The sequence below is a fragment of the Osmerus eperlanus genome, chromosome 26 (assembly GCF_963692335.1).
Source record: "Osmerus eperlanus chromosome 26, fOsmEpe2.1, whole genome shotgun sequence".
Taxonomy (NCBI): Eukaryota; Metazoa; Chordata; class Actinopteri; order Osmeriformes; family Osmeridae; genus Osmerus; species Osmerus eperlanus.
This window is the reverse complement of record NC_085043.1, coordinates 1,140,752-1,642,740: the sequence shown is the minus strand read 5'-3', so window position 1 is coordinate 1,642,740 and position 501,989 is coordinate 1,140,752. Positions and strand designations below refer to the sequence as shown.

Here is a 501,989-nt window from a genome sequence, read left to right as displayed (position 1 = left end):
ATGATATGATGGGACATCCCGTGTGTGATACATCATAACTTGTGATAATAGCCGAATTGATGCGGCCGCCATTTTGAATTCATTGAAAAACGTTTTTTCTTTACTCCTCCTACACATGTTGTCCAATCTTCACCAAATTTGGCAGAGAGTATCTTCAGACCAAGCCTCACGAAGGCCTTCACACGATTTTTTGATTTTCATAACCGTTTGCCCGGTACAGGCAATCAAAATGTGCCGTTAAGCCAGCAAACAGGAAGTTGGGTCGTATCTCAGCAAATCTTTGATGGATTCGCACCAAACTTGCTGCGTGTACTCGTTACCCTCTTCTGAGGATGTCTAAAATGTTTTATGGGTCATTTGACTGCTTGGCCACCTCATTGCTGCTTGCAGCTATATTTATATGTGTACTTGTCCTTCAGTGACTACACAGCCAAAAAAAAGTGTATTGAAATATTTTAAGGTATGAAAGACATACTGTAAATATGATTTATATATTATCAAATTGTTTCCCTGTGAGGCAAACTGACACTGAAATTATCAGAGGATTGTGGAAGCAACAGGCTTCATTCTTTATGTCCAGCCTAAAGACCTAGACTGTCCCTGGGGCGCTGTGCTTTCTACCCAGAGAAGAAAAGATGTCACAATTGCCTATTGTGCTCATTATGTCTGAGGCATCTTCACATAGCCTGAGGGGTCCATTCAAAGCTAAATTAGATCCAAGCTGAATTGGCAAAGTCACAGATGTCAGTGAATGTCCCTATATACTGATCAACCCCCTTTTTTACTCACACAAACATACACACACACAACCAAACACTATTCTAGAGGTATCTACAAAGGAAGCACCCTATGGGAGGGAGTCTGTGTGCGTGTGTCCCTCTTTTTAAGAGATTGCGTTAAATCACAGTGTCGGCAGGGCAAGTACCGGCATTTCCCACCATTCAGACTTGGGTAGGCCCCAAAAAATTCTAAAATTCTCACAGCAGGGAGGGCCATAAATGAATAAACATTTGTGTCTGAAATTGAGCCGTTTAATGGATTCCTGATTGCAAGCCTATATGTTTGCTCTAACCCTCTCAGAACACTGTTGTTTGCTCTCGCATTGGGTTGCTCCATGCATAAAACAGGAGCCTGTCTCATTATTTCATTCTTCCTTGAAAAGAACCCTGACACTAACTGTTCATATGCAATAACTGGATACCCCTGTCCAATCAAACACTCCCAGAAACGGACCAGCGAAATACATTGAAACAGGAAGGGATACAAACAAAACAGAGACAAAGAAAGATGAGAAGGAGGGAGAGCGCTATAGTCTACTATCACAGGCACAGATGAGGACTTTTATGTGCAGATGAGGTTGTCATGGAAAACAGATCACCACATAAAATCTTTCTGAAGCGAGGATAAGTTAGAAAGAGAGGGAAAAGAGATTGGTTAGGAGCCTCGATTACAAGCAGGACCAGTGGTTTTGCATGCACTTAAAGGGATTATTTGGCTATTCATGGCAACTAAGGCGCAAGCAGGTGAGGTCTGGGCTCATCCTTTAGGTAAACAGCTCTGGGAATGGCGGGGTTGCCAGGTTTCAAAGCTTGGTTGCCGGGGCGAAAGTGTATCTGTCCACAAAGGCTACATCGGGGTGGCTTATCCCTTTCCCTGTGGAGCTATAGTGACTGGAGGCTAGCACTTGTCCCGGGAGGGTGGATACTGAGTACCCAACTTTCACTGCTTTGAATGTCAGTGTGGCCACACCAAAAAGGGTCTGGTGCCATTACTTGACTGTCCAGAATGGTATCTTAGCAGGCCCTAAAACTAAATGCAAACAGAGGGGGGACTTGGGTATGAATGAGCCAGCATGCTAGCCTGGTCAGGCTGACATAGAATAGCTGCATTGACAAGTGTTAAAGTGACTTTGAGATGACAGCTTAAAAGTTGAAGCAATCAGTGTCAAACAGTCTTTGTGTGTCTTAGGAGCGACTGAGTTGATTTAGATTCATGTATTATTTGGTTGATTGTGAGTAAATACACTACTTTGTATTTTATGTGAGATGTATGTGAGAATGTAATACAAATTTAAAGTATTGTATATTCATACAACACATTGTGATTTACGATGCATCTGGGTCAGCTCTGGGCCACTGCCCCCCCCCCCCCCCCCACCACCACCTTCTTATCAGTGCTGTGTCTTTGCCCCTCTCTTTCTCTACTGTTCCTCTCACTCCTTGCTAGGTCAATGGTCAGTTTATTCACCTGCCTTTAACCATGACCAGACATGTGCTGCTTCTGAAAGACCCTAGGTTGTCTTTCCAACCCCCCCCCTCTTCCTCCTATGCCCTCTGTTCCTGGCCCTCACCCCAGCCTCGATACCCCCCCTCTCTGGTAAGGGCATCCGATATTGAGGCAGTGTCCTGGGGCAGACTCTTGATGTGTTTGACAGTTGCTAGTGAACTGCTTTGTTCCTGTCCTCCAGGTCTGGAGGACGGCCCACCAGTCTAAAGCCTGCCTTCTATGTGTGAGTGTGTGTGTGTGTGTGTACAGTGTGTGCACACGAGTATTCTCCAAGTGTGTGTTTGTCTATTGTCCTTGTGTGGGCGTGTGTGTGAGGTTTTGTGTGTATCCCTCATTGCTGTGTTCCAGTGCTCAGGAATGTTTGCTCTGACAATACTGAACAACTGTAGCCAGTCTTCCTTCCTCTCCAGCCTTAAGAAGACACTTGGAGGGCAGGAGTCAACCCTTTCTCTGCCAGACGTGTTCTTTCCTTTACGAGGTGAAAGGTAAATAAGTGTGGCTTTCATAGGTGGATTGTTCCTAGGGTGCAGCCCTGACTGTCAGAACAGGACCATCCTCACAACATATTCCCTATGACTCTTACCAGGGGAAAATTTAGATTTAGAAGATTCTGTTTAGATTTTTACATATAAATAGACATGAATTAATCAGTTTGATAAAATGATTTTGTATTTGCCCTGTGTGAGAGACCTCAGAGTAGCCCTCCAGTTACTATAGATAAGATGCTGTAGAATTACCATTACATATCTAGGCATCTTGTTTATGGTTAATCCACTGAATCAGTAATTTACCATATACAGATCTCTCACTCTCTCTTTCCTTCTCTGTCTCCGTCACACAAACACATTTACACACCTTATCCTCTTTAGAATGATATCCTAACCTACTGTACTGTGAGGAGTTGTAGACAGAAACAGAAGACAGAAGTTTGTCTGCAGGCTATATGTTGTGGACCTCTTGATTGTGCTACACACTCCACTCCTCAAACACACACAATCACCAGAGATTCTACCTTATTTTTCATACCCTGTGTGTGTTTGAGGGGAGACTATTTTGTGATGGACATAGACATCACAAAATAGTCTCCCCTCAAACACACGCACACACCAACAGACACAAAATGATGCTGAGGTCTCCAGGGACCAATTAAGAGCTTGCCTACATGCCCAGGGCAGTACGACACCCCTCATCTTCACTTCCAACAACTCCCTTCCAAATCCCTCACTGCCCCTATTCCCCTGTCTGCTCCTGACCCCTGACACACGACCCCAGTGCTGAATCAGAACACACAGTAGCGTTAGAACAAGACACCCAAAGCCATTCCTGCTCCCCTACCTCACAAACACACACACACAGCGCAGTGCATAGCTGTTCGTACTGGTTAATATGAAGGGCAGTGAGGTTCAGATAGAGGTTTGGAAACCTTAACCATCCCAATCGAACATATCCTCAACCAACCCCCACAACAGACACAACACAAACAGAACAGGTTAGGGATTTGTCATTGATGAAGTTCAATAAAGTATAAAAACCAGACTGCTGCAAATGGTTAGTGAGAAACAGTTAAATATGGCATGAGGAAGACTTAAGGATGGCAAACATTTACAATTGGCATTGACATTGATTAAACTTTTGTCTACTCTATTACGTTATTTAGCCTACAAACTATCTGCAAAAAACTGAACTGAGACGTTTTAATTTGTAAAAGTAATTCTGCTCCCTGAGACAATTACAGCAAAGCACTCTTTAATTCTAAGATACAAATTTAAGTTGTTGCATTATGTTGGTCAGAGTATCAGGACATTAAAGAGACCAGCCCAGTGGTGTAGATGGGGAGAGTTGAATAAGGCCAGGCTTACAAAACTAAGCCCAGCCTGAAAGAGTATAGGTAAAGCAGGGAGGCAGGGTAGTGAGGGATCATCCCTGCTGTAACACTGCCCATCCAACAAAGACGCAGGGAACAAGGGAGGGTCTGGTGGTCCGGCGCCATTCTCTGTCCAGGTCTCCATGCCAACACACACACAAACACACACAATCATACACTCCCACAACCTCCTACACACATATGAAGGCTACTGAGGGTCCGGAGCCCTCTGCCCCCTGTCATCCCACCCATATTCTAATCTGCTGGATTAGATCCTGCAATGCTTTGTATACTGATGTGTCCCAAACAAGGCAGCAAGTCAAAGGTCACCCTGGACTCTGACCATGGCCCCCGGTGGCCCTGGTGACAGGGCTTTCCCTATGGCACTCTTGGGGGCCTACATGGGCCCCCAACCCAGCAGTGCTCAGTTACTCTCCTCCTATCTGTGTGGCAGGTCCAGTATCTCATCAGATGGTCTGGAGATATGGGTGGCTTTGGGTGGCTTTGTCCTGTCAAGCGATAGACGCTGAATAGAGGGGCCACGATGAGGTCAGACTGATCGTAGTGCTCTGCTGCCTTTGAAATGCTATTGATACACCCAGACCCCTCACTGCTCCCTTCTCTGCCCTAACCTGACCACTGGGCAAAACCCCTCCATGTTGTTCACCAGAACATTGTTCTCTAATCTACCAGATGTATCTATCTATATAAAGATAGAGAAATTAAAGGATATTTATACAAATATAGATAGATATGTAGATGGACATGTACATACCATTCCCAGAAGGCAATCGGAGCCTTGTGTGAATACACTGGTTACATTGGCATGTTCTGATTGAACATGTACAAGTATTGCAAGGTGAAGTGTTCCCGTAGTCCTTACAAAGAGAGAGAAATTTCCTCACCGGTTCACACAGAATTCAACTACGTGTGATAGACACACATTAATCGTTAATTAAAAGTAATGGCAATGTCTTTAGCCTCTACTCAGAAATCAGCCACACCTGACAATACATTTTAAGTTTGTTTCACTGCCAAGCTATTTTCATAAAGTGATCAAATGTCCTTAGTGAAATAAAACACATACTAATCACATTATAGCAAAACAAATCATTTGAGTTTCCTGAAGAGATTAAGTTCTCTGGGTGCAAGCAGGCAGCATCTGGGACAGTTTGTCAAACACATTCCTGAGGGAGAGAGCCGGACATTATAAACAAAGCAGTGGTGAACCAGAATTTTCTGCGTTGATATGCTTACCGTATTTATATTTTTTGTTGACATCAAATATGTAGAGTGTGGTTATGTGGGTCATGGGGGTCAGATGGCTGAGTGGTAAGGGAGTCGGGCTATTTATCAGAAGAATGCCGGTTCGATTCCCGGCCGGGCCATTAACCCTACTTGCCTCTGGGAGAATGTCCCTGTACTTACTGTAAGTCACTCTGGATAAGAGCATCTGCTAAATGACTAAATGTAATGTATGTGCTGGGTCTGAAGACTGACATTAAAACTTTGTCAAAATTGTAAACAACAAAAAGACAACCTCTTGCTATCCTCCCTCACCTTCTTCCTCCATCAATTTCCCTTCCTAGCTACCTCCCTCCCATACATCATCCCTCACTCCCCTACTTCTTTCTTCATACATAATAGCTACAGACACTCTCCCAGTGCTTCACATCGTTGACAGGAAATGGCCAGTGTGTCAGCATCCAGTCTGACCAGAGCCCTTCTGTTACCTCAGAGTGTTCCCCCTAATGAAGCCTGCACTGCCAGTCGTGTTGTCTCCCGGAAGCACAGAGGACGAGACCCAGATGTCTCGGTGCTGGCACCTCACAAGCTAATAGGCCTGGCTTCTCTCCTGTCCTTTCCGCTTTCATACTGCCCACAGAACCAAGAGAAGCAATTAAATTCAATTGGAGGTTTGTTAGGGACTCAGCCCCTTGGGGCCAACTGGACTGGACATTTATTTGTGGTCTGACCTAGTTGCTGGTTCTGATAAATAGGTTTGGGGGGAGAAAGCCACCGGAGGTCATTAATCTACAATGCGATCAGGACAACCTTGCACGGTCAATTCTAATTAATTGGCCATTTACTCTAACGTAAGCTGGAGGTGCCAAGGAGAAAAAAAAATTATGGTCCTTTGTTGATCCATAATTTGATCCTCACCGGCACTAATATGAGAAACCCAAAAAAGCGCTAGAAATATTCAAACACCTTATAGTGGTAAAAAACACCTCTTCAGTGCTTAAGAAACAAATCCCAGTTTGTGACTTTTGGTATAACAGGATAACTGAATAACAAGTTCCGGGACCAAACTAGTTATTTCTCCAGACCTCTTACTGTATTTAGAATATGCAGATAAATAAAATGATTGGAACTATAAAGATACTGTTGAGGAAAAGTATGAGGTTAAACTACTTCTCACGACACCGTCTCAAATCAAGAAGCAATGAGTATCTCTCTTTTTGTCGTCATTTGGGCTGTTCAGTCTTGGCTGAGCTTGTGTAAACAATCTTCCAGATGGAAATAGACTCATTGACTTGGGCTGATAACAACCTTATCTTGACTGGGCCTTCCTCTCCATGGACAAGGCTTAGTCAGACACTGCTATCAGGTATGGATAGATGGAAGGGTGGAAAGAAGAAATGTTGGGAGGACTTAAAGGCAGGGCACAAACTATCCTCATCTTACTCTTATCAGTGAACCCACTCTTTTTTCAGTGCTCCCAGTGCTCATGCTGAATCTCTGCTAGGACACAAAAGAAACCATAGTCACAGTAGGGCCTCACAACGATGGGCTCATTGAACCAGCGTCATCATCACACATACAGACACACTGTGTCTCATTATTGTCTCACTGTTTCATTCCTCACTACTCACACACACTAACCAACACACCACACACAAACACATACCCGCATGCACACACACTGAGGCCTTATTTGAAACTAAATAACCATCCAGGGAGAATACCCAGCCCTCCAAAGCTCATCCATTGCCCTGTGGATAAGCACAATAGATGACATAGAAGAGACTGCACATTCATGTTCTAAAGTTTTTTTTAAAGTTGGCTATACTTGGTCTGTAGAGTTGTAGTACATAGATTACATGTAATCAGAGAGTGAGGGAGTCAGATGGCTGAGCGGTTAGTGAATCGGGCTATTAATCAAAAGGTTGCCGGTTCAATTCCTGGCCGTTTTTTGCTGCTATTGAATGATCCATTTTAAAAAGCAAGCCGTGGTTGAGCAGATGGACTCTGGCCCAGGTGACCTGTTCTGGTCCCTCTCAGTCAGTGGTCAGACGTCCAGGCCCTAGTTAGCCTCTCTGAATGCATGCTCATCCCCCTACACACCCCACAGGACACCCCAGACCAGCCAGCTCCAGGACCAACCCAAACAAAAGGTACAGGCAAAGGGGTCACAGCCCTGTGACAACCATCCTTGCAGCAGGCTCCAACCGTGCCCCCCAACACTCCACCCCCCACTGCAGGCTCCCCGCTGTGAGCAGGCCATCGGGTCTCCTGGAGGGTCATTGTGATGGTCACTGACCACTGACAAAAGGCCCCCCCTTGGTCGAGACGTGACTGGAGGAGCCGTGAAAGCAAGGGGCAGCGCTCGGCTAATTTAGCGGGATGCTGTCAGTGTGTGTGTGTGTGTGGGGGGGGGGGGGGGGGGAGACAGACCCCAATAATTTGACACACACTGTTGTGGACAATTCTGTTTGTGCAAGCAGTCTTCCTGAGTCCTGACCAGCACTCACAGGCACCCATTTATCTTCAAAGAACTGACCTGAGATGCCATTGAACACATCAGTCCTAATCAGACGGCCTTTCTTCTAAAGTCCTCTCTTCTCAATCCATAGATATTGGTGTTGAAAGCTGCTTAAATGACAGATGCGTCTGACCTTTTGTGAGATATAGTGCAAATATATTCTTTTGATGTTGCAGTCACACCTAGGCACTCAGAGTAGCCTGCTAGGAGGCTACACTCTGCTTCCCCTGAGTTTTGAGTTGATTGGTTTCACCTGTTGCTTGTTTGCCCCTTTTTTGTTTGCTATTTAAACCCCTGTGGTCCCTAGCTTCGTTGCAAAGTCTTACTCTTTTCTTAAAAGTTTGTGTGAGCCTTGATCCACTTAGCCTTATCCATTCTGTGTTTCTGACCATTTACCTGCCCTCTGAGTAAGATTCTTGGATATTCTACTTTGCCCTGTTAGTCGTATTACGACCTACTGCCTGTATTTGAATTACAATTTTGGATTACCTCTATTGCCCTGTCTGCCTGTAAACCAATCTCTGCCTGTTCCTGGACAAAAAATATTTAAATTTCAATAATAAAGCCCTCTGCACTTGGATCCCGCCTGAGTTAGGTCTGGTACAGTCGCTGAATTGAGTATTTCAAGACTAAAGTAACTGTCATCTTTGGAAGTATAGACCAGGGTAGCGGGTTTAACAAACTGTGAGCCTAACCCTGAACTCTGAGTTGCGTTACTCTAAAATGGGGAAACTCCGACTTTTCGGTTACAGAAAAGCAGATTTGAATTTAAGTCAACTCGGAGTACGTCCACTCTGAGTTAAGCGCGGGCATGAGAACTAAAGCCAACATCAATGGACCTCTGATACTAGGATCCACCATGGCTTCCGGCGACCAAAAACGTTTTCCTACTTCACCACACTTCAGATATAACTTTTATTACGTGTTTATGGTCAACCTGAGTACATAACCTATTCCGGAAAAAAGCAACACGGCTGTAGCAGTGTATACAATTGGCATGAGAGACAATTGCTGCCGAATCAATGCATACATTTGAATACAATAGCCAGTCCATACATTGAACATTTAACCCCACTGTCTGTTAATAGCCACCTCTGACTGCCAAGCGCAACCACTACCAGCTACGCCAAAGAAAAGCTAGATATTCGTTGACGCGGGTGGTCTTTTACATACCTGAGGAGTGAGTTTCACCGATTCACACCGGTTACATATATACGCTTTTGATTGTAGCCACTACGTCACCTTGGTTTTAATCATATTCGACATGATACAAAGTAAATATCAGTTGGTGCCTATTTCAAGTTGTAGTAGCAGTTACCCCCAACAGAATGCTTTTCATCACAGAATGATGATGATTACGATGACGAAGAGACATTGACTGCTGCCGCAGAAATGGATGCAGAGAATTATGAATGGTAGCTACTGGTAGTTCTCTCCCCAAGTACTTTTATTTACAGGCTTGTGTGGAATTGTCATTTACATTATGAGAATAATGAATATAAAAACGATTTGCATATTCTGATCCTGTTTAACAGAGCATGGATGCTGTATACAGTGAGATGTTCATTTAATGGCAGGTGAATTCTGCATGTGAACTGTGAAATTTAATGTACCGTATTTCTTCAAAGAAACGCTGCAGCGTTTATTAAATAACGTTCATTTTTGGTGCGCCGTTTATTCGAGGGCGGCGTTTATTCGAGGGCGGGGTTTAATTAGTAAGGGTGATCTTGTGAATTGTAGCTGCAGTGCAGCCATAGACAACTTCGTTGCTGGCATTGTGACAAATGAATCATGCTGCTAAAAACCCAGGTTTCATTTACTACCGCTGACCTCCTTGTCTAGTCTTTGTTTGTCTATGAGTGCGGCAACTCCCTTTCTCATTGGCTATCAATTAGGTGTGCGTTGGTAGTACAACTGTCTCAAATAGGCCTACAGGTGTTCTACATTGTGTAGAAATCTGAAGCAGCATGCCTAAATGTTCATACACGTTAGCTTTCAAACAGAAAGTTATGTACATGTGTAATAAATACTGCGGTTGAATTTAACCAATTAAATAACCGTTTTCTGATTTTTTTGGTGCAGCGTTTATTCGAGGGCGGCGTTTATTACACAACTTTCATTTTTGGTGTGGCGTTTATTCGAGGGCGGCGTTTGTTCGAAGAAATACTGTAATCTCATGTATTCCCAGTTACAAGTAGATGAGTTGTACAAACTGCATCTCATGAAGAAAGTGCCAAAAATTGACCAAGAGATGGTGTAGGCCTACTTAAGGTAGAAGAATAAAGGCTAATATTTAAAAGGATTTACTGGAACACCAGTTACAGGAGGGTGCATGGTCACAGGTGATGTTAATTGTAGGAACAATGGCCTATATGAATACTAATTGTTGAATTTGCTGAATTTCTATTTTGACCAAGAGATGGTGTCCTTAGGGCAGAAGAATAAAGGCTGATATTGTAAGGCAACCTGCCCCCACCTCTCATATGGTCAAATCTGGAGTTACTGGATGGAGTCTCAACTTGATGGCTCTCACACATCATTGTGTAACTTACTGTAGCATTGCTAGTCATATGTTGATAAGTAAGGGTCAAGATTGTGGTGTGATTGGTTGTTCTTGGGGATAAAAGGAATTGTGAAGGATTCTTGATCTCCTGAGACCTTCTCCTCAGCTCTGACTTGTCCTACTCCTCCTTCCTCACCTCTTGCTTTCTATCTCTGGTTTAAAATAATCATGGTAGAGTAGGTAAGAGTTAACCTTCATTGATTTCATTCATTTGCAATATGATTGAATTATTATTTTATTTAACCTTACTTTGACCATTCTTGCTCTGATTTAACCCATAGAGTCAAATAACTGTAATTCCATTGGTATTGGCAATACATTGTTCAGTTTCCCATCTTCCTTCAAACCATACTGTAGGGGAATTAGTTTCGGTTGTTTGGTCAATATTGATCCCCTACAAGCTTGAAATAGATTTGCTGAAACACCAGTTACAGGACGGTACATGGTCACAGGTGAATCATGTAAATTGTAGGAACAATAGCCGATAAACATACTCATTGTTAGATTTCTATTTGTAGGCAATGAAGAAGACTAAATACAATTTCAATTATTTGTGTTTATTTCACTGCCAAAAAGCATTTGGTCAGTTCAAAGTGCACGTCCACGGCGAGTAATAAACACTGTAGTGGACACGTACCGTGGGAATGTTGCTAAAATAAATTACAGATTGTGACGGGAAACGGTAACATTAACCTAGGTATTCATCAGGGAATTAAAGCACATCGAATTGCAGTCTTAAAATCCTATTCCCGCCTATAACTAAGCAAATTAAATTTTGTTCGAGATCGGTTGGCTGAACCAGGAAATGATCTCCCATGTCTTCCAACGCTATCAGGCTCAGAAAGTGGGAGGGGATAGGTAGAAACGCAGAGTTTGGCATGGAAAACCTGCTAGCGAGCAGGTAAGTTTCACGGAGTAAGTTACCATAGAAACTTACCAAAAGGTTTCGTTACCTCTCTTTCTGGAACGGGAAACCCGAAGTATGCCACTTTTCAGGGTGAACCAACTCAGCATTTTCACTAAACCCGCTACCTGGAATACCCCCATGGAGTGTAATGTTGTTGTATTTCTAGATACACTGACTGCATTGATGGGATAGAGGAAGGTCATATAATTCATTAATCCATTAGAAATGCAGGTAATAAATAGTATCTAATCATTTTTATGCCAATCAATTGAGCAATAAACATTTTTTACACTTGATAAAAATATTATGAAGATATTAACTTATTGTATGCACTGAAATGATAATGTACCTTTATATTACATTCTGTATGTTATAGGAATCATATTGATTGGATTGTATAACTGATAGATGTAAGAGGCAACATGTGTGTGGAGATAGGTAAGCACCAGTCTGGATCCAGAGTGACAAACTTGGATGGAGGATTGTTCTGTAAGCCATCCCAGCATGCTCTCCTGTAGGAAGTTGGGCAGGAAGTGGCTGCACAGGAGCAGAAAGTTGCCAGGAGTGGCAAGGCTGTGACCCCTCTGGTGAGAACGGTCCTGGGGGGATTCCTGCCCACTGCCCACTAGCAATATCAATACCCCATCTAATATTACCCTACTCAGGTCATGCTAATGTATGTTTCCCCATGCCCAGGTATGCTGTGGGAACCTGACAGAAGGGAAATGGTGGTTCACATCATATTACCAGAGGAAACTGTTCTGATCCATGAAGAATACCCCTGCCTCACATAGCTACTTACAGTACAAATAAAGAACCCACACTAACCCAAATCCTAAAATGCATACTTGGAATGAGGAGTTATCTTCAGTTGGACCCAGAGATACCTGTGGTCATCGGGGGGCTAAATATAGAAGCTGAAAGTGCAGTACTGGTGCATTCTGACATGCCTTTTTGGCCAAGATAGTGGTTGGGAGACACTGTTATATCTGTCTACCATTTGCTGGCTTACAGGTGTGTTGTGTGTGGGTGTTTTAGTAAGTATGCAGTCATTCAAGCGTTTGAATTCTTACTGTACATGTGTGTGTAGCTCACTTATATGTGTGTGTGTGTGTGTGTGTGTGTGTGTAGGGGTGTGTGTGTGTGTGTGTGTAGGGGTGTGTGTGTGTGTGTGTGTGTGTGTAGGGGTGTGTGTGTGTGTGTGTGTGTGTGTGTGTAGGGGTGTGTGTGTGTGTGTGTGTGTGTGTGTGTGTGTGTGTGTGTGTGTGTGTGTGTGTGTAGGGGTGTGTGTGTGTGTGTGTGTGTGTGTGTGTGTGTGTAGGGGTGTGTGTGTGTGTGTGTGTGTGTGTGTAGGGGTGTGTGTGTGTGTGTGTGTGTGTGTGTAGGGGTGTGTGTGTGTGTGTGTGTGTGTGTGTGTGTGTGTAGGGGTGTGTGTGTGTGTGTGTGTGTGTGTGTGTGTGTGTGTGTGTGTGTGTGTAGGGGTGTGTGTGTGTGTGTGTGTGTGTGTGTGTGTGTGTAGGGGTGTGTGTGTGTGTGTGTGTGTAGGGGTGTGTGTGTGTGTGTGTGTGTGTGTGTGTGTGTGTGTAGGGGTGTGTGTGTGTGTGTGTGTGTGTGTGTGTGTGTGTGTGTGTGTGTGTGTAGGGGTGTGTGTGTGTGTGTGTGTGTGTGTAGGGGTGTGTGTGTGTGTGTGTGTGTGTGTGTGTGTGTGTGTAGGGGTGTGTGTGTGTGTGTGTGTGTCTGTGTGTGTGTGTGTGTGTGTGTGTGTGTAGGGGTGTGTGTGTGTGTGTGTGTGTGTGTAGGGGTGTGTGTGTGTGTGTGTGTGTGTGTGTGTAGGGGTGTGTGTGTGTGTGTGTGTGTGTGTGTGTGTGTGTGTAGGGGTGTGTGTGTGTGTGTGTCTGTGTGTGTGTGTGTGTGTGTGTGTGTGTAGGGGTGTGTGTGTGTGTGTGTGTGTGTGTGTGTAGGGGTGTGTGTGTGTGTGGGTGTGTGTGTGTGTGTGTAGGGGTGTGTGTGTGTGTGTGTGTGTGTGTGTAGGGGTGTGTGTGTGTGTGTGTGTGTGTAGGGGTGTGTGTGTGTGTGTGTGTGTGTGTGTGTGTGTGTAGGGGTGTGTGTGTGTGTGTGTGTGTCTGTGTGTGTGTGTGTGTGTGTGTGTAGGGGTGTGTGTGTGTGTGTGTGTGTGTGTGTGTGTGTGTAGGGGTGTGTGTGTGTGTGTGTGTGTGTGTGTGTGTGTAGGGGTGTGTGTGTGTGTGTGTGTGTGTGTGTAGGGGTGTGTGTGTGTGTGTCTGTGTGTGTGTGTGTGTGTGTAGGGGTGTGTGTGTGTGTGTGTGTGTGTGTGTGTGTGTAGGGGTGTGTGTGTGTGGGTGTGTGTGTGTGTGTGTGTGTGTGTGTGTAGGGGTGTGTGTGTGTGTGTGTGTGTGTGTGTGTGTGTAGGGGTGTGTGTGTGTGTGTGTGTGTGTGTGTGTGTGTGTGTGTGTGTGTAGGGGTGTGTGTGTGTGTGTGTGTGTGTGTGTGTGTGGGTGTGTGTGTGTGTGTGTGTGTGTGTGTAGGGGTGTGTGTGTGTGTGTGTGTGTGTGTGTGTGTGTGTGTGTGTGTGTGTGTGTAGGGGTGTGTTGATCTAGAAGGAAGATTGATGAAGGAGGACAAGGCTGTCTCATGCTGCATGAAGATGTTGTATGTCTGAAAGTGAATAAATTGGAGGAAACAAATTTAATTAGGCGACTTTGAGATCTGAAGGAGGTGTTACATGAAACAATGGCTATTTTTTGTCAAGAGACTAGACTGAATAACTGATAAGCTGTTTGTGTGTGAGTGTGTGCATGACTGTGTGTGCCATTGTCCATACTTACAGATATGAATGTATCTGTTTTATGAACCGGGCTGTGTATTGCAATCCTCAACTCCATCGACCATCTGTGTCCTGTGTCTCCTCTTAAAAGTGAACAGTGCTTTTGTTTATGATAGGCCAGATAAGTTATAGTTTGACCTTCATTTCCCCAGGCCACCACAGAACAGGCAGCATATTTCAGTGACTCACAACTGTCCTGGTAAGGAAAAATATTCTTCTTTCCTGGTTCATATTTCAAAGTGTAGGTGATGATACAAGCAGCCTGGCAAGAACATTTATGTCACCCACAATCTGTACAGGGAAAGGGGGTGATGAAGGGGGTATAGAGACATGAAGGGGGGTTGGGATGGAGATATAACTATGACAACAATGAGGAAAACATGCAGCTTCCTTGAAGCTGAAAACCCCTTTTGGTGTGGCTGAAGAATTGATGACAATTCCATTAATGTCATAGCTCAGTGCGCTTGCACTTGTGACCAGGTCTGGACTGGGACTGAAAAACGTCCCGGCCCACGACCGTGTATTATTATTATATATATATTTTATTTTGCATTATGCCGCGGCCATTTGACCGACCATTCAGAATCAGAATGGGATTTATTCGCCATGAAAGTTTGCACAGACAAGGAATTTGCTTTGGCAGGAAGGTGCATACAATAAACATATAGTGACCTAAAATTTAAATATGTGGACTATCTATACTAAGGGTACATTCGGGAAATCTCCCGACTCTCCCGACGGCCAGTCCGACCCAGCTTGTGACCAACATAAAGAACTTGAAAACGTAAAATGCCTTGTCATTAGAATGTGTTTGAATATTGAAAGAATCTAGTGGATTGGGAAGACCTGTGAGGGAGAAATGGGCGAGTGAAAAAAAAAGACAGTATTATCGTCAACTGTTTTGTCAGGAGACTTACTTTTACACATATTTTGTCAACAGTGCTTCTGCACATAATTTTAGATAGGAAAAAGGCTTGTAGTTTAAACAAATTATTTAGTTAATGAATGCCAGTGTTATTCCAATCCATAATGCGTGTGAATATTATTTTTTCCCCCCCAAGAATATGACAGAATTATGACTGAGCCATATAATAATAATAAAAATAAGACTTTATTTATATAGCACATTTTATACAATAATTGCAATTCAAGGTGCTTTACATAAAATCAATAAAAACAATAATAAAAGTAATAATATATATACAGTACAATTTTAACAGTTAAAACAACATGCACTCTCACTCATGTCATTTTACAAAATGTTTCTTATGGCTAACTACTGTGATTTGCATCAGAGTCTTGTGAGAGACGTAGAGACAGATAGACCTTTTATTCTAGTGGACTATAATGTGTTTCTGTGTATATTTATTTATGATCCATGTCTGTTGATTTGATCTACTGTCTGTTGACACTTAGCTCTGTTAGGTGAAGAGTCAAAACTGTTGACAAATACTTTCGGGATAACCCATCCACTCCGCCAACTGGCTTTCAGATTATTTGTCCAAACTGTGATTGAGAAGCTCAGAAAAGTTCTCTTTAGAGTTTCGCCTTCTTTCAAAACTGCCTAATTCGTGTACAAAGGAAAGAAGGAAAGAGAGGAGAAACAAAGGGATAGGGAAGGGCTAACAATAAACAAAACCCATTCTTGTTAAGAAGTGACACACACTTACACACACACAACATAACCACAATATCATCACTATGGCAACCTGGATCTTCTCCCCAGCCCCTCATATCAGGACTCCGGGAACTCTGCCCCTTCCCAACCTTCATTCATGCCTTCTCTTCTTCTCTGGAAGAAAACCAAGCTGGGACGTTGAAAGGGCTTTGAGGTAGGTAAATGTATTCAGTGACACTGGCCGGATGATTCTTTTCTGCGCCAGCCCTGTAACATTTGTTTCCAGGCTTGTCTGAGGGCCGGGACAGCATGTTGGGCTCTTTGTCCCAAATGCCTGCCACACATCCCTGCAGTTAATGACCGTCTTGTCCCAGACCGCTGGAGCAGAAATCTGCCTGTACCACCACAGTGCAGGAGATGGGGTCAGTCTCAAGGTTTTTTCCCTTTTTTGTGGGGGTGGGTTGCAAGAGGGGAGGAAGGGGAGGAAGGAGAGGAAGGAACTTTAGGGGTTGCTGTGGAGAAAGAAACAAGAGAAACAGAAGAGCGGGATCTGGTGTTGAGACAGGAGAACGAAGGGGGGGGATTTTGACAAAGTTTTGGAGGACGACGACTAACTTAACACCCAAGCCCTCCTTACCTTCACTCTTATGTCTCCATTCTTCCTATTCCCTTTCATTGAATGTTGGTCAATCTGTCTCTCCTCTTTCACATGAGAGGCCCCAGAAGTTCTATCCTCATCGCTGTTTCATTCTAAGTTGCCTCTGCGTCTTAGAAGAGGCCACACAATACAGATTCTCGCTTTTCATGCAAGGTTTGATATATGAGGGGCCAGGTGGTGTAGAGAAGGTGAGCCTGTATGTCTGTCTATCTGGAGTGCCCTTCTCAGCTCTCTGAGATGGTGAAGATGAAAAAAGTTTGGGGCCTTTCATAGTCCAAGGTGGTCAGTATTCTTTACAATATTCTCTCTCTCCTCCTACTCTTTCTTTTCTCTCAGTTTTTCTTACTCTCTCTTTTTTACTCTTTATTTTTCTCACTCTAACCCTCTCTCTTTCTCCTTCATGCTGTCTTTCTTTTACAGAGAGCAGAGTTAGCTTGTGCTTAGGAAGGCTAAGCAGCATCCACACTTGACTTTGCTAATCTGCAGGACACCAGAACTCTTCAGCACAATGCTGACTTGGGCAAATGGACAGATTCTCTGAGAACAAAGGGATTTAACAGAATTTGATTTTTTATAAATTATTTGCTTAAAGACTGTGCATATGTCTGTTTTGACCAGATACCAGAAATGTTTTAAACATCATAGTTGTTTCATAATGTCAAATGTATGTTACTTTGTAAGATTCCTTACACACTTGCCTTTCTTTCAAAGTATGTACGTATGCACATATATACATTCTAAGCGTAGGATCATTTTACCTTGTCAAAGGATATATTTTAGCAAATCCTAATCTTTTCATTAATCTCTGTGTCATGTTTCTATACAGTTCAGTGCTTGCTAGTTATTGCAAAATGTAATTAGCTGCTCATTTTTCTCCCCCAGTTACTTGAGTGTACATATTTGGAACCCATAATTTGTATCTATTTTATCTGCATTAAAAATGTTAACAAAGTTTGACAAAGATTACATGTTTTATATAAAATAATGTTGATTACAGGAACAAAAGTATTATCTTTATCAATACATTAATCAGAATTTAAATGATCAGACATTGCTTTGCATCTTTATAGAGTTTTAAAAGTTTTCAACTAAAATAATTTTGATTATTTTCCCTAGATACAACTTTTGCATCTTTCAGACATGCACTGTATGAATTTAACGAAAAATCCCATTAGTAATCAAATCAAATAAAAATGTATTTGTATAGCCCTTTTTACACGCAAGCATGTCACAGAGGGCTTCACATACGCCCATAGAACTGCCCCTCAACCAACCTAAACCCTCAAGGAAGACAAGGAAAAACCCAGAAAAACTCACTGGAGGAGAAATAATCGAAGACACCTTGGGAGGAGCAATTCAGTGAGGGATCCCCTCCTCCAGAGACAGTTGGTGAAAGAGAGGAGCAGAACACAGGCTTAACATAGTCATACAGTGTGTGTGTTAATGGGTTTTGAAACACCAAAAGAGAATGCCCCGTCCCCCGTCGTCACCAACTAGTAACAGAAATAATAACAGTAACAATATACAGTAACAGGTTTACTTTATTTGTAAAATCTAGATGGGGCAACATGAACATATAGAAGCTTTAATTGTAATTTAAAAGGTACATGTGATACATATACAGACAAACACACACTTCAGGTTTACATAGAAAGTACATACACACATACTTTAGCAGTCATAGGACACTTAGCAGTCATAGAATTGACTAAACAAGAACGTTTTTAACCTAATTTTTAATGTCGAAACAGTATCAGCCTCCTTAATTGAGACATGTCATTTGTTCCAGAGAAGAGGTGCTCTATATGAGAACGCCCTGCCTCCAGCAGTTTTTTATTAATTTTGATAGCCAGCATCTTGAGATGTTAGTGTCCTTACGGGGTGATAAGGTGCAAGGAGACCAGAGAGGTTAAGTGGTGGAATCCATAAAGAGATTTGTAGGTTAGTAGTAGAACTTTGAAATAATCTCTGGCTTGGATAGGGAGCCAGTGTAAAGAGACAAGAGTAGATGTTATGTGATCAAACTTTCTGGTTCTAGTCAATAGTCTAGTAGCAGCATTTTGCACCCGCTGTAAATTCTTTAAGTAGGTAATTGGGAGGCCAGAGAACACCACATTGCAGTAGTCCAGTCAGGATGTAATAAAAGCATGTATTAGTTTTTCCGCATCATCCTTTGAGAGGAATTTTCGTATTTTGGCTATGTTACGCAGATGGAAAAATGAAGTTCTGGTAATTTGCTTAACCCTTGTGTTATCTTCGGGTCATTCTGGGCCATCAGTCATTGTGACCCACCATCGTATTGCGACAATGTTACCACATACAAAAACAAAGTGAAGCATTTTCTTTTAACCGTTGGGCTGTCTCAGACCCCCCACATTGCGAAGTTTAAAAGAAAATTATTTGTATTTGTTTTTGTATTGGGCAAAATTGGGTAAACACAACGATGGTTCGTTATGAACCTTTGGGTCATGTGACCCGAAGGCAGCACAAGGGTTAATATGGTACTCAAACAAAAGGTCTGGGTGTTATGTTGGACCAACTGGCTACTGGGGTGTGGACCCAAATGCACGACTCCACTGAAGGTATGGTTGACTGGTTTATTGAAACTGAGGTGAAGGAGAACGAAGGAGATCCGGTGGGGCAGGCAGGTATGGCTGGCAGGCAGGTGTGGCAGACAGGCTGATGAACCGGAGGATGTTGTCTGTAGCAGGCAGAGAGAAAACAGGATATTAGGATGGGCTAGATATATTACCATAGACTTAGGAGCCGATACTAACTTCTGGATGAAGCGGTGAACTGGCGATGAGTGACTGGTAAACCGGGGTTGAAATACTGTGGTGCTGATGAGGGGATGGGTTGCAGGTGTGTCAATTACTCAGGAGGAATGGAGTATGGCATGAAACCTGTAGCCGGCACATGGGGAAAACAGAAACCCTGGCCCGAATCAGGCCGGGGACATAACAGTACCCCCAACGGGCGTCCCCCGGCGCCCGTCCAGCGGCACGGGCACGGCGAAAGTCCCGGATCAGGGCAGGGTCCATGATCCGGGCGTTCTTCTGGACCGTAGCCCATCCAGTCCACCAGGTATTGGAAACCCCGGCTGCGCTCATCCATCAGCCGACGCACGGTGTAGACGGGATGACCGTCCACCATCCGGGGGGGGGGCGGAGGGGCAGGGTCGGGAGGGCAGAGAGGACTGGAGGACACAGGCTTGAGATGGTAGATGTGGAACACCGGGTGGACCCGGAGAGAGGAGGGGAGCTTCAGCCGGACGGCGCAGGGGTTGATGACCGACTCCACCTCAAAAGGACCCACGTATCGGGGTGCAAGCTTACAGGAGTCCACTTTGAGGGGCAGGTTCTTGGCCTGAAGCCAAACCCTTTGTCCAGGGGTGTATGTCAGAGCAGGGGAACGGCGACGATCGGCCAGGCGCTTGGATGAGGCAGAGGCGCGCAAGAGCGCAGACCGGGCTGAACTCCAGACTCAATGGCATCGGCGCATATGGTCCTGCACCGAGGGCACAGCGGCCTCGTTCTCCTGTGCAGGGAACAGGGGAGGTTGGTAGCCCAGAGAGCACATGAAGGGGGACATCCCTGAAGAGGCGTTGACCAGGGTGTTATGGGCATATTCCACCCATGGCAGGTAGGTGCTCAAGGTGGACGGCCTAGCAGAGGCGACGCTGCGGAGTGCAGCTTCCATCTCCTGGTTGACGCGTTCTGTTTGGCCATTGGTCTGGGGATGGAACCCTGAGGATAGGCTGACCGTTGCCACAACGGCCTTGCAAAAGGCCCTCCACACCTGGGACGTAAACTGGGGGCCTCGGTCAGACACGATGTCCAGAGGGATTCCATGGAGACGGAAAACGTGGCTGACCAGGAGATCAGAGGTCTCTCTGGACGACGTGAGCTTGGGTAAGGCAGCAAAGTGAGCAGCCTTGGAAAACCTGTCAACTATGGTGAGAACAGTGGTCATGCCATTGTATGGAGGAAGGCCGGTGACAAAATCTAGGGCAATGTGGGACCAAGGGCGGCTCGGTACCGGCAGAGGGCGCAGGAGTCCAGCTTGTGGACGAGAGGAGGTCTTGTTCCGTGCACAAGTGGTGCACGCTGAGACAAACGAACGGGTGTCAGACGTAATTGTGGGCCACCAGAAGTGCTGTCGGAGGAAGGCCAGGGTGCGGGTAATGCCTGGATGGCAGGTGAGGCGGGTGTAGTGGGCCCACTGGAGAACTTGAGTGCGAACGGAGTCGGAAACAAACAGGCGGTTTTGGGGTCCCGTACCTGGGTCTGTCTGTTGTTGCTGTGCCTGGGTGACCAACGACTCAATCTCCCATGACACAGTGGCAAGAAGGCAGGTGGGAGGTAAGATGGGCTCAGGAGGGGAGTCCCTTTCGTCTGGAGCATGCAAGCGGGAGAGGGCATCCGGTTTAGTGTTGTGGGACCCCGGACGGTAGGTGAGGTGGAAATTGAATCTGCCAAAAAACAGGGCCCACCGCGCTTGGCGAGGGTTGAGGCGTTTTGCTGACTGAAGGTAGGAGAGGTTCTTGTGGTCTTTCCAAACTACAAAGGGCTGGTCAGAACCCTCCAGCCAGTGGCGCCACTCCTCCAACGCCAGCTTCATCGCCAGCAGCTCCTTGTTCCCGACATCGTAGTTTTTCTCGGCGGACGTGAGCTTGCGGGAGAAGTAAGCACAGGGGTGCAGCTTCTGGTCTGGGGGGAATCGTTGTGACAGGATGGCTCCCACTCCAGTGTCTGAGGCATCAACCTCAACCACGAATTGTAGCGTGGGATCAGGCTGGGTGAAGATTGGGGTGGAAACGAATCGTCGCTTTAGCTCCTGGAAGGCAGCCTCTGCCTCCGGGGTCCACCTGAAGGGTGTGGATGTGGACGTGAGCGCTGTGAGTGGAGCAGCGACCTGGCTGTAGTTCCTGATGAAGCGGCGATAGAAATTGGTAAACCCCAGGAAGCATTGGAGCTGCTTCAAGTTGCTCGGCGAAGGCCATTCTGTTACGGTCATCACCTTGGCTGTATCCATCTCCATCCGCCCTTTGGAAATTACATGGCCCAGGAAGGATATGGAGGATGCATGGAACTCATATTTCTCTTGTTTAATGAATAACCGGTTCTGGAGGAGGCGTTCAAGGACTTGACGGACATGTTGAGTATGTTCATGGAGGGAACGGGAGAAAATGAGGATGTCGTTGAGGTAGACAAAGACAAACCGGTTGAGCATATCACGGAGGACGTCATTTACCAGGGCCTGGAACACTGCAGGTGCATTGGAGAGTCCGAAGGGGACCACAAGGTATTCGAAGTGGCCCAGCGGAGTGTTGAAAGCCGTCTTCCACTCGTCCCCCTCCCGGACGCGCACAAAAAGGTAGGCGTTACGCAGGTCCAACTAGGTGAAGATGGAGGCATCACGGAGGGGAACGAATGCCGAGCTGAGGAGCGGCAGGGGGTACGTATTCCTGGTGGTGATGGCGTTCAAGCCCCGGTAGTCTATGCAGGGTTGCAGCCCTCCATCTTTCATCCCTACAAAGAAAAATCCCGCCCCCAGTGGAGAAGAGGACGGACGGATGAGGCCTGCTGCCAGCGAATCCCGGATGTAAGCTTCCCTGGCCTTAGTTTCAGGACGGGAGAGGTTATAAAGACGGCCGCTAGGGAGGGGCGCACCTGGGAGCAGATCGATGGCAAGGTCATATGGGCGATGGGCAGGGGCGGAGCAAGGGTTGTGTCTCAGGGGGGGCGGAAATTGATTGGGGGCCCCCTGTTATTAATATTTTGCAGTGCAATAAAATATAACAATAAAAAGTAGCTAACCAATGGCAACTTCTATTGTGAACAGCACGTATTAGCCTATAATAAATGTGTCCAGTCATCATAGCCCCTAATGTGCGAAGAAAATGTAGGCCAGTAGCCTCTCATTCAACATATATCTCTCACACACAGGAGGCCTATACACAAATCCATGCATAAAATGGGTTTAATGATCTGTCTATTTACCAAATACATTACATTCAAATTCAATGAAGAGGTCATAAGCCCCCCAAAATGAAGTTAAAGACACTATAGTCATCCTAACAGTGACAACTTATAATAAATAAACAACAATTCTTTCAGCAACAATTTGGGTCGAGCTGCACGCGAACCAAACTCCCATGAAAAAAAAACGAGGCTATGCAGACATGAAACATAGGCCACAACAAATGCCATATTTAAATAATCATCTGTCTGTTCTTATCTTGTGAATGTCAATCTCGATGTCCCTCTCGACAGCGCTAAGTTGGACAGCCGCTCCTCTCCCATGCTTGATCGCAAGAAACTCTTGATCAATTTCAGACGGCTGAAAGTCCTCTCTGCCTTAGCACTGCTTATCGGAATAGTCAAGTAAATGCGATAAAGAATCGAAAGGTTGGGGAAAGCACGGTCCATGTCGTTGTCAATTAGAAATGGTAGGATGCTGTGTGTTTAGTTCATGATTTTCCATGCTCAGCTCACAGTACATAGTACAAATTTAACAAATTCGTCAACCACATCATCGGCTTTGACAGATCCTCCGAATAGAACTCGGCAAGCGCTCTGACTTTCTGAGCAGCATCAGGGTGACAAAAATGTTTTGGGTTCATCACAGCAAATTTCTCAGCCATTCTCCTGAAATCAGCAAAGCGATGATCAAACTGCGAAACAAATAATGGAGTTAGGCCTGAAAGGGTTAACTAAAGTTCGGGAGGAAGGTGGCACACCAAGACTCCTCCTTCTCCAATCAAACTAATACGCATCAGCCCAGTAAAGCACGGAAGAATGCGACCAAACTCCCTTTGGTCAATTAAGAGTAAGAGAGTAAGAGTTCTGTATAAAGTATCTTCCATTCCTCTGGTCCCTGCGCTAGCATGTTGTTGTCACTTCAACCTTCCGTGCACCCTGTTGTTGCTATCACCCTGCCTGCCCGCTCTGCTGCTGTTCTGCTCGCCCCGGCTCCCGCTGTTCACGTCCCGGCCTCGTCTTCTGCGGTGGGGGCTGGACGTCCTGGACCTCCACCCGGCCGACCACGGGTTTCCCTCCCGGCTGGTGAGACGGTCCTGCCCACGGCGTTCTGGCCGCGTACCCGAGTGGTGCTGCTCCGGGCTCCTCTGCTTCCTTGGGTCCCACGGTTCCACCTCCTGGTCCCGGGCCTCGGCCTGGCCGTCCCCCATGGTCTCCGCCTACCAGGCCTTCTACCTGGAATCGCTCCGGGTGTCGCTCCTGGGCCGGTCGGCTGCCCGTGCTGGCCCCGGATTCTCCTCCTCTCCTCTGCGTTCCCGTCCTCGCCTCCTCCGCCGGCTCTTCACGCTGCTCCCTGTCTTCTGCTTCGCGGCGACTGGCTCCGCCCGCCCGCTTCGGTTTGGACCGTCGCCGGCCTGTGGCGCCTCCTCCGGGCTCGGGGGATCCATTGCGCCGGTCTGTCTGACGGCCAGGCTGTTCGCCCTCTGCTCCGGGGAGTCCGGGGGGCCGGCACGCCTACCCACTCGCCGCTCCGCCCTCTCCTGCTACCGGGCGCTGAGCCGCGCCCCGTGGGTTCCCGCCCCCTGCCTCGCCTGCCTCTCCTGCCCCAGCTTTGGCTCTCGCCCTCACTGTCCTCTCGGCCCTGTTCGCGGCATTCCTCGGCTTCTTGGTGCCCCCATGCCCCGCACCTGCGTGCTCTGTCCCGGCCCTGCCTGCTCCGGGCCACGCCACCCCTGACCGTGTCCTGTGCTTTTCTCCCTGCAGGTGGCTCAACTCCGGCTGAGCCCCCCCCCCCCCCCGCCCAGGCTGCTGCTCCGGATGGCCCCCCATCTCCTGCTCCGTGGCACCTGTACACCTCGGGCCTCCCGGCGCTGTCTTCAAATTGGACCGTCGCTGGCCTGCAGCACCTCCTCTGGGCTCGGGATCCGTTTCAGGCCAGGCTGTTCTCCCTCCGTTTTGGGGAGTCTGGGGGCAGGCGTACCTCCCCGCTCCCCCCCGCACTGCCCCTCTACTGCTGCCGGGCGCTGGGCCGCGCCCCACGGGTTCCTGCACCCTGCCTCGCCCGCCTCTCCCTGCCCTGGCCTCGGGCTCCCGCCCTCGCTGATTTCCTGCCCTGTTCCCGGCGTTCCTCGCCTCCGGGCCACGCCTCCCTGTCCGTGTCCTGTGCTTTTTCCCCTGCAGGTGGCTCCCCCCCTGATGCCCCCCCTGCCCTGGCTGCTGCCCTTTTCCCATTGGGTCCCTGCCCGCTCCTGCCTCCGCCTTCACGCTGGCCACGTGCCTCCCCCCACTCGCTCCTGCCTCCTGGCCTTTCCCTGTGTCTCCATCCCTCTGGGCCGCTATCCTCATGGGCGGCTCCGCTCTGGACCGCCCGCCCCTTCCGGCTGCTGCCCATCCCGTCGGTGCCCTGCCCGCTCCTGGCCTGCCTCTCCCGCTGCTGGGCGCCGGGCCGCGCCTGGCAGGTTCCTGCCTCTTGCCTAGCCCATGCCCCCTGTTCTCCTGCCCCGGCTACTGCCCTTGCCGGCCTTCCTGCCGTTGCGGCGTTCGTCGCCTCCCGGGGCGCTCCGGCCCTGTTCCTGCCCCTGCTCGCTCCGGTCTGACCCTGCCCCCTCAGGGCTGCGCCCCTCTAACCTTGCCCTGTGCCTCCTTCCTGCAGGTGGCTCCGGGCCACCCGCATGCTCCGGCCGCTGCCGTTCCCGTCGGCTCCCTGCCTGCTCCCGCCTCCTGCTCCCGCCCCGCCTCTCCCGCTGCTGGGCTGTGCCTGGCGGATTGCTGCCTCGCCCCTGTTCCCCTGGTCCGGCTCTTGCCCTCGTTGACCTTCCTGCCCTGTTTGCAATGTTCGTCCCCTCCATGGGCTCCCCACCGCCCCTCTGCCCTGCGCCTGGACCAGCCCCTGCTTGCTCTGGACTGGCCCTGCCTCCTCCGGGCTGCGCCCCTCTGCCCTGTGCCTTCCCTCCTGCAGGTGGCTCCGCTCCGGCTATCCTGCCCGCGCCGGCTGCTGCCTTTCCTGACGGGGCCCTGTCACCCCTGCCTTTGCGCCGCCAGCGGCGCTGCCCGCTCCGTGGACCCCTCTGCCTCCGGGCCTCCCCCCCCCCCCCGTGTCTGCCTCCCTCCGGGTGGCCATCCCCCAGCGTGATTACGTGGTCCTGGCATCCTTCTCCTCCCGTCCCGGGTTGCTGCCCCCCGCACCAATGCCGTGCGCCGTGGCCCTGTCCTCCTCTGTTGTCGGGTTTCGCTGTCCGCCCTTCACCCGCTCTCCTTCCCGTCCGGCCCTGGGGTGTTCGGTCCCGGCCCCCGCCCCTGGCTCCTGCCTGGCCCCCTTTCGCCTCCTCCGGCCCTCCTTCCCCTGCCCCTCCCTGCAGCCCCTCCTGTCCGGACCCACGGGCACTGACCCTGGTGGTCCGTCGCGATTTCGATGGCTGCTCTTTGTCTGCCTGCCGGAGCCTCCGTGCATGCTCTTCTGCGGCGGGACCCACCCTCGCTCCTCCTGCTCCCTCGACCCAGCCGGCCTGCGGGCCTTGGGGCCGCGTTCGAGGCCCTCCCATCCACCCGCCTTTCTGGGTTTTCTTGGGGTTCACTGGCAGGACTCAAACTGCTTGCTGTCCGCCTGGCATTGGATGCAAAAGCAGGCCGTGCATCTTCGTGTTTCTTGAAGCACTCCGCTGGATCCTCCTCAATGAGTCCCCTCCTCCTCCATCTCCTGGACGACTTCCTCACTATCGGCCCCCCTTCATCTCCACTGGCGCAAGGCCCCCACACTGCATCAGGCTTGGCTCTGCTACCAGCCTCCACGAACCACATCAGGCATGGCTCTGCTACCAGCCTACACCACACTGCATTAGGCTCGGCTCTGCTACCGGCCTCCACCACACTGAATTAGGCTTGGCTCTGCTACCGGCCTCCACCACACTGAATTAGGCTTGGCTCTGCTACCAGCCTCAGGCTTGGCTCTGCTACCAGCCTCCACGAACCACAACAGGCTTGGCTCTGCTACCAGCCTCCATGAACCACAACAGGCTTGGTTCCGCTACCAGCCTCCTTCACACCGCATTAGGTTTGGCTCTGCTACCAGCCTCTACCACACCGCATCAGGCTTGGCTCTGCTACCAGCCTTTATGAACCACAACAGGCTTGGCTCTGCTACCAGCCTCCACACTGCATTAGGCTTGGCTCTGCTACCAGCCTCTACCTCACTGCATTGGGCTCGGCTCTGCTACCAGCCTCTACCACACCGCATCAGGCTTGGCTCTGCTACCAGCCTCTACCACACCGCATCAGGCTTGGCTCTGCTACCAGCCTCTACACTGCATCAGGCTTGGCTCTGCTTCCAGCCTCTACCACACTGCATCAGGCTTGGCTCTGCTACCAGCCTTTATGAACCGCAACAGGCTTGGCTCTGCTACCAGCCTTTATGAACCGCAACAGGCTTGGCTCTGCTACCAGCCTTGATGAACCGCAACAGGCTTGGCTCTGCTACCAGCCTCTACCTCACTGCATCGGGCTCGGCTCTGCTACCAGCCTCTACCACATTGCATCGGGCTTGTCTCTGCTACCAGCCTCTACCACACTGCATCATGTTCGGCTCTGCTACCAGCTTCCTCCACCATCAGGCTTGGCCTGCTACCAGCCTCCACCAACCGCCTACACCAACCACATCAGGCTCTGTTCTCTACCAGCCCCTCCTCGCTATTACACTAACTCCCCGTCCCGTCTCTCCATCCAGAAATTGCCTCTTGGCACAAGAGACGGACCACTTCCTATTTCCGGATCCTCCGTTTTCATGTACCATCTTCCCATGATGGCACCCCTCCACAACCTTCACTCCACACCCAAGAGGCCATCCTCCAAGCTTCATTCCACGCACACATACACCTCTCCATCCGCACTTCCACTATCCTGTACCTTGGCAGCATCGGCTTCATCAACTTCTTCTGCAAGTTGCTCTCCCTCTGCACGGCTCCCCCTCACTGCCGACCTGCTAGCCGCTTGCATAAACACCGCGCACTGGCTACTCCTCCCCTTCCACCGATTCCACCCAGGAGGCCATGCTCCTCCTGGCCTTCTTTGGCTCCCTGAGGTGCTTGAGTTCACGTCCACCTTCAACCCCTATGCTCACCCATGCGTCTCTGGCATCACGCTACATTCCCCAGACAAATTCATCTTCACCCTAAAACGCAGCAAATCGGAACAGGCCAGCTGTTCCGATCTTCCTCTTCTGCCTTAACTCTCCCCTCAGCCCCTATGAGTCCCTGGATAATCTGGCTCTCTCCAAACCAAGAAGCCATGCCCTCCCCTCCAGCCCACCATTCCTCACGGAATCAGGACATGTCGCCTCCCGCTTCTGGTTCCACCATCATCCTCGCCAAATCAGGTATTGACCCTTCACACTATTCCGCACATTCATTTAGGATCGGTACGGTCTCCTCTGCTTCCAGCCAGGGCGTTGCTGACCACACCATCCAGCTCCTGGGTCGCTGGTCCTCCCCAGGCATACCGCTCATACGTCAGGACCAACATCCCCGACCTTCACCACAGTCAGGCTTGCATCAGCCTCGCTGCAGCCCGTAGGTGAGTCTGTTCCTTTTGGGGATCTGCTTGAGCTGCTGCTCGGCCGTGACCCATTAGGACTCTCCGCCACACCCCGAGTCCATGCCCGGACACCAGGCCTGGCTCTGCTACCGGCCTCCTCCACCATCGGGCTTGGCTCTGCTACCAGCTCTGCTTCAATAAAAGCTATCTATTCAATCTATGGTGTGATTACTGAACTCGTGAAATGGAGTTAGGCCTGAAAGGGTTAACTAAAGTTCGCGAGGAAGGTGGCACACCAAGACTCCTCCTTCTCCAATCAAACTAATACGCATCAGCCCAGTAAAGCACGGAAGAATGCGACCAAACTCCCTTTGGTCAATTAAGAGTTCTGTATAAAGTATCTTCCATTCCTCTGGTCCCTGTGGTAGCATGTTGTTGTCACCCTCCCACCCTTCCCTTTCTTCTCTGCTTCTCCCTGTCATCTATCCAGGCTTCCCAGGGGATCTGCTTGAGCTGCTGCTCGGCCGTGACCCATTAGGACTCTCCGCCACACCCCGAGTCCATGCCCAGACACCAGGCCCGGCTCTGCTACCGGCCTCCTCCACCATCGGGCTTGGCTCTGCTACCAGCTCTGCTTCAATAAAAGCTATCTATTCAATCTATGGTGTGATTACTGAACTCGTGAACATCAAGTATGTAGTAAAAGACATCCACTCAGAAACGGTCTCTACTATCCTCTATAATTTCATCCTTGTTCTAGTCCGGATAGAAACGTTTTTTCTTGCTAACCCTGTCCTGCAGATAGTCAGTCGTTCCCTTACACAGTGTCGCCAAATCTCTGGCCGTGTTCTCCATGGATACAAATGCCTCCTGTGACCGCAACTCTGTGATCTGTAGCATGCATGCATCAATAAGCTGGACGGCTGTGTTTACATCTAATGCTTCCTGTTGTAGGTAATTAGACAGTGCAAATGTTTTCTTTAGAAGTGTGTTCCAAAACGTGAGCATTAGCTTTAACTCAAACGTGCACACTTTTTTCAGAAGACCGTCTGCTTCGGAAGCAGCTTTTGGAGAACTACCTCGATGCACCCTTATACGATCTAAGGCCTCTTCAATGGCAGGCAAGCTTTGTATGATTGCATCGGTCGCATGCTTTCTAGAGGCCCACCGTGTGTCAGACAGTCTCTTTAAAGTCAGAACAGTTCCGTCCAGCATTTTCTGCTGTTCCTCCTCTAGTATCTTGTATCTGGGCAAACTAGTGGTCAAAAAGGTGTACAGTGTTTCAAGGCCTCCAAAAAAAATCTTCACACTGTTCAACGAGCTCACAGCATCCATAAGGATTAAATTCAAATTGTGCGCACAACAGTGCACATAAAGCGCATTTTGTGCTGTGCACAGTGCTGTTTCACCCTGGCCTGTAGCCCTGACAAGTGACCTGACATAGTCCGTGCACCATCATATGCCTGCCCTCTGATTAGTTTCACATCAAGACCCAGTTCATTTGAGAGTGTGTTGGTCAGGATGTCAAAAAATGACCGTCAGGAAGCTCCACGAATTTGATGAAGCGCTCCATAGGCGCACCCGCTTCATCCACATATCTCAAAGACAGAGACATTTGGTCAATGTTTGAAATGTCAATAGTTGAATCAACTATCACCGAAAAATGTCTGGCAGCTTTGACATACTTGGTAATAGTGGACAATGTTTCGCTTGCCAGTCCAGAGATAAACTCATTCTGTGAGTGGTGACTTAAATAAGTGACGCGGCTACCAGGATTTGTCAGGTGCTGCTCCGTAATTGCATCATAGCGCGCTAGATATTTAAAGATCCTGTAAAGTGGAATTAAAAACGAGTTTCAAGTTCACCACACCACAGAATAATGTGTTATTAACTACCCATCCAAATTCGAATTAAAAAAAAACACCGACAAGTATGTTAAATTAGGCTTTGAAATCGTAAGAAAATCAACAGTCTTCTCTGTTCGAGACTGGGGGGGCGTGTCGCCTGAAGGAGCTGAAGCTCGGCCCCCTCGCTGGAAGGCACCGCCTCTCTCAAGTAAGCTACCTACGAACCTAATGGACGCTACGTCAAGCCGAACAAAACAATATAGAATTAGAATGTATTTGTTCAATGAGTGAAACATACAGATGCATATAAATGAAATATTCCCCTGAGCTGTAACACAAGAGTAAACATTTACAGCAGAGACAGCAGACAGTGAGCTCTCCAACTACTTCTAGCACATTAGCTACCATTTCACCAAAATACCATCATTCTACACCGAGTAGCCTAATATCAAGTTAGCGGTTTGCACTAATTATAGCAGAGATACCTCTGGAAAAGTTATCTAGTATAATTATAACAAGCACACAGAACTGAGTGATGAACTGCAGGCGGCGGTGGATGGTCCAGGTGCGACCGGAGGATGAACGGCCGGGGGGGCGATGCTCGCTACGGCTCCGCGCTGCAAGAGAAGCCGTGTGTTGGTGAACCCTGTCTGTCTCTGGTCCATGTTAAAACTGTCCGCCGTGAAATGGTTAGTGGCGCAGAGGCGGCTGTTGGAGTTTATCCGAAGCTTTCCATGAGCGTGGCTCTTCACAAAATCTATCCACCTATTTTTCCTTTCATTATCAATAGGGAACTTAAAGATCCTGTAAAGTAAATTCCATGTTTTGCTTCTAAGTACATTATATACGTGTGAAATGAGTTCCTGAAAGCATGTGCAAAGCGCTAAAACTTTGTCACACTGAAATGTGGAGTTAGACCGAAGAACAGTTTCTCTTCCGTTTTCAGATCAGGTGTTAATGGGCAGAGCCAAAAAAATGCCCTATCTACGTCATTTCGCCCTATCTACGTCAGATCACTGAATGGCTGCTCCTGCTGTACTGTTATTGTAGCTTACATCGGCTAGCTAGCTAGCTTCAGGATGTCTCCCACCACCCGCAACTGCATCTTCCCTGGATGCAAGAACTCCAGCTGCGCTGCAACGCTATAAGTTCCCTGTTGATAATGAAAGGAAAAATAGGTGGATAGATTTTGTGAAGAGCCACGCTCATGGAAAGCTTCGGTTAAACTCCAACAGCCGCCTCTGCGCCACTGCTGATTTTTTCACGATTTCAAAGCCTAATTTAACATACTTGTCGGTGTTATTTTTTCATTGAATTTGGATGGGTAGTTAATAACACATTATTCTGTGGTGTGGCGAACTTAAAACCTGTTTCCAGGTCCACTTTACAGGATCTTTAACCCTTGTGCTGCCTTCGGGTCACATGACCCAAAGGTTCATAACGAACCATCGTTGTGTTTACCCAATTTTACCCAATACAAAAACAAATTAAAATAATTTTCTTTTAACCTTTGCAATGTGGGGGGTCTGAGACAGCCCAACGGTTAAAAGAAAATGCTTCACTTTGTCTTTGTATGCGGTAAATCTGTCGCAATACGACGGTGGGTCACAATGACTGATGGGTCAGAATGACCCGAAGATAACACAAGGGTTAAATGGCGTTGCAGCACAGCTGGAGTTCTTGCATCCAGGGAAGATGCAGTTTCGGGTGGTGGTAGACATCCTGAAGCTAGCTAGCTAGCTGATGTAAGCTACAATAACAGTACTGCAGGAGGAGACATTCAGTGATCTGACGTAGATGGGGCGAAATGACGTAGATAGGGCATTTTTTGGGCATATGAAATGCATGGGAGGGCACACTTATTATTAACCTACAGTACGTATACTTATAATAATCGTATACTCTATTCGCGCAGCACATAATCATCACGTTAAACATAACCAACAGAAATATGACCAGATAGCCTATACTGTAGGCTATAGGCTATCTGGTCATATTGCTGTTTTCCACCGAGTACTCAAGCCAGTCCCTGTTCAAATACCAGCTATAGGAAAATTATCGCTTTTTTGAACCAAACATTTTAACTGGATATTTCCTCAACACAACCTGTTTGGGTTTGTCTGTGCCGAGGTTACTCACACCCACTGATTCAACAGGCAGTTGTTGTGGCCCAAATGCAGCCCCAGTCGCGGTTGCACTTGACCTGCTAGGCCCAGGGTCGGGCTCCACGGAGCTAGCATCAGGCTCAGACTGTCGTCCAGGGTCTCCTTCTCCAACATCAGGCGTTGGTATCGTTTCAATTGTGGCAGAGGAGACTGTTGTTGGGCTTTTCAACCACTTACGGATATCCATCTTCTTATATACTGTCTTTGATCTGAAGCGAGTAAGCGAAAACTCATCCAGTTTTTAAAAATGTGCGGTAACTGTTGAGCGACGTAGGCAACGTCACGTACGTAGCCTAACGTTCTTTTTAGTAAGGCCGTGATAGGCTGTTGCAGTGTAGATTCCCATTAATCAAACTTAATCACACCATTGTTTCTTTATATTTTAATGTTTTAATGATAAAGAATGCAACATTAATGCAACACAAAATTAGCAACTATGATAATATAAAATTACTGTATTTTTTAACAGATCTGTGCCTCAAGTGGGGGGGCACAAGCATTTTTGGGGGCGGGCCTGGCCCCCTATGGCCCGCCCATAGCGACGGGTGTGCCCACTTACCACCCGCTTTGGAGAACAGCCAGCAGCAAAAGCAATGCGCAGTTTGCCCTTTCAGGGAATACACCAGCCACTGTCTGTTGATAGACGAACAACCCACGGTGCGTTTGCACCACGCTGTTTTAAATCGTCTGTTGTCAGAATTAAATGGGAAGTCATTGTATTCGTCATTCAGTCCTGGCTGACATGGCCCGTGTTTTAGCAAAGCTCTTATTGTGCTGGTGGCAAGAGTCTTATTTCTAAAAAGGTTGGATCTGTGGGGTACGACTCTGTTAAGTCTAAAGGGGATGAGCAGACACCTGTAGACTGTGCTGGCTGCACAGGTGTGGGATTATCAAAATTAGCAGCAGCCTCATGTAGGCCTACATTACCAGGCGAACCACAGTTAACATCCTCTGACTCTGACTGACAGTGTTGATCTGTGTCCCTTGTCTCTGCCCCATTCTCAACAACATCTCCTTGGACAGAGGGGGGCTCGTCTCTCTCAGCGCAGTCCGTAGATTTGAGCAGCACCTCGCTAGCTTGCGCTTCATCCTCCGATGCATTTACGTTAGCAACATTTGGTTTACAAAAATAGCTTGTCAGGGCATACTTTACAGATTTCCTCCTCTGCTGCTCTTCTAACCTTTCTTTTCGTTTACATGCACCAGATTTATATGTCTGCTTCATATTTCAGAATCAGAATCCGGTTTATTCGCCATGTATGTTATACAAACACAGAATTTACTGTGGCAGGGAGGTGCAAAACACTAAACATATACAGATCTTAAATTAAGTAAAAGTACAAAAGTTTAACTATTTCTAAGAACTAAACAATCTAAGAATACAACAATTTAAATATAAAATATATATAAAAATAATAGAATAAGCAGCGTGAGTGGTCAACATAGTGCAATCGGATACTGAGATAAAGTGGCTTATGCATACTGAATTTCCATTAGATGGACTTATAATAGTTCAATAAGTGAATGAATGTCAATGGGAGTCCTTGGCCTTGTTGAAGAGGCCAGTAGCAGATGGAAAGAAACTGTTCTTATGGCGTGAGGTTTTGGTCCTGATGGACCGCAGCCTTCTGCCAGAGGGGAGTAGTTGGAACAGGGAGTGACCAGGGTGGGAGGGGTCGGCCACAATCTTCCTTGCACGCCTCAGGGTCCTCGAGGTGTGCAGGTCCTCGAGGGTAGGCAGATTGCAGCCGATCACCTTCTCAGCAGTGCGGATGATACGCTGCAGTCTGCTCTTGTCCTTGGCAGTGGCAGCAGCGTACCAGATGGTGATGGAAGAGGTGAGGATGGACTCAATGATGGCTGTGTAGAAGTGCACCATCATTTGCACATTTAGCTAATATTTTTGTCGTTTAACATGGGAGCGGCGCTAACCGTTACTGTACATTACGTCATCCTACTGTACGTCTACTACGTCTCTACGTCATGTAAACAAACGCAAGGTCGTGGTACTCCTGTGGTACTGTGGACATGTCTGGAGGAGCCACATAGGTGGGGGAATCGGCAGAGTCCGGGGTGGCAGCCGACCTGAGACAGCGCTGGAAGCAGTGACTGCCCCAGGAAGTAATCTCCCCGGTAACCCAGTTGATGTGGGGATTGTGGAGCTGCAACCAGGGGTATCCCAGCACAAGAGGTGACAGTGGGCAGTCGATGACATGGAGTTGGATTGTTTCGTGGTGGTTGCCAGCAAGGAGCTTGAGAGGAGGAGGAGGTTTGTAGCTCAATGTGGGCGATCCTTTGGCCGCTTAGCCCTCTGACTACCATAGGTGGACTGACGGGTTCACAGTCCAATCCCAGTTGCCTGGCCATCTCCCGGTCAATGAAGTTGCCGTCAGCTCCCGAGTCGATGAGGGCTTAGACCAACGTAGAGACTGTGCGCCATGCGAGTGTGACGCCAAGGGTTGAACGCGGAGGGGATGAGCAGGCTCGACCCGTCAGTAACTCCCCTACTACTGGTGGGCCCGTTTGTTTCCCGGGCGAGTAGGGCAGGTGGCCACCAGGTGTCCAGGTTAACCGCAGTAGAGACAGGCACCCTCGGCTCTTCTGCGTGCCCGCTCCTTAGGAGTCAACCTTGCACGCCCGAGCTGCATGGGCTCAGGCTCACTGTTCAGATGGGTACCAGGGGATGCCGGTGCTCGAGGCGGGGGTGACTGTGGGTGTCTAAGGGGGAACAAGGGACGTGGCTGGGAGCGAGGAACCCTTTCACGGCGGCGCTCACAGAGCCGGTTGTCCAACCGAATAGACAAGGAAATTAGCTGTTCCAGGTCGGTTGGTTCGGAGGCCAACTCATCCTTCATGGTCTCAGTCAGTCCCTGGTGGAAAACGGCCCGCAGCGCGGCATCGTTCCAGCCGCTCTCAGCCGAGAGTGTCCGGAACTCTATGGTGTAATAGGCCACACTACGGAGACCCTGACGGAGTGACGTGAGGCGCTTCCCAGGACCCGGCCCCCCTTCAGGGTGATGAAACACCTTCAGCAGCTATCCAGTGAAGAACTCATATGAGGAGCTCAGCGAGCCCCCAGCGGTCCAGACCGCGGTGGCCCAGGAAAGCGCCCTTCCAGACAGAGCATCGATCACATAGGCTATCCTTGCCTTGTCTGTGGGATAGGATGACGGTTGCTGTTCGAATACCAGGGAGCACTGAAGCAGGAATGGATGACAGCGTCCTGGCTCACCGGTGAAGCGCTCTGGGGCTGTGACATGGGGTTCTCGGTGGTAAGGAGCAGCGACAGGCGGGGACGCGGCCGGAGGAGCAGGAGGGGCCTGGGGAGGCTGTAAGGACCCCAGGGAAGCCAGGACTTCAGCGAGGGTGCGGGAGAGGTTCTGCATGGTTTCCTCATGACGTTCCAGTACTGCACCTTGGTGGCCGAGTGCCCTGCGAACAGGATCGGTGTCCGAGTCGGCTGGGTCGCTCATGGCCAGTTCAAACTTATGTTGGACCAACTGGCTTCTGGGGTGTGGGACCCAAATGCACAACTCCACTGAAGGTATGGTTGACTGGTTTATTGAAACTGAGGTGAAGGAGAACGAAGGAGATCCGGTGGGGCAGGCAGGTGTGGCTGGCAGGCAGGTGTGGCAGACAGGCTGATGAACCGGAGGATGTTGTCTGTAGCAGGCAGAGAGAAAACAGGATATTAGGATGGGCTAGATATATTACCATAGACTTAGGAGCCGATACTAACTTCTGGATGAAGCGTTGAACTGGCGATGAGTGACTGATAAACCGGGGTTGAAATACTGTGGTGCTGATGAGGGGATGGGTTGCATGTGTGTCAATTACTCAGGAGGAATGGAGTATGGCATGAAACCTGGAGCCGGCACATGGGGAAAACAGAAACCCTGGCCCGGATCAGGCCGGGGCCATAATACTGGGTCCATTGTGAATCCTAGATTTTTTTGCAGCTGGCTTTGAGAGACTTAGATGCCGTGTAAGTCTAAGGTCAGATTGGATAAATTATTTCTGTATTTTTTAGGACCAAAAATGTGCACCTCTGTTTTATCCAAATTGAGAATTTCGCAGACGCTTGCGAAATTGGCTGCAGGATGATGAAATACACCATAATAGTTGATATATTTGAATAACAAAACCTGTTATTAAGATTTTACTCCATTAATTGTAGACTACGGTGAACATTTGTAAAGTTGTAGACTTTATAATTACACAATGTTGGTAACGAACGGCCTTTACATGTGGATACCCTGATGAAAACGAATGAAAATAAACGGATTGATTTGTAGAGCTAGCATTCCCGTAGTTGTTTTGTTTGAGAGAAACGAGTTGTCACGCGTTGCACACAACACACACGCGTGCAGACATAGCCTACGGAGAGAGAACCCCCAAGTCGATTTCTAAAATCAGCATCAAATGAATTCTCGTTGAAAAGTTGAAAAGTCCAGGGAGTTGTATGACCCCCAGCAACAATTAAGGACAACGTAGATAAGGCTCAATGCTGGGATATAGCCAATGCCATGTTTATGTACCATGTCAGCTTAAAGGAAAGCTCAGAGTAGCTGAAAGGCTTGGTGACCGGCGCGGAGAAATGCGCGTCTGGTGTGAACAGCTTTTGCTCAGTCGTAGCCGATCGTGGCGCTGCTCGGCCCTACCAGGCGCCTCGCAGCCAGTGTGTCCCAGGCGTAAAACTCCCTGTCGGTGATGTTGCGCCAGTCGCATCTAAAGTTACTAGCTTACTCTCTTCTTCGAGCGACTGGACACGACTCTCTAACAGAGTCAACCTATCGAGTAAAATGACACATGTAGGACAATGTGAGTGGGTGAGAGACATTATAATTACGTTAATAGTTTAAGCCAGCCAAGAGAATTTGTCAAGAGCGTTGAAGTTGGCTAGTCGAACTGGTACAGTAGCGTCAAGTTCCAAGGAAGAAAGCCGAGCCGAGTAAACGTATAAATAAGACTATACATGTGTAGATTAAATCGGGAAAGACAAAATAAATGAATTAATATGTAATAGATAGCGATTAACAGGAAAAAGCAACAGTAGTGGCTCTTCTGAATAATGAAAAAAAAAAAAAAAAAATACAATGGTTGAGCCACACATTAGTACATTGGTTAATTAAAACATTTGACAATTAACCATGTTCATGACATTTCAAATACAAACTCACTTTCTCTCCGGTGTACAGCCTGTGCGCTAAATCACACACGGAAATTAGACATACAACCAGCAATATCTCCCCTTTGGATTAGGCAAGAACATGAAAATAAACACAATTTATTAGTATACACGGCTTATGCAATATTGAACAATTATATGTTCTAGTGTACTGTGTTTAATTGCTTACGCTATCCCGCTGTTCAATACGTTCCACCTTGTGGTAAGTATATTCCTTCAGCTCACACGCAGTCACCATCCAGACTAAATCTACATGAATTTATAATCATCGACAACAAATATTGGCCCGTTACATTTGCAGTCTTCTCATCCACCAACATCGATAGCCCATTAAGGTAAAATAAAAGTTTTTAATCCTTATTTCTAACTTTGTCGGCAAGAATACACACCTGTATCGGAAGCTAGCTCTGAAGTCTTCTACCCGCACTAACTTGTGACATAAAACGCGATTTCACCACCCTCGTGAGCTAACCGTGAACTGCTCTTAAGGTGACAGTGTAACCCCAACCAAGAAGCCGCTATTCAAGCAAATAAAACAAACAATGGTATTTAACAACTCAAAAACAATCCCTACCCCTTGCTCACCTGGCTACATTATACAGGATATAACTGGAACCCCAAACCTTATCTAAACAGTCATGACTAATTAAGCTTAGCGCAAGTTCAGTCAGGCTCTTCACGAACTCTTCACGCTTGGGCCATACACATTTTGTCTTACTACTCACTCCCCTCGCTACGCACGCTCTCTCCTTTCCCTCTACCTTATTGCCGGCGCTGTCATCGTACAGTAGTTCTATGTTCGATTAGCCGCTCTCTCTATCAATTAGCGCAGTGCCATGCCTCCTCCGCTAGCCGATTATTACTGATACCGTGCCTTTAACCCTTGTGCTGCCTTCGGGTCACATGACCCAAAGGTTCATAACCATCGTTGTGTTTGCCCAATTTTACCCAATACAAAAACAAATAAAAATATTTGGGGGGCCAACGGTCAGTGGCGGAACTAGAGTTTTATACATGGGGTGGCCAAGGCTACTTCAGGGGGTCCATAGTCCAGAGTCTTGGGTCACTGTTTTCATTAATATATACAGTATAATCTGGGTCTATAAGTGCTGGAACATCCAAAATATTTTTCGGAAAAAAAGCTCAAGCACCAGGGACTTACAATAGCATTTCTGTGTTACAGAAATAACACAGTGCATAGTTTATTTACAAAACAAAGTGAATTTACACACCCAAAAAAACAGCAATTTGACTTGACAGGTAGCAGAAATCAAGCAGAAATGGACTTGAAACATATAAATAACTTGGTGCCCAAAAACATTACAAATTTACAGTATAATATTTATGTTCATATATATTATGTTAACTAATAGCAAAGAAAAGTTTGGGAATTGGCCTAAACAAGACCACATTAACCCTTGTGTTATCTTCGGGTCATTCTGACCCATCAGTCATTGTGACCCACCGTCGTATTGCGACAGATTTACCGCATACAAAGACAAAGTGAAGCATTTTCTTTTAACAGCTAGGCTGTCTCAGACCCCCCACATTGCAAAGGTTAAAAGAAAATTATTTTAATTTGTTTTTGTATTGGGTAAAATTGGGTAAACACAACGATGGTTCGTTATGAACCTTTGGGTCATGTGACCCGAAGGCAGCACGAGGGTTAAATCTGTGTGATAAGAAACCCTTTGGATGTATAATTTTAGAATGTCAGTGTACAAGCTAGTACACAATGCAGGTATTATTTATTATACCTACTAACACAGATGTAAACACAATGTTAGGCTAAATTGGGAACCGACCTCTCGTCTATCTGATTACCGTATTTTTCGGAAAATAAGCTGCATAAGGCGCACCCCCCCCCCCCCCCCCAGAATGAGCACCTTGTGTTTGTAAATCGGAGTATAAACCGCACTGGAATATAAAATGCACTTTGAAAGCAAACAACGTTACCATTGCGCCGGTTAACATTGAGCGGACCACTGTTCACGATTGATTACTTGACATCTAACTAGACAACATTCCCAATCAGGGTGAACACTCAAATGATATTAAGACCATAGCATTACACATTTCAAAACAGAACGAATACAACTATATAACTCCAAACAATGGTTATTTAACTAAGCTAATGCCCTTAACTTAGAAGGTTTTCAGCTTGCCGCAGGGCATTCTGCGTACCAAGAGCAATGCACGAGTATAGGCGATCTACAGCATTGTGTAACACACTTCGGTTGTGGATAGTATGTCCAGAAACAAAGCCAAGTCACTCATTTAGTGGCAGAATCCACTGTTATGTCTACAAAATTATTTTAGATATAGTATAAGTTTAGCTAACTTGCAAATCTTGAGGATAGCCTACTGTAGCAGACCTTTCTATGTGACAACGGACAAGGGTGTTTTGTCCCTCGGGAGTTGCCGTAGGCTTGATGCTGAACGCATTTGTGAAATCAGTGAGGGCTGTTCGAATAGCGATGTCAAGAAGAGCAGTGGTAAAATACAAGTTATGAAAAGACATCGCCTCCGTGTCTTATTGTCCACACGATCATATACAATTAGATCTAAAACGAACTTACAAAGAGCTCGGTTACACTACCAAAGTTGAATTAGTGCTGTTAGCGATGCTAGCGTTATTTTGCTAGAGCTAGCTAGTCTATAACATTTCACTGGGTCTTGCAGCTGTTTGATTAACTGAAATTATTATGAAATGTTATGTTCTACTAGCCATTTGCCTACTTTAGGAAGTCACTGTATTTCCAAGCCCTGGTAGTGTAACTGAGACAACACAGTAGCCTAAATAATTCATCCCACCAACCGTCTCTGGAGGAGGGGATCCCTCTCTGAATTGCTCTCCTTTTTTCTCCTGTTGAGAGTTTTTTGGGAGTTTTTCCTTGTGTTCCTTGAGGGTTTAGGTTGGTTGGCGGGGCAGTTCTATGGGCATATGTGAAGCCCTCTGTGACATGCTTGCGTGTAAAAAGGGCTATACAAATAAATTTGATTTGATCTTTCAAGTAATAAGCCCCCGTTCAAGTGTTGAGCATTAAATTAGCTGCACGGTCTGTAGAGATCTTGAGACGAAGCCACTTTTTTGTTCTAAAACCGGATTATAAACTGCTTCGAAATATAAACCGCACACGCACAAGATAACTGTAAAATCGGAGTACAAGCCTACTGACTGTCTCAGTTTGTCTGTTAATGGACAACTTACACAGCTACTGCTATTCGTAAAAAATGTTCAGGAAACCTAAACCCAATGCAAACCTTAAAACGTACTTAAAATATTATGCCTTTTTCAATCGCGAAAAGAGCTTGTGGAGCTGTGGAAATATTCTATATTCTGGTGTCTGTTCTTATTCTTCTGTATCTCACAACAAACGTATCTCTTCGATTTAAATAATGCACCGCAATGCAGCAAACTAAATGCTTTCAACAAGAGGTCAAATAAGATGTCAATCAGCATCAAATTTCCAGTAGCGAATTACATTTTGGGGTGGCACCCGGGGTGGCCAATCAGATGTCAGGGGTGTCCAGTGCCACCCCGGACACCCCTCTGGCTCCGCTACTGCCAACAGTTAAAAGAAAATGCTTCACTTTGTTTTTGTATGCGGTAAATTTGTCGCAATACGACGGTGGGTCACAATGACTGATGGGTCAGAATGACCCGAAGATAACACAAGGGTTAAATACTTTTCTCTCCCTCTTCAGTTTGTCTATGCTACCACTGCAAGGGACCCTACTTCCCCGTCACCGCCCGGTGGCTTTGTCTCTTCCGATCCCTCGGCTCGTCCTCGCTCCTGGCTGGGTCGTCGGCTGCCGCCACCAGTGTCTGGACTCCATGTGGGGATTTCTGTCCGACTGCAGGGCTGTCGCCCATTGATCATTGATTTCCCAGAGGGGTCTAAGCGCCAAACATTTCCGAATGTATATTCGAGTAGTATGGTAGGGTCTCCTTAGGTTGATCTCTCCCAACATGGCTGAATTATTACACTCATATAGGCTAGTTAATCTATGACAATTTTATTTTTGATTTGAATGTAAAAACTCCTCAGAGCCCCACAGAGACATGAGATGTGAATCAAGCTGAATTGGCTCTATTTTCAAATCAAGACATTACATTGTAGCGATTTTTATTTTGAGGGCATACACACAAACTCAACAAGTCACAGAAAGTACCATTTCAGTCATCTTGAATGTTGCACTCATATACTCTGCGGTCCGAAGGCACACATGGACAAATTGTCCATTGTCTCTAATGAACCCCATCTTTCTTGTATATCTTCTGTACTCTGTAACTGGTAAAATGTTACCCTCCTTCCTAGCTCGTCATGGCAGCTCTGGGGCTTTTAGGTACAATAGCAGGAAAGGTTTGATGATGTCACCCAAAGAGATGAAATTGGCCCAAAAGTCAGAAAATGTTCAAGAAATATACACATCTTTCAATCAGATTAAATTCAGTTTTACACTACATTTAGTTATTTGAGGTTGTAGTTAACCAATTCTTCACACATCCTTCATGGTCAAGCATTCAGCTTCTCTCCTCCCACTCAACCCCCAGTGACCCTAATACTTCCCAGCCCCACCATCCAAGCCAGCATGCCACATCAGAATTCCTAGCCTGGACTGTCATAGTAGACATATAGAGATTGGGTGAAAGGAAATTCCCGTAGGGACCCTAGGCATCTACATAGGTTTGGTGTGTGCAGAAAACTAGTTTGAGTTTGCATGTAGAGAGTGTTTATTTATTTATTTAACCTTGAGATCAGTAAAGATACTACCTGTTTGGGTGAGCGACAATGGTCTCTAAGGCTGCAATAGCACTCACCAGAGATCATCAGAGATGAAGACACTGTTGGACAATTCCCTAAATACCTTTGCCACAAGGGGGAGATGTAGCCTCTTAAGTATTGCCTCTGTGTGGAGGACACTTGCCACACTATTCAGACCATCAACAGCAGGCTTTTTTTACATTTTCAACCTAAAAGTAGCATGCATCATAATTATTTATTTATTAGCACTGAGTTGATGCAGGTTGAACAATCTTGTTTTTCCCAAACAACAAACCCAGTAAACTATGACATGAGTGTTCACTGCGATTTCAAAAAGTTTATACAAACAGTAAAGTCTTGAGAGGTGTCAAAATTAACTGGTAGCTGTAATAATTATGACTATGAACTAGTTGAAGTTGAACAAAGTCAAACTCTCTCTGTATGATTGTTACATTTCCTGCAGCTTATACTCTCACATCTAAGTCTACCAGAAATGCAAGGATAGCATGTGAATGAAAACCTTTCTTTACTTCTGATCATATTTGAAATATGGCCTTTGAAACTTAAATTGCCTCTATATTATGAACAGGAAAATGTTACCTACTTCAAATTATCTTTTGTAAATAAAATGTGAGTAATTTAGCATGTCATTCATGCAATATGACTTAATTGAAAACAAGTAACATTAGCAGACAGTGCAAGATAATACACATCCACTTTTTTCTATCCATATCACTGCACAGACAGATGTACGTGAAAACCCCTTCATAAGACTCACTCCATGATTTTGGAATAAGAAAGGCGTAGGTTTCATTATACATAGGTGGGACACTTTTTTTAAACGGCAGAACTGTCCTTCCCACTTTTTGGGAAGGACATTTTATTTAATGGCCTCATCCTCAGTTATTAAGAAAGCTGTCCTGCCCACATTTTAAAACAAAAATCTATGTCCCTGGAATAAGATGTTCGATAAGCATAGACTATGACATCTTGACAGTAATGGGTAGGTCATTGCACTACGGTGCTGCCAAAACAGATGAGAGCCAGCACTGAGAAGAGCGAACCCTGGGTCCTCGTGTGGAGTGCTGGGTGGATTCAGAGTGATGAGAGATTGTAACGAGTGATAAGTCATGAGAGAAAGTCGAAAAAGGGCCTTGTTGTCAATTCACAAGATGATTCACAGGATGACAATATTCCTATTATCATCCACTAGCAGGGAGATACAGTTTAGTAGACCATGCTCAGAAATCAGAATGTCTGTCCATGTTTGCTCCATGGATTGCATAGAAACACACAAGAGAGAAACCAGAGACCAACAGAAAAGGGTGGAGGTCTGATGATGACACGCAGCTCCATATATTAAGAAGAATACCAGGGAACTGGGGTGAGTCTGGGCAATGGCTGGAGTCTCTGTGTTTGTCTTGTCTTAGATGTTTGTCCTTCTGGGGTGCTTGTTGACTCAGATGCGTAAGTAAACAGATTGGGAGTGAGGCTGTGTGGGCCCTTCATTCTGCTGTACCGCTAGGCTCAGTGGATTAGAGTAATTCTGGACCATGAGGGGAGCATGTGGTGCTGGGTTCACTGACAAGTACCAATGACTTAGTGGCTTTGTCAGGGGGATGCCCATGTAAGATCCAAATAATTTGATTTATCTCCAAGAGAGATAGCTTAAACATGTGAAAGAGTTTAGAATTGTAAGCGAAATAAGGCCTTGCATTTTGGTCTTGGGTAGATGAGTAGTGTCAAGGCTAAATGTAAAGCCATTTTGACTGATGAAGTAGCAAACTAAGACAATCAGTAATCTGGCACCATCCGATGACAGTGATGTCCACTTACTACCATTTGCTACCTTAAATGTAAAATAAAATAAATGATAAAACAACAATTATACAAAAAATATGTTTTGGAGTGAAATGGACAAAAAACAAAAGAATTGGAAGCACACCAAATAGGATTGCAAAAACATAAAAGAATTATGGTTGGCTGTCTCTGACTGAGTTAACTATGGAGTCTACCATTACTAAAGCATGCACTCCTTAAAGAAGTTTGACATATAATGTAGATTTTGTAAATATAATGTCAGAGATTGTTCAGGTTCAAATTATGTAACTCTTTGGTAAGACATATCTCTACAATGTAACCAGTTGCTAACCATAGTGGTCTAGGCCTAAATTCCACCTGCAGATTGACTCGCTATGGCTCAGTAATCATGTCAGAAAAAGTTATAAAAATAGTTTCTTAATGAAAGCTATGAACCTGTCTGATTCTGCAGTGGAAAAGGAAAGTGGTGCTGTAGAGTGGGAGGAAGGGTTAAAGTGAGTTTCCTTTACAGCAGAACACAACAGAACTGTTATGTTGCAACTAGCAATACATTTAGCAGTTTTTTTTTTCCGACCCGATAAAGTACAACCACTAAACAACTCTCTAAGTAACACGTCTGCTGTTTGTATTAAACAATGCAGTGTTGGCTGATTCAGATGACAAACTGTCTGCTTGAAGATTTCACCAGGTTAATTTGTCTACATGCCACAGGGGAAAAACAGTAGAAGTGAAAGGGTGAGATACCACCGTGAGACACCACCATGTAAGTCCTTGTGCGTATGCATATCCGTGTGTGTGCTTGCCTCTCCGTGTGTTTGTCTGCATCCTCTCTCCCCGGTGACATGTGGCACAGAGGCACCGATCTTGGCTCTGCGAGCGTCACCTCACCACGCTTCGTGTGTCACAGCCTGCCACTTGCTGTGTGTCATGCGTGGGTGTCTCCTGACACGTGTGTTATGTCCGTCTGGGCTGACGGCGTTCCTGAAACACACCCACATAATGACACTGTCCGTCTACCCTGCAGTAGAACTCCCTCAGGTCCACAAGGAACCAAGGAAATCACTAACCTCTGTAATTGGATCTCAGATTTCTATTTCATGTACATTTCACAAAGTCTCACGAAATTATCTTTCAGTACTGCTACTGAAATATTGACTTATTGACTAAATTCATCGTTGTAGAGAGAGAAAAGTCAAGTCCAGTAGAGGAGTGTAGTGTGGTGTAGTGCAACGTATTGTAGAGTAAAGTAGAATAGAGCAGTGCAGAGCATCAGTGTTTCCTGCCCAAATTGTCCAAGTGCTCCCCTGTCAGCAGGGTCTTTGTCCTGAAATCCACCACCTTCTCCTTGGTCATCTCTGCGTTGAGCTGTAGTTAGTTCTGTATTCGCCACTCCTCAAAGTCTTCCACCACATCAGTGTATTCTCCTCTTGTTCTCCCTTTGAACATCCAGCAAAAGCAGAGTTGGTTCTGTATCATTCCCTGGTTAATTTCAGTTTAGTAAACAGGATGTAGGTAGTGCGATCCCTGGAATGCACCAGGCTTAGAAAAAAAGGGGGAGAAGGAGGATGAGAAGATGGAAGGCTGGGGTCTTCCTTGACAATAGCCCTCCCTCTGATCTCTCTCCCTGGGTGTGGGCGGAGGAGAAGTTAGGGGCCATTCAACACCCTCAGACCCCCCAAGCCGCCCCCACATTCTGTGGATGACTACCTGCCCAGGAGTCCTCCTCACCCATCTGTCCCCTCACTGGGCGGAGCGGCCCTTGTCCCCCCTTCTTGTCGCACACACACCCCACCCTGGAGAAGAGGTGCTGACTCAGCCCCTTGTTAATATATGGCTGTGTGAGGCTGGCAGGAGGAGGGAGAGGGCGGGAGGAGAAGGGGGAAAAGGGGATATGGTCAATCTTGGCTGGGTGGATGTGTGTGTGTGTGAGAGAGAGGTGCGGGGGGGTGAGTGCTGTAATTGTTGGTTGGTTGGGAAGATTGATGGTGGCTAGTTGGATGTTTCTGTGGCAGGGTTTGTGTAGGGATGTAGGTTTTGAGGTGTGTAGACTGCAAAAATGTGTTTATACATCTCCATAAACCAGAAGGGTTTCACCTGATATTTGTTGCATGTTGGCATGTGTTATTGGTCTCAAATATAGTTTTAGAATAAATGGCCCTAGCTGTGTGACTTTTATAAAAAATGTTGTTGGTTCTTTTCATTCTATTACATATGTATAACATTGTTTAAATTTAGTTCCCAATCCATACTTCCATGCGAGCCCCTGTTCTTACTGTAATGCCCTATGTATAAACCACACCCCATGTTTTTAAAGATTCCTGCAAACATTCTCTTCAACCAAGTGTCACTCAGTCATGCTTATGTCCCACCTGTCCTGCTAGTCCCATATACTGCCTCACCAAACCTCCAACGTCCACTTGTCCTGCCCTTTACCAACTTTTCGAATCCCCAGATTTATCTTTGTACAACCATCAACACTCACATCTGACCCCTCTTATGGCCCTTGTCAGTCTTACCACTTCTCTAGCTGTGGTCTGTCCTACCCCTGATATACAGTAACTCCTGTATGTCCCTAGTCCTTATCTAGCCCCTGTCAGATATCAGGCTGTGGGGGGTGCCTCTGGGAGTGTGTTCCTGGTGAGGGCCTTCATGCCTCCTCACTGTGGGGCAAATGTGGGACACCAAGGAGCAGCATGTGTCAACAGGCCAGGCCGACCAAGCAGATGTTGTTTCCTCGCCTAGCATAGAAGAAGGGAAGGAAAGCTGTCAGTCAAGAAACTGCAGGAACCCCACATACTCCCACACACCCCTCTACCCACACAAACACAAATACACCCACAACCCCCCCCCCCTCCCACACACACACACCTAACACACACACTAGCACAATGAGTGACACACTGAGAGGCCTGCAGGATTTGATAGAACTGTTAACAGTGCAGGGGCTAACAGTATTAAACTCTGTGTATATTCTTCCTTGAAAAAGTGTGTGCAGAAACAGGTGTAAATCTTTACACATCCGGTTTTCCTGAGATTTATGAACACTGTGAACTGGAATGGTATACTTCCATCTATTCCATCCATGTACATAACATTTGATTGTCCCCACCCCATCAACTCCCATATTTTAACATACACGGTTGTTACTAAAGGATGATTCAATGACCATGGGGGGAATGTCCAAATTAAAAAACGACACAAAATGTTAGGTTTTGTGTCGTTTGACAGGCTTAGTTGAGGCCAAGTCAGGTCACAAAAAAGCCAAGAATCTTTAATAGAGCAACGTTATGGCAGCAGGAGATGAGGAGCATTAGAAAAGTGCTGACGTGCTGTGAAAAAAGGCAACTTGAAAAAAGAGGCAAGGAAGTGTGTGGGCTCACATTGGACCAGTGTAATGGCCACTTGCCTCCTTCCTCTCTCTTTGACAGATGAGCATATACCTGCCATCCTGAACGATATCACCATTAGGAGAACAGTGTGAGAGGAGGGCGTGACGCATTGTTATGCATGACCATGTCAGCACGTTTTCCAATTGGCGTAATTTCAATGAATTTGTATGCTTTAAGACATAATTGCCGCTCAAATTAAGATTGTTTCTTTCACAATGTCTGATACTACTTTACATTAAGGTTACATTAAGTACCATGTAACCACATAGCAACACCTATTGTAAAACAAGTGTAGGAACATGGGTATTGTTATTACAGGGTATTCAGTGTTAGTGGTATAGGTTAGCACAAAAGTGTAGGAAGGCACAGTATGGGGGAGGGGGTGTACGGGGTAAGTGGGTGTTGTAAAGGGGCAGTTGAAGGTTGTGTTACCAAAACAAGATCAATGTTAAATCTAATCTAATCTAAATGTATTTGCATAGCCCTTTTTACAAGCAATGTCACAGAGGGCTTCACATACGCCCATAGAACTGCCCCTCAACCAACCTAAACCCTCAAGGAAGACAAGGAAAAAATCCCAGAAAAACTCACTAGAGGAGAAAAAATGGAAGAAACCTTGGGAGCTATTCAGTGAGGGATCCCCTCCTCCAGAGAAGGTTAGTGAAAGAGAGGTGCAGAACACAGGCTAAACATAGTCATACAACAGGGAAGTGTCAATGGGTGTTGAAACAACAAAATGTTAACATTCTCTGACCATTGTAAAGCCAAGTTTCACCTGTAATAACTTTTACTGATAAACATTAATGAAGTCTAACTTCATAGCAGTTCTTATGTAACCACAATATTGTTATGTAGGCCTAGTACCGTATTTTCCAGACTATAAGTCACTCCAGAGTATAAGTCGCATCAGTCAAAAAATGCGTAATGAAGAGGAAAAAAACATATATAAATCGCACTGGACTATGTCGCATTTATTTCAAAATATATTTCACAAAATCCAAGACCAAGAACAGACATTTAATCTGGAAAGGCAAGTTATTCAACTACACAGTAGCACACAGAACAACAGACTGAATAGGTGTCCGGTATGTTAACGTAACATATTAACAGTTATTCAGCTACACAATAGCATAAAGAACATACCTGGGAGGTATGAATAGGCTAAATTAACATAACAAGCTAGCGCGTCCAACAAGCAAGTTACCGGTAAGTTCACCAAGCTCCCGATCTCATTCCACATCACTGAATTCGTTGAACTCGTTGGTTCATGTCAGTCAATATGAATTAACATTTAAAAACATGTTAAATTATATTTATTTTGATATATAAGTCGCACCTGACTATTAGTCGCAGGACCAGCCAAACTATGAAAAAAAAGTGTGACTTATATTCCGGAAAATACGGTAACATGGATATTAATGTAACCCTAATGTAGTGTTAAAGTGTTGTTCAATATCTTTCTCACTCAACATGCAATAGATGCCCTTCAGACTGTGACACCACCCTCCCTCTATATATTCTCTGATTCAATTTCACCCCTTCCTCCTAGTGAGGCTACCTGCAGGACACTTCCACCGCCAAAAACCAATATAAAATCAAACCTCAAAAGTCCTCTATCCTTTATCGAGCCTAACATTCCAATCCTTTATTCCTCCTCCTCCCACCACGCCTCACTACATACGGGCACACCACAAACAGACACACACATGCACGCACAAAGACACACACAAACACACGCACACATTCATGCGCACACATACACACTCATGCCCACACACACTCACAGAAACACACAAACACACACAGACAGCTTGCTGGCCCATCACTCTGAGCTCTGACAGTGAGTGGGTGCCCTGTGACAGGTCATATAGATCTCCACTGCTGGGAAAGAAGTCTAACAATAGAGAACATGTGTCAGTTTTAGGACAAGCTCTAACTTGTCTGACCCCTCATTTAAGATGTACCCCTAAAAACCATTGCTCAAAAAGAGCAAATATTTGCCAGAGCTAAACTACTTCCAGTAACTTAATCAATAAAAACTATTAAAATACAAAATTTGATATTTCTAGTAATAAGCATCCTAGTACTTGAGCAATATTAAGTGTTTAAAAACTGAAATGTTTTTGTCTTGCCTAGCTCATTTAACTTTAGTCCTAGATCTTTGCGATCGTTTAGCCCAAATCCTTTTACATTTACACATATCATTATCCTCAGCATTTCAGAGAAACCATACATGCATGGTTTTGCCAAATAGTCCCTGTCAACCACTGTTCATGTTGTCCTTTCAGCCAATGTCCAACAGCTAAACTGTTTCCTGCCTTGTGTCTTCTCAACAACTCAATGTACCTCATCATCACTGGAATACCCCATTCATAAATTCTGTAATCTGTAAGTAAGATTCTCAACAGCTTTGGGTGCAATGACGCTTGATCCCCCCCTCTACTTCCAAAGCTCTGCTCGCATGTCTCTAAATTGTTGCCTCTAAATACATGCAAAGTATGGGTAGGTTATGATTAATCTTGTACTTTTCAGCCACAGCTACTTGATGTTTTTTTCCTTGCGTCACGGCAGCACAAGCTCATGTGTGGTTGATGAGAGAAGAGTGTGTGAGAATGAGAGTGAGGGTGCTGTTTTAGAGTGGGCAGGTGGCGGCTTTCTGAATTTGTGGTAAATGCACTGATGAAAATCTCCACAATACAGAATGAACAGCGTTCGTAGAGACGGCAAAATTGCATGTGTTAATTCAACATTTTCAATCATTTTCTGGGACTTGGCAATGTGGTGCTCCTTCTCAAATCCCATATGATTACGCTTTTCTGTTCAGTGGCTGTCGACAATAATCTTTCACTGTGTTAACCACACACTTAAACAGATACCATAAGTAAAGCCTACATCCCTGACCTAAGGGGTGACTAGCTGGAACTTAACATTGCTCACTTACTCCCTTTAACACCACCGTCTTGTCCCTGTGGAATGTTCACCTGAGCCTGCACTGCTTCCATAGACTGTCTGCTGGAAGATTTTTAATGCAGCTGTGATGGGTCACCTTTTCTACATCCCTGGCCTGAGCCCAAGGAGGTCTCCCTGGCCTGTGGGCCCCACTGAATGACGTCCCCTATCCTCCAGCCTTCCCACAACAGAGTTTCTTGTAGCTGGGCTGTTTGACGACATTCCCACCTGTTATTGGGACAGAGGGATGTGCGAAATATCAGTGTTGGAGGTCGCAGCAGGCCCCTAGAACAGACCAGCCTACCAGTCTAATTGCCATCCATGGGTCTGGGAAGGCTTGCCTAACATGATACACATGTGCTACTTCCTGTCTAGGCAAAGGCCTGGCTTTCTGTCTCAGCAGTGTGGAGGGCGAGATGTGCGTGTGCGTGCGTGTGCGTGCCTTTGTGAAATATGTGGATAAGGATATGTCTCTGCTTGTGTGTGCCTATGGACATGTACACTCAGTTGAGATTTGCGGGATTAATCAGAGAAAACTGAAAAACTGTACATGTAAATATACTTTAGTAAAATCTCTTGAAAATACACTGCCACAACAGTAAAAAGTATTTTGTTGAATTAAAATGTTTTTACTTTTCCCTTTTGTTTATTCTGAAATACTAAAAAACGCAGGCTACATTCTATGGCAAAGGTTCATACAGTACACATACCAGAATATCAGAGCAAAATAAAATGTTAAAATAAAAAACAAACAGCTATATATAATCAAGGTTTTTGTGTTTTGAATATTACATTTGTAGCTTGAAGAGTTCTTCCCCTATAACTATGTAATAACTTGAGACATCATGCCTTTACATAATGCATTGACAATAGCTTTCCCTACAAATGTATATAGCAAAAGTTCTGTTGAAACACTGAAATTAAAGTAAAACAATATCTGCAGTTCCAAAACTATGATTTTTGGTGAGGTCTTAACTTAAGCATTGAATATAACTCTCATCTCCCTTGTCCACAAATGGACCTAAAAATTGTAGTTCAACCATGTAGGATATTAAAGATCCTGTAAAGTAAATTCCATGTTTTGCTTCTAAGTACATTATATACGTGTGAAATGAGTTCTTGAAAGCATGTGCAAAGCGCTAAAACTTTGTCGCACTGAAATGTGGAGTTAGACCGAAGAACAGTTTCTCTTCCGTTTTCAGATCAGGTTTTAATGGGCGGAGCCAAAAAATGCCCTATCTACGTCATTTCGCCCCATCTACGTCAGATCACTGAATGGCTCCTCCTGCTGTACTGTTATTGTAGCTTACATCAACTAGCTAGCTAGCTTCGGGATGTCTCCCACCACCCGCAACTGCATCTTCCCTGGATGCAAGAACTCCAGCTGCGCTGCAACGCCATTTAAGTTCCCTGTTGATAATGAAAGGAAAAATAGGTGGATAGATTTTGTGAAGAGCCACGCTCATGGAAAGCTTCGGATAAACTCCAACAGCCGCCTCTGCGCCACTGACCATTTCACGGTGGACAGTTTTAACATGGACCAGAGACAGACGGGGTTCACCAACACACGGCTTCTCTTGCAGCGCGGAGCCGTACCGAGCATTGCCCCCCCGGCCGTTCATCCTCCGGTCGCACCTGGACCATCCACCGCCGCCAGCAGTTCATCACTCAGTTCTGTGTGCTTGTTATAATTATACTAGATAACTTTTCCAGAGGTATCTCTGCTATAATTAGTGCAAACCGCTAATTTGATATTAGGCTACTCGGTGTAGAATGATGGTATTTTGGTGAAATGGTAGCTAATGTGCTAGAAGTAGTTGGAGAGATCACTGTCTGCTGTCTCTGCTGTAAATGTTTACTCCTGTGTTACAGGGGAATATTTCATTTATATGCATCTGTATGTTTCACTGATTGAACAAATACATTCTAATTCTATACTGTTTTGTTCGGCTTGACGTAGCGTCCATTATCTGGGTCGTAGGTAGCTTACTTGAGAGAGGGGGCCGAGCTTCAGCTCCTTAAGGCGACACGCTCCCCCAGTCTCGAACAGAGAAGACTTCTGATTTTATTACGATTTCAAAGCCTAATTTAACATACTTGTCTGTGTTTTTTTTCATTCGAATTTGGATGGGTAGTTAATAACACATTATTCTGTGGTGTGGTGAACTTGAAACTCGTTTTTAATTCCACTTTACAGGATATTTAATGCTAGGAGTTCACACAGCAAGAATAATCTAAATATATATTTTGTAATCATTATTTTACCATAATTTGTGTAATTGAATGTCATTATTTTTTGTATGTTTAAGAAAGCTGACCTCAAAAATCATCAAGGGCTTCCGCAATGGAATAGAGTTGATCTGAAAATCAGAATCAGCATCAGCTTTATTCGCCAAGTAGATTTACACAAACAAGGACTTTACTATGGCAGGAAGGTGCATACGATAAACATACAAGAGCCAACCTGTAAGACCCCTGGTTGTAAAATTACAACGTCACTTTTAGCTCTCTAATTGCTAATTTCTTTTTTTTGAAAGACCACATTTATCCAATGGCATTGCAAGGCAAGACAATAGGACCCATTGGCTATGTAAATGTTGTCTTTCAAAATAAATAAATAGCAAATGTGTTTTTTGGAGAGCTAAAAGTGAATTTTAAACCGGGTCACAAAAAACACAAAAACATTTAAAAAAACCCAACAAGAAAAGCCAAAAAATGAACTAAAACTAAGATACATGGAATTAGAATGTGGGAGTGAAACAAAAATGATTATTTTTTAAACTACATTTAAAACACAAAACTACTATAAGCCTACTTCTAACATTCTTTATATTGTGTATTATGTGGGGATTTCCTGGAAAGGTTGTGTTTAGGTGTGCCTAAGCTTGTGTAAAAGACACAAGCCTCATTGCTAACACATTTTAGCTCTAATTAACTCTCTGGTGAGTTGCTCATTGACCCTTCAACACCTGTATATACGCACAGGAGTTATAGACAGACTCCTCAAGGGAAAACATGTCTTTTGATTTAAATCCACCTTGAGTCTTCAACTTAAGAAAAGGGTAAAGGATATAGAGTGCAACCCTTTCTGACACTGTAAAGATCTTTTATTGGAAGCAAAGCAGGGTGGATACACCAGTGTATCCTCATAGTCTTACTCAGTAATGCTTCTTTCTCTACCTGGGATCCACCCCTATCCATCCTCCCACAGACAAAATAAACCACGCTTTGATGGCTTAAAATGAATTACCTAATTTTCACATTCTGCAACTCTATCTTCAAGTCCTTCTAAGCTGCACATTTACTTTTTGAAGCAAATGAAGAGCACATTGAAGCAATTTAATTCATTGTTAATGAAAGTCATAGTCCTAAAATGTTATCATCGGTCTTAGTTCAGTGTTTTGAAAATTGGGTTGCTGTTAATTAGGACTATACATTTGTTTCAACTCTATGGAAGCTACCTCGGTTTATAGCAGGTTTCATTATAAGGTTTGTTTCCATGGGTTGGTAAGCAGTTCATGGTGATTGGTGATCAGAGTGAGTCAGAGAGCACTGTCTCTGAGGAGAGAGGTTAAGAGACGGGATTGGAACCCAGTGTGCTGTCAGTAATCCTGGCCTCTAATCAAGTTATCAACCAATCTGTTATCAGGGGCCAACAACTGGCACTCTTAAAGATACTCCGAGAAGGAGATGACAAATTTAAAGCAGCGGGGTGTGTTGCTAAGATGGGAGGACAGCAGGTCTGGACTGGGACTGAAAAACAGCCCGGGACTTTGAAATGCAGACCGGTGTATTATTATAATAATTTTTTAGCATTATGCCGCGGCCATTTGACCGGCCGTTCGGGAAATCTCCCGACTCTCCCGACGGCCAGTCCGACCCTAGAGGACAGACACCTGTAGAGGCCTCCTAGCCTAGCCTGCTCTCATTTTAGGCACCAAGCTGCTCTCTGGCCCCAAGTCAGACACAATGCTCTGGACAACAGAAGCAGCACAATGGGCAGTTGGTACAATGGTAGCACTATATCACATAGACTGTCAATACATTTAAAGGCAACCCACAGACAATTAGCTGAAAGGGCACAGGGGTTTCTTGGTCATAAGCTTCAGCTCCACAGGCTATTGGAGGCAAATTGTCCTCCCACGTGCAAAAGGCAGCTGGGAATCTGAGCATAGAATGTTGTCAGAGAGTGTCCAGGACAACGCAGTGAGCTCTGATGTATGTCTCAAAAAATGAAATCAACGAATAAGCTGCTAAAAGCAGATGTATGAGGTCAGATGTCATTTAGAATTGAGGCCCCCAAATGGTTACTTTCTGGCATAAAACTGTAACCGTTTTTGCTCTGTTGTCTTGTAATGTTTACTTTTTGGTACAGGGTAAACTATTCAGCTCTTTTCATTGATGAAATGTGATATCAGTATTTACATTTGGTTTCTAGTGTGGTAAAGTGAGTCATAAACATTCACAGATAGATACTTGATCCACAATATAATACTGTCTCTTTTGATTAGATTCTTTTGTGGGATAACATCATCCAACATGAAAAACAAATGTCATCTTTGATATGGGCAACTGAGAAAGAAGTACACCTGTTTTAAAAATCCTAACAAGAACAAAAAACCCTTTGGGAAAACAGAGCTTGTCTACTGAGACTCAACTTAAACTTAAATACATTGGAAGAGGATAGACAGTTGCCAAAAGGATGAGAGAAAAAGCGTTTTTTCACCCGCAAATAAACACTTGAAACCATATTTGTATTAAGTTAAACGCTGATCCATCAAAGATAGTTAGTCTGTTTAATTAGTGAAATGTTTCAGGGGATACATGTGCAAGGAATATCAGAAGTAGAAAGTAAACTATATCCTTATATTTGTGAAATTGGCTGAAAGCAAAATAGTTAGTTTGCAGAAAGGTTTAAGTGGATTGCGCTGGTGGAGGAAAAGCTACAAATGAATAAAATGTATTTTGAAGAAGTTGAAGAAATGCCCAGGCACGTAAATAAGCGCAACCTCTCACCATTACCACTTCTGGAGTACCTATAAATCATCCGACTAGCTGTAAGACTGACCACCGCTGACCGGCTCGCCCCATGGCCGGCTGTCAGGCCTGTGTCCGGGCAGGGGCCTGACCCATGAACCTGGGCCAGAGCCAGTGGGGTAAGCCAGTCAGAACAGAGACCTTAGCAGCCTGGGCTACCTGCTGATCTGGGATAATACAATTAGACACAGCCTTCAGAATGATGGAGCATGGGGAATTGTTCACGCTGACCACTCCAATGACCACTCACCATTGGAGCCAGAACTGACCACAACTTCTGATTCCACCGAGAAATGGGCCTTTTGATATTGTGTCACAGATTCTTTTTTTTTTTTCTTTTTTTCCCATCACCATATTGGGCTTTTACGGTTTTCTTTAAGTGCTGAACAGCTTGAGACCTTATCAAAACGGCACGGAGGCACTGTTTTAAAGGTTCCATGAGAATTGTTTCAAAGAAAGGCCTACATCATGGCCTACAACAATTGCTGTCAGTTATACCTTTAGGTTTAGCAAATATTTGCATACTTTTTAAAAATGTAATATCAACCAGGTAATTGTCTCATTTTATATGGTGTTATGTGCATCAGTTTCTAGCGGTTTACTATAGAAATTACACAACCAACAAGACTTCACTTATACTAACAATCATGACTGACTGTATACCAAACAATATGGCTGTTGTATGTAAATTAATTACTATAGGTTCAGATCTTCAGTTAACCAGCCCGACAGCCTCGGTTCCTTGGATAAACATGAACGTGTACAGTACTGAGTGTCATGATAACATACCAGATAACATACCAGCGGCCATGATTAAGTCAAGTCCAGTCAAGCACTTTAGGAAACATAATGGAAATGGTTGGAAATGTGTCATTGTTTACCTTGTTCATACAGTAGAACATAATAAGGGTGAGTATTTTGGTGATGTCAGAGGGAAGGTGAGGGACTTTAAAAGTTAGGAAACAATGTGGCAAAGAACCCTCGATAGCAATGGTCTTAAACCCTGGTACTCAGGGCCCACTGTCCCATATGGTTAGACGTTTACCTACTCCAACACACCTGATTCAAATAAAAGGTCATTATGAAGCTCTGCAGAAGCCTGATAGCGACCCACTCATTTGAATCAGGTGTGTTTCGAGCAGGGGAACATCTAAAACATACAGGACAGTGGGCCTTGATGACCAGGGTTGATGACCACTGCTCTATAAGACTTCAACAATCAAATCCCAAATGATGTGAACAATGGGACAGTTTTGAAAATCACAATACTTTATAAAACAAAATTCCAGCAATAACAATGTAGACTTTTCGTGTACACTATACTTTTATGCAATTACATTCAGATGAAAGAGATAAGAATACTTTTTTTTTTTTAAGAGGCTGCACTTCACACTACATTGTTTCCACTGACAGTGAGAATCCTCTGGGCCACTTTACTTCTTTACTTTCTACTTGAGTAGAGATTTCTAGCTCACTATCCACTCAAATGGAAACAGAATTGTCAAGACTTACCAGCATCAGCCTTGCACCACTTTTGCTTTTTTTGAGATTGACAGTTACATCATCCGTATTGTGTCAGCTCCCAGGCTCATGCTGGCAGCATAATTACCAACCCTAACCCAGACTAACCCAGACTAACCCAGACTAACCCAGACTAACCCAGACTAAGAATGCCTCTGCAGGATGCTGACCCCATGTGTCTCAACCCCTACCTGCCTGGCAGGTGAAAGGGTATGACAGTTCTCCTGACTCTGGGTCCTCCATTATGAGAAAGGTGCCAGATTGAGGAACTCCTCAATGCAATTAGTATCCTCGTAAGCCTGCAGAGTTCGATTCTCAAAGCAAACAAAAGCATCTGACGAACAGAAGGCTTAGACACCTCTTGTTTAACATGGGCTGAGACTTCTGGGCTTGAATGGAGTTAAAATGTATTTAAGATTCGGGAGGAGACACCACACCTCAATTCTCTCTGTCAATTTCCGTATCACACACGTATTGCCCATGTGATATACAAATGAGCGAAGCAGGTTCAGGCAAGGCACTCGGGCAGCGCGCGTCATACCACCCATCGCCGTGCCCTCAGGGCATAGGCGTAGCTCGATAGGCGGCGCTATAAAGCCGCTCCATGCACGCACACGCATTGTCGAACCTGCCGTCTGCGTTGCTGCCACCCACCACCGTCCCCTTCACCCCCGTGTTGTCTGTCTGTGCTCCCCGTGGGGGATTTAACTCGTTGCTCCCTGCCTCATGTCATGCATGCTGCAGTGAAGGCGGGCAGCGCTTCCCCATGTACATCCATTCCGCCAATGTAAAACCATTTGTCATGTGTAAGAATAAATGGTGAAATCAATCACGTGAGTGTCTTGACTGAACTGAGAACAGTTAATAGACAGTAGTCCATGTAAACACAACCGTGTTCCACTGCCACTTGCAGCCACAATTGTCAACCTCTCTCCTCTGTAATCCACTTCTCTCCTAGCAATCTGGCTACCTTGGGGAGGGGGGGGGGGGGTCAGATGAGTTTTAGGAAATTAGGCTGAGACCCACCCAGACTCATCTAAACCACCCAGACTCTCCTGCCTGGACGGCCTCGGTATTTAAACATTCAATTGTTTTTATTCATTCACACATTCATGTTGTTTAAGTAAAACTACTAAACTGTTCCGATTGTTGCTGTGGTCTTTCAATTTTTGCAAGCAGCCTTAGTTAATTTCTGCTTCCGAAAGTAAGGCTGTCTAAGAAAGGAAACTGGATTCTCCTCAGTTAATAAATCACATCATGGTTGAGGGGAACATTTGATGAGCATTTGATGGCATTTTTGTGGACATCAATAGGAATCCAAGCAATATTCCTATTCACAACAGTTTTACATAATACATTCACATACATTCCATACTCAACTATACATATTAATTTGTTTAAATAAAATAATTCCCTCTCAAACAAAGTAAAACAAATCTGGCAACCCAGGGAATGAATTGTGTTCGCCCACTGATATCCAAAATTGTCTTCAAAGCATGTTCACATTCCACCAATAACTCCCAAAAGTCATCTTTGAATTTGGTTAGATCTGAGGTCTTGCATGGTGCTTGTGGCAGTGCGTGGGGTGTAAAGTCTTCTATATTCAATGTCGTCATTTGATAATACCAGGATGGGGAGAGAGAAAAAAAACGATATAGAGGGAGGGGGTGACACAGCAGCCCAAGCTGAAGCAATAGCAAGCTGAAGCACGACCAATAGCAGCATCTGTCTGCTTTGTCAAAAAAGCAAAGCTTAATGGAGGGATAAGGCAACAAAATACTGAAGGAAGACATGAGGACAGTGATGGATGGGAAAGAAGAAGAAAGTCACTGGCATCCTCTGACCAGAAGCCCCAACATCTTATCTTTGACCCCCGGCGGCAAATTGATTGGGTGCGGAACATTAGTCACTGGTCAGGCCCTGGTCAATGCTTTCAACCCCTCCTTGGGCCCATGAATGCAACTTTGCCAGGCTTCACACACATGGACCTATGGAGACATCAGAAAAGACTGGTGTACAGTACAGCAAATGTATCTTGAAAATCTATGTTGAATAGTTGAAAATGTAATGGAAAATGTATCCAATGTCTTCAGACATGGGTGTTATTCTAAACAGGTGGTTCTCTGCCTTTAAAAGGCTAAACACATCAACCCGTCAGTCTGTTAAAAACAGCATGTGACAGAGAAGATTTGGTCCCTTTGTTTTAAATGTTGATTTCTGTCAGACAACTCACCAACCGACTTGATGAGCTGACTACCACCGCTGGTGCAGTTTGTTTAGCCACAGTCTGTTAGAACTGATTTACTTTTAAACAGACCTGCCTTCTTCGTTGCATGTGTGTTCGGTGTGTCCAGAGCTTAACTGTTACTGGAGGGGTTATCAGACGAGGGCTTATCAGATGAGTCCCGGTTCCCCCCAGGGGAGCTATTAGAAAACAGGATGAGGGGAGTCAAGGAGATGTCTACCCTCCAGGCTTCTAATCTGGAACCATGGGCTCCTCTTTAGGAGAGACCCCTTTCTAATTCCTGAGCTCCTGGGTTTTCAGCAGGTGCTGTAGTGGCCATTAGCTATCCCTGCGGTTTGAATACTTTTGTTGTCGCCCTAAGCCGCTACAAGCGTTAACTGGGGCCACATTATCTTAAATGGAAAAGTCAGCAGGAGCGTGGTATGCTTGGATAACTTTATTGTTTATTTTTTGTTTTACAAAGTTGTCAGTAACATTTAAAGTCCGGATTTTCTTACGTTTCTTTTCAGGCATGTCAACAAAAACACTTTCGCACATATTTACTATTTGTTTATGCCTTTAAGAGATCACAAATGACTTAACTAACACTTAGTGAGTCATTGTATTGCATAAATCCAGTTGTTTATTTGTACTGTAGGTTCTGGAATGACCATCCTCCTTGGCTTTGACTATCTATCCTAGTTGACTTGTTCTCATCATTGGCCTCTTAGACAACCAAGCCTTGGGTCTGTGGACATCTTTTTCAAGCTCCTCAAAACGTACACCTTTTAATCTGGGCCTCTGTGTCAGAGATTTCTTATTACTGCTCAGCTTTGAGTTGCTGCATGTGAGTGAAATTAATTGTGCGCTAAGGAGAGTGGAATTACCAGCTTGCACTGAAATCTGTGGCTAGACTGGATTAGCCCCCCACCAATCTTCCTGATCCTGCTTGTTACAGGAGCTGGCCCATTGTAGATTATGAGTTGTTGTGAGGTTTCGGCTTCTCTTTTGTCTTTGGTGGGGGTAAAGGACTTCTCGTTTTGTTTTGCTTCATGTTCGCCTTGTCAGGTGGTGTCACAGCTGTTCCCTTAATTCACTGAGGAAACATGGTGACCCTTTTTAACAGACCCACTGTAAAAACACTCACAGCCACCCAGAGAACAATATAAAAAGACTAATGTTAGAGGTTTTCTGTTTTAGCAAACAATGTGACGGTCCCCATTTTGTCAACTAAACCAAATTTTCCAATCCTAGACATGCTTTAATTAGATTTTCTTCTTTAACCTCAAATATTGTTCAGTGTTGTCCTAGTCAGGCTTTCCACTGTACTGACTCCTCTCTGGGAATCCCCCAACATTTGTTGTCCAGCCATCTGTCAGCTCAAAAGACGCTGACTCATTGAGATCTACGAATAGAAATAATATATGGCTAAACAATTGCCCTTAAACAGCTTGATAATGATTTTATGGGGTCTGGACTGACAACCTACAAAATAAAACTACAGGATCCCCACACAAACCTTACATGGCTGTAAATATGTATTAACCAGAAAATGGGCCTGGCTGGGCATCATTTAGAGGACACAAAGACTACCTCTTAGACAAAGAGGCGAGGTGCAGTGAAAAAGAGGGGTTTCTACTTAGCTAATGAGTTGCTCCATAGACATGTAAAGAGGTGGGTCTTGAGGAGGGTGATTGCCCCACTGGTTCGGCCTGATAGACTATAAAGTGTGTGAGTTCGGAGGAACTGTGCCCACTGTCCATTGTGGGCATGCTAATTCACCCAGGGCCAGTTATGTTTCAGTTGGTCTCTTATTGTAAAGTGGGGTGGAGGGGAGAAAGTCATTGTGGAGGGAAACTAGTCGATCAGCCCACCGAGGAGAAAGAGTCTTTGTTAAGTGTTCCCTCTTTCAGAATCTCAAAGAGAAGGACCTCTACATTCCCAAATAAAAATAAAACACAGAACAGCATCGATTGAGGTCTATTTACCTTAAAGTCCTTTATACACAAGGGCACTTCTCAACCACTTTGGCCATTTATTCCTCCTGAGGAGAAGTGGCAAACTACTTTGAAAAGTGGACAAGGAACACTTGTGCGAGAGCAACAACATGTGGACAGAAGCATCAAAATGTGTGATCTACCAATGGGTTTCTGGGCCAATATTGATACCCAATGTATCTAATACTGATGGCTGATATCGATGCAATATCCAATTTACTATAATAAATTGTCCTACCACATTGGCACTGAGACATGCAAGAAACTTGTGATTTGAACGGGTTATTTTAAAAGCTTGGACAACTTTTACAAAAAACAAGTCACTATTTTGATGCATCATTGTTTATTTTTTGGGACAACTATAGCCTCGGCTACAGTATTGATAACTATTAAATATTTAAATGTTTATTAACCAAAACACTGAACCAAAACATTACAATCAGTCAAACTCTAAGCTGTGTTTTATTAACAACTGATAAATGGTTCAACGTTGGGATCTAAGTATATTTATGCTGAAAATATAAATATCTGTGAATTATTCTTCTGGTTAAAATTTAAAACGGAGCAATTATTCCTAACCTAGGTGCAAACCTCACATGAAATAGAAACTAGTTTCAAAGGCTTGAAGAAGATTCTTAATAGGGAGGGAAGATAACAAGAATCCATTAAAGATGCAGAAAAGAGAATGGATATCTTTAATCTTGCTAGAATTGTTTAACCAATTTAGCTGTAGAAATGATCTCTGTCTGGGAAATATACTGTACATGTGCATACCTATACACAGTGATGTAATTAAATGTTGATCAAACAAAACTATTTTGTAATTTAAAGTAGGCCTAAGGCTTTTTGGTTTGTGTTATGGATGTTGTCGATTGTGTTACTTTTCGCTCAGATTGTCAGGGGACCAGTATATTAATTCTGAGTCTATAAATTGTTGATTGTGAGTTATGGACTGGCTGGGCTATCTGTCTTTCCAGACTTTTGTAAAGGCGGCATTACTGTAATTGAGGTATCATAGTTGTGAATTGGCCTGTATTGTTGGTGGATTATTTTCTCAAACCTTGTGTTGTAGTTTCACAGAGTTGTGAATGGTCTGTTCAGCTCAGGGCTGAGCTGGGCTTAGCAGACCACTGCTCATATTAGTATGCAAATGTACTCTTTTGCAGTCTATACAGAGAACAACCAATATGGAATCAGGGGCAAGGCTACCTTAGAAAAAGACGCTGGCACCCCTTTTTAATGGCATTGCAGATTAGTGAGGTGTACTGTTTCTGTCCAATTGTGTGTGGGATGGAAAGAGGTTTAAGGTTGTTGGTGAGGGGGAGTTCGAACACACTCACACACTTCAAACACACCTAATCGCTCTACGCAGTTTCAACCCAAATATCACACCAGTTTTGATGTTTGATGCTCCTCTGATTTTGCCTTTTTATCACTTTGTGTCCGTGAGGGGGTAAAGCCTGGCTTCAGACACTTGAGAACACTCAGTCTCTCCACCACCCCTCTCCACTGACACACTAATCTGGCAGGCCAACAGTAGCAGCATGAAGCACAGATGTGAGATTTCAACCAGCTTTCCATCTCTATCCACTCTGTCAACATGTTTCTTTCAATACTGCTCTATCATGTTCACAATACCACCAGTGAATCTTTGTCTATGATGAGTCTAAATGGAGAACCGAAACTGTCTTCTACACACACATGGTAAAACGGCATCTATTTGATTTTGGTCATCTATTTTGAGGTACAAGCAGAGAAGCTGCACAGTCCTTTTGTTTTCATCTGTATTGTTATTCGAAGTCTAAGCAGCAGTTATTCTGTTCCTTCTGACCAACAAGCAGTTAAATATTTTACCCTTTTGTAGACATTTCCAGATCCTCACCAACTGACATCGTAAGAAACATTGACCCAAAATGCCTCATGGTGGTGCCATAGCAACCTGTCAACCTTTTAACACAGGTTCTAAAATAAGTGCCAAGCGTAAGTTTTTATAGTGCATGATATCATAGAATGCATTATTATTCTCTTACTCAGTCATGAGTACCTAGTGCAGTGCCCGTTTGAATAAAATACTTTTGTGGTTTGGCAAACATGATGGGTTTTGGAGCATAACCTGCCACGCGGAAGGATACCATAAACTTGGGGAAGTCTTCACAAACCAAATTGAGGTAGAATATCGAATTCTCTGTGATTTTGCAAGGCAATTTCTTAGCTATCAGGATACCGGCCGCCTTCAGACCCTTAATTGCAGAAATGCAGTTTGGTTATAATGTGCCTGATATTATTCTCAGATAAGTGTAACCTTGGACAAGCAGAAACCACCTGAGATACACAAAGCTTTCTTGCATGCGAGTGTCCAACCCTCCAGGCCTCCTCTGCTAGGACCCTGGCTCAATGCTGGAGCAGCTGTAGTTGTGCTTGAGCTTTCAGCTTTAGGCCGCTTCAGCCTTGGATTGAGATGGCTTTGCGTTACATTCGGTTTATTTGCATCAACTCTGAATGATAACTCACAAACAGGTAATTTATATTTTGCAGGTCGAGTTGATGAAGACCAGCAGTGTGCACCGATCGGCCCATGTGTTTTCCCCATGTCAATAGCAAAATGAATGCTCAAAATCATGTTTGGGTATGTTTGTACAATTATGATTAAAGTAAAAAAAAAAAAAAAAACTGTGAATCTCACTTCTGTTTTCACTTTGATTAATATTTTTTTAAAACATATTTTAGTATCTATTTCTTTATTTTCCGTTCAATTCACTATAAATGTGGTCTGTATGTCAGGTTGGAAATGAAATAACTCTACGTAAATCAAGGGAGAACCGGAGGCAGGGCCAGATTGAGACAATTGGAATGTAACAAGGGCAACTTTCTCTCTGTATTTATTCTCTATATATCTCGTTCCATCTCTTTATCTCAATCTCCCTCACAGCAGCAAATCTTACTATTCTCTGCATTTTGTAACTGTTGGCTGCAAAATGAATTGCCCCAGAGGGAATATAAAGATTTCTCTTCTCTACTCTATCTCTTTCTACATCACTCTCGATCGCCCTCTATCTCTCTTTATCTCCATTTTGTATTAATTTAATTGACTGGGATAGTCAGATGGTTTTGTTTGCTGGGCTGTAAAGTCAGCAATAATAAAATACTTCAGAACTTGTATTACCTTCATTTTGGCTGCCATGTGTTATATGTTAAATAAACATGTGATTGCATACATTGTCACTTCAATAGGCACGGGTATTTTGTCAGGAAAATCTTGTCACAGCAACTTTCGCTCAAGCCCAGCCACACAGAAAATGCATTTCTGCGTCACAGGAACAAGTTAAGAGTTGTCCATCTACCCTCCATGGTTGGCACAAAAGGTCTTACCAAACAGAACTTTGGTTAAGGTCTCTATGATTGACATTATGGGAAATGGATGGTGCTTTTTGTAGGGACAGTCTCTTCTCACTGGGCCTTCTCCTGTTTGGAGCCCAACTAGAACGTGACCTGCCTACCTCAACAGCTTCCACAGCCCCCCACTTCCTAACCCTTGCCCCCTCTCCCTCTCTCTGTCTTTTCTCTGTCATCACCAGATGAGGTACTGCTGTGGCAGGTACTCCAAGCGAAAGGTTACAGGTTAAAGGTTCAATCAAGATGGGAGCACAGCGTCCAGTCCACCAGGCGACGTTGCTCTCACTGTCTCCTTTTGGTGACATCACTGGAGCCAACATCTATTCCTTGGCACTCACCCGAGGGCACACACACATGTACACTCACATACACACACACACATACACAAACTTCCATACACACACTAGCTCACTCTGGTATTGTTCAGGGGTGTCACACTTGAGCACATCTATGTGTGTGTGCTATCAGACTCTCCGTATCAATGTGTGTGCATGGCTAAGGCACCAGGAGCTGGTCTGTGTGTGTAAATGTGGGTGTGCATGGCCTGACTGTGTGTCTGTCTGGTGGAAGTGAAGGGTGTTATACCATGCCCCCATGTAAGCAGTCCTCTCCCATGAACTCATCTGTGCCTTAGCTAATAGCTGAGACTTAAATCCATTTAGCCATGACCTCATCCTCCCCTAGAAAGGTTTTTATTAAGGGACACATAACCCTGTAGGTCCCAAGGTCCCATCATTTTTCCTCTCTCTTTTTCTTATTCTCCTCCCATATCTCCCATACCTCATTTCATGGGTCACACTCTATGACATCATAGAAGTCATTCCTCTTGAACTCCCGTTACTGGCGGTTGAAGTCAGCGTGATGCCAGGAGGGATGAGAAATGGTCAGTAGCTCAGAGAGCAGAGACAAGACATTACTAACGAGGTGTGTGTGTCTGCACGTTCGCTTAGTGGCATTATATGAATGTCTTTTCATAAAAAGACATTCATATACTTCAGGAGACTTCTTAGAGTATCGTGTATGAGAAATGGTGCAAGGCGATGGTGTTTCATTAGAACATTTGATGGTCGAAGTACAGTAGTATCATTAGAGTAGAAATATTTTGGCTGGACTATCTTACCTTGACTCTTTTATGGAACATTGGTTATTTACTTCATAATGTACATTCCATAAGACAGTCATATGTATTTTTATGTGGCAGTGCATGTGTACGTGTACTGTGTGTGTTTTTTTGTTGAATGGTCGGTTTAGCTTATGAGGGGTCAAAGTTCTGTCTTATCGTGTGTGAGTAAACCTGCCTGCCTGCTGTTGGCTCTGCTTGTTTATAGTCCTTATCAGGTACTGCAAGCCCTCTGAGTCCTCCAGTAGCAATGACACACACACTCTCACACACACACTCTCACACACACAAACACACATCCAAATACACACACATGCATACACGCTCACACACGCTCACACATCCAAACACACCCACAAACACACATAAACGCACACACACAGTGCTCACCCCTCTGTCCCTGAAGTCTTTCCCACACTGATAATGATCTGGAGCGTGCCATAAAGCAAAGCCGCAGATCACAGGGTACAACAAAGACTCTCCTCTACACTTCAGACCCACTTATATGATAAGCTGCCTGGCCCCCTGGGCCGATAAGACGGCCATGGACCCTCTCTTATCTCTTTCTCATTTTTACCTTTTTTTCCACTGAACACATTGTGTTTCCCCCGAAGCACAGACTTTGCCATTTCAACTAACGATGAACAGCCCAAAAGTCCCCTGACTAAAGGCCGGGACCTGGAAGTGGGTTTTGGATAGGGTTTGGCAGTGGGACTGTTCATCTGAAGGCCATTATTCCTGGACAAATTAACAATGAATGAATGATGAATGAATGTGATTTAGCCGGAAAACTGGGTTTGACAAAGGAGACCTCGGTCTGAGCTAGGCTCCCTAGAGGTGGGACGATCCCCTCTTCAGACCTGTCAGAGAGAGGAGTGTGACAGCAGACATACATGAATGACAGTGTGTCTGGCTGTATCTGTGGACCTGCTGACTTGTCTCAATAGACTGGTGGTCAAAGTTGTGTGGTCATGATGGCAGATGGTGCTGATTTGAGTGGTGCAATCTCCTCCTCCAGAACCTTCTTTAGAAGCTAACTTTCCATGTTGGGATTCGTTAGGCTTAATTTGTGTCAGTTCAAAATTCCATGTCTCAGATCTGATTGTTTCTGTGTCTCGGATCTGATTTATTGGATCATTAATCATCATTTTTGATTAAAGTTTGTTCAAAGATGTCAGTACTTTGATGCTCCCTATAAGTCCTGGACCAAAACATGTGCTCGGTGCTATGGCCCAAATTAGTCTGGTGCAAGACCTGGTGTTCAGTTGGATAGAGCAGTATATCTACCATTTCCCTAGAATCCATCACTGTTCTGCATTGAGGGTGGTTACTCGGAACCTCTTACCCATACACAAGGTGTCCCATATCAAGCCTCTAAGGTTAAAGTCATTAAAACAGCAGCTTTAGGAATTCGTTTTGTCCATTTCACAGTTTATTCCACTACTTTTAGAATATCAAATAATTGGCCTTCCTTGTCTCTCTCTCTCTCTCTCTCTCTCTCTCTCTCTCTCTCTCTCTCTCTCTCTCTCTCTCTCTCTCTCTCTCTCTCTCTCTCTCTCACACACACACACACACACACACACACACACACACACACACACACACACACACACACACACACACACACACACACACACACACAGACAGACATACATACATACACACACACAATTGGGTGCATTTTTAAAGGAGAAATGTCATAACTGTTTATACAAAGTCATGATTTAACGATCAATTAATGGTGACTGTGTGGAGGTAGAGGTTTTTACCAGCGTTGTTTTCATATAATATACTGCTGTTCAGCCATGCTGAGGCACTCCCTTGTTATAAATAGGTTGCCCTCCTCTGCCCTCTCACACAGTTACAGAGGATCGTCGCTCGCTGGCACAGTCCTCAGGGTCCCCTCAGGAGGATTCATGAACAGAGAGAGACGAGTCGTCCAGATGCTTTTAACTCCACATCTCTCACTGAGCCGCCGACATGCCACAGAGCTTGAAAACGTCTGCAGTGCGTCATTTCTGGGGATTTGAAATGACGACTGTGTGTCACACTGAATCCTGAGAGGTGTTGTTTTTTTGTTTTTTTTAGGTGGTTGAATTCCTTGGAAAACCCTCCAACACTTTCACATATTCACATATATACATAATAAGGCAATCATTGGAATAATAATATGCACTGTAAAAGATGATATTGTCTTTTGTTCAGTACATATCCAAATATTTCCTCAAAACCTATACAGGTGTGTTCATGTATAGTCATGTAGTGTATTTTTTTGGTGTGAATCAGTATATCAAAAAGCATGGGGCACAGAGAAGGAAAGGAGGAAGGAAATGACTCACTCACTATCTCATTAGAGTAGTTAACCTATAACCTCTATAGCCACTGCTGTAAATAAGCAGTAAGACCTGGCAGGTTTAATGTCAACATATTAAACGAGTCATAGAGATGTTGAGATTACATCAAGAGAGATAACTGTGTTTTATTGGAAATATGAGGATGAATGGATGGGAACTTACAGGGTTTTTTTAATAATCACTTACATCCTTTTGTCCAGTCTGTAGTCACAAGTAAAAACTTTAAATACAAAAGCATATTTTGTGTTGTGGACTATACTGTGAATATAGTGCTTTAAGCAGAATATGAAGTATCGCATTTCTTCGAATAAACGCCGCAGCGTTTTGTAAATAACGTTCATTTTGGGTGCAGCGTTTAGTTGAGGGCGGCGTTTATTCAAGGGCGGCGTTTAATTAGTAAGAGAGATTTCGTGAATTGTAGCTGCAGTGCAGCCATAGACAACTTCGTTGCTGGCATTGTGACAAATCATGCAGCTAAAAACGCAGGTTTCATTTACTACCGCTGACCTCCTTGTCTATTCTTTGTTTGTCTGTGAGTGCGGCAACTCCCTTTCTCATTGGCTATCAATTAGGTGTGCGTTGGGTAGTAGGCTACAACTGTCTCAAATACAAGTGTTCTACATTGTGTAGAAATCTGAAGCAGCATGCCAAAATGTTCATACATGTTAGCTTTCAAACAGAAAGCTGTGCAGAAAGTTATGTACATGTGTAATAAATCCTGGGGTTGAATTTAACCAATTAAATAACAGTTTTCAGATTTTTTGGTGCAGCGTTTATTCGAGGGCGGCGTTTATTACACAACGTTCATTTTTGGTGCAGCGTTTATTCGAGGGCGGCGTTTATTCTAGGGCGGCGTTTATTCAAAGAAATACGGTACATTTACTATTATAAAACATGTACATTGTCATTATATACAAGCTTATCCAAACATTAAATTATGGTTCTCTCTTGTCTTATTTACAATTACAAATGCACACAACCTTTGCCAGATGAAAACCTAATCTTCAAAACCTTACATGAACAGAAAATCACCATCCTCCACATGAAATGGTAGTTGAGCAGGTGAAGTATGTTTGCCTGCTTGTATCTCAGTGATTGTAAGGGAATCCTACTGGCCTCTCTCTAGCAGTGACAGGAGTGTGGGAATGAGATTAGAATGCCAACAAGGGCCAGGGCTGGAGGGGGGCAGTGCCAAGGACAGAGGGTGCTTATTCAACTGGTGGGTGAAGCGCCAACCCACTGGTGTATCCATGAATATATTCATTCATAGATACGTGTTGGCGTGCATGTGTGTGTGCATGGGCAAGCATGTGCATGTCAACCAGCCATCCGTCCCAGGTTGGGTTAAACTGCACCCAAGTCAGTGCAGGTGAATTGTGTGTGTGACAAGCTCTGGCTGTCATACCATAGAAGGACCACATGAACTGTAATTTCTCTGAACCTTGCCACCCTCCAGAACACCCATCAAAGACCTGGGTTACTCTATAATAATAATTTTCCCTCTTAACTTAACTGTAGTATTGTTTTGGGAGCTTTGGCCCTAAGCTTATGGAAAAGTGACATCTGGCAGAATCGGAGAGCTGCTCTTGACTCACAGCCAGGGTGAATGTGTATGTGTGCTTATAAAAGGGTTCATGTCAGCATGTGTCACACTGGTGGTTCCGAGTCGAAAAGGAATTCCAGTGAGAGAAATATTAGCAGGCTGAAAGCATTGCCTGTTTAGATTATGAGCTTTGTATGTGCGTCTGTGTGTTCTGTGTGGGAGTGTCTACGTGCATAAGGGTGTGTATGTGTGTGTTGGAAATGCTTCATGAGGAAGTTGGGTGACCCCAAGCAGGTGTAGGAGAGTGTATTTTTAGGCCCCAGAGGAGAATAACTTGATTGATGAAGAACTTTCTCTCTCTCTCTCTCTCTCTCTCTCTCTCTCTCTCTCTCTCTCTCTCTCTCTCTCTCTCTCTCTCTCTCTCTCTCTCTCTCTCTCTCTCTCTCTCTCTCTCTCTCTCTCTCTGTCAATATACAGTATGTATTTATATACTGTATGTACTGTATGCGTATATTGTTTAAACTATATACTGTCACATCACTCTATTGTATCTCTTAAAATACATGATTATCCTACAAGATACAACATACAGCAACCCTGGATGTTTACTCATCCATGTTAGAAACAGTCTCATCTGCTCTGTGTCCATGGCAAGGGGAGTGTGTGGAGTGTGCATTCATACTTCTGTCATTGGTCTGCACATTCCTTTGTGTATTCTGAGTAGTTTTCGGTGATGAGGATAGTCTTATCTCTGGCTTTTTCTACTTTTTTGTTATGATGTCTTGAATAGGATCAAACCAAAAATGAACAGACAACACCAGAGTGGAACAGAGAAGAAAAGAGAAGATAAAGTGAGAAAAATTGAGCAAAGAAAGAATACTATGTGTGTTCTGTGTGTGTGTGTGGACCTCCCTCCTCAGGCAAAGAGGTCCTTCCTGTCAAGAAGTCAAGGAGGAAGAGGCTGGGGTAGAGAGAGGGTTGTGTGTGTATGTGTGTGTTAGTGCGTGTTTGTGTCTGTGTGTGAGAAAGAGGAGGGGTTGTTGGCATAGAGACCGTCTGCAGGAAGTGGTAGTTCCAGGCAGCATGCCTCTGGCAGCCGCTCTCCTTAGACTTCCTGTGTGCTGCGAGGCACACTCACAGGGACGGAGCAGGGCACACACACACACAGAGACATGGGGACAGAGCAAGGCACACACATACAGACACACTCACGGGGACGGAGCGGGGCAGACCGCTTGCCCGAAGAGTGAAAAAACTGACAAACGAGAGGAGGAGGGAGGAGTGGAGGAGCGGAGGGTGGGAGGCAGCCGAGTTCAGCAGAGAGCAGCACTTTCCCACAGTCTGGGGATTTGACACATGGCTCTCACACATTCCTCAGCCCCGCAGCCAGCCGACTGGACCATCAGCACATGGGGGCGGCGGGCAGGGGGGTCTGGGGGGAGGGAGGGGGGGGTTTGGGAGGGGGGCCACCATTGGCACTCACAACCACTGTAGAGTCACGGGAGGGAGAGTGTCCGTGCATGTGTGTGTGTGTTTCCCACACTGCTTCTCTTAACCCCTTCCTGCCCGTGAGAGACAGCTTATTCGGGGAATGCTCTGTTTCCTCAGCTTAGCCTACTGTAATGTAAGTCTTCATGTCTTAATGTAATGTTATTTAAGTCTTAATGTAAGACTAATGGGTTTTTGGGAATGTTTTGGTTAGTTTTTTTGTGGTTGTACTTGAACGAATGCGTTACACTGACTCCGAACCACATTCTCCTTTTAAAAAACTCATCCTGTTCTCCCACCTGGATTAAGACGTTGGAAACAAGTTCAGTACTTGGCTGACTTGTTTTGGAAAAGATGGACCCGTGAGTACTTACCGTTATTGAGAGACAGAAGTGGCTCACTGTGAAGAGAGGGGAGTCAGGTGGCTGAGCGGTGAGGGAATCGGGCTAGTAATCCAAAGGTTGCCAGTTCGATTCCCGGTCATGCAAACTGACGTTGTGTCCTTGGGCAAGGCACTTCACCCTACTTGCCTCGGGGGAATGTCCCTGTACTTACTGTAAGTCGCTCTGGATAAGAGTCTCTGCTAAATGACTAAATGTAAATGTAAATGTAGGAGAGGATTCCAGAAAGGAGATGTTGTAATGGTGGTCGACAGCACAGCTCCGCGAGGATCCTGGCCTCTGGGAAGGGTACTCGAAGTCCATCCTGGTTCACAGGGTCTAACAAGAACTGTTACTCAAATGGCTTAGTTGGATATAGAGATACGTGAACTTTCTGTGTTCTCACCTTGTAACATTTGGTTATGTTACGAAATTATGGTGTTTAGAGTATGGTTCCTTATGCAGTATTTCTGTTAATAATTGATGCCTAGTCACACAATTAGGGGCCGGTGTGTAGGAGCCATTCATTTACTTTGGATAAAAACTATAAGAGCTCTAAATATATATGATATATATGTGATATAGACTTAAGTTATATCAATTAACTATTATACTATTATTTACGTTATGTTAGTGTGCATTTACCGCTGCATGGGTGTCCCTCTATCAGAAACCCCTCATACTCCTCCCTTTCCAAGGAGAAACCTGGTGCAGTGACCCAGGCCGGGGGTGTGGCAGGTGTGTGCGGAAACAGTCATTGACCGTGTCATCGGGTCAACGTGCGGACGGGGCGCTCCATGCCAAGACAAAGACACTTGGAACAAAGAAAGATCATTTGAAAGGACTATTCTTAAGTTTATATAGCAGTTTTATGTTTGTTTCATTTTGGTAAATAAATCCATTCATCAAGAGGAAAGAATAACCAGTTTCATCGTCTTCAATTAAACACACGTCAGACTACAGCACCTGCTACTCCAAGGAAGTGAACAGAGATAGGGAAACTGTTGCCGGTCCCGAGACGCCCGCGGGCCGGAACCGACCCCCCCTCCTGCCCAAGTTACTGCACACTCAATACTAAAAAACTGACTGCTACACATGCCTTACATCATTGGAAAGCTACGATTCTCGTGCTTGCATTGCTGTAATCCATTTCAAGATCAAGTCGCAACAGCAAGTTTAACCAACGTCTTTTTCTGGTCACAAATATGTAAACAAAGCAAAAGCAAACGATTCTACTCACCCAGCGACGTTCAGCGTGGTCTAGGTATGCAAAACATGACATTCCCAAAGGTCCAAACTATCCAATGTTGCCACAGTTACTTTGAAAAAGTAATCTGATTACTGATTACTGATTACTCCTGTAGTTACTTTACAGATTATTTGATTTTAAAAGTAACTAAATTAGATTACAAGTTACTTTCTTAGGATTTGTTAATTTATAGACAAGAGTTTCTTTTGAAATGTTGACCTAAGAACGCACTTGGAAAAACGACACAAGTCGTAGGCCTACTTGTTGAAAAAAACAAACCATATAAAATGCTCTGGCACAGTAAATCTGAGATCATTTGCGAACCATTACTTTTAGAAAAAAGATGGATTTGCATTTGATTTTGATTCGTTGCATTTGTTCATGTAATAGTTTATTAATCTTATTTGTCTTTCTTATTTGTCAAATATAATCAAATCGAGATGGCACCGGAGCAAAGGGGCTTGAGTAAAGTGGCGACTCAGAGTCACTGGGAGGTAGTGGTAGGTCTATGTATATATGCGTGACGTGACCCTCATGCTGAAAACATGACTTAATTGTCGCATAGGATACATGACTTCACTCCCAGAGACGCAAGAATAAATCAAATATATTTTTTACTATTAATGACAAAATAGTAACGCACAGTGACTTGGACAAGTAACTTTAATCTGATTACTGGTTTGGAAATAGTAACGTGTTAGATTACTCGTTACGGAAAAAAGTGGTCAGATTAGAAGCATCACTGAAACGATCTAACCATGTCGATTAGTTATCCAAAACAATGAATTATATCCACACATAGCCACAATCTTGTTGCTTCATTCTGCCTTCGCCAATTAATTTTTTTCAGTCTCTCACGCACAATCGCTCATAGGAGGAGATATGCTTCGAATATTTACGATTGGAGAGTGTCAAGATGCCCGCTACACTTTGCCCTTTCGATTGACATCTTGTTTGACCCAATAGGAGCTTCCGTGCCCTGGTGACAGCCTTCTAAACCCAACTAGGTCTGTGTGTCCTGCCACCCCCTGCAACACTCATGAAAAAAGAGCGCTCAAAGAGACATCCAAAGAGAAAAAAAATAGGATGGGATGAATAAAAGAGAATTATTCCAGACTCAAGAGGACCTGCCTTCACGGAGCTTCGTGAATTGCCAATTAAGGTATACCTCATCCCGTATCCTTCTCATCTCCCCTCCCTCCTTCTCCATCCTCCCCCTCCCCATCCTCCCTTCCCTCCAAATCTTCCCTCCCTCCCATTCTCCCTCCCATTCTCCCTCCCCATCCTCCCTCCTACCCTAGCTCCTTATTCTCCCTCCCTCCACTGTTTCTTTTAGGAGTAGCGTCACAGATAAGTGATTTTAACATTCCAATTTAATATTTTCCGTTCGACAAAAACTATGCAACAAATGCTTTAGTATGGCTTCAGAGTTTACTAATTAGAAGGCTAACAAGTAACACTAACATGGTAGTAGCAGAGTATAATGCTAGGTAACTTGGCCCGGCAGCTAACTAAAGCTAGCAAGCTACCATTTCGGAGAAATAACTCACTCTGCTAAGGGTTAATGCTTCAGTTGTTGTCAGGGTGCGTTTAAAGAAATAAAGGAAGGAAGAAATGGAGAGAAAAAGAAGGAAAAATAATTCACAGAAGCAGAAAACATTGTACTTCTGAAGGTATTTGTTTGATGAGGGAAACTCCAAATAAGCTTTTAAACCAGTTAATGGACAGACCAACTCACTCAAACCTGAGATCTGGCCCTGATCCATTCATGCGTGTTTGTGTTTGCATGTGTATATGTGTGTGGATATCTGTACAGTATAAAGTTATTCCATGGGTATAAATACCTAAAACACAGGCTAGTAAGTTTCAGACACTTTACACAAGTTCTCTCTACAATATTCCAATATTGACTCCCAGTACAATATTGTACTGGGAGTCAGGTGGCTGAGCGGTTTGGGAATCGGGCTAGTAATCTGAAGGTTGCCAGTTCGAATCCCGGCCGTGCCAAATGACGTTGTGTCCTTGGGCAAGGCACTTCACCCTACTTGCCTCGGGGGTATGTCCCTGTACTTACTGTAAGTCGCTCTGGATAAGAGCGTCTGCTAAATGAAGCTTGCGCAAGTTCAGTCAGGCAAGACCGATCTCTGCACTCGGGCTTAATCGTAGTGTACACTACTCACTCCCGGTAGGGCGCTAAGAATGCCCGACCTCCCTGGTCGGGCGGTCACTAGGGTTCAGTGTAATTTTTGTGTGTGAGTGTGTGCAGGAATGTGTATGTATGTGTGTGCACATATGTGTGTGTGTGGTATGTTATTGTGTATGTGAGTGTGTGGTGTATGTATGTGTGTTTGTTTGTTTTTATTTGTGTGGTGTATGCATGTGTGTGGCGTATGTGTGGTGTGTGTATGTGTGGTGTGTATGTGTGTGTGTGTGTGAGAGAGAGAGAGAGAGAGAGAGAGAGAGAGAGAGAGAGAGAGAGAGAGAGAGAGAGAGAGAGAGAGAGAGAGAGAGAGAGAGGAAAGAGAGAGAGAGAGAGGGAAAGAGAGAGAGAGTGAAGCCCATGTAGAGGGGTCAGTGGGAGAGAGAGGTGGGCCCCTCTGGGACCTTGTCTTGACCAGTCCCTTCCTGTCCTACGTTTTTTTAGGAGACAAAATGCTCTTTTGTTTCCAGATGACTCGCCTGTGAAAGCCTCCTGTCTGCCTGTCACCCAAACCAGATAAGGTGCACTGAACATGGCAGTCACACAGGGGGCCTAACACACACATGCACACGCACACACACATTCTTCCTTGCGTCTCTGCAGCCGGCTTTGATGTGCTCTTGAGCTGTTGTGTTGGTCGAGGCTTCACACAGACACACACCCACACAGCCCGCCCCTGCTGTGTGAACGGCGGGGATTAGGAGTTCCTTGAGTCCTTCTAATGAAGCCTGTTTGATGTGGAGGGCCCAATTATCGCTCGGGGCCAAGGCCTTGAGCAGGACAACGTGGCTGGCCTTCCTTTTCCACAATTCACTCCCCCTGTCTTTCCCCATCTATCCAGCCAGGCGAGGGGTGCCAGGGGGTCTTCCCTGTCCCACACTGCCAGCCCGATCTAAGCAGATTCACATGCACAACCTTTGATGTTGTTAGTGGACAGACTGTATGTATATTGGAGGGACGTGTGTGTGTGTGTCTCTGAGAGAGATGTGTGTGTGTGTTTTGGAGGGACATGTGATGTTCTGTGGGTTGGAACGACGTGTGTGTATTGGAGGGACATGTGAGGTTCAAGGGAGTTCTGAAGATAGAGAGCGAGGAGGAAGATAGAGACTGTGGAAATTGTTCAGGGTTTAAACATCTAAACATGGGTAAATATTTAGTTTGTGGGAAGGGGAGGAGATGTGTTAGCTTAAGGAGTTTGGAGGATCTACTGTGTGTGTGCATGCTCATTGGGTGTGTAGTATCTGTGTGTGTGTACAGTGTAAGTATAGTGCACGTACTGTCAGTATGTATATATGGATCTCAAACAATTGTTCTTGCATTAGTTTGCTGGCAAGTATGACTGTGTATGTTTGAGGGCGTGTGTGTGGGTGTGCACTGTTTGCCACAGAGAATGAGCGCTGTACATGAGAGTATAGCCCTCCAGACCTCCTTTTGGAGGAGACAAGTGCATTTCTGTGAGTGTGTGTTTGTGTTTGTGTGTGTGTGAAAATACGCAGTTAGCAAGAAAGACAGAGAATATGTGTGTATGTGTGTGTTGGCCAGTATTCAAAGAAATAACAATACAGGATATTAGAAAAAAGCAAATACCTGCATCTCAGTCCTGAGCACGTAGAATGCATTTTCCAGATATACTGTGATATTCAAAATGTTTGTGTGCGTGTTTACTTTTCTTAACCACTTCTTCCCCGTCATGAATGTTATTGTCTTTGTCCACACGTTAGCGTTCTGTTTTGCCGCAATTCGATTATTATAAAGTGTTGGGACCATGTAGCAGTTTGGAAGACAACAAGATTACATCTCTCACACAGGCAGATGGACGGCTGTCTTATAGTCCAGGGTGCTGGGTAGATCCTGAGAAGCTGCTATCACACCAGAGTTAAGTATGCCAATATATGTGTGTGTTGCGCTATGGGTGTATATTTCTGTGTGTTTATGTGTGTGTATATGAGGTCAGCCTGTTTGGGAATGTCTTCAATGCTAGAGAAGAAGTGAGCTTTATGACAGTTGTTTTTATTTGAGCAGTGGAAATGCTACTTGAATTATTAATAACAACAATGAATAATTGTTGAATGGTGCAACTATTCAAATGTGTGGCACATGATGATGGCATAAAAGATGATGTGATGATGCTTTGGATAAAAACGGTTCTGCTGAATGTAAATGTTTTTCGTTTTTTTAATGACTACAGTAGTCACTGGCTGCTACACTAACACACACACAAACACAGCCGTGCAAGAAAGCTTTCACAGAAAAAAACAGCCATGAATACAAAACAACAGAGTGGGCCAGTGGATAAAAACATGTATGAACAGCCAACAGTTGTGTGTTCAGCGGAAACAGGGATGGAGAAGGACTGAGGATGCCTGGCACACACACACAGACATTGTTCCACACAGAAAGGTGAGGGTAAATGAATAGCAGTGTCCTGTTAGCACATGAAAAGTAGCTTGGTCATTACTGGATGGCTTGATGGTGCGTTGATAAATCTCAATTTTGAAACAACTCTCCAATGGGGTTTCATTATGAAAGACATTCCAAAAGCAACTGAAACAAAATTTTACTCCACAAACTGTTGCCATGTAAGGACCCATGAGCGTGTGTGTGTTGGGGTGTGTGTGTGTGTGTGTGTGTGTGTGTGGGGGGGGGGGGGGTTGGAGGAGTTCCAGGGGTACAAGAGGGAACAGAGGGATGCCAGACAGGCCTTTGAGGAGTTTGAGCAGGTTCAACCCTGAACCCCCTCCATGCCTGGTCCCACCCCCCAGGGTTAGGAGGGCCGAGATGGGCTAAAAGAGGGCTGGGGGAGGGGGAGCACATCCACCCCCACAGCTCGAGAGGATCGATAACCTCAACACCAGCACACACACCCCCTCCGGCTACTGACTGCTGTCTAAGCATGAGAGAGGTATGTGAGGGAAATGGTGGGGGGTGGAACGGAAGGAGGGAGGGAACATTTTGAAAAGAGGGTGATGGGAGGGAGGGAGGGAGGATACGAAATGTGCCCAGGTTGGCTGACTCACTCCATCCCGCACAGACACACACTCGTAAACATAACCCTGTACTTGCTGCTAGGCCCTGCCCCTCTTGCCTGTGTGGGATGGGGGAGGGGGGCGCTGCAGGCTGTCTGTGCCCTCTCCCTCACACAAATGCAACATGCAGGCTGAGGGGGAGGGGACGTGTGAGCCCTGCTCTGATCTGTGATGCTGGTGATGAAAGACAGGCAGCTGAGCTCCCGCGTGGGAGCCAGGTGGCATGAACTGACACAACCCCTCCACCACACGTTCCTCTTCCTCCTTCTCAACCTCATCTTCTTCACTGAGATTTATCTCGTTAATACAATCATGTAGGAAACTTAATGGGCCCTATTTTAACGATCTTAAACGCAAGTATCAAATGCGAAACGCAAGTAACTTTGTGGGTGGGACTCCGGCGCTGTTGCTATTATACCAGCGGGATAAATGACTCTTGCGCCCGACGCAAATCTAAAATGGGTTGGTCTGAAGTAGCTACATTACTCATAGGTGTGGTTTGGGCGTAACGTGCAATAAACCAATCAGTGTCATCTCACATTCCCTTTAAGAGCAGGCGCGCTTGTTCCATGGTGGATTGCTATTGTAATGGTGGATTTGCCAGGCGCACGCCAGGAGCAGTTCACAGCCGAGGAGACCGACGTTCTCGTCAGGGCCGTAAAAGATAGAGAAGTGACATTGTATGGGGATGGGAGAAAAAACACACCCAAATTAGCTTCGGTTAACCTTTTCATGTTCCTGTTAAATTTGCCTGAAAACGCCTAAACAGCATACCCAAAGTAAATTGGAAGCTGTTCTTGAACCATTTGGAGTACATGCATGTAAATGATCTCTTTTGAAAGCTGACACTCTGAAGTTATGTCCCCTGTTGTCAGGACCCCTGTCAGTCCTTCTAGTGTTGAGTAATAGAAGCTTGAACACAAGGAAAGTGAAAATTTCTATTTCCGCCTAGATTTTGTTTTGAAAACAGAGGCCTGAAGAGGCCTAGAGGTGGTAGGTATTATCTGGAAGACTAAATTGGACCACAGGTTGAAGCCTTACCCAATTCAAATCAAAAGTCAAACATAATACCACAATATATTCATATTTGACACATGTTTTTATAAGAGTACATCCAGGAATTTTCTAAAAGGGTCTTTTGGAGACTCCAAAATGACCCTTTGTAACCAAGGTCAAGGTCAAATAAAAAGGTATTATTTTTCATAATTGTTATCTCTGGCCCATCTCTGGTACTTAGAAATATCATATATAATAGCTAAATCCCTAATTAGTAATACTGAAACACAAAAACTGAAGCATGAACACATTGGAGTGCTTTATCTGATTCCAAGGATTGGCGCACAAAGAACACTGATTCTGTCAACCATATTGCGCAATCGACTGTTATTTTGAAGGCTCCACAGACGCATACAAATGAGGTATTGGCATTTTCAGCTAGCTGTCAGCTACAAGGCTAACGAGCTAATTTCAGAGCCAGTCGAAGCCAGTTCGAGAAATTTGTTTAGAACGAGTGTGGGGGGGGGGGGGCGGGGGGGGGGCAGGACGCACAGACCTAGTTGGCTTTAGAGGGCTGTCAACGGGGCATGGAAGCTCCTATTGGGTCGAACAAGGTGTCAATCAAAAGGGGAGGGTTCAACGGACATTTTGAGACCTTCATTTTGTAAATACTCCGTTGATAAATCGGAGAAAATAACACTTTTATGTGAACAAGTTGTTTCTTCCGTCGGCTAACTTGCATAATGAAACAAAGGATAATGGCTATTCATGAACGTAAAACATTGTATTTGGACGAATTACTTTACATGGTTAGATACTTTGAACCCTTGGGACTTACGCAGATCAAGTTTTGATGGCATGATTTGCACACCTGGACCTATTTGAACAACTTAGGGTGAGTACAACTTTTTTCTTTGGCATTGTTGAAGGAATGTTCACCGGAAAAAGACGTTGACTTTGCTTGCTATTGCGACTTGATCTTGAATTGGTTTATTTCAATGGAAGCACAAGAATCGTAGCTTTCCAACGATGTATAACATGTGTAGCGTCTAAAAAATATATTTTTTAGAATTTAGTGCGTCGTAACTGAGGAAGGGGGAGGCAGCATTTTTGTCTCGCGGGCGAAACAGGAGCGTAAACAGGTTAAACAGGCGTGGGAGGAAATTGCCACAATTGTTACAAATCAGGTTCACATACATAGAGATTTCTCATGAAAATCTTTTTAATCATTGACATGAAAGAAATGTAACACAGCCATACAATAAATCAAAACAATTTAACCCAGCTTCGCAGGAAAAAGACCCTGGCCTCCTTGGCCCAGCAGTGCGCACGGGCCAAGCAAACTGCAAATCTGAAACTGCAAAATAGCACCAGGGAACATTTGCGCCGGAACACGCCTCCTCTTTTCGCTGAATCGCCCCCGGGAGCGCAAGTTCATTCCCTAATTTATCGACGTGCGTCTGTGAAGGGAAAAGTCCGCTGTGCGTCGAGTGCAAAATAGGAATGATACATACGTCGGTGTACAAAGTCAATTGCGCTGGGTGCAAGATAGGGCCCTATATGTGTACCTTGAACCTGCATGTGTGCGTGTATGTGTGGTGGAGGGCAGGGCTGCGTGTTTTGATGTGTATTGCCCCCATCCTCACACCTGGTTTGTCTGGAGCTAGTGGTCCCTACCCCCCAGAGAGGGTGTGAGGTGGGCATGAACTCCACGAATGGAGAACACTCAGCCCAAGTTTTATAAACACACAAGAATTTCAAATGAATGTCAGTTCTTATGCATTTTGAAAATGTGTCTGTGTGATTTTTCTCCATGTGTGTCTATGCTTATGTTTGGGTTTGTGCAGAGCATATGATGACAAGCAAAATCGTCCTATACAGGGAGTTTCTCCACTCACTATCTCTCTTAAACACACACACACTCATTCTGGATCAGGCAAGAAGATCACACACTCTCTATGTCAGAACCTCTCACATCAGACTACCCACTGCTTCCCATAATCCCTCTCGGTAACTTTCATTAGGACCTGGAGCTTTGCGCTCCGTGGGCCAACTGTGATTTTCCCAGGACAATTAAACTTACTTAGTTGAAAAAAATGGTGGTGTGGAGAGAAGAGGGTTAGGTTTAGGGAGGAAGAGAGTCAGGCTGGAAGCTGGTACTGGAAGAGTACTAAGTAGAATGCTAAGGTAAGGACTGGGAGGAACAGTTATATGTGTGGGTCCAGGGTCAGGGTTAGTAAGTACAGAATAATTACATGGAATAAGTATTGATCGCTGTGAAGTCATTGTTAGGGAATTTCATACAGGCTTACAGATGAAAGAGTTTTCTACAATAAGAGATGAGAGCAAGTTTTTTTTTTAATTACATGTGAAAAAGAAATACTGAGTAGATTACATTTTCAAAACATTTTCTATCTTTTTAATTATGTATGTGTTGTTGATATAATGGATACAATCTTTTGTGTTCTAACCATGTGCCATTTTGAAAAATGCATAGGGGGTTGGATTAAGGAAGTATGTTTATATATATTTATGTAAAGAAAACATCCACACCACATGTTGTACACTTTGTGCAGTACGTTTCAATTCATGTAATACTTTCAATATATAAAAAAAGGACTAGAATTTAGAGTGTTGCTGCTGTAAAATGTTATATTTGGGTCATAGGTATTGCTATGTGTAGCACTATTTCAAGAAGCCCTTATATTTTTGTTACATTTGGGAGTTAGTTACAGTCCTATCAGAAGAGGTAAAGTGGCTCATTAGACATTAGACATGTCTAACCCCAAAGTGTGGCTAACTGCACCTCTCAAGCAAGGTTCCAAATGGCTAACCGACCTCCATAGAAAAACATTGTTCCTGGTCATGCAACAGTCACATAAGTGGGAGTATAATAAAGGAAGTAGGAAACAAAATAAATTGTTCATGCATCCAAAAAAAATCCATTAAGTAGTTAAAGTAAGATCTTATTACTAGCAAAGAAAGAACAAGGACAGATAACGCCTCTGTCCATGAAATCATTTAGAATAGTAAACAATGCCTTAGCATAATATCACAACTTGCTTTGCTTTCTGTTTGGTGTAACCAGACCAGACTCAAGAGGGATCCAAGGGTTTTATTAATAAACAGGGTGGTCAAGGAACAGGCAGAGATCGGTATTCAGGCAGACAGGGCAATAGAGGTAATCCAAAATCGTAATTCCAAAACAGGCAGAAGGTTGTTATATCGGCTAACAGGGCAAAATTGAGAATCCAATAGGAGTAGTCAAAAGGAAGGCAAAAAGGTCAAGTAACACCGAACAAGACTCATTAATAAACTTTTAGTTCAGCACTCCGCGCTTGGATCCTCTTTACAGCCTGTCATGACACTCTGCTGTTTCCAAGACCATAGAGAAGTGTGGAAGAGGAAGCCGACGACAAGCTTTAGAAAAGCGGTCTACAATAACCAGGATGGTAGCATTACCCTGAGACCTGGGAAGGTCAGTGATAAAGTCAATGGCTAAATGTGACCAGGCTCATTGAGGAATTCGTAGAGGCTCCAAGAACCCTTATGGGCGCTGATGAGGGCTCTAGGACTGTGCACAGACTGTACAGGCCTTGACAAACTGGGTCACATCATGTGTAAGATGAGGCCACCAGTACTTGCTTCCCATTACGGAAAGGGTTCTCTGAATACCCGGGTGTCCAGAACTTGGTGTGGTGTGAACCAAGTGAAGGAGCTGGGACCAGATTGATTCTGGGACATAAGTCCCAGTCCCCAAGGTTGTTCTGTAGCAGTTGGGACAACACAGTACGGACCTGAGAGATGTGCTCTTGTATGGATGGAGAGTAGATCAGGATGATAACAAACTTGTTCAAGAACTCCCTGAGGACCTAATTGACAAATGCCTGGAAGACAGAAGGGGCCTTTACCAGGGCGTCTGGCATTACTAGGTACTAGTAGTGCCCACCCCTAGTTTGGAATGCGGTTTTCCACTCATCCTCCAACCTCCGAATGAGATTGTATGTGCTCCGAAGGTCTAGTTTGGTGAACCACTTGGCATCGCGAAGCACCTCTTTACACTGTAGGGTGGTGTTAAGCCCGCAACGGTAGGTGGTTTGTAAAGGGCTATCATTCCACCTGCTACCCCCGGCTAAGATACGGAAGGCCATAGCATACTGGGCCACTGATTGAACCCCCTGTTGTGGGGTAAGGAGTTGTTCCCCGTCATCCTTACTCTGAGCAGGTTGATCGAAGACCTACCTTGTTGTTTCCAAACTTCCGTAGCCCACCTTAATGCAGAGCCTGTGAGGTGCAAAATGATGAAGGCTATCTTGGCTGAGTCTGACGGGTAGGTAGACAACTGGTGTTCAAACGGCAGGGAGCACTAAAGCAAAAGAAAAACTTGCATTGGTCGGGAGATCCGTCGTACTTCTCTGCTGATGCTACCCGGGCATGCACAGCTGCAGCTGCCACGGGTGGTGGAGAAGGGTCTACAGGAGCAGGCTGGAGCATCTCCGAAGTGACTGGTGGTGGGATGTGTGTAAGGAGCTCTTCCAGGAGGTGAGTCACATGGCACAATTGGGATGCATGCTTCCCTAACACTCCCTGTGCTGCTATCGCCGAGTGCAAGGAAGCCACCTCCGCTGGATTGGCAAAGTCTTCTGTAACCAGACCAGACTCAGGAGGGATCCAAGGGATCCAAGTGCAGATGGTTTTATTACAAAATAGGGTAGTCAAGGAACAGGCAGAGATTGGTGTTCAGGCAGAGGCCCTATTGCCCTAGAGGTAGGTGAATAGAGGTAATCCAAAATCATAATAGGCAGAAGGTAGTACTATCAGATCCAATCAATCCAATCCAATAGTAGTAGTCAAAAGGCAGTCAGTAACACCGAAAAGTCAGTAACACCGATCGGACAAGACTCAGGGGACAAATGTTCAGACAAACTTTAATAAAAGAGTAACAAGTAACAACAAACAACTTAACAACAAAATTAGGGAACCAATTAGGTGAAACCAATTAACTCAAAACTCAGGGGAAGCAGAGCGCAGGCTACTGCGAGTGTGCCTTGGTGTCTTTACATACACTGGCAGTCTTTTGTTGTGCTTGTTTCTTAATTTCAACATAATAGCCCTGGAGTTTTTTAAAGCCGAGCTTACATTAAGGTTACATGAACTACCATGTAACTACATAGCAACAGCTATGACAACAAAATGTAGTTACGTAGGAATTGCTATGTAGTTACACTTTATTACAGTTTAGAGGTTCAAGGTGTTATACAAGTGAAACTTGATTTGGGGGAGGTGAGCTTTTTAAGGGTAGCTGGATGTAAGCATTGATCTTGTTTTGCAAACAAAACCTTCAACTGCCTCATACTCATACAGCTAAGACTTGACAAAATGTAATGACCTAGCGATACTTTTGTCACTAAAATGTTGGTTGCATAGGTAATGCTATGTAGATATTGTGTATAGTTAACATAACCTTCATTTAAACTGCTGCTCAGTTATCTTGAAGGCTTGGAATTCTGCTTTACACACTTTTCAAACTTCTAAACATGAACATTTATGTTGATAATTCTGTTGGTAAAAATAAGCATGTAGCCTAATATACTGTATAATTTGATAACAGCCAATGTGATAGGATTCCTTTATCTGTAGTAAAACTGTGTTAGAAAACAAAGTGGGTGGAGCAGTGAATCTGATGACTGGGACCAGTGGTGTAAAGGTGGAGAGCCTTCAGCCAGATAGATTTGACACCAGGGGTTAAGCTTGTCTGATGACTGAAAGCTGATGCTGCTGCATGAGAGAACAGCCATGTTGACTAGGAAACAATGGGGCTGTGCTGGGTGGGGTGGGAAAGGTGGCAGATAAGGTGACCAAGAGGGAGAGAAGGGGAGTCAGGTGTGAATGCAGTAGTGATGTGTGTGTGGGTGTGTGTGCACGTGTGTGTGTTGTTTAAACCTCAAAAGGTATCCGCTGCCACCCCTCAAGGCTAGCTGGGGATGATGTCATGGGAACATCCAAACCATTCCAGCAACACATTTACTGGAAGTAAATGTGTTGCTGTCAGTAAAAGTCAGTAAACAGTCAGTTTTATCATTTGTAAAATACATTTTGAAGCTTTTTATACTATTTGAGTTCTGATTACAAATGCAACAACTAGCTCTGGGACTGCTAGCCTTCCTATCTTACAGTCAACTATGGTGGAATAGCATCACTAGCTATTTTGCAATGAAATTCACTCATGTCAGTAATGGACAATAATTGGTCTCTGTTTAATTCTCTCTATATTTTAAGATTTGTCTTAGCCCCTAAGCTAGGATGGGGGGTATCTCCTGCATGTTGAAAACTAGTCAACATGGAGGCTAAACGATAGGGATAAACACATTCCTGTGCAAAACAGTATGTAATGGTGGGAGGTGGGGGCTGGGAGGTGGGGTGGGGGGCAGCATTGTTGCTTCTATACAGAGAGGGGATGAATCTCCCAGCAGGCTCTCAGATCATCGTGGCAGCAAGCAGCACTTGACCTTTCCAGCTCTAAAGGACTATGACAGCCGTGGAGCTGGGAGAGAGAGAGATGAGAGGGGAAAAGAGAAGGCAGCGACAAAAGACACACAAAGTGTTCGACTCTGCCACCAAACAGTTAGTTTGCAATCAACGTCAGTCATGCCTCCTGTGGGGACAGTTTGATTCCCACTTTTCAAATTAGCCGTTTATTTCGGGGTTGATAATAGGGCGGCTAAATTGAAATTGGCAGCCCGACAATCTACAGATAATAGCGGTGGCGTAGGGAGATCATGTGAACAGTGCTGCTTTTCCCCCCCTTCTCCTTCCTCTCTTCCCCCTTCCCTGCCTCCTGTCGAAGACATGATGGCAGGGATGGCAGGAAAACAAAGAGAGGTTGAGAAAGGAAAAAGTCTAATCTCAGTCACAATCACAGGAGGGAGAGAAGAAAAAACTGGAAAGTTTGACACAAAAATCTGGGAAAGGGAAAAAAGGGGAAAACAGTACTGGAATAATGTGCCAGTGATCAGAAGAGAGAGCCTGTGTGGATGAGAGAGAATAAGAGAGGGATTAAGGGAGTGATGGGTGTCATCTCCCTTGTCCCTGGCAGGGGACCAGTTCAGGTCTCCAGGATATTCATGCTTTTTAAAATGCCATGGGAAGAGGTAGAGCAGAGAGAGGAGGTGGAGGAGCTAATGCTCCGGGCTGTAATCCTGACCCCAACACAACCTTCAACTGACATTGTTGCTTTGGGTGATGCCCGTGTTGGTGTTGGTTAACAGTGGCTGGCAGACACTTTTTTGTTGGTGAACTTGTTTATTCAGTGTTGGTCACAGTTGCAGGTTTTCAGCTCAGTGATTTCCAACAAACTTCCACAAGAACAAACTAACAAGAACTCCGAAACATTGCATAGGTTTCTGTCCTATTTCCTAAGCCTTCATGCAAATCTGCATCAGTTGAACATTTGACGTGTTTCATTTAGATATAATGGTCGGGATATGAGTGGGATCAGTGAGTTGAATGGGCCAGGTCCTCATCAAACACACATTGCTGCCCAGTTTTTGTTTACTCTGAGTAAGGCCTATTAGAGATAATGATTTGAAGCACCGTGCCATCAGTTAAAAGAAGCAGCCTTGTCTTCAAAGGCCCTTCTCTTATCTACTGTCAACAAAGAGATTGGGAGTGGGTGTGTGTGCTTACGACAAGGAAAAGGAGAGGCTTCTTGCACCTGCGTTTGAAATGGGCCACGACTCTCCCCACAACACCTTGAAGACACTCTGGCTCACGTTTCCTCGTGGCTAGGTGGTTGAATTGATACAAGGATGAGGAGTGAAATACACTGTAAATCATTTCTGCAGAAATGCCTGTCATTATTGTACGTTGGGTGGACAAACCACAGTCAAGCTCAACTGCAGTTTTTATTTTTTCCTGTGACAGTTATCCATTCATGATTTACCAAATACCTCGTACATGCATTATATCACACTACAAACACTCAGGTTGAATCCATTGTTTCATGGTTTTTATGGTGTACACGGTTTAAAACAACATATTTAGAAGGTCCTCACCAGTATTCCCAGTCCAGGCCTCAGGCTGAAGCTGCAGACCGGGCCAACTGAGCGGTCTGCTCCCCCACCGCCCCACTCTGCTCTCACGGCTATTTCACTCACTTCTGATGACCGATGACCCAGTCACTGGCAGCCTCCCCCACACATGCAAATACTGTACAGGCCCTTCTTCAAGAGCCGAGGGAGAAGAGAGAGAACAAGGGGGAAATGGAAGTACGTAAAAAAGAGAGAATGATAGAGGGAGGAAGAAAAAACAAGGTTGGTAGACAAAGGTAGAAATAGAGAGAGAGAGAGAGAGAGAGAGAGAGGGAGAGAGAGAGGGAGGGAAAGAGAGACAGAGAAATAGAGAGAGGGAAAGAGAGACAGATAAAGAAACAAAGACAGAGAGAGGAGAGAGAGAGAGATAGTGACCCTGAGGGCCCCTCCTCAGAGGAGGAGAGAGCAGCAGCCTGGGGAGGCTCCACACATCTTCCATCCATACGCATGGGGCCCGGGCTTCTCTCTGAGCCAGCCAAACACACCCCAGCTCTCATGACTGCAAGGCTGAGGGTGACCCATGCTGATCTGAATGTGTGTGTGCTGTGTATGTATATCTGTGTGTGCTTGGCGCATGAACCACTGCTTTGCATTTTTTTCCTGCTCCCAGGCCCCCCCAGGCCTCCTCTTCTCTCCTGGTGTGTGTGTGTATGTGTGTGTTTAAATGTGTGTGCATGTGTGTGTCAATGTGTGTGCATGTGTGTGTAGTAAGTTTGTGATGCTTAAGTGTTCTTGAGCGGTTAAGTGAGAGGGGAGGTGGGCGATATGTTAGTCTGTATCTGGAGAGCCTCCAGACCCCTCTTCTCTCCTCTCCTCTTTCTCTCCTCTCCCTCTGTTGTCTCTGCTCGGAGGATCTTTCAGTTCTCTGTCTCCGTTCTGAGTCCCTGCTTTGATCCCTTTTCTTCCCGCCTTGGTTAACTTGCTTACAGCAGCCAAGCACAGGTCTCCCTCTCCTCCCACAAGTGGTACACATACTTACTTAAACCACACATACCCGTATGCATACACATACCAACTGTTTGTCTTTTTCATTTAGCTGGATCTTTTATAAGCTTCCTTAAAAAAGGCTTTACTGGAAATTGAAGTTGAAAATCAGTTACTAGGTAGCCTGCATTGGTGAACTGTTTGGGTGAACTGGACTGTGTGAACTTAAACACACACCCACATACACAGATACACACTATCCTCTATTGCAGAGCCCACCTCGTGGGTAGCATACCAGTCCAAATCTTAAGCTTGGATACAGTCTGACTGTCTGTCAACCCCCACGCCTCCCTTACCACCCTACACCAGCCAGCCCTGACACTGGCACCTTCTCAACCTTCCTCAGCACGAGTCTACGCCATCTTTCGTTCCTGTTTGCTGGCAGAGACGGCTGCCAGTGGTTTACACATTAAACACAAGCTTGATAACTGTCTAGTTTAGTTTGTGAGCGCAATATCGTCCACTTTCACACGCACTTTAACCCCGCAATCATCGCGGCGTGAGTGCATTATTGCAGTACGGAGGTCCACAGCAGAGAGGCGTCAACAAAGATATCGGCTTGGGAAAGAGCCTGGAGTGGAGGATTGAGAAAAGTGGAAGAGAGGTACAGAAGGGATGGAATGTATGGATGTAGGTCAGGGATATAGGGGTGCTAGGTCAGGGCAGTCTGGAGGAAATGGGATGGTTTATGAATGAAGGAATGATTTAGGGGTGGAAGGGGTGTTACGCAACACTGCAGCTCATGCGAAATAAATTTGTTGGGTTATTTTTCTTTGTTAAACTTTCTATTATAGAATTTTCTTTTTAAACAATAACAATTTACCATATGTTTATCATTCTTAGGATAAGATATTAATTTCTGTTAATAGCCTATCTGTTTCAGTGGTGAAGCTGTTTCCCAGTGCTAGCTGTGTGATAGTGGAGCTGACACACAGCAGCAGGCAGTACTCCTGAGACAGACTGCGACCAGGTGCAGCCGATAAGAAGCTAAACTCACTGGAAAAGGGAGTGACTGTGAGACCCAGGGCACTGAGGCTCGATTCAGTGCAGGAACCTCTTGCAACATGAGCGTGAGAAAGTCATTCAGGCAGAGAGGTTTCCAAAACCTGCACTTTATTGTCTTCTCAACATCAATACATTTGTTTTGGAACTCTGTCAGTGCCTTTGTGCAAGACGGAATTAGTCAGGTGTTAGCGGCAAACAATAAGACATGCTATTGGTGTGCATTATACCTTGCTCAGGTGACGCAACGTATTTTCTTAGTTTTTCACAGGTTTGTTTTGCATCCCTTATTGGCAGTGGGCATTTGTATTGTATGCTTAACAAGGAATACCTTTTGTGTGCTTGTGATTAATAGAAAGAAGATAGAAAGAAGAAAGAGAACTGTAAATTAATAATCATGAGTAGAGAGGGGATAAGATATGTGGAAAGAGCAGTTCTTATGTCCCTATAGAGAAATATTGCAATCATGTTTATGGACAAAAGTTGGAACAGGTATGGAATATTAGGTAAAGCAGAGATCCAACAGATGGAGAAGACAGCATGCTTGTATTTGAAGACCAAAAGCCAGGGTTGAAGTAACATAGTTGACAGCGTAAATGGAATGAAGAATTAGATGTAAATTGATGGAGATGTGTGCATGCCTGGAAAAGCATGATGAAAAGAGAAAGTGATTGTATGAGTATAAAGTCAACCTGCATGCTATTCGGCTGAACCTTCTTATTTATTTAGTTGGGATGTTCAGAAGAGTTAGACTCTGAACCATAAACAGTTTATTATTATAATATTGTACTGCAGTATTTAGGGCATTTAAACCACATCGCATCACACGTTAAATACATGTGACTATTCATTACCGAATTTTAATAGGTTATCTTATGCCGCTTAAGAGCAGTGTTTATAAGGCCGAAGGAAAATATCTAGAGGTCTTGCTATAGGTAAAATGTAGCCTACAAGAGAACTAGCCTCCAGCCAGCAGAAAGCCCCCAAAATGCAGTCTAGCCGTCCTCTAGCAAGCACGCTGAATGGTCTGACAGAAATGCGAGTAGGCTAAGAAGTGATCTCACTTTCTGTAAGTTAACTAAAATCTATATTTTGCGGTATATATTACCTTTTTTGTGTATTGTATGAAGTGAGTACATGTATTCTGGTGGTGCTCAATGGAGACTGCAGTTGTTGTGTCCCAAACAGCACTCACAATTGAGCTTATCATATCCACGATCTTGTGGGCAGCTGCGAGCAACTTCCCGCAGTTGCAGGCGGCAAGCCGAGAGGAGCAGTGCTTTCCGTCGCTTGCGCGCCACGTGTCGCGGGCTCCGGAACAGCTGGAGATCCCGCCCGTGAAGGTTCACCTACTAAGTCCGTCAAGGAGCGGACACAGTGCTGTCTTCAACTGCTGTTTCCTAACAGAAGGAGGCCAAGACATTTTCCCAGTAACGCTGGAAAGTAGATCGTAGCCTACTTAATGATACTTGGGATCGACCATTTTTGTAACATTATCAACCTTTTGAGATATCCTAGGCTATTTAGGCTAATTACCAACACTGTCTTTATATGTCTATAACTGTTGACGTATAGGCTAATAGTGTAATAAACTGTAGAACTTATTTAACTTAACGTTGAACAATAAATTGGCTATAAACCTACTTCATAGACATTGTGTTTACTTTCTTGAATACCGGAACTATAGGCTACACAGAATATTATACGATTGTATGAAACTATTATAACCATTAACTTTACTGGTCATGCCTGAGTCCGTTTCTCTCTCTTTCTGTCTCTGATAAAGATAAGGAAACGAAATTATGACTTGAAATTCAACGCCCAACTGCTGCCCGACCACAGGCTCTAATCGTGTGCTCACACTGAAATATCTCTGCTTTGGCTCACATTCCGATAAGCCCGATCGAGCTCTCGGTAGGCGTGGTTTTCCCAGGCTTTTAAAACAGCAGCTGCTATTTACCTTCCCTCTAATGTAAACCACCACCGCCCCCCCCCCAGCCCCCCAGCCCCGCAGCCAAACCTCAACCACCACCCCCACACCCGCCCAGCCCGACAGCCAAACCTCAACCACCGCGCTCATAAAACATCCTGGCACGTGCTTCACATTCACAATACTGCTCGCATGTCGACAGATGTCAAAAAGGCAAATTTGTACAGAAGTCGCACGCATTGAATAAATATTGCTTAAAACTGGATTGATTAGGACGAGAATTTGTTTTGACACTTTAAGAGAAGACTCACATTTCAATAGACCACTTTTACTCTACTAGGCTATGGGGGACTACGATTTAATCTGCATAAACAATCCATAGAAGACACCATAATTACTATATCAAGTAGCCTATCCTAAAACGTTGAATTATACTATATGTTTATTATTCTAAATAAGTAGATACAATTTATGCTGTACGTTTACAGCTATACTGTATGAAAGTACATTGTGAAATAAACTATTGGGATTGCTGTCATGCAGTGTGCGCTATCTCAGATGTCTCTTCTCTGTTCGTGTTTCACTCCAGATTGGGATCAACATGCCCGGTCAAGTCAGCTCAGTGCTCGCTTTCTGCCGGGGTGGTAGTCGGAGGCTCAAGTGTTAATATGTAAACGGCATGATTGAAGGCAGCCCCGGCTGTGTCCTAAACCAGACCGTGTGCCATTGGCCGCCCGCTCAAACACCAAACAACCAATGGAGGGGCGCCGACCACGAGCCATCCTCCCATCGGGCCGCGTGTCCCTCACGCTGATTGGTACAAAGTTACTGTGGGAAAGAAAGTTTGGGAAGTTTCACACGAGCCGTTCGCGTGCAGTTCCAGATATAAATAAGACCCACACGAAGCCCAAACCAGTCAGACGCATCGTCCGCTGGCAGCCGGTGATCTCAGATTCAGTGACATCCTTTAGGCTGTCGCTCATTCACGGGACACCCGTCTTCCGCATTTCAACCCAGAGCGGATTTTTGTATCAACAGGATTTGGACTTAAAACAAGACTACACTCAGGAAGCACGTTGTTCCCCGTCATTAATCACCAGCAGTGGACAATTTTATCAATTTGCAGTGGTGCGCTTCTGGGATATTTGTGACTCAAGATGCCTGCCGATATGATGGAAAAAAACTCATCCTCTCCGGTGGCTGCAACACCAGCGAGCATGAACACTACACCTGATAAACCCAAGACTGCTTCAGAGCACAGAAAGGTTGGTAGGCAATGGGAGTCTAACCCGGCTGAAATTCTACTTATCTACCCTTAAACCTTAATTTAAAAACTGAAACCTTATGAATCAAACAAGAAGCACATTCTAACAATTTCCTATATATTTTTTCTTTAGTCCTCTAAACCTATTATGGAGAAAAGAAGAAGAGCCAGAATCAACGAAAGTTTGGGACAGCTGAAAACACTCATCTTGGATGCACTGAAAAAAGATGTAAGTAGCATATATTATCTTTACGAATGGCATACTAGCCTACTCATGCTATTGATCTTAGGACTTTTGGATACAATCTAAATCAGAAAACAATTCTCAGTCTTAACGATCCTTAATTATTATTATGTATTTTATTGGGCGCAGAGCTCCAGACACTCGAAACTTGAAAAGGCGGACATCCTAGAGATGACGGTGAAACATCTCCGGAATCTTCAGAGAGCTCAGATGACGGGTAAGTCATTGGAGCTGTTTTGATTAAGCCTCAGGAAGATTTCTATTGTTACGCTTTGGTAGTGTATTTCTACATTTGGCGCACATTTGGTATCTAAATTGTTAGAATGAAGCTAGCCTAGTTAGAGCATCATTAATAAAAAGAGATACATTTTAGTTTACAGAATGTTTGAGAAGACCATCACCGTGTTCCTTGATTTATAATTCCAGTAATACATATTTTGCATTTCCTCTTCAGCTGCCTTGAACACCGACCCCACAGTGCTTGGGAAATACAGAGCTGGTTTCAGTGAATGCATGAATGAAGTCACACGTTTCCTTTCGACCTGTGAAGGGGTTAACACTGAGGTCAGGACACGGCTTCTCGGTCACTTGGCCAGCTGCATGACGCAGATCAATGCTATGAACTACCCTACCCAACATCAGATCCCTGCTGGCCCTCCTCACCCCTCTTTTGGCCAGTCCATGGTACAGATCCCCAGCTCTCCTCAAGCGAACGTCATGCCCATGCCTTGCAAAGGCAGCTCTCCATCAAATTTACCTTCAGACGCTACAAAAGTGTACGGAGGCTTCCAGATTGTACCTGCCACAGATGGACAGTTTGCCTTTTTGATCCCGAATGCAGCTTTTGCGCCAAATGGTCCGGTTATCCCCGTGTACGCCAACAATGTCAGCACACCGGTTCCTGTTGCGGTCTCCCCAGGCGCACCATCAGGCAATACAGACTCTGTGTGGCGACCCTGGTAAAATCACTGGACTAAACTGAAAAACTTGTTGACACTTCTCTTTTTTTGTTCAATGTTACATGAGTTTGTTTGGATCGTTTTTGTATTGCAATGCGTAAATGAAAGATGTATGCACTATATTTGTATAGACTATACGGAAGTGAAGTTCATATTGAAATGAAATTTGTATTGTTTAAGTCATGTTCACTGCATTTTTATGTGAGGTGTCTATTTTTACTGTCTGATGCCAAAGATATGTCAAATGCTCTTATTTCTTCGTTTTGGAAGACAAAATAAATTTGTAAAGATTTGGAAAACAAACGTTGTTTTGTTGTGTTTGTCTTCCAGTGACATTATTTTGCTCTGGAAATTTGCCCAGCAATTCTTTAAAGGCCTACTGCTTTTCAAATTGTTATCAAATACCTATACAGCCATTTAGTCAGTTTGGTCATAATATTATAAATAATCCAAGACAAGTATGCTATGTGGTCCTCTTTGTTGGTCCGTGTGTGTGAAAATGTTAAATTATTAGAAAAATCTGCACAATTGGCAGATGATATTATTGGGATGGAACAATGTCTGTTTCACGCAAACCCTGGAAAATTTGAAATTAGTGATATCTTGAGGGAGTATTAAAATTGAATTATTCAACTTCTAGTGTTCACTGAGATAATGTAGGCCTATTGTCAAATTAATAGGTGTATAAAAATGATAAAAGATAAAAGCACTTTGCACAAGTCTCAGACTACATTATGTTCTGAAGAAAAGTCAGGTCACTGAACGACTCTACCACAAGAATTGTGACGGACCTGTAAGGCTGTCCTGTTTCTGTCCATTGAGGGGCAGAAGTTCATATGGTATAGCCTACAATTTTCCAGGTCTTAGCGTCCACTAATTTCTATGATCATTTCAAGACTTACAATCATGACGTGCATATCAAATGGACTGTGGACAATGTACTGAGGAAACTGACACATAAGAGAGGCAATTCAGTTAACTAGCCTATCTATTACACTCATCTTCCTGGAGGTCAGATGCGCCATCTAGTACACCAGGAAAGAACTGCAATCAGATCAATGAACAAACCATTGTGTTCACACACACACAGCTGCAAACTGGTCCTTTTAATTTGTTTGGCACACACAAAATGGGATCATTAAAGTAGACAACAAAATGCTAACACAACAAAAAGTTTTTACATGGTATATAAGAATTTGAGTAAAGGCTAGATTATGTTTTTAAGTTCTACAGTCTACATAGATAACAGGCCTTATGCATAGATAGCAGCAAGGATAAACCTTTTCAAAACAAAGATACAAATTTTCCAGTAGAAAGGAATTTTTGTCTCTTGATTTTTGATTTCAAGAGCTTGTTGGAAAATTGAAAAGTAGCCTAGGCCTAGAATTGTTCCATTGGAATCGGTTGTCCTGGTGTCTGCACTGATGTACTGTAGAATTGCCCTAAATTTACTTTAGCAAACTGCAACTTACATTTTACATTAACATTTATATGTAAATGTAAACTTCAGGCTATATTACTATTTCATGTGCATCTTAAGAAAAAAATGTGTAATAAGATCCTCTGCCTTGGTCTGGGGGCACGTCTATCCTGATGACACAAGATGTTCTTTTAACCAGCTCTGTGAAGTCCCTTTTATGGAGATGAGTGTTAGACGTAGGATGGTTTCCATTGCTTCGTGGGAGCACTCTGCCCAGGTGTGCCCCCTCCAGCATTTCCAGTGTGGTCACTCTTCTGGGGGTGGGGGCATGTGTTTGTAATTACCAATCTGCTAAGAGGCACAAAGTGTGGATAAGTGCCATCATTTTGAATTTCCATCACACCTTTTTACAGGGGGCCAGGGATTCCAGATTGGGGCCATGTGTGTAGAGGGAGCCTCAGTGTAGAGGCCAGGGCAGCCTTGGTGTGGAGGCTAGGGGTCTGCTCGGGATAAAGGTGGTGGCAGAGGTGGGCGTGGTGGGTCAGAAGTTTTGTGCGTGTGTCCATACTTTTGGACTGGTAGGTTTGTGTGCGTGTGTGTGTGTATGGGGGGGATATGTTTGTGATTTTTTCCTGCCCTCTCTTAACCACTCCAGGCTCACAGCTGGATGACATCCAGCTCCCCCTCCCTCCCTCCCTCCCTCCATTCCCTCCCTCCCTCTTTTCCCCATTATCATGATCATTAGCGAGCCACCACCTCCCTCCCTCCTGAGCAGGGAAGCTTTACTGGGCTCTCCTCTTACCCTGCTGCAGTGGCTGCTCAGCCGGACTGACCGCACACATGTCACAACACCATCAGGGGGTTAGCTGCCATGCGTGTCCATTCACTTTTCCCACACTCCGTGCGCATGCAAGAACGAAAGGAGGGAGGGACGAATGGAGGGGGGAAAAAAGTCCCTCCATGCTTCCTCCTTGCTCACTAAGTGCTACCATATGGTGCAATCTTTCTTTCCCTGGGTCTCTCTTCTCTCCCTTCCTCTGTCTTTTTCTCCCTCTCTCCCTTTCTCTGAATCTCTCATTCTTGTTCTCCCTTTCCCTTTCCCTCTCCCCATCCCTCTAACAGCCCGTCACTGGGGCTGCCTTTGATTGCAGCCCAGACAAGCGAGAGCTTTATGATTTAAGCCTGGGGCTTGCTGTACCAAGCCCTGGATTCATTTTGAAGCCAAACACTGCCCCCCCCCCCCTCGCCTGCTTCGCCCCCTTCCACTCACCCTCCCCCCACACCCCTCCTGTAGTTGCAGGGGAAGGCTGTTTTCTGGCAGGAAATGAATAGCTCCCAGATGAGCACAGGAACCTGAGAGGTCGTGAGAAAGAGGCGAACCCCCCTCAGCAGGCCCGGCCTGCTGCCAGCCGCCGGGGGAATGTGTGTGAGCTCCTCTCTGACACACGCGTCAACTCCCCCCCCCCTCCCCCCTCCTGCGCCTCCTCGCCTCTTCCCCCGCACCCCTCCTCTTTCCCCTCCCCCCCGGCCCCTGGCCCGTCCTCCTCCCCTGTGCAGGGTTGGCCAGACCCGGGCCGGCTGGAGACAGCCTGACAGACAAGGCGGCAGCCACAAACGAGCAGGACTGGTGGAGGGGAGTGAAGGGAGAGAGGAGAGAGAGGACTTAGAGGAATAGGAGGAGTACGATGATGGGCAGCGGAGGTAGGGGGAGGGGGGGGGGGCAGAGGGTGACAGGAAGTTTGTAGTGACTGTAGGCTGGATCGAGTTCACACCTACTCTGCCCTAAATCGTACATGCTGTTGGGCAACATGTTATGTACAGATGTAACACTGACCTCCCTGAGTGTGTTTAATATGGGGATCTACCAGAGAAAGTGAGTGAAAATAAAAAGACATGCAACAAAAACAATGTTTACATATAGGTACAGTAAATGTAAATATAAAAAAATGACAAAATGTACATGCAGAGTCTGTGGTAAAGAGATCACATTTATTATTTACGGCCGTAATGGCAGCAGGTAAGAAGTAGATGTTTATCTGTGGCTTAAGTTGGGTTCCACTGTCCACTGATGGAAACTCTCTGCCCCACGAGAACACAGTGGAGTGAGGGCCATTCTACATTTTATGACTTGCTTTCTTGTTGCAGTGTTTTTTGTGCCGTCTCCTTGGTGATGGAGCTGGCCCTTTTTTTATCACTCTGTTTAGCTTCACAGTGACTCTCTGTCCCCTTACACACCAGACTGTGCAACACAGCAAAACATTTTCATAAATTACAAAACTACCTGCCTACAAGGCCGGCAATAACGAAGCATTTCGCTGCACATGTCAAAATACCTTTCAACTTGGATCCAGCTGCGATCCCAGAAATGTATAGAACTGGATCATATGTCCGGGCCTTGGATAGAGGGTTACATCAGTTGTGACTTTTTCCCCTAAAGGTGTGAAGAGGAGTGGTGACAGGAGAGACCTCGATGGCCGCCATGCTGCAGACTCAAAGTTGAAAAGCCTCACATGCTGCTGTTTCTCTCAGGGGGGCATTTTGTAAGAGAGAGGTGCAGAGATGTCCTCAACTTTCTATCCCTTCAGATGTGGCTAATGCTAACCTAACTATTACTGAAATTATGCAAAACATTGTAAAACATTTCTTGTTTCAGATTGTTCACTGAATGTGAACTCCTTGCCCATTCTTTATACTGGACCTGATTGCGTTAAATTCACTGTTGGAAGAGTTAAAAATGTATGGATTGCTAGGATTTTATTCTAAGAGGGAAAAACACTCTTAAATAGAATGATCAATTCATGGATATTGTACAGGAATTGTGCTGACAAGTAAACTATAAAATACCATAAATTACAAATACAAATTGCTTGCCAACACACACACACGCATGGACACATGCACAAGCACATGCAAGCAAACACACATGCACACACACAATAACAACTCTACCAGCAGTCCTATCTAGGTTATGCTATGCCCATTTCTCGCCAGCCAACCACCCACCTCACCGCCCCATCCCGGGGTTCCACAATGGCCCACCAAATACCCCCCCTCTACCTCCTTGCCGCCCCATTCAGATGTCAGCCCCTGCGTTTGAAGTCTGAGATGGCTATGGAAATCAGCATTGGTGGACCAGCGCTTTCTCACCAGCCAAACCACAAAGAAGAGTATCCAGCTAAGGTGGTCCGTTGACGTTAGTTACTTATTCCTTTTTGATCTGGAGCCTTTAGAAGTTGTTTCTTTTCGAAACCCTCTTTAGTGTTAACCCCGTGTCTCTTGCTAGTTGGTAAACATCTTGCGAAGGAGTTTAGGGCGAGGAGAGGGACCTGGCGACTGTGTGGGCCGTCAGTCAGAATGTTGGCACGTCAGATTGCTTTTTACTGTGACTGTGATGACCTTGTCACAGTCCCTTTGTGAGTCTTTAAGTACACTCAGCCCTCTAATAGTGTTTAAGGAGGAACATTCTGTGCTTTTGCCAGGAAAACACGCCTAAAACAAAAGTTTTTTATTTTTTATTAAACTGAAGCAACATTTAATAAAACACAAAAATTATTTTCTTTCTGAACATATAGTTTGTAACAGACCATTTAGAATGTTTGTATTTGTATGTGTGGCATGTGTGGCTATTTTTATGTATTCAAAATGTATTCTCTAATGACTGGGTATTGTTTTGTACATACTGAAATGTGGTTCAGTCTGTTTTGTTTGTTTCCATGTTTCATGGCTTTTGGTGAAATTACGAAAAAGTTAAAGTGAAACATGAAAGTGAGATCAATTAGCTAGGTCCTTGAAAACTCATAGAGCCTTAAGGTGGAGCAGAATACACACACTCAGAGACATGATCTGGCTTGGTCCACAAGTCGCTTTCTTTTGGCAGTTTATATTTTCCTGTCTTTAACGAGTTCTCTGTCATAGAGTCCGCTCGTTTGACCCCTGAAAACATCAAAACCAGTCCGGATGTCCATTGAGCGCACACAGAGACAGTTGTGATAACTTAGTGTGTTTGATCTCTACCAAAAACAATGTCATAGTCCTCTCGTAAAAAAGTGTTAGGAGTGTTAAGAACAGAGCAATCACACATTTTTGTGCAGTATGTGTGCAGTATGTGTGTGTTTGAGTAAGAGAGAGTGTGTGTTTGTGTGTGTGTGTGTGCGCGTTAGTGTGTCGTATGAACACATTGATTTGGGAGAATCTATCTAGGTGAGGACCTGCTGCTCAGAAGAAGGCTTTCATCAGATAAATAAAAAAAACAGTTGTTGTTGTTGTTGTAGAATATGGTTTGTTCTTGTCCAATCAACCTATGGACAGCATATATCAGTAAGCACCATGCCTTGATGTAAACTCCCACATTTAAGTACATTTGAGGGATATATCACACTTCAGTCCGCCCCAAAAAAGATCCTGAGGCAATTTCCTGTAAGTAAGGGGATGCATTTTTGTGGTATATTGGGTTTTTGGTTGCCCTATGCTTTCGTTTGTCTCCGTAGAGATAAATTGCATCATGCCAAGGTCTGAAACAGAGAGACATGAAATGGAATTATCCCACCACCCTCTCACACCGGCCACGCAAACCAGCCTAAGCCTGCCATGGCTCCTGTGGACCAATCAGTAATCCTCTTTTTCCATAAAGCCAGTGGCAGGAGCTGGGCTCTGAGATAGGGTTGGGGTGTGACGAGCCACTAAAGTCCCGATGCATGCCATCCCAAAGGATGTGGTTGTGTCTGTGTTTTCACATCTCTGAATGTGTGTTACAAAATAATAAAGGGCCTCCCCACCTCTCCAAGCTGTTTAACTTTACCTTTTGTCATGTGTGTTCTCTCACACACTCACTGGACACCGTTGTTTGGCCTTTTGCATTATTACTGTAGTGAATTTATGGTTTGTTGGGGGCCAATCCAGCAAGCTTATCATGTGTGTCTGTGCTTGTAAACCTAAAATTGTCTGTGACTGTAGGAGATCATTGAAGGAGCTCAAAAGTAACATGAGCAAGAGTTGGATCAATTTAGAATTTACAAAAATGTGTCTGTTTGAAATTGATTCAGCTCGAGTGTGGTTGTGTTGTGATCGTGATCACAGCTGGAGTGTGGGATTATATTTTGGGTATCTGTAAGTAGTTCACGTGTGTCAGACATAATTAAGCGTCAAAAGATCTGATTGCTGTAGAATACCTCGTTGACCAATCGTTTAAGGTTGTTTGTCACTTGTGTCATGGAAAGTGCCCCCTGGTGGCCTGACTGCAGGAGAGCTGAAAATCACCAGATTTTTGGGAAAGAAATACTACATGACTATTAAAAGACAGGGCGCTTTGCATGGGCGACTTGATCTCCCTCTGCCTGTCCATCATGTTATGTTCCACCACCCAAACAGAGAATGCATATAGAACTGCTTCAAGCATCAATATTGTAAAAAGGCATGGTCTGTGTGTGTGCTTGCAGTGAGTAGGGTCCAGCTGGAGACGCAGCACAAACGCATCATACATCTTTGCGGACGCAGAAGCATGACAGTTGAATTGTCAGTTGAAATACTATAGGCTGCTGCGAATACTCAACCAATTTTAAATGTGCAGTGCTGCAAGCCCCACCCCAAAAGTTCCTGTGTTTTGGTCCCCAGAACTCAATTTGGTTCCTGGTTCCTGTGGGAGAAACGTAGTGAATTCTGGGGTAAAGTTTCTGCGGAGAAAACGTGGCGTAAGATTTTAGCAAATTTTCTTTGCAATAGAACCAAGAGAATACACTTTTCTGAGATACACCTGAGTGGACAGTCTGTGGATTAGGCCTATGACACACTCAATGCAAATGCATCAAACTGTGTTTAATTAGTTTGACTGTGACTCTCTGACTGTGACTTCAGTGCTTCGAACCGCAGTCAGTGTCAGGGAGGGATGTGCTGGCTTCACGCACCTTTATTGTACTCTTGACTGGCCACTGGGTGAAAAAACATATTTCATGATTAACAATGAAATATGTTCAAGAAATAAATGTTACTTCCTATCTACTTCCTACAGACACAGAGATATTCACAGTTTAAGTACCAAAACACATACATTTTACAGAACAAATTGATAAATAAGGAAACAAATTTCAGGTGTAGACTCGTGAGAAGCTGTGTCCTAATTCCTTGTCTGTGCAAAGTTTCATGGAGAATAAAACCCATTCTGATTCTGATTCATTTTCCCTCCTCAGGGATCAGAATTAGCATGCCGACAGTCGCAATGACAAATAGACAACCAAGTTAATACTGCATTTCTCGCAATCAAAAGAACTTGAATTAACGAATGAGCGAGTGAATGCATGGGAAACCTCCACCACACACCCCATGTGCAGCTCAGGCCTGGTGAACGAAGGCCTTCTCCCTCTCTCTCCCCCAGCCACAGACGGTGTCAGAGTAATCGACAGTGACTGGAAATATGCAGCATCATTGAGCTGCAGGCCGTGTGACTAACAGGGTTAGGGGCTCCTCTTTTGAGACGCGTACCTCCTCAGAAGCCATCAGTAATATTCAATTTGTGTTCTAGGGCCCCTTTGAGGTCCTCTAGGGATCCCATTTGATTAACATATTTTATGCTGAGTCGTTGAGTTTATATTTTTTTGCCATGGTCAGTATAATTAATAATAGTCAGAATATATTTGCCCCGGGTTGTGGAATGTTGGTGACAGTTCGCGCAGACAGTGGGCTGTGAAAGGCGGTGGGATTGTTGCACAGAGATTTCATTCTCACCCCCTTCTTTTTTGTAATTTCATTTACAAATCTGCTATGCATGAATGAAACTAATAAGAACTGATTTGTATATGTTCTACACTTCATTCTCAGTCGCAAGTTGGATGTCAGAGAACGGAAGCACTTTTGGAATGCACGTAAAGCATTCACAAAAGGCAGAACTTTTTCCCACATTGGATTTTCTAAGGAATAAACACACACTCAAGGGCATACAAAGGGATAAACAGAGAGAAAGAGAGACAGACAGACAAACCCATACACACACACACACACACACACACACAAACACACAGTGTCTACAGTAAGGACATTCCTTTAGTCTACACGCATGAAGCATTGTCTGCAACAAGCGATGTGCAAACAAAAGAGGCGTCATGGCTTCCTCCTTGGCCTCAGTGCCGGAGAGAAGTAAAAATGGAACCATGCCGATCAATAAAGAAACCTTTTCTCTCTTCCACACTTTTAGATATTTCAAGTGAATTGGCAAGTTATGAGTACCCCCTTTCACAATGTTCTGTTAAATTGGCCTAAAACCGTTTAAATAAATGTTTCCATGACACAGTCAATTTTGATGGCTTGCACTAAAGACTGCCCTGTAAATCAGACCTTTTGTCCAATTCCACAGCAGCTTCCCTGTGCAGTTCCTTGTCCCACTATGGTCTGTGATGGTTGTGTGTCTTGAGATAGGTGGCTGGAAAATGAAGGACCTACAAAAACAGGACATTGTCTCCTTCTGTGTGTGTGTCGGATGTGTTTTTTTATGTGGACAGGCAGGGAAGACACACAGACCAAGAGTGAAAGGACTGGATACGATTGGTTCCCACATGCCAGACAGTGGGAGAAATGTGTGTGTGTGTGTGTGTGTGTGTGTGTGTGGAGTTGTGTGTGGAGATGGCGTGTGTGAGTGTGTATGTGGAGACGGCATGTGTGTATGTGTCGAGGTGTGTGTGTGGCAGTGGTGGTGGTGTGGGTATGGGAGAAGGCAGATACAGTATCTGCATGGAAAGACACAGATTTTCAGGTGTGTAATAAAGGCAGGACTAGGGTAGGGGCAGTTTGATTGTGTTGTGATGCAAGGGGTGGGCGTGGAGTATGGTTCTGCTCAAGTGAGCCTGAAGAATCCCTGTGGATCTTTGCTGGTAGGCAATGAGTTCCTTTCATTGTGCGTAGTGAAGTGTACCATCCCCGGTCTACCACCATCTCTCTGTTTTCTCCTCGGCTTGTTCTTCTGTCACAGTACAAACTAGGTAGGCTGTTTCACTCTTGATCATATGTCTCCATCTCTCTCTCTCACATTGTCATTGTCTCCTTCTCTTTTTACCTCCCAGAAGTGTGAGACCTGATCAGTGACACATCGTTCAGCTCTCAGAGTGACCAGCAGCGAGGACCTCTTCTAAGAGGACCTGGTCCTATGATGTCTTCCATTTTGCCCCTGCCCTGCTTAGATGCTCTGATTGAGCACTGAGGGGGAATGTCAGACTATTTCTTATTTTGGTTTGTTTGAAAGGTTAACTTTTGTGCGGGTGCATTAGTGTGTGCAGCTGTGTGAGGGGTGTGTGTGTATGTGTGTGCCGAGGGGGGTTGTTGTCATTGCAGTAAACTTTGTTTTGCTGGAGGGTGCAAAACGAATGTGTCCTCTACTGCCATTGGCTCTTTGCTTTTGGGTTTGGCCTGTAAATTTTGGCCTCTGTCTACTTTCACTCTTGAAGTCTTTTGGGTTCAGGTTTGCACACAAACACACGCACACACTTTACTCTTTGGTGTTGTTACAGCTTAAAGCTTGCACCCTAAGGTAGTAGGTGCCATCTTGATCATACAAACACAGCCCACAGTTAGCAAAATGTTTAGTAGAAAGGCACTGTGTTATTTCAGAAGAATACAGTTCTATTATTTTGACTCTTCATAAATGTAATACAATCTAGCAACATAGTTAAAGTTTGTACAAGGCCATAACACACATATCACAGAAAGAAAATGCAGCCAACAGACCTACAAGAGATGGATGACACTTCCATGCTTGTCAATGTCAGTGACTTTCAACGTTACTTCCGAGTTACTTCCTGGCAGTATATTACAATAACCTTCTAAAAGGTCATTTTTGTTTACATTGACACAGTGAACTTGAGTTCTAGTTAAATTGCTAAGTAAAATGTAAAAGTTAAACTGATCTTTTACTTGCTCCCAAAATAAGCATTGCTTGCACCATGAAAGAAATAGGTAACGCTTTTTGGCATTTACAAAGTGTTAACTAATAGTTTGTTAATCCTTTATAAAACATTTTGAAGCATTAACAATAAATTATTAAATAGTTAATAAGCTTATTATTAAACACTATGTTAATAATTAATAAACACTGTTAAAAATGATGTATTTGATTCATAATACAATTCATAAGTCCGTACAGGACTGTGTAGAGCACAAAACAAGACAGTCGTAATTTTATACATACATTAATTAAAGACATAAGTAAATATGTTGTTAGTTATTTACTTAAGCTATTTACATTACCTTTACTTTGTAAAGGTAATGTAAATGGTTTGTTCACCATTTGCTAATGATTTCTATACCAGCTCATGTACCATTAACAGCTTATAAACTACTGGTTTGCAATTATATTAACAAGCTGTCTATAAAGTATGGTAATGCAGTTATCAAACACCTTATTAATTGTATTATGAATCAAATACATAATTTTAAAAATTGTTTATTAATGATTAACATAGTTTTTAATAATAAGCGTATTAACTATTTAATAATGTATTGTTAATGTTTCAAAATGTTTTATAAAGGATTAACTAACTATTAGTTAACACTAATTATAAAGTGTTACCAAGAAATTGATTTACACTGTTGTGATTTAAAGACACCTTAATAATTATAATTTCAATTTTCCAAGTTTACCCAACACAGACGTAGCTTTGAAGACATTGAGAACTTCAAATGCCCTCACTACTATTTATTCGGGCAGCAGTCTGCAGTCGAGAGAGACGGAGGGGGAAAGAGATAAAAAGCGAGAGAGAGAGGAAGAAAGAGAGGGAGAGAGAGAAGAAGATAAAGAGAAAGGGAGAGAAAGAGAGACAGACAGAGAGAAGAAGAGACAAGTAGGGAGTTTCATGCTTAGTCACATCCCGAGTGCAGAGAGAGAGAGAGGACTGCAGCCAGAGTATAGAGAGACACAAGGGGCAGTTGAGGCTGGCAGGGGGGAATAGGACCACCTGCATAGCCCCTTTTAACTGTGAGATTATGCGGGCATATAAAACGGCACAAGGAGGAGGGCGGCGGGGAAGGGGGGGGGAGGGGTTGGGGGGGGGGCAGGAGAGTGAGCAGTGTGGTAAGTGAAGCTGGCGTGTGTGCCAGGGGTTTTCCACATACTGTACCAACCCCCGTCAGGCAACCTCCAACCACACACACACACAAATGAACACACTAGCACACACACACAAATGAACACACTGACACATACACTCACAAATGAGCAAACTAACACACACACACACACACAAATGAACACACTAACACACAACAGACACAAAAAACGAATGAACACTAACACACACGACAGACAACACACACAAATTAACACGCACGCTTGCACACACAGTGTTCTCTCCCTGTGTTGGTTCAGTGCCACACACCTGACGCTGCCCTTTTGAGGAATGGACCGCTCGCTGCACAGGTGGGTGCCCTTTCACATTTAAAGCAGCCCACGAATACAAGACTACACACACTGGCCTGTCATGCAACACACTCACAGACTGCATGGCCTCACACAAAGGTCTGGGACAGTGGGTCTCAGTTCCCACCATCCACACAGGCAGTCAGGGTGCTCGATGTAGAGAGCTTTCTCATTACCCCAACACAATAGAACTTGCCTGTGAAGAAGATCAAGAGACACTGGACAATACTAGATAAATGTTTTCTTTCTTTGAATGTAAAATTAGACCCCAACAAAAAGCACTTTATATTGTACAGTAACTCAAGGCCGTAGCCATGGAGTCAACATTGGGGGGGACGAATTACATTTTTATGAAAATTTCGGACAGTGTGCGTGGTTGCCTGTCGAACATTTATATTTTTATTTCATTATATATATATAATGATTATGGCCTTGCAGTAACTTATATTTACATGAAGTCATCACTTACTAAGTTTTCTTCCTCAATTTAACTATATGACATTAGATAACCACCATTGTGGTTAGCTGTAGATGAAAAAGGAAAGACAATTTGTCGTTTTTAAGATGTGAGAAAGTGGATATTCACACCATCCAATGTATTATAATTCTTAATTTTTTTATTTGCAGTATTTCATTTTTTATTCAACCTTTATTTATCCAGACAAGTCAATCTGAAAAAGTTATCATTTTCAATGGCTGTCTGGCATGTGGCAAAAGTCACTTGGAGCAAGGGTAAAGAGCTACAAGATAAAACTGACTTTTGCATGTGTATGTGCATTTTACCATATGTACAAGAATGGCATTTGTAAATTTCCTATCCTCTCTCCTGTCCTCTTCTGTCATCTCTCCTGTCCTCTCCTGTCCATTCCTGTCTTTCTCATCCTCTCCCTTCATCTCCTGTCCTCTATCTCCTGTCCTGTCCTGTCCGGTCATCTCCTGTCCTGTCCTCTCTCCTGTCCTGTCTTGTAATCTCCTCTCCCACCCTCTCCTGTGCTGTGCTGTCCAGTCCTCTCCATCCCTCCCAGACTGCAGCATCCCAGTGTTCTCAGGAAGCTCACACAGCTGTGTGTTGTTTCCAGAGTGTGGATGTGACCATTCATGATCGGTTAGTTCCAACTGTTTCAGGCTTTGTTCTTTGTCAAGATGAATAGCTCTTTCTGGTTAATTATTCCGGGGCTGGTTATTTGTAGGTAGCTGAACCTCCACTGACCTTCTGGTCTTCAGTCAATGTATAATGACTTAATTTAGACTTCCCCTTTCATTCCTGCTGGCCTTTAAAACTAATAACTTTCCAGCCTCTATTGTTTTTTTGCTGATGTAGGCTATTAGTGAAGCAGGGCTGGCATCTTGTCCTGTGCCTGGGCTGAAGCATCTATGAAAGAGCATCCCCCTGAATCCCACCCCTGTCTCACCAGCTCAGGAGTACAGTATGCGAAAGGATAGCAGACTTCAGCAACTTTGGACCCCCAAGTTGAAACCTGAACAGAACAGAGAGAAAGTTAAAGAAGGCCAGACCACAAAAGGCCCTCTGGAATTCTCAGGCTCGGGGGTGAGTGTGTTGGGTAAGGTGGGAGATAATGTGTGTGTGTATGTGCGTGTGTCAGGCTGTCTCAAGACGATGGCTGATCTCCAAGCAACTCTGACACTGGATGTGGAGGCAGGGCTTTGAGGGCTTCCCCCACACACTCTATTTATGAGAAGGCCACTGACTGGAGGGAATTCTTCACAGATGAAGCAGTCAGAATGAAGGCCAATCAACACTTTCTAATTTTAACATCAGTAAATTCGTCTTCAATCAATGATTATCTGGTAATGGATAACGGCCATTTTCATGAAGTGGTAGACTTAAAATAATTTAAGAGTTAAGTCATCTATTGTGATAGCCATACAGTCATGTTCCCTTTGACCATTCAGCATATATATTAGAATGATTACTGGAGGATAATAATGTTGGACCTAGTCCCTTCCCACTTCCACACAGCACCTTTGACACGGTCCCCCATCACCAGACCCCCTGCTGCTATGTAATAAATGTTTAGAAGTATAATCAGTTTGTAATGCTTTAGGGCACATTGCTCAGATTCAGTCAGCAAGGAGTGGAAAACGAAGATGAGAGATTCTAGAAGGGGGGTGGGGAAGGACGCTGGATCTGTCAGGAAAACACTCCCATGGCGTCAATGGTATTCATGGCTGACAGAGGGGTCTATGGCTATAGAAGTAGGTCTCTGGTTCTGTGATGACGGAGCACCCTCTCATTATCTGTAAGCTCTTTCTTCCCAGCGTGACCCACCTTGGGATCCCTTTGTTCCCTGCCAGCAGATAGCAGTGGACTGTCAGGTCAACTCTGGGGTGTGTGTTTTTGTGTGTGTGTGTGTGTGTCTCAATTATGAAGACACATAGCTCAGAAATTAACACTGCTTCATCAACCATCCCATTGTATTCCAGAGGTAATTCGTATTAACCTTGCACATTTCAATGACTTAGTAACGAGTCATCACCTTACCGCTAATGAAGCTAGGCAGAATTAAATTTCTTCTGATTTGACTAGCTACTTTCAGTTAGTGTTTTTACCAATAACCTTTTTTCAGATGGGAGCAGGACTTTGGTGAATAAAGGATCATACAAGTCGACACTGGAACACTGTGAGAATTTAAAACAAAAACCAAAACAACAAAAAAACTAATAATGTAAAAGAATAAAACCACAACCCTGACTCTTATCATTGACTGAATATCAGCAGAACTTTACTTGACATGTTGAGTAATAGTTTGTTGATGGCGTGAGCTTGCACAGATGGTCTCTCAAAATGAAGTGAAAGCTTTGTATATTTATATTATATATTTTTTTTTTAAGCTACAGCCCATTATGGCAAAAAGACTCGATGTCACTCCACTCATTTTTACTGAAGGGAAATTTTTACTGACTTCACCTAGCGAGTGATTTGGTTATTGTCTTACCACATAAGTGGCATAAAGGCCTAACTGGTGGAGTGCTACAGAGATGGTTGCACTTCTGACAGGTTTCTTAATCTCTGTAGAGGAGCTCTGGAGTTGTGTTGGAGAGGCCATTGGGTTCTTGGTCACCTCCCTGACCAAAAACCTTCTCTCCCAATTACTCTATTCCAGACGGTGGTCAAATTGACATAATTCCCTTTATTTGGAAGCTTTTAACAAATCTCAAGTCACCACAGAAAACATCTGGTGTTTTAGTTGTTTAGTTTGAAATGTTGCAACAAGAAGGCCTGGATGCCTGTGATTCCAGCTCCTTTTCTTTCTTCTTCCCCATAGTAACTAGAGAGTGATGCCCCAGTGGGAGGCTAGCTGGGCTCCAGGGCTGCCCACTTAACGCGCAGCATAATCAAATAACTCCCCAGCGTGGTGTCTAAGCGTGAGTGTCCCCTCCCAGGGGAGCGTGACCTGGACTACAGGTACCTTTCATCCGGCCTGGCGAGCCGGCCGCCTTGCTACCGGCATCCTGCTGCTCCAAATTTGTTGTCCCTCTCCGGGTGTCTTTCTGGGAGTGTCAGATGCTGAGCCCCCATGAAGAGAGATTTGTTGGGATGATAACTCGATTAGAGCCTGCGGTACTTGACATGGTGGCAGAGAGCCAGACAGATAGATGACCAGGCTTCCCGAGATGGAAAAGGGGGGCTGATCTTTCTGCTGAACTTCTCATCAGGTGACTAGTGCTCTGCACCTGTCCTCAGTTTATCACTGTGTTTGAAGAGTGTTCTGTCCAGAATAAAAAGGTTGGTAAAGGTTTAGAAGTTGGGGGTTAGGATCAGGGGCTGGTTAGACATTATGTAAACACACACATTATGGTGACGTTCACTATGTGTTTATTATTTAATGGTCTTAATTGTCATTTATCCCATAGATAGATAGATTAATGAAGACTAATTACATTTTAACTTTTAAAACGTGGCTTCAGGGATTAAGTGTCGCTGGGTTTCCCTGTCATGTGACAGAGATCTCTGATGTGTTCATTAACTCTGGTATGTGGGGAGCAGGGCAACTTCTGCCATGATCAATACGTTAGTTACCAGCGAACAAGAATGAAGATCTTAAAGTTATGCTTCAAATTCAAACACATATTTCAAAGAACATTTTGCATCTGGGTCTTTTTCAAGGATCTCGGTCTGTCAATGTGGCTCACCAGAATTATTCAGATATTCTCACATTCTCCAGGACTACATTAGCTAGATAGGGGACCAGACGTGCCCTGCTCCTTGACCCACTCTTCACTTACATCAGGACGCACAATACTGACTCTGTCTCTCCTCCAGGTAATCTGCAGTGTGGTGCACTGGGGCCACTTAGTCAATTAAGTTCATATCTCTACTTCTAGCAAAACAAGGAACGTTGGTGATACAGGGCTAGTGTTAAAGAGCCTGAAAGTTGAACAGAAGCCTCCCCTTTCCCAGCACGGGCATTCAGATGTTTCAGAAAGGACACCAAACAAAGGCCAGCCCCTCTGTGTCTCAATGACTCTTCTCTTTGTCGCCTCTTCGGCCCCCATAAAGGAAAAGGGACGCTCTTGTTTGCCCAGGAGGTGGTTTAATGGCCCTGGGTCGAACAATGACACCACATTCAACCATGCCAGAGGGGCTCATTATATGGGGCTGTCCCAAAGCACGGGGTCTTGAGACATGACACTGAGGCTCAGCCTGAATGGCGGCAATGGGCGGGGAGGGGAGTCGGCGGCCAGAAAGGGGACCATTGAGGTGACAAGCAGGTTCCATCTGCTTCCAGCGCCTCCTCACCTTGCCTCTCGACAGGCAGGGGCCTCTCCCCTGACAAAGGGCAAATTTAGTGTGTCGGGGTGGCTTAAAATGCTCACTTTAGAAGAGGCCATTGAGGGAAATATCAACACTGTGGACCAGGGAATGAGAGGCATTCATACTCTCCAGCCCATTTCCCACTGACCAGGATACTTTTTCTTTCAGCCCCCTTCTCCTTTTTTATCCATTCAAGGCCCTTCTCTCATCCCTAGAACTTCAGTATAGGCTATTTTTCCCATACCTTGCAAAGGGGCGGATGACAAGAATTAAGTTAGTTCTGGCCCTGCCCTCTGGTTTTGTCTTCTTTGAGTCGTGGCAGGTATCTGGGACGGGTCATCTATCACAACCAGACCTCTGATGGTTTTGCAGGAATGCCTGTTAGTCTGCAGTGCCTGACAGAAAGATAATTTTTCTGGGTCCTATGATTTAACTGTAACTCTACCCTAGGACTGGGTCAATCCTGGCTGTAGGAGTATAAAAGATGAGTAGAACTGAACTCAAGGATACGGCTCTTGCTGTCCAACCTGTTATTTAGATCAAGAAACATTTAACTTGTTGTTGAGAAGCTACATCTGTCAGTTTTGGAGTTTCATCTCTCCTTCTGAGACACCCACAACATTCAGTTCTCTCTAAATGACATTCTTGGCTGAGGGAGATGACTGTGGTGGCTGCCACACGCCTCCATCTCCCAATTAGCAACCACTAAACAAGTTCAACGTCTCCCTAAAAGCATGCTGGTCAGCCAAAACTGAGCACTTGGGATTCATAAGTGTTGAACCCTCATGTGTGTGTGTGTTTGTGTTTGTGTATATGCATGTGTGTTAAAAGTGTATGTTTAAACATTTCAGTGCATGTGTGTGTGTGTGTGCATTTGTGTGTGTAAAGGGCACGTCCAAACATTTTGTGCATGTGTGTGGGTGCATGCATGTGTGTTTTAAGTGCACATCTAAACATTTCAGTGCATGTGTGTGTGATACCAGATGCTTAGGTCCCAGTGCTCCAAGCGGGGTGCCTGTAGGGTCCCGCTGTGCCAACACAGAGAGACACACACACACTCAGAGGAGCACCGAGGCCCTAATGGTAGGAGACATTGGTCTTTCACTGAGGCAGGCGGACATGCTTATGTCTCCTGACTATGGTGGCATATTCAAGGTTAAGGAATGTGTTGAGCAGGCTTTATCTGTCTCTTTGGGAACCTATGTTCAAAGTCACTACTGGAGTGCTCTGACAGACCAAACACTTAGCCTTGAGTGAATAAACAATAGGCTCTGTGTCTGATCATTTCATGCTGGCTTGATTAGTGGCTGCCTGAGGTGTGATTAAATGTGTAATTTATTGCTGCTCATTTTACTTGATCAATTACACAACTATTGCACCCAGATTGTGCTGTGGTTTCACTTAGTGGAATCTAAAACGTGGAAAGTATGAGATCTTTTATCTATTTATTTTTGGGGCATTTTCAGTTTGATCTATTTTGAAAGTGACAGAGTGACAGGAAAGGCAGGAATAGAGAGAAAGAGGATATGCTGTAAATTACTCAGGTTAGGTGGTAAGCCCTCAGCCTATGTGAGATGCTTTTTACCTGGTGAACCCACGATTCAAATTGTTTTATTACTGAGCAATCACAAGAATCAAACACTACAGCACATCGGAGGGAATAATAATCGACTGTCTTAAGATCGAGCTAAAAGGGAGACAGATGTACTTTATTTACGTCCAACAAGCAAGCAGACTGTTTTCAAAAAACACTGAACTTTATTAGGGAAGGGAGATGGGCACATTTATGTGATGATACCTCTGAGATTCTGTTCATCAAAGGTCACCTTACTTCCTTGCTCTCCTCCCATCACTGGAGATTACATAATCATATATCATTATTCTGCAGCAACAGTGGGCCCAAAAACAGAAACCCATTTCTATCCATAGATGACTCCAGTGCTTTAACATTAAAGTAAGTGTTCTCTCTCTCTCTCTCTCTCTCTCCTCTCTCTCTCTCTCTCTCTCTCTCTCTCTCTCTCTCTCTCTCTCTCTCTCTCTCCTCTCTCTCTCTCTCTCTCTCTCTCTCTCTCTCTCTCTCTCTCTCTCTCTCTCTCTCTCTCTCTCTCTCTCTCTCTCTCTCTTCTCTCTCTCATCTCTCTTCTCTCTCTCTCTCATCTCTCTCTCTCTCTCTCTCTCTCTCTCTCTCGAGAGAGAGAGAGAGAGAGAGAGAGAGTATATGGTGCGCCTCTGTAGCCTGCAGCCAGGAGGTAAAACAACAACACCAGGCTGCCAAATGATGAAAGGCTCTGGCACCCAGGGAGCTCTAAGCTTCAACCAAAAGCTCTGAGCAATGAGGGAAAAAACGCTTGGTTTTTTTCTTCTTCCGGAAAATTTTTGTTCTTGTATGTTTTTTTTGGTGGTTTTCTAAGCAGCCTTACCACAGCCTTGGAGCGAGAGGGTCTTGTGGGGGATGCATGGTGAAGGGAGGGGGAGAGGACGGTGCAGAGGTGGGTGGGAGCAGAAGGCTGGGGGGAGGATCTGGTCTTGCCGTGGGTGTGCAGCCTTCTACAGCCTCTCCTGAGAGATTCCATCACCCTGCACTTCTCACTGAGCCAGCAAAGCTGTTTGTTGGGTAATGCTGTGTAGTGGAGTAGCTAAAATAACTGTTCTATCTGTCATATGATAAAACACATATTTTTGGCATTATTTAAACAATGCATTAAAGTATAATAAACCTAAATCAATTGTTTGTGGAGGTTGTACATCCTATTTGTTGTCTACTGTGCATCAGTGTGTGTTCATGTGCCAGACTGACCCAGTTATTACTCCAAAAACCACTACTGTGGAACCATTCCCATGCCCTGTCCACTCTGCAAAGTCACAGAGAGAATCTCAACATAATCCTGTTTCAAACAATGAGTAAATTAGATTGGAGTCAGCATCATAAACAAGAATGTGTTTACTTTGAAATACTTTGTACACAGGAATAACAGCTAACTGCTCCACTAACTTGGTATTATACAACGTATGTATTACTCATAGCTCGTTTTGTACCTGTGAAGACAATAAGGAAAATAAACTGAAGAAAGGAGTGTGTGTGTGTACTGTACTAGTAAAGGTGCACTGTGACTGAGGGAGACGGCTTGGAGACGTAGAGCAGAGAAACAGTGTGTCTGTGAGTGTCTCTCAAATTCTATTTGTGCATTTGCCTGTGTGGCTATCCACAGAAGTACAATGTGTATAGCATGGCTTCTCTGTCAACGAATGTGTGTTTGAGGAAGCACCCATGTGTATATGCTTAGTCAGTGCTACTCTGAAAGCCATAACTCTGAGCTGTGCAGTTGGCAGAGTCCAGGTTCAGAAGTGAACCAGTCTCAGATGTAAAGTCTGGCTTGGGACCAGCGAGGGCCTGAGGTGAAGGGGGAGCAGGAGAGCAGGCAGCAGCATGTAACCTGGGCCTGTTTATGCACCACAGCCTGTCGGTGGGGAGGCCCTAAATTGGAGCCATGCTGCAGGGGATTAGGCCTGCAAACCCTGGGAGTCTGAGGTTTTGAGGGGGGTGGAGAGGGGTAGGGAATGGAGGTTAGCAGGGGTCAGACATTTGTCCGCGGGGGTTGTGAAGCAGGCCTCCACAGCCGTTCAGTCAGCCAGGCAGCCAAGAAGAGAGGGCCAGGGGTAGTCCATGCCGGGGTTCTACATGTGTGGCGGATGTTTTCCACGAGTGGAGCAGCCAGCTTGGCCGCAGCTGTCCAAACCGCAGGCCTGGGGAGGAGAGCAGAGAGGGAGGAGGTCTAGGGGGGGCTGCAGAGCGGTCTTGGCAAAGGTCAGACAGGCAGAGACGGCCGGGAGTGTGGGAACTGTCCGGGAAGGCATGTGCGAAATGCTCCGAGACACAGTATCACTTTACAGCCAGACTGCTCGAGGGAGAGAAGCACCACGTGCCTGCGCGTGTGTCTGTGTGCAAGCAAGTGAGTGTTTGTGCAAATGTGGGTGGGTGTACTCACACATTTGTGAGTGTGTGTGTGTGTAAACATATGCGCGTGTATCTGTTAGAGTGTATATGAGGATTTGACTGTGTATGCACATGTGCGCGTCTGAAAAGTTTGTGGGAGGAAGTGTCTGAAAGCCTGCTGAGGTTTCAGAGAAACAAAAGAATGAGGAAAATAGAACAGTGTGATTTGAAAATAAGTATTAAAAAGAGTAATGGAGGACGTTTGGACTTGGAGAGAAGGAAATAACTCTCCCCCACCTCCTCCTCCTTCTTCACTTGCAGCCGGCTCCATTCTTGGAGTTAGAATGGGCTTTGAGTGGAAGTCATGTCAGCACCAAAGTCTCTTTGGAGTAATGAAGCACATGTGCATTACATAATTTCATGGATCATGGTCTCAGAATCATGGATAGACATTTCTATGGTTATCAACAGATCGACTACAGATTAATATCTAGAGAAATTAAGCACTTTGTTATCAAATTGACCGGTGTAAAACTGAATGTGAATAATTCATATTAATTAATGTTATGTGAACTGTGTGTGGCGGGGAAGACTGACTACGCCACTCTCACAGATGGGGTGAGAGACCCTTAGTTAGAAATACTATAACTACTATTTGTGTCCCGTCCAATCAAATGAACTGTACAGAGACTGGTATCAAAAATATACAAAGTTTTATTTTATGCACAATATGAAAATCCAAAGGTATTTAATAGTACATTATAAAAATAATTTACGGCAAACCAAAGCACACTAGGTAAGCACAACAAACCACTGCTCAAACCAAACAACTTGAAAACAAAGATAAATCAAAATGTGGGAAAAACAGTGGCAGGCACTAAACACCTGTAGTAGAAGATACATGTATTAGTAATACAATAGCAGCAGTATTTACAAATTAATAATTTACGATCAAAACATACCGACTGCTATTGCGTTTAGACCCCGCAACTCACTTGATCACCGTCAATATCCCGCTGACCTTGGAACTGATGCCTAAGGCATTAGGTTACTCAAACAGCAAACAATTGCCTCCAGTACTACTCCTACTTAAACTATCGCGGGCCTCATTAAGAAATGAGCGCCAGCTGTGAGTTAAAGCTCCTGGGTCCTAGAGCTACCCGGTTACACTCATCCCCACTTTCAAAGTTCACCGTCCCGGTGACAGGGCTAGTGTCTACCATAACCTAAAGCCAAGGTCTAAATCCTGCTCGGATGGCTTGATTGGACATGGGCTGGGCTGCAACCCCCAACTGGTCCTCGGACCGTTCCTGCATCCCAGCTGCTGAGCGAGGGAGGTTGAAAGGGTTTGCATGTTGGCCTGCGGTACTTCTCGGCGTACGGCGTAATGCTTGTCCAATAGTTCCAACTGACTCTCGGGCAGTTGCTAATCCCTGGTCAGCCAGTTGCTGTACTTCCCCCACCGGAAGGACAACTGCACGTGCATTGGTAGTTGTACTGGACGGTCCTGGTTGTGGCTCTTCAGCCTCTAGAGCATTCTCGTCTTGTCGGAGATTTTGAGGAGCCTGCCCGCCAGGAGGGGCTTCGTTAGATGGGGGTAACAACTGGAGTAGACCTCCATACTCACGATAGTCACAATAGTCGCCCACTGTTGGCAAGCCTTGTGCCAACTTCACTGGGGGGGGAGCCACTAATAGTGCTGGGGGTTCACTTACAGCCCCGCTTGGGAGTATTCTTAACTCTCTTGCCCTCGAGGGCCATTGACAGGGAAGATCTGATAAACTGCTCCATTCTCATCCATTTTTCTTAGTACCTCATAGACGGTGGAATCCCAGAAATCTTGGATTTTATGACGTCCTTGGACATGGCTCCTCTTGTAGACGAGCGTGCCTGGTTCCAGGATAGTAGTCACGTTGGGTGGGTTCTGGCGCCCACGGCGCTCTGCTGCTGCCTCCAGTTGCTCCCTGGCATGCTTGTAAACTGAGTTCAGGCGGTGCTGGTGTTCGCCAATCCAGTCTCCCACAGAACATAAGTTGGTGTCTTCCTCCGTTGTCCCCAGGAGGAAATCGATAGGCAGCTGAGCCTTCTGGCCAAACATCAGCTCATAGGGGGAGTGGCCTGTGGATTGGTGCTCTGTGGTGTTGTACGCAAACAGCACTTGGGGTAGGTACACAGGCCATTTCTTCTTTCTCTCTGGGGGGAGCGTTCTCAGCAAATCGTGCAGCGTGCGATTGAACCGCTCGCATTGCCCATTTCCTTCTGGTCTGTATGGAGTGGTGCGGCTCTTTTCGATGCCATACAATTGGCAGAGGCGTTTTAACAGATCACCCTCAAAGTTCCTGCCCTGGTCCGAATGGATCCGCTTGGGGACCCCGTAGGTGTAGAACCATCTCTCTGTCAGTATTCGTGCTACCGTACTGGCTCTCTGATCAGTTGTTGGATATGCTTGGGTGAATTTTGAAAACACGTCTGTCACTACCAACACATTCTCTCGTCCATCGCTAGCTTTCTCCAGTAGTGTAAAATCTATAGCAATGATCTCCAGGGGCCTGGAGGCAGTGAGGTTGCCCATAAAATGTTCTTGCTCGGGGTTGGACAGCTTTGGAGACTACGCATCGACTGCACTCTTGGCAATACTTTTCAATGTCCTGCCACATGCGGGGCCAATAACATCTTTCACGCACCAGACTTGTTGTTCGTTCTGCCCCCTGGTGGCCATGGTTGTCATGGAGGCTATTCAACACTTCGTCCCTCAAGCATAGAGGCAATACGAGCTGTAGCACTTCCCTGCCCCCACCGGGTTGGATTATTCGACGGAACAGGACGTCCTCTTTTTCCCTTATCTTGGCCCATTGGCCCACCAGATGCCGGAACTCTACACCTTCCCTACTCCGCTCTTCTTTGGAGGGCCTCCTCCTGCTCCTCCAGTAGTGCAGGAAGGGCCCAATGATAGGGTCTGCAGCCTGCAGTGTTTTTAAATCTGCCTTTTGGCGGGTAGGGAGGGCTTCAATCATACCGCTAGACGCAGTCACAGTAAGAGTAGTCCTAGACTCTAGGTGTCTTTGCTTGACCTCTTGCGGTATCGAAATGCCAGCAACTACTGCGTCAATGGAATCTTGGGCATTTTGCCTTGAAAGTACATCTGCGTTTCGATTAGAGGGTCCAGGACGGTACTTGATGTCAAAGTGAAACAGGGCAAGATCTGATGCCCAACGCTGCTCTACCGCCCCCAACTTTGCAGTGCGTAAGTAACTGAGTGGATTATTGTCTGTATAGACGGTGAATTTTCCTCCGAGCAGATATTCTCTGAATTTGTGTGTGACAGCCCACTTAAGGGCGAGGAACTCCAACTTCCTGGAGCTGTAGTTTGACATATTTCTCTCCGTAGGCCTTAAGCCTCGGCTGGCATAGGCGATGGGTCTTCGCTGACCCTCTTGCTCCTGGGACAAGACCGCACCCAAGCCAGCATTACTGGCATCAATTTCCAATACAAAGGGCTTGGAGAAGTCGGCATACCCGAGAACAGGAGCACTGACCAGGAGCTTCCTCAACGTTGCAAAACTCTGTTCACATTCTTCACTCCAACGCCCTTCCAGTGTCTTCCTCCCCCTAGTTCTTGTTTTCTTTCTACTACCTTCAAGCTCTGCCACCAGTTGGTGTAATGGGGCAGCATACTGTGCGAACCGTTCCACGAAGCGCCGGTAATACGAGGCAAAGCCCAAGAAGGAACGCAGTTCAGTAGTCGTAGTAGGACGCTTCCATTCAGCTACCACTTTGATTTTATCTGGGTCGGTTGCTACTCCCGTGGCAGAGATAATATGGCCTAAATACTTCACTTCCTGTTGAAAGAAGTGACATTTCTTCAGTTTGAGTTTTAGGTTTTGCTCTTGGAGGCGCACCAGGACAACTTCCAACCTTATCAGATGTTCTTGGAAGGAGGAGGAAAAAATTATGATATCATCCAAATACAGCAAGAGGGTTTGAAAGCTCTGATCTCCAAATATGCGCTCCATCAACCTCTGGAAGGTACTGGGAGCATTACAAAGTCCGAAAGGCATACGGTTGAACTCAAACAACCCAAAGGGTGTGCAAAAAGCAGTCTTTGCCTTGTCTTTCTCCGCCATGGCAACTTGGTTATAACCACTGGCCAGGTCTAGAGTACTGAACCATTGAGCACCTGTCAAGGCGTCCAAGGACTCTTCGATCCGTGGCAATGGATAAGCGTCTTTTCGGGTCCTAGCGTTCAACTGCCGATAGTCCACGCACAGCCGTATGTCACCGTCTTTCTTCTGCACGATAACAATGGGAGAAGAGTAAGGGCTACAGCTTGGCCGAACCACCTCCCTTTCTAACAGCTCATATATGTGAGCTTTGGCCTGTTCATACTGGGTTGGGATTAGTCGTCGGTAATGCTGCCTAATAGGCACTTCATCCAATAAAGGTATTTCATGCTCCACTAAACGAGTACAGCCTATTTCCCAATCTCCTTGACTGAACACACCCCAATACCTTTCTAACAAAGCCCTACACTCCTGCTCTTGCTCAGAGGTTAGGGTAGGCCAGGAAACAGCTCCAAGGTCAGGGGGGGGTAATGGTGGATGCCCTCTGTGATTGGACGACAGCTATTTGACCCTGAACCCCACCTTCCTGAATGGTGATAGAATTTCTCTCTTGCCTTAACTGAACTACATGGAGCTCACCTAAAACAGTATGGGGTTGAAGCCACACATCCCGCACACTTATATTTACAACAGGTAGGGTGACCTGACCATTGTGAACCGCAAGTAAAGCCTTTGAGATGAGTAAGCCTGCAGGAAGTTGACCTTCCCTAAACAAGGGCTCTAAAAATACTAGAGGGGAGAGTGGCCCTAGATACCTGAGGACAAGCTGTGGTGATAAATTTTAAAGATCCTGCAGGGATACACATAGCTGGACCTTGGACTTTGACCCTGCCAATACAACCTCTCTCTGATAACGTTTCCATGCTATGGCATTCAGACAGTGCTTGTTCCCAGTTAGGGCTAACAGTTTGTGCAAAAAGAGGATCAAAGGCAGAGCCATTGTGACCAAACAATTCATGATAGCAACTGCGGATGATGTTCATCCCAAGTAAACCAGGCACTTTGGATTTTTGTTGTTGAGCAAACAAATCTGGGGAATCTTTTACTACTAAAACCCCCATTTTTGGTAGGGTCTTGCCCAACACATTAACATCCAGTTCTACATAACCAACATAAGGAATTTCCAAGCCATTAGCTGCTTTTAGTTGTAACCACTTGCATTGTTGCAGCTGCTCTACCCCCTGTGACTGAAAATATTCCTTAAAAAAAACCTCGGTAATAGTAGTAACCATTGATCCTGTGTCTAATAAGCAGGGGACTACAACATCCCCCATACCAACTTCCACTATAGGACAACTCCCTATGAGCTGAGATGAAATACGGTTGGAGCACCCAAGACCCCCTTCTGATGCCTGGCTCCCTACACCAGAAGGCGCTAGTTTTCCAACGGCTGCATAGCACTAGATGCTATTCCTGTGGTTTGACTCCGACTGAATGTTCTGGGGCCTGCCCTAGGGTCTGGACTTAAGTGACGATTTAAATCAACAAAACCTGGCGATATGACCATCCTGGTTACAACGGGAGCAAATTGGCTTACCATCAGGCCGAAACCTATGTGGCCTAGCAGGGCCCCTCCCTCTGTCACTGGGCCCAGAGGCACCCAAATGTTTTAAAATGGCATCAAGCTGTAACTGTTGCTGACGTAAGACCTCTTTCACCTCAGCAATCTCCCCATCAGGTTTAGCAACAATAATGTTAGCCTCTGCCTCATTGCTCACATAGGTATCACAAGAGTGTGCGCGAGCCCTTTGGTCACTCATAAGTTTACCCCGATCAACCCAACTCAGAGATGCACGACGAGCATCCATGAAAGACATTGTAGGAGAAGCAACCATTTTGTCTTTTAAATGTCTACGAAGCATGTCGTTACGCAGATGTTCTACAAACTGGTCACGTAAAGTGCGTTCAGCGTTAGGAAAAGACCCCTCAGGACTCTTACGAATAGCAATGTCCATAAGAGACTTAAGTGCATGAGAATACACTAACAGATTCCCCTTCCTTTTGTGTTCGCAAGTAAAACTGTTGTTGTATACGAACATACACCTGTGAACATGCATAGTTTTCTACAAGAATGTTAAACACCTTATCTGGGGTATTCCTGTCTAACAGAGTGAAATTTCATCTCAGCCTTTGCTTCCCCATCTAAATGATCAAACAAAAACAGAGCTTGCTCAGCTGGAGGCATGCGTCTAATTGATAGACACCTACGAGCCTCCTCAATCCAGTCCTCAACAGACATCAGGTCACCAGAATGTTTGCCAGAAAATATAGGGCATTTACGCTCTCTAGGAACAAATACATAATGCTCAGATACCGGTTGTGAAGAAACAGCAGCTGGCATCCCACTGGTAGAGGGGGCGGAACCGTCCTCCTGAGAACCCCCATTCCCTCTCAGGCGGCTGTTTTCAGCTTGAAGCTGTCGTACCTGTTCGGCAAGAGCTCGTAATTGTTCCTGAACATTGTCCTCCGACATGACTAACAGTCTTTCAGAGCCCAGTAGAGTACTGATGTCCACTGGATCACCACAGTCCACCCGAAGGCTGTCCAGGGGGCGAAGAGGCCCCAGATGACCACCACTGTTTTTCCCACTAAACGAATATTACAACAAAATAGGTAAACCAACGAAAGAAATCAAAATACCACAGCCTCTGTATCCTGCCGACTACGCCATATGTGGCGGGGAAGACTGACTACGCCACTCTCACAGATGAGAGACCCTTAGTTAGAAATACTATAACTACTATTTGTGTCCCGTCCAATCAAATGAACTGTACAGAGACTGTGGTATCAAAAATATACAAAGTTTTATTTTATGCACAATAATAAAATCCAAAGGTATTTAATAGTACATTATAAAAATAATTTACGGCAAACCAAAGCACACTAGGTAAGCACAACAAACCACTGCTCAAACCAAACAACTTGAAAACAAAGATAAATCAAAATGTGGGAAAAACAGTGGCAGGCACTAAACACCTGTAGTAGAAGATACATGTATTAGTAATACAATAGCAGCAGTATTTACAAATTAATAATTTACGATCAAAACATACCGACTGCTATTGCGTTTAGACCCCGCAACTCACTTGATCACCGTCAATATCCCGCTGACCTTGGAACTGATGCCTAAGGCATTAGGTTACTCAAACAGCAAACAATTGCCTCCAGTACTACTCCTACTTAAACTATCGCGGGCCTCATTAAGAAATGAGCGCCAGCTGTGAGTTAAAGCTCCTGGGTCCTAGAGCTACCCGGTTACATGTGAATGAAAGAAAACACAAAATAAGTGTTGTATTAATATATTCAGTATAAATATTTATTTACATACAATTAAAATGTACCATGTATATTTACCTATATTAAATATCTTTACCTTCCATTGCACACACACATACGTACACACACATATACACCCATACACAAATACACACACACATGCACACAAACACATGCAGACAGGGATTTCTGCCCTCCATGTGTAAACTGGAACAGGAGCATGTTTGACTTGGCAAGCCATCAGGCTGTGAAGCTATTCATACATACACACGCACACTAACACACCAGGCAGGTGAGCCTGATCTGGTTGTTGAGCATGCCGTGAAAATGTCTCAACACGCAGCAGTCAAGTCCTCGCTCCTCGTTCTGCTTCCACTCTTCTCTCTCCACTCCTGCTCTCAGGGATTAGTCAGCCTAAAGACAAAGACACAAAAAATCTCACCTCAAATAGATTTGTGTGTGTGTATGTATACAGAGTGTAAGTGTGTGTATCTCACTATGCTAACATCAGACACCTTGGGGTGATCTATGTGTATTTGACCGCCTGTCTCACACTTCTGTCTGCTCCCATTCCTTTGTACACTTCACTGGACTTTCTATATTTGAGTAGGGTCCCACTTAACTAACTCCTTACAGACACATGTGCACACACACACAAACCCATACACACACACACAAACACATCACCTACTATCTCTCTACTCCTTCATTCATTCAAAGATGATTTTGAAAGTTTATATTTTTGTAAACATGAATGGTGGGTAAAAATGTTCTTACCACCACAGTTTTATTTCTCTGTTCCCTGACAGCCATTTAATCCGCTGGCATTTATCCTGCTCATTTAGCAGTCCCTGAACAGTTGTGTTTACATAATGGGCCCCAAATGTATTGCAGTAAAGAACAGGGACAGTTATTACACTAATTTCTGTGTAGCAGTTGATTTCAAACTCCTAAACTGGTAATTGTTCTGAGCCCAGTCTGTTCCTTTATGGGGGTTTTTCGGGAAATCTGTGCGTGCAGATCTGTGTGTGACAGCCTGTGTGTGTGTGTATGTGTGTGTGTATGGAGGGGAGAGGGAGGCAAGTTATGCAGCTTCCTGACACAGATTGGCATATAAGGTAAGGTCTAAAATCTGGAGAGATTTGATTAGCATGTTTGGCCAGTGTTTGTCAGTGTCTGTCCATGGAGTCAAATCAAATCAAAATCAAATCAAAATGTATTTGTATAGCCCTTTTTTACAAGCAATGTCACAGAGGGCTTCACATACGCCCATAGAACTGCCCCTCAACCAACCTAAACCCTCAAGGAAGACAAGGAAAAAAAATTGAAGAAACCTTGGGAGGAGCAATTCAGTGAGAGATCCCCTCCTCCAGAGACGGTTGGTGAAAAAGAGGTGCAGAACACAGGCAAAACATCGTCATACAGCAGGGAAGTGTCAATGGGTGTTGAAACACCAAAATCCAGTGTTCAACTTGGGTCAGTTGGTAAATGTGGAGTGCATTGTTTGTTTGTCAGACTCTGTCTGTCCACATCGCTAGCCACATCAACGTTTAAGCACCTCTTCATGCTTTTCTGAAGTCACGTAATGTCTGTGTCTGGGTGTTTTCCTCGACCCTGCGGCCTCACCAACACACTCCAGCTCTTTCTGTTCCCACCAGCCCTCAGAGCAGAGGCCTGTAGTTAAAGCGTGGCCTCTTGTTCTTGGGGAGACCGTGTTTATGTCCTGTGTAATTGCAGACCTCAGTGTGAGCGGGAGGCTTTGTGCCAAAGCAGTCCAGGCCGGCTCCACACTTCTCTCCCCTTCCACCCATTTGCACCTCCCCATCTCCCCAAATCACATTGTCACGCTGCCGAACATGTTTTACCACAACCCCCTGGTCCCCAGCTTTGCTGATTGGCTGGATCTGGGTGACATCGAAATTCCACTTTAGTCTTATGACCACCCGATCACCTCAAACTATGACCACGTGCCAATAAGTGTGTCCTTTCTCATCACATCCCATACAAACACACCAAACACACACCAAGTACACAAACAAGCACGCATAAACACACTCTCTTCCACACCTCTGGTTCCACAGATTGCTGCCATGGTGGAAACAGGTGGGTTGTTTTTAGCTCTGATGATCCTATCTAGCTAGCCATGTTGACTGATCTAGAGTAGATGCTGGCTGAGGCTAGGGCTGAGGTTGATATTTGGACATGGAGCCGAAGCTGGGGCTGGGACATGGAGCCGAGGTTGAGGCTGGGGTTAATGTTGGGACTTGGAGGTGTAGCTAAAGTTGGGGTTGGTGCTGAGAGATTGGGCTTAAACTGGGGCAGAGGCTGGTACTGGGGCTGAGGCTGGTACTGGGGCTGAGGCAGGGGCTGAGACTGGAGTTCAGGCTGGGACTTGAGCTGAGCCTGGGGCTGGGACAGGGAGCTGAGATTAAGGCTGGGGTTGACCTTGGGACATGGAGTTGAGGATATCATATGCTATGCCCTTTGCAGTCACCCAATCTCAACCCAAATGACCACAGATGAAAAACTGATGTTTCAGGGTTTGTTCCAGATAGATAAATGTGCCTGATGAAAAACAACTTGACAACTAGAAACCCACCTAAAATCCACAAAGCTTTCAGATTAGAGAGTCCTCAAACATCGAGGCCACTATTGTGCTTGAACCCTATAGCTCAGTGCTATTAGCAACATCACAGTAATATGACCTTCTGTGTTCATGTTTGTCTGACAATATAAGACTTGACAGTGCAAGTAAAGCTGTCCAAATTTTAAAGAGCACTGGTGAGCTCAGTAATGGTAACTAATAACGGGACTAATAAATCTATGATAGAGGATGAATACTGAATACATTGAAGTGTGGTACTGTAGATATTTAGGGATAGCTTGACTGGATGTATAAAACTCTGAAGTGTAAGCCGAATTCATTAGATCACACTTCATTATGCACGAAGACAATAGCTCCATCTTTCATAAGACCAAAACATGAAAAACTGTTAAATGTCTGAGGCCATTTTAGCAGACATTTTACCCTTACGCAGATACTGAGTAAAATACCAAAAAATGAAGAGGGAAGTTTTAATTTTAAAAGGGAAGACGATGGGAAGTTCACAGTATGAACATCATACCATAGATAACATGATCGAGCCAAAATAATTTTTTCCTACATCCACTGACCTTAAACTAAATGCCCATAAACTGACCACACTGACTGCAAACTGACCATGGACACCAACGTTACTTGACCTGCACCATACCTCTCTTGTCCCTCTCTAAATCTGAGCAGGGACATCCCTGAGTGCTGAAATAAACGTACCTTCATCCAGGGAGTAGAATACAGTCCAGTGTCTCTACGTCCACACAAACCAAGCCCTCTAACTCTCATGGAATGCCAAAACCTTTTCCACCAATTAAGGCAATTACTGCAGTAGTCACGGTATTCAGTGTGGAGACTGGGATCCCTGGCAGTTGCTACTGACACCCTATGGAACTGAGCCATAGCCCCTTTTTGCTCCATAAATTAAACTGCTCTCTGACAAATTCATCATTTAGCCCTCAGTGTCAGTTTAATTGATGAATGGGCTGGCCTGCTAGCTGGTGCATTGTGTTATGTTTTTGAGGTATATTACTAGCATCCCCATAAAATGGTAAAGAATGTTGCTTGGAATGTTGTGTCATTTCACAGTATAAAAAAACTCCAACATGAGACATACTGTTCATGTGATTAGCCATAAACTATTTATAGTTTAGATGTATTGTTATTTACTTTCTAGTTGTTATAATGTAATCTATTTTTCCTTGTGTTCTTTTGAGTTTTTGTATTTTACTTAATTCAGTGTAAAACCTAGGTTTCTGTCTGAATTTTAACCCAAACGTGAAGAAATGAAAAGTTTTCAACTTTTTTAGACTACTGATGCATTCAGAGACAGAAATATGTCTATACTTAAGATTAAAAAAAAATACACATATGGATGAGTGCCCCCCAACTCACTACCACACACGTGTACCCTCTCTCCTATCTCTCTTTCTGTGAGGTTTGCTCACGTTCAGCTATTAAATATACTGTTTCACTGCAGGTGTTTCTTCAAAGCCCAAAGCGAGCCCACTCCTCTACCCCTGGACCCAGACAGTGGGCCTGTTAAATGGTTGGCTGGGCAGGGATGGCTAGGCCACAGCCATTTTGTGTGTGTTGGGGGAAGGAGGAGGACGGGGTAGGGATCTGGGAAGGGTGTTGTTTGAGGCTTGTGGCTGGAGGAATTCTCATCCAGGGGATGAGACCATTCGGGGGCTCTCTCTCCTCCTTCTCATCCTCCTCCTCACCCAGAGCCTGTAATTGAAAATGTATTTATTGCAGGGCCGTGGGCTGGTGAGAGGGAGTGAGGTGGGGCAAGGCTGCTTCACCAAGAGATGTGACTGAGGTCATGGCTGCAGGGTCTGGCATAACTTCAGCACCACCTACGCCCACACTTCCCTAGTTTTTTCTTTTTTACTTTAATGTGTTAATTCTAACTTGCACACCTGTCTTTTCCTCTCTTCTATCCTGTGTCCTGTTTGTCTAAGCTACTATTTTTTCCTTGGTTTAATCATTAATGCTTTCTGTCTCTTTTTCTTGATGTATAGTGTTGATCTTGATGTATAGTGTTCCTCTGAAGGATGAATACAACTTTTTGTGAGCCTTACCAGGTTGTGCTACAATTAACTTCCAAATTAAGTTGTTAGTGTTACGTTATTGATACAAGGTCACTCCTGTGTAATCAAACTGTTACTGGGATGGGCGGGTCAAGTCGACTAATGACCTTTCTCTCGACAGACCTCCTAAGAGAACGTTGATTATCTTTTATTAGTTCCCTTTTCAATCTCTGGCTTGGTCAGAGGAGGAGAGGAGAACATAAAACAGAAACCAGGATGACCCTCCCTGAATCTGAGTTTAGCAGAAACAGAAAGAGGAAGGGATAAAGGAAAGAGAAGTGATTGAATGCTTATTATTTATTCATCACCTGTGTGCTTTCTGACTTTCTTGATTTTGAAAGTAATTTATTCACAGGTGTCATTTTGTCAAGTTGTTTTTTGAGTTTAGCCATAAAGATCCATGTTTCAGTGGAAGCGTTTCACATTACATTTCTTGTCAAAAGTTACGGTGATATTTCTAAGCAAATAATTTTGGGGGGCTGTCCTTAAATAATTGTTCCTTAAATCATCCTTTAAAGGGAGCTTAGCATTAGCACTCACCCTGACACTGATGGTCTGGTGTGATGGTCTACTAGAACAAGTCAGAGTAAAGGCCTCAGGGCATCTGCACTGAGCCCCATTACTCACTTCCTCTCTCATTGTCACTCATTCCCCCCATCTGTCTCTGCTTCGACCCAATCTATTTTTGAACCGTTAAGAATGATCCGTGGGGTTTCTGGAGCCATCAGAATGTGATTTTCCCCTCTTTAACAAAAGGCAAAAGAAATCACAGGGAAGCTTCAAATGTGTCCTTTTTGTGGAGCGTCCAGGAAGGTGGATGGCGCGGGATAGTGTGAGTGAGCCTTGAAATCGTCCACAATGGGAGCCCAGGCACAGTAGTAGCCCTGGGCTAGGGATGGTTATCGGTAGCATCCGCTAGCTGACACAGCAGCTTAGACACCATGGCTAAAACACAGTGACTCCTGGAATCTGTCAAACCTTCCTGGTACTGGAGGAAAGGGAGCTGCGAGAAGGTCACAATGAGCCTCAGAAATACTCAGGCTAACTCCGAATCACTAGAGGGGTGGTTGTTTTTAAAGGGCTGGCTTGGGTAGTTTGTTTGGCAGGCAGCAGAATGACAATGGTGTTTTTGAGATAAGAAAGAGAGGCTGGGCTGGAGATAAAATGGTTGCCGCTAGCATTGTCTCCACCACGATACTCTGACTCTTCTATGATGGATCCCAAAAACAAAGATTTCTGGCAGACCAAAGGTGGGCCGCTCATTCCAAGAGAGAGCCCTACTCAGGATGAGCCAAAAAGAACCCTTTAAAAAAGAGGCAAGATTTAATGCAGCTTTTTTATGCTCATTCTGGGCCTCTGATAGCTGCAGTGGCATGGATTTGTATCCCAGTTACACTGAAAAGGGTGCTGAATTGGATGGAGCTTTCATGAGAAGAAAGAAAGCTCTGGAAAATCGGCCCTCAAAGGCACATTTCAACTGGAAAGCATTTCTTTTAAGCTGTCAGTCCTTGGTGGTTGACAATCCTATTATGGCACTAACTTATTGTAATTAAGGGGAAAAAGATATACAGAGGAAAACATGTTGATCAGGCCATCAAGACAGAGGAAAGTTTCATTTTGGTATTTTGGAGTCAAGTAGAGGGAATAAATCACATTATTTGTTTTAATATGTAATTGATAATAATATAAATGTTATAATTTTTTTCTTCACCATCATCACTCCCCCAATGGGCAAATCTTTGAGGTATGTAATGGAAAAAAAGGTTTTATGGCTTTTTGCTTTCTTTTGGGGTCAGAGAAACCTCAGGAATAAGCTTAGGATATAATGATCGTCATACTTAGAGCTAAACCCTCAATAGGTTATTCTCTGAAATGGTGCCCAAAGCCCAATAAAAAAGGAAATTGTGCGTGACTTGTCCATATGCAACAATTTGCCTGAGGATTTATACTTTTCTCTCTCTCTTCAATGCGCAGTGTTTGAAGCTTGAACAGACAAATTTGGGTCCCGGTGACAGCAATACAAAAGCATATTTGCATCAGGTTCTTCCGTGCCCTGTGTGACAATGGTGCTTGACTACTGACTCCTTATCCTCTGACAGTCTCTCAGAGATTTCTGGGTCACGAAGGGATATATTAACTCCTCAAAAATATTTTTGTACACTGAGGATTTTCTTTTTTCTAACTTTATGTTGTTTCGAAGTTGGGTCAATAGGGCAGGAACCTTCTAGACAAATGTGTTGAATGACTTGTGGAATCTGGTCACACTTCTACTCACTCACTCACAGACACGCACGTGTCTGTGAAATGGTTACTGAAAAGTACTCATTTGTTACAATTACTACTTCTTTCAAAAATAATTCAGTTCCTTTACAAATAACTGCGTCAAAAATATTTACATGGGAAATTAACTTTTATGTTACTACTAAATAGGGGTGTAACAATATATTGTGGTGCAATAAATCACAATGCAAAACTTTAGAAATATGTATTGTAGAGAATGGCAATATTTTTATAAAATGACGTCCGTTTTATCCTATTGTTGAGCTACCAACATGCAACCTACTCTGCACCTGCGTCACCCGTGTATTCACTACATTCACAGAAATCTCTTGAAATGAGTTAACTAAGTTGTATGTACAAAAGTTATTGAAAATGATAAATGTTTTGGAAATAAAACTGATTTCAGTTTCAGTTTGTAATGTTGTTCAAAATGTTGTGATATGTATTATGAACCCAGTATCGTGATAAGTATCGAATTGTGAGCTGAGTGTATCTTTACACCCCTACTACTAAATGAATTATTCAACTTCAATTAACTTGTTAATGCACACATATATGATTTCAAGGTTGCTGTGGCACAGTAAGGGTACCTTACGAAGCACTTATCTGTTGAAACCAACCTTATTGAGCATGTTGTTTGAGAAATTGTTGTAGCACTGTCTCGTAACTCAGACAGCACCTTTTTGGGGGGACACACCAAAGGTTGTGCTGTAACAAATAGTATACTTTAAACTTAAAAACACTTATTATGTGTCAGCACAAGTGCCTTCAATTGCATATTGTGGGTCGGCCATGGCTCAGGGGGTAGAGAGGGTCAAGCACTAATCGTAAAGTTGGTGGGTCAATTCCCAACTCCTCCTGGAGCACCTTGCATTGCAGCTCCACTGCCATATATGGGGGTGAATGAGATGCAAAAAATAGTTTTGAGTAGGTAGAAAAGCCCTATATAAATGCAGTCCATTTATATTTTGATGAAATTACTTAGTTTGTTAACACTGATATATTGCGGGGGGAAAATCTTATTGGGGGTGTTGTCTCCCCCATCACCTCTGAGATTTCCGCCCACCTGTACAACTTCTGCGGCACTCATTCATTCGCTTGCTTAATAGGCCGTTGCTGGAATAGCAGTCCATCTTCCTCATGTTGACATGTGCTGTGATGGGAGCACACATGACATGGCTTGTGTTCTCAGGCCCTGCTCTGCTTTAGCCCAGCCTGTACAACGAACGCCAGCAGAACTAAAGCTGCGCAATACTGATCATGAGCAAATCTGCTGTAATGCACATAATGCTGATCCTGAGTCAGGTAACCATGCTTTGCATTCCTCAAGCTCTCACAGCCTTACTGATTGTTGTGTCACAAGTCTGAGAACTATGGTGGAAAAAAAGAACAGTGTTGTTGGCTGTGTTTATAACTTTTGCATTGTATATTGTGTGTGTTTATATGTATTTATACCATGGTCTGGCTGAATACTCTATTCTGATTGGCTGCAGGGGTGTCCATTATCAGGTGATATATGGACACCTACTAAGTAGTTCCAGCAAAACTGTTTGTTCACGGTTCTAAATGATTGCGCTGGCTACATAGTATGAGCCTGTACAAAGTGTCTGAAATAAGTAACCATAACAACAGGGACGGAGTCAAAGCCTAGCATGTAATTAGCTACAACAATGAGTGACTTCAATATTTCTTTTAACCTATTTGGAAAATGTTACTTTTCTGAAATTACTGTCAGTGTCACGTAACCGCTCATCTCACATCCCATTCGCTATTCACTTCGCTATTCAATATACAGTACTTCAGACAGGCTGGGGTCAACACGACATGCCGATTATTTTCTTCGTAAAAATCTTGATTTGATTTGGGGACAATGACATGGCTCGATAGCTGGCTAGTCTTGTTGTTAAACATACTGTCAAATTATGATTACTGTTTGGAGAATATGTCAACTTTCATGCGATCATTTCACATCTATTTTCTATTAAACAGGCTGCGGCCATACTGTAGCCGAGTACTAGTATATGGCTGATACTTTGTGAAAATCTTGATATTGATTTTGGGACAGCGACATGGCTGGTTAGCTCTTGTTCTCAAACATACTGTAAACTTATATTTACTGTACTAACCGTACACAATGTTATTGCCTTTGAATCTTGTTAGCATAACGTTAGCTTTCGGGCTAATAGCTCAGCCAAAGGAACCCGGTGTTGGTTCTATGAGTTGAGCGGACTAGAAATATCAGAGTTGGATAACGTTGAAAAATGTTATATTTCTATTGCAAAACGCATGAAAACATGAATTTATGTTTGTAAAAAAAAAATGTTGGTAAGTGACCATGGTATAAGCGGAATAATGCCCTTCGAGGTGTAGATTATCATCTGATAATGGACTCCGCTGTGCGTCGGACGGTTCAGGCCTCCGCATCGTCCATTATGTAAGGGATAATGTCCGACGAGGTGTCCAATATCACCTGATAATATCACCGGACGGTTGCTTCCGCGGAGGCCATTATCAGGTGATATTGGACACCTCGAAGGGCATTATCCCGCTTATACCATGGTCACTTGCCAACATTTTTTTTTTTACAAACATTAATTTATGTTTTCAGGCGTTTTGCAAAAATAAATCTAAAGTTTTTTTAACGTTAGCCAACTCTGATATTTTATAGTCCACTCAGCCAGGGCCGGGGTGGGTAATCGGGAGAATCGGGAGAGTTCCCGGTGGGCCGCTTCACTTTTGGGCCGGTCGAGGATTTTTTTGTCACGTTAGTCTATCTTAGTCTATCACGTTAGTCTATCTTCTCTTAAAGTAGGCTACACACGTTCCGCATTCTGACACCTCAGCCTCTGCATGGGTTGTACCATTTGAGGGAGTTCTCCCCTCCCAAATAGAGTTGGTTGGGTCCATAGCGTGTCTTTTCCAAAAAGTTCTCAGATCGGCTACCGATATCTGGGACGGGCGTCCCTACCGTAACGATACACGTCAGGGAGGATAGATTGGAGCAGGGCCGGAGTGATGGCATCACAAGACAAGGTTTTACCAATTGAAAAACGTCTGTTTATTTTACATAAAGCTCAAAAAAGTATTTCGCGCTCAAATAATGGCCACAAATTTTCGCTCGCGCGCTTTCCGCGCTCGCATTAACCCTTGTGTTATCTTCGGGTCATTCTGACCCATCAGTCATTGTGACCCACCTTCGTATTGCGACAGATTTACCGCATACAAAGACAAAGTGAAGCATATTCTTTTAACCGTTGGGCTGTCTCAGACCCCCCACATTGCAAAGGTTAAAAGAAAATTATTTTAATTTGTTTTTGTATTGGGTAAAATCGGGTAAACACAACGATGGTTCGTTATGAACCTTTGGGTCATGTGACCCGAAGGCAGCACGAGGGTTAAGTGTAGAAGTGCCTATCTTGCATCACATCAGACCCATACGTCCTAGGTTGGGGCAAAGCTCCGAATGTTTACAACGTCTGGCTCCATGCCTGATTAACACTCGGATCGTTAAGCAGTCTCAAAAATTGTATCAATATAAAAAATAATACAATCCCTTTCTGTAATCATGATACCACCCAGAAAAGTTCACTGCACCCACAGTCAAAGCAGGCTGCATCCGGCCCTGTTTGGTATACAAAAAAAGGGCCGGTCTTGGGCCTGAAACTCCCGGGCTGAAAAGTGGGCCCACTCCGGCCCTGCGCTCAGCTCATAGAACCAACACCGGCTTTCCCTTGGCTGAGCTATTAGCCCGAAAGCTAACGTTATGCTAGCAAGATTCAGAGGCAATAACATTGTGTACGGTTGACAAACAGTAAATATAATTTTACAGTATGTTTGACAATAAGATTTGATAGCTAACCATCCATGTCACTGTCCCAAAATCAATATCAAGATTTTCACGAACAAAGTATCGGCCATACTATACTAGTACTACTAGGCTACAAATGGATGTGAGATGACTGCATCAAAGTTGACATTTTCTCCAAACAGTAATTATAATTTGACAGTATGTTTAACAACATGACTTGCCAGCTATCGAGCCATGTCATTGTCCCCAAATAAAATCAGGATTTTTAAGAAGAAAATAATCGGCCATGTGTAGAGTTGCTGCTACTGTCGTTTTGGCCGTAGCCTGTCTGAAGTAGGTTGACTAGCGAGGTGAAATAGCGAATGGGATGTGAGATGAGCGGTTACGTGACACTGACACACTACATTCAGAAAACTAACATTTTTCAAATAGGTTAAAATAAATATTGAATTCACTCATTGTTGTAAATACAAGTTAGCTTGTTAAAGTCTTTCAAAATTGTAAATGGAGGCTTTGACTCCGTCCCGGTTGTTATGGTTACTTATTTCAGACATTTTGTACTTAAGCAATAAGGTACTCGAGGCAGTACATTATCGTCAATAAAGTACGTGTTCCAGGGTGTTGTTAGGCAAACCCTGGAACACGTACTTTACAAGTACCTTATTGCTACGGTTACCAGCGAAATTATAAATAGTAAATAAATAGTAAGCTGTCTTTCAGCACAAAATAGTTATAGCCAACAAACGTTGTGTATCCATTTCAGTAGCCGAGAGCAAATAGTCCCGTACGTGTGGCTTTTGCTATGCAACGGACAAACAGCATTGTGAACTTCACGTTTGTTAGCCTAGCTAGATCTCGCACCATCTCATTAATTCTCAATGCTCATTTTATAAAAGTTGCCTTTAAAATAACAACAATGACAATGGGACACTTTCAATAAAATAATATTTAATTTAAACATTAGGCCTAAACATTCTAAATCATTCAAATGTAGGCACTGGGTATAGGCTATACTATAGTTACGAGTTACTCGATAGAATAAGGCTGTTGTTAAGATTTGGTTATATTGATCTCATGTCTGTCTCATGTTCTCATGTCACGTTTCTCAGATCGAAGTTAACATGAAACATGTTGTCAGGGCTCTCAAGTTTTGAAGACAGGCAAGAGTGACATCCCCCCCCCCCCCCGTCAGGGTGTCAAAATTAATATATTAATTAATTGCCTTTTACCTGACATCTTTGAAAGGCAGCAATGATTAATGCATCCATGGCCAGGATATAATTATAAAATATGACATTATTTTAAAAGTGACCTATAACATCGACTATGCAAAACACTTAAATGTATTTATTGCTAATAAAATTATAACGCCTATTTGGAAAAATATGTTTATAATGTGACAATATGTCAGTCATCGTGTGATAACGAAAATAAGACTAGGCCAATTATATATAACAGACGAAGTAATGCAAGCTCCGTCAGAGGTATCGGGCCTAAGTTCGTCCCGCACTGGGTTCGAACCTGCCACCTCTGACATCCTCAGCGCCACCACTACCAACTACGCCAACGAAAAGCTGGCACTCTGTTGATGCGGGTGGCCTGTTACATACCTGAGGAGTGAGTTTCACCGATACACACTGGCTACATCTATGAACTACTTGTTCTGAGCAGGTGTTGTCAGTAAACAGGCTGTAAAACTGTTGGTTAAGACACTGTTGGTTATGAAAAACTGATGCTAATTATCTGGTAAACATTTTCTAACAGCAGTCTAGTTGTCATTGTTTGTGTCGAACAAGTTGTTAATATGTTGTAACAGTAAAACAGGAGATCATGACTGTGCTCAAAGTGATGCTCGAGCTCCAGTGGTTTGCTTTGTAGGTGAACAAAACTTTCAGAAGACGTTGTAGCAGAATCACGAAACATTACAGGATATGATTTTTTTCCATTGGTTGTTGCATTAAATCCTACCCAGATACAATGGTGCTATTTTCCGATTGGCTATTGTATAGACCCTTTCTTTTTTTTGATTGGCTGATAAGTGGCAGGCTCGACTAAGAACTCCAGGGGAGACGCGCTTGATTCCTGCCGGTTCCATAGTGAGAGCGGCGCGGCCAGAGGAATTTTGGTTGGGTGCTGCGGCATATTAAATATATTATAAATATTTTTTTTCTGCGTGAGAAATACAATGTGTGGCGGGAGGGCGTGACAAAAGACCGAAATGAGTGACTGTCACGCTCAATGCGTGACACTTGAGAGCCCTGTGTTGTTGATGTGATTACTGTCAAGCTTGAAATGACAACTAATAACGGTCGCGTTATTTTGATAACGCACCAATATGGAACGCTCCTCAGCTTAATTGTAAACAGGTGTACAGTTACTTTTTGAGTGCGCACTAATATGGAACGCTTCCCTTTTAAGGTAAATCTAAAAAGGCGCACAGTACTTTATCGCTCAATAATGCACACCTTAGAACTCCCTCTCAACCAATCAGAATGCTTGATTTCATACACCCGTATTATAAAGGTTCATATACTATGTAGCCAGCGGAATAATTTAGAACGTGAAAAGACAGTTTTGCTGCAATTACGTAGTAGGTGTCCGTTATCACCCGATAATGGACACCCCTGCAGCCAATCAGAATCGAGTATTCACCCAGACCATGGTATAACAGGTGATAACGTACACCTCGTCGGGCATTATCCCTTACGTGTCATATGTGCCCAATACTTTGAACTCATCTGAGGTAAAAGACCAATTAATATAGGATGTTTTAAAGTTAGTTAAAGATCCTGTAAAGTGGACCTGGAAACAAGTTTTAAGTTCGCCACACCACAGAATAATGTGTTATTAACTACCCATCCAAATTCGAATGAAAAAATAACAAAGTATGTTAAATTAGGCTTTGAAATTGTGAAAAAATCAGCAGTCTTCTCTGCTTGAGACTGGGGGGGCGTGTCGCCTGAAGGAGCTGAAGCTCCGCCCCTCGCTGCCTAGTGCCTACCTTCGATCCAGATAATGGACGCAATGTCAAGCCGAACAAAACCGTATAGAATTAGAATTTATTTGTTCAACATACAGATGCATATAAATGAAATGTTCCCCTGAGCTGTAACAGTAAAAATGGACACCAGAGACAGCAGACAGTGAGCTCTCCAACTAGGCTACTTCTAACACATTAGCTACCATTTCACCAAAATACTATCATTCTACACCGAGTAGCCTAATATCAATTTAGGGGTTTGCACTAACTCATAGCAGAGATACCTCTGGAAAAGTTATCTAGTATAATTATAACAAGCACACAGAACTGAGTGATGAACTGCTGGCGGCGGTGTATGGTCCAGGTGCGACCGGAGGATGAACGGCCGGAGGGGCGATGCTCGGTACGGCTCCGCGCTGCAAGAGAAGCCGTGTGTTGGTGAACCCCGTCTGTCTCTGGTCCATGTTAAAACTGTCCGCCGTGAAATGGTCAGTGCAGAGGCGGTTGTTGGAGTTTATCCGAAGCTTTCCATGAGCGTGGCGCTTCACAAAATCTATCCACCTATTTTTCCTTTCATTATCAATAGGGAACTTAAATGGCGTTGCAGCGCAGCTGGAGTTATTGCATCCTGGGAAGATGCAGTTGCAGGTGGTGGGAGACATCCTGAAGCTAGCTAGCTAGCTGATGTAGGCTACAATAACAGTACAGCAGGAGGAGCCATTCAGTGATCTGACGTAGATAGGGCGAAATGACGTAGATAGGGCATTTTTTGGCTCCGCCCATTAAAACCTGATCTGAAAACGGAAGAGAAACTGTTCTTCGGTTTAACTCCACATTTCAGTGTGACAAAGTTTTAGCGCTTTGCACATGCTTTCAGGAACTCATTTCACACGTATATAATGTACTTAGAAGCAAAACATGGAATTTACTTTACAGGATCTTTAAGAAGCTTCGTTGAATATTTGGGGAATGGAAGGAATGTGGCCGCCGCCAAGGTGTTTTATTATCCTCTGACAGCACAAGCTCTTTACTGCTAACAGCTGGTCCAGGTGTGCTCCCCAGTCAGGGCAATCCAGGCTGCTCTACAGAGACCAGGCTAAAACCGGGGTTGTGCTGCAAAAAATGCAATGTCAAGCAATCTGTGTAAACCCATGCTGAAAGGTTAACCCTTTCCAGCCTGAGCCAAAAATCTGAAAATTACATTTGATGCTCGAATATGACATATGAATATGCATTTTTCATATTTACATTAATTTTCATATTAGATCATACACCTGAACTGTAGAAACTGAAGAAATAGGGCTTTCTAATTATATAAGTATATGTATGATTATCTAAGGCAAATCATCCTTTATCAAGAAGATTTCATGCTGCAATTTTACAAAAATGTTCTCCGTCCACCATACTTCATCAGACAACTTCCTTTTCAACCACTTTTATTACAGATAGAGGAAAACATAAAGCATATGAAATATAAATAATTATGAGGGCAATGTAGAATAGCAGACAGATTTCCTTCCCAAAATACCAGCTAGCGCTATAGCTGGCTACCCTCTCCATAACTAAAAAGTTTTGACTTTCTTCCACGATCAACCAAATTGACCAAACAAGTTATTGATATTTAATACACATTTTCAATTCCTCTAACCAAAATGCAATAATAAAAAAACAAGTGAGTTACTTGTCTCCTGGAAGTCCTTGATGTGCAATGAAACATTGATTATATGCATATTAGGGACATTTTATCATCCATGTTCCCATGTGGGGCCTTTACCACTTGGAGTGCAATCAGTAAAAGGGAGGGGGTCTCCTGCCTTCAATAATTGTTATATGCGGATAAGTAGCTTAGAGAAACAATGAGGCTATGAAAATAAAGGAGCACCATAGGAGGGGGAATACAAGAGATTATCAGCCACTAGACATTAGCCACAGGTCAGCCATCTCTTGTTATGCCCTGGCTCTCCTTGGTGAGGGTTAGGGAACAAAAGTGTCCCCCTCTCTCTCTTCCTGGGCAGGGTAATGAACATTACTGCCTGGTTCACTGGCATGTAGAAGCCTAGTAGGCACTCTACCATCCTGGGAGGCTGTGGATAGAGGGGACTGGGGACTACCGCTCCTCAAAGATGATGTATTCTTTGACACACCTTTTGTTTCCTGAGTGTTAGTGTAGCTATTCCCCTGTACAGGAACAGGCAACCCAGTTCATTTGCATTCTACGCTCAGTTTAAGTAAGCAAGTGTATTGAGAGAAAACACACTAAGCACACCTGTCAGTGGTAACACCACCAAGACCAGTGTTCATCTGGTCCTATACCAGGATACCAGGGCCTTCTGTTATTGTCGGACTGTTTCTAATAGTGACTTTCACTGGAAACATCAAGAATCACCAGTAAGGAAAACAGCAATGTGACTTAATCTCGCTCAACACAGAGGAAGTTGCTTCTTAAGAAATTATCTAAACATGTTTTCCTCGTGCAAATCCTGTACAATTCTTAGCCCATGTCTAAAGGCCCGTTCACAGTCACACCAAGGACGAGAGAACTCTAACTATAAAGATGACTACATTTGCGTCCACACCAAACTCAACTATTAGCTTCAATGTTGTCTGCCATTTCAAATGTGCGGGCGCTTTAAATTCAGATGGATTCTGATTGGTTGTCAATGTTTCAGCGTTCATCAGCTGGCAAAAAAATATTTTGAAAGTGATCCCAACAATATTGTTCTGGTATATAGTTATTGTTTGTTGTATTTGTGTGTGGGAAATAGGATGTTGATCCCCCTGATCTGACGTGTTGGAACATTACCAAGCTCCTCATCTGTCCTGTCCTCCCCTCCACAACAAACATAATTAATGTTGAGCACCTGGTTACCACAAGTTCTGAGTTAACCAAATTGGGGATATCTGATAAATTAAAGTTAGTGCGAGTTAGAGCGTGTGTGGTACAGTCAATGATCCCTTTCACATTGAGGTGGACTTGAAGAGGTTCTTTATGCAGATACAGTATACTAGCATGAGGAACGACCACATGTTGAAGACACATGGAAAAACTGGGATACCTCTACCTCAAGATTCTCTCTTGAGACAAGAACACACTGGCATTGCGTGTGGTCACCACACACATAACAACACAGATGCTGACACAACCACCACCACCACCTCCCGCCCCATCCCCTCTGCTTAATGTGTATTACGATAATCTGTTTCAACCCTCCAAAAGAAGAGGCCATGAGAAGAAAGAAGATTCACTTCATCTTTCGCCCTGGCTCTCTAGCGAGACAAAGTCGATGTGGAGCATCATGGAGCAGTTCAATGCCTCTGAAAAGAGAAGGGTCCAAAGACTCAACCAAATCCCTCTCATACACGTCCCAAAACACTGTAGCCCTTTTGAGTTTGCCTACCCATAAGGAAAGGGCTTTTTCTTAGAGTGGTCACAGTGTCTATCTTACCACAGATGTTGACACTGTTTGTTGCGGGTTAAAATGCCCTCTAAAAACCCTTTGTTCCTCTTCTATCTTCTTCATTATTTAGTTTTTTCCTCTCTTTCTGTGTGACAGCCCCCCCTCTGACCAGAAGCTTGGTGCTGAACAGGAGAAATTGAGAGAGAGAGAGCGTGAGTAGAGAGCAGTGAAAGAGCTCCGGATGGAGGCTGTATCTCCAGGGGGTCTTTCTGTCCAGGGCGACCCAGCCAAAGGGCTGTATTGTGGCAAGCAGCAGGCAACTTGGAGAGCTGCGTCCAACGAGCATTATGAGTCTGGATGGGCCAGAGTCTTTCTGTAGAGAGGGGTCAAGGGTCAGAGCCCCCTCTGAGAGGTTCCATACCTGCCCTGCATAGCAGTTTATTATCCAATACAGAGAGAGGGAGAGTGAACAACAATAGAAACCAGTCAACAGGGAATATAGGAGGCTCTTAACATTGAGAGGTAGCCGAGCTGTGAAGCAAATTCGGCATCTCTACTTTTAGCTAAATGGGTAATTCTATTTATTGGCTTGTGAGAGGGAATAAGGTCAGAGGTCGAGTTCAGCACTTGATGATACAAGTTTGATAATGGGACCAAAATCCCTCAAACATGTCATATGGACAATTAGAAGGATTGATATGGGTGTGTGAGTTGTGCGTGTAGTGGATGTGAGGGGGGGTATGGGGGTGGGTATGCAGGTTAATTTCAGTGCATATGTGTGTGTGTGTGTGTGTGTATATGTTGATGAAATGGAGCTATGCAAGCGTGCCATCTGTTTTCTTATCGTGACACCCTTGTCTCTATGGAAGTCTCTTCCCTTAATGCACTGCCAGCAAGAGAAACACAAGCAAAGATTTTTGTGAGTCCAGAAATATTTAAATGTTTAGCAACAGAGCTAGCAAAAAAACTAATTTGCTAAACATACTTTTGTTGAGACATTGTTGTATGGGTAAGTACTATGATTTTTGGTTTATTAGGCCACCTCACAGAACTTCCTGTGTATGTCTTTCAGACTACTTTGTTTAATCTGGTTTTAGTCAAACCAAAATCAGCTCCTCACTGTTTTTATTTGCTCGTCCAGAACATTCAAATGTGCTCCAAATGGATGGAGTCGACAGCTTTTCCTGACAGGATATCCCCCAGTGGTATCATGGAGATTTATGACAGATGATTGGCAACAATTGTCAGTGAGTGCTGCTGTCAGTAAGGATGTATGGCCCCTTGGATGAGCATCCCTGACCTCACATCAGCTGTACATTATCCCCCTTCTCAGGGAGGGGCCACAAAATCTTTGACCCCAAAGTTCCTTTTTACAGCCATAGGGGGTCTCTGCTTCACTCTCCCCTCCAAACATGCTGTGGCCACTACATTGTGTTTCTCAGTCCTCATTGTGTGTCAAGCTAAATAATGTCCAACCTTCTATTGCCCAGACTCCCGTGCTCCTAGCAACCCATGCGCCGTGGGACCGTGTCAGGGCTTGTGGCGCCCAGCGTGAGTTTCCTCCCAGAGGGGAGCTTGACCGGGACTACAGGTACCTTTCATCCCGCCTGGCAGGCAAGCTCTCGGCGCTCTAGCATCCTGCTGCTCCAAATTTGTCGTTCCCTCTGGGTGTTTTTCTGGGACTGTCAGGCGTGGGGCCCCTGATGAGAGATTTGTTGATATGATAACTCAATTTGACCCCTGGATGGATGACACAGTGGCAGCCGGCCAGCTTCCCACTAACCAGACAGCCTCCCCATGAACCAGCCAGCCTCCCACTAACAGGCCATCCAGTCCCCACACTAATCAGTCAGCCAGTTTGCCAACCTTCCCACTAACCAGTCAGCCAGTCTCCCCTTGTACCAAACAGCCAGCCTTCCCACTAACCAGCAGCCAGCCATCCCACTAACCAGACAGCCAGACAGTACAGGACACCCTGATCCGTCTCCTTTTCCTCTCCTTGGGAGATGTTAGTAAGAGATAGTAATAGGTAAATCAACAGACTGATGTGGCTATACTTCTTTTCCTCTTTTTATCATTTCTATTTATGTACGTTTGGGCATGTTCCTACAGTTTTAAGATTAATGTCCTCATCTGCTGCACTAATCCAAAGTTGACTCATGATTAATACAAATTACTTGAAATGCATCAAGTGAATGTGGTTTCATTGAGTCTAACCCCTACCTGGTATTTGTGTGTTGGTCGTAGTACAGTGGAGAGGGGACATTCAGCATTTTGTGTCTCAGAATAAGAAAGGAACATACAGCTCTTGAAAAATTTGAGACCACTGCACCTTTTTATGTAATTTTTGAAAAAGTTGAGAAGGACATTTTTGAGTGAGGAACAGTAGGGTACATTTGCAGTGGCCTCTTACATTTTACCCTTCTGTTCCTCACTCAAAATTGTCTTTCTCAACTTTTTTTTTATGAAAGAAAGAGGTGCAGTGGTCAATTGTTTCCAGAGCTGTATCTTTGTGCAGAACATTCATAATATCTTAATCTTAAAATGTTATATTTGAATTAATACATTTATAAGATTAAGTACGCATATTTTACCAAATAAGGCCATTGACATCACAATGACATAAGCCCCATCTTGTCATGTAGATATTTCAGAGATGCATACATGATTCGGACAGACTGTGGTCTTGAATTATATAGCAAACCTGAAATACGGTAGGCCTACAGCTTTAGTGACTTAAAAATGTATAATTACACACAGTATTCTTAAGACAAATAATACAATGCAGTTGGAGTTGTAACCCTTAATATAGGTAACAACTTATATTCTCTCTCATACATATTTATTGGGTGTGCTTGTCTTTGGCAAGGCTCAAACCTATATTCTCTCTCATATATTGCCTCATTCACAGCAGACACAGCAGCTCTGTTCCATGATTGACATGTTATGAATGTATTTGATATCAATAAATTTAAAATTGCCTTATTTGTCCATAAGATTGTTCATAATAGCGCTTACCTACCTCAACATTACAAAAGTCTTTTTAACTTCAACTCAGATATTCACCACCACTATACAAGACCCCAGAATTTTTTAAGACCAATCATGACAAAATCTAGTATAAAACAACATACAATAATGTTTAGAGGCCCCACCATATGGAATAATCTAACCCAACTGCAACAATCTTGCTTGTCATTCCCCGTTTTCAAAAAACTTCTAAAAAAAGATTTCATAGAACATCCAAGCATTACTTTCACCTGTTTTTAGTTTTTTTTTGGTTTGTTTTCCCTGTTTTGGTTTTCTGTTTTTCTTTTTCTTTGATATTTGACAACCTGATATACATGTAAACACTTCTATGCATCATTTCGACTCATTTGTTTTGCAATTTGTTAAATATATTTAGTATCGATCACGTATTTATTATGTTCAATGATATAAAATGAGTTTCATTTTATATTTTCTGGTAAAATTTAAACGATTCTCTTTTGTTTTCACTTTTGTTTCACACGTGTAATTAACTTATAATTCATATAGATAATTCATGGTAAAATTTTGACTTACTTCATTTGTTTATCTTGGAAAATTTAGTTTAGTTTGATTAATGTATAATATTGACTAATACGTTTCTGGGGTGGGGCCCACGAAAAACCACATAGGTTTCTGGCCCCACCTGCATGTTTTTTTTTCTCTTCTTTTGTATCTTTATATTGTTTTAATCATTGTATATATGCGAATAAACAAACAAACAAAAACAATATTAATTAATTAATATTATAATGTTCCCACCCTAAACATTTAGAGTGTATTTTTGCACTACAAAGACCATTTCGGTGTCAAAATGTCCGTCTTGGTCCCGATTGTGTTGTTTTTATCTCCACAAACATTTTTTTTAATGGTTTAGGCAAAGTTTTTGAGGCGAAAAGTGAAGCTAACGGTAGCTAAATAGCTAGCCACAGTCACAAACGTCACTAACATCACAATGTTACAAACCTGCACGCGATTACCTAAAGTAGAACATAAGTTTAGTAGCTCATTAACTTCTGGGAGATAGCTAGCCACCTAAAACTGCAAGACAGCTGCAGAAACGCCACAGGCAAAGGCCAGGGTGATAACATGTAGCTAGCTATATTTACAGGCTGTGATATCAACACCCTGTATTTTTGTATGCCCTTCATACTGGTTAGCAATCCCACACAGCAGTAGTCTAATAGCTCAGAAAGTTGTGGCTGGAGAAAGAGGAAGCTTTTAGGAGTGGGGATAGAGACAGATTTAAGGATTCGAAGTACAGGTTTACAGAGGGCTCTCAAGTTTTGAAGACAGGCAAGAGTGACATTCTCCCCCTCCCCCCCCCGTCGTCGTCGTCAGGGGGTCAAAATTAATTAATTAATTAATTGCTTTTTACCTGACATCTTTGAAAGGCAGCAATGATTAATGCATCCATGGCCAACATATAATTATAAAATATGACATTATTTTAAAAGTGACTTATAACATCGACTATGCAAAACACTTAAATGTACTTAGTGCTAATAAAATTATCACGCCTATTTGGAAAGAGATGTTTATAATGTGACAATATGTCAGTCATTGTGTGATAACAAAAATAAGACTAGGCCAATTGTATATAACAGACGAAGTAATGCAAGCTCCGTCAGAGGTATCGGGCCTATGTTCGTCCCGCACTGTGTTCGAACCTGCCACCTCTGACATCCTCAGCACCACCACTACCAACTACGCCAACGAAAAGCTGGCACTCTGTTGATGCGGGTGGCCTGTTACATACCTGAGGAGTGAGTTTCACCGATACACACTGGCTACATCTATGAACTACTTGTTCTGAGCAGGTGTTGTCAGTGAACAGGCTGTAAAACTGTTGGTTAAGACACTCATGAAAAACTGATGCCCCCCCCCCCCCCCCCGAAATCAAAAGGCTGTTGTGGTAAGACCGATTGTGTTCTATACAGCTAAAACAGCCTGGGGTCAAATTGACACCAAACATAATAGGAGGGTTACATAAACATGCCCTTACAAGCTAAATGTCTGTTATTACATGCTATATTAATATAACTTTTATGGAGGAACACTTTTAGTTATGACGTTAAACTATACTTTGTCACGAAATATAGTTGTAGCAAATAGCAAATGTTCGTCTTTGAAACTACCTACAGATTTGAAAATTCCGTTGGCTAATTACAGGGCCTAACCTAAATAATGAAAATAAATAATAACTGAACTTGTAACAGTTTTGTTGCAAAGCACACATTATGGTGAAATGTTATCTCGTGTTTGTTGAGTTAAAACCGAAATATTGTTGTTGCATAGCAAGCATCATAGCAAAAAGCCTAACAAACGTAAGAATTAGCCTATACCCATTTTTTTTAATTCGCCATTTCACACAATTAAAAAAAACAAAAATGTGCAGGAACTTTAGGCCTATATTTATAATATTATGAATTGTCCGTTCCATTTGGGAGACCCAGTCAGATGAGCTGTCTGTCCCTCTCCCCTTTTTTCACACAGCTTCTGTGCACGGCACCTTCTCAGCAAGCAGGGGTGCCTGCAGCTGCCTGAAGGGGGCGCCAATTTGCCAATTCCCCACACAGTGAAATGATAGAAAAGAGAAAACCGCTTCGCGGCGCAGAGATTTTTATTTATTTATTTTATGCTCCTGCGCCCCCCACGTGACATGAAAAAATGCCGGTCCGCCCGTGCCTAAAACCGCCCCTGCTTGAGAGCCCTGGGTTTAGCAAAGCGGTAACAGAGGCTAAACGACTGTACTCAGAGACAAAAAGAACAGTTCTCTGCTAACGACTCTGCTTCTGTCTGGAGAGGGCTCAGGCAGATTACCAACTACAAGCCCAGAGCCCCCCACACCACTAACGGACTCCCACCTGGCCAACAACCTGAACGAGTTCTACTGTAGATTTGAAAGACAATTGGACTGTCCTGAACTACCCCTTCCCACCCAAGTGGACTCCCTCTCCATTCAGGAGAGAGAAGTCAACAAACTGTTCAAGAGGCAGAACCCCCACAAAGCAGCGGGGCCAGACGCTGTCTCTCCTGCCACCCTCAAGCAGTGCGCTGACCAGCTGTCTCCGGTGTTCACCAACATCTTCAACACCTCCCTGGAGACATGCCATGTGCCAGCCTGTCTCAAGTCCTCCACCATCATCCAAAAAGCCAAGGCCAACAGGACTTAATCACTACAGACCCGTCGCCCTGACCTCTGTGGTAATGAAGTTTTTTGAGCGCCTGGTGCTGGCTAACCTCAAATCCATCCTGGATCCCCTGCAGTTTGCCTACATAGCCAACAGGTCTGTGGACGATGCAGTTAACATGGCCCTCCACTTCACGGTACAGCACCTAGACTCCCCAGCATTCTATGCCAGGAACCTGTTTGTGGACTTCAGCTCTGCCTTCAACACCATCATCCCAGCCCTGCTTCAGGACAAGCTCTCCCAGCTGAACGTGCCCAACTCCACCTGCAGGTGGATCACAGACTTCCTGTCTGACAGGAAGCAGTGCGTTAAGCTGGGAACACAAGTCTCTGACTCACAGTCCATCAGCACCGGATATCCTCAGGGCTGCGTCCTTTCCCCTCTGCTCTTCTCCCTGTACACCAACAGCTGCACCTCCAGTCATCCGTCCGTCAAACTCCTGAAGTTTGCGGACGACAACACCCTCATTGGGCTCATCTCTGGTGGGGATGAGTCTGACTATAGGTGGGAAGCTGACAGCCTGGTGACTTGGTGCAGCCAGAACAACTTAGAGCTCAATGCTCTTAAGACAGTGGAGATGGTTGTGGACTTTAGGAAAACCACAGCCCCACTCACCCCCATCACCCTGTGCGACTCCTCAGTCAACACTGTGGAGTCCGCACTGCCAAGGACTCCCAGAGCAGACTGCAGCATATCATTCGTACTGCTGAGAAGGTGATCGGCTGCAATCTGCCTTCCCTCGAGGACCTGCACACCTCGAGGACCCTGAGGCGTGCGAGGAAGATTGTGGCCGACTCCTCCCACCTGGACACACTCTGTTTCAGCCACTCCCCTCAGGCAGAAGGCTGCGGTCCATCAGGTCCAATACCACACGCCACAAAAACACTCTTCAACAAGGCCAAGAGCTCGCACTGACTTAATTTACAATCTGCACAATGACACCTTGCCACATTGCAATTGTACTATATTACACTATTTGTATATTTTGTACTATTTGTGTCCCTTGTACTATTTGTATTTTTATATATTTTTATATTGTAAATTATTTTACTTTATTATTATTTTTTTTTATTAGTATTAGGTAGACTTGTACCTTTAGTATAGTTAGACCACATATTTACGTTTTAGGATTCCTTTATCTTCAATGTATGCATCTTCCTGCCAAAGTAAATTCCTTGTCTGTGCAAACTTTCATGGCGAATAAAACCCTTTCTGATTCTGATTCTAGTTATCTCATCTGTAAAACGTACTTACCGGTACGGGGGTCAGGTCTGAAGCTAGGAGCAAAATGGAGCACAGCCGGCTTCACCAGGTGAGGAAAATGGTACATCATGCCCGCTAGAATGTGCTCTTATGTAGCTGTGATATCCAGTTCTCCAAAGCACTGGATGTACGATTGGAGTGACATGGACGTTGTTACTGACATGTAATGATTGCTTCCAGTAAACTTGTTATATTAGCCAGTTTTCCTAACTAATTTATGTTTTTTGGGGCATATTTTCAACTTGCAGGTGGTACTGTTTGAATCGTGATTCCAGTTAAGATACTGCCAACGACAGTAAAATAAGCTTGTTTCAAAGGGGGTTCTTTATTAATAAATGCAATATGAGTAAATACTTGAAAATATTACTAGAAAGGAAGAATTTAAGAGGAGGTCTAAATTATAAAGGTTTGGACCATTTTTACACAAGATTTTGAAGTGAGGCTGCCACATTACCATTCCCTCTTGCACAAAGGTAAATGAGAAGAGAACCCTGTTTCATTCCACACTTCACTCTTGTTATTTTGAAGTGTAATTGAGCAGCAAAAAATGTATGCTTTTAAATCTATGCAATATTCTAAATTTAAAGTATACATACTTATTTAAAATATACAGAAATTTCAGTTGTAAACTTGTACAAACTAGCACACTCATTTAAATTATTTGAATGTTTGGTTGTTTGATATTAGTAAACAATAGGTTATATAGTTTTTTTTATTTATCCCTGTTTCACCTGACCATTTTCCCAGAAAGGTTTACCATCTATAGTGACTGGTATTTTAATATGAAACTAGAGAGGGTACAATTTCTGGGGAAATTGTAGGGTGTGCTTGCTTGCATCGGTTGCACAGGGGTCCGTATTTCTGTATATTTTATATAAAAATGCATACTTATTATTTATAAAGATTACATAGATTTAAAAGCATATATTTGTTGCTGCTCATTTACAACTCAAAATACGAGTGAAGTGTAGAATGAAATAGATGTCTTCTCATTTCCCCTGCAAGAGGCAGCCTCATAGCTGAATCAAAACGAATAAATTTGGCAGAGCGGTGTAAAAATTGACCTAATCTCTATGATTTAAACGTCCTTTTAAGTTTTCCCTTCTCGTGATATTTTCAGGCATTTAGCCTACTCATTGCATTCATTCATTAATAAAGAACCCCCTTTGAAGATTATTCTACGACGTTACCGGCAGTAGAAGATGGAATCGCGATTCAAACAGTACCATCTGCTAACTGAAAATATGCCCCCAAAAACGTAAATAAGCTTGACATTTATTTAGTGGAAAATCGCTCATTGATAAAAAGCTCACTGGTAGCGATCATTGTCAGTAACAACGCAAAATGCGATATAGCCCTGTGTGGAGAAGCTGCCCCGGTAAATTCTACTACGGTACAGTACAGTACTAGACTACTGCTGTGTTCGTCTTGGTACTGTAGCGATTGCGTTGGTTGAATTGGATGTAACGTTCCGTTGTACGGTTTAGGCTGAAATTAATTATTTTCATGAACAGATTGACAACGTTTAGGCTGTGGCAATGAAGTTCAGGTTAGTAGTTAGATAGACTTTTGATTTAAGTAAGGGGAGTGCCGAACATGTTCTGTCGCCGTTTGACTTCCTAAACAGCTGTGTAAGTTAGATGTTTTTGTCGTGTGTCTCGCGTAAGCTACAGCGTTGCAGTGAGCTACACTGGTTTGAAACCACAGGTAATGGTGATTTCACCAACAAATCGTTTACTAATGTCAGAATAAATCCTACAACGAAAATGTATATGTGAGGAATGTTTATTTTAACGATTGAAAAGAGATAACGCTACATCATAGACCACTGTAGTATGTGTTGCCCGGGCAACACAGGCTAATGTCATGATGCTAATACTTCAGTGAAATAGTAGACTACTGTTTCCGAAAGTAGATGTACTTCCTTAATAATATCAGCTTATACTGTACATTACACACGACAATTGTGTGTCATATCACAAAGTAAAATGAGTAAATAGTTATCACCCTGGCCTCTTTGCTTGTGGCGTTTCTGCAGCTGCCTTGCAGTAAAGCTATAGTTAGCCTAGCTATCCCCCAAGTTAACAGATGCGAAACGAATGTTCTGCCAAAGGTAGTCACGCGTGTTTTCGTGACGTTAGTGACGTAGTGACGTTAGTAACGTCAGTAACTGTGGCTAGCAAATTAGCCACCGTTAGCTTCACTTTTCGCCACAAAAACTTAACTTCAGCCTAAACCATGCAACGGAACGTAAATTCCAATAGAAGCAACTCAATCGCTACCAAGACGAAACTTTTGACACCTACGTTGTCTATGTAGGCCAAATATTGACTGAGTTTTAGGGGGGCAAAAAGAAATAAAAATAATAATAACTAGAAAAGGCTGTTCCTGCGAAACAGCAGTGAGAATGCTGAAAACCTGAATGGGGATAGCTGACCATGCTAAAAAAGCTGAAAATAGTGAAAATTTAGTAGAAAGTTATAAGCTGAAGCTTCAAAGCAACCGAAAGGTATTTTTGAAAGGGGCTGGAGCAGCATTCCAACAATGATTTGAAAGGATTTACCATTACTTTTAAAGGGAGAATAATTTGCACAAAAACCTTAATATTTTAAAAAGTATAAAAGTGAGAAATGAGAAAATACCCGCAAGCTGAAATGAATTTCAAAAATTTGTGAGTCACACAAAAGAGGCAGTGTGGAAGCTGAACTGCATCATCTGCATCATCTTAACAAAGCTAAGAGCTAAAATAGCCTACAATGCGGGAGAAGCTGAAAGCTGAACTGTTAAACAGAAGAAGTAGGCTAGCTAGTCGGAACAAGAATATTATCGTTTTAACAGATGAAATTATAGTTGGGATAGTAATAGCAGTAGCAGATGTAGCCTACCATTGAGTGTGTTTACTCGGCTTTCTTAGTAGGATTCAATGTGTTGATGGAATGGAACATACAGCAGTAGAGCCGATACAGGAAGAGACGGCGACACTTTGTTCCAGAAGGATGATGGTGCAAGTTTTGGCCGTGGAGCATACAACGATTAATAAAAAAGAATCATGTAGACGCGTTTATTGAGTAATCGCATAACTAATTACACATGTAAACGGAGTAATCTATTATTGGCATAAACCGACAATTGCTAGTAATCGTGTTTCTCATGGTCAAGTAAACGTACCAATCACCTGTGTGAGAGACTGAGTGGTGCGTGTCTGTCATTACGGTGATGGTGCAGCTATGATTGCTAACGCGCTGAGGGCAGAGAATAAGAGAAATGTAGCTAGAATCCACACCTCAAACAAGATAACCTAGACGCAAAACTGTACGTCCAATCCAAAATATAAGGATATTTTCCGAGACCCAAGACTGCCGAAACCAGAGATATTCTTTATATGTCTGTGCAGTCAGAAATACGACTCTACCTGCAGTTTCAAAAACGTGTTCCTTTTGCTTTCCTGGTGCTTGTTTGTTTGGTTGCCACGGTGATGGCGCAGCTGTGATAGCTAACGAGCTAGGCAGAGAGAAAAACGAACATTTACCTAGCATCCACACCTCAAACAAGTTGACCTAGACGCAAAACTATACGTCCAATCCAAAATATAAGGATATTTTCCGAGACCCAAGACTCTGCCGAAACCAGAGATGTCCTTTATATGTCTGTGCGGTCAGAAATACGACTCTATCGGCAGTTTCAAAATCTTGTTCCTTCTTGCTTTCTCTGACTGATTTTACTCACCTCTCCATTGAAGTTAGTGAGAGAATTTGAAAGGCTGCTCTCGCTTCAAGGCTCATAGCTTAAAATCTGTAAATGTGAGCTCTTTAGTAGTTACATTGGCTGAAAGAGGACAATTTTTCCTACATTTTAAGGTATAACTTGTTTCTGTAAGTTAAACTATATGAACGTTAGAGGAATTTGTTTGACAAATTAGTTGAATATCAGAAAAAGAGCAGCAAGCAGAGTGTGCCACTCTGCTTGCTGCTCATTCATAAAAATCAAGAAGGAGCAAACATTTTAATGTATTTCAAACTGTCATAATTCAAAATTGGCTGAACATTTGAAAAAGATGAATCATTTGGGAATAGCTGAATGTCTTGTGAACATTTTAAAGGTTGAATGGTGTCTCTAGCTGAAAGTAAGCTGAAGTAGTTACGTTTGAAAGAGGAGGAAGCTTTTTAATGATTTGAAAGGATTTACCATTACTTTTAATGGGAGAATAATTTGCACAAAAACCTTAATGTCTTAAAAAGTATAAAAGTGAGAAATACCAAAAGTCATAGCCATCATCTCCTGAAGGAGCTGAACGTTTTGATACAAAAGTTGTAGGAATCGGTTAAAGTATGCAGAACGAGTTAAAGGCCAAAAAACGGCGGAAGAACTGAGAAGTTGAAAAGCAATAGTGAGAATGCTTAAGAGAAACAGGAAAACAATAGTGAGAATGCTTAACAGCATTCTCACAATAATATATATGTGAGAGAACAAAGGTTGTGCTCGCGCCGAAGGCTTGAGCACACCCAATGATTACATTATAATGCTATTTTCAGTTGATCTTTGAAGTCAAGTTGAGTCCAAAATTTTGAAAAATAAGAAAAAAAAGCACACAGACGTGTAGGATAACATTGGTGTACTTATATAGTATCATAGGCTAGGAACAATAGGTGTGTCATAATATATTATATAAAAACCTTAATAAAATTACTTTTTCAATCAATTAAAGTTTTATTCATGAACAATGTGCTATTGATGCTAAGCAAAAAATAAATTACAACCATTCTTAACAAGCTTTTATTCACAACTTCTGTTACCTACTGCGCATTAAGTGACTACATTACATTCCATGTAATTTTTGTTGCACAATTTTGGCAAGATATTGACAGTTGAATCTAAATGCATAGAAACTGCATAACCTTGATATGGATAAAATGAGTCTTTCAACTTAAGTGATTCGGATTACACTGATAGAAGATAAATCACAGTACATTATGCAGTAAAGAGTTGTGCTTTACTAGTTTCAAACCTGTAAAACTGAGATTACAATGCATGTTTTAAGGTCTTCCCCCACCCAAATCTACAAACATTTGCGGTTATGCATTTTTTTTTACTAATAGAATTTACATGTCAATGTCAGTTCCCTGAAGTAAGTTTTCCAATTACCTCACCGCCAACAACCTTTGACCTGGCCTGATATCCCCCCCATCCCCCAAACAGACTCAATTTTTGACTTCCCCTTCGTCTAGGCAGCCTGCTGTGCTGCTAACCCTAACCTGCTGTGTCGAAACTCACTGGAGTAGAAAAGTTGCTTGCCAGGGACTATTCGTTTGCCTTTTTAAACTCAACCCACAAAAGAGAGGAGGAGTAATCAATCTATTTTATATCTGTTTTGCTAAACTCTGGAGTTAACTTGTCTTGAATTAGAAAAAGAGCAATATAGCATGTTGTAGTGAACTTATCAAGATACGATACGATAGGATCACATATTCCTTCCCTTCACATCCAATGAGGCATCTGCAGCATGTATCTGTGGCATGTTAGGAAGACAGGGGATGTATGGTTTGATGGGGATCTATGGTTTGCTTAATTTATAAAGATCCTGATAATGTACAAATAACCAACTTCAATATCCTCTCACCTTAAACCCTCACCTACGGAAATGTGGTAGGACAGACACATAATGAAGAAATACTGTGTGGGTCTGTAGAATGAGGAAATAATTTACTCTCACAGGGAAATGTATGCTTCCAACACTTAAAATTCCAAAGCATGTGGAAAGAGCAGAAATGTCCCACAAACTCTTTGTTGCTATCACATTAACAGAAAACAGGATCAGAAAACATCAAATCTTCTTCGAAGTTCAAGTGGTTTCAAAGCTGGTGGGATGCACACTGTATGGATTGTTTTTACTTGTAGCATCCTGAAATTGCTTTGACTTTGAAGGTTGCACTATAAATAAAATGCATAATTTCTGAATCATTAGTGCAGATATTAACAAAGCTGTGATCACTCACGTGTGTTTGGGAGGAGTAAAACAAAAAATAATAATTCTATTGATTTTAGTGGGAGGACATTGCCACCTGCTGGAGATATATGCACAATATTAAGGATGTATTACAATTTGTGCCAATGCTTTTAGATGTGTGCTTTATCTGTTGACGATTTGGGTCACATAATGAGAAGAGAAAAGTTATGTTACCACAGCCAGTCTTCATAGCAAAAATGGGATTTGAAAAAGTGTGCTGTGTTGTGTTTGCACCAATGGTAACGTTTTTCACATAGGCCAGATTATATTTTGGTTTCATCACAGTCATTTGTGATGACAGTGGACTATATGCCCTTCCCTTACACACACATTTATAATGAAGATAGCTTCCTGTCGTCCACCTGTTCTCATCTACCTTCCTCTTCATGGCGAAGTTGCAGCACAGCTGTTTGAGTTAGTATTAGCACAGCACCCTTGAAACTCAAATCTACTCACAGGTTGATGTTTTTGAGTTTTTCCCGTCTGTCCTCTGTCCAGTCCCCCTGTCCCCAACACTGTCCCCCTGTCCCCAACACTGTCCCCCTGTCCCCAACACTGTCCCCCTGTCCCCAACACTGTCCCCCTGTCCCCAACACTGTCCCCTCGTCCCCAACACTGTCCCCTCGTCCCCAACACTGTCCCCTCGTCCCCAACACTGTCCCCTCGTCCCCAACACTGTCCCCCTGTCCCCAACACTGTCCCCCTGTCCCCAACACTGTCCCCCTGTCCCCAACACTGTCCCCTCGTCCCCAACACTGTCCCCTCGTCCCCAACACTGTCCCCCTGTCCCCAACACTGTCCCCCTGTCCCCAACACTGTCCCCTCGTCCCCAACACTGTCCCCCTGTCCCCAACACTGTCCCCTCGTCCCCAACACTGTCCCCTCGTCCCCAACACTGTCCCCTCGTCCCCAACACTGTCCCCTCGTCCCCAACACTGTCCCCCTGTCCCCAACACTGTCCCCCTGTCCCCAACACTGTCCCCCTGTCCCCAACACTGTCCCCTCGTCCCCAACACTGTCCCCCTGTCCCCAACACTGTCCCCTCGTCCCCAACACTGTCCCCCTGTCCCCAACACTGTCCCCCTGTCCCCAACACTGTCCCCCTGTCCCCAACACTGTCCCCTCGTCCCCAACACTGTCCCCTCGTCCCCAACACTGTCCCCTCGTCCCCAACACTGTCCCCCTGTCCCCAACACTGTCCCCTCGTCCCCAACACTGTCCCCTCGTCCCCAACACTGTCCCCCTGTCCCCAACACTGTCCCCTCGTCCCCAACACTGTCCCCTCGTCCCCAACACTGTCCCCTCGTCCCCAACACTGTCCCCTCGTCCCCAACACTGTCCCCTCGTCCCCAACACTGTCCCCCTGTCCCCAACACTGTCCCCCTGTCCCCAACACTGTCCCCCTGTCCCCAACACTGTCCCCTCGTCCCCAACACTGTCCCCCTGTCCCCAACACTGTCCCCCTGTCCCCAACACTGTCCCCTCGTCCCCAACACTGTCCCCTCGTCCCCAACACTGTCCCCTCGTCCCCAACACTGTCCCCCTGTCCCCAACACTGTCCCCTCGTCCCCAACACTGTCCCCTCGTCCCCAACACTGTCCCCTCGTCCCCAACACTGTCCCCTCGTCCCCAACACTGTCCCCTCGTCCCCAACACTGTCCCCTCGTCCCCAACACTGTCCCCCTGTCCCCAACACTGTCCCCTCGTCCCCAACACTGTCCCCCTGTCCCCAACACTGTCCCCTCGTCCCCAACACTGTCCCCCTGTCCCCAACACTGTCCCCTCGTCCCCAACACTGTCCCCTCGTCCCCAACACTGTCCCCCTGTCCCCAACACTGTCCCCTCGTCCCCAACACTGTCCCCTCGTCCCCAACACTGTCCCCCTGTCCCCAACACTGTCCCCTCGTCCCCAACACTGTCCCCTCGTCCCCAACACTGTCCCCTCGTCCCCAACACTGTCCCCTCGTCCCCAACACTGTCCCCCTGTCCCCAACACTGTCCCCTCGTCCCCAACACTGTCCCCTCGTCCCCAACACTGTCCCCCTGTCCCCAACACTGTCCCCTCGTCCCCAACACTGTCCCCTCGTCCCCAACACTGTCCCCTCGTCCCCAACACTGTCCCCTCGTCCCCAACACTGTCCCCTCGTCCCCAACACTGTCCCCCTGTCCCCAACACTGTCCCCTCGTCCCCAACACTGTCCCCTCGTCCCCAACACTGTCCCCCTGTCCCCAACACTGTCCCCTCGTCCCCAACACTGTCCCCTCGTCCCCAACACTGTCCCCTCGTCCCCAACACTGTCCCCTCGTCCCCAACACTGTCCCCTCGTCCCCAACACTGTCCCCTCGTCCCCAACACTGTCCCCTCGTCCCCAACACTGTCCCCCTGTCCCCAACACTGTCCCCTCGTCCCCAACACTGTCCCCTCGTCCCCAACACTGTCCCCTCGTCCCCAACACTGTCCCCCTGTCCCCAACACTGTCCCCTCGTCCCCAACACTGTCCCCTCGTCCCCAACACTGTCCCCTCGTCCCCAACACTGTCCCCTCGTCCCCAACACTGTCCCCCTGTCCCCAACACTGTCCCCCTGTCCCCAACACTGTCCCCCTGTCCCCAACACTGTCCCCCTGTCCCCAACACTGTCCCCTCGTCCCCAACACTGTCCCCTCGTCCCCAACACTGTCCCCTCGTCCCCAACACTGTCCCCCTGTCCCCAACACTGTCCCCCTGTCCCCAACACTGTCCCCTCGTCCCCAACACTGTCCCCTCGTCCCCAACACTGTCCCCTCGTCCCCAACACTGTCCCCTCGTCCCCAACACTGTCCCCTCGTCCCCAACACTGTCCCCCTGTCCCCAACACTGTCCCCCTGTCCCCAACACTGTCCCCTCGTCCCCAACACTGTCCCCCTGTCCCCAACACTGTCCCCCTGTCCCCAACACTGTCCCCTCGTCCCCAACACTGTCCCCTCGTCCCCAACACTGTCCCCTCGTCCCCAACACTGTCCCCCTGTCCCCAACACTGTCCCCCTGTCCCCAACACTGTCCCCCTGTCCCCAACACTGTCCCCTCGTCCCCAACACTGTCCCCTCGTCCCCAACACTGTCCCCCTGTCCCCAACACTGTCCCCCTGTCCCCAACACTGTCCCCTCCTTCAGGATACAGGTGCTGCTGCAACCACAACCCTTCCATTGCTGTGAGCTGATAGCCCCAGAATTGCCAACGTCTTCTCCCTCTTCACCTTCATTTCCATACCTTCTTGGTGGCACTGGACAACAAAATGTATTACTGCCTTGCTACTGCCCAGTCCACCCCAATATTCTCTCTCTGAGGACAACATTACATACAAAAAAAATCACCTGAGGTTAATTTTGTGTAGATTTGTGTAGATTATGCTAGCGTTAAAAGGAGGTGTATCTTTAATAAGATAATGTATTTATTTAAACATATCTGGACAAAAAAAATCTAGGATAGAAACTCAGGTTTACGTTGCAAAGAAAGTGACTTACAACTTGACTTTTTACTATACAGTATACATATCATTTTAGTGGCACAAAGTAACAAACACAAGTTAGCATTTTTCCCAATGCAAAAGAGTTTACTCATGTACTGTATGTATCATTTAAAAATGTCATGATAACTTCTGATTTTAATAGCGCCTGATGTGTTCTCTTTCATAAAGAAGTAACTATCAAGAAACTAATAGTAGCAGTCCTGCTACTCGAAGCCGTGAAATAGACCTTTACCCCCAAAATATATATTTGTCTGATACCATAATGATGCTTTTCGTCGTCATTTACGATCCCATTCAAATGACTACAAGCTGTGACTGACTGTTGCCCACTGAGAATCCCAAAAGGCATCAGCAATTGGTTGGAATGATGAATAACCCAGACCTCGCACCACATGTTCTGAGGTATCAGTTGCTCGTTTGTCATAACCTCACGTGACATAATAGAGATATTGTCAAAACACTTTGGTTGTCCTGAAAATCATCATTGTCTTCAATGATGTTCAGACTACCATGAAAGTGTTAATATAACACCAGTTACATCTTTGCTAATCTGCAACAACCAAGCCCTTAATTGCAGTCTACTATTTTGTTTTAATATGGTAGCTTCCCTAACACTGTTAAAATCTAATAGTTTATGTAAACAACATGAATAGACTATATCCCAGACAGCCATGTACAGAATGGTATGTCATATTAGAATTGAAGGCATATCCAACACTTGGTATTGTTCTCACATCCTTTTCCTACTGACATGGTCTCAGAATCTCACATGTCTCTCAGATGGGCCTGAGGGAGACCTCCTTCCTGTAGGAGAAACTGGTCAGGTTAACCCAGGTGGGCCGTTTGTTCCGGTTCTGTAGCAGTCTGTATAAGGACAGGGTGAACTTAGCCAGCACCAATGAACAACAGATCTCAATAGCGACCAGGGTGGAGTAGATCATCATCTTGGATTTGCACTGAGCCATGATGTTCTGCCTTATGTATGTGTAGGACAGTGAGGCATGGTAGGGTGGTGCCTGGGGACAGGGGAATGACTGGGTCTCAGTGTGTGGCACTGTGGTCAGTTTTTGGGTGGTGGAGGATAAGGTGGTGATTGTGGTAATAATCGGAGTTGTCCTTATAGCTGTTAAGGCTCGGGCTAGGGTGGTGGTTGGAGGTAATGTGGTCATTGCTGTGGTTCTTCTTTCAGTGGTGAGAAGGGGACTTGCAGTGGTAAGTGCAGAGGTGGTAGTGGAGGGTGTTGTAGTTATTATGGTAGGTTCCATTATAATGACAGTGGTTGTCATTTTCAGAGTAGTTGTTGGCAGCTTAGTTGTTGGAAGACTGGTTGCTGGCATAGTTGTCAAAGTCCTTTGCTGGGTAGTTGTCATTTGAGTTGTAGTAAGAGTTATGGTTGTTGGTTTGGTGGTTGGCAAAGTAGTGGCTACTCTGGTTGTGGGCAGGGTTGTGGTCATTGGTGTGGTTGTGATCAATGGTGTTGTTGTGGTTGTGATCACTGGTGTGGTAGTCATCAGGGTTGTGGTCATAGGTGTGGTTGTGATCACTGGTGTGGTAGTGGTCTGGGTTGTGGTCATAGGTGTGGTTGTGATCACTGGTGTGGTAGTGGTCTGGGTTGTGGTCATAGGTGTGGTTGTGATCACTGGTGTGGTAGTGGTCTGGGTTGTGGTCATAGGTGTGGTTGTGATCACTGGTGTGGTAGTGGTCTGGGTTGTGGTCATAGGTGTGGTTGTGATCACTGGTGTGGTAGTGGTCTGGGTTGTGGTCATTGGTGTGGTTGTGGTCATTGGTGTAGTAGTGGTCAGAGTTGTGGTCATTGGTGTAGTAGTGGTGGTCACAGGAATAATTATGGTAGTGACTGTGGTAGGGGGGGAGGTGGGACATTGCAATTGGTCTTCAGTGAGTGACAGGATTTTCTGTTTCTTTAAATCTTCTGGAGACTCACAGACCTCTTCAGAATCCGCAGTTTTGTCCTTGAGCCACTGGTACATAGGCACAAGCTTACAGTCGCAATGCCAGGTGTTGTTGTTTAGAATAACTTTCTTGATTTTTGAGAAAGAGTCAAGTATCTCCTTGGGAATTGTCTGCAAGTTATTATGAGCCAGCTTCAGGGTGGTCAGAGATGGTAGGTTTTCAAATGTGTTGACATCCAGGGAAGCTATTTGGTTGGTTTGGAGGTTTAGTTCTGTCAGCTTCACAAGGCCCTCAAAATTCTCTTGAGACACAGATACCAGTTTATTTTTTGATAAATCCAATTTTTTAAGCTTGGAAAGAGGGCTAAAAATTCCTTTGGGAAGTGTTGTAAGATTGTTCACAGTTAGACTCAACTCCTGCATTTTGGGCAGTTCTCCAAAAAGAACTGGAGGAAGACTAGTAATTTGGTTCTTCGCCAGTGTCAGTGTTTTAAGCTGAGAGAATCCCACAAATAATTCTGCAGGCAACTCAGTTAAAAGATTAGACTCTAACAATAATTTAGAAATTTTTTCTTTATGTGGGAATAGATTGGGTTGTAGTTTGTGGATTTTGTTACCATTAAGAGAGATTTCTTTTAGGTTTGGTAAATTATCAAATATTCCCTGAGGGAGAGCAGGGATCTGATTGTCATAAAGACGCAACGTGTGGAGCTTATGGAGCTTTGAAAACATGCCAGTGGACAAAGAGGATATGTGGTTCTTAGCTAGGTGGAGGACCTGAAGGCTTTCCAAGTCATCAAAAGTCCCCTCCTCAATGGACTCAATATTGTTGATGTGCAACTGGAGTTCTGTCAGTTTGCTGAGGCCTTCAAACAATCCTTTCTCTAGAATGCGGATTTGGTTGAGCTTGAGACGAAGATTTTCAAGTTTGTTCAGGTCTTTGAAGACTCCAATGGGTAAATGTGTTAAAGAGGTACTGGAGATTTCAATGTGTTTGAGGTCTGACAAACCTTCAAAGGCACCTGCCTCTATTGAGACGGTGGGGGTGTTTAAGAACTCAATCTTTTCCAGATTGGGGGTTTCGTAAAAGGCTGCTTTTGGAATGGTCTGAATCTGACTGTCTACAAAAAAGACTTCGGTGGCACCTGGTTTCAAACTCACAGGGATCTCAGTCAAAGTCTTGCCATAAACATCTTGGTTTTCCTTGGGACAGTCAGTCTCCTTCTCACACATTGGAGATGAATACTTCCAAAACAAAGGCAGGAGACAGAAGAGAATGTGTTCACTCGACATCCTCATTCTCTATGGAAAGTACACAGCAACAATGACAATTCTTAAATAAATGGCTTGAAACAGTATGGGATGTGCAAAACATGTTCTATGGAGCATTATGTTTACCTACACCAAAGTTTAATGGATGAATAGACAAGCATAAATTCAGATAAAATATTTGAGATAAAAATATTTTGTAGGTGCATAACATTACATAGAAATAAAGCACAAATAAATCAATAAAAGGCTATCAACAAAACTATTAATATCAACGAACCGGTGTAGCATTCCAGCCCAAAAAATTCTAACATGATACAAAAAGAACACCATACCTTATGTTATTTTGCTTGCAGTTGTGGGTTAGGACGTTTAAACAGTGAAACAGACATGCAGTTACAGACCTAAGGTTTTTCATTCCAGATCTATTTATCTAGGCCAGCAAGCTGGTTGGAGGTCAACTGGAGCTACAGTAAAGAGGGGGTGTGGTGTTGACTGCTGAGAGAGATAAGACAAGGTATAACATTATGTTGCTGTTAATGTGATTCAAATTTCCATCTGTGACACAGAACTTGGACTTAAATAGCTTTCTTTTAAACTGACATTCTAATATTTCCTATAGTGATAGACCAGTAGTTCCCAGCCTTTTGGTGTAGACAAGTTTGTAAAATTATGGTAGGTTTTTGTCTGTCTTAACCTTTGAACAATAATAATGTATTTCTATAATAGTACTTAAGATTGCATTTGCTTTCAGGTGTCAAACTATCGTTCAAAAACAACATTTACAAACATTTCAGTTGTGTATAAAATGAGAAGCCCGTTCTTAGATATCATCCTTTGACTCTGGAATCATTTAAATATCAAATTTAAATATTTCCCTTTAATATTGCCTTTATTTAATCTTGTCTTCTGTATTTTTATTATTCTCTATGTTAAGAAAAAACTGCACGATTATAATCGGATTACTTAAAGATTACAACATTTTACATACAGTATAAACAACAATATTAGACAGCTAAGTTTTAGGCCATTGGCTAGTTAACTAGCTGGCTTTTGATGAAGAGTGTTTTGTCCGTCCCTTCATTAACAGTGTCCAGTGTCCAGTCAAGTCCAGTGTGTCCAGTTCAGTTGAGTTCTGGATTTTTATCAATATTATTGATTCAGTATTATCAATCTGCAGATTGGGAGAGAAAACCAGGGGCCTGTTCCATAAAGGCCACTCAAATAAGTTGGACTTAAAGTCCCAAACCAGACTTGAATTAGCTTAACAAGTCAAGCGGGGCTAAAGCGGTTCCATAAAGGCCAATTTCAGCTCACGCAGTCCTACTAATTCAAGTCAGATTTAAGTAGTCAAGCTAATTGCGCGTGCACCCTATTCTTAAGCAGCCAGAGAGGTAAAACATGGATCATACAATCCACCACGGCAAAAGCAATGCACACGGCCACGTGACTTCTTCCATAATAATTTAGATTGAGATAGGCCTATGCCTGATGCCTAAACATTTGAAATCACAAACTAGGCAAGCCATAGGCTACGTTTAACGTGGCGTGTATCAAATCATTGTTCATCATCGCTTAATGCATTAGGCTAAATGTTGTAGCCTATGTAGGCTATTTAAGTTGATTTTCTATCAATGTTGAACATATTGAACTGATGAGAATAAGGAAATGAGAATATCCGTGGTAAATCATCGTTTTCCCGTTGGGTCAGTGTTACAGGAAGGTCTGGTTAAGCACCAAGTCACGCTAAGCCTGACAGTTAGCCTGCCTCGGACCAGACTAGTTTTGCAGCCTAAGTTGCCATAGTAACCGAGTTCGAACCACGTTGAGCTAACTTTATGGAACCGAATGAACTAGAAATGAGTCAGACTAACTGACATAAGTCTGGCTTATTCGGTAAAATCGCTTTATGGAACAGGCCTCAGACCTCTGACAATAAATGACAACACAACACCAGGTCTCAATCATGTCTCTCTCAGGTCCGTAGGCTGGAAGACCATCTTTTATAGGGCACAAGAATAGATAGTGACAGTCATGCAGTTATGACATTACAACAGTCTCAGAGAAAGAGATTCACAGCTCCCAGCCCATGACCACTCTCAGGGCAGAGAGAGATCATAGGTGGAACTCTCCCCGTCATCATCACAAGAGATGTTTACACAGTACTTTCTCCTGACCCTGAACATCTATTCAACCTGACAAACACGATCTACTCTTATAGATAGCAAACTCACGAGAGCATACTAACTTGTATCCAATGACTAGTTCTATTGATTAGTAAAAGTTATATTTATTAGTGCTGTCAGTTAAACACGTTATTAACGGCGTTAACGCAAACCCATTTTAACAGCGTTAATTTTTTTATTGCGAGATTAACGCTCTTTTTGGCCTAGCAAACTTAGTAGTTTTTTTCACATGCTGTTGCAACGACTACTGACGTTAGAAAAACTACAACACCACACCGGATCTAGCTAGACTGGAAACAAAACAACAGGCACACCGCACACACTTGTTTGGGCTTGCGAGCCGGCTAAAGAGTAGTAGGCTAACGTTACGTTTTGAGTGGATAGCGAGCGTGAGACGCCGAAATGGATGCCAATAAGATTCTGAATGGAAAGGTTACTTTTAAAAAGTTGCCAATTGGTTCCATTGACAAGACCAAATTGATGTGTGTTTTGTTGTTGGGAACTGAGCTATCATCGCAGCACATCCAGTCTGAAATACCACCTGATGGCCAATCACACAGCTGATGCGAATTCTCCGCCCCCTTGTCAAAGCCAGGCAATGTTGCAATGTTGTTTTAAAAAATAAATAAACATTTGCACTAACTAAGCAATCCAATCCACTTTTCCATGTTGATAAGAGCATTAAAATGAGAAAAAATTATGGGACAAAAAGAAATCAAGGGACATTTAGAATAGATAAAAATGTGCGATTAATTGCGATTAATCGCAAGTTAACTATGTCATTAATGCGATTAATCGCAATTAAATATTTTAATCGTTTGACAGCACTAATATTTATTAGAGAATAATGTAAATACACAGGACATCCCAATTTCCTCCATACTTTTTAGTGCAGCTAATTTGGTTTTAAGGGCAGCTAGCTAACTAATGTCTGTTAACAAGCTGAATCGGAAGCTAGCTAGAGAAAATTGGCAGCTAGCTAAAATAAAGGGATAGCTAGTAACAGTCAAATAACGGACGGCTTGCCATAATATGACACCCTTTAAACTGTCCTGGTATGTAGAATGACCTGACTTGTTGGTGAATATTGTCACAGCATACCAACCAGTGGCTCAGTTGTACAGAAGAGAGGCTCTCCGAGAGGTTCGTTCTAAGCATGCACTGTACCAAGGAGACCAGGGGTGTTCATAGACTTATATATTAGTAGAAACAGCTACTTTTGTCTTCCAAGATGGCGTCCCCATTCATTTCTATGAAAAGTGCTCAGTGGCGCAGTGAGCCAAGCGAGAGCGCGCAATGGACCACACCATCTTTCCAGACTGACTTGTCCGGTATTGCGCAGAAGCTTGTTCCTAGCTCCGAAACTCGTGCACGCTTGCAACTAGCTGTACATGTCATACTTTGCGACAACCAGTCGTGAGCGTGTGAGCTGGAACTAAGGCATTGCAGAAAACGAAGAATGTGGTACAAGTCCGATCAAGAAGCAGGTACATGTGAACTTTACGAAAATCAATGCTATTAGTACCGTAGTATTCCTTTCACTTGGTTTTTATATGGAACATATGTTCCACATACGACTCAGACTCACCAAATATACGTTGTTCTTTTTTGCTTTATGTTTTTTGTAGGCCTATGTCTGCTTAAGTATTGTGTCGTATAGCTCGGCAAAGCACGCTAAATTAAGCCTACACCTATGTTACTGTTATAATGATGATGAGTGTTGCTTACTATTACTATCTTACAGTTATTGTTAATGCTATCGTTGTGGTGTTAACCGACATAGTTATAACAATATAACGACCATAACAATATTGTGGTTATCAGACATGATTTATTCATCTTCGTCTTTGCTCCAGAAGAACATAACAATCTATAATGACGCCGTAACATGTCACAATATTATAACTAATTATATTAGGCTATAATTACAGGGAGTCAGGTGGCTGAGCGGTTAGGGAATCGGGCTAGTAATCTGAAGGTTGCCAGTTCGATTCCCGGCCGTGCAAAATGACGTTGTGTCCTTGGGCAAGGCACTTCACCCTACTTGCCTCGGGGGGAATGTCCCTGTACTTACTATAAGTGGCTCTGGATAAGAGAGTCTGCTAAATGTAAATGTAATTACGTTTGTCATGCCATGAGCATAATAGCGTTAATTTCAAAATGGTTAAATCTGCTTTAAAATAACGGAAACAAACTCTACAGGAGCAGGCAACTAGTAGTGATGGGTCGTTCGCGAATGAGCTGGCTCTAAGATCCGGCTCTTGTAGATGAACGTCAGGAGCATATCTGAAGAGTCGACTCGATTAATATAGCCTATAAAAATAAATTATAATGATTTTTTATTGTATTTAAAATAATTGACTAATTCGAAGAACAAAAAAATACTTGCAGGCCTAAAGGCGCACACGATCATCCTCACATTCTGTTCCTGTCAATCATACACGCGGTGTCAACCAATTATATACTGCATGAGGGAGGGCCGAGCCAACTCACATACACTCAGTAAGACGAGTAGTCGAAACTCGGAGAAGAGCCATAACAAATCAATGCATTTTTAAAGACATTGTTGTTAAGGTATAGTATGATTTCATTTAATAATTTATTCAAATTGTTTTCACACCCTAAAATTCATAGTTAAAACATGTATTTTTTAAAGAGAAGTTCGGGAGCCAAAAGAGACGTCTCTTTTCAGTGAGCTGAGCCAAACGAGCCGGCTCCCGAAAAAGAGCCGGAATGCACATTCCTAAACTGTAGATTATCAAGCCCTTTCTCCTTGTTCTCATTCAGCTCAGGTAATTCAGTGATTTGCTCATGTTCCCTTTTGTGCTCCTCCCCTGTTCGTATCCGTGAGCACGTTTCCAGGCAACTTTTCTTGACGTAAGCAAATAAATGGGGGGTAGTTTTAGATATGTCGACTCGTTTTAATGGGCGGAGCCAAAAAATTACCTATCTACGTCATTTTGACCCATCTACGTCAGATCACTGAATGGCTCCTCCTGCTGTACTGTTATTGTAGCCTATATCAGCTAGCTAGCTAGCTTCAGGATGTCTCCCTCCACCCGCAACTGCATCTTCCCTGGATGCAAGAACTTCAGCTGCGTTGCAACGCTATTTAATTTCCCTATTGATGAGGAAAGGAAAAATAGGTGGATTGAATTTGTGAAGAGCCACGCTGATGGAAAGCTTCGGATAAACTCCAACAGCCACCTCTGCAGTGACCATTTCACGGCGGATAATTTTAACATGGACCAGAGACAGACGGGGTTCACCAACACACGGCTTCTCTTGCAGCGTGGAGCCGTACCGAGCATCGCCCTCCCGGCCGTTCCTCCTCCGGTCGCACATGGACCATCCACCGCCGCCAGCAGTTCATCACTCAGTTCTGTGTGCTTGTTATAATTATACTAGATAACTTTTCCAGAGGTATCTCTGCTATGAGTTAGTGCAAACCGCTTGATATTAGGCTACTCGGTGTAGAATGATGGTATTTTGGTGAAATGTGCTAGAGCTCACTGTCTGCTGTCTCTGGTGTCCATTTTTATTCCTGTGTTACAGCTCAGGGACACATTTCATTTATATGCATCTGTATGTTTCACTCATTGAACAAATACATTCTAATTCTATACTGTTGTAACGTGAGGGTTCGGTATATGGTGGTTGGATCACTCGTAGTAAGAAGAGACAGCCAGATGGAGACAGATAACTTTCTTGTAACAGCACTTTTCTTTTACTCCACACTTCATCCGTGCCATAACAATCAACACTTCCTCGTCTCCCGCTCACATGTTGCTAACCAACCAATCAAACGTTAGCAGGACTTAAACTAAGGTAAATATAATGAAACCACAGAGGTAGATTATCGTAACCATATAATAACTGTGTAACACAAATATGAAAGTAGTTCTGTGTAAACATTGTAAATATATATTTAGTAGATTGACCCTAAATATATGCATTACTTGTAAACCTTACATTTCCTCCCCCCCTCACAAAAAGAAATGTCCTTGTTTCACAGAAGCACACAACACAAGCAACTGCTACTAGAGAGAACAAAAGAACAGTCTCACTGTAGAACATAGCCCATAAGGTATCTGGGAGGTCGAACTGGACGTCTGCAGGGATGCAGCGACGAACCAGAGCCTTGATCAAGAGGGGCAGAGGGGATAGTGTGAGACTGCCTAACCATGGCCTAGCTGGAAGGGGGAGCAGTCAAACACGGAGTCCAAGGAGCAGGAGGTGAGGGAAAGTGGGATCGGGGCTGGGGCAGGGACTGGGGCAGGGGCTGGGGCAGGGCTTGGAGCAGGGGCTGGGACAGGGGCTGGGGGATCTGTAGGGCCACTGAGGGAGCACCGTAGCGACCAGATACAATGCAGCTCTCTGTCACTGCAGGTTGTGAAGGTCTAAAGGGCAAAGCACCTGAAAATGCAGTCAAACAAGGGAGCGGAGGCCGCAACAAGGAGTCACAATCAGGTGTCTTATGACCAGGATCTGGCACAGGAGCCTTGAAAGGTCTGAGACGGTTGTAATGGACAATCTGAGACTTGTCCGATTGATCCAGGAGGTAAGGAATCTTATACGTCACTCCAGGTGGATCCCCATCACATCCGAGGCACTCCATTATTTCAAAGGGGCCTTTCCAGTGAGGAGCAAGTTTTTGTCTTGACATAGTGGGGTCATTTAACCACACAAGGTCCCCAGGAACATAGGGAGTGTGTTTGACACATCTGTCGTACTGTTGTTTCTGCTGGAGGTGGGCATAATCTCTGTTCCATGCAGCTGAACCAAAGGCTGATGATATGGGCTGGTTCGTGTCTTCTGTACGCCCAGCAGTTGACACAGGTGTTTCACTAAATCCGACTCAAATTGACGTCCCTGATCAGTGTGCAGCATTTCCGGAACACCATGTTCACAGATGAAGTTTTCAAACAGACATTTTGCAACTGTCGTTGAGCACATATCTGTAATGGCATATAGGTTGACATACTTGGAGAAATAATCTTGAACCACAAGCACATACATTACATTTAGTCATTTAGCAGACGCTCTTATCCAGAGCGACTTACAGTAAGTACAGGGACATTCCCCCGAGGCAAGTAGGGTGAAGTGCCTTGCCCAAGGACACAACGTTATGTGGCACGGCCGGGAATCGAACTGGCAACCTTCAGATTACTAGCCCGATTCCCTAACCGCTGAGCCACCTGACTCCCAAGCAGTCGCGGAGGCAGAGGGGTGGCCGGGGTGGCACTGGACCCCCCTGATATCAGACTGGCCACCCCAGGTGCCACCCCAAAATGTCATTCGCTATCCCTGGCAATTGGATGCTGATTGACATTTAATTTATCTTGTTAAAAGAAGCATTTTTTTAACTTCTGGCAGTGCATTTTTTCAATCAAGGATATTTCCACAGTTCACCAGTCAGTCACAAATCACTACGCCAGTGTCTGATACAGCGCCAGCGGCGGAAGATGAGAGCATCATATTACAGTTAGCCTATCGTTTTAAGGTTTAGCATTGGGGTTGAGGCGTCCTGAACAAAATGTTATGAAAGTTGAGTTGCTGGGCCGCAGAGCCATAGAAAAATATGTATATTGGCAATTTGGTTCCATAACAGATTCAAATAAGAGAAATGCCTCTGTTTTTATTTAGCACTAGCACTACCTTCGTAGCTAACAGCAGTTGTCGTGCTGTGGTGTAGGCTAGTTGATTCAATTTCTTTTTTTTCCTTTTCATTTATATAGAACACTTTTAAAACAACAACAGTATCATTTAGCCATTTGAAATCTATTGTAATGACCTGACTAGGTCAGAAAGGAACAATCGTCCAGGCATAAGATGAAGTTCCTGAATTGATGTTTATTAACCACACGGTAGCCTACACAGGCTAAGCCAAACAGCTGTTTGGCCCTAGCCCACACTAAATAAAAGAAAGGTAGCCCACAAAACAATAGTGACCGTCTCTTGTGAAACCCAGACGTAACAGAAAGAACAGAGGCCAAACCTGGTCTTAACTTCGAATGCTCCATCCCCCCTGCCCAACCCCACTCCATGCCCCTTCGCCAACCACTAGGCTGCCCAGCATCCGAACATTCCGGGCATTCCCGTGATTGGCAGACAGCAGGTTGATTGGCATATCGGACCCCGCGAACACTGGGTACTGGTAAACAACCAACAGCCTAACATATAACACGTCTTTCTGTGTGGGTCGGTACACTATTTTTGTATTTTAACTGCTAAGATTTCTTGATGAGATGCCTTATCAATCTATTAACATTACAAAAGATTAACACTGCAGTCAGATAGCAACCCTGTTTGCGATTGTATAATGCCTGTTTGAAATACGTATTTCAAAGTAGGGCTAGCCATGATCTAGTAACTTAAAGGCTGGTAGTTGATTGAAGATAATAATGGGGATATGTTTAAGATTGAGATTGGACTCAAATGTGGGTAATTGGATGTGTAGGCCTTCATGTTATTTTTGCTTAGGGTTCACTTCAAACATTAAAAGAAAGGGTGAGGTAGCAGACTTGGGGTCCTTGCACTGAGGTGGACCCCAGTCCTTGAGCAGAGCAGCTCCCTCCCTGAGGCTACAGGCACCAGGTCAGAGCATACTAGGAAGTCAGGTGGCTGAGCGGTTAAAGAATCGGGCTAGTAATCAGAAGGTCGCTGGTTCGATTCCCGGCCGTGCGTTTAGCTTGTGTTTGTAGGCCACACATAAGCCTACACAGACGTTTTTTTTCAAGCCTCACTTTAAAATGTTGCTTGTTGATTCATGAGTGTCCTTGTTTTGATGACTGTGGCATTTATTGTGTGAGTATACACTAATAGTTTTGTTTTCATGTAAAAGATTCATCAAAGGATCTCACCTCTAACCTGGTTAGACCCAGGTTATATATTCATGAAAACAGAGTGACCAATGTCTCTCCAGTTTGTGAGTACAGTATAGTGTGTGTAAGAAAGAAATGAGTTGCAATTCAGATGTATAGACACAGTCTATTCATAGTAAATGTAGAATTTGATAAGTAACCCTAGTGGACCATACTAGGCCACACTGAAGAACTAATTTCTATTTCTCATCAGCAATCATATGAATAATTTACACTGCTTAGATGCCAGGCTAAGGTTACACACACATTTTCAGTCTTGTTTTGTGGACCCCCTGAAATGTCCCTGGCCACCCCTTGGCCACCCCATATATAAAAGTCTGGTTCCGCCACTGCTCCCAAAACATACCTGTTGCCACGATTTGTGATGGGCAGCTCAAGTATGTCGGCTGCAACCTTCTGGAATGGCTCAGTAGCCACAATTGTTTTCATGGGCGCTCTCTGGTGAGGTATGGGACTCCGTCTTGCGTCACATGGAGCACATTGCTGGCACCAAATCTTGATGTCACGTGACATGAATGGCCAGTAGCACAGTTGCTGAGCACGTTTCAGGATTTATCTGCAGACAGATGACCAGTCACTGGATTTCCATGCAGCAGCTGTAGAACAGTGTTTTTTAACCCTTGTGCGGCCTTCGGGTCACATGACCCAAAGGTTCATAACGAACCATCGTTGTGTTTACCCAATTTTACCCAATACAAAAACAAATACAAATAATTTTCTTTTAACCTTCGCAATGTGGGGGGTCTGAGACAGCCCAACGGTTAAAAGAAAATGCTTCACTTTGTTTTTGTATGCGGTAAAGTTGTCGCAATACGACGGTGGGTCACAATGACTGATAGGTCAGAATGACCCGAAGATAACACAAGGGTTAAAGCGCGAGGGACAACAACTTGATGCAGCACTGACTTAGTGGATGGGTTGAAAACTCTTCGACAGAGCAAACCATTATGGAGGGTAAGTCTGTGGTACTCTTGCCAAACTGCTTTCTCAGCAGGTGTGCTTTTTTTCATGTGCCAGTATGGTGGTTTCTGACCTTGAACTTTCCAGTGAATGACTGTGTATTACAGTCCATTCAAAAGGGTCAAGTTCGAGAGCCCAGCGTGCACGACGACTCGTCCTGTCATTGTCAATGGGTATTTTCCGGAGACCCAAAAGAGGTTTGTGGTCCGTGATAATAACGAAGGGCTGCTTGTAGAGGTAGTGGCGGAAATGTCGTACCGCCCAGACAATAGCCCATAGTTCTCTGTCATAGGTCGACCATTTTCTTTCTGCTTTTGTTGGCTAGCATATGCAATGACTTTCTCCTGATTTTCCTGTCTCTGAGCCAGCACAGAACTGATAGCAGAGCCTGAAGCATCAGTGTAGAGGGAGAATGGCCTCGTAAACTCAGGGAATGCAACCACTGGGGGGCTTGAGAGGGCATGTTTCAGGTAAGTGAATGCATCCTGACATTGAGAAGTCCATTGGAAGAGTGCATTCTTCTCAGTGAGTTCATGTTACGGAACACTGTGATGTGCAAAATTCCTGATGAACTTGCGATAGTATGAACAAAGTCCTAGGAATGCTCTCACTTCTGTTGCTGAGTGTGGAGTAGGCCAGTCTTGAACACTTGTCAAATTGCGTGGGTCTGGCTGAATGCCATTCTTGGAGACAACATGGCCCAAAAATGTAACCTGGTCACTGGCAAAACAGCATTTTGATGGATTCAACTTGAGGCCACTTGACTGGAATCTGGAGAGGATTTCTTCCAGATGCTGAAGATGGTTGCTGAAAGAGGCGCTGTAAATGAGGACATCATCCAGATGAACCAGGCAGGTCTTCCATGGGAGGCCACGAAGTACCATCTCCATTAAGCGTTGGCATGTGGCGGGAGCATTTGTGAGTCCCATTGGCATAACTTCAAAGTGATAAAGTCCGCTGCCTGTCGTGAAAGCTGTTTTTTCGCGGTCATTCTCTTCCAGCTCAACTTGCCAATAGCCATGCTGAAGGTCCACTGTGGAGAACCAGGCCGAGCCTGAGAGAGCATCAAGTGCGTCGTCCACTCTGGGTAGAGGATGTGAATCCTTGATTGTCACAGCATTCAGTTTCCTATAGTCCAGGCAGAACCGCCACGTGCCATTTTTCTTGCGCACCAAAACAACTGCCGCAGCCCACGGACTGTAGCTTTCTTCAATGACATCTGCTTTCAACAGGTTGTCAACTTGTGTTTGTATTTCCGCTCTCTGTTCTTGTGTTACTCTGTAAGCTCACTGTTTAACTGGTGCAGCATCACCGGTGCGATTATGATGCTTTATTGTGCGACCTCTGTCCTCCGAGTGTTTACTGAATACTGCAGAATATTTCTGAAGCAGTGATGTCAGAGACTGAACTTGAGAAGTTGTACAGGTTGGCTTCACCTATCTGTACAGCTGGAGCTCCATCAGATGCAGGTATGGTTGCACAACATGTTTTGTCAACTGGTATGATGTCAACAGATGAAGCAGAGTGAAACTCGCCAAGGTGTTGACCAGAATGTAGCTCAATGTCGTCCCTGGAGGGATTTAAAACTCGAACAACAGTTGTGCCATTCTGAACTTCACTGAAGGAGTGTGCAACGATGATGTCACAGGCTGGGCATGAGAAAACCACAGTAGTCCGTTGGTGTAAGAGAAGCAGGTGTAGCTGCTGACACACAGGCCGTGATGAGGGTCTCACTCATAGCTGGAATCTTAGTGAGAGCTAACACAGACACATTACCGTTGTATCGTGTTGTCTGTACATATTGTCTGTGGTTGTTGTTGGTATGAGAGCTGCGAGAGATACTTTATTAATCCCGTGGGGAAATTCAGGTATCTATCTATCTATCTACAGCAAGCGGCCACTTCATGTCCTTTGGGCAATAGGGGAATTTTCATGTCCCACAATTGCAGTACTTTGTCTTTGAGATCGAGAAGTGCATGGTGTTTTTCCAGGAAATCCCAACCTAGTATAACTGGCTGGTAAGCACCTCTTAAAACATCAAATTCCTGCTGCCATACCTGTTTTCCCAGTCTGATGCCAATGGTGAGCTTTCCCAAGATGTCCAGGCGCTGGCCATTGACTGAACGAGCTGGCAGAGGATGCTGTCAGAGGGCGTTTTTTTAAAGCTGGATGAGAGTTTCGAAAATCTTCACTCACAATGGAGACAAAAGAACCAATCAATTAAAGCACACACTTCAATGCCTTCAACAATATCCAAGATACTAGAAGAAACAAAGCCATTAGGTTGTGAGTCATTGTTGTCAGGTGTTAACTGTGAACTAGCCTTGGGCTGTGACGTAGTAGCTGATGTTTGCCCCTCAACAGCAGCTACTGAAAGTTTCCCTGTCGGTTGGAGCTTAAGTGTACATGACTTTCAGGAGACTGGAATCTGACACCGCTTCTAGCGTGTGGACTTGCATCTCTATGTCTCAGTGGTGCTGGACTGGGACTGCGTCTGTATCTGTTCATGTCATCATCACGGTGACCCTGCCTGGAGTACTGATAGGACGGGCGTGATGGAGAGCGACCTCGGTCACGGTCGTCACTGCTGTTCCACTTGTTGTATCTCTGATGATCAGGGAGCGGAGGACGATGTTCATAGTGGGACTCTGAACCATGAGTATAACCCTGCGCAGGTGAGTAATAGTCCCTGGGGTTTTGTCTGGTATGGTAGGGTGAAGGAGAGGAACTGCGTGCGCTGTGTCGAGTATCACAGGAAGAGGATCCGTCAGGTCTGGAGTCCAAACGCTGAGCAAGGTAACTGTGCTTCTCTCGTAAAGTCTGTACTTCATATTTTAAACTGGTCACAGTAAGAGTCAGCTGCTCAACTGCCTGAAGGAGTTTGTCGTCAGTAGGATTGGTGCCGAAAATGGCTGCCTAGGTAGGCTCTCTATTCCTTGTCTGTGCAAACTTTCATGGCGAATAAACACCAATTCTGATTCTGATTCTGATAACGACGAACCATAGCTACCTGTTCCAAAGGCAGAGTGAGTGGGGATCCTGCAGCGGTCAGTTGCAGCGCAGTGCGTGCCCTCTCACAACGGTTTGCAATGCGCACAGCGTCCTCGAGGTTCTCTGCACCCATCTCATGAAGCTTTGACTGCAAGGTTGGGTCCAAACCGGCCACAAAACGGCAGAATTTTTCGCTTTCTACTGCATTGACGTCATAGTCGGGAAAGGCTTCCAGCACAAGACGAGTGATGTCCGCACTGTACACATCCAAACTTTCACCAGGTTTGCAGGGGCGAGCAATAACATTTGTTTGAAAGAATGGCAGGGAGTAGGTTGGCCCAAAAAACATCTCTGAGTTTGCCTTTTACCAAATCATAGTCTCTCTGGGTGAAAGGAGGCAGGCTGTCCCAGTACAGAAATGCAGCATCACCAAGGCGAGTAGGGAGAATAGAGGCCATCACTGCTGATAAATCCACATTGGGGGAAGATATAGCCTGAACTGCTACCTCAAACCGTCGAGACCAACTGGTAAAACATTCTGTCCCATCTCCTTTAAAAGCAGGTGGAAGATCCTCTTTCAGGGCACTGGGGACAGTTTGTGGAGTGAAAGGGGAAGCACCAGTCCCAGTGACATCCACTGACCTTCTTTGTTCTGCAGGAGCAGGATGCTGCTCGAGCGCAGCGTCACTGTCATCATTAGACATGATGAGAGAAAAATGTGCAGTTCCCCAAAAAAATCACAAAAGCATGAAAAGTGGGAACAAGTGCAAGGTAATCCGTAATATCTCCAAAATAACGTGCTTTCAAGTTGCCAGCCGCTCTCAAGAGTGAACGAGAAAAAAGAAAAAAAATTATATAGGTACCAAAAAGTGGCGATATCCTCAACCAACTCACCAAACGCATAAACCACCAAAAAGAAAAAAAACACCACGCTGTAACCAATGTAACGTGAGGGTTCGGTATATGGTGGTTGGATCACTTGTAGTAAGAAGAGACAGCCAGATGGAGACAGATAACTTTCTTGTAACAGCACTTTTCTTTTAACTCCACACTTCATCCCATAGAGTTAATATAACTAGAGGAAGCAACTTTTGTCTTCCAAGATGGCGTCCCCATTCATTTCTATGAAAAGTGCTCAGTGGCGCAGTGAGGCAAGCGAGAGCGCGAAACTGGACCGCTCCATCTTTCCACTTCCGACTCTTCCGGTCTAGCTTTAAACAGTGGCTCTTTTTTTCCCTAGCTCCGAGACCTCGTGCACGCTTGCAACTAGCTGTACACGTCATACTTTGCGACAGCCAGTGGTGAGCATAGATTTATATGGTTGCGAGCGTGTGAGCTAAGGCATTGCAGTGGCAGAATGGGGTACAAGTCCGATAAGAATCAGAGACATGATGCAAACTTTACGTAAATGCATGCTGTCATTGTATAGTATTCCTTTCACTTGGTTGTTAGAAATAGGCTATAGGGCTAAATATAGGGCCAGGCAAAGAAAGCTCAATAGTTATTTTGGTAACAGAAATCTTCCATAATGCAGACTTACCATAGCTTACTATCAACTATATATTCAAACGAAATGCCACAAAATTCACACTGCCTTCAATTTACATATCAGTGTAGAAATGTGGCCTGTGTTTTATATGTTCTACAAAACCAAACGCCTATTAATGGATATAACGTGATCTAACAAGACTTGGAAATAATGTAATAAATAAAAGCTTTAGAAGTGTGTCTAAAATATACTTTATTTAACATTTGCCTTTGAAAGGGGCTTAACAGAACTAGGACCATTATGTTATCATTTTTGAGTCTGCTTAACGATTCGAGTGTTAATCAGGCACGGAGCTAGACGTTATACACATTCGGGGCTTAACCCAAACCCATGACATATCCTGGGTTTGATGTGATGCTGGACAGGATCCTCCACAGTGCGAGCGCGCATAGCGCGCGAGCGAAATTTTTGGGCATTCATTTGAGCGCAGAATAGTTTTTTTGAGCTCTATGTAAAATAAACCGCCGCCGTTTTCCAATTGGTAAAAACCTTGTCTAGTGAAAGTGAGACCTTTATCATTTCTGGCTCCAAGTTGTCGACAGGGGAAGCAGAAACATGCATGTAGCTTTGCTGAGTTCTCTAACCAAGTTTGAGAGCGATGCCCTAGGACCTTGGCTGAAAATGCGCATGGGGTACGTTTGCAGAACAGGCTGCATTGGATTGCTGTCATTCAAACCATGCTCGCCTTCACCCACAGGCAGCAGCGGTAATGTTTGTACCGAGAGACAGGGAAGTGCTTCCACTAAGACCAGCACGCTCTGCCTGCTCTGGAGTATGAGTTTAATAGCGAGGTGAAGTTAGTTTCATATTCGACATTCGACATTCGTCTCACATTCGGAAAACGCTACTTTGCAGCGTCGAGTTAGGGACCGGGTGAAAATTACCCATGCAATTTTGAAAAATGATTACTTTTATAATATTTTTATGGATATTTAAACCAAACTGTCATCAGATTATTCTAATAATGTCTGGCCTACTTCCACACCCTTTATTTTTTCAATTAAGTTTTGAATAAAATTCCAATTAATCGTTAATCTATGAAAATAGCGTGAAATCCTCGCTAATCTCAATATCTTTTTCAAACTTGTGTCAAAAAATCTCAAATATACACCATATTATTCTAATAATGTCTGGCCTACTTCCACACTTTACTTTTTCAATAATGTTTTTAAAAAATGATAGAAAATCGCTAATCTCTGAAAATAGCATGAAATCCTTGCTAATCTCAATATCTTTTCCAGATTTGTGTCTAAAAATGTCAAATATACACCAGATTATTCTAATAATGTCTGGCCTACTTCCACACCCTTTAATTTTTCAATAAAACTTTCTTTCAAATGATAGAAAATCGCTAATCTCTGAAAATAGCATGAAATTTACATTTACATTTATTCATTTAGCAGACGCTTTTATCCAAAGCGACTTCCAAGAGAGAGCTTTACAAAGTGCATAGGTCACTGATCATAACAACGAGATAGCCACAAAACATTGCGAGTAGCCAAAACATGAAGCACACATTGTGAACAACCAAAATAAGTGCCAAAGGGAAGAACCATAAGAGCATGTAGTTAAACAAGTTACAATTAAACAACATGAACTGCTATGAAATCCTTGCTAATCTCAATATCTTTTTCAAATTTGTGTCAAAAAATCTCAAATATACACCAGATTATTCTAATAATGTCTGGCCTACTTCCAAACCCTTTACTTTTTCAATTATGTTTTTAAAAGAATGATAGAAAATCGCTAATCTCTGAAAATAGCATGAAATCTTCACTAATCTCAATAACTTTTCCAGACTTGTGTCTAAAAATCTCAAATATACACCAGATTATTATAATAATGTCTGGCCTACTTCCACACCCTTTACTTTTTCAATAATGTTTTTAAAAGAATGATATAAAATCGCTAATCTCTGAAAATAGCATGAAATCTTCACTAATATCAATATCTTTTTCAAATTTGTGTCAAAAAATCTCAATTATACACCAGATTATTCTAATAATATCTGGCCTACTTCCACACCCTTTACTTTTTCAATAATGTTTTTAAAAGAATGATAGAAAATCGCTAATCTCTGAAAATAGCATGAAATCTTCACTAATCTCAATAATTTTTCCAGACTTGTGTCTAAAAATCTCAAATATACACCAGATTATTCTAATAATGTCTGGCCTACTTCCACACCCTTTACTTTTTCAATTATGTTTTTAAAAGAATGATAGAAAATCGCTAATCTCTGAAAATAGCATGAAATCCTCGCTAATCTCAATATCTTTTTCAAACTTGTTTCAAAAAATCTCAAATACACACCAGATTATTCTAATAATGTCTGGCCTACTTCCACACCCTTTACTTTTCCAATAAAGTTTTGAATAAAATTCCAATTAATCGCTAATCTATGAAAATAGCATGAAATCCTTGCTAATCTCTCTTCCTTGTGTGCAAAGAGAGGCCTACCCCCAAATCTGAACTCTGGGTACACACACAAGACCCTTATCTTGGGGCTGAGGACTAAGGGGGGTTTGTTTGTTTTAAAGAGATACTGTTTGACAAGGGCTAGATGGAGACGCAAACTCTGGTGACCAATTGCTTGACACCTATATGGTTGAGTTTTTACGACACCTGAACCAGAGATTCAACTAGGGTTGATGACGCAAACACACACACGCGCGCGCCAGGTCTATGCAAGGGAGCCAATGAAAGAAGAGTGTGGAAGAAATTGTAAAGGGAGTCAAGTGGCTGAGCGGTTAGGGAATCGGGCTAGTAATCAGAAGCTGGTTCGATTCCCGGCTGTGCCAAATGACGTTGTGTCCTTGGCCTAGGCACTTCACCCTACTTGCCTCGGGGGAATGTCCCTGTACTCACTGTAAGTCACTCTGGATAAGAGCGTCTGCTAAATGACTAAATGTATGTCTCCACTGGAACTGCATGACTATCAGTTTAGTCTAGAAATGTGTAACTACAAAGCAACCAGATGATTGGAGAGTCTCTACATACTTTAAAAACAATAAAGACCAGGCTAAACATACAGTGATAATGGCAACATATCTCCCTCTGGCATGAAGGTCAGACTACAGTATTACAAATTGCATAGTCCCTTGCATAGCTTGTAATGAGAAAGTATAACTATTCTTTTGAAATTGGATGATGTTAATCCCATAGTAATGAACAGTTTTGCTATGTCTTAAACACAGTTTTTATTCAGTGAATAGTGTTTGAAATAATCCTTTGACGTCTGAATGAACAACAATTGCTACTCTCATTAATACTCTTCTACTTGACATTATATAGATTGCATGCTCTGAATGCATGAGGTGGTATCATGCAGAGTGCTTGGACATGACCCACAGAGTTCAACGCCGCAAGAAAAGAAACAGACTGGAAATGCCTTACCTGCAACAGACGGAGAGTCTGAAAATGTCCTGCACTAAAAATAATGTCTTTGTTTTAATAAATTTCTAATACCACAGTAATAAAGACTTATGATGTTTAGCGTGGATTTCATGCTATTTTCAGAGATTAGCGATTAAAAAAAAGAATAATGGGTGTGTTTAACAAAAGCTTCTGAAGGCAAGACTAATCATATTTATATAATTTCTTATTGTTGTTATCAGTTAAAGTATTAATCTTCGTCTTTGCTCCAGATATGATTAGTCTTGCCTTCAGAAGCTTTTGTTAAACACACCCATTATTCTTTTTTTTTATCGTGTCATCAAGCCAGACTGCTTTTGTGGGACAATGAAGGTCCTCAGTGACTGTTTCACCCCCACTTATATCTGACGGAAACGTTTTATCCCTGCTCTCCTCTCTCTGTCCCCCCCCACACACATCCCTTGTGGTGTGGGGGGTTTGAGTTGTCAGAACCTGCCTGGTCGTCGGTCAGCCAACGCTGGACCTGGTCGCGAGTCTCCCGGTCCTGTCCTACATCTATAAAGTTGAATAATGGATTTTGGTGTTTTAAAAACCCATCGACACTGTATGACTATGTTTAGCCTGTGTTCTGCTCCTCTCTCCCACCAACCGTCTCTGGAGGAGGGGATCCCTCTCTGAATTCCTCCTCCCAAGGTTTCTTCCATTTTTTTTTCTCCTGTTGAGAGTTTTTTGGGAGTTTTTCCTTGTCTTCCTTGAGGGTTTAGGTTGGTTGAGGGGCAGTTCTATGGGCATATGTGAAGCCCTCTGTGACATGCTTGCGTGTAAAAAGGGCTATACAAATACATTTGATTTGATAGACATGTCAACAATCTATGCTCACGCTTAACATAATGTAATATTTGCCATCATGACATGAACGTAAAAAGGTTCTTGACAGAAAAATCTAATCTGTTTTAAAATAACGGGAATAAACTATATTAACAACATTTCATGTATGTGTGACAACCATTTGCTAAACTTGCTACAACAGGGCAGGCAACTCAAGCCATTTCTCCCTGTACTCATTCAATATGGCTCATTCAGCTCCAGGTAAATCGGCTATCGGCCAATGTGAACTTTTGTGCTCGTGCCCTGTTAGTATCCGCGAGCACATTTGCAGGCAACTTTTATTGACGTAAGCAAATAAATGGGGTGCTAGTTTACCCATTTCGGATTGGTTTCAAATTTAGCAAAAATCAGGAAAAATTATTTTATAAAATAAAAAGCTAGTAGTATGAGCCAGGTTTGAGAATCGAACAAAAATTATTGGGGGAGATAGTTTTGTAAATGTTGACTGTAATAGAATAAAAACGACCGGACGAGTCGGGTAGAAAATCGGAAATGCAATACCACCTACATCCACCGGGGCCGTTGCCCCAAGCCAAGGGGTGGGGGTCTGGGGCTAACGCGTTATTTCATGTGACTGACTGTGTTTCATTCGAATAAATAACCCGTACATGTAAATCTACAATTCACGATGCATGTTTGTCCAGATCTTTGGCAGGTCATTTTTTATCTAGCTAACTGAAGCTGAGTTGAATCACGATATAGTTTGGTTGCTAAGCTGTAACGTGGGGGTCTGGTTTCACACCAACCCTTCCCCATGACAATGTTAGGGTGGACCTATAGATGGCGATATTTCCCCAGGTATTGAAACTCTGAGCCAGAGAGACTGGGCGGATGTGATGACACAAGGTTTAAAGATCCTGTAAAGTGGAATTAAAAACGAGTTTCAAGTTCACCACACCACAGAATAATGTGTTATTAACTACCCATACAAATTCGAATGGAAAAAAAACACCGACAAGTATGTTAAATTAGGCTTTGAAATCGTAAGAAAATCAGCAGTCTTCTCTGTTCGAGACTGGGGGGGCGTGTCGCCTGAAGGAGCTGAAGCTCGGTCCCCTCGCTGTAAGGCGCCACCTCTCTCAAGTAAGCTACCTACGACCCAGATAATGGACGCTAGGTCAAGCCGAACAAAACATAGAATTAGAATGTATTTGTTCAATGAGTGAAACGTACAGATGCATATAAATGAAATGTTCCCCTGAGCTGTAACACAGGAGTAAAAATTGACACCAGAGACAGCAGACAGTGAGCTCTCCAACTAGGCCTACTTCTAGCACATTAGCAACCATTTAACCAAAATACCATCATTCTACACCGATAATATCAAGTTAGCGGTTTGCACTAACTCGTAGCAGAGATACCTCTGGAAAAGTTATCTAGTATAATTATAACAAGCACACAGAACTGAGTGATGAACTGCTGGCGGCGGTGGATGGTCCAGGTGCGACCGGAGGATGAACGGCCGGGGGGCGATGCTCGGTACGGCTCCGCGCTGCAAGAGAAGCCGTGTGTTGGTGAACCCCGTTTGTCTCTGGTCCATGTTAAAACTGTCCGCCGTGAAATGGTCAGTGCAGAGGCGGTTGTTGGAGTTTATCCGAAGCTTTCCATGAGCGTGGCTCTTCACAAAATCTATCCACCTATTTTTCCTTTCATTATCAATAGGGAACTTAAATGGCGTTGCAGCACAGCTGGAGTTCTTGCATCAGGGAAGATCAGTTGCGGGTGGTGGGAGACACCCTGAAGCTAGCTAGCTAGCTGATGTAAGCTACAATAACAGTACAGCAGGAGGAGCCATTCAGTGATCTGACGTGGATAGGTAGAAATGACCTCGAGATAGGTAGTTTTTTGGCGGCGCCCATTAAAACCTGATCTGAAACGGAAGAGAAACTGTTCTTCGGTCTAACTCCACATTTCAGTGCGACAAAGTTTTAGCGCTTTGCACGTTTTGCATGTTTTAAGGAACTCATTTCACACGTATATAATGTACTTAGAAGCAAAACATGGAATTTACTTTACAGGATCTTTAATATATAAAAAAAAAGGCTTTTGAGAAAACAGGGGTGCCCGTCCTCTGGGGGAGAGCTCAAAAACCACATGTGGCACTCTTCTCCATCTCTACTAATAATAATGCCAGGAATCTGTGTGTGTGTGTACAAATTAGAATGGGTTTAGTTTCCCACGATCAGCTCAAGAACCAGTATAGGTCAGCTGTGCCCCAGTAAAAAAAATTAATTTTAAAAGTTTTAAAAATTTACTTAATTTTTCAGTGCATTCATTGATAATCCCAGAAAAAAGAAACACAGTATCCCAATCAACGCTTGTAAAATCAATGCAGTTGAAAACACAAACTGATGCCTGCCATAGAATTCCATGTATGCATGCTCTTCTTTGCTTGCTATAATAGCCACTGCAGCGCACACACGTAAATCCAGGTGTCGGCAAACAAGTCAGAATTGAGGTAGGTTAAGAAAACGAAACTAAAGAAAGTTTCTAAATAATAGGCCAACCAATCATGTTATTTTGACTCAAACATAATATCATGAGTCCAACGTATTATAGGTCTATTACAAGAAGCTAAAAAAACTGTATTTGCGCTCAAGTTATTGCGAAAAAATTATTGCACGCCCACATTAACTATTGATGTCCCTACCAAAGCTGATATCAAACTTATGTCCCTGAAGTGTCCAGCAACGCGCCTGCGTTAAGGTCTTCAAATAAACAGCTTTTAACTGTTTCCATTCCAAATCCCTTTTGAAATCTAAGGGGATCATGCCTACTCAGTTGCAGCTCCATAGCTCTGGAATAGTCTTCCATTCCATATTAGATCCACTCCCAGTATTTATGTTTTAAAATCATACAGTATCTTAAGACCCATTTTTTCTCCCTAGCCTATGATACTATCCAAGCACAGCAATGTTATCCTATATGTACATGTCTTTGTGATAAATGTTAGTTATTTTGGTGACTTATGGCTCTCACTGGTTGCTTTTATACATGCTTTAGAAATACATTTGACTTTGAGGGGGTGGAACCGGCAGCTCACTGGGTAGAGCACATACCATAACGTACCATGCGGCCAGGTTTCGATTCTGGCTTGGGGCATTTCTGCATGTCTTTCTCTCTCTCTCCCATATATTTCCTGTCTGTCTCTAACTGTGCAATCAAAACAATGTTAATATCTAATTTAAGGCATTGACTCTGAATTCAACAATCCTACTTCTGTTTACTGCTTATACAACATGTGGCCTAAGGTGAGTTCACAAAGCTGGGCTACAGAATGCTATAGGCAGACGTTTCTGATGCATCCATTAGAAGAGAGCATTTTACTACTTTGAAAATATTTTGGGGATTTATTATCCTTCAGTCAAAAATGTTGAAAGGTTTACATAGTTTCAGAGCTCATAAACTTGAAATGGAATCATGGCTTTATCAGGGTAAACCTGTCATGAGAATTATCAGGGCAAACCCCTCATACACAAACATCAATCAAAAAGACAAGGTCATGGGCTTCTTTTAGTTTCTTTACTGTACCAAGATAGTGGTTAGTTAGTTAATTATTATGTAGTGTTCATGTTGTTGTTATTGTTGCGAAATGGCACTATAATAATAATTATAATAATAACGCATTTTATTTATACGGCATGGTTGAGGCAATCTCAGGACGCTTAAAGGGTGGTTACATAACTATGTTTTTAGTTTTTATCCTGATATATTGCATAACATGTTTTTATGTCAAGCACACTGAGTCTGACTCATGTATAAATGTGCTGTATAAATAAAGTGCCTTGTCTTTCCTATGTGGAATCCCAAATGTTTTTTCAAAAAGCATGGTCACTAGAAATGATCAATAATTCCTTAATGTCATGACTTAAGCATTTATTTAATTCAATGTGTTTTATTCAATGTGTGATTTTGTGAAGAAGGATAACAATTAGAGAGCAAATAAAAACGTATAAAAGTATACTTTTTTACAAAAGTTCAGAATTCAGTGAAAATGTTAATATGTCAATCATTAAAAAACTTAAATGAAAAATCTACAGAGTTGTGATGATGCAGATCATCACATTGTGATGAACATATATATATATTTTTTTACTTTTAGTGGAACCTCATACAGAGTTACAATAACATAATCATAAATCATTTTGAACTGAGATGTGTAATAACAGACCAAGCTATAATCAGGCTATCATTTAAAACAGGGTATTATTACAGAACCTACTGATTCTTGTTCAATTGGGATTGTTTCCTGCCATGCAAGGAGACATTTAAGATTGTTAAGGACACAATTTCACTTTTACAGAACAGAGTTTTTGGACCTACGCCCTAAGTTGTGGCTTTCTTTCTTCTTCCTCCTCCAGCAGACACAGCAGATAATGAGGCTTGTGATGACAGCGGTGCATACAACAGCTATAATAATGATATGGATGTCCCGGGACACCCCCTCCCCCTTCCCATTGTTGGTGTGTTGCCTGGTGGGTGTAACTGAGGCAGTGGGGGCCAATGTGCTCTTCTTAGGAGCCAGGGTGCTGATCTCCCACCTGTCCTCTGGGGGGTCAGGCGTGAGGGATGGGTGGAGGACCCCAAACTGCTCGTCCTTTAGGTCAGCAACAACCTCACCACTTAGGCCGATGGGTGTGGCACACAGCACAACACTGTGGTTGACCTTGGTTGGGTGCTGTCTCAGCCAGTCGCGCAACGGCAGGATATCCTGGTCACATCTCCAAGGGTTTTGGGCCAGTAGCACCTCCATAGCTGCTGTGAGCGTGTCTAGGGTCTCCGGGGGCAGGTTGGAGAAGGAGTTGTTGTGAAGGTCTAGCTGGCCCATCTGGCTCAGACCATCCAGGAACTTGCTTGGAAGGGAGTTTAGCTGATTGTGCTCCAGCGATATGTTTACCAGCTCGTGCATCCCCTGGAATGTGCCCTCCTCCAGGCCTGTGAGCAGGTTGGTGTGCAGAGACACTTCTCCCAGCTGCTCTAGCCCCCTGAAGGCGTGGGGGGACACAGAGCTGATCTGGTTGCGGCTCAGCACCAGTAAACGCAGCTGGGTAAGGTTCATGAAAGTGCTGTCCTCTAGACGGATCAGCCTGTTGTCGTACAGCCACAGTTCCTGAAGAGCCATGGGGCCAAACACACCTGGGACCAGGCTACTCAGCTGGTTTTCATAGAGGGAGATCTGGGCCAGGTTGGGCATGTTAAAGAACAATCCCTGGGGTAGGGATGTCAGGCGGTTGCTGGAGAGGAAAAGCTTCTTCAGGTTTTTAAGCTTAGACAACAGGTCAGCGTGTAGGTGGTCCACCTGGTTGTCCTGCAGAGAGAGTTCCTCCAGGCTCACCAGGTCATCCAACGCTCCAACAGGAACCTGTCGTAGAGAGTTCCGATTGAGACGGAGAATCTTCACTCTGGTCAAGCCCCTGAATGTCTCTTTGGAGAGCTGGGAGATGTTATTCCTGGCCAGGGTCAGGTGTTCCAGCTGAGTGAGATAACGGAAAGCCTCCTCAGGAACGGATGTCAGCAGGTTCTTACTGAGATCAAGCTTCTTCAGAGCAGGAAGTGAGGCTAACCAGGTGGAGCGAAGCACCTCAAGCTTGTTGTTGCTCAGAGTCAGAGACTCCAGCCTCAGAAGATTCTGGAACAAGGCTTCAGGCAAGTCTGATAGAAAGGTGCTGGTGAACCCCAAGGCACCCAGGTTACTGGTACGGTCAAAGGTGCCAGGCAGGACCTGCATGATGCTCGAGTCTTTTACTACAAAGATGCCTAGGGCCTCTGAAAAGCTAGCAAAGTCCTCTGGTTTTAAGGTAGGGATGTTGGTGTTGGAAATATAGAGGGCGGAGGTGGTAGCAGGCACACCAGAGGGGAAATCAAAGATGGATTTGCCCTGGCAGACTATTTGGTTTTCATTGCAAAAGCATTTATCCGGACATCCTCCCAGGATGAAACCAAGGCTGGAAAGCAAGATAAAACAGTATAGTGTGATTGGCGGGTCCATTGTCTTTCTGGAAATAAAATAAACAGCTTTATTAGTTGAATCATGAGCAAGTGAAAAAGTTAAATTGTAAAATTGTATATATAAAATAATGTTTGACACAATATAGCATGCTGGCAACAATCTATTTGGTATCGTCAGATCTTAAATGTCAAAGCAAAGTTGAAGCTAATTCTTTCATTTTTTCCAAATTATGGAATGTTATAGACTTTATCTAAAATGTTAAAAATTAAATTAAAAAATTAAAAACAATCCCCCATCCTGCAGTAATAGCTTTTTTTGCGAAGAATTCAGACCCCGTATTGATCTCCACTACATTGTGTTTCTCTTAATCATCCTTGATTCGAGGATGTGGTGAAATGATTGACTGGATATGATTAAGAAAAGCAGTGAATAATTCCAGGAGCACAGTGTGCTTTGCTGTTGTTAAATGGATGTCGGAAAACACCAAGACTCTTGCTAGAGCTGGCCAAACAAAGTTACTGGGCAAAGAGGGCCTTGGTCAGGAATGTGACCAAAGAACCCAATTGTTACTTTTTATGAGCTTCAAAATTGCTCCAAAATATGTTTGCAACCTCAGACTGAGATGATGATTCACCTTACAGCATGACAATGACTCAAAGCACACAGCCAAGCTGGTGGCTTCAAGTCTCTGAATGCCCAAGAGTGGCCTGGCTAAAACCCAAAGTTCGATCTAACCCCTTAGAAAATAATAAAGCACCATCAATTCCAGTGCCTTCCTTCCACATTTCCTTGATTTAAAACAGCAATTTGTGGACCCAATGTGCCATTTAACTGGCACTGGGCGAGAATAACCGAATGACAAGAAAACAAAAAAAAGTATTGAAAGGTTGATGATTTACATATCCCTGTCCCAACCATTATTATTTTGTTGTTCCTAATCATTTTAAGACAGTTTTCCCAGTCTGTGAATTATAATCTTGTTACATAGACCACTTCTGAAAAGTTCTTATAAAAACGTATGAAAGGTTCTTAAAGTGTTTTCACAAAAACAAACGGCACACAACTAAAATGTTCCTGTCCTTTAACATACTCTTTGTATATGAAGAGCATTGTAATCAATGACTTATCTCTACTTAATCAATTACTCCAAAAAGTCACAATCATACAATAACGTATTCCTAATGATAAGAATTGTTTACATTGTTCAATTGCTTACCTTATACTGTGCCCGACAGTTGATCTGAACTAAACAAATGTTTCTGTAAATTTTATTCTCTTTCGTGATGATGCTTTGCCTCCTTTTAATCAGACTTTCACCAGTGCTTCAATCAAACATTCCACAGCCATCTACGCACTTCCTCACATTGTCTACCTCTTCATCATTCTATCCTCATCATCTATCTTTTTTTCTGCTGTGCACATGATGCATGTAAGTCCTTTAGTGGAGTTCAGCTCCACAGCCTAGTGCAGATTCCATTAGTCAGACTGTGTTCCTCCCTTATTCTGTCTCTCTCACAGGCAGTTTTCATGAAGTCCCACCCCTTTGGTTGGCTCAGTATCTGGGTTGAATTTGTTTTTGTAAGAGTGCGTGCTCAGACTCAGTATGAGGGATACATGCTGATATGTGCCTGTTTATGTTTTTGGTAAAGCTTGTATGGATCACTTAGCATCATTCAGTATATACTGTTAGTATAGAAATGCAGATTTACTGTGCTATCAGAAGTCAAGTGTTTTCCATGTGAAATAAGTGGGTGGATTTTTAAAATTAAGTCCAGATGCTTGCAGTAGAACGAGATGAGGGACAGTCATTCTTTTTGGAACATGTAAATTGATTTGCTACTTTTAGGACAGTTAGACTGCTCAGTCAGCTATGTTGGTTTGTATAATGTTTTCCCTGGAACCTTTATGATCGTAACTTTTAAGGCAATGTGTATTATTTCTGCCTGTTTAAATACATTCTCCCCACTTAAACCCAGGCCCTAAAAGTTTCATGTGTTCTTGATTAGATACATTTGCATTGTAATTCCTCTGATGCAGTAGGCCTGTGTGTTCTGGAGATAATCTAACAGTGAAAGAGTTGGGATTTCACAAAAACAAGATGTGTGGCTGGGTGGAGTTAACATCTAAACTATAGGGTCTACCAGCAGCACAGGACCCTTACTTTAGGATACAAACATTGTACGGAAGATTTGTACGGAACAACTGATATGCATATACACAATGACATGGGTAAACCATGTGGAGTCAGGTGGCTGAGCGGTGAGGGAGTTGGGCTAGTAATCTGAAGGTGTAAGTCCTTGTACTTACTGTAAGTCGCTCTGGATAAGAGCGTCTGCTAAATGACTAAATGTAAATGTGCTGGATAGTTTTTTTTCCACATTATGTTAATGCGAATTGTGTTCAGGGTCATGAAATTAACCCCTTTGCCAACTGTAAGGAAGTTGCATTGGAACATTAGAACATGAATCATGAAAAACAAGATGTTCCCAGACAGTTACAGAATTCAATAACAAAGACTTGTAGGCTTACTGGAAGTGTTATGAATCCAACTTTCCCAAACGTTTAGTGGCACAGATATGACTTAAAAGTAAAACTCAAGGGTAAATTTAATATCCTCACTCTCACTCTTGATTCTCTCTAATGTGGCTGTCAATGTGTGTGTTGTGTGTGTCTGTGTGTTGTCTGAATGCTACTCATTGTTGTGTTAGCTCAGTGTACCGGAAAGGCTTAATCACCCGTCGCCATGGTGATGAACTTAATTGGGTTTTCTTTTGTTTGCCGTTTGTTTTAAATTAAATCACTTGCCATGACATTCATGCCATTAACCAATGAGGTTTTACTTTGCACTTTTTCAGACCTGAAATGCTACTTTTTAGCTCAATGCATGTTGAGAGTTTCCATGTGCTGTATCATTGAGAGCAATATGTGAGTTATTATGTGATAAGTTATGTGAGTTAAAAAGTAAATGATCTTAATTTAGAAAGTGTTAGGGTTGTTGCAGAGATGTGAAATGTGAACCTATTATCAAAAGAACTACAAACCTGAGGCTGCTGAAAAGTTGTGGCAAAGTTTTTGCAAAGCTCTTAATAAAGTTTAAAATTATTTAAAATATAATATACAATATAATCAAACTATACCGAGTTAAGTTAAACTTGTCTGGTAACACTTTACATTCCTGTTACATTTACTACCATATAACTACACACTGTAGCAATACGTATAGTAACAACATTGTAGTAACAAAGGAATTGCTAACACTACAGCTACTAACACTTAATCCTATGTACCCACTATGTTGTTACTATGGGAATTGATACATAGTGATATGGTAAGTAATGCAATCTTAATGTAAAGTCTTGCCTTCTGTCCTTAAATTATTGTGGTTTTGTGTGCAATAGATGTTTGTAAAATAATTGGTTCTTGTAATGCAATTCCGAAAAGGAAAGTTTGAAAAACAATGACAAACTAAGACATTGAGAAACAGCACAGCACACTTTAGTTTCCTGTTTATTCAGATAGAACAATCTTCCTACTGGTCCATGAAAGTTCACAAGAAAGTAACAGATTCAGCTTTTCTATCAAGGCTACATGTATACTGCTATCTACCCTGCAAAAGGATGTCAACACGTGAGGGAATGTTTGGAATGCTGTTTAGTTTTGTCTCACAGGAAAGCAATTTCTGCTACTGTAGATTAAACTGTACACCACTAAGAGTAGACAAAACAACACTGAGTGCCCTTTTCTCTGAAATAATTTCACACCATATTCTCCTGAGACCCAACAATTCATCCCATTATGGACATTGTTTTTTTGCTCATAACCATGCTGTCGTTTATAATTCTTTTATTTTGTCCAATTTAGAGGACTTCCTGGACCTCACCAATAGCTACTAATAATTACAGCTTGTAAATGATTTTGATTATCGATACATAACTACTGTATAACAAATAAGAAAACTAACTTGTGACATTTCTTTTGCTTGAAATATGTCTGTTAGCCAAACCCATATACTTAATATTTTTAATGTAAAATGTAAACAACAGTTTGTGCTTAAATGCCTTCCCCCAAAAAAGTGTATAAGAATTGGTGACAATGAAACGCATGTCGAAATTACAGTCTATCTGTCCTCTTTTGCTTCTGGTTGGATAACATGTTTCCTGATGCCACCTCCCAGAAATCATTGATGGACTGTTGGAGGCGATACATCCCATATATGGTTGCCAAGATCAAAGTAACGCCTGCTGCTACTAACAGGATGTGAAGGGCCATAATTAAACCAGCTGAGGCACTATCAGAAGACAGGCTCCAGATATATACCCAGCTCTTCATGCGATTGTTGTGGATAAACTTTTGCCCCTGCTCGACCACCAGACGGTCGTAGAAAGGAGGGAAAGAGAGGAAATAAGAGTCACCTTGCGGGGGTGGGAGAGCTTCGGTGAAAAGCTGGAATGGGTTGTCAGACTCAAAAAGCACAATGTCTGGGCTCGTTTGTGAGGCTGTTGTTGGTGATACTGTGATGATCGAAGTAGTGGTTCTAAAGGGGATAGAGGATGAAAGGGTTGAAGATGGGTTTGAAGGGGACACATATATTTCTATGGGAGGGGTTGTAGGTAGATAGCTTGATGGCGTGGTGTCACACACTGAGAACTCCTCATCTTGTAATGAATACAATTTACGGAGCTCTAGATGCTGGGGACTGTAACATTTCACGCCCTCCCTATCACTGACCACACCTTCATGGCGTCTGATCCAACCCACAATATCTCTGATGCTGCAAGTACAGTCCCATGGGTTCCCACCCAAAGTCACAGCCCTCAAACCCACATTGGAGGAGAAAACCTCATCTGAAAGGGTGTTAAGATGGTTATTGTTGATCTCTATGCTATTCAGATTGGAAAGACGTCTGAAGATGTTCTTAGGGATGGAGCGGAGCTTGTTGTCATTCAGCAGTAGGACGTTCAAGTTGGTGAGATTGAAGAACAGGTCACCGTCTAAGACCTGAAGGTCATTCGCTTTTAGAGAGAGTCTCTGGAGCTTCGGCTGACAACAAAACAGGTCTTGAGGCAACTCCCTCAATTTGTCATTGAGGTGGAGGGAGAGCTTTTGCAGACCACTCATGTTGGCAAAGAGGTTCCAGGGGACAACAGTGAGGTTGGTGCCATACAGGTAAAGGTCACTTATCAAGGGCATCTGTCCCATCAGCTGGTCAGGCAGCGACTGTAGAGGATTACTGTAGAGGGTGAGTTTGGTGAGCTTGGGCATGTAATAGAAGGTCTTCTCTGGGACACCCTGAAGCCTGTTAGAGGATAGGGTAAGCATTCTGAGGTTACCCAGGGCCCAGAACACCTCTGAGGGGAGGCTGGCAATCTGGTTGTGGTGGAGTTTGAGCTCCAAGAGGTTGGCAAGCTCGTCAAAGGCTCCAGACTCTATTCTCTCCAACTGGTTGTTATAGAGGATAAGGAACTGCAGTCGCGTCAGTGAGTGGAAGACGGTGGGTGGCAGCTCTCGTATGTAGTTCTTCCCCAAATTGAGGAAGCGCAAGCTGCTCAGGCTGCTGAAGACATCTGGTGCCAGATGGACAATGGCATTCCGACTCATTTCAAGCTCTATAAGTCTGGCTAGACCTTCAAACATCACGGAGGGAATGGATTCCAGATGGTTTCCATCTAGATGAAGCTGCTCCAGGGAGACCAGGGGGCTGAAAACCCTGGGCGGGAGGCTTGTGAGGTTGTTGAAGGACAGCTTGACCGACAGGAGCTGGGGGGCCACGTAGAAAGCCCTGGGATGGACAGCGCTCAGGGAGCTGAAGCTAACGCTGAAGCGCAGCATTAATGGCAGGTTGGCGAGGCTTTGCTCATTCAGGACCCTCACGTTTGTGTCGTTAAGTTGGAGAAGGTATGTGCTGTTAGGCATGGTCTTAGGCACATCTGTGATGTTGCCAACACACTTGACAGCTCCTTTCTCGTTGCACATGCAACTGCTGGGGCAGATTATGGTCTGGGTTGGAAGGATGCTGATGCACAGAAGGATGAGGATTACCTGCCACATTGTGCCTGTTAAATAGAAAATGTAAGTATTTTTCTTCAAATCAATCAATTGTTGATATATTGACCACTGTATGTGATACTTCTATCTACCATTCTACTTTTTCAAAAGATTATTATCTACTGACTTCCATAGTCTTGAATAAACTATCATACTTAAAATAAAAAGTAAATTTTCTAATTATGAATGTAATTTCTTATAGTATTAATTTCTCATCAAGTATTTATCCTAATAAAAAGTGACATGACCAGGCTAGACAAACATAGATCATAGCAGTAATATAGTTTAGTAATATAACAGAAGATGGATAACAAAGAGTACCAACCTTTCAGATGAGCCACAATACTGCAGTCAACTTGACTATGATGCTGTTGTTCCTTATATTACTGGTATTATAGGATCCACAGGATAAGAGTCTATTTCTGTCTTATCACGGCCGTACACACCAACCACAAGCCAGAGCAGTTCCACTGGGTACCAAACTTGGTGAGATAAAACATTGTCACAGTTTTTCTGCTGTAAGGCTTTGCAGACCTAATTTTCCTTGACATTGCAGTGTGTTTTATCAATTATCGCTTCTTTGCTTTTTTGTGTCCTATGGCATCAACTTATAAAGTGAGTTTTACATTAGAATGTTATTATTTATTTATTACACATTTGTTATAATTACACAAATTATATACCCATAGTCATTTAGTAATCAGGTAAGCATGTCAATGCTTTTATTTAATGAGGAAATAATACAACTTTAATTTAAAAAACAATACAGTCGATAACAGACATCAATACTGTTGCCTGGATTAGCAGTAGAGGGAAACAAAACATTATATACATGTAAACAAAAGACAATTATTCAGCTTTAAAAAGATTCATTTCCAAATAATACTTGACTAAAACGCTTTTTGTTACTCAAATAATAATTTAAAAGTATGGCAATAATGAGGTATATTTAAAAAAGCAATTCTTACAAATAATACATAAATTCATGCTAAACTCTTAAGACATTTCCTAAATTATCATGTTTTGGTGATACAGAGTTAACATTAACAATGACAGAGAACATTGAAACATCTGAGGTGACTGTGGATGAATGAGGCTATGCCAAATTCTTAGCTTGACCTTTGCAGAGGTTCTGCTTCACAGTAGGTCTGTCACACACAGTACTTCCAGAAACAAGCTGTAATGAGAAACATTAAAACCACTTTTTTGTCAAATGTACGAAGCAAGATACAAAAGTTACAGTAATGCACAACATTACATTTCATATTTTGAACAACATTTGATAACTATATATTTTTGATTTATTTTTTAAGACTTCTAAACAGACAAATTAACTAAATAGCTCAAATACTTGCACAAATAATACTTGTTTTGCTGTCTGTTTAATGGCATAATTTTTAACAGTACTTGCTTATTAGCAAATTTACCTTCAGCCCTCTTCTTAGGTGTGGACAATGCATTTGCTGTGAGCTTCAGCTCCAGATCATCTCTAAGAGCTTCCAGCTGAAGGAAATGTACATTGCAATCAGAGATGGTCAGAGCATCTATGTTCCTGTCTCTATACTTATAGTAAATAGGCTGTGGTGTAAGCTTTACATACAGAAAAGTGTCATGTACATATTCACTTATTGCCAGACATATGACCTTACCTCCTCTAGCTCTGCTACTCTACTGGCCAAGTCTAGACCTGAGAAGAAAAATAAAGTCCCTTATTATATATCCCATTTTCTTTAGTACTGTTTTTTGTTAGATTCATAGAAGTTATTGAATTACCAAGAGCATCATTTTTCTCCACAGGCAGTAAGCTCTTTTGAAGTAGCAATGTAATAATCTTGTTCTGGACATCTGTGTCTTCTTTTGTGTGAATAACATTGTTTCCTTAAAATGTGGAGAATGTAAATATTGAGAAGTAAAACAAACAGAGGCAATCATTTCTACATCCATTAAAAATGCAAACATCTCCCCATTAAACTGATTAAGAATTATTGTCTATTCACAGCACATGACAATAAACTGTGAAACGTGAAGACAACACTCACTGGAGCAATCTAACCAAATGAATCCCTACCAGCCTACAGCAGTATACTCACCAGGACTTAGGATGCTTCTGCCCTCCACACCAAACACCCCCTGCAGCAGTAGCAAACCCAGGAATCCCAGGCAATATAACACAAGTTTGTTCATGACACCAGAGAAATGGTCAAAGAAAAATTTACTGACCGTCCAACCAGACAAGGAGATCGAACGTCTCAGGTCCATTCCAACAATACCTTTATATACTTTAAAGGGAGAGAGGAGGGGCTTTTCAATGCACTAAATCAATAGCTCGTTGTTGTGGAGATTGTCAATGGACAACCTTTTTCACAAGGGACCATGTGATGTCTGACAGAAATGTGATGATATGATGTTAGATGTAAGGCCAATAACCCTACATCACTGTGACAGGACAAATCCACTGGAGTAAGGTAGTCGTCAATCACCTGTTATTTACAACAGGTGCTCTTGGCTTATTGAGTATATTTCTTTTATATTAATTAGTTCTTTAAAAAGGTGGAGGGGGAGAGTTTCTCGGTGTGGAGGAGAGGAGAAGTGAATTGGTTATGTCCCTTGCGGCACTGGACCTAGAGATGGTATTGGCTACAGGGTGGATGTGGAGCTGAAGGACTACCTTCAATAAGATCAACCCATTTAAGAAATCAACTCACAGATGACACTGAGATCTAAATACACTATAAGTATCTTGCACTATATAGCATTGCAACATATCTGTGGCAAAGATAATTGAATGAGCTGGAATTATTTCTACTAGTGCTCTAAAACATCAGAGTAATTTACCCACTGAAGCCCATTTACCAATCCAAACTATTGAATACACCAATATGTGAAGAGGTCAGGGTAATCCATTGTTTTACTATAAACCTTTGGCTGACTAGTGTCTATATGTAGTGAGTAGATTGGATTGATAGAGTAAAACAGCAGTGTATTCTTATCTATGTAGCTGTATTTTTAAAGGGGTCATTGATTGCAAAACCGGTTTTACCTTGTCATAGTTGAATAACGACAGTTCGGTGGGTAAAATGGACATACAGTGAACCTCAAAGTCCATTGACAAATCTCACAACTTGAAACTGCAGCTGTAAAACGATCGGTTTCGAAAAAGCTGAATTTGTGACGTCACAAATGTATCATCACCTTTGTCACGGCCCAACATTTACATACAGACCAGGCCTCTGGTGTTCTGGCCCAGGATCTCAGACACTAGTTTAGCTGTGCACTGCTCTGTGTACTTCCACGGGATTTACAAAAAGTATGTTTTTATTTCAAGTCTCCACCTTTGATGTTTCAGCGAGTGCTGTTGGCCGTGTTGCGTCTCGTTGTAAACCAACCAATCAGCACGCAACTCATCTATATATTCATGAGCTTACCATAAAAGGAGAAAACCTGGGCTATTTCACAGAATGCATCATGGCTCATAGAACAGCAAAAAAATCAGCAGTCTTCTCTGCTTGAGACTGGGGGGGCGTGTCGCCTGAAGGAGCTGAAGCACCTCCAACCCAGATAATGGACGCTATGTCAAGCCGAACAAAACCGTATAGAATTTGAATTTATTTGTTCAATGAGTGAAACATACAGATGCATATAAATTAAATTTTCCCCTGAGCTGTACAGTAAAAATGGACACCAGAGACAGCAGACAGTGAGCTCTCCAACTAGGCTACTTCACACACACACAAACACATTAGCTACCATTTCACCAAAATACCATCATTCTACACCGAGTAGCCTAATATCAAGTTAGCGGTTTGCACTAATTATAGCAGAGATACCTCTGGAAAAGTTATCTAGTATAATTATAACAAGCACACAGAACTGAGTGATGAACTGCTGGCGGCGGTGGATGGTCCAGGTGCGACCGGAGGATGAACGGCCGGGGGGGCGATGCTCGGTACGGCTCCGCGCTGCAAGAGAAGCCGTGTGTTGGTGAACCCCGTCTGTCTCTGGTCCATGTTAAAACTGTCCGCCGTGAAATGGTCAGTGGCGCAGAGGCGACTGTTGGAGTTTATCCGAAGCTTTCCATGAGCGTGGCTCTTCACAAAATCTATCCACCTATTTTTCCTTTCATTATCAATAGGGAATTTAAATGGCGTTGCAGCACAGCTGGAGTTCTTGCATCCAGGCAAGATGCAGTTGCGGGTGGTGGGAGACATCCTGAAGCTAGCTAGCTAGCTGATGTAAGCTACAATAACAGTACAGCAGGAGAGCCATTCAGTGATCTGACGTAGATGGGGCGAAATGACGTAGATAGGGCATTTTTGGGCTCCGCCCATTAAAACTTGATCTGAAAACGGAAGAGAAACTGTTCTTCGGTTTAACTCCACATTTCAGTGCGACAAAGTTTTAGCGCTTTGCACATGCTTTCAGGAACTCATTTCACACGTATATAATGTACTTAGAAGCAAAACATGGAATTTACTTTATAGGATATTTAAGTTAATTTATGTAGTTTCATGAATGCATTACCAACTAAATACATTATTCATTCACCAGGGGGTGCAATAGTCCCAATTTATAATAACACCAGCAAGTCATAGCCCTTTTTATACCACATAGGCCTACATAGTACACAACTGGCCACGAAAAAATGTCTCCTTTTAATTTGCTCAGATACCCTTCCTACATGCCTCACTTGCAGATAATCTGAGATGCTATGCAATTAGGTATGTTCAATGAGGCACTTGGTCACACGGTGTACCGGCGTGTACATTATAACACTAAACGACGGTCCCAATGTTTTTAATTGTATTCTAGTCTAACCACAACCGCAGCTGCATAGGAAGGAGGAGGAGGGTCAGTGGGGATGCGCGCAGAAATCTGGCTACCCAGCGACGAGCTGCGACGATTTAAGTAGCTACCGAAACTAATCACAGAAAAGGGCGCCCGTAGTACCTGAATCGTCAATCGTGTTTATGACAAAACGCAATCAATCAAGAGTCCGGTAACCTTCGGGAAGTCGCGGAAGTATAATTCAACTTGAACGGATTTGACACATCACTGACAACATGGCTGAATTTAGCATTGATCAGAAAAAACTACCCGGAGTAAAAGAAGGTAATGGAAATATCTGTGAGCTTTGTGTTTAGCTAGTCTAGTCAATCATTTTTGTGAGCGGTGGTAGCCTCCGTTTCTGTGTATGTGTGGCGTTTCTATCAGCTGTATCTTTATTTTTTGACGTACAGCTATCTAGGCTAGCTATCTAGCTAGATACCTGGGACAAGAGCACGCAAGCGCACCTGCTACTAGCTAAAGCTCACTTATCATGGCTAGCTAACGAGCCACCGTTTTTAAGTTGACATGTAGCTAGCTAGCTCGATTGTATTCGGCACTAGCTCGATGCTAGCTACGTAGGAAACCCATCTAGGCCTTGCCTTGGGGAAATTGTACAGCGAATTGGATACAGGAGTAGCAAGGACTTGTTTCTGAACCAAGTGTATATTTCTAACAAGAAGACAGTCGGGGAAAATTGGCAAGCGTGCCTTCCGACCGTGCAAGCAAAGTATTCAGTAGAGTGCTTGCATTTCAAAGTGCCTGAGCCAGTGCCTCAACAGATAACTTACATGACGGTCTTGACGTCAGAAAGTTGTGGGTTTCTTAGGTCATTTTTTTTTTAGGTAGCGCTATAGGGTTAAAGGGCAGGACAAGATGTAGTCTGGCATTAAACACATCAGGGGCGTTGCTAGACATGCAGCTCTACTGGGGCACAGGCCCTTGCTCATCATATGTACAGTTCAGAGACTCAAGTTTGATATCAACTTTGGTTGGGACATCGCGCTGGAGCCAATTTGTTCGCAATAACTTGAGTGCAAGTACAGTTTTTTTGGAGCTTAATGTAATATAATACGTTCGACACATTATTACATTTGAGTCAAAATAAGATGATCGTAGCCTATTATTTAGAAACTTTTGCGGATCCTTTAGTCTTAAAAACTCTTAACCCAGTAAGACCCCTTCCCAGCTAACAGTTACGTTGCCCTTACGTTGCCGCAACGTCACTCGATGACAACGTCTTTGGCGACGTTGCGGGACCGTGCATCTGTGGGACGCCAGAAGGTAACCGCAACGTAATCTTGTGACGTTGCCAGTCCGTAACCGCGACGTCCTGGCAACGTAATTTGTGTGACGTTGCAAGTCCGTAACTGCGACGTTAATTAAGTAATCTATATTTCTCAATTCTACTCCTTATATTGGGGCGGTTCATATGCAGACCTCATTTGCCCCAAATGCTACTTGTTCTTGTGTAATAGGCTACATGGTAGCCAACTTTAGGAGGACTATGTTTGTGTGACGTGTAGCCGAACTCAAGCTAATCATAAACGAGGCAGCATTACCATGTGACATTCAGTCATTTTATTTCAAACAAAGTGCCAAACAGTGAATTAAAATCTTCTGCCAGTCCCCACTACAGGTCCTGTCTGTTGGCCCTGACAATGAAGCACAAAATAAGTTGTTTTGAATGGGCTGCCGGGGGCGTGTTTAAGTGTCTCCACTATGACGAGCTCCACAGCCTTCTCTCCCAGTCCCGTCTTCCACTTTTTCACAGCGTCTGCAATTAGAAGTCATGAACTTATTGTCAGCACCAATTTGAACGCCATAGATAAGCCATAGTTCATGGCATCTCCAAACACCTACCACTCTCTTTCGGAACTCCAGCACCTTAAGGCGCTCCTCAAGGTCTTGGAGTTCAGCCTGTGTTTGGGCCACCTGTAGGTCCATCACTGGCACCTCTTCAGTGTGTCTGCCCTGTAGTCGTCTGAATAGGAGAGCCTCTCGCTGGTTCTCCTTCAATGTCTCCATCTTCCAGAGCATAACCTGTAATGTGTCTGTAATTACGGACAAGTAAAACGGGTTTACAAGAGTTTGCATGATTGGCATACACTGTGGTTCTTATAGATTAGCTGTAACATTAATGTAAATAACAAATGTTACCTTGAATGGTCTTTGCCCAAGATGGTACAGCTGAATGGGGTATACAAAGCATTAGTATGACAACATTTGTTGTTTTGACAAATGTTTCCCCCACGATCAGAACAACTTAGGTATGCCTTACAATGAGTTGGCAATGGTTTGTGTTTTTTTGAGTGTCTTATATTTGTACTTGCCTGGCTGCCAGCTGTTTTCCTGGGCCCCCAATGGGTTCCCCTCCACCAGACCAGAGTTGACACCTAGGGGTATGGCATTTGGTGATGCAAAAGTTTTAAGTCATGCTTTTGCTTCAAAACATAGCCTTTAGGGTTGCCATGGCTCATACAATTATTGTAACTGTTATAAACGGTCATTCATCACTTTACTATCATTTCCCAGGGACGCAGTGCTAGGCAGTGTGACGGTGGTAGGATAATCTGTACAGAAATTAAAGTGGAATGTAGTTTATGTAAATAGTATTAGCATATTGATATTAAAACGAATAAACTTAATCCAAAAACAGATGTAATGTACAACTTGGAAGAATTAGTGACATGATACTCTTATAGATTTAAAGTATACTTACCCCATTTTCTTTAAAGTTCCAGCATTGGGCTACAATCCCAACCAGTCCTTCTCCACAACATTATACATCCTGTTATCAAGAGAAGAGATAAGTCAAGCGCTTTTACAGTAAATTGTTATTGCATCGGTGTAAACAGTATTCCTCAAAAAATTTAACATACTCATCTCATGAAGAATGGCCGTGAAAACTTTTTTCTCCAATGGGAATTCTAATTGCACCTCTGTGCTAGCTATAATACTTAGGAGTAATATAGATAGCAAAGCATTTCGGAATTAATTTAAGGTGATTTTGAATTAGACGGCTCAAACATATAAGGTCCTTACTAAGGAGCGACAACGCAGTTTTTTATAACGCCATATTGCTGTGCCATGACCGACTGTGATCAAAAGGTGATCAGCCACGCGCTAGCTCCACAGTCTTTGAAAATTCAGGGCTAAATAAACTATTTTGGAACAAGGTTTTCTAACAGTTCTGAACGTTTATTTTCACTGATTCTTTTGTGGGTGATTTGTGAGACGCTAAACTTTGATATCATATATGCATTTTCACTATTTCAACATAACTTTCTGGAGGGTTTAACCTATTAGCCTACCTCTAGCTAGCGAAATCCTAACGTAAACAATGTGAATCTGATAGAAGATAAACAGGCTAAATAGCCTACATTTCTAACCTATACGTAATAGCATGCCCCATTCAATTTCTGCAAATACATTTATATATTTAAAACTATTTCTGTAAAGAAACTGACCTCTTGAAGTAGCTAATTTCCAGGTAAAATGCAATACGTGAAAGACGGTGGAACCCCTGCAAAATCTCTTCTGAAACCCCAGTTTCAGCGATGCGTTGAAATGGGCATGCGCAACTGTTGCTCAGGAGCAGACTGAGGGGCAGGTTTGCTAAGGAAGAATTGTAATATTCTGTGATGACTTGTCTTTGGAAACGAAACTCTTAAGAGTCGCTTACCTTTTGGTCACATTTAACAATTTTGTATTACAAAATTATTGGAGCACAAATTTGCATTGTGTGTCATACAGCTTTGGTGTGCTATCCAAATAATGTTTGTTTAATCATGTTACACATCACAAATTGATTGCTTTTGTACATGTTTATAGTAAAGAATGAAAGACTAAATTATATCAGTGAAGTATTTTATTTATTAAAGCTATGTTTCTGCATGAGAAAATTGATGACCAATGACATGCTGGGGCTGAGCTGCACATGAATTACATGCATTGTCTACATACGTGCTGGGATGCAACATTTAATATTGTGTGTGTGATTGAAATTCATGTAGACTATGGCTACATTACAAAAGTGTCAGAACTGAGAGAAGTCCAGTGTGATCTCTCCATCTCTGGATAAACCACTTATAATGCACTCGAGATCCGTTGTCCGACCAAAGAGCGACCTAACGGCAACGGAACCCATGGTACCAAAATTAACGTATCCAGCCGACCAAGGTACAACGTCACGGCAACGTTGTCCACCGGACCAAACATAACGTATCCAGCCGACCAAGGTACGACGTTGCGGCAACGTTGTCTATGGGACCAAAAATAATGTAACCAACGTACAACGTTGCGGCAACGTTGTCCATGGGACCAAAAAATAACGTATCCAGCCGACCAAGGTACGTCGTCCATGGGACTAAAAATAACGTAACCAGCCGACCAAGGTACGACGTCGCGGCAACGTTGTCCAAGGGTCTAAAAATAACGTAACCAGCCGACCAAGGTACGACGTCGTGGCAACGTTGTCCATGGGACCAACTGGCAACATTCCCTATATAACGTTGCTACGACGTTGCCACGACGTTGCCAGAAGGTAACGTCGCGGGTTACCATCTGAGCACTTACTGGCAACGTTGCAGCAAAGTCATGTGTTAGCTGGGTTGTTGTAAAATTACGTCACCTTTAGCTCTTTAATTGCTCACCACATTTATCCAATAGCATTGCAAGGCAGGACAATAGGTTATGTAAATGTGGTCATTCCAAAAAAATCTTATTTGCAAATGTGTTTTGGAGCCTTACAGGGTTAAATTCCGTAATGTCAAAATAAGGCCTTAATTAGCATTAAAATGTCTTAACAATTGCCTTAAAAATGCAACTAAGCCGATACCGTAACAAAGATAATTTTATTTTCCCTCTTTTTCTTTTATTGTGTTCTTCTGTTTATAACATAAAACCCAAAAAGCGGAACTAACAACAGTTAGATGGTTGTGGGGGGGTTGCTCGGTGCGCGTTGGCATGGGCCTGTATCAGATCTTGACGGTATGATAACCTTGAGAAAAAATATCACTGTATTGCGATTACAGCTCTAAAATATTTTGGGTTGAACACAATATATTTTATTTTTAAACAACATATAACATTTTTGACCAGCAGTAACGTGACAAGTTAAATATTTCAATTCTTAGTTTGTTAGTTTTTTACTAAAAAGAACAATACATAATTATTGTTTTAATTTAACTTGTACACACACACACAGACGATGGAAGACTTAAATAAAAGTATACGTGAAACCAGCTAAATGTAGGCCCTAATCTTTGCACTAAATCGCAGAAATGTAGTAGCAGGGCTCAATTTTTATCAAAAGTTGAAAACTGCACCATTGACTGGCCGCAATTGGCCTCGATCAGCTCTGGCGCCGCAGACGCATACGGTGTAAATAGGGGGTAACAATGTTGAAAGCATTATATTAGAGGAGGACGATGGCCAGTGCATCTGTCCTGTCTGCTTGGGTGTGGGTAGACCAGAGCATATTGATACAACCTAGGCTACTGTCCCATGGCCCCGTCTCCAGAGAGTAAGGAGGGACCACATGTTTTAGCAACCCGCATTCATAAATTACAAGTAAATGCTTTAATATTTGATAAAATGTGAAGGACATTAAATGGAGGACATGAACATGTAAATAGAACTAGTCAGTGACATTGGTCAAACGGTGCTCAAATGCAAAATGTAAAGTTAGAATCTTTTTATTTTTATGTTTAGCTACTTGTAGACTAAATTTTAATGGAGCAGGCCAACAATGGGTTTGTAAAAACAAAAACATAATATTCATACTGGAGTCAGTATGACACAATAACTATCGCGGAAGGAAATTTCACAGTACTAAACTGTAGGCCTATTTCATTTTCCCCTCTCCCTACTTATGTAACAGAGTGACCATTCGAAAATCTTTCAAATTTGGGTTCATGGAAAAGGGTAGAATCAGATGGATGTGTTTTCTTCAAACTTCTTGTAGGGAAGTTTGTAGTGCCAGCTGATGGCTTCAACAACTGTTTTGTTTGGAAGTACTAGCCTCCTCAGGATTACATGCAGCCAAGGCATATGGTGTATTTCCCCTGGCGTATCACTTCTATTACTTTATCTTGGAAACACTGCCACAGCACAGCACAGCTCTGTTTAAACATTGTCACATGACAAATGATTGAATGGCTTGTCCTCTGGCTCAATCACGACTTCACAAAATAAATAACCCTGTGGGTGTTGGTCTACTGCATGGTCTTGGCACATGCTTAAGATGAATAGCAAGCAAATGTAGATATTTGTATTTAATTCTGTCAAACAAACCAATATGTTTTGTGACTGATTTAGAAATTAATTATGGAATATTTTTTTATTTTTAAAACAGAGCTTGAAATGTACTTTTATACTTGGTGGCACTGGTGCTCCCAACAAAAAAAAAGTTAGGAGCACCAGAAAAAATCTGGGAGCACCCACTGAATAGTAAGGGGCACCACAATAAAGAAAATTACGTTATAGATATACAGGGCTCTCAAGTTTTATGAAAAGTTTGGCATGAGATTACCATACCCGTCAACGTTTGGGTACAACAATTCTGGGTGCTGGTGATGTTTCTAATTGGCTTGTTGGCTGATAGGTGCCATTTAATTCTGTATAACTCGAGACAACTATCAACTTGTCAGAAAACTCCCCCCCCCCCCCCCCCCCCCCCCCGTATGCCTGTGCCTCGTCCATTAATTGTATAGCGAGCAAGTTATCCCTTACTGTGAAATACAAGGCATGAGAGCGTGGGAAATGGTTGAAATGCCGGCGAATGCGTGAGACTTGAGAGCCCTGGATTTATTTAGTGCTGTTACCATGAGAGACTGACAGCTAATATTAACCTAATCCAACCTAATCTAAAATCTGCATAAACAGTTAGAACGTAAGGATGAAGTTTAATTGGTAATGGAACTTTTGAATGGAACGGTGGAACGGTCACTATCAGCTCACAGCAGGCACATAGCCTACTGCACAGTAGGCTAATTAGCAAGCGTTATTTATCAAATAAAATAACAGGTTGCACCATAATGATTATTTGCACTCGCACATATGCTCTCAAATATATTTTGAGGTCGCACAGACACAATTTCTGAAGCATATGCGACTTAAATGATCGCAATTTCAAGCCCTGTAAAATGGGTGTTATAAGTGCGTTGGTTGAACAGAAATCTGCTTGAAATTTCCAGTGCACTTTTCAGTCTCTGAGTCACTGCCTGTAAATTAGTCAACACACACACGTATGCCAGTGTCCACTGGAGAATTTGGCTTCTGCCTTTATCCCCATCCTGCTGTCCTTGCTCTCAGGGCAGCCAGGAGCTGTACAGCCACATCAGCGGCACCCAGGGCCAAGTCAAAGTGCTCACCCATGTCCTGGTGAGGGACAGAGATCAATCTGTTCAGCATTTTTTTGTAATGGGGGGGAAACCCATGTGAGCACGAGAATATGCAAACTCCAAGGCCCGGGAGACAGTCCACCTGTGCACCGAACAGTGTCCCATGCAAGAATTTAATGCAGGACCTTCTTGCTGTGAGGCAGAAGTGCAAAGTTATTTTACACATTTACCGGTAATACAGACATGTCAGACATTACAACTTGGTGTGAAAGGACAACGTTCGAGCCAAGACAACGATTGCAACAGTAACAGAAAATAAATTGGAACATCCTATTGAACATTTGTGGATTACATATATCGGCTACTGCAAATTTGTTCATAGAAATGTATCAATTGAAAAATAAATCCGGATTTACATTGACATTAATGCATGAATTAGACCTGGCGAATCTAGGCTTATAGAGTGTTTGTAACAAAGACACATTGAACATTAAAGGAATGTATGCATTGTGAATTGTTTGTGCTATATCCAGACCCACAGTAATGTAAAAGTGCAATGATGCTTACGACACCTCCCAACATCCGCCTCCACTAACACGCTTCATATAGTGTCAAACTTTGGAGGCTTCGCAAAAGAAATCTAAACAAAGAAAAAACACCTGATGTGGCATGAACAATATCAAATGACAAGCGGATTAGCTTTTTTGCCTGCTTCCGCAGTAGAGTGCTAGCAAGATGGAGCACTTAATACAATTTAATTACATAGAAATTCCTATGTACCTACAATGTTACCATTGGGAGTTCAAGTAACCTTATTGTAAAATGTTGCCGAGGTCAGTTCTGTAAGTTTGATTGAAATTTTGTATCTAATTTCCCCCTATATTCTCTCATATTGCCTTGAGTCTAAACAGTTCATTCAGCATTGCGACTTTGCTACAATCTCACGGTGTTCTGGTGGTGTCTTAAGCTGTTGAAGTTAGCCTATTTTTCGACAGAAGCAACCATAATTAAAAATTAAGCCTGACACTTATTTCTGGAAAGGTGGCGCTTGCCCAATAGTCTCAGTTCTTCTTTTTTTTAATCAAAAATGAAAATACAGAGTTTTGGTTCTGCTTCAGGCCAAGCTGTAGCTCTGTTTCATTGAGATAATGCATTTACAGTGTCATGCAAGTTATTAGGTTTATTTTGGCTAGGTTACAATTTGTAAGCAGACTGTTGAAGTGGCCAATTTAAAGTGATCCGAACAGATATTCGAAACAATGCAGAAATATTTACACATCTGAAAAATTGGACAGATGAATTTGCCCTTTCTTCCCTACAAAGGAACAATGCGGTAGAACCAGAAAATGTGTCCCAAGTTAGTACTGTATGCGACCAACTAATAGCTTTAAAGGCCAAATGCTACATGTCAACCAGAAAGAATACTGCATAACTTGGCTTAAATGGGACAAATAATATATGGAACATCCCTCAAGCTTTATTTGTATTTTTTTTAAACTGATTTTCACATTGTTTCTCCTTGTGCTGGTCTGTCTACAGTGTGTCGGGACTTTGCAGTTCTGGAAGATCATTGCCTGGCCCACAACCTGCAGGAGCAGGAGAGTAAGTAAAACAGAAAAGAAATGTAAAGAATGTCTTACTCTCACTTTATGAACATGCTGCTTGGTATTTTTCAACTACTTCTTGGCCTATCCTTGTGGGATACTTTTGTGTATCATCCCATTACACTGTTGTCTAAAATATAAAGGAAAAACCAACGTGAAGTGTCTTGAGATGTTTGGCCACAAGCGAGACACCAGTCTAGCTTCAATGCGCCTTGGAATAGATTCTTCAAGTCTGGAACTGAACTCTGGAACATCGGTCTCCCATTCATTCGACTGGAGACCGGGTGACTGCGAAAGCCATATGATATAATTTTCCTTCTTCACAAACCATTCAGTGACCCCTCGAGCCCTGTGGATGGGATTGTTGTCATCCTGGATGAGACCACTCACATCAGGATAGAAATGTTTCATCAATAACTTTTTATAGATTTGCAGTGACCCTTCCCTCTAAGACAAGTTGACCCAAATCAGGCCAGGAAGATACCCTCCACAGCATTGAGGGCTGTGTATGCTTATCTTTGTATGCTTAACTCACCCGCTTGGCGAGAATGTGGTGAAAGATGACTGACCCTCTCCTTTCCCCCCACACCTATGTTCATATGGGTTTTCAACCACTGAACTCTCAAACGTGTATTTGGCTTTGTGTTGGTGTTTATACGCTGCAACTCTACAGTGTGTAGTTCTGTTCTTGCTCACTGTCATTTTAGAACCTGATTAGACTTTCTCAGTCCTCTGAAAAAGAGTTGCTCTTCTGTTTTACCCTAATTGACCACAATTTCAGACCCCATTTTCTGAAGTTTGTACCATAGATCTAAATGCAGCTGTTTCTTTATGGTTCCAATTGAAACACTAGACAGTCGAGCAGTCTCTTACTGAATCTTCTGCTATCTGTACCTGGACAGGGAATGGTATTTCAGTCACAGATCTTTTCCTCTTTGCCATTTTAACCAAAATGTAGGTAAAATTTGTCTTTTTGACATGCCATAGGGCATGATGGCTTAATTGTGTCATGCTGTGCACCTATATGGAAGCATCTGTGTTAGTTTTATTTCTCCACTCATTTATTCAGGCATTCCTTTTGTTTCAGCAGTGTGTGGAGTCTAGTTTGTCTGACCGTTCTGTACTGATTTGAAAATTTCTGGCACAGTCTTAAAAACCGAAATGATGTAATTAGGAATGATGATTAAATGTGGTTGGAGATTTGTAGCAAGTGTCTGTGTTTACGTCTGCGTCACACTGCTAGCAGCTTTGTGTTTGAGTATGGGTGTGGACGGTTATAGTCTGTGTTGGCCCAGTATTCCCCATGATGCTTCCGTGTATGGACTCACCGATGTGGGAATGGCCGAGCTCACTCATGCTTTTGAATGGATGTGGTGTCCCTTTCTGTGCTCTCTTAAGACAAGTTTTTTTAGCAACAAGCAATGCTGACTCTACCCCCCCCCCCCACACACACACACACACACACGCACACACATACACACTTCCACCTGCTAAACACACACACTCACTGACATAGTTGACACCCAAAGGAAATTAAACCTTCAAGGATGTGTGAGTTGAACAATCGGGAGGATAAATGACACACCTATCTTGTTCATTGACGTAATGTTTGTGCCTTTTTCCGTAAGGGGCCATAAACCAACACTCGATTGATCCGTTTTTGTTTTCCTGACTCATAGCATCCTCGTGTTGTTTGCCACCGCTTTTTTGATCTGGCATGATTTGTCAGCTCGCAAGGATTGATAACCCGTCCCATGTGGTCACATGCTGTCAAACGACCTTGGAAAAACAAAACGTGTCAACGCTGTGTTGCATCTGATGCAAACCCTCTTGCTTACCACAGTCACTCAGGCCCTGAAGATTGCAGGATGATTGATTGTGGTCTCCTCAAACTTTGAGTGGTCTCCTCATAAACAGGAAGGCAGCACTTCTTCTCAGTAGAAACCATTCGCGTGACTACCGTACGCTACTACAAAAACATCTTTCACCGGCAGACTAAACCAACCGACGGATTGGGTTTGCAGTCCGAGAGTGCTGTGTACTCATTCTGAACGTGGTGTTTGTTTTTGTGTTTGCTTTCACAGTCGAGAGCCACTTGGCCTCTAACGTCCATAAGAGTCGACTGGTGCAGCAGGACCTGCAGGTGGCCAAGCGCATGCAGGAGGAGGAGGATCTGAGAGCCAAGGCCCAGAGCAAGAGGCAGTATCGAGACATGTGAGTTGAAAGACCAAGAAACTAAAACAAGAAACCACTAATGGGACATGTGCCACAAAGTCCCTTCCCTAACATACCACCTCAATGACCAGACATTGACAAAGCACGTATTTGAAAGCCTCAGTCCTGGCTTAATTTGGAGAATAGGGTTAGGGCTAACCCTAAACAATACTGTTGTCTTTGGTTTTCTGAAAATGCAGATTCAATTTGCAGTGAAAATAGTAAGGCGAGAGGGAGAGAGACAGATGGAAGGGAGAGAGGGAGGGATAAAGATGGACTAGGAGAGCACAAGAGTGCATGTTGGTAGCTCCTGCTGAGGAGTTGAGTATTGGCTAGTAACTGCACTGATTTTATTTTGTAGTTCATCTCAGGTTTATGCTTGTCATGTAGACTGTGATACTGGAAAACTCCCCTTTTGAAATTCTCATTGTCAGGGTGCCCTGGGTTCGATTCCGGCCCGGGCCATTTCCTGCACATAAGCCCCTCTCTCTTTCCCTGCCCATCCTGGTTACTATAAATGTTGTATCCAATAAAATATATTTATAACCCAAAGAATTTTTAAAAATATATGATCTTGAGTATGTTAAGAATGGGGACTCTTGTGAGTGGTCTTTAAAGAAGTGTGCATTGTTGATCTAATTTCATGCTGATGACATTAGCCTCTCATTCTCTGACTTCTCTCTTGCTTAACATACACACACACACTCATCAAGGCAATGGAAACTACAACGATAGATCAGTAGGACTACTGGCTATGGATTTTGCAAGGGTTTTTGCAGTGCAACATTGTAGTGGGATCATAGGGTAGAGTGCATACCAAATAGGCTGAGGCCCGGATGCAGTTGCTCATGATCGACTCTGGCTTGGGCCGTTTTCCTCCCTCTCTCCCCTACCTTTCCTTTTACATGTCCAATGAAGCCATAAAAAGGCCAAAAATAGGTCATAGGGAAAAACCTAACTACATTTTAGTGTGAGACCTCCAGTTTTATTTGCTGGGTCTACCGTCTAGATGTCCAAATGGTGTTTTGGAAGTTGTGAAATTGGGCTTTTTTGCTTCTATAAAAGGCTAGCACTTCCATAGGCATTAATAAAGAACCTACTAGTGATGAATGAGGAAAAATGACATCCAACTTTACTTTCAGGATACAGAAACTACTATGTTACTATATTACAATACCTACAGGAATAACATTGTAGTTACTTAGGAACTGCTATATAGGTACACTTCATTACGATTTTTGCGGTATGAGAAAATGAAACTTGGTATGACGGGAGTTGAGTTTTCCCCAGGGTAAGTGGATGGTAGGTGATAACCTTCAACTGCTCCTTAACAATATCCACTTACCCCTTACATCCCACCCCCATATTGTGCTTACGTCCACTTTTGTGATAACCTAATACTTAATGTTTCATTATATTTCTATGAACTTACTTACAATTTGCTATGTAGGTCCATGGTCGTTAATGTAAAAAATGTAAAGTTGTTGCAGTTTTTATGTATTATTATTATTAATTTCAAAACATATCTTAAATCTTAAGGAGCAGCTGCTGAACTTTTTTCCCATTTGTTTGGATGGGTTTGCATGGGGTTTGCGCAACGTTTTTCCCTCTGAACTTGGGCTTGCTGATTGGTGTTTCTTTGGTGCACATCCTCAACAGGCAGTAGACCATCAACCACCACAAATCACGTTCTGTACTGGCCTGATGTCATAGTTTTGGGGGAAGTTTAGGAAACATTTTAGTTTGGTCTGTTCAGATCCCTTCAACATTCTTACTCTGTTTCTGTTCTACTGCATGGTCTACAGCTGAAGGTAAATCTGAAGTGACAAAACTAGCGATGTTGCTGGTAACTAGCCAGTATGTTTTAGAAGCCGCCATGTACTGATCAAGTTCTGAGGAAACTCTTTTAGACAGGGTATTGCCCCAAAAGTAACAGGACACACAATAGAAGATAAAAAGTTTCGGTCCTTTGTCGCTTGATTTCAATTATGTTGAACTATTAAGTATTTCGTAAGAGGCTATATACCCAGGGAAACATTTTAATGCATTTGAATTAAAGAAAAAACATTGAACATATCCTAACAACGGTCTGTTGTCTTTTGTTCTGTTTACACAAACATGCATGCACACAAACACCTGCAGTGAACGTCAGGATAATGAGATTGCCCAGGAGATTCAAGAGGAACTGGTCCGACAGGCAGAACAGCAGAGACGGCAGGAGGAAAAGGATGCGGTAAGACACACACACTCACATTGTACACTGGTAGAACACAATCCATCCACCTCCCAGTATTGATGCTTCACGGTGGGCAGGTCACTGAAATCAATACAATCTCCCGGTGGTAAATTCTTTTGCCATAATTTACAGGTTGAAAGACCCTCAATGGATTTTTGTATGTAATTCAATGTGTGTGTATTTGTAGGCCATTGCTCGCAAACTGCAGGAGAAGGAGATGAAGGAGGAGAGAAGGAGGCAGAAGCAGATAGAGGTTAACTTTGAGGAGGAGTACTACGAGGGTCAAGGTGAGGTCACAGCCGTCTGTCTGGATAGAGATTATCCATGTGGGTGAAGGGTTACACACACACACCAGGTTATGGAGTGAGTGTTTGATGCTGATGTACTGTAGTACCAGGGTTGCTCTTTGAAGCACCTGTGAGGGAGGGTTGTTTATCAAGCTGCCTGTCTGCCGCCCCTCCACGTCTGACAAACCGTTTTGTCAGGAAAACCTTCCTTAGGCAGGCCCGTAGAGATTACCCCCGCAGCCCCCGCACCACGGGGGGCCTCGTGTGGCAAAAAGTTGTTTTATTTATTTTTTTATCCAATTTGAATTACATGCGATGCACACTATGGTCTTATTGTCTTGTCTGTGTTTCCAGAGTTGATATAAAAATAAAGAAAAGTATATTTAATTGTGCTTTCTTTGTTAGCAAGGTAAGTGACGTGACGAAATTGGTCAGATGGTCACACAGACCGGCGAGCCCGCAGCAAATATGTATTTGGGATTTATCTTTGGATAATAACCGTCGGACAATACATTATCCCTTACATATGGGCGGGGGGGAGGCTCTCAGCGTTATTCTGCAGGGGGGCCTCAGGTGTTTCCGTTACGGTACTGTACTCAGGTAAACTAGTAATACCGTATTTCTTTGAATAACCACCGCCCTTTGATTAAACTATTCAGTACTCTAGGATGAAGACCACCATCAACATGGGGATAGGAGAGAAGCTAGAGGATGGAGAGGAGATGCAGTGCCTGTAGAAAGTGGCAAGGCTTGTCCAGGATATGTTTGTCTTGTTATAGTTGGATCGTTTTTATTGTGCCGCGTTGAAATTGATCATAAATTATCCCCTCAGGAAAAGGGCCTTGGTCTGCCCTGTCACATGAAACAGAATGTATAAGTCTGGTAAGGGTTGGGTGATTAAAAGGTCAGGTTGATCCACGCTATACAAAATATACAGAATGGTAAACCTACCAAAGGTTTTGAGTGGAAGAGATTCATGTGAAAAGTTTCATGTTGGGAATACATTTTTAAATGTAGCCCCTGCGTTAGAAAACACCCCACAACACCTACTACCAACATTCACATAATTTGACTCCAAAAATTATAATCTCATAATCCTAGTGCTCACACAGTAGGAGCAATATTTAAGTTGACAGTTTTTGTAACCTCGCCCTTTTTTCTTTCTTTTTTTCTTTTTGGTTGTTTGTGTGGATCAGATTAGGTTAGCTTCTCAGACAGTCAGTGTATGACTGAAATTCCATTCAGTTGACAGAAAACAGAACGTCCTGTCTTCGCCTTCTTCCTCGATTGTTTTCATTCTGGTTTTTTAACTAATGTTGGCTGTCTCTCGTCTTCACACAGATGGATGAGTTTTACATTTTTCTTGTGGTGGTGAGGCTTATATTTCGATGCGGCTTATAGAACGTTTTTATAACAAAACAAAAGTAAAAAATGCTATTAGATGTGAATGCTATTTAACCCGTTAAGGAGTAGCGTCGCACACGTGATCGTTCGAATGCGGGTCTCACAGCGTAACGTTGCTTAGATGCGATTTTGAACATTCCAACTGAATATTTTCCGATGGACAAAAACTATGCCACAAACACTTTAGTATGGCTTCAAAATGTGATGAGAAGGCTAACAAGTAACGCTAGCATGTTAGTAGCATTGCTACGAGTATTATGCTAGCTAACTTAGCTCGGAAGCTAACTAAAAGTAGATAGCTACCGTTTTGGAAAAAAACTTAGGCTTTGGGGACCGTCGGAAATATTTAGAACTCAGCATCTAAAGGTTAATTCCTGGGCAATACAAAAACATACATTACGCACTTACTTACTTTTGTTTTCGAAGTGTGTTACACAACGGCATGCTGTAAAATCGGCTATACTCATGCATTGCTTGGTATCATTGTTCCCGTATCAAGTGCGGCATATATTCCAGTGCGGATTATACTCAGATTTACAAACACAAAGCTCCCATTCTGGTGGGGTGTGGTTTTTAGAAAATTCAGCTTTTTTACGAAAAATAAGGTAGTGTTTGCAGTGTTGCTATCAAAAATAATTTAAATGTTTCTCTTTCCCCTACTTGTTATCCAGAAGTGGTTTTCACCCATGATACTTCAACACTAATCTTATTTCAAAGTATTCAGGAAAACATTCATTGTGACATAAGGCTTCCACAGAAGCTTCACTGAAGGAACTGAATGCCCCGGCTGAATGCCCAGTGGCTAGCAGTTGAATTGTCACAAGGATTGTAGTTATTTTTGTGACTTCTAGGCGTGACTTCCTGACTGAGCTTTGAAACCTATTCCACAGTTTTGACACCTGTTGTGTGCTCAAACAACCACAGTGTGTCTGTAGTGTAAGGATTCTTATCACATAACATTGTTTCCACTCATGCTATGGTCATTTCCTAACCATTCATCCCATGTCCTGGAGTAGGCCTTGCGTGGGCTTTTGCTGTTCTAACATGGTCTGTGTGCTTGAGTTGTGGATGGAAACTTCTGCTGACGAGGTTACATTTGGTCTCCAAATATTCCTCCTCTCTACCATCTAACCACAGCTAAACGTTGGAGTTTCTGGTAATAAAGTGCCTGTCAACAAGACATATCTTTTAGAATGTGTTCCTCTCTGTTGCTGACTGGCTCATTTTTTCAATGTTTTCCATAACTCTGCTCTCCTAACTCTGCTCTCCTATCAGATGCACTGGCGGAGCCTGGTACACACTAACCTTCTTAACAAATAAATACATTTACATTTAGTCATTTAGCATACATGTCTGTAAATACAGACATGTATTTACAGTACATGTCTGTAAATACAATACATGTAAATACATGTCTGTGTCCTCTCTCCATGCCCATCTCTACCACCGTCTTTCCACATCTCCTCTCTACTCTCCCCTTCTCCAATACTTCAGTCTACCAAGACAAACCCAAACGCCTTGCCCCCCCCGATTCCTCACACCACGATCTTTCCCGGGACGATGTCAGGCATGAGCCCAGCAGGACTCCAAACCAGTCCAAATTCAAACCCGGGTCCCCCCACACTCGCTCCAGATACCCAGAGCATGACCGGCTGATGGAGACAGATCCATACCCTGAACACAGGCTCCCATCCAAAGGCAAGCAGAGACACATGGAGTACCAGGCCACAGAGACCCAGAGAGAGAAGGACGCAGTGCTGAGGGATGAGGGGGAGAGGGCAGTGAGGAGGAGAGGGAGACCTCCCAGGCCAGTGCCGCCACAGTTTGTTGTGGAGAGGGACCGGGACCGGGAGATAGACAAAGCCGGAGAAAGACATGGAGATCGACCAAGGAATATAGACCGGGAGTCGGATCTGGCGCAGGAGAGACCCTCTGAAAGAGAAGGGAGGAGAGAAGCATGCAGAGCGGGGGAACCTAAAAGAGACAAGGACAGAGAGAATGACCGACAGAGGAATGGAAAAAAGTCATGTGACGGAGAGGGGAGTCTGGACGAGGATGATGACAATCTGAAGGCCAGGAGCAGGGAGAGACTCCTGCTGGAGGCTCGCGTCCCTAGTCGCGCCAGAGCGTGGGGGGAGGAGGAGGATTATGATGACGGTAAAGGTTATGTTAGGGGAACACTGGTGGTTCCCTCCAGTGTGGTGGGGGACCAGTGGGAGGAGCACCGGAGCAGAAGAGAAGGGAGGAGGAGAGAGGAGAAAGATCCTTACAAGGATGTTCCCAGGGGAGAACGTTCTCTCAGACATCCCCCAAGAGAGCCAGGTATGGCTCACCCCTGGTCCTGATATGGGGTGTGTGTGTGTGTGTGTGTGTTGGTGTTTGTTTTGCAGTGTGGGTATATCCGTGATTGCTTTTTTTTCAACTGCGGCTTCGGGTGATGGTGGGGCTGCTAATCTCCGCTAATCTCTAATCTAACTCCTCATCCTTCTGTGACGCTCCGCTTCCTGTTGAGATCTCATGCTTATATTGGCAATTCTACTACTATGACTTCACTGATTCTAAATTCATACCTTGATGGTGGAAACCCAGAAAACTGCTTATGTGAACCAGGTGACTGAATGCTGCACTGTTTTTGGGATGATGTAGGAATCATGGGTTTGAGTTGATGAATCACATCACACCAATTCAGTGGTGGAATGTTTTGGTGGAAATGTGTCATGTAGTCCAGACAGGATTCTTTGTCTTCTCGTGTCACCTGCCTTGTAGTAAGTGTATGATGTCCTCCTTGGTTGACTACCATTTTCAAATCCTCAAAGGCTTCAGTGTTGATATTCCAAATGTTGAACTTTTCTGTTGTACAAGCCACATACTATTTCACCAGATCTTTTTTGTTGTTGTTTTTAAAGCCTCACATTTGCACAAAACAAGCCACAAAAAAAATAAAATAATGGCCGAGCTACATTGAAACAGACGCTTTGAAAACGGACACTGAAGCTTTGTCGGTTGAAAGTATTGGAAGGTCTGTACATACACAACACTATCCTTATTGACGTGTGTCACCCCCACCAACCCCTCACCCCCTGCAGGCCATGTTGTGCAAGGAGGCGTGGGGGGAGGTGCGGCTGTGCTGGCAGGAGGGGAGTACGGTGTGGGCGAGGCCACCCAGGGGTTGACCCGTCTGGAGCTGAGGGAATTACGAGAGCAGGAGCTCAGGGACTTGGAGGTTGCCCGCAAGATGCAGGAGGAGGAGATAAAGGTAAGACAATCTGCGTTACTGACTCTGTTACAACATTGTATTTCTCTATTGTTACCAGGAACACAATTTAGTGACGTAATTTACAATGTAGTTTAGTCATTTGCAATTTAGTAGTGTCCCTTCCACAGAGTTTTAGAATAGACGTGTATGTATTTGTGTATGTATTTATTCTTTAACTTTTCTGCACTTATTTTTTTTCTTTCTCAAGTTGTTGCCACTATACCATGTCCCATGGAAGAATATATTAAAGCAGCCATATCTCACCATCATGAACATGTTTTTAGTTTGAGTGATTTTGACATGATCATTTCAGTTCATCCACAGCAAATGTTCAATATTTGTGTATGGTATTTTAGGTTTGTTTGTCCTCTAATAGCTGCATTTGCCTTAGTCTAGAAGTAGGGCTGGCACTCAAAATTGAGTCACTTCCTCTCCTTTGAGAACCGTGGGGAAAGGGTGTTCTGTGCTGAGGGAAAATGTGACTTTGAAGTTGTTCTTTTAATTGTTGTCTGTTTTTTGTTTTTTTTACAGGCCAGTAAGATCGACAAGCGTGCCGCCCAAGTAGCTCAAGATGAGGTGTGTGTGGACAACTGAAACGGAAAATGTGTGTCTCGTATTTATCATCAGCAGCCTGTTTGTGTGTGCAAGGCCTGTGAAAATCTGTATGTCAGTTTGAGTGCTGTACATTCACAGGAGATTGCCCGGTTGCTGATGGAGCAGGAGAAAAAGGAGTATAAGAAGTCCAAAGAGAAGGAGAGGCAGGCCCTGGAGAAGAGGAGGCCAGAGGGAGACTACAAAGTCAGCTACTGATTTGAACATTCATATTTCATATACAGTACCAGTCAAAAGTTTGGACACATCTCAAACATACACAAATTGGCTGAAGCGTTGTAGGGCATGCTCAGATACCAGTTACCACTACAGTCATTTAAACCAGTGTTTCCCAACCTGGTCCTCGGGACCCCCTGCCCTGCATGTTTTGGGGGTCCCGAGGACCAAGGTTGGGAAACACTTATTTAAACAGTCAACTCTTGTTTTCCTGTTTTTTTTCTGGGTCTTCGTGTGTTTATTCTTATCGTGCATTCATTCATTCAGCTAAGTACAGAGGAGGTGGTAAGGCCCAGATCCAGAGAGGAATATGAATACCAGAGGCAAAAGAACCACAACAAGCCTGACAGGTATTGGTCTTAACATATCAACAATAAATATCTTTCCAGTTGAAATACATTTTCTTTGCTGATTGTTGAACAGCTATATAACTAATATTTAGAAGATTTGTTATCATGTAGTCTACCTCAGTATAAAAACGCACCTGACGTCCTTATCTTTTCCTCGCGCTCCAAAACCTCCCGTCCCTTCATCTCTCTCTCAGGCCTCCTCGGCCTCGCACACCCGAATACGAGAACGTCAATCCTGGCAACGGTTACTCAGAGAACCCCTTCACTCCTCGCGTTCCATCCAGACCCGAGGCTGCCTACAAAGGTGAGTCCTGCCTCTGGAGGCCCACTTTGACCTCTAACCTCTCTTTAGAGATAGATTTTTTTTTAATCATTCCTACTGTACTTTGTACATGCCTGCATTAGGCAGACAGGGGAGCGAGAATGTCAAGGGATAGACATCAGACCACTTTAAAGAGTTGTTGATACGACTTTAAATATGACTGCTCATTCCTCTCTCTGAATTTTGTTCTAGGTGCATATTACAGGCAGTGACCAACAGATTGCCAATGATGTCCAGACATCCCTTGTTTTTACCTTTTCATTTTGACTCATCATGGCTGTCTACAAAAATAAGATGACTCCCTGTGTATCCAGAGCCTTGAAGGATTTACTGACTGGGTCCCGAGGTGTTTTTCAACCCCATCTCAGTGGTCCTACCAATCAGAAAGCTTGCAGCTTGAGAAGTTTATCCCACACACTTGTTTTGTTTTTCTTTTAATTGGCTCGACACTTAAGACAGCCCAAAAGAGATGGCTTGTAACATTAGTCCCCAGTCAGTAGCTGATGGGGGCAGAGATGGGGGGGAAAGGTCCTGTTTCTCAGTCGCCATCATCTGCTTCTTGCTATTTTGTGAGTTTTGCTCGTGGTGACTCAGGAGTATCGCTGGATATGCAATCTCAGTTCCTCCAGAGGCCCTGTACATCAATGCTATCCAACACAACAAGACCAACACAGGCACCACATTGCATCCTTTTAATGCTATATTCTTTTTTGAGCGACATTGTATTCACGCAAAAGGAAACTTATCAAGATGCTGGGGGTTTTGCTTCTGTGTTTGTGTCTGGCTGTGAACTTCTTCCATTGGTGTCTTTTGCTTGTGAGGGGCTATTACTGGACCACGTGCAACTGTGGATTTGGTGCAGATGGCGTGTTAAGGGACATTGCGTTACGGCTGTGTTTCTATGTGCATGCTTACTGAAAGTGAATTATTGTATACTTATGTTTTCCCCATAAAAAAAATTACCCACAACACCTTTGATTACTCTTCAAGCCAAAATCAAGTCTGTGTGATTGAACTGAGTGGGATATATGTTACTCAGCATAATGTCCTAAATTCACTTAATTTTATGGAAATGAATCTGTATATGCTTGAAACTTGACCCTTTACAACCTAGAAGGCGTACAACCCAACGAAAATAGTTTGGATCAGTATGAAGTCATTGTAATTATTGCAAGTCTTAACACAAAGCGAAACGTCTTGCTTGAATGGATAAAAAAATGTTTTCTGTCAGATCATTAATTTTCTTGTTGTTTATCACCTATTTAATTGTAAATAATGTAGGACTTACCAGTTTTGTTCTTGAAGGGTCTATTTCAAATTGTGGATACTCTCCCATCTCAAAAAGTACTGTAACATGTAGTGATTATGGAAAGGAGGGCTTTTTATTTAATTGTATTATCTTTATTTATTTACCTTTCCTTCTCACTTTATCTTGAGATTCCATACCAAATCCAGAAATGCTCTCCTTCTCTTGATCAAAGTGGTGGTGTATTTGCTTTCTGTGTGCTGCAGCCATTTCCAGGAGAGAAATTCAGTTTTTTAAATGTGAGAGATTTTTTCGTTTTGGTCATAGACAACAAGGACCATGATGATAATCAGTGGGATTGTGGAATACACTGATATTGGCACACTTGATAACATAGGGAACCATATCAGAGGATCACTGCTGTCTTAAAGGGGTTTTGTCCCTTAAAGGGACATTTGCATACTGTAACTATACTGCCATGATTATTTTTGACATACTGTGGGTTTTCAGTCACATCATACATTATAGTGTTTAATTATCAATGTTTTGAATGTTATTCAGTTGAATCATGGTGTTGGTTTTTTTCCCCTCATTGTTCAACTTCAGCCAAGTGTATAATAGTATTTTTATTTGTTTATGGGACTCTCATGGTCACGTTAATGCTTTAAAATGTTTTTTGACAGAGATGTGTTTTGTATATAATGTTCGCAGACATATCTATGTCTGTAAACTGTATTGTGGTTGACAGGACAGACATTGTGCCATTTATGTTTAACTTTTTCAGGGACATTTGGAAAACTGGGGATTAATAATCAATATAAAGTTAATCACAGGATGATTGCTGGCCTGCCCCATGCTTGGATGTCAAATTCTTCTTTGATGATAGCGCCTCCTTGTGGAGCGATTGAATACGATTTTAATATCAGTCATCAGGAAGTAGCTAAATTTGTGATTATGGTTCATATGCATTGATTGCCCTTTTGGTTTTAAAAGAAATACTAACCAAAGTGAAGTGTTATCTTCCCAACGTACAACAAATTACTATCCAGGGTCTGTTTGCAATTGACTAATTTGAAAGCAGCACATTAAGTGTGTTGGCAAATACTGTAGTTTTGTGTGTGAACTTATTAAAGGATTCTGTTGTACCTTAACCATCTTGATTAACCGTATCAATATTTGTAATGGTTAATGGTTTATTCAAATGTTATGCCAAATTGTCATCTGTTTCAATGTCACATTTCCAAACCATGTTTGAAGTGTACTGTATGTGGTTTCACCTTGCTCCTCCTGAAAAGAATCCCAAGTTTAATCACCAGATTTGTCTTTCTTTATTATGGACATCATTATGTAACAGTACACATATTTGAATAAAGAAACTGTATTTAAACAGTAAAGAAAGAAAAACAAGAATGTTTCACATGGGATCTGCCAGCTTGGGCATGTTAGATTACAGATCAATATTTACATCACAAGACAACGCAGCTCCTGTCAATCAGAGACACCTGTTACCAGACAAACCTGTTCCAACTGTAAATTATGTTTTCTCGTAAGGAGCGTCTTCACCAGATATAGCACTCAGGCAATGCAACTCAATTATAATGCATTTTTATTAAGTTTGAATAGTGACATTACAGGACATGTTATGGTTTCGGGTTAATATCGTGGTCCCAGGATAGGAAATGGTGTTATGTGACTATACATGTATGTATAGTATATACTATAGTCCTAGTTGTCAATGTCTTGCTGAGAATGAGTCAGTAACTAGTCCCACACCTTATTTCAGGTTTGAGAGTTGAATGAGGAAGCAAACTGGATGGTTTCTCTGCAGAGCAAGTTCACCTACATACCTGAGATAGCATTAGTTCCCTAGCGTGTGGTAACACCACCACTCTGCTCTCACTGCTCTGTGATACAGGTATACATAGGCACCCACACACCAAAGGCCCCTGGACACTACAGAAGTCAATCATCTTGGAATATACATTCAAATGTTTTGTGTTTTCTTAAGTTCCTATAACACTACAGACTCTAGACAGGTGGCTGTTGAAATTAATGCTACCCCTACTACCAGAAACAATGACTGAAATTGTTTATAACATCTCAGCTAAAGTTTCTAGCAGCATGAGTAACAAGTGACGAAAAGCAGGACTAATGATTGATTGAAGCAGTAATCTGTGTTCCAGGAGTACGGTTCAAGTTTGATCATGTAGGCTACTGTGGTCTTTGCAAGTGCCTATTACATAACAGCCATGTTAAGTAATACTGCCATAGTGGTGCGGATAAGTTCTGTCAGACAGCATCCATCAAAGTTTTTAGTGCTATTAGATTATCGATATTTTACAGTTGAGGGGTAGACCTAGACAATGGACCACCTCTCTGCCCCGGCAAAGTTAGGCCTATATTGTAGTCGGCGAGGTTTTAAAAACGTGTTATCACCACTTTGTGTTTTACTAACTGCGGGATGTGCGGGAGCTGAAATATGTAAATTAATCCCACAATTAAAGGACACGAACATATAAAAAATAGACAGCCAAAATGGACAGATAAAGTAAATATCTCACCTACACGTGCGCTTCGAGGTCAGCAGTTATTGCTGATCCATTAAGCAGAAAGTACAAGACCTATGTGAAAATGATCTTCCATTTCAGGTACTTAAATGTAGGCTAGTTAATCATTTGATATTCGTTTGCTTACCTGAAGCGTGGATGTGGACGTTCTGTCGCCAAACTGTGTTAAGACACGGAAAAGATACACGCCCTAAGCTGTCAGCAGAACTTTCATGCACAAATCACACACTCACCATCCTCTCTCACAAACCAGCTGAAACATTTAGGCTGATGGCTAGCCCTACCAAGAATGCTTATAGGTGCTGCAACCGACAGGTGCCAAATGTGACGATACCTCACAAGTGAATCCTCTCCACGTACATTTGAACCCCTCAACTAATAAGCCTTTGGCTCATCTTCAGGAAAAACCGGTAGAGGTGCTCAGAAGCAGAATAATATGGCCACTTAAATAAACCACCTGATTAAGTGAGATTCACTGTTTACATGACATAGATCCTGGCCGTTCACGATGCCTTTTCTTTATATTTATTTTGTCCAGTATCTTTGTAGATTGTACTGGTTCATTTTCATTAATGTCAGACGGGACATCTATGAGTTGAAGGGCCACACACTGCTGTTCTTTATAATGAATTCCTTATAATGAGAAGCAATATTATCCAGATTTTGAACATTTTGAGAACCTGAAGTTTGGACCACAATGTAGAATATGTGAAGCCTTTGTAGAAAAGTGTACACAATACTGTTTAGTATGTGTTGGCCCATAACTTTAAACATGAGCAAAACACCCAGTATTTGTATTAGTGACTGGAGTAAATTAGTGACTGAGCTAAAATGCAACCGCACACAGTTAAAGGCTGGTGAGCAGAGAGTGTAATGAAAAGCAAACATTCCCTTCATTGCGTGTAAAAATAGATGTGCCGTTTGGCCCTGGGCACAGTGCACTCTGCCTGATGCAGGAATGACATCTGACTGGTTTGAGAGCTGCAGTCTTGAGGTTGCTGAGTTTCTGCTTAATGCTCGTCAAGGCAATCACCAGGTGCTGTTCATTGACATCTTTTAAAGGTTGTTTTTTATTTCTTTTAAAAATTAGATGACTTTTAAGTTCATCTGCTGGAGCTGCTTCCCCCACGACCCGACTCCGGATAAGCGTTTTTTTATGTTGACACAAATCTGACAAATAGGAAACATTTAAATGTACATTAATACTTTTGTTTTGTTTTGTTTAACGTTTTACTAACAGCCATTTATAAAGTGGAGAATAATTAAGTTAATTATGATTTTCCAGGAAAGTACCAAGAGCCACATTACAAACAATGGTCTCAACGTCAGTTTTGATCTTATATCAAATCAGCGTGATAATTACTCAAATGTCCACAAGATGGCAATATCACTTTAGTTATACTAAATGAATTACTGAAAACCACTGAATTCCACTTTACATTTTGAGCAATATGGCTGTTTCGATTGGATTTTGTATGAAAATGCCACCAATTTATTTTTTTAATAATCATTTTCATCTTGTGTACTGACAAACGGACACATAGGAGACAGTTGAGCATGTGTTTCCTTTAGTGGACACTTGAAGTGTGTGTGTTGGTGTCACTGCCACTCCCTGTACCATTTGCCAGTCTTCGACACCCACAGTGTCAAAATAAATTAATGAAACCCAGAAATCTCAGATAAGAAATCAACAACCACTGTATAGACACATTATAATCAAATACCACTGAACAAAGCCTAAAGGCCCTTGCACACTGAGTACGAAATTTTCGTATGCGTTTTTTCGCAATCGTCATCCTCAAAATTCGGTGGCTCTGAATTGCCCAAAAATCTATCTATAAACTATAAACATGGGGACCTAAACAATTGGTAATCTGCAATACTGTGTGTGTGTGTGTGTGTGTGTGTGTGTGTGTGTGTGTGTGTGTGTGTGTGTGTGTGTGTGTGCGTGTGTGTGTGTGTGTGTGTGCGTGTGTGTGTGTGTGTGCCCCACACCTGTTCGCGTACATATGGGAGTGTTGTGTTGGTCAGTAAGCAGAATGAGCTAAAATAACCTCCTAGTCATCTGTTCCTGTCAGTGACCATCTGACCGTTCCTGCTATTAGTCAACTAAAAAATGAATCAAAATATGAAACACACATTTGTACAAACAAAACAAATATTTTTAAATTTGACACCGGTCATGACCTGTTGAACTACCCACTGCCAGTAATGTGACAGATGAGAGATGATAGGAAATAATCAATCAATTCTAGTTTAATAAACGCAACTTTTCAGTCCATTCTATCTGCCCTTCTGCTTGCCACTGTAATGATTATAATAAGTTGCAAACGCCACAACCTAACTAACCACACCATCAGAAATCGTTTACACTTAGACTACTATTCCTGACAGTATTTTATAAATTCCTCACAGAGAAAGGAATGCAGTTCACCCATCTTTGTTGTTAAATTGAATATAGATTGTATTGCCAACCAACTGTATCAATATTTTTTTTACTAAGCTCCCAACCTGGTGTTTCCCAAGGTAATTGCTCTCCCTCCCCTCACATTCCTATAGTTTTAGACTGCTAAGACATCATCCTTCCAGTCACCCAAAAATATGTAAACCCATTTTGGGCTTCTCAAAATAACCACAATGGTTCTAGTTTTTTAGGGAAGTACACTGATTTGATCAGCAGTAAGAGAAATGCTGGGTAGTTTCCTTGAAACTTTAGTTTTGCAATCCTCTGATTGATTAAAACGACTCATCTTCCAGGAGCTATAAAATCAGGAGTTAGACAGAGTGCCAAAACAGAATTACAGTTCATTTGTATTTTACATACATATTCAAATTTTGACAGCTAATGTTATGGCAAACTCAGGAATTCAAATTATCGGCTATGTTTTGGCACTTGGTGGTCTCGCTGCCTCAATCGCTGCCACTTTCATGGTTGAGTGGAAAAGAGATGCACCTAAGGAAGGTGAAAATAATTCTAGGAATTATCATTATTCAGGACTATGGGAATCATGCTCAGTTGACAGAACAGGAACCAGGTGGTGTGAGCCTTACACTTCAATCATCCACCTGACAAGTAAGTCCAGCATTTCTGACACTCCTATTTCATATATTCCTCTAAGCATCAGATAAAAACAGAGGTTTCTGTTGAGGTAATTTTTTACTCAATACATTGTTTAATATAATTTCCACCATGTTTTGACACAATTTGATTTAGGTAATACAATATATCACTGAAACGAAAGTCAAGTCAAGCTATTGTAACATATTATGAGGCATTTTAGGTTTGCTTCATTTAGCCCAATAGCAAAAATACATCTGAAATGAGTACATTTTATGGACATTTATACTTTAACTCCCCATTTTATTGATCTGCCGTCTCCCCTATGTGCAGTTGAGTTGCACGTCGCTCGGGCAGGTATGCTGCTCAATATTCTGCTGTCCATCTGTGGGCTGTTACTAACCACATTTGGGTTGAAATGCACCAAGTGCCTTGATGGAAACCGGTTGGCAAAGAATCGCATTGTCATGGCAGGAGGAATCTTCATTATGAGTTCAGGTATGCTACTGTAAACATTTGTTTTAACAATGACTTAGTTATGAATTGATATGCAGTGAAACAGTCCATCACAATGCTTTAGAGTGTACTCACGTTGTTCTCTTCACTGCCGTCTCACTCAAGGTCTTCTGTCACTGTCAACTACTTCTTGGTATGCAAATACCATTGTCCAGTCCTTCGACCAGGGTAAAAGGTAGGTTTATAAGTAAATAAGACACTGGCCCATTAATAACAAGAAGTGTCAGCTTCTTTAAAAAATTGAATAATAATCTTTTTAGTTTAGAAGACATATACCTTTTTTCCTCATTCTTGAGCCCTGTCTCTGAATTTGCCTCTACAGGTATGAGTTTGCAAGTGCCATGTTTGTGAGCTGGACTGGGGCTGTCCTTGCCCTGGTCGGTGGAGCTTTCCTTGGCATCAGGTGCCCTGCAAATAGTGAAAGGCCATCCTTTCGACCCCAGAATCTCCAGCCTGTTTCCAAATCAGGTACAGACTATGTCTAGGCTAGTGCAGACTTGAGAAGATTCCATATATTGCCAGCATCTAACCATGGTCATGGATGAACATATGTTCTTAATGTATGTTTGAAACTGGAGTACAATTGACAAATTTTCTTTATTCAAGCTTGAAAATAATGCAACAACAGACAATACTATAACGGTTTCTTTGCACCAGCTTTATTGCATTAAACAATAATTTGTAAAGAACAGGTCATTGTGCTCTCTTCCTGTTATAAAAAAAAACACATTCAGTCCAATGTGATTTAACCATAGATTGTCAAACTAATATTGTTTGAGCATTTGCTAACAGGTCATACTTTGCTAAATGTAAGGATACTTCAGTTACATTTTTTATTTTCCCCAGTACTTTTATATTGCTTTTCTGTCATAAATCTCAACAGAAAGCTCCCTCTGCTTGGACATTTTAAACAGAGCATGGATTTAATGTATTTTCCACTGTAGAGAATGTATCATGCACAATAACAATTTGGAGCAGTGGATTAGGCTATTAAATTATGAAATGCTATAGAAAAGTTATAGATATTGTTTTTGGTGTCCTAAAGTTCTTGTTATTTATGACCTTCATCTTAAGGTCAAAGTATTATATGTTTAACTTGTAACTGTGTGATTAAAAGTAATTGGTCTTTTTTTTACCTGTCATAATTATTGGTTCTTATTTACATGTACATCAAGGAACATTCAAAACGCTACAGCAGTTGACATTAAATTGACAACTCAATATGTAGCATATCAGTGAGGTTATCATAATCACAGTCTCCTTAATATATATTCAGCTTCTGCTGTGACAAGATTGAGATATGGACACAAGCACCAGAAAAACCAAAATGGAATCTACTTCAGAAGAGCAAGTTGATATGAACTACGTGGACTCACTAAATCATTACATTACATTTAGTCATTTAGCAGACGCTCTTATCCAGAGCGACTTACAGTAAGTACAGGGACATTCACCCGAGGCAAGTAGGGTGAAGTGCCTTGCCCAAGGACACAACGTCATTTGGCACAGCCGGGAATCGAACCGGCAAACTCAGGTTGTGTTACAGTAGTCTGTCAATGAGTCTTGTATCAAACATAGTCTGGTGTGTAATAGGAAGTAACATTTTGTGATAGGAACTAATAAATCTAATGGTCATTGTGTTTCCAAAAGGTGTTAGAATGTTGATGCGAGATTCATTTTGATTCATCCACAAAAGCATTGAGGTTGGGAACTATGTCAGGTGACTTAATTAGGCCTGACCTTTCCCAAGTGTTTACCATAGTTTAAAGAACATAATTGTCTAGAATGACATGTTATGCTTCAGTATTACTATTTCCACCACCAGAAGTAAGGGCTCTAACCCATATACAGTAGGCTTCAATGACTGCCCTCTGCTGTTTACAGTTCCTCAAGGACAGAAGTTAACCCTCGTGCTGCCTTCGGGTCACATGACCCAAAGGTTCATAACGAACCATCGTTGTGTTTACCCAATTTTACCCAATACAAAAACAAATTAAAATAATTTTCTTTTAACCTTTGCAATGTGGGGGGTCTGAGACAGCCCAACGGTTAAAAGAAAATGCTTCACTTTGTCTTTGTATGCGGTAAATCTGTCGCAATACGACGGTGGGTCACAATGACTGATGGGTCAGAATGACCCGAAGATAACACAAGGGTTAACTAACTGCCCAAGACCCTCAGTCTGCTAGAATCAGTGTGAGCACCTACATCCTCAAGGGGGAGACATTGTATTGTTGCATTGTTGAGTGGCAAGGGGTTACTAAAGTAGACATTAAGCATTTCATTTCTTGTTGCAAAGACTAGGCTATTTTACATTAATTATTGAAGTTAACCTAATTACAAGTCAGTACTAAGAAAGTAGAAAAAGATTAAGTGGAATCACTGGTGCGATTACTTGTGTAATTATTGCATACATATAACTTGGTGTAGTACCTTCTTGGATTTATGTAGACATTAAAGTTGATAGAGAATAGTAAAAAAAAAAAAAAAAGCTGTATGTACCAGACCACTGAATTACTCCATACTTTGTTACGTTACATTGTTACTACATTGTTAACCAAAACGGTATTGTTTGTTCGTTGTTTCCGTATAGGCTAACACATAAAGTAAATAATTTGCTTGCTATCTTTAACAGTCTCAAAGTGACATTCTGAGGTTGTCGGCTCAATGATGATGTTGTGGTCATTCATTTTCAACTAGAAGGGGAGGAGTTAGCGGAGTGAGAGTGGGGTCGTTATAGAAAATGTGTCCCTAGTCCCTGGCTAAAGAAGTCAAATTTCCGCCCTGCTACTGACCTGTACTCCAAAGTGACCAACGGGGTTTTTAAATGGGACTCAATTAGACTTGATCGCGACTTGGTAAACGGAACTATCACAGAATCAGCCTTTTATTTACTGTTAGCCGTCTTGGCATTCTCCATATAAGAACTGTGAACTGCAAGCGGATGTTTGGAGCCCTGTAGCCTTCCAACACCAAGGAAGATGGATGACAACTTTGCCAGAGGAGGTTTATTGTCAATTGTCCTTCGAGCCGTCTTGTTGTCCTCGTCATTCGCTTCGTTAGAGCCTTACGACCTATTATACAACAATGGAGTCGAAGCATTTTACAGGGGTGACTATACAAATGTGGCGCGATACATGGAGGGAGCGCTCAGCAGCTACGCAGAGGTCCGACAAACTAAAGTCCAATGTTGGCTGAGGTGTCAGGAACAGCACCCATTTGATACTTCTTCATGGGACTTGCGCTTCTTCGACGTAATTCTTCGAAGGTCTTCTTGTCTGAACGAATGCATTGAAAACAAAATAGGGACGCAGTCAATGCACAGAGTCAGCGAGGATGTCATTCAGGATTTTCACAGACGTATCCCCTACAATTATCTCCAGCTGGCTTATCAAAAGGTAGGAGTGTTATAAAGTAAAACATTTCAACGAACTAACAATTGCAATCAACTGCATGGGAAAGTTATTTGCTGCGTAGGCAACGGTACGCTTTTTATCTGGCTGAGGTTGTGGGCTCTTTGAACAGCTGTTGCTGCTGCTGAGCAACGTGATGCCACATATAGCCTACCCAGCTGTTGAATGATGGGATTAACTTGAACAGGATGTTGATGTTGCATGCTTGCCCCGGAATAAAGAAACGTTATTTTATTGCAAGGAGCCATTACGAATGTTATAGCTGATTCATAATATTAATGGTCAACATTTAATTCAGGCAATATGATAAGCTACCGTATGTAAAGGTCCCAACACAAACATTAAGTACGCACTGTGCACCATGCTCTCTATCACAGCAAAGACACGCGCACACGCACATACATAAGGTATTTTTGTTTTGTAAGCCCCTCCCCCAATCACTTTTCCTCCATTCATAAAGTTGTTAACAGGAGATTTTGAATCACAATCCCTAGTAGGCACTAGACACACATACATACACACACACACACACACACACACACACATACACACACACACTTTCAATTTGAAATTACAGTTAGGATGTTTCCTTAAAATGTTTGTTCAAGTGGTCCAAACTTGGCCACTGCAGAATTGTTTCATGTCTGTGTTTTCACAGTTTCTTATCTGTTCCAACACAATTTTACATTTACATTTATTATTTTACATGAATATATGGAAATGGATCGTTACTTTACAACCTGAAACTAGAAGTCATGATTGTACCTGCTATGCCAACAATGTTTTACTTTGTTTCTGTTAAGGTAAAATCTGTGGTCATGCCCAGTGATCTTAGTAGTGTGCCTCCTGGCAGTGGCCATGGGCTGCAGTGTGGTTTATGAAAGAGAGTTCAGCTGATGTCTGGCTCCATTTCACATTGCCCACAAACATGTCTGAGTCAGAACAAATCAATGTCCCAGTCCAGACATGACATTGCTTAAGGCAAGGCCTGGCTCATATAGTAGCATCTGTGCTAAGGAAATACTATTTTGTCATCGCCTATACACTAAGAGTGGTATAGGGTGTATCTAACTTGTAAATGTAGCACCTAGGACTACTAATGGTCTTATGGTCCTATATTACTTTGTCTACCCTGCAACTAGGCATGTGTTCTTGTTGGTATTAGGGATGCTACTTTTGAAAATATTTTTTGACCGATAACTGACGCTCCTTAACAACCATTAACTGACAATATTTTTTGTTGTTGAATGTGTGTGTGTGTACACAAATTAGAATGGGTTTCGTTTCCCACATTCAGCTCAAGAACCAGGCACTCTGCAAAGTTCATATTCAGCACGTGTAGGGTTGGGTATTGTTAGAATTTGATCGATTCCGGTTCCGATTCTGGTTTTCAAATCTAGTTTTCAAAATCTGGTTTTCAAATCTGGTTTTCAAAACACACCATCATTTTGCACGGCCAGGGATTCGAACCAGCAACCTTCTGATTTCTAGCCCGATTCCCTAACCGCTCAGCCACCTGACTTCCTCTGTTGGTGATGTTCCCTATCAAAATCACACTTCTAATGTCTAAATTGAATTAGTCCCTCATCATTCATCATTATTGTATGTCACAGCAGCTTTGTGCTGTTAACCCTCGTGCTGCCTTCGGGTCACATGACCCAAAGGTTCATAACGAACCATCGTTGTGTTTACCCGATTTTACCCAATACAAAAACAAATTAAAATAATTTTCTTTTAACCTTTGCAATGTGGGGGGTCTGAGACAGCCCAACGGTTAAAAGAATATGCTTCACTTTGTCTTTGTATGCGGTAAATCTGTCGCAATACGAAGGTGGGTCACAATGACTGATGGGTCAGAATGACCCGAAGATAACACAAGGGTTAAGCAATTAACTAAGAGTTTAGAAAAAGTTTATTTGGTATGGAGAAAAAAAACCATTCAAGCCTAATATTTTGCAATAGCCTACATAGAGTTAAATAAATGGGTTATGTTACAGTAAGCATATCTACAGGGGAGCACGTTGTTGGTCATCATGATTACAAAACCTTGTCACCATGCATGTGTGTGTGTGTAGTGTACACAAAAATGGCAAATAAAAGATTCCACCAATCCATCTTCTAATAGGCTAAAGGATATAAATATATGATATCATAGAGTTATAGTTGTTTAGTCTATATACATATAGCCCAGGGTTGGACTTGCCATCGGGAGAGTCGGGAGATTTCCTGAACGGCCGGTCAAACGGCCGCGGCATAATGCAAAAAAATATATTATAATAATACACGGTCGTAGGCCGGTCTGCGAAGTCCCGGGCTGTTTTTCAGTCCCAGTCCAAACCTGTAAGCCTATGTATTTTTGTAAAAATATTTTCCGTTGATTTTAATACAACTGTCAGATGACTATTTGGTCATTTGGACATAAATAGGCCTGCTCTATTTGTCTGTTGCTCTGATAACTTAAAAGCGATAGCCTATATTTTTTTACGATCTGGTAACTGAAAATTAAAAAATATATCTGACACCTAGGCTACAGCTCTTACTTTGAAATATGTTTAATGGTGGCCACTCCTTTCACCCCCCTTACGTATCATCTGTCTCCCCTTTGCCGATTTTGTGATGTGTGTTTCACCAACTGAAAGCCATGCATGTGCGCGAATATGAACAACCACCAGAATGCGTTTAACCCTCGTGCTGCCTTCGGGTCACATGACCCAAAGGTTCATAATGAACCATCGTTGTGTTTACCCAATTTTACCCAATACAAAAACAAATTAAAATAATTTTCTTTTAACCTTTGCAATGTGGGGGGTCTGAGACAGCCTAGCTGTTAAAAGAAAATGCTTCACTTTGTCTTTGTATGCAGTAAATCTGTCGCAATACGACGGTGGGTCACAATGACTGATGGGTCAGAATGACCCGAAGATAACACAAGGGTTAACAAATAAAATGCCAGGTTGGTTAGAATTGTGAAATGTCTATTGTAGGCCAACAGAATCGAGTATTAAGCCATGTAATAATTGTTTATAGCTAACTCACTACAAATATTAAACAGAGTTTTCTTGCGATCCCATAAACGTAGGCTACTGTTGAACGCCGAAAGTCGCTCTTCCTTGGCAAAGCACTGCAAAAGTTGGAAAATTCACTCATTCACTCAAACTCATGCACACCGGAGTTACCCAATCCAAATCCGTCCGAGTGCGGTAGATTAGCCGCTGCGGTGCGGATTGCATTGTTATGACATTTTAAGAATAACTAATACAGTTAGGTCCATAAATATTTGGACATTGACACAATTTTCATCATTTTGGCTCTGTATACCACCACAATGGATTTGAAATGAAACAATCAAGATGTGCTTTAAGTGCAGACTTTCAGCTTTAATTTCAGGGTATTTACATCCAAATCAGGTGAACGTGTAGGAATTACAATACATTTTATATGTGGCCCCCCCCCCTTTTTAAGGGACCAAAAGTAATTGGACAATTGGCTGCTCAGCTGTTCCATGGCCAGGTGTATGTTATTCCCTCATGGGAGTTCGTTATTTCATTGACAAGGAGCAGATAAAAGGTCTAGAGTTCATTTCAAGTATGGTATTTGTGTTTGGAATCTGTTGCTGTCAACTCTCAATATGAAGTCCAAAGAGCTGTCACCATCAGTGAAGCAAGCCATCGTTAGGCTGAAAAATCAAAACAAACCTATCAGAGAGATAGCAAAAACATTAGGTGTGGCTCAATCAACTGTTTGGTACATTCTTAAAAAGAAAGAACGCACTGGTGAGCTCAGCAACACCAAAAGACCCGGAAGACCACGGAAAACAACTGTGGTGGATGACAGAAGAATTCTTTCCCTGGTGAAGAAAAACCCCTTCACAACAGTTGGCCAGATCAAGAACACTCTCCAGGAGGTAGGCGTATCTGTGTCAAAGTCAAAAATTAAGAGTAGACTTCACCAGAGTAAATACAGAGGGTTCACCACAAGATGTAAACCATTGGTGAGTCTCAAAAACAGGAAGACCAGATTAGAGTTTGCCAAAAAACAACTAAAAGAGCCTGTACAGTTCTGGAACAACATCCTATGGACAGATGAGACCAAGATCAACTTGTACAAGAATGATGGGAAGAGAAGAGTATGGAGAAGGGAAGGAACTGCTCATGATCCAAAGCATACCACCTCATCAGTGAAGCATGGTGGAGGTAGTGTTATGGCGTGGGCATGTATGGCTGCCAATGGAACTGGTTCCCTTGTATTTATCGATGATGTGACTGCTGACAAAAGCAGTAGGATGAATTCTGAAGTGTTTCTGGCAATATTATCTGCTCAGATTCAGCCAAATGCTTCAGAACTCATAGGACGGCGCTTCACAGTGCAGATGGACAATGACCCGAAGCATACTGCGAAAGCAACCAAAGAGTTTTTTAAGGCAAAGAAGTGGAATGTTCTGCAATGGCCAAGTCAATCACCTGACCTAAATCCAATTGAGCATGCATTTCACTTGCTAAAGACAAAACTGAAGGGAAAATGCCCCAAGAACAAGCAGGAACTGAAGACAGTTGCAGTAGAGGCCTGGCAGAGCATCACCAGGGACGAAACCCAGCGTCTGGTGATGTCTATGGGTTCCAGACTTCAGGCTGTCATTGACTGCAAAGGACTTGCAACCAAGTATTAAAAGTGACAATTAGATTTATGATTATGTTAGTTTGTCCAATTATTTTTGGTCCCTTAAAAAGGGGGGGGGGCACATATAAAATGTGTTGTAATTCCTACACCGTTCACCTGATTTGGATGTAAATACCCTGAAATTAAAGCTGAAAGTCTGCACTTAAAGCACATCTTGATTGTTTCATTTCAAATCCATTGTGGTGGTATACAGAGCCAAAATGATGAAAATTGTGTCAATGTCCAAATATTTATGGACCTAACTGTATATCGTGATATATACCGTTACCGTCAGTGCTTACGAATTATACCGTGATAAACATTTTAGGCCATACCGCCCAGCCCCGATACCCAACCCTAAGTATGCGTCCTCTTTATAATCCAGTGCAGTGCGGCAATTGACGTTGTTTGGATAAGCATTTCAACATCAAATAGGGGGGGTCAGATGGCTGAGTGGTTAGGGAATCGGGCTATTAATCAGAAGGTTGCCGGTTTGATTCTTTTACATTTACATTTATGCATTTAGCAGACACTTTTATCCAAAGCGACTTCCAAGAGAGAGATTCCTGGCTGTGCCAAATTACGTTGTGTCCTTGGGCAAGGCATTTCACCCTACTTGCCTCGGGGGAATGTCCCTGTACTTACTGTAATTCGCTCTGGATAAGAGTGTCTGGTAAATGATAAAATGTAAATGTATGACAAAATTATTAGCCGCCAGTTTGGCTTGCTCTCTTCGCGACCTAGCCCCTTCACTCTGACTGCAGCAAGTTTCCTACGAATAGGCCATCCTGAGAACTGGGCACTTTGCAAAGTTAATATTTTGCAGGTGCCCTTTTTATAATCCAACGGACTGCAGTACAGCAATTGAACTAATGCGATTAACAAAGCCATTCGCAATGAAATTAAACATAGTAAGGAAAATAGGGAAATTCTGTTTAGTTATTTAGTAGCGAATTTGCAAATTTCGCTTTTACAACCGATATTCATCTGCTTTATAAGGGCCTGGCTAGCTAACAGAACGATAATATAAAGTGGATATACTTTCAGTATAGATCAGTGAATATTGTTACATAAATTAATGTGTTTACTGATGTCAAAACTGTCATCATATTGCAAATGTACAAGTGCTGTATGGTGAATTAGACGTACCATTATGACAACTGGCTCAACCATTGTGCCATGTCATGACTTCTGTTTGTTTGTGGTTGTAAGACAATTTAACAGAGAACCAATATAGTAATTTTTTATCAACATAAGCATAAGGAACCAGCAGACAAATGAAGGCTACATGATAATTTGCATGAATGAAGGCTACCACAGCATTGGCAATTTTACTAGAATAGATGTGGAGGTTGAACAAGTACTTCAGAGATGACAGAGAATTTCAATTGTGATCTGAGAAATATTGGTACCAAAACCACTGAGAAGAACTGTCATCACCAACGGGCACTGCACTATCTATAATTAAATAAATTTGTGTGTGTCACCGACATCATCACGGGCACTGTGCCCTATCTATAGCTCAAGGAATCTGTATTTGTGTGTTTCACTGACATCTTAATTACCGGCTGCATCACGGGCACTTTGCACTAGTAAAAAAAAAGATTATACAACAAATGTTTTTTCCCCCCTATAATGTCTTGTTTTTTTTTTTTTAAATAGCAGCATAAACAACAACATAACAAAAACAGATTTACAAAATGAAAACACATTGAATCCGAGAGCACCGACTGTACCTACATGATTGGCACCTATAACAACACGGAAGTACAATTACAGTTATTATGCTGCTGCTCAACAACGAAAACGGAGATTGCCAAACTAGCAGAAAGTTGCTAGATTTGTCACTAGTCGCTAGATACAACCTTTTTGACACTAGGGAAAGTAAAAAGTAGCTAAATTAGCAACACTTACCGATTGTATTAACCGGTAAACATTTGTATTGTCGGTTAACGGTTACACCGGTTAATTATGAGCATCCCTAGTTGGTATCTTCATTAATTTACTACAAGACTGCATATCAAGCCTGTGCTGATCTAATAACAGGTAGAAAGAGAGAGGACCTGGGTAAGAAATCAAGACCGGACCAGGGTGAAACAGAGGGGAAAATGCTGTGGCCTTGTAACTACCATAGCAATTGCAGGATATATTTTAATATTGGCTGTGTAGGGGACACATTTCTTTATTTTAATAAAGCGTTTCATGTGTTTTGAGCTGGGGGCGGGTGGTGCTGTTTGTGAAAATAAATAACATTCCTCCAGTATTTAACATTCCAGCCTTACACACCCAGCTTTCAACCCGGCCTCTGGCATAATGGCTCCTTTCGGCCCAGCAGAAAGGCTCACAGACACCAACTGTTTTCGTAAATCAGGCAGATGCATGTGTCCCCAACTGGCCCACCATTTACCCCTGCAAATATTTTGTTTTCCTGTTGTAGCCTGTTTACTTTTCTAAAATCAGAGACATGCCGCCTTGTGCAGGCTTTAAAGGAATACTTCTGCTCCAGCCTGTGGCATGGCCTCAGGTAGCCCTCTGTGTGGCATGTTCATTGGCCAGAGCTGGCTTCTCTACACTTGACCAGATGAAAGGGGTCGGTAACACGGACACCCTTTTAAGCTACGAGGCTGATTGCTTACTGTACATCCTGGGTCCGCCCTCTGGGTGATAAGGGAGGGGGACAAGCATAGATTCCTATCAACATACTGAATAATGTATGGGATGGGGGGGGGGGATTTTGCGTGGGGATTTTGGGGGGAGAATAGTTATAATGTCTAGTGGATTATGGTCATATTACCACTACGGACATTGACATAAGTTTTTACCTTCATCAACAACTGTCAAGATCATACTGATCAGTTACATCTCTCGTCCTGGCCCAACCATGAATAACACCACGTCACATTGCATTGGGGAGTCATTCCTACACTCTTCAGTGTTCAACTGCATCCCCACTAGTCTCCGACCAGACAGACCCAGGCTCGACCTGCATCACACACCAACACACTCTGCCAGCACACGGACGACCAGACAGAGATCCACTGACTGTGCCAAAGGCCTTCTGCATGACTGGCTCAGAGTGTATAACGGCACCATAGGAATGCATAGGCACTGTGTTCTGTATTTCGCTCCGCTCCGGATTAACCTTGAGATTAGAAAACCTGGTAGAAACGTGAATGAGATCAGTGTTTGTGAGACGTGACGAAGCTGTAGAACCCATTGGGAGGCAAGCTGGGGTTGAGGTGTGTTGTGGAGTCTTGGCGTCAGCTGTTGTGGGAGCCTGTCCAGCAGAGATGTTGCTTTGTTGCAGTTGCTGACAGAAATTGTGGCCTCTGTTTAAAATTGGTTCCAGATCATCACAATTGATCAAATGGTGGATTAAACACAATGACACAGAGAACATACCAGATACTTATTCATGGCGGATCAAGATATCCATTCCCCTGCCATGCGATGTGGAGTGGGACGCAGATCCAGTAGTCTGAATTAGCCAGCTGGTGGTCCGTGGTCTGAAATAAAACTTTTGCAGTGTTTCCCGCAGCACTTTTCAGTTAAGGCGGCCACCTAAGCAACACACGCCTGCAGCCTTAACTACGTTGTTGTCGTAGTTAAAAAAATTTTTTAAAGCGATATCCGCCGTTGTCCTGTATTCTCCCTTCCATTCCAAACCGTGACCAACGCCAGTCTCCCTTCTCTGCAGAACGCATTAGTCTATCGCACAAACTAGTAGTAAAGTGGTAGTTAAACATGTTTGACATTTTGATGCTTTTTAAATCATCAATAGAACTAATCTATCCAAACCATTTGAGGATCCTCCGCAGTTTCATGCTAATTTCTAAGACTGTAGCATCAATGTAGTGAAAAGAGACACTACATGACATTGTCCTAAACCTTTATGCTATGAGAGATAACACGGAGAATAATTCTTCTTAAATGTCTTAAACTACAGTACGTGGAGAAACACTGCAGTTAAGTGATTAAAGTCCACAAAAACATAATTCCCTTGGACGAAGTTAAATCATAAGACAATGTTGTGATGTTGAAATTGAGATGTGAGGGTATTATTTAACCATATACTGTATGACTATGGCTGCCTGGTACAGTTAATGAATGGTAGAGTACATTAATTGTTTGTTCCCTGAAGTAATTTTGTTGCTCCATCTCAAATTACAGTGTACCAAAGCCTTGAACTCAGTATGAAGTAAAAGGCACTCCCTCTAGTCCCCCAAAGCTTATGATGAGTAAGGAATTGTGGTTATGTCTCCCTTTCGTCTGAGCACCAATTTATTTATTCTCACACTTTGATGTTAATTGCTGAAACTCAAACAACCTTCTGCAGTATTTAATATGTTGATGGCTGTAACCAAATAGAATCAGTTGTCATGCTTCGTGTCATTTGATGTACCATAAATCTATAATTATCTCTTCTATTCTTTGCCTCCCAAACACACCCTATGTAATTAACTTGGGTTGCATTGAGCCCAGATGTGCCAAACCTGTGTGTAAGGAGTAATCCTAACGAGGAGAGGTTCTCTTTCACTTCAGAAAGTGAGAATAGGGGAATTGGAATTGTGGTTGTTAGTCTAATCCTTTGAGTGTTACCCACATCAGATCAAAAGCTTTAATAATGAAAGCTTTATCTCTGATATTAATGCAGAATATGGCAGCACTTGTCAACTATCATCTCTTCTCTCTAATACTAATTGTCCTCTTATCATGAGCATTGCTACCCAGATCTATCTCCAAAGTTGCATGTTTGCTTTCAGAATTTTTACGGTTAAGTCACATTGTGGGAGGCCCTTAGCCTGGCTCTGCCCTCCTACGTACTTCCGCTCAATTTGGATTTTTTGAATTTTGAGAATTCGGCACATAAGTTGGTTTTCTCAAATATTGTTTTTGTAGGGCCAATCAGCGAATAGAGGGAGTGGCTGAGAACGATGACGTTGTGTGCTAGTTTGAGTTGTAGTTCAGTAATGGCAGCGGAGAAAGATGCGAGCGAAGCCATTCATTCGGTCCGTTGTGGCAACGCTGCCGAATATCCAAAAGTTAAAGCCGGAGCAAGAACAATCTTTGTTAAGTTTTGTTGGTGGCCATGATGTTGTGGCCCTCCTCCCCACAGGGTACGGGAAAAGTTTTTCCAGCTACAGCCGCTAGCTCCATTACAGTAGTGGTGAAGGAGTTGGCTAAGGCGAACGCTAACGGTTGGTTATGGCAGATCAGAGTGGTTCTGGGCAGATCCAATAGTTTTAAACTTCAACAGAGTACCCGCCTTCAAGGAAGTTAATGCTTGTCAATGGAGCGATCCCAGACCCTCTGTACAAATGAAATGTACTAGGGTCTGGTTAGGACCAGGCTAGGAGGCCCTACCTGGACCAGTGAAAAAAAATTGGGTTGGTTTCTTGAGAAAATAAATTTTTGTGTACAAAATATTTTAGAGACAGCTGAGTTTTTAGACATTCCATTGGGCTTAGATGTTGTCTTTGATACTGGTTTACCACAAACTCTTGTAAAGTTAAGCACAACATTCTCTTTTAATGGGATAGTTAGAAGTTTCTATGGTAGTTATGTGGTAAGTTAACTAGAGAGGGGGGTGTGCTTGCGGCTGCCCCAGCTTCCCATAATCTCCTGTTGTTTACTAATATCAACAATTCAGTGTTTTTACTTCGGTTTAATAAGAAAGGACATTGATTAAGCTTGTTGAAATTAGTCCCTTTTAATTGTTATCTGGTTACTAGGATTGCTTGTAGCTAGTCTAGTAGCTGGCTACCACCAGCTGGTGGCTGATAGACTCTGTGCTTTGGACGACTCGGTGCTTTGGTGTAATGTGCGGGGTAACAGCTAAATAACTTGCCATTCTACCTGTCACTCGTAGGCTGGTAGCCTAATACAGTACCTCCCGGAAGTGGTCTGGAACGGGAGACAAACAAGCTAGCTAACAGAAAGCTGAAAAGTATCCTATCGTATTGTGTGTGCCTTGTGGTGTGAAGTTGTGGCGTTGTGTGACATCCTGATGTTTCTGACTGTGGCTTGTGTGGAGGGAATTGGGATTTCCTGTGTACTTACATTATTCACTAATCAATAGAACTTTCACTACTAGTCATTGGATACTAGTTAGTATGTTCTCATGTGAGTTTGCTATTTATAAGAGTAGATTGTGTTTGTCAGGTTGAATAGATGTTCGGGGTCAGGAGAAAGTACTGTGTAAATTTCTCTTGTGACGGTGACGGGGATAGCTCCATCTATCATCTCTCTCTCTGCCCTTAGAGTGGTCATGGGCTGGGAACTGGGAATCTCTTTTTTTCTGAGACTGTTGTAACGTCATTACTTCCTGACTGTCACTATCAATGTTTACATTTTTGTGCCCTATAAAAGATGGTCCTCCGGCCTCCAGAGCTGAGAGAGACAGGATTGAGACCTAAGCCTGGTGTTTTCTCCCAATCTACAGATTGATAATTATTTCCAGAAAAAAATCCAGAACTCGATAACCACCGTTAGCTTAACTTCCACAAAAACTTTAATTATGCCTAAACCGTCGAACGGTCTCCTTGCTAATGGCAAACACACCCAATTATACATTAGGAACTTTACATTTACATATAATTAACATGCTAACTTAACTTAAATAAATAAGGTCTTTTGATTTTGGTTGTCTATGAACATACATTACTTGAATATAGAAATAGACCAAATTAGGTCAAACTTCAAATCAAACTTTATTAACATGTGCAACACGATGCGTTTCACAATGGGGAAAAGGGGATTGGGGGATACACACACTTGTTTGACATTACTTTTCCAGAGGGAAGCAAAAAACGAGATCATCCATTTGGGCCAATATAGGAGAACTGCAAAAATCCTTCCCTGACCTCTCTACCAGACCATGTGTCTATGACCAAAGTGACCTGACCTTTTAGTCGAGAGCTAGTTTCTAATTAGTCTTCTGTCAAGCTCAAGCTCTCTTTTAGGTAAATATTCCATTGCTGCATTAAGTCCAGTGCAGGTTGCCATCCCTTTCAAGCAGAGATATGGTTGCTTGGCAGCGTTGATACAAACAGAAGGGCCAGTTATAGGTCTGTAACTCTGTGTGGAAAATGAGTTTGGAATTATTACTGCGGTTTGTGACCACATTAGAGAGTTGTAGACAAGCTATGTCATTCTGTGTAAATTTGTTTCTGTTTTCCCTTGGAAGTCTACTAAAGACTGCATAATAAAGCTATTTTACGGTATTCATGTAAATTTGTATATCCTCTCTAATTTTCATTTTCTATTTCTCTCTGCCATTCTAACCTCACAGTGTAGTTTTGATCTCAGTGAAGCATCTACAGTAATAGGCACCTGTGTTTTCCCATAAACTATTAAATGTATTATAGCCTCTTCAATAGGGCATGCTATGATTAATGTGCCATCAGGTGTGTGATTGTGTGCTCACACACACACGTATGTGAAGGGAAGTTTCTTTTAAAGGGAAGACCAGAGACAGAGATATTTTACAGTATGTCTGGTGCAAACTGATCTCAAGACAGAATGCGTAGCATTCCAATAAATCATAAAAAGAAGTGCGAACTCTCCTTTAAGTGAAAACTAAGAATGTAATTGTCTTAATTTATCTACAAATGAAGGCTCACACTTTCACTTTTACAATATGTGCTTGGTTTTAGGGCTTCATTTAAATCTTGAGGTCCAGGGAGAAGGCCTGGAAGGAATCCCAGGGTTCGAAGTTGCGACCATTTTGGTCGCATATGCTCCAGAACTGTTGTCTGTGCGACCTCAAAATATATTTTAGGGCATTTGTGTGATTGCAAATAATCGTTATGGTGTGACCTTTTTAAATATATTTTATATAATAAAAATGGATCGCTAAATATAGCTGCAAGCAGCGATGCGGGTTCCTCCTCAAAATGGCAAAATATTATGAAAATGTACATTGTAGCAGGTCAAGAGATGGACAACAAGACAGCAAAATTAATTTGTGCTTGGCAAACGACAGGCTGAATGGAGATTTGAACTCAAGATCATGTGGTTGCAAGTCAGCCTCTCTATCCCCTCATCAACTGTTGAGTTTTTAACTGTTTTTTGAACAGGAAGGGCAGAGTATTAGCTTTGGTCAGCTTTGGGACAAAGTTTAAGCAGCTGTACTTCTATCATATTTTGACATACCAAGGTGAAATTGTGCATGGTACTTCAGAGTGATGTCATCTTGAAGCCTATTAGGTATTTGATTTATTGACACAAAGATATTGAGGCAATGTGGACATTTACATAAATACACCCCTTTCATCCATTTTGCATTGCATTCCTTATTGCTTTTGACCCTATAGGAAGAAATGTATTCTAGACATGTATACCAAGTTAGATAATTGGACTTACGGGTCAAGAAGATAACAGTTTTTTAGGTTTACCCAAATCTTCACTGTAAAGCAAAATCTGTCATGGCGGACCTTTTGGGTCCTTGAGGCTTCTTTGTTCCCCATGAGAAATAAGGCATGTATATCAATTTTCAGCCATTTTTGAGAAATGGGGTGCAGGGGAAATCACATAGACTTTGGGCGTGGCTTATAGCTTTGCGACCAAAATTTGTACGGGTGTCAAAATCAGTCCAGTCCAGTTTGTTGTTCAAATGAACACCCAGGTACTTATAAGATCTCACAATCTCAATGACCATTCCCTGGATGTTCACTGGTACTGGAGGAGAGTGTTTACCCTGGCAGAAGTCCACCACCAGCTCTTTGGTTTTGCCAGAGTTGATCTGGAGGCGGTTCTGCTGGCACCATCCTATGAAGTCCTGGTTCAGTTCTCTGTATTCCCTGTCATCACCGGCGGAAATTAGGTCGACGATTGCAGAGTCATCAGAGAACTTTTGCAGGTGGCAGTTAGGAGAGTTGTATCTGAGGTCCGAGGTGTAGATGGTGAACAGAAATGGAGCTCGAACGGTTCCTTGTGGGGCCCCCGTGCTGCAGGACACACATACTGTGAACAGTTGGTGAGGTAGTCCAAGATCCATCCAGTGAGGTGGTGGTCCACTCTGGTCTGATTCAGCTTGTCCCTCCGAGGTAAAGGCTGGATGGTGTTAAAAGGCACTGGAGAAATAAAAAAACATGATTATCACGGTGCTTCCAGCCTTTTCCAGATGAGAAAGGCATCTGTGTAGCAGGTACATGACAGCGTCATCCACCCCGATGCCAGATTGGTAGGCGAACTGAAGGGGGTCCAGAGCTGAGCTCACCAGGGGACGGAGTTGTACAAGGACCAGCCTCTCTAGCGTCTTCATCAGGTGGGATGTTAACGCCACTGGTCTGAAGCTGTTGAAGTCCTTGGGTCGTGGGGTCTTTGGGACTGGTACCACGCAGGATGTTTCCCACAGCTGTGGTACTCTCCCCAGCTTCAAGCTCAAGTTGAAGACGTGCTCCACTATCCCACACAGCAAGTCAGCGTTGGACCTGAGGAGCCTTGAGCTGATGCCGTCCGGACCCGTGGCCTTCCTCACCTTGATCCTTCTCAGTTCGTTCCTCCCCTGGTCAGTTGTGAGGGACAAGTTGGGGGATGGGGGCTGAGTGCCGTGGGTTGTTGTAAGGGGGGTGGGGCGCTGTTCGTGGAGTGTGGTGTATGAGGAATGAGGGAGGGGGGGGGAGCCAAGTGCTGTGGGGAAGGGGGTGGAGGAGAGGAGGGGCAATCCACAGGGGGTTGCAGCAGCAGAGAGGACTGGATGGGTGGGGGGGGGGGGGGGTGGATGGCTGATCGAATCTGTTGAAAAATAAGTTCAAGTCATTCACCCACTTCTGGTCCCCCATAGGCTGTTAGTTGGGCCCATTGTATCCAGACATTGTCTTCAGGCCCTTCCAGACCCCGCTGATGTTGTTCTGCTGCAGCTGGTCCTCCATCTTCATCCTGTAGACTTTCTTCCCCTCCCTGATCCTCCTCCTCAGCTCCCTCTGCACAGTGTTTAGCTCCTCCTTGTTGTTTCTTGATCTAAAGACCCTCTTCTTCTCCTTGAGGAGGGCCTTTATTTCGAAGTGATCCACGGTTTGCTGTTAGAGAAACACTGTACAGTCCTGGAGGGTACGGTGTTCTCCGCACAGAAGTTAATATAGTCCGTTATGCAGTGAGTGAGAATAGTGAGCAGAATTAAGTTCAAGTTATCGTTGATGCAGCCCTCCAACACATTTCAGGTTTCTCATGTGGCCCCTTTTTCTTGCCCACCCCGGAGTTACGGAGCTGGGCCATGAAACTAACCCATGGAGGATTTTGACTTGCTAGGGAGAGTGTGGCAAGCTGGTTTAGCCAAGGCCAAAGGGCAAGAAGGCCAAATGAGAGGTGTTGGCCATCTGCAGGGCATGCGACAGCAAGGGGGGACCCGCTATAAGACTGAGCCATGAAATGTTAGGTCTCAGTTCAGGGAAGCACTTTTAAACAGTAGCACTTTCTATTTTTAAATGTTTTATTTTGCTTAAAATGTTTTAGTTTTGCAGCTCAGTGAAGCACTTAAAAGATTTGTATTTTTATATACATTTTACATTACATTTACATTTATTCATTTAGCAGACGCTTTTATCCAAAGCGACTTCCAAGAGAGAGCTTTACAAAGTGCATAGGTCACTGATCATAACAACGAGATAGCCACAAAACATTGCGAGTAGCCAAAACATGAAGCACACATTGTGAACAACCAAAAATAAGTGCCAAAGGGAAGAACCATAAGAGCATGTAGTTAAACAAGTTACAATTAAACAACATGAACTGCTATAAGTGCAAGTGTACCTATGGAAAAAAAGCAAGCAACAATAATAAAACAATATATCACAGCGAGTACAAAAATTTAAGTCAGTTACCACTAACCACAAGAGCAACAAGTCTCTAAGCAAGAGTCATTGTGATCCTTGAGGAAACTAACATCGGGTCAAGCGAACCATTCCTAAGTACCGTTGTACTCCCGGAACAAGTGCGTCTTGAGCCTTTTCTTGAAGGTGGAGAGACAGTCAGTGTCTCTGATGGAGGTGGGGAGTTGATTCCACCACTGGGGGGCCAGACAGGAGAAGAGCTTGTGTTGGGACCGGGCGGTCTTGAGCGGTGGGACCACCAGGCGGTTGTCTGAAGAAGACCGTAGGTGACGGGTGGGGGTGTAGGGCTGCAGGAGAGACTTGATGTAGACGGGTGCATATACAGTAGAATTGTGCTTCAAATAAAAATATTTACCTACACCTTAGTTTTGTTTAAGATCATTTACATAATATATATGAATGTATATGGAGCGTGATAAAAAGGTGACCTTGAAATTGTGGCGATGCAAGGAAAAATGTGGGTGCACCTAAATTTTGTGCTGGTGCACCTAAATAAAAAAGTTTGCACCAGTGCAACCAAGGCAAAATGTATGTCTGGAGCCCTGCCTGTAAATCTATAACATAAATATTATAGTTGTGGTGCACCTTAATACTCGGTGGGTGCCAGAAAATAAAATCCCAACTTGGGAGCACCAGTGCCACCAAGAAAAAAGTTAATCTCTTTTCAAGCCCTGAATCCCTTTAAATATAGGCTTTCTGTAACTTATGGATCCTAGTTGCTACCACTGACAGCCCCAAATAAGCCTTGGCTACAAGCCAGTACCTAGAGGGAGGTTGGAAAAGTCCTTCTAGCCGGCATGTTTTCAATCACACCCCCACTCTTCAGCATGATAATAGCCCTCACCTTCAGTTCACCCTATCCCCAGGGCACTGAGGTACACACACACACTCAGGGTTTGAGAATTCAATACCCCCCTTTGGTTAGTCTTTATGGGTGGGGGAATTATCTGGGTGGGGGTGTTTTGCAATCTTCCCCATTCTTGTGTTATGTGAGAAACAATCTCAGTTATGCCTGTCTCTTCATTGTCCTTTCTAAGCTGCTCAGGGTATCTCTTATCCTCACCTGCTTGAGATTAGAAAATACAGTTCATGTTTGATTGGTTTAGGGATGTTTTAGACCAGATTTTCTTTTGTCTGCCTCACAACTCACAGATGTTGTGGCTTAACGTAAAAAATTGCTTTCAAAACGAACATCCCTTCTCAGAAGCCCTGGGGAACTGTACACAGAGACAGGGTGTAACTATAGTCTGTTCCTCCTGTCTGACTCACTGAATGCGTGGAGCGCCTGGTGAAAGTTGAACCGTTGAAGTTGAAAGGGCACATCTTACCTGTTGTAATTAAGGGTGTTTTGGGGGAATTGCCAATCTTTTGGAAGATTATGTTCTTGAACTTGCACTGTCAGTAATGCTCTCTGCTCCCAGTAAATACGCTACCTTTTACCCTGTCCCATTACAGATTGAACAGGCATAATAATAATTTCACAGGAAACACGTCTTTTAAATCATCTTTTTTTCTTTATGACCTAATTTTATACTTAATTTATGGACATATCCATATAATTAAACCATTTGTAAATAGACAATGAAAAACTTCAAATTTAAAGCTCACGCAGTGTGACTATTCTTTTCTAATGATTCCAGTATCTTTTATGACTGTGATTGCTTTATTTTATTTTTCCTTCATTGCCATTTTTTCCTCACAGTGCCACACAAGATCCTCACACAGCAGTCCTTGGCAATCAGCATCGCTGATCCATAGTCCTCTCATCTAAGAATGTTGTCTGGGATTTTGTGTCAGAGTCAAATGGATAGCTAGTAGAAATGAACCTGATTTGCCAGTTGGTTACACATATCCATCTGGGAAGTTGTTCTTGGGAACTGTTTAGAAAAGGTCAGGCACTTTCACAAAATTATTGGCAGGTGATTGGATCAATATGTCACCCTCCATCACTGGCTGACTTCAACAACGCCCGTAACTGCAAGTTCCTCATAAGATGCTGGTTGATCCTAACCACTGGTTCGGTCACAAACGGATAACTTGGAGCATGGGGATGGATTCTCACATGGTAGTGATCTTGCCAATCCAGCTGTCTGGCAAGGTTAAGTAGAAATTGCTGTAATGTCCTGAGAGTTTCACCAAGTTACGTTAGCTGCTAATTATGGGCAACAGGAAGGAAACAAGGAAATGTATACCTTATCTTACTGCCAAGAAGAAAGAGTGCAATTACACAGACCATTTCAAGAATATGTGTACCCTGATTCTCAGATGAGTATAGAAATGACTATCTTGTAAAATGACACTTTATTCCTTTGTCACTTGGCTCCTTAACCCTTGTGTTATCTTCGGGTCATTCTGACCCATCAGTCATTGTGACCCACCTTCGTATTGCGACAGATTTACCGCATACAAAGACAAAGTGAAGCATTTTCTTTTAACAGCTAGGCTGTCTCAGACCCCCCACATTGCAAAGGTTAAAAGAAAATTATTTTAATTTGTTTTTGTATTGGGTAAAATTGGGTAAACACAACGATGGTTCGTTATGAACCTTTGGGTCATGTGACCCGAAGGCAGCACGAGGGTTAAGCTAAAAGCAAGCTGGGAGGAGTGGTGTTGATGAGGATGACCCTGGATCCTACCAGACTGCTTTAATTTGGATGGCCCTTTGTTTTGCTCCTTCCAGCCAGATTGCCTGGGATTTATGTTTTTTCCTTTATGGATGGTCATCTATTCTAGATGGCACGGTCAACCACCAGATCCTGCTTGCTAGACTTTCTGAGATGGGCATCTCTGGCACTGCACTTCAGTGGATCTCATCCTACCTGTCGGGGAGATCCTACCAGGTCTCCTGGGGAGGTAAAGTGTCAGGACCCCACCAGCTCTCCACTGGTGTCCCACAGGGCTCTGTCCTTGGACCCCTCCTCTTCTCCCTGTACACCACCTCACTTGGACCGATCATCACCTCCCATGGCTTCTACCACTGCTACGCTGACGACACGCAGTTGTACCTGTCGTTCCCCCCGACTGATCAGGGGATCACAGCTAAAATCAAGGCCTGCCTCACAGACATCTCCACCTAGATGACCAAGCACCACCTCCAGCTGAACCTCGCCAAGACAGAACTTCTCATCATCCCGGCCAAACCCTCCATCTGCCACGATCTCTCAATCACCCTGGGATCTGCGACATTGACCCCTTCATCCTCTGCCAGGAACTTCGGGGCTACCATGGATGACAAGCTCACCCTCACGGCCCACATTGCTGCAGTCTCCTGGTCGTGTAGATTCACCCTCTACAACATCCGGAAGATCAGGAGATGCCTGTCTGAGCATTCCACCCAGCTGCTCGTCCAAGCACTTGTCCTCTCCAAGTTGAACTACTACAACTCGTTTCTCGCCGGTCTCCCAGCATGCGCAACCAGCCCTCTCCAGAGGATTCAGAACGCAGCAGCCCCCCCTGGTACTGACCTTCCGAGTGGTGAACGGGACTGCATCTGACTACATACAGTCTCTCGTCCAGCCTTACACCCCCACCCGCCACCTACGGTCTCCTTATGACAACCGTCTGGTGGTCCCAACTCTCAAGAGCGCCCGCTCCAAACCCAAGCGCTTCTCCTATCTGGCCCCCCAATGGTGGAATCATCTCCCCACTTCCATCAGAGGTACTGACTTGTCTCTCCACCTTCAAGAAAAGGCTAAAGACGCACTTGTTCTGGGAGTACAACGGTACTTAGAAAGATTTGTTGGATCAGATGTTAGTTTATTTCCTCCAGGAACACAATGACACTTATTGAGGGACTTGTTGGTTAGTTGTAACTGATTTAACCACTTGTACTCGCTGTGAATTTTATTATTATTGCTTGCTTTACTCCAGGTACACTCTAGCACTTTCGAGGATCATGTTGTTTAATTGTAATTTGTTTAATTACATGCTCTTCTGGTTCTACCCATTGACACTTATTTGCTTTTCACAATGTACGCTTCATGCAGGGCTCGACAATAACGATGGCCCGGGGCCAGTAAAAAGTAACGTCGGGACAGTTAAACTAGCAAGTCACTGGCCCGATCGGGCCACTGCAAATTATTGATTGAAAAAAAAATTAGCATTGTAAAAGTTAACATCCTTCATATGTTTTGCTATCTGCTAAATGCATAAATAACTTTGCAGCTCGTGGGGCGAACAGTTGGCAAATCAAGAGTTGAGTAGTGAGTGACGACTGGTTGTCAAATTGTAATTCTCTGTCAATAAATTTTTTAACAACTGGCGCGAGACTGGCGCGAGACAATAAAGTGAAGATGGCAGCAAAGTAGAGCTACGAGCTCAAACGGAGGCAACTTCTTTTATGGAACTAAGATGCACTGTGTCGTCTGTCGTATGTTCCCGTCTAAAGCAGACAAAAGTGGATATTTTTACAGGCACCGACAATTTTCGAAAACAATACCTGACCAGCCATGCTAGCAGACAGCACCTGGTTTGCGTGACAGCTAAGCGGATGGTTGACAATCCATCTTCGGGCCGTTGACCATGCTGGTCAGTTGTCAGGAATTTAAATGTAGATGCCCATCGTGTTATTGCACGACTTATAACAACGGCATATCACGTAATTAAGACGGACTAGCCGTTCGTCTCGTTCCCCCAGGCTATCGAACTGCAGCAGAAGAATGGTGTCGACTTGGGTACCTAGTATCATACTGATGAAATGCAATGGAAGCTTTTATATATTAGCATTGAGGGACCAGTTTCAGCCAGCCAGAGTTGTACAGAGATAGCTGTCAGCAGGGAAGAGAGCACGTCATGTTTGAGGTTAAAAGTCAATTGTTTTGTTGACCTTTTAACTTTTTATCACTAGAAATTTGATTTCATTCGAGTTCTTTTTATATCCAGGATGTGTTTAATAAATGGTTAAACATGTTAACAGAATAACTTATAAGTCTTTGGTTTTGTTGTAACAATAATAAATTACAACTTTTGGAGGGGGTAAAAACTGTCTTGGGGCCAGTAAGTTTCAAACCCACTGGCCCGATGGGGCCAGTGCCAAAAAATGTTAATGTTGAGCCCTGTTCATGTTTTGGCTACCTGCAATGTTCTTGGAGCTATATCGTTGTTTTTGATCATTGACCTATGCACTTTTTGTAAAGCTCTTTCTTGTAAGTCGCTTTGGATAAAAGTGTGTGCTAAATCAATGTAAATGTAATATATTCTAACTGTGAATCTCAGCAGGAAGATTCCAATTAGAGAACCTCTCTGTTGTACTTATCCTGTCCCACTCGCACATCATCTGAGGGTGTTGGCCGGCAATCTCTCCTTATGTACCACATATTTCTCACATTCTTACGTTACATCAACTTGTAAATGTCATTATTCTTCCTTGACTTTCATTCAGGGAGTTTTAGAGGATTTGACTACCCCTAATATTAGTTTACAGTGACGTCGGAAAGGACATTGACTCTATACTTATTTAGTATTTGGACCCTTTGCTATGACAGTCCAAATTGAGCTCAGCTGCATTCAGTTTCCTTATGATCATCTTAAATCTAGTGAAAACATTTGGCCTTATTTTGTTTGACATAACCCTGGTCACAGTGGTAATTAACCCTACTCTTGTATATGTTGCAGATAGGAATAGGATGTGTGTGTGTGGTCAATTCTGGCCTCCCTGGCCTGTAGTTTAGTTAGGGAGTCAGATGGCTGAGCGGTGAGGGAGTCGGGCTAGTAATCTGAAGGTTGCCAGTTTGATTCCCAGCCGTGCCAAATGACGTTGTGTCCTTGGGCAAGGCACTTCACCCTACTTGGCTCGGGGGGAATGTCCCTGTACTTACTGTAAGTCGCTCTGGATAAGAGCGTCTGCTAAATGACTAAATGTAATGTAAATGTTGTTTGGTCAACATAATGTTTATCATCTACCCCTCTGCTTGACTGGCTCCAGGAGTTGTTGTCTTAGGCATGTCCTACAGTAGATATATTGTTTGCCATTTTTCTTCCTTGAAATTGAAACATTCTTCCAGTGACGATGACCCTCAGACTTTCAGTCAGGTATGTCGTATAGTTTCTAAATTTTGTATTTAAAGGGAAAGTTGGAAAATGTTGAAACACACTGTTGTCATATTTGCTGAAATAAACTTCACATCCTGATAGCAACCAATTAATCTAAAGGTTTGACAGTAAAATCTAACAAATCCGATATCTGTGGGTGTCGCAGGACTGTAATAAACCAATCATTTAGTTCGGACCAAACTCAATGATTGGATGGCATTCGAACCAAGTGCCTTGATTTGACGGGCTACTTGTGTGTCTGTCTACCTACCTCCCATCAGTAGTCAGGCAGAACTTTCATGTGTTTTCGGGGAGTGACTTTGAAGGGAGAGGGTGGTATATTTTGGTATAAAATCCTTTCGATCCTGCCTTTAAGATTTGAAACTGACTGATTACCCTGCCCTCATTGAACCCAGTAGAAGGTTAAACCTTGAAATACAAAGACAATATGCTACATACAAAACCTACAAAAAGCAGAGATGTTATCCTTATCAGAGGGAACATGACAGAAATGGAGGGTGCCAGACCATTAATTCATCATTACCACCTGTAATTAATTTTCTCTAAAAAGCAGCAGTATTAATACTCTGAAAGCAGGTACATGTATTTCCATAGTGGAGCTGACATGGACCTACAGTCTTAGAAAACTTTATAAATGGCTCTGGCCAACATGCCTTTTTGTTAAGTGCTTAGCATTTAATGGTTCTGGTCATGTGGAAAATCCAATAAGTAGCTTTATGAAAACTCTGGAAAGCTATTGAGACATAATGTTAAATTAGGTGTAGTATGTTTTAGGGACTGCAACTTTGAGACCAGAATATTTAATGTTTATCAACTTGATGTATTTCCATTTTCATTGTGTTTAGTGGGTAAATTATGTTGGTTGAGCTTTATGGACAAAACGTTTGAATGTGAACAGCTTTGACTCTTTGGGGATATTTGAACATATTCTCCTTAGACCAAAATTCCTTTAGAAGAGAGCTTTGTGTTTTATAACAGCCAGATTATCATTATAGACCTCCTGTTTACCTTATGATGTCAAACCGCTTACTAACAGACTCATGTGTACTCTGGGGCAGAAGCTGCAAAGGCTCTTTCCCCCACGGACACTGTAACTCTGTCTCAGACAGCATCCATCCAAAGAATATCCAGAAATACATAATATGTAAACCTTAACCGCCATATGTTTCCAAAGTTAAACTTTCAATATTGTAAATGGCTGTGACCGTTGTGACCGGCCAAACTTGCACCTCTGGAAGTATGCCGGTCAGAATGAATGGATGGTACCACAAGAGCAAATCTCGACGATATGCTCCTGGAGGGGCATATCTTCAGACGTGTTGTGGGGTTAAACCTCCCATTGCTAGGGAGGAAGAGATATTTCAGGCATGTCTGTAACCTCTCAAGCTAACCAGGGAGGTTAGGAAGGCTCATACTCACTCTCAAACTTGTTACACACTCATACAAACACACGTGCACACTCACCTGGACACCAAAAGCTCATTATACAGAGTTTCAGTCACAACAGCTTCCTAAATACTGACTCCGTTCCACTAGATGAGTGAATGTATACTTTGTGAGCTGTAAAATGTCTAATTCAATATGAGCTGAACTGTTATTGGCAAATCATTCTCTGCAGGTAATCTTTAACATATGTTTAGATTTTTGTGCAGTACTCAGGAGTCCTAACCTCCAACAATTGATGCTTTACAAGAGTTTGTTGTCTCAGGGAGGTTTGTAAGATTTACAATGGAGGACAGAAAAAAAACATAAATTGGAAGCAGCTATTCATAATAAAGGATGAAAATTGTAGCTGGAGGTTATTGTTTTCTTCCGTAAAAACACACGGCTGTAAATAGATTTAATGGCTAAGAAATCTTGTTCAGACTGGAAATGTCTTTTTTTCGGATTAAAAAGTCCAAACCTGTTTATTACTGTATAAAATATTTATGGAAGCATGTGTTATTGTGTCCAAGTTTCCAACTGTCAGTTATTTACGGTGGGGGTCAGATGGCTGAGCGGTTAGGGAATCGGACCATTAATAAGAAGGTTGTCGGTTCGATTCCCGGCCATGCAATGACGTTGTGTCCTTGGGCAAGGCACTTCACCCTACTTGCCTTGGGGGAATGTCCCTGTACTTATTGTAAGTCGCTCTGGATAAGAGCGTCTGCTAAATGACGAAATGTAAATTAACTGTGGAGGCAATGACACACCCGCAATGTCAACGTAATGACATGGCTGCGTAGAGAATCTTGTCTTACATAGCCACAGCTTAAATTACAGAGTATTATCACAATCCCTCCTGCAAACCTCCCAACATAAAACATGGAATATAAAAACCATCCTCCTTGCTTAGTCTATATGTCTCAGACATCAACTTTATCCTCCTAACCACTCATCAGGTGTGGAAACTTGGTTAATGACAACATCCTCTCCAGAGGTCTCCAGGCACACCGAGGGGCTTCCCACGTCTGACACACAGCTGCACATCAGAGGTCTGTGTGCAAACCCTAAAATAACAGCATTGTGAGATAGCACGCCTGTTTGTGGTTGCAGTGCCTACGGTTGCCCATAGTCTACTGTTTGGTGTGGTGTTAGGGTTAGGATGGGCTGGAAAAAGTGAGGGTAAACTCCTTGAAGTTAAGAAGTTGCTCTTTGATTTTTAACCATCAGAGTATTTTTCCATTTCGTCCAAAATATAATGATGTGACTTAGCCCCAACCAAGAAACTCCTTTGCACACCAGTTGGCTAAGCATAGATAATGTTTCCCTGACTACACACTACTAAATATGGCTGGTCTACAGGTCAGGTTTACCCAGTTCCTGTCTGTTTTCTTCAATCAAGATGTGTCTCATGACCTGTGGTATTTCCTCTGCCTCTGTGTCTCCATCACCACTGGAGAATGTCTGGAATTTAGGCCATTGTTGAGCAACTCAGGACACCCCAGGATAAGGTAATTGAACAAGATAGGCAGTCATGTGACCCCTAACCCTGACTGTGGAACCACTCAAAGCCAAGTGGGTGTAGCTTGACCTTGCGAAGTAAACAGGCCTTCACAAACTTCACAATCACCTCGACACCAGGAATCTTCATAGATGTGATCGTGTGACAGTCGACTCAATGCTTGCAGCCTCACTTTAACATCCCACTCCCTGCAGTGGTTGAGTACCCATACAATATGCCCGGATTCCTGTTGGGAGTCAGGAAGTGCACTCCCAGTGCTTTGGAGCATCACCCCAGGGGGGAATAGTGTCTGACAGGACTGCTTGTAGGAGCTGTGCAACAGTCCTAGAAGCTGCACCTCCTCTGCTTACTTGTCTTTACACTTCTGAGAAAGAATTACTGCCCCTTTCTCCAACTTACATTCCAAGTCTCTCGTTGTGTGTGTGTGTGTGCACGTGTCTGTGTGTATGTAACTGTGCCTGTGTGTTTGCAACTGTCTGTGTGTTTGTTAATGTGTGTGTGTGTCAGTGTGCTCATGTGTCTTTGGCCCACCAGATCTCTGGGAGCTGGAGTTTCACTATGAGGAAATACATGTTTTTCGGTATTTCAGTATTTTTTTAACACAGTAGTTTATGATCCATTAAATAAGTCTTATTCTTGTGCCAGCCATTTTTTAAATTAAATACCAGCACCATAACTCTCTTGTTCTATTTTTAATTGGCCGTAAAAAAATGCTAACAATGCTATTGTTTGATTACTTTACTGCATGCTACAATTTACAATATAAGACATTGTGCAATAGCAGCTGTCTAGGCAAGACTCAAAAGATGGACTTCAGTGCTTCCCCTAGTATTATTTTCAGGGGGGGGAACATATATAACATATATAAAATATGATTTGTCCCCCCCATTATATCACTATAAACATATTTCCTTTTAGGTGGTCGAGACACATAGTCACCTTCAGGGTTGGGGTCTGTTGAGGTAAGTCAGTTGTAAAAAGAGCGGGGGGGGGGGGTATTTGTGTTTCTCATTTTTCATCAAACAGGTTGGAGTGTTGAAACTAATAACCGATATCCTCCTGAGTTTAGTTACCCTTGTCAATAAATCAGAAGAGAATGAGAGTAAATAAAAGTAATAATAACATCATCAGAGGACAAACAAGGTAATGTTGGTGAGAGCTTTACACTAGATGTGTTGGTGAGCAGCTTTAGACTACCGGTAGATGCATTTTACGTGCTGATCAATATTGGGCCCCTAAGGAGTTTCTGTTCATGGAAACAGTGTCTGTGTGCCTTGTTCCCCTAAACCCCCAAAGAGACGTTTTTCCAAAGCAGTAAACCCTCCAGTGATGTAGTCCAATTTCCACTGATTATGGCTGGCCTCCCAGACTGTCTGCTACAGCAGCCCCCAAGGGACTCCTGGTTCCTGCCCCCTACTCTCTCCACTCTCCTGGTTCCTCCTGCTGTCTCCACACTACTGGTGTCCTCCGTGGGGGAACTACACTCAGGGGTAGAGGCATGGAAGGTGAAGGAAAGTGAGAAAGAGAGAATGAGACCAAGGGGAGTTTATATACAATATATGTGTGTCAGCATGTGTGTGAGAAGGAAGGGCCTCCCCTCTTAAGCTTTCCACACATCTGGATATGTGTGTTTATGGAAAGAGGGAGAGAAAGACAGAGAGAGATACAAAAAGAGCGTGAGAGTGTCAATGTTCCTCATGCCAGGTCCCGGCCTCCTCGACATCCTATCCTCTCTCTTTGAGTCTCACTTGTCTGCCAAAGTCATTGCATGCCAGGGTACTATGATAACCCAGGCCCTCTGCTTCTTCTAAAAGCTAGATCATCTGCATTTTGCGCGTGCGCACACACACTCACACTTTCATACACACACATACAGATATACAAACACACTCATACATACAAACACAGATACACACATACTATTATATATACCAATGTAACTGTACCTGTCTGTCAGGCAAATAGTTACGAGTCAGTAAACAGAAACAGTAGAATTAGCCTTGGACTGGCAGACTGTCTGAGCTAATCAGAGACGACTTTATGGTCTTGGGGTTCGTAGTTTGTGAACAAAGCAATAAGTGATTTAGTGATAGGTTTGATAAGATTAGCAGCAGGTGGGCAAAGGTGTAGGAAATGTGGAATAGAAACCATGTTTTCATTGGATATCTCTTTTCCTCCGCTTAAGTAGTTATTGTGTCACTCAAACAAAACACTCAAAATGTCTAATTGAGGGGGTTGATACTATAATAATACACTGACGTGTGCCTTACACAGATGAGATCAACATTCTTGGCTGACATGTTAATGCTAGGTATCTCTTAAGTGGCAACCAAAGAAATGTGTCAAGCTGGGCAGAGTAATAGCTGTTCATACAGACTTGTGTCAAACTGTTTATACAAATGTGTCAAAGATGTATCAAATGGAGGATGATGGGGTTGACTGGGAGAAAGGGTAATTTAGTCTTTCTATGTCCATGATACCATAGACTTAAGAACTATGGAGATAGAGTAGTGCAGTTTTTTGTTGTCAGTGATTTATGCAAATTTGTGTAAAACTTATGTAGAATAGAAAATCTGTCACCTGTGTCAAAGGCAGATTTGCATGTTTTGAATAGAAGGATCGGTTTACTTTGAGAAATGGGAGGTCTTGAAACTTACTTCTTGAGGATGTTCCAGCTTGTGACAGCTTGTCCATGATTGTGGGAATGTCCTATGCATTTCAGAATTTACATCCCCCTCAAACACTTGATATATTTCAACATGAAGAAATACAGTTGACATTTCATCTTAGCGCCAAAGGGTGGGACAGCACAATAGCTGCAGTTCAAGAAGAATGCTGGCTTTCTTGAGATGGAAGATTCACATCTCAACATTCCATGGCCTAATTTGAGTCCATTGTGTGTGACCAATGGAAGGCCAGCCTTTGACTTAACTCTTAAACAGTTCTCTGTGTCCACTCAGACATTTAACTGGCTTGATGAAAAACTGGAGTACCCCTAAGCTCCTGATTAGAGTGACCCCTGAGCCCTGTCTCTGAGCCCCATAAATGTTACTGTGAAATGTGTCACCTCCCATTAATGCTGTGTCAAAAATGGGGGGGGCTAGTTTGTGCAATAGACTAATGCAGAGAAGGGAGACTGGCGTTGGTCACGGTTTGGAATGAAAGGTGAGAAAATAGGACAGAGTAACACAGCGGATATTGCTATAAAAAAACGACATAGTTTTTGACAACGTAGTTAAGGCGGCAGGCGTGTGTTGCTTAGGCGGCCGCCTTTGCTGCAAAGTGCTGCGGGAAACCCTGGTGCTACCATAGAGTAGGGTGACCAGATATGGGTTTGTGAAAAAGAGGACACTTTGTCGCGTTGGCGGGGGGAGGGGAGGGTGCTGGACGCTGGTCGTGTATTGCATGCTGCACTGTCTGATCAAAATTACAGTTCTCTCTACAGTCAGAGCTCGCGCAAGAAGGTGAAACTTAGGGGAGATACCTTTTCCAAAACTTGTGATTGCATAATAGTTTGTGAAAGACCCAGAGAAACACAAATATCCGACGAGGAAAAATCCCAGACAATTTTGTAATCCCTGCCGGACGCATTTTTTAGGTCTCGAAAAGAGGACGTCTGGTCACCCTACCATAGACTCACCTTTTAATAATATGGAATGCCACAGACCAGTGAAAGTCTGAATGCCAAGCCATGAGTGATTATACTTCAAGACATCAAGCCTGGCACAAGACAGCTTGTGATGTGAAATAGTTCAAATACAATCGCTGACACAAACAGCTAATCGGAAATATTTCCCAGTTTCCACAGAAAGAGCTCCTTTATTCTGCCTGTGTTTCAAATACAGGAGCCAAGTGAAAATAGAAGACCACAAGGCCTGGGCTGTTTTTGAAAGCTCCTTGGAGAAAGCAGAGCGTGTTACTGTACATGGGGAGGAAAATTGAGAGAAGTGTTTGGAGGAGGAGGGCGTTTGAAGCCTTTTTCCATCCTGTCTGAACGAGTCATAGCACTCTCACCTTATGTTTAAAGATCGGCACAAAGCAGCCTTTGTGTGCCCTCACTATGAAGCAAGCAAGGACAGACTGGGAAACGAGTGGTAGTTGACTAAGGATGGAATAAGTTGCCTCACGGTAGCTGTGGAGAGAGGGTTTTGTTGACTTCATTGTCGGTAAGAAAACAACTCCAATCAGAGCTCACATAGAGCTGACATGGATAGGAATAGCTGGTGGTACAGCATTTGACTCCAGATCTCGAAGATCACAGGTTCAAATTCCCACCTATTTGTCACTTTGGATAAAACAGCATCTGCGAAATAAATGCAGATTATTACATTACAAATAGAACAGTAGTCTGTACAAACATTGCCTCTGTGATGTCAACCAACAGGACGGGACCAGGTACAGACCCAGAACTGTAGAAATCCTAACTGTATTCAGAAACCCTAACTCTATTCAGGTTTCCAAAGTCAAAACGGCAGCATTAACAGCCTCAATGACCCTGGTCTGTTCCTCATTCATTCAGTGCACTGTGGTTAAGAGGGCCTCTGGGTGCCCTAATCAAAGCCAGCCGTTCTTAATTCCCAACCCAGACCACACAATCCAGGAATGCTATCCAACAGAAGGCACATGCAAGCCTATGTACAGTGGCAAGATTATTCTCTTGTATATTTTGTTTTCAGCATACAGTACCGTTTGTCAGAACGTTCGAGAAAAAGGGAAGGAGGGAGGGAGTTGAGAAAGGAGACGTTTACAGTGTCTCCTGCTTCTCTGTGTTCAGATGGTGCGGTCTTAATGAAAGAGGTTTTTTATCCAACAGCCAGTTTTTAATGCATGCCTCAGACATGACCTTATAGGAAGAGCATGCAAGAGGCCAGGGTGGGACGAGGACAGCAGAAAGAGACCAGTGTTCAGAGCTGTCAACAGGGGTAGACCTAGTGAGGGAAGGAGAGATGGGGTGAGATGATGATGGTGATGATGATGAAGGGCGGAGCAGGGAATGAGGGATCCCCCCACGTTCATCCATGACATCACTAAGAGGAAAGTTTGAGGTTGAATACCATGGCTGTCTGCTTTCATGGTGCAGTTTCATAGTTATAGCCCAAGCCTGTGTTTACATTTACATTTACATTTATTCATTTAGCAGACACTTTTATCCAAAGCGACTTCCAAGAGAGAGCTTTACAAAGTGCATAGGTCACTGATCATAACAACGAGATAGCCACAAAACATTGCGAGTAGCCAAAACAAGAAGCACACATTGTGAACAACCAAAATAAGTGCCAAAGGGAAGAACCATAAGAGCATGTAGTTAAACAAGTTACAATTAAACAACATGAACTGCTATAAGTGCAAGTGTACCTGTGGAAAAAAAGCAAGCAACAATAATAAAACAATATATCACAGCGAGTACAAAAATTTAAGTCAGTTACCACTAACCACAAGAGCAACAAGTCTCTAAGCAAGAGTCATTGTGATCCTTGAGGAAACTAACATCGGGTCAAGCGAACCATTCCTAAGTACTGTTGTACTCCTGGAACAAGTGCGTCTTGAGCCTTTTCTTGAAGGTGGAGAGACAGTCAGTGTCTCTGATGGAGGTGGGGAGTTGATTCCACCACTGGGGGGCCAGACAGGAGAAGAGCTTGTGTTGGGACCGGGCGGTCTTGAGCGGTGGGACCACCAGGCGGTTGTCTGAAGAAGACCGTAGGTGACGGGTGGGGGTGTAGGGCTGCAGGAGAGACTTGATGTAGACGGGTGCAGTCCCGTTCACTGCTCGGAAGGTCAATACCAGGGTCTTGAATCTGATACGGGCCATGATAGGTAGCCAGTGGAGAGAGATGAGGAGCGGGGTAACATGGGAGCGTCTGGGTAGATTGTAGACCAGGCGGGCCGCTGCGTTCTGAATCCTCTGAAGAGGGCGGGTTGCACATGCTGGGAGACCAGCGAGCAGCGAGTTGCAATAGTCCAACTTGGAGAAGACAAGTGCTTGGACTAGCAGCTGGGTGGAGTGCTCAGACAGGTATCTCCTGATCTTCCGGATGTTGTAGAGGGTGAATCTACACAACCGGGAGACCGCAGCAATGTGGGCCGTGAGGGAGAGCTCGTCGTCCATGGTAACCCCAAGGTTCCTGGCAGAGGATGAAGGGGTCACCGTCGCAGATCCCAGGGTGATTGAGTTTAGGTGTTGTGTATTTACGCAGGGCAGCAAAAACAAGTTTGTGTTAGCATCACATTCACGTCATGGCAAGCGGTACATATGCTGTATGTGTGCGTGTGTTAGTTATTTTTTTGTTTATGAAAGTGTATAGTATTCGTAATTGTAAAGGAAAGAGAAATAATAAATAGTATCATTGACATTATGATGACACATGCTAGTGGCCAGAAAACTGCAGATGCAGAGTGCAGACACTGCTTACATGGCTGATACAAACAAGTTCCAAGCTTCCAGAAATTTGAAAGTGTTCCTCGAATAGTGGGGGTGGAAGAAGGGGATTTGATTGATTAACACTATAGTCTCTGACTTTCTATTCCCACATAGCAGGTAACTGAACATTTACACATGGTGTCTACTGAGTTACATTTACATTTAGTCATTTAGCAGACGCTCTTATCCAGAGCGACTTACAGTAAGTACAGGGACATTCCCCCCGAGGCATGTAGGGTGAAGTGCCTTGCCCAAGGACACAACGTCAATTGACACGGCCGGGAATCGAACTGGCAACCTTCAGATTACTAGCCCGACTCCCTCACCGCTCAGCCACCTGACTCCCTGAGTTAAGTTTCTAGTCTCTAAAACATATTGAGCTGGTACTACATCTAATGATTTACACTATTTTGCTTATTCACCAGATGTTTGCATCTCACTGCCAGTCAGTAATGAGTTATGTGAACGTTTCTGGAAGAGCCTCACTGTTTTTATAAAGCTTACAGGCAGCATCCATCAAGCCAAAAGCTTCACACTGGAAAGTATACACGCTGAGTGGGAATGTCCAAACTACACGCATATATCCAAAGCTTCAGTTTATAGTATGGTGAGATGTATGTAAAGCACAATACCACCTAGACTGTGGTGCCTCAAACAGATGGCAAAGTGCCTTATTGATGTATTCTAGAATTTTCGCTCTGACTTTGTAGCCCACTAATAAAACTATTTATCAGATTTGTATGAAATAAAAAGAAACCCTAATTTTCATAAACCATGCCCAATGTTATGTCAATGCAGATGAACTGTATTTACTCTACAGAGGGCAACATACTGTATCTTGTATGCCCTAACCCTTGCTTGCCTACTGGTTTTGAGAGTGATAGCCCCAGCCATGAATGTGTCCTAAACATCCAAAACATACGTATTAGGAAGGCAACGTTAAAATACTGTTGGTAAGAGTGTGGCCATTAACTGTTGGTTATAGAAGAGTAAATATTCAGCATGTAATCGCTCACTGCAAAGAGAACAACTCTATAAAATAGATGACTGGAGATTCAAAGGACTGTTGACTGGAGTTAAGAAGTGTGACATAATGTCCTTCTCAGCACTACTCTGATTTACACCATAGAACCATCACTGAAGAACCATACACTATGGACATACTGTATCTTAACTATTAACAGAGCTGTAAACTGGGGACTACCGCTTCCTTTTCAACTTTTGTATTTTTCTTTAACCCATGCTAGGTTAGGGTTAGGTAAGGAGCGGGGCAGTGTTTCTTGAATGACATCCCTTGTGGGACAAGGTGCTTCGGAGATGTAAACAACTGAAATTGTCTTACCTTATTTGACAGAACCAACAGACAGATTTCAGATGGGGGTTTTATTTGTGGGGGTGGGGCATGTGAATGTTATTCTCCTTCCTCAAGAAAGTACTTTTCTCAAATCTTTTTTTCAGCAGTCTTAAATGAATGTTGTCAGCAGAGCGAGGGGTTATCTTGTTATCGTGCTGTTGGAATGTGTAAAATGCAAAGTAGTGAGGCCAATAGCTGGCTGCGCTGAATGCAGGGTGAGGCAACTGCTAAATGTTTAAACACATTTAGCAGTTGCAAGAGCATTAGCCGCCTGTTTAACAATATGTTTAATATCCACTAGTATTCATCTCATACCCCAAGTGCTACTCACCACTGTGCGCCATTAGGGTGGTGTTATTTTACAGGTCACTAGTGGAGACACATTATACATGGACAGAGTGGACTATAGATTTTGGACTTCTGTTTTCAGTCGGATAACCCTGTCAATAATATCTTGCAGCTACTTGTACTTGGATCAGGAGTTGCCCAGATTGTCCTGGAGCAAAGCTTGTGGCTGAGCAAGGGCATGCCAAAAAGGTTTCCCCACTATTAGCCTAGTCATAATCTTACTACAGGCACATTTCCAGATATTGCCTTCTTTTTTGTCAGACTCATTTTGTCCAAACTTTAACACTAAATCCAAACCAACTCTCACATATCTTTCTGGAGGCCTCTGGCCATAGGACCGTATTATTGTATTAGCTCTGCATATCACTGTTACTCCCTCCTGTGTGATGAGAAGCAGTTGCGAGTTGATTAGCCCAAGGCAGACCGTCACCATGTCCACCCTAGTTTGTTTCTCTTGGTTGTCTTGTTAGTGAGGCCCGGCCAACTCTTACACATGTGCCCTTCAGCTTGAGGTGGAGGGATACGTGCTAAAGGTCCCCGCAGCTCTCTGCTGTATCTCTGGCTCCACACCAGGACTGTTTACCTTTGTGTGAAGCAAGCAAAAGACTCCTGGGTAGATAAACATGCCCGTAGATGTTTGACTTTGCTCACCATTATGCTTACATCGGCAGAGTTTCAATCAAAGGGCGTGTTGGGGCAGGAAAACCGTGTTTTAAACAGCCTACTTCATAGAACTATAATGATTTTTGGTAAGTCTAAATTGTCAGAAAGGTTAAACTGGATTTTTATTTTAAAAGCTGCCATCACCTTTGTTAACCTGATTCGGTCTGATGCTGAGGGCCCAGAAACATGCACAGTACAAAGATGTCGATTTTTTTGCAGTAGTTTTACAGCAGTGCGAGCAGGCACGGGCACCACCCACTCGTGATAAGGAGCCAGCGTGTCACCACAACTGCACATCGTAAGCTCCAACACAAAAAAGCATAATACCGCTGACATCGGTGCTACTGTAGACCTTAGCTGGTGGCAGACTGCCTCCACCAGAACTACTCATTCTAGAATGTCTGTATGTTCCAAGGATAAAAGTTAAGTTGTTAGATGTTGAAATGTATTCATGGTTCAGCTTTGAAACTCAATCAATTGTTCGTTCTACCGTGTCCTGTATCTTGATTACTGGACCAATGCCTCTATCCTTGTTTAGAGGATCTAAAACTTGTTTATCCCTTTGCCAAGACAATGCAACACAGCCCCACTTTAAAGGAATTGCGGGGGGGAAATCTCGATTAAAACAGACCATCTAATCTCTATCCTTGCCATCGCTCTTGTTTGTGGAAATAATTTTCCCTGCACTGCTGCTGATTAAGATGTCAGTGAAACACACAAATACAAATGACTTGAACTGTAAGAGTGCACAGTGCCCGTGATGATGTCGGTGACACACACACTTCATATCATTTCATTCATAAAGAAACCCCTTTGAAAGCAGCTGATTCAATGATATGCCAGCAATAAGCACTAACCTGTCCATATCGGTTTGTAAAAGTGAATTTGCTTTTAAATAACAAAACTGAATTTCCATATGTTCCTTACTACGAACCGCTTAATTTCATTTAATTGAAATTGGCGTTGTTGATCGCATTAGTTTATTAATGAAACAAAATTCACTGAATTTATCATACAGCCTCAAATACAGCCTCCTTGTGCACGCGAGAGTGAAGGGTATGGTGCGAGCTGAACATGGTTGAAAAAGATATGTTGCAAAACTGGTGGCAAATGTCGAAATGCTTATCCGAACAACGTCGATCGCAGCACTGTGCTCCGTTGGATTATAAAATGCAAAATATTAACTTGGCAGAGTTCCCAGTTCTCGAGATAATCGTGGGAAACTCGCTGCCCTAAAATCCCATTCAAAATACATATACACAGAGATTCTTGGCATTATTAGAGACATTATAACAATTAAGGTGAATGCTATTTATTTCAAAGGAAGATTTATTACACTACCCAGTACCACTCCCCCAGCCCAACTTAGCCTCTGATCCATCTAATATTCCAGGGATAATCTTTCTTGGAAAGATGTAATCAAGGATGAATGGTGTGTGGCTGTTGTCAGGCTTTGTTGAGTCTCCCCTCTGGTCCCAGGGCAATGGACAAGGGAGTGATGAGGAACAGCTGTTTATGCTGGGTTGGTGCGTTGGGAGTTGATCGGTCCTCCGGACCCCCCTGCCGGACCCTCTCTGAGGTGTTGTGGCCCTGGGGAAACGAGAGGGCTGTGGGGTTCCCCTACTGGCTGAATCCCTCAACTGGATACCACTGTTTAAGCTCTTGGCTCCGGTTCTGAAGGCAGGCTGTCGTTATTGGGGAAGAGTGAAGAGGTCAATAGCTGGAAGAGACACCAAAAATCCATGGTTCCCCATCATCCTCTCCCATCACCTCCAGCCCACTTGTCCCCCTCCCCATCATCTCCTCCCGTCGTCTCACGCCCTCTGTGGCTCCCTCAGTTGTGGGGGGGGGGAGAGGTGGCCTGCGCAGGAATGCAGTCGACGCCAAATTGCTCTTCGGTCTTTTAGAGGTAACCAAGCATGTTCACCCAGCTTTTCTTTCCCCTGCTCCTCTTTGCCTGAGATTTAAAAAAAAAGACCCAACCTTGGCTGCAGAGAGGGGGAAAAGCACTGTGACCTCAATCCAAAAACTGGGAGGCCAGACCAGGCAACCCTATCCTTGGGACTGAGAGAGCATGGAGGAGATAGAGGATCTCCAGACAGCGTCAAGTCTGTTTGCATCTCACCTTATGATTGTTTTGTTTACCCTGAAGGACAGCATAATGAGCTCTCTTGAGAGAAATAGCCTCTGTGGAATTTGCCCAGTAAACATCTGCCCTTGCTGAGATTATGTTTATGATCTGATATTTCCATTGAAGTCAGGTTCCTAGACCTGGGTCTCTTCATCTGTAGTTAAATTGACATGTGGGGGAAACTTTTGGAATTAATCAGTAAGTTTCAGGCTTACAATGTGTGTGTGTGTGTGTGTGTGTGTGTGTGTGTGTGTGTGTGTGTGTGTGTGTGTGTGTGTGTGTGTGTGTGTGTGTGTGTGTGTGTGTGTGTGTGTGTGTGTGTGTGTGTGTGTGTGTGTGTGTGTGTGTGTGTGTGTGTGTGCGTGTGAATACATACATACACATAAAAAAAGGTTTATGAAAAGCCTCAAAAGAAAGAACATTGGATTGACCACCACAGCCAAAGCATACACCATGAATGTTTGCAAAACCACTTGTTTGTGTATCAGTCAAGATTATAGTAATGCTATTTTAAGTACAGTAGACCAACACAGGTACAGGTGTACTGCATTTAACCTTGTTTGTGCATTGGTGTACAGTTGTCCGTAATATCTATTTATTTATATACATGTAGGATGCACACCTTTTTAGGTTTGATACATCTGGAAAATCTCTCAGTGATTGCTTCAATGACCCAACTGCTAACATGGGTTGGATTAAAACCACAAACCATTCACTAACGGTCCAGACCGTGCAAAAGGAACTCTGAGCAACTGGTCCACAAACAACTCACTATCAGTATGGACCATGCAACAAAACACAGCAGTTAGTCCGGACCACAAGACCAATGAAACGGACCACAGAGTAACCGGTCCGAACCTGGAGGTACACACAATGGTACATGGTTGGCAAGTGGTCTGGACCGGAAGGTACCAGAAATGGTACATGGCTTAAGTGCACCCTAGTGTTCCGTGTACAGACCACTGAATTGCCTACAGCTGCTGCTGGAATAATGGCAGACAGGTTGAATCATCTCTTTGCAGCTATTGGAAAGAGCTGTTTTAGCCTGTGAAGAGCATGCTGTTTATATAAATTGCCTCAAGAACCCTAACCCTTCACTTATTCTGTCTTGATATGTCTTAATAGGTATTAAATAACTTGAAATCCATTGCCTCTGTTTTCACAGAAGAAAAAAGGTGAAATAAGGTGGTCTTAGATGATGGACTCACAAGTCATTGCGTTGTTAATCAGCGCAGTAACATGGAAACTTTGTCTTATAGTACTTATTGTTTGTAAGTACTGGAGTACTTACTCGTGATAAGGAGCCAGCGTGTCACCACAACTGCACATCGTAAGCTCCAACACAAAAAAGCATAATACCGCTGACATCGGTGCTACTGTAGACCTTAGCTGGTGGCAGACTGCCTCCACCAGAACTACTCATTCTAGAATGTCTGTATGTTCCAAGGATAAAAGTTAAGTTGTTAGATGTTGAAATGTATTCATGGTTCAGCTTTGAAACTCAATCAATTGTTCGTTCTACCGTGTCCTGTATCTTGATTACTGGACCAATGCCTCTATCCTTGTTTAGAGGATCTAAAACTTGTTTATCCCTTTGCCAAGACAATGCAACACAGCCCCACTTTAAAGGAATTGCGGGGGGGAAATCTCGATTAAAACAGACCATCTAATCTCTATCCTTGCCATCGCTCTTGTTTGTGGAAATAATTTTCCCTGCACTGCTGCTGATTAAGATGTCAGTGAAACACACAAATACAAATGACTTGAACTGTAAGAGTGCACAGTGCCCGTGATGATGTCGGTGACACACACACTTCATATCATTTCATTCATAAAGAAACCCCTTTGAAAGCAGCTGATTCAATGATATGCCAGCAATAAGCACTAACCTGTCCATATCGGTTTGTAAAAGTGAATTTGCTTTTAAATAACAAAACTGAATTTCCATATGTTCCTTACTACGAACTCCGGTGCATTAACCGCTTAATTTCATTTAATTGAAATTGGCGTTGTTGATCGCATTAGTTTATTAATGAAACAAAATTCACTGAATTTATCATACAGCCTCCAATACAGCCTCCTTGTGCACGCGAGAGTGAAGGGTATGGTGCGAGCTGAACATGGTTGAAAAAGATATGTTGCAAAACTGGTGGCAAATGTCGAAATGCTTATCCGAACAACGTCGATCGCAGCACTGTGCTCCGTTGGATTATAAAATGCAAAATATTAACTTGGCAGAGTTCCCAGTTCTCGAGATAATCGTGAGAAACTCGCTGCCCTAAAATCCCATTCAAAATACATATACACAGAGATTCTTGGCATTATTAGAGACATTATAACAATTAAGGTGAATGCTATTTATTTCAAAGGAAGATTTATTACACTACCCAGTACCACTCCCCCAGCCCAACTTAGCCTCTGATCCATCTAATATTCCAGGGATAATCTTTCTTGGAAAGATGTAATCAAGGATGAATGGTGTGTGGCTGTTGTCAGGCTTTGTTCAGTCTCCCCTCTGGTCCCAGGGCAATGGACAAGGGAGTGATGAGGAACAGCTGTTTATGCTGGGTTGGTGCGTTGGGAGTTGATCGGTCCTCCGGACCCCCCTGCCGGACCCTCTCTGAGGTGTTGTGGCCCTGGGGAAACGAGAGGGCTGGGGGGTTCCCCTACTGGCTGAATCCCTCAACTGGATACCACTGTTTAAGCTCTTGGCTCCGGTTCTGAAGGCAGGCTGTCGTTATTGGGGAAGAGTGAAGAGGTCAATAGCTGGAAGAGACACCAAAAATCCATGGTTCCCCATCATCCTCTCCCATCACCTCCAGCCCACTTGTCCCCCTCCCCATCATCTCCTCCCGTCGTCTCACGCCCTCTGTGGCTCCCTCAGTTGTGGGGGGGGGGGAAGAGGTGGCCTGCGCAGGAATGCAGTCGACGCCAAATCGCTCTTCGGTCTTTTAGAGGTAACCAAGCATGTTCACCCAGCTTTTCTTTCCCCTGCTCCTCTTTGCCTGAAATTTAAAAAAAAAGACCCAACCTTGGCTGCAGAGAGGGGGAAAAGCACTGTGACCTCAATCCAAAAACTGGGAGGCCAGACCAGGCAACCCTATCCTTGGGACTGAGAGAGCATGGAGGAGATAGAGGATCTCCAGACAGCGTCAAGTCTGTTTGCATCTCACCTTATGATTGTTTTGTTTACCCTGAAGGACAGCATAATGAGCTCTCTTGAGAGAAATAGCCTCTGTGGAATTTGCCCAGTAAACATCTGCCCTTGCTGAGATTATGTTTATGATCTGATATTTCCATTGAAGTCAGGTTCCTAGACCTGGGTCTCTTCATCTGTAGTTAAATTGACATGTGGGGGAAACTTTTGGAATTAATCAGCAAGTTTCAGGCTTACAATGTGTGTGTGTGTGTGTGTGTGTGTGTGTGTGTGTGTGTGTGTGTGTGTGTGTGTGTGTGTGTGTGTGTGTGTGTGTGTGTGTGTGTGTGTGTGTGTGTGTGTGTGTGTGTGTGTGTGTGTGTGTGTGCGTGTGAATACATACATACACATAAAAAAAGGTTTATGAAAAGCCTCAAAAGAAAGAACATTGGATTGACCACCACAGCCAAAGCATACACCATGAATGTTTGCAAAACCACTTGTTTGTGTATCAGTCAAGATTATAGTAATGCTATTTTAAGTACAGTAGACCAACACAGGTACAGGTGTACTGCATTTAACCTTGTTTGTGCATTGGTGTACAGTTGTCCGTAATATCTATTTATTTATATACATGTAGGATGCACACCTTTTTAGGTTTGATACATCTGGAAAATCTCTCAGTGATTGCTTCAATGACCCAACTGCTAACATGGGTTGGATTAAAACCACAAACCATTCACTAACGGTCCAGACCGTGCAAAAGGAACTCTGAGCAACTGGTCCACAAACAACTCACTATCAGTATGGACCATGCAACAAAACACAGCAGTTAGTCCGGACCACAAGACCAATGAAACGGACCACAGAGTAACCGGTCCGAACCTGGAGGTACACACAATGGTACATGGTTGGCAAGTGGTCTGGACCGGAAGGTACCAGAAATGGTACATGGCTTAAGTGCACCCTAGTGTTCCGTGTACAGACCACTGAATTGCCTACAGCTGCTGCTGGAATAATGGCAGACAGGTTGAATCATCTCTTTGCAGCTATTGGAAAGAGCTGTTTTAGCCTGTGAAGAGCATGCTGTTTATATAAATTGCCTCAAGAACCCTAACCCTTCACTTATTCTGTCTTGATATGTCTTAATAGGTATTAAATAACTTGAAATCCATTGCCTCTGTTTTCACAGAAGAAAAAAGGTGAAATAAGGTGGTCTTAGATGATGGACTCACAAGTCATTGCGTTGTTAATCAGCGCAGTAACATGGAAACTTTGTCTTATAGTACTTATTGTTATACTAGTGACAGAGTGAAGAATGAATAGGCAAGCTTCCAGATATTCACATACTACAGATGCAGGTTTTAGCCTTAAACAAAGGTAATTTGCTGTGGTCATCCTCATTAGTTATATTCAAATACACATATTCTCTCACACACAAACACAGCATTTGTTATTATTTAGACCAGATGTCAGCGATGCATGACCAAAGTAATTCTATCCCCCACATGTTTGTTATACTGATACATACACAGTTTTTGTAATATAATGGAATGCTTGAGAGAACTGCTTTGCTGCTAATACATCACCAGTAATCTTCACATGGTTCCAATGAGGAGGCACATCAATTACAGGAGATGACATTGACAAACTAGATGGCTGAAGACAGGATGTGGATGGGAACAGTTTGTCCTTCTGGAACTCATTTTTTCCAAAACATTCAAGATAAAAACACCATTCCAAATTGGTGACAAAGGTTAGAAAAGATTATTTTTGGGAACCAACCCAACAAGGGGTTGTTTCTCCTCCACTTCCTGTGTGCTTTTTATAATTGGGGTGAACACTGTCATTATTATGGTCTGTGCTGTACTTAATCAGGCTGCTCATTGGCAGAGACAGAGCCCAGCTGGAGAAAGCTGGACAAGAACACAAACACCATCCCTAAATGGTAAACAGGAGAATGCCTCCTGGTTATACACTTACTGCTTCAAGAATTGAACCATGACAAAAAGCCTATCAAGATGTCAACATGGTGTTCTTTAATGTGCACCGACATAACAGGTATCGTTACCGTTGCTTGTCAGTAACGCTTTTTCTCTGGCCATCTTTCCGTCTAGTTGAAGCAGGTGGACCAGGCGGCAGGAGCAGCCCACACCTATTTCCAGGCCAACCCGGAGCATGTAGAGATGGGTCAGAACCTGGAGCAGTACAAGGACATGGAGGGGGTGCAGGAGGACCACTTTGTGGATCGCGAGGCACGGCCACATCAGGTCAGCCTCAAACAGGATCCTCTCTTCCATTTCCCCCCTTGGCAAAAGCCTTCAGTAAACATATGTATTAATTCTTTATCAACAACAGATTACAAATTACCATTGTACATTGTATCATTGTCAGATTATGACTATATTTTTACTATGTAAAGACTGTTTGCCTCAGACTGAGGTACTTTTTAAGCCAATGCTAGTTTAGTGGTGAAGAATACAACCACATTCCCTTCTCTCTCCTTCTTCCCAGGGGGCATTCTCAGCAGCGGTGAAATTGTATGACCAACGGGACTACAAGGGGGCCATCCTGCTGTTTGAGCAGGCTCTCCTGGAGTACTATAAGGCAGACGTGGAGTGCCGTGCCCTCTGCCAGGGACCGCAGCGGTTCGAGGAGCATGACCACGTCCTTTACCGCTACAGCCTCCATGAACTCATCTCAGGTACAAGGCTATATAGGTGTTAACCAGAACCAAGCTAATTTCAGGTACAAGGTTATATAGGTGTTAACCAGAACCAAGCTCATCCCAAGTACAAGGTTATATAGATGTTAACCAGAAACAAGCTAATTTCAGGTACACGGTTATATAGGTGTTCACCAGAACCAAGCTCATCTCAAGTACAAGGTTATATAGGCGTTAACCAGAACCAAGCTAATTTCAGGTACAAGGTTTGGTGTAACCAGGCTCGGCTCTTCAGTTTTAACTCACATATAGCTGCCATGCTACATTCTCTAGAACCTTTTCACACTTCTGTAGAATGATGCTTGAAAGCAGTGGAGCCCCTTAGCGGAAATAAGAGCACATCAAACGGTAACTGTCTACAATGCACAAAACATATAAAATGAAAAACACGTGATAAAATTAGAAAAGTGAAAACTACCCATAATCCAAAGCAGTAAAGGTAGTGTGAACAGAAGCACTGGCGCCCCATCAGAGCTGAAGTGATCCAGAAAGACAACTGAGTTCTCTTTCAAATTAACTGACAATGTGAATGCAAAACCAACCCAGTCCTTTTTTCTGTTCTTCCACTTTTTGGTCCACTTTTGATCCAGTTTGGTTCATTTTAAAAGGACTATATGTGAAAAAGACTTTAGGGATGATCATGTTGTGCTGGCATCTGAGGTGTTGGTTCCTTCTGTCGTGACTGGAATTCCATTAGACACGTTGTCTCGCTGTTGTTGGGCTGCCTCAATCTGTCAAGCAGGGCGAATAGGTCTGTGGTGGTTTGTCCAAAAAAAAATTCTGCCTTGGCAAGAGGTCAAAGTGCAAAGGAAGGGAACTCCTGTGAGTTAGAACAGAGAGATGAAGGGGGCAGCTGTGGGGGCAAGGTTGTTCTGGACCAAGAAACGCTTCGTCTGTTGCCAAGAAATCCCCATCTGGCTGTGTAAGCAGGTCTTCCCTTTTTCACAGGAACTGATGGTGCAAATGGAATTATGGTGACTTGTTTTGAATGCCAGACTATGTTAGGTAAGAAAAGGCATAAGACCAAAGCAAATGCACAGACTGGGTGAATTAAGGTACAGAGAAATAACAATTGGTCAACATTTCATGGAGATTACTTTGATTTTTTTTTTACTGGTATCTTGAAATGGATAAGATGGGCCATTGAGCACATATATGTAAATTGACAAAAATCTTTTTTTGCTCTCAAATTCCAGAACATACCATATGTAGGTCTCCTGTTGACCTGCAGATATAGAAAACATACTTACCATACCTATAATAATAGATAAAGCCTTTTTCTCTCTCTGAGATAGATTTGGCATCTGGACCACTTTAAGGTACAGCTCATTTGGAAACCCCCTCCCTTGTGTGTCTTTGAGCTCTCTCAGAAACATACACAGAATATGACTCGTCACACGTATTTGGGTTCTGGCCTAATGTCCCATTAGTGTTATTTTCCAACACAGCTGCTGACACAAGTCACTGTTTGACTAAGTGTTTGAACAGACCAGCTATGATCTTAAAAGGAGTTCATGGGGCCTGAAAGGAGTGCAGAGGGAAAACTGAATAACAGCTCTCAGACGGTGGTCACTATCAGAGTTAACAGAAGGTAGGCTTAGACCATGATTTTGGGGTTGGGGTTAGTGGGTTAGGGTTGGACTATGATTTTCGGGCTGGGGTTAGTGGGTTAGGGTTGGACTATGATTTTAGGGTTGGGGTTAGTGGATAAGGGTTAGCCTATGATTTTAGGTTTGGGGTTAGTGGGTTAGGGTTGCCCTATGATTTTGTGGTTAGTGGGTTAGGGTTAGACTTGTCTTATCTTATATCTCAGCATCTTTAATCTGTTAGTTTATTTGTATTTCAGTTGACTGGAATCTGTCAGATTTTCTATCATTGTGGTTAGCGTTTTTCTGTACATATGGTGGATGATTCGCTATGCTTAAGTTCAATTCGTAAATACAGGACATATACTGTACATATAAAAAGGATGTTTGGTTCACCTCCCTCAGTTTTTTTCTCATGTTCTCTACAAACCCAACATCCTATAAACCAGACCTATAAAGCTGTGACTGACCAGTGACACCCAGAGCTGGACAGGTCATTAGCAGGGTCTGTGTCCAACAGTGTCATTCACACACTAGTCTCTTACTCCCTTTATGTGTAATGTTTAACAGTGTTGTATTAACTCAGAAGGTGTAACTTCAGGGGGGTATTCCAGGTAGTGGGTTTAGTGAAAACTTTGAGTTGGTTAACTCTGAAAAGAGGCATACCCCATGGTAACTTACTCTGTGCACCTAACCCGCTCACTAGCACTCGACCACCTGTCACATGCGTCATTAATTCTCTTGTCTCTAAGAAGGAACGAGGCAATTAGCTACCTGCTGCCACCCAGACGAATATTACATTACTCTGCCAGTCACTATATAACAGACACTCGACAATGGCATATTATTTGTATCAGATAATAATTAATTTAAAAATATTTTTTTTAAGACTAAGTGAAATTGGATAATTTATCATCTAGCTGACTAGTGTGCCGTGGCACAGTGGTTGAAAATCAATGAGTTACACAATGATGTGTGAGAGCACGTTTAGATCCAGTAACTCCAGGTTTTACCATATGAGAGGTGGGGGCAGGTTGATAGCCTTACAAGATCAGCCTTTATTCGCTCTGGATAAGAGCGTCTGCTAAATGACAATGTTATTCTTCTGCCCTAAGTACACCATTTCTTGGTCAAAATAGAAATTCAGCAAATTCAACAATTAGTATTCATATAGGATATTGTTCCTACAATTATTATCACCTGTGACCATGCAGCCTCCTGTAACTGGTCTTCCAGTAAATCTTTTTCAAGATTAGCCTTTATTCTTCTACCCTAAGTAGGCCTACACCATCTCTTGGTCAGTTTTGGCACTTTCTTCATGAGAAGCAGTTAGGGTGACCACCTGTCCTGCTTTGCGTTTTATCGCACAGCATTTTCACCCCTCGTCCCGCACGTCGCATATTGAAAACGCTGTGCGATACAACGCAAAGCGGGACAGGTGGTCACCCTAGATGCAGTTTTTACAACTCATTTACTTGTAACTGGGAATACATGAGATTACATTAAATTTCACAGTTCCACATGCAGAATTTACCTACCATTAAATGAACATCTCACTGTATACAGCATCCATGCTCTGTTCAACAGGATCAGAATGTGCAAATCGTTTTTATATTCATTATTCTCATAATGTCAGTGTAACTGACAATTCCACACCAGCCTGTAAATAAAAGTACATGGGGAGAGAACTACCAGTAGCTACCATACATAATTCTCTGCATCCATTTCTGCGGCAGCAGTCAACGTTTCTTCATCATCTTAATCATCCTTATCATCCTGTGATGAAAAGCATTCTGTTGGGGGTAACTGCTACTACAAGTTGAAATAGGCACCAACTGATATTTACTTTGTATCATGTCGAATATGATTAAAACCAAGGTGACGTAGAGGCTACAATCACGAGCGTATAGGCCTAAGCAAAATATGCCTTACCTGTTTGTAATATGTTTTTATATTTAATATAGCATTGAACATGCTATTGTATTAAGTCCACCACTTTTTCTCCTGTAATATTAATGGACAGTGGGGTTAAATGTTCAATGTATGGACTGGCTATTGCATTCAAATGTATGCATTGACTCGGCAGCAATTGTCTCCCACGCCAATTGTATACGCTGCTCCAGCCATGTTGCTTTTTTCGGAATATGTGCTCAGATTGACCATAAACATGTAATAAAACTTATATATGAACTGTGGTGAAGTAGGTCAACATTTTTTGTCGCCGGGTGCCATGGTGGATCCTAGTATTGCAGCTCAATTGATGTTGGTCTTTAATAGTTCTCATGCCCGCGCTTAACTCAGAGTGGACGTACTCCGAATTGACTTAACAAATTCAAATTCATCTTTTCTGGAACCGAAAAGTCAGAGTTTCCAATTTTAGAGTATATCAACTCAGAGTTCAGGGTTAGGCTCACAGTTTGTTAAACCCGCTACCTGGAATACCCCCCAGGTCTCTGTTGAGCTGTTCACATGGTACAGTTTATGCTGGGACACGAGGTGCTAGCCTAAGAAAAGCAGTCTAACAAGACTGGTATGTCCACAGTAACGTGCTGACAGATTGCAGATGCTTCTCTGCTGTGGTGTTCTTGTTGTGGTGGCCCAAGCTAAGAATAGTTTGTCTCAAACCCAGAAAGTTTGTGTAAAATGTGACTTTAATTTGAATCAATAAGTGAAATATCCAATGTTATTTCTCTGTGGATATTTTTGAACCCCAAGGCCTCTGTTCATAAGGCTTCTTAACTAAAGTACAAATACAGCTTGGATAATACCGTACATGACATGGCCACAGAATCTTAGATAGAAGCCTTGACTTAAATATTGTAAAGCTAATCTGGGACAAAAAGAAAGAAGCTGCATTACTAGATATTAGTCCAGGACCAGGCAATCCTATGCAGTAACTCAAAAAATATATACAACGTTCTAAACAATCAAATTTGAAGCTTTAATGAAAATGTGTTAAAGTAATGCACACGAGTGCATTTCAGTAAGTCAGTCATTTCTCTGTTTCAGACCACTTCACCCAGGTCGTCCACTGTGAACATGAGTGTGTGAGAGACCTAGCTACTCGGCCAGGTCGGCTCTCTCCAATGGAGAACTACCTTCCTCTGCACTATGACTACCTGCAGTTTGCCTACTTTCAGGGTGAGTCTCAATGCACACATAGGCTTAACACTGGACACTGTCACTGCTCTAAACGACACGTCCAACCAATTTTTCTTGTGATAGAACGTCCGTGTAGGTAGAAATGATATGCTATGTGTTGTGTCACACCGATGTAGATCAGCCTTAATTGTCAAATGTTAAAATTAAATAAAAAAACGGAGAAACACATTCTCACACACACACACACACACACACACGCACACACACACAACTGTGAATATCAGACAGTGACTCATAAAGAGCAGCAGACGATTGTGGACCACACCTTAACAGTAGGAACACGCTGTTTGGTTCAAAGCGATTGGCTACCCTTTAGTCATGATCCAGCTTAATAGGCCCTACAGCCTCTGTTGTAGTCTACCACAATTAGGGGATGCAATAAGAAAGGGATATGTTGGCAAGACAACACCAGGGGGGAAGCCAATGTGATTAATTCTTATGAGATCATCAGATTAGACATAGTGCCCCGCAGCATGTGTTTCCAATCAAAGAAAGTGGATTGCCAGACCTTCAAAAACACAATAATCTCTGTCAGTGATTCTCAACAGAAGTACAGTATATGTCGGGAGACTGCCCACCTTCTGCACAGTAGAGTCCTGTAAGAGATAGGGAGGAAACATATCTTTAATACTGCACCTGTAGTGGGGACGAGTGTGTATGTGTGTGTTAGTTCAGACTGTAGGTGTGGGTGAGTGAGTGTGGATGTGTCTATGTTTCCACTATCTCATACAGACTCTCGACTGCACCATTTGCTCCATTGTGGTCATGGTCCAGGAATGTGAACCCTAATAGATTTCCATGGCTTAGACTCACATCCTATTCAGCCTGCGGAGGCTTCATTACATGGGAGGATGCAATATGACCTTTGGAGGAGACACTGTAGGGTTTTTGGAGGGAGAACGGGTTGCGTGTGTGTATGACGGGGGTGGGGGGTGGGTTGAAGTGGGAGAACAGGGGGGTGGAAGTATGCAGTGCAATGACAGCGCACTTTCTTTCAGGCCTGGTCTCCTCTCAGAACTGCTTGTGAAATGGGACGGATCATCATGATGTTTGACTGTCTGACTTCTCTCTGTCTTTGGAACCTTCTTCCTACCCTCTGGTTTCTCTATGATACTTTGCCTCACACTCTTTCTCTCTCTCTGTCCAACCTTGTCCTCCCCCAGTGGGCAAAGTGGAGCAGGCTCTAAAGTGTGCCCTGTCCTACCTGCTCTTTCACGAGGGTGAGGAGTTCATGGCGGAGAATGTGGAGTACTACAGGGAAGCTCTGGGCTTTGACAGTAAGCCTGACAAGGTAACACAACTCAACAAACCCAGTCTGGACAGAGTTGGAGAAAATGTGTGTTGTTTACACATGTTTACTGTCTGCAGTGGAGGTTACAAGCTACTACTTAGTGTTTCCGTAAATCCCAGCCAAAACGCTGGAACTGAACTGAACTTTAATTTGGTCCGTGGTCCGTATCCAGCTGCCGTATTTAGTTAGATACCACTGTGTAAATTTGATGCCAGCATACTTTCTAATAGAATCTATTTCCCTTGGTGTTTATAATCATCAGGTTCAGTTGAAAGGGGTGGTAAATATGTTGGTAATTTAGAGCAGATGAGGGGAATGGTGCAATTGTAAATTGAGGATAAACCCCAATAGACAACTGACAAATCAATTTGCCCCTAAAGAACAATCAAACCAGTCTCCAACTCAGCAATTGTAATGCTTTGTAATGGACTGGGTGTCTTGTTCTACATTCCCAGCTTAAAGGTATTTGTTTGGAAAATGAAATGGAGCTGTTTGCGTTATGGTTGGAAAAGAGAATTTATCCCGGATGCTCAAGTTTCAAAACATGCGGGAGTCATTGTCTTCTGTTCCCTCATGTCCTACCAGACATTATCTGGTATTTTCCATGCTAAAGAATTACTAGTCTTCCTCCAGATACCTTGCATTACAACATTTAGGCCCTGCAAAGAGGAAAATGACCCCCACCCACATTATGTCCAATGAGGAAATGAGCCACATTAAGGATTGATGCTTTGTTTTATTATGTTTCTTTATTATGTACATGTTCCCCTGCCTGATCCATCTTCACAGAAGGCTGTGTGGTATGTGACGCGCCATAAGCAGGAACTGGAGCTGCTTCTGATTGGCAGTGATAACATGGGGGTGGAGTTCACTGAAGGGGTAAGCACATGTGGAATGCTGAAGTTCACAGTGAGGGAATCTCTTGATTCTTTTGTCCAAATGCTACTGAATTATTTACTGAATTCCTGAAAATAGAGGCAATATTTGCAATAAATAAATAAATACAAATGACAGAATTATGGTGGAACACGCCATTTTTTCAAATGGGCTTCTTGTACCAGTAATGACTTCCGTTCATCATGAAGGTGAACCTTCTTGAGCTCAAACAACATTCCTCCCAACATTGTCTCCTGTTTCTCCAATCAAGGGAATAGTAACATCTTGGATTATCTTTGGTTCATATAGGAAAGTTGATCGAAAACTTTAGGGTTGGAATGAAATTAATTTAAAGAATTGATGTGAGTTTGAGATCTTGATAATGCTGCATTAAGACTTCTACTGTATAGTTAAGTTCAAAACTCCACCAAGGGAGGTAACAGTGTGGGTAGTAACAGGTGACTACATGAACCTGTGACAGAGGTGTTTACCTTAGCAGAGAGCACCCCCTACTGCTGCTCTGGACATTGGTTTGGAAAGGTGGTGTCTTTCTCCTTCCCTCTCTTGTAGAATTACTGGGGCGGCACAGGCGGAAGAGAGGACTCTAACAGGTAAACAAATACTGCATCTGATCCAACTGTATTCAATTAATTGCTGTATGATCATAAATAAATAAAAAAGTTTTAATGTGCTACACCTCTTTCTTCCCAGGATTCCCTCTGGTACGGATGGTGGAATGGAGTATGTGCCTATCTCAGAGAAAAAAAACAACACTGTGGCTCCAACGCAGGCGCTCCGAGAAGGTGTGATGCCTCTTCGACAGCACACAGGTTTCCTTGTAGACGACACAGTGGGGCTTCCTAACAGTGTGTGTTGCTGTGTGTCTAGGTGGTCCCCTGGTGTACAACAGCGTACAGCTGGTCCACAACTCTGCAGCGCTCAACGGAACACAGCGGGTTCTCCTGGATGACGTCATCTCAATGGACGAGTGCTCAGAGCTAAAAAATCTCGCCCATGTAAGACCCTTTTTCTCTTGTAGTCTCTCTGTTTTGTTGCTGTCTTTTTTGGTTGTCAAAGATTTGTGTATTTGAGTATTTTCTTTGACTCCTCCAGACTGTCACCATGGCAGGAGATGGCTATCGAGGAAAAATGTCTCCTCACACACCCAATGAGAGGTTTGAGGGGGCAACGGTACTTAAAACCCTACAAGTAAGCAACTGTCTAGACAGAGACTACATTGTAGAAGGATAGTTAGACGCTACCTCAGTGAAACCAAGCCATGTTTTCTTCTCTCCTCAGTACGGCTATGAGGGCCGTGTGCCGCTCAGAAGTGCTCGTCTCTTTTACGATGTTAGCGAGAGGGCCCGGCGCGTCATTGAGTCTTACTTCATGCTCAACTCCACCCTGCACTTCTCATACACACACCTAGTGTGTCGAACAGCTATCACAGGTGACACATATAATACAAACACACACTCACTCAAGCACCAAGACATACTCCACTCCTCCCTGGACACACACACCCCACACACGCAAAATATGCCAGTAGTTTACTTGTGTGTGTGTGTGGTTGTAGGTCAGCAGGATCACAGAAATGACCTGAGCCACCCTATCCATGCTGACAACTGTCTGCTGGACCCAGAGGCTAACGAGTGCTGGAAGGAGCCCCCAGCTTACACATATAGAGACTACAGGTCAGAGAGCAGCTCAGCCTGCCTACCCTCAGGATCTACCAGCTGAAATTTCCTGTCTCTGCCAAATTGTTTAAAAATAAATATTCATGGGTTTGTTGTTGTTTTTTCAGTGCTCTTCTGTACCTAAATGGGGATTTCGAAGGCGGGGAGTTCATTTTTACAGAAATGGATGCCAAAACAGTTACGGTCAGTTTTCCTCTTTTTTGTATTAGTTTATTTTTCATTATATTTATTCTTAGCTTATTACAACAAAAATCTTACATTCACTCTTCATTTATGTCAAACTTTGTACACAGTATCAGACAAAGTTGACGTTTTCCCCTGCTCTCCCCCATCCTCCCTTCCCAGGCATCAGTGAAGCCGAGGTGTGGCAGAATGGTGGGCTTCTCCTCAGGGGGGGAGAACCCCCATGGCGTGCGGGCCGTCACCAGGGGCCAGAGGTGTGCAGTGGCGCTCTGGTTCACCCTGGACCCCCTCTTCAGAGAACTGGTAACCCCCGTCATGTTTATTTCTATGGCATTAGTAACACAGGCAACTGATTTTTGACCAACTCAGAAGAGCTGACAGGACTGTCACTCATTGTCTGTGTGCATGGAGCATGTCTAGTGCCTCTTTAACCTGTCTCCTCCCTCCCCCCTACAGGAGCGTCTTCAGGCAGACGAGGTTATGCAGGCATTGGACAACCAGAACAGCCAGACACACTGGGACCAGGGCCTCAACATCAACCCCAAGGACGAGCTTTAGGAGCCAACAGACCCCAGTCAAATTCCTCTATCAATCTATCTATTTATTTAATGACGATTGTATCGGAACAATTCTATTTTTGTACTATTTGAAGTGCAAGTTATATTGTTGTTTTTGTTATTATTGTTGTGGCTTGTGTGTGTGTGGTCCCGATTTTTCTGTACATACCAGTACCTTGGTTGTCTATCGAAAACTCACCAACTACATGTGTGGTTCAGTCAAAGAGTACTTCTCTGGTTACTGGGTTGCAGTCCAGATCACTACACACATCATTCCTATACTGTTCTTTACTGCACTGTGAACACGCCAAGTAGAGGAACAATGGTTTTCCTTAATTCCGGAGCAAGCACAGGCCGTGCTTATGATCTACCAGTGTGTGTATGTTTATCTCAGTCTATGTTTCATCTCTGAGGGATAGTGGTACTGCAACCATGCTTCTGACTGTTTAAAATAGTTGCCTTCAATATATGCAGACACACAGGAAGAAATATTGGGCATTTCTATAGTTGTAGACACTTCACAGATACAATATATTATATATTCTCTCAGTGGCTGACTCATACAGTCTCCCTACCTACTCATACAGTCACACAAAAGATATTCTGTTTACAAGTTAACTGACATGAAAACATGGTGTACGTGTTTGTGCGTTGAAAATCAACAGCGATAACAGTTGTTGGCATTCAATTTTAGAAACCTTTTTAATAAAAGATGTCATTTATTCCTGTTTCAAGGAATACTTATTCATATGGTGGCGTATAGTTAAACTTTCCTCTATATACTACTAAACTGCAGGCTACACAGTCAGGCAGGCACATGCACTGGTAGTCCAATGGAAAGAAAGTGCTTTGTGAAAGTGCCTATCAATACAATGTTACAAACTACACACAGTATGTAACTTATCAGTTGAAGTTATAGTGTAGGGTTTAAGGTTACGTTTCACTTTTGATAGGGACACTGTCTTATTATTTAAGTATGAGTTGCTGTAACAAACAAATGGATGTACCCTTCTCTTTTTTTGTCATGTGTACCAATAAATTAGAGACTAGACTGTCCTTTATTAGCAAATTTACTATTCAGAAAATTTTGCTGAACCCATAAAATGTCTTCTTGTTGTAATACAATCTACTGTTTAATAAATCTTTCTTGAAAACACTTGTGACCAAGAAAAAGGCATATGGTTTGCCCACATACTCAATATAGCTCTGTGGTCTTTGATGAGGTCCACACAGGAGGACAAAGTGTCTCTGCTTATAGAAGATACGCTATGTTGACACAATTGAAAACAAATGACAGTATAATCGATGCACTTACTTTCAGTAAATATTCGTCCCACAAATCTGTAAATACATTTGACTACGAGCCATCATTCTATGTAATACTTTGTACTGACCACAAACAGACTACTTAAACTGCAACCCGATCCTTTGGGAATTAACTGTATGTATCCAGGTCAGATATCACAGGCCACGTACAGTAGAAGATAAAGTCAAGGACAAAACACCATCTGTGAAAAACAAATTAAGGCTAAAAACAAGTTCTAAGTCTTGATGCGGCACCCACCCATACTCCATTTTGCATATAAAAATGCTCTCATCGCTCACAATTGGATATACGAAATCAAAAAATAAGGCTATCAAAAGCTGTAAATAATTACCCGCTGTTTAATCTTTTCTAGTGTTTGTATTTGAGGAGAGATATGGAGGATGAGTATATCCTTCAGTGACTCCTTCCTCCCCATCTCATTCCTCCTGAGGTATGTTGTTGGCCTTGCTCTTCAGAAGCGGTAGGTCAGGTGCTCTGTGAAGCGTAGTGGCTCGTTGGCAGAGCAGAGGAGGTCCTGCAGGCGCCGAGCTCGCCGCTCCTCCAGCACCAGCCTGCGGGCGTGCTCCCTCGCCGCGCGCTGCTCCGCCCTCTTCTCCAGACGCTTACGCTTCAGCCACCTTATACCGAGAGGAGAGAGGAGATGGAGGGAGGAGGAGAGAAAGGAGGACAAAGAAGAGAGAGGAAGAGGACAGAGAGGATGAGGGAGAAGACGGACGCAGGGGAAGAGGAGACAGAGCAGGACAACTTTTAGACAGACAGAGAGAGAAAGGGGCAATTTGACTGCTGGGTTTCCACTCACAGTTTGAAAGCGCGTTCACACTCCTCTCGGTTGTGCAGATAGAATCCGCTCTCCTGCTCCATCTTCTTCATCTCCTCCAGCTGTCTCTCTCTCAGCTGCTGCCCCTGCTTCCTCCGCAGCCACGCCCTGAAGGCCTCGTCTGGGTCACAAGACTCTCTCTGGACAGACGACCGGAAACTTAGCTTTCTAAATTAGCTTTAGACAGATTGGCTTTTGGGGTTACTGCCTAAAACATTGGTCAAATGTATTCACACACGTCTGTGTGAATGGCAATGCTGACGATATGTACATAGCCATGTTTGGCGTTGTTGAGCATACACACAGACACTTAATAATACTGTGGGATATATCATCATTGCCGGATACTGTCTGAGTGGGACTCAAGCTCATGTTTGGTGTGTTGGTGTCCCCCCTTTGTGGCCATACCCTGCCGTTCATCCTCTCCATCTCCTGAGCTTGGTGGATCCTCCTCTCCTCCTGAACCTGCCCCCTCTTCCTCAGCAGCCACGCCCGGAAAGCAATCTCGTTCTCCTGGCGCTTCTGCTGCTCTTCCTCACATCGTCGCTGTTCTGCCTGATGAAGGAAGACAGAGAGAATGAAGCGGAAGGAGGGAAGAGAGAGAGGGAAACTCATCCCAGGTCAAGAAGCTAGTGGGTTGTTTTGTCTAGGTTACTGGTCAAGCTGTCTCACTTATAGCTTTCTTATTCTTTCTTATGTAGTCAGTGGCAGTATAACACGAGGACACATGCCCACCTCTCTGGCCTGCCTCCCCTTCCTCTCCTGCATCTTCTGCAGAATCTCCTTCTGTTCGGGAGAGAGAGTATAAGTGACGTGGGTGGGTGTGCCGTTGGCCGACTGCACCCTGCGTTTGGTTCCCCTCCCCAGGCGGCCTTTCTGGGTGTGACTGGCTGAACTGGGCCTGTTCCTGGGCTTGGCTGGAGGTCTGGGAGCCCGGAGGTGCTCTATCCCCTGAGAGTGGAGGGAGGACATGACAGCCTTGTTAGGGCTGAGCCTGGGTCCTCCAGGACAAGGGTCAGAGCGGGGGTTGTCAGCAAGACCGTTGGCTATGGGGGGCAACAAGCTGAGGCTCTCCACCTCCTTCAGACTGACTAGATCAAATTTTCCATCTTTCTCTACCAGGACTATGCCTTCTTTCCCCTGCCCAGCCTGGACCCTCTTTTCAGGCCCGGTCTGGCCAGGATCCCCAGCCAGTGAGCTGCCTTCTCCAGCTCCATCCCTCTGGGAGATCTTGAGTTCCGACAGCCTCCCTGCCACCTCGATCTCGATCTTTGTGTCTGTGCCTCCAACCAGGCAGTCCTTCCGCACTTCCACTCCTGTACTCTGGGAGGAGCCACTGACCTCAAAATCCAGCGGGGGCACCACCAGATCTACAAGAGTCTCTTTGAAGTGTAGCCGTCTTTGTCGGGTCATGTCTGGAGCTTCCTGGTGCTGTAGCTCTCGATTGGCCTGTTCAATCTTCTCAAGGATGTATTTCTTCTCATCGTCCAGTTGGTCCTCCGGCACCGGGGGGGGGGGGCCTATGGACGACAACTTATACTGGCTCTCTCTGTCAGAATCAAACTCAAGGGGCTCCATTGGCGAAGGCCATCTCTCTTCCACCTCTGCCTCCTCTGTCTCTTCACCTCTATTCTTCTCTTTCTGGCTTTTTTTGCTCTCCTTTCCCTGCTCCCCCTCTTCTTCCTCTAGTTCCTTGTCTATTTGTGCCTCGATATCCTCATCGTCAGGGTCCTGGGGGAAAGGGAACAGTGACCATGGGAATTAAGGCACGTCATATCTGAAGATACCACCCACACCGGTCTTCGAACTCGGGCCCTCTGACAACCACAAACCAGCTACACCACCAAAAAGCTAGCTAGCATTTCGCTGGTGCAAGTGACTGTACTTATACTGAGGAGTGAGTTTACCAGCTCACCTTGGCTACAAATACGTGTCAATGAATAATGTATGCAGCAGAGCTAGTCTACCCTAGACTAGGGAAAGTGTATGGAGCTGTGTCAGTGAGATTGGTTTTTACATACTGGCAGATGCATTGGCCAGGGTAACACTGCACCACTCACTGTCACAGCAAGGGCCACAGAGTCAGTCACACACTCCACTAGCACGGTTCTTCACAGTCTTCATATGTTTGCATTTCCTAGCCATTCTAAAGACTAACCCGTATTTGCACTACTGTAAACACTGTTTAATATTGACTGAAACTGTAGGCCATCTGTATATTTAATTCAGCATATTGCATATTTTACATTTACATTTAGTCATACAGTAAGTACAGGGACATTCCCCCCGAAGCAAGTAGGGTGAAGTATTGCCCAAGGACACAACGTCAATTGACACGGCCGGGAATCGAACTGGCAACCTTCAGATTACTAGCCCGACTCCCTCACCGCTCAGCCATCTGACTCCCATTTTATATTTTAGTGTTACCTCTGTAACTGTACTCCACGGTACAGCTCACTGACCCACCTGGTTCTCACTTCTGGCATCCTCACCAATCAGCCAGTCCAGGTCCTTCTCGAAGTCGTCCTCGTACTCCTCCTGGGTCCTAGTGCTCATCTCTGACTCATTGGTATACGGATAGATTAAGTACGGAGTTAAGCCAGGTACACAAAGATATACTGAGAAGAACTGTATGTAGCCTAGTACATTTATATGTACTCAGATTGCCTAATCTAGGACCAGAAGTGCACAGATGTAGTACTAAGAGAGTTTTTCAGTGGAACGTCAAGACCAGGGTGGTGTTAACTCGGGATGTCCCTCTGCTGGTTAAATAAATACATGCATACGTAGCCTATACTTGGCAACACATTTGCAATATACCGTTGTTAGGCACTCAATAATATTTATTACATTATGAGGTGGGGCTGGGGCATCTGCTGTTTTCTTAAATCGTTGTTCTCCTCCACACACTAATACTGATACAGCAAAACAAGATATGATGGCAACATTTTTCTTTACACTTGTGGTAATAAAACAGGATATTATGTTTAATTCCATTTAAAAACAAAAGGACGTAGGCCTACTCGAGCTTAAATTGTGAACATAAATTCTATGTTTTCAAATAAAAACTCACCACAGCAAGGTTATGCGATTTCTTTGCCAGTATGAATAAATTATAAAAACCCTAACTGGAAACTATTTGTTGTTTCCACTGCCCTACATTTTATGTTGAGTTGTGTTCGTAGGACACCTGTGCCGATAATCTCTTGCTGGCTTCCCAAAGGGGTTTAAAACACGTTGCCATAGAGACCTACAACACGTTTCGCCGTCACGCACATGCGTTGAATATTAAGCAAACACAAACGTATGCTGTAACTAAATGCACACAAACTGATTTGAAAAAATGACCGACTGTTCTTAGCACGCTCAAATAATCTACCGTAATAATTAAAAAATGAATTTCACAACAATAGTGGCATAACATAGGCTACTACCAAATACTTGCTCGAACGGGACAGAAGTCACGTCATTCTACCACAAAACCTCATTGGCCAAGTTCAGTGGCAGTGTACTGGTTTCTGGGATTTTGTGTTTATTGTAGCCCGCTATCAGCCGAACGCCCTTTGAATAGATATCTTTAAACTACATATCCCATGCTTCCTTGTCTTTTTTACGTAGCATGGACAGAGCTTTTAACGTAGATGTGACAATGCGTCTTCCGACTTGGTCATGTAGCCCTAATTTGAGTACCTGTTAGCCTACTTTTGTTGTCGTTCACGAGGGAGGGATTGCTCACTTTTTTGATATGGCTACAACATTTCTTTATTCTATACATAGAACGGCATGTCGTTCGAGACAATGTTTTATTTCTCACTCCAATAGGATGTATAGTGTCGTGGACTCGCACCTGGCTTTCCACCGCAATACTTCACTAGTTCCGTTAAGTTTTCTTTCGCAAGCTGAATGGTCTGCCAAAGGTGCTGGAGTGAGATACATGTCATGCTGGACAGCGGGGAAAAGCATTGCGGGTCGATCCAGAAGAGGTGCCCTGTTGCTAGCCGGAGCAGCTGCAGCGGTCGCAGGGTTTGTGGCCAGTGTTTGCCACTTTCAGCGGGCTGAAATGGCATCAAGGATCCCCAAGACCGAGGAGGAAGAAAGTGATATTGCAGAGAAATGCAAGGCCTTCATGTCGCCACCAGTAACCGATATCAAGGTGCTGCAGCAGAGGAGAGGGGAGATGTGCACAAGGATGGAAATGTTGATCATGGAGACGCAAGCGGAGTTCTGCAAAGCTCTCGAGAAGGTGGATGGCGGCACGTTCAAAGTGGACCGATGGGAACGAAAAGAGGGTCAGTGGAGCCTCCTACCAAGAGGCGCGTGCTATTTAAGGCAAATTGAGGCCAATTCTACCAAGGTGGACCGCAGCTCAGTCAATGCCTGAAGGCCAGGGACTCAATATGATCTGTCTCAAGACCTTTATTTGTGTATGTGTGTGTTTCAGGGGGAGGAGGGATCAGCTGTGTGCTTCAGGATGGAAAGGTGTTTGAGAAGGCTGGTGTCAACGTGTCAGTGGTGTTTGGTAATCTAACTGAAGAGGCGGCCAAGCAGATGCGCAGCAGAGGGAAGGTCCTTAAGGGGAAAAATGGTAAGTAACCAACAGGTTCTCTCTTGTGGAGATGATAATAATAATAATTACATATACAGTTGGCGTATCGCTGCATGCAACAGTACACTGGTCGCTGGAGACAGGCGAGGGGTAGAGCCAGCAGCATGAAGGATAAGCACTGGGTAGGGCTCAATCATAAGGCAATGTCAAATAATGTTTAACTATATCAATGTACCGTGACACGACGGCTTTCAGGGAAGTTGCCATTCTGCGCCATGGGTGTGAGCTCTGTCATCCACCCCAAGAACCCCCACATTCCCACAGTGCACTTCAACTATCGATATTTCGAGATTGAGGAAGAAGACGGTAAGAGTGTCTGTGTCACACTGTGTTGCAAGAGTTGGGGTGTTGGTGTCACAGTGTCAATTGAGTCATTGTGCTAAAGAATGATGACCCTTGTCTGACTGTGTCTCCCAGGCTCCAAGCAGTGGTGGTTTGGTGGAGGCACGGACCTGACTCCTATGTATGTCAGTGACGAAGACGCAGCAATCTTCCACAGAACTCTGAAAGGGGCTTGTGACGAGCACCATCCCCAGTACTACCCAGACTTCAAGAAATGGTATGACAACTCTGTTTATTGGTAGAGTGTGTGCGTAGGTGAGGGTGTGTGGTCTGTTCTGGGTGGGTCCTCCACTGTTGGAGAGTGATAAGAGGACGTTTTCCTTGTCATGTGAAGAACCGTTAACCGATCTTAAGCAAAGTTGGGGGGGGGGGGGGGCACCCCAACAAGGAAGAGAGTTTTGACTGCCTGTTGACCTTGATTTTTATTTTCTTAATTTTTTTTACAGTAAACACCCAAGACCCAGAAAACAGAGCACTATTAGAAAAATATCTCAGTATAAGGAACATGATTCAGTTGAGGTTTTGTGGTAGGAGGATGTAACATGATGTAAATGTTAGCTTTATACAGCTGTGACAAACTATTTAACATACTTCAATTCTATGGTCTAAATCTAAAGTGAGGAATCTTGAATTTATTTCACTGTGCTTTTAAAAAAGGTATGTCATTTTATCTGTAACATTTGACAATGTTCCATAAAGCTAGACAAAGTTGACTGGGGAAGGGAGACATCTTGTATATATTCCCATATATATATTTTTTTCTTCTTCATATAATTAAGATTATGAAAGACAGGGTGTTATTTTTAGAAACTAATTTATGTTTAGCTAAACTTGGTGTCCTTCTGGGGTTTTAGGTGTGACAGATATTTCTACATCCGCCATCGAGGGGAGACCCGGGGCATCGGAGGGATTTTCTTTGACGACCTGGACTCCCCCAGCCAAGAGGAGGCCTTCAGCTTTGTGAGGAGCTGCGCCCAAACTGTGGTGCCCTGTTATCTCCCTATCGTATGGAAACACCTCAACGACCCTTTCACCCCGGAGCAGAAGGCCTGGCAGCAGGTGAGGAGAGGCAGGTGAGTTCATAACAGAGAGCCCTGCTCCGTTAGTGTGCATTCGGTGGTAGTCTTCTATGTTGTTGAAAGACTGGGAGGCCTTGTGTTCTTGGGGGTATGTTTGCACAAACAGAGGAAGCTTTTGCATGCGTATCAGAATGTGCGCCAGGAAGTTCTGTCCATCTCTTCAGGAACAATGTGACAATTCAGTTGGGTTCTGGGTTTGTAAGTACCGTATTTCTTCGAATAAACGCCGCAGCGTTTATTAAATAACGTTCATTTTTGGTGTGGCGTTTGTTCGAAGGCGGCGTTTAATTATTGAGAGATTTCGTGAATTGTAGCTGCAGTGCAGCCATAGACAACTTCGTTGCTGGCATTGTGACAAATGAATCATGCAGCTAGAAACGCAGGTTTCATTTAGGCTACTACCGCTGACCTCCTTGTCTATTCTTTGTTTGTCTATGAGTGCGGCAACTCCCTTTCTCATTGGCTATCAATTAGGTGTGCGTTGGTAATACAACTGTCTCAAATACAAGTGTTCTACATTGTGTAGAAATCTGAAGCAGCATGCCTAAACGTTCATACACGTTAGCTTTCAAACAGAAAGCTGTGCAGAAAGTTATGTACATGTGTAATAAATACTGGGGTTGAATTTAACCAATTAAATAACCGTTTTCAGATTTTTTTAGGACGGCGTTTATTCGAGGGCGGCGTTTATTACACAACGTTCATTTTTGGTGCAGCGTTTATTCGAGGGCGGCGTTTATTCGAAGAAATACGGTATTAGGCATTCTGCCGATTGGAGAAAGACACCTCGACATAGAAACTAACAGTTTGAACACAGTGGTGTACCAGCAAAGTCTCTAAGCCATGAAAGTCAGAGGACAGAATTTATAGTACAAAGGGAAAAACAAATGTACCATACAGCCAACATTCGTCAAACATACAGACACCACATCATAGGGCAGGCCCTTCACTGTCATCAGAACACAAACGTAGGTTACAGTAGGAACACGAATGAATGAATGAATAAGACAGGATACATGAACAGATAATAAGGCAACAGGCTGATTCACTGATTAATTACGTAAGCACATAAGAAGGCCATTTTTTTGTTCCTCAGTAGATAACTGGATGCCTCACCCTGCCTTAGATGCTATTATGCACACAATGTTGCTGTAATTTCCCTGTGTGCCTCAGGTACGTGGAGTTCAACCTGGTGTATGATAGAGGGGTTAAGTTTGGATTGGCCACCCCAGGCTCCAGGATTGAGAGTATCCTCATGTCCCTGCCCCTCACAGCTAGGTGAGTGGCGAGTCACGTGTGTGCGTGTGTCTCATTAAAGCAACAACATTGTAATGAACCTCCTTGCTCCCCAGATGGGAGTATATGCATGAGCCAGCCAAAGGCACCCAGGAGGCGGAGATGTTGGAGGTGTTACGAAACCCAAAGGAGTGGGTGTGAATGAAGGCGTTGAGTTGTTGAGTCGACTCTATGAAATAGGTCTCAATGATGCTGAAACTTCATGACCGGAATCAAAATGAGCACTATTATATATATATATTTTTTTTTTACTTGCAAGCATTTAGCAAATTTAACCAAACTAACAAGAAGAGGTCCTCTCACTCGCTAAAGCTTTTTTCTTAATGCTTGTCAAATTATTGTATTTGGATGACACTTTGTGATTGACACTGATGAGATTCTTCCATCTAACTGTGCCATTATTTGGGGGCAAATTGTATTTTTTTTTGCCTGTCTTAGTAAGATGACGCAGTTAGATACTGCAGACCAGCTTTGATCTACAGCCACTTGTCCAGAGAAATGAAAGGGAAAACCGCTCACGATCACTTTATATACTATTATGTTTGGAAACAAGTTTCCCCAAAAATCACAATCGTTTTTATAAATGTGGAAATTATTGAAATAATTCCACAATAAAATAAATTACTTGATTGAAAATGTTGTACAGAAAGGTTTATGCAATGTATAGAATTGCTACATTGTGGTTTTGTAATTAGTTGATGTATACGCTGTATACATCATATCACAGTGTAGTTTAACCAGTTTAGGAAGAATCTGAGGTACAGCTACAGTGCATCCAGAAAGTATTCATGGTGCTTAAATTTTTCCATGTTATGTTACAGCCATATTCCAAAATGTATTAAATTAATTGTTGTCCCAAAATTCTACACACAATACCCCATAATGATAATGTGAAAAAAGGTATATAAAAATAATCTATATATAAAAATAAAAATCACATAACATAAGTATTCACAGCCTTTGACGTGACACAAAATTTAGCTCAGGTGCATCCTGTTTCCACTTATCCTTGAGACGTTTCTACAACTTGATTGGGTTCCACCTGTGATAAATTCAGTTGATTGGACATGATTTGGAGAGGAACACACCTGTATATATAAAGGTCCTACAGTTGACAGTGCATGTCAGAGCACAAACCAAGCCATGAAGTCCAAGGAATTGTCTATAGACCTCTAAGACAGTATTGTATCGAGGCACAGATCTGGGGAAAGGTACAGAAAAATGTCTGCAGCATTGAAGGTTCCAATGAGCACAGTGGCCTCCATCTTCAGTAAATGAAATAAGTTTGGAACCACCAGGACTTCCTAGAGTTGGCTGCCCGGCCAAATTGAGCGATTAGGGGAGAAGGGCCTTGGTCAGGGAGGTGACCAAGAACTCGATGGTCACTCTGACAGAGCTCCAGCGTTGCTCTGTGAAGAGAGAACCTTCCAGAAGGACAACTATATCTGCAGCACTCCACCAATCGGGCTTGTATGATTGATTGAGGGCCAGACGGAAGCCACGCCTCAGTAAAAGGCCCATGACAGCCCACCTGGAGTTTGCCAAAAGGAACCTGTAGGACTCTCAGACCATGAGAAACAAAATGATCTGGTCTGATGAAACAAAGATTGAACTCTTTGGTCTAAATGCCAAGTGTCATGTCTGGAGGAAACCAGCCACCACTCATCACCTGACCAATACCATGCCTACAGTGAAGCATGGTGGTGGCAGCATCATGCTGCGGGAATGTTTTTCAGCGGCAGGAACTGGGAGACTGGTCAGGACCAAGGGAAAGATGAATACAGCAATGTACAGAGACATCTATGATGACCTGTTCCAGAGGGCTCTGGATCTGATTGGGCGAAAGTTCATCTTCCAACAGGACAACAACCCTAAGCACACAGCCACGAAGACATGTACATGTTATATTTATGCAAACCTATAAAAAAGTAACTTTTTCCACTGTCATTATGGAATATTGTGTGAGTATAATCGAGGCAAATAATATAAACATAAACCATTTTGGAATAAGGCTGTAACAATGTGGAAAAAGTGAAGCGCTGTGAATACTTTCTGGATGCACTGTATGTACAGTATTCCTTTATCCAATTGTTACACATTACTTGCATTGGAAATTAATTCAAGCATAGCACATTCAAATATTTAACATTTATTTATACATCTGTTAAGTGTTTAATAATCCTCTACATTTCACATTTGTCATTTTTTGATAAGGCATTGTCAAATACAAAAGTAAAGGTACAATGTCTGACCTCAACTAGCATCTGCCAGTAAAGGTCATGGCATAGGACTGAGGTCCACAGATCAAACATAAAACATCAGTGCTCTGTCTGTAGTGAACAGAATATAAACTCAGATTTATAAATATTATTAAATGCATTTCAGGCAGATATTTGGGCCAGCAGTACTTTTAGTAAAGTGGCTGCATACTCAGAGTATAAAGTCATCTTTTGATATAGGAGGTTGAGTTATTGCTGAGTGAGTGGTGCTAGTTGCACCAGAACAGGTTGCCTTAGTGTTTGTATAAAAAAAATAAAAAAAAGGCTTGGTTTACACCTGACCAGAAAGTGCCTTCATTCACCACATTCGCTACGTTAAAAGCAATGCAATCACAAAAAAAGCCTCTTGATAAAATCTCAGCACACTCACCTTAATAAAAAGGTATATACATCTCTGTACAGTGACATTTAATACTGTATTTTCCCCATGAAGACAATGGGGTTCGGCCCTGCCTCATTACTTTGCATCGGTAACTTCAGGTCTCACACAGTAAGGTCCAAAAGTCAGAGACCACTAATCAAGGTCCGTTTTGAATGTAGTACAGTTATTCTCTACTAGTATTTATGTCCCCTTTTTGCTTTCATAACAATGTAAAAAAAATGTATAAGCACAACGTGACTTGACAATTTGTTCCAAAGAGCGTCTTGTGATGTCACAGAATGCTTGGCTTTCTCAGTCTTCAATTCGACCTGAGACTTTTGGACCCTACAGTAGATTGCTTAACCCTTGTGTTATCTTCGGGTCATTCTGACCCATCAGCCGTGTGACCCACCGTCGTATTGCGACAAATTTACCTCATACAAAAACAAAGTGAAGCATTTCCTTTTAACCGTTGGGCTGTCTCAGACCCCCCACATTGCAAAGGTTAAAAGAAAATTATTTTTATTAGTTTTTGTATTGGGTAAAACTGGGTAAACACAATGATGGTTCGTTATGAACCTTTGGGTCATGTGACCCGAAGGCAGCACAAGGGTTAATTTACTATCCTCGTCAACCTCTGCTGTCATCACACACAAGATGCAAGAAGACATATTTTGACCATCTGCAATAGTTCAATAAGTTCATGTATACATACAATTTGCCATATCATGACAACAATCTAATATTATGCAACAATCTAATATTATGCAAGACTAAATTGTTTGTTTTTACATTTCCACCAAACATTACAAAAATAATTCTATATAAATAGAACGTGTTTCCTTTTACAAATATGGCAAACAGAAACCACTTTGACCATGCACCATTCATATGTAAGAAAACAACCTCTTGTTATATAGTACAGAATGCTAGTAGGGAAGCCACAGGATGTAGATCTGTTTCAGTGCATTTTGGTATTGCGATATCATTGGCGTTTGTCTCCACTGTCACTCAACCCTGGTGAGCAATTAGTGCAAGCTTAGACAACACCGTCTCCAACAAAACTCTGTTAGTGTTGTAACAATAAAATAAAAAAACAGCAGTGAGGGGGTGAGCTGAGGATGGTATTGCTGTGAAAGGTGCAGACAAGGGAGGGCTGGAGTCTCTTGGGTCAAATCAGTGCAATGGCAAAAGGGGGGGTCACTTCCCATGGCCTACGACAGCACTATTGACTATGTCCTCGTACTGAGGGGGGGGCTCCGTCTCTACATGGACGTCGGTATGGCCCACCACCTCCTCGTAAGATGGCGGGGGGTCTGCCGCGCTTCCTCTCCCTGGTGTGAGCTCGGAGCCTGGGTAGGCTGGGCTGCTGTGGACGCTGAGCTCCAGGTGCTCTGGGTGGTAGTCCCTCCCCCACTGGTCCATGGAGACCACAGATAGGCCGGGCTCCCGGTGAGGGCAGCCCATGGCGGGGCTGCGCTCGGAGTGCTTGCGAGAGTGACACCTCCACACGGTGATGACCACGGCGGCGATGAGCAGAAAGAGCAGTACGAGGGGCAGGATCAGGTAGAGGGGGTTGACTCCACCCATGACAGCCTCCAGCCCCCCGCTAGGACTGCTCTCACGGACGTATTCCTCCCAAAAACGTCTCTGCAGCAGATCACGACAGGCACAACCCACACAATCAGACTAACAACACACTAAGGATCGCAGCTCAGCATGCCACAGGTTCACACACACACACCCACGTACGACAACATCAGTCATGTGTCACCATTCTCCTTCTAACTCTACACAACAGTTACAGGAATCAACTCCCTCCCTGGTGAGCATTCGCTACGTCAGATTGCTCTTCCTGCTGATAACAATCACTTCCTGCAAAACAGGGACACTACTCACACCAGCCGATCTGGGGCAGGGATCTTGCAGGCACGCAAGAGCTTCTCCAGTGCGTGTGTCACGGAAACGCAAAGAGACAGCAACAGAGAATGGTCACTCACCGTCTTCTCATCGTTCTCAAATGCCTCCCTGGCCTCCTCGTATGTGCATATCTCCTCCCGGCACTCTCTCTGGATGTTGCCCTGTTTCATCTCCTCCAGCATGTTGTTTGCCCTGGGCAGGCGTCTCAGCACTGAGTGGGCCGCATCCGCTGGCAGGAACACTGTGTGAGTGAGTGAGAGAAATGGGGGTTAGAAAGAGAGAGTAAGAGGCAGAAAGTGATACAAAGAGTGTCAAGAAAGTGAAAGCACTGCCTACTAAATGCAATTGGGTGTTAAAACAAAAGCTCTTTGATAATGATTTTTTTCTGTCCAGCATAATGTGAGACTTGTGGAATTTAGAGAGAGCACAGAGAAGCTCTGTCCAACAGATATGGGATCAGAACAGAGGGCAAGAACACAAACCACGTGGCACCAAAAAAAACAGAATTTCTAATTAGACATGCATTTAACGTCACTTTCACAGATTAGCATCTGTGAAGATTAGGTATTTCTACTACACAGGGACACTGGATATGAATGAAATCCCTCTTTCAGGCATGTGTTCTGTGGTGTAACTTACCACTACCCATGATTCCCGCAGGTCTGTTTGGGGCGGATGCCTGTGGAAGAACAACCAATCCAATCAAATTGGATACTTCAAATTTCATACAACGCTCATAAAACAGATAAACATGAACCTAGTCAAACCTATGGCAGGCCGTTTTAACATTTATGGTAACTAATCCAATAGTTTCTAGTATCTATTCCCGTTTTACTAGTAACATTTTAAATTGTACTATCAAGTAGTCATTTTTACTCGTCATAAGCAATGACGAGTAAAAACGCATTTGTTACTAGTAAGAATAATAATGTTACTAGTAAGAATTGTAATAGTTACTAGTAACTAAAGAATAGTTACTAGTATCTAATGAAAGTTACTAGTAAAACGGGAATAGATACTAGTAACTATTGGATTAGTTACTAGTAACTAAAGAATAGTTACTAGTATCTAATGAAAGTTACTAGTAAAACGGGAATAGATACTAGTAACTATTGGATTAGTTACTAGTAACTAAAGAATAAGTACTAGTAACTTTAAAATAGTGACTAGTAAGTTTGTAGAAATAAATGTTAAAACGGCTTGCCATACAAACCTAAATTAAGAATTGAACAAGTGATTCAGATGCCAATAGCATAGCGTAAGCCATGTTCCATTTAGCCCACATGAGCAACAAAAACTTAATGGGTTTTAGATAAATAAAATCAACAGATATGCATGAAGGGAAATGGTGGTCACAATCGCATTCAGTGCATTGTGAATTACCACGCTGAATGACCAAGCGGTGACAGGAATTTGACCGCTATGGCAGAAATAGAAGACTAGCAAAAATGTAACAAACAAGCGCCGCCCAGTCCCTTGTTGAGGCGTAGGTAAAGATAGAACAATGAAAAACGGCTTATCTTATAAATACAGCGCATTCACATAAATAAACATGTAAACATCGGTAGGTAGGCGAAGTGTAGATTAGATTAGCAATTATTAACATTATCTGACGAAGTCTGTCCATGGCTGAAGTGGGTGAACATTTTAAGCCGCTTTAGATACCGTGTAACGTTCAAACGACTCCAGCGATATTTGCAATATGTATTGGATACTAGGTGAGCAATTAAATAACAAGAATTCATGAAACATATGTTCTCCTTATAGTATAACTTTATTTACCTGATCTCGACCCCAAATGAGCAGTGTGTGATCCGCAGTCACCCTTGATGCACAATACAACGACGCATGCGCCAAAGTCTCTCCTGACGATCCTCTATTTTCAGATGTTTTGTTCTTCACTTTAAAGAGACCGTTACGGGATTAACAGATTTTGGATTACATTTTCCCTCTGACTTCCCTGTCCCAAAAATCAGATTTGGGGAGCCAATGTTTACAGCCCATGACTGGCTGATCATAGGCTACAACACTGAAAGTCTTTATCAAATGTATTATTAACCAAGAGGATGATTCATTGAAATTAAAAGTATGTTGTATCTAGAGCCAAGGTTTTACTAGTTATATATTAAAGAGGTGAGGGTAAATAGACTTAAGACACTGATGGGTGAATATTGTAGTGGTCTTCAACCCAGGTCCTCAGGGCCCACTGTCATGTGTATTTGAGAAGGTTCCCCTGCTCCAACACACCTGATTCAAATGAATGGTCATTAGCAGGCTTCTGCAGAAATCCCAAACATTTCCACAAATTATATCCCGGTAGTAACTTACTTGGAGATGACTGCTAGATGTTAGCTTTATCTTAAGTAAGGCCAAGCTCACTTCACATCAAGTTCACAGTTATTGACCACAGAAGACCATCGTGTTCAAGTCTGAAGAGCCAGATGCCTTTCACACACCTTTCAAGCTGTTTGATGCCATAACCACCCCTAAACCACAGGTGTTTTTATAATAGCGACAGTATGCAGATAGACAGGAAATGCAGTGGAGAGAGAGGGAATGACAGGCAATAAATGTCCCAGTCTAGAATCTAGCACATGCTACAGCAAAACTTGTTCAAGCAAGGTTCAAGCAAGGCAGCAGCAGCAAAGGATGGCTCTCTTGCAACACAACCTATCTCGTGTATCCCATAAAGACCTGCATCAAGTCAAGACTTTCAGATATGTACAGAATTATGCCTTTCAAGTAGGCTAACCATCCAAGCAAGAACACAACACAGGACTATGTTTGGAAGCATGCACACTGTCAGTCCGAAACCAACTCATCAATCAATGCTGTTAAGTTATTTGAGGATGATTTGTATACTATGTAGATTACAATGTAGGGCTTTTATTTCAGTGACAGTTTCAGTCCATGACAGTGAAACACAGAACAGCCAGGCATAGCCACCAGGGGACAGTATAGGGTAGAATGGGTTAAAGTGCTGTAGCGATTGTTTTGGTGGAGTAAGCTTTGGCTGGCTTTTCTGGATTTCTTTTTTGTGGCCTTAATGTTGCTAGTCCATTCTAGTCTGTTGTCCAGATCTCCCAGATACTTGTATGACTGCTGGACATCAGCTCCCAGGATGCTAGTCAACAGAGCCCTGTTCTTTTTCAAATGTTCCTCAAATAACCAGCATCTCCTTAGTCTTCCCAACATTAACATGCAGGTGATCCAGTCCACACAGTCCCCTGTTGGTGGGCCTCTACATGGCTGGCTACTGACTGTGACACACTGTTCCAAAGGCTCACAGACAGTTTATGTGGTCTTCCAGTAAGGTAGTCTGCAATCCAGGCCTAAAAGCCAGGCCACCTCTTCCTTACTTTATAGATAATCACCTGGACTCCAACAATAACTGACATGTAATGCTGTAACTAATAACGGTTGTTGTGATTACAACCTTGTAGTATAGCCTACTCACAACCCATAGTAAAATGTATCATTAAGAATGTTTTGTTGTTGTAATTAAGTCATCTTAATATACACCTGACAGTAAGATATAATGCATAATCAAGTTGGTAAATATTTGTATTTATGTTTTATACCAGAAAACTGTCAATCGTTAATTAAATAAAAAGTGTGGTCGTGTGGAATCCCTGCCGAACGCATTTTTTAGGTCTCGAAATGAGGGTCCGGGTAAAAGAGGACGTCTGGTCACCCTCTTACTCTTATGTATATCTGTACCTATGGTACTTTGGAGAGAGTATATAATATAAATATTATTAAATGCATTTCAGGCAGATATTTGGGCCAGCAGTACTTTTAGTAAAGTGGCTGCATACTCAGAGTATAAAGTCATCTGTTGATATAGGAGGTTGAGTTATTGCTGAGTGAGTGGTGCTAGTTGCACCAGAACAGGTTGCCTTAGTGTTTGTAAAAAAAACAAAACAAAAAGGCTTGGTTTACACCTGACCAGAAAGTGCCTTCATTCACCACATTCGCTACGTTAAAAGCAATGCAATCACAAAAAAAGCCTCTTGATAAAATCTCAGCACACTCACCTTAATAAAAGGTATATACATCTCTGTACAGTGACATTTAATACTGTATTTTCCCCATGAAGACAATGGGGTTCGGCCCTGCCTCATTACTTTGCTTCGGTAACTTCAGGTCTCACACAGTAAGGTCCAAAAGTCAGAGACCACTAATCAAGGTCCGTTTTGAATGTAGTACAGTTATTCTCTACTAGTATTTATGTCCCCTTTTTGCTTTCATAATAATGTAATGCTGTAACTAATAACGGTTGTTGTGATTACAACCTTGTAGTATAGCCTACTCACAACCCATAGTAAAATGTATCATTAAGAATGTTTTGTTGTTGTAATTAAGTCATCTTAATATACATCTGACAGTAAGATATAATGCATAATCAAGTTGGTAAATATTTGTATTTATGTTTTATACCAAAAAACTGTCAATCGTTAATTAAATAAAAAGTGTGGTCGTGTGGAATCCCTGCCGAACGCATTTTTAGGTCTCGAAATGAGGACATGTCCGGGTAAAAGAGGACGTCTGGTCACCCTCTTACTCTTATGTATATCTGTACCTATGGTACTTTGGAGAGAGGGGATGTAACTCGTGAAAGTCCTGCACTAGGACCCTGCAGGTGCAACATGGACAATTCTGCGATGTGCAGTGCAGTCACAAACTGAAATAGTATAGCTGGAGCGGCGTCCCCAACGCGCAGTGATATCCTACCCCCAAATACGATCGCAGGGAAGAATAATTGTCGAATTTCGTTAATCAGGCGACGAGAAATTTACTTTATTCGAGGAAAAGACTTTTGTTTTTCCATCACGAGGCCTATCCACCAAATATGGCTTCATCCGTGAGCAGAACAGAGGAGGTGCGCGTGTCCTCGTTGACGCCTCTGAAGTTGGTGGGCTTGGTGTGCGTCTTCCTCGCTCTGTGTCTGGATGTAGGGGCCGTGTTGAGTCCGGCGTGGGTCACGGCAGACGACCAATATTACCTCTCTCTGTGGGAATCATGCTGGAAGCCAGTCACGTCCGAAACATGGGAATGCAACACCACGTTAAGGACAGGTGAGACCTTCCCCATGTATCACTTGTCTAACCTGTAAAACCAAAAGTTTACACTTAATTAAGTTTGTTTTTTTCAATAAAAAATGTATCCATCAGTCTTACATTCATATTTAAATGATCTATTGAGATGAATAGCAAAGGGCCTTTCTATCACTAAGGATGGAGCATAGACCGTCAGAGTTTCAGATGGAATTAATAATCTGAGATTTGTGTTGATTATTTTGTATTATTAGTTTTATTATTCAATGTACTGTCTTGCCTGGGCACCCAAGCCATCCATCACACAGAACGATTTAGCGTATAGGCTACCCTAATTTACTTTAGGCCTATCAAATGAAAAAAATACTATGCTAATGTGTTTCTTACACATTTTCCAACCTGCCACTGAATGATGTGAATTTTGTTTCACAAGCAGCGGTCCAGTTGGGTTTTATTCGTCTTTTGTTGCTCACAAAATGAGCCTTTGTTGAGCTTCCTTCACCGGGCAAGGAGCGAGGACAACTTTGAGAACCAAACTCCCCAGAGATCTAAATGCCGGGAGATTAGTAACCACGGAAACAAGTGCAGCATTCTGGTAATGCTATTTCTCAGATTTTTTTTAAATTCTTCATAAACTATGCATGGCCGCATAGGCCGCCAACTTCCTAATTACTTTGCGAGTTATCTTTTTTTCTCTTGATATATTATCGACTTTTATAAATGCAGTTAATACAGCTTTGTTGGTTTGTAAGACAACAGCATTTTGTGTTTTAATGTGGCCATGTTGGACCTAGGCTACTGTAGCCCTCTCCCGTCACTTCCAAGTTTCCAAGGGGTAGCTTCTAGCTTGATTGTAAGACAAGGAAAGGCCTACTCACGATTCAGCATACCACAGTAACTGCACACAGCAAACTGTCAATTTCCTTTAGGTTGTGCTTGGCTTTGCTTAAATATTGATTAAGCCTCACACAGTAATTAGCTTCTCTCTCAATATTCATGTTTTCCCAGCGTCATGCCCTCAGCATTAAACACATGTATGTGCATACACACTCCCAGAGGTCAGTTGTAAAAGATACAGACACAGACTCAGGAATGTGGAACATTGGTGTAAAAATATTTTGCGCAGATAACATGTCAGTACAAGAGGGCGGGGCAAATTTCGAGCTACTGTGTGAGTAGGCCAACTCATCATTGGGCTTTTCAATAATGCACTTCCCTTTAGTTTCAGAATGAAACCTGCCAGCTCTGCAGCCCCATGGGAATCATAATTAGTGTTCAGATATCTAATTTTCCATCAGCCATCATTCATAGTTGGGGGTTCCTGCCTGCGGTCAGACTCAAGCTAGATTTTTAAATATACGCAAGCTGATAAGCAGGGGCGTTGTTAGACATAAAACTCTACTGGGGCACATGCCCCTATTCATATCCCTTTTTTTCTTCCAAGCGCACTACTCAGCTATAGAAACTCCCCTTGCTTAACCCACTATACAACAGTTCAGGGACGCAAGTTTGATATCAGCTTTGGCAGGGACATCAATAGTTAACGTGCGCACACATTTGTTTCGCATTCATTTGAGCGCAAATACTGTTTTTTGAGCTTCATGTAATATTGTTTTTATGTTTTAGTCAAAATAAGATGATCATTAGGCCTATCATTTAAAAACTGTCTTTATTTTTGTAATGTTTTCTTGGCCTACCTCAAATCTGACTTGGGTGCTGAGTCGACTCCTGGACTTCTGTGTGCATGCTGCAGTGGCATCGGTTTTGTTTCTTGAAAATAGCATTTCAAGAGCTATTAATGGAATTCAAAAGCTTATTAATGGAAGTAAAAACTTCCATTAATAACCAACTCATGTCAAATCCCATCAGCACTGTGATGGTAAGGACAGGATGTGGTGGTCATGACAAAAATGAATTGGTTAACCAATTGTTTTGGGAACACTTGGCACCATTGTCCATGTTGCAGTGTAATTACATTAAGAAAATACCGGTACTACCTTATCTACACTGCGGCCAACAGGATGTGCCCCTCATACTTCCAAGACATCCGTACGCACCGACTCAGGCGCTTTGATTATGTGACATTAGTGACCCTTGTGCACTTTTTGTGCTCCAGAAGTGGAGTGATATTACTATTCAATGAACCTCAGCTCTCCATAACTGCTATCTCAAGATGATCCTCTTCAAGCTTCACGTCGACAACTCTTCGCTTGGCCTAAGGGCACCTAAAGCAGCACTTAACTGTGTTACTTCTTTTGATAAATTTCCCTTTCTATGTGTGTTGTATTTAGGATCCTGTTGTACAGCTGACTGGCAAGAGACAAAAAAAAACACAAAACTGTTTGATGTTGCACTGACTTTGTTTTTGCTGCACTGTACTATGCAGTATTGTAGTAGAGATGTGTTTACTTTGCACTGTGCTGAGATTTAGGTCCCAAAAAAATCCCAAATAACCTTTTTGCAAAGAATTGTTGGAATTAAGACCAGGATTGATATGTTTAGCTGTATGTAAGTATTAAACAAAAGGTTTTAACCCCAAACATTGGTTTGGTTGTTCATTTACTCTTTAATGTAAATTAAAATGTTCCTTATAACATGTAAGGTTATGTCAAGCCCCCAAGACACAGTAGCTGATCAACTGTGTGGACGTGGTAGTGAACGATATCCCTCTCTCCCACAATTCCATCCTTATTTTAGCTGCTCTTCTCCCTGCTAGCTTTCCAGAGAAGATAGAGAGCTATTTCTAGTCGCTGTACTCAGTGTTTTTGGAGCACTTCTGAATGAAATGCTGAGAATGCTGCTGACATTGCAACAGGCAAGAGGAAGGGATACCTATTATCGGAGTCACCCAGCAAATTACTCAGTCTCTTGCTGCAGAGTGATTCATTATGAGGTGTGTGTACGTGCATGTGTGTGTGTTTGTGCTCTCAGCACTTTTCTGCTGTAGGTGTTTTTGTAGATCTGGTGTGATACCGTAGGTAGTATTACTTAGCATATTGTTAGCATTCCTGAACATCAAAACATCCGGCAAACCTGTGTGATGCTTGTTTCACATTCTATGATGCTCTGTGTATTTGGCATTCTGGGAAACACAGATGTGTCGCTAAACTAGAGCTTAACTTTCTGACTCTCCCTCATGTCCCCTGTCATTCTATCTCCCTGACCCCTGGCCATGCCACTAGAGACCCCATGCATTCCTTCTGTGAGTGAGTGTAGTTTTATGACTCTCTCTTCCCTTCTCCCTTGTCTCTGGCAGATTGGCAGATTGCCACCCTGGCTCTCTTGCTCGGTGGCGCGGCCCTCATCTTCCTCTCTTTCCTGGTTGGGTTAGTGTCAGTGTGTCCTGGTGCCAGGAGATGCTGTTATACACCTGTAGCAGTGATGCTGTTTGCTGCAGGTACGGTTCTGGCACGCGCGCACACACACACACACACAATTCTCATGCAGATATGTAATTTTCTTTCTCCCCTTGTCTCTGTCTTTTTCTGTGTTTCTGTGTGTCTACCATCAGTGGTGCTGCAAGTCTGCAGTTTGGTCCTGTATCCCATTAAGTTCATTGAGACTGTAAGCCTGAGGGTGTACCATGAGTTCAACTGGGGCTATGGCCTGGCCTGGGGGGCCACTATCTTCTCATTCGGGGGTGCCCTCCTCTACTGCCTGAACCCCAAGAACTACGAAGACTACTACTGAAGGATGGAGGAGCTCATGTTGCCATATCCAGTATTCTATCCCTGGTAGCAGCCCTTTAAACCTAGCTTTATACAGAACATTACAGTACAGACAGTACAGGACACAGACTGGAACATGAAGTAACCACTGTCAATTTAGATGATCAATGTTTTACTGGCAACTGATTGTTTACTGTCAAGTTTCAAAGAATAAGCTCACTTGGTACAGTATGAGTTTGAAGTTTTCCAGAAGTATCTCACCAGTGTTCAACATTCCCCTGACTCTGAGCAGCCAGTAAAGGCAGTGCTATGAAAATATAAGACCAATGAGATATCACCAATGAACCTGATGACAGGCAAAATAGCAGCACAGATGGATTTGCCCAAACCTTACACAAGGGTGGATCTGACGCACACATAGAATGTCAAAGGTCAGAAAGATCTTCCATCCCAGAGGAATGTTGCTTGCCTCCACAAATGTATTAGATGATTGTTGAATGGTATGTGCCTTCAGTTTATCAGCTAGTGTGGGGAATACAGATGCTTGGTGGGTGAAGGCACATGACATTGAGCATGCTGCCAGGCACCATGGCTTCTACTTGTCCTTCTCCAGTTCAGAGGATGGGGTGTATAAGAGAAGGAGACAGAAGGAAAATGAGGAAACCCCACAGAACATTCCCCAGACACCACCCAAAAGGTGAGTTTTTATTGGACAAGCCATTTTGGAAGGAAAATGTGATAGGTTAATCATTAGCACTGCAGTACACATGACAATAATTACCAAATGTAAGACCTTTGGTTACCAATTAAAACATGGCGCTTAACCCCTACTTTGCTCTGCTTGTGATAGCAGTAGCCACTCTTTTCTACCCATGCTCTGTGGTGATATACCTCTATACTACTGAAGCCTATGATGGAGGCATGTTTAGGATATAGATCTGCTGGTTTAAAAAGAAATTGTGCATAACTAGTTTTTCTCCTTACAAATTTTAATGTAGTTGGTCTTTATAATAAAATCAAGGTTGGCATATGAAGATATAGTAGGGATGTTTGCTTCTGATAGGAACGTGTGTGTGCAGGAAAGCAAGGTGTGTATGAATGTATGCATGGTAACATTGCCTGCTGTGTGTCTGATGCCTGTTGTCTTGTTTACTAACAATAAATATATAAAGAAGGGCCAGTGTGTGTTCATTTGGGAGAGGGGACACACACACACACCCAGTCACATAGAATCATCTCCTTTATTAAGTACAGCAACTTGAGGCATTTACACAGGAAATTTGAATCTTTTTACATGGAATACAGTGTGGCATAATATGCATAAAAGTACCAGGAATATATTCATATGCAAGTCTCTTTAGTGTTCTTCAATCAATGAGAGGAGCTCTTGTGCATAAGAGCTGATTCAGTGTAAAGTCTACATGGATATTAGTTAGCCAAACCCTCTCATGCCTCTCATTGGATTGGCCCATCATGAGAATGAGTGACAGTCTTGGTTAAAGGGGATGTCACGCTTTAAGAAGGGTCTCCACTGGGTTAGGGAATGGGCTCAGTCTTGTAAACAGGGCAGTCTCATTCTGCAGGGAATGTTCCATCAGTAAACCACAGATCCTCCGCCTCCTGCCCAACGTTCTTGAGCCGCTGTCCGGTCTACCGCTCCTCACTCCTTTTTGCATTGCCGCGGGAACAGTCTCTTGGAGACAAGGGTCAAAGTGCATGAGTGTTTCTCTGAGGAGTTCAATGAGACACGGTGAAACGGCCTCTTCCTCAGGAACTGGGCAAGGCTTCCACGCATGTCGACAGAACATGCGAGGGTGGGGCCAAAGAGAAAGGTCAAGTGTCGAATTTAAACATTGTGGGTGGTTTCCTTGTCAGGGGGCCAGGTCTGGGGTAGAAAGAGAGGATGAGGGCAGGACGGGGGCCGGACTCAGGTGTAGCGCGGCATTTCGCACTGTTCACAGCGGTTGAGTGCAGGGTGGTTGAGGAAGGTGCAGCTTTCACAGTTCCAACGAGGCCCCTCAAAGTCTTCGTCCCTTTGAGGCCCCACAGCCGGCTTGGAGCCCTGCTCCCCTTCTGTGACAAACACAACGTTTCCTTCAAATACACAGCAAAATTACCCTATCAAATTTTAAGCACAAAAATATGAGTTATTTTAAAAATAAGTTATTTTGGCTGCCAGTGCAGTAAGTGAATTTCACTGGATGAGACTTCTCAAAATAACATGTTGTTTACTTAAATGAAGTCACTAGATATGCCATTTCTACAAAAAACGTCTAACTGCATTTAAAATCCAAAAGAAGATTATCACACTCAGATGTACAGTTTTTGCAACCATGGTCCAACCATGTTTGTTTCCATTCCAAAGCGGCGTGACAGATGGACTGATGAGGTGGTTTGTGGTTCTCACCTTTTTTTCCTGGTTTAGGCGGCACCACAGGCCCAGGCTGGATGTTGTCATAAAAGTTGTTCATTGCTTTTGGATCAAACTTCCCTAAAAAGCAGATAGATATAGACACATCAACCCCTTGCATCCTTCATCAGTCAGTCAAATATCTGAGCCTAATAAAATATGTTGGCTACTGGGCTAAAGTTTCCAATATAGCCAATCTTGGACAAAACATGCACGTCTGTGTGAGTTTGTTACCTCTAGACTGCAGCAGATCCGTCTCCTTCAGGGTGCAGTCGATATCTATCTTAAGTTGTCTGTTCAGACTGCGCAATCTGGTCATTTCTTCGGGCTGGGGCGCAAATAAACAGCAGCAGAATTAAAGGGGTTGATCATTTAAAGGCTGAAATTGGTTTACACAAATAGAAACAGCAAAATGTACCTCTGCGAGGTAGGAAACTAAGAAGTCAGAGACGTTGATGATGAACTAATCTGAGTTCAGGTGGCCGCTCATCTAGGAACATCACCCTGAGGATGACGTTGGATGGATGTGTGTGTGTGCGTGTGATTCCACAAGAGCCCTGCTTTTTTCCGCCTGCATCTGTGTCCACACGTCCTTTCGCGCAGTGCTCCGAAAGCAGGCTCTTACCCTGGGGATGAGGCTGGTGCTGTTGACTCGTCTGAAGCGCCTCTGGAGAGCATCGTACTCCATGTCGTTGACATCGGCCTTCAGCTGCTCCAGCTTCTGGCGCTCCATCAGCAGCTCTTTCAGCAGGCGCTCCATCCTGGCTCTCTGGTGGAGCAGAAGGGCTGAGGGGGCATTACAACAAGAAGGATTCAAACACCCACACACTGTCTCTTTTTCAGTAGAGTTGCATGACCCAAAAACGTATTTCCATGACTGACAATCGGAATTTCCATCACTTTTTTGCATTATCCATTCTAAAAGTGCGTGTATAAAGATCTCCGAGCAGGTGTTTTGATGCACATTTGAGGGTAGGTGCAGGGGAAAATAAGTCCCACACATTTTCATTACTTTTTTCCAAGACATTAAGGTTTATATCCATCCCCCTAACTTTTCCAGGTCTGTCAACCACCATATTTAAATTCCCTGACTTGTTGTCAGTGGTCGTAGAAACCCCTTGTACATTACGGCTACACTCGTACGTCTGCACCTCTGTCGGGGTCTCACAACAACCCCCACAGCAGCACCTACCCTGCGTGTACGCGTAGTCATCCGAGCCGGAGCTGGAGCGGCGGGGCATGCGGCTGATGTGGCTCGCCACGTTGCTGGGCAGGGCTGAGATGGGAAGGATGGGTGCGGGCGTGGCGTGATGCTCCCCCTGATCAACGATGTTCAGCAGGGACTCTGCATCGACCACGGGCGGGGAGACCGGAGGCCTCTGGCCCCCCTGGGGGGATACTTTGATCTTGAAGGTGTATGCCGACTGTGCAGGCTGGGGCGAGGAGGCTGGCCGGGGCCTCGCTGGCCCCTGATGCTGCAGGTACATCCCTGGGTGGTAACCTGGGGGCCCTTGGGGTCCGCTCATGGCAATGCCCCTGGAGGGGGAGCTGGGTGAGGGGCTGGTGGCCATGTAGAGGGTCCCCTGGGGACCATGCACTGGGGAGTTGCTGCGCGGACGCGGGCCCTCCAGAGTGATCTCTATCTGGTTCTTCTTGGAGAGGTAGGACCTGTACGGCTGCTGCTGTTGCTGGTGGTGGTGATGGTGGTAAGGCATGCTAGGGAGGGTGGGGGGGCTGATGGGAAGAAAAACATGGGAGGACTGCTGCTGGGGCTGGATCTGGTGCTGGGTTGGGGGTTGATGCTGGACCTGATGCTGGGGTGAGCTGTAGGGAGAGGGGTACGTGGGGGTGGAGTAGGGCGAGGATTGATACACAGACCCTCCGGCTGAGGGCCAGGGGGTGGGTTGAGGACTTTGGGATGGGGAGGGACGGATGTAAAGGGCGTTTCCTCCACTGGTTGGCCAGGGGGGGCCAGGGGGGATCTGCAGGGCCAGGGGGGCGGAGGGCAGGTTCTGGGAGAGTGTAACCGTGATGGGATTTATGGTGTAACGGGGTAAGGGTGACATGCCCTGCATGGAGGGAGGAGGCGGAGGGGTGCTGGCAGAACGTCCCTGGTCATTCATGAAGAAGGGGTTGTACCCCTGGGAGGGGGCTGCAGGGGCCGAGAGGGGCTCTGGGAAGCTGGACCGCTGGGGCTCAATGTGCCCATCACTGGAGCTGTGAACCAAGGAGCGGCCCGCTCCACCACCATTAGCGTTCCCTCCCACGTTGATGTGCAGCATGTGGTTCTGGCTCAGACGGACCCCTTCTTCTGGACTGTGGAACTCCCCATAGAGGTATCTGTTACTCTCCTGGGCCAGCAGGTGGCAGCATAGATCCAGGTTGTTATTGTTCTGGAGGACAGCAGTAGAGAAAACACAACATAGGCTTGGTGACGTAAAGTGGAGAGATGTGCAAGTGCTTGAGTTAGGCTAAATCGGGCTTGCCTATCCTCGATCTGGATACTGGTAGTCTAGATGAATCACACACAAGCCACAAGCTTTAAAATAGCCAAATGTGAGCCTTGAGACTTTCTCCAAGGCAAATCATCAATCAATGTGTCGATGTCCATTAACATTTGTCTGGATAGTATACCTGCAGAAGGTACTGGGACACTACTGCCTCTGGGATCTCTGGGAAGCGCTGCCTGAGGTCTTGCAGGATGTGATAGTCTTGCTGAGGGCCCCCCTGCGCCATCCTGGGCCCACAGAGACACTCAGACTCACTGAGTCCGCAGCCGCAAGCGCTGCAACTGTCCACCTGTCATCCCCTACAGACAGACACACACACACTCAACTGTCCCAGAGTGTAATAAACAGCTCATCTGCCACTTTGCTTGTTGGACAGGCAGTTTAACTGGCCTCACGGTCGAACAGTAATTAGCAGGCTAGTATCATAGACTAGACAATGTGTAAATAGCGACCAAATATACAGCACCGTCACAGTCAGTTTTGGGGAAGACATAGAACTGAACATTCACTATCAGGATTAACGTTAGCAATCTAGCTACAGTACCCATGTTAACAGGCTAAATAAAAGACTGGACAAAACACGCAAGCACACTTGCTAGCTAGTGCTAGCTAGAATTGGAAATGGTGTCGATGTATTATAGTTGGATTGCTAATACGATTTAGTGATACAAAGATAGTGCTAAAGCTAGCAATGCATATTGTGCTATTAGGTAGAGTTAGTTAACGACGAAAGGGAATAGAATACGTTGTAGCTTATCTTCTAGTTACTGTGTGTTGGTTTAACATGGTAATTACGCACAAAGCAACAGCATGATGCACAACAAAATAAGGGTCTACTAACTGGCTAGGCTACGTGTTATACGGCAAGCAGACACAACCGGAAACATTTCGCTAGTGCTAGCTCTAGCTCTCTTACTGTACTGATTAGCTAGCATGCTAAAGACGTTCTAGCTAGGACAGCCGCTAGTATAGATGAGTTTGCTAGCTGAATTAAAACGTTGCTGGCATACTGTACCTGTTTACATTTCAACAAACATCGGACGAGACAGCATAAAGAATTTAAACTAAGGGTCATCAAACCATTAAACAAACTTCGTCACCACCCATATGCTTTACTGTATGTAGCTAGTACAGTAAGTAGTGAGCTAAGCTAGCAACACTAGCCAGCTAGCCTAGCTGGTTAAGTTATAAATTAATGTTTTTTAAACGTTTTTTTGGGGGGTATAAATTAATGCTGCACGCAGCATAAGCACATGCTACAATTGGGCTAAGTAATCAATATTAGCTATAGCTACAGTGCGTATACAACTACACAGCTACTTAGCACTACCTGTTTGATGATTGGCATAGCTGGTTAACTGCAAGACAGCTATTCAAGCCCCTTAGCTGTAGTATAAGACCTGAAGTATTTTGCTGTAGCAACTAGCTAGGTATATAGCTACTGGAAGCAAACAAGCGTAGCTAACTGCACGTAAACGCACGTACATCTTGCTGTCAGATTAGGCTTCTGACTGTCATTAGTGTTAATGTTACAGTAGCTAGCTAGCTCTATGCTAGGTAGCTCATTTATTTTGAGCATGGTTATTTTGACATACCTTTGGGTACACTTCTATGCTCTGCCCTGGGCCATACCTAGGTTCCAAGGGTTAACGTGGCACTAATATATTTTATTGGAAACTCTTGATAAAGTAAAATTTATTATTTCGCATTCCGAGACTAGGCCGTCGTCGACAAACACGAAAGGAACACATTTATCGCGATAGCTAGATGTCAGCAGCACCAGGAACTAACGCTACTCATATGAAGTCGGTCTAGATCGTAACTGCGCAAGTGGGCGGGTGTACCTTGCTCACCGTCTTACAGAATGCGTGCGTAATTTCTTGCCTGCATACATTATTCGCAGTTAAATGTACAACACACATTTTTTTACAATGAAATAAAATAATGTAGACCCCGGTAGAATGCAGTGAAAGAGAACTTGTGAGTCCAACTGCAGCTTAGACAGGGCCTGTCTTTTCTTTAAATACAATGACTGTATGTCGTATAGTGATGTTTTAGTATTTTTGTTTATGTAGCCAATTTGGACCCCGAGTCTATAACAAAGTTTGAAATTAATTAACTGTTACTGGCCTATGTTTGGTTTCTGAGCTCATGTTACAGGCTTGAGACCCACTTTAAGTCCTGGGCCACTGTCCCTTTCATGCTGCGAGCTGGATAAACAGTTATTAAAGGAAACCAGTCACCAGTCTGGACATCAATAGACACCACAGGAAAGAAGAAATGTATAGGGATATAAGACAGACACAACTAGCCTGGCTCTGCCCTCCTACGTACTTCCGCTCAATTTTGATTTAGCTTCTGTACTATGTCTGGGATTTCGGTGTATTAGTCGGTTTTCAGAAGCTAGCTCCGTTACAGTAGTGGTGAAGGAGTTGGCTAAGGCGAACGCTAGTGATCGGTTATGGCAGATCAGAGTGGCTCTGGGCAGATCCAATAGTTTTAAACTTCACAGAGTACCCGCCTTCAAGGAAGTTAACGCTTGTCAATGGAGCGATCCCAGACTCACTGTAAAAATGAAATGTAAGAGGGTCTGGTTAGGACCAGGCTAAGACACAACCTGGAAATTGAAAATATTTACAAATTTTGAATACAATTTAAATATCTGTATTATAGATACAGACAGGGGATGAGACTCGATCCCAAAGAGGATTAAACCTTTGTAAGGGCCAGTGCACACTACCATAAGATTAGAACACATAGCAGGGGAGACGCAACGTTACCCACAAAAACAAAAACACTAAATACCAATATTTGGATGCATCATCAACAAGAATTTCCCCTGATATTGTTTGACGACTTCTTGTCTGTTCCTGGATGGTATTGACCTCAGTCAATGTGAGAATGGACTTAACAGGTTTATGATGGGTCAATTGATTGACTTGGCACAATAATAGATGAGTATGAATTGTGTGTGGTTGTTGCTTTGAAGCTTAGGCTAACAACCCATGCCAATGGGTGTCTCAGAGTTTTGAATCATGAAAAAGTTGTTTGAAATTGTGAACAGCTTCATGGAGCCCTAGGCACAGGGCCAGGCTAGCCTTACTGTAGCTAGTACTTGTTAACTTACACTAATGACATTATGTGAGGGTATGTACCATAGACTAAACGGAAGTATTTTAAGCCTGAAACATTCTATCAATCTTGGCCTGAGGCAGTCTGAAGTGTCCAGTCGGACACATCGCCACTCCAAACTATACTGGGCATGTTGACCACCACACACCACCCTGAATCGTCAGCCAATCAAATTGTAACCTCTTTTTTTACCATTGGGACCAGTTTTCCTTATCAGAATCAGAATTCGGTTTATTCGCCATGTATGTTATACAAACACGGAATTTACTGTGGCAGGGAGGTGCAAGACACTAAACATATACAAATCTTAAATTAAGTACAAAAGTTTAACTATTTCTAAGAATTAAACAATCTAACAATACAACAATTTAAATATAAAATAAAATATATATAAGAATAAGAATGAGCAGCGTGAGTGGTCAACATAGTGCAATCGGATACTGAGATAAGGTGGCTTATGCATACTGTAATTGCCATTAGATGGACTTATAGTAGTTAAATAAGTGAATGAATGTCCTTTATTTGTTATGCCCTAATAAATCAGCATCAATTACCATAGCTTTTCATCGTAAGTTATGACTTTAAATAAAGGACAGAAACAACAGTAATTACTTGCCAATCGTTTTATAGCTGATGTGGACCTAAAATTGTGGCCATATTCTTCTGCTTCCACCCTGGCTGCACCTAAGCACAAACAAACATCTGTCACAAAGTGTTGCCCATGTAAACATTACAGTTTAGTTATAACAGCTGGGTAGCATGATAACAAGAAAGAACAAAAAAGTGTTCAAGCAATAACTTTTGTTTTCAATATTGTTTATTTCACAAATATTTTGTAGGAGGAATGTCTGCAGCCTCCAGCTCATTTTAATCATGTCTATGTTATTTAGCAGTCAGTCCGTTTTTACAGTAATTCTATAAAGCTCCATGAGTATTTTTTTTTAGCAGAGAACTAAAAGCATGTTTTTATTTCCTACTACTAGGTACCATTACACTTGTACCACTGACAGGAGCTCTTAAATGTCTATAAAGCTCTTAAACGACTCATTCATCGGTCAAATACTGTAAGGAGACAAGTTGTTAAAACATTTCTGTCTCCATAAGTTATTTTGTACTGATGCTATGTTCTTATTGATGCCATGTTGCCATTTTTGTTCTGATTCCATGTTGTGCTGCTTCGGGGATGTGTTCCCTGTCAGATTTGCTGTCAGCGTAATGTGTTTTCTTACGCCTTTCTTGATGTGCTTTGTTTGTGCTGGGTTTGTCTCATCATGATGTCATAGTTCCAGAGTTGCTGGTGTCTTCTGTTTGCTTTAGTGCTGCCTTTGTCTTACTTTTTATTGTGTCCTTCATTTTATTAGGATTTAATCCCTGTCCCTACAGGAGACCTTTTGTCTCTAACCAGAGTGTTTTTGTAAATTGGAAAATGTTCTACTTTAATTACTTTAATATAAAGGAGAAACTGAGACATGTTTTGTGATGGCCCACAGTCAATAGTCTTTCATCTAAGCGTCACAGCATTTTTGTAATGTATTATGTACACCCTGTGTGATTCATGTATTACTCTTGTGATGGCCACCTCTCTATCAGTGTCCCTGGCCTAGCATAGTGTCATCCTGATGGACCGTTCCTCTCCAGACAGAGCAGAGGATGGAAGGACTGTACCACTCCAACGGTGGGCAGAGGGGTAGCTGTGATGAAGCAGCTGGGGCTGGGGTCCAGTCTGCGTTGTCTCTGCTGCGTTGATCGGTTCTCACAGCTGTGGGACTATTTAAGGAAGCCCCCTTGTTGTCCTCGACAGCCTGCAAGTCTGTGGACAGGACCCAGCACTTCAGCCTTAGAATTCAAGTAACTAACTCCCTGTGACCCTACTGGAAGAAGTGAGACCCACAACCTCTGCCATTTTGACTTTCAAACGATCCCTATTGTGGCAACACACTCTCTTAATTGTACTTAACCCCTTTTGGTTAGACATGTTGTGGAGTGAAAAGTGTAAAACACTGTAAGCACGTCCTCATTTAGACCATTTAGTCAGTTATTTATGTTACCTATTAAAAGTCACCAAGTTCATAGTTTGTCATGTATTTTGTCCCGCTCTCTGAGTAAGACATGCTATGAAACCGGCATGCTCATCTCATTCTCAGGTTTCAGTCACTAGCATTAGCTGGAGATTTGGTTTTTCTAACAGGGGTTTTCCCAAGGACTGTGGGAGAAAAACCAATCATGCAAATTGAAAGGGTGGTTTAGCGGTCAATCCTCAAGTCCGGTATTATTTGTCTTAATTAGTATTAATTGTTTGAGCTTTACTCTTTATCTCGTGGTTTTATTAATGACATCCTGTCTGACGAAGCAGCCAGTGAGTCAGCAGCTGTGTATGGAGCCATTAGTTAGCAAAAAGAGCTGACAAATGTTTCCGAAGTAGTGTTCTATTTACATCTTTCAACAGAGGGGACTGTTAGCTCAAAAACATTCATGAGGGGAACCAGGCGCGTTGCTAGACATAAAGCTCTACTGGGGCATAGACCCCTCATTACTCGTATCACTTTTTTCTTCTTCCAAGCTTGCTGCATACAAGAAGTGTGCAACACAATGCACTATAGTGCAATAAATATGGGTTCTCTTATGTAGCAGGAAATTACTGCTGGGAATGTCAGAACCTTAAAGAACACAGGTACGAGGGTATAACAATGTAAAGGTCTTTATTAATCCGGACAATTGGTTCTCTATAATTCATGACCAGGGGTGGAATACTCCAGAGCACCAAGGAGGCTACACAGCCGCACCAGGGTAGTTCAGTCCTCCATCAACCACACTCCACCCTCCCCAACTCAGTGTACTCACGTCGCCCTCAAAGCTGGACCAAAACCCTTGTTAACACTCCAGCGTCACTGCAATTCCAGCACTCACTTACACAAGCACCAGGTCACCTACGTCACACGTGCGAGGGAGACCCAAATACCAAACTTCGGACTATGGCCTCCTCCCCGTACCCTGTTCTTGCCTCCCACCTGGTAATTTAAATAACCCTAGTTAAAATTGTACAAGACAAACAGACAGATAGGAGTGTACTTAACTCGCCACTTGGGGAGACCCTCCCCTGGAGTTTGTGACGCCGTCCGCTTTTCCAGGGAGAACGTTCGCTGGACGGCGTTGTAGGATTCTCCGCTTGAGGCTACAAGTCAGTTGTTGGGCAACCGTGGCACTCTCCTACTTCCCCGGCCTAACTGCTACAGGAGGTACTATACCTCTCCTACTTCCCCGGCCTAACTGCTACAGGAGGTACTATACCTCTCCTACTTCCCCGGCCTAACTGCTACAGGAGGTACTATACCTCTCCTACTTCCCCGGCCTAACTGCTACAGGAGGTACTATACCTCTCCTACTTCCCCGGCCTAACTGCTACAGGAGGTACTATACCTCTCCTACTTCCCCGGCCTAACTGCTACAGGAGGTACTATACCTCTCCTACTTCCCCGGCCTAACTGCTACAGGAGGTACTATACCTCTCCTACTTCCCCGGCCTAACTGCTACAGGAGGTACTATACCTCTCCTACTTCCCCGGCCTAACTGCTACAGGAGGTACTATACCTCTCCTACTTCCCCGGCCTAACTGCTACAGGAGGTACTATACCTCTCCTACTTCCCCGGCCTAACTGCTACAGGAGGTACTATACCTCTCCTACTTCCCCGGCCTAACTGCTACAGGAGGTACTATACCTCTCCTACTTCCCCGGCCTAACTGCTACAGGAGGTACTATACCTCTCCTACTTCCCCGGCCTAACTGCTACAGGAGGTACTATACCTCTCCTACTTCCCCGGCCTAACTGCTACAGGAGGTACTATACCTCTCCTACTTCCCCGGCCTAACTGCTACAGGAGGTACTATACCTCTCCTACTTCCCCGGCCTAACTGCTACAGGAGGTACTATACCTCTCCTACTTCCCCGGCCTAACTGCTACAGGAGGTACTATACCTCTCCTACTTCCCCGGCCTAACTGCTACAGGAGGTACTATACCTCTCCTACTTCCCCGGCCTAACTGCTACAGGAGGTACTATACCTCTCCTACTTCCCCGGCCTAACTGCTACAGGAGGTACTATACCTCTCCTACTTCCCCGGCCTAACTGCTACAGGAGGTACTATACCTCTCCTACTTCCCCGGCCTAACTGCTACAGGAGGTACTATACCTCTCCTACTTCCCCGGCCTAACTGCTACAGGAGGTACTATACCTCTCCTACTTCCCCGGCCTAACTGCTACAGGAGGTACTATACCTCTCCTACTTCCCCGGCCTAACTGCTACAGGAGGTACTATACCTCTCCTACTTCCCCGGCCTAACTGCTACAGGAGGTACTATACCTCTCCTACTTCCCCGGCCTAACTGCTACAGGAGGTACTATACCTCTCCTACTTCCCCGGCCTAACTGCTACAGGAGGTACTATACCTCTCCTACTTCCCCGGCCTAACTGCTACAGGAGGTACTATACCTCTCCTACTTCCCCGGCCTAACTGCTACAGGAGGTACTATACCTCTCCTACTTCCCCGGCCTAACTGCTACAGGAGGTACTATACCTCTCCTACTTCCCCGGCCTAACTGCTACAGGAGGTACTATACCTCTCCTACTTCCCCGGCCTAACTGCTACAGGAGGTACTATACCTCTCCTACTTCCCCGGCCTAACTGCTACAGGAGGTACTATACCTCTCCTACTTCCCCGGCCTAACTGCTACAGGAGGTACTATACCTCTCCTACTTCCCCGGCCTAACTGCTACAGGAGGTACTATACCTCTCCTACTTCCCCGGCCTAACTGCTACAGGAGGTACTATACCTCTCCTACTTCCCCGGCCTAACTGCTACAGGAGGTACTATACCTCTCCTACTTCCCCGGCCTAACTGCTACAGGAGGTACTATACCTCTCCTACTTCCCCGGCCTAACTGCTACAGGAGGTACTATACCTCTCCTACTTCCCCGGCCTAACTGCTACAGGAGGTACTATACCTCTCCTACTTCCCCGGCCTAACTGCTACAGGAGGTACTATACCTCTCCTACTTCCCCGGCCTAACTGCTACAGGAGGTACTATACCTCTCCTACTTCCCCGGCCTAACTGCTACAGGAGGTACTATACCTCTCCTACTTCCCCGGCCTAACTGCTACAGGAGGTACTATACCTCTCCTACTTCCCCGGCCTAACTGCTACAGGAGGTACTATATACCTCCCTTACCATCACAGGAACACCTTGACCCCCCTCACTAACTATCTTCATCGTCGGCAGTCCTTTCACCTGTGAACGCTAAGTCACCCCGTTCCACAGAGTGCACAACTAAGATCAGCTCTCCTTCTGTCTCGGCCCAGTCCCTTTTTAACCATTCCTCCTCCCTCCAGTAATCAGCCACACGTGCAAACGCTAATTAAATGAGCTCCGCAGCTCATTCCTATTACAATATATACTTCCTTTGTTTAACCAACTATAAGTACAGTTCAGGGAACTGCTTAATATCAGGTTTGGCAGGGACATCTATAATTAATGCCAGCTCGCTTCAATTATTTTGGCAATAATTGGAGCGCAAATAGGCCTACTGTAGCTTCATGTAATATAATACGTTGGACTCATGTTGTTTTTATGTTTGAGTCCAAATAAGATGATCGCTAGGCCTATTATTTAGAAAGTTTCTTTCGATTCGTAATGTGGTGACACACTGACTTCTGCAGTGACTGTTATAGCAAGCACAGAAGAGCGCAGACATGGAATTCTGCGGGCATGCATCCTTTTGTGTTTTTGGTTTAACTGTGTTGATTTTACAAGCATTGATTGCTATACTGAATTTCTTTTGGTCCGGAATTATGAATCTAAATGAATGCACTGACTAATAAACTACACTTTTAAAACTCAAATTTGAGATTTTATTGGGGCCCAGCAAATTCATACTGGGGCATGTGCCCCAGTAAAAGGGTCTAGCGACGCCACTGCAATCTTTACAAAGTATTGTCATTGGATTGTATGCCAATAAGAGTCCCTGAATTACTAAATTATAGGGGTATATTAATGTATAAATCTGAAAATTGTGACAAACCTGTTGTATGTATGACTTTTGAAATGATATGTATACCAACTGTTATTGCACACTGACAGGGTCTAGACTGATAGGGTCAATGCTGGGGATAATAACAGACTATCTGCTATCCCAAATAACTGATAAGACCTCCAGCCTCGAATTGACTACAAGAGGTAGTCAACTGATAATGTCAGTCCAGAAGTATTCCTCAGATAAACTAGAGGCAGTGAGAGCTCTTGATAAAAAGCAACCCACACTTTTGACATCAATTCCAATTTGAATATTTCTGTAATTTTAGACACAGTCAAGTATTTTGACAGGTGTATAGCTCTTGTTGATGCTTGTTTTCCTGCTGCTAATCATCATAACTTGCAACGGAAAAGCAGAGATAATCCATGCAACGTCCTTATTTGCCGAAGCAGAAAAAAACTATAATTCATTAAATAAAGTACTACTTATGTCGAGCTCTAACATTTTAATTATATTCGGAGACCACAGCCGCACCTGAACCGTGATACTAGCCTTCTGTGCGTGTGTAAGCCAACAGCTGAACCTGCCGCTGGCGCGTACGGAATGCGGTTGACGACTAAAGCAACAGCACTTTTATGGAAACCGCTCACCGATACGTAACCTCACCCATTCTACTTTGAGTTCCCGCAGACTGAAGTCTCACAGGGAACGCTCCGCTGTTCCTTGACTTTACACGTTGGACTATATCCTACTTGGCCTTACTTTTATTGAATACATTGCGTTTTGAAAACAAGAACAGGGATAACGATACTTAACAAGGTAACTTTAGAAGCTTATTTTAATGTATTTCAGAAATATATTGTAGTTGTTTTGCCTAAATGATTAGTGAATTAGACTTGTTGGGGATGAATTAGCATTTTACCTTTATTAAATGAACTGAAGTGTTTTGTTCAACGTTTGTTAAAATGTTTGATGTAATGTTTAAAATCTTCCATATACAGAAAATGTACAATCATGAATTTGGTAATGTCATGAATAGAACATGCAGAAACATTGTGTAGGCTATGTTAGTATAGGCTCCACTTGGATGTACACTACACAAAAATAACAAGAAGTAAACGCCTGCAGAGTTGCTTTAGTGACTTGAGTGAAAGTATAAATTCTATATATCCTGAATACTTGTAGTTTAGCAAGCTACACTGGACTGAGATTTTGAAACAGCTGCATAATGGAAGCCATAAATAGGACTCCTCTTGCCATGCCTAAATTGATACGATGAGATGGCAGTTCAAGTTCTTCTTAGTAAATCATTGTATGAATTAGGGTCACAATGTGTGTTTCTAAAGAACCCAAAGACAACACTTTCACAAATTTAAATGTTTACCATAATAAAGGCGTTGAGATAAATCTTTAGAAGTCTTTCCATAGCATGCGGTCAAAACTATATGAGCAAAAGGTTCATAGGTTATGTATATGGTGCTCCAAAAACTTTTCATTTAATCACAGTTTCCTTAGTCATTACAGAGAATGTCATTTGTATTCTAATGTGTGTAAACTTTGCTTTTTTTCTCCAAATTATCCATGCCTTTAGACAGACATGATTATATGCATTTTGATCACTACAGTGATTATATCTCCATCTATTTCTGTCTATTCAACCTCCAAGTTCAGCAAATAAGGCTTATCGAAAGCATCCCAACTGAGTGTAATGTGAGATTAGATCAGATCAAACTCTAAAGTGAAAAACTATTAAGAATGTACAATTTATTTTTGCTCACTCATATTTCTGGTAGATTTGACCGCTTTATCAAGATTCTTTGGAAACTCTGCCAACTTTAGCTTTGTCCAAGCACATATCACTCATCAGAAATAGCCATGATCACATGTCAGGGATATACAAGTGGGCTAAAATTAGAGTCCTTTGCTGTGTGCTCTGTTACGACAAACTGGGGAGTGGGGGAAGGGATCCCCAAAGTACCTGGCAAAGACATCCTTCCACACCTGCAAGGTGGTGGATTAAACATCCTAAATTAAACAAGTTTTATTATCTTGTTATGCCAAGTCAATTATACATACAATGTATTTGTTCTTTGATAACGGTTTCGTAAGGTTACTGGAAGCCTAACTTGTGTCTTGGTAAATCTTACTTCTACTCCCTTTACAGTAGCTATTTAAGTATGCATCTAAGACACTGCAAAAAAAGATATTGCCATCTAGTGGTCACCCCTAATCTTAATAGCATTCACCTCTCTTACGCTTTTACTTAAATTCTAACCAAAGTCAGTCAGAATTATAGAGCCATTCATTTGTAGCATTCAATACATCTCCAGTTGAAACTTTCAATTGAACATGAACACTGTTACAGTTATATACATGTTCTTCTTTTTTTTTTACAGAAGCAACAATAAACACAGACACTTTCTGTATTTCACTCAGTCAAACAGAAGATAGGTCTTGCACAATCCAGCCCGGGCCCCTGCAGTAAAGCCTTGGACTTGTGGTGCTCGCTCTACCTGGTGAGCCTCTTGGGGAGCCCCGCCACAAGTGACAGTAGTACTTGAGGCGCTAATTAAACCGCTGAGGCATTTAATCAGATTCCTCTCAAAATAGGATCTCTGAAGCTAGCATTGCTGTTCAATTGGCTAAGCGGATGAGGGATTTGTGTGTCTTATTGATACGTCTGACTGCCTTCCCATGAATGGTGATGCAAAGAGTTTTACTATGGTTGGACTATAGATACAACAGATCAGATAGGTACTTGGACTGGTACAATACGGTTGTAGCCAAGAGGCTTGCTCTAGCTCAGCAGTTTGGAGAAGCTTCCACATTACACTCCTGTAACTCCTGCCAGAATGGGTTCTTTGGGTGTAAACTTGCAAATCGCAGCATTTGATTGGTTGGGAAGTTTGCACAGGGACTTGGAGGATAATAGAGTTAAAGTGTTACTTTAGTGGAAGATATCCTGTGACAGGTTCTTGAAATAACAATGCTAGTATAATTTTTTTACAAACTTAATTATGGCATGTCTTAAATACCCCAAAATATCAAATGAACTAAGTTAATTACTAATAATCACTCAAATTATTTTATAAATCAGGACGAATCATTATGATGTAAATGAAAATGCTATATCATTTGTATTTAGGAAGTGTAGTTGTTTGACAAACTGATTTTCATTCATTGTATTATTTTACAGCATTGAAAATGACATTTTGCAGATGTCCTGCAAAAATATCTAGTTGTTTTACAGTGTTGATTTTCTAATTGGCATGTACATGTATTTTTTGCAGGTAACATTCTACTTGTCATTGTGGCGCAAACATGACTGAGGTGGAAAATAACATGACACAAGACAACATGGTTGATGTTGCCTATGACATGAGTGATGATGCACACAATATAAATGATGTAATACACAATGAAAATGACACAGCACAAGGGGATAGTGATGAAGCTTACAAAGACAACGATGAGACGCACAGCGAAAATGATGAATCACAGGACAAGAATGAACAAGAAGACAGTGACCGACCACACAAAGACCAGGATTTAGCATTCTGCGAAAAAGAGAAATCAGACAGCAAGAACGATGAACGACATGATATGGACGATGTGACACATGAAGAAATTGATGAGGCACACAACAATGATGACATGGCTAATGGGAATCCCACTGTCAATGGTGTTCCACATAACTCTAACGATGAGGCAACAGAGAACAATGATATGACGCAGAATACAAATGATGGCTCACAAAACATCTCTGAAGTTCTACTGAAACAGGAGGTGAGCCATGATCATGGTAATCTCCACATGTATTTGGATGTTTACTTATATAACATGTATCCCAAAGTACTTTCAGCTCTTCACATTACCTTCACATAGGCTCAGTACAATATATCTCTTCATGTCCTTCTAATTATTCCATATGTAATTATTCTATATTTCTAAAATCATTCAATATTTAATCTCCACACCAATGGCTGTCATTATTCTCTGGTTTTCCTTTAAACTCTTTCTCAAATGAGTTTTCTCCAGTTGTTTCCAGTTGATCTTCTAGTCCGTTTCATTCATGTCGTCTAATGTGTTGTGGCACAGAAACTGCTTGGCTCCAAAAAGGCAGTGGCGCGTAGTTATGTGCCGAAGCTGAACAAGGGCGACGTGAAGAACAAGTTTGAGGCCATGCAGAAGGCCAGGGAGGAACGTAGCAGGAAGAGGAACCAGGACGAACACCAGAAGAGGAAGGAGCAGTACATCAAGGAGAGAGAGTATAACCGCAGGAAACAGCAGGTCAAACCCCTTCCATTAACCGAGGCCGCCCTGCATGGCATGAGGCATGGCTGTCCACGACGTTGCCGGTGTGTTTGAGAAAGAATTGTCCGCGCCACTTCAAAACTACACACTACACCTAGTTCTACAGCACGATCCCACCATCAAGAAACAGAACCCTTTTAATTCAAACTAAATCCATTTAACATAAATTGGTGCTTGTATTCATATATCGTTTGTTGCCTAATCACAAGCATACATTTAAAAGGGCTTCCTATCAGACAGCGTTTGTTGTCTGATAGGAGGGATTAACAGTGAAACAGAGAGAGAGCCCTCCCTCTGAGACAGAATGCAGACTCGCTGATCTCTACCTCTGTCACAACAGCATCCTCCAATCACAGGCATTGCTGCTGTCCACATGACCATGCTATTACCAGGGATTATGCCCCAGAGTGTTTGCTAGGACCAGCATGGCTCTTGAGATGGCAACTTTGCAAAGCAGATGATCCCAGATCAAGCATAACCTCACCACAATCTCCTGACTGATCTGCCTGCAGATAAAAGAACTGCTTGCCTCTAGTGATGAGGAGGAGGAGGTGAAGCCGGCCAAGGTTGAGAAATCCTACGTGCCCAAGATTACAGGTAGGATTGGTCGGTGCAGGGAAGGGGGTAGTGGGGGATGGGGGGGAGCGCCACAGGTGGCCCCACAGTTGAGCCGAGGATACTAAACTCCCACCATTTGTGGTTGTCTCATGGTGTCTTCTATGTACGGTTCTTCAGGCAGTGTGAAGGGAAAGTTTGCCGAAATGGAGAAGCAAAGACAGGATGAGGAGAGGAAGAGAATGGGGGAAGAAAGGAAGAAGCGGGCGACGCAGGACACCATGGAGAAAGCCAAAATTCAGAAGGAGCTGGCCAAGAAGGCTGCAGAGGTATGTTCGCTTCGTGAATGTTTGTAGGGAAAAAGATTTGGAAAATGGGACAGTGTTGGCTAGCTCTGCTAAACCACTTTCTCTGTGGAGAGAATGGCTTCCATGTATCTGTAATCATTCAGGTAATCCTCAGCTGCCTGGCGGATCAGTTATTTTAAGAGCCATTTGAAAGCCAGTTGGTGTGGCCTGAACATAAAGCCAGCAATGGAGTGCTCCATCAATACAAGCGCTATGGCAGTCTGGAGAGTAAAAGGAATTTATAACTTTTCAACCATGTCTATGAACCAAAATAACGCCAGTCATCACCCTTTAACAAAAAACAAACAACGGGTTTCTGGGAAACTGTATTTCCAAAATGATAAAGTAATATTTGTACCTACATTGTGCATGCGTACACATATCCATTGCTCCAGATAAGTAATTATGGGCAATTACATGCTACTTATTGCGCCTAATGTTCTTGCACCTAATTAATTTAATCCCATTAACAGAGCAGAGGTGACTAAAATCAAGGTAAATCAAGAACATAGTTTTTTTGTTGTTACATATTTCAGTTTTTGACCCATATTTACTTTTCTTGAGAGATACTTTAACTTGCCATACAACTGGCAGTGCCATGTTGGCACTGGGCTGTAATTATTGATTACAATTGATTGTAATTATTGAAATAAAAAAATTGTCATAACAAGGGTATGGGAGACACACATCTGAACTCTTCTGGCACAATTTAACTTGTACTCACTTGCTTTGTTGAAATAATTGGAGCCATAATACTTGGAATACTGAAATATTTGTAATCATGCATTGAGAGCTACCCTGCACCGGACAGTGTAAACAAAGGAAATTCTGAGCGAGTGAGTTGGTAGCGATTGTGCCAGCATGCTTGTTACTGACACAACCTGGGCCACAGACACTGCCAGGTGAAGACAGCATGTGACTGGCAACTGTTTCCCACACTAGTGACAGACTGAATTAGCCCCTATCCACCTCCTCCTCTTCTGCTCTGTGACCAAATTAGACTCTCCTATCTTGGGGCTGACACTCACTGACTGACCCACTGTAACTGTCAAAATGTTCTCTTGTAGAGATTGTTTATCAGCCTGTTTGTGGATTGGTGTGTGTGTGCGGTTCTAGAAGCATATTATATATGTTTCTATATATATATTATATATTCTAAATATATAAGTAAAATCTATTTTTTTATCATAACCATCTGCCAGGAGGGAGATGACACCATACTGGTGCGTGTGGTGCCAGCCAAGCCCTCTCGACCTCCAGGCAGGATCAAAATGAACTTTGAGGACTTGGAAAAGAATCGTGAGGAGGAGCTAAAGAAGAGGACAGAAGAGGAGAAGAAGAGACGCTATGATGAGAACAGACGCTCCTTCAGAGATGCTAAACGGCATTCTGTCGTTGTTCAGGTTAGTTTAGGGAAGTCACTTAGGGATTTATCAGTGGAGGTAAAACTCTTAATCTCCTAATACAAATTCTAATTACATGTGATGGTTGTCCTGAATATAAATATTTTGTCCTCAAAAGCCTGATGATGAGGACAAGCTTCCAGAGAAGGAGCAGGTTACTCCTGGAAAGCTGAAATTGACCTTTGAGGATCAGGAGAAGGAAAGACAGGAACACATGAGGAGGAAGGCTGAGGAGGAGGCAAAACAGCGTTTAATGGAAGAAAAGAGAGGCTTTGAGGAGGCCAAGCTGGAAATGGTGATGTTTTCCTAACATAACTACTCCTTCAGGGAAGTACAAATACTAAATTGTTCAAGATGGCAGCAAAAATAACGGTTCAAAAACACTTTCAGGGAGAAGAAGTGGAAGACTCCCAGGGTGCTCAGGAGGAGAGGGAGGATTTCCGACCAGGAAAACTTAGGCTGAGTTTTGAGGAACTGGAGAGACAAAGGATAGAGGAGGAGCGCAAGAAAGCAGAAGAGGAAGCCAAGAGACGCATGAAGGAGGAGAGGAAAGCTTTTGCAGAGGCCAGGAAGAGCATGGTGAGTTTGAGCCTCCACACTGACAGAAAATAAGAGTCTCGTGTGATTTGATTATTTGAACCGTCTTTGTGTCCCTTTCCCCAGATGTTGGATGATGATGATGAGGTGTTGCTAGCCATGCTGAACCTGGAGAGCAGTAAGCCAGGGAAGCTGTGTGTCAGCTTTGAGGAGATGGAGCGCCATAGAAGGGTGGAGGAACAAAAGAAGGCAGAGGAGGAGGCCAAGAGGAGGCTGGAGGAGGAGAAGAGACTCTTCGCAGAAGCTCGCAAGAGCATGGTGGGATTGTATGGCACACACTTTCTGCACGTGTCTGAAGCCGCAATGACAAATAAGGGGCCGGTTTCAAAGATTGGATTTGCTGTGGTTGCCAGTGATCACTTTGAATCAATAATTTTGAAAGGGGCCAATGCTGTGCCTTCTGAAATGCACTCTGCTTGATATCATCTGAGCACATATACATGTCAATTGACTTAAAACTAACCCTAATGTTAACATCAAAGGGTGCGTTTGATTTGAATTAAATCCTATTCTAATTGGACTCTAATATGAGATTAATGAATCACACATTTTGAATAGCCATACGTATGCTCAAATGATATTTTCTGCAATGTCTTCTACATTTTTCTTCAAGAGCCCGGGTGTGGATGAAGAAAAATACAAAGCTACATATAGACATGGAGATGTAAGATGTTTTCAGTTTAAAATCACTGTTGCATTTTAACAAAATAAGTACGACGTTAATGACCATTTGATTCATTCGTATACACATACATGTGAGTTTAATGTGATGCGTCATATAATTCTGTCTGGACATTCATTCTGCACATTATGCTGCTGTTTCAGTTTGAAGAATGTTCCCCAAAATGTATTGTGATGGTATTGTATTGTCACTCAAGGAAAAGCCACTACTTTATATTTACTTTATACTTGGATTTTGTGTGCTGCTGCCTTATGACAAAACTTTCAGGTGTAAGAATTGGATTTATTGAATTGTGGGGCACCAGGAGGACTCATGAGTGACTCAACCCTTTGTCTGTGTGTATTCACAGGGACAAGATGTGGAGGACGTCATGGTCAGGAGTGAGTCACAGGAAGCACTGCATCCAGGGAGACTGGAGATCAACTTCGAGGAGTTGCTGAAGCAGAAACAGGAAGCTGAGAGGAGAAGCAAGGAGGAGGAGCGCAAAAAGAAAATGGAGCAGGAGAAACTGGAGTTTGAACAGCTTAGACAAGAGATGGGAGAGGTATGCTTTAAATGTTTAAAATATACAATTATCAACATCAGGACAAGGACAACAGCAGGGGTCTCTGTAAAGCAAAAGTTAACAATTTCTTTTTTAACTAAACTGCATAATCATGGAAAACGTTGTAACTGAGTTAACTACTTGTACTCGCTGTAAATTATATTATTGTTGCTTGCTTTCCTACAGGAACACTCTTTCACTTTTGAGGTTCATGTTGTTTAATTTGTAACTTGTTTAACTACTTGCTCTTATGTTTCTTCCCATTGACACTTGGTTGCTTATCACAATGTATGCTCATGTTTTGGCTTCCCGCAATGTTTTTTGGGGCTATCTCGTCATTGACCTATGCACTTTTTGTAAAGCTCTCTCTTGGAAGTCGCTTTGGATAAAAGCATCTGCTAAATGAATAAATGTAAATGTAAAACATGTTTTCTCTCCGAAGGATGAGGTCAACGAGAGCTCAGATACTGTGAGTAAAGAATATGAGGAGCTGAGCAAGCTCAAGAGGACCGGTTCCATCCAGGCCAAGAACCTGAAGTCCAAGTTTGAGAAGATCAAGCAGTTGACTGATGAGGAAATACAGAAAAAGATTGAGGAAGAGAGAGCACGGAGGAAGGCAATTGATGAGGAAATCAAAGAGAGAGAGGCGGAACGATTCCAGGAGGAGGTATGAGTATCTTTGCATTAGGAAAACCTTTCTAGAAATTTAATCGTTTTTGACAGGTTACCACAGAGCATTACTCTAGTGTCACATAATTAGGCTCTGTTTTTCTCAGGAGGGTGACGAAGGAAAAGTGGATGGCGGAAAGACAGATGACTCTCCATTCAAACAGAAGGTGGACATGCGTGCTCGATTTGAACAAATGGCTAAAGCCAGAGAAGAAGAGGAGAAGAGAAGAGTAGAGGAACAAAAGCTCCAGAGGATGCAATTTGAGCAGCAAGAGATTGATGCCGCCCTCCAAAAAGTAAGTCCAACTCAACCTCAACCATTTCACATAAAAACAGTGGACAAACTCAAGCATGACATTCTGGAACTAGCCTACAGTAGTAGTGTTTCTCATGCACTAATTGTGGTTTGTGATACCTTGTGTCATGTTTTGGCAGAAAAAAGAGGATGAGGAGGAGGAGGAGGGAAGCATCATCAATGGCTCTGCCGCCTTCGAGGACGAGGAAGACCATGCCAGGTCAGGGGCACCATGGTTCAAAAAGCCCCTGAAGAACCAATCAGTGGTGGATGCTGAGCCAGTTAGGTTTACCGTGAAAATCACTGGGGAGCCAAAGCCGGAAGTGACCTGGTGGTTTGAGGGAGAGACGCTCCAGGACTGTGAGGACTACCAGTACATAGAGAGAGGAGAGACGTACTGTCTCTACCTGCCAGAGACCTTCCCAGAGGATGAAGGAGAGTACATGTGCAAAGCAGTCAACAGCAGGGGCACCGCTGCCAGCACCTGTATCCTAACGATAGAAAGTAAGACTACCTTAGTGTGACTGCATGCCTGCATGACACCTACTAGTTTTCTGGATGTTCCATCACTAGTGCACCATTTGCTCGTCTCCTCATTGGCTTGGATAACCGCTCTTCTGTTTCTCTCTTCCAGCTGAGGACTACTGATGCTCTCCTCTTTATGGAACTTTCCCTGCTGTCTCCCATTCTTTTTAAAAGTCATCTCTGATGGTAGGGCCAAACAGCAGAGGGAGTAAATTAGCAGTATGCTTGCCATTCCTCCAAGGGAGAAATACACAACATGACAAATATAAGATGTTGTTGTTTACGTATCGCTTATCAGTAAAGCTGCACTCCCCGTTAGAATAGTAAGAAATCTGTGCCAAAGCAAACGTGATTTTCCCCATTATTGATTACAGTAATAGCGCATAGATCATAGGGATTTTAGCATCTTGGAAAATTCCTCTCACAAGTGTGTCCAGCCTATGGAAATTCCTGTGTACATGTAGGTAGACCTTACACTGTAAACACAGTGCATTTGAAAATTGATTATTCAAAAAAATATTGAGAACCATTATTGACCATTATTACTGACAATTTACACTGTTTAATTTACATCATATAAAATGTTTGGTTATAATGTACACTTAGATTTGTATTCATAATTCATAAAATAGTTTTTGTGTTAAATGAACTTTGACACTGTTGTTTTAAGGTTTTAAATAGAGACAGTATAGGTGGTAGAGTAGCCTAACTATTTGTGATATGTTGTTATTTAAAGATTTAATAAAAAGTGCTGAATACCACTTTGTCACAAAATTATTTGTCTCAATATTTTCTCTATTTATTTTGCTTTTATTAGAAAAGGAAATATATGAACACGTTGATCTATTCCTGTTCAATGCTATATACTACAGTGCTTGGTATATTTATACTGTATTACAGTATAACTCATAAAATGTAACATATTGTGCCATTCGACAGAAGTGTTAGATAGGTACTTACGCACATTGCACATTTCTACAACAAACCAACTAATGTATACCAACAAAAACAAAATCTGCAAAAAAATAAGGAATTCGTTTTTGGAGGCCACATTAAGGTCAGATTTTAATTTCTTAGAAATTTTAATTTTGAAAACTGCAAGAACTCCAATTGATAGATAATTAGGTGACAAAACGTTATATATGTTCATTTGGGCCAGGGTAATGCAGGTCTAGTTTCAGTCTGTGGTACTGAAGGTCATTTTGGAGAGCCTACACACCCGCATTTAAACTAATTATCAACAACCCTTCAATGGAATAAATCGAAGTATAGCCTATACCTCAAAAAGTTACAAATAATAAATAAAACTCTTAAACGACTAAGGGCAATTTTATACTAAACTGTATGGGTTTTAACTCAAAGTAGTTTCTGGTGTTGAGTTAGCCTTATATTTATCAGTTTTATGCAGTTTCGTGAAGTCCATATTTTTTATGCGTGCAGAAAACAACTGACAGCCGACGGATGTCCCTTCAAAATAAGAGCTTTAAAACGTGCCAGAAGACGAGAATTTGGTAGCGGAGCCCACCATTGATTTAATCGCTTCTTTCAGTTAGTGTTAAAACATACATTTTTCCAACAACAACAATTCGTATGCGACTAAAATATATAAAAAAACGTTTCAAAATCACATGATGCTGGTTATTAGTAAATAAGATGCATAATAGTGAGCATGTCCAAATTGTATTTTGTAAAAAAAGCAACAAAGCACATTTTGCCTCATGCCCTGCCATTGATTTTGACCATGATTATTATTCTGAAATAACTGGTGTAACTTCAGTCAGTTATGGCTAAACTACGTCTTATGTGTATGCACTCTCAACGTACATTTAGAGAATGTCTCATAAGGGTAGATAATAGGCTTTATTTTGAAAATTCATAAAATATCAACCGGAAATAAGAACCAGAGACAATCGATGTCTTCACGACACAGGCTCTAGGAAGTGGTATCAGCAGATACAAGTGTTATTTTGTCATCATGGTTGTTCTAGCAGAAGAAGTTGCTGCATCACTTGTGCGGGAATATCTCAGTAGAAAAGTGGGTGTAATGTTTCTTGTTTTGAGGAATGATACTGTGGCTTTTAATCATCAGACAGCACCACAGCAACACGGACAGTAGCCATCTAATGTAGCTCTAGCTAGCTGTGTAGTAGCTAACCAACGCTATATCATACGATTCTTACATTAAGTAGTTGACATTTGCTTGTCCTAATCCGCTAACGCTAAAGCGAGTTAGTTACCTAACTGTATTATTTAGAAGCGGTGAAAATAAGGTCTGTGCAGGAAATTAGGGAATTGACTTGATGATGTAGTGTAACCATGGTAACCATGACAAATAATACATAATCAATACTGTAAATTATGACTTTTCTGTTTATATTAAGTTGAATTGTTGAATATTGCCATCTTTATTTTGTGTCCTTAAATCATTTTTTTTGAATTTTCAGTGTCCAGGGCCAGGCTGGCGTGGTTTAGTCTAGGTTCTAATGTTTTCACTTAGTAGTAGCTCTAGTGCAGTGTTACTCATTGCGCGGCTCGCGAGCCTCATGCGTCTCGCCAAGCTTTAATTTGTGGCTCGCATAAATAATACGGTAATTGGTAACAACAACGCTAGCTCTAGCTTAGCTATAGTTATTTTCAGTTAATAGTATTATATACGGACTGAAAATTGATCGATTCCGATTCGAAACAAAGTCGCGCACCATTGGACAAAGCAATGCGACAGTGACAAACGAGACTATTTTGTCTTTCTCTTTTGTGCTCCGCTCGGGGAGTTGCGTTTAATTTAGCAAATTGGTTTTTGCATTCACTTAACTCTTCTACTGTCTCATATTAACCAACTGAAATGACGTGCTTTGCTGCGCAGTTGCTGCAATCGATCCACAGTAGTATCGGGTGGGAGGGGAAGCCTGCGTTGACAAATAGAATAAACGCTCTGTTGGCATCTTTGTTGATACTTTTGGGGAAGGTTATGATTTTTAATGGATTTGTATTATTATTATAGTTATTATTGATCACATAGTATTTTTATGGACTCTTTCAAGGGGCCCCCTGGCAGCTGGGGGCCCCAGGCGGTTGCCTACTTTGCCTAATGGGTAAGTCCGCCCCTGTCTACACCTCTGAGAAGGGTCAATAATATGTTAATGATACCCAAGGCTACCATGACTTTCCAATCCTGTTTCTGGAGATCTTCATTCCTGTAGGTTTTAGCTTCAACTGCAGTTGTAACATACCAAGAATTAGGTGCGCTAGATTAGGGTTGGATTGAAAAGTTACAGGAATGTAGCTCTCCTGAAACAGGGTTGAATAGCTATAGGAAAGTAGCTCTCCTGAAACGATTTCAGAGAGTGAAAAGCTACAGAAAAGTAGCTCTCCAGGAACAGGGTTGGAGAGCCCTGATACAGAGCATGGTGCCATAGTTAGGCATGGAGTATTCCAGGAGTAAGGTCACCTACTAGACACACAACCACAATGTTAACTGTTTTTGTGCGTCAGGGACTCAAACGAACAATGGCCTGTATGGACGAAGAGCACCCTCGCACAAGTACCAGTATCAACAACAGATCTGACCTGAGACAGGTTCTTCATATGGAGGGTCTCTGCAGGACTAACAAGGTGACAACGCTGTTTGTGCAAGGCACTTAAAAGACTTTAATTTGTCTGCTTATTTATGGAATCCATAATATTCTCCATTCCAAGGCTAAACGGCTAACGTCTGTTTGTCAATAACAGAAGAATGGTCTATTTTCAGGCTCAAGGCAGTCCTCTAAAATCCATGTTGGAGATCATGGTGATATTTCAGATTGATGGACATAATGACCCCAGAACCAACATCAGGAGTGATGTCCAGAAGTCTCTGTCTGCCCCTCAGACTGTAAACACCAGAAAAGACGACCCGGCACGACCTGACAGTAGAAAGATCATATCAAGGTATTCATCATCATTGATACACATTTGCTTGAAGAGTGAAAGAGACCATTTTGAGGTTTATCTGATCTGTGTGTTATACAGGTCTTTGACAGAGGTTGACTGTCCAGCCCAAGATACATCCTTATCTCTAGCAACAGACAGACAGTCCACACTTGCCCAAATAAGTCAAAGCTCTTCCATAAAAAAACAACAAGACCAACAACCTCTGTCTATGCCTTCCCAAGCCAGTGACCGCACCATAAAGAAAGAACAGTTTTCAGACGGAACAATTTCTGCTACGGAGATAACTCAGAAGAAATCAGTTAGCCGTATCAGACGGGGCATGATGGCTGGTCCTAGATCTAGTTTATCTGAGGTAAAGTATAAAGTGGCCCTGCCTGTTTATCTGAGCCAAGTTCTTTCTGGTCTTATTACAGTGTAGCAATACAAGCATATTGCATTTGAAATTAGCTGACACTTGTGATAATTCTTACTAACTTAATTGATTGATCTTAACTAACTAATTGATTTGGTTTGTCTTGTACAAGGAATCAAATAGAAAGAAAATAGTAGTCTGTTCTCATTTTGGAGTTGATGAAGACAGTAGAAAGACCAGAGATGAGGATGAGATTACTGACCATAGAGAAAGAACAATCACTGGCTCCACAAGAGCAAGCCAAGAATCTTGGATCACACATGAACTGGAAAGCAAGGCTGGAGAAGGTTCTGGATTTGAGAAAGTAGAGAAAAACATACAGAAAGATTACAGGTAAGTAGTTTGTCACTTTTGAGGCTGTATTATGAATATTCAGTTAGTTCTATTGTTATCTTGGTTTTGTTGTTCATTTAATTATTACCTTTTTCCTAGAACAAAATTAAAGCTGAATCGCAATGTTGATAATCTGGAGGGGATGGAGATGATTTTGGGTAATTGGCTTTTTTCCAGAAATACTACAGTTGTTTTCTGTGTTGGTACAGCTCTTACTACAGTGTTGTATTCATGTGTGCTTTGTGGCAGATGACATAGATGATGATGAGGAGCTTCTGGAACTGTCCAGAGTTACCCTTCAATCAAGAATACCTCAACACAGCCACGATACCTATCCCATGGATCAGAACACTGCCAGTGTAATTACAATTTTGCTTACAAAGCCAGCGATGGGACATTGCATTTTCAGTTTGAACTCTCCTTTTTGTGTGTTTTTCAGGCCCTCAAAGAAGTTCTACTTGGCTCCAGAACCAGTTGTTTCAATGCAGAGTGGAAGAGTCAGAGCTTCACATTTTCAGAGATATCTGATGTGAGATATGGAATTATACAAAAGAAGGTAGAGACATATCTGTGATCTTGGACACTTCTAACCACTCCATTTTGGAGTTTGACCGTTTTGTGTGTGGCTGTGTGTACTTCTTTAGTAACATGACTATCTTGCAGGGTGGTCCGTGTGGAGTTCTTGCTTCAATGCAAGCCTGTGTTCTGAAGAAACTCCTGTTTGAAGGGGCCAACATTGACACAAGCTTGCAGTAAGCACTTCTCACATTTAAAGCCATATCCTAATCCCACATGCACTAGCGTTTGAACAAAGTGTTCCTGGCCATTTCACATTAATGCTCTCTTTCATTCTTTCGGCCAATGTTAAACAATCAAACTTGAACTTTCTCATGTTAATTCCATTTTAACCCTGGATGACCTGCAGCTAATTCACACAGCATTTTGTCACCAGGAGATTAAGGCCGTCAAACACCTCGAGGACAAAGTGTCTGGCACTGGCTTCTGCTCAGGTCCTGTGGAGGGCTGGGGGGGGCAGGAGAGCCACCATAGCTGTGTAAGGTCGCACTCCTCCACTCCTTAGAATCCTTGAGTCTTGTAAACTCTCCGTTGCTTAAAATAAATTGTCAACAGCAACTCCTGTATTAATTAGCAATGACAATCACCCTTGCACAACCTCTTCTTACAGAACTTCAGGAAAAAATAATTTCGTTCCTTCAGGACAGTACAGGTCTGATGGTATATTTGAGAAGGTAAAGTATTTATTTACAGCATGAAGACTGTTGATATGCAGTTAGTTGCATCTCCTTTCCATTCAATGCCTGAGTCTTGGGACCAATTTACAGACGCTTAGCATTTTGATGTCTCTGTGAGAACTCAATTGTGGATTAGACACTGCTTTTCATTATTCTTCATTATTTATGAAACACTTAGTTTATGTAATTACTGCATGCCATCAAAGGTCTAATGATGTATAGAAGCTTATAAAATTCCAGGAGTTGGATTATGCCTATAGCTTAAAGACCTCAGACTTGTAACCAAAATGCAGCAATATATACATATTTATTAACATGTCAAATAAAAACAATTGGTGGGGAGGTAAACTGTTGTAAATCAGACATTCTAAGATATATGTGGTATCTCTTCCTTATTTTTTATTTTAGATAACATGTTTTACTGTTGATAACATGAAGGACCTTCAGTTGTTGCTGGATGAACACATACATCAGGTTTGTGACATTGTGCAGTTCATGTTCATGTTTTCCCCTTTCCAAAGACAATGCATGTTCAAATGAGCAAACTTGAAATTAACTGAAGATGTCTTCATGAAATAATGAGCCTTTGTTTTACTTGCGTACCTCACTCAGAGAGAAACATCTCTCTCTCTTTCTAGTTTGAGTCAGGAACCTTAGGATGCATACTGTTGACCATCTCTGTTATTCTGTCCCGGTCTATTGACAGGTAAGTGTTGCATTTAGTACTGACAGTGTTGAGCATGCATACTTTTAATACAATACCAAAAATATTGCTTTACAATAGAAGAAAAGTAAAATATTAACATCTTTGGTCAACAATAATGCAGCAGTGATAAAAGCATGTAGGAGATGCAGTATGTGGTTGTTCTGCTCAGCATTGTGGGGTTGTCCTCTTCAGAGTGAGAGAGGATATGGATGTGCCCACCACCACACTGATCGGAGCCTATGGTTACTGCACACAGGTGTGTGTGAATTTAAATAGAAAGTTGTTGTTTCTGAATCATATTACTATAGTACAAATCCCCAAGCTTTGATATCACTTGTAGGACAAGCTCAATCTGAAAAATGATGTTACTTACAGTACTGCGAGTATGAGTGTGGCGACTGTGCCTGACCTCTGACATTTCACACTTAGTTGATGACGTTCGTGTTTACAATGATCCCCCACAGGAGCTGGTCAATCTGTTCCTGTGTGGGAGGGCGGTTTCCAATGTCTTTGACAATGACATGGAGCTGGACTCAGGTAACGGAAACCTCACCCTCCTCCGGGGCATCCAGAGGCGCTGTGACGTGGGACTGCTGTCCTTATTTGAGCACTACAACATCTGCAAGGTGACACACGCCAGGACACATGATCAGGTCATTCATTAGGGCTCAGTTTTAGGTTGCAGGAGTAACAGTAAGTAGAGAAGAAGTAGAGACACAGGGATGTTGTGAAAAATGCAAACGTGTTGTGTTTCACCCCCCCTCCCTCCCTCTCTCTCTCTTTCTCTCTCTCACCTGCCTTCCTGTGTACCTTGAACCGCCTCTTTGCAACAAAGCATGAAAATACAAAAAATATTCAAAATGAAAAACATAAAAAATGTTAATTCCAAGATGAAAATAAATAAATCATATTCCATCAACAACTGCTAAAATAGTGTATTTGCATCCTGTGTAAGGTTGGATCTTACCTGAAGACTCCCAGATTCCCTGTCTGGCTGGTGTGCAGTGAGAGCCATTTCAGCGTAGTGTTTGCCCTGCAGAGGGAGCTGCTGACAAGCCAGCTCCGGGAGTTCGACCTGTACTACTACGACGGCCTAGCCAATCAGCAGGAGGAGATCCGCCTTACTGTCTGTACGTATGGAAGCACTGATGAGGAGTCATGTTTGTGTTCTGGAAGGAATCCGGTGAAGGAAAGTTTAAATCCTCTGTGGTTCGTGTCACTTGATCTTCTCGTTAAAGAAGGATGATTTGGAGGATTAGAGAGTGGTGTTAAAAGGAAAGCCCACTGTAAATGAATTTACTATACAAAAAAAGGTTTTATTGAGTGTTTCTTTTCTCCCAGCGGTAGGAACCTCGGCCCCACTTTCAGGCCCCCAGGATGCTGAACTTATTCCTCCTCTTGAACACTGCATCAGAACAAGGTGTCTGCTGTATTAAGTCATTACATTCTTCATGCAGGTGTGTAATGTGATGTGCTCCTTTGTCCGGCTAGTACTTATTCCTGTACTGTCTCTTTCGCGCCTAGGTGGAGTGATGCCGTCGTTAATTGGAATAACACAGAGCCTATTCTCTGATTGGCCATTGAAAGTGGAATCATCACATTGAACTCAGAGAGAGACCACCCTCGAAGTTTCTAAAGAGAACCTACTTTGTTGCAGATCAAAAGGAATGTACTGAAGCAATTATTATTTACTTTGATTATATCAACATTAAAAGTAATGTGTGGGGACACCCTTCAAGCTGATTCCAGTACATACAGTGTGTACAGGTGCAATGCAGGTCCATTTCAAATTTAATTTTACAACGGGTACTTGAAGATTGTATCCATGTAAATGTTTTGTAAAACCAACTTGTGGTGCAGGATGTGTATTTTAATAATGAATGTGGCATGGCTTTACCTCCCAATACCATATCAGGAGCAGTGCCTAATATAATCTGAATGTTAAATTTGTTGTTGTTAAAAATAGATAATAAAATAGTAACTTTGCCTTCATAACCTACTATTTTTGTCTGCCATTGTTTATAGATTTCTAATGAGAAAATACTTATTAATGCCTACATTTATGTTTTCATTTGTTAGTAAACAGTTTTTAGTAAATTGTATTTAATAAAAAATATATTATTAATATTTGTAAGCCGACATTCTCATGTGAAAAGTGATATAATTACAATATGTAATATATCACACTAAGTAAACCAACTGTTGTTTGTTTTGTTATTTCTCAAAATATTGCATCTTGAACACACTAGAGCTGCATCCTTGTCCTTACGCTGGTGTTATGTACAGATTTGATTTAACCAGCTTTTTTTTAGAGAGTCTCCAAACATACTGTCTAAAAGTACAATTTGTATGTTTATTTGTGGATCAAGATATCCTTGAGTTTAAAACTGCTGTTTTTCTTTTGTTTTACTCAAATGTGCATAGATATGCATAACATTAGTGTTTCTGAGATGAATAGAGGAACATCTGTGGATCCAGTGTTTGCTCCAAGTATTTTCAGCAATTGAAGTATGTGATACAACATAAAAATGCAGGCACGTTATGAAAGAAAAGATCTTGCCTCATTTCCTAAGAGCACGATTGAAATGTTGAGCACTTATTATTCCATTATGATCAAATGGGGATAAACCAGACCCATATCAGTTTATCAGTGACCATCTGTTGTTATGTATTTGAAGCTTGACTGATTGCAAATAGAAATCCACCCACTCATGATTACATTGTATAATAAGGGCTTGGCCCTTGCAGCCAAACCTTGCATATTATCGTTTCGGTTTGTTGCGGTGTATCCTTTCATATATTAGAGTTCATAAACAGAACGTACTTATATTGTACTTTCTCAAAAAATGATGGCCTTTTTACCAGACTAAGTCTCCCACTCTCCTTTACACAATAAATTATGTTTCTTACACAAACTGTTGTTCAGAGTCTTTTCTCTTTATCCATCTGAGTTTGTATCATGGCTGCAAATAGCTTTTGGGATTATCAGTGGCAGTTTGACACATGGATACCGACTTCATTCATGGCGAGGTGTTAAAACAGAGTGGGGTTGTGGTGCCTACACAGAGGGGGTGGGAAGGAGCCCCATGCCAACACTCCCAGCATCAGGGATCAAAGCAGCTGGCAATAGGAGATGGCAACGTCTCAATTCACTGTGAAACAGTGTTGAAGATCCATGTCTCGTCCTTGGGCTTTCATGTGTTGGACTTACTGGTGTACTTGTGCTTGATGTAAGGGTCAATAGAGGACCAAAGTATACTAGGCCTTTGACATGATATCGAAAAACAAACACTTATTGAACTGTAATAACTATATAAGATGCCTATAAGATATATGTAACATGTTCTACTTTGTTTTACCACAGCCATGAGTTGATACTATGTATCATCTTCCATATTGATACGGTTTGCATATTGCATCAGTCAGATCATCTGATTGAGGTTCTGCTGATGCTGCTTTGAGTGAAAGTGAGTTGTGACTCATGTAGGGATTTACACAAATAATAAAACATAATTTACTGCAATAAACTCATGATAGACCACACAAAATGAATTGCAGGCCCCTCTATAGGAATGTTGCTGCCATCTACACAAATAAAGCATTTGCTATAAATAATGGTAGTTTGCTTACATGAGACCCTGGGGCTTGTTTAATAGGATTAAATTGTTTACTTTTGCCACAAAATTCCTATGGGTTAGAAGTGCGTCACATGGAGCCATGTTTTGGATTGTGTGATGCATAATCTCATATGAGGGGTAGCCTGTCACTTGCTGAGACCATGTAGCTATTGCTGTGTTCTTTCTCTACTCATCTACATCGCTATAGGGTTGTTGCAGTAAATGTCAACCAACTGAACACAGTGACACATTGATGTGTATTGCCTTGAACTCAACGGATGTTGAGATTGGGGGCCTCCAAAGCAGAAAGAAAGATTATTCCACTGTTTATTAACACTGAGTACAGTGTATTACCAGTCACAATAAAGGTATTTGTTTGTGATTGTCTTCATGTCTGAACCATACCGAATGCTCAAACAAAATAGAGATTTTATACATTATACAATATATTGATGTGTGCAGTGCAGATAGCATAGTATTTTAAAATGTTGATTGTTCTTTTATAATGCACATTCATTGAAAACTTAAATCAACTCTTAAAAGTTAAAAGGTATAAAACACTAATTTAGTAGCACTCGATGCTCCCTTTATGCTGGGACAGAGAGGAAATAACCTGGCTTTGTATGTGTTCTTCTCACAGCTGAGTCCCAGAGGCAACAAAGGGGGATTCAGTGCTTGTGTTTAATTGTGTTAGTGCCCTCCCACATGGACTCCCCTGTGTATCTTCTGTCTCTTCCCCTAATCTGTGCTGTTTGTCTCAAAATAAATGATATCTTCTTCAGAGTAGAACCCAGAGTGTACCGCCCACCAGCAGCAAAGGTATGCCTGTGTTCCTGAAATGAGAGGTTCCTGATTCTCTACGTAGAACATTATAAACCTCACACTTATTCCTCTGACCCATATCATTATGAGATACTTATAACTTTTGTGTCTCACAGTAATCTCCTCCTACTATGGATGATCTACAGTATTGTGAGATGTTAAGGATCCCTTTGTTTCTTTTGCCTGAAAGTGTATTAATGGTGTCCTCCACAATGGGGAGGATTTATGAAAGGCCGGTCCTGACTGAGGTTTACAACCCCATAAGAGCAGTGAAACTGACATCCATCTCGTCTTGCTCTACCCACAGCCACCTGAGACCAATATGTGGAAATTTGTCCTAAAAGCATCCCATTCATAATTCTTTTTAATGCATTGTGAAAGTTAACATAAAAAATTGTGACATTCTCCACTTTTGTAAAGCTGCTGCAGTGACACTTCAATAACTATCTATACGTCTTCCAATTGAATGAGACTAATCTATTATTTGTCAAACACAAATGAGCTAAGCCTAGAGTTCAGGTATGGCAATCGGGCTGTGTGCTGTGCATCATCTCACTCGTCAACTACACCTCTGTTACTTCAAGCTCAGAAGCCCATGTCCGAGAAGGCATTATAAATACCACACGGACACACTTACGCTCACTCCCGGAAATGGTGGATGATTCTATGCCACCGCCCTCCACCATCCACCATCCACCCTCCACCATCCACCATCCACCCTCCACCATCCACCATCCACCATCCACCCTCCACCATCCACACTCCACCATCCACCCTCCACCATCCACAAACTCCTCCATATAGTATGTTGTCAGAGAGGGATTTCATAGTCTACAGGCTCCTTGCCTCCTTTGTGTGTTGCATCACTAGTGTAGGTAGGGAGTGCCTCTCCTTAGAACCACTGCCAAATTATAAAGATTTTCATATGGTTATATATAAATAGTCAAATTACTAAACTGGATTCGACAGTTTATGCAACACACCTATATATAGTTTTAGAAACTGCTGATTTGAATTTCTGTAAAACTGAGTGTGTTTCTATGCAATTGAGTTTACAAACTGCTTGCAAAAGTGAGAGACGTGCTGGCGTGAGAACTGTAATCTTTTGAACATTTATTTGCATAAGATTATCTTATCCCTATCCCTGTGTGAGGAGTTCAATGTCTGTTTTATATCTCTCTCCACATTTAAAAGTATTGCTGTACAAGATGACATACGATTATGGTAAAAGGAAGTTACAAATTGTATCCTTTTATACTGTTTATGTATACTGTACAGATCAAAAGCTTAATTACTTGTTATTGTTTTATGTATTCTGGCCAACTGAGCATCAGTTAAACGCTAGTGGCTACATCATGTGTTTTCACTGTTTGTAATGTACAGTAGATTAGATATTGTCATTGTGCACAGTACAAGTGCAGAGCCAATGAAATGCTAATGTTATATTCTCTGGGTGCCTGAACCATGGGAGGTATAGCATTGATTGTACTTTTGACTGCTTGCATTAGGCCTACTTTCAACATTGTCCTAAAATGTTGCAAATCATTCAGTGATTGCACTGTAATGTAATTCGAGGTCATCCGTCATCATTCTGCTGGACCTTTCTGCAGCGTTTGATACGGTTAACCATCAAATCCTGCTGGCCAGACTTTCTGAGATGGGCATCACTGGCACTGCACTTCAGTGGATCTCATCCTACCTGTTGGGAAGATCCTACCAGGTCTCCTGGAGAGGCAAAGTGTCAGGCCCACAGGGATCCGTCCTTGGACCCCTCCTCTTCTCCCTCTACACCACCTCGCTTGGACCAATCATCACCTCCCATGGCTTCACCTACCACTGCTATGCTGACGACACGCAGCTGTACCTGTCGTTCCCCCCGACTGATCCGGGGATCTCAGCTAGGATCGAGGCCTGCCTCACAGACATCTCCGCCTGGATGACCGAGCACCACCTCCAGCTGAACCTCGCCAAAACAGAACTCCTCATCATCCCGGCCAAACCCTCCATCTCCCACGATCTCTCAATCACCCTGGGATCGGCGACGGTGACCCCTTCATCCTCTGCCAGGAACCTCGGGGTGACCATGGATGACGAGCTCTCCCTCACAGCCCACATTGCTGCGGTCTCCCGGTCGTGTAGATTCACCCTCTACAACATCCGGAAGATCAGGAGATACCTATCTGAGCATTCCACCCAGCTGCTAGTCCAAGCACTTGTCCTCTCAAAGTTGGACTACTGCAACTCGCTGCTCGCCGGTCTCCCAGCATGCGCAACCCGCCCTCTCCAGAGGATTCAGAACGCAGCGGCCCGTCTGGTCTTCAATCGACCCAGACGCTATCATGTTACCCCGCTCCACATCTCCCTCCACTGGCTTCCCATCACGGCCCGTATCAGATTCAAGACTCTGGTACTGACCTTCCGAGCGGTGAACGGGACTGCACCCGACTACATCAAGTCTCTCCTCCAGCCTTACACCCCCCCCCCCCCGCCATCTACGGTCTTCTTCTGACAACCGTCTGGTGGTCCCACCGCTCAAGAGCGCCCGGTCCCAACACAAGCTCTTCTCCTGTCTGGCCCCCCAATGGTGGAATCAACTCCCCACCTCCATCAGGGACACTGACTGTCTCCCCACCTTCAAGAAAAGGCTCAAGACGCACTTGTTCCGGGAGTACAACGGCACTTAGGAATGCTTGGCTGGACCTGATGTTAGTTTCCTCCAGGATCACAATGACTCGTATTGAGAGACTTGTTGCTCTTGTTGGTTAGTTGTAACGGTTTCAAATTATTGTACTCGCTGTGAAATATTTTACTGTTGATTGTTTTTTCTACAGGTACACTCTTGCACTCTTGTGGGGAGTTTCATGTTGTTCAATTGTAACTTGTTTAACTGCATGCTCTTATGGTTCTTCCCTTTGGCACTTATTTGGTTTTCCACAATGTATGCTTCATGTTTTGGCTGCTCGCAATGTTTTGAGGCTATCTCGTTGTTATGATCAGTGACCTATGCTCTTTTGTAAAGCTCTCTCTTGGAAGTCTCTTTGGATAAAAGCGTCTGCTAAATGCATAAATGTAAATGTAATGTAATGAAAAGGGGGTTGCTTCATTGTTTTCTGACTGATTTCATGGACTATCCTAAATCTAAACAAATCAAACTGGTTCATTTTGGCAAGCATGTTGGCCAAATGTGTTTCACTGAGTATATGTTATAATGATTAAAAAAGTAAGTGTCATGGCTCGAGCCTCCTCGAGTGTGTGTGTCACTGTGGCTGCTCATTTTTATAATTTACATCTGTTGCTGTTGGTTTCTCCATTTAATCCTGGTTTGTTCCTCTTCTCTGTCAGATTGTTTTGCAGAACTCAAAGTGACTGCCAGGTTGGTGTCAGACTCCTCGTGTCTGGATTATTATTTGATATATCCCGGACTATTTAGTTAGTTTGCACTTTATTTTTAGGATAACCTAGAACTTTCAATATTTTGTGGTATTTTTCCCAGTATGGAATCCTTGTTTTTCTTTGCTTGGAGACCTGATTAAAGAACTCTTATTATTGACATGCTCTGCATGTGGTTCTTTTCAACATAAAAAAAAGCAGTGTGAATTACTATTATTTGTGAATGTGTTGGCTTGCATCAATGCATCAATTGGAGCCTAGATGAGGATTGAAAGTCATCGACTTGGAACTGGTGTACTGTCTGTTCTCCAAGAGCTCAACAATTCTGAGAGCTAGGAGGTTTCTTCTCAGGAGACAAACATTCAGATGATTCTTGGCAGCAATTTTTAAATCATGTCGGCTCCAGATATGGCAATTCAGTAACGCATGAGTGGAAAATCTGGTGTGCATTTTATCTCTCTCAAAACTTGTCTTGTGTTCGTACATTGTAGGCCCTAAGTTCAGTGTCAGATAGATGTACTGCTTTGTCCTTAAAATAGATGCTTTTATCAGACCCTGTGAAGATCATAACATCACTAAGTTGTGTAAAAGCACTTTCCTATTCATTCCTGTAGCTTCTAATTGAATGTAACAACTGGATAAAGCTCTGACACATTTCAGTCTTCAGGCTTTTGTAAAATGAATCAACACACTCTGTGCTTAATATTTTTTTATTGTTCAGTTCTGCAGTGCAATATTCACTATTGTCGTCATTCAATATATTCTCACTTTCTGAAATCATTCAAGTGCCAAGTTATACAGTATGTAATGAAGACAATGACAGTGATTGGCATAGCTCCAACACCAAGGCGGGCCATCAAAGAACACAATTTTAAACAAATAATTCTTAGTTTGAATTTGTCACAGTTGATTCTTTTATTCTACATCACATGGTTAATTTAAGAAATATTAATAATTGGAAAGCATTCATTATAATTATATACATACTATTTAAATAAATAGGTGTATCCATATTAAATTAATGTTTTCTTAAAAATACATGATATGTGAAAATATACAGCAAATCTATCTCATGAAACCAACCAAGTCAGCTGGCATTTTCAATATTGACAACATAAATATAAATACTATAAACAATTACAGCACTATGTTCTTATGACTGCTGCAAACTGAAGGCACTTCCTTGGCAACACATTAATCCCTCGTTAATTAGTTTGAACCTGAAAAACAAAAAATGTATCAATAAAACTGCATATATCCACAAATAGGGGGACAAGTTACAATAATAATGAATTGTGAGATTTGAGTCAACCACTGGCCCACAGTTTATAATTCTATCTACATTTCATCGATGAGACTATCCTTTAGTGACAGTCTAGACTAATCAATTATATCATATGGCACAACTAGGTGCAATGTAAAAATGAGTAGCATTCTTGTCTTTCTTCTATATTAAGGTTAAGGTGCATCTATTTAGTTGTACAAATGATCCACATTAATAATGCACTAATAGGCCACTGGAGTTCATTATTTTTGTGACATTTAGGTGGCAGCACATAGACCTCCAACAATGGCCCAGATGAGAGCACCTTGTCTGACTCACTTGAGAGACTGAATAACTATTAACAGTCCAGTACCCTCAATTTGCAAATCAAATGAATTCCTACGCCAAGGCAATTAACATGGCCGTTTCAATGGAAGGACTCATTCACATCAACCGGTCATCTGTCAGCTCTGAAGGAAACCAAGGAGATAAGGCTCCAGACATGAAGTTAGCTCTAAATATGTACAAATGAGTCGCCAGAATGATCATCTTTACACCAAGACCTGTCTTCTCAATTAGCCTAACCAAGACAGTCATATGGCGTAGAGTCTGGATGATGTTGATTTTTGTTGACATTTTCATAAATGTCTGTTGAGGCAGCATATATTACATGAAGGATAATGCAAAAAAGCAGTTTCCATGAGGTGAAAAAAGAAACTAGCGCTGAGAACATGTGGTTATGTAAACATAAGTTATTTCCTATCCTTTTACATTACTTACATATGCCACCCACAAATAGGAGTCTGTTCAATGCACAAACAAAATTATTATAATCTTTATCTTTACTAACACAGATGTTCATTTCATGAAATGAATCAAAGAACACATACTCACATGAAATGTCTATGATTGTGTGCACAGTGGACTCATTGCTAGCCTTGTTAGCAATCTTGCACATCTCTTGTAGTCTGTTGAAACACACAAAATAGATGACTAATTTCAAAAGGACTATACTGGACTTACAGGTATATTATCACACTTCTATTTTGAAAACACTATTCTCAGAAAAAATATCTGAATGCTCCATTACATTATGAATACTAGATATGTGAAGCCTAGAAATAAACATACTGTACTGTATAAATCCACTGTCTGAGAGGTTAACACAAAATGTTTCAACTCTCGAGACAGCAATGTGATGTTTAACTTTACAGCACCAAAAAGAAAATATAATGGGAAGAGACTCCATGCTCTGATTCACGGTGTACACAGTAGAAACAGTACTCATTGTTCAGAAGAGTTAACTTTCTTTTTATGTTACATAATGGTTTGTGTAGGGACAGACTGTACCACAGTGAGTGGATGGCTGTTCACCACAAGTCTACTGATTCAGGGAAGACAAGTAACACTGCGATTCAATGAATCACCATTGTCAATATGAGGTTGTTAGCCACGACCGTCTGCCTGGCTGTAAAGTGGGGCACTTATGAACTAAGTCTTTCTATTCATAATGAGGTAAACTTATTCAGTGGCATTAACTTCACTGGTGACACCTCTTTGAAAATAGAATTTAGCTTGACAAAAGTATCCTATTTTCACAGTTGTAGGCCTTGGAAAACATAGTGAAGATTGATTCCAAAATGTGTCAACCATAATCTTATCAGTTTTTTAGACAATTACGCTAGATAGAGTGCCAGGTTTACATTCTGGTTACGTTTTTACTATGATACTTCCACATCAGGTAAGAATTGTATGTTTACAGAACAAGACAAGTGAGCATTCCCTCAGCAATCCCATACAAACCAGTACTAAGGAATACCTTGTATCTTAAGCTTGCTGTCATTAGAAGTGGAATCAATTTACTTTAGTCATTGAGTGATTGACATGGTCAATGGTAGCATTATGAGATCTCAAATAGTCCAAGTTTGGGCTCCAGAGTTGACTAAACTCTGTGGAGCCTTCTCTTATCGCCTCATACTTGACGCAAACAGATCAAAAATGCATAAAAGAGTAATTAAGATGCAAACGTACATGCTGGTCGTGAACAATCCCTTGTATTGTGATATAGTCTATGAAAATGTGTTCTGCATTCCGAAGAGAACTTGACTGGTCCTGCTTGAGAAAAAAGTTATCATCAGGTAGATGGTACACCATTGCATTCTCTATAGACTTACTGATTGCATGACACCTTTACCCTTGTGCAGTATTTAGATCAGGAATCAGAGCTCAACTGGTCCATATTAATACCTGACATTACATAACTGGACTGAGCCTTTAATGACGTTGTTTTGAAGTGAAGTGTTTCTGGCTCTCTATCAAGCTTCCGGATAAAGGTTTTTCACACCAATTACAAAAGTTTGCTCTGAGGTCTTGAGACAAATAATCAGCTTAACTTTATAATGCCTTCAACTTCATTCTAACAGGTTTTAACTATGTGCTGCTTTTCTATAGCTTTCTAAAGCACAAATTATACAGAGTTCTGTAAGATCTACTCATGCACTGTTTAATGCTTTGGTTTGCATGTATAGCTCTATGTCTGAATTTCATTCTTTCCCAACATGATTTAACACAAAGGATGTTGCGAAAAAAGGAGGTTTGCATGTACAGCTATGTCTGAATTCCATTATTTCTCAACATGGTCAAACACAAATGAGATAAGCCAAATAAGGTATTCCTTGTTTTTAATAGGAATTATTCTCTTTTTGAACTATTTTTATAACTTTTCTATGCCCATTTTTCATAGGTGTTCAACTTCTGCAACCCACATGCAAACGAACATTAATTTGTGAGCAAGCGATATCTACCAACAAACAGATGGTAAGCATCAAGATTTTTCAACTCCCTAAATGAATAACACTTGTTTGTAAGTTTTCTTACCTGTGAAATGCTTTATGAACTTGTCTTTCAGGTTTATATCTCTTGGGACAATCTCTACAAAAGATAATTGAGAGTTACTTCATGGGAGGATTCATGATTTTACAATTGTTTCAATTTAATCTTCAAAATATAATACCACTAGGACACATAACATGATGTATAACACACACTTTGTAATTCAATAACATTCCACACTTATAACAGAAATGCCACAGTATATAATTACCATGAGGTCTAATCGGTATTTATTACAAATGTAATTCTACAATTATACCAAAACCATTTAGTGGGGGGCATCAAAACAGGTTCAGAGGCTAATTGCATAGAATCTACTGCTCAGTTGCCCGCCTTCACTACAAACACGCAAAGCATACAGGTGTCCCGTATGTACAGCCTAAAAGGGTAAGGAGATTATTGTTCGGCAGTTGTTAATGCTTATCAATGTCATAAGAATAACTTGACGCAGATGCATGGCTAATATTAGTGTCCAGACTAGAGTGAACAGTACTGCGCTTATGAATAACTGAAATGAAAGAGATGATCCCATTAATTAGAAAACACTAGAATGAGCCACAGAAATTCTTTTGATTTCCAGAAAGAACAACCTTTTACTTACCACGCAAAAGCAGACAGATAAAAAAGTATTTAAGGTATACAGTATAAGTAATGAACCTAAGGAGAATAACAGCCCAAAGCTTAATCAGGCCACTGCATTACACTGAGTTGTGCTAATATTTGTCTGCAAGAAATGTATGGTTATAAAACAATAACATAATTACAGGCTTAAAACTGTTTTGAATTGGATGCTACAGTATCAGACACACTCTAGAGTATACCATACACTTTAACAGAAGTTTTTATTGAAATACCACAGAACAAGCAAGTAAATACTGTATATCAATAATCTGTTATACTGAGTATATATTTTTGGTGTCCCTGCTTATTGAGTATCTGTGAAAGGACCATGTGAACGTTCACACAACCTCTACCATACTGGCACAGACAGTACATTGGTACTGACTGTAAATCCCTTTTTCATTTTTGCGTGCAACACAATTCTGAGTGGCAGTGGATCTTAGAAAGCGTCATACGCACCACTTGATAATTTGCTGCATTTGATGTCCTTAAAAAACACATTCCGTCTGGCCAATGGTCTGTGAGGTTCTTTTCCTCTTACATTAGTGAGTCCAAGAAATTGCCTGGACAACATTGAGATGTCTTGAATTCTCCAAAGACAACCTTTGACCTAACATTTGACCGGAATGTTAATACAACATTCCAAAACATAATCTTAAATGATCTAAACGGTGTAAAATCAACATGCTTTTAAGTGAACCAGGGGCACTGTTCAGAGTGACAACTGAACAGATCAAAATTAGAGAATTACTATAGTAGTTAAGTTGAGATCCACAATCCATATATAATGCATTTCAACACTAACTTCAAGATACAATACGTTAAAGCCATCTGAATCAATTAGTGTCCAGATCCAGCAGGGCTATACCTCAATTTAAGACATTACATTAAATTCTTATACAGTATTCATATTCAACAGGTGTGAAATTTTTTTGTTGTCTCAGCTTGACTGTGGGGACAAAAGTAGCCAATCCTCTTGTGCTCATGCAATAATCTCACTACTGCGTGACAAGAAAGATATCGAGGGGGGTGGGGGGAAAGGGAGGGGTTAATCATTCAGGTTTGAGATTTTACAATGAATCATTATTTGAATGAATCATTCATACAGTTTATTATGCTGCTGATCCTCCATTGCCAATTTGATGATGCCAACGGCTCTGCCATCTATTGATAACCCTTAACACAGGCAATAGTTGAGCCTTCTGGAATATAGATCTTCTCACATAGTTATTGGTTTAACAGTCATTTTATATCTTATGGTGAATATCATTTTTAAATAAGGAATGGGCTTCTGTGACACTCATTGACCAACAAAACCAACGACAGCTGCCTCAGACTGTAAAATGGGGATTATGCTTTCATCATAACCTAAAAATAAATCTTATCAGCTTACCTATTGGTCTACTGTTATCCAGCCTAGGAACATATAAAGGCTTTTCACAGGAGGAGAGCTTTATGTCTTGGGCTGCAGTTAGGAGACCACTGCTATAGCGCCTGGAGATGGGCTTGTCCCTTGGATTGTCTCCGATAACCTGTAAGATTAGATCCAACAGGGTCCTTCTCTCTTTCTGCTTGACTTCTTTGCTGTCCATGCACTGGCCTGAGGTGACGAGAAGAAGGAACACACTCAACAGAATATGCCATTTCCTCTCCGCTTGCATGGCTTCTGTGGTTGACAAAATAATCAGAAAAGAGAAATCTGATTCATGTTGGTTAAAACATATATCACGTTTATGTCATGTTAACGTATGTGAAGAAAAGTAGATGATTTTAAAGAAGCGACAGAATAAGTTGTAGTTTCTCAGTCTGAATACACAATGATATTTATCTCATTTTAATATGCAATAATGTCGATCACAGAATCAGTACAACCAACAGTTAAACTGGACTCTTGGGGTGTTTTGTCACACCCCAACAGTCCATAGCAAATTAATGTGGTCATTTTCTTAATGACCAACAGTCTCTGAGCACAGCTTAATATTAAAGTCTAATAAAAAGGTGTTACATGGATGTTGTGAGGAGCGGTTGAAAAGTATAACCTTTAAACAAATCCAAGAAAAAGATAAATAAACTTTAAACAACTCAAACTTACACGTAGGTTAACGGAAGATTTTTATATCCTCAAAAGTGGACACGGTTTCTCAAAAAAATATCTCCCCTTGCACAGTGCTGTCGATGATAAAGAGAACAGAGCTGATAGCGTTTACTGCAGTCTCTTTGGAAATCATGCGTCCCGTTTTATACGATGTGCGAGATTCTTGAATGTAATATAATCGATTTCGAGTGGGTGGTAAGCAATGTTGACATCTTCGGTTCAATTTCTTCAGCCGGTGATCGCTCCCTTTGGCATGCGCCCCTCCTTGACGCTCAAAACCATCTCTAGAAGAGGTAGAAGGACATCACTAACTACAGGACAACGCTGCATGTTCGTGAACGGGTAACACAAAGCACGCTACTTAAAGATGTCCATTGAACAAAACTCCTATCCTGAAAAGAGCACACGTGTGTGGTACAATAGACAGGCAACTATAGTTCCAAAGTTGCGAAACTTGATGGAGGCAGAGGTGTTTCTTAAGTTACAGTTGACTAGTGTCCGTTAATTGCTGTGTCGATGTTTTTGTTCATAGCCTCAGGTCTTGTGATCACCTAAGCGCGGCTGAAAATGCGCTTTTAAGAACAGCGCTCAAAATGGTTCCAGCTATTGTAAGTTGAGAATGCAAGATGTATTTAATCAGTTACATTTTAATTTATTCTGATAATGTCAGATAATCAGACATTAATAGTGTGCGTGTGTGTGTGTGCTTGTCGAATTTCTTGTAATGCCACGACATTGTTGGAAGACTAGGCTATGGCCTCTTCATGATGTATCCTAATTAAGATAATGTTATCTTAAAACATAAAACAAAATCGCCTTACAACTACTGTGTTAACATTATGATAATTTATATGATATTTGATTATAGGCTACTAATACTAACTTTATTACTATTAGGTAGGCTACACAGTAGTTTTGTTTACAATATTGTCAGCAAGTTCTAGATGACAAATAAGAGCGACATCTGGTGGCAGAGCGTGATTGCAAGGTTGGTTACATGCAGAAAATCAACACATAAAACATCTTTTACATTTTTTTTATGACAGAACCGTGAAGTCTTACCCGTGATAATTTGTGATAGTAACCAACATACAGAAGTGGACGCAATTCTGTAAAATGTGTAGGTTAATGTGTCGAGGGTTATCTATCTAAAAATAGCTAAATTCAAAACACATAACATGAAGTTCTCACATTTCCTGGAATTGGAGTAGCAGACTTCTAAGAAAAAAAATTGAAATCTAAAAGTATAGACGTAGGCTTATTTTCTGTTTATCCCTTGTTATTTCTGATCTAAAGAACAAAATGAACAAACACCTGTAGGCTATTTAAAAGCAGAATTTCATAGCAATTTTGTCAGTGTTGTAGGGACAAACTAAAATGCAATTTTATATTAATATTAGGCTATAAAAATGTTTATTCCATGTTTAATTTGAGAATGTCTATTACACATTTTAGAATGTAATTTATTCGGTCCCTCCAAATGAAGTTGAAACATGGTCGATAAATCTTACTGTATTGTTAGGATATAGCCTAACAAAATAGGATGTGGATCAAAAGATGTGCTTTTAATTCAACATTATGTTGCACCATGTGTTGCACCCGTGTTGACTACACGTGATCCAACAAGACACTGTTGCTATAGAGACAGTAGTTCTCCTTCAGGTTCCTGGAGAAGTTCACTCAGTGTGTGCATCTACGTTAAGTATCTAGCTGATAGCAGAACGATGTCTGTTGATTTGTAGAGTGACTTTTGCCGTTGTGTTGTCGAACAGAAAAACATTTATTTTATTGACTGAAGAAAAACGTAATGTCTCACAGGTGTGTATCTCCAGCGAGCTAAGCTAGCTAGCACTAGCTAGTCTACGTAACAGAAAGCAAGTAACGCTAGGTTACAGTAGAATAGCGTGTTTGCAAATGCTACAGTAGCTTGCTACGTTTGTGCCAATATTAAATAATGCCTTATTTAATTTCTTATTCTAGCAACCTATTTAACTTCACATGAAAAATATTCACATTAACCTTTAAACCAATGTTGAACAATGTACTTATAAAAAAAAGAATATATATAATTACAACTATTATAACTAATATAAATCTTTTTTGCTTTGTAAGTTTAGCAAGAAGATCATTTATTATCTTTTCTTTAAGTACCAGTATCAGATCAGCAGTAGTAACATACATTCTCTTCCTCCCAGCACATACAATACATTTTGGGATCATGCCCAAGTGGAGCTGAATGACCTTCTGTTACATGAAGTCCCTGCCCAACCCCCTCGCCCAGAGAGGGACAGGGTAGTGTTCTTCCAGCGCTTGGCTACCTTGTATGTGCGCTACGTCCAGATCTTCAGGCAGCTGGAAGAGTGCTACGATCAGATGGTCCACCCACAGAAGAGGCGCGTGATTCGGGAGGTCCTGGATGGAGTCATGGGGAGGGTGCTTGAGCTCAAGAACGAGATGGTTGAGAAAGAGTTCTCTGAGTACCACTACATGGATGATGTAGTCCAAGACTTAAAGCTCACCCCTGTGAGTTTGTGCAGTGAAACTCTGCTGTTAAATATTGTGTACCGTAAACATGAACCCAAACAAAGAATTTGGAAGGCTTTTTATCTCTGCTGTCCTGATGATTTAATCTTTTTTTTTTTTAAAGCTTTTGTCTTGTCCTGTGTTTTTCCATAGGAAGACATTGAGATCCCCATCCCACGTTACTTCATCAGTGAACGCAGCAAAGTGCTTCAGGATAGAGGGAAGGTGCTCTCTAAAATCCTCAACAAGATGGAAGTTGTAGAAAAACCCAAAGTGAGTGCTCACTCTTCAGGCTTGAAACTGTTCTCTCTTGAGTCTGAATTAGTGAAAGTGTCCATTAACATCAGAGGACAGTGACCCTATGTACAGTATGCTCTTAAAGGTGCTGTTAAGCAAATTCCATGATTTGCTTCTCAGTACATTATATACGTGTGAAATGAGTTGCTGAAAGCATGTGGAAAGCGCAAAAACTTTGTTGCACTGAAATGTGGAGTTAGACCGTTGAACAGTTTCTCACCCGTTTTCAGCTCAGGTTTTGTATAGGCGGGGCAAAACCCAACCTATCCACGTCACAGCCACATATCTACGTCAGATCACAGACGGTTTATATAACCTGCATTCTGTTACTCAGCTGGTACGATGCAAAGACAAAGCAATTAACACATAAAACGCTCAGACTGCAGGTAGGTCTGTTCTGATATCTGCAATTGATTTAGCTAGTTGTTGCTGTTGTTGCTAAATTCAATACATTCGAGGGGGCGGAGATTCAGCTCCTTCAGGCGACACGCCCCCCCAGTATCAAGCAGAGAAGACTGCTGATTTTCTCACAATTTCAAAGCCTAATTTAACAAACTTGTCTGTGTTTTTTTTCATTCGAATTTGGATGGGTAGTTAACAACACATTCTTCTGTGGTGTGATGAACTTAAAACTCATGTTCAGTTCTGCTTTACAGCCACTTTACATTTAGTCATTTAGCAGACGCTCTTATCCAGAGCGACTTACAGTAAGTACAGGGACATTCCCCAGAGGCAAGTAGGGTGAAGTGCCTTGCCCAAGGACACAACTGATTACTAGCCCGATTCTCTAACCGCTCAGCCACCTGACTCCTTTCACCTGACTCCACTTTAACTGTATATTTAAACATTAGTCAGTAGGACTGCGGGCCCTCAATTTGGAGGAGGCCATAAAGATCATTCAGGTGTCGGAAAGAGCTCGGCAGGGACGCCTCAGAGCCAAGTTCATGAGGGAGATCCAGAGGGATGAGGAGAGGCAGGGGAGAGCCAAGGATAGAGATCTGGGGGCAGGTGCCATCGACATAGCTGCTGTCCGCATCCAAAAGGTAGTATAAACCCTTGGTATGAGCAAATGTGGCTGTATTCCTGTATTGTGTGTGAGCATGTCTACAGTATGATTTGTTGCCTTTCCTGACAGACTTGGAAAGGTTACATTCAGAGGAAGAAAACTAGGAAAGAACGAGAAGAGGAAATGCTATTTCTAGGCATGGTAAGTCAGACTTGGGTCTGTTACCTATTTCTAAGTATTTGGGGGTGCTTGTTATGTCTTATCCACCGCAAAGAATCCAATGCACACGTGGACCAAGTGTGAGGAAAAATAAATTGAATGCACCTTAATTACTTGGAAATTTCTACAATTATTGGTCTCTGGAAGTGCGGGTCAAATACATCTTCATTTAATCATCAGTTATGCTGTGTTGTACTTGATGGTAGTTGTCGTTTTCAGCTGTAGATGGAGCTAGGGTATAAGGTTGTTTGCTTCCTCTCTCAGGCCCTGGACCAAAGCCACACCCAGCCCTATCCTGCCAAAGCTGCTGCCTTGGCCAATCAATCCTATCGACGGGCTAAGCAGAAGGAACATGAAGAGGACTACCAAAAGTCCATTGTGACTATTACCAAAAAACTCAGAGAGGTGGAGGGCCCTGACATGCGGGAGACAATGAAGGACCAGATTCGCCAGTGGTTCATTGAATGCCAGTAAAATCAAGATGAGATTATTAGGACAATGGTTGTTTTCTGCATTGATGATTTTTGCATAAGATGGAGAAAATGGCATACCATATCAGTATTGATACTTATTGTGAGCTAGCATTAGTTGGAGTAACAATACATGTTCCTCAATGTGTTTTTATTAGCGACGCAACAGGAACTTTTCCTGACTATCCAGACGAGGAGGATGGCGGTTCATCTCTCATCTTTGCTGAGAAAACACCTCAACAGGTGCTTAACTCCTTCAAACAAATCATATTGTAATAACACTGTGTAATGTTTAGACTACTTAAGTGCATATGCTTTTCATGAATGTAGTTAATTGAGGAACTGGCAGCGAAAGAAGAGGAGGATGCCAACAAAAAGCCCAAAGGGAAGGAGGAAAAGAAGGAGAAGGGGAAGAAAGAGAAGGGGAAGGCAGGAGAAGAGGTTTGTGTGGAGAACGTTCAGCGTGAAAGGAGTGAACTGCCTGGATTCGTGCCAACTTGAAAGCATTTAAAATCATTGCCATTGCTTACATGACACAAAACGGATTAAACAAGTTGTTATTTTGATTCATTTGAACTAATGTGTAACGCACTGGATGCTGTCTTCTCATTGACCCTCAGGAGGAGGAGCCAGGTTTGAAAATGTTGCCTTCAGGTTTCCTCTCAGACTTGGAGGTGGCACACAAGACTTTCGCAGGTAAACCGCACCACACAAAAGTTGTCAACATACATCTGTCAAACACACGCTCGTTCCATGACGTTAAAGCAGCAAGATTACCCTGTTAATTGTCAGAAGTGTGGCAGAACCGCAGCGAGTCCAAAAACTTCAGTCAGAGGCACGAGGCCGAACTGATCAAGGAGGAGAAGAGGAAAGAGATTGAGGTGGAGGTTAGACTGCAGGTGAGTCATCTAAATGCAAAATAGGTTTGATATACAGCATATATATATCCCTCTGCTGTCCCCAAGCTGAAATGTCCAGCCAAGCTAGTGTTTACCTCCAGTCACGATTACGCTGCTCAACACAGGTGGACGAGCTGATGCGGCAGGAACTGGCCAACTGGAAACTGGCTGTGGACAAAGACAAAGGCGGCAAAGCAAAAGGCAACGCCAAGGTGATGAACCTAAAGACTGACGCATTCTTCATCAGCAACCCCAAATAATGACAATGTTAAAGGCATTGAAACAATGTGATTTTTTTTTTTCTTATGTCTGAACTTGTAAGTCAGTTCGGTTCTGTAGCGTGGATGGGTACTTTTGTTTTGTTCTTCAGAAAAAGAAGGGTTCTAAAAGTGGAAAGAAGAAGAAGAAAGACAAAGATCTCACTGCTGACAGGTGAGGCTTGAGTGCGCTCTCTCTTGTAACAATTCCGCAAGTTACTGGTGGATATGCTTTGTTCTTGATAAGTGCAGCACTGACATTTCACAATGATGTATTCAAATCCAACAGGACAGTTGAGTCCCTATATCAAGAGCTGGTGGAACAGGGCTTATTAAAACAGGCCGATCCTATAAAACTAAAGGAGTACATAGGTAAGACCTCTTTGCCCAGAAGCATGCTGTCTTTCAATGCCCTTGATTGGAGAACGTCCACATCCGTCGCACCTCAATGCACAAGAACAGATTACTGTATATCCACCGGAATATAATATTTCATGGGAAAGTGCTCTCAAGGAAAGATACTGCAAACGCCAATATCTGGAAAGCAAAGCTTTGCATCTTTTCCAAAGATTTTCCAGGGATTACCTGACTAAACTGTCTGTTTTCCCAGGTGACTACAGTTACTTGGGGACGACATTAAGACAGACAGACATTGAACCCATGCCCTCACTGTCGGACGTTCGGCAAATCATGACTCTGTATGCAGTTTTGCCTTTAGGTGAGTCTAGCTGCTTACTTAGTTTTGGTTGAGGGCTTTGTATAGCTTTACAGTACAGTTCTCTAGACATAGACATAGGCTCATGGGGTTTGAATAGCAGTGTGTGTGTGTATGCGCAGGTTCGCAGGTTGTTCATGAGAAGTCTCCTCTGGTCAAGGCCATCCTGTTAGCCGGCCCTGCGGGTGTTGGCAAGAGGATGCTTGTCCACGCGGTCTGCCAGGAGACGGGTGCCAACCTATTTGACCTGTCACCCCCGAATCTAGCAGGGAAATATCCGGGCAAGAACGGCCTTGCACTCATGCTCCACATGGTGTTCAAGGTACACCACATCGAAAGGGGGAAGCCTTGATGAGAGGGGGGTGATAGTTGATTGATTAACAGATTCATGTATCGGTTCGTGTTGTGTGCAGGTTGCCAGATTGATGCAACCGTCCGTAGTGTGGATCGGCAACGCCGAAAAAATGTTTTACAAGAAAGTCCCAAAGGAAGAGAAAGAGGTGACCGTAACTACTTTACCACCTGTTGCGTACGTCGTACACCTAGAGATGTTGTTCCAAACATGTGTATGTCTTCACTCTTGTCACGTGCAGTTAGACCCTAAACGGTTGAAGAAAGACCTTCCCAAAATCCTCAAATCCATCAAAGGGGAGGACCGGGTGCTGGTGGTGGGGACCACGAGAGATCCACTGAGTGCAGATCTTAAATCTCTCTGCAAGGTGTACAACAAAATTGTGCTGATCCCACGGCCCGATTACGCCTCAAGATATGGTACTGTACCTGTCTCTTGTGTTATAATGTAACCTACTCTGTTTGGACAACATACAGTATATGTAGTAGGTAGGTACTTATTTTGGTATAAATAAGTACCTACAGTATATAGCACAGTACCATATCATTATGAAAGTTAAAATGTAATCTCTCCATCTACCTGGGCTATCCTCCTCACAAAGCACAGGTTGGTTCTATGGAGTTTGGTTGATGAGCAAAGGTTACAAGACCTATTTATCTGAAGTAATCTTAGCAACTTTGACGAATCTGTACTGATTTGGTGCAAACCAGTTAAATGGTTCAATACTGCTGTGAAATAGTTAAAATCAACTCTCGAATCACACTTGGCTACAATAATTATAATGTATTTATTTAGTAGAGGCTTTTATCCAAAGCGACAGGGGGGATTTGAACCAGTGACCTCTCGATCTGAAGTCAAATGTTCTACCACTGATCATCACATAATGTCAGGTTACATGGCAGGTTTGATGAGAAGAAAACATGATTCATTCAAATAAACACATTGAATTTAGGTCAGTTTCAAATATGTTGGATAAACCAACGTCTTGTGCAGGTTGTGTTCAGTAATAAGACGTCCTGACTGGAACATAACCAGAACGCCACACTGATGCCTGCTGGGTACTCCCCTGCCTAGTCATGTGGAAGCAGCTGATTAGAAAGTGTGGAGGCGAGGTGACCAGAGCTCTGGACCTCAGCTCCCTGGCCAAAATCTCAGACGGCTACACCCAGGGTCACATGGTGCAGGTGCTGCGCAGGATTCTCACGGAGCGACGCGTCCAGCAGCTCGCCAAGAGACCCCTGACCGCCGCGGAGTTCGTGGCTCCGCTGGCTAAGATCGACCCAGTGTTCCAGGATGAGGAGGAAGCCCTCAAGGTTTGGTTGAGACCAATGAGATTTGACAGGATTTATTTCAATATTCTACTTTGTTGGCTGAAAAAATCAAAACATGTATTTATTCTCAGAGCTGGTATGCTAAAACCCCACTGGGCAAGAAGAGGGCCAAGGCTGCTTCAGGAAAGGAGGGAGAAGAGGAGGCTCCCACAAAGGGAGGCAAGGACACCAAGAAAAAAGGGAAAAAATAAAAACACTCCCAGTTCTATGAGCATACACTACCGTTATAACAACACACTATGTTGAAGTGAATGTGTAACAACAATTTCATTTAAATTGATGCACAAGAAGAAAAAAATAAACATATATATAATCTGCTATTGATGTTCCGTCACTTCCTCATCATGAATAATGTCAGCCTGTGGAGGTGTTTCCTTTTCTAGAGAGCATGGACTCGCCTCACAAGAGCCACATATAACTGGTTATAGCCAAGCTAGCATAGTGACAAGCCTCATTCCATCTGCTGTTACCATGGTGCGAAACAGTGACATGCTGACTAAGGCACGCCATTCCAGTCATTGGCTCCATTGGTAGATCTATATAACGCCATGTCTTCCCGACTCAAATTGGGCACTGAAACACTGTGAGGGAATGTGCTAAATGTGCTAAATGTTTTTTTCCTTGCTGAAAATGGATCTTGAAAGAGCATTGGTTTATGCTCACTAAACCACTGTCATCGTGTCTCTGTTGGTCTCCTTTACTATGTAGTGTGATGATATGATGTCACCAGAGCTTGAATTATGACATGTCCTAACCCAGCTCACTAGGATATTTTTCCCCGGCAGAGTCACCTACAGGTCTGTAGCAAGGAGTTCGATGCATGTCCAGAGTTTGAATGTCAAACGTGAAGTTTGGTGTCCCAGCCAGCTCAGAAACCTAGCCCACTTGGAGCGCAGATGCCAGCCCAAGGCCAGACTCGAATTAGAAGTGTGAAAGCTCTGTTCCACAGACTGTCAAGGGCGTCTAATCTTACGCCAATAGAGCTAGACTCAGGTCTACAAAACTGGGCTGCATTGATGTAGAATGCCACTCTATCGATTGATCATCTGTAAATTGTCCCTTAAAAAGCATCATGTAATGTCTCTGCCCTATGTAGCATGTCACATGCTATTTTTACAAACCATACATTACACTCAATGTATTTTCCAAATACTACAATGACATGTTAGAGAGTAGATTTATAGTTTTGGATAGAGCTCGATTCTCTAGTTAAGGCTGCCACTGTTCTGTGAGGAGAGTTTGGACACAGGAAATGTGAGCCACACGTCAAGCCACTTCCAATGAGCCCTCAGGGGCTTAGGTGGAGAGTTCAGCTGTTTTGGCAAGTTCTAAATTCAGTCAACACATCCTCACATTGCTTTTGGTTCCCTCAGCATCTCTTTATTTTTAACTCACTTTATTCTACGCTCCATTGACAGCCCCGTCTTCTGTTTGTAAAGTAGCTTGTTTGGTGCTGTATCGTAGGCCTACATGTTTTCTGTTACATATTGCACAATAAGCTTCTGTTGTCTGGTTGGGAATGCCAAAGATGAGACCATCCTTTCGGATGGTTAGTTATTTTTATCAGGGGATTTTCTACTGAGGGTGATTTAAAGTCAACACCTTAGTTCCACAGCTAATATTCTAACCAGGGTTTTGTGTGGGCAGACGTTTCTATTTCTATAGATCCCTCCTCACAGACATCTGTAGGGTCATCCCTACACCCTGGGAAGTTTTGAAGTTTTCATTATCAGGTTGGTAGGAAAACAATATTTTCCAATAGGCCTTTTTTTTTCTTCTGAAAGTGGCAGTTGCTGAATCAGAGTCAAACATGGTGTGTTTTTCTCCAGGGGAAGGATAGCATAGGGATCATCCTGTCAATAAGGAGGTCACTGGATTTAGAGGGACTCTGGTCCACTTGGGCTTGTCAGTCAAACTGCGGGCGGGCTTTCCTTTGATGCTTGGACCAGGGAACCCCACTGATGATCAAGATAAATAGTTATTTGTAGAGCATTATCTGTCAGTGGAACGACTTGTGAAATAGTGAATGGGAGTTTCCAGCTCAAGAAATATGTTGATGTAGAACACTATACACTGGAAATGACACTTGCAATTTAGAGTCCTAAACTTCGATTCATCCCCCATTTGTGAGATTGGGAAGCTTTTAGAGGGTAATAGGGGACACAAAGTAACCATGATTTTTATGACTATTCACAGTGTGGTCAAAGCCAACCTCAATGTTCAACACAGAGCAGCTTCTGTAGAGATGGAGAGAGGATAAACGAGTGAGTGAACACCCAGTGAAATAAGAGCTTAATATAACTTAATCTTGTGTGACCTTTTAACTGTTGCTGCAGTGGAACCTCTCAATAGGCCCCTCTCTTAGCTTGATCTATCGAAACTGGGGCAGAGGAAGCATTTATTTAGATTTATTCAAACATTTAAAAGATTATGGACAGTTTGTTGCTCCACTTTCTGACAATTAGGTCAATCTTACCCCCCTCTATAATTTTTTGTCAAAACAGTTGTAAGACATCAGTGAATCTGAGAAAACATCTTTGGACCATCTTATAGGATAAATGTTACAGGTATGCATAGTGGCAGACTGGACAAGTGTTGCTTTCCAGCAGTCTCAAGAATACGTGGGCCAGAAAAATAAAGGGGTCTATTTTGGAGTCTAGTCTGTGGGGGGAGATATGTCAGCTGTTCAGCATTAGGATTTACTAGAGCTGGAAAAAAAGAAAGTGCCACAGGCTGCCTCCTTCAGGGACTGGGAGACAGCCCGCTAACATGGGCACGTTCTCTGTTTGCCAAACTTTTGTTGTTACTCTTGGGGGATTTGTCAGAGAAAAAGACAAGGATTGTACAAACTTTTTATGATGGACAGTTTTGTCTTGTTGAAAGGTAATCTCTTTCTTGTTTTACTGAAAGGGCAAGTGAGCTAAGAGACTCTTTTCTAGAATAGGCTAAACACAATTATGCACCAAGCCTAAGGTGAGCTTTTCAAGTTAGGTTGTCCCGCATTATATAAATATTTGGGTATTTATTACTGTAAATGTTTATCCATTTGTTGAAACTTATCATGTAACTTGATGCTTAATTAATAGGTTTTTTGACATTGTACACTTTTAACTGAGTTTAGTAGATAGGCTGCCCAAACTTGGGGCTACTAATTATTAGGGTTCCATCAATCTGAAAAGATTGATGCAATATCCTAGTAGTTGTAGAAGTTGCATAATTCATCAATTTCAATAAGTCAAGACGGCAGAGAAGTTGATTTTAGAGGGGACCTGTGAGTCATTTTGGCATTGTTGACGTGGCTGTGGGGGAGTTTAAAGTTCTTGATTATGAATTTGTATTTACAGGCAAAACCACTTAAGTAAAAGACGTGACTAGGGTGATTCTCTTATTCACAAGGAGTAAGGATTACAAAAAGGTAAAGTCTCGTGAAGTGTATGGTTTTAGTCTCAAGTTTGACCTCAAGTATCCTGGGAAGAAGTAAACAGCTAACGTGTCAAGAATAAGACAGCAGAGTGCATCTTTGCCAGCCATCCTGCCACACCATGGGAGACAAGTCTGGTGGAAAAGTAGCGGCTGCAAGTAAGTAAATGCATCTGACTGACTAACTGAATTACTGTCCGTCTGACTGTCTGGTCTGATTAACTGTCTGTTTGCCGATTGACTGCCAGTCTGTCTGTCTAGTCTGGTCTGACTGGTCAGCGTGTGGCTAAAACACCCTCCCCGTTTGTGCCAGTGAACCGGATCCAGGTGGTGAAGGGCTTGGAGGATCTGGAGGTGTGTGAGAGTGACAGCTGTGTGTTCGAAGTGACCCTCAGCCTGGCCTACATTGATGGCCTCTGGTTGAAGGACGGTGTCAGACTGAAGTCTAAGCCCACATGTCGTATCAGCGCCCATGGGAAGCGACACACCCTGGAGCTAACCCGGGTGATCATAGGAGACACTGGTTTGTTCTCCTTCCAGGCTGATGGAGTGCAAAGTTCAGGCAGACTTACAGTCACAGGTAGGCTGGGAGCATAACTGTTTACAGCTCAGTACAGCACAGGGAGAAATTGCTGCTTTTTTCATTTATTGTTGTCAATCCCAGTTGGATTGATCATCTGTAGGATTGAGCTGCTACTAACAGTTTGTCCTGTTTGTGCACGTTGGATCATCTGCCAGCCAGAGACATCAAGATCGTGAAAGAGCTGGAGGATGCTAATGTGATGGAGCGCCAGAGCGTGTCCTTCCTGTGCAAGGTCAACTTTGAGGATGTGGACGGACGCTGGTACAGAGACAGCAGCCGGATCAGACCCAGCGACAACATCAAAATCAGACACGACGGTGAGGAATACTCGGTGTTGTACCACAATCGGTGACCTATCGAAAACTGTGACCGGGGGTTGCTGTTCTAATGGCTTGCCAATGTTAGGGTTAGGGTTAAGGTTAGGGCTCGAACATTTGCTTAACAGATTGGCAAGCCATTAGAACAGTGATCCCTGGTCACAGTTTTCAATAATTCTTTTTTAAAGTAGGCAGTTTTCAGTTCAGCAGTGATCTGACACAATGTCCCAATTTGGGTTTGGTGTTCAACTCAATCCAGACGCTTGTGCTAATAGAGTTGTCTGTTTGAACAGGTAAAACTCACACCATGAGCTTCAAGTCTGTGAGACCAGAGCATGCCGGGGAGATACGCTTCACGGCGGACAGAGTCTCCTCTTACGCAACCCTCACAGTTAAAGGTGAACACAATCAACCAATCCAGGCTTTTTGAGATAAGGGTATTGTATTGGGGTTTAATTGTGCGTTATCGTTTGTGAAAAGCTCTAATGCATGCTCCTGCCTCCACAGAGCTGCCAGTGCAGATAGTAAAACCTCTGAGGGTGAAGATAGCCATGTATCGTCACCGCGGGTTACTGGAGTGCCAGGTGTCCCGACCGAATGCTCAGGTGAAGTGGTTCAAGAACCAGAAACAGATCCAGCCCAGCAGGAAGTACCAGTTGATCGCCCTGGACGTGTACCGCCAGCTGACCATTGATGACGTGTGCTCGTCCGACGAGGACACCTACACATGCGATGCGGGAGATGACAAGACCTCCTGCCAGCTGCTGGTGGAGGGTGAGACTCGACCAAACAGCACCTTCTGTTGCCTTGACCAACCCTGGAACAGGCGCCATGCACAGCGTCAATTCCTTTTCGTTAGAATGCAAACATACGACATGTTTTTGGAACATTTGTTTTGTGTCTTTTTGGGGTGTTTTTCTTTATTTCTGTGCTCCCGTGTTACTGACGCAACGTGTTTGTGTTGGACGCAGAGACGGCCATCAGCATCGTGCGAGGCTTGAGCTCTGTGGAGGTGATGGAGCCAGAGCCCGCCCTGTTCCAGGTAGAGACCAACCTGCGCTCGGGGAGGCCCCCCAGGTGGACCCTGAAGGAGAAGGTTCTAGAAAGCAGTTCCGCTGTGCAGATAGACAGACAGGGCACCCTCCATCACCTCTGTCTCTCCTCCACCGACAGCTCCATGTCGGGTCCCGTTCAGTTCACTGCCGGCAAGAGCCGCTCCACTGCACAGCTCACTGTAAAGGGTGAGACGTCCAGAACCTTAGAAACGTTGGACCACAAGGTATCATCTCATATCCTCCCTAAAATCAACCCTCTCCTTTCTCTGTCCAGAGCGCCCCCTACAGGTGCTCCAGCCCATGGCGGACATGGAGGTGAAGGAGAACAGCTTGGTGACACTGAGCTGTGAGTTCGTCCCATCCCCCAGAGTGGTGCGCTGGTTCAAGGGGCGCACCGCCCTGAAGAATTGTGGGAAATACAGCATGAGGAGGGAGAGGAGCCGGGCAGAGCTGACCATCCAGGGGGTGAGTGCTGTGGACGGGGGTCAGTACCGCTGTCTGGCAGGAGGAGCCCAGAGCACAGCCACTGTCAGTGTGGAAGGTGAGGTCCATACACAAGTGAAGGGAAAAAAGTATAATGTGCATCTGTCTTCACCAGACAGATGCACATTATACTCACCTACCTGGTTGTCCCATGCTGTTTGGCTGCAGTTCGAAGATTAAGGATCGTCAAGCACCTAGAGAGCATGGAGGTGGAGGAGGAGAACAGTGCCACATTTGCCTGTGAGCTCAACTATGTCGTGGCTGATATGCAGTGGCTTCTCAACAACAGCCGCCTCTACTCCAGCCCCATCACCAGGATCCAGCACCTGGGCACCATGCACAGCCTGACCATCAAACATCTCTCCCCCCAGGAGAGCAGGGTCACCTTTAAGGCTGGCCCAGTCACGGAGACCGTCTCGCTCAAGGTCAAAGGTCAGACCAGCTCTGTGGTCCTTGTGAGATACAATTGTCCTAGATGAAAATTACATTTCAAATGTCATGTCAAATACAAACACAACATCATTATTAAAAAATAATGTGAAAATTAGAATAAAAATTTGATATTTTCCGCAGAGGCAAGTGGTGTAATTCGTGGTGTCTAACGTTGAATATTGTCTTCTGTTAAAATGAACGTGATCTGTGTTTCCCTCCAGAACGCCCGGCGGTGTTCCTCAGATCTTTGGAGGATGCAGCAGGGGAGGAGCAAGGAAAAGTCTGCCTGCAATGCGAGGCTTCCAAGGAGAAGGTCTCTCCTGTGTGGAAGAAGGATGGTGTGCCACTGTCCGCCAGTGCCAAACACGAGCTACTCCACTTCTGCAAGTCCTTGACTCTAATCGTACACAGTCTGACCAAGGAAGATGCAGGCCAGTACAGCTGTGACCTGGGCACCAGCCAAACCAAGGCTAAGGTCACTGTTCATGGTTGGTATTACAAAACCAAAAACCTTGATGAACAACTGATTTGATGTCCTGTTTTTGTAGTATTACCATGTAGTTTGGAAGGAGACTATTCTATTGGAATTATGTTTTGATTGTCATTGTGCTTATGAATATGCTTGGACAATGTATTGTTATGGGAACATTGTTGCCTCAATACAGGGCTTGTTACATTGTCAAATACACATGAGTAAAAACATCCAGTACAACACAATGCACACTAAGAACTCCACATGCCCAGATCATCAATTCACGACTTTCCGGTCTGGTCCAACCCAGACCTTCACATCATCATTGTCCAGCGCATGAAGACTGCATCAGTCCTGGAAGGGGAGAGCTGCTCCTTCGAGTGCGTCCTCTCCCATGAGGTCAGCGACGAGCCGAGCTGGAGCGTCAATCGCCAGCCTGTGGTCAGCAACAGCCGTCTCCAGCTGGACAGCAAGGGCCGGCGGTACGCGATGACCGTGAGGGACGCCAAGGTGTCAGACGCTGGGGACGTGGTGTTCACCATCAGAGAGCTCAGCTGCAGGACCATGCTGTTTGTCAGAGGTGAGGGTGTGTGTGCTTGATTAGACACGGCGGGCCACCCTGAGCCATTGGATGACTCCCATACTTGTACACGATACTTAGACTTGATGTTTGGTTCCTTTAGCAGACGCTTTGATCCAAAGATAGATCTTAGGCTTTCATAGAAAGTTTAACCCTTGTGTTATCTTCGGGTCATTCTGACCCATCAGCCGTGTGACCCACCGTCGTATTGCGACAAATTTACCCCATACATAAACATAACCGTTGGGCTGTCGCAGACCCCCCACATTGCAAAGGTTAAAATATTTTTTTTTAAATTTGTTTTTGTATTGGGTAAAACTGGGTAAACACAACGATGGTTCGTTATGAACCTTTGGGTCATGTGACCCGAAGGCAGCACAAGGGTTAATGCAAAATCTAGGATCTGAAGTTCATTGTTTTAACAGTATTTCAGTGGTCAGAGTCAACGGCCTGTATTTCCCAGGAGCAGAAGAAAATTATAATAATAATAAGATCTCAACTACGGTGCAACTATAACATCTCAACTACAATATAACAGTATAGTATTCTGTACCCAGACATAGCAGAGACAAGATGGTAAATATAACTGTGTATCTGTGACTGTGTTTGTGTGTGTATGTTTGTCACTGTGAGTGGTGTCTTTGTGTGTATGTTTTTGTCTGTGTGTATGTGTGTGGTGTCTGTTGTATGTGCGCGTACGCAGAGAAGACTGTCCACGTGTTTCGAGACATGCTGAACGCCAGGGCCACCCCAGGGGAGGACGCCGAGCTGAGCTGTGAGATCACCAAACCCGAAGCCACCATCCGCTGGCTGAAAGACGGCCACCAGATCCGAGCCAACGCCAGGTACGAGATCAGCATGGAGGGGCACCTGGTCAGGCTGGTCATCAGGAACACCACCATCCGAGACTCTGGGGAGTACTGCTGCGAGGCAGATGGCATCGCCACAAGGGCCAGACTGGAGGTCAGAGGTGAGACTGCTCTGCTTGGATGCTCTGCTCTGCTTGGTACTTGGATGTCACTGTGTTAGCTGCTACTCATGGCGTCACAGCTAGATACCTAAATACCTGATGATGATCACTGGAAGAATGTCATTGGAAGCTTATGTTCGTGATTGGGTCCATGGTGAGTACCATTCCACGGTATAAATAGTGTACTGGATGACACCAGTGTCTATTTGGAAGCTCTTTAGTTGGACTGCTGTATCAGAGCTCCACTGGTTGAGTGTGTGACGGACTATCCCATCCATTCCACCCCCCCCCCCCCCCCCCCGCAGAGCTGCAGCACACGTTTGCGCAGGAGCTGAAGGACACATTGGCAGAGCAGAAGGCCAAGGCAACCCTTGAGTGCGAGACCAGGCGTCCGGCCAAGCGCGTCACCTGGCTCAAGGGCATGTTGGAGCTGAGGGCGGGCAGGAAGTACACCATGAGGCAGAAGGGCGTGGTCCTGTCGCTCACCATCAGTGGCCTGGAAAGAGGCGACACAGACGTGTACACGTGTGATGTCGGCACCATGCAGAGCCGGGCGCTGCTGACCGTGCACGGTGAAGAACCGCCACACTGCCTCTGTTGGCATGTTCCGGGAGGAACTCATCCCCCCCAAATCAGCTACATGAATTCTGAATTGCTTGAAAAATGTTGAACACTACCATAGTTTAAATGATACAGAGCATCACTGATGAACACTACAATGTTGAACACGAAAATGTTGAACACCACCATAGTTGAAATGCTACAGAGCATCACCAAACACTACAACGTTGAACACTGACGTTGTACCGTTGTACAGTGACGCACAGCTGTAGTTTAACATCTACCACGTGTGTGCACTTTGCTTCCCCAGGCCAGACGGTGCTGATCCAGGAGGAGCTAGAGGATGTGGAGTGTCTGGAGGGGGACACGGCTGTGTTCAGGTGTCGTATCTGTCCCGGCGACTTCAGCGGCGTTAAGTGGTACCTGGACGAGACGCTGCTCTACACCAACCAGCTCAACGAAATCCAGGTGGGAGCGGGCGGCTACCACACGCTGGTCTTCAGACAGCTGGCCCGCAAAGACACAGGAACCATCTCCTTTGAAGCCGGGAGCAAGAGGTCCTATGCTTCACTGTTAGTTAGAGGTAACTCACTGCAACCTAGTCCCTCACTGCAAAAACTCAACATCTAACTACATGTGATATTCTTGTTTTGAGATTTGAAATCATGATTTGTTACCTTAATTATTTTATTTTACTATTTTATGTAACGCTTGTTCTGCTTTACTGCTTATGAACAGCGCCTAAGTTCGTTAACGTACACTCTAAACTGTGTAGACTGGGCTAATTAACCCTAGTATGAGTATGTAAATAATGTGTAACAATGTACATGGTCTACAATAAGTGTAAAGTGTGTGACAGGCTACTTCAATCCAACAAATATATAAAAGATGATGCAAACTTAACTATAAATAGGAACATAGAAACAAGAAGATTACATTGAAAAGGATGACCCCTTTAATGATTCGGTGGGTCATAAAACTATTATCGAGGTCAATAGTCACACGATGATTAAAGCTAATACTTTCCCCGTATTAAATACGAAAAGAACAACAACCATCCATAAGTGCTATTAAGCAAAACAGTCGGTTATCACATGAACATCATTTATACAGTAATAAACACAATAAACAAACACATCAAATACACAATACTAAAGCCGGCAATGCTATTTATCAATAAATGTCCCGACTCGGTACCGAGTGCTAATAAAAGGTCTCTGACGGTGCAGGCCTGATGTGGAGAGTCGGGGCAGCAGGCCTGATGTGGAGAGTCGGGGCAGCCCAAGCTGCTGTGCGAAAGCGGCTAATGTTACACGCTCAAGAGCGTGTAGGCCCTACTCACCCACAGCGAAGGTTTTAATGTCACCCCGCAACAATAGCTCCGGGTGCGGAAAGAAAGTGGCGCGAACTCCGGGGAACCAAGCAAACAAACTTCCAGCGTTGCACTCCCGGGTGGATTTAGCCGACTGAAACAACAATCCAGCGCGTTCCTCTCAAATGCTAGGGCACACGGGTCCAGCGTTGTCCTCTATGGGTAGATCTTCTGCTCTAGGTGAAAAGTTATCGTAACTTCCACTGATGTCAGTCCGTTAACCGCTCCCAATAGAGGATAGCCGTACACCAACATAGAAGTTAGGTTTAGCTAGCTAGCTCCTCAAATTGACGCACCACGAGAGCTAACCGTCCAGCCTCTCTCGTGAGTGGTCGCGTCCCAAGAGGCCAAAAAGAAAAACAACATAACATATATATACAGTGTCAGTCAAAACAGGGCGTAACTTCCGCCCTACCAAAATTAACCGAAAACCAATTACAACAGTGCAACTGCCCCCGATTGACACGTTCATTGACCAAACACATAACACAAACCCACCGGCAGTATTAAATAATAGGTGCTTTAGAATAAATGCCAAGGATGCCAATACGAGTAAGAAATTTAGATATGACTCACTAAAAGTGAACATATGTTTAACAAGAAATGTTTGTGCACACATAAAATAACCAAGGGGGTTACATTTAATTTGACGTTTCTTCTCTATTCGCCTGAAGAACGACGTCCCACCATCACCAAGGCGTTGGAGGACTGCGAGGCCATCGAGGGTGGCGGCTTGGTGCTGTGGTGTGTGACCTCCAAGCCTTGCCACATCCTGTGGTACAAAGATGGCTGCCTGATGTGGAACTCGTCCAAGTACTATGCCACCCGCTGCGGGACAGAGGCCCGGCTCAACATCCGGGAGGTCAGCAGGAATGACGCAGGGGTATACGAGTGCAGCGCAGGCTCCGTCCTTACCAAGGCTGTGGTCACGGTCAGAGGTACGCTGCAAAAACTCAATATCTAACTGAGTGTGATCATCTTGATTTTATATTTTAAATGTAGTTGGAGTTCTTTCTTGTATAAATGGCTTATCTGGTGACATCATTTAAGTAAACAATATGTCATTTAAATAAATCTAATCAAGTGAAATTCAATTACTGCACTGGCTGAAAAGTGTACTTGTTTTAAACATAAGAAAGCTTATGAGTAATATTTATGCACCTTGATTTGATAAGGTATTTTTTCAGTTTAGAACCAAGGGCTCTGGTGATGTGCTTTTTGTGGCTGAACTATTCAGACTAGACATTCTAGTGTTCTTGTTATGGAGCTTTGTTTTGTGACTTTAGTGGAGCTTCTCAGTACGAACTGTAGTGTTCCTGTCACATTTCCTGAAATTGTGCCATTGGCTGAGGTGAGATGTTAGTGGTAATGTTGGCGATGCAAAAGTTGTTTGATGGCTCTCTCGTCTGACTGTTCCAGCCATACCAGCCGAGTTCACCCAGAGTCTCCAGACCATGGAGGCCAGGGAGGGGGAGAGTGTTACCTTGACCTGCGAGTACTCCCTCCCTGGGGTTCCGTACAGCTGGAGGAAGGGCCTGGATACCCTCAGGGCTTCTGAGAAGTACGTGATGAAGCAGAGGAAGTCCATCATCTCTCTGACCATCACAGCCCTGAACACAGATGACTCAGGAGACTACAGCTGTTTGTGCAGAGACCACCGGACAACGGCCAGTCTCAAAGTCCACGGTATTGACTTAGTCCACCAAATGTTTGAAGGCTTCATGTATGCAGACAGGGAGACTTTTGGTTGATGTTCCATTATTTGCTGCTTATGGTGTGGTAGATATACTTGGTGTTTGTATCGAGGGTTAAATAACTGACAACAACTGATTGCTATTGCATTCAAATTGTGAGTATAGTATGTCAATTTACCGTAGTTAGAGGTTCAAATACAAACCAAAGCTTTCAAATTCGGTAACATTTGTTATATCTGTGAAATACAATTTCCCACATTTCCCGTTTGTGTACAAGATTCAGTTATCATTAGTTAACATTATAAAAACATTATAAAAGTATTTTTTTATAGTTTGAGTGGAGAATGTTTTGCTGCATTGTTCCACCCAACACCTAACGTTGCTTCTGTTTACTTTGTAGCGATTCCCATAACTTTCAAACAGCAGCTGAAGAGCATGCAGGTGGAGGAGGGAAACAGTGTGACTCTACGCTGTGAGCTGTCCAAACCTGGGGTGCCCGTGAAGTGGATGAAAGGCGATGAACTGCTGAAGAACGGAGCCAAGTTTCAGATGAGGAAGAGAGACACCATACTGGAGCTCCTCATCTGGAAAACCGTACCTGACGACAGCAGCGTCTACAGTTGTGTGTGTTCAGACCAGTCCACCTCCGCCACCGTCACTGTCACTGGTAAGACTTTTTTTTCTTCTGAAAAGCTCCTCTTAATTTGAAGTCTGGCCGGTCAAGAAATATCATCATATCTGACTCGCTATTTTCTAATATTCTCAGCCCTCCCCATTACCTTCATACATAAGTTAAGGAACATCCAGATAGAGGAGGGCAACACCGCTACTCTGCGCTGTGAGCTCTCCAAACCCGGACATTCAGTGGAGTGGAGGAAGGGAGGGGAAGATCTCCTTTCAAATGGAGAGAAGTACCACATCAGGCACAGAGAGCAGCTGGTCGAACTGAGGATTCTCGATGCCAAACCTGAAGACAGCGATATCTACACTTGCATTTGTGGCAACATCGAGACCACATCTACTCTCACTGTTAACGGTGAGTGTTGGATTTATTTTATTTTATTGAATCGCTAAATGTGAACAGTGTTCTTTTTCCATGATCAACAAGACCATTTGGATAAATGTGTGATTTCATGAAATGTTGCCAATTGAAATCACACCATAGATTCCCTAGTCAACAAGGCAGAAATGATTTAACCTCTGAACACCACTTTCGTAGCTCTTCCTGTAACCTTCAAACTAAAACTGAAGAACGTGCAGATCATCGAGGGGAACAACCTGACACTGCGCTGTGAGATCTCCAAGCCTGGCGTCCCTGTGGAGTGGAGGATGGGAGAAGATCGCCTGGAAAATGGAGACAAGTACCACATGAAGCAGAGAGATGCTAGTGTAGAGATGATGATCAACGAGGTCGTACCTGATGATAGTGGAGTCTACATCTGTGTTTGCCGAGACCACAAGACCAAGGCTACTGTCAAAGTCATCGGTTAGAAGGAGTTTTCTGTTCTTTGTTCTTAATGGCAAACGAGTGGCTGATTATGCCTAATACAGTCAAATTCACCACACAACCGCTTTGTCTACGGTCCATTTCAAAATGTCAGTTGTCTCAGCTTTCTCATTCTATCCACTGTAACAGTGCACCTACCCATCCTGCAACAGTTTTTATTTATGGTGCCACAAAAATAGCTTAAATCATGGAGAAAATTCAGTAGCTAGATAGTGTCAACTTGTTTGTTAACTTTGTCTGGGCAACACTGTACTGCCTCTGTGGAACATTGGTGTTGCTATGAAATTTTCCTTTAATATATTACGTTTTATAACAGTTTTTAAGGTATATTTTGATTCAGCCAAAAAATGGCATTTGGTTAGATAGACCAGGCCTCAACTCTTGAGGAGGACATAACTGTTTGCTGCTAATTTCCCTTTTGTTGCTAATTTAAGCGACCCTTAACCCAATCTTTGATATCATCTGCAGCTTGTGAAGCCTCATTCAAGGTAGGCCTGAAGAACCAGGAAGCAGCAGAAGGACACAGTGTGACCCTACACTGTGAGCTTTCCAAGCCTGGAGTCCTTCTCCACTGGTGGAAGGGGGAGGAGGAGGTGTCTGAGGGCCTGTTTGGAGGAAGGTTCCTGATGAAACAAGAGGGGAAGATAGCCGAGATGACTATTCAGAACGTGCAACCGGAGGATGCAGGGAAATACTGTTGTGTGACTGGAGACCAGAAGACCACTGCTGAAATAAATGTGAAGGGTGAGTAAACCAATGGACCAAAGTATTCCAACGATACATGAATATGCAAGCGATACATTTGGTATTTAACAAATGGTGCAAGTAGGTCGTTCTGACTAAACAAGCCTCGCTAATATCTTTTTATGGGTCACCAGGACTCCCTGTTACATTCAAGCGAGAGCTCCAGAAGCTTTCTGTTAAAGAAGGGGACAAAGGGGCCTTCAGCTGTGAGCTCTCCAGGCCCGAAGCCCCTGTGGACTGGAGAAGAGGAAGAGTCATCCTGAAGTCTGGAGACAAGTACGAGATGAAGCAGGAGGGACACATCACCAGACTGGTCATCCACAACGTAGAAGAGGGGGATGCTGGGAAATACACCTGTCAGACAAAAGACAGCCAATCAACAGCTGAGCTTATTGTCAGGGGTAAGAACTACAGCCAGAACTCCAGTAAAAACAAATTGGAGTATGTATTTGCAGTATGGTGTTTCCTCATAAAGGGTGTAGATTCAAATACACGCTGGGTGGTCTCTTGTGCTGTGTTCATTCAAGAGACGTCAGCACAAAAAAAGTGTATCCTCCTGAGCAACTGTGAAACCGGCATGCATTTATTTATATTAAGAAAAATAAATACAATGCAGAGATGATACATTGTCCTTGTAATTAACATACATTTAGACTTTGCGTTTTTTGAACTCTGGGTAAGATAAGGACAACAATAGATAATTTGCATATTTAGTAAATACATTCCTTTAAAAAAATTTTTTATCCCAGGCCTACCAGCCACCTTCAAACAGCAGCTGAGGAACCAAGAGGTTGAGGAGGGTGATAGCATTACGTTGAACTGCGAGCTCTCTAAACCTGCCCCCTCGGTGGAGTGGAGGAGAGGAGAGGAGGTGCTGAGGAGTGGAGAGAAGTACCAGATGAGGAAGAAGGACCAGCTGCTGGAGCTGAAGATAACCGACGCCAACCTTGAGGACAGCGGAGAGTACACCTGCGTTTGTGGCGAGCAGAGGACCACAGCTAGTGTCATAGTGAATGGTAGGCGGGTTACATTTCTGGTATTGTCCAAACTCAAACTCGACGTTATTTTATTGTGTGTTGTGAAATGTTGAATTGAAATCTGGGGGATAGGAACAGACTGGATAACATAATTGGTAACATTGGTTGAAATACAATTCATACAGTATTGGTCAGTAATACATAATAGTTATTAAAAATAAATGTTCATTGTGTGTTGTAGAGCCTCCCATCACATTTATGGAGGAGCTGAAGAATGTGAAGGTGGAGGAGGGCAACGGCATAGCTCTGCGCTGTGAGCTGTCCAGGCCTGGAGCTCCTGTGGAGTGGAGGAGAGGCCTGGACCTGCTGGCAAACGGAGAGAGGTACCAGATGAAGCAGAGAGACGCCACGCTAGAGCTGCTCATCCGGAGGAGCCTGCCCGACGACAGCGGCGTGTACACCTGCATGTGCGCAGGCGCCAAAACCATTGCCACCGTTTTTGTCACAGGTGAGAGGGCACTGTGGTTGACAAGCAGGAATCTTCCGTGGAGACGAGTGTTTTCGATGTTTGGAACACACAGCTAGTGTTGCTTTACTCACATTTGATATTAATTGAGATTTGCGGCTGGACTCATAATGTGGACCATAGTAAAAACAATGGCAACACTTCATATTAAAGTTACATTAACTATATAGTAACACCATTGTAAGTACATTATAATGATACAGTCTTAAGTGTTAGTGGTATAGGTTATTATAAAAATGTAAGAAGGCACAGTTTGAGAGAGGGGTGTAATGTGGATGTTGTAATGGGGCAGTTGAAGGTTATTCAACCAAAACAGAAGATTGAAGTTAAAGTCTTTTATTGTCAGATGCACAGAACAACACAAGGTCAGACTGGGCACTGAAATTCTTAGGAAAAGACAACGCAAAGCAACCTGGCATAATATGACATATAAGTGCTCAGAACATAGATTACACCTATGATAAGCTAAAATATACTACATTAAATAATATACATAATAATATACAATACAGTATACTAAACCTCTAATCCACATAACACATAGTACTAACCTTATAACCTATACAAACAAAAAGACAAGTAGGTTACAATTAGTGCAATATTGCTGATAGTGCATCCAGTAGCTGAAAGTGACAGTGTGTAAAGATCAATACCAATCATACCAAGTGTCACTTGTGTAATAACTTTTACCCCTAAACCATAATGAAGTGTAACTACATAGAAGTTTCTATCTAACTACAATAAATGTTGCCAATTTATCGACTGTCGCTAGATTTAGTGACTTTTCACCTTCCCTAGGGACTACAAATCGTATCTAGCAAAATAACCTTTAACTGCTTTGTGAATGACGTCACATTTGCCATTCTTAGTATTCTAGCATTCCCAATGTTTATAGAAATAGGCTATGTTAGATCTGTAATTGTACTTCCGTATTGTCCAAGCCGCTATGTCTACACAGAAGTACATCTACAGATCTAAAAGTTGACGCAATATATGATGTCATCACGTAATCTAGTGACTTTTAGCGAAATTTCAAAGAGCTAATAATATTTTTGGGGCAACACTGACTACAATATTGTTACCGTTGGTATTGCTGTGTAGTTTTATGGTAGTAGTCAACCATCACTCCGTGACTGTGTGCATGTTACTGCCCCTCAGCCATCCCAGTGGCCTTCAAACAGAAGCTTAAGAGCCAGGAGGTGTTGGAGGAGGGCAGTGTTTCCCTGCGCTGTGAACTGTCCAAACCAGGGATCCCCGTGGCGTGGAGGAAGGGAGAGAAGATCCTCCAGGGCCAAGACAAGTACCTCATGAAGCAGGAGGGCAAAGTGGCTGAGATGCACATCAGCAAGGTCTGTCTACAGGATGCCGGGGAATACAGCTGTGTCGCAGGAGAAGTCAAGACCATGGCAGAAATCAAAGTGAGAGGTACAAAATCCCATGCAAATGTGTGGATTGTTGATTCAGATTTGGAGGTCATAGCATTCTTCTGGATTTTTTCCTTAATAATCTTTAAGTTTTTAGAAAATGGTTGAAAAGATGCCTGAATAACATGAGTTTAGCTAGCAAAGACAAGGCTCATGAGTGGATTCCATCTGCAATGTGCTTTGTCAGCTCTTCCCATCACCTTCGAGCGAGAGGTCCAAAACATGGAGGTCACAGAAGGGGACAGTGGGGCCTTCAGCTGTGAGCTCTCCAGGCCCGAAGCCCCTGTGGACTGGAGGAGAGGAAGAGTCATCCTGAAGTCTGGAGACAAGTACGAGATGAAGCAGGAGGGACGCATCACCAGGCTGGTCATCCACAACGTAGAAGAAGGGGATGCTGGGAAATACACCTGTCAGACCAAAGACAACCAATCGACAGCTGAGCTCACTGTCAGAGGTAAGATCCCTTAGTGTTGGTTCAGCCGTTTTTCTAGCTTACTCCACCTTCAAATTCAATTCAAATTCAAAAAACTTTACTGTCCATCTCCATATGGGTTGAAAATTGTCTTCAGACAGAAGCTCAAACAAACAAAATAAAGATAAACAAAAATAATACAAGTAAAACCCACACAACTGTTGTAGTATACCTATTAAATTAAATGAATCGGGAAAAAGTATTATTGCTCTTTACTGCACTCGTGATCATGATCACAAGAGCATGACTGGAAGAGTCAAGTCCTTCGTCTTGCTTTCCAGCTCCTCCAGTGACTTTCAAGGTGAAACTGAGGTACCAGGAGGTTGAGGAGGAGAACAGCGTGACTCTGCACTGTGAGCTCTCCAAACCTGGACTCGCCGTAGAGTGGAGGAGAGGGGACGAGCTGCTGAAGAATGGAGTCAAGTACCAGATCAAGAAGAGAGACGCCACTGCGGAGCTGGTCATCAGGAAAGCGTCTCTCGGGGACAGCGGCGTCTATAGCTGTGTCTTCGCAGACATAAGAACCGCAGCGACAATCAAAATCACCGGTAGGAACATTTAGTTAACCTCTCAAGAAGCATAATAGCTATTGGATTGGACGAGGCTTAGAGGAGGCTGCCAGCCCAAACACACCCCTCTAATCTAATTGTCTTCATCTATCTAAATGTCTTTATCGATAAATTAGGGAAAACTGAAAACTTACGTATCCGTTATAAGGACAAGGTGCCTGTACCTCAGTGTTGTCGTTAACAGTGAACTGTCTTGTCCCCAGCCATCCCCCTCACCTTCAAGATGGGGCTGAAGAACCAGGAGGCCCCAGAGGGGGGCAATGTGACTCTGTGCTGTGAGCTGTCCAAGGCGGGGGTACCCGTGCGGTGGTGCAGGGGCGAGGAGGAGATAAGCTCCGGGGGCAGGTACCAGATGATGCTAGAGGGGAAGGTGGCGGAGATGCACATAAGGAACATTCAGCCGGAGGACGTGGGCGAGTATAGCTGCGTTTTTGGAGATCAGAAGACCACTGCTGAGGTCAACGTTAGAGGTCTGGACAGATTGCTGACTCATGAGCATGACATAACGTATATTTAATCGTATCGTCTTATTGCTTTCTTACCACGTTGACGTTTCCTTACGGGCGTATGGTGTTTCTCCGAAAGCAATATGTGCATGTTAAGGTTAAGTAAAAATCCAGGTCCGTCGTCATGAGTCCTTCACGGCGTGTGTAAGAAGCGTGGCCCCCTGTTCTGTTTCAGCTGCTGCGTCCGTGTTCATTGAGAAGGAGCTGGAAAGCCAGGAGGTGACGGAGGGGAAGTCCGTCCTGCTGTCCTGTGAGATCTCCAGTGCCAACGTCCCAGTCACCTGGAAGAGAGGCAGCAGGCCGATCGAAGAGGGAGACAGGTTTACCGTGAGGAAGAAGGGGCGCGGGCACACGTTAGAAATCACCAAGTTGCGCCTGGAGGATGCTGGGGAATATAGTTGCATCACCAGGGGGAAGAAGACGGTGGCCACTCTGATTGTGAGAGGTACGGAGCCAGCTCTACTCTCTCTGTCTCTCTTTCTCTCTGTCTCTCTCTCTCTGTCTTTCTGTCTCTCAGTGTGTCTCTCTCTCTTTCTCTCTGTCTCTCAGTCTCTCTCTTTCTCTCTCAGTCTCTTTCTCAGTCTCTCTCTCAGCCTCTCTCACTCTGTCCTTTACTTGCTTCAAATTGTACATACAACGGTTTCTTAATGGCGACGTCGTTTTTGTCCCTTGTCCCCAGAGCGTGTGCGGATTCTATCGGGGCTGAGTGACAAGACGGTGACTGCCGGTGAGGACGCGGTGTTCACGTGCGAGCTGTCTGTCGCGGGCATGAATGAGGCGGCGTGGTGGCTCGGCTCCAGCCCGCTGCAGAAGAACGAGATGAACCAGATGATGTGCGAGGGTCACCTGCACACCCTGGTGCTGACCATGACCACCCCGGAGGAGACCGGCACAGTGGCCTTCGTGGTTGGGGAGGAAAGGACCTCTGCACGCCTGCTCGTGGTCCCCAAACCTATGGGTGAGGACAGGATGGAGGGGCGGGATGGTGGGTGAGGGCAGAGTGGAGGGGAGGTGGGTGAGGGCAGAGTAGAGGGGGAGGTAGGTTTAGGAAAAAGCAAGGCATGTGCTGACTGTTGCACATATAATACGGATCACTGCAGTAGGCTTGTGTTTGAGTAGAGAGATATCATTTAAAATAAAACGGTATTTTCCCCATTAGAATAGTTTTTACCCACAGTATCCTTTAAAATCCAGCGTTAAACAGTAGGACTGTACGTGGTTTTGGCTTCACTAACATCAGCGTTTGACAATAGTCTTGATTGAGGAGAAACCAAAGGATGTCGACGCGACTGAGGGAGAAACGGCTGTGTTCTCCTGTATAACCTCTGACCTCACCACCCCCGTCACCTGGCGCTGCAACAACGTCCCCCTCCTGATGGGAGACAAGTACGAGACACAGAAGGAGGGCCAAAGAAACCTCCTGCTCATCCACCAGGTGGAGGTAGAAGACGCTGGGATATACTCCTGTGACACCGGAGACATGCAGAGTCGAGCCAGCCTCACTGTCACAGGTACAGATACATCTAGTCTATAATCAGGCTACTATTTGAACATATTATAGCTAACCATCTTGTACCCTACACGATAATGTATAAATGAATTCCTTTGAAAGACAAAGGTTTTACTGAATTGCCAGTGAGGTTGTTAAGTCTAAACATCCCCATAAGATAAAATATAATGTAACATATTGATATATAACATAACAACATCAATATAGTAAACATATATATATATAAATAAATAATGTATATATTTTTGATATAATATAAAATAACAATAAATAAACGTACTATCAATTGTTACCACAACAAACTTTAATCTATCAACATAACATGATCGTAGTCAAATAAAGACGTCTTCATCCTCTCAATCTCTATCACGCAGAGCTGCCACCCTGCTTCCAGGAGCAGCTGCAGAGTGTCGAGGCTGAGGAGGGGGGCACAGCCTTCCTGTACTGTGAGCTGTCCAAACCGGGGATCCCAGTGCAGTGGAGGAAGGGCAGACTATCTCTGAAGGCCAGCAGGAAGTATGAGATGAAGCAGGATGGGGGAGAGTTCCAGCTCCACATCCACCATCTCACCATGGAAGACAGTGGCAGCTACACCTGTCTGGCAGGGGAGGTGGAGACCACGGCCTCCGTGGAAGTCAAGGGTGTGTGTTTGTGTGTATTTATGTGTGTGTGTGTCTGTATAGTACTGTAGCTAAAACCATGCCCTTCCATTTTTTATAGTTTTCTAGAAATGACCACCTGAACTTGTAGATAATTGCATATCTACAAGCATATATCAAAGTTTATTAATCAACAATCTTCACTTCCCCCCTTTCTATATAAAGAAGACTACAGGGCAACTCTTTACATTAAGGTTACATTAACTTCTAAATTACTTCATAGCAATATCTATTGTGACAACATTATAGGTACATAGGAACTGCGAAGTAGGTACATTTCATTACGGTGTAGTGATATTAGTTATTTCCCAAGTGAAACTTGGTATGGGAAAGGTTGGTCTTTTCAAGGGTAAGTGTTGACTATGATCTTGTCACCTTTTTAAGTGACCCGTTACAACATCCACTTAGCCCTTATGCCCCTCCACCATAACATGCCTTCTTACATTTTAGTAAAAATCTATATTGCTAACACTTAACACCACTTATTTATATAGCAACTCCCATATAACTACTTTGTTTTCAATATAGGTATTGCTATTTAGCTATGTGGTAGTCAATGTAAACTAAATGTTAAGTGTAGCCGACTACAGTTAAAAACGATTGACCCTTTTTATTGAGAAAAAACTATTTGTATTCAACCAAACATTTGTTTTACGTTTAATGATGTTGTGTCCCCTCCTCCTCCCCAGAGCTGCCTCCATGGTTCCAGGAGCAGCTGCAGAGTGTCGAGGCTGAGGAGGGGGGCACAGCCTTCCTGCACTGTGAGCTGTCCAAACCAGGGATCCCAGTGCAGTGGAGGAAGGGTAGACTACCTCTGAAGGCCAGCAGGAAGTATGAGATGAAGCAGGATGGAGGAGTGTTCCAGCTCCACATCCACCATCTCACCATGGACGACAGTGGCAGCTACACCTGTCTGGCAGGGGGGGTGGAGACCACGGCCTCCGTGCAAGTCAAGGGTGTGTGTTTGTGTCTGTTTGTGTGTGTGTGTGTGTGTCTGTATAGTACTGTAGCTAAAACCATGCCCTTCCATTTTTTATAGTTTTCTAGAAATGACCACCTGAACTTGTAGATAATTGCATATCTACAAGCATATATCAAAGTTTCTTAATCAACAATCTTCACTTCCCCCCTTTCTATATAAAGAAGACTACAGGGCAACTCTTTACATTAAGGTTACATTAACTTCTAAATTACTTCATAGCAATATCTATTGTGACAACATTATAGGTACATAGGAACTGCGAAGTAGGTACATTTCATTACGGTGTAGTGATATTAGTTATTTCCCAAGTGAAACTTGGTATGGGAAAGGTTGGTCTTTTCAAGGGTAAGTGTTGACTATGATCTTGTCACCTTTTTAAGTGACCCGTTACAACATCCACTTAGCCCTTATGCCCCTCCACCATAACATGCCTTCTTACATTTGAGTAAAAATCTATATTGCTAACACTTAACACCACTTATTTATATAGCAACTCCCATATAACTACTTTGTTTTCAATATAGGTATTGCTATTTAGCTATGTGGTAGTCAATGTAAACTAAATGTTAAGTGTAGCCGACTACAGTTAAAAACGATTGACCCTTTTTATTGAGAAAAAACTATTTGTATTCAACCAAACATTTGTTTTACGTTTAATGATGTTGTGTCCCCACCTCCTCCCCAGAGCTGCCTCCATGGTTCCAGGAGCAGCTGCAGAGTGTCGAGGCTGAGGAGGGGGGCACAGCCTTCCTGCACTGTGAGCTGTCCAAACCAGGGATCCCAGTGCAGTGGAGGAAGGGTAGACTACCTCTGAAGGCCAGCAGGAAGTATGAGATGAAGCAGGATGGAGGAGTGTTCCAGCTCCACATCCACCATCTCACCATGGACGACAGTGGCAGCTACACCTGTCTGGCAGGGGGGGTGGAGACCACGGCCTCCGTGGAAGTCAAGGGTGTGTTTGTGTGTGTTTAAATGTGTGTGTGTCTGTATAGTACTGTAGCTAAAACCATACCCTTCCATTTTTTATAGTTTCCTAGAAATGATCACCTGAACTTGTATATAATTTCATATTTTGGGGGGGGGGGCATTGAAAGTTTATTTATCAACCAAATGTACTTTTGATACTTAGAATTATCTTAACGTCCCTCCCTTTCTGTAGAAAATATGACAGGACAACACGTTATGTTAATGTTACATTAACTTTCATGTAAATACATAGCAATATCTATAGTACCAACATTATGGTTACAAAAAACTGATAAGTAGGTCTTCATTATGATTTAGTGGTACAAGTTAGTGCAAAAGTGAATCTTGGTATGGGGGAGGTAGGTCTTTCCAGGGCTATGTGGATGTTAACATTGATCTTGTTTCGTTATCACAACCTTAAACTGTGCCTTTACAACATCTACTCACCCTCACACCCATCCCTATACTGTGCATTTTTACACATTTGTAATAACCTACACTAATTCACACCATTTATTTACACTGCAATTCCTATATCCCTACAATGTTTTTACAATAGATATTGCTATGTAGCTATGTGATAGTTAATGTAAACGTAATGTAATGTGTTGCCGACTAGTTAAATGATTGACACTTTTTTTGAGCAATAACTACACATATTCGACAAAATATTTTTTTATGTATAACGATGTTGTGTCCCCTCCTCCTCCCCAGAGCTGCCTCCATGGTTCCAGGAGCAGCTACAGCATGTCGAGGCTGAGGAGGGGGGCACAGCCTTCCTGCACTGTGAGCTGTCCAAGCCGGGGATGCCAGTGCAGTGGAGGAAGGGTAGACTACCTCTGAAGGCCAGCAGGAAGTATGAGATGAAGCAGGATGGAGGAGTGTTCCAGCTCCACATCCACCATCTCACCATGGACGACAGTGGCAGCTACACCTGTCTGGCAGGGGGGTTGGAGACCACGGCCTCCGTGCAAGTCAAGGGTGTGTGTTTGTGTCTGTTTGTGTGTGCGTGTGTGACTGTACAGTACTGTAGCTAAAACCATGGCCTTCCATTTTTGATAGTTTCCTAGAAATGATCACCAGAACTTGTATATAATTTCATATTTTTTTGGGGGGGGGCATTGAAAGTTTATTAATCAACAATATTCACTTCCCCCCCTTCTATATAAAGAAGACTACAGGGCAACTATTTACATTAAGGTTACATTAACTTCCAAATAACTTCATAGCAATATCTATTGTGACAACATTATAAGTACATAGGAACTGCGAAGTAGGTACACTTCATTACGGTTTAGTGGTATTAGTTATTTCCCAAGTGAAACTTGGTATGGGAAAAGTTGGTCTTTTCAAGGGTAAGTGTTGACTTTGATCTTGTCACCTTTTTAAGTGACCCGTTACAACATCCACTTAGCCCTTATGCCCCTCCACCATACCATGCCTTCTTACATTTGAGTAAAAATCTATAATGCTAACACTTAACACCACTCATTTACATTGCAACTCCCATATAACTACTTTGTTTTCACTATAGGTATTGCTATTTAGCTATGTGGTAGTTAATGTAAGCTAAATGTAAAGTGTAGGCGACTACAGTTAAAAACGATTGACACTTTTATTGAGCAAAAACAATTCATAGTCAACCAAATATTTTCTGACGTTTAATGATGTTGTGTCCCCTCCTCCTCCCCAGAGCTGCCTCCATGGTTCCAGGAGCAGCTGCAGAGTGTCGAGGCTGAGGAGGGGGGCACAGCCTTCCTGCACTGTGAGCTGTCCAAGCCGGGGATCCCAGTGCAGTGGAAGAAGGATAGACTACCTCTGAAGGCCAGCAGGAAGTATGAGATGAAGCAGGATGGAGGAGTGTTTCAGCTCCACATCCACCATCTCACCATGGACGACAGTGGCAGCTACACCTGTCTGGCAGGGGGGGTGGAGACCACGGCCTCCGTGCAAGTCAAAGGTGTGTGTTTGTGTCTGTTTGTGTGTGTGTGTGTGTGTGTCTGTATAGTACTGTAGCTAAAACCATGCCCTTCCATTTTTTATAGTTTTCAAGAAAACACCTCATGAACTCATATATTATTAAATATTTTGGAGGGTCATTGAAAGTTTATTTATCAACTAAATGTACTTTTGATACTTAAAATGATCTTCACTTCCCCCCCTTTCTGTAGAAAAGATGACAGGACAACACGTTATGTTAATGTTACATTAACTTCCATGTAACTACATAGCAATACCTATAGTAGCAACATTATGGTTACAAAATAACTGCTAAGTAGGTCTTCATTACTATTTAGCGGTTCAAGTTATTACAAAAGTGAATCTTGGTATGGGGGAGGTAGGTCTTTCCAGGGCTATGTGGATGTTAACATTGATCTTGTTTTGGTATCACAACCTTAAACTGTGCCTTTACAACATCTACTCACCCCTCACACCCATCCCCATACTGTGCATTTTTACACTTTTGTAATAACCTACACTAATTCACACCATTTATTTACACTGCAATTCCTATATCCATACAATGTTTTTACAATAGATATTGCTATGTAGCTATGTGATAGTTAATGTAAACGGAATGTAAAATGTTGCCGACTACAGTTAAATGATTGACACTTTTATTGAGCAATAACTACACATATTCAACAAAATATTTTTCTATGTATAATGATGTTGTGTCCACTCCTCCTCCCCAGAGCTGCCTCCCTGGTTCCAGGACCAGCTACAGAGTGTCGAGGCTGAGGAGGGGGGCACAGCCTTCCTGCACTGTGAGCTGTCCAAACCAGGGATCCCAGTGCAGTGGAGGAAGGGTAGACTACCTCTGAAGGCCAGCAGGAAGTATGAGATGAAGCAGGATGGAGGAGTGTTCCAGCTCTACGTCCACCATCTCACCATGGACGACAGTGGCAGCTACACCTGTCTGGCAGGGGGGGTGGAGACCACGGCCTCCGTGGAAGTCAAGGGTGTGTGTTTGTATAGTACTGTAGCTAAAACCATGCCCTTCCATTTTTTATCGTTTTCTAGAAAAGAACTCCTGAACTTTTTCAAGTTAAAAAACGTTTTCTGTTTTGGGGATAATGAAAGTTTGTTAATCAACCCTTGTCAATCAACCATTTCAGTGGACTGGTTTTAAGGCTTGCCATATACCTAAACAAGCCATTGACGTGTCTTCCTGTTTTTCTCAGCGTTGCATGTGCCAGAGAAGCCTTCCCAGACAGTGTCACCTGTGAAAGCAACGCTCCCCCCTCACACAGTTGACCAGCAGAGAGACCTACCCCCTGTAGCTGAGCCTAAGAAACGAGCCACGATGACCAGGGCAGCCACTGTAGACTCAGAGGAAGACTTGAAGCATAGCCCAGAGCGTGTGAACGAACCAGCCACGGAGAAAGAAATGGAAATCGACCAAAGGGTGAAGCGGCCCACAAAATCGTCGGAGCCAGAAATTGAAGTGGACTTGAAGGTGAAACCGGCAAAGTATGCCGGCCGAGAGACAGAAGCAGGTCGAAATGTGAATCTGTCAGCCATGTCAAGAAAAAAAGAGAGTGCTATAGACCAAGAGGAAAAAGCCCCTGTGACATCTGTGCAGCAACAGCCCCTGCAGGTTGAAACAAAGGACGCTGAAGAGGGCCAAAAGGAGAATTCGACATTGAAACCCCCAGTAAGGACTAAACGGAAGGCGTCTGTAGACAGTGGGTCAAACCAGCTATCACCAACTGTGGCAGATACTTTTGAAGAAAACCAAAGAGAGAAACAGCTATTGAAACTACCTGCAAGGACCAAACGGAGGGGATCTGAAGCTAAAGAACCAGTGCTTTCTAACATGGAAAGTGGGGAGACGCAGCCATTTAAGGACAGGATGAAGAAGATAGAGAAGGATAAGAACGAAAAACAGGCACTACAAACTGCCATCGATAATACAGCAGTAGACCAGAAAGAGAATCTTCCATTAAAACCCCCAACGCCAACTAAACAAACAGGACCTGAAGTGAAAACAACTTTGCTGTCTGTGTCGGAAAGAGAGGAGAGCCAGCCATGGAAGCCTACGATGAAAGAGTCTGAATCGGATCAGAAACATAAGAAACAGCCCGCGAAACAGCCAGCAGAGCCAATAGGGAAGGAGCCTGTCATCAGGGAGAAGGAGGATCAGCCAATCAGCTCCACAAAAGCAGAGAAGCAGCAACCTAAATCGGAGGAGGACACTCCCCATCTCTCTGTCTCAGAGGGAGAGCCCTCCTCTGAATTATTTACTCAGTTAGTTGGGAACAAGAAAAGAAGCCAGCAAGTATCTCCAATTGCTGAAGTTTTGTCTCTCTCCAACCTTGCACCCTGCGAGGAGCGCCAGGAGATTCAACAAGCTGCGGAGCACACCCAAGACATGGACATCAGTGTGGAGGACGAGCCTGAGATGCTGGAGGCTGCAATTAAGATTCAGGCTGCTTTTAAAGGCTACAAGACGCGAAAAGACATGCGACCCACATTCAAGGAGGCGTTCAAAAACCAGAGTGCAGAAGTTAAAGGTACCATTAACCTAAAGTGTATTGTAGAAGGTAAGCCCACATCGGTACATTGGCTGAAGGATGGCCAGAAAATAAAAAACAGCAAATGGCACACCATTAGCATGTCGGAAGATGGCGTTTGCTCATTGGTGATCTCAAACCTCACAGCCCAAGACACTGGTGTGTATACATGTGAGTTGGTCAACAAGTTTGGTGTAACTTCATATAACGGGAATGTGACGGTTGGGAAGGTTCAGCATCCTGTTCCCACCACCCAGAAGCCTCTGCATCCACCTCTGGCTGCCATCACTGCACTGAAGCCTACCCAGTTCCAGCCCCAGCCCCAGCCTCAGCCCCAACCCAAACTTCAACCTCAAACTCAACCTCGACCCCAGCCCCAGCCTCAGCCTCTTCCCCAACTCCAGGTGTCAACCTCAGGGAACGAGACCATGGGTTCTGTGGAGAGTGAGGGCCTCTCACTGTGGCAGGCCTATAGCCTGACTGAGGAGGACGCCAGCATGAGCCTGCAGGAGAGAAGAAGGGCTTCTCTTATTGCCATCAGCTCCAGTAAGTGAGAAATAATTTGATATTTACTGTTAATACAAGTATGCTACACCTGTAGCAAAAATGTCAGTTTTTCTTAATCAATCTTGTCTCTGCTCTCCAGTGTCCAGTCCCTCTGACTATGACACCGCTCCAGATGTTATTGAGCCTTTTGACACCAGTCCCAAAGTTACTCTAACTCGGTGAGACAGCAAAACATTATACGTACATACCCTCAGACAGTGTCTTCTCTTTTATAATTTATTCTTATTGAAACTGACGCAAAATCTCATGCAAAAACATTTCACCACAGGGAAGTTATGAAGAAAGAGGATGAAGAGGATAAGCAACTTAGTTCTCCACCTCAACCTCCCAAAAGGCATTTAAAAGTCAAAGGTCAGTCATTCTCTGTCACCATAAGGCCATGCTGTGAATCTGGGATGACATAAAAAAAAAACATGGATAATACACTTTCTCACTACAGTTGCCCTCTATAGTCTCACAAACCATGTATAAACCCTAACTTATCGTCCATCTTTATCTGAATGTGCTTTAGGTGCTCTGGACACCAGATTGAAGACTCCGTCCCCCAAACACCTCCGTGCCCACACCCCTACAGCCCTCACCTGCTCTGGGTCCGAGTCAGACGGAGATGAGGATCTAGCAGAGGTAAAGTAGCGCGTCTAGCAGCGACAACCCTTTAACTATTTTTTCTCAGCAGAATTTTCCCGACTTTCAGTTCATACTGTGCTGTATGTGGGTGGATACAGTACAGTTAAACAAAGAAAACTCTATTTTTTTCTGTAGATGTATGATATCTACGTGGCTCGTGCCAACTGCAGCCCAGTCGGAGGCAGTAAGGAGAGCGTGGTGCTGAAGGAAGGCCAGTACGTGGAGGTTCTGGACTCAGTCCATCCTGACAGGTGGCTGGTGCGGACCAAGCCCACCAAGATTACTCCCTCGCGTCAGGAATGGATCTCCCCCGCATACCTGGAGAAGAAAATGAAGGTATTCTGTAACCAGGTTGTGCGTATGCGTTTAAAATGGGGTGACGAAGAAAGACACAAGGTGCTGATGTGTGGCTTTGTGTTGTGTAATGTATGAACTTTGTTTAGGAGATGTTCCCACCACTAAGGCCTCCTGTTCAGGATATGGATGGAACTGGTTATTCTGGAGAGGTATACAGGAAGACAGTCAGGTGGGTCTTTCAGTAGTCTCCCGTCAATTATGCCGAATTGGAGCTTCATTTAAATTATTTTTATGATAAAAAAACTGTTTCTCTTTGCCCTCAGCCAATTGATTCAAGGTCTCATTGATGGAGAGAAGGAGTTTGTGAAGGAGATGAAGGAGTTCATGTCTCGCCACCTACACAACCTAGAGACCGGCTCTCAAGTCCCCCTCGATGTTCTAAAACAAAAAGACGTTGTGTTCCGCAACATTAATGACATTGTTACTCTGCATGACAGGTGAGAAACACAGGAGTCATTACTGTGCTACCAGTTATTGGCAGCCCATTCAAAACAAGAATACACTATCAAGACTCTGGCCACTTAAAATGGTCATGTTCATTTTACCTGATTGTATTGTCAGTTGGAACTTACTGTAGAAACAATTGTTCTCTTTGTCTGACCCGGTACTCCAGATGTCTGTTACCCAGTCTGGGTGAGTGCTTCACAGATGATGATGTGGCCATGCACCTGATCAAGAACGCTGATAAATTTGAGAAGTACCTACAGTACATGGCTGGCCAGACACAAGCTGAGGCCTGTGTTATCGACAAACCTTTCCAGCAATACTTCAAGGTAAATAAACATTCCCTTGAAATAAGTTAAGTTTATGTGAACCTGAAGCTGTAGCGCAAATTGGCACAGGAATAATATTTCAATAATCAATTGCATTCATCATTTTTGATCAGCAAAACACAGTGGGAGTGGAGGATGTTGTCACATTCCTACAAAGACCAGTGGAGAGGATTCAGACCTATCATGCTTTACTCAAGGTCAGTTTACACCTAAACACAGATGCTCATGACAACACAAATCCAGTATGTCCTGTATCAGGCTTTCTGATTGGACACGTGATCCCATCTGATTCAATTTCTCAGTGAAGTACACACCTTTACTGTAGACGATCAGATGACCATAGGCTGATCTTAGTTATTGTGGGTTATTTACTGGGAACTATATTGTTTAGGGTGATATTGGAGCAAATATTGGAGCAAAGCTTACCTTAAAGGGGTCATTGCAAAACCGAGTTTACCTTGTCATAGTTGAATAATGACAGTTCGGTGGGTAAAATGGACATACAGTGAATCTCAAAGTCCATTGACACATGTTTCCTATCTAAATCTCACAATTTCAAACTGCTGCTGTAAAACGAGCGGTTTCAAAAAATCACTGGTCTGTACCTTTGTCACGCCCCAAAATTTACTGCGCGCTGCTCTGTGTACTTCCACGGAATTGCAAAGAAGAAAGTTTTTCAAGGATATTGAAAATGGACTATGGTCGTAAATGCAGTGTTCCAGGCTGTACAGGTAATGCTGACACTTTTCAGAGTCTTCTCAAGGAACCAAACACTCGACGGGCTGTGATGTTTGTCTTTTAGAAGATCCCTGTGCAGTTCGACTCTCAATTACCAATTAGCTCGAACCATTTCACAGAGGACAGTTTTGAAAACCTGGGACAATGTAAAGCAGGGTTTGCTTTGAAGCTGTTGCTGAAAAGAGGTGTTGTTCCGACCTTATGTTCATCACAACCACAAGCTGTAGTATGATTTGTCGCTAACAGTCATTAGCAATGCTAACGTCTCCTGTATCTAGCATAGGTATAATGTGTGATGATTTAGTTTATTGGCAATGGGGCTAACGTGTTATTTCATGTTCCTGACTGTGTTTCATTCGAATAAATAACCTGTGTTGTCATATAAATCTACAATTCACGATGCATGTTTGTCTAGATCTTTGTCAGGTTATTTTTTATTAGTTAGCAAGATAGCTAACTGAAGCTGAGTTGAATCACGATAGTTTGGTTGCTAAGCTGTGACGTTACCCACCTAAGTCGATCCCATTTGCTTCGACAACAGAAGTGGAAACAACTAACGTTATCATTTCAAATTATATCTAGTCAATCTGTTGAAAACAGTGTTGTGTAGACACAATAGATTTATTTGTACGTTTAGATTTCAAGTCTCCACCTGCGATATTTCAGTGAGTGCTTTTGGCCTTGTTGCTTCTTTGCTCCGTAGCTTCACTCGTTGTAAACCAACCAATCAGGGAGAAAACCTCTCGTTTTATTACAGGGCTATTTCACAGCGTGCATTAAGGCGCATAAAACAGCAGCACCCGGGCCATTTTCAGCCCAACCAATGTTACATACCCTATTCAGAGACCTTAAGGAACAGTGTGAAATACCCTATAAAATCAGTAAATTACCCCCTTAATACTCAGAAGAGAGGAGAAAAATCTCATTCAAAAATGTCTGTGGTACAATATTCTCTAACATTGTCAATGCTAATAAGCCTAACCCTCGCCTTTCAAAATCACAGTCAAACTGGTTTATTTGTCACATGCACCAAATAGCATAGCATCATCAGGACAGTGATATTCTTGTGACCAGCCAAGCAACATCTGCGCAGTAGCATCAAATAAAAAATAATTATATATATATAGTATACAGCATCAACGAATATACAAAGGGTTATGGTTAAATAACTAGGGATCAATTAAATACTTGTGAAGGCAAATAAGTATTTATGGGACAGTTCTTCTCTGACAAATGGGGGCTGATTGTCTGGATACCTGTGGACAGGAGTTGATCAAGAACAAGGCTAAGACTGGAAAGAGCTGTGGTCTGCTGGAGGATGCCTTCTCCATGGTGTCCTGTCTGCCCTGGAGGTCTGACAACGTGCACCAGGTCTCCCTCATAGAGAGCTACCCTGCTCCTCTCTCTGCCCTGGGAGAGCCCCTCCGACAGGTAACACACCAACTGCAAACGGCACATAATATGTCTCTGTCCTCGACTGGCCTACTGTATATAACCCTACTATGCAGTAGTATCTAACTCTACTATCCTCTACTCGTGCACTGTATATAACCCTACTATCCTCTATTGGCCTACTGTATATAACCTTACTATATGCAGTAGTATATAACCCTACCATCCTCTACTGACCTACTGTATATAACTTTACTATATGCAGTGGAATAGACCTGCATTTAGAGTAGACAGTGAATTTGAGATTCTACATTCACTACCACACACTACAGCAGGGCTCTCAAGTTTTATCAAAAGTTTGGCGTGAGATTACCATACATGTCAAAATTTAGGTACAAAAGTCCTGGAGACGAGGGAGGGGTGGCATTTAACTCTGTATAACTCGAGACAGCTCCCAACTTGGCCTGCCATTAATTGTATATGACGGGACAAGTTATCCCTTACTTCTCAGCGTGAGAAATACAAGGTGTTGCGTGATAGCGTGAGAAATGCGTGAGTCTCACGCCGTGCCCTGCTACAGTCCCTGATTTGAATGGGATTTGTTGTTGATTTGAAGTTATTAAATATTGTTTTGCTAGGGTGCATTCACCGTGTGGGAGGAGTCGCCGGAGGTTAAAACACCCTCCAGGGGGCACCAGAGACAAGTGTTCCTCTTCAAGGACTGTGTCATCTTGTGTAAGCCAAGGAGGGACGCCAGCATGAACACAGACACCTATGCCTTTAAGAACAAGATGAAGGTAAATAAGGAACGTGAAGTAAATGGGAGTTCTCAGGCTGATGAAAACCTAATTACAAAAATAAATACAAATTATTCGAAGGGCCAAACTTTTTTACTATATGTTTTACTTAGTCTCCCTCTTCCTGCACTCTACCTGTGCCCCTAGCTGAATGATGTGGAAGTGAAGGAGATGGTGGAGCGAGATGAGAGGTCATGGGGCTTGTGGCACGAGCACAGAGGCTCAGTCAGAAAGTACACGCTGCAGGGCCGCTCGGCCCCGCTCAAGCTCTCCTGGCTCAAAGACTTCAGAGAGCTGCAGCTACGCTCCAGACAGCCCTCCTGCAGTGAGTGTGTTCGGTCACCTAATGCACAATTGAAAAGTGGAGAAGGTTTACAGCTTCTCCACTGTGTCCTCCGAACAAAGTGTTCTTGTTGTGTGCTCTGTTCCCTGTCTTGTCCTTTCTCTCTCTTTCTCTCTATCTTTCTCTCTGTCTCTCTCTTTCACTCTCTCTGTGTCTCTCTCTCTGGCTACAGTGTGTTTAACATTTTTGTCTGCATCTGTGTGTGAATAGGTCCACCTGAGTTTGAAGTGCATCTGTTTGACCTCACCGCAAAACTCAGTCAAACTATTAAACTGACCTGCAAGGTTACCGGGAATCCCAAACCAGTGGTCAGCTGGTTGAAAGGTAAAAGAAGCCTTGAATATTGAATTCTCTTACAGTAGCGTAGCATGTCTTTTGGTACAGCTGAAAACACAATTCTCAGATAAGAACTAGAATAAAGGATGCAACCCTGCTTGGTTCCTCAGACGGTGTGGCTCTGGAGGATGATTCACATCACATCCTCAGCACTGACCGAGGCGGCTCCTGCTGTCTCATCCTGGATGGCGTGATCCTAGACGACTCAGGCCAGTACGTCTGCCGTGCCTCCAGTTCCCTGGGCCGTGCCAGCACGCTGGCCACAGTCATGGTGGAGGGTGAGTGGGCTACAAGACACAGGAACACAGAACCAAAGATGGGCCACTATTCCATTATACACTAGACGCTTTCACACAGCCCGCTTTGCGGTCCTGTGTAAAAGGTACAGACACAGAATGGGAAAGGGGGTTATTGTTGTCGCGGCAATAAGCAGTGGGAAAACCAGCATGGCGGGACTACACACACTAGCAACGACATTGCATCTCTGATTCCAGAATGCCAGCATGCTTAAATGCTATGCTCAAAGCACACACAGGGCAGAATTATTCTGGCTTTGTTTGGTTTGTGTAAACAAGCAAAGCTGACATAATGACGGGTCTTCTTTTGGGCAGTATTGCGGGATCTCTGTTTAAAAAGGGCTACTGACTGCTCCTTACTGTTGTTGTACATCCCAATGTTGATGTGTTTGTGTAACAGGAATAGTCGCGCTGCTCATCATCACTTACACCTGAGCTTTACCCACACCGGGCTTCAAACTCAGGACCTCCTAATTACCAACGTGACTACTAACCAGCTATGCCACTGAAAAACTATCTTTTTGTTGGCACGGGTGGACTGCACTTATACTGAGGAGTAGTGAGTTTACCAATTCACCTCGAGTACACTTGCATCTATAAACTGTCATCTACAGGGCCTCCCAGGTTTGTCACCAGGATACAGAGTGCCTGTCTCCTGGAGGGTGAAGACATCCAGTTCACCTGCTCCACAACGACCACACCTCTACCAAACATTAGGTAGCGTGTATACTCACACTCTTCTGGACTCTGCTACTGTTCCATTTTTCCAGCGTTAATTCACAGACACCTTTAGGTTAGAAGATATTTACACTGTATAACATTTTGTTATATATAAGTCAACCCATGCTGTTGTTTGGAGTGTCTTATAGAGTTGGTTCTCTGTGGGGAATGTGTTTGGGCAGGTGGTTGAAAGAGGGCAAAGAGCTGGTTGACCAGAAGAAGTACCTCATGCAGAGTGATGCTCGCAGTGGAATCCTGACTTTTACCATCCTAAACCCTGTCGAGGCAGACCTCGGCTTCTACGAGTGCATGGTAAAGTCGGGTAGTATCTATGTTGTCTGAGGCTTTACACAGCAGTCACGCAGTCAATGATTCTCCATTTGTATGGTTCACGTAAAGTTGTAATGCTCTCTTGAAATGCAACAAAAAAAATCAGAAAATGAATTTGTACGTCTTGTAAGTCCTTATTTTACTTTGTTTACTTTATCATAGCGAGCCCGTAATATGTTCCTGTATTTTAAGTAGCTAGTGTGATTCTGTCGTGTTCTAGCTGTGGAATGATCTTGGCTGTGTCAAGTGTACAGCAGACCTGTGCACTCCCTTCACACCATCAATCAACGATGAGACGGACCAATCCCCCAAAGGTAGGAGAGTCTCAGCCAATCAAGGTAAATATCCATCTCTGATGAATGGACTATGTATTGGTCCTAAGGATGTCGTGGAGACACTTGCCATTATGATCATGTACTGTAGGATATTATTTTTTATTTTTTACTTTGGGATGAAACAACCTAGACATGCTAGCGTCAGCAGCGAGCACCATTAAATTACCGTGTCAGGTGTCTCAGAGCAACCAGATGCAGTCCAACCTAAGTTTGACAGCACAAGTTTTTGGTGTATTGAGGAGGGTTTAGAAAAGCACATGCCATGGTCATTCCCTTGTTTTACTTCACTTCGTTTTTACATCACTTACCGCACAAACTTCACAACTTCACTTCAACATTATTTTCCTTTGACTTGAGCTCATACAGTTTAGTTGATCTCATTCCCATGTTTCCATCTATTACCATAACATTCCACACATTCCTGACATCAACGACCTTCCTGTCACCTAGCAGTCAACATAGACCCCTCTTCCTTCATTCTTGTATGTATTCACATTAAGAAAAGGCATTGATACTGGTATTGTAATTGATGTTTTTTGTGTGCTTTTCATCATGTTTCCAATTTCTAGAGCAGAGTCAGATTGGAAAAGCCTATCCATTTCCCTCTTTGTGATCATGGTGGATGCCCAAAAGTACGCACAGGAAAAACAATGGGTCATAGCTCACATGGGTTCAATTGGAGGGCCGGTATAATATTTGTGTTCAGTTTAGTAAAATATTCAGGTATTTGTACAACACAATCACATTTGACAAAATACAGGGTACGGTATTGATTTCCCACAAACCCATATAGCATTCATGAGCTATGAGTCTGCTTGTCTACCCCTGGTAGTTTTGAAGGCTTTTGGGACACAGGTTTTGATCATGTGAGTCGATCCATTCACCGTAACCTCCCTCCACTCCATCCCTCGTCCTCCATGGCCACAGAGCACGATGTCTTCTCCATGCCAGTGTCACCCGGGAGGGAGGTGGGGGGGTCACTGTAACACGGACCCAGTGCATGCATGTGCAGTGGTGGCATCTCCTACTCTCTCTCTCTCCTTCCACCAACGCATGTCCTGCTAACTCTCCACTCCTACCCATCCAAGATGGTCATGTGCTGGGTGCCAGTCCTCCTTTATGTCCATGCCCTGTTCATGGAAGTGTTAACAAACTGTGGGAGGTCCCTCTGAGGTAAGCCGTCTTTTCACTTCCTGGTATCCTAAGGTAAGGTTACAGCGTTTTCTCATGATTTGCTCTTGACGCCATTCATGTGTGAGCTATAAAGCACTCATGTGGACAGTTAATATAGCCTCATTTACCAGCAAACAGGCTTTCTTTCAGTTACAGTCATATATGACAAATAACATACACTAAGCCATTGCTTGTTTTAAGTAGCCCAACCTAAGACTGAGATTGAATTGTATGTATGGTTGTTCTAGACGCCGATGCAGAAGGCTGGTCCGCTGCCATGGTGAAAAAATGGCTTCAGACAGACTTCAACCCCACCTCTGTCTGCAAAATGCTCTTCACGCCAGGATACCCAGCACAGTGAGTTCACAAACTAGATACAGATTCTGTTTGTGCAGTAACTGTCCATATACCAAGCATTCACCTTCATGTGGTATACTATGTCACCTCACGTTGTCTGCATAGCACTGAGCCTAGCCCTGAAAAAACCGGCCCTGACAGCCTGGAACAGGTGGACGAGTCTCCCACACACCTTCATGAGGAACAGGAGGACCTCTCCTTCTCCGAACCCACACAGGACATGCCCGGAGGTATGCAGCACTCAACATGTGGCTTCTGTTGCTGCTGAGATCAGACACACAGGAGGAGACGCTGTGGTAAACATACCTAAGCGGTCTTGGGGGTGCCTCAGCGGGTAAGAGCGTGTACCATGTAAGCTGAGGGGCCTTGGTTTGATATGCCGGCCCAGACCGTTTCCTGCATATCCTTCCCTCTCTCTGTCCCCAGTATGTCCCTCTCATGCTATCACAATCTTTCAATAAAGAGGAAATGCTCAAAAGCAATATGTAAAAAAAAGAAAACGTTCTGAGTCTCTCTCCATTTCTCTAGCCTCTCCCTCCATCCAGGTTCCTATGGAGGATCTGTGTGTGGAATCTGGCAAACTGGCAACCTTCACGGCTATAATCACAGGACGGCCCACCCCTCTCATACAGTGGTACAAGGTAGGATGGGGGCGCCTTACATCGGCACACTCTTACACAAGGTACGCCTTCAGTCCTCATCAAACGTCCCATTTCCTCACCGTAGGATGGGGATGAGCTGTCGGCAAGTGACGGTGTGGAGTTGATGCAACGCGGTGCCCGTTGCTCGGTGACGGTGCTCTGCCCGGAGCGGGAGGATGGTGGCATCTACACCTGCTTTGCCTACAACGAGTCTGGGCATGCCTCCTGCCAGGCCCAACTCACTATGGTGGAGGGTGAGAGCTTGGGGCTCAGTTTGGCTATAGTTTATTGGCCAAATATTCAAATTACATTTTTATTATTTTTATTTGTATTTTAACGGTAGTCCCAGCCAAAGCGGGAGAGCATGCACACAACAAAGGCTCTTTTTCAGATCTTCTTTATAACCATGACCATTTTCTTGAATGGTCATGGTTATCTGGTTACTGAGTGGCCATGGTTGCCTGACCGCCTGGTGACTTAGTGGTCATGGTTACAACCTGGTGACGAGTGGTCGTGGTTATCTGACAGCCTGGTGATGGAGTGGTCATGGTTATCTGACAGCCTTGTAACTGAGTGGTCATGGTTATCTTTAGGTCAACTAGAGTTTCAGGACAGGGAGGTGGAGCTGGGGAAGAGGAGGAAGCTATACTCTGTCTATGACGTCCATGAGGAAATAGGGAGGTAAACACATACCACTTCATTGCATTTTTGGGCTTCAAAGCTCGACAAACAATGTAGTAGTGGTCAATAAACGTCCTATCTTTCATTGTTTTCTGAAGGGGTACATTTGGTGTGGTGAAGCGTGTAGTCCATAGGAGAACAGGGGAGAGCTTTGCTGCTAAATTCCTCCCCTTGAAGACCTCCACCCGGACCAGAGCTTTCCAGGAAAGGGACCTGCTGTCCAGACTCGCCCACCCCCGAGTGGCCTGTCTACTGGACTTCTTCTGCACACGACGCACCCTAGTCCTGGTCACAGAAGTGTATCCATAACCATGTTAAACCGTGATATGATTGTGAGGCTTTGCTTTCCTGTTCAGCTTGACTGCTCCTTATCCTTGCCCATAGCTGCTCCCCTTATGGTCTCCTGGATCATTTGTTGATGAAGGGATCAGTCAGCGAGAGAGAAGTATGCAACCAGTTATTTTACACGTTATGTTTAGTTTTTGTTAATGTTGCAATTTGTGTAGTGTTGACAAGCCATTTTTACATTTCCACCTTAAGATTCAAATGTACATTCAGCAAGTACTGGAAGGTGTTGGTCACATCCACAGCATGAATATCCTACATTTGGACATCAAAGTAAGTGTCTGTAGTATCACACAGCTACGCTCAACAGTACGAAGTCCTGTCTGATTTGAACTGGCATTATCCTGACATGAACATTTGTGGTCCACACAGCCAGAGAACATCCTGATCGTTTTCCCACCCAGAGATGAGATCAAGATCTGTGACTTTGGCTTCTGCCAGGAGATGGACTCTTCCAGACACCAATACAGCAAGTTTGGTACCCCAGAGTTTGTGGCTCCTGAAATTGTGCACCAAGAACCTGTGACTGCAACTACTGATATCTGGTGAGCTGAAACTATTCCTTTACACTGCATTGAGTAATCCAAGCTCAACCGCCAAGTTCTGAATGCTTAAGTTGTTAAATTATGCCCTTCACTGAGGAAATATGTTCTTTATGTCAGGTCTGTGGCTGTTGTGGCATATTTATGGTAAGTATCAATCTAGATGATCAAATATCACAACAAAAGGACAAGGCTCCCAATGTTTTGATGTTCATCCTAATCAGATATGTAAGAAACAATAGAAATTATTTCAATGATGATTTTTTGAGTGTGTAACATGTCATGCCCGTGGCAGTTTGATGTGCCGGTGCCCGTTTGTGGGGGAGACGGACCGTGCCACGTTGCTGAGGGTGGGGGAGGGGATTCTGAACTGGGATGCCCCAGACCTCACCTCCAGGAGTCCCCAGGCCCAGGATTTCCTTCGCCAGGGGTTGCAGCCAGACCCAGAGTAAGGCAACCTCATATTCTGTTTTGGTTCTGTGTCAAAAATCCAGTTTTTAATTATAATTGAAGAAAAAAAAGTGTTCTGTTATTTGTCTCAGAAATCGTCCGACTGCTTTTGAATATCTGGGTCATAAATGGTTTCAGGTGAGATCTGTAAATATACACACCCACCAGTCCTATTTGTGTTTACACTCCTGCATGTCATAAAACGTAATGCAATGATTTGGATTACACCTGCAGGATAACTGTGGAGAGAACGAGACCAATGCAATCAACACAAAAAACCTGAAAGTCTTCATATCAAGGAGGAAATGGCAGGTAGCCCCTCTTTTCTACCATTTTATGTTTCAAGAAGGTATCCTGTTCCTCTTTTCCACGCCACACCATAATCCCTCTTTCCCCTCTCTTTACTACTCCACCTTCCCCAGCGCTCTCTCACCTGCTTGGGCTCCGTGCTGACCCTGAGGCCAATCACTGAGCTGCTGGATGCTTCTCTCCATGAAGCCTCCATAACAATCCCGCGGGAGCCCCAGGACCCCAGCAGCACCTCCCCGAGCAGTGGCTCCTCCTCGGAGTATGACGAGGCCGACTCCTGGGACTTCTTCCAGCGCTGCAGCCCCACCGAGGAGGAAGAGGAGGAGGATGAAGACTACGACCCTCTCATGGAGAGAGCCACGATCCCGGAGCCCTTTGCCAAACTCCGGATGGAGGAGGAAGAAGAGGAGGAAGGGACAATGGGGGAGGTGGAAGAAGACGGAGAAACGGCCGGGCGGAGGAGCGCATTGGAGAGCCGTCAGTCGGGCGGCTCGTCAGACCAGTCTCTGCAGCAGACGCCTCGCCGAGACAGCAGCCCATCTCTCTACCTGTCGGAGGGTGATGAGGGTTCCGGGAGCGAAGGCGGGCGCATCCCAAGGGGCAGCCTCATCCGCAGCACCTTCTACACAAGCTCCCAGCAGCTGTCGCCCATGTCGGCCCGCCACATGACCCTCAGGGACAAGTTCCAGGTCAAGAAGCAGGAGAGAGGTCGCAAGCCGTTGCGATCCAGCCTGTCGGGACGTCTCAACGAGCCCCTCATCGAGTACGTGGAGGAAGAGACGGACTCCCATCGCACCCAGAGAAGAGGCTCACTCCAGTCCAGCATGCTGAAGTCCTCCTCCTTCGATAGCGGAGTGGGCCTCTCCCACCCCAACGCTCCACCGCACAGGAGGAGCAGGTCCCTAGATGAGTACTCGAGACGTTCCCAAGGCTCCCTGAAGCGCCGAGACCCCTTGGATGAAGACGAAACTCAGAGTCTAAAAGAGGATTTCACAGATGATGAGAAGACCGTGATGGTACCTCCAATAAGGCCCAAGAGAAGAGGGTCTCTTGCTTTAGCTCCGATTAAACCAAGGGCCAGCCTGGAACAGTCAACACTCCGGCCCAGGCCAGGGCAGGAAGAGGAGGAGTTAGATAACCTAGTTGGCTCTCAGGCGTCCCTGATGTCCCTGGTGCTGGACCAGGACTCGGAGGCCTCCAGCATACTGGGCTCCTGTGAGGAGCTGAGGCACAGACACCCTGTATCGCCACACACACTGGGAGACAGGGAGAAATATGATGAGCAGGAGGAGCTCCTAATCAGCCCATCTCCCTGTTCCCTCCTGCTAGGCTCGGAGACCGACGAGGATCAAAACTACAAGTGTGGCCGTCTTCGGGTCCCACCCAGAACCACCAAACACCCGGGAAAAAACCTGGTTGCCAGGTCTGTGAGTCCCATCCCAAGTCCTTCCCTCCGTGCCCCGCAGAGACCACCAAGAGCGAAGGATTCCAGTGAAGGCCTCCAGAGGCACGCGTCGGCCCCAGCCCTAGACGTCAAACCGCCTACGGGGAAGTCTCCCAAGCTCGGCCTGCTGAAGATCTTCCGCAGGCAGTCATGGACGGGTCATTCCTACTCCCAGCTAGACAGCTCCGAGCTGGGGCCTACTCTGGGGGAAATCATGAGTCCTTCCACACCGACCATGTCTCTTAGGAAGAAGATGAGGGCTTCAGCCTCCAGTCTTACCAAGCTCTTCACCAGATCCTCCAGTAAGGAGGACCTTCAGAGTGGAGGTGAGCCAATTCAAACATCTCAGATCTTTATGTTTTTTTTTTTTTATTAAGCCTTTGAAGTCAGTAAAGTGATGTACGCTTGAACATCATGCACATTCTGAAATCAGCCCTTATGTTGCTCGCTTAGAGCTGATTGTGTTGAATGCCCCACAGGGCCAATCGTGAAAGGATCTGCCCATATCCCGGCCGAGAAAGAACCAAGCCCCGGCCTGGAGAGTCCTAAGAAGAAGGCTGCCAAACTCTTATCCAAACTCAAAATACCAGGATTCAAGAAGAGTAAAGGTACTGTGTAATACAGGGACAGAACTATACTATCTACCTGTCACCTTTCCAAGCAGATTAATAATAAGACTTTATTTACATAGCACATTCCATTCCAAGAATTGCAGCTCAAGGTGCTTTACATAAAATCAATAAAAACAATAATACAAGTAATAAAAGTAATAAAACCCTTCTGAACACAGGCCGCAGTCTTTGCGGTATCTCAAGCCACAGTCTTTGCGGTATCTCGAGCCACAGTCTTTGCGGTATCTCGAGCCACAGTCTTTGTGGTTTCCCAATATAGATAAAATGTAACTCAACATAAACACAAGCACACAGTCTTTGTGGGAATTAAAATCAATAAAAACAATAATACACGTAATAAAAGTATAAAACCCTTCTGAGATCAAATTAGTAAAATGCTTTGGTAAAAATATTTTTTTTTTTATCTGTCTTTTGAAAATGTCTAGCGTGTTTGCCTCCCTAATATTTATGGGTAATGTGTTCCATAGTTTTGGTGCGTAGTTGACAAAGGCCGCATCACCAATCTTCTTATAACTGCTTCTGGTGACCTCTAATAGGCCTGCATCTGATGATCGCAGTGTTCTTGCTGGTGTGTAGTTAAATAAGAGAGTTAGCAATGTAGCTAGGTCCTTGGCCATTTAGAGCTTTGTAAGTGCGGAGAAGGGCCTTAAAGTCAATTCTGAAGGCAACAGGGAGCCAGTGTAAAGTAGCAAGGACAGGACTGTGATATGGAAAAATTCCAGTGGCACTGTGTAGATTTGAATAGTCAAGAGATGGCGGTTACAATAAATGTATTTTGCTTGTACAAATCAAGATTTAACAAAGTACTTTGTGATCAGTCTAACGAAGGAGGTGCTAGCCACAGGTCGTTCGCCAGAGTGATCCAGAACAACCCCAAAACCCTGCCTTATATAAACTTTAGATCAAATGGTTATTCTGAACTCTGTGATTGGTCAGCACTGCTCAGTGACAGTGACTTCATATCAAGTTCCCACGGTTCTTTATTGTGGCCTCTCTCCCCAAACCAGTCAAATGGTCAACTTTCCTTTGTGTGGGCACTTCAAACAAGTCTACAGGAAGGGTCAGAGCAGCAGATCACAATAACAATACAGTTGAATTCACATTGTCTCCAGACCAACTGTCTCTTCCTCCCCAGGTGACAAGAACCCTCTCAGGTCACCCAGACTTCCCGTCTCTTAGACTTCACGTCTCCTAGTTATAAAACTGCAAATGGAATCTCTACCAAATGGGTTGAATCGACTGTCACTGTATTAAGCTTCTTCAGACTTCCCTTAAAACACATTCCTCATATAAAACACACATATTATAACTCTATTCCAAAATTTCCATGACAATTCCAAAATATATTTTTTTTTTTTTTTTTTACAATTCCATAAACCCAAACAGTTAATTAAGAAAAATAATTCAAACATTAACATAAGAAATGCTAGTCTCAAGACAAAACCCATTGTACCCCGTACACCACAAAGTCCAGGTTGTCGGAACGGATGCCATCTTCAGTTGGATGTAGGCAAACTTCTTTCAGGCGGTGTAGTCTAGTCGAATCGATTGCAAACGACGATCAAATTGCTCAGGGCAACTTTCAACGACACTGCACTTTGCGCACAGCTCGGAAATTCCTTGGTACTACGCCGAACGCGTATCCAATGCTTCCGTCTCCAGACAAGGTGCACGCAATGGTTAGCGTGTATCCACGTTGCTCTCCCCTCGATCTTAACCGCCGGATTATTCGTCAGGAGAATCTGGTATGGCCCCGTCCACCTTGGGTTTCTCCAGGACTTGCGTTTCAGGTCCTTCACCACGATCCAGTCTCCCGGTATCAAATCATGCAGCGGTCCAGTCATAGCAATAGTCTCCTTCACCTGCCTGTGAATCTCACACAAAATAGACTCCAAAAAGGTTGCACAGTGATAAACAAGCACATTCTCACAGAGTTAAAGGTAACTGACTTCTTGTCGTCTGACTTCGTCTTCAAAGTTCTGTTCTCTTATTCAACTGAAGTGATTAACACAATGTTGAATCCTATCAACACCAAAATAACTTCCATAAACAAGTGTGACCCATTATCATTACATAACCTCAAAGAAAAATCCCATCGAAAATAATCTAAATTAACAAAAGCTTGATCACTGAGCCCCTGAGAAGTCTAAAACTTCTTCCCATCAACAATCATTAAACAGTATCACTTCTCCAAAAATTGAACTCTACAAAATCCATCTATCAATACCCAAATGGTTTCTCTAACCTTAACTGTGAAGCTTATCGTGTTAAAATTCCTTTTCTCATAATACTTGTCCCACATATGAAATATTAACAAAAAAATGACTATGCATCCATTACAAATCCTCTTGTATGCTAAAATGATGCATTCTTGATATCACACAAACTGTAGAGGCATGATCTTTCCATGTGTTAACTTAGCAAAATCTCAAGATAAATGTTTTATGCAGACCATACAACCTCCATTTTTTATTCTCATATCCTTCCTTTTTCCAAAACGCATTTTCTTGTGGATTAGTCCAAGTTCGAATCTCCATTCCACCATTCCTTTCTCCATCTGTCCGCTGTATTCTGTAATTCTTATCAAATATACTCAAACAAAACAAAATTCTCACTCTGGGTTAAATACAGTCCAATATTTTCAACTCAGCAATATCATATCAAACCCACACAATCCTATCACAAATCCAAACTACTAAAGCTAAATTCATAAAACCATAAAACCCCCATAGTCATTCTCTGTTTGGATCAGTCAGTCATCAGTCAGTCATAAATTCCTAAACGTCATCTCTTCCTCTCTAAGAAGCCTGCGCTTCCCTTAAAGAATCTGTAACAAATGTTGTATCAAGGTCACACAACAATTTTCCTCAAAAGAGTCCTGTAAGCCCAAATTTATCAAGTTAGGCTCATCCGGACATAGCAACATCATCTCATCACTTCCTGTAAACATATCAACATCAAAAACATATTCTAGTTAGTTCATCAATGCATTCAGGCAATCTAGAAACTGCTCCAGCTAGTATCAGCACTAGCATTTTCCCTGTGGAATAATCATAATTGTTAGAGTGAATTCCACATTTGCATACAGCAAGTTGTTCTATAAGTGAAAATAAGAAACTTCCTGTTTCCATACCTTTCCCAAAATCATATGTAACACCAATGATGTATTTAACTATCAGTAAATATTTTTTAACTCTTTTCCCTTTTATGAATTGGCAAGCTTACACTGAAGCAACCAACTTTTGAACCAATTTGTATAAAATAAAACTATTTTAGAAAACAGTCAAATTACGAATAACCTCAACTTTTAGTCTCTTATTATCTTTTCTTCAAAAAACCTTTAGGAACAGTTCAAATGAATACCTTTATATTTCAGATTCCCTTTTAATTTTTTGTATTTAAATTCACCAAATCAAATCTCTCTTTTTCCAAGACATTGTAGAAAACTAGCATCACTACCCTAAACCAGAATTTAATCTGTATGATTCCAAAATGAAACATAGACCATAAAATATTCTTAATGTAACCATTATCCAAACTTATACCCCATCTATATTTCTATATAGGTTAGATAGGTAGAACTTCATAACTTGCTTTGGCTGCAGTCCAGAACAAGCTACTTAGCACAAACCATCATAACCACAATTTATCAGACTTAATGAGTCTTCCCAAATTATTTCAAAACCAAATTATCATAACCCTCTTTATGAACCAATACCATAATGATACAACCTCATCACAGCCTAACTGTTTATCCCAAAACATTGTACCATGCCCTTAAGACAAAAGAAAATATAAACTCTCCTTTTTTCTTTTAAACCTTTAAATTCACAATTTAACATAAACCCGTAAAACAAAACCTTATTCTTTAACACCTCAAAAGTTTTATCAAAGCATGTAATGTATACACCTTTGAATATTCCTATATTTACCAGCTATCTCAATTACTCTTTGTTAGTGTATCAACTCAAATAAACCATCGCGCATTTCAAAACTCGAATCAAACAAACAGCGCCCTCTGGAACAAAGCAAAAAACTCTCAACCTTTTTTCTCTTTTTTTTTTTTCTTCTTTTAAACAACACAGATGGTTGGCGTTTACCATCTATTCACTAAATTTGCTAAAGTATAACTTTTCCAATTCAATTAGAACTAATTTATGATCCAGGGTCTAATTTCTGCATTTTTATGGATACCATCACACACCACAGATGTTCCGCTCGTAAATACTGGTCTGAAAGGCTCCTACCTCCCAGTTTGGCTGGGATTTAGAACAAATGTTAAATCATACATTCGTAAACCACCAAACTTCGAATTCATCTAAACGGACACATCTTTCACCATTAATACTCACATAAGTATGCAGAATTACACCCTCTGGGATCACCTTTGTAAAACTCATCGTAACGGGACTTTTTTTTTTTTGTAGCCCCCACCTTTCCTCGGAATTTCTGAAACTCATTTAAAATGTCCTCAAACAAACAAAAACCTTGTTAGCAAATGTTCCAATATAATCATCACGTAACATATTTCAAAAATACCCAAATTAATATGTAAAATTCGCTTCAAATTTATCTATTTCTCTAAATTTTCGTCTTAGTCAATTTCTCAATTTCCATCTGCGCATGCGTCATGCGGTTACTCATCCTGGATCTCAAATATCAAGCTGCAATTCCTTTACTAGCCTGTACCCGCCTGTCGGTGTGTTAGTTTGTCAGCCAATGTCGTTGCCATAGTTGCAAATTCAACTTCCTGGACTCTCCTTTGTCTCAGGACAGAACAAAATGCACTTCCTCCACGTTTTCACCATTAGCCATTAACCAACAGTCACAGCCTAGATTTTCTTTACAATTACAACCATTAGTACTATTTTATTTTCAACATAAAAATTTGGCTCCGAAATCTACATATGCACCTAATATCACTCGCCAGAGAATGACAGTTTACCCATGTATTAGCATTCTGGTTGGACAAAGCTTCAACTTCAAGTCCATTTAAATAGGTAAATATGAATACCACCAAACCCAACACATTTCAACAAATCATCTCAGCAGCAATAAACACACATATGTAGCACCTTTGCCCTTAACAACAAACGCAATTCGGTCACTCGAACTAGTTCCCTTGTATACACTTCAGTCCCTCAGACTGGCTCAATCTTTCTAATCACTTCTTCATAACCCTTTACATATTTCTTTAAACAACAGTAACATCTGTGAACTCCCACAAAATTAAAAATAAAACCATCGAACATTTCCAGACATAAACAAAAATATTCCTTAAACAACATAACATTTCCGTTTGAACACATAACTTTCTATAAAAGTTTCAATAACCCCGGGATTGTAATTCTTAAAATGAATACCGCTTTTATTGCCAAAACTGGCCTTTTACCAATTATCCTACCCAAACACTAAATTTCCAGCACGTTATTCAACAACGAATCAAGCTCATAATATAGAAAATCGGTCTGTACATAATTTCCAAATCAAGAGTATGGCAACTCACAATATTTTCTTAAGTTCGACAAAGAAACAGAAACACACATCTGTTTTCCCAACCAATATACTTCACAATTCAACGTCAAATTCTCAATAAAATTAGTGAAGTTTTTTTTTTTTTTTTTTTTTTTTTTTTTTTTTTTGCACTCATGTGTGGGCACTGCACGCAGAATGAGCTTCACTGAAAGAATCAACTTCCGCTAGGCTCAAGCGCATGCGCCTCTTTTCAAGTGGAGAATTCAGTCAAAGAATTAACATTAGCATTTTCAAAACAGAATGTCTCCGTCTTCAAAAACAAATGCCTTCTGGCGGTAATCAGACCGATGTAAAGTCTAACATCAAACATATAACGGTTAACACAGAGTTGAAAAACAATCGTCTCTCCTCTACCAACAGTGTCATAACCGATAAACATTGTACGTCACCAGTTCGGAACTCAACTTCCGGTCACGAACCCCTCTGATTTGAGAGTTCGCTCACAATTTCCAAAAAAAAAAAACTTTCAACAGTGATGACACATCTCCGGACATTCACGTACATTTTGCTCAAATTCCCACAATTAAAGCACGCATTTTGGATTGACCTAGCAATTCGTGTTGGCCTACATGTTTTTTCAACAGCATGTCAACACGCTCTGCATCAGCTTTGACCATAGCCCACAACACGCTTATTCCAAACACAACAGGGACTCAAACCCTTTGTTCCGGAGAGGACTTTAACCTTTCCTTCTTCAAAACACAATGGCAATTGCAAGTCAAGGCACAAGCTTCAATCTTTGCGGGAATCCAAAGCAAATTTATAAAGATGGCAGATGTCAGAAGATATCTGACCTATCTCCTCTCCAATCAGGCTAAAATCTATTCTTTTCTCCACCTCAAAAAAAAACCGTGTATCTATTTCTCTCCACGAACCCATTTCGCAATACAATAAGGTCCTTAAAACAAAACGACTCCACACTCGAAAATCCACATTTATCAATCCATATTTGCATTTGCAATAAACTATCGTTACCATACTTTTGCTTCATGTAATCGATGTTTAGACAGGTCAATTCTGCCTCCAGACCATTCATTTTCAGAATTACAATCCATAAACGATAACCAACGACGGAAAATAAAGACACAATTACTCCTTTTCGTTTCTAAAAACAATTAAATTCCGACTTCACAACTTTCAATGAAAATAACTGCACAATCATAAATTACAAATATTCAAACCGAAAAATAATTAAAGTTTTGAAAAATAATTAAAATTTTGATTTTTGTAATTTGTATATAGGTTGAATAATAGACACCATTAGTTACTCATACTTCTTTTAACCTCAAAAAACATAACTTGCAATTAAAACAAAAAATGAACACGCGTGTTGCAAACTTAAAACCTCTACTTTGAAATTTCACAGGCCCATACTTCCTAATTTATTTATTTTTGTTCTCCACCTTCAGGGACTCAAACCCTTTGTAAACACTCTCACTCACACAGCTGACTAGTATACTTTTCTCTCGGGACTTAGAATCACGTTTTGGCCGTAAATAAATAAGAACTGTTATGACCACCAAAGCCAATACAATTTCTCAAACTATCACTAACCCAACATATTCTAATCCTAGGGTCTCAAAAGACACATAACACGATATAACATGTGAATTTATCACCCTTTTGTGCGCTCGTCAGCACACTTTCCCTGCATGCTTTTTTACGACTTTCACGTAAAGGATAAGTTCTCCGGCCTTATCCGATTAATTTGTACGACTTGCACGTACAGGACGAAAGATCTTCTCCGGTCTCCGCCCTATTAATTTAGTACGACTTGCACGTACAGGACAAAGCTCTTCTCCAGTCTCCGCCCTATTACTAACTAAACCGAATTATTGACCATAGTCTAAACAACACACATTTAGACAACTCAAATTACACAGAAGCCACAAAAGAATATTTACCGGTTCTTTCAGGATCCCGCGCCAGCGAAAGTGCAACCAGTCAAGCACCCCCTCGAATCGGCCCCGCTTTCTCTGAAAATTTTGGATAGAGGTAAAGGCGGCTATGCCGGATTGATCAAATCACCTTTTCTAAGGGAGTACATGTCGGAGATACACTGAGCAGACGAGGATCTACCCGTACTGGCCACCAAGTGATATGGAAAAATTCCAGTGGCACTGTGTAGATTTGAATAGTCAAGAGATGGCGGTTACAATAAATTTATTTTGCTTGTACAAATCAAGATTTAACAAAGTACTTTGTGATCAGTCTAACGAAGGAGGTGCTAGCCACAGGTCGTTCGCCAGAGTGATCCAGAACAACCCCAAAACCCTGCCTTATATAAACTTTAGATCAAATGGTTATTCTGAACTCTGTGATTGGTCAGCACTGCTCAGTGACAGTGACTTCATATCAAGTTCCCACGGTTCTTTATTGTGGCCTCTCTCCCCAAACCAGTCAAATGGTCAACTTTCCTTTGTGTGGGCACTTCAAACAAGTCTACAGGAAGGGTCAGAGCAGCATATCACAATAACAATACAGTTGAATTCACATTGTCTCCAGACCAACTGTCTCTTCCTCCCCAGGTGACAAGAACCCTCTCAGGTCACCCAGACTTCCCGTCTCTTAGACTTCACGTCTCCTAGTTATAAAACTGCAAATGGCATCTCTACCAAATGGGTTGAATCGACTGTCACTGTATTAAGCTTCTTCAGACTTCCCTTAAAACACATTCCTCATATAAAACACACATATTATAACTGTATTCCAAAATTTCCATGACAACTGATGTGTTCTCTCCTTTTAGTTTTGGTTAATAATCTAGCTGCAGAGTTTTGAATGAGCTGTAGTCTTTCAGTGGTTTTCTTGGGAAGACCAGCGTTACAGTATTCCAGTCGGCTGGATATAAAAGTATGAATTAGCTTCTCTGCATCATTTTGGTTTATGAATGGTCGTACCTTCGCTATATTCCTGAGGTGAAAGAAAGCTGTTTTGGTCACTTTATTATTGTGAGAGTTGAAATTCAAATCTGAGTCCAGGATTACACCGAGACTTGTCACCTCCGGTTTAAGCCAGGGGGTTAAACCTCCTATTCTTAGTTAGCATCTCTCTTTTGGATTTGGGGCCACATAGTAGGACTTCAGTTTTGTCTTCATTTAATTTAAGAAAGTTATCATTCATCCATTTGTTTATTGCCGACAAGCAGTTGGTAATGGAATTTATGGCTGTTGCATCGTTGGGTTCAGCGGATACAGTTGTGTGTCATCCGAATATCTATGGAATTCTATATTATGTTCTCTGATTATGTTGTAGAATGGTACTGGTAACATATAAAGAGAAAAAAGTAATGGACCTCCCATACAAAAAAATAAGTATATTAAAGTATACTAAAAATGGATAGTACACTTTTGATATAATTTTTAGAAGTATACTTAGAAAATAGTTCACTTTTGATATACTTTTAAGTAGGCTATGCTTAGAAAATAGTTCACTTTTTATATACTTTTAAGAAGTATGCTTAGAAACAGAAAATTGTATACATTTCTTCTGGAGTAGGATGTACATTTTCTTTTATTATACAGCAAAAACAGTCAAAATACTTTTAAAGTACATTACATGTTACATTCTTTAGATCCATCTTGTATATTCTAATTATTCATGTCTAGGAAAATCTATTTTGCATTGCACATTTTTTTTGTTACTGAAGCTGTAACCTTAATTACTGCCAAAACATTTTGAAGCCCTATACTCTTATACTAATAATGATCAATTGGAGTATTAATGGAAAAAACTAAAAAGCTACTTGAGAAAGAAGCAGCCAGAAGGGTTGCATTATGCATTTGAAGGTTATACTGTCAAACTGACTGAAGAACGAAATAACGACGTGAAAAAATGAAGATAGCGTGGCTCATTGGCTGATCAATTCCCATGATGCAAGGCAGTAAATAGTGTTAAAATGTGTTGATAAATTTGCCGTTTGTTCGAAATACAAATGTAACTTCATGAATTTCGTTTTTTTTATGTGTCTGCTTAGAATGTAGTGTTTTGTTGTGTGGTATTTGTCATTGGTGTGCTGGTTTACCATTGTAACCATGAGTTAAATGACTTACGTTTGACAAGAAGAGCTGGATTATTGTTAAGTGGGAACCTGCGCAGTAATTAGCTTCTTTCAGCTAATAATCTGCGGTGTCACTTGACGAGGGCCCCCGTTCTCGTAAAGTGACGCAAGATGGGTGGCGTTTGAGTTGCCCCTAAACATTTAAATCTATTAGTAAATCATAGTGAATGGAAATTTATTAAGTTATTTTTTGAAGTACTTACATTAATTCAAAGTGCACATGAAAGTATGCTAAAGTATACTTTAGGAAGTATACTTCATGAACTGAAAGTGCACTACACAGGTGACTTTAGAGTATTCAAAGGTATACTGTGAAGTACTTTAGGAAGTATAGGCCTACTTCATGAACTGAAAGTGCACTACACAGGTTACTTTAGAGCAGGGGTGGGGAACCTTTTTTCTGCCAAGGGCCATTTGGATATTTATAAAATCATTCGGGGGCCGTACGGAATTATCAATTAAAAAATGTGCCTGCTATATTTGGTCAAACATTTAACGCACCCCTAATGTGATGGCTGGAACTTCTTGGTGAGGTTTGTGATGTTAGCTGGCAGGGCCGGATGCAGCCTGCTTTGACTGCGGGTGCAGTGAACATTTCTGGGGGGGTATTATGATTACGGAAAGGGATCGTATTGTTTTTTATATTGCTACAATTTTTGAGACTGCTTATCGATCCGAGTGTTAATCAGTCGCGGAGCCAGACTGTAAACATTCGGGGCTTAGCCCAAACCTAGGACGTATTCTGGGTTTGATTTGCTAGAAAGGAATTCCACACCTAATGTGAGTGCGCAGTAATGTTTTGGTACATTTGTACGCGACGCTGCGCGCCTCCGCGGTCCTCTTCCACATAAAAATAGTGGCGCTGCCAACGAATAATGCACCTAATAATATGGTGCTTGCAGTGCCATGGCGGCCGGACCAAATGATTTCCGGACGTTCCCCACCCCTGCTTTAGAGTATTCAAAGGTATATTTTGAGGTACTTTACGAAGTATACTTCGTAAACTAAAAGTGCACTACACAGGCTACTTTACAGTATTCAAAAGTAAACTTCAAATAAACTATAAGTGTACTTTAAAGTGTACTAAATGGCCTAAAAAGTGGGCCAATTCAGTTTACTTAGTAAAAGAAAATACACAAAATTGTCACTCCCACGGCCGTGCCACAGCCTTAGTTTGTCTGGCCTATTGTCTCCCTGTGTTCTGTGTTTTAGTTCCACCTGTGTCTTGATGATTGTCTTTCAGTGATGTCGTTAGTGTTGTTGGGTTCACTTGTGTCTTGTTTGGTGTATTTAGTCCCTGTAATTTGTTCAGTTGTCTTGGTCAGTCGTTTCATGTAGCGTGTTAAATCTAGCGTATTCCTGCTGTCTCGACGTGCTCAAGTAAAGGCTTTTGTTTCTTGACTCCTGCGTCACCTGTCTCCTTGCGCTTGGGAGCGCGGGCACAAAAGCGCGGGCACGGAAGCGCTTGGGAGCGCCTGGCACGGAGTCGCTACGGAGCGCGGGCACGGAGTCACTTGGGAGCGGCAAGCCAACCCCACCGTGGGGTCAGCCCAGTGGAGTTGGACCCCCCCCCAAAAAAACTTTTCGGACGGGGTGGCAAGGGTCGGATGCGGAGAACCCACGATTGGCGCCAGTCAGGTAGTGCCGAGTGTGGGCATTCCTCCGTTGGGCGCTTCCTTCACTGGCGAGACCTCCGGTGAGCACACATGGGGTCCCCTAAAGGCAAGCCAGGTGCCCTCGAAAGGGTTGGGGGAACTCTCCGCTGGGTCCATGGTGGGTTAGACGTTCTGTAACGTGGGGTGCAGGGAGGACCCAAGCGCAAGGAGATCAGTGAGGCAGGAGTCAAGAAACAAAAGGCTTTACTTGAGAACGTTGAGACCGCAGGGATACTCACAGGTACGTAGGATATAGAAACACCAACCCAAACTGAAAACACGCTACATTAAACCAACAAATGACAGGGACTAAATACACCGAACCAAACAAGACACAGGTGAACGCAACAACACCAACAACACCACTGAAAGACAATCACTAAGACACAAGTGGAACTAATTAACACAAAACACAGGGAAACACTAGGGCAGACAAACTAAGGCTGGGGCACGGGAATGGGCGTGACATAAATCCCCTTTGGGATCAGTATAACTTCCTACTACTACTGCTAAAATCTAATTTGCATCTGACTTGTAGAACTGCCTGTACGCCCATGCAGACCTGATGTGATCCATTTGGATGGAGGTGGACTGTTTTTGGTCTGGAGACCAATACAGTCCAGTGATCCTGCTGTGTACTGTTTACAATATAGCACAGATGGTAAGATGAAAATAGCAGCTGACATATCACACATAAAGACTGTTAGATGTTAAATAAGAATTAAATCAAGGCTTTCCACAATAGATTGGTAGGTGGGTTACTTTATTGCAACATTCCAAATATGTTAGCTTTTATGATTTGGGTTGTGTAAATGTTATAAACATCGACCAAGGAAGGAACAGATGTGACAACATGCTGTTGCAGGTGGGGACTGGAAGGTGCTGTGTGATGATGTGACAGACAGCTGCTATGTGGTGAAGAACTTACCCAGGGGAGCAGGCTATATCTTCAGGGTGGGCTGCATCACCAAGACAGGGGCTGGACCCTTCAGCGAATCCTCACAGCCAGTGGTTATGGCTACACATCCTGAAGGCCAGTCCAAATACTGTTGTTTCCATTGTCATACCAATGAAATGTTTGTGTGTCATGCAATGTGCTGTGTTTAATTGCGTGTGGCTAGATGATTCCATTTGATTTCTTCTATAGAGAGCCATATTCCCCTCATCCAGACTGAGTCTCCAGAGACTAAGACAGCAGGGTCAGGAAGTCAGCCTTCCCATAAGACCTACACCTTTCTCTCAGAGATCAACAGGTACTTGACAGTAACCTGGCCGAAGAGATGAACCTGACTCACGAGATGGTTTGTCACACATCCATCTGGGAAGTCGTCTTGACTGTTTGGAAAAGGACAGGCCCTTTCAAAAAAGCTGCCAGTAGTTCCTCATAGGACGCTGGTTGGTCCAAACCACTGTGGTTTGGGCACAAACGGATAACTTGGAGCTTGGCAAGATAGATTCTCGCATTGTAATTATCTTGCAAAATCAGCTTTCTTGCAAGGTTAACAGGAGAAGTGGCCTTTAAGTGCTTTGATACAAACCTGTCTGCACCAGTTTAGGATTAACCACTGTGGCATGTACCAAACGGGACGCATTTCACGCCTGCATCTTTCAAAAATGGAAGCGCAGTTGTAATACCTTCTAAAGTATGCAGATTGGGGTTCAACTTGTAGGTCAGTTCTACGTACCTCCCCCCTACTGTTTGTGTCTCCCAGGGGTCGGTTCAGCGTGGTGACACGGTGTCAGGAGGAGGAGAGCAGGCAGCTGTTTGCAGCCAAGATCACCCCGTACAGGCCAGAGCAGAGGCAGCTGGTGCTGAGGGAGTACCAGCTGCTGAAGAGACTGCGCCACCCCCACCTGGTGCAGCTGCATGCGGCCTTCATCACCTCGCGCTGCCTGGTCCTGGTGGAAGAGCTGTGCTCAGGCCAAGAGTTGCTCCATAGCCTGGCGGAGAGGTCAGACACATGCGTGCAGACACACACACACACGACATGCGTACCCCCCCCCCCCCCCCCCACATACACACACCCACGCATGTATGGGGGGTAATACGTGTCACTGGTTTATATGCAAAGGGATCACTAGCGCCTGCATATGCCTGCGCAATGATATCAAACCTCCGAACGCACGCAAGCAATTTAGATGCACTTACAATGGACACACACGTTACACACGTCACATAGGTGTTGCAGTTACCTGCAGTTGGCCACAAATATATAAATATATATATTTATGTGTATATACCAGGGCATGGATGACGCCCCATACATATTCTCTCTCTCCTCCTATCCCCTGCCCTCCCCAGAGAGCTGTATGCAGAGGTGCAGGTGGTGGAGCTGCTGTGTCAGATCCTCAGTGCCGTGGACTACCTGCACGGCCGTAGGGTTGTCCACCTGGACCTGAAGTCAGACAACATGCTGGTGACTGGCCCCAACATGCTGAAGATCGTCGACCTGGGCTCTGCCCAGCCTTTCACTCCTGGACAGGCCCTCAACATCGAACACATTCAAGGCCTGTCTGACAACAAAGGTATGGATGGAGGCCCACCATACTTTTTACTTCAGCTTAATTTTCTTATTTTGTGTTGGATTTCTAATGTACTAAAGAGTTTTGTGGCTGTCACGGCATTCAACAGAAAACCGCAGCAAAGGTATACCTGCGAGGAGGGGACAGATGGATGGACCATACCCTAGCTAAACCTAACCTCGCTCACTTACTCACCATTCCTAGCCTACAGTACTACCTCTATAACAAACACGATTTGCTTGTCATTTCCTGATCCACAGTCTTTGCATGATTACAACAGATGTATCCATCAATTACAGGGAATACATCCAGCAACAACAAAAAAGAAAAAAGAAAAAAAACCTTTTATGAAGAATGTCTTCTTGTCTGTTTTGTCAGTTTACATTGTCCTTCCTAAAGCTCCGGAAATTCTGGAGGGCCATGGAGTTGGACCTGAGACGGATATCTGGGCTGTTGGAGTTTTGACTTTTATCATGTACGTACAAAAGACAAACAAGAGAAGACTGATCTCTTTTCACAATTCCCACCAGACGGTTTCAAATGGATTTGTGTCTCAGTGCCTTTCGTCTGTTCCAGGTTGAGTGCCGACAGCCCTTTCCACTCGGACCTCAACTGGGAGAGGGACAGAAACATCCGGAAGGGCAAGATCCAGTTCAGCCGCTGTTACCCGGGCCTGTCAGAGGGAGCCATCACTTTCCTAAAGAACACCATGAACAGCAAGGCTTGGTGAATGCCTCCCCCATCTGAGCCATCAAACACTATGCTACATCCTGTTAAACATTTAGGCTCTGAAACCAATTCTTAGTTACAGTATTTGTAATGTTATGGAGAATGACAACAGTATCATTAGAAAAGCTGTGAGTGACACATACAGTCAATTTTTTTAATAATTTGAAGTGTTCTCCTGTGCCGTGTTTGTTCTTAGGGGAAGACCCACGGCAGCAGAGTGTCTCCAGAACCCGTGGGTGCGTGGGGAACGGATGCCCTCCAAACCCAGGGACTCCATCGTGTGCTTCTCCACAGACAAACTGAAGACCTACCTCAAGGAGCGGGAGGTGAAACGAGACCAGGTACGCACCAAGCTGCAGGGGCCCTTCTTTCAGTGATTCAATGATTAAAGACAAAGACTGACATGCCTTGTGTGGAAACATGTACAAATGTATCAAATAATATCCTGATTGCAGAACTGGGATGTGTCTTACAACAAGGGAAACTGTATCTGGGTATGCATTTACTGAATTATTAAGATCATATCAGGGAAAATGTGAAGTATTCTGTGCAATGCTGTTGCTTGTGTGAGGTAGAATTTATGGAGTTTTGGACAATGATGTTCATTTTCGCCTTAACTATGTCTTCTGGCTCATTTGTTTACAGAGCCTGTATGCTAAATGTGACTTGTGTTTTGGAAAATGGCAAAGGGATTAAGCATCAATTTTGGAATGACAAAGGAAAAGTGTTGACTGACGTATGTCCTTTTCCTAAATGATATTTTGAGTGAACATTGTTTAAGAATTTCACATGAACTGTCTTATTGTGTACAAAGGAGGATATGAACAAATGTTTTTTGAGAAATAGACAAAAATACGTATAATTGATTAAGTATTCATGCACCTTACTAAAGGCAATATGTATGGACTGAACGAAAGCCAAATAAAACAGAAAGAGTGGTGAAATTAGACATTGTTTAATGATCTCTTTCATTTGCATACAAAACATGCAATTTTGCACCAATACACACAACAGTTACTTATATTGTGGAGGAGTCCTGACCTCTGTATGTTCTCTGACTGTTTTGTTAAGATGCAGTCTATCCCCAGTCTGTAAAACACCACATGCTGTAAGTACAGAAACTTACTGTGAAATAAGACTCAATACATAATAATCATATTATGAATGTCTGGATGCTTATTATTGTCAGTCAAATTGCTACTGAGAAAAAGAAGACGTACATACAAATAGATCTATTATAATATATCTTAAATTAAGACTGTTTATCACACATCTAGTCCAACATTTGACAGCTAAGACAGTTTTACGCTCAACTTTTGTTTTACTGTTGATTAGGTTGTTTTACCATAGTATGTCCACTTGTGTCTGAACACAAAACAAAGCCTAACAAAACTTTTCAACAGGACAAGCTAATTGTAACTCTAAACCTTGGATTATAAAGACAAAACAAACATCTAGTATTCGCTTTGGCAGTGGTTCCTACCTTTCTACAGTACATCACAGTAAAACCAGTTGGCAGAGAAGGCTATTTTTTCTTCCATACACAACAAAAGTTATAAGTGCCCCATTCTCTTATCCAGATTCCATATAGTGACGGAGAAAGAAAAAACTGCATCAAAGAATCAAAATACCTTGTGTCTGTTCCTCTGACTAGCCCACAGCAGTTTTTGTGGCAAGCAACTCTCACAAGGTTTAATAAACTGATATCAGGGGGGCTTATTGCTTCTTTATGGTGATGTAGCATCAAATATAGTGTTATTCATGCCAGAGTTCAAGGCTGTGTTACTCGTTTGAATGACCTTATGGGATTAGGCTGCTCACCCCCTTATGACTTGTTGGCTTCCTGGACTTTCTGTATTTCCTGTTGAGACAGAGATTATGCGTGTGAAAATGTGTGAATTCATCCTCAAGATCACTTAATGTGTAATTCATATATGACACCACTTCAACTCATGGATTGCTAAATGCAGATACTGCACACTTTACCTCAAGGAGGACATTTTTCAACTTCTCATAGGCCTCATCCAAGTCATCGTTTACAATGACAAGGTCAAAGACTCCTGGTTCATTGCCTGGGTTACAAAAAATTTACGGAAAAAACAATTAGGACAAGGAAGAAAATTAAGCCACAATTCATCTATAACAGTGTGTTTCTTCACAGACAAGCTCAAGGCCTATTTCTAAAAATCGTATTCTTTCACCAACCAAATGTCTAGATGTATTTGCTATGTTCTTCACACCAGGCAAGGGAACTTACTTTCCTCCATGTCAATCCTTGCTGCCTCCAGCCTTTTCTGTAAACTTTCCTCAGTCTCTGTCTGTCTGTCCCGCAAACGCTTCTCCTGAAAAAATCAGTAGATGAACAGTTATGTTTCACATTGTCATATGTGAGGATTGGAACCCGACTGTATGATAGAATCCCATTGGCGTCAACGGCAGTGTGAAATTTTTAATGAGGAATTTCAGTGATTTAACTAGATTGTGGACTGCTCACCAGGATTTCCATGGAGGGAGGCTGAATAGAAACGTAGATGGGATCCAGATCAGTTTGCTTGATGTTCCTGACACCCTGGATGTCCACATCTAGGATACATATCAGGTTCTTTGCCCGTACATCTTCTACTGATGACTTACTGTTGAAAGAACATTAACTGGATTCTTAGTCTGATTTGAAATCATTAGGATACTTTTTCAGTTTTTATGGGCAGGTAAAAATGTAATGTGGTTATGATAGACAAGACAAATTTGCACTTAACAATGGATTCACAAAGTAACACTCCCTTCTTCCTGTAATTCTCATGGTAATTTTAGTGAACTTTGATAAGGTAAGAGGATTGTTATGGATCCTACTTATAGGACTGTGTTATCTTGAGCACCGGGGAAGAGATTAAACTTAACACCAGGTGGTGAACTGCTCTGTTGTACCTTTGCCTTTCTGGTATAATGGAGTTTAGAGCTGTTTTCAGTCTCTCTCTACTGACCTACTTTATCCTCAAGGTCAGTCTACGATGTCTCTAGATGTATTTTCTGGAGAAGAACTTGGATGTTAACTTAAGTGTTGCAAAAAAAAATATGGTCTTGGGATCAAGTGTTATACTTTACCTCGTTCCATACATGTTTCCCGAAAATTCTGCATTCTCAATGAAATCCCCTTTGTCAATACCTTCTTGCATGGCCTCCCGGGTTGTAAAGTGATAGTCTGGAGGTGGTACAAAGGATAAAACATAATACGATTTTGAGATTGAGAAAACATTTGAATATTATTCTCTCAAAAATAAAAATATACTATTTCTGTAGTGGAACTACTGAAATATTTAGTTGGTCACTCTTTTTAAGAGTATCACCACAAAAGTGCTATAAAATCATGCACTAAATTCTCAGAACACCAGTAAAATAATTCACACGACAGAAAAAAAAGGTTGCAAGTGTACTAAAGATGAATGTAATGAAAAACATGGAACTGCTATTTTTTGTCAATTAAAATCTACATAAACAATGTTCATTTCAGACTCAAAACGACAACTGAGGAAAAAAAGGAGAGACAGAGGGAGCAAGCAAACGCTGACTGGCAACTACCATGCTGTGTTGTCTTTACCATTAGAATATTCCTATTCTGCCACATATATGTATGTCAATATTGACAACCACAGGGGATCTACTGCTGTGGCACAACACAGAAGTCACTGCCACAACTACAGGCCACAGGTCTCCCAAAGACACTGAGATCAGCACACACATTAGCATGACAACATTGTGAGGAAGACTTCCAGACTGAAATAGGTCACAAAAAATATACAAAAGATAAGATAACTACAAAAGATAGTTGTCTTACTGCGAATGGCAGGATAGACATAGGATGCACAATAAACTGAGATCAAAATGGTTTTGAAATTTGCAGATCTCCATCAAAAACATTATTTAGGAGGACTAAGAAGCATAAACTTCAGTCGGTAGTTTTCATCCAGGAGCAATAATGCTCGTAATCTGAACAACTCCAAAGCTGTATGCTCCAAAATGGCACCAGAAATCCATTTATCAATTGATGGCAATAAGCAGAATCAAAAACATTTTGTAATGTTAATGGTGTGTTGAGTATCTTCAGTTCTGGCTATGTGAAAAAGCTAAAGCTTTTTGGAATATTAAAAGTTCTTGAAATTTAGGAACAGGCAGCAACTAGCGATGCATCACAGGGGGCTATTTTCAAAGCTTTTTACTCCAAAGTGCAAACTGACATTTTGAGTTCCTAAGACTGTCAAATTTAGTCTTCTTCAGAACTACAATCATCTACAGTACATTTCTTAACAATGTTCCTGGATGATGAAAGTAACCCCCATCACACTCTCTCTTAGTAATTGGGTCTTTGAATCACTTTTAGGTCACATTTATGTATTTTGTGATTCGATAGAACACAAATTGAGGATATATATTTACACCTTCGGATGAGACAGAGGATAAGACATCTGCCACGGGCAGTAACGTAGCTCCTAGAAGCAAAGGGAGACTGTTCAAGCCTATGGAGAAAACAAAAAGGCAGAGAAAGATGTTTACCCCTGTTTTATTTAAGAGAGTTCTCTGCAGTTCACTTGGGAGTAAGAAGCAATGTAGATTCATTGTTGGTTGGTATGTACAGTATGGGATTGAGCAGACAAGTAGCTGGAAGGTGGGGCGTTGGAGATGGTTTTGGGCACAAAAGGATAAAGGGAAATACTGGAGGTCTGTGCTGACAAAGCAGAGGAAGGATCAAGGGATGAATGACATTTAAAGAGAAAATCCATTGCCTCTTGAATTGTAAGTTTCAAGTGATCAATTTCACTCACATTTCCTCAGTGAACAGTATAGTATATAGGTCATTTGTGTCCAGGATTTTTTTATTTTAAGATCTGTGGTATATGGTATTTAGTATTTACATATTTGGCATTCCATAAATGTCTCATGAAATGTGTCTTTAATACCAATGTTAATTTTGAAATTGGTATTTCATATTGAAATAAAATGCTCTGGAGCACTCAAAGGTGCATTTGAGAATTAATTGTGAAGCCATTGGTACTTTACTTGAGCAATCCATGTCTTACTCTCGTTATTTACAAATATTTCAGTCAATGTTCTATGCATTTTGCATTATGCATTCAACATATTGGTCTCCAGAGAACCATAGAACACATCCATGGGCTTTTGATGTCTGTACGATCCCTTCTCACAGATCTTGATAGCTTATTTTCAGCACATGGATTTAATGTTTTGAAGAAAAAAAAACTCTTGTTTTAGGGTATAAACTGCAAGGGAGAATCCCATTTTGTACAACAATTTCTTAATTCAAAATTACAATGGTTTTAAATGCAAAATGAAAAAACCTTTTCATTTTTAGACCTATAGAACATCATGGAATTGGTAGGTTCCAATAAGTCATTCATTTAAGGGTTGTATTATATATCAAATATTGACCTGCACATATGTTTACAGTTTCATTCAAATTCCAATTTCTAGACTGGTTGTTAATTTTAAATAGACAGCAGTTAGACCTTTCTTAAAGCCATACAAAAGTCTACCTACTCCAAAATAATATTCAACAACCCTGGTTGCATGAAGGAAAATAAGTTGCTCCAGGTTTTGTATTTATTAGGTTGAAAGACTAGCATCATGCAGAGATATTCTCTGTGTGCAGACTTGAGTGCTGTGATAGTGAGGACAGCCATACTGTACCTTTGCCATCTTCCTCCCCTGGACGGGGGTTTCTTGTTGTATCTGGAAGAACACATTCAGTGAACATTAAATGCACTTTTTTCCCCCTACAGTTTCAGGAAACTCTAGTAATCTTTACATTTGAGCAATAGGGTTGTTAGAATACCACCGATTTGTAATTTCAAATGAATGCTTTAGTCTTCCAGATTTGGCTACTTTGATTTGTTCCATTACTGAGCTAGGTAAAGGATATGCCACTGTATATGGCACAGTACAACAAAAACTGGGCTGGATTAAATTAGGCTCAGACAGTACCAAATACCAAACTGCCTGACATCCTTTCCAGACAGGAAATACTAGGACAGAAGCCAAAAGGAGGCAGACACACAAACATACGTGACACACTGAAGCCAAAGACTCCTTCATAATCCTTCAGCAGCTTCTTCAGCAGGGTACTTTTACCTGCCCCAGAAGGGCCGCTCAAAACCACAGGCCTCGGTCCTGACATAACACTGAGAAAGAAAAGAGAGAAGAGAGAAAAATGAAATACGAGAGTGTGAATAGAGAGATAACAGAATCATAAACAATTTAAAAGAAAAACATGAACAGTGTAATTCAGGTGAAATTGGCAACAACAACAAAAGTATTTGGTATACTGCCATAGTTGCTTAACGCAAACAGCAATTGGAGATCATGTTAATATCAAATCTTTTTTTATTTTGTGGGAGTGTTGTATTAGGTGGGTAGCACACTACAGACTCATTGATGCTTAACAATCTCTGATAGGTCATGTTGTGACAAGAGGCCTGATCACACTGTATCAGTCTTTTTAGATCACCCCAGAAAAGTCAGAAAACTTGCATAGCTCACCCATCTTATTATCTTATTGCCTGATTGTAGCGTTATTACATGTGCACACATGTCTATTGAACTGTAACTGTAACTGAACCCTGTACTTTGGAGTACAGAGTAAAGGGGATTGAACAACCTTCATTCCTTGTCATGACCTTCAAAGTATTCCTCTTCTGTTTAAATTAATTTGGTATCTGGCACACTTTACACAGAAAAGCCAATCCAAGATGAGAGCTTGGATTGCCAGCCAGCCCTTAAGGTTCAGATACTAATGCTAATCTGCTGATCCAAGGAATTAGCTACTCTAAACCACCATGTCGCCTGACCATATTCAGGAATAAGGCCACATCATGATGACCACATCATTAAAACCACGGAGAAAAGCCAAGACATGACAGATTTAAACACTGCCACATGTGACCACTGACAATGTAATGTACACAGAGTGCTATTTGTTTAATTTGAAAACGAATTAAATTCGATCAGACGCGTCAGGAAACAATTTACGTAATACTTGTAGGATACTTTTCTGGCAGATTTTAGGACCTGGTTAGAAATACAGTTTTAGACTGCATTGTATAAGGTAAGTTGGCACTGTCCACAAATAGGGTGGCACAGATAGGGTTAATCAAGGGTTGCATTTAAAATGTCCTTTAATGAAGTCACAGTAGGTCATGCAGGAGGATTATCCAGAATCAAGGCCAAACCTGGGTGGGGTGACCTGAAACCTGCTTGTACTGAAGCAAAATTAATTTGTCTGGAACAGTGTTAAATAAATCTGCATCATGTGATTAATGTGCTATTAGGATAATTTATAATATGAAGTAGAGGTCTATTGAAGTATTTTCAGTAATCGATTATACAAAGGTGTTGCAACACACGATCTGTTGTACAAGTCTTTAGCACTGGAAAGATGTAACTTGTTAAAAATAACATATTATTGTTATCTTTGTTTGGTCCTATCTATGGGTGTCTATGTCCTATCCTATAGCATCTCTAAAATGAGGTGGCATACAATCACATCATTTTCAGTGACATTGAATGCTCAACATTTGAAACCAAGATAAACTAAACACAAATACTAACCCATTGTATGTACTGTGTGAAAGTACATATTAGGAAAACTTTGGTATTAGCTGTGTATTACTTCATTCACAACAGAAATAAATTCAAAAGTTCTTACCTTTCTTCTGTGTGGTTTGTCTGGTCAAGAAATGTCTCTGAGTGATGAAAAAGTCCTTAATCAGGGTTAGTCAATGACTCTAACAGTGTGTTCTGTCAAGTGTATGTGCGTGTGTGTATGTGTGTGTGTGAGAGAAAGAGAGAGAGAGAGAGAGAGAGAGAGAGAGAGAGAGAGAGAGAGAGAGAGAGAGAGAGAGAGAGAGGGAGAGAGGGAATGTGTGTCTCACTGATTCACAGAGACATCTTGCTGCCAGGTTCAATTACCTCCTCCTCCCTCAGCTCATCAACCAATCACCTGCTTGCATTATATCTATGTTTACTTGCAGCATCCAAACAGATAGCAGGTTAAGGACCTCAGGTCATGTGACCAGATGCCTCTTTAAGGGCTTACTCAAAGCTTCTGTGGCCTGTTTAATATAGTACAGTGCTCTACACTTAACTTCTGTGGCCTGTTTATTAAAGTAGAAATTCTCGACAGATGGATCAATACACACTTGGCCCAGCCGGCATGTGGGTGGAAAACATTTGAGTGGTATGTCAGCAGTGTTATTGTCACACCTAATTCAAAATATTCTGGGGCAGCATACAATGGAAGTTGTGAGGTAGGTGAGTGCATGTACAGTGTGTACTGTGCTTTAATTGTGAATGATCTTGAATTGTAGCTTTCCCACACTGCTTTTTATTTGACCAAAAGTCAATGAATAAAATCTTACAGTAACTATCGGAAACTAATGCCTAACTGTGAGACAACCAAATTTACTGTAGTTAAAATGGAAAAATGTACGAAATTTAAGATCCATCACACTAAATCAATCAGACTATACTGAAAATAGTCCAACATGTAACCACAACTAAAAGTGTCTAACATATGACACATACTGTAGCTCTGACATAAAATAAATCAAATAAAGACAAATATCATCTCTTTGAGGTCAACAAATCATGTTGGATCCATGGAAGAGATCCATTTTTATTAATTGTAACACTAATTATTCATTCTGTACAAAGGAACACAAACAAACAACAGACAACAATTAATCTTGCAATAAGCATTGTTATGTCCCCCTTAACTTAATAAACAAAGATATAGGTTTAGCTATAAATAGCTATAGCTTCTCTGTGCACACAAAGGGAGTTGTTTAGGCCACATACATCTATACAGAGGCAATCGCAAACATTGGGAAAATTATGTACATGTGCTAGATTTTTTTTTCTCTCATAAAAACGGACACACTATTATAAAAATTCTTAAAATAGTCCAAAGAGTGAAACAGATTTCATTCAACGCCTGAGCTTCCGAGTGTGGAATAACTTTTTTTTTTTTAATTAAATTATAGTTACACATGTACTTGAAAACATAGTTGAAATTGCATGAAGTCTTACAACTGGCTCAACTGCAGATTAGAGGCCCAAATACAAAGTACTACTGTCTTCATATTCTCCAGTATGCCATGTGTTACCCCACTGAGTCACTGGAAAGTGGGATACGTACTGTGGATCAATGAAAGGAAAAGGTCGATACAGTATTTGACAGGCCAGCTGTCCTTACAGCAGTTCCCCCCTGATAAGTTTAAAACTCGTGATGCCCTGTGCTCTCACAGGTATACCCGCCTCAAGTCTCCGGGGGAAGTGATGGTGTTGCACTGTGGACACAGCTTTTTAGCCCCCTGGAAGACAGAGCACAACAACTCACAACTCGGTATTACATGCAAATACATTCTGTTGAAATATCATGGTTGAAGTCAGTTCCATTTAATTTGAAATCAAGTAGGATTGAAAGAGTTTTATTCCAAATGCTGAATCCAAGAATCATCAATCATTCAATCATGAATCTACATGCAAAACCCCATGATGATGAACTGAAAACGTAAATTTAAACATGGGCTAATTTGATTGAAAGAACTGTGAAACCATCATTCACAGTACTTTGTTTATTCACGGCCTTTCATTGGAGAGCCTTCAGCAGAAACTCCAGCTTTGAGTATTCTTGGGCATGCCTCTAGCAGCTTTGCACACCATGACATGCTTTCTTTAATTATTCACGTCTCAAGATGTGTTGGATTAGGAGTGTTGGTGAACTGCAATCTTTCTGTCTCCATAGATTTTCCATCTTTGACTGAGCTGATCAAGAGCATCCGGAGGCTTGTCCTGAAGCCACAACCGGAGTCGCCTTGGCTGTGTGAAGGACAAGCACATGACACTAGATGGCACTGTGGATCTTTATGGCATCTGTAGTCACTGCTTTTGCTATAACTGAAAGTATAGACTATTACATTTTATATGTCATGCATTACAAATGTTAAGACTCCAATCCTTTTGAATGTTAAGACTTGATTTTCCTTTAGTTTGTTCAAAACAATGCCACGCTACAGTGTGTGTTCAAAGACCCATCTTCACCCAGTCTGAGGTCTCTTGATGCAGATTTTTTTGAAGAATGCCTCTATTTGTTCTTCTTTTTTCCTTCTCTTCATCCTGATAGGTTCTCCAACCCCTGGCTGCATAGCATAATCAGCGGTACCTAGGCCTTGCCAGAAGTAGCGCTTGGTAAATCAGGCCAATCAGGCAAATCATGTTTTCTGTCGGGCCACTCTGGCATAAAGGCCTGACTGGTGGAATGCTGAAGAGATGGTTGCACTTCTGCCAGCTCCTCAAGCTCTGCAGAGGACCTCTGGAGTTCTGTTGGAGAGACCATTGGGTTTTTGGTCTCATCCCTGACAAAAGTCCTTCATGCCTGATTACTGACTGCCTGCCAGTCTTGGTGGATCCAAACTTTTTTATTTCATAATGATGGAGCCTGGTTCTCTGTTTAACTTTAGTATTTATTTTATAATCGTCCCTGACCTATATCATGACCCAATTCAGAGATCAACTGAGAGTTCCTTAGTCTTCATAGCTTGGTTTCTGCTCTGACATGCAGTGTGGGATATTACACAGTGTGTGCCTTTCTAAATCATGGACAATCACTTTAATTTCTAACCAACTAAACGATTGTGAATATAAACTCTATTCTATTCCCCAAAAAGTTATCATTTTGTGAAGTACAGTGTGTAGATTGAATGGGGGGGGGGGGTTTAATCTTTAAAAAATATATATTTAGATTATTAAATATAGTTTGTCTGTTTTAATATGAAGTATATTTCACCCAAATAAATGGGAAACACTTTCCAAATTGACAGTCTTACCAGAGTTCGGAGCCAACACTCTTCACAGTGAACATGCCAGCACTGAAGGGATGTGAGCGGAGTTGTGTATGTGTCCTATAAAACAAAACATAGTTGAGACCCTATCATTTACTGTATTATGAACTTCTAGTATACATGTAGCAATGTGTTTTTTCTATAGTCTATTCTGGGTCCATGAAAGACAGACACATGGCACTTTATAGCACTGTGTGGACCTATGTTTTATCTCTGTTATCTACCACCTCAGCCAGTAATGATCTGACAGACCCTGTGGACTAATATACTTAGATACGATATATACATTTACATGTACAAGACATACATATACAATACACATTCTATATATACTGTACCTATGATGTCTTTAGACTTTAGTCATTTTAAATGTAAAGACATACACAGAATTGAGTTTGTTCACAACAATGCCTCACCATACAGATTAGACATTTGTATCTTTCCCCTTTAGACAGCTGCTTCTCTAGATCCCTTATCCGAGCTTTTAGAGCATCCAGGGTTGTTAAGGCAGAATCCTCGGAGACCCTGAACCAAAACACAAACATACACCCACACATACACACACACACAAACACACAGTTGGTGAGGTGGAAGCAGACTAGTTAGGAAGATGCTCACGAGTCAATCAAAGACAGATTAAATTATTTGCAAACCAACATGGACACTGAGCATGACAACAAAAGTAACATTCCCAGTGTTCACTTTTCAGTTTCTCATATGCAGACGATGCTGAGCTATGAGAGAGGTAGGCAGTTTGAGTTTTCGGAAATGCACCCACATGCACATACACACAGTATGATCCATCAAACCTTCCACACCATAGTAGAACTCAACTTACATCTCAATATCACTGTTTTTGCAGGTCGTGTTCAGGATGGTCATGTTGTTATCTAGTTTGTTACTCTCTCCATTGCTGGTAGATGGACTCCCTAAAACAAGAGAGGGCTATGAGGGTATATAACTTAACACCACAGATTGGTCATGTAATCTCAGTTATATTGACACCTAGACTGACCCTCATTTGTCCATTTGGAACAATTCAGCGCTAATCGATCAGACTCCGAGCCACCACTAAAAAAAACAAAGTTCAAGCGAGTTAACTTTTTTTTTCCTTTTCTTGGCTGGACAAAGCAAACATGACAAAGACTGACACGTACTTCATGATGCCCGCCCTCGCCTCCCTCCGCTCCACATCCCCACGTTCTTCTGTTGAGCAGGGAATGACATCTGTCTCTGTGTACCTGGAAAACCATGCTGAGGAAACGTTGTACGAGAACCATGGTGAAGCTCAATGTTGCTTGCCATGTTGTTTTTCTAACTAATCACACAGTTCGGGTTCATGTTCTTATGTCAAATGGCAGGGTGTTTGTTAACTACTTGCTAACATGAGTGTGAGAAATTGCGATCTGTCTGAAAGGATACTGGGCTCTTCCATACTCCAGAGTATCGTCTCCGTCCACGTCCAAGTCAGCGTCGCTGTCCCGACCCTCCCTCGTCTTACTGCTGCTCACCATCATTGCTCCTGGAGGAACCACGCAGACATGATCACATGGTCACGCCTCTTACTCCCTCTCGGTTTCTACACCACAACCTCACACTGACTGCTGTAATGTAACTGATATCAAGAGCTGAGAGTATATTCTCAAGGTAACAGAAAATAAACGTTATTTCACATCAGAGATGCTGAATAACATTTTAATTATATAACAGTTACCTGGCTGGTGTAACCGCTATTTTAACCATATCTATATATAACCTTTATTCAACCTTTCATATTCAATATTTCTTCAATATTATACAGTTAGGTCCATAAATATTTGGACATTGACACAATTTTCATCATTTTGGCTCTGTATACCACCACAATGGATTTGAAATGAAACAATCAAGATGTGCTTTAAGTGCAGACTTTCAGCTTTAATTTCAGGGTATTTACATCCAAATCAGGTGAACGGTGTAGGAATTACAACACATTTTATATGTGGCCCCCCCCTTTTTAAGGGACCAAAAATAATTGGACAAACTAACATAATCATAAATCTAATTGTCACTTTTAATACTTGGTTGCAAATCCTTTGCAGTCAATGACAGCCTGAAGTCTGGAACCCATAGACATCACCAGACGCTGGGTTTCGTCCCTGGTGATGCTCTGCCAGGCCTCTACTGCAACTGTCTGCAGTTCCTGCTTGTTCTTGGGGCATTTTCCCTTCAGTTTTGTCTTTAGCAAGTGAAATGCATGCTCAATTGGATTTAGGTCAGGTGATTGACTTGGCCATTGCAGAACATTCCACTTCTTTGCCTTAAAAAACTCTTTGGTTGCTTTCGCAGTATGCTTCGGGTCATTGTCCATCTGCACTGTGAAGCGCCGTCCTATGAGTTCTGAAGCATTTGGCTGAATCTGAGCAGATAATATTGCCAGAAACACTTCAGAATTCATCCTACTGCTTTTGTCAGCAGTCACATCATCGATAAATACAAGGGAACCAGTTCCATTGGCAGCCATACATGCCCACGCCATAACACTACCTCCACCATGCTTCACTGATGAGGTGGTATTCTTTGGATCATGAGCAGTTCCTTCCCTTCTCCATACTCTTCTCTTCCCATCATTCGTGTACAAGTTGATCTTGGTCTCATCTGTCCATAGGATGTTGTTCCAGAACTGTACAGGCTCTTTTAGATGTTTTTTGGCAAACTCTAATCTGGTCTTCCTGTTTTTGAGACTCACCAATGGTTTACATCTTGTGGTGAACCCTCTGTATTTACTCTGGTAAAGTCTTCTCTTAATTTTTTACTTTGACACAGATACGCCTACCTCCTGGAGAGTGTTCTTGATCTGGCCAACTGTTGTGAAGGGGTTTTTCTTCACCAGGGAAAGAATTCTTCTGTCATCCACCACAGTTGTTTTCCGTGGTCTTCCGGGTCTTTTGGTGTTGCTGAGCTCACCAGCTGGCACCACTGTACCTCTCCGGTCTCCTTGCACCCTATTGCCCCGCAAGGACACTTAGATCTCAAGATGCCGGCTATCTGGTGGTTCCCAAAATTAAGAAAAAAACAGCTGGAGGTAGGGCGTTCTCATATAGAGCGCCTCTTCTCTGGAATAAACTACCCGTCTCAATTAGGGAGTCTGATACTGTTTCGACGTTTAAAATTAGGTTAAAAACGTTATTGTTTAGTCAATTCTACGACTGTTAAAGGTAAGTATGTTACTAGTTGGAGGCAACGGGGGACGGGTTGTTTCCATCCTTATTCTTTAAGTATAACTTATTTTAGAGTTCTCTTCCCCTGGAACAGATTTCATGTTCCAAATGAGGGGGGCTGTCGCTGTCTTGGTGTGTGGGGTTGCATCAAATTTCCCTTTTTTGCTCTGTTAAATTGCTGCACCAGTCCACACTTGACCGGTGGGGATCTCATTCTATTATGACTGTAACTGTTAGCTGCTCCTGGCATTCTCTAATCCCTGCTCTCCTCTCTCTGTCCCCCCCCCACACACATCCCTTGTGGTGTGGGGGGTTTGAGTTGTCAGCACCTGCCTGGTCGTCGGTCAGCCAACGCTGGACCTGGTCGCGAGTCTCCCGGTCCTGTCCTACATCTATAAAGTTGAATAATGGATTTTGGTGTTTTAAAAACCCATCGACACTGTATGACTATGTTTAGCCTGTGTCCTGCTCCTCTCTCCCACCAACCGTCTCTGGAGGAGGGGATCCCTCTCTGAATTGCTCCTCCCAAGGTTTCTTCCATTTTTTTTTCTCCTGTTGAGAGTTTTTTGGGAGTTTTTCCTTGTCTTCCTTGAGGGTTTAGGTTGGTTGAGGGGCAGTTCTATGGGCATATGTGAAGCCCTCTGTGACATGCTTGCGTGTAAAAAGGGCTATACAAATCAATTTGATTTGATTTGACCAGTGCGTTCTTTCTTTTTAAGAATGTACCAAACAGTTGATTGAGCCACACCTAATGTTTTTGCTATCTCTCTGATAGGTTTGTTTTGATTTTTCAGCCTAACGATGGCTTGCTTCACTGATGGTGACAGCTCTTTGGACTTCATATTGAGAGTTGACAGCAACAGATTCCAAACACAAATACCATACTTGAAATGAACTCTAGACCTTTTATCTGCTCCTTGTCAATGAAATAACGAACTCCCATGAGGGAATAACATACACCTGGCCATGAAACAGCTGAGCAGCCAATTGTCCAATTACTTTTGGTCCCTTAAAAAGGGGGGGGCCACATATAAAATGTATTGTAATTCCTACATCGTTCACCTGATTTGGATGTAAATACCCTGAAATTAAAGCTGAAAGTCTGCACTTAAAGCACATCTTGATTGTTTCATTTCAAATCCATTGTGGTGGTATACAGAGCCAAAATGATGAAAATTGTGTCAATGTCCAAATATTTATGGACCTAACTGTATATAACCATATTCAACCTTTGTTTATGCAGGCAAGTCTGAGATATCTGGTTGCTGTCATAAAAACAGTCATGATGTAAAATGCAAGTGGATAAGAAATGTAATCTGAGATGGTATCTCTGAGATGTTGCTCAGCCAAGAGAAAGTGCTTTTAACTTTATCTTTCAAGCACCATCTCCAAATATCTGTCAGTTTGGTTTGAAAAGTTCAGTGCCTTTCTGTCAGTCCTGTTATACACACATATCACTGCACATGATCGTGGTATTCATGAGTGCGCTTTACCTTTGAATCCCCCCAGTATGGATGTCATCCTCCTTCTCTCACTCCACTCATCCTCATCTCCCCCCAGGTCGGTAAGGCCATCCTGAAAACACATGCACAAATCACACACACACATCAATACGTCTGTCTCTCATGGCTCGAGGGGTTGTGTGTTCTTGGGGCTGGGAGGCTGTGAACTGATGCTAGAAACCACAGCCTTTCCACATGGGTACACGTTGGCATTCTGAGCCTAATTAGGGGTAAACATTGACGGGGCAGGGTTTCTCTGTGTGCCCAGGGTTTCTCTGTGTGCCCAGGGTTTCTCTGTGTGTGTGTTGTGTGTATGAATGACCTGGCTTCCATCCACCTGCTCTAGCCATCATGTGTTTGTCTGACGTACACGCTGGAACGGCCTCAAACATGTACTGTCCCAAAACAGACATGCGTCTGAATACGGTGAAACTGGGCATATCCATAATGTCTACTCTGACACAGCGTACCATGGTACACTGTGAAAAGCATTGATACAATACAACCATTGACTTGGCAGACAGGATGTGAAATTGTGAACCGGATATGACATACGTACATGCCCCTCCTCAGGCTTCCGTCTCTTCAGCTTTCCAATTCTGACTGGAAAACAACAAAATAAAGTGAATGGCTATGACTAAATTGGTATGCTGAGTCTTTTGTACCAATATCAATACAATTTCTATCATCTTCTCATGCGAGCCATTTCAAGCTAGGTATACAGTAGAGAGTTGCCACTTTTGTATCTTTGAGGTGATAAAAGATAATCTCAATGATGAGGCAGAAAGCCTTTCTCTATCTCTATTCATTCTCCCACTCTCCCTTTCTCTCTCTTACACCCATATGCACACGCACACACAATCCACAACATAAAATGTAATACAGCAGAACACCAACTGCAGATTGCATAAGGGAACATTAACTTTTAGGGGACGTTAAGTTCTGTGGGATGACAGTGGCCGTGGGGGATAGTAAGAGAGCAGAGTCCGTGACCCAGTCACCACACATAACGAGGGTTAAGGAGAGAGTCAGAGATGAACAAGGATGAATGTATTACCAACGGAGGAGGCCGATGCCTCCCAATCGGGTCTCTGGAAACTCATTATTCTGGGCTGCAGAAGACCCAATAAAAGCTAATAAGCCTAAACAGTGGCTGAGGTTTGTAGTGGGCAAACTGCACTTAACTCTCCTATCCTATTGTTTAACAACAGTAAAACAGTAAACCCTTCAGAATGGTGATATGTATTGCTGTTTGCATTCTGTTGTATCACATACGTGTCTTACCAGCTTGTGTGTAGTCAGGAGCTAGGTGGGCTCCATTGTGGGGGCGTAAAGGGACGGGTTTGGTGTAGCACCTGCACCAGTAGAGGTCATCGACTGTTAACATATCAAGAGGTCAAAGTTAATAGGTCCTCTGCTCATGCAGGCACTGGGGTCATGGGGTCAGGGGGAGAGCGGGGGCTGTATCTCATTGGGAGTGGTTGGGACATCATGGCAAAGTGATTATTTGTGGGTGAGTAAAATAGCTAGACATCAACGCTATTTTAAATTATAAATGTACTGTAACTTCTATACCTTTCGTTCTTCCAATCACCACCGTCATAACATCACAAAAGTCATTATACTACAAAAGCAGCAACCCTCTACTGTACTGATACACCAGACAACTCAGCAAGGCACAGCAAGTTAAACACTTCTACAGAAAGGGAATTTGTTGACAAATAGCTCTAATGGTAATTTTTTTTGTTTGTTTAATTCTGACAACATACCATTTAGTCTGGTGTGTCTGTTGGCTCTCACACGAAGGAATGTCTACAGAGAAAGAAAAGCAGCAGAAGAGAAATTCGAACAAACACAACCCAGACAGTAAGTCAATAGAAGGCATTGGGATGCCATATCAGCACGCTGATAGCTGGAGTACAAAATAATGAAGTTGGTGGCCATCTTGTCCGGGGGTTGTACTCACCTGGTACCTGTCTGTGTTGGGGTCCTCGGGGGAACGAGGATTGGGGGATCCCCCCTCACACTTGATTTGTAGAGACAATGAGAGTGACTGTGTCAACAGAAACAGAGAAATATTTTTTTAAATGGCTAGTGAGATTTTTCTTATTTTTTACAGGATTGAACGTGAAACAGAGTAGCCACCGATCCTTGTTTTATACCTTAGAGGTCCCTAAAAGATGGTCTCCATGCGCTGAATGTGCACTGTTGAAGAACAGAAGAGAACACATGAAGCATAGCGCAAGTTCAGTCAGGCAAGACCGCTCCCCGCACTCGGGCATCTTCGACAATGTTTCACTACTGACTCCCCCCACTAAGAACGCTCTCCTTTCCCTCTTTCCTATGTTGGGCTGTCATATGGTTCTGTTCGATCATCGCTCTCGCCTATCAATTAACGCTGTCGAAGAATCACATGATCGTGCCTTTTAATAAGCTTATCTCCCCGTGTAGTTTCTCCAGGCTATCAAGTGCGCGACCCTCCACCTCCCCGTCACCGCTCGGTTCCTGTCTCTGTCTTCGACTCGTTGGTCGTCGGCTGCCGCCACCGCCACCAGTGTCTGGACTCCGTGGGGGATTCTTCTCGGATGTCGGGCAGGCGCCCGCTGATCTATGATTCCCTACGGGGTCTAAGCTCCAAACTTTGTAGTACAATTACCAGTCCGTAATAAACATCACTCTACTCATACCTGGTCTCTCCTGATTGAACTGTAGGGAAGATGTTGAACGCCATACACTAGCTTTTTTTCCTTCCAAGAAGTACGTGAAATAAATCACGCACGAAGGCCCAATGTACAAACACACACACGCGTACACAAACATAGCATAGACCCAAGGGCCAAGTTCAATTTAAAACCATTACTGTCCCCGACAGAGTCGTTAAGCAGATTTGGTGTGTAATATCTTTATTGAAGGAATCATTCTTGTATACTAAGCAGGTAATGTGTGAGTGTGTGGGTGTGTGTGTGCTGATGGCAAGAGCCAAAATCTGGAATTAGAGAGGCATAATTGCCTGCTGTATGATTGTCACCTGGGGCTAGTGGGGTCTGAAATATGTTCAGAACAATGAAGCAGCTTGTTAACATTATACTCAGGTAACAAAAACGACAGGGAGACACTGTAATGGCTGTGTGTGTGTGTGTGTGTGTGTGTGTGTGTGTGTGTGTGTGTGTGTGTGTGTGTGTGTGTGTGTGTGGAGGAGGGGAGGCAGGGACCCCCTACAGTTTACAGACAAGACTGATAATCCTAAACACACATGAACACATGAAAGAGCATTACGAATGAAGGACTGATTGGAAAAACACGCAGATCACCCATGGAGTAATAAGGACAAATAACTGAAAAAAGAAAGAACAGAAGGGAAAACTATGGAATTCAATGTTGTTTTCCTAGACAGTTCCTGTGTTGCGCTGTACCTGATGTGGAGTTGTTTGAGTCGGGCCATCTCCTGTTCCATGTGTTCCTGCATCTCCCCGGGGCGCAGTATTGCCTGGCACACAGGACACACCGGGCTCTGGGAGTCAAACAGGCCCTTCATACCTGGTCACACAAACACACACACACACATTTACATGTTGGAACACACACACATTCGCATGTACAGTAGGAACACACACATATATTCACATGTTGGAGCACACACACATTCGCATGTTGTGGGTAGGACCACATACACAGGGACAAACACAAGGTGGGACTGAAAGAAAGGTCTGCGTTTTAAGCTCCTTAATGGATGTGTGTGTGTGTGTGTGTGTGTGTGTGCACGTGTTTATGCATGTTTTTGTGTGAGAGTATAAACAAATATGCCCCCCCCCACACACACACTCACACACTTTCCATAGTGCTTGCATCATAGTCTGTCAATAGGAACATTACCCTAGTGTACCTGGTCCATTGGGCTTCAGTGATGGATTGCTGCCATAAGCAGGCAGCTGGAAAAGAAGGTGTAGACTACTATATCAAGATTTTACAGCATGATGAGGTGATTTACCCCTGTAACCCATCAATCAAACAAAATGCCATGGCAGCAATGTAGCCCCAGTCCATATAGTCAATAAAAAGCACAAAACACATTCTGATCAATAGCTCCCAACCACCAATCATAATGGAAGCTAATCAGGCTTAACATGCGAAAACCCTACAATGTCACAGCACACCTGGCTGACAGTTTGTAACACAGGACCCTGTTAGTGGTCAACAGCATACAGTGGTCATCGACCCAGAGGATCTCATTATTACCCAGCATGCACCTCTGTACCACCTCGGTCCCACCTGGGCCCTGATGACACCCCCAGTATGACAGGCGACTCACCCTGTGACCTTCCCTGACATATATTAGGATGTGAGCACCCTAATGAGGAACCAAATTAGACAAAATGGCTTCTATTTAAATAAAATAAAAATTGAAGGAAATAGAAACCGTCCTTGGGGAAAGTGGCAGCTCTCTGCGTGTTCCTAACGCTGGTGTTTGCATCCCTAGTAGAGCCCTAAATGAATTTTACCGACACGCATCGAGCGTTCCCTGGATTTCTGTGCACCCTGGCCCGGAACACGCAGGCGTTAGTAAACAATAAAATCTCTCTGCCAAAATTGAATTCATAACAGCATTAACTGCACAAATAACATTTCAGAGTGGCGCCGCGATAAGAGCAATGGGATTAGATTTTCCGATATTTTATCCATTTTTGTTTCTGCTTTTGGATGCTCCCACATATCTCTCCCACCTCTGCCCTGACCAATTATTCACTATAATTGTGCGCATGTGTGTGTGTGCATGTGTGTGCGTGGGTGGATGCAATGAGAGAGTGCACTATATAGTGTCTGAGTGACAGTTGTTAGTTCACAGCGATCTTTCACATGTAGGCTGGCCCTCTTCTGCTCCACACCCCCACCACACCCCCCACCCCTCCTCCCAGAAGAGTCAGCATCACTCAGCCTCATCTCCCCAGCCTGGGGGGTCTCAAACACATAACAGGGGGCTGTAAAACCTGCCTGTGGGGCTAGTTAACCATCCCCTCCATACAACAGGCAGGCATTTGTCTCCTGCCCCATATAACAGCAGTTGATGGATTCTCTCTGTTTGTCTGGCCAACTCTCCTCCTTCGACTGTCTAACTCTAAATCATGTAGCGCTGCCATCCATTCTCTGCCATGTTCCAGTCTTATCTAAACTGTCCAGTTGCTGACAGAACACAGATACAAATGCATTAGCATTGTAGATTTATATACATTGAGATTATATCTTAATCTTATGGTTCTAGATGTCTGAATTGTATCTCGGTTGATAAAGATGAGATCTTCAGTCACGTGTCAACAATTCACACTAGACTCTCTGTATGATTCTTTAGTTGTCTGGGGGAAAGTTAATTAGGATTCCTCCGTCAGGAGGAACCCGATTGTAATTGTTGGTATTATTATTATTATTAGGGTTCCTCCGGTAGGAGGGAACCTATTATTGGGTGTGCTTTGCCTTCGGCAAGGGCACAACCTTTGTTCTCTCACATATATATTATTATTATTATTTTTATTTCTTTTTGCCCCCCTAAAACTCAGTCAATATTTGGCCTACATACACAACCTAGGTGTCCAAAGTTTCGTCTTGGTAGCCATTGAGTTGCTTCTATTGGGATTTACGTTCCGTTGCATGGTTTAAGTGGAAATTAAGTTTTTGTGGCGAAAAGTGAAGCTAACGGTGGCTAACTTGCTAGCCACAGTCAATGATGCTACTTACGTCACTAACGTCACGAAAACTCGCGTGACTACCTCTAGCAGAACATTAGTTTAGCAGCTCGTTAACTTCTGGGAGATAGCTAAGCTAACTGCTTTACTGCAAGGCAGCTGCAGAAACGCCACAAGCAAAGAGGCCAGGGTGATAACTATTTACTAATTTTACTTTGTGATATGACACACAATTGTGACGTGTAATGTACAATATAAGCTGATTTTATTAAGGAAGTACATCTACTTTCGGAAACAGTAGTCTACTATGTCACTGAAGTATTAGCATCATGACATTAGCATCTGTTTTCAATCGTTAAAATAAACATTCCTCACAAATACATTTTCGTTGTAGGATTTATTATGACATTACATTACAAGTAAACGATTTGTGGGTGAAATTATCATTACCTGTGGTTTCAAACCAGTGTTGCTCACTGAAATGCAGTAGCCTACGCGAGACACAGCTGTTTAGGAAGTCAAACGGCGACAGAACATGTTCGGCACTCTCCTTACTTAAATCAAAAATCTATCTAACTACTAACCTTAACTTCATTGCCACAGCCTAAACTTTGTCAATCTGTTCATGAAAATAATTAATTTCAGCCTAAACCGTACAACGGAACGTTAAATCGAATTCAACCAACGCAATCGCTACCAAGACGAACACAGCAGTCTAGTAGTACTGTACAGTACTGTAGTAGTAGAATTTACCGGGGCAGCTTCTCCACACAGGGCTATATCGCATTTTGCGTTGTTACTGACAATGGTCGCTACCAGTGAGCTTTTTATAATTGAGCGATTTTCCACTAAATAAATGTCAAGCTTATTTACGTTTTGGGGGGCATATTTTCAGTTAGCAGATGGTACTGTTTGAATCACGATTCCATCTTCTACTGCCGGTAACGTCGTAGAATAATCTTCAAAGGGGGTTCTTTATTAATGAATAAATGCAATATGAGTAGGCTAAATGCCTGGAAATATCACGAGAAGGGAAAACTTAAAAAGGACGTTTAAGTCATAGAGATTAGGTCCATTTTTACACCGGTCTGCCAAATTTATTCGTTTTGATTCAGCTATGAGGCTGCCTCTTGCAGGGGAAATGAGAAGACATCATATTTAATTCTACACTTCACTCGTATTTTCAGTTGTAAACGAGCAGCACAAAAAAATGCTTTTAAATCTATGTAATCTTTATAAATAATAAGTATGCATTTTTATATAGAATATACAGAAATATCAGTTGTAAAAATGTCATTCAAAAACGGACCCCTGTGCAACCGACGCAAGCAAGCACACCCTACAATTTCCCCAGAAATTGTACCCTCTCTAGTTATTATTGGTATTCTTCTTATTATTATTATTTAAATTTTTCTACTCCTTGCGCCTCAATATCTCAAAAAGTCCCTTGTCATAAATTTTCTAAGTTGGCACATTGATACTACATCCAAGTGGGTACCCCCACACCAAATATGTGCCAAATCAGACCATAGGGGGCGCCACAGGCCACGCCCAAAAGTCAAATTTTCAAAGTGATGGCATTCCCACCCCATTGCTCCAATTCTTCTGAATCTTGGTGTGCATGCCTCATTTTTCATGAGGAAAAAAAAAGCCTCAAGGACCCATAAGGTCCGCCATGATGAATTTTCCTGTACAGTGATAATTTTGGAAAACCTTAAAAATTCTTCTTCTCTTGAACCAAAGATCTAATTGACTTGAGATTTTGTACAGATATGTATCATTGACGTATTTAACAATGCTACTTAATACAATTGAATCAAATACAAAATGGCTAAAAGGGGTGTATTTATGTAAATGTGCACATTGCCTCAATATGTTTGTGTCACTAAATCAAATGTATTTATGAAGGATGGTTCAAACTTAATAGGCTTTAAGGTATGCCCCTAAAGTACCATGCAAAGTTTCACCTTGACATCTCGAAATATGACTGAATTACAGCTGTTTGAACTTCGACCAAATCTGACAATGCTCGCCATTGGAGAAACAGCTTTTTTTATTATCCAGTTTTGTATAATCCATGTCTGGGAATGGCTCAATTGGCTGAGATTGTGTGCTGGTAAGCAAAGGGTTGTAGGTTCAAAACCAGTCAGAGGCATAGTTTTTAATTTTTTATTATGACAAAACGGTTTCTAGTCTTCGGATCAATCCTCCGGTTGTAAAAACATGCAATGTGTGTTTATTTGAGCCCATCACAACACTCTGATCATCTGTTTAGCGAGACTGTGTAAACCACTGCAAAACAAGCCAGGTTCACCACAGTAGCTAGCTACTTGTAGTCTATGCATGGTAGAGATAACTCTAATGGTTATCTCTAATGAAGTAAATTGATTGTTCAGGTGGATCCCTTGCCTGTTGCACAAATTCATTTCCGTAACCCGGAAGTCAGGTGGCTGAGCGGTTAGGGAGTTGGGCTAGTAATCTGAAGGTTACCGGTTCGATTCCTGGCTCTGCCAAATGACGTGTCCTTGGGCAAGGCACTTCACCCTACTTGCCTCAGGGGTAATGTACTTACTGTAAGTCGCTCTGGATAAGAGCGTCTGATAAATGTAAAATGTAACCTAAGCCAGGACACATTCCCACTGATGCTAGGCATGATTTAAAATTCCCTTCCATGACAAGTTATGGCACTCCAAACAACCTGTTTAAAAAACCATGAGAAAGTTATTCTTTACAGCAGCAACCCAGTCATCGCCGTTGTCCCGTTTTTATAGGAAATGTACAAGCAGTTTCAACTTAGGCTGAATCTAACAACACTTACCACAGGAGAAACAGCTTACTTTTTTATACAGTAGCTGAACATGACAATATTCAACACTTAGAATGGCTCAATGGGCTGGGGTGGTGACCTGTAAAGTATCAGGTTGTAGGTTGGAATCCAGCCATAGTCTTTTGGCCTGTCATAATTTTGATTATCTGTTTAGTTCAACAGGATGACATCTTTCTGAAGTACCACAAACAATTTCACCTTGGTATGTCAAAATATGATTGAATTAAACTGTTTCAACGTTGGCTGAATCTAACAACGCTTAACACAGGAGAAACACCTTACTTTTTTATACAGTAACTGAACATGACAATATTCAACACTGAGAATAGCTCAATGGGCTGGCATGGTGACCTGTAAAGTATAAGGTAGTTGGTTGGAATCCAGCCATTATCTTTTGGCCTGTCATAATTTTGATCTGTTTAGTTAAACAGGATGACATCATTCTGAAATACCATGCACAATTTCATGCAATTTCACCTTGAAATGTCAACCATTTCTTAACCTTTGTCCCAAAGCTGACCAAAGCTAATACTCTGCCCTTTCTATTCATACAATCTCAACAGTTGGTGTGTAGCAGAGAGGATAGAGGGACTGACTTTTGTAACCTTATGCTCATGAGTTCAAATCCCCATTCAGCCTGTTGTTGGCCAAACATTAAGTAGTTTTGCTCCCTTGTTGTCCAACTCTCGATCTTCTACAGTGTACATGTTTATAATATTTTGCCATTTTGCGGAGGAACCCGCATCGCTGCTTGCATCTATATTTATTATTATTATTATTATTATTGTAATTTATCTCATGAACACATTGGTAAAACGTTTTGAAATTTGGCATATTGATACAATATGCCACAAATACCGCCCAAACACAGACTGGCCCACATCAGAACATGGGGGCGCCACAGGCCACGCCCAAATGTCCACTTTTCAGAATGATGGCATTTCCACCCCATTGCTCCAATTCTTCTGAAACTTGGTGTGCATGCCACACAAAAAATCCTCAAGGACCCATAAGGTCCACCATGATGGATTTTCCTGTACAGTGATAATTTGGGAAAACCTTCAAAATTCCTCTTCTATTGAACCAAAGATCTAATTGACTTGGAATTTTGTACAGATATGTATCTTTGATACAAACGTTAAAAACGTAAAAACGTTACTTAAGACAGTTGAATCAAATACAAAATGGCTGAAAGGGGTGTATTTATGTAAATGTCCACATTGCCTCAATATGTTTGTGTCACTAAATCAAATGTAATTTTGAATTATGATTTTTCAAACCTAATAGGCTTTAAGGTGACACCCGCCTGAAGTACCCTGCAAAGTTTCACCTTGATATGTGAAAATATGACTGAATTACAGCTGTTTGAGCTTGGACCAAATCTGACAATGCTTGCCTTATTTTATTATCCAGTTACTGAACATGGCAAAGTCCAGATCTGGGAATGGCTCAATTGGATGAGATGTTGTGCTGGTAAATGTAGGGTTGTAGGCTCAAAACCAGTCAAAGGCAATTATTATTTTTTGGGACAGAACGGTTTCTAGTCTTCCGGTCAATCCTCCGTTCGTAAAACATAGCAATGAGTGTTTATTTGAGCCCATAACAACACTCCGATCATCTGTTTAGCGAGACTGTGTAAACCACTGCAAAACAAGACAGGTTTTGCACCAGAAGATCAACAAAAATGTTAATGATAGAATGACACAGAATGGAAGTCTTGTCCAGCACAATTGACAAACCAGCCTGAAGTCCAGCAATATCTGAAGCCAAAGTGAATCCCTGAAGAGAGATCAGAGTCCTCCAGCACACTAATGGCTGCTGCTAGCCTCCATATGACGGGTGCCAGTTCAGCTGAGATGCACCCAGCTCAGATGGGTAACGTGACCTTTGCTGAATGTCACATCAAATCATGGATGGATGTCACCACCAGACATTATGCCAGACCATGGAAGGGCTGAACAAGGCGTAAGGCACTGTGAACAATGTCCCCAAGTGACAAAACCTGAGGATGTGGTATAATTCTGATTGACATGTTTCAGGAATGGCTTTTTGAATGGCAGGGTTGGAAGGAAGGACATGTCTTTGTAAAGATAGTAGCTGTTCCTTAAATGCTTTGTCCTTTTTTTAATATTCTGCAAATATGGTTCAAAATCAAGATTTTGTCCTGCACAAATTCTTACTGAGTGTGGTCTAAAAAATCATGGTGGTTTCAACTTATTATAAATAATCACAGTTCTTAATGGATAGAGAGAGAATCTCAGATACCATATCCTGGCTGGTATCATTGGCCAAATCATCAAACACTTTTCTTTGTAAATGAAAGAGAACAATGAAGTCATAATGAGAGCATAAACTCGGGTAACTTGCAACATGTGTGTGTAGTTGTACGTGTATGTTTGTGTGTGAACCATGTACTGTTTATGTGTCTGCATGAGTGCATGCTTGTCTGTGTGGGCTTGGGAGGTTGTTACATGCTGGTCCTTGGCAAGCATTCACAGGAGATCAGAGTCATAAAAGCTATTGGCTCCCACCACACCTGTGTCATGCCCCCATACTGTTGCCCATGCCAACCAACCTGCTTCCGATTTTGAGCCATCACATGCAGGATATTAGTCAGGGCTTTTCACCTTCTGTGAGGTTCCCTCTCTGAAGTGCAGAGGAAAAGGAAAGTCTGTGGGTCGCCACTGGGTTTTATTGGGGAAATAATGGCCTATTGAGAGGTAGGGTATTTAATGAGCAACATAATAGGCCCTGCAGTAACACATCTGCTATAGAGAGCTTATAGAGGCAGGCTGTCAACGGTTGCCAGATAATTTCACTTCTTAGCCATCATAGCCTGGAAATATATTTTAAAAACTAATGTGATGTACTGTTAGTCTCTCTCACATATTCTCCACTAGGTCCACCTCACATGACACCTCCATCCAATCGGATGAGAACTTGTTTAGCTCTTCTCTACTTTTCAATCAATTGTGTTTAATTTGTTTAACCCTTGTGTTATCTTCGGGTCATTCTGACCCATCAGTCATTGTGACCCACTGTCGTATTGCGACAAATTTACCTCATACAAAAACAAAGTGAAGCATTTTCTTTTAACTGTCGGGCTGTCTCAGACCCCCCACATTGCAATGGTTAAAAGAAAATTATTTTTATTTGTTTTCGTATTGGGTGAAATTGGGTAAACACAACGATGGTTCGTTGTGAACCTTTGGGTCATGTGACCCGAAGGCAGCACGAGGGTTAAGATACCTGAGAGCCACCTCTTGGCCCTTGCACAAATCAATGTTTTATTAGGACACTAATCATCATGCATTGACTAATAAGATCTGTATCAACCCCTTGTAGCACATTGATTGGCCTCCGTTTCACAGTAGGACAGATACGTACATTACAAGCTACAGACAAGTAGACCAACTTCACAAGAGGACGGTATCTGTAACTCACATAGAATACAATGGAAGACATCCTGGTAGAATTGGCCCACAATAATGAACCCAAAGGTGAATAATTCTAAACCACCTCGAGCCAGAGCCCTTTAACTACAGCTAAGAGATCAATATATCGACCATAGGTCAATCAGAGCAAAAGACCCCAAACACCATTATGCCCTTCAGCTGCTCTCTGTTCTCCTCCTTTCCCTATCCCTTCTCCTTTCTCTTCTTTCTATCTCACCCATTACTATCTGTCTTTGCACCATCAACTGTAGACATGTCCAGACATGTCCTTAGCCAATCATCTCCATATTTCAAGCAATGAGACACTGAGAAACTGCCTTGGGTCCGTGACTGGACTCTTGTCTTAGTTCTGAGATCAAACCCTGGCTACAGTCTCCCAACTTTAATCATTCTGGCCTCATTAAAATGGATGGCTCAATAATATTTGATAGTGACTTACAGATCAGTAGAAAGGAGAGAAGGCAAGGGGGAAGTGTGACTATCCTTGTGGCTGGTCATTAGAACATTGGACTGCCAGCGACTAAATCTGATTGTACTCACAAAAGTACAGAGGCCACTGCTTTCAAAATCGTACCCTGGTTCCTACACAATGTTATCCTTTCATTCATTCTGATTGATCCATTAGTCAGTCAGAACTGTCAGCTGTCACGAGCATCCTATAAGTTACAACTGGCTTCTCTCTCTCTCAGTTTTACACACATCCAGATGTGATGGAGGGGTGGAGAGTAAGAGACAGAGATGGTTTGACTTCTTTCCATTTCCATACGCAGCTGGCACTTCACCGACAGGCTATTACCCATGGTGCACTGCTCTCATTATTGGATCTGAACTATGAATGACCCACCTGAATGAAGAAATCCCTCTGAGCGCAACAACATGCAGGGCCGTTAATTCAAACCTATCGTTCCCTGTCATGATTGTCTCAACCTCTTCCCCTCAGAGTGGTAGTGTGTGAGGAGGCTAGGGTGGGGTGTGAATGAGGTGATGTTAGGGGGCTAATAGAGAAATCAAAGCCCCTCGTTACCAGTAATTAGATTGGCCCTTAAAATACAGATCACTATTAAGCAGCTCAGTGATTTACCACACACTGACTGGTGTCTCTCTCTCATTCTTGTTCTACCCTCTCCTCCTCTCAAACCTCCTCTCTCTTTCCCCGTTTTGATCCCTCGCTTTTGTTCTCTCTGTCTCGCTCACTTGTCTTTCAATTAGTGGTCAAACGGACAAAATTAGATGCTCATCCTACAGAGCTGATTGTATCATCACGCTCTTGGCCCTCTGCCTGTAAACACTCGCGCTGCCACAATAATTCTACCATGAGAACACACACAAACACACACTTTATATGTGTACATATCTTAGTCCACACATGCCCCTATTGTTGCTGCTTGTATGTGAAAAAAAGCAGAGGAAGGCTGAGATCAGTTGGAGAACGATACAGTGGTAAGATGTCCTGAACAAAAATTCTCAGACTGGTCTGAGGAAGAGCCTTTGTGTTGCTAAGTGATGTATGCCCAAGCATTGGTCTTAGACTGGAATATGACTAGGCCGGGGTTAGCAGAGTGTACTGGGCCCTTCACACTGCAGTGGTCAAACACAGTAGCCTGGCTGAGAGAATGTGTGTGTGAGTATGGGTGTGGGTGTGTGTGAGTAGCCTTGGTGAGAGCAGCCCTGTGTGAGTCTCATCAATACGCCCCAGCAATACTCCCAGTCCGCTAACATGCCAGAACAAAGGGGCCCTGGCAGCACCAGCAGCTATAGATCTGTTCTTCTGCTTTCTGGTTCAATAGAGTCACACAGCCCATTCTGTAGCCAGACCACTGGGGTTTGGAAGTTCAATCTTCTCTACTTGACTGATCAGGGCTTCAAAAGCCACACTTTAGCCTGGTTAATGAGACTGGATTTTCTCCAGTTACTGTAAGATCTGAACCCTGTTCCACACTAGTCCACCCACACAGGAGAATGGTAACGTAGGGCCAAATTTGACCTGCAGCAATTATGCAGTGTAAAGTTCCTTGCACTAAGGGGTAAGACTTCAATAATCTTTCGCACAATTACATTTATTTTAGATACTGATGATGTCTCCCCATACTTATTCTGAAGTTCAGTGTAGAAAGGTGTTGTTTTATTTACTTATATGTGTAGGGACTCATTTAGCTATATGTGTAGGGACTCATTTAGCTACAGTGTAATCTGCATACTAATGATGGAATAGTATTGGATTGTGTGCATGTGTGTGTGTGTGTGTGTGTGTGTGTGTGTGTGTGTGCGTGTGCGTGTGTGCATGTGACTTTGTGAGGGAAGCCCATCTTTACCATGAGATACAGCCACTCATTAGCACCATAATAAAAAGCTGAGACGACACATAAAATGTTATATACCGCCGGATGCTGTTTTCCTACCAATTATTGAGCCATTGATTTATGAGCCAAGTGAATTGGTATTCTTTGTGGAGTAAAGGGAGTAACTTATTTATACCTACTATATAACACCAGGGGTTAGGACTGGTCTGGGCCAACCTTTGTCATATCTGACCTGAGGATAGCGGAGACAGACTGTTACATCAGACCTGAGGATAGCGGAGACAGCAGCAGGCTTTCTAGGTGTGCAAAGCACAATTGTTTTTTCTTGCTTCAAAGAATCAAATAATTCTCCCTCCCTCCCTCCCTCCCTCCCTCCCTCCCTCCCTCCCTCCCTCCCTCCCTCCCTCTCTCCCTCTCTCCCTCCCTCCCTCTCTCCCTCTCTCCCTCTCTCCCTCTCTCCCTCTCTCCCTCTCTCCCTCTCTCCCTCTCTCTCTCTCTCTCTCTCTCTCTCTCTCTCTCTCTCTCTCTCTCTCTCTCTCTCTCTCTCTCTCTCTCTCTCTCTCTCTCACACACGCACACGCACACTTGTCTTTGGGAAGTGTCCCAGCTGGTGTATGAGGCTATCGTCTGAGGTGCTCCTTAGCTGCATGTGTTTAACCCGGTTGGTTGCCCTTCCTGCCCTCTATCTGCCTGACTGATTTGTTACACTCAGGACAGCACCAATTAAGTATGTGTGTGTCCTGTTCCTTACTCAACCTGCCACCTACAGCCCCCTTCAACCGTCCAGCACAGGCCAGCCGACCCTACCGTTCTCAGCCCATCAATCCACCTAACCGAATGCATGCATACACGTGCAGAGAGACACAGACATACGTACAGGCACATACACTCTGGGTCACCGTCCTCTGGTCTTTGAAGTGAGATCAGAGGCAGATGTTATGCAGGTCGATCAGGTGCTGGCAGAGAGACGGAGGGAGATGGAGGCTCTGGTAAAACAAGCTGTTGTTTTAACAACCCCTCAGCCTGCTCTTGTAATGAGCCCCTCTCTTTGCTTTTTCTTGCTCTCTTTCGTTTCCCTAACTCCTTTTTTCCTCACTTCTTTACCCTTCTGTGTACCCTACAGTTTATTTAATAGTATGAGGAGGATAAACTGGTAGATTTATGTCAATATGCTTGTTGACTGATGGTTGACTGTGTCGTTAATCTAACAAATGCTTTAGGTCATTATCACCAATAACCAATATCCACCTCTTCTTTACACACACACACACACACACACACACACACACACACACATAAACACAATCCTAAAACGAGCATATCACTGACCCGAGCAGGCAGAATGAAGGCTCCCTCTCTCAGGAGTACATTAGGTGAACAAACCAGCTCCAATGCAGGATGCGGAAGATGCGGCCGTTATTTTAGACTGCCTCATCTCACAGACCATGTTGTCCTGAAACAAAATGTACTCCACAGAGTGGAGAGCAGGGACCAGGACTTGGTCTCACACTCTTCATTAATCTGATAAGTAGAATGTCCTGCCTACTTTAAACATTAGATACTTTAGACTTGGGCTGCTAGAATGACGCTCCTACCTCCCATTGTGATTGGAACGGCATCTGTAATACTGGATTTTGGTATCTGGTTCTTTGGAGATGGGACAAATGTGCTACAGAACATTGTAAGATAAACCACCCGTTACAAAGTATGAACAAATAACATAGGTAAAAAGTATGAATACAAGCAGACAGAGCAGTGAGTGTGTGTATGTGGATGAGTTCCTGTATGTGCGTGTATCTGTGTGTGTATGTGTGAATGTGTGTGTGCATGTGAATGCACGCACCTTGGGATTAAAAAACAGGCAGATACTATGTGTATGCATGAGGATCGAGCGGCTGCTATTGATCCCCAATGGTCTGCCAGTTGGATGTAAACACAATGTCTTTCAATAGGACACTTCTATCAATACAACCTCCTCTGAACGACAGCTTCACAGGAAACATGCCTCTCAAACACCCTCTCAGTTATTGAATAGGCCCACAGCTGTGATAATCGGCAAATTGACACACGCACATGCACACACACGCACATGCACACACACACACACACACACAAACAGACACACACAATAAACAGTTTGTAAGCCATGTCTAGAACAAACTAAGCCCATAAAACATGACATGGGAGATAATCCCATGTTCCAAGTCTAACATGAATATATACATTATTGATTCTGAATGGCCAGGGTGTTACTCACTTACTAACAGACATTCATAACAGATAACCAGGATACTTCAACGCTAAGCACATGTGGAGTCCCAGGTGTGCTGAGTCCTTTATTGAGCATTGCTCTCATTTCTAGTTGTGTAAATTACTCCAGTCACCCCTCCCAATTCTATTCACAGAACCCCATGGCTACTGATCCCTATAACCAAGTCTTCCCTCTTCTCTGTGTCTGATTCAAGAGGTTGATGACACACCAGGACTGACAAGGGGATTCAACCTAACACAGAAGAACCCAGCATCTGGGTATAGTTACAACTCTTTCTCAAGTGGGAGATTTCTTACATGCTTATGTGAATCACAATCAGTGGATAAGCTATGGACTGATTATCTGTTTGTTTATTCTGTCTTGTGATTCATTCATATGTATTCCTACTGTAACCTACTTTGTGTTTTGATGACAGTCCTGGTCAATGATGTAGTATCTGCCTGATAGAATAACGAACATCTGTTGTCTGTATGTTCTTTTCGTTTTCCCTTTTCTCTATAAATACTGTCATCTGACCCTCATGCCTCAGAGAAACTTTGCTACAATCACTTTGTATTGAACTGGTCATAATTGTGGGAATGATTTTAAAGTGTTGAAGACTCTCTCACCGATCAGCGGGTATCTTGCTATTTAAAACCCAGAACCTGAACTGACAGTCACAACTGTTCCAGTGGAGACAGACATAACTTTCTTCCACACTTGCTTCATTGAGTCTACAGCGGCAGGACACAGATGTAATAAGAACAGCACATTGGCTCTCCTTCAGTCTGGACTCCTCTGTTCTCACTCCTGTTCACCTAGGCCTTCCAGTTCCAGCGCTATCCCAAAGTTGAAAGCATCTCCCTCAGGAAAATAAGCATGACTCGCTCCAGTGAAGACATCTGCCCTTTGAAACATGGGCTGTTTGAACAGCTGTCAGAACACACAAGCGTGTCTGAATGTTTTCTTCATAAAACAGATCCAGTCTGGGGCAACACAGCAGATAGACACTCAATGGGAAAAGGAGACATTTATCGACTGAGAAGGCAGAAAGTATCAAACAAACACGCGTTCAGGGATAGCCATAGATGTACTGTGTTGTGATAATGTAGGATGGAAGTTTCTGGATTTCATATGCAGGTACACACAAATTACTTTCATGACTAATGCCTCATGAAAATGTATGGTAATAAAAATATATGTAACCAATGACTGTATGACAGAAATTCCTGTGTGCTTTTTGTCTAGTGTTTGTAATTGTTTTGCACAAAAAGGTACAGTATAGTAGTCCAACCCCACGAAGATTTGAATTTTAAAATATACTGTAAGATTTTGGTCCTTGGTCTGTTGCCCAGCCAAGAGGAACCACATGTCAGACTTACAAAAAGTGCCGGCGGCTCAATTGCATTAAAGCTCTTACTTTGCCTGAGCTTTAATCTAATTGAATAAACTAGAAAAGCTGCTTCCATTGTTGAAAAACCCATTTCCAAACTGATATCAGCAGTACAAGATTTTTTTTTATGAGACACTGTGTCTCATCCAAAATATATGTCCCTGTTCCTGTCCTTGCCTGTATTCCCCAAATTGAATTTTCCAAATGTGCATACACACACACAATCTCACTGACAGACACACCTCTCCCCCACTTGTGTTGACATCTCTCCTGTCCTTATTAGAGTTCCTTATTGGGACTTCTGCCACTCTGCCACCAAGCCTCCACCCTGGCCCTGTCAATCACCCGACGCACTGTTCCACTTTCTTAGAAGTCAAAAAGTCACACACACGCCACAGTTAAAAACTTTTCCTAAGGCAACTCGTCCCCATTCTAGGTCATTGATGTATGTGGGATGAAAGTTTCTTTTTTAGATGATATGAGGGGGTCTCATTTCCCCTCTTCCACCTCCCACCCCCTCCCTGCTCCTCCCCCCCCCCCCCCCCCTCATTGTCCTTATTTTTCGCTGGTGTCCTCCTATGATCTGTCTGGGCTTGTGGGTCCTCTCTCTGGTGCTTTCATCTGGCAGGAGCCCCCTTAGTGGAGGCCGTGAGGGGGGTTTGATATCCCATCATGCCATACGCATCTCCCCGCTCTTGCACTCGGGCAGAGGCAAATGTTGTGCCCCCGCGCCGTCTAGCAATTATCCCATAGCGTAATAAGGAGCCAGTCTGGGCCTGCCACCATGACTGACACCTCTCCCACTCATTTGTCAACAAATCAAGAGTTGTCGCGTGGGCGGCCATATTGAGCAGAGGGTGTCTTTGTGAGCTGAGCTAGTGCATCTCTATCCTTCTTCTCCATCCCTTCTTTCTATTTCTCCCTGCCACCTCGTTATCTCTGAAAAGATGTCGCTGGCTCAGACCTTCACTTCCTCTGTCATCTTACCATATGCTTGTCTGTGTGTATACTGTATGTGTATAGGAAAAATGTATGTCTAATGATTGCAAACAAAGACTTTCATCATATCTTTTCAAACACTTTGATGCGTAGAACAGGAAAACAAAAAATATATATACATACCATGTATAAAAATGTTATTATGTTTTTGCATTGTATTTTAAATGCGATCCACTGTGCAAACCTCCAAAATATTGGATGAGCACAGCACTTAAATGAACAAAATAATTATTGTTAATGCGTTAGTGCATAGTCAGTTTTTTTTTGTGAAAGAGTGTGTCGTTTTGAGTAACACTCCTTCTTACTGTTGGTGGTTGCTGTAATGTTTCATAAGAAAGAGAATACTTACAACCCTCCTTGTATTCTTCAGGGCTTGATGAACCCTCTCCGTCAGACAGGAGACCAGACACTGCAAAGAGCTTCCTCCCAGCGTCCTCAGCTACAGCCTGCAGGGACCCTCCTGGTGTACCAAACTCATACCCCTTCCCCTCTGAGTCTGTGTAGCAGCCCTTCGGACGCTTGGCGGGGGTGAAGGCTGAGTGGTACCCCCCAGCCTCCCTCTCCTCAGGTGGGGAGGAGAACGGTCTAAAGGCCCCGACCCCGCTGTGGTTGAGCATCCCCAGAGAGGAGCAGTCCAGGTTGGGGCTGGCAAACTGGGGATGGAGGTGCAGCAAGGAGGCAGGGAAGTCTCTGGAAGAGAAAGCCCCTGAGATGGGCCCCTGGTGGTGGTACATGGATGTGAAGGTGTAGGAAGCTGATGGAAAGGGGAGATGGAGGTCTTTGTCTACAGAGACAGGGACTCCGAAAGAGCGGGGCGCCTGGCAGGGGACGGAGGCATCACGGCCTGCCTCAGCAGTGGAGGCCAGTACCATGAGGGCTGGGGAAGCCAGAGGAGTGGGGAGGTAGGAGGAGCCATCCATTTTGAAGGGGCGGTGGAGGTCCATCTATTCCTTCCAGTGTCCAGAGACTGTGGAGACTGGACACAGCAAAGGAGATTTCTTGGAGTGTTGAGTGTTCTGCAGACTTGCAAGATCTTGGGAAATTTGCCTCAAAGAGCTACATTATAAAGAAGGGAAAATACACCTTTAAATGGAATGAAATGTAAAAATCTTATCTGAGCAGACCCACATATTTAGGAAACAATGTAGTTACCTGTAAAATAAAATAATTTCATAAAATATTTGTAATCCAATAATTATGAGTGAGATTTAGATGATTTGGTTATTATTTACCTATTGCTGAATGCAATTGCCATTAACTTAAATGTATGTAGTATTTTTTTTAATGCAATTGCAGTTATCAAAGGCAATATATCGACAATATCATAAGCACAATCAAGTTTTTGTGAACCATATGCATGAAAGAGACAATTTTCTAGGCAAGCACATTTTAACAAATACAAAATTGAATAAATTATAATAACACAAAATCAAACAAACTAAACTAAAACTGCTGTTCTGTACTAGTAACATATTTTACCAGTACAGAACCCTAACCCAAGAGTGTGGACTATAAGAAATCCACAAAGAACCCACAACAATTGTGAATAAACAAATAGGTGGTTTAATAATTTTCACTTGAGTGTGTACACAATATTTAATTAAAAACTGTTGAATACTTATTTTTCTTCAACTGAAAACAGCAGACATATTTGGTTTAGTTTAGTTTTAAACCCGCTCAACTTAAAAAGCGTTGGTCTATTTGTTTTGCCAAGCGTAGCCTAACTTTGTTTGATTGAGTTTAGAATTGCAAAAAACTTCAATATGACAGCGCTCCTGACAAGTACGGCTATAATCTATGACTGATTAGTAATTTATTATAATCAGAAACATATGTTGAAACGAATAAAGTAAACGCATTTAGAAAATACATTTGAATTATTTAACATGTTTCCCTGTAGGCTATAGCAAGTTCGACACAAATAAATTAGCTAATTTGCCAGAAAGTATAGCCTAACATAGGCTACCCCATCCAATGGGCTTCCAATTGCTCTGTACGGGAGATGCAACTTCACCAAAAACTTTTCAGAAAATCTTCGTAAAGTGTGAAAAGGCACGCTGTCTACAGGCTAACTTTGTAATTGTATATATTAATAAAACGGTGATAACGCGTCTTGTTTGGTAGGCTGACTATTGTCAGTTTTAGCCTTCTAATACTTTTACACGTGTCACAAACACATGCCCATAACAAAAAGTTCGAAAACAGGCTATATTAACCGGTAAAGAAATATGTTGACATGCTGTGTTTATTGTTGTTGAAATCAGTGTTATCGTTTCAGTTTACATAGCTCAGTTCTTACCGTGTTTAACTCGACCAATTTCTCAATGAGAGATTTCGTGTCACCGACTTTTTCCGTCCAAAAGAAACGCACAAGTAGACAGCCACAACAAAAGTTCAAAGAAGGTTACCGAAACATTTAAACCCTAAGTACCGTATTGTCCCAGCGCTGAACCTCCTGTATTTCGGATTTCATTCAGCTTTTGAATAAAGGTATGCTGTGAAATATGTGAAGCACGGCAGGATGGTTGTCCCTTGTCTCAAGCCGGTCTGTGTCTCAGTCCGCGCAGATTCTCTAAGGCTCCAGTGATATCCCTCTCTCCCTCCCCTTCTCACAGTAGTATGCCCCTCTTTCCCTTCTGCCTTCTGAACGACACACAGGGACTCGGGAGTAATAGTGCTATCGTTGCATTCTTTGTCCTGTTCAGCATCTACAGCTTTCTAGCATTGCAAGTAGTTAATTCGAGCATGATGAAGTTTTAGAAAGTTACATTCGTTAGACACTAATTAATTCATATTTTAACATGTAATCGTTTTTGACCCATACTCAGGTTCAGGCTTCAGGTTTCGGGCTCAGGTTGCTTTGGCTCTTGTTGTGAACTTATCACTAATACTGATGCAAAAATATTGAATACAACATCTGTAAATGGAGGGTTCATGTATTAAGATCATGGTATGCAAATTGGTCATATTTCTTATTTATGTAATTGATCCAAATCAGTGTAAAACCCACCAATGTCCACTTTATTCATACATCTGACTTCACACCTCAATTTGTGGGATGGCAGACCTCAACAGATCACAAATCATCCTTAATTTGTTTTTATCTGTATTGGTTTTGCTTAAAGACTTTTTGAAATAATGTAATTGAAATAATTCCTTATTCCCCGGAGCAAATCCAGAGGCTCTACACCGCTAATCTAATGTGACACGCAATTTCCGTCTCTCAGACGATTGCTTCCCCCCAGGTCTCCGTCTTTAATGAACAGCCATTTGAGTGCCAGTGAGCATGTGTGGAGAGGCCGTGGAGACAGGGAATGGTAGGTTTGGGAATGTCAGAGTCAAGGAGAGATCAGGAGGATGTTTCGTTGGAATGTGAGAGACAAATGTTCAGAGTGGGTTCCATTTTAAGTAACTTTGCCCAGTTTTCAGGCTTTACACAAGTTTCCTCAACCTGTCAAACACTCACAGTACTCTATCTGTTCTCTGCCACCCTGAGTGAGATGGAACATTCTATTTAACCCCTGACCTCTCCACAGTCTGGGAGGTAGACAGACAGCAGATGCATTACTTAACGGGGCCAGACGTGACTCTATCTCATCCTCAGACTTCTACTGTGACACATGCCTCGTGTGGCATGTGGCAGTGGAAGGTCTAAACCTCACATACAACCTTCTAAATTCATGAGAAGATGTCATCAACCTTAAAGTGGAAATACAGTACCAATATGTATCAACCTCCACCTTTGGAAAACACAAATAGGCCTTTACGCAGATCAAGACTGAATTAATTACATGCTTGCTTTTCTGTTTAAAATGCTTCCTACAAAAGCATTTTTCCTTGCAAAAGGTACTTGTGACTGGGATTGGGTACACTGGGTCTCACCAACCTTCTCCCCCATTCTCTAAGTGTCTATCCTGTACAGTGTGGGAGGCTCGGGGTAGTATGTGCGTATTCTGTAGGCCCAGTGAAGTGTTAATGATGTCTCTGCCTCCACCAGGTTATGGCATAGCGCAAGGGCCGTTACCCGCCCTGGGTTCTGGCTCTCAGATTAAATTGACACCCGGAGCCACAGAGACTGGTCAGCAGCCCAATTACAGGGCTGTCTGCACAACTGAGGATGATGGGATGTGATGTTAATTGTAGGTCTTCATTTCTGGCAGGATATGAGTCATTTGGAGTCATCTTTTTGACTGCAACACATTCATCCCTATGGTGCATTTGAATCCAGACATGTTTCTGACTATTTGAAGACACATATTGCATTTTGTCATCTTCTTTAAGTTCAAAGTTATAGAGTTGTCTCTGTCATTTGTGAAATGACAAATCAAGGGAAGACAGCAACTACTGACGACTAACTTACCCTTTTTTACAGAATAGAACTTGATGTTTTTATCAAAAAGCAGTAACATATTTGAACATTGTTTCACTGTTTGATTATTTAGAATTTTCACCCACTTGTTGTGCATTAGGATTTAAAATGTATTTTAAAACAATTTCATCCACAAACTTCTCTCATTAAATCTGTAGAGAATACAACTCGATTAAATTAGTGTTTGATGAGATTATTTAAAAACTTTTATTATCATGCCAGACATAATCAAGCCAGTGTTTTAACTTTCCCCCTTGCTAATTAGAGAATGTCAGTTGTTAGTGCTACCTGTTCATTCACATTCTCCTGGCCAATCGTAAACCTTGTTACTGTAATTACATCAGACTCATTAGTGATAATATTCTAAATATCCTCAGGGGGAAAACTATTGCTTGAATAAATAAATAAATAAATAAATAGATAGATAAATAAAAGAGTAACATCGCAGTAATGCCCACATTCAAACCAGATTACCTTGAACAGAGGAAGTCCATACTGCCAGTAAACAGTCAGTTGGAACTCAACAGTGCTCAGCCACTTAGAGTCAGGGAGGTAGTTCTGTGACTGAGTCGTATACCACTCAGTATATTAACATAGAGACAGAGCTACTACTGCCGTGAAGAGAAAGAGGTTTCCCAGTATATTAACATAGAGAGAGACCAGGCTGGAGCAGTGAGAGAGACAGAGAGAAACAGAGACAGAGACAGAGAAAGAGAGACAGCTGTGTGAGGGATGAGCTGTCCACCATGCAACACTGCATGCGTGCGTGTGTGCTTACATAGATGAGTGTGACAGCTCCCAATAGCGTCCAACTGGCATGAATGTGGGGAGGAATACAGAGAGGTGCATTATGGCCCCGATCATTGATTGCTTCCTCCCAGGGGTTGACTGAGCTCCCCCCCCCTACATCCCAGGACACACACACAAGGTGCTGAACTCTGCCATGACACAGCAACCTCTTGTTTTACATTCACACTTTTCACAGTTGTTCCACCCCCATATCTGATGTTCAACTTCCGACAGGCAAGAATGGACACGATGCATTGGGTGTGGATTTCTCAGTGTCAACCCGTTGTTTAGGATGTCTTTGTTTGGTTATTCATGTTGTTTATCATTATGCCCTTCCCAATTTTTTGCAAGTGCTCAGAAAGCTAGTCAACTGACTAACAGAGAGGAGCTATGACAGCTCGTGTCCTCACGCCTCCCCCCTGCCCCTACCCTCCACTGCAAGGCCTGCCCCCCCCGCCCCCTCTCCCCCCCACACACATACCCGTGAGCTGGACATTAATGTGAGCCTCTAAATAATGATCAACAAACGCACTGCTGACTGCAAACAGCTCGCTCCCCTCAGTGGACTGCCACTCGTCATCAGTGTGACCCCTGTGAGGAGGGGTGGGACCACCAGGGGGAAGGGGAGGTGGGGGGCTGGGAACAACCCTGTCATGTAGTAGGGCGGGAGGTGGGGGGCTGGGAACAACCCTGTCATGTAGTAGGGCGGGGGGGGGGGGGCTGGGGGCTGGAACTGAAACCAAAGCGACTTTGGGCGGGTCCAAGTGATAATCTGAGTTTGAGCCTACATCTAGTTACAGTACAGCGGGCGTACAATACGTACCACGCTTAGAGACACTGTGTTGACCTTGCAGTGTGGGTTAACGATTACTAATCTAAACATTGGCCCCATCTAGTGGTCTTTTTGCACACTCATCCCTAAATCAGACAAACAAAGCAATACAAAGAGGATTAATACTTTTAGACAACCCAATTGTTAATTGATGAAATATCATGCGAAGCCTCGCACCCTACAGAACACTTTGGGCTCTCCACTGCCTGAATAGCCTTGGGGTCCAATCTCGCCAGAGAAGGAGACCACGATTCCCACCTTGGCGAATATTAAAACGTCTTTGTACATCTGTCTGTGTGCTCTGATTGGTGCCTTAACCTCTGAAGTGCTGGACCATTTTAAATATGGCTGAGAACAAATTCCTTTGTGATTCTTTGTAACACTCAACATGGATATTATGGGTTCTGTGTGTTTGCATTATTAGATTAATGTTGGGGAAAAAAGGTACAGGGCTCTTCTGTGTTCAGTAATCCCAGTGTATGATGCTTGATCTCAGTCATACACAGTTTCCTGTTTGTCAGGGCATGTACTGCAATTCATATGACACGCCGGCCTCTCATGCCACAAAAACAGCAGAGAACTGAGGTGGACATGAGAGGAGAAAATGGAGGGGAGGAGGGGTGCATACGTTGGGTGACAGCGCTAGATAAATGAAGGAATGGTGAGAAAAGTGTGGTGGGCAAGTAAGAGGAATAAAGAATGGGTTGACGGGGATAGAAGGGCAGGAAGGAGGATAAAGAGGTTGAGAGAGGAGAGAGGGAGGGAAAGTGATGTGTGTCCCACAGCCAATGGCTTTATCCAGCTTTATCCCGGGCTATAAAGCTACAGTGCATGACACTCCTCAGCTCTCAGAATAGATATGCCTATTCACTGTTAGCAGAGAGATTTGACAAGCCAGTCTGCCCCCACTCAGCTGCCAGGGTCAAATGGTTTGCTGTCAACTTTCTTTCTTTCTGTTTCTCTGTTTCTCATGTCTTCTCTCAGTCTCTCTTCTTTCCCTCCCAAACACATCAGTCTTTTGTTTCAGAATTGCTTTTCTCTCTTTAGGTGTAAACTTGTCATTGTCAACAGACATGCCATCGGAAATTATTTATTGTTTCATTCGATGAGAGAGACCATATCCTCTGGACTCAACCACTCACAGACATCCACCATTCACAATTTTAGCATTCTATTCTACAACTGAGGTTGTGATGTCTTGTTGACTGTACACGCACACACACAAACACATGCATACACACACACAGACACGCACAAACACAACCTTAAATGTACACACACATCCTGAGGGGTGTTCCGTCAGGTAAAGGTCTCGTAGTCGTGCTCTGTGAATGGCCTCTACTCAAACAGATCAATACCTGCTGGCACGTCCCTCAACGAACCAGGAGAAAACAATTAAAACCCATCGACCGTGTGCCAGGCTCGGCCATGAATATGCATATGTCCTTGACCTTCCCTCAGAGAGGAGACAGTGATAGAATGACAGGCTGGTGAGCTCACTCTCTCTCGTCCGTTAGGATTATTTGCCATAATTTGCTCAACGATCCACTTTGACCTATTATTATAATTTGTTTTAACACATTACATAACGATAAGGGAGCTCTTTTGAATGTTCATACATTTATTTTCTGAATTTGTTGTATAGAGCAATAAGCAAACCACTAAAAAGGTAATACTGTGACATTAAAGGAAGGAAAGTATTATGACAAAGTATTTTTATTTATTGATTGTTACGTTGTTGATAGTTTAAAAACAGATATTCTCCTATATACTGTAGAAGGGAAATCCTAAAAAAGTTTGAGATCAACAAAGTAATTTTACAACAAGTAGTATTACAATAAACTTTTCTCCGGTTTTCCAAGTTTTTAAACAACAATTCGGGCCCTTTGAGCTATGCTAACCCTCTGCCAATCTGCTAAATCTCTTCTGCCACCCTAAAGCCCAAAAGCTGTTGCTCTTTTACAAGCCTTTCATAGGCACATATTGCTCTTTTCAAGCCAGTGTAGATGATGTATACTTCAGAGAAATCACCAGGAGCAGTCTCTCTCTCTCTCTCTCTTTCTCACATGTAATTCTGACACAGTGGATCTCTCTGTGTCAGTATTTGGCCTGCTAGCTGCTGGAGCACATTGTCACTTCCCTGTCCTGTCATGTCCTGTTGCCCAAGCCAGGCCCTGCTGGGGATATGCCCAGCCCACGTCAGCCGGTGTTAACATTAGCATGGTAACAGGACCCCCCGGGGGAGAGCGGCGCTAAGGGTCACGGTGACGATTGTCAGCAGCCTGCTTTAATTAGGCACGCCCGTACATCCATGCTCTCACTCAGTCTGACTGCAGACAGGATTGTTGCTGTTTGCCTCGTAGTTGTGTTCTCTACAATACAGAAGGAATATTATCATTTTAAGGACAAAATCTCCACAAAGGGTTTTTTATAGTTTGCGAATAGGTTTGTGAGTGTGATAGAACAAACGTGTCTGTCTGAATTTTGTTCTGAATTTGTCTTGCATTGATACTGCAGAGCAGGGCCCCCCTGTAAGGGAGGCATTTCATGCTGGATGCGAGCTATTGTGAAAGTGTCAAGGGGGCATTCTTCATGCAGAGCTGAGCTATGTGTGTGTGTGTGCTGTTTATAGAAAGAGTGGGCATGGAGTCAGTCAGAGTGCATTATCCCAGTGCTGTGTGGCAATCTACTGTTGTATGGATAATGTGTGTCTACCTGTGGAATCTGGAATCCTGCTCATCCTGCCTCTCTCTCAGGGACTCTGGTATTCCTGGTGTAGGCTTGGCTGATTGTCACCAGCTAGTCTCAGAGCATTTACCTGCTGACAGAATCCCAATTATTCCAGGAGAGGTTGATACTGGAGTTGGGAGGTTGAGGAAGAGAGCGCAATATACTGTTTACTGTGTTATTGTGTGTGCAATAGTGGGAGAGCGAACGAAAGACAAGGATAAACTGTGAGGGGTGGGTAGATTGATAGGAAGGCAGAGTGGAGGAACATGTGAAGATAATATGGCTATGTATGCACACAGTATGTGTCTAATACGCCAAGTGTGAATGTATGTATGCAGATTAATTGTGTTCCAGAGAGCATTGAGTGAGACAGACAGACAGACAAACAGAGAGAGAGAGAGAGAGAGAGAGAGAGAGAGAGAGAGAGAGAGAGAGAGAGAGAGAGAGAGAGAGAGAGAGAGAGAGAGAGAGAGAGAGAGAGAGAGAGAGGCTGACAGTGTGGCGAGTGTCTAGAGGATTCTTCTCTCAGCAGCACAGGTCAACACAAGTCTACTTGTGTCGAATTGTGTGTCACATAGACACACAGTTCGACATCTCCGCAGTCACCTGGGAACTCTGACTGAACCTCAGGACTGTCAGTCAAAAAAACCATCAATGACCTCTTCTCCATTCTCTTTGAGCAACCAAACAAAAATGTGTGCCTTCCCATTTAATCCCTTCTATTACCGTTCCAAACGTTTTTTGTTATGTCGAAAGTGTGTGTTCTTCAGCTGATAAGACTGCTCTAGGGCTCCACTGTGGCTCTATGGGAGTGTCCATCCATGACAGAAACTCAGTCCAAAGCTGTAGAAATTGTTGTAACGTCTGGATCAATAGTGAATTAGCCAGTGCACTGGCTTTGTGGTGTGGAGTTGTGGTCTGCTGATCACTATAGCAGACACCAAAGTGACACTGTAAGGATTTCATGGCAACTGGGCAGCACTTTCACTGGGTAAAAGGTGAGGGGTTGAGGTTGTTTGGGCTATGTTAAACAACCTTTAAACCTCTCAAAGGAAGGTGGAGAGGGTTCAAGTTGTAGGACGAAGTTTAGGTGAAAGGATGAAGGATGTAAAAAGAGAGGTTGGGTCTCTCTCTCTCATCTTTCGATTGTCCTCTATGTGGTGCAGGTGTGACTGCTCGACTATGGTAACCCTAGTGTTCATCACTGCCTCCCATGATGACCCAAAGGTGTGTGTGTGTGTATGTGTGTGGGTCTGTGTTGGTGTGGCTGATGATTAATGAGCCACTGGTTCCTGAAGGATTGTTCCGATCACTAAAGGGACAAGACCATGAGCAGACAAACACATCCAGGGAATGTGGACTCGGGACCCAATCAAACACAGACACACACACTTCACCATCTTCTGGGTCCATTACACCAGCCCCCCCACATCTCAATCATACACACTTCCTCAACACTAAGCCATGCAGAACTAAACTGGGAGTGACTCTCCAGAGAAGCCCAAGGCTTGTGTGTGACCTGGAATACATACCATTATCTGGATCGGTTCAGTACGGTTGTACAGTAAAGAGGACATGATGACAAATCAATGGTGGAGCTAAGAGACAGAGACACACAAGGTGGCCCTCTTGTTCAATATAGAATTTGTCATATTTTCATGGCAGTGTCTCAATTATGTGTGTAAATACAAACATACAGACACGCAAATACAGTTTTATGCAAATGTTTGGGCACCCCAAATGTATGTTACTGTGAATAGCGAGTAAAAGATGACCTGATTTCGAAAAGACAAAGATGACGTTTTTTTTTTTTTCAATTACGTTTTTTTCGGAAAACAAGCCGCATTTTCTATAACCCGCACCCCACCAGAATGGGAGCTTTGTGTTTGTAAATCGGATTTTAACCCGCACTGAAATATATGCCGCACTTGATAGGAACAATGATACCAAGAAATGCACGAGTAGGCTATAGGCGGATAGCCTACCGAAGTTGAATTAGTCAATGTCGTTAGCGATGCTAGCTAACGTTGGTTTGCTAGCTGTATAGGCCTATAACATTTCACTGGGTCTTGCAGCTGTTTGATTTACTGAAATTATTATGAAATGGTATGTTCTACTAGCCATTTGCCTACTTTAGCAAGTCACTGTATTTCCAAGCCCTGATAGTGTAACTGAGAGGACACAGTAAATAATTCCTCTTTCAGCCCCCGTTCCAGTGTTGAGCATTAAATTAGCTGCACGGTCTGTAGAGATCTTGGGACAAAGCCACTTTTTTGTTCTAAAATGCTGCTTCGAAATATAGGCCTAAACCGTACAACCACAAGAAAACTGTAAAATCGGGGTACAAGCCGCGGTTTTATTTCCGAAAAGTCCCCCGACATTTTTATGTTGGGACTTGCTCCTCTTGAGGTAGTCCATTGTGGATTTTGAGGTGTGTTTTTTATGTTGGGACTTGCTCCTCTTGAGGTAGTCCATTGTGGATTTTGAGGTGTGTTTAGGATCATTATCCTGTCGCAGAAGCCATCCAATTTTCATCTTCAGCTTTTTTACAGATGGTGTGATGTTTGCTTCCAGAAATTGCTGGAATTTTATTGAATCCATTCTTCCCTCTACCTGTGAAATGTTCCCTGTGAATCTGGCTGTAAGCCCAAAGCATTATCGATCCACCCCGTGCTTAACAGTTGGACAGGTGTTCTTTTCATGAAATTGTGCACCCTTTTTTCTCCAAACATACCTTTGCTCATTGTGGCCAAAAAGTTATATTTTGATTTATTCAGTCCACAGGACTTCCAAAATGCATCAGGCTTGTTTGTTCCTTTGCAAACTTCTGAAGTTGAATTTTGTGGTGAGGACACAGGAAATGTTTTCTTCTGACGACTCATATGTGTGCAGGTGTCGCTGCACAGTAGAACAGTGCACCAGTGAAGGTGAAACAGGGGTTTTGATTTGTCTTTCTAGCAAACCTACAAGCAGTTCTCTCTGAAAATGTTCTGGGTCTTCCAGACCTCAACTTGACCTCCACTGTTCCTGTTAACTGTTAATTACATTACAAACTGAGGAAATTGCTACCTGAAAATGCTTTGCTATCTTCTTATAGGTTTCTCCTGCTTTGTGGGAATCAATTATTGTGCTAGGCAGCTGCTTAGAGGAGCCCATGGCTGCTGATTGTTGGGACAAGGTTTGAGGAGTCAGAGTTATAAAGCTTTGAAATATGCATCACCTGGCCTTTCCTGTCAATGATTGTGAACATGCCATAGCACTAACAACCTAATTAAGGTCAAAGAACTTGGTAAATGTTATCTGAGGTCAAATCTCTTGGGGTGCCCAAACCTTTGAATGGTGCGCCTTTCTTTTTTTTCAATTTTTCTTTTTACAAATATAAATATATAATTATAACAAAACATTTTGAAAAGAATGTTTCATCTTTAACTTATATGACTTTTGGAGATGAGTTCATCTTCTACTCACTTAACATTCACAGTAACGTAAATTTTGACCAGAGGGTGCCCAAACTTTTGCATAAAACTATGTGCCTGCATTTGCACAAACACACGCGGTGGGATAATGGCTTACACCAAATCCCCCTTCTGTCACAGATTAAAATGCCTGGTTGGAGAGCATTAGCAATCTTTCTTTTCATCAGTTTTTTTTGTCCGTGCGTACCATTGGATTTTTCAGCCAATCTATTGAGGCAGGCCTGACACAGATACAAGGAGAAGTCAACCTCAATCTGATAGGCCATTGTCTTACTCTCCCCATCACTGATTCTTGCTCATGATATTGATCGTAAGGCTGTCCTGGTCCTCATCACATCATTGGAGAATGTGTCTCTATGTCTGTGTGTGTACCGTATGTGCACTGTGCAAAATAATGGGTCTAATAATCACAATTATAATTTCATATATATGAATATCACCTTTTCTTACATGTGATCACATTCACACATCCAGTTTCCTTATTACATACAGTATAAAAAATATATATACAGTATATCCATGGGAAGTGTATGCAGTAACAATTGAGGAGCATTTCTATCATGTCTTCAAAGGACATCAGATAATCCCAAAATGACTAAATCCAAAATGCAATCCCTATCAAAAGAACCAGGAACGAGACAAGGCAAGAAAACCACTCGAAACTTTTGTGACACCGTCTTCACCGCCTCCTCCTCTCCTCCTCCCCCATCCCGTCCCTTCCCTCTTTGCACCCTCACCTCCTCCGTGCCTCACAGGCCCGTCTGTCAGCCCTCTGTAATTATGAGGAGTGAGAGTAATGTGTTGCAGTATGAATAGGATTGTCGACCTGATTGTGATGTATAGGCTTTCATTACCATGTCCAGGGCCTGTTCCCTTCGCTATGGAGGAAATCCTATTTAGGCCTTAATTTGGTAGCGTCCCTGACCGTCCCTCCTGATAGCAATCACACCCTGTAATTGTAGCTTGGGCTGACAAGAGTGAGGTTGAGACAGAGGGAGAAAGGCAAGGAGGAGGGATGGAGAAGTGTGACAATGATATATCCACATAGTTTGGTACATTATTCAAGTCATAACAACAGCAACGTTTTTGTATGTGTACCATTTTGCTGGAGTTCAACAGTTATCTTGTGAAAACAGCCAAAAGATAATTACAATGGTATTTTCTGTGTGTTTTTTTATAATGTAGAAGGTTATAAGTTATATGTGTACATTGGGACTGTCACCTTTGCCAAACTCTGTTTCCAGTTCTAATACCTACACTAATTGGGAGGACAGATCCTGTTAACACGATAATTATGATTTATGAAACAATCTCCAGCAGATATTACACCTCTCGTTCCAAATCCTTCCAAACAGTTAACCAGCCCTCCAGCAATTCATATTTGTGCATTTTTTATACAAGTTGCTAACTTGTTTAGTATTTCATTACCTACTTTTAAACGGACCTGCTTCCAAGGCAAACATTTATGTAGATCTTTACTCCACTCATAGAATGTCTAATCGACTCATTTAAATACTGTTTGCCTGCAGGATTGGGCTTTAAATGTTTGATTGCCCTCGTATTTAACACCATTACTCCCCTCCTCTCTTAATAAGGACTTGATGAGTCTTTCTTAAGACTCCTCGTCTCCTACCTCTTTATTCTCCTTGCCTAATTAAGTAGAATATTCAAAAATATGGAAATGAAGGGGCATTTGAATAAAGTTCATTATGGTATGAGAGCCTAATTCTACAAAAAGCTTTTTAAGCTTTGTTTTAAGTGAACAAAGGCAGGAGGCTTTTGCCATACTGGATCTAGGCTCATTAATTCAATCAAAATGGCTTAAATCCAGTTAACTGTTGGTTAATGACCCTGACTTGAATGACCCTGGGTTAGTGAAAACCCCAGGGAACTAAAAGCCTGACTCAATTGTGATACCATAGCTGTGGACACCATTTCAATACTGTGGGATATAATTTCCTGGAAACAAAATGTATTTCACTGCATGGTATGGGGCACTTGAAGGCTGGGATTAATCAGACAATCGATTAAACTAAACAGAGACATATTTTGTCCCTCAGGCTCAAATGCATAGTTCCAAACTAGGAAAACCTAGCTTTAAAAGCATTATGCTTGAGCATTCTCCTATTTATCCTACTCTAAGTGTCGCCTCAGACCAAATCTCTTGGAGGTCTTACCTGTCCAGGGTGAATGACCTGTCATGGTGCCTGTGAAGCAGCTCAGTCAACTCAGTAAACCCACCACTCTGCCTCGGATCATTCCCGTCATGGCCCGCACTGACCCCTGGCACCAGAATCTACACATACACACACACACACACACAAGCATAGACAAACACACACACGTGTACACACACACACACAGAAAAATCCCTCTTGGCTCTATTGGCTACCATCAAACGGCGTGTATGTGTTTTTGTTTGTAAGAAAAAGTAGTCCCTCCGAATACGAGCATCTGCTAAATATAATATAGCGAGTGTGTGGTTCTGCTCAGGGCTGTGTAACTGACAGCAGATGAGGTTGTAAAGCAGTGGGATGTAGCAAGGCCTGATCTCTCTCTCACTCTCTCTCCATGCTGCTCTGCGCCTCACTGCCTTTCAGCCATGGGATCAGCTGCAGCCACTAATGAAACGTCAGTCAGGTAATTGTGGTGGCCAAGCAGCCAGGCATGCAGGCAGAGAAGCAGTAGGCAGGCAGAGACAGGCAGAGGCAGACAGGCATGCAGGCATAAAGGCATGCAAGTACAGTAGGCAGAGAGGCAAGCAGGCAAGCAGAAAGGCAGGCAGGCAAGCAGAGAGGCAGGCAGACAGGAGCAGGCAGCATTGACGATGGTATCAGGATGCTAATAAGTTAGCAATGGATAACTGCAAAATCTCACTTGTATGGACTCGAATGTTTAAAAAAAAAAATTGTTTATGGAAAATGTGTGAGAATTTTAGTTCCCACCAAATGATGACTTCCTCACTATCAATCATAGATATTGTATTAATAAAATACATACAAATCTATGTCTGTATGTTGAGGGGGGTTGAAGGTTTAAATCCTCTGCTTTTGCACTTCAGAGTGATGTTACAATTGCTGCAAGGCACTGACAGAGGCACTGACCTAGGGTGCAACCAGAGTGAATTATGGGTAATGTTTAATTCCCTGCTGTGACAGCTGTGGAACTGCATGGTAAATTGGATTTTTTTTTTTGGGGGGGGGGGGGGGGGGGGGGGGGTGGAATTGCGCTCCAGCAGGTAGGAGACATTTCGCTTGGCCTGGGCTTCTGTCAGGTATTGTTCAATGCCTTCTCTATCTCTCTCTGACAAATCACATCAGGCGGTCTGTTTCTCTCTCTCTCCGTCTCTGAGGGCTGGTGATGGGACAGAGTGGTGGCAGTCTAAGCTTATTTCATTTATGGTCAGGCTGCTATCAGAGCTCTGCCTAAACGGGTCAGACTCTGATAGCCTCCAAGTGTCACTTTCATGTCTGCTGCCTGCCACTAATAAACACACAGACCCCTCCATATATAATACATGAGGATTCCACAGTGGGTTCAGTTTTTACACTCCCTAAAGATAAATGGCCAGAGAGGGTCAAGAGCCTATTTGGTTTCATTCCTTCCTTCCTCCATCCTGTCCCCCCTTCCTCCGTCCCCCTACCCCCAGCCCCCCCGTCCCCCCTCACACACCTACATCTTTGGAGAGATGTAGACACAGAGGTTAATGCCTAGCTGTAAGCTCTTTTCATCTCTGGTAACTGGGAGTGTATTGTTCTTGTCCCTAGGCTAAAAACCATGGAAATAACTTCCAATGTTCACCCTTCAGGCACTTCTACTTGGGATATGTCGAGGACTCGGCTCACCTTCTTTATGTGGAAGCACAGCAGTCCTAATAGAGGAGCTGAGTAAAGTGGGGGTTTGATTAGAAGTTTATCCCCTCAAGGAACAGCTTATGCGGTATCCAGTTGGGAGGAGTGAAGGTTAGAATGAAAGACATGCAGATAGTTATGAAAAGAACCAGAAATAACTTAAGACTAAGCTGTACATTAAGCATGTCTTTGTGACCACTGAATTAACATCAGCCATCTTGAGAAAATAAGAGATCATTACAGACAACTTGAAAGGAAGTTTTACAAAACATATTTTGTGTTCCATGAGGTTTCTTCTTCATACCTACAATTTGAATTAGATCTTGTGGCAACTGGATACTTGTTTTAAGTCAAGATTAACAAAGTTAGCTACTGCTAACTTAGCAATTGCACCTGTGGTGCAATTGCTTTGCATCTACAAATTCCAAATGAATCCTGTTATGTTTTTAAGACTTTTACGTTATGTATGCAAGTATAACCACCACTTTCACATGGACTCATGCTCACGTAAACAAGCAAACACACCTCTTGGGATATGATGAAAACCTATCCCACGGTTTGATCTCATCAACATATAGCAGCCAAATTGTCTGAAACTCTCTAGGTGCTCTGCCTGGTGATTTTTGTAGCATCTCCTGACGCACACACAGATAGATGCTGATGGGAGTCTTCATCATTCACAAAAGAGCAGTTAGGATCCTTCTCATTAGCTTTGTAAATACCTTATAGGTTAAACCTGAAGAGACCTTATAGTATTATGGTTTTGAGAGAGAAACAGACAGGGAGATATCTGAGGCAGCTACATTCACAGCATCAGGCTTGATAAACAGATGAACAGCGATAATATAGGACATACTAATGGAATATAATACTAATGGATTGAAAAAGGTTGACAGGGGAGTATTAACCCAACACAGCCATCCAGTTCACTGAATGAGCGGGTATGAAAAGAGAGACAGAGGGAAATGGAGGAGGAACAAGAAAGATAGCCTCTCGTCTGTGCTCTGTCAAGGGAGAAATTACACATTTCGACGGGTTCCATAGATCAAACCAGTGGATTTACGAGCCAATTTTGAACATGAAATATACACACCAGGAATCCATTTTACTCATGTTTACTCAGCTTCTCTCACTTCCTCCCTTACACACATGCATCTCTTCCCAAAAGTGAGGGTGCATGAGTTTGTCCTGGTAACATAGGCAATGCCTAAAAAAGCTTGCAATGAAGTTGGTAGAACTGGGACGAGAGGCTCTGTCCAAGTGTCTGATCTTAGGGAATGCTGTCCTTTAGCTTGTGTATGAAGACTTCAGTCTGGATTTAGTATGGGACCAAACTAGAGACAACTGAGATTGGGCATCTTAACGCTGTCTGTCAGAATAAGCACACACTTGCACTTACGTACAAAAGATTATACAGGATAAAACGGACTGGGTTAGCATATCATTCACTCATAATTAACAATAATAATACACGCAATTCACAATTTGCACACAAATTCATATCTAACTGGGCTGACAGATAATTGACATGCAATTAGCACAATTTTAAATAAAAACACATTTAGGACTTCATGACCAATGCAACCTACAAAGGACCATATAATTACACTTTTAATTAAGTCATTATTAGTTAACTGATATGAAATTATCAAAATCTCAAGTCATTTTAAACAACTAATTTCAGAACAATATCTTCCATCTTAATTCGATATCAACCCTAAATTAAATGTTAATCTTGAACGTTAAGACTTAAGCCAACATGAACAAGAACCCAATACACACAAGACTCAAAAAACAATATTTTTTTTTATTGAAAAAAAGGAGAAAAGTATCTCCAAATATCTCACAATAAGCCACTGTGACCAATTTAGTGCACACTATCTCCACTCAGCCTGACATTCTACGAGCAGTAGGCAGAGGCACTAAGGCAAAGCCATCCCATCTATTCACCCATCTCCCACCTAACAGAGGGATAAGAGATTTTTTGTGAATGAGCGGAAAGCCGTACTACAGTGGACAAATCTATAATTTACATAAACGCACATTGATGGAACAAAACATCACAATTACACAAAACTATAACAATGCCAGCATATTAACTGGATGCCTAAATGCACTCCGTATAGGGAGGGGAATTGATGAGCAATGAAAAGGAATGTCAGCCAGTCACTGCAGTGTCGGAGAAAACTGGATGGGTGTAGGAGCAGGCTAAAGGGGACAGGGCTTGCCCTGGGTTCTGAGAGGGAGGCCTTTCTGGCCCTGAGGGCACCAGTCAGTTTGTGTGCACAAGGTGACGGTCTGAGCAGGTGCCTCCCAATCCACCTGTCCCTATTTTCAGACTTCGGCTCAGTGGGCTACTCCACCAAAAGTGACTTCCTTAGTCCTCCGCAGTATGCCCCTTCCATGTACAGTTAATGCCACCCACTTCGCCTCCTCACTAAGGCTTCTTCACCTTCTTAATGGATGAGGAGCTAGAGGCAGATTCCCTGCGTTTGCGCTGAAAATACAAGATGTACAGCGTGATGTAAATCAAGAGTTATACCACAAGCATGCTCTTCTACAGGCACAGGAATATAAATGACCAACTCATCATTCCAATTTCTCACATGGACATCAATAAGGCCGTCAAGACTATCAAGAGCAGAGAACTAGAATACATGCTGACTTAGGAGTAGGGTTGCACATTTCGTGCATTTTCCTTAACCGATGAGCGGTTAGGGAGTCGGGCTAGTAATCAGAAGGTTGTTGGTTTGATTCCTGGCCGTGACATATGATGTTGTGTCCTTGGGCAAGGCACTTAACCCTACTTGCCTCGGGGGAATGTCCCTGTACTTACTGTAAGTCGCTCTGGATAAGAGCGTCTGCTAAATGACTAAATGTAACAATAAATAATCAATTAATCATTAGGACTAAAATACAAATGGCATACAGTTTAAGTCTTGAAACATTAATAGGGGCACATTAATTACAAGAAACATTGATTCACAAAGCACAATCAATTTAAACGAGCAGCCTGAGTTCGCTAGCTACTAGTAGTAGTGCTACTGTAGTTAGATACTATACTATCCTCTGCCCTGTTTGTCACTACCTGACTGAGCCAAACAGAAAGTGCTTTGCTGTACTCGCAATGTTGATTATTTGGTTGGCATGACTTTGTGGGTGATTGACGTCCTTTCACGGTTCCAGTTTCTCATCTTCTCAAGTGGATAGAGACCGGAAGTTTGTTTGAGTTCCATAGAGCGGATAGCTCCGCGGTCGTAAAATCGCAACTTCATTAAATTCTTATTTGTTAAATTCTTAACGGCAATTAATTGATTAATAATTAATCATGCACATCCCTACTTAGGAGATTTGATAGTGACTTACAGAGTTGGGGGTGAGAGGAGCCCCCACCACGTCTATGATCTGCTCCTTGGCCTCGGTTTTGATGTGGTCCGGTCCGGGCCAGGCCTGAGTCTCTGGTCCGGGGGTGCTGCTGCTGCTGGTGGTGGTGGTGGTGGTCTCCCCCAGGGGACCAGAGGGGCCTCCGGCCTTCAGGAGGGCCTGGTAGCGGTGCCGCAGCATCTGCTGCTCATACTCGCAGTTGCTGTGGGCCTGCTTGAGCTCGTACACCAGCACAAGGTCGCTGCGCAGCTCGTTGAACATCTGGACAATCTCCTCCGTGGGCATGGGGTTCAGGTCTGTAACAGCACCCACACAGGAACACAGGGGCATGGCGAGAGAATGATGATATCCATGTTTCAGTTATTTATAAGGTTACAAAGGAGTGGGAGATTCACATAAAAATCTATATTATATAGCTAAAGGTGCTAAAAGTGGTTTTGTAAAAAACATATATCGCCAAAGTTATGTAACAGAAGTGTAATAAAATTATTATAATTATTTTATGTATTTAATTAGATAATAGGCTGAATACTGGTTTTATATGAGGTTTTACTAATAATACATTTCCATACGTAAAAAATGCCTGTTCAACCAAACTATCAATACGCGCATGTCTGTATGTCATGATAAATACAGTTTGTGCATAAGCCCACATTGTAAATTCCAACGAATTACAAAAAATACCAATGGAAAGTTTCCACCTTTGGTTACAGGATTAATGGTCCTAAAGAATATTGTAGCACTTCATGCTGTCAATTCAACTAAGATTGCATGTCTAAACTTTCAAGCTCATTATTGAAACACACCAAAGTACTCAGTGGTGGGCGGCGCAAAGGCAAACGTGCAAAATGACAATCACAACTGAACAATTATTGTGCCTATATACTAGACATAAATATGAGAGCTATGTAATTTATCTGCCTGACTATAAAGAACTGAGAACTCTATATACCATATCTGTAATTTTTGATTTACAGTATTGATTGTGTGATCATATTGTATACTTACCGACACCTTGCTCTGTAAGGATTTGCTCAATGGCTTTGATCTTCTTCTGGCCTACTGAGCTGGGCAACTTCATCTGAACACACACACACACACACTCAAGTTAGGTGTCAGGGATATTGCTATGAATGTCCTCACCTCTGCCAGTTAATTCGTATGAAATGCACTTCAGCAAGGCAGATCAAAACGTATTTATTCACTGGAGTCTATCTGACAAATTATTTGGGATTCTCTGCTCCTTTAGTGCTAATGCTTATTCCATGGAGAGCAACAGCTCGTCATCAGTCTTAGAGATGAATCTGCTTCCTCTCATATCGTCTTATAGACATTAGCTGACTCCTAACAGCATAAATCATGATGCCCATAATGGGTGCTAAGGCAAACATGCTCCAGCCACTTTCTGCATACATCAAAAGATATGATGGCAAGTAAATAGATTTCTGGAACCTTGCAGAAAACACATTTTAGGCAAGGGGTTTAAATTCCAAGTATCAATTGGGGTGCTTTATATTGGTCTTAGAGAGGGAAGTAGTGCTTCTGGGATAGCGTGGCAAGCAAACTTTTGAACAACCCACACTAAAGTTCTATTGAACAGAAGTTCCTTTAGCGAAAAAGGATGTGATGAAGGGATTTATGTGATTGCTTGATACATAGTTTGATGGATTGATAAACAGACGGCCGATGTGTGAATTCATCTTCCCACGGCCAGCGCTTACCCTCTGGCTGCGCAGTGTGACTCCTGCTGATTTGAAGTCTGGGAATTTGATGCCTGCCGTTTCAGGGACAGCCTGTGAAGAGACAGGGAGATTTGAGAGAGGATGGCAGACGTACTTAACAGGACACCAGTCTCATGAAGACAGGCTGGCCCAATGGCAAAGCTTGTTTCAGGAGCTTGAGATATCCTGAACACAAGGACAAGACACACATGCTGACATGATGTGATACTGGTGCCCTAAGGAGCTATAAAACTAAAAGGATATTTCAATAGTATAACACACTGACAGATGTGTGTAGTAAGTGTGTCATACCGGTTTCTCTGTCTCTCGTTTCTGTGGGAGCTTCTTCTTGGTGGCCTTGCGCTCGGCACGTCTCATTTCTGTGGTGGTGTCTGCTGCCGTGATGAGCTTCTGGAGGTCCTGCGCCTTCTTCTCCCGTTCCTTCTTCCTTGTCTCAATCTTCCGCAACTCCTGGATCAAGTACTCCTCTTCTGCCACCTGCAGAGGAAACAGGGGAAGTACATGTTAAATATGAGGCTGAAGCAAAACATTCTTCAATTTCATCTTCAATTGCTTTCACGGAAATTCATTCATTTGTAGCATTTTTGCTAAAGAGGTATAGAGTTTGTTGTATTCTTCCCATAGTGAAAGACCTTCTACACTATGGGAAGCCTTCTACCACACTAAGTATGTGGATACCTGACCCTATATCAGTTTGCTGCACAATCGCTGTTCCAATACATCCCAAATGTGTAGCCTTATGAGTACCCTTCAATGGAACTAAAGGTCCTGGCACATATCCTGAGAAACAGCCCCAGACCATTATACCTCCTTGACCAAACTTCACAGTAGTTCCAGTTTACCCAGTTTCATCCATCAGACTGCCAGATAATGAAATGTGACTAATCATTGCAGACAACACGTTCACACCATGATGAATCTTGCGTACTGCTCGACCATGGAAACCTATTTATGAAGCTCTAGACGTGCAGTTCTTGCGCTAATTACGGATGCAGTTTGGAACTCTGTGGTGATTGATGCAACAGATGACGGGCAACGTTAACCTGCTTCAGCAATCAAAGACCCTGCTCTGTGAGTTTGCGCAGTCCAACACTTCATGGCTGGGATATTCTTAGTACTCGACGCTTCAACTTCACTATTATAGCACTTATAGTTGACCAGGTCAGTAGTTCACTAACCCTAACCGACTTGTGGCAGTGCCATGTTTAAATTCACAAGTTTTTCAGTATGACCCACTGTACTTCCAATGTTCATCTACATATGTTCCATGGCTATGTGCTGGATTTTATGCACCTGTGAGCAATGAGTGTGGCTGAAACACCTGACCTCAATTTGTAGTGTCCACATACTTTTGGCAATAGTGTATGTATATATATTTATTAATTGTATATACACTTACAAAAGTATGCTTCTATTTCTATGACGGTCAAAGTGGCACCTTTTCTGCTCAGATGTTACATTCATATGAGTGAAACCAATGCATGTTTAAAAATATACATATTTGTGTGCTTCTTGAAATTATACATAATCCAGTACTTTTTGAAGGGGTCATCTTTCAACCACAAATCTCTAAATCGACCCTGGGCTAAATGTAATATATTGTGTTCATAGATGCGGTGACGGACAACATCAAGTCTCATATTTGAGTTGACTGACCTGTTCAGGGGTACGGTTGAACAGTTTCTCCAGCTGTTCTTTCCTGCGCCTCTCGTGGCCGGCATCGAATATGTAGATCTTTGGCTCCGTCCCTGTGGCCGCACGGACCTTGGTCAGCTTGCCGCATATGTTATAATATCGTTCTTTCAGATCCTCCACGGAACGTTTCTAAAAGCAAAAGTACAGTAAGACAATCAAACTATGGTCTGTACAGCAGGCACACCAACACGTCTAGTGACACTCGATCCATCTGATTTCACCACGAACACGAGGTGTGTTTGTGTCATTGTCACAAGGAGCCACATTACTCTGTACTGCTGGTGGTCATAGCGGTCGTGAACCACAGTGAAGCGCAGGTCGAAACGCTTGCACAGGTCAAACAGGTGGTCCGTCTCTGCTTTGGTCCAGCCGTCGTCATGGAGGTACATTTGATACTCCTGCTCTGAGTACACTGGAACCTGCACTGCCTATCAACAGAGATGGGAGAGAAAGATGGAGGGTGTGGAAAAGACAGTGCCCCTATCACCCACCTACAAGGCAAGTGAGAGCAAGAGGAAAAACACAACAACAACAAAAGAGAGGAGAAGAATGGAGAAACCCTTACCTTGTTGAAACGGGCAAAAGGGTAGTCCTTGCCCTCTTCTGTCAAGCGTCTCCAGTGGTGAAATATGGCTCCATCTTTGCGGGCAGGATTGGTGAAGGGCATCCATTTCCAGGGCCGAACCCTTTTACAGCCAAGCTTAGCCTTGACTGTCCTGTAGCCTTGGGTAGTGTCACTGGGAAGTAAAGGGGGAGCATCTCTACAAAGAGATGATCTGGCATCAGTATGTATACTGCCTATAGGCTCTGATGTGGTCAACGTGAAACAGAGCTCAAGCACACTTTACGCTTACTTATAAATGCAAGACCATATTCCATTCACCCTAATCATTATACATTCCAAATCCACATTGCTCTATTTTTTTAGGACATAGGATGCTAGACAGAAGTCAGTTCAGCTAACAGTCATACTTCTTATCAGAGTAGAGCAGAGCATAGACTTCTCTGTGCATTCCCTCTGGTCTCTTGAAGGTCAACGTTTCTGTTGTCTTCTTGGCCTTTTTCTGTGACGGAATTAAAAAGATAAATCAATCAAATTGATTCAACTTAGTTGTCCATGTAAAACACACTAGATATGACCACTTGCTTTTTTTCAAACAAAGACACTGAATGGAATAAATCAATGAGCTTGTCGATAAACTTAAAAAAAATATGTTCTACAGTATAATTCACAAAAACTTGTAAAGATGAGAACCTGACAGAATACGTAGGAATAAAGACCATTACCTTATCAGAATTGATGAAATCCTTCTTACTGATGGGACCAGCATCATTGTCTCCACCGGCCAACTCCAAAATATCTCTTACATCGGCACCAGTGGCCATATTGATGCACTGTAAGGTAAACACAAACCTTTACAATGCAACCGCATAATTGACTTGCTTGGTAACAGGACATAGTCGTAGAGAGATAAGTTAGCCTCATATAGATGTTAACCACCTCTGCTAACTTAAGCTCAATAGAGTCTACACTTTAACCAATAACTCTCAAGCTACAAACTAGTACTAATGATACTAGCACACTACAGCTACTGTACTAATAGCACCAACGAACGAGCAGGACTAGCTTTGCAATTTGCTATCTAGGTATAAAGGCTATGCCCATCTATATCATCATGTCTGGACTGGATTTTTTTTTACTCAATTCACTAACCTGACGCCCCGTTACTGTTTAGCTAGCTAGCATGTAGTGATTATGCATTTGAATTTTGTGGTAAACTATTGCTAGATCTGATGACTGAAGTACTACTAACTAGCTAACACTAGCTAGCTAACTAACCTGCCATTCATAGTCGTTGCTTATGTAGCTAGCTAGGAGCTACTAGCAGCTATGTTGGTAGAGCTATCCTTAGGATTTGTCTTGCAAGCTAATCCTAGCAACTATTTTAAAGTAACATCGATTCTAAACTTACATTGGTGGGGCTCTCCGGTTTATGTTCGTTGATTGAATTACTTCTCTGGCTAGCTAGGTAATGCTACTTCCTGTGTGGAACACATTCTTCTATTATTTCTTTGAGTTTGATTGGGTATCGCAACCAACTGAAAGGTGCGTATACCGCCACCTACTGTGCAGGAGTGTTTGACAAGTCAGGGCATGCCTACATTGCGACAAACTCAAATCAAATCAAAATGTATTTGTATAGCCCTTTTTACACGCAAGCATGTCACAGAGGGGTTCACATACGCCCATGGAACTGCCCATAGAACTGCCCCTCAACCAACCTAAACCCTCAGGGAAGACAATGAAAAACTCACAGAAAAACTCACTACAGGAGAAAAAATGGAAGAAACCATGGGAAGAAATCTTCCCTAAAACGCCCCACACACCCAAACCACCTTAGTACCTCACAGTTCCATGCCAGGTGGCGCAGACAAGTTTCCTGTAGCATTGCGTCACCATTGTGAGAACAGAATACTGGTAAAAGGAATTCTAGCTTTGGAAGGTGACATCCTCAGGGAATCAGGTAATCAGCCTTACTGCTCCTTCTTGGAGCTGCTTCAGACCCCAGTCAGGTGCCATCTTGTGGATGCATTGGACGGATGACAATGTAATCTTGATTTTATGTGTTCACAGGTTGTTATCCAAACAAATAATAATGTCAAAGTCACATTTCTTTCAGCTGTCAAACAGCACCACCAAGTGTTCATAGAGGCTGCCATGGTGGTTCAGTTCATAATCCTGGCTCCTATTCTGGATGGTGGATGCTGAAAAAGAACAGGATGGAGATCAAATAGACTTTCACATACAGTAGCCATTGAGGGGGAAAAACCAGACCATAGAATATCTTAAACATTGCACAATTTCTGTCTTTTTCCCTTTTTGCTAGATCTTTATCTAGATCCTTGTGGCCGAGTCAGTCTGCTGACCCAGGGTCTCACCTGTCTCAGACCACACCAGCATCCTCGTTGTGGGAGCAGTCACTGATGCCCCAGCCCTAAAATTTGCAGTAAAACAGGTCTTCTCCATCCCATCACAGCTCATATCATCCATCCGATAATACTAAATCCTTAGGATAGTTTAATCGCATAAAAAAAATGAGTCAGAAGAATGCCTAGCATCTGATGACACTTGTCAAACAGTGTTATCGCCAAGCTCATCGGTTGTGACACACATATGACCTGAGCTGGCTGTGTTATGATATGATAAGGGCTTATGGTGGTCATAGTAAAAAGCAAGTAGTAGTCCCTAAAGATACTGTCAAATTAAATGTGTTCATACATGAATAATGACACATTTATCCAGCCTACCTTGTTCATATCTTCCTTCTGGTATAGCTAAAAGGGCACCAGAGTAATATAGATATCGACAAACAACTTGCGCAGCAGTAATGTCCCATTTGTCATCACACACAGTATCCCACTGCTCATTATAGTAGACTTCCACACAGCCTTCAGAGGATAGCTCTCAATCCACCAGTCTCATATCACCATTCATGAACCCTGAGTAGGAAATGTAATAAACAGTCAGTCTGTAACGTATCAAACCAGCATCAGATTGAAAAGCAATGTTTTGTACATTCGATTCTCAAAAGCAATCAGCAACAAACCACAAAAAATAGGTACGCTTTCATGACAAAAATGGCCAACAAATCTACTATGAACCATTCTTTTCTATTCAGGGCCCTCCATCTACATCTCTATGTAGGCCTATTATAAACTTCAGAACATGCTCACCAGAAGTAATAGGAGACCGGAAACAGGTTACTCATTTGGCATTTTATGACACCAGCACTGGACATGAATGCTATTGAAATAGGGAGTTTCATTATTCTTGCACAACATTCCTGAACCTTTCCAACACCAGTTATATATTATAATGAATATATATCCAATGGTTCAGAAATACATGCAATAGCCTACATCAAAAGTTATTCATTTTAGCAAGCATCAACATCTGTTTCCTGATTTGTGTTAACGGCCCGACATTCTAGCGACTAGCGCATCTACTGACTGCAACTAAACACCGTCACCGATAAGTGCGCTAAGGCAGGATCAAACCATTTCATGCAGATACAGGGGGATGGTCGGTCAATATGGATGTTTACTTTTTGGTCAATAGGGATATTTAACCTTTATTGCCAAACACAAGTAAAAACAAAGAGATCATTCATTGTATTATTATATTTTAAATTGTAGGCTATTATATACTCGATGATGGTTTATATAATATAATTTTATATTACTTTTTGCCTATTTTTTGAATCGTCCTAACTTTTCCCCCCTATACTGCGCCCGTGGGTACTGGTCACTCTCTGCAAATAAATCGGTGGACAAGGAAGATGCGTTCCCTCCTAAGGGAACGATCTGCAAAATTCACAAGGTTCCCCGTTTACATAGGCTAGTTGAGGCTTTGAAAGCAAAGCAAGGCTAGTTTATTTATATAGGCCTAGCACAATTCATACACAATGGCAATTCAAAGTGCTTTACAAATGAGCAGAAGTGTAGTGTGTATTTATTAAAACAAACAAAAAAATATGTTTAAAATAATGAAAATTATTAGTTGCAAAATTATATAGGAGAGAAATATTCAATTTTAAATTAGAACGGACGAAAACGGTATTAACTAGGCTACTTACTAACTGAGGTCATGCCGGGAAATATTAAACTGAGGCTTGAACGTATCGACAGAGCGATAGCGAGGTTGATACAGCAAAGCCAAGGTTAGTAAGTTGTTTATTATATGGCATTTTTAGTTATTTTCATTTTGTAAATGAAAATAAATGGTAGGCTAATTGTAGCTAGCTCTCAAGTCTTCGCACGGTGTGTTTCAGGTTCCCGAGCCACCTCAGCTGGCTCCTCTCGACGCGGAGGAGCAGCGGTTCTACTCTGAGCCCCTCCCGGATGACCGAGCTTCTCATCCTATCTCTAAGGGAGAGCCCGGACACCCTGCGGAGAAAGCTCATTTCGGCCGCTTGTATTCGTGATCTTGTTCTTTCGGTCACTACCCACAGTTCGTGACCATAGGTGAGGGTAGGAATGTAGACCGACTGGTAAATAGAGAGCTTCGCCTTTCGACTCAGCTCCTTCACCACGACGGACCGATGCAGACCCCGCATCACTGCGGACGCCGCACCGATCCGCCTGTCGATCTCGCGCTCCATTCTTTCCTCACTCATGAACAAGACGCAGAGATACTTGAACTCCTCCGCTTGGGTCAAGATCTCCTCCCCGACCCGGAGATTGCACTCCACCTTTTCCGGTCGACAACCATGGCCTCAGATTTGGAGGTGCTGATTCGCATCCCAGCCGCTTCGCATTCGGTTGCGAACCGCTCCAGTGAGAGCTGAAGGTCGCGGCCCGATGAAGCCAACATGACCACATCATCTGCAAAAAGCAGCGACCCAATCCTGAGGTCACCAAACCGGACCCCCTCAATGCCCTGGCTGCGCCTAGAAATTCTGTCCATATAAGTTATGAACAGAATCGGTGACAAAGGGCAGCCCTGGCGGAGTCCAACCTTCACCGGGAACAAGTTCGACTTACTACCGGCAATGCGGACCAAACTCTGGCACCGGTCGTACAGGGACCGGACAGCCCCGATCAGGGAATCCGGTACCCCGTACTCTCGGAGCACCCCCCACATGAGCCCCCGAGGGACACGGTCGAACGCCTTTTCCAAATCCACAAAACATGTGTATACTGGTTGGGCGAACTCCCATGTACCCTCCAGGACTCTGCCGAGAGTATAGAGCTGGTCCACTGTTCCACGGCCAGGACGAAAACCACATTGCTCCTCCTGAATCCGAGGTTCTACAATCCGACGGACCCTCCTCTCCAGGACCCCCGAATAGACTTTCCCAGGGAGGCTGAGGAGTGTGATCCCCCTAAAAAAAGATTTGAAGCCGTAAAAAAAAACATGGAATCTGAAAACATGAAATGTGAAACTGTGAAAATATAAAAGTGAAAAATGAAAATTAATACTTTATTCAAAATAATTCTAGAGTTTAATTGAAATTTTATTCAGCCTGAAAAAAAAATTGGTACACTTATTTTTGGTTTGAATACATGAAATGTGAAACTGTGAAAATATAAAAGTGAAAAATGAAAATTAATACTTTATTCAAAATAATTCTAGAGTTTAATCGAAATTTTATTCAACCTGAAAAAAAAATTGGTACACTTATTTTTGGTTTGAATACATGGTTTTATTTTTCAAGTTTTAGACCAAAACTTACATTTTCAATGTCAAGCTTTAGTTTTTCAACTCTAGATTTTTTTTCTCCAAATTAACAAAACATTTGGCCCTGATTTAGCTCCATACACGAGCGGCTTCAATTTTATACTAGGTTTTGTGTTTGATCTCCTTGTCTATTCTTTGTTTGTCTATGGCCGCACTGCAGCTGCAATTCTCTAAATCTCCCTTACTAATTAAACGCTGCCCTCGAATAAACGCTGCACCAAAAATGATCGTTGTAAGAAATACGATCATTAGGCCTCATTCACCAAATGTTCTTCAGAAGAAAAAAATTCTTAAACCCCATTTACGCAGTTTTCATAAAGATTCTGGCATTCACCGATGTTTTCTTATTTGGGACTTGTTCTTAGGTACACTGTAAAAAAAACTAGTAAAAAAACAGGAACAATCTGACAGCTAGGACGCCAGATTAAACCCATTAAATTACCGTAAAACATTTTTTTTAATTAACATTAATTAAAGCAATAAAAGAATGAAAGTCTCAAAACTCGGAATCTGATGGCTAAATCTTCTCAAGTAGCATGGATTCGGTGATTTCCGGTTGATTTGAGTCAGTGTGGCCTGTTTTAGGCTGAAATCTAAGTCAAAGTCCTGTAATGTGAACCAGTACAATGCCAAACAGTGTAAATGCATTGAAAACGGCTATTAAGGAGCTGAAAAGCACTTTAAAGCAATACACGAATGAAAGTCTCAAAACTTGGAATCTAATGGCTAAATCTTGTCAAGTAGCATGGATTCGGTGATTTCCAGTTGATTTGAGTCAGTGTGGCCTGTTTTAGGCTGAAATCTAAGTCAAAGTCCTGTAATGTGAACCAGTACAATGCCAAACAGTGTAAATGCATTGAAAACGGATATTAAGGAGCTGAAAAGAACTTTAAAGCAAAACAAGAATGAAAGTCTCAAAACTCGGATTCTGATCGCTAAATCTTGGATTCGGTGATTTCCAGTTGATTTGAGTCAGTGTGGCATGTTTTAGGCTGAAATCTAAGTCAAAGTCCTGTAATGTGAACCAGTACAAAGCCAAACAGTGTAAATGCATTGAAAACGGCTATTAAGGAGCTGAAAAGCACTTTAAAGCAATACAAGAATGAAAGTCTCAAAACTCTGAATCTGATGGCTAAATCTTGGATTCGGTGATTTCCAGTTGATTTGAGTCAGTGTGGCCTGTTTTAGGCTGAAATCTAAGTCAAAGTCCTGTAATGTGAACCAGTACAATGCCAAACAGTGTAAATGCATTGAAAACGGCTATTAAGGAGCTGAAAAGCACTTTAAAGCAATACACGAATGAAAGTCTCAAAACTTGGAATCTAATGGCTAAATCTTGTCAAGTAGCATGGATTCGGTGATTTCCAGTTGATTTGAGTCAGTGTGGCCTGTTTTAAGCTGAAATCTAAGTCAAAGTCCTGTAATGTGAACCAGTACAATGCCAAACAGTGTAAATGCATTGAAAACGGCTATTAAGGAGCTGAAAAGCACTTTAAAGCAATACACGAATGAAAGTCTCAAAACTTGGAATCTAATGGCTAAATCTTGTCAAGTAGCATGGATTCGGTGATTTCCAGTTGATTTGAGTCAGTGTGGCCTGTTTTAGGCTGAAATCTAAGTCAAAGTCCTGTAATGTGAACCAGTACAATGCCAAACAGTGTAAATGCATTGAAAACGGATATTAAGGAGCTGAAAAGAACTTTAAAGCAAAACAAGAATGAAAGTCTCAAAACTCGGATTCTGATCGCTAAATCTTGGATTCGGTGATTTCCAGTTGATTTGAGTCAGTGTGGCATGTTTTAGGCTGAAATCTAAGTCAAAGTCCTGTAATGTGAACCAGTACAAAGCCAAACAGTGTAAATGCATTGAAAACGGCTATTAAGGAGCTGAAAAGCACTTTAAAGCAATACAAGAATGAAAGTCTCAAAACTCTGAATCTGATGGCTAAATCTTGGATTCCGTGATTTCCAGTTGATTTGAGTCAGTGTGGCCTGTTTTAGGCTGAAATCTAAGTCAAAGTCCTGTAATGTGAACCAGTACAATGCCAAACAGTGTAAATGCATTGAAAACGGCTATTAAGGAGCTGAAAAGCACTTTAAAGCAATACACGAATGAAAGTCTCAAAACTTGGAATCTAATGGCTAAATCTTGTCAAGTAGCATGGATTCGGTGATTTCCAGTTGATTTGAGTCAGTGTGGCCTGTTTTAAGCTGAAATCTAAGTCAAAGTCCTGTAATGTGAACCAGTACAATGCCAAACAGTGTAAATGCATTGAAAACGGCTATTAAGGAGCTGAAAAGCACTTTAAAGCAATACAAGAATGAAAGTCTAAAAACTCTGAATCTGATGGCTAAATCTTGGATTCGGTGATTTCCAGTTGATTTGAGTCAGTGTGGACTTTTTTAGGCTGAAATCTAAGTCAAAGTCCTGTAATGTGAACCAGTACAATGCCAAACAGTGTAAATGCATTGAAAACGGCTATTAAGGAGCTGAAAAGCACTTTAAAGCAATAAAAGAATGAAAGTCTCAAAACTCGGATTCTGATGGCTAAATCTTGTCAAGTAGCATGGATTCGGTGATTTCCGGTTGATTTGAGTCAGTGTGGCCTGTTTTAGGCTGAAATCTAAGTCAAAGTCATGTAATGTGAACCAGTACAATGCCAAACAGTGTAAATGCATTGAAAACGGCTATTAAGGAGCTGAAAAGCACTTTAAAGCAATACAAGAATGAAAGTCTCAAAACTCGGAATCTGATGGCTAAATCTTGGATTCGGTTATTTACAGTTGATTTGAGTCAGTGTGGCCTGTTTTAGGCTGAAATCTAAGTCATAGTCCTGTAATGTGAACCAGTACAATGCCAAACAGTGTAAATGCATTGAAAACGGCTATTAAGGAGCTGAAAAGCACTTTAAAGCAATAAAAGAATGAAAGTCTCAAAACTCGGATTCTAATGGCTAAATCTTCTCAAGTAGCATGGATTCGGTGATTTCCGGTTGATTTGAGTCAGTGTGGCCTGTTTTAGGCTGAAATCTAAGTCAAAGTCCTGTAATGTGAACCAGTACAATGCCAAACAGTGTAAATGCATTGAAAACGGCTATTAAGGAGCTGAAAAGCACTTTAAAGCAATAAAAGAATGAAAGTCTCAAAACTCGGAATCTAATGGCTAAATCTTGTCAAGTAGCATGGATTCGGTGATTTCCGGTTGATTTGAGTCAGTGTGGCCTGTTTTTGGCTGAAATCTAAGTCAAAGTCCTGTAATGTGAACCAGTACAATGCCAAACAGTGTAAATGCATTGAAAACGGCTATTAAGGAGCTGAAAAGCCCTTTAAAGCAATACAAGAATGAAAGTCTCAAAACTCGGAATCTGATGGCTAAATCTTGGATTCGGTGATTTCCAGTTGATTTGAGTCAGTGTGGCCTGTTTTTGGCTGAAATCTAAGTCAAAGTCCTGTAATGTGAACCAGTACAATGCCAAACAGTGTAAATGCATTGAAAACGGCTATTAAGGAGCTGAAAAGCACTTTAAAGCAATACAAGAATGAAAGTCTGAAAACTCGGAATCTGATGGCTAAATCTTGGATTCGGTGATTTCCAGTTGATTTGAGTCAGTGTGGCCTGTTTTAGGCTGAAATCTAAGTCAAAGTCCTGTAATGTGAACCATTACAATGCCAAACAGTGTAAATGCATTGATAACGGCTATTAAGGAGCTGAAAAGCACTTTAAAGCAATACAAGAATGAAAGTCTGAAAACTCGGAATCTGATGGCTAAATCTTGGATTCGGTGATTTCCAGTTGATTTGAGTCAGTGTGGCCTGTTTTAGGCTGAAATCTAAGTCAAAGTCCTGTAATGTGAACCAGTACAATGCCAAACAGTGTAAATGCATTGAAAACGGATATTAAGGAGCTGAAAAGAACTTTAAAGCAAAACAAGAATGAAAGTCTCAAAACTCGGATTCTGATCGCTAAATCTTGGATTCGGTGATTTCCAGTTGATTTGAGTCAGTGTGGCATGTTTTAGGCTGAAATCTAAGTCAAAGTCCTGTAATGTGAACCAGTACAATGCCAAACAGTGTAAATGCATTGAAAACGGCTATTAAGGAGCTGAAAAGCACTTTAAAGCAATACAAGAATGAAAGTCTCAAAACTCTGAATCTGATGGCTAAATCTTGGATTCGGTGATTTCCAGTTGATTTGAGTCAGTGTGGACTTTTTTAGGCTGAAATCTAAGTCAAAGTCCTGTAATGTGAACCAGTACAATGCCAAACAGTGTAAATGCATTGAAAACGGCTATTAAGGAGCTGAAAAGCACTTTAAAGCAATAAAAGAATGAAAGTCTCAAAACTCGGATTCTAATGGCTAAATCTTCTCAAGTAGCATGGATTCGGTAATTTCCGGTTGATTTGAGTGAGTGTGGCCTGTTTTAGGCTGAAATCTAAGTCAAAGTCCTGTAATGTGAACCAGTACAATGCCAAACAGTGTAAATGCATTGAAAACGGCTATTAAGGAGCTGAAAAGCACTTTAAAGCAATACAAGAATGAAAGTCTCAAAACTCGGAATCTGATGACTAAATCTTGGATTCGGTGATTTCCAGTTGATTTGAGTCAGTGTGGCCTGTTTTAGGCTGAAATCTAAGTCAAAGTCATGTAATGTGAACCAGTACAATGCCAAACAGTGTAAATGCATTGAAAACGGCTATTAAGGAGCTGAAAAGCACTTTAAAGCAATACACGAATGAAAGTCTCAAAACTTGGAATCTAATGGCTAAATCTTGTCAAGTAGCATGGATTCGGTGATTTCCAGTTGATTTGAGTCAGTGTGGCCTGTTTTAGGCTGAAATCTAAGTCAAAGTCCTGTAACGTGAACCAGTACAATGCCAAACAGTGTAAATGCATTGATAACGGCTATTAAGGAGCTGAAAAGCACTTTTAAAGCAATACAAGAATGAAAGTCTCAAAACTAAGAATCTGATGGCTAAATCTTGGATTCGGTGATTTCCAGTTGATTTTGAGTCAGTGTGGCCTGTTTTAGGCTGAAATCTAAGAAGGTCATGTAATGTGAACCAGTACAATGCCAAACAGTGTAAATGCATTGAAAACGGATATTAAGGAGCTGAAAAGCACTTTAAAGCAATAAAAGAATGAAAGTCTCAAAACTCGGAATCTGATGACTAAATCTTAGATTCTGTGATTTCCAGTTGATTTTGAGTCAGTGTGGCCTGTTTTAGGCTGAAATCTAAGAAGGTCATGTAATGTGAACCAGTACAATGCCAAACAGTGTAAATGCATTGAAAACGGCTATTAAGGAGCTGAAAAGCACTTTAAAGCAATAAAAGAATGAAAGTCTCAAAACTCGGAATCTAATGGCTAAATCTTCTCAAGTAGCATGGATTCGGTGATTTCCGGTTGATTTGAGTCAGTGTGGCCTGTTTTAGGCTGAAATCTAAGTCAAAGTCCTGTAATGTGAACCAGTACAATGCCAAACAGTGTAAATGCATTGAAAACGGCTATTAAGGAGCTGAAAAGCACTTTAAAGCAATAAAAGAATGAAAGTCTCAAAACTCAGAATCTAATGGCTAAATCTTGTCAAGTAGCATGGATTCGGTGATTTCCAGTTGATTTGAGTCAGTGTGGCCTGTTTTAGGCTGAAATCTAAGTCAAAGTCATGTAATGTGAACCAGTACAATGCCGAACAGTGTAAATGCATTGAAAACGGCTATTAAGGAGCTGAAAAGCACTTTAAAGCAATACAAGAATGAAAGTCTCAAAACTCGGAATCTGATGGCTAAATCTTGGATTCGGTGATTTCCAGTTGATTTTGAGTCAGTGTGGCCTGTTTTAGGATGAAATCTAAGAAGGTCATGTAATGTGAACCAGTACAATGCCAAACAGTGTAAATGCATTGAAAACGGAAATTAAGGAGCTGAAAAGCACTTTAAAGCAATAAAAGAATGAAAGTCTCAAAACTCGGAATCTAATGGCTAAATCTTGTCAAGTAGCATGGATTCTGTGATTTCCAGTTTATTTGAGTCAGTGTGGCCTGTTTTAGGCTGAAATCTAAGAAGGTCATGTAATGTGAACCAGTACAATGCCAAACAGTGTAAATGCATTGAAAACGGCTATTAAGGAGCTGAAAAGCACTTTAAAGCAATAAAAGAATGAAAGTCTCAAAACTCGGAATCTAATGGCTAAATCTTCTCAAGTAGCATGGATTCGGTGATTTCCGGTTGATTTGAGTCAGTGTGGCCTGTTTTAGGCTGAAATCTAAGTCAAAGTCCTGTAATGTGAACCAGTACAATGCCAAACAGTGTAAATGCATTGAAAACGGCTATTAAGGAGCTGAAAAGCACTTTAAAGCAATACAGGAATGAAAGTCTCAAAACTCGGAATCTGATGACTAAATCTTGGATTCGGTGATTTCCAGTTGATTTGAGTCAGTCTGGCCTGTTTTAGGCTGAAATCTAAGTCAAAGTCCTGTAATGTGAACCAGTACAATGCCAAACAGTGTAAATGCATTGAAAACGGCTATTAAGGAGCTGAAAAGCACTTTAAAGCAATACAGGAATGAAAGTCTCAAAACTCGGAATCTGATGACTAAATCTTGGATTCGGTGATTTCCAGTTGATTTGAGTCAGTCTGGCCTGTTTTAGGCTGAAATCTAAGTCAAAGTCCTGTAATGTGAACCAGTACAATGCCAAAGAGTGTAAATGCATTGATAACGGCTATTAAGGAGCTGAAAAGCACTTTAAAGCAATACAAGAATGAAAGTCTCAAAACTCTGAATCTGATGGCTAAATCTTGGATTCGGTGATTTCCAGTTGATTTTGAGTCAGTGTGGCCTGTTTTAGGCTGAAATCTAAGAAGGTCATGTAATGTGAACCAGTACAATGCCAAACAGTGTAAATGCATTGAAAACGGATATTAAGGAGCTGAAAAGCACTTTAAAGCAATACAAGAATGAAAGTCTCAAAACTCGGAATCTGATGACTAAATCTTGGATTCGGTGATTTCCAGTTGATTTGAGTCAGTGTGGCCTGTTTTAGGCTGAAATCTAAGTCAAAGTCATGTAATGTGAACCAGTACAATGCCAAACAGTGTAAATGCATTGAAAACGGCTATTAAGGAGCTGAAAAGCACTTTAAAGCAATACACGAATGAAAGTCTCAAAACTTGGAATCTAATGGCTAAATCTTGTCAAGTAGCATGGATTCGGTGATTTCCAGTTGATTTGAGTCAGTGTGGCCTGTTTTAGGCTGAAATCTAAGTCAAAGTCCTGTAATGTGAACCAGTACAATGCCAAACAGTGTAAATGCATTGAAAACGGATATTAAGGAGCTGAAAAGTACTTTAAAGCAATACAAGAATGAAAGTCTCAAAACTCGGATTCTGATCGCTAAATCTTGGATTCAGTGATTTCCAGTTGATTTGAGTCAGTGTGGCATGTTTTAGGCTGAAATCTAAGTCAAAGTCCTGTAATGTGAACCAGTACAATGCCAAACAGTGTAAATGCATTGAAAACGGCTATTAAGGAGCTGAAAAGCACTTTAAAGCAATACAAGAATGAAAGTCTCAAAACTCTGAATCTGATGGCTAAATCTTGGATTCGGTGATTTCCAGTTGATTTGAGTCAGTGTGGCCTTTTTTAGGCTGAAATCTAAGTCAAAGTCCTGTAATGTGAACCAGTACAATGCCAAACAGTGTAAATGCATTGAAAACGGCTATTAAGGAGCTGAAAAGCACTTTAAAGCAATACACGAATGAAAGTCTCAAAACTTGGAATCTAATGGCTAAATCTTGTCAAGTAGCATGGATTCGGTGATTTCCAGTTGATTTGAGTCAGTGTGGCCTGTTTTAGGCTGAAATCTAAGTCAAAGTCATGTAATGTGAACCAGTACAATGCCGAACAGTGTAAATGCATTGAAAACGGCTATTAAGGAGCTGAAAAGCACTTTAAAGCAATACAAGAATGAAAGTCTCAAAACTCTGAATCTGATGGCTAAATCTTGGATTCAGTGATTTCCAGTTGATTTGAGTCAGTGTGGCCTCTTTTAGGCTGAAATCTAAGTCAAAGTCCTGAAATGTGAACCAGTACAATGCCAAACAGTGTAAATGCATTGAAAACGGCTATTAAGGAGCTGAAAAGCACTTTAAAGCAATACAAGAATGAAAGTCTCAAAACTCGGAATCTGATGACTAAATCTTGGATTCGGTGATTTCCAGTTGATTTGAGTCAGTGTGGCCTGTTTTAGGCTGAAATCTAAGTCAAAGTCATGTAATGTGAACCAGTACAATGCCAAACAGTGTAAATGCATTGAAAACGGCTATTAAGGAGCTGAAAAGCACTTTAAAGCAATACACGAATGAAAGTCTCAAAACTTGGAATCTAATGGCTAAATCTTGTCAAGTAGCATGGATTCGGTGATTTCCAGTTGATTTGAGTCAGTGTGGCCTGTTTTAGGCTGAAATCTAAGTCAAAGTCCTGTAATGTGAACCAGTACAATGCCAAACAGTGTAAATGCATTGAAAACGGCTATTAAGGAGCTGAAAAGCACTTTAAAGCAATACACGAATGAAAGTCTCAAAACTTGGAATCTAATGGCTAAATCTTGTCAAGTAGCATGGATTCGGTGATTTCCAGTTGATTTGAGTCAGTGTGGCCTGTTTTAGGCTGAAATCTAAGTCAAAGTCCTGTAATGTGAACCAGTACAATGCCAAACAGTGTAAATGCATTGAAAACGGATATTAAGGAGCTGAAAAGAACTTTAAAGCAAAACAAGAATGAAAGTCTCAAAACTCGGATTCTGATCGCTAAATCTTGGATTCGGTGATTTCCAGTTGATTTGAGTCAGTGTGGCATGTTTTAGGCTGAAATCTAAGTCAAAGTCCTGTAATGTGAACCAGTACAATGCCAAACAGTGTAAATGCATTGAAAACGGCTATTAAGGAGCTGAAAAGCACTTTAAAGCAATACAAGAATGAAAGTCTCAAAACTCTGAATCTGATGGCTAAATCTTGGATTCGGTGATTTCCAGTTGATTTGAGTCAGTGTGGACTTTTTTAGGCTGAAATCTAAGTCAAAGTCCTGTAATGTGAACCAGTACAATGCCAAACAGTGTAAATGCATTGAAAACGGCTATTAAGGAGCTGAAAAGCACTTTAAAGCAATAAAAGAATGAAAGTCTCAAATATCGGATTCTAATGGCTAAATCTTCTCAAGTAGCATGGATTCGGTGATTTCCGGTTGATTTGAGTCAGTGTGGCCTGTTTTAGGCTGAAATCTAAGTCAAAGTCCTGTAATGTGAACCAGTACAATGCCAAACAGTGTAAATGCATTGAAAACGGCTATTAAGGAGCTGAAAAGCACTTTAAAGCAATAAAAGAATGAAAGTCTCAAAACTCGGAATCTAATGGCTAAATCTTGTCAAGTAGCATGGATTCGGTGATTTCCGGTTGATTTGAGTCAGTGTGGCCTGTTTTTGGCTGAAATCTAAGTCAAAGTCCTGTAATGTGAACCAGTACAATGCCAAACAGTGTAAATGCATTGAAAACGGCTATTAAGGAGCTGAAAAGCACTTTAAAGCAATACAAGAATGAAAGTCTCAAAACTCGGAATCTGATGGCTAAATCTTGGATTCGGTGATTTCCAGTTGATTTGAGTCAGTGTGGACTTTTTTAGGCTGAAATCTAAGTCAAAGTCCTGTAATGTGAACCAGTACAATGCCAAACAGTGTAAATGCATTGAAAACGGCTATTAAGGAGCTGAAAAGCACTTTAAAGCAATAAAAGAATGAAAGTCTCAAATATCGGATTCTAATGGCTAAATCTTCTCAAGTAGCATGGATTCGGTGATTTCCGGTTGATTTGAGTCAGTGTGGCCTGTTTTAGGCTGAAATCTAAGTCAAAGTCCTGTAATGTGAACCAGTACAATGCCAAACAGTGTAAATGCATTGAAAACGGCTATTAAGGAGCTGAAAAGCACTTTAAAGCAATAAAAGAATGAAAGTCTCAAAACTCGGAATCTAATGGCTAAATCTTGTCAAGTAGCATGGATTCTGTGATTTCCGGTTGATTTGAGTCAGTGTGGCCTGTTTTAGGCTGAAATCTAAGTCAAAGTCCTGTAATGTGAACCAGTACAATGCCAAACAGTGTAAATGCATTGAAAACGGCTATTAAGGAGCTGAAAAGCACTTTAAAGCAATACAAGAATGAAAGTCTCAAAACTCGGAATCTGATGGCTAAATCTTGGATTCTGTGATTTCCAGTTGATTTGAGTCAGTGTGGCCTGTTTTAGGCTGAAATCTAAGTCAAAGTCCTGTAATGTGAACCAGTACAATGCCAAACAGTGTAAATGCATTGAAAACGGATATTAAGGAGCTGAAAAGTACTTTAAAGCAATACAAGAATGAAAGTCTCAAAACTCGGATTCTGATCGCTAAATCTTGGATTCAGTGATTTCCAGTTGATTTGAGTCAGTGTGGCATGTTTTAGGCTGAAATCTAAGTCAAAGTCCTGTAATGTGAACCAGTACAATGCCAAACAGTGTAAATGCATTGAAAACGGCTATTAAGGAGCTGAAAAGCACTTTAAAGCAATACAAGAATGAAAGTCTCAAAACTCTGAATCTGATGGCTAAATCTTGGATTCGGTGATTTCCAGTTGATTTGAGTCAGTGTGGCCTTTTTTAGGCTGAAATCTAAGTCAAAGTCCTGTAATGTGAACCAGTACAATGCCAAACAGTGTAAATGCATTGAAAACGGCTATTAAGGAGCTGAAAAGCACTTTAAAGCAATACACGAATGAAAGTCTCAAAACTTGGAATCTAATGGCTAAATCTTGTCAAGTAGCATGGATTCGGTGATTTCCAGTTGATTTGAGTCAGTGTGGCCTGTTTTAGGCTGAAATCTAAGTCAAAGTCATGTAATGTGAACCAGTACAATGCCGAACAGTGTAAATGCATTGAAAACGGCTATTAAGGAGCTGAAAAGCACTTTAAAGCAATACAAGAATGAAAGTCTCAAAACTCTGAATCTGATGGCTAAATCTTGGATTCAGTGATTTCCAGTTGATTTGAGTCAGTGTGGCCTCTTTTAGGCTGAAATCTAAGTCAAAGTCCTGAAATGTGAACCAGTACAATGCCAAACAGTGTAAATGCATTGAAAACGGCTATTAAGGAGCTGAAAAGCACTTTAAAGCAATACAAGAATGAAAGTCTCAAAACTCGGAATCTGATGGCTAAATCTTGGATTCGGTGATTTCCAGTTGATTTGAGTCAGTGTGGCCTGTTTTAGGCTGAAATCTAAGTCAAAGTCATGTAATGTGAACCAGTACAATGCCAAACAGTGTAAATGCATTGAAAACGGCTATTAAGGAGCTGAAAAGCACTTTAAAGCAATACACGAATGAAAGTCTCAAAACTTGGAATCTAATGGCTAAATCTTGTCAAGTAGCATGGATTCGGTGATTTCCAGTTGATTTGAGTCAGTGTGGCCTGTTTTAGGCTGAAATCTAAGTCAAAGTCCTGTAACGTGAACCAGTACAATGCCAAACAGTGTAAATGCATTGATAACGGCTATTAAGGAGCTGAAAAGCACTTTTAAAGCAATACAAGAATGAAAGTCTCAAAACTCAGAATCTGATGGCTAAATCTTGGATTCGGTGATTTCCAGTTGATTTTGAGTCAGTGTGGCCTGTTTTAGGCTGAAATCTAAGAAGGTCATGTAATGTGAACCAGTACAATGCCAAACAGTGTAAATGCATTGAAAGCGGATATTAAGGAGCTGAAAATCACTTTAAAGCAATAAAAGAATGAAAGTCTCAAAACTCGGAATCTGATGAATAAATCTTAGATTCGGTGATTTCCAGTTGATTTTGAGTCAGTGTGGCCTGTTTTAGGCTGAAATCTAAGAAGGTCATGTAATGTGAACCAGTACAATGCCAAACAGTGTAAATGCATTGAAAACGGCTATTAAGGAGCTGAAAAGCACTTTAAAGCAATAAAAGAATGAAAGTCTCAAAACTCGGAATCTAATGGCTAAATCTTCTCAAGTAGCATGGATTCGGTGATTTCCGGTTGATTTGAGTCAGTGTGGCCTGTTTTAGGCTGAAATCTAAGTCAAAGTCCTGTAATGTGAACCAGTACAATGCCAAACAGTGTAAATGCATTGAAAACGGCTATTAAGGAGCTGAAAAGCACTTTAAAGCAATAAAAGAATGAAAGTCTCAAAACTCAGAATCTAATGGCTAAATCTTGTCAAGTAGCATGGATTCGGTGATTTCCAGTTGATTTGAGTCAGTGTGGCCTGTTTTAGGCTGAAATCTAAGTCAAAGTCATGTAATGTGAACCAGTACAATGCCGAACAGTGTAAATGCATTGAAAACCGCTATTAAGGAGCTGAAAAGCACTTTAAAGCAATACAAGAATGAAAGTCTCAAAACTCGGAATCTGATGGCTAAATCTTGGATTCGGTGATTTCCAGTTGATTTTGAGTCAGTGTGGCCTGTTTTAGGATGAAATCTAAGAAGGTCATGTAATGTGAACCAGTACAATGCCAAACAGTGTAAATGCATTGAAAACGGAAATTAAGGAGCTGAAAAGCACTTTAAAGCAATAAAAGAATGAAAGTCTCAAAACTCGGAATCTAATGGCTAAATCTTGTCAAGTAGCATGGATTCTGTGATTTCCAGTTTATTTGAGTCAGTGTGGCCTGTTTTAGGCTGAAATCTAAGTCAAAGTCCTGTAATGTGAACCAGTACAATGCCAAACAGTGTAAATGCATTGAAAACGGCTATTAAGGAGCTGAAAAGCACTTTAAAGCAATACAGGAATGAAAGTCTCAAAACTCGGAATCTGATGACTAAATCTTGGATTCGGTGATTTCCAGTTGATTTGAGTCAGTCTGGCCTGTTTTAGGCTGAAATCTAAGTCAAAGTCCTGTAATGTGAACCAGTACAATGCCAAACAGTGTAAATGCATTGAAAACGGCTATTAAGGAGCTGAAAAGCACTTTAAAGCAATACAGGAATGAAAGTCTCAAAACTCGGAATCTGATGACTAAATCTTGGATTCGGTGATTTCCAGTTGATTTGAGTCAGTCTGGCCTGTTTTAGGCTGAAATCTAAGTCAAAGTCCTGTAATGTGAACCAGTACAATGCCAAAGAGTGTAAATGCATTGATAACGGCTATTAAGGAGCTGAAAAGCACTTTAAAGCAATACAAGAATGAAAGTCTCAAAACTCTGAATCTGATGGCTAAATCTTGGATTCGGTGATTTCCAGTTGATTTTGAGTCAGTGTGGCCTGTTTTAGGCTGAAATCTAAGAAGGTCATGTAATGTGAACCAGTACAATGCCAAACAGTGTAAATGCATTGAAAACGGCTATTAAGGAGCTGAAAAGCACTTTAAAGCAATACAGGAATGAAAGTCTCAAAACTCGGAATCTGATGACTAAATCTTGGATTCGGTGATTTCCAGTTGATTTGAGTCAGTCTGGCCTGTTTTAGGCTGAAATCTAAGTCAAAGTCCTGTAATGTGAACCAGTACAATGCCAAAGAGTGTAAATGCATTGATAACGGCTATTAAGGAGCTGAAAAGCACTTTAAAGCAATACAAGAATGAAAGTCTCAAAACTCTGAATCTGATGGCTAAATCTTGGATTCGGTGATTTCCAGTTGATTTTGAGTCAGTGTGGCCTGTTTTAGGCTGAAATCTAAGAAGGTCATGTAATGTGAACCAGTACAATGCCAAACAGTGTAAATGCATTGAAAACGGCTATTAAGGAGCTGAAAAGCACTTTAAAGCAATACAGGAATGAAAGTCTCAAAACTCGGAATCTGATGACTAAATCTTGGATTCGGTGATTTCCAGTTGATTTGAGTCAGTCTGGCCTGTTTTAGGCTGAAATCTAAGTCAAAGTCCTGTAATGTGAACCAGTACAATGCCAAAGAGTGTAAATGCATTGATAACGGCTATTAAGGAGCTGAAAAGCACTTTAAAGCAATACAAGAATGAAAGTCTCAAAACTCTGAATCTGATGGCTAAATCTTGGATTCAGTGATTTCCAGTTGATTTGAGTCAGTGTGGCCTCTTTTAGGCTGAAATCTAAGTCAAAGTCCTGAAATGTGAACCAGTACAATGCCAAACAGTGTAAATGCATTGAAAACGGCTATTAAGGAGCTGAAAAGCACTTTAAAGCAATACAAGAATGAAAGTCTCAAAACTCGGAATCTGATGACTAAATCTTGGATTCGGTGATTTCCAGTTGATTTGAGTCAGTGTGGCCTGTTTTAGGCTGAAATCTAAGTCAAAGTCATGTAATGTGAACCAGTACAATGCCAAACAGTGTAAATGCATTGAAAACGGCTATTAAGGAGCTGAAAAGCACTTTAAAGCAATACACGAATGAAAGTCTCAAAACTTGGAATCTAATGGCTAAATCTTGTCAAGTAGCATGGATTCGGTGATTTCCAGTTGATTTGAGTCAGTGTGGCCTGTTTTAGGCTGAAATCTAAGTCAAAGTCCTGTAACGTGAACCAGTACAATGCCAAACAGTGTAAATGCATTGATAACGGCTATTAAGGAGCTGAAAAGCACTTTTAAAGCAATACAAGAATGAAAGTCTCAAAACTCAGAATCTGATGGCTAAATCTTGGATTCGGTGATTTCCAGTTGATTTTGAGTCAGTGTGGCCTGTTTTAGGCTGAAATCTAAGAAGGTCATGTAATGTGAACCAGTACAATGCCAAACAGTGTAAATGCATTGAAAGCGGATATTAAGGAGCTGAAAATCACTTTAAAGCAATAAAAGAATGAAAGTCTCAAAACTCGGAATCTGATGACTAAATCTTAGATTCGGTGATTTCCAGTTGATTTTGAGTCAGTGTGGCCTGTTTTAGGCTGAAATCTAAGAAGGTCATGTAATGTGAACCAGTACAATGCCAAACAGTGTAAATGCATTGAAAACGGCTATTAAGGAGCTGAAAAGCACTTTAAAGCAATAAAAGAATGAAAGTCTCAAAACTCGGAATCTAATGGCTAAATCTTCTCAAGTAGCATGGATTCGGTGATTTCCGGTTGATTTGAGTCAGTGTGGCCTGTTTTAGGCTGAAATCTAAGTCAAAGTCCTGTAATGTGAACCAGTACAATGCCAAACAGTGTAAATGCATTGAAAACGGCTATTAAGGAGCTGAAAAGCACTTTAAAGCAATAAAAGAATGAAAGTCTCAAAACTCAGAATCTAATGGCTAAATCTTGTCAAGTAGCATGGATTCGGTGATTTCCAGTTGATTTGAGTCAGTGTGGCCTGTTTTAGGCTGAAATCTAAGTCAAAGTCATGTAATGTGAACCAGTACAATGCCGAACAGTGTAAATGCATTGAAAACCGCTATTAAGGAGCTGAAAAGCACTTTAAAGCAATACAAGAATGAAAGTCTCAAAACTCGGAATCTGATGGCTAAATCTTGGATTCGGTGATTTCCAGTTGATTTTGAGTCAGTGTGGCCTGTTTTAGGATGAAATCTAAGAAGGTCATGTAATGTGAACCAGTACAATGCCAAACAGTGTAAATGCATTGAAAACGGAAATTAAGGAGCTGAAAAGCACTTTAAAGCAATAAAAGAATGAAAGTCTCAAAACTCGGAATCTAATGGCTAAATCTTGTCAAGTAGCATGGATTCTGTGATTTCCAGTTTATTTGAGTCAGTGTGGCCTGTTTTAGGCTGAAATCTAAGTCAAAGTCCTGTAATGTGAACCAGTACAATGCCAAACAGTGTAAATGCATTGAAAACGGCTATTAAGGAGCTGAAAAGCACTTTAAAGCAATACAGGAATGAAAGTCTCAAAACTCGGAATCTGATGACTAAATCTTGGATTCGGTGATTTCCAGTTGATTTGAGTCAGTCTGGCCTGTTTTAGGCTGAAATCTAAGTCAAAGTCCTGTAATGTGAACCAGTACAATGCCAAACAGTGTAAATGCATTGAAAACGGCTATTAAGGAGCTGAAAAGCACTTTAAAGCAATACAGGAATGAAAGTCTCAAAACTCGGAATCTGATGACTAAATCTTGGATTCGGTGATTTCCAGTTGATTTGAGTCAGTCTGGCCTGTTTTAGGCTGAAATCTAAGTCAAAGTCCTGTAATGTGAACCAGTACAATGCCAAAGAGTGTAAATGCATTGATAACGGCTATTAAGGAGCTGAAAAGCACTTTAAAGCAATACAAGAATGAAAGTCTCAAAACTCTGAATCTGATGGCTAAATCTTGGATTCGGTGATTTCCAGTTGATTTTGAGTCAGTGTGGCCTGTTTTAGGCTGAAATCTAAGAAGGTCATGTAATGTGAACCAGTACAATGCCAAACAGTGTAAATGCATTGAAAACGGATATTAAGGAGCTGAAAAGCACTTTAAAGCAATACAAGAATGAAAGTCTCAAAACTCAGAATATGATGGCTAAATCTTGGATTCGGTGATTTCCAGTTGATTTGAGTCAGTGTGGCCTGTTTTAGGCTGAAATCTAAGGCAAAGTCATGTAATGTGAACCAGTACAATGCCGAAAAGTGTAAATGCATTGAAAACGGCTATTAAGGAGCTGAAAAGCACTTTAAAGCAATACAAGAATGAAAGTCTCAAAACTCGGAATCTGATGGCTAAATCTTGGATTCGGTGATTTCCAGTTGATTTTGAGTCAGTGTGGCCTGTTTTAGGATGAAATCTAAGAAGGTCATGTAATGTGAACCAGTACAATGCCAAACAGTGTAAATGCATTGAAAACGGAAATTAAGGAGCTGAAAAGCATTTTAAAGCAATAAAAGAATGAAAGTCTCAAAACTCAGAATCTAATGGCTAAATCTTGTCAAGTAGCATGGATTCTGTGATTTCCAGTTTATTTGAGTCAGTGTGGCCTGTTTTAGGCTGAAATCTAAGTCAAAGTCATGTAATGTGAACCAGTACAATGCCGAACAGTGTAAATGCATTGAAAACGGCTATTAAGGAGCTGAAAAGCACTTTAAAGCAATACAAGAATGAAAGTCTCAAAACTCTGAATCTGATGGCTAAATCTTGGATTCAGTGATTTCCAGTTGATTTGAGTCAGTGTGGCCTGTTTTAGGCTGAAATCTAAGTCAAAGTCCTGAAATGTGAACCAGTACAATGCCAAACAGTGTAAATGCATTGAAAACGGCTATTAAGGAGCTGAAAAGCACTTTAAAGCAATACAAGAATGAAAGTCTCAAAACTCAGAATCTGATGACTAAATCTTGGATTCAGTGATTTCCAGTTGATTTGAGTCAGTGTGGCCTGTTTTAGGCTGAAATCTAAGTCAAAGTCATGTAATGTGAACCAGTACAATGCCAAACAGTGTAAATGCATTGAAAACAGCTATTAAGGAGTTGAAAAGCACTTTAAAGCAATACACGAATGAAAGTCTCAAAACTTGGAATCTAATGGCTAAATCTTGTCAAGTAGCATGGATTCAGTGATTTCCAGTTGATTTGAGTCAGTGTGGCCTGTTTTAGGCTGAAATCTAAGTCAAAGTCCTGTAATATGAACCAGTACAATGCCAAACAGTGTAAATGCATTGAAAACGGATATTAAGGAGCTGAAAAGTACTTTAAAGCAATACAAGAATGAAAGTCTCAAAACTCGGATTCTGATCGCTAAATCTTGGATTCGGTGATTTCCAGTTGATTTGAGTCAGTGTGGCATGTTTTAGGCTGAAATCTAAGTCAAAGTCCTGTAATGTGAACCAGTACAATGCCAAACAGTGTAAATGCATTGAAAACGGATATTAAGGAGCTGAAAAGCACTTTAAAGCAATACACGAATGAAAGTCTCAAAACTTGGAATCTGATGGCTAAATCTTGTCAAGTAGCATGGATTCGGTGATTTCCAGTTGATTTGAGTCAGTGTGGCCTGTTTTAGGCTGAAATCTAAGTCAAAGTCATGTAATGTGAACCAGTACAATGCCAAACAGTGTAAATGCATTGAAAACGGCTATTAAGGAGCTGAAAAGCACTTTAAAGCAATACAAGAATGAAAGTCTCAAAACTCGGAATCTGATGGCTAAATCTTGGATTCGGTTATTTACAGTTGATTTGAGTCAGTGTGGCCTGTTTTAGGCTGAAATCTAAGTCATAGTCCTGTAATGTGAACCAGTACAATGCCAAACAGTGTAAATGCATTGAAAACGGCTATTAAGGAGCTGAAAAGCACTTTAAAGCAATAAAAGAATGAAAGTCTCAAAACTCGGATTCTAATGGCTAAATCTTCTCAAGTAGCATGGATTCGGTGATTTCCGGTTGATTTGAGTCAGTGTGGCCTGTTTTAGGCTGAAATCTAAGTCAAAGTCCTGTAATGTGAACCAGTACAATGCCAAACAGTGTAAATGCATTGAAAACGGCTATTAAGGAGCTGAAAAGCACTTTAAAGCAATAAAAGAATGAAAGTCTCAAAACTCGGAATCTAATGGCTAAATCTTGTCAAGTAGCATGGATTCGGTGATTTCCGGTTGATTTGAGTCAGTGTGGCCTGTTTTTGGCTGAAATCTAAGTCAAAGTCCTGTAATGTGAACCAGTACAATGCCAAACAGTGTAAATGCATTGAAAACGGCTATTAAGGAGCTGAAAAGCCCTTTAAAGCAATACAAGAATGAAAGTCTCAAAACTCGGAATCTGATGACTAAATCTTGGATTCGGTGATTTCCAGTTGATTTGAGTCAGTCTGGCCTGTTTTAGGCTGAAATCTAAGTCAAAGTCCTGAAATGTGAACCAGTACAATGCCAAACAGTGTAAATGCATTGAAAACGGCTATTAAGGAGCTGAAAAGCACTTTAAAGCAATACAAGAATGAAAGTCTCAAAACTCAGAATCTGATGACTAAATCTTGGATTCAGTGATTTCCAGTTGATTTGAGTCAGTGTGGCCTGTTTTAGGCTGAAATCTAAGTCAAAGTCATGTAATGTGAACCAGTACAATGCCAAACAGTGTAAATGCATTGAAAACAGCTATTAAGGAGCTGAAAAGCACTTTAAAGCAATACACGAATGAAAGTCTCAAAACTTGGAATCTAATGGCTAAATCTTGTCAAGTAGCATGGATTCAGTGATTTCCAGTTGATTTGAGTCAGTGTGGCCTGTTTTAGGCTGAAATCTAAGTCAAAGTCCTGTAATATGAACCAGTACAATGCCAAACAGTGTAAATGCATTGAAAACGGATATTAAGGAGCTGAAAAGTACTTTAAAGCAATACAAGAATGAAAGTCTCAAAACTCGGATTCTGATCGCTAAATCTTGGATTCGGTGATTTCCAGTTGATTTGAGTCAGTGTGGCATGTTTTAGGCTGAAATCTAAGTCAAAGTCATGTAATGTGAACCAGTACAATGCCAAACAGTGTAAATGCATTGAAAACGGCTATTAAGGAGCTGAAAAGCACTTTAAAGCAATACAAGAATGAAAGTCTCAAAACTCGGAATCTGATGGCTAAATCTTGGATTCGGTTATTTACAGTTGATTTGAGTCAGTGTGGCCTGTTTTAGGCTGAAATCTAAGTCATAGTCCTGTAATGTGAACCAGTACAATGCCAAACAGTGTAAATGCATTGAAAACGGCTATTAATGAGCTGAAAAGCACTTTAAAGCAATAAAAGAATGAAAGTCTCAAAACTCGGATTCTAATGGCTAAATCTTCTCAAGTAGCATGGATTCGGTGATTTCCGGTTGATTTGAGTCAGTGTGGCCTGTTTTAGGCTGAAATCTAAGTCAAAGTCCTGTAATGTGAACCAGTACAATGCCAAACAGTGTAAATGCATTGAAAACGGCTATTAAGGAGCTGAAAAGCACTTTAAAGCAATAAAAGAATGAAAGTCTCAAAACTCGGAATCTAATGGCTAAATCTTGTCAAGTAGCATGGATTCGGTGATTTCCGGTTGATTTGAGTCAGTGTGGCCTGTTTTTGGCTGAAATCTAAGTCAAAGTCCTGTAATGTGAACCAGTACAATGCCAAACAGTGTAAATGCATTGAAAACGGCTATTAAGGAGCTGAAAAGCCCTTTAAAGCAATACAAGAATGAAAGTCTCAAAACTCGGAATCTGATGGCTAAATCTTGGATTCGGTGATTTCCAGTTGATTTGAGTCAGTGTGGCCTGTTTTTGGCTGAAATCTAAGTCAAAGTCCTGTAATGTGAACCAGTACAATGCCAAACAGTGTAAATGCATTGAAAACGGCTATTAAGGAGCTGAAAAGCACTTTAAAGCAATACAAGAATGAAAGTCTCAAAACTCGGAATCTGATGGCTAAATCTTGGATTCGGTGATTTCCAGTTGATTTGAGTCAGTGTGGCCTGTTTTAGGCTGAAATCTAAGTCAAAGTCCTGTAATGTGAACCATTACAATGCCAAACAGTGTAAATGCATTGATAACGGCTATTAAGGAGCTGAAAAGCACTTTAAAGCAATACAAGAATGAAAGTCTCAAAACTCGGAATCTGATGGCTAAATCTTGGATTCGGTGATTTCCAGTTGATTTGAGTCAGTGTGGCCTGTTTTAGGCTGAAATCTAAGTCAAAGTCCTGTAATGTGAACCAGTACAATGCCAAACAGTGTAAATGCATTGAAAACGGCTATTAAGGAGCTGAAAAGCACTTTAAAGCAATACACGAATGAAAGTCTCAAAACTTGGAATCTAATGGCTAAATCTTGTCAAGTAGCATGGATTCGGTGATTTCCAGTTGATTTGAGTCAGTGTGGCCTGTTTTAGGCTGAAATCTAAGTCAAAGTCATGTAATGTGAACCAGTACAATGCCAAACAGTGTAAATGCATTGAAAACGGCTATTAAGGAGCTGAAAAGCACTTTAAAGCAATACAAGAATGAAAGTCTCAAAACTCTGAATCTGATGGCTAAATCTTGGATTCGGTGATTTCCAGTTGATTTGAGTCAGTGTGGCCTTTTTTAGGCTGAAATCTAAGTCAAAGTCCTGTAATGTGAACCAGTACAATGCCAAACAGTGTAAATGCATTGAAAACGGCTATTAAGGAGCTGAAAAGCACTTTAAAGCAATACACGAATGAAAGTCTCAAAACTTGGAATCTAATGGCTAAATCTTGTCAAGTAGCATGGATTCGGTGATTTCCAGTTGATTTGAGTCAGTGTGGCCTGTTTTAGGCTGAAATCTAAGTCAAAGTCATGTAATGTGAACCAGTACAATGCCGAACAGTGTAAATGCATTGAAAACGGCTATTAAGGAGCTGAAAAGCACTTTAAAGCAATACAAGAATGAAAGTCTCAAAACTCTGAATCTGATGGCTAAATCTTGGATTCAGTGATTTCCAGTTGATTTGAGTCAGTGTGGCCTCTTTTAGGCTGAAATCTAAGTCAAAGTCCTGAAATGTGAACCAGTACAATGCCAAACAGTGTAAATGCATTGAAAACGGCTATTAAGGAGCTGAAAAGCACTTTAAAGCAATACAAGAATGAAAGTCTCAAAACTCAGAATCTGATGACTAAATCTTGGATTCAGTGATTTCCAGTTGATTTGAGTCAGTGTGGCCTGTTTTAGGCTGAAATCTAAGTCAAAGTCATGTAATGTGAACCAGTACAATGCCAAACAGTGTAAATGCATTGAAAACAGCTATTAAGGAGCTGAAAAGCACTTTAAAGCAATACACGAATGAAAGTCTCAAAACTTGGAATCTAATGGCTAAATCTTGTCAAGTAGCATGGATTCAGTGATTTCCAGTTGATTTGAGTCAGTGTGGCCTGTTTTAGGCTGAAATCTAAGTCAAAGTCCTGTAATGTGAACCAGTACAATGCCAAACAGTGTAAATGCATTGAAAACGGATATTAAGGAGCTGAAAAGTACTTTAAAGCAATACAAGAATGAAAGTCTCAAAACTCGGATTCTGATCGCTAAATCTTGGATTCGGTGATTTCCAGTTGATTTGAGTCAGTGTGGCATGTTTTAGGCTGAAATCTAAGTCAAAGTCCTGTAATGTGAACCAGTACAATGCCAAACAGTGTAAATGCATTGAAAACGGCTATTAAGGAGCTGAAAAGCACTTTAAAGCAATACAAGAATGAAAGTCTCAAAACTCTGAATCTGATGGCTAAATCTTGGATTCGGTGATTTCCAGTTGATTTGAGTCAGTGTGGCCTTTTTTAGGCTGAAATCTAAGTCAAAGTCCTGTAATGTGAACCAGTACAATGCCAAACAGTGTAAATGCATTGAAAACGGATATTAAGGAGCTGAAAAGCACTTTAAAGCAATACACGAATGAAAGTCTCAAAACTTGGAATCTGATGGCTAAATCTTGTCAAGTAGCATGGATTCGGTGATTTCCAGTTGATTTGAGTCAGTGTGGCCTGTTTTAGGCTGAAATCTAAGTCAAAGTCATGTAATGTGAACCAGTACAATGCCAAACAGTGTAAATGCATTGAAAACGGCTATTAAGGAGCTGAAAAGCACTTTAAAGCAATACAAGAATGAAAGTCTCAAAACTCGGAATCTGATGGCTAAATCTTGGATTCGGTTATTTACAGTTGATTTGAGTCAGTGTGGCCTGTTTTAGGCTGAAATCTAAGTCATAGTCCTGTAATGTGAACCAGTACAATGCCAAACAGTGTAAATGCATTGAAAACGGCTATTAAGGAGCTGAAAAGCACTTTAAAGCAATAAAAGAATGAAAGTCTCAAAACTCGGAATCTAATGGCTAAATCTTGTCAAGTAGCATGGATTCGGTGATTTCCGGTTGATTTGAGTCAGTGTGGCCTGTTTTAGGCTGAAATCTAAGTCATAGTCCTGTAATGTGAACCAGTACAATGCCAAACAGTGTAAATGCATTGAAAACGGCTATTAAGGAGCTGAAAAGCACTTTAAAGCAATACAAGAATGAAAGTCTCAAAACTCGGAATCTGATGGCTAAATCTTGGATTCGGTGATTTCCAGTTGATTTGAGTCAGTGTGGCCTGTTTTTGGCTGAAATCTAAGTCAAAGTCCTGTAATGTGAACCAGTACAATGCCAAACAGTGTAAATGCATTGAAAACGGCTATTAAGGAGCTGAAAAGCACTTTAAAGCAATACAAGAATGAAAGTCTCAAAACTCGGAATCTGATGGCTAAATCTTGGATTCGGTGATTTCCAGTTGATTTGAGTCAGTGTGGCCTGTTTTAGGCTGAAATCTAAGTCAAAGTCCTGTAATGTGAACCATTACAATGCCAAACAGTGTAAATGCATTGATAACGGCTATTAAGGAGCTGAAAAGCACTTTAAAGCAATACAAGAATGAAAGTCTCAAAACTCGGAATCTGATGGCTAAATCTTGGATTCGGTGATTTCCAGTTGATTTGAGTCAGTGTGGCCTGTTTTAGGCTGAAATCTAAGTCAAAGTCCTGTAATGTGAACCAGTACAATGCCAAACAGTGTAAATGCATTGAAAACGGCTATTAAGGAGCTGAAAAGCACTTTAAAGCAATACACGAATGAAAGTCTCAAAACTTGGAATCTAATGGCTAAATCTTGTCAAGTAGCATGGATTCGGTGATTTCCAGTTGATTTGAGTCAGTGTGGCCTGTTTTAGGCTGAAATCTAAGTCAAAGTCATGTAATGTGAACCAGTACAATGCCAAACAGTGTAAATGCATTGAAAACGGCTATTAAGGAGCTGAAAAGCACTTTAAAGCAATACAAGAATGAAAGTCTCAAAACTCTGAATCTGATGGCTAAATCTTGGATTCGGTGATTTCCAGTTGATTTGAGTCAGTGTGGCCTTTTTTAGGCTGAAATCTAAGTCAAAGTCCTGTAATGTGAACCAGTACAATGCCAAACAGTGTAAATGCATTGAAAACGGCTATTAAGGAGCTGAAAAGCACTTTAAAGCAATACACGAATGAAAGTCTCAAAACTTGGAATCTAATGGCTAAATCTTGTCAAGTAGCATGGATTCGGTGATTTCCAGTTGATTTGAGTCAGTGTGGCCTGTTTTAGGCTGAAATCTAAGTCAAAGTCATGTAATGTGAACCAGTACAATGCCGAACAGTGTAAATGCATTGAAAACGGCTATTAAGGAGCTGAAAAGCACTTTAAAGCAATACAAGAATGAAAGTCTCAAAACTCTGAATCTGATGGCTAAATCTTGGATTCAGTGATTTCCAGTTGATTTGAGTCAGTGTGGCCTCTTTTAGGCTGAAATCTAAGTCAAAGTCCTGAAATGTGAACCAGTACAATGCCAAACAGTGTAAATGCATTGAAAACGGCTATTAAGGAGCTGAAAAGCACTTTAAAGCAATACAAGAATGAAAGTCTCAAAACTCAGAATCTGATGACTAAATCTTGGATTCAGTGATTTCCAGTTGATTTGAGTCAGTGTGGCCTGTTTTAGGCTGAAATCTAAGTCAAAGTCATGTAATGTGAACCAGTACAATGCCAAACAGTGTAAATGCATTGAAAACAGCTATTAAGGAGCTGAAAAGCACTTTAAAGCAATACACGAATGAAAGTCTCAAAACTTGGAATCTAATGGCTAAATCTTGTCAAGTAGCATGGATTCAGTGATTTCCAGTTGATTTGAGTCAGTGTGGCCTGTTTTAGGCTGAAATCTAAGTCAAAGTCCTGTAATGTGAACCAGTACAATGCCAAACAGTGTAAATGCATTGAAAACGGATATTAAGGAGCTGAAAAGTACTTTAAAGCAATACAAGAATGAAAGTCTCAAAACTCGGATTCTGATCGCTAAATCTTGGATTCGGTGATTTCCAGTTGATTTGAGTCAGTGTGGCATGTTTTAGGCTGAAATCTAAGTCAAAGTCCTGTAATGTGAACCAGTACAATGCCAAACAGTGTAAATGCATTGAAAACGGCTATTAAGGAGCTGAAAAGCACTTTAAAGCAATACAAGAATGAAAGTCTCAAAACTCTGAATCTGATGGCTAAATCTTGGATTCGGTGATTTCCAGTTGATTTGAGTCAGTGTGGCCTTTTTTAGGCTGAAATCTAAGTCAAAGTCCTGTAATGTGAACCAGTACAATGCCAAACAGTGTAAATGCATTGAAAACGGATATTAAGGAGCTGAAAAGCACTTTAAAGCAATACACGAATGAAAGTCTCAAAACTTGGAATCTGATGGCTAAATCTTGTCAAGTAGCATGGATTCGGTGATTTCCAGTTGATTTGAGTCAGTGTGGCCTGTTTTAGGCTGAAATCTAAGTCAAAGTCATGTAATGTGAACCAGTACAATGCCAAACAGTGTAAATGCATTGAAAACGGCTATTAAGGAGCTGAAAAGCACTTTAAAGTAATACAAGAATGAAAGTCTCAAAACTCGGAATCTGATGGCTAAATCTTGGATTCGGTTATTTACAGTTGATTTGAGTCAGTGTGGCCTGTTTTAGGCTGAAATCTAAGTCATAGTCCTGTAATGTGAACCAGTACAATGCCAAACAGTGTAAATGCATTGAAAACGGCTATTAAGGAGCTGAAAAGCACTTTAAAGCAATAAAAGAATGAAAGTCTCAAAACTTGGATTCTAATGGCTAAATCTTCTCAAGTAGCATGGATTCGGTGATTTCCGGTTGATTTGAGTCAGTGTGGCCTGTTTTAGGCTGAAATCTAAGTCAAAGTCCTGTAATGTGAACCAGTACAATGCCAAAGAGTGTAAATGCATTGATAACGGCTATTAAGGAGCTGAAAAGCACTTTAAAGCAATACAAGAATGAAAGTCTCAAAACTCTGAATCTGATGGCTAAATCTTGGATTCGGTGATTTCCAGTTGATTTTGAGTCAGTGTGGCCTGTTTTAGGCTGAAATCTAAGAAGGTCATGTAATGTGAACCAGTACAATGCCAAACAGTGTAAATGCATTGAAAACGGCTATTAAGGAGCTGAAAAGCACTTTAAAGCAATACAAGAATGAAAGTCTCAAAACTCGGAATCTGATGGCTAAATCTTGGATTCGGTGATTTCCAGTTGATTTTGAGTCAGTGTGGCCTGTTTTAGGATGAAATCTAAGAAGGTCATGTAATGTGAACCAGTACAATGCCAAACAGTGTAAATGCATTGAAAACGGAAATTAAGGAGCTGAAAAGCATTTTAAAGCAATAAAAGAATGAAAGTCTCAAAACTCAGAATCTAATGGCTAAATCTTGTCAAGTAGCATGGATTCTGTGATTTCCAGTTTATTTGAGTCAGTGTAGCCTGTTTTAGGCTGAAATCTAAGTCAAAGTCATGTAATGTGAACCAGTACAATGCCGAACAGTGTAAATGCATTGAAAACGGCTATTAAGTAGCTGAAAAGCACTTTAAAGCAATACAAGAATGAAAGTCTCAAAACTCTGAATCTGATGGCTAAATCTTGGATTCAGTGATTTCCAGTTGATTTGAGTCAGTGTGGCCTCTTTTAGGCTGAAATCTAAGTCAAAGTCCTGAAATGTGAACCAGTACAATGCCAAACAGTGTAAATGCATTGAAAACGGATATTAAGGAGCTGAAAAGTACTTTAAAGCAATACAAGAATGAAAGTCTCAAAACTCGGATTCTGATCGCTAAATCTTGGATTCGGTGATTTCCAGTTGATTTGAGTCAGTGTGGCATGTTTTAGGCTGAAATCTAAGTCAAAGTCCTGTAATGTGAACCAGTACAATGCCAAACAGTGTAAATGCATTGAAAACGGCTATTAAGGAGCTGAAAAGCACTTTAAAGCAATACAAGAATGAAAGTCTCAAAACTCTGAATCTGATGGCTAAATCTTGGATTCGGTGATTTCCAGTTGATTTGAGTCAGTGTGGCCTTTTTTAGGCTGAAATCTAAGTCAAAGTCCTGTAATGTGAACCAGTACAATGCCAAACAGTGTAAATGCATTGAAAACGGATATTAAGGAGCTGAAAAGCACTTTAAAGCAATACACGAATGAAAGTCTCAAAACTTGGAATCTGATGGCTAAATCTTGTCAAGTAGCATGGATTCGGTGATTTCCAGTTGATTTGAGTCAGTGTGGCCTGTTTTAGGCTGAAATCTAAGTCAAAGTCATGTAATGTGAACCAGTACAATGCCAAACAGTGTAAATGCATTGAAAACGGCTATTAAGGAGCTGAAAAGCACTTTAAAGCAATACAAGAATGAAAGTCTCAAAACTCGGAATCTGATGGCTAAATCTTGGATTCGGTTATTTACAGTTGATTTGAGTCAGTGTGGCCTGTTTTAGGCTGAAATCTAAGTCATAGTCCTGTAATGTGAACCAGTACAATGCCAAACAGTGTAAATGCATTGAAAACGGCTATTAAGGAGCTGAAAAGCACTTTAAAGCAATAAAAGAATGAAAGTCTCAAAACTTGGATTCTAATGGCTAAATCTTCTCAAGTAGCATGGATTCGGTGATTTCCGGTTGATTTGAGTCAGTGTGGCCTGTTTTAGGCTGAAATCTAAGTCAAAGTCCTGTAATGTGAACCAGTACAATGCCAAAGAGTGTAAATGCATTGATAACGGCTATTAAGGAGCTGAAAAGCACTTTAAAGCAATACAAGAATGAAAGTCTCAAAACTCTGAATCTGATGGCTAAATCTTGGATTCGGTGATTTCCAGTTGATTTTGAGTCAGTGTGGCCTGTTTTAGGCTGAAATCTAAGAAGGTCATGTAATGTGAACCAGTACAATGCCAAACAGTGTAAATGCATTGAAAACGGATATTAAGGAGCTGAAAAGCACTTTAAAGCAATACATGAATGAAAGTCTCAAAACTCAGAATATGATGGCTAAATCTTGGATTCGGTGATTTCCAGTTGATTTGAGTCAGTGTGGCCTGTTTTAGGCTGAAATCTAAGGCAAAGTCATGTAATGTGAACCAGTACAATGCCGAACAGTGTAAATGCATTGAAAACGGCTATTAAGGAGCTGAAAAGCACTTTAAAGCAATACAAGAATGAAAGTCTCAAAACTCGGAATCTGATGGCTAAATCTTGGATTCGGTGATTTCCAGTTGATTTTGAGTCAGTGTGGCCTGTTTTAGGATGAAATCTAAGAAGGTCATGTAATGTGAACCAGTACAATGCCAAACAGTGTAAATGCATTGAAAACGGAAATTAAGGAGCTGAAAAGCATTTTAAAGCAATAAAAGAATGAAAGTCTCAAAACTCAGAATCTAATGGCTAAATCTTGTCAAGTAGCATGGATTCTGTGATTTCCAGTTTATTTGAGTCAGTGTGGCCTGTTTTAGGCTGAAATCTAAGTCAAAGTCATGTAATGTGAACCAGTACAATGCCGAACAGTGTAAATGCATTGAAAACGGCTATTAAGGAGCTGAAAAGCACTTTAAAGCAATACAAGAATGAAAGTCTCAAAACTCTGAATCTGATGGCTAAATCTTGGATTCAGTGATTTCCAGTTGATTTGAGTCAGTGTGGCCTCTTTTAGGCTGAAATCTAAGTCAAAGTCCTGAAATGTGAACCAGTACAATGCCAAACAGTGTAAATGCATTGAAAACGGCTATTAAGGAGCTGAAAAGCACTTTAAAGCAATACAAGAATGAAAGTCTCAAAACTCAGAATATGATGGCTAAATCTTGGATTCGGTGATTTCCAGTTGATTTGAGTCAGTGTGGCCTGTTTTAGGCTGAAATCTAAGGCAAAGTCATGTAATGTGAACCAGTACAATGCCGAACAGTGTAAATGCATTGAAAACGGCTATTAAGGAGCTGAAAAGCACTTTAAAGCAATACAAGAATGAAAGTCTCAAAACTCGGAATCTGATGGCTAAATCTTGGATTCGGTGATTTCCAGTTGATTTTGAGTCAGTGTGGCCTGTTTTAGGATGAAATCTAAGAAGGTCATGTAATGTGAACCAGTACAATGCCAAACAGTGTAAATGCATTGAAAACGGAAATTAAGGAGCTGAAAAGCATTTTAAAGCAATAAAAGAATGAAAGTCTCAAAACTCAGAATCTAATGGCTAAATCTTGTCAAGTAGCATGGATTCTGTGATTTCCAGTTTATTTGAGTCAGTGTGGCCTGTTTTAGGCTGAAATCTAAGTCAAAGTCATGTAATGTGAACCAGTACAATGCCGAACAGTGTAAATGCATTGAAAACGGCTATTAAGGAGCTGAAAAGCACTTTAAAGCAATACAAGAATGAAAGTCTCAAAACTCTGAATCTGATGGCTAAATCTTGGATTCAGTGATTTCCAGTTGATTTGAGTCAGTGTGGCCTCTTTTAGGCTGAAATCTAAGTCAAAGTCCTGAAATGTGAACCAGTACAATGCCAAACAGTGTAAATGCATTGAAAACGGCTATTAAGGAGCTGAAAAGCACTTTAAAGCAATACAAGAATGAAAGTCTCAAAACTCAGAATCTGATGACTAAATCTTGGATTCAGTGATTTCCAGTTGATTTGAGTCAGTGTGGCCTGTTTTAGGCTGAAATCTAAGTCAAAGTCATGTAATGTGAACCAGTACAATGCCAAACAGTGTAAATGCATTGAAAACAGCTATTAAGGAGCTGAAAAGCACTTTAAAGCAATACACGAATGAAAGTCTCAAAACTTGGAATCTAATGGCTAAATCTTGTCAAGTAGCATGGATTCAGTGATTTCCAGTTGATTTGAGTCAGTGTGGCCTGTTTTAGGCTGAAATCTAAGTCAAAGTCCTGTAATGTGAACCAGTACAATGCCAAACAGTGTAAATGCATTGAAAACGGATATTAAGGAGCTGAAAAGTACTTTAAAGCAATACAAGAATGAAAGTCTCAAAACTCGGATTCTGATCGCTAAATCTTGGATTCGGTGATTTCCAGTTGATTTGAGTCAGTGTGGCATGTTTTAGGCTGAAATCTAAGTCAAAGTCCTGTAATGTGAACCAGTACAATGCCAAACAGTGTAAATGCATTGAAAACGGCTATTAAGGAGCTGAAAAGCACTTTAAAGCAATACAAGAATGAAAGTCTCAAAACTCTGAATCTGATGGCTAAATCTTGGATTCGGTGATTTCCAGTTGATTTGAGTCAGTGTGGCCTTTTTTAGGCTGAAATCTAAGTCAAAGTCCTGTAATGTGAACCAGTACAATGCCAAACAGTGTAAATGCATTGAAAACGGATATTAAGGAGCTGAAAAGCACTTTAAAGCAATACACGAATGAAAGTCTCAAAACTTGGAATCTGATGGCTAAATCTTGTCAAGTAGCATGGATTCGGTGATTTCCAGTTGATTTGAGTCAGTGTGGCCTGTTTTAGGCTGAAATCTAAGTCAAAGTCATGTAATGTGAACCAGTACAATGCCAAACAGTGTAAATGCATTGAAAACGGCTATTAAGGAGCTGAAAAGCACTTTAAAGCAATACAAGAATGAAAGTCTCAAAACTCGGAATCTGATGGCTAAATCTTGGATTCGGTTATTTACAGTTGATATGAGTCAGTGTGGCCTGTTTTAGGCTGAAATCTAAGTCATAGTCCTGTAATGTGAACCAGTACAATGCCAAACAGTGTAAATGCATTGAAAACGGCTATTAAGGAGCTGAAAAGCACTTTAAAGCAATAAAAGAATGAAAGTCTCAAAACTCGGATTCTAATGGCTAAATCTTCTCAAGTAGCATGGATTCGGTGATTTCCGGTTGATTTGAGTCAGTGTGGCCTGTTTTAGGCTGAAATCTAAGTCAAAGTCCTGTAATGTGAACCAGTACAATGCCAAACAGTGTAAATGCATTGAAAACGGCTATTAAGGAGCTGAAAAGCACTTTAAAGCAATAAAAGAATGAAAGTCTCAAAACTCGGAATCTAATGGCTAAATCTTGTCAAGTAGCATGGATTCGGTGATTTCCGGTTGATTTGAGTCAGTGTGGCCTGTTTTTGGCTGAAATCTAAGTCAAAGTCCTGTAATGTGAACCAGTACAATGCCAAACAGTGTAAATGCATTGAAAACGGCTATTAAGGAGCTGAAAAGCCCTTTAAAGCAATACAAGA

The 501,989-nt window shown here is 42.7% G+C and overlaps 22 protein-coding genes across 37 annotated transcripts; 11 read left to right on the top strand and 11 right to left on the bottom strand.

Moving 5' to 3' along the window:
* Window positions 1-91,510: 91,510 nt before the first annotated feature.
* Window positions 91,511-93,336, top strand: her6 (hairy-related 6). The gene is made up of 4 exons (XM_062452791.1): window positions 91,511-91,938; window positions 92,071-92,166; window positions 92,311-92,398; window positions 92,636-93,336. Exons 1-4 carry the CDS (start codon window positions 91,831-91,833, stop codon window positions 93,142-93,144), a joined length of 801 nt encoding a protein of 266 aa, XP_062308775.1. The 5' UTR covers window positions 91,511-91,830; the 3' UTR covers window positions 93,145-93,336.
* Window positions 93,337-155,124: 61,788 nt separating this feature from the next.
* Window positions 155,125-158,804, bottom strand: LOC134013053 (carboxypeptidase N subunit 2). The gene is made up of 2 exons (XM_062452793.1): window positions 158,723-158,804; window positions 155,125-158,420 (listed from the first exon to the last, which is right to left on the bottom strand). Exon 2 carries the CDS (start codon window positions 158,415-158,417, stop codon window positions 155,985-155,987), a length of 2,433 nt encoding a protein of 810 aa, XP_062308777.1. The 5' UTR covers window positions 158,418-158,420; window positions 158,723-158,804; the 3' UTR covers window positions 155,125-155,984.
* Window positions 158,805-181,063: 22,259 nt separating this feature from the next.
* lrrc15 (leucine rich repeat containing 15) lies at window positions 181,064-184,666 on the bottom strand. The gene is made up of 2 exons (XM_062452532.1): window positions 184,387-184,666; window positions 181,064-183,216 (listed from the first exon to the last, which is right to left on the bottom strand). The coding sequence occupies exon 2, from the start codon at window positions 183,207-183,209 to the stop codon at window positions 181,518-181,520; it is 1,692 nt and encodes a 563-aa protein (XP_062308516.1). The 5' UTR covers window positions 183,210-183,216; window positions 184,387-184,666; the 3' UTR covers window positions 181,064-181,517.
* Window positions 184,667-186,678: 2,012 nt separating this feature from the next.
* LOC134013089 (platelet glycoprotein V) lies at window positions 186,679-189,652 on the bottom strand. Its single transcript, XM_062452853.1, has 2 exons — window positions 189,541-189,652; window positions 186,679-189,223 (listed from the first exon to the last, which is right to left on the bottom strand). The coding sequence occupies exon 2, from the start codon at window positions 189,216-189,218 to the stop codon at window positions 187,281-187,283; it is 1,938 nt and encodes a 645-aa protein (XP_062308837.1). The 5' UTR covers window positions 189,219-189,223; window positions 189,541-189,652; the 3' UTR covers window positions 186,679-187,280.
* Window positions 189,653-189,904: 252 nt separating this feature from the next.
* Window positions 189,905-192,119, bottom strand: uts2d (urotensin 2 domain containing). Its single transcript, XM_062452625.1, has 5 exons — window positions 191,306-192,119; window positions 190,989-191,093; window positions 190,865-190,902; window positions 190,643-190,718; window positions 189,905-190,392 (listed from the first exon to the last, which is right to left on the bottom strand). Exons 1-5 carry the CDS (start codon window positions 191,472-191,474, stop codon window positions 190,367-190,369), a joined length of 414 nt encoding a protein of 137 aa, XP_062308609.1. The 5' UTR covers window positions 191,475-192,119; the 3' UTR covers window positions 189,905-190,366.
* A 1,915-nt stretch (window positions 192,120-194,034) lies between these two features.
* Window positions 194,035-216,447, top strand: ccdc50a (coiled-coil domain containing 50a). 2 transcript variants are annotated; one of them, XM_062452303.1, is made up of 12 exons: window positions 194,035-194,324; window positions 202,925-202,987; window positions 205,074-205,203; window positions 207,346-207,436; window positions 207,627-207,726; window positions 210,625-211,452; window positions 212,217-212,386; window positions 212,918-212,962; window positions 213,080-213,184; window positions 213,482-213,564; window positions 213,759-213,868; window positions 214,079-216,447. In XM_062452303.1, the coding sequence occupies exons 1-12, from the start codon at window positions 194,276-194,278 to the stop codon at window positions 214,096-214,098; spliced, it is 1,794 nt and encodes a 597-aa protein (XP_062308287.1). In that variant the 5' UTR covers window positions 194,035-194,275; the 3' UTR covers window positions 214,099-216,447. The 2 variants fall into 2 exon arrangements, with proteins under 2 accessions (XP_062308287.1, XP_062308288.1); XM_062452304.1 differs by lacking the exon at window positions 210,625-211,452 and having other exon boundaries at window positions 194,039-194,324.
* Window positions 216,448-220,509: 4,062 nt separating this feature from the next.
* LOC134012753 (claudin-19) lies at window positions 220,510-222,412 on the top strand. The gene is made up of 4 exons (XM_062452305.1): window positions 220,510-220,772; window positions 221,091-221,255; window positions 221,379-221,448; window positions 221,596-222,412. Exons 1-4 carry the CDS (start codon window positions 220,550-220,552, stop codon window positions 221,756-221,758), a joined length of 621 nt encoding a protein of 206 aa, XP_062308289.1. The 5' UTR covers window positions 220,510-220,549; the 3' UTR covers window positions 221,759-222,412.
* A 1,561-nt stretch (window positions 222,413-223,973) lies between these two features.
* Window positions 223,974-276,452, top strand: p3h2 (prolyl 3-hydroxylase 2). Its single transcript, XM_062452531.1, has 15 exons — window positions 223,974-224,671; window positions 265,337-265,489; window positions 265,734-265,923; window positions 270,540-270,671; window positions 271,856-271,983; window positions 272,773-272,862; window positions 273,430-273,470; window positions 273,571-273,662; window positions 273,748-273,875; window positions 273,973-274,068; window positions 274,159-274,309; window positions 274,436-274,553; window positions 274,664-274,739; window positions 274,902-275,042; window positions 275,196-276,452. The coding sequence occupies exons 1-15, from the start codon at window positions 224,255-224,257 to the stop codon at window positions 275,295-275,297; spliced, it is 2,055 nt and encodes a 684-aa protein (XP_062308515.1). The 5' UTR covers window positions 223,974-224,254; the 3' UTR covers window positions 275,298-276,452.
* Window positions 276,010-280,873, bottom strand: ccdc181 (coiled-coil domain containing 181). 3 transcript variants are annotated; one of them, XM_062452535.1, is made up of 7 exons: window positions 280,514-280,873; window positions 280,261-280,355; window positions 279,907-279,998; window positions 278,176-279,171; window positions 277,849-277,995; window positions 277,423-277,580; window positions 276,010-277,240 (listed from the first exon to the last, which is right to left on the bottom strand). In XM_062452535.1, exons 3-7 carry the CDS (start codon window positions 279,994-279,996, stop codon window positions 277,075-277,077), a joined length of 1,557 nt encoding a protein of 518 aa, XP_062308519.1. In that variant the 5' UTR covers window positions 279,997-279,998; window positions 280,261-280,355; window positions 280,514-280,873; the 3' UTR covers window positions 276,010-277,074. The 3 variants fall into 3 exon arrangements, with proteins under 3 accessions (XP_062308519.1, XP_062308520.1, XP_062308518.1); XM_062452536.1 differs by lacking the exon at window positions 280,261-280,355 and having other exon boundaries at window positions 278,176-278,391; window positions 278,560-279,171; window positions 280,514-280,872; XM_062452534.1 differs by lacking the exon at window positions 280,261-280,355 and having other exon boundaries at window positions 280,514-280,872.
* Window positions 280,874-281,069: 196 nt separating this feature from the next.
* On the top strand, window positions 281,070-285,383 carry cpox (coproporphyrinogen oxidase). The gene is made up of 7 exons (XM_062452537.1): window positions 281,070-281,729; window positions 281,882-282,025; window positions 282,242-282,352; window positions 282,464-282,605; window positions 283,243-283,461; window positions 284,641-284,745; window positions 284,820-285,383. The coding sequence occupies exons 1-7, from the start codon at window positions 281,186-281,188 to the stop codon at window positions 284,902-284,904; spliced, it is 1,350 nt and encodes a 449-aa protein (XP_062308521.1). The 5' UTR covers window positions 281,070-281,185; the 3' UTR covers window positions 284,905-285,383.
* A 1,898-nt stretch (window positions 285,384-287,281) lies between these two features.
* On the bottom strand, window positions 287,282-291,469 carry prrg1 (proline rich Gla (G-carboxyglutamic acid) 1). Of its 2 annotated transcripts, none has more exons than XM_062452538.1 (4): window positions 291,106-291,469; window positions 289,963-290,002; window positions 289,404-289,564; window positions 287,282-289,053 (listed from the first exon to the last, which is right to left on the bottom strand). In XM_062452538.1, the coding sequence occupies exons 2-4, from the start codon at window positions 289,970-289,972 to the stop codon at window positions 288,604-288,606; spliced, it is 621 nt and encodes a 206-aa protein (XP_062308522.1). In that variant the 5' UTR covers window positions 289,973-290,002; window positions 291,106-291,469; the 3' UTR covers window positions 287,282-288,603. The 2 variants fall into 2 exon arrangements, with proteins under 2 accessions (XP_062308522.1, XP_062308523.1); XM_062452539.1 differs by lacking the exon at window positions 291,106-291,469 and adding an exon at window positions 290,707-290,786.
* Window positions 291,470-294,004: 2,535 nt separating this feature from the next.
* tmem47 (transmembrane protein 47) lies at window positions 294,005-299,064 on the top strand. The gene is made up of 3 exons (XM_062452416.1): window positions 294,005-294,401; window positions 297,637-297,777; window positions 297,892-299,064. The coding sequence occupies exons 1-3, from the start codon at window positions 294,176-294,178 to the stop codon at window positions 298,068-298,070; spliced, it is 546 nt and encodes a 181-aa protein (XP_062308400.1). The 5' UTR covers window positions 294,005-294,175; the 3' UTR covers window positions 298,071-299,064.
* A 206-nt stretch (window positions 299,065-299,270) lies between these two features.
* On the bottom strand, window positions 299,271-304,778 carry tab3 (TGF-beta activated kinase 1 (MAP3K7) binding protein 3). 2 transcript variants are annotated; one of them, XM_062452414.1, is made up of 7 exons: window positions 304,564-304,778; window positions 303,093-303,267; window positions 301,651-302,851; window positions 301,084-301,244; window positions 300,693-300,786; window positions 300,456-300,539; window positions 299,271-300,121 (listed from the first exon to the last, which is right to left on the bottom strand). In XM_062452414.1, exons 2-7 carry the CDS (start codon window positions 303,192-303,194, stop codon window positions 299,976-299,978), a joined length of 1,788 nt encoding a protein of 595 aa, XP_062308398.1. In that variant the 5' UTR covers window positions 303,195-303,267; window positions 304,564-304,778; the 3' UTR covers window positions 299,271-299,975. The 2 variants fall into 2 exon arrangements, with proteins under 2 accessions (XP_062308398.1, XP_062308399.1); XM_062452415.1 differs by lacking the exon at window positions 304,564-304,778 and adding an exon at window positions 304,299-304,514.
* Window positions 304,779-312,804: 8,026 nt separating this feature from the next.
* Window positions 312,805-322,825, top strand: nexn (nexilin (F actin binding protein)). 3 transcript variants are annotated; one of them, XM_062452485.1, is made up of 17 exons: window positions 312,805-312,955; window positions 314,533-314,551; window positions 314,582-314,652; window positions 315,427-315,922; window positions 316,235-316,426; window positions 316,963-317,047; window positions 317,186-317,334; window positions 318,555-318,755; window positions 318,874-319,050; window positions 319,146-319,334; window positions 319,419-319,610; window positions 319,966-320,016; window positions 320,384-320,578; window positions 321,021-321,245; window positions 321,355-321,543; window positions 321,683-322,046; window positions 322,177-322,825. In XM_062452485.1, exons 4-17 carry the CDS (start codon window positions 315,458-315,460, stop codon window positions 322,188-322,190), a joined length of 2,688 nt encoding a protein of 895 aa, XP_062308469.1. In that variant the 5' UTR covers window positions 312,805-312,955; window positions 314,533-314,551; window positions 314,582-314,652; window positions 315,427-315,457; the 3' UTR covers window positions 322,191-322,825. The 3 variants fall into 3 exon arrangements, with proteins under 3 accessions (XP_062308469.1, XP_062308468.1, XP_062308471.1); XM_062452484.1 differs by lacking the exon at window positions 322,177-322,825 and having other exon boundaries at window positions 321,683-322,081; XM_062452487.1 differs by lacking the exons at window positions 319,966-320,016; window positions 322,177-322,825 and having other exon boundaries at window positions 321,683-322,081.
* A 1,145-nt stretch (window positions 322,826-323,970) lies between these two features.
* On the top strand, window positions 323,971-331,612 carry mindy4 (MINDY lysine 48 deubiquitinase 4). Its single transcript, XM_062452757.1, has 18 exons — window positions 323,971-324,102; window positions 325,560-325,679; window positions 325,816-325,994; window positions 326,076-326,349; window positions 326,522-326,742; window positions 326,842-326,900; window positions 326,992-327,101; window positions 327,182-327,298; window positions 327,406-327,494; window positions 327,695-327,796; window positions 327,929-327,992; window positions 328,404-328,469; window positions 328,634-328,701; window positions 328,894-328,957; window positions 329,166-329,327; window positions 329,657-329,831; window positions 330,043-330,121; window positions 330,226-331,612. The coding sequence occupies exons 1-18, from the start codon at window positions 324,043-324,045 to the stop codon at window positions 330,272-330,274; spliced, it is 2,058 nt and encodes a 685-aa protein (XP_062308741.1). The 5' UTR covers window positions 323,971-324,042; the 3' UTR covers window positions 330,275-331,612.
* A 5,621-nt stretch (window positions 331,613-337,233) lies between these two features.
* On the bottom strand, window positions 337,234-342,973 carry alkal1 (ALK and LTK ligand 1). 2 transcript variants are annotated; one of them, XM_062452580.1, is made up of 5 exons: window positions 342,701-342,973; window positions 340,672-340,725; window positions 339,826-339,906; window positions 338,689-338,762; window positions 337,234-337,750 (listed from the first exon to the last, which is right to left on the bottom strand). In XM_062452580.1, the coding sequence occupies exons 1-4, from the start codon at window positions 342,966-342,968 to the stop codon at window positions 338,698-338,700; spliced, it is 468 nt and encodes a 155-aa protein (XP_062308564.1). In that variant the 5' UTR covers window positions 342,969-342,973; the 3' UTR covers window positions 337,234-337,750; window positions 338,689-338,697. The 2 variants fall into 2 exon arrangements, with proteins under 2 accessions (XP_062308564.1, XP_062308565.1); XM_062452581.1 differs by lacking the exon at window positions 339,826-339,906.
* An 810-nt stretch (window positions 342,974-343,783) lies between these two features.
* Window positions 343,784-351,788, top strand: zgc:153738 (uncharacterized protein LOC558115 homolog). Of its 5 annotated transcripts, none has more exons than XM_062452799.1 (19): window positions 343,784-344,010; window positions 345,598-345,925; window positions 346,079-346,198; window positions 347,074-347,265; window positions 347,358-347,429; window positions 347,712-347,917; window positions 348,076-348,160; window positions 348,248-348,358; window positions 348,538-348,613; window positions 348,710-348,816; window positions 348,942-349,028; window positions 349,187-349,248; window positions 349,363-349,445; window positions 349,684-349,791; window positions 349,911-350,110; window positions 350,202-350,288; window positions 350,382-350,559; window positions 351,215-351,453; window positions 351,543-351,788. In XM_062452799.1, exons 2-19 carry the CDS (start codon window positions 345,776-345,778, stop codon window positions 351,660-351,662), a joined length of 2,283 nt encoding a protein of 760 aa, XP_062308783.1. In that variant the 5' UTR covers window positions 343,784-344,010; window positions 345,598-345,775; the 3' UTR covers window positions 351,663-351,788. The 5 variants fall into 5 exon arrangements, with proteins under 5 accessions (XP_062308783.1, XP_062308782.1, XP_062308781.1 ...); XM_062452798.1 differs by lacking the exon at window positions 343,784-344,010 and adding an exon at window positions 345,046-345,220 and having other exon boundaries at window positions 350,058-350,110; XM_062452797.1 differs by lacking the exon at window positions 343,784-344,010 and adding an exon at window positions 345,046-345,220 and having other exon boundaries at window positions 350,055-350,110.
* A 2,421-nt stretch (window positions 351,789-354,209) lies between these two features.
* LOC134012680 (obscurin-like protein 1) lies at window positions 354,210-355,826 on the top strand. The gene is made up of 4 exons (XM_062452221.1): window positions 354,210-354,354; window positions 354,816-355,050; window positions 355,205-355,471; window positions 355,630-355,826. Exons 2-4 carry the CDS (start codon window positions 355,014-355,016, stop codon window positions 355,824-355,826), a joined length of 501 nt encoding a protein of 166 aa, XP_062308205.1. The 5' UTR covers window positions 354,210-354,354; window positions 354,816-355,013.
* A 272-nt stretch (window positions 355,827-356,098) lies between these two features.
* On the top strand, window positions 356,099-408,397 carry obscna (obscurin, cytoskeletal calmodulin and titin-interacting RhoGEF a). The gene is made up of 71 exons (XM_062452220.1): window positions 356,099-356,189; window positions 356,299-356,565; window positions 356,763-357,032; window positions 357,121-357,387; window positions 357,498-357,761; window positions 357,983-358,249; window positions 358,544-358,728; window positions 358,781-358,813; window positions 359,522-359,783; window positions 360,089-360,355; window positions 363,136-363,402; window positions 363,811-364,077; window positions 364,177-364,446; window positions 364,630-364,841; window positions 365,598-365,661; window positions 366,411-366,677; window positions 366,880-367,146; window positions 368,323-368,589; window positions 368,776-369,042; window positions 369,342-369,608; window positions 369,833-370,099; window positions 370,311-370,580; window positions 370,815-371,093; window positions 371,389-371,646; window positions 372,020-372,286; window positions 372,994-373,260; window positions 373,972-374,238; window positions 374,967-375,233; window positions 375,946-376,212; window positions 376,949-377,215; window positions 377,438-379,315; window positions 379,416-379,494; window positions 379,605-379,687; window positions 379,848-379,960; window positions 380,099-380,299; window positions 380,407-380,489; window positions 380,584-380,757; window positions 380,934-381,093; window positions 381,207-381,290; window positions 383,098-383,262; window positions 383,862-384,020; window positions 384,168-384,345; window positions 384,574-384,687; window positions 384,810-384,977; window positions 385,610-385,712; window positions 385,898-386,027; window positions 386,266-386,359; window positions 387,802-387,910; window positions 388,016-388,140; window positions 388,439-388,551; window positions 388,637-388,805; window positions 389,145-389,232; window positions 389,331-389,531; window positions 389,617-389,677; window positions 389,773-389,850; window positions 389,950-390,122; window positions 390,240-390,266; window positions 390,415-390,567; window positions 390,662-390,707; window positions 390,804-390,881; window positions 390,992-392,648; window positions 392,802-392,930; window positions 404,743-404,865; window positions 405,070-405,237; window positions 405,352-405,457; window positions 405,917-406,156; window positions 406,507-406,730; window positions 406,837-406,851; window positions 407,106-407,202; window positions 407,304-407,453; window positions 407,653-408,397. Exons 1-71 carry the CDS (start codon window positions 356,099-356,101, stop codon window positions 407,831-407,833), a joined length of 15,741 nt encoding a protein of 5,246 aa, XP_062308204.1. The 3' UTR covers window positions 407,834-408,397.
* On the bottom strand, window positions 408,396-415,284 carry guk1b (guanylate kinase 1b). 3 transcript variants are annotated; one of them, XM_062452295.1, is made up of 10 exons: window positions 415,171-415,284; window positions 413,532-413,647; window positions 413,157-413,198; window positions 411,890-411,967; window positions 410,559-410,655; window positions 409,951-410,089; window positions 409,714-409,798; window positions 409,443-409,528; window positions 409,278-409,317; window positions 408,396-408,562 (listed from the first exon to the last, which is right to left on the bottom strand). In XM_062452295.1, the coding sequence occupies exons 2-9, from the start codon at window positions 413,641-413,643 to the stop codon at window positions 409,282-409,284; spliced, it is 675 nt and encodes a 224-aa protein (XP_062308279.1). In that variant the 5' UTR covers window positions 413,644-413,647; window positions 415,171-415,284; the 3' UTR covers window positions 408,396-408,562; window positions 409,278-409,281. The 3 variants fall into 3 exon arrangements, with proteins under 3 accessions (XP_062308279.1, XP_062308278.1, XP_062308280.1); XM_062452294.1 differs by having other exon boundaries at window positions 408,396-409,317; XM_062452296.1 differs by lacking the exon at window positions 411,890-411,967 and having other exon boundaries at window positions 408,396-409,317.
* An 877-nt stretch (window positions 415,285-416,161) lies between these two features.
* On the bottom strand, window positions 416,162-444,524 carry rnf220b (ring finger protein 220b). 2 transcript variants are annotated; one of them, XM_062452906.1, is made up of 16 exons: window positions 444,268-444,524; window positions 442,318-443,024; window positions 426,482-426,605; window positions 425,231-425,273; window positions 425,035-425,121; window positions 424,838-424,880; window positions 424,353-424,445; window positions 423,628-423,671; window positions 423,060-423,141; window positions 419,789-419,888; window positions 419,524-419,607; window positions 419,382-419,437; window positions 419,205-419,295; window positions 418,783-418,891; window positions 418,352-418,426; window positions 416,162-416,836 (listed from the first exon to the last, which is right to left on the bottom strand). In XM_062452906.1, the coding sequence occupies exons 2-16, from the start codon at window positions 442,910-442,912 to the stop codon at window positions 416,765-416,767; spliced, it is 1,698 nt and encodes a 565-aa protein (XP_062308890.1). In that variant the 5' UTR covers window positions 442,913-443,024; window positions 444,268-444,524; the 3' UTR covers window positions 416,162-416,764. The 2 variants fall into 2 exon arrangements, with proteins under 2 accessions (XP_062308890.1, XP_062308889.1); XM_062452905.1 differs by lacking the exon at window positions 416,162-416,836 and having other exon boundaries at window positions 418,267-418,426.
* Window positions 444,525-459,791: 15,267 nt separating this feature from the next.
* On the bottom strand, window positions 459,792-466,954 carry dmap1 (DNA methyltransferase 1 associated protein 1). Its single transcript, XM_062452755.1, has 11 exons — window positions 466,810-466,954; window positions 466,124-466,231; window positions 465,809-465,900; window positions 465,402-465,597; window positions 465,106-465,264; window positions 464,798-464,965; window positions 463,433-463,618; window positions 463,121-463,192; window positions 462,408-462,480; window positions 461,382-461,695; window positions 459,792-460,512 (listed from the first exon to the last, which is right to left on the bottom strand). The coding sequence occupies exons 2-11, from the start codon at window positions 466,220-466,222 to the stop codon at window positions 460,453-460,455; spliced, it is 1,419 nt and encodes a 472-aa protein (XP_062308739.1). The 5' UTR covers window positions 466,223-466,231; window positions 466,810-466,954; the 3' UTR covers window positions 459,792-460,452.
* Window positions 466,955-501,989: the final 35,035 nt, after the last annotated feature.

Coding starts and splice junctions, on each gene's coding strand:
- LOC134013089 (XM_062452853.1), bottom strand. CDS start 189,218: ATGTGGCAGGTAATCCTCATCCTTCTGTGCATCAGCATCCTTCCAACC.
- obscna (XM_062452220.1), top strand. CDS start 356,099: ATGAGCTTCAAGTCTGTGAGACCAGAGCATGCCGGGGAGATACGCTTC. Junction 383,263..383,861: donor TGGGAGAGCCCCTCCGACAG/GTAACACACCAA, acceptor TTGTTTTGCTAG/GGTGCATTCACCGTGTGGGA. Junction 405,238..405,351: donor TATGGCTACACATCCTGAAG/GCCAGTCCAAAT, acceptor TTTCTTCTATAG/AGAGCCATATTCCCCTCATC.
- nexn (XM_062452484.1), top strand. CDS start 315,458: ATGACTGAGGTGGAAAATAACATGACACAAGACAACATGGTTGATGTT. Junction 318,756..318,873: donor GGCATTCTGTCGTTGTTCAG/GTTAGTTTAGGG, acceptor TGTCCTCAAAAG/CCTGATGATGAGGACAAGCT. Junction 321,246..321,354: donor CGGAACGATTCCAGGAGGAG/GTATGAGTATCT, acceptor TGTTTTTCTCAG/GAGGGTGACGAAGGAAAAGT.
- tmem47 (XM_062452416.1), top strand. CDS start 294,176: ATGGCTTCATCCGTGAGCAGAACAGAGGAGGTGCGCGTGTCCTCGTTG. Junction 294,402..297,636: donor CAACACCACGTTAAGGACAG/GTGAGACCTTCC, acceptor TGTCTCTGGCAG/ATTGGCAGATTGCCACCCTG. Junction 297,778..297,891: donor AGTGATGCTGTTTGCTGCAG/GTACGGTTCTGG, acceptor GTCTACCATCAG/TGGTGCTGCAAGTCTGCAGT.
- p3h2 (XM_062452531.1), top strand. CDS start 224,255: ATGGATGACAACTTTGCCAGAGGAGGTTTATTGTCAATTGTCCTTCGA. Junction 274,554..274,663: donor TACACATATAGAGACTACAG/GTCAGAGAGCAG, acceptor TTGTTTTTTCAG/TGCTCTTCTGTACCTAAATG. Junction 274,740..274,901: donor TGGATGCCAAAACAGTTACG/GTCAGTTTTCCT, acceptor CTCCCTTCCCAG/GCATCAGTGAAGCCGAGGTG.
- LOC134012680 (XM_062452221.1), top strand. CDS start 355,014: ATGGGAGACAAGTCTGGTGGAAAAGTAGCGGCTGCAA. Junction 355,051..355,204: donor TGGAAAAGTAGCGGCTGCAA/GTAAGTAAATGC, acceptor CGTTTGTGCCAG/TGAACCGGATCCAGGTGGTG. Junction 355,472..355,629: donor AGGCAGACTTACAGTCACAG/GTAGGCTGGGAG, acceptor ATCATCTGCCAG/CCAGAGACATCAAGATCGTG.
- uts2d (XM_062452625.1), bottom strand. CDS start 191,474: ATGGACCTGAGACGTTCGATCTCCTTGTCTGGTTGGACGGTCAGTAAA. Junction 190,719..190,864: donor GAGTAGCAGAGCTAGAGGAG/GTAAGGTCATAT, acceptor CATTTCCTTCAG/CTGGAAGCTCTTAGAGATGA. Junction 190,393..190,642: donor ACCTAAGAAGAGGGCTGAAG/GTAAATTTGCTA, acceptor TTCTCATTACAG/CTTGTTTCTGGAAGTACTGT.
- mindy4 (XM_062452757.1), top strand. CDS start 324,043: ATGGTTGTTCTAGCAGAAGAAGTTGCTGCATCACTTGTGCGGGAATAT. Junction 327,993..328,403: donor CTGATGGTATATTTGAGAAG/GTAAAGTATTTA, acceptor TTTTTATTTTAG/ATAACATGTTTTACTGTTGA. Junction 330,122..330,225: donor GAACACTGCATCAGAACAAG/GTGTCTGCTGTA, acceptor TTTCGCGCCTAG/GTGGAGTGATGCCGTCGTTA.
- prrg1 (XM_062452538.1), bottom strand. Junction 289,054..289,403: donor TTGAGAACGATGAGAAGACG/GTGAGTGACCAT, acceptor GATCTGCTGCAG/AGACGTTTTTGGGAGGAATA.
- LOC134013053 (XM_062452793.1), bottom strand. CDS start 158,417: ATGAGGATGTCGAGTGAACACATTCTCTTCTGTCTCCTGCCTTTGTTT.
- zgc:153738 (XM_062452796.1), top strand. Junction 345,926..346,078: donor AAGACTTAAAGCTCACCCCT/GTGAGTTTGTGC, acceptor GTTTTTCCATAG/GAAGACATTGAGATCCCCAT. Junction 347,430..347,711: donor AAATGCTATTTCTAGGCATG/GTAAGTCAGACT, acceptor TTCCTCTCTCAG/GCCCTGGACCAAAGCCACAC.
- rnf220b (XM_062452905.1), bottom strand. CDS start 442,912: ATGGACCTCCACCGCCCCTTCAAAATGGATGGCTCCTCCTACCTCCCC. Junction 426,606..442,317: donor TGAAGAATACAAGGAGGGTT/GTAAGTATTCTC, acceptor TTGTGTGACCAG/GTATGAAGGGCCTGTTTGAC. Junction 423,672..424,352: donor TCCTGACTACACACAAGCTG/GTAAGACACGTA, acceptor GTTGTTTTCCAG/TCAGAATTGGAAAGCTGAAG.
- tab3 (XM_062452414.1), bottom strand. CDS start 303,194: ATGGCGCAGGGGGGCCCTCAGCAAGACTATCACATCCTGCAAGACCTC. Junction 302,852..303,092: donor TGTCCCAGTACCTTCTGCAG/GTATACTATCCA, acceptor GCTGTCCTCCAG/AACAATAACAACCTGGATCT. Junction 300,122..300,455: donor GCCTAAACCAGGAAAAAAAG/GTGAGAACCACA, acceptor TGTTTGTCACAG/AAGGGGAGCAGGGCTCCAAG.
- ccdc50a (XM_062452303.1), top strand. CDS start 194,276: ATGGCTGAATTTAGCATTGATCAGAAAAAACTACCCGGAGTAAAAGAA. Junction 194,325..202,924: donor ACTACCCGGAGTAAAAGAAG/GTAATGGAAATA, acceptor GTCTGTCTACAG/TGTGTCGGGACTTTGCAGTT. Junction 213,565..213,758: donor AACCACAACAAGCCTGACAG/GTATTGGTCTTA, acceptor TCTCTCTCTCAG/GCCTCCTCGGCCTCGCACAC.
- cpox (XM_062452537.1), top strand. CDS start 281,186: ATGGCTACAACATTTCTTTATTCTATACATAGAACGGCATGTCGTTCG. Junction 281,730..281,881: donor CCGATGGGAACGAAAAGAGG/GTCAGTGGAGCC, acceptor TGTGTGTTTCAG/GGGGAGGAGGGATCAGCTGT. Junction 282,606..283,242: donor TACCCAGACTTCAAGAAATG/GTATGACAACTC, acceptor CTGGGGTTTTAG/GTGTGACAGATATTTCTACA.
- her6 (XM_062452791.1), top strand. CDS start 91,831: ATGCCTGCCGATATGATGGAAAAAAACTCATCCTCTCCGGTGGCTGCA. Junction 91,939..92,070: donor CTGCTTCAGAGCACAGAAAG/GTTGGTAGGCAA, acceptor TTTTTTCTTTAG/TCCTCTAAACCTATTATGGA. Junction 92,167..92,310: donor TGGATGCACTGAAAAAAGAT/GTAAGTAGCATA, acceptor TATTGGGCGCAG/AGCTCCAGACACTCGAAACT.
- dmap1 (XM_062452755.1), bottom strand. CDS start 466,222: ATGGCCACTGGTGCCGATGTAAGAGATATTTTGGAGTTGGCCGGTGGA. Junction 465,598..465,808: donor CTGCTCTACTCTGATAAGAA/GTATGACTGTTA, acceptor ATCTCTTTGTAG/AGATGCTCCCCCTTTACTTC. Junction 460,513..461,381: donor CTCCTCTCACCCCCAACTCT/GTAAGTCACTAT, acceptor TTGTATTTTCAG/CGCAAACGCAGGGAATCTGC.
- ccdc181 (XM_062452535.1), bottom strand. CDS start 279,996: ATGAGCACTAGGACCCAGGAGGAGTACGAGGACGACTTCGAGAAGGAC. Junction 277,996..278,175: donor AGGGGAGGCAGGCCAGAGAG/GTGGGCATGTGT, acceptor TTCCTTCATCAG/GCAGAACAGCGACGATGTGA. Junction 277,241..277,422: donor TGTGAACGCGCTTTCAAACT/GTGAGTGGAAAC, acceptor TCTCGGTATAAG/GTGGCTGAAGCGTAAGCGTC.
- lrrc15 (XM_062452532.1), bottom strand. CDS start 183,209: ATGGACCCGCCAATCACACTATACTGTTTTATCTTGCTTTCCAGCCTT.
- guk1b (XM_062452294.1), bottom strand. CDS start 413,643: ATGTCAGGACCGAGGCCTGTGGTTTTGAGCGGCCCTTCTGGGGCAGGT. Junction 410,656..411,889: donor ATCCTCTGTCTCATCCGAAG/GTGTAAATATAT, acceptor TACCACCTCCAG/ACTATCACTTTACAACCCGG. Junction 409,799..409,950: donor CTCCCTCCATGGAAATCCTG/GTGAGCAGTCCA, acceptor TGATTTTTTCAG/GAGAAGCGTTTGCGGGACAG.
- alkal1 (XM_062452580.1), bottom strand. CDS start 342,968: ATGCAAGCGGAGAGGAAATGGCATATTCTGTTGAGTGTGTTCCTTCTT. Junction 340,726..342,700: donor GGATAACAGTAGACCAATAG/GTAAGCTGATAA, acceptor TATCTTTTGTAG/AGATTGTCCCAAGAGATATA. Junction 338,763..339,825: donor GGATTGTTCACGACCAGCAT/GTACGTTTGCAT, acceptor GTGTTTCAACAG/ACTACAAGAGATGTGCAAGA.
- LOC134012753 (XM_062452305.1), top strand. CDS start 220,550: ATGGCAAACTCAGGAATTCAAATTATCGGCTATGTTTTGGCACTTGGT. Junction 220,773..221,090: donor TTCAATCATCCACCTGACAA/GTAAGTCCAGCA, acceptor CCCTATGTGCAG/TTGAGTTGCACGTCGCTCGG. Junction 221,256..221,378: donor AATCTTCATTATGAGTTCAG/GTATGCTACTGT, acceptor GTCTCACTCAAG/GTCTTCTGTCACTGTCAACT.